Source organism: Gopherus evgoodei, chromosome 1 (genome assembly GCF_007399415.2).
Source record: "Gopherus evgoodei ecotype Sinaloan lineage chromosome 1, rGopEvg1_v1.p, whole genome shotgun sequence".
NCBI classification, from domain to species: Eukaryota; Metazoa; Chordata; order Testudines; family Testudinidae; genus Gopherus; species Gopherus evgoodei.
This window is the reverse complement of record NC_044322.1, coordinates 164,054,432-164,599,509: the sequence shown is the minus strand read 5'-3', so window position 1 is coordinate 164,599,509 and position 545,078 is coordinate 164,054,432. Positions and strand designations below refer to the sequence as shown.

The 545,078-nt window shown below is 41.6% G+C and overlaps 4 protein-coding genes across 4 annotated transcripts; 2 read left to right on the top strand and 2 right to left on the bottom strand.

The window, feature by feature from the left end:
- Positions 1–41,380: 41,380 nt before the first annotated feature.
- On the bottom strand, positions 41,381–42,091 carry CLDN14 (claudin 14). Its single transcript, XM_030552264.1, has one exon. It carries the CDS (start codon positions 42,089–42,091, stop codon positions 41,381–41,383), a length of 711 nt encoding a protein of 236 aa, XP_030408124.1.
- Positions 42,092–205,708: 163,617 nt separating this feature from the next.
- SIM2 (SIM bHLH transcription factor 2) lies at positions 205,709–281,132 on the top strand. Its single transcript, XM_030578048.1, has 11 exons — positions 205,709–205,883; positions 217,454–217,536; positions 221,970–222,059; positions 228,959–229,067; positions 245,298–245,383; positions 247,493–247,692; positions 254,884–254,990; positions 260,536–260,683; positions 262,196–262,364; positions 263,887–264,295; positions 278,986–281,132. Exons 1-11 carry the CDS (start codon positions 205,709–205,711, stop codon positions 279,711–279,713), a joined length of 2,304 nt encoding a protein of 767 aa, XP_030433908.1. The 3' UTR covers positions 279,714–281,132.
- Positions 281,133–288,452: 7,320 nt separating this feature from the next.
- On the bottom strand, positions 288,453–497,997 carry HLCS (holocarboxylase synthetase). The gene is made up of 11 exons (XM_030578034.1): positions 497,894–497,997; positions 486,192–486,344; positions 480,559–480,721; positions 473,696–474,657; positions 469,194–469,376; positions 428,072–428,340; positions 308,340–308,407; positions 297,480–297,640; positions 292,878–292,992; positions 289,946–290,159; positions 288,453–289,218 (listed from the first exon to the last, which is right to left on the bottom strand). The coding sequence occupies exons 3-11, from the start codon at positions 480,608–480,610 to the stop codon at positions 289,047–289,049; spliced, it is 2,196 nt and encodes a 731-aa protein (XP_030433894.1). The 5' UTR covers positions 480,611–480,721; positions 486,192–486,344; positions 497,894–497,997; the 3' UTR covers positions 288,453–289,046.
- Positions 497,998–511,072: 13,075 nt separating this feature from the next.
- On the top strand, positions 511,073–538,712 carry RIPPLY3 (ripply transcriptional repressor 3). Its single transcript, XM_030577957.1, has 4 exons — positions 511,073–511,287; positions 512,725–512,791; positions 534,922–534,989; positions 535,795–538,712. Exons 1-4 carry the CDS (start codon positions 511,178–511,180, stop codon positions 535,970–535,972), a joined length of 423 nt encoding a protein of 140 aa, XP_030433817.1. The 5' UTR covers positions 511,073–511,177; the 3' UTR covers positions 535,973–538,712.
- Positions 538,713–545,078: the final 6,366 nt, after the last annotated feature.

Here is a 545,078-nt window from a genome sequence, read left to right as displayed (position 1 = left end):
TCTCTGATATATATGCTTCCAAGAATACTGGTTCTGTTACCAACAAGAGCTTACTCCTTACAGGTAAATATAGTGTGCAGGGAGGGAGGTGTTTTTATTTTCTGAGTAGTGTCTCATGAACAAGAACAGGGATTCTCTCTCCATCAAGGCATGCAATTTTTAAAAATAGAATATTTTTATTAGAGCAACAGGTGAACTATGTAAAACTTTCACTTCAGTGCCCCATATGCCAAGACATAAGTAAGGCTACCTGGGTCAAACTAAATACATTATATAAATTTAAATAAGTAAAATAAGAAATGGAACAAAATATAAACATGCAACAAAACTCTGTTAAGGAGAAAAGTTTGACACTAGATGGCTACCAAGACCCACTTATATTTTCATAAATAAATAAGCATAATTTTTAGTTAGTTTTTCCTTCATAGCTAAAATTTCCCACATTTTCCTAAACCCAGTTTTCAAGCTTTAACTTTTCTCCAGTCAACAGTAACTTGCAATAGCTAGTAACAAAAGACATGGTTTTGTTCCATTTTAGAAAAAATTATTACCTATTCCTGGTAGGATTGATGAAGATACTCAAGGTTATTTTATAAATGGCCAAGTGAAGTGAGGTCTTGCGCTCAACTCGATGGCATTTTTTGTTTGGATGTAACTAGAATGCAACTTTTCATCCTTGCAAACGATATCTGTAACCCCCCATAACCCAAGCCTGACCCCAGATGTACGATACCTTCCCTCTCAACTTGTGTATATTTCATTTCAAACAGTCACTTTAATAAAAATTTTAAATCTGATCAATTCCAAAATTTCAGGGAATGTTTTGGTATCAATGGTCAGAAGCCTAGTGATTTTGCTGAAAATCAGAAGGGAGAAATGAGGGACACATGGAGTCCCTTGCATCTGGTTAAAACACACAACTTACCCTTATCGACCTTGTTGAAGCTTATTTCTACACTGGGCCCATGTGACTTGTGCCCGCAAACCCATTCTTTGCAAGCCTGCGCTTGCAAGACACTGATTTCAGGGGCCATATCCCAGATTCTTAGTGCCCTTGCTAGCTCTAGCCCTAGGACTTGGTTCAGAATGCATTTTTGGAGACTTTATCTGTCCAACCCACTGCACTTGACTGAAAGTGCTCTTGGCCTGCCAAGCCATTTTTTGGGTGTGCACAATCCCTATAACTGGAGACAATACCATCTATCCAGCACTAATAGAAGATCTTCTCCTGCTTGCACTTTCACTCCTATTTCAGGAATCTGGCAGAGCATCTATGAGGTGCTAGTGAGCATTTCAACAGTGCTATCTGCCTTAACGAAAGCACTTCTCGGAAGGGGATATAGCCATGGAATTTGCAACCCAGCTGATGCAGTTCATGCCTGTTGCCATAGCTGCAGATTCACCATATGTCAATTGGCACTTCTGGATCAGGGCCACAAGCATAGACTGGCGGGACCACATTGTCATGCAGACCTGGGATGATCAGCAATTGTTCCAGAACTTTCTCATGAAGAAGCAGATGTTCCTAGAACAGTGTGAGCAACTTGCATGAGGGGAGACCAGGCGAGTCCAGAAGCAGGTCATTATAGCCGTATGGAAGCAGGCTACCCCAGATTCCTACAGGTTTATGGCTAACCAGTTTGGTGTTAGTAAGTCAACTGGGGAAGGATTGTAATGATGGAGGTTTGTGAGGTGATCAGAACTGTGGTTTACCCAAGGGGGATGGGCATAAACATCAGTCCTGAAATAATTGCTGTCTTTGAGAGAATGGGCTTTCCACACTGCACTGAGGCTATTGATGGGACTAGTGTGCCCATAATTTCTCTGGAAAGAGCACATAATAGTCCATAGTTCAAAACACTGGTTGATGGCAGCTGTTAACACCTTCCAGCACAAGAATAACTACCCCCCAGCCCAATCTCAGCTCTACCATTCATTCCAATTAAGTTTAAAAGGTTGACACTCTGAATGGTTTATCTCCCAGACAGAAAGGAAGGATATAAAAACGGAGGGGGCATGCGGGGAATGGGGGACCCTGGCTTGGGAACAGAAGGGAATGAGGTTACACAGAACCCCTGAGATGGGGAGTGGGTGATACAGGAGGAATCCATGAAATAGAGGGAGAATGACACAGGCAATTTGGGGACAGCAGGAGGGAAATGGAGGTATGCAAGGAGACCCTGGTGTGTACAATGCTTGTGGCCTACAGAAAAGCATGTGACCTTCTCTTGTTCTGGGAAATTAAAATTTTCTAATGTTTTGGCCAGTTCCACTAATATATAACCACAGTTCCACATTGTTGCTGACTGCATATAAAGGATTCCTGATTTGCCAGTGAATTTGTCTTCCTCTTGTTAGAATTTTTCACTGAACTCCAGAGGTATATGCTCCTAAACAAAATATATATACTGACACACATTTTTAAAAATGGTTTATGGTATCTATATACTATAGCTGTATTTGATTTATTGGCATTATGAGTTCCCAGCTTGTTTGGCAGTCCTATTTAATAAGAGGCAGCTTGGTGGTATGTTTTAAGTTATAACATACAGAATACACTATACTGTATTAAGCCACTCCTGCTTTTCACACCATTCACTTTTCTTTGCATTTATTACATTCCATTTATAATGAACTTTTCTGTCACTGTTCGATGCTCTGGAATGTGCAATAGCAAACTTGTGATAGGATTGGTTGTCATAACTTACATAAATAGATTAATACTGTAGTTAGTTATTGAGTTGGATAAATATGGCATTTCAAAATTTAATGTAAAAGGGCCAGATTTTCTAAAGGGCCTAGAATTTAATTGGGTCTAGATTAAAATGCTGAGCACTATTGAAAATTTGGCCTGGAGTAACCAAAGGTTATTTACCAAACTCATACGTAGCCCAGGAATTTTATTTGAAGGAATTGTATCATTTAAGAAAATAAAAAGGCATCTGGAAAATGCTGAGAAACTAATGCTTTTCTAATCTGGAGGGTTACAGGTAAACAATGGCTACTCTCCATTTGTCTCTAATTGAAGTCTTGTAGACCAGCTAGTCTGTCATAAAAGTAGTATTCCTTAGTATCGCACCTTACTAATTATGGCTTTGACTAACTCATGTACATCCATAGTTTATACTGCACTATTTTCCAGCATAAGAGAGGGAGAACAATGCTGCTGCTCTCTATCACCCCACATATGGAGAGAAGAGAGGTAATCTTGGGCATTTGAGCTTTGTTAGTGTGGCACTCAGCATGCTTCTTCCTCATCCTTCACTGATCAGAGAGGAGGCAGCTTCAGTGGCAGACAGAAAGATTCTCCTAGGAGCTGGCTCAGCTCCCTCCCAATGCCCCCTTCCGGCTCTGAGTACAGAACAGAGAATTCAGCCAGGCAGGCATGAGACTGAGCCCACCTGCCCAGCAACAGTTCTTGCGTCTCCTTCCCTTGCCTGTGAGGGAGGTCCAGATGTGAGAAGCAGACTGGATCTTCAAGCAGCAGTTCTCAAATTGTGGGTCATGACCCCCTTTTAATGGGGTCACCAGGGCTGATATTAGACTTGCTGGGGCCTGAGCTTCACCCTCTCCACTCAGGGTGGCAGGGCTCAGGTTACAGGCCCCCCACCTGAAGCCCTTTGGCTTTGGCCCTCAATCTGGAGGGAGGGGCTTGGGCAGGCTCAGGCTTTGGTCCCCACTCCTGGGGTTGTGTAGTAATTTTTGTTGTCAGAAGGGGGCTGCGGTGCAATAAAGTTTGAGAACTGCTGTAGGAAAGTGGGGTCAGGGCATGGGTGGTGGGTGGAGCTTCCCTTTGGGCAAGCTAGTCCCTGGCTCTGCCCTTTCCACCCACACCCGCCTCCACCTTCAATCCCTCCTCTACCCAGAGAAACCCAGAGTGCACCCTGCCCTCGGCTTGAGCCCTGGGTTGACCGAAGTCCCCAAGTGCCCCCCGACCTGCTCGGAGGAGCCCTGGACCAGCCGCAGCCCAGAGTGCCCCCACCCCCTGGCTGGAGGAGACCTGCGTTGGCTGAATCCCTGAGTCCCCGTCCCCCTCAAGGAGCTCCGGGCTGGCCGAAGGCCCAAGCCTCCCCCACCCTGAGGAGCTCTGGGCTTGCTGAAGCCATGCTGTGCCTCCCCTCCCCGGACCCAAGCTGCCCAGGGGAAAAGTGTCTGTTAGAAGATGCTTTTGATATGCCCCATGTAGGTTCTGGGGTACCTGAGGAGGCGGTGTGTGCCTCCTCAGTCACCTTGGATCCTTCATGGGGTATCATAAAGCAAAATCTTTGCTGCCAAACCCTGTAAGCAGGGGTTCGACAGCCATGGCAGTGCCAGGGAAGGCATAGCCTCCCCTGACCTATTATACCTGCCACCCATGGGTCAAGGCAAAGGTTCAGTGTGGAGGATGGTGAGGGAAGAGACAGGCTTCAGTGAGGAACCCTGGGTTAAGTAGGGGATACTGAGGCATGGTTACCAACATTGTATTTTAAAAATATAGAGCTGTGTTCATAGCGTGTATGCACACACACACCCCCCGGGACAACGTCACAGAGAAATACTGTTTGTTTTTTTCAGGGATGGCGACCTGCAAAACTTGGTGACTGTAGTTTACATTTTATTGTTATTGTTAAGCAGTACTCACCTGTGGTCACTAGGGATATTTCTTGGTGCTCTTTGCTGCACCCAGCAACGCCTGATCCTTTAGCAGGGAGATGAAGAAATCTTTGCAGGATAACTGGACGTTTATGCAAATTTGAAGTTTGCTTTTAATTAAATTTGTACTGCATCTCTTCCATTTGTCAGACCGTTTATTCCCCATCAAGGAAAAAATCCTCTCTACAAAAGCATTTGTTCCTGGTGTGCTAAGTATAAATGAAAAAAAATTTAAACACACTTTTCTTTTTCTACACTTTTTCCACACTTCTGAAACACATCCATCTGCTGTTCACTGTTGATTTGGAAATATTTCTTGATATTTTGATCACATCTCGACTGGTGCAGAATTCCTCACAGAGTTGATCCATGTTTGATTTCTTTCATTTGAAGTGCTTCTGTTACATCCTGAAGGTCTGAGAAACTAAGCTTCTTGTAGAGACCAGTGGGTTCATCATTATGTTGTCAAAAGAGAAATAGAACCAATCATCAATGTATAAAAGCACTGAGTCATAAAGCTTAATAAAGTCTTGCTTTCTCTTCACATTTTAGTTTTTCCATCATTTGGCTTGGAATGAATTTTAAAAAATCATCCTCTTTCTGGTTAAGCATTTTCATCTTAAAACAGTACATCTTTTCATATATGATTCCTCTGACTTCTTCACAAGTTTGTCAGACACAAGCCATGTTGTGGAAAAAATACATGTAAATTTCCGCAATGCAGCTCCACTCCCCATCTTCAGTGAAAAATTTCTTTAAAGCTGTTGGGCGGGATTTCCCTAGTGATTTAGAATCTCAGGGCTGGAAGGGATCTCAGGAGGTCATCTACTCCAACCCCTTGCTCAAAGCAGGGCCAATCCCCAACCAAATCATCCCAGCCAGGGCTTTGTCAAGCCTGACCTTAAAAACCCCTAAGGAAGGAGATTCCACCACCTCCCTAGGTAACCCACTCCATGGCTTCACCACCCTCCTAGGGAAAATGTTTTCCCTAATATCCACCTAAACCTCCCCCACTGCAACTTGAGACCATTGCTCCTTGTTCTGTCATCTGGTACCATTGAGAACAGTCTAGATCAGTATTTCCCAAACTTGGGACGCCGCTTGTGTAGGGAAAGCCCCTGGCGGGCCGGGCCCATTTGTTTACCTGCCGCGTCCGCAGGTTCGGACGATCGCGGCTCCCACTGGCCGCGGTTCTCTGCTCCAGGCCAAGGGGAGCTGCTGGAAGCGGCATGGGCCAAGGGACTTACTGGCCACCACTTCCAGCAGCTCATATTGGCCTGGATCAGCAAACCGCAGTCAGTGGGAGCCGCGATTGAGTGAAACTGCAGACGCGGCAGGTAAACAAACGGGCCCAACCGGCCAGGGGCTTTCCCTACACAAGCAGCATCCCAAGTCTGGGAAACACTGGTCTAGATCTATCCTTTCTGGAACCCCCTTTCAGGTAGTTGAAAGCAGCTATCAAATCCCCCCTCACTCTTCTCTTCTGTAAGCTAAATAATCCCAGTTCCCTCAGTCTCTCCTCATAAGTCATGTGCTCCAGCCCCCTAATAATTTTTGTTGCCCTCCACTGGACTTTCCAGTTTTTCCATATCTTTCTTGTAGTGTGGGCCAAAACTGGACACAGTACTCCAGATGAGGCCTCACCAATGCCAAAACGATCACATCCCTCGATCTGCTGGCAATGCTCATACTTAGCCCAAAATGCCATTTAGATAGTTTTCTAGACTGTTCTTTACAGCACGATGAATGCCTCTCGTCTATTCATTTCCATCTTCATAAAATTAAACAATTTGCACTGAACACTATGTAACATGGTAGAGTATCATAAGCACATTAGCACATCCTTGTGTCCCCTTTACTTGAGGCACACAAGAGATGTTCTGGTGGTGATGGTGATAAATCTTATAAACAATCCCTCACAGACTTTGGGGCCAAAACATTGGTCACTAATAGCTCTGCCTTGGTTCTTGCACAAGACAATTTTTTAACAATATTTGAATTGCAAACTTATTTCCATTGACCATGCTGTTGCAATGCAGGCTGTGTTTAACTGTATGGTAAAAGGTTGCAATTTCCTATGCTGCAATACTGTCACTTCTAGTGTTTGCAGTCACAAAACATTTGCTAATAGTTGTCGTACTTTTGGCCTGTGTGCTTTCTTATGTCTATCAGTTGCTGTAATGCTGCCTTAGGTCAATTTCAGGTCTATGCCCAATAGCAAATCATGTACAAAAGGCTTTACCAGAACTACCACTGTTCTACTTTCTTTCTCATTGGCATTTATATCTATACAATCTCATTTTTTCTTGTTTAAGTCCAGGACTGTCTGAAGTTCCTGTTGTTTCACTCACCCTGCTGAATCTGTTTACCTGATGTGTGTAAATGGTGCTGCAGTTAATGTTAGCCAGTAGGTAGGCAAAATTTCTATTTATTAATTCAACTTAAGTAGGTACATTGGGTCAGTAAATCATGGAATTGATTCTGTACTACATTGTCTAGTTTTAGAAACTTAATATCACTGGAAAATAAGGTAGTAAAAATCTGGCTTGCAATATTTGTAGAGGGATATTATTTTTAATATGTCAAAATACAGGATACAAGGCATCTTGTGCTAATTTAGTATGGGACAGGCAATTTTTAAATCAAAATAAGTTATAATACACCTCTACCCCTGTTAGTGTCACTAAGCATAACCTTAAGTAACTCAGGAGGGTGGAAGGCCACAAGGGTATGGAGCCTTCCTGGTTTTAGGCCTCAGCAGACAAGAGTCCCTCCATGTTTGAACTTTAATCGACCTAAAAGGCCAGGTGTAACAGCCGTTATCAGTTGCAACAGTTCTAACTGGTCTAAAGCAGAAATAATGAGGCCTGTGCACCTTTAGCAGAAGGACAAGATAACTTGCAGAAGGAAAACTTACTAACGAGCTGCCACAGCCAAGATTGCTTAATGCATCTGCGCTTACGTAATTGCTACAGGGGGAGGAAGGAGGGGTAGGGGAGAAAGAAGAAAGAGAAAAAGAACTTATAAAAAGGGAAAAGCCGCTTGTGTAGGTGTGCTGGATCTGAGGCATGCTAAGTCTCCCAGCACTGCTTTGAGATCTCAAATAAACCTTGCTTGCTTCTCCATCCTGGTGTGTGTTCATTGGTGCCAAGCACTCTGGGCACGAACCACTGTTGCTTGCCTCGGGCACCCTCTGTGCCTGCAACACCCCGATATAACAGGACCCAATATAATGCAGGTTCACATACAATGTGGTAAAGCTCTGACACGCTGCTCTGAGCAGCGTGTTAAGGAGGCCAGGCCGGGTGAGGGGTTGGATAAGAGGCAGAGGGTCTCGGGGGCGGTCAGGGGCTCCTCCAACCCAGGATCTATGAGGCAGGAGCCGGGGGGGTGCAGTTTTGGGGCCCTGCAGTCCCAGAGTAGCCTGGAGGATTAGCGGGGCAGGGGCAGACCACTCTGCTTCCCTCGCCCCGGCCCCAGCCGTGTCACTCAGGGGAAGAGTCTTGGGGGAAAGGATCCCCCCTGCACTCACCAGCAGCGGCGGAAGTGGAGCAGCCCAGCCCCAGCCAGCTCCACTCCGCCAGCTCCCAGCCGCAGCGCTCCGCTTCCCACCGCAGGTGAGTGCAGGACCTCTTCCTCCCCTCGCCCCCCCCAGCGACACGACTGGGGCTGGGGCAAGAAAGCAGAGCAGGTTGGGGCTGCATCACTCCGCTTCCCGCCACCGGTGAGTGCTGAGGGTGTCCTTTTCCCAGCCTCTCCGCACTCAGCGGCGGCGGGAAGCAGAGCACCGCGACTGGGAGGTGGCGGAGCGGAGCAGGCTGAGGCCACATTGCTCCGCTTCCCGCCGCTGCTGGTGAATGCCTGTCAGGGGGCGGGGTGTGTGGATAGGGGTCGGAGCAGACAGGGAGCGGGGGGGGTTGGGTAGGAGGTGGGGTTCTAGGGGAGGATTAGGGACAGAGGTTTCTGGAGGAGGCGATCAGGGAACAAGGAACGGGGGGTGGCAAATCAAGTTCAGTATAAAGTGGTCTCACCTATAACGCGGTGAGATTTTTTGTCTCCTCAGGGGACCGGGTTATATCAGGGTAGAGGTGTATGGGACTGTTGGCAGCCCTACATTGAGGTATGCTTAGCGGAAGAAGGTTGGTGGGTGAGGAACTGGAGAGTAGAAATTTGGAAGGAGGGGCATGGGAAGAGGTGTCTGGGGAGCAGGAGGTGCTTGCAGCCTTTTTGATGGTAGGGTATTGAAGGAAACTTATACTGATAGGAGGCTCTCAGCCTTATGAGGATCCTTCTCCCTCATGAGCACCGGGTGCTTGGTGATCAGTGATCCATTACAAGTGGGTTATTTCTGTTCATCTTCCAAACTTAGCGGCTCCTCTTTTTCCACCCCAGCCCCAACCTGTCTTTGTGGCTTCACAATGTGCTTGCCAGCAGGTGGAGCTGTTCAGAGGACTGATTCCCACTCTATTCCCCAGTGTTTCACTTCTGCTCCAAGATAAGAAGCAGGAGGTTCCTCTAGGCTAGTGGCTTTCAACCTGCAGTCCACAGACCCCTGGGGGCCCACAGACATTGTCTAAGATTTCCATTTGAACATTTTTATGGGTCCACAAATGAAGAAAGCCCCTGCTCTAGGCGTTGCCTCTCTTTAGCTCCAGGCACGAGCTTTTTCCATTACACTTTTTTCTGTTCTTCTCCCTCTTCTTGGTGTCCCCCTCCCGCACTGTGGGGAGAGGATTTTGAGAACAGGAGTCTGCAGGAAACGGTTATTTGAGGAGAAATCTGGCACTGTAGCAGCCCAGCTAAGAGCAAAATGGCTCTAGCGCACACCCCAGCTGTGCATTAATGCACCAGTTGCTCCCACTCTACAGCGCTGTGGCAGGCAAGCTGTAAGCTGTTCGGGGCAGAGATTCAGCAGACTTTGCATTTTGGAAGCGGTGGGCCAGAGGTTCTTGGCTGTTTCTCTGCTCTGACTGGGGTGAAACATGGCACAACCCAGGAGAGTCTTCAAGAGCCTGGTAAGCTGAAGGGCAGGAAATACAGGCATCGACTCTGTGGGTGCTCTGGGGTGACCAGGTGGCTGGTTTTCGACCGGAACACCCAGTCAGAAAGGGATCCTGACGGCTCTGGTCAGCAATGCTGATTGGGCCATTGACTGTCCAGTTGGCGGCACCGCACAGCGGGGCTGGCAGGCTCCCTTCTAGCTTCCACGTTGTGCTGCTCCCGGGAAGCAGCCGGAGTCCTCACCCCCCTCCCACACCCCAGCCCCCTAAGCCAGTGAGTGAAGGTGGGGAGAGTGAGCAACAGAGGGAGGGGAAGATGGAGTGAGCAGGGGGGGCCTTGGAGAAGGGGCAGAGCGTGGGTGTGGCTTTGGATGACGGGTGGGGCAAGGATGTTCAGTTCTGTGTGAGTAGAAAGTTGATAACCCTACACCCACCAAAAAAAAGAGAATGGTGCTCAACATACACAGGGCCAGATGAATCTTTTGTGGGCCCCAGCACCTGGTCCATGACACAGCCCTCCACTCCACCCTGAGACCCTGCCCTCACTTGGCCTCTTCCCTCCCCAAGGCCCTGCCCATCACTTGCACAAGGGTGGGGGCAGATAAGAGAGAGCACCCACTGGCAAAAACAAAAGTTAGGGCCTGTGGCAGGAAAGACCCATGATGCAGGACCCTTTGGCCTGTTCAGACTGCCACAGTAACCAGGTATTTCTGCCCTAGGTGTTCCAGAAAGGGCTTTAGCCAGTCCTTGCTGCACTTCGTATCAGCCCCCGTCACCCTCCATCCCTTTACTAGTTTTGTCAGCCCCTCTCCCTCTGAGGGCAGTTCTGATTCCCACAGGCTCTGAAACCAAAACCCCACGTGGGGTGCTAGTTCCCCTTATGTCAGGGCAGCCTGAGGGCCTGTGCACAGAGCCTGTCCCCCCAGCTCCCTACAGCGTGGGTTTGTACAGCATGGCCAAACCTACCATTTCACCGCTCTTTTCATATTCTTTCTACTGGCTTTTCCTGCCACCTACATTTGAGCAGAATAGCCTGGAACCTCATAGACTCAGACTTTAAGGTCAGAAGGGACCATCATGATCATCCAGTCTTACCCTCCTGCACATTGCTGGCCACAGAATCTCACCCACCCACTCTTGTAATAGACCCCTAACCTCTGTCTGAGTTACTGAAGCCCTCAAATCATGGTTTAAAGGTTTCAAGTTACAGACAATCCACCGTTCACAATGAGACATTTTGCCTTCTAGAGCATAAATATTCAGGAGAGCTCATAAATTTCTTGCTTGAATCTAAAAACTGCCCACAAATCTTGAGTGTTTTCAAGGGATTCTGAGAACCTGAATTTCATGGTGCTCTTAAAAGGGCAAGAATCCCATTTTGTTTTTCCTGGTAGCAATTACGTGGAAAAGAAAAAAAATATTACGTTGGTGGGGGAGGGAGCTTTATTCATCTGGAATCCTTGTGTTCAAATTTTTCCCAGATAAAGTGAGTCTCAGTCCTGCACCAGATTTTTCTATTTTGTCTCGCTTGTGATCCAAGCCCTTCCAAGCATGTTTTAAATATGGTTAGGGTTGCAAATTGTGTTTACGCAAAGTATTCCTAAAAGAATATGGGATGCAATTTTATAATTAGACAGGTGACCAAGGAAGGAGTACAAAGCATCCACATGCACTATTTCTAGATGGATTAAATACAGGAGCTTGTCAGGCCTACACATTTTTATAAAAGATCCCCTTCCTGCAAGAACTCACTCAGTCAGGCATTTGGTCATTTCCTGAGTAGAACAGTATAGTACTTCATTCAAGTAATTTTGCCTTCTGGCTACCTGGTTTTCAGTGCTTTTTTTTTTTTTTTTTGCTTTCAAATAGTTATGTTGTTGTCCGTTCTGACTTTTTGACACATGGCTCTGCAGTCTCTCTCTTGGTTTGTAACCCTTCACATAGAGGGCAAGGAAGAAGAAAGAAAAAAGACAAAAATAAACATCCTCAACTAAAAGGTGCTTTTTCTTTGTTCACTTTTCTCTATCTTTTAAGTTACCCTCATTTCTGGAGAGTTTAGTTTTACTGCTGCCTACATTCCAGTTGTCTGGGGATCACAGAACACCAGGTGTCCATGAGGGAGAAAAGTAAAATTTACTTACCTTTCTGTGATTTGTCCTTTTCTGAAATGGGCACCAAGTGCCAATGAGACCCCTCTCAGGGTGTCACCTAATTTGCATTACCTTTTAGTTGGAGGGAAATATGTTAATCCTTCCTTTTGAATCCCTTCCTTTTTTTCCCCCCCCTTTTCTGCAGAGAGAGAGAGAGATGGAAAGAAATACTGGGATTGCCTTGTATTGGGATCTTGCTTTGGCATAAGTATTCATATCCATTTTTGTAACATAAATGAATACGTAGATTAACCATCCTGCTTGGCTATAGCTAATCTTTCATTATTAATCAGAATTTATAGTTCATCTTCTCTGGTAGAGCAGTGAATTGGGGAGTTAGACAATCAACTCTCTGAAAAGCTCCACCTGCTGGTACTATGTTGCAAAGCTAGAGAGAGGTTTAAAAAGGAAAAGATCCTCTGGGCTTGGAAGATGAAGAGGAATAACTTAGTTGTTATGGAACACACAGGGTGATGACACAAAAGGGAGAAGGAAAAATTATGGGAAGGTAAGTAAATTTTACCCATCTCTTCTCCAATTTTGCTGCAAAGTTACTCCACTGGATCTATAGCTGCATGGGTCAGACACTTCTGCACATAACCTCTGCAGTACAGAGTTTTCATTGTTATAAGTTACCATCGGTCACCTCTATACAGTGTAATACTTAAATGATCTTACTACCACTTTTTTCTTCTCCCTGCGTTGAATTCTTACCTCCTCTAGGTTAGATGTCACTGTGTTAGGCCTTGTCTGTGCACAAATTTGCATTGTTTCACTGAAACCAGTGAAAAGGATGTGAGGACACTCTGATTTTGGTTTGAGTGGCTTATTTCAGTTAAGCTTAGAGCTGTATATAATTTCCTTATGATAAATGGAAGTAAACCTGATGTAAATGGAAGTGAAGTGTCCAAGCTTTGGCACTGGTTTAAGTAAGCAGGTTTAAAATCACACTTTTTATCCTCATGTGGTGCACCACTGTATGTGCCCCCAAGTGGTGGGGGCTGCAGGAACCTTGCTATTCCTCTCTCTTTTGCTAACACAAGTGGAGCTGTACCATTTGGAAATATTTGGGATAGGGTGGGAGTCTGAGGGCTAGTCTACATTAGAAGTGCTACAGGGGCACTTCGGTGCACATTGGTGCAGCTGTGCTGCTGTAGCGTGTCTGGTGAAGACACTCTATGGCGACGGGAGAGAGCTCTCCCGTCAGTCCAACAACTCCACCTCCACAAGAGGTGGTAGCTATGTTGGCAGGAGAAGCTCTGTTCACATAGCGCAGTCCACTCTGGCCATTAGGTCAGTATAATTTACGTCATGCACATCCCTGAGAGACATACGTTACATCAAAGTATGGAGTAGTGTAGATCTGGCCTGAGAGTGGACCACGCCTGTGGGGAAGTACACGTGGATTAAACCTGCAGCTAGGAGAGATGCATTGCATGACTTGACACTGCAGTATTTAAACTCAAAATTTGTAAATCTGACCATATGAAGTTTTTGTATCTATGACATATGAGGGATTATTACAAAAAGGTAACCCTTGGGAATCAATAACAAACAAAAATAGTCTTTCTTTCAGGTGCAATAGTAACATAAAACTTTCTCCAATTACAGTATCTTGTCTTGATATAAATGCTGGATGCTCTTGTTTCATGATGTGCAGTACAATGTACAATAACAAATAAAGGTGAGTTATTGTTGGTTACAAGTATATTTTTCTTGAATATTAAATATTATATAATTACAGAAAGTATATTTGTTATAATAATAATAGCACCTTGCATTTATACCATATCCTTCATCCAAGAATCTCAAAGCACTTTACAGACAATTAATATGCATTAGTGGCTGTGATTATTGCTTTGAATATTAGCTATTTGTAATAGATAAATAGATTTTAAGATTATTAAATTTTAAGGCCAGAAGGAACCATTAGATCATCTAGTTCTTGTCTGAGCTCCTTTGTAACACAGGCCACAAAATTTCACTGAGTACACTGTTTGTCACATGGTATTGTTTCTCCTATTTGATTGCATGGTTCCCAGAAGCTCAAACAGCTTTCAAAATGACCTTGTAATCTTGCAGAAGTTGTGAATATTGTCAAAGTAAATTCTGTCTTTTATTCAAATGATACTTACAAACGCCTTTTAACATACTTATAGTTCCACCAACTCCCATTAAAGTTCATGGGAGCTGAGAGCACAGGATTTGGCCTGCTTTTTGCAATATTATTAGAAAGGGATTTTTTGACATGGTCGACTAACTAGAAAAAAAAGTGAAAGTGATGTTAAACTATGTAAGTGCTCCTTAATTTACAGTATTTTTATCCTGTGTAGTATAACTTCAAGTGCGTTTGTTGAGATTGTGCTCAAAATCCACATGCTAAAAATCATAACAAACTTTTGTTGAAAATAATACACGCCCATAGCACTCATAAATTAAAGTAATTAAGTTGTTTTTGTTCGTTTCTTTCATAATAATTCAAAGCCATTAGTTCACGTGCTGGAGTAATGGAGGGACTTTAAAACTTAACTGTAAACCATTTTGGATTATAGGACCACAAAACAGCATCTGAAACTATTTTTCCTCAGAACTACTAGAACTGAAGAAAAGCCACAAGGACTATTTTCAAATTTGTAAAATAAAATCACTTCTAATCAAATCAGTCAAGATTCAGCCTGAAGTGAATTTTTACATATGAACTACAAATCCACAAAAATAGTGTTTGCAATAAAAAGACTGATGCAATCTTAACTATTTTAATCACCTTTACTCTGTACAAATTACAGTAAAAAGGGAGATTTTGGATATTAATAATGTCATAATTGTAGAAACTGTTTTTTAAAACAAAACTTTAAATATTGCTTTTTTTGTGTTAAACAGGAGCACTCAGAGGAAATAATTAGCTTCCTGGTACTTAATGAATTCAGACTCATGCCTGAGCAATTACTCCTACTAGCCACATGATGGCAAGGCTGCTAATCTTTAACTTTTATTAGTTTTGAATAATTTACTTGCGCAATATGTTTTTGTTTCATAAAAAGGCATATAAGTTATATGTTAATACTTAAGTTTCTCTGTTGTTTACAGAAAATCTGTTTCATGACAGACTATATTTTTTATGTTCCAGATATGATATTTGATGCACATTTTGTATTTGACCAAGCCTTACAGGTGTAATTTCAGGAAAAGATTTTGAGCTATGCCTCAATCTGTGACACTACATAGCTGTATATTGGGCTATACTTCTCAAATGTGTGGTGCTAGAAACTATTTATATGTTCATTGAAGACACAAAATGGGGGAGCAACAAAACTGTGTAAAATGAAGGAATTGTTTGTAAAGATTGCTATAAACTTAGTTTCACAGTTCAGCATTTCTCATGGTTATCAAACCCCATATCTTCACATAATGCTTTACATACGTTCCCTGCCCTCAAGAATTTTCAGTCTAAGGCACTAGTCCTGCAGCCTGTTTTGCGTGGGGAGACCGCCTACACCTGCTTGGAGCTTGCTGCAGGAGCAGGACTGAATTTAGACAAATCTACTTAGATAATCATTCAAATGTAAGAGGTTGCAGAGGCAGCACCAGTGGTAGAAATGATATAAGAAGGCTTCATGACAGCCAAAGGCTTCAGCCAGGGATCTGAAAGAAGCAAGAGAAGGCACTTTCTGCACAGGAAGAGGGAGACTCTCCCAAGTGCAGAAGAGTGCCTGAAAGAAGGTTCAGAGTTGAGAGTGAGAGGCAGTAATGCAGAGAGCAGTTAACAGAAGGGTGATGGAGGCATCGGCTGAAATGAAAATAATGTTGACTGTAACAAACAATGAGAGAACACTAGGTTTGTGTGAGGTGGAAGTGAAGTTGGGCCCAAAATAAATAATGTTACCTTGTAACCAGAAATAGTTGAGAGGTCCTGTATGCTTCCAGCTCAAAATGAGCTGGATTTCAACATGCCAGACAAGAAAAAGCAATTGTTATCTTTTTATAAGCTAGACTGTAACCTGTCAAAGTGTTGTCCCTAGTGGGAACTAAGTAATTTCTGAAATAGTTCAGCTATAAAATGGAACAGGACCTGGCACCAATGAGAGAGCACAGTTGATTTCAAGTAAGATCCTCATTAATGTCCACAAATAATACAGGTGATAAATACAAGCAGTTTTTGGTAGAGGCTGAGAAAAATCTGTTCCTTGTGCCAATGTAACTATCATCTTGACAAACTTTTTGCCAGATTATTATTTGAATGTATATTTAATGTAAAACATGCAACCTACTCTAATAAGAGCACATTCATAATTTTTAACACACTAATCCGGTCCAGAATTAACTTGGCTTTGCTCCTCGGTAAGGGATACTTTAAGAAGGAAATGTTGGACTGCAGTTACAGTTGGCTGAAGTTTTCAGTACAACGTGAGCAGCTGTAGAAGCCAGATTTTCTGCAATAAGTAAGGCTGCTACAATCCTGACGTTACTTTGATTTTTTTTTAATGAAAAAGCCCATATACAGTTTATGACTTCTCATACAATTATTTATTTTAGCAAAAAGAGATCTGCCAAACACAGCAGGTAGTTAATATCCAATTCAGACTGAAACCACTACATTCAAATAGGAAAAACACTACTGGCTACATCCTTTGGGATTCTGTGATTAATATATACAGAGATGTTAGTGCTTTCTCCATATGAATGTATATGTAACATACTTTAAGAGTCATTAAAAATCTTCAACCCTAAATAAGGCAAATCAGATGATTTAACTCATCTCTATTGAAATATCTCCCTCCTTAGCTGGAGATGAAGCATGCTTCTATGGGTTTGGCAGTGAGCTGGGATACTTCTATGGATCTGGTAGGAGATCCCTGGCTCACTGGTATGCTGGGTGATCGTGGTGCAACCCACACTTACACAATTGGTACTCTGTCCCCTGCTAGTGGCTGGGACATACACAGAGGTTTGAGTATGCTACAGGCTCTGAGTGAACAGGCCTGTGTCTTTTAGCTCTGACACTAGAGGCTCATGCTTTTAGATCCAGCGGCCCAAGATAACATCCCCGCTGCTGAAATTGACTCAGCAACCTCGTGTTACACTGGGAAATTCACTTACTCTTTCTGTGCCTCATTACCCATCTGTAAAAAATAGGGATAACGATACTTCCTTCCCTCACAAGAGTGCTGTGAGGCTAAATACATTAGTGTTTGTGAGACACTCAGATACTGCAGTGATGGCAGCCAGGTAAGTACCTGGATAGATAGCACAGAACAATATTACTTTCCTACTCCAGATATCGCCTGCTACTTTACAAAGTGATATGTTAAATATTGGTAGCGTGGAGATTATATGCAAATAGAGCCACTAATAAGTATTTATCAATACATTATAGTACTCACTCAGGCTTGGATATTAGAACCTGTTCTTGGGCAGGGCATATCCCCCACTCATTTTAAAAATGTGTTACATAGTTGGATTAATGTACTAGTCTAGTTTAAAAAATCACCCTTTATTTCTTATCACAGGCATTCATTATTTTGTTCACCACCAAACCTAGTAAGCCAGGTTTTTACTGCTCCCAGCCTTTCCAGATTTGTGTGTCTATCCATCACAAAGTGCTTATAACCTTAAGAAAGATGAGCTTACCCAGTTTAGCAAAATTTAGGTCCCATGGTGAACAACAGGAGTGTTGGAAGCTCAGAGAGAAATCCAGGTGCAAGAGTGTGGTGATGGTGGACTTCAGAGGCTGAGGGAGTTTTCAGAAAAAATAGTTTTATTTTAAAGATGTGAGCAAAAGTAAGTTTAAATTGTTATAGTAAGCTACTTTGTTACATAACATCTGTGTTACTCCACCCAAGAAGTGTAGTTAAAAAAGCATGTATATAGTTCTCTCTCTCACACTCACACACATGATTTCCATAGTGATTCCATAGTTAAGGTTGCCCTGAGATTTGCTCTTGAAGCAGGACTAAAATAACTCTCTCTCTCCTTAATTATTGCTTTTAGTCTCCAAATTTGGCACAATTTTTTCAGAGGCAATTTAAATTTTGACTTTGTCATTTTAGAAAATTTTTTATGAACTTTTGCAGAGGAAACAGTTTAAAATGCTTCTCACATCAGTGTCCAGCAGCCACCTTAACCATTCTAATCAGCACATTTGAAGCCACCCGTTGTGAACATTTGGCTGTGCAGTCCATTTTAGTAGTCTAACAATAAAGAACAATGCTTCCTTCTCTCCTCCAACAGGACACTTCATTATCAGGTAAGGAGACAGGAGGCTGAAGACCTGCTATGGGCTCCTGCTGCCAGGAAGGAAAGCTTAGTACAGAAGAGTGTTATACAGATTGCCAAGGCAAGTCACAAATCTGTGATTCTATCTAAATATGCCATTGACTAATCCATGGTTTTTGGCAAAGAACCCTAAAAATCATAAGAACTGAAATGCTAATGAAGACATGAAACTTGTGCTTCCAAGGTCTCCATTTACTTGATACTTACACTGTAAAATGCACATCCTACCCTTGGAAACGGGTGATTGGACTCTAAGCTGACAAACAGAGACAGAGTTTAACTAGTAGTATTATCAGTAATCAGGCCAGAAAAGCGAAAAAATACATCCCCTGCCCTAGAAGAACTTACCATCTAATTACACATGTGATATGACAAGGGAGAGTAACAAGACACTGGGAGAGGCAAACAAACTCCCTAGGATAGGAAATAAAGATAAAGGAGATAAAGAAAAATGGAAACCTCCTCTTGCTAAAAGCTTCCTTCTTCCTGACCCTGAAATAAACAGGTGTCTTATATTCATTGAATTATAAAGTTAGATGGGCCGGAGACATTTGTACCGTGGTGTGATGAGCACTGTATAAATGCTCAGATGGACAGAAGGAAAGAATACAGTGGATTGTCACATGGCAAAGGCACAGATTCTTGACATCTATTTTCCACAGAAGAACTTCTCCTGGAAACTTTATATTACATTGAGCCCAAGACAAGACTAAGCGGTCCATGACCTCAAAAGTAAATTGTAATAAATGATTATCACACTGACCTACTTTACTGAGACAGATTTTGTTTATTTTTGCTATGCAATAGCCTATAGGCATGGGTCTATATCATGACACCAGGGAATTCTATAACATTATAGATACCTGTTGCATGTTCAACCAGTCTCTGTGATGACTTGTCCTGTCCTCAGACCCAGACCACAACTTTTTATTCTGAATATGGAGATTTACATCTCTGGTGTAAAGGAGAGAAATTTCCAGTCTGGCCAATGATGTCCGGGTATGAACAAAATGCAAATAACAGCACATTGGCAGCCCAAAGACGTTACAACACAGGACAATTCTTTAATTAAAATGAAAGCCTTAGAAGGGGAACACACAAAGGTGGCAGTTGGAAACAGCTGCATTGTGATTTCTTTTTGTATCCACTTTCATTTTAAAAAATAATTTATTGTCTGATATTTGATAATGTTTTAAAATACAATATTGCGTGCCCATAAAACTCAACCGACTTGTGTTGCATAATTTCTTACAAGTGGAACATTTTCCACATTCATACTTTGATATCTGAATGTCAACCATAAATAAAGCAACAAATACTAGGATTAACCCCAGGCCAGTTGAAATATCTGTCCCTTTCAGACTGGCTTGTTTTACAACTTCTATGTTACTATTAAATTTCATTAGAAATTTACCAGCACACCCTGAGAATTCTTTCACCTCTCTTTCCATTTGAAAGCCTTTACTGGGAATTCCTGAAGGGGCAGATGTTCCTCCTTTCTAATTTTTATAGACATTTTCTCTATTTCTTCCCACAGATTAGAATGTTGGGGGTGGATATGCAAGTCCTATAGCTGAACCATGTATAATGTCTGGATGCTGTAATTAGGTTAGAAAGGAGTAAATGTATGGAAGGATCGCCCACCAACCTGAGGAATTTTGTACTGAAAGCTAAGCAGAAATTTTTTTTAATATAATTAATTAAATCTGCTTAAGATCCCATATCAATAAAAGTATCTGATAGATTTTTAAAAAATCAAAAATAAGTAAATAAATTCTAAAACTATTTTAAAATCCTTTTCTCTTCTTTACCTTCCAAGACCTGTGCTCAGGTTTCTCCTTCATTAGTTGACTGAGAAATATAAGAAATACAGTTTCCTGTGTGCTTTTTTAGGAGTTAATGAGAACTTAAGAGATACTCGGAATCATGAATTTAAGCCTGGAGCTGTGAAAAGCCATTGAGATCATTTTAAATGTCCTGTACGCCATAGGAGGTAAAGCTTGCTTATTTTATTCATACTAGAAGAGTTGACTTCAGAATACCCATGTGAATAAGGCGAACAGGATTTTGCTTTAGAACATTTGGTGTTCAGCTAATGATACACAGAGTGAATGCCTGAAAACAGATCCAGAAGCATAAAAAAGAAATACTGAAATAGGAATATACCCTTGATATGACAAATGAACTCCTTGGTACTACTGAGGAAAGGAATGACCCCAAACCTTTTCAGTTTCTAGCAACTAGCCCCCTAACTATAGCAGCAGAATGGGGATAGGTCCCTCAGTGTACAGGAAATAAATAGTGGTTTCATAAAACTATTGGAGATACTGACAGTAGATTAAACATAGCAGACTGAAGATGTATCTGTGAAATATTACAGGGGTTAGGTCATGACTAGAATGTTAGCAGTAGAATGCTTTCTGAAACCAGTCCCACACCTAACCCTTTCATTCATAGTAAGATGATTTAAATTGAGCATGAAATGAAATGTATAATGTAACACAAATTTAATATAATATAGTACAAACTAATAACTGTTGATTTTTTTTCTGAGATTGTCTGTCTGAAATAACTGTAGTGAAATTTATTCTGTGAACAAAAAAGTTAGCAGTCCTTTGATGAGCTGAAATTGTGTATTTGAAGCATCTTGTAAAAGGTGATGTGCTGTATACCTGTAAGAGTACAAGCACAAGCGACCAGGGAGCTTAGCGAACAGGAGCTGCTAACAGGGAGTTTTGCAAGGGAGTTCTCCAGGTGAAGGAGGAGCACAGACAGCATCTGTGGGGTAAGTGACTGTCTGCAGTGTTTGGGTTTGTGTGTGTGTGTTTGGGGGTTACTTGCTGTGTGCTGAGCTTGTGTTTGTCAGTCTGTTTGGTTTGTTTGTTTGAAGGACCGTGTGCTGTAGCTGGCAGTTGGAGGTGGAGCTACTAGGAAGGTTTGAAAGCTAGAAGCCTCTGGTAATTGGCTGAACCTTAACCAGTGGGCGGGGCATTCACTCAGGCCAGGGCTTTATAAAGCTGCGCACAAGTGACCAGGGAGCTTAGCGAACAGGAGCTGCTAACAGGGAGTTTTGCAAGGGAGTTTGGAAGGGGAGTAGGAAGGGGGGGGTCCCTTGTTAGTCTCATCTGTGACCCATTGGTCCCCTGAACCCATAACCTGAGCCACATCGAAAACCTTTCTGTTTACAGCAGAGAGGAGCGGATAGGGAGCTGTAGACAGGAATTTGAGTGTTTGACAGAGGGAGGCTTACAATGGTGAGGAGGACCCGCAACACCTGTGCCAGCACTGCTTCTGTCTCCTCCACCTGCGCCTGTAGCCAGACAGATCACCAAAGCATGGATGCTTTTACCCAGATTCTGGTGTGGGCTTGCAAAGACTGTAATTTGCAATTTCCACTTACTGATATCCAGGCTGGGGGTGGCATCCAATGTGAAAGGTGCCTACTGGTGGAATCTCTCAGGCAGCAGGTGGGAGAGCTACAGGAGGAGGTGGCCAGGCTGAGGAACATCTATGTCCATGAGCAATTCCTGGACAGTATCCATGTGGAGACAGCTGATGGTGCTGTCCCAGTTGACAGGACTACTGACACACCAGTGGAGGAGGAGGTGCCTCAGGGTGTATCTGACACACCAGTGGAGGAGGAGGCTCAGGGTGGACACAGCCAGCTGGTTACTTCTAGCAGCAGGCAGTGCTCCACCGCTGCTGCGAACCCTCCTGCTGTGGTAAAAGATAACCGTTATGCTCTTCTTGATACAGGAGAGAAGAAATCATCCCCAACAGTTAAGGGGGTGAAGCCTCATACCCCTAAGGCTGGGAGGTCTGCTGCCACCACTGATAAGAAACGTAGGGTAGTGGTGGTTGGAGACTCTCTGCTGAGGGGGACGGAGACACCCATCTGTCGCCCTGACCGTTCATCCCGGGAGGTATGCTGCCTGCCAGGGGCCCGTATCCGAGATGTTACAGAGGCTTTGTCGAGGATTATCCGGCCTTCTGACTACTATCCCATGCTACTCATCCATGTGGGCACAAATGATACTGCGAGGTGTGATGCTGAGCAGATCAAGAGTGACTACAGGGCTCTGGGAGTACGGGTTAAGGAGTTTGGAGCGCAGGTGGTATTCTCTTCGATTCTTCCTGTTGAAGGTAGGGGTCTGGGCAGAAACAGATGCATCGTGGAGGTGAATGCCTGGCTGCGAAGATGGTGTCGCCAGGAGGGCTTTGGCTTCCTCGACCACGGGATGCTATTTGAGGAAGGACTGCTAGGAACAGATGGCGTTCACCTTTCGAAGCGGGGAAAGGCCTTATTTGCGCACAGACTGGCTAACCTAGTAAGGAGGGCTTTAAACTAGGTTCGATGGGGACAGGTGAGCAAAGCCCACAGGTAAGTGGGGAACGAGACCTGGGAGATGGGTTGGAAACAGGAGGGAGCACGGGCTATAATAGCAGAGAGGAAGGAGGGTCAGGGCAAAGCTGGGAGGCAAGATCAAACCAGTATCTTAGATGCCTTTATACAAATGCAAGAAGTATGGGTAATAAGCAGGAAGAACTGGAAGTGCTAATAAATAAATACAACTATGACATTATTGGCATTACTGAAACTTGGTGGGATAATACACACGACTGGAATGTTGGTGTGGATGGGTATAGTTTGCTCAGGAAGGATAGACAGGGGAAAAAGGGAGGAGGTGTTGCCTTATATATTAAAAATGTACACACTTGGACTGAGGTGGAGATGGACATAGGAGACGGAAGGGTGGAGAGTCTCTGGGTTAGGCTAAAAGGGGTAAAAAACACAGGTGATGTCGTGCTGGGAGTCTACTACAGGCCACCTAATCAGGCGGAAGAGGTGGATGAGGCTTTTTTCAAACAACTAACAAAATCATCCAAAGCCCAAGATTTGGTGGTGATGGGGGACTTCAACTATCCAGATATAAGTTGGGAAAATAACACCGCGGGGCACAGACTATCCAATAAGTTCCTGGACTGCATTGCAGACAACTTTTTATTTCAGAAAGTTGAAAAAGCTACTAGGGGGGAAGCTGTTCTAGACTTGATTTTAACCAATAGGGAGGAACTTGTTGAGAATTTAAAAGTAGAAGGAAGCTTGGGTGAAAGTGATCATGAAATCATAGAATTTGCAATTCTAAGGAAGGGTAGAAAGGAGTACAGCAGAATAGAGACAATGGATTTCAGGAAGGCGGATTTTGGGAAGCTCAGAGAGCTGATAGGCAAGGTCCCATGGGAATTAAGACTGAGAGGAAAAACAACTGAGGAAAGTTGGCAGTTTTTCAAAGGGACGCTATTAAGGGCCCAAAAGCAAGTTATTCCGATGGTTAGGAAAGATAGAAAATGTGGCAAAAGACCACCTTGGCTTACCCTTGAGATCTTGCGTGACCTACAAAATAAAAAGGCGTCATATAAAAAATGGAAACTAGGTCAGATCACGAAGGATGAATATAGGCAAATAACACAGGAATGCAGAGGCAAGATTAGAAAAGCAAAGGCACAAAATGAACTCAAACTAGCTATGGGAATAAAGGGAAACAAGAAGACTTTTTATCAATACATTAGAAGCAAGAGGAAGACTAAGGACAGGCTAGGCCCGCTGCTCAATGAGGAGGGGGTAACAGTAACGGGAGACTTGGAAATGGCAGAGATGCTTAATGACTTCTTTGTTTCGGTCTTCACTGAGAAGTCTGAAGGAATGTCTAGTATAGTGAATGCTTACGGGAAGAGGGTAGGTTTAGAAGAGAAAATAAGGAAAGAGCAAGTAAAAAATCACTTAGAAAAGTTAGATGCCTGCAAGTCACCAGGGCCTGATGAAATGCATCCTAGAATACTCAAGGAGTTAATAGAGGAGGTATCTGAGCCTCTAGCTATTATCTTTGGGAAATCATGGGAGACGGGGGAGATTCCAGAAGACTGGAAGGGGGCAAATATAGTGCCCATCTATAAAAAGGGAAATAAAAACAACCCAGGAAACTACAGACCAGTTAGTTTAACTTCTGTGCCAGGGAAGATAATGGAGCAGGTAATCAAAGAAATCATCTGCAAACACTTGGAAGGTGGTAAGGTGATAGGGAATAGCCAGCATGGATTTGTAAAGAACAAATCATGTCAAACTAATCTGATAGCGTTCTTTGATAGGATAACGAGCCTTGTGGATAAGGGAGAAGCGGTGGATGTGATATACCTAGACTTTAGTAAGGCATTTGATACAGTTTCGCATGATATTCTTATAGATAAGCTAGGAAAGTACAATTTAGATGGGGCTACTATAAGGTGGGTGCATAACTGGCTGGATAACCGTACTCAGAGAGTAGTTGATAATGGCTCCCAATCCTGCTGGAAAGGTATAACAAGTGGGGTTCCGCAGGGGTCTGTTTTGGGACCGGTTCTGTTCAATATCTTCATCAACGATTTAGATGTTGGCATAGAAAGTACGCTTATTAAGTTTGCGGACGATACCAAACTGGGAGGGATTGCAACTGCTCTGGAGGACAGGGTCAAAATTCAAAATGATCTGGACAAATTGGAGAAATGGTCTGAGGTAAACAGGATGAAGTTCAATAAAGATAAATGCAAAGTGCTCCACTTAGGAAGGAACAATCAGTTTCACACATACAGAATGGGAAGAGACTGTCTAGGAAGGAGTATGGCAGAAAGAGATCTAGGGGTCATAGTGGACCACAAGCTTAATATGAGTGAACAGTGTGATACTGTTGCAAAAAAAGCAAACATGATTCTGGGATGCATTAACAGGTGTGTTGTAAACAAGACACAAGAAGTCATTCTTCCGCTTTACTCTGCGCTGGTTAGGCCTCAACTGGAGTATTGTGTCCAGTTCTGGGCACCGCATTTCAAGAAAGATGTGGAGAAATTGGAGAGGGTCCAGAGAAGAGCAACAAGAATGATTAAAGGTCTTGAGAACATGACCTATGAAGGAAGGCTGAAGGAATTGGGTTTGTTTAGTTTGGAAAAGAGAAGACTGAGAGGGGACCTGATAGCAGTTTTCAGGTATCTAAAAGGGTGTCATCAGGAGGAGGGAGAAAACTTGTTCACCTTGGCCTCCAATGGTAGAACAAGAAGCAATGGACTTAAACTGCAGCAAGGGAGATTTAGGTTGGACACTAGGAAAAAGTTCCTAACTGTCAGGGTAGTTAAACACTGGAATAGATTGCCTAGGGAAGTTGTGGAATCTCCATCGCTGGAGATATTTAAGAGTAGGTTAGATAAATGTCTATCAGGGATGGTCTAGACAGTATTTGGTCCTGCCATGAGGGCAGGGGACTGGACTCGATGACCTCTCGAGGTCCCTTCCAGTCCTAGAATCTATGAGTCTATGAGTCTATAAGAGTTAAAATAAAGTTTAAAGACCCTCCCCCCCAGATTAATGATTTATACAATAACTGGTGTAATGTACTGGCTGCTGCACTTGTGTAGCCCTTCCCTTTGTTTAAAGGACAGCTCAGATGTTTAAGATACTACCTCTGATGATTCACCCACAAAGAGGATATATAGGCTTTACACTACTGAAAACCAAGAGGTCTATGTTTTTGAAGCAAGTCTGCTAGTTCACACAGTTGAGGGGTGTATATTAGGCAATATACTAATTACATTAAAGTGTTTTTTAATGAGACTATCATTGAAATGTGGTAGTGGCGGTATGAGCTACATATTAACTATAAAAAGAGCCGTTATTGAGGATTAATCTCTGGAAGGTATAGATTTGATTTTAATGAGTCGGTGAATAGTGAGACAGCCTCCTTCACAAATGTAGATTTGGGGTAAGAATCTGGATCTTGAATTGTGAATGCTTGAATAGAAAGCAGAAAATTAGTGTTATGTTCCATCAGCCACATTTCAGGCTTTTCTTCCTGTTCTGTACTCAGACTATTTGTAGATGGGTTCAGTCATGTTATCTCAGTAATGAAAAAGTACCATAGCTTCTCTGAAGTGCTTTTGATTCTGACCCTGTGTAATTCAATTTTTTGGTTAACTAGATCAAGCCAAATTTTCACTGAGGCTATGACAATAGTGTCATCAACCAGTAATCTGTCCGATCCCTCCAAAGCCTCCTTCCATTACTTTAGTAAATGTAGTGAATCTCTGTAGAGTAACTTGTTGTGCAAACTATATGTTAGGCTTAGATCAAATCCTTCTCATGCTCAGTACACATTTCATTATACTTATGGTAATTAAATGCAAATATGATACCCAATAGTCCTGAGCTCCACTGGGTGTGACTTGGAACCGGGCATACAACTGCCTTTTTAATCACCCAACCAGGTATCTGATGATAGTTAACAAAGAGTATTTTAATTGGCTCATTGAGAAAAAAGTAATACTTAGCACAGCCTGAATGCACAATTTAGAGTTAGATACAGTGCTTAACACTCGTTACAGAAGTTTAGAATAATTTTCCCTGAAATATTCTGTCATCCTTTTCATTGTCATATTTTTCTCTCTATTTTTGGATGGCATCTCAGCAACTTGGATACAGTATTCTGCAGTTTTCCTTTCAGATGTAAAATCAATAGCATCAATTCATTAAGAGGGGATTCCCCTCCCCCCCAGCTGGATGTTTGTTGCCACTATTTCTTATGTTTAACCAAACATCTTACATTCATGCTGATTTTTAGTTCTTCCTTAATTTTTCCTCTATTTCTTCACTTTTAATTTCTTCTAGGCATGGTGAATCAAATAAATAGAATTCATACTGCAAATAAATAGAATTCATTCATTGTTAGTTGGTAATAACTAAAAGAGTAATCATCCATTTGCAGTATTGATTAACAGCTGTCATATTCACTACAGTTAGAATGAGAAAATCATCTAATGAAATCAACACTGAGGACCAAAAATTGAAAAATAATAAGCTCTAGCCAGCTCTGTATAGCACCATGTGATCAGATGTGCTACAACCTTCCAGAAGTTCTAGCAAACCAGATCCCGCTGTCAGTTCACAAGTTGTCATAAACAGATAGCTAAGGGTTAATGTCTCTTTCACCTGAAACACCTGACCAGAGAACCAATCAGGAAACCGGATGTTTTCAACTTTGGGTGGAGGGAATTGTGTGTCTGAGGTCTTTGTTTTCTGGCTGCCTGCTTTCTCTGAGCTTTGGAGAAGTAGTTCTGTTTTCTAATCTTCTGTTTCTAAGTGTAAGGACCAAGAGATCAGATAGTAAGTTATATGGTTTCTTTTCTTTGGTATTTGCATGAATATAAGTGCTGGAGTGCTTTGATTTGTATTCTTTTTGAATAAGGCTGTTTATTCAATATTTTTTTAAGAAATTGCCCTGTATTGTGTCATCTTAATACAGAGAGACTATTTGTATTTTTTCTCTCTTTTTTATATAAAGCTTTCTTTTAAGACCTGTTGGAGTTTTTCTTTACTTCAGGGAAATTGAGTCTGTACTCACCAGGGAATTGGTGGGAGGAAGAAATCAGGGGAGATCGGTGTGTGTTGAATTGGCTAGCCTGATTTTGCATTCCCTCTGGGGGAATAGGAAAGTCCTTTTTGTTTCCAGGATTGGGAACGGAGAGGGTAGTTTCACAGAGCTTGTGTCTGTGTATCTCTCCAGGAGCACCTGGAGGGGGGAAGGGAAAAAGGATTATTTCCCTTTGTTGTGAGACTCAAGGGATTTGGGTCTTGGGGTCCCCAGGGAAGGTTTTTCAGTGGGACCAGAGTGCCCCAAAACACTCTAATTTTTTGGGTGGTGGCAGCAGGTACCAGGTCCAAGCTGGTAGCTAAGCTTGAAGGTTTTCATGCTAACCCCCATATTTTGGACGCTAAGGTCCAGATCTGGGACTAAGGTTATAACACAAGTCCATCCACTTTTGTTTCTATAGCATCCAATGACAGTTGATTCCACTCACTAGCCATGTCCCTCTCTGAAAGCTCTGATGACCCCACCTGTTTCCTGTCTCCAAATTTCTAGACAGTTTAGAAATGTTCTTAGTGTTTCCTAATAGACAAAAAAAGTTCTTTAAACATTTTAGTATAAAGTTCTTATTCTCAGATTGAAATTCGAACTTGATGTTTCCAGTATCAAAACACTTTCAAATGTGTTATGATTACATAAATAATCCAGAGTGATATAGACATTCAAAAACTAAAAAAGCATGAAATCCCTGCCCTCCTCCAAAAAAACCCAATTAAACCTGATAATTCCCCCCCCCCCAAAAAAAAAACTCTACTGGATTAGTAAGGGGGAGGGAGTTCTGTAAAAGAAGGTATATTGTTCCAGCTTGATCACATGAAGTACACATTTGAAAATGTATCAGAAAAGATGATACTCAACTGACAGTGCCTAGAAACAGCTCTAGCTTTCGATTTGTAATGCATATAGAGAAGTATTTAACTGTTAAGTAACCAGAGGCATGTATTACCATAACCCAATGCATTATGTAATATGCACTCATTGACAATTATCTTAAAGAAGTGTGCAATATACCATACATTGCCACATACACTCTGAGCTTGTTTTTTTCCTGTACATTTATTTTTAGTCCTTGGCAAGTGTACACGACAGACACATCGTCATATTGTTTCATTACTGTGGAAAGTAGCTGGGAAATTACAGTAGTTTTTGTGGGAACGGTCCCGTTGCAGTGAGCAGCAGCTAGTTTTCCTTGTGCTAATGAGGCCTATCAAGAACATATCACAATTTATAGCAGTTGTGATGAAGATGGTGTGCATTTAAGGTGGGATTTTCAAATGCTCGCAACACACTGGCAAAACTCTACTGCTATTGAAATCAGTGAAAGTTTCACCATTGACTTCAATGAGGAGCAGAGTGAGGCCAAAGCTGAGTGCTTTTGAAAATGCCACCTTACAGGTTCTGCTCCCTCCCAATGAGTTGGAAAGAAAGACTTTAATGCCCTTACTGAATTCCCTGCCATACTAAAAATCACTGACTGCACTCGTGTCCCTTTAGCTTTTCACACATACGGCCGAACGCTGAGGTGGTTATGCAGGGATACTCCCGCTGGCTTCAGTCAGAGTCTCCCTGAGAAAAGACTGATTGTGTCTGGCCCTTCTGTGGCAGTGCCTAGGACACAAGAAACTTTCCCCACACTTCAGCATCCAGTCCTATTATGGGGGCTTAATTGCTGGCTGTTTACAGAGGCATTATTGATTTGGGCTCTTCAACAGTTCAATTTTTTATAAAAGCTTTTCAGTTCATGTGTAATGGTTTACCTGACACTTCTTTCCCCACTGGAGAATGCTGATACTCACTGTAAAGGAGAATGTTTTTACAAGTGGACCACATTTACAGTGGCATTCCTAAATTTAAAGTATTTCATCAGGTACATAATATGTGTATTTATTATGCTAATAACTACTTGCAGTGAAGTTTCAAGTACGTTATTAGCCTCAGTCTTTCTGGCATATGGCCCACAGGCATTGGCAGTCTTGTCGCTTGAGTTATGAATTTTCTTTTCATTTTTTTATAGTGAAATAGCTGCACAGTGTAACTTTTAAAGCTGAAGTATACTAAAAAGCAGTGATGCAGGTGAAGCAAACCGGGGGAAAGGCGCAACATCTGGATATGGATTTTCTACAGCTAAAGAGCTGTAGTCTTTAGTTACTTTCAAAACCAGAATAACATACAAACCATGTACAGAGGGCAGTAATGTTGTGACACATGAAATCCACAAACTGGTTTATGAGCATGCATAAAGTTCAAATTAAAGTTACTCTGCAAAATGTACAGCATAATATCTATAGGGCTGATCTTACTCCCATTGAAATCAAAAGTAGAGCTGGTTGAAGATTTTCATTCAAAACTTTTTTCGATGAAAAATTGCTTTTGGAAATCTTCCACATTTGAAAAAAAATTGCCTCAGTTTTCGATGAAAACCGACTTCTGTTTTCTAAATTCAGCTTCTTCTAGCAGAGAAGCTCCCAGAATATGGTTTTCAGACTGCTGGTGAGCCATAGAGCATTTCAAGATGGTCTGTGTCGCTGTTTCTGCCATCTGTCAGTCTTCAAACTGTGAGGCTTGCAGCTAGTGGTAGGTGTTCCAGATGTTCTTTCTGGCCAATTCAACCAAAAGCCCAACCCTTTTTCTTCTTTCTGCATGGCTTTGATGGCTTCAGGTCTGACATGACAGGTGTTTCTTCGCTCTAAATTCAGTCTTGTGGAGATTTCTGGACAGCCCCAAACTAATAAGGTAACAAATGTGCAGGAGGACACAACCAATCTGCAAAGCAACCTGAAGAGATCAGAGCAAGGCTGGAGGAACTGGAACCAAGGAGAGGCATTTTGATGCTAGGAAATGAAAAGTGCTATAGGAAATGAACAGCACAGATGCAAAAATGGAGAGCCATAGCTAAGCGGCCATACTCATTGCGTTTAGACAAGTTTATTTTCATATTGTCTTTTTAATGCTGCCCTATTAATATGATGCAAAAAATCATTTAGCTGCTATAGAGAATGTATGGTTATCAAGATTGTGAAATGACTTGGTCTATACTAAAGGTCTAACACACAGGAAAGCTGACAGGAAACTGAAGCTTCACCTACTGGCCCATTCACAGGACCTGGGCACCGCTCTGAAGGCAGAGACCTGTGTCTCATGACAGGGATCATTACCTATGAACTCCAGTGGCTACTTATAATAGTCCTCGAGTGTGTCTCTGTCTTAAGGAAATGCTTCATAATATAGAAAAACTTTGAAAGCCGTTGCTCTAAAGCACTAGCAATTGCCTCATAATTCTGGTTTTCAAGGCTTATTAATCCGCCTCATTTTTTGTCCTTGTGCCTCTTATACATAACTAACTCTTTGCCATTCACAATTCGAATGGATGAAAAAAATGGGCAGGTCACTGTAAAGTGTAAGTAAAGTATGGGATTATTCGGTCAGCTTACCCTTTTCTTACACTAGGAACACAGGAGAGATTGAATGAAACTGACATGCATTAGCAAGCCTGCCTAATTGAGCATGAAATGTTTGCAAAGTAACACTCTCCCAAGCCAGATATGGATTCCAAAGCACTGCCATTAGCAACTGTTGATCAATATAAATGATTATGGCATTTTTAAAATAAAATTGATTGTCCTTGACTGAAGTGGAAGGGAGAACTCCCATGTGTCATGAAGAATGACTATCCAGCTCCATATGAAACAGAGTTAGTTAAATGACTTCATGTTTTTTACTGATGCTGTAGAGGTCTTTTAGCTAAATGCCGTACAGTTGACTTGGAAGTATTGATGATGATGAGCTTATAGGTGAAATCCTGACCCCATTAATGTAGACGTGGTGGCAAATGAGGACAATCGCAGGGGTGGATTTTAAGTAACAGGTCGCAACTTTATTAAACTTAAGACAGGGAAGAGGGTGCTATCCACCCTGTTGGTCACCCAGAGTCTCACCTAGCAGGTATTTTAAGTGGTTCCAGTATGGGGGTTACAGGTCTCCTACCTTATAACACATACTCAGGATAGACTCTCCTCAGCCTATCTCTAGAACTCAGCTTGCTCTTCTGAGTCCTATGACCCACCCATCCCCCTCCCAGGGGACCTCGGCCCACAAAGGCTACAAGGTCTTCCTCCATCCCACAAACACAAGGTTAATCAGTAAAATCCCAACTCAGTTAGTTCAGGGAATGGTTCCGTTTAGCCACACTGGGAACTGGCCGCAAGTTGCAACAAGCTAACATCCTTACCAAGTGCTATCATAATTATTCAATCCTATTCCTCTTTTACTTAACTGCACCTCCAGGGTGCTGCAAGGAAGGTGAAAAACTCCTTAGGCCTCTGCCAATTTGACCCCTCTGGAAAGGAAAAAATTCCTTCCTGATCCCAAAACAGATGGTCAGTCAGACCTGCAGCATTGGCAAAACACAGCTCCAAGGCTTCGCGTATCGGATGGGGAGGGTGAGGCTGCTGGAATGGTGCCAACAGAGGTTCCATGTGGCCCATGTTAGAGTTTGTTAATGAAAGAGGAGGATGAGGGATCAACCAGTTCCTTCATGCCTAAGCCAGCTAATGAGTAGCTAGAAATTCTGTAGGGGAAGGGACCCCTGCATTCCTTCAGTGTGTGTTCGCCTCCTCCATTCATTGGGGCCTGTCCCAGCTGTTGATGGTTCCATCGAGTTTCCCACCTGCTGAGGCGGCTGGGTGGCACTGAAGTCAATGGAGCCACGATTTCTCCATATATATATTTAACAGATCAAATCAGCACACCTAGATACACAAAAGTTCTTTTCTTTTTTAATGACCGTATTTCCTAGCAATTTCCTCACCAGTGAGATTTCAGTAGGATATAGAGAATTTAAACGAGGTGATGGAACATTTAAATGAACTGAAAGCAGACAATAGCTACAACTTTTTCCCCATTCCTCAGGAGACCTTCTTGAGGAATACTTTTTACAGGAAAAGTGAAAGCAGTCAGTGTATATTGCATGTCTTCTTTCTAGCAACCTTTATGCCCGATTCAGATGTTTGTGGGAACTGCTGTATTGCAAATTACACAGTTTTCTTGGTGACGAGAAATACATCACGTAGCTGAATGAAATGTACTGCTTGTCAGAAAGAAAAAGAGGGAAGTTGGAAGTTTGACTTCAGTGGAGCTTTGCTATTTATACCTGGAAGGAATTGGCCTTATATGTTCAGACATGCCTCCTTATCTTGATGATAAAACAGCAGCAAAAGAGCTGAAGTAAACTGAGAATCAGTACAAGGAGGTGCTGCAGTTGGTTATTGATGAGAACAAGAAAGATTGTAGATAAGATCAGAATTTAGAGTCTTGCTATAAGAATTACCTCATAAGAAAGTGAAAGATATTTAAAAAGCTATCCGTAGCTACTTTGCCTTTTAGTTGACAAACAGCTATCATAAAGTTAGGACCAATCTGTAGAAAGTAGAGATATTTAGCTGAGATTTTTAATGACATGTAGGCAATGTTCCCTCAAATTTTTTCCATCCATGTGCGGGTGAATTTTGTTATGTGCAGCACCAATATCGAGGTAATGTGAGGATGTGCACCATCAGTAGAAACAAAAAACCTAGATATAATATATATTTTTTAAAGTTATATATATATATATATATATATATATATATGGAAAAAGAAAGAATGGATAATTAACAAGGTGCACTGCTTAAGATGTTTATTTAATATGAACTCAAATAAAAAGAAAATTAACACTGCAACATTTTCAGTAGCCTTTTAGAATCTTACATGTATCTATTCCTTTGAGGCATAAAACAAAATTATCCATTTTCTTGACATAGGAAACAAAATATTTTATCATTAGTATTGATGCATGAAATAAAATAATTGTTATGCTTTCTTTATGCTTGAAATATGCCGATCTCTATAGGGGCCTCACAAACTCTGCCGCAAGGGGTTTGGCATAAGAACGGCCATACTGGGTCTGACCAAAGGTCCATCCAGCCCAGTATCCTGTCTTCTGACAGTGGCCAATGCCAGGTGCCCCAGAAGGAATGAACAGAACAGATAATCATCAAGTGATCCATCGTTTGTCACCCATTCCCAGCTTCTGTCAGACAGAGGCTAGGGACACCATACCTGTTCATCTTGGCTAATAGTCATTGATGGACCTATCATCCATGGACCTATCCTTCTAGTTCTTTTTTGAATCCTGTTATAGTTTTGGTCTTCACAACATCCTTTGGCAAGGAGTTCCACAGGTTAACTGTGCATTGTGTGAAAAATTCTTCCTTCTGTTTGTTTTAAACCTGCTGCTTATTAATTTCATTTTGTGGCTCCTAGTTCTTGTGTTATGAGGAGTAAATAACACTTCCTTCTTTACTTTCTCCACACCAGTTATGATTTTATAAACCTCTGTCATATCCCCACACTTAGTTGTCTCTTTTCCGAGCTGAAAAGTCCCAGTCTTTTTAATTTCTCCTCATATGGCAGCCATTCCATACACCTAATCATTTTTGTTGCCATTTTCTGAACCTTTTCCAATTCCAATATATCTTTTTTGAGATGGGGCGACCATACTGCACGCAGTATTCAAGATGTGGGCATACCATGGATTTATATAGAGGCAATACGATATTTTCTGTCTTATTATCTATCCCTTTCTTAATGATCCCCAACATTGTTTGTTTTTTTTTGACTGCCACTGCACACTGAGTGGATGTTTTCAGAGAACTATCCACAATGACTCCAAGATCTCTTTCTTGAGTGGTAACAGCCAGTTTAGACCCCATCATTTTATATGTATAAGTGGAATTATGTTTTCCATTGTGCATTACTTTGCATTTATTAACATTGAATTTCATCTGCCATTTTGTTGCCCATTCACCCAGTTTTGAGAGATCCTTTTGTAGTTCTTTGCAGTCTGCCTGGGACTTAACTATCTTGAGCAGTTTTGTATCATCTGCAAATTTTGCCACCTCACTCTTTACCCCTTTTCCCAGATCACTTATGAATATGTTGAAAAGGACTAGGCCCAGTACAGACCTCTGGGGGACACCACTATTTACTTCTCTCCATTCTGAAAACTGACCATTTAATCCTACCCTTTGTTTTTCCTATCCGTGAGAGGACCTTTCCCTTTATCCCACGACAGCTTACTTTGCTTGAGAGCCTTTGGTGAGGGACCTTGTCAAAGGCTTTCTGAAAATCTAAGTACATTATAGCCACTGGATCTCCCTTGTCCATATGCTTGTTGACACCCTCAAAAATTCTAGTAGATTGGTGAGGCGTGATTTTCTTTTACAAAACCATGTTGACTCTTTCCCAACAAATTATGTTCATCTATGTGCCTGACAATTTTGTTCTTTACTATAGTTTCAACCAGTTTGCCTGGTATTGAAGTCAGGCTTACTGGCCTATAATTGCCGGGATCACTTCTGGAGCCCTTTTAAAAATTTGCATCACATTTGCTATCTTCCAGTCATTTGGTACAGAAGCTGATTTAAATGATAGGTTATAGACTACAGTTAGTAGGTTTGCAATTTCACATTTGAGTTCCTTCAGAACTCTTGGGTGAATACCATCTCGTTCCAGTGACTAATTACTGTTTAGTTTGTCAATTTGTTCCTAAATTTCCTCTCATGACACCTCAATCTGGGACAGTTCTTCAGATTTGTCACCTAAAAAGAATGGCTCAGGTTTGGGAATCTGCCTCACATCCTCAGCTGTGAAGACCAATGCAAAGAATTCTTTTAGTTTCTCTGCAGTGGCCTTATCGTCCTTGAATGCTCCTTTACCATCGCAATCATCCAGTGGCCCCGCTGGTTGTTTAGCAGGCTTCCTGCTTCTGATATACTTAAAAAAAAATTTGCTATTACTTTTTGAGTCTTTTGGCTATCTGTTCTTCCAATTCTTTTTTGGCCTTCCTAATTATATTTTTATGCTTCATTTCCCAGAGTTTATGCTCCTTTATATTTTCCTCACTAGGATTTAACTTCCACTTTTTAAAGGATACCTTTTTGCCTCTGACTGCTTCTTTTACTTTGTTGTTTAGCCACGGTGGCACTTTTTTGATTCTCTTACTTTGTTTTTTTTAATTTGGGATATATATTTAAGTTGAACCTCTATTACGGTGTCTTTAAAAAGTTTCCATGCAACTTGCAGGGATTTCACTTTTTGCGCTGTACCTTTTAATTTCTGTTTAACTAACCTCCTCATTTTTATGTAGTCCCCCTTTCTGAAATTAAATGCTACCGTGTTGGGCTGCTGTGGTGTTTTCCCCACCACAGGGATGTTAAATTTAATTATATTGTGATCACTATTATGAAGTGGTGTAGCTATATTCACCTCTTGGACCAGATCCTGTGCTTCGCTTAGGACTAAATCAAGGATTGCCTCTCCTCTTGTGAGTTCCAGGACTAGCTTCTCCAAGAAGAAGTAATTTAAGGTGTCAAGAAATCATTTAAGGTGTCAAGAGGGGATAGGTTTGGGGATTTGAAGGGGCACCCCCAACCCCAGGGTTTGGGCAGGGAGAGAGGACTCCCCCAGTCCTTTCTCCCTGCAGCAGCCCTGGAGCTGGGAGAGACAGGCGTCTTTCCCCGCAACAGCCCCGGAGCTGGGTGAAGTCCTCTCTTCCCACAGCAGCCCCGGAGCTGGGAGAGTCTCTCCCTGCTGCAGCCTCAGGGTTGGGGGGAGCAGCGTCTCCCCCACCACAGCCTCGCACACCCCAAGCTGCCCCACCAGCACCCCCTACCTCCTCCCACTGCCATCTTCCAGGTCCACCTGTGGCTATGCCCTCTGTGCTGTGTGCACGCCTGCGCAAGCTGCTAATTAAATGTGCAGCCCTTGGTAGGCTCTTGTGGGGCCGCACACCTAAGAGGGAACACAGCATGCAGGTGAGTTAGACACAGAACTTCCATACATTTTAATGCACTGCTGTGAAGAATCCCAACTATTGTTTATTACACACGTATCTAATTATAGGAATGTTTCTGTAGCTTTTGTTTTTAAACTAACAAAACTTCTAGGCCACTGAATTTAGCATTTTCTAGTCTTATCAGCTAACTCAATCTCCATCTTCTCTCTGAATATTCTCATAGACTCAATATTATTATTATTTAATTGTATTATTTATTTGTATGTATTATGCAGAAGGTCAGACTAGATAATCATAATGGTCCCTTCTGGCATTAAAATCTGTGACTTTTAGTGGCTTTAGGTTCTTGGAAGCCTTCAAGCAACTCACACTTTCAATCAAGTTTCCTGTAACTAAGGAGGGTCTCAGGTTAGGTTTCTGGGCCATCACCAAGCAACCCTTAGAGACCCGTTAAAGTAGCTTCTCTTTATTTTCTTGTCAGTCAAACCCCTTTCTTGGTGATTATCACCTCTCACTAGGACTGCCAGTGAATTACAAATATGTCTTGCAAGGAGCCATTCTTAGACCTTTTTCCAGATACAAGAATTGTATAGACAGCACCTGAATCTTCACCCAAGGACTGTTCTCCCTTCCACATCAATCAGGAGATCAAAATAGGATTTAAATAATGCATGGGCCTTATCTTTAGGATGTAATTTGACAGGTTTATTTTCAGCTGGGGAGTACCTTTTTAGGGAAAGTTTGAGCCCAATTGGTTTAGCCTTTCTCAAGAACAATGGATCAAAGCAGGGCTCAACACTCCTATGAGTGCAGGTGCATAGGGAGGAAGGCAAGGCTCCTGCATCAGTGCACATATTACATAGTACAGAGCGTTGTAAGGCTGTTTAGCGCATAATGGAACTTGTTTTCCAATTTTCATTTTTAAAAACTTAGGAAATTGCAGACAAAAAAATAATGTTCAGTTTGCAAAGCAGGGTAACCAGACATCCCGATAAAATTGGGACTGTCCTGATTTTGAGGAGTTTGTCCAGCGTCCCGACCAGAGTACAGTCGGGATGCCATTTGTCCTGATATTTCGTTTCCTGGTCTTTGGCGGCAATTTGGCGGAGAGTCTTTCAATCGCAGATGGTCTTTGGTGGTATTTCAGCAGCGAGTGCTTCTGTCTTTGGCAGCAAGGTTTATTACCCCCCACCAGAATATCACTGAAGACCATCCATGACTGAAGAGCTCTCCACCGAATTACCATCGAACTCCCGGAAGTGTAAAAAAAACAAAAAACAACCCCCCCCTCGCCCCCGTGGCAGTCCCGATATTTTCCCCTTAACATCTGGTCACTCTATTGCAAAGTGAAGCACTCAAAAAGAAATGGCCCTCTTTTGCTCATGCATTGTAGTTTAACATTCAGTACTATTTCTTAACCAATATACCATAATATATTGCCATTCTTCTTTATAAAACCATAGTAACATGTTTGTGACACGCTGTTGCAGTGATTACTATCATACTATTTCTGTAATTCTGAGTGCTTCACCATGCAACCTTATTGTTCTTTGAGGACAAATTAGTAAAAATACTTAGAGGTTAATTGTAGCTTTGCATCAGTCACCATTTGTGGTCAGCATGTTTTTGTGCTGCCCAAGCAAAAGACTAGGAAGCATATTATGACTTGGAGACTTATGATCTGCCTACTGGTTTCTCCCAGCCCTTTACCTGACACAAGTACATCTTTCTCATGGCAGTGCAGCTGCACAAGCTGGAGCATTGGGGGAGGAGCCAAGGTACCACAGATTTCCACTCTCTCCCTGCCCATCAATTTCGGTTGGGAATAGAGTGGCCCCACAAAACATGTTCCTCCCTTGGGCTGTGACCCAAAGAGGCATATATCAATCGTATGACTCATCCCACAGGTTTCAATAATACCAGTTGTGTCAAATTTCTTCTCATGAGCATTTCTAACTCCTCTTGTAATTTCAATTTCCAGCATTGGCATAGAGGCAGTGAACATTTGGCTTCTCTTCAGGTCCCTTGTCATCTTGATTTAATTTTCCTGTGACACCTTCCATTTGATACACTATCTTTGCCCCCTCAACACCGACCCTTGCTATAGTTTAGTGCCTTCCAGACTAGTCTATCTTCACTGTCACCCAAAATATTTGTTCCCCTACTACTGAGATTGAGTCATCCAAAGTGTACAGCTCCTTTTTCTCATAAAAGGTAGCCCAGTGTTCCATGAAACCAAACTCCCTACTTCATATTATTTACCCGGAAATCCCACTGAAGACAATGGGACTTACTTCTTTAAGGCTATTGGGAAGTCACTCAGCTGCTAAGGTCTTAGAGCAGTGCATCATTTTACATGTCATGGGACCAAATCCTTCCCTTGTCTGTGTACGTACAACTGTTGTTCACTTCAGTGGGAGCCCTTTGTGCACAACTGAGGGCAGAATTTGCCCCAACAATATATGTTGCAACAGCTTGGCATAATAGGAAGGTAAGTTGTAATTAAAGGCAGCATGAATTCAAATTTAGTATTTATATTTTCCTTTATCAATTGAAATCAGACCTTCTATATCATTTGTATAAATAAGGATATCTTTTTAAAACAATAGTAAAAAAAAAGGGGGGGGGAGGGAATTCATCCCGTTAGCATGGAATGAGATCCATTGGCCCATAACACACTGTGAAATAAACCATTCCTCTCTTTTTATTGACATCAGAGCAGTTCCAGACTTTTTGCCAGGAGTTTACAAACTGTTCTTACTACTGACACACATTCCATTTGACTGGGAATTTGTGCAGTAAAATAGTACTACACATTAGTATTCCCACTGCACAAGCACCTTGGCAAGTGGAATAATTTATCAGTATGTAGTAAGCATACTACATAGCTCATTTCCTGTACTTGGACTTGTATTCATGACTGCACAAAATCCTTGCTCAAGGTTGATATCATAATTGCTTGGCTGGACCCACTATAATGTGCGTACAGTAAAATCTCCATAAAAAACATCTTTATGAAGCTACCTCTTGTCTTAAAAGACCATCTCAAAGACTCCCCTAATGTACTAAGCATAATTCTGCTCCACCTGTTAGAAAACCACCTGTGTCAAACAACTCGTTTTTCTCTGTCCCCGATGTGGTTACTTAAGATAGGTTTGTTCTAATAACAAAGTCCCTCTACAAAGCCTAGGTTTCACATAATATACAATATCTACAGTAGGGAAAACTGAGTGCATTAATCATATATGAAAATACGATTTAAAAAAAAATCAAGTCGATGTTTGGCCAGCAGGGCTATCTAATATCAATTTGAAAGATAAAGTTATTAGTTTTTTCAATCAAGCGTCTGTTTAAAATAATAATGATGATAATAAATTGTACCTCTGCTGAAAACGTCCATGTCAAATTTCAAGCCAAATGTGAATAAAATGGCTGATCAGCCTCTTAAAAAAAAGGGTTTATAGTGAAAACACTGGAAACTTGACAGATTCTGATGTTGTTGCATCTGATGAAGTGGGTTTTAGCTCACGAAATCTTATGCCCAAATAAATTTGTTAGTCTCTAAGGTGCCACAAGGACTTCTTGTTGGTGTTTTTTTAGAATCTGAGCTGTGGAAGTGCTGCCAGGTGACACTAATTACGAACAGGCTTTTTGCCAAGTGAAGTTCAGCAAGTTCAGTTGACTCTCAGGTGTGGAGAGTGTTTTTCTTAACCCTATTAGCTGTTAGTCTGTTGGCTCATATGTTGCCCAAATGGGGTTAACAGAAATCTACTGCTTTTATTCTTTGTGACAGTTTTGTACTGTGCATTACATGTTCTGTTGGCCTTTATTACAATATAATGAAGATGGACATTTTTATTTGCATGTATTGTGGCATAATTTCATTTTACCATGATTTTAAATGTAAATTGCTTTCAACCAGTGTTTTGGCCTTGGCTTTACTTCTGACTCTGTCCAGCAAGCATCACAATCAATGGTACAATCCATGTTTTCTGGAATTGGACGTATCCCTATGTGTTTTGGAAGTTGGCTTCATCTGTGCGTTCTTTGTCATGGCCTGATCAAAATCCCACTGAAGTAAATGGAAACAACTGCTGTTGACTTCAGTGAGCTTTCAGTCAGGCTTCAACTACAATAAAGTAATATAACTGAGAGACTAAAAAATTAATACCTTTGATTACTCTTGAAATTTCTGGGACAAGATAATAAAAGGCATTATTGTAATCAAGATAATAAATAGCATTGTACTGTGGTAGATTCTGACATTTGAACCTTTGTTTTCATTCTGAATCAGAACAAAAAGTCAAAATGGTAACATTTTTCTTGGAACAGAAATTTCAAGCAATTTTGATTAGGAAACATCAGAATGTTTTGTTTCGATAATGTTGCATTGTTTCATTATGACAGTGTTCTAATATTTTGTTTGGACAAGGTCAAAACATTATAGCACAATATCAAATACATCTATAATATGAAATATAATCTTATAATATTATATAATATCATAGTTTAATGTGTTAATATACAACCAACAAAATGATAAAATCAAACTTAAATGTTTTGATGTTTTTGAAATGAAATGAGAAAGTTGAACAAATAATTTAGTCCAAATCAATGTTACCCTAAAATGTTTTGACGTAGATGAAACATTATTTTTCAATGGAAAATTGTTCCATTGAAAAAATTTCAACCAGCTCTACTGTTAACCCTTTATTGTTTGTGAAAGCAGGTTTTAGTATTAGAAACTTGATAAAAGTACAAACGTTACTTTTAATCAGAACTGACTACATCCACAGCTTAAGGTTGTTGACATCACATAGGGAGAAATTTGCAGCCTCTATAATACTACACATTTATTTATTTATTTATTTATTTATTTATTTATTTATTTCAGTTTCAAAGCAAACAATTTCATGTTGTTTCTTTGCATAAATAATGGTAAACTTTGTGTCAAAACTCTCATAAATTATGTGTTCTTTAGCTTAGTTTTATGTCATACACCTCCATTATAGAGCAGTTCTGACTCACAGGTGAATCTTGAGAAACTCACACATAGTCATTCAATCTGTAGCCACTTCGTGAAGCAGATGTCAGAGAAGAAGCATGGTTCCCCTTGTAGGCAGTTGGTGGTCTATATGAGGGAGCAGCCCTTGTTGTGCTCCTTGGTTGTGGCTGGTAAGGTATGTTGTTCTCAGTACTCTGGCATGATGTACACAGTAGAGCTCCACCAAGTATAGTCAAAGATGCAGAGAAAAAACCGAGGTAAAGAGCTTGTCCTATCTCATACTTCATCCCGTTGGGAAGCATGGGATTGTAAAAATCTGTAACCACATCATTAGTAGTCCAAGAAACAGGAACCAGGCATATGAGACCAGCTAGGATGAAAAAGATTCCACCAGAGACAGCGAGAGAACTTTTGGCAGAGACCCCTTTGACACATCGAGTGCAATGCATGCCAATAACAGAAACCACACATGCCAGTGTGGAAATAACACAGGAAATCACCATCATGGCACGAGCTGCTTGAAGGTCCCGAGGCAGTGCAAGCTGAGACCGATGGACCTGGCACTGGTAGATGCCAGTGCTATGCCAGACACACTCCATCCAGAGCCCTTTCATGTATGCCACAGCTGTTATAATATTGGTGCCTACATGTGCCGTCCTCCACCAGTGAGGCAGAATAGTAGCAATTAAGGTTCCAATTAGACCAAAGAGACTTAGTAAGAAGCCCAGTAACTGAACAGCCATGCTTGCCATGTTAATGTTGGTCCTAATTATTCCCTTTAATAATGTATCTCTGGTTGGCTTCCTTCTGAAAACACAAGCCTTTCCTGGGAGATGTGCAACAGTTTTACTCTGACACCTTCTGGACTCCTAATAAAAGGTAATTGAGGAAAAAGAAGTTAAATATTACCTAAATGCATTATTTCTCTAACCAGTAAGATGCATTTCAAGGGCAATTAGCATAGTTATGGCAGTTAATGATATTTTGTGGAAGCAGTGGGAAAGTAAGCTTCCCTCTTCACTTATGTAAACAGGCTTCCATGGCCTTTTGGTAAAAAAATTGCAGCAAATTATGAAATTGAAAAACTATTTTAAAATAAAATATTCTTCTTCCCAAAAGAGTCCTCAGAGAAACATGACTTCCTTTCTAAAGTGGAAAATTAACAAGTGTTAACAATTGGATTTATAAAGCAGACATCTGAAAGCTACTTTACATGATGAAAATATTCCCAAAAGCTCGTAGCAGGACTACAAAAACAATAAGGGTATATTTGCTCAAACTAGAACGCAGAGAGAGTGATTTAAAATCTGTGGAAGAGGATAACAAGTATTAGATTAAAGTTTCCTTCCCTATCCTAGTTGCCAGTATTTCTTGAGGTTTTATTTTAATAAAGCAACTCAAAAATGAATAACTTTCATTAGTCCCTACGGAGACTAAGTTTATTACTTCAGTTTGTGGGCTACATGACAGCATGTTAAACCAGATGTGCATCACCGCATCTTCTGAGGATCAATGCCTCGCTGTTTCAGAAGAATATCTCATAACAAATTCTAACATAAAAAGCCCTTGCAAGAAATAGGAACTCTTCCTCCTGTATAAATCTTAGTTAAAGTTATCTATACTAGATTGCTGCCTTGTAAAATCAGTATCATCTCTGGGGGCAAAATCTTTCTATGTTAATATATAAAGTACTCATGCATCAAAGTCCAGCCAGGAACTCAGAAACAGAAGCAAATTTACATCTCAGTCCTGCAAAGATTTACAGGCGAGTCTCATCTTAGGTGGGGGTTCCATTCCGTGGTTAGTGCGTAAAGCGGAAACCACATATAGTCAAAATTACATTGAGTTGAAAGGCGGGCGGAATCGCCCACACTACAGAAACAGTATTTAAATTGTTATTTTTCTCTTTTTTTGTTTGTTTTTTGCTGACCATGTAAAGCTGAAATCGCGCATGTTAAATACACGTAAGATGCAACAGACCAGTATGCACCGGCTGAACTCGTATTTAAAAATAAGAATGTGTGTAAGTATTTGGGGGACTGGGCCTTAAAGGGTACATGGACACAAAAAAATGATGGGTCAGACTAGTTACCAAAGTATACAGGACTCTGAAGACTCTTTGGTATAAAGGAATAACCGTGCTTTAATGTGGCTTTTGTTGTCACGGCAGAGCTCTGGGAGAAAACTCTCTCAGCATTCTAAAAAACCCACCTCCTTGAGGGGTGTAGCTCCCAGCGCTGGTGCACTGTCTACACTGGTCCTTTACAGTGCTGAAACTTGCTGCACTGGGGTAGGGGGGGGGCGTTTCTGAGAAAGTTGCAGCGCTGTAAATTGGCAGTGTAGACAAGCCCAGAGAGTCAAAAAAAATCAGTGCTGATTTGCACCCCATCCACTCAAATAAAAGGTGGGGTTAAGTGGTTTAGGGAAGCACAAAGGTTGCAACAATGAAGAATGAGACAAGGTGGATGAGGTCTGGGTTGAAGAAGAGCACTATGGAGACCTCTCTTTCACCAACAGAAGTTGGTCCAATAAAAGATACTACTTCACCTGTGCTATCTCTCTCATATCCTGGGATCGATACAGCAACAACAACACTGCAAACAACAATGAAGATGGTGAGATAAACTCACTGTTATACATGTTAGTTCTTTTTTTTTAATTTTTAGTTTATATATTAATCCATAGATGTAGAGTGGGAATAAAGGTGATATTAATTGACATCAGTGGAAAGTTAACTGGCAAATTTAGCTTGATGGTTTGAATATAAAAGCAAAACCAAAGAAGAGCAAAACAAACAAAAAAAAGCCTTGTCTTTGCTTGACTACTTTTAGGAAGTGTTTTACTGTTTGTAACTTCTATTATGGCTGTATGACCTTTCAGCTCCACTGTGCCTATTTTTTAAATGACAATGGACTGTTTTATGTTGTAGCTGAGTAATCTTCTTGATTTACAGATAATGATAAAAGTCGCAACATTTTGTTTAGAAACTCCCCTCAGCATTGTTCCTGCTGAATGTTTCTGCATCTCACTACATGATATCAGGTGGGATCATGCCACAGATTTCTTTCTGTCTGTCACGGTTGACTGGACGTAATGCTCCATAACAGGATATAATCCAGGGTAAAGCAGAGCATGTAGCAAGTCATAGGAACAAACGGAAATCTCCAGTAATACAAAATACAACTTGTTCAGGCAAGAAAAACTTAAATGCCGTATTTCTAATTTTTCTTTCTGTGCAATATTCTATTATTTCTATCCATTTATTTTTTTTCTATAATGCTTATTGTAGTACCTGAGAATTCCATATACATTAAATAATTTATCTTCAGAACACCCCTATGGGGTCAGGAAGTGGTGTTATCTCCATTTTTAGATGGAGGATTGAGGTACAAAGGGGCTAAGTGACTTACCCAAGGACACACAGGCAGTCCGTGGCAGAGCTGGAAATGGAGCTCAGGTCTTCACCATCCTTCAGTCTCAGTTTCACTGTTGTCCAGTTTCTCCCTTGACCCCATTTGGTATTGTTTACCTATGCATGTATAAAGGTTGAACCCCTGATTATAAACCATCTAATTAATCAATGAACACATTATAGCTGTATATTGAGCACCATTTGCAAGTCCCCTTTAGATTACTTCAGGGTGTTTGCAAAAGGTTTTCAAGGTCAGGCATTAGGCTTTGCAGTTAATCCCAAAGAGAACGGGATATAAAAGTTAAATGTGATTTACACCATTAGTCACAGGAAATGGACTTCCAGATTTAATGGAGATCAAAATACTAAGGCTTGGCAGCAGCTATTTTTAGAAATCATTAAGGTGTTATTTTTAAACCTTAGCTCTTAAAGTCTTTTTAATTTAGGAAACTGGCCTTAATTAGCCCCACTTGCTTGACGTCATGTTTTCCACGTTCTGTGTTTAGCTGCGGCCAGCTGCTACTAGTGTTAAGTAATGCTTAACTACTGTGGAACAACTTTGCATCTCTACTTAATTATGGCAAAAAATAACTGTAAATTAGCACATTTTATCTCAAAGAACATCAATCATTTTGTTAAAATACCTTAACCTATGACTATAGGCTAGTAGAGTAGGTAGTAGTTCATAGAGTACCCTATGAACATGGCCATCAGCAGTAGAGCTGAGTCCTGTTGTGAATGGCTGAATGAATAGTGCAGTCAATGAATTGCAGATGGGCCCATGTTACCTGCTAGACTGCATAGGTGAAGCCATCCATTCTACACTGATCTTGGTTCTCATCATTTTAAGAAAATGCAAATGAGATGTAGACTTAACAGCCAGAGAAGCAATCCAACCTGTGAAGAAAGCTCGTTTTAGTTGGCACCGTTGTTTTGTGGTATTTCATTAAGTGATATGGTTCCATAACTCCAGGCAGGCCTTCCACTGTGGCCCAGAATTAAACATGGTGAGGGAGAAGCAGGACAGCCTGCACAGCATTCAGGTTGAGTTTTCACAACTCAGCCCATCCACAAACCAAAAGGTTGTAAAAAATAATGTGAAAATCTGTGAAGAGCAGCTGTGAAAAATGTGTTTTCTGTGCCAGCTCATGCCATCTTTTTTTAATAAGTAAAATGGTAGGAAAGACAGCTTTTCCATATAACCTTTTATGTTGTCTAATACCTGTGTGGTATAGGAATAGCTAGATAGCACTCACTATACATAGGATACATCTTTTGGTTTGTATCCCCTCTATCATACTACAGCTGTATTAGTTTTGGGAGACCTGTTTCCAAAATAAGCTCCAATTAAGCAGTAGAAACCAATGTTTCTAATCTGGGTATTTACCCAGAATGAAAAGACAGATGCAGGCTTCACTGATGTCTCTTTCATTGTTTCTCACTTTACTATTTCTCTGTCCCTATCAATCTCATCCTTTCGTGGCTGTTCTTTTACAAGTGCTTTCTCCAGACCCATAAAATGCCCCAATCTTATGCTGACTGTAACTGCAGTGATTCTCATCCGTCTTTTCTTCTGCTGCTCTTGATAAAGTTCTGCCAATGGAATTTTAATCCAATAATTCCTTTCTCTCCCTCTACATCCTTACCTAACTCAGTTTTCATGTCAACCCCTCAAATTCCTCTTAACTTCTCTTAATAACACTGAAAAACTGATAAAATAACAGTAGGGCTCAGGTTATTTTGTCTTTTGTTGTTTTTCACTTCTCACGAGTAAACTAAAAGACCACATTCAAATGTGTGCTCATGAAAGTGAAATGCTGAAAATTCTTGCCAGAGTAAGGACATAGTGATGCCAACCAGAATGCAAATCAGTGTTCACCAATCCTGATCTATAACACAACAACCTTATTATTTCTGGGCCTCTGTGAGCAATGATGCTAAAGTTTGTGTTGGGGTTTTTCTTTTTTATTTGGGCAAATATCCATTAGTATGTAGGATCAAAACCATGAAATTATTGCATTCCATTTGTGCCTTCTGTTGGAATATGAACTCAGGACTTCACAAGTGTATTAACCCACTGCTCCATATTGTGTCCCTTTATTTCCTTGTGTGTCTCTAAAAATTAATTGATTTTCCTCTTCATTACTATCTAGCAAAGGCTAAATAAACTATGTATAATCTTCTTTCCTTTTGTACTCTATATACATTTAAGTTAAATAATTAGAAACACAGTATGATATGTAAAGGTGAATTTATTTTATAACTGGTATCACTTCTTTCTCTCAATTCTTCTCAGTAGAGGTCCAGGACTTGATGCTAGTCAGATCTGAGATGCATTGGCAGAACTGTATGAGGAAGCTTGCACAAAGTCTAACAGCAGAAGGTCCATTTCACTGATATTTTGTTCTGGTCTATATAGATTATTATACCACTCTCATCATCATACTGTTTTAGCACCTTCCAGTAATTCATAACGTGACATGAATAATATCAGTTACATAGGATATTCACCTCTCAATTTCATGTGCAACAAATTCCCTGTATAGAGTACTCCAGCATCCCTCGATTATCTGCTTTTTACCCCAATGCTAAAGGATTGAATTGCAAGGAAATTCCCTCCAGTGGACAAGAAGAGGGTTGAATACAGCTACTTCTGTAGCCTGTCAGTGCTGCTGTAGCACACACCATGAGGATACTAAACAAAAGGGATCCTCCTTGTCAGGGCCAGCTCCAGGTTTTTTGCTGCCCCAAGGAAGGAAAAAAAAGAAAAGACGGAGTGCCGCTGCCAAAGCAAAGAAAAAAAAGCCGGAGTGCCACCGCCGAAGCAAAAAAACAATAACATTAAAATTAAAAAAAAAATGGAGTGCAGCCCCTTGAAAAGTGCCTAGAGCAAGCCCTGCTTCTCGTCCCCTGCCTTGCACCTTGTACAGTGACTTAGACCACTGCAGTTCAAGCACTCAGTAACGGGAGTAAGTCTCTGCCATACTGGTTTGGTAACATTTTCTACCCACTTTGTACTCACTTTGCACATGTGTGACTATCTACAGTACTTTCAAGTTGCAACACAGTAGAGAATTAGGAGCAATGTACTCCCTTTTCTAGGCCCCAGTTCAGCAGGCTACTTCAGCATGTGTTAACAGTAAGCATGTAAATAGTCCCACATGATGTGAATAGGACTACTCAGATGCTTAAAGTTAGGCTTGTGCTTAAGGGCTTATCTATACTTGAAATGCTACAGTGGCACAGCTGTAGTCCTTCAATGTAGTCCTTGCCTATGCCAATGGCAGGGGTTCTCTCTGGTGTAGGTAAATCCACCTCCTTGAGAGGTGGTACCTAGGTCCGTGAAAGAATTCATCTCTCAATCTAGTGCTGTCTACACCCGGGGGGGTTAGGTCCGTTTAACTATGTCACTCAGGGGAGTGGATTTTTCACACCCCTAAGTGATGTAGCTGGGGTCGAGCTAACTTTTTAGTGTAGACCAGGCCTGAGTACTGGCTGAATCAGGGCCTTAGGGTCTGAACATATAATGTCTTTGTATGAGCAGAGTAAGGGACCACATTCCTAAATGTTGATCTCCTATGTTTCAGGCAGTAGCGGATTAGCCACTGGGCCAATGGGGCCTGTGCCCAGGGGCCCCGGTCATTTATGGGGCCCCAGAAAATGGGCACCCTGAGCCGGTCCCACATGCCTGCCTGGTGCTCCTGCCAGGAGTGGAGTCAGGGCACGGGGGCTTGCCCCATTCCGCCCGCCCAGCACTCCTGCCACGGAATGGGGGAAGTACCCACTCCCCAGCAGAAGCACCAGGCCGGTAGGGGAATCCCACACACCATACCCCACTCTTCAGCAGGAGCTTCGGGTAGTGGGGCAGGGCAGGGAAAACCCCTGTGCCCAACCCCATTTCCCCAGCAGGAGTGCAGGGAGGAGAGGGGCCCCCACTTGCTCTGGCCCAGGGCCCCTGCTTGCTCTGGCTCAGGGTCTCATAAAGCTTAATCCACCTCTTGTTTCAGGTCACCATCATGCACTTGGTGCTTGCCCTTTTTACAATATTGTTAAGGAGAGAAATGGAAATGAACTTTGGGGTGTGTGATGTGTGTGGTGTGTGTTGTGTGTGTGTGGTGTGTGGTGTGTGTGTTGGGGGTGGAATGCTGACTTATAGGGCATAAAGCAAACTTCTAGTCTTTTTTTTAATAAGAAAAGATTAGGAGATCAATATAAATTTGAAAGACACTTTGTGTCCAACTCTGATCTTCACCCACTCTCCTCTCAGAGTAAGAGTCCTAAAGCCAATGCTGACATTGAGTACTTTAACACTGCTGCTGCACTGACAAATGCCTGACATAGAACATAACTCCAGTTCAGAATAAAGAAACTATCCAGAATACATCAATATTCATTGTATTCTTATACATGTAGTGTAGCCTTGTTACAAACACCTACTTGATTTTTTGAGAATTTGTTCTTTCATATATCTGTTTTGGCTACCAATATGGTTAGCTGTCAATTATACTTGTGTTCAAATAACAGTGGTAACTCTGAATTTCATTTTTTGTCACATAGACTGATTATATGTAATCTGCAAAACAAATTCTGTAGACTTTGAAATGCTCTTGGATGGGTTCCATATTTTTCCATCATAGAAATATCTGAGGTTAACTTTTTTAAAATGACATAAAAACATCCTCTGTCTACTCCCCCACTTTAAATAAGCAGTCTGCTTTGACATAATAAGATAAGTGATGGATACCACTGGAAAATGCATAAGGAAAAAAGGATCAGTGACCAGGACTGCAAAAGGAATGAAACATTTTGAATGGTGCTGTATGGAAACACGAAGAAGGGACACCCAAAAGACTACATTTTCAAACCTTGGCACCTAGGCCAAAATTTTTACAAGTAACTAGTGTTCCAAGTCTCAGATTTTGGGAGTGTGATGCTGGCAGGCCAGGTGCCAGCCCATTTCAAAGTCCCCATGTCTCAACTGGACACAGGCAGTTACATAGCTGGAATCTGACTGGCTCACTTGTGCATTAATATTGATAAAGTAGGTACTAGAATTATAAGAAAGTATTTAGACTCTGCTGAATGCTTGTGAGCTGTCCGTGCATTAATCTGACTTGTAATATCTGCGCACCATATGGTAATGTAATATTTGAACGGGTATATTGTGAATGTATACTTCGCTATACAGGAGAGGGGCATGAATTGGTGTTGAATTCCCCTGCCGAAAGAGAAGACCTATTGATACCAGACAGGCTATGGGTGGATCTTGCAACTGAAAACTCTCTGCATCTGGGTTGAGAAATTCTCAACAATAGGACTGAAGACTCTTATTGTTCTGCTCTCCTCCCTGTGAAAATGAGTCTGCAAGAGGACTCCTCCCATCAGCTGAGTTTGCAGCTCAAAGCACATGGCAGGAGGGGACCACGCACAAAGGAACTAAGGATCCCTATTCTGCTCAGGGAAGGGGAACAAGGTGTTTCTAGGCATAAGCAAGAGATCACTAGCTGCTTAGCCTGGGTTAGCACTAAAAGACGAATAGAACTTGCTGATTATAGAAGCCTATATTACCTTTTGAAACCTAAAACTGTAACTCATTCATGTGATTATGTGTGCTTGCTTTAACTATGTAAATAACACTTTAATTTCCTTTTCCTATTTAATATGTCTTCATATAATTCACTGGAGGATTGACTCCAAGCATTGTTTCTAGTTGGAGACCTAAAGCGCGATTGACCTGGGGTAAGTGACTGGGCCTTTGGGATTAGGAGTACCCTGAACATTGCTGTGATTCCTGAGGTAAGAGTCCATCTGTCACAAAGATATGCTCACTTGAGTGTCAAGACAGACTGGAATACCCAAGGGGACTGTCTGCAAATTTGTGTTTAGGATGTTGATATGCCTATGGTGTTTGCACATGGTGCAGTTGGTTAGTGAAATCTGAGTGTAGAACTCACAACCAATTTGGAGTTTGTGCCCTGATTTTTAACAGTCTACCCTGAGATTGGTACTCATGCTCTTGCATCACTGTTGGGAGTGTCACAAGGTACTAACTTGAGATACCTTAAAATGCTCAACATCCACCCTTGAAAATCAGATCCTCTTTTAAGGGCCACAATTGGATATTGAAAAATGAGACATTTAAAATCACTGGTCACTTTGTAAATTTAGGCCATAGGTTTCACCTGCAAGATTATGCACAGAAAATCATATTAACCTAAACAGATAATGCCTGCAGAAAGAGGCATTTGTATATGCAGTTATCTGTGTGGCACATACACTTAGAGCCCTTTGCACAAGCAAACTGTAGGGCTTTTCCACTCAAACTATTGATGAATACAGTCAAGGTGACCAGTGTGGCGTGTCAACACCCCTAGTATACGATAGAGAAACGATTGTGAGTAGAATATGAGGAATAAGTTTTTTTAAAGGACTCACTTCATGCCCTGAGGTGCTTTATTCCTTCCTTCAGATTTTATAATATTAATGTCTTAAAAAGAGCGTCTATTCTATTAAGGCTCGTAACCATAATATCTAAGGGCCTTTCAATAGTACATGAAGAAACATGACTACACATCTGTCATCTGTTGTTTGTTCTCTCATCCTCTCCCACAGGGGAGAAGTGTGTGCAGTGACGTGTCTTGTTTTGGAAAGGTGTTTTTGTATTTTTGTGGTCGTTTTAATATACACATTGCTTGTATTTATGTTAGGAGAAGGCCAGGATAAAGAAATGCTCCTTTCACTTGCAGCAGAAGGACGTGAGGTTGATGGTCCTTAGTTCCTGTGGGAGTTCATTCCATAGTCTGACTGGTTCTGAGAAAGCTCTGTCTCCTTCACAGATGATAACCCTGGATACAACAAAATAGGTGTGTACTGGTGTTGACTGTGACCTTGCAAAAATATGGTGAGTGTTACTGTGCAACCTTAGTTTGGCCCCCTTTGTGCATAGGCATTTTCGTGCAGCCTGTGTAAGGATTCCTGCCTCATTCAGTCCACAGGATGAACAATGTTCAGAGAGTGAATCAGGGTTGTATAGTGAACTAGCCTGATGTCGGTTCGGATCCATTCCCTGCATTTGTTGCAGAAGTTGAAAGATGTGTAGGGAATGAGGCAGGGGATTGCAGGAAAAGAAAGGATGGTGTGTGATTGAGGTAGTTGAATGCCACCCTGGAGAATTCAATTTTAGAAATACCTGCCTTGCCAGAGAGTTGCTATGTGATATTGGGCAAGTCACATAAACCAAAATTTTTACAGGTGACCACTGTCTGTTCCTCATATGCAGGAGTGTTGAGGATTCACAGTTGCAACTAAGGTCAATAGAAAAACTTTTCTGGCCATATAAAATATGGTGAAATGCTAAGAACTCTGAAAAATCAGGCCCTAGGCTTCTCAGGTTGGACACCAAAAATTAGTTGACTCTTTAAACAATTTTGGCCTTATCCTCTGTGCCTCAGTTCTCCATATGTGAACTGGGGATAATTTTAAGGCTGTTTTGAAGATAAATTCATCAACGTTTGTGAAACACTAAGCTATTACAAAGAGAATAAAATGGAAATGGCCAGGAGGAAATTTAAAAAACAACAAGCCTTGTGGCTTTGGATGGTGTGAAGTAAACAATGAATGTGCGCACTGAATGATGAAGATAAAAAGACACTGTCCAACCTGTGCACTGAATAAGCCAGCAGTTCTGTGGAAAAAATAATATGTGATCATGTAATTAAAGAATGCATTAATGCATATGCACAAGGGGGCCAAACTAAGATTGCACAGGCATCTTTAATGTAGAGTATTTTTTTGCTTTTGAGTGCTTGACTTTGCAAATGTAACATTATTTTAACATGTTTTTTAATGTAATATATTAAAATATTAAATGAAATGATAAACTGAGGGCTCAGTTTGCATTTGGGACCCAGCTTGCAGCACAGGATGGTGTAGAGCTGGGCCAGCCCAACAGGAGCTTCTGGAAGCATTGTGCCTCAGGCAATCATAATGCCTCACCCCTGCTTCATCCTTATACAGAATGCAGTATATGGTCCCCCTCATATTCCTGAGTCGGGCCAGTTCTGCCCCTCCTTGCCCCTGCCCCTAGCCATAATGCAAACCATAGTTGATTCTGACTCTGGGGAGCTCAAGGGCCGCATTGTACCTGCGTCTCTGCAGGAGTACACATAGAAGGAGTATAAGTTCTCTGTGGTAGGCCTAGGCATCCTCATACCTTTAATGTAAAATACATAAAGAAAGAAAAGCAATGTAATAAAAGATCATTTCAGAATTGATTTCAATTACAATACAGAACGCACAGTGCTCACTTTGTTATTTTTATTACAAATATTTGCACTGTAAAAATGACAACAAAAGAAACAGTATTTTCAATTCACCTCATACAAGTATTGTAGTGCAACCTTTATCGTGGAAAATAAAAAGTACATGCATCCATGCCGATGACTCTCATTTAAAAGAAATGCATTAATTAAATTTGTGCCTGAACTCCTTGGGGGAGAATTGTATGTCTCCTGCTCAATTTTACCCACATTCTGCCACATATTTCATGTTATAGCAGTCTCGGATGATGACCCAGCGCATGTTGTTCATTTTAAGAACACTTTTACTGCAGATTTGACAAAAACACAAAGAAGATACCAATGTGAAATTTTTAAAGATAGCTACAGCACTCAACCCAAGATCTAAGAATCTGAAGTGTCTTCCAAAATCTGAGAGGGATGACGCATGGGGCATGTTTTCAGCAGTCTTAAAAGAGCAATACTCTGATACAGAAACTACAGAACCCAATCCACCAAAAAAGAAAATCAGTCTTCTGCTGTGGCATCTGACTTAGATGAAGGTGCGTCAGTCTGCACTGCTTTGGATCATTATAGAACAGAATCCATCATCAGCATGGAAGCATGTCCTCTGGAATGGTGGCCGAAGCATGAAGGGGCACATGAATCTTTAGCATATTTGACACATAAATATCTTGCAAAGCATCATTGGCTACAGAAGTGCCATGCAAATACCTTGTTTTCACAGTCAGGTGACACTAAATAAGAAGCGGGCAGCAGCATCTCCCGTAAATGTAAACAAACTTGTTTGTCTTAGCAATTGGCTGAACAAGAAGTAGGACTGAGTTGACTTGTAGGCTCTAAAATTTTATATTGTTTTGTTTTTGAGTGCAGGTATGTAACAAAAAAATCTACATTTGTAAATTGCACTTTCATGATAAAGAGATTGCACTACAGTACATGTATGAGGTGAACTCAAAAAGCCTTCTTATCTTTTTACAGTGCAAATGATTGTAATCAAAAATATATAAAGTGAGTACTGTACACTTTGTATTCTGTGCTGTAATTGAAATCAATATGTTTGAAAATGTAGAAAACATCCAAAAATATTTAAATAGTATTCTATTATTGTTTAACAGCGTGATTAAAACTGCAATTAGTTGTGATTTTTTAAAATTTCATCACTAATTGTGATAAAGTTTTTAATTGTTTAACAGATCTCATTGTCAGTTGTTTCCTCCACAGATAGCAATCCTTTTCCTCTGTACATCCTGTCCATACCTTGACTGATATTCATTACTCTGTTAATCACCAGGAGCTCTCTTGTTTGAGTGTAAAATATTTTCTTCTTCTTTTGATTCCACTTGATTACTCCCACAGTGTACCATGCTATTGATATTGCCCACATATTAATGGCTTGGATAAAATTCTCTGAGATGAGTTTTACTTTATTCATTTGTAATAATCTCTTCTCACTTTTTTTTGAGTTCCTTATGTTGTAACTCCTACAGTACCAGTTCTAAGATATTTATGCAAGTCAGGCTGAGGGAGATCTTGAATAGTGCCTTCGTTAACTTGTATGCCATCTGGTTGTACCAGTTTGCCCCTCATCACAGACATGGATGCATATTTAGACAAGCCAACCTGTAGCTTTATATCTTCACCAAACTTTTCTGCATGTCATCAGTCTCTGTGACTCATTTTGTGACCATCCATAGAGTTTCAAATCATCCATATCATTATTACTTAATTTTTTTGTAATTTTGCTTGCCACTGTACAGACATAACAAAAAGCTGGTCTCTATCCCAAACAGCTTACAGTGTCACATCTTCACTGCTTTTGCTCTGTTGCCTGGCAGACCCATAAAGCCTGATTTTTAATCTCACTTATGATAGTGTAAATCAAGAATAACTCTGCTGAAGTGGCATCATGTAAAAATAGTATGAGTAGGGTTATCAACCCTCCAATATTGTCCCAGAGTCTCCAGGAATCATGTGAGAAAATATCCAGGAAAACATCCAACCAAAATTGGCAACCCTCTGTAAAACCAGAATCAGGCCTAATGATTTAAAGATGTTTTTTGCCATTATCAGTCGACATAAGGTACCTTAGGATGGGGCCTCACGACACACTTAAGATGATCCTATGGAAGTTTTATAACCCCACAATTACATACCAACATGCATGCTGTTGCTCTCTATTCCTATGCTAATGTAATTCCATTGCTATTAACAAACAAGTTAACAGCTGTGTTATATGCTGCTCAGACCATATTTAACTTTCTACACAATTTCTGAGATATTTAATCGAATTCAAATAGCTTGTGGAAGTATTGCGTTCAAGGTGTCGTCATTCCCTTGTCCTGTGCATGAATGGTACTTTTCACTACCATACTTAGCTCTTTATTTGTTTTGACTGCTATCTCTTTGGTTCTGAATTAAATTCTTTCCACATCCTTGACACTTTCATGTATCTTTCAGCATAAAGCTAGAATAAATAATGTCATCTGCCAAAAGTTCATTCGTCTTCCCTATAACCCTCACAGAGCTCTGTAATTATTTAACTACTTAAAACTTTCACACTCTTACAACTCATAAAATAGTTACTTAATTCTTGATATTTTCTCCCCAGCTGTGATGATTTAATCGAGCTTGGGTTTTTAAAAAGTCAGCCAGGAAAATCCCACTGAGCAATACAGCTCATTTATAAGGATCAGCATTTCTACAATACCGAGTCTGCACTGCACTCTCCATCTGTCTTATCTAAACACTACCATCACACCATATTTAGGTTTTCATGGTAAGTGAAACCATGACACACAGATCTGAGGAAAGCTGTACATCTGGTCTGGAAACATCATTCTGTATTTTAAACATTTTGCAGAACAGCTCTATGTAATTAATTCAGGTAGAGCCCATTTGTTCTGGAGGCTTAGCTAGCTTGCCAACAAGGGAAGCACTGTGGTTTCTTCACCACAAGATTCCCATTTCTCAAAAAAGCTTGGGAGAACATTCACTAACCAAAGGAATCACAAGCTTTCACAAACTCCTTACAAAAGTTTTGATATGAGGTGTCTTATTTTTTTATAATGGGGTGAAATTCACCTCTGTGCCCAGGGATAAATATCACCCACAAATGATAATACTAAAAAAAAAAAAAAGTGAACTTAATCTTGCACAATCAAGCTCTCTAAACTCAAAAGTTGGGAAATTCCAATGACTGCAAATATTAATCATCCTCTATATTTATGGTATCTGTTAACAGGAATAGAAAATACTCCCAGTACATATGTTTACCATTGCTGAATTAATGTTGAAGGAGAAACAGTAAGTTTTTAAATGTCTAGACTTTTATGAGTGCTTGATTTTGCAACCTTACTATTGTTTTAAAACTAACATTGGATACAATTTTCAAAAGATTCAAAAGTTTCTGAAAATTTTACCACTTTGTTTTTTCTTGAGGATGAGCAGATGGCAACTATATTGTATTATTTGTTCTTCTTGGGTAAAAATCATCCTTCTGCAGAGGGGTAGCACAAGACCTAACTATATACCACTTAAACCCCTTAAAAAGGGATTAAATGGTGAATACGATTTCTGCTGGCTTTCTGTGGTGGGGTGAATTTCACTTCTTATGAGCTGACATGTGAAACCTGAAATCAAACTTAGAGCCATCCAGTGTCCTTGGTCCATGCATGCAATTCTGATGAACATCAGTTTGGCATGACCATTCATAAAGCTCACAGTAGTTATTTCCTTTTCCTGGGACTTATTGCCCCCTTCCATTTTAAACCACAGCAAAGGCGATCAGCACGTATGCCTGCATACTAACTTAGTTTTGCTAAAGTTAAATGTTACTGACCCTCTCTTAAGCAAGGAGTAACGAACACCTGTCTTAATATGACTGGGACAGTTGCTACAGGAAGCCAATAACACTTTAAGGGTTTTGTATTAAATAAAGGAAAGCTTTTGTGTGACAAAGAACACATACCCTTGTAAAAGCAAAGGTCTTCCAAAGGGCTTAGTACAGTACATGAGAAAATTATTCACACTGTTACTAGCTCAGTCTGCAAAATATATACAATGACAGGGGTATATTTAATTTGGAAACTATTGGGTGACATAGGTTCGTTTTCTTAGAATACATGTCTCCCCAAACCATATGCCCATGTCTTTTCATGAGCTGATGAATGTATCTGGTTTAGGTGATGAAAGGAACAGGAGACACTTTTACTGTGTTCCACAGAATGGGAAATATGGTTTAATACGTTTATTTTTCATTCGTTTAAGTGCAGTCTGGTTGCCTGCTACAGATGCCTCTGTAAATATCTGCAAAGGAGGAACCTTTCGGGAATGAGAGGCTACTGATATACTGTGCCCGGCAGCCAGAGCCAATAGAAATATACCCAATGTTCTGCATGTCTGTTTTCATTTCTTCCTTGTTCCAGTGAAGCAGTGGCTTTTTTTCCTTCAAGTCTGGAGGTAAGAAGTGCCAGTGCTCAGTTCGAGTGCGTTGCAGCTTTACAGAGCATTTATGCTCACATGGAGCTGTGCCTAAGTTGTCTGAAATATCTAAAAGGTAGCTCATGATCCTGAGACTCTTCCTACACTCAGGAAGAATGGTGGGGGAATAACCTTCTTCACGTTTCTCTCCACAGTTTCTCTCTCACTAACTTTGCTTCAGGAAGCAGCAGCAAGAACGCTTAGGTGACGTTGTTTGTTCCAAATGGAGGAACAAGCAAAACAAACTAGCTGTTGTGGAGAACTTTCCACATTCAAGTTGCTGTTGGCCTGACTAGTGAGAAGCCCGTAGCACTGGCAGCTCTTTAAAGAAGGAACAGTAAAAGCACTTAATGCCCATAGGATGGAATATGAAGGTCAGCTTGGATGAGGAATATTTTGTTTCATTTTGCTAAACTGGCAGATTTAATATTTTTTTATTTTTATTTTTTTTAAATCAAGGAGTTGTTTCATTACTTTCGATTATAAGATGGAGTACGTGTTCCTTCAGTAAAAATGAGCAAGGTGTTATTTTTAACAACAGCAAATGCAATTGTAAATTAATCTCCACAATTGAAATCTCCATCACCATTCTCATGTAGGTGACTAGCATGGACTTTGACCAATATTACATTTGGTCTCAGTATTAGTGCTAAGTTGGCAGTATACTTTTCATACTGAAATCAGGTCTTCCAAGAATCTTACTGCTACTCATTACAGGGGTGGAAAAAGCCACACATCAGAATTACCCCAGTTTTACTGAATGGAATTAAAACTTGGCTTGCCACACCAATTAACCCACTGGTGCTTCCTTGATGTGATGATGATCCACTAATGATGAAAGTTCCAGACCTGCTGGCTCCAAGGACTTACATATACTGTATCAACTTTTCATATATAGTAGAACATATAGCCACCACATGAGAAACTAAATTTATCTGTGCATCCACAGGTTTCAGAAACCAAAAGACTTCTAAACCAAGTGACGTGATTAGAGGAAATGAGGAAATGAAATCACTTAATGGGTATGTGCAACACAAAGAAGGAATCAATAAATTTTTTCCAGGAGTTATCAAGGGCTGTTTAATGCCTCTGGGACCTAAACTATCTAATCCTCTACCCTTTCTGTTTTATTTGTCTTCCATTCTATCACATTATTGGAATATCTCATATCCTGTGAAGATCACAACAGCTGCTCAGTTCTGGGACTCAAGGTACAGTAAAAGGATCAAGTTTTCTGTGTGTTATGTATCAGATTCTCCACGAGAACTCTTTTACTCTCCAGGACTAGTTTATATCCTTATTAAGGCTGTTTCCACAAAGCCAAAATCTTTTTTCTGAGGCATAATATGTGCTATGGAATACTCATTCTCTGAAATTGACCAGTAGGAGTAGTTCATCTGAATGTTGATTGATAAACCAGTGCAATAAATCTTGGTGCATGACTAGTGAATCACTTAAAAAAAGGAATAATTAAAATAAAAGAATAGGTTCTAAAAGACTACAAGCCAAATTCTGCTTTCAAATACACCTCTGTAACCTAACTGTGCAACCCTTTTGAGGTAAAGCAGAATTTATACTTAGGTGTTTTATGACTCACCTGTTTGGGGATCTTTTAATAGAAAAATTGGACAAACAACTGAAGTAGGAGCTCTCTTGGGGCCTGATCTCCATGGAAGCTTTTCTGTTGACTTTAATGGGTGCTGGATCAGGCCTTGAATTGTGAATGAGATAGAAGATTATTCACTCATCATTATTACTATCATTAACTTTTTTGAAGAAAAGGATGAGTTCTGTAGTTGTCAGTTGGCGAAGAACTCTGATTGGAATATGAATGGGAGCTCTTGCTCCAATAAGGATGACAGAATTTGGCCCAGAGTTTGATTATAATGTATGTGCACTTAACATCCCTTTTAACTCTTTTTTTGTTTGACAGTTTCTTCTCCTTGACAATTTGATATTAGCCTATGATAGCACCTTACACTGGTGTTGTTTATTATTATTGGCCAAATTCCAATATCCTCATATGGGCAAAAATCCCATTCAGTGGGACTTTTGCTAGAGTAAGGAATGAGGAAAAACTGAGAAAAGAATTCAGGATTTGACCCATTTGTGTGATCATCAAAGCAGATTTCTTGTCAAATGGACAAAGATTTGCCAGACACTTAACCATGTCCCATCTGTGTTTTTTTTCCAGTTTTCATCAGTCTGAAGCTTGAGTTCAGAGCATAACCCTTTATCTAGTCCTTCCAGCATCCTTGTGATAAATCAAGAGATGGAACCGGACAAAATCTTGGATCTACACACCCCCTATGAACTTCAGAAAGTATCAAATCCAGGTTTGGATCCAGATTCATACATCACAACTCAAGCTTGCATCTACATATATCACAGACTCTTTGCATTAGTTCATAGCATTCTTTGACTCTAAAAAAAACATTTATTGTAATCTAGCTAAAGAGGAACCTGGCTGTGACTATGATGGCAATTCAAAACTAGACAGTGTGGACTTGGGTGAGTATTTGGTATGTCCAGGGTAAAGATGCTCTTAGATTCACATAGTGAATTTACACAGGACTTTCTCTCTCTCTTTTCCCCTGCACAACCCACATTTTTCATCATGTAAAACGCAGAAGACAGCAAATGGAGCTACGTTGCTTTTTCCTCGCTGTGGATCTGGACCCATATATTTAATAAATACTCTTTCATACAATTACATGTTATTTTAAATAATGAACATGGAAAGAAGTGTGGTGTAAACAAATTCTGGTAAATAGCTGGTTAGTACAGTAGTAGAAAGGTCAGTGAAGCCATGACATGTCACTGCTTTACACAATAATAATTACTTCCGGATATTAATCATCCGTTCGTTTACCACTTTGCAGGTGTTTTAAATGCCTTTAGTACTTTGCAATTTTTGCAAAATGCCAGGTAGCATAGGGCCAAATTCTGCCACTCTTACTCACATTGAGTAGTGCCTTAATCCTAATAGCCTCATTGACTTCTGTGGAACTATTGTGAATAAAATGATGCTCATTATGATTAACAATGGCAGAATCTGACCCTGAGTTGTTTGGTCTCTGAATAATTTTTGAATAGCTGGCGTCAAGGCTTTGAGTATAATCTTTAAAATACTGGAAGTTTGAATCTTATTTCCAGAGTTTGTTTTTAAAACTGTTGTGTTATATCTATTAGATTCTCTTTGTAAAAGCTACATATTCTTAGACTTAATATTGCAACTTCTAAAATGAAGAGTAAATTACAAATTCAGACTCAGGGAATTATGGTACTTCCACTGAGAAAATAACCCTGAAACCTGACCAGCCACATCTGTATAAATCACTATTCAATTATTACTATTTTTATGACACTGCATATTATTTTGACTTGCACCCAATGGTCCAGAAAAAAAATCTTATTGGCAATTAGTGATACTGGAGGAAAGTTAAACCAATAAAATGGAAAACGATCCTCTAATAATTACACTTCTAAGTCTTATTTCATACACCATGAAAGCAATCCACATGCCAAGCAATAAAAAAAACAAAAAAAAAAAATCCACATGCCAAGCCTCTATTATTATATTACTGTCTGTTTCTGCAAAATAAATAAAAGGTCAGAAAGCAAAGCTGACTAAAGAGACATCCTCTTAGTGCCTTGATGTGCCAGACATAGAAGTAACCTGTTGGAAAAATTATACAAAGGGAGAAAACTTGAGAGGGAAGTAGCTTGAGTAGGTTTTCACTACCATGGAACACATACTAATGTAAGAGCCAGTAGAGAAAGGGACCTCTGTGAGAGTTGGAAACAGTATTACTGTTGCTGCCGACTGCCCTCAGTATGTGTATCTGTCACAATCTCTGCAGAGCCATAGACACAGTGCCAGATTCTCAGTTGGTGTAAATCAGCATAGCAAAATTAGTATCAGTGGAGTTACACTGATTTACACAAGCTGTGGATCTGGCACAAAATTAATATAAATTCAGGGTTTAAGAGGAGAATAAAACTTGATCAAAGGCTTAGGCCTTTAAAGTAGTGGGCACCTCCTGTGAGACATTGAGAACCTACTGAAGTCAATTGAAGTTGAGAGCATTCAGCACCTTGCCAGATCCAAGTCACAAGGGAGGAACATACTTAAGTGCTTTCCCTCAGGATAGATAGAAAATCAGGAACACTGCTATAAGAGTAAACAGATCAGTAAGGTTTGCACTTGCCTAAAAGTCTCAGTTTTGCTTTTCTGGGGCTGGATTACAATAACTGCATATAAACTGCTACAAACCAGAATGCCATTGGGAAAGCCATCTGCTGTGTGAGAGAACTCTCAGCTCCTCCCAGCACAACATTTTTCTTACCTTGCCTTGCCTCCTACTGTTAAAAATTCTGAGAGCCAGCTCTGCCAAAGCACAGGACTTGAGTCAACATTTTGATTTTGAAATGAAGAACATACAGAATTTATAATATCCTGCTGAGTGGCATGCAATTTATAGCTAGCTTCCAGGTCCTGAGGCAAGTGGCAATAGGTCAGTAAAAGCTTTTATCATTGTTTGGTTGTGGAATATAAAATCTTTAATCTTATTTGTTTTCAAATGATATTGTCAGGTGAGCAGGAATAGGTTACAACATCTGCTGTGGGGAAAGACACAGTGAATAGATGCTATCTGACAGGTCTCAGATTTTTCCTCGGGGTGAGGAGGGAAGGGCTGTTTATGTCAGGCTGGGCACACACAATATCTGAACAAAGTGCTGGGTTAGGATATGTTTCTTCAATACTCAGTGGCGATTGATACAAATGTACAATAGGAGAGTCTTTCTAAATGTCATCCTGCAAAGCACAATATGAGGTAGTAATAATAATAATATTTAGTTTCTATATAGCTATATCCATAGATCTCAAAGCATTTTGCAAAGAAAGGTAAGTGCCATTATCTCTATTTTATAAATGGAGAAACTGGGGCACAGAGTGGTGATGTTGAGTTGCCCAAGGTCACACATTAGGTCAGTGGCAGAGCTAGGAATAGAATCCTGTTTATCTGATTCCCAGTCCAGTGACCTCTCCAGCTAGACCATGCCGCCAGGAGTCCTTTCTCAGGACTTGATTGTGATCTTTGATCTACTAAGCCATGCTGATGGAACGCTCAGAAGGTGGGGGGTGGAGTGCAGCTAGCCACCAGGTGAGACCCAGTGAAGTGGTCTTATAGATAGCCAGATCTCTTTTAAACCAACAGGACAACTAATAGTTCCTACTTAATAGGAAGCATTTGTAATATTATGATGACTGCCTATTTTGTTGTGCAAATGTGCCGCTGTATTCTGCACTAGCTGGGAACCCTACCAAAAGAGAATTACAGCAATTGAAAAATGTGGCAAAAAGGGCAAGTATTGCTATTGGGAGAGAATTGCAGAATAAATAAGGGTTCATACAGGCTGTGGCAATTATGCAGACAGGAAGGGAAAAAATCTCTTTCATATCACAAGCAGTACTTGGCCTTCTAGTGACAGGTCAGAGTCAAAAATAGCCAAGTTAAGAATATTAGTACTAGCTAGATCAAATCATGCTCTAGCAGTACATGGGAAGACACAAACACAGTGATGACCACCAGCACTAGTTCTGCCTTACCTGTGTTGTGAAAAAAGCAGCTCTTTCATACCCACTCAGCAATATCATCCAAGCTTTCCTCCATAGCAGAGAATGAGTGAGAGAGCAAGAGAGTAACAATCATGTGCCAGCATTCTGACAATACGCCATCCTATATTTAAAATTATCTCACCAAGAGGCCTTATAAAACATTTTGAATTATATTGGTAACAGAAGAGAGGCCCAAGGGAGGGCAAATTTTAAACCACTTAGTAAAGACTCACAATTGTTTCTCACTGTGAAATAGTCACTGCTGATTGATTTCGGTCCTCCAGCAATGCCTAGACTCATGAGAGGATGGTTTCAGAGACATCAGCAAAGTCCTTATGGCATGCAGGCAACAATCCATGAGCAAGCATATGACAAGCTGCTGAAACGTGCAGCATTACCAGAATGGTCCAGTGACCCTGACCTGCAGCCTAAGGAGCTCATTGCTGTCTCTGGTAAGGGTTCAGCCACAAAAGGAGGACTAAACCATATTGGAACATACCCAGGATGCTATTGGTGCAGGGGTGAACCTGGCTCTGAAAAGCAAACACCTTTTGCAAGTAAGGAGCAGTTTAAGACAGGGTAGTTAAAATCAAGTGATGGCTTTTCTAGGAGGGTGAATTCCTGCTTGTTGAGGAAGCTTGGCACACACCCTTTGCTATGTGAGACTTCAATCCGGCATATTAGTAATGGGACCACAGCCATGCTATTGGAAGCACAGGTGCTGGATCTCCAGGAACCCAGAAAACGACAGCTATCCTTAGCAGAAACCATATCAGAAAAGGACAATAGATCAGGAGCCCAAGTCTGTCGCAATAAAAAGATTCAGAGGGACTAGTTCTGAGCCTCTCAGGATACATCTACCCTGCAAAAAAATACCCACAGCAGCAAGGGTCAGAGTCCAGGTCTATGGACTTGGGCTCATGCTATAGTGCTAAAAATAGCAGGATTGACCACATTCCCACTTGGGCTGTGAGACCCACCCTTCATGCTGGGCTTCAGAGCCCAGCCTCCACCCTGACTGGGAACTTCTACATGGCTATTTTTAGTGCCACAGCTCAAGCCTGAGGCTCTAGATTGAGGCTCTGAGTCTCACTGCAGGGAGTTGTTTGTTTGGTTTTTTGCAGTGTAGACATACCCTCAGGCACACTAAGCCTGGGCTCAAACTCAAGTTTGAGCCCAACTTCCGCCCCCCCACTTTCATCCACACACAAATCAGGCTGACTCCAGTCAATAAGTACTCAGGATCCAGGTCCCATGGCCCTGCTAGGGGTGGTGGGTCAGAGTCCGAGTCCTACCGAGACACGAGTCCAAGCCCTGTCATTCTGCAGTGTGGATGCAGCTGAAGCTTTAGACCTGAGTCAGAAGGTCAGTGAAGTACAGCATGGATACATTAGTGCAGCTGAAATACTCTGGTCCTGCAACTGTAAACCCAGGTTTATAATGCAGTGTGAATGCTCAAGTATGGGCTTGGAAACTCCCATGTCCACAAGGCCAGATCCCATAGACCTGAGCTTAGTGTGCAATGTAGACATTCAGTCTTTTCTGTGAAGAACGTAGCAATCTCATCAGTGTTCAAGTGAAATAACTACAGATAAAGGCAATAAAACCTGACTATTTAACCCTTTTCCATGACAGCCTTCATCTATGGAGTTCTGCAGAGTTCAGTCCTGTCACCCCTCCTATTTGTCATCCATGTCAAACCACTAAAGAAGATCGTGAGACAATCCTCGCCCCTCTCCCGCCCAACGCTACAGTGCCATCAACATTCCAGTGGCATTCAGCTCTATGTCTCCTCCATACCCAGCACTGACAATGCTTTCTCTAGCTGTGGCAGTGTCTGAAGGAAGTTGGGAACTAGGTAGAAGGAAGCCTGTTCAAGGTAAATCTGGGGAAGATGATGTGATGTAGCAGAAAGAAACAATTTGATAAAATGGCAGTAGCTACTGTCATATCACTGTTGAAAGCATCTGCTCTCCTGCTTGTTGAAGAGAGTTGGCATGGCCACAGTTGAGGTGGGATGCAGTCTTATGCGTCTACTTGAGTCACTGCTGCTTCTAGAAATCAAAACAACAGTGACTAGGAACACCTAATCTCTTCTGCAACTAGCCAAGAAATTGTTCCCTTTCCATTTCATATGTGGAACTAGGTTCTTTGACCCATGCTTCCTTCACTGCCAGCCTGGGCTATTGCAATGCACAAAAGGCAATCAAAAGTTGTAGCTGGTTCACAATGTAGAGGCCTCTTTCCTAAGTGGGACATGCCAAAGAAAGCACTTCTCAGCTGTGCTCTGCACTCGCCATTGACTCCTGGTCTAATTCTGAATTTGCTTCAAGGATCTCATCCCTGATTCTTGGAATTCTGAAATTTGCCTGAGCTATCTCATGGATCATCTGTCCATCCTTCACCCACATTGATCAATAGGGAGAAGGGCTAAAATTTCCAGATGTGTCTAAGTGACTTAGGAGCCTTAGTATTGTCTCTCAAGGTCAATGGGACTTAAGCCCCTAAGTCACTTAGCTAATTCTGAAAATTTTATCCACTGAACCTGAGGGTCTTAAATGAGGCACACAAGGTCAGGAGGCAGGTGTTCTCAATAGAAGACCATAGGTTTACAAAATAGATGTGGTTCGACTACAGTTTTGGCATCTTGTGCACCTGTAACTCATACATGTGATGTCAGAACTTGGTGTCAGAACCATGTGCAATGGTTGAAGGGGCTGAAAGTCTACCCTTCCCCCTGCCACACAGGGTCAGTCCACGGGGCTATAGATTGGCCTATCTCACCTATAAACTGGAGTAGCTCCACCAGTTTTTCTAGTGGATCAGGTGGTCTCTGCTTCATATCTGGAACCAGTACAGAGCCCAACTCCCTGTGCGACTTTTCATCTCACAACCCTATATTCCATGGAGATGTACCATGACACAGAGGGTAACATTTTCAAAGTGCCTAAGTGACCGAGGAGCCTAAGTTCCATTGGCTTTCAATTATACTTAGCCTCCTAAGTCACTTACATGCTTTTGAAAATGTTACCCAAAGAGCCTTATCTGCAGAGCCCTGAAAATCTGCAGGTATCTGCTTTATATCTATGGATATCTGCATCCGCGGACCATGTTTGTGGCTCTTGATTGGATGTGGATCCAAATTTTATATCTAGAGCCCTGAAAATCTGCAGATATCTGGACCATGTTTGCAGATCATGAATTGGATTCAGATACAAAGTTTGTATCTGCGCAGGGCTCTACTTATCTGAGACCTTCACCAACAGGTGAATTCTACCCAGAAAACAGATTTTTTTACATTATATATTTCATTTACTTGTAGAAATAAACAATATGAGTGATTCTCTCTGGATGCACAGGCAAGAGGGAGCTGTTTGCATTCAGATGATTTTTATGAATCTTTCAGCTAACGCAGAGTCAGCTACCAAATCCATCATTTGAGATCAGCATGTGAAACATTCTGTGGAAGTTTGGGGTCTGTAGACCAACACATGGATTACACTCTTCCAAATGTAGTGTTTTCATCTGTGATTAATTTGGGTAACAGTCATTTATTAACTAATCCAAAAATAATTCAGTTGTAGCCTTTATTAGTTATGGTATTAAATAATATCAAACACTACTTTAAGACTCACGTATTAGAAAAAGTCTGCTCTCCATGGCTAATGCCTAAACGGCTAATGCCACCATGTGGGCTAGTATCATTAGTTGAGACTTGAGGAGCATGTGAGAAACAACAACCACATTTAATCAAATTCACCTTTATTTAAAGTCTTATCACATAGAAAACCCCAAATAATAGAACTGTGACATAAATTGCATAGGTTAGAAAAAATGTCCAGCACCAGTTTTTCCAGTTCTTTCTCACTCACATCTCCGTATGAGATCTTGAAGAAGGGTGGAGGTGGCCAGTTCCTGTGGAGGGTCAGGCAACAATGACCTCCAGGAAGTAACAACCTCCCACCATCAGCAGGTCCCTAGTTATACTAAGTTATGGATATGCCTACCAAAGCTCATTAATATGCATAAAGGTTGACCTCCCCCCGCCCCATGTCCATGTTTGGGATGTCATCCCAATATCAGGGGACTCTTCACCTGATAAGCCACTTGCATAATAAATGTTAATCAATTAAAAGAAGAAAGTCACTTCATCACCATTGTAACAACCTTAAAGAAGTCACCTTAGCAACTAACAGTCATCTTGTTGTGTCTACTGATCTCGCATTGATATGATTATCCAAACTCAGCAGTTATTTTTCAAAATATTAGCATAGAAACAGACACAAGCGCAGCAAATTTATTAATTTACTTGTGCTAACATCTTTATAATAGGGTTAACTAATCCTAAATCCTAAGGCCTGTTTTGGCTAAACTAAATATCTTCCAGGCCTAAGTCTGTAGATTTCTTGCATTTCATCTTTAAACCTGCAGCTTTTTTTTTTAAACCTATTAACTCTCAGGTTTTAGTCTCTGAAATCCAGTTCTTATAGTAAATTAATGTATTAGTTATTTTTATCCTGAAAACAGATTTAGGGTACCCCCAGAATAGCCCATCTGTTATAACCAATCTGTTTTCGTTAGGTATGGGTCTCCAGAGTGGCTAAGGAAATATCTGGAGGACATGGATGCAACCTTCCGATAAACGATTGACACAAGCAATATTCTTTCCAAAATGAGACACCTTTTATTGGTGCAAATAACAATCTCTAATATAATAATAATCTAAAACCACAAATTCATTATAAATTAAAGAGCACCCCCAAACTGCAACAACCTACCGGGAAGATGATTCTAAGTGGCGGTGCCCTGTTACAGATGGCCAGTCTCTAATAGGTCACTGACAGCAATAGGTAACAGTTCTTTAGGTCTTACATATACACATTCCCTTCACAATCAACACAAATACATTCCTCTTTATTAACCCAGGCATGCACATATATACACTCACATTATACTATACTATGCTGTACTATCACTGACAGGCTTATTCTGTCTACTGACTTTGTTTGCTTCAGTGGTAGGACTCCCTCTGCTGCTGCTGCTGTTTCTGTCAGCTCCTCTTTCAATGATGCTCCAACCTGCCAACTCTCCTTCGGGATGTGCTTTCCACAAACTCCTCAGCTGTCTGATCAACTGCCCACTGACACACTGACTTTTATACCCTTTCCCCCAACTGTCAGAACTTTCCAGACACTTCTACTACTATCTTCCTGTCAGATCTTTTTGGAGACATGCCAACATTCTATACATTCCATCTACTAACTGTCAGTTCTATTTTTAGACTCATGAGTGTTATTTACCTCACAGTGTTATGATCTCTCAGTCGTTTACCATTTTCTTTTCCTCGCCAATTTCACTTTTAGTATGTGACCTTTAGCCCAAATTTAATGATGGAGTCACTCTTACTCATTTGAAATGGAGGCTAAGGGCGTAAAATGGGGTCTGGGGGATTTCTCTGGTATCATTACAAGCTGCACAATACAAATTTCTCATGTAAACTGAAAATAGTCTCATTTACTTAGCTGCTTTAGAACCATGTCTGAGAGAGAACACAGCAAAACAGTAATTGCTATTTAAAAAAAATATAAAAGGCATGCAACACGAGACTATCTTACAGAACAGGAGATGCATATTGACTGGTTCTCTTATGATGCCGCCAATGGCCAGAACTTCATTTTCTCACATACACATGCTCTCACCCCTCCCAGCAATGACATTCTTCCATTTCCCCTTCAGAGCAGCAAAATCTATCCCAAATGCCAAATGTATGCTATTTTCCAAGCGTCTGATCTTGCCCTCATTTAAGTTAATGCCATCGACTTCAATGAAGCAGGATCAGACCCTAACTTTGTATCATTAGCCCAAGGTCCCTGTTTGAAAACATCATTTGGCCCTATAGAAGGTGACCCTCCCTCCTGTTCTGAGACACAGCCCACATATGCTTTGTAGATCAAAAACCTCAAGAAGGTAGTGAGTTGATTCCATGAAAGGGAGGGTTGGAAGACAACATAAACCACTCTCCAAGGCTTGACTTCAGTTAGTCACTAACTTAGGCCTGTTCAGACTACCCTCTAGGTCAGGAGTTCTAAAACTCTGGGTTGGGACCCCAAAGTGGGTCAGGACCCTGTTTTAATGGGGTTACCAGAGCTGATGTTAGACTTGCTGAGGCCCGGGCCAAAGCCCAGCAGCTTCAGCTTTGGGTGGCCGGGCTCAGGCTACAGGCCCCACTTCTGGGACTGAAATCCTTGGGCTTTGGCTTTGACACCTCCACCCCCTCTCCTGCGGTGATGGGGCTCAGGTGGCCTCAGGCTTTGGCCCCCCCTTCCTGGAGTCGTGTAGTAATTTTTGTTGTCAAAAGGAGGTCGTGTTGCAAGGAAGTTTGAGAACCCCTGCCCTACACAAGATCCCTCTATCAAGGCAGCCCAGCTTTAAAGCTTGCTTCCTCTCACCTGGCTTGGTATTGCTGACAGGTGTTTCAGGGAGAGGCCAGCTTCACTTCTGTCTCCAAGTCAAACCATTAACCTCATCCTGTATAAGGGATGTCCTCTCCATAACAGCCCTCACTATAGAATCTATCAGAGGTATTTATAGAGGACTTCTTACCATTTATAGACCAAATACAGTATAAAGCTTTTGTATAATATTAATCACCAGCAAACTATGTTCTTGTCACCCTTAAATTTATATACTTTATCTGCTGGAGATACAGTTGTATCAAACCGTGAGATTTGTACATTATTCTAGAAATTGCTTAAACATCCAACCACCCTCTTTATTATTCCTCCAGAATAAGCTTGACAATGCAATAGTGCAAAGACATATTTTTGCTCTATTCTTTGTATGTTTATCATGACTGTGAAATAAATTCTATAGGAACCCCTTCATTCTATAACATGATTATCCTCTGCCCCATACACCTCTTTTTGCCTCTCTTTCTGTATGAACCTTTTCCCAGTGCTACATACTGAATTGGATATTTTTTGCCTTGAAATCCAACAAAGCCAGTCATATCACAGTTGCCATGGATTAAGCTGAATATGGTAAAGAAAAACTTCAAAGCCAGCAGGAAATACTTCCACAATAGCAATTAGAAAGGTACATTTTGGTATCTGTATAAATACAAACATAAAAAGGAGGAAGAAGAAGAAGAAGAAGAAAGGAAAGAAAATCTCTCTCAATAGTAGATACTAATTCTTCTTAGATAAGATTGGTATAGTAAAGAAGATCAAAATTGAATCCATTCTGCCTTTTCAGCCTGTTTATTGTTCTTTGAGTGCTTGCTCATGTCCATTCCAATGTAGGTGTGTGCTCACCCTGAGTACTGCCACCAGAAAGCTTTTTCCTCAGTAGTATCCGTTGGGTTGGCTCTGGTGCCCCCTAGAGTCGTGCCCTCATGGCGCCAGTATAGAGGGCCCTTCCACCCTGCCACCTCTCCAGTTCCTTCTTACTGCCCCTGACAGTCGTTGGAATTTCTGCTCACTTGTGCTTCTGCAAATACCTTCTCTCAGTGGGCTGATTCTGTAAAAAATGTAAATAATTACTCTTTAGAGATAAGTTAGTTAGTTAGTTAATTAGTAATAGTATAGTCAGTAGCAAACCCAGCTTAGTGGGGCTAGGTTATGCGTCCGTCCCAGGGTTTCAAACCACGTGCATTGTGTCACAAACCAGTTCGTGACCCACTCACTAGCTGCCTTAAGTGTCTCGGAGAGACCCACGTGCAGGAGGGATGTAGGATCTGCAGGGATTTCAGACCCAGAACAAAGAAGGACAGGGAAACCAGACTTAAGTTCTTCCTCATGAAGGCAGCATTCCGTCCCCCTTTGGAGCTGAGTCATGGGGACTCAGCACCGAGCACGACGTCAGTGACAAGTTCACTGCTGTCTCTGATGGAGGCACAGCGCCGTTCTGCGTCCTCAGCACTGAGGAAGGACTCTGCACCGATAGCCCAGGACTCCCGGCACTGATACACATCCCTAGATCCAAGGCTCCAACATGGGACTTTTGGCACCACTTCCCTTTGCTGATGGTGAGGAAAAAAACAGAGAAAGACTGACCAGGGGCATTCTCCAACCCCAAGGTCTATGGGCTATAGAGATGCCAGTAGAGTGTGACCTGTGTCAGGCCACTCAGACACTAGAGGGATGAGTGGTACCATTGACTCTAACCTCGAGAAGGGAGCCATTGAGTCTGGTACCACTGGACTCCCTGCCAAGGGAGAGCCACTTGGGTTCGACAGCCCTGGAACTGCCATTGACGCTGGAGGCATCTCTCCCTTCAGGTGCCACCATCCCCAGTCACATGGGAATTAACAGTGACGGCACTGGAAGCAAGAACTGCCTTGACACTGAGACAGGTGCTGTCAAAGGGAAGCCTACCATAATGGTGCAGCACCGATCTCCTCCATCCCATCCTCCTGCACTGTTCTCCTGCACTGGTTGGTACCATTCCATCCTGGTTGCTGAGAAGTGACTCCACAGACTCCGATTCAGAAGCAGAGTCCTACGCATCATGCAGAAGTAGACACAGCTCCAACTGACGGCACCCTATGGCTGACATGAGCTGGTGCATGCTGCCGACAGCCTGGCCACCGGCGCAATGGCAAATGCCACTGCAATGGCCATTCTGGAATCTCTGGGCTTTCTAGCCAATCCAGGGCCCCTAGTCCAGAAGGTCCTAATCCAGTACATCGGAGTCAAGAGCTTCCCTGCCATCCCTGTCAGAATGGGGAATCGGTCCCCCTCATGAGACCCATCTGGGGCAGAGGGAGAAGTACAGGGATGTGGGACAGTACAGGCTTCTTCTTCCTTCTCTCCTGACGAGGCAGTGACGGGAACAGCTATGGCACCCACCCAAGATGATTACAGGGTGCACCAGGAGCTCCTGAGGAAGATAGCCCAGAACCCAGGTATCCAAGAGAAGGAGATTCTGAATCCTCCCACGCCCTAGTGGATATTTTAGTGGCCTCAAGATCATTGTGGGTGACACTGCCATTGAACGATGCCTGCCATAGAGCTTTTATAGGCTCCAGGATGACTCCTGCATCCCTCCAACCTACTGCTAAGAGGATGGAGATGAAGTATTTTGTCCCTCCCAAGGGGTATGCATTTTTGTACACACACCCCTCCACTGGGCTCACTGGTTGTTTCAGTGGTGAACAAAAGGGAGAGACAGGGACAACAGGGGCCAACTCCCAAGGCTAAAAAAGCCACAAAAAATTGACTTTTTGGCAGAAAGGTCTACTCCATAGGTGGCCTCCAGCTCAAGATCACCAGCCATCAGACACTCCTGGGCTGGTATGGTTTCAACCCCTGGAGTGCAGGGAGCTCTTGCTGCAAGAATTCAAGTGAGAGTTCTCATACCTAGTGAAGGAGGGGAAATTAGTGGCCAAGGCATCCCTCTAGACCACACTGGACTCGGCAGATTTGCAGCCCTCTCCATGGCTTCTGTGGTGGTCATGAGGCAAAGCTCATAGCTTCAATCTTCAAATCAGGACATCTGTATAACTGCAAAGTGGTTGTCAGTCCACACATTCGTGTCACGCTAGGCCATCACCCAGCAAGCTAGAGACAACGTGGGCTTCAGCTGAGCAGTGCTACAATCAGCATGCCAATGAACTCCAAACCCTCCACCTGTGCAACTGCTTGGGAGTCACCTACATTGGTATGGACATGAGCAATACATCTCAAAGAACAACAATTACAGGAGGTTAGTAACCATTTTTTATCCACTACTGCTTTCAGCATGCAAAATATTTGTCAGCAGGCTCTTTAAAACAACTTAAGGAAGTTGCTGTTAAGGATTTTGCATTTAAACCATTCATACTGGGTTTTTGTGCATGTGCATAATTATGTCTATACTCATGTGACCCATAGAAATAGAATAGATATTTTATGTATACTATAAATACCAGTCCTTGAACAGAGGTGGTCATAAACAGCATGCAGGCAATCCTCTGCTTCAGGAACACAAGTGCCCAGTTCCCCAAGAGTGGCTCTGCTGCAAGAACTTACTCTAGTTAGATTAAGGCAATGAGCAAACTCTCTTGCTGTTTGCTATAGCTCCCCCCAAAAACAACAGTAATATGGCACTTCTTCAAAGACTGAAGAGTGCTCGCAGTGACTCCTGCCATACCAGGCAGGAGTACTTGTCATGAGGAAGGGTACAGAATCTGGGCCAGTGAAAGCTGAAATGCATCCCATTTCTGCCCAATGAACTTTCACTTGAATGTGATTACTAGGAAAACATTTGTGACCAATATTCAGTGGACAATAGAACAATAAATAAAAAGGAGAGCTGCTAGAGACATAACATGCCATTGTATGGTAGCCGCAGTATATACCAACATCAGACGAGGTACAGCTCTAATGGGCAATGGGATTTGTACATGTTGGGGGGCATGCTCAGCATGGACTAACTTTATTCCTGTTAAAGGCAATGAGGAGTTTACTGAATGCCTTAAAAATCCCACCCGTCATTCCTAGGTGTTTGTGTTGCTTCTATATTGAGCCACATGAAAGGAGCACGGAATAGTTTGTGTTAGGAGAGATGCCTATATATATGTAAATTAAATAGCTAATAGAGAAGGTATGAGTATTTGGTGGTCAAGAATACATGGTGTAGTTCCTGGCTTTTGTATGACCAATGAAAACTTCTTTGTTGTGCATTGCAAATGAAGTCTCATGTGCAGTTATTTACATGGAGCTCTTAACAGTTTGGATATACTTGCAAGTTGAAGTACAGTAGTGCTCATTAGAGAACCTGCTCAGGAATGTTTAAAACCTGGAGACTGGTTTGAACTAATGTTATCAAACACCACAAATGGATACTCCTATATTATGAGGTCTTTTACAAATCACCTTCCTCCTTATCAGAAGGAGTAAAAGAAAAAACACAGTGAGCACACACTTCAGTTTGCTTTCCAACAGGAAGGGATTTCAGGCCTGCCTTTTCTTTTGCACAAATTAATTATCTATATTTCATATCTTTTGACAAATTCAGAATGGTCCCAATGGGAGCTGCATATATTAAATCACAAAGACTATGCTGAAAATTTTTAAGCCCATAAAAGTCAAGAAATGCAGAGGTAAGATTTTTTCTGACAATAACAATGACAGGAATAAAAGAGTTCTATTAAAGTGTATAATAGATTTGATTCTTCTACGTAAGGCCCTGATCTTGCAGACCCATATAGGCCGACAGGTAACTTCAACCCTGTGAGTAGTTCCATTGGGACTACGTGTAGGAGTAAAGCTACTCACAAACATAAGCCTTGCTAGACCTGTGTCCTAAGGCCCAGCTCCTATAGATAGTCATATACATGCTTAACTTCATACACATGAGCAGTTCCACTGAAGTAAAACATTTCTGAGTTTCTTTAAGAAGTTGAAACAATTTTGCAACATTAAAATGCAGAAACCTCACATTTTGTTGTGACTGTTTTGCACAGACCTCATTCCTAACTCCATGAATGTCTGCAGCTACCTGTGCAATTCAAATGTTAGTAACTTGTTATAATGGAAAGTGTATGCCTCACACATCTCCAGGACAGGAAAGAGTTAATGATGGCAGCTAAGCCCAAAGAAGATAATGAGTCCCACCTGTAGAAGCTGCCAAACTGGACTGAAGAATCTCCATCTGTGGCTAATCAGGAAATAAAGCAAAAGGTAAGGCAGGTTCCATTTTTTTGTGTGAGAGGAAGTCTGGTTTTGCGTATGTTGTGAGTAGCACAGGAAATAACCGAAGAAGGGGCAAAAGTGACCCTTTATTTCATCTGTGAAAGAAAAAAAAAAAGAGGTTTTATGTGGTTTTTGTTTTGGTTTGGTTTTTTTAAACCTCTGAAGAGAGAACCTGGGGATAAGTGAGGGGCTGGTTACTGGCCTTTCTCCCCCCCACTTCTTGAAAACAAAGGCTGGTATTTAAACTAAGAGGTTGTCTGTGCTCCCAGGTGTGCCTTCTTCTGGTGAAGGGTGATCTAGTCTCTTTACAGTGGAGTCAAAAGACTTTTCTAGGTATGGTGATGGCTCAAGAGGCCTTTTGAATCAGGTTTACTATTTATTCTTGGTGGAGAAACATGAAGCAGCTGAGACTTGTCTTTGATTTTAGTATCTCTTGAGTGTTTCAAGGATGTGAACAGCTAAACCAGACCATACAGCGGGCTTCTACCATGCTTATCTGACCTCCTTTAAAGAGAGGAAAATCAAATAGCCTTGTCTGAGTTATAAAGACTAGCTAGCAAGACTCCCGCTTTTAAAAATAGACTAGGACTACTCTGGAGCAACTGGAATACAAATTAGCTCCTACATCCAGCAAACATTTCCAAGGATCTGCATTGCCTGTGCTGCTTCAGACCCTGCAAGCTGCGTTGTTGACTGGATCCCATCTAGAGCCTCCTAGTAAGTAACATCAGTAAGACAATCACAAAGATGAGTGTAAGAGACAACAGGATCATAACTGGTAAGTAAAAAACGAATTTCTTTATAAAACAGGCAGAATGTATCTTTAAGCCACTTTGCTGTATTAATATATGGGGAAAGCAATATGTAGGTGTATCTATGAAGTGAGGAATGAGCTAATATCTTAGGACGCACTGCCGCCATGTTGTTGAACCTACATGTTATTTCAATGATATTGTGGTGTACAAGCTGTGATTCATTGTTCTGTACTGCCCCTTTCAAAGAATCAAGAACTTCATAGGTTGTAAAATTCAAGAGTTCTTTTCAAAAGAAGAGGCTGCAGCCTGGTCTGACGAAAGACATGTTGTACTCTCTCATGGAGACTTAAATGTTTGTACTTTCTTGTGTGCCTGAATGTGAAATCACTCTAAGAGAGATCAACATGCTTTTTGTCCTTTGTATGGAAACAGAATGTCATATTGAAGCCAGCTTAACTCTCCATCCAGCGTCTGTTGTGTTGAAACTTTACTGCTTTCATTATCATGTAAAACGCTTTGCCTATCCATTGATACACTATTGCTGTCTAGTACTTCACTTATGCTTGTTTAAGAAAGTCACTGTCTCATATTGTGATTTAGGATTTAATTCTGGGCAGGAAGGATGGAATTCCTCCAACTGGAGGGAGCCTGTACTGCCTCCTACACTACAGTCCTTAGGTGGTGCATTGCTGCATGAATACAGTTCATGAGCTGAGCACTACACCATGGAGGACGTATTCTGTACCAAGTCTGAATAGACTGAAGTGGCAAAAGACCACCAGAAATGGAATAGGAGGGTTGAGTTACTGGATCACCACTTCACTTATGCAAGTCAGTGGCCTAAATCCTTGCACAGGGAGTTTGGAGGGGCAGGAGGCCCTACTCCAGTTCACTGGCTAGCATAGCAACTGGAGGAAGGTTGTGCAACAGTTCTGCAGCCTTCTTGTGAGTTAGGAGGATTAATTTCACCTCTTCAGTTCTCACAGCGTTCCCTGTGCAAAGCCAAGTCCACTTCAGCATTGCTGGGGAAGAAGGGTGAACCTTACCCTCATAGCAAACAGTGATAATAGTAAAAAATGACAGAAGAGAAGTTCAGTCTGAAGTCACCAGAAGTGTGCACCTGTAACACAGGGGTAGGCAACCTATGGCACATGTGCCAAAGGCAGCACATGAGCTGATTTTCAGTGGCACTCACACTGCATGGGTCCTGGCCACCAGCCCCGGGGGCTCTGCATTTTAATTTAATTTTAAATGAAGCTTCTTAAACATTTTAAAAACCTTATTTACTTTACATACAATAGTTTAGTTATATATTATAGACTTATAGAAAGAGACCTAAAAAGGTTAAATGTATTACTGGCACATGAAACCTTAAATTAGAGTGAATAAATGAAGACTCGGCACACCACTTCTGAAAGGTTGCTGACCCCTGTTGTAATACCTGCCTTCAGAACTCTTGGAATTCTCCAGATGATCAATAGGCTTTGGGCTACATTACAAACTGGCTTCTTGTTTATGCACAGGAGGGAGTGGGGCTTGGCAAAAAAGCACATGACTTTGGGCAGATCTACAGTGCAGATGCTACTATGTCGCCAGAAGAACTTCTCTCATCAGCATAGTGAATCCACCTTCCTGAGAGGCAGTAGCTATGTCAGCAGGAGAAGCTCTCCCATTAACATAGCACTATCGATTCAGGGGGCTAAAATTGGAATAAGTGTTGCTCAAGAGTGTGGATTTTTCACACCGCTGACCAATGTAGTTATACCAAGGTACGTTTACAGTGTAAACAGAATATTTTCCTTACTCTTCAGGCTTTCAAATGGTGATTGCTTATGTTGTTTAAAATTCCCTGCACCCCTCCAGTAGCTAGCAGTGTCACATCTAACTCCTGGTAGGTAGGCCAGGCTCTGGCACGATGCAGTTTGAAGTTGTACTCTGAAAAAATTGGTCTGTAAATGTGCAGATATGCAGTAATACTGCAAAGCAATACTTAGCATATTTGAGTGTCTCCAATGGCCTGGCTCTCATCTCGATGTAGGAATGGTCACTAATTTCAGCTTTAATAGGAGTTGTACAACTCCCATGATTTTTTTTTAATTTTGTTTTTGTTGGGTGCTTGAATTGTGAAGGGCTGTTGTTGCCTTTCTAAAACTAAGATGTACTTTTTTGACCTTATCTATCCAAGCTTTCATTACTCCTAGTGCTTGCTTTGTAAATAGCAGTTGAATTTAGACGACCGTAGGGGAAGTAGCATTCTGTTAGTCTGCTGTAAGTCTGGAACCTGTTCTCTTGCTTTAGCTGTTTATTTCCTTAACCCTGTGAGCTCTATGGCTTGTTTATATATGAATGTGTGTACTGAGAACGCTTATAGACTTCCCAGGGCAGCTACCTCAAAAAAGGATGATCCCTGGGAAAACCTGGACAGGTGGCAGGCCTATCATCAGGGCATTGTTGGTTTCAAAACCTTGCAGTTTTAGCTACATGATGTCCACTGATTTTAGTAAAAAAAATCATATCCTAAACCACAACCACATGACTTTTTTGGATAATCTCACCCCTTCCATTTTCAAAAATCTGTGCTGCCCTAACTCTGTTCCCATTTAAGTCAAGGGTGAAAGGACTAGTCTATGCTATATCAGCACAACTGTACCACTGTAGCACAAAGGATGATGTGTTGTGCCAACTGGAGAGCTCTCACCAGTCAACAATTACTCCACCTCAGTGAGAGGCAGAAGCTATGTTGGAAGAAGACTGCCTCCCACTGACTCTGCCTGGTGTGGCCAGTGCTTAGGTTTGCTGTAACCTGTAACTCATATCACTTGCTTAGGTTGTTGTAACTTGCATGGCTCAGGGCGGGGGGCTTTTTCACACTCTTGAGCAAAGTAAGTTACATCAGTTTAAGCAATAATGTAGACAAGTCCACGCTCTTACTGCTTTCAATGGGAGGAGTTGGGTAAATATTGAGTGGTATCTTTCTTTTTTGTTTGTGTGGAAATTCCACCCAAGGAGGATGCGTGCAGGGACCTAAATAAATGTCTTTGAAGTGCTTTTGCTCTAGCTGTGTTCCCTTCAGTTATGCTTTTTTTTTTTTTGATCCATCTTGGCTGTATAGTTGCCATATCATGAGTTTCACCACTGAAACTCAACTGTCACTCTTATTAAGTGTGTGACCCTTAATGCATTTGAGCTAGTCACCCCACAGTGATTTGACCAGACCCAATTATAAAATGTCAATGTAGCAGTTTGAGGAAGGGTGGGAATTTTCTGTAATTTTTTGAATGCTGTGTATGCCTCAGTTTCCCTCTATACTTTGCACTGTTAAGTGTTAAATATGCTTGGGGGTGGGGGAAGAGCAAGGATAAGGTGGGGGTGTCACACTGCTGTCTGGGCCACAATAAGTAGGGTTGTTAAGGAACCAGCTGGACCCTGCTGAGAGCAACCTCTCAATGCAGAATTCCAAAGAGACAATGGAAAAGCCCCAATGACCAAACACTGACTCCTAGGAAACCTTCTCCAAGAGAAAGGAGGTTCCTCCCGTAAGTGTGCAGACATCTCCTGAGAGACCAGCAGGGAACTAGCTCAATTTCCAGCCCAGAGCACCTTCTGCAGGCTGGTGATCTGCTACAACTGAGCCCTGTATTCCCCCCCTCAACCCCAGTGCCCATTTTATCCGGGGTGCTATCCCCTGGCAATACCCCAACACTGTGGGTCTCCCTTCCCCAGGGAACCCCCACTCACTACCCACCTCAGTCTGGGCTACTGCTAGTCCTCACCTAGCCCACTCACTGGGACTGACGGCAGTATAAAAGCCACTCATCACAGGCAAGGGGATTTGACCTGCTGTCTTCTACCACCCAGTACCTTTATGGTCCTGGGCCCAGGCCCTGCACCCTGGAGAGTCACTAGTCTGGAGCTCCCCTGCACCTCTGGCTCTTCTCCAGCCCTGCTTCACTCCCAGGTACCCTCTCACTTCCCTACAGCTAAGCCAGTCTCCCTCCCCACCTAGAAGAGAAACTCTACTCAGCTTCTGGCCGCCTTGGCCTTCTTATAAGGCCCAGCTGCCCTGATTGGGGCATGTGGCCCAGGTGTAGCAACTTCCCTAATCAGCTTGGGCCTTTTCTCCTAGCCTTCTCCCAGGGCTGGCATCTACCCTGTCAGGGCTAGAGCAGGTAACCACTACACCATCCCTTTCCCCCCCCCCCTCAACTGGGAGGCTGAGCAGAGATCCTAGCTTGAGAAGAGAGGACTGTGGCATGACTGACAGAGGATCAAGTGTGGGCTTCTAGTTCTTGAGAAGGCTGGCTGCTCCCTCCTGGAACTGACTAAGGAGGTTATAGAGACAGAGTAAGAAATAAAAAATGATGAGGAGTACTTGTGGCACCTTAGAAACTAACATTTAACAAATAATAATAAACCAACAACAACAACGTTAGAAATGGAGTTCACTACAGCTTGGCCATCAAATTGTGCTGGCTTGGCCAGAATGGTCTGTGTGTTAACCTTTATTTCTCTATTAACCTAAGGTCTTCCAATGCTCTGTTCCAGTTGACTAATACATCTTACTCTGTTTTGAAAAGGCTATTTAGTGTCACTGCAAATACTTGCTGGGGTGCATTAGTCCTGGCAGAGCATACAAATCTCTACTTGTCTGTCTCAGTTGGACTTGCTAGGCAGAGATCTCAGAGACAGTGAGGCTCCTGAAGGAAGAAGGGACTCCTTAGACATCAGCCACAATGAAGGGCTTCCTCCAAGAAACTGTATAAAAGCTGGGGCATAGCACCAATCCCCTAGATCCCTGTAAAGTAGTCATAAGGATAACACCTGGTGAGCTCTGAGTGCTAAAGGGTAAGATGTTCTGAGTAGTAGAGGTCAATGGTACACAGTGTAGGAGGTGTGACAAAGTTCCTCTTCTATCTTGGTGGGTCCTGCACTTATTGGCAGATTTGCTCACCTCAGTGATCTCCTCCTGTATCTGATCAGGAGTTGGGAGGTTTGGGGGGAACCCGGGTGCGCCCTCTACTCCAGGTTCCAGCCCAGGGCCCTGTGGATTGCTGCTGTCTATAGTGCCTCTTGTAACAGCTGCATGACAGCTACAACTCCCTGGGCTACTTCCCCATGGCCTCCTCCAAACACCTTCTTTATCCTCACCACAGGACCTTCCTCTTGGTGTCTGATAATGCTTGTACTCCTCAGTCCTCCAGCAGCATAGCCTCTCACTGTCAGCTTCTTGTGCCTCTTGCTCCTAGCTCCTCCTCACACACACTTCCTCTCCTCTGGTTCCTCCTCACCTGACTGGAGTGAGCTCCTTTTTAAACCCAGGTGCCCTGATTAGCCGGCCTTGATTGGCTGCAGGTGTTCTAATCAGCCTGTCTGCCTTAATTGGTTCTAGCATGTTCATGATTACTCTAGTGTAGCCCCTGCTCTGGTCACTCAGGGAACAGAAAATTACTCATCCAGTGACCAGTATATTTGCCCTCTACTAGACTCCTGTACCCCACTGGTCTGGGTCTGTCACAGAGGATAGACACTGTGAGTCAGCTGATATAAAATGGCATATCTCTTGTGATGTAAAAATCAGCTTAGCTCCATTAACACCAGTTGAGGAGCTGACCTACTGTGTTAAATAGACTGTCAAGGAAGAGGATTAGACATTAAGATTATGCTACTAGGAGTCACTGGATGACAGAACAGAGGACAAGGCCTACAGCTGGCAATAGGCTGACTTTCAGAAAACTTTGAAGGTGAAATTAAGGGGCAGATCCTCTGCTCCTGTAAAATGGTGTGACTTCTTTCCTTAAGTTGAGCTTTGCTTATTTATCCAGCTGAGTAACTGGTCCAGGAAGCTTAAATTTGATGTGTGGGGATGAGGCAGTGTGCAAAAGTGTGGCCAATATAGCTGTTCAGTGGGGTAAGGTGGTGATAAAGTTGTGGTGATTTGAGGAAAGTAACACAGGTGTTGACAAAGCCAGAAAGGAAGAGGTTAAAGTAACCAAGGTGAGATGAGTTGGGGATGGGCAAGAATGTTTGACTGTGATGCCAATAATGTAACAAGAGACTCCCACAATCTTTTCCCTCTTTGCCTGAGATGTCATCTCTTGTAGCCAGGGTATCTGCTGCTTTCTCCTAACCCTTGAGGGAGGCAGGCCCCACTGGGCAAGAAAACTTGCATTAAGAATATATTCTGGAAACCTTTCTTCCTGAGAATATATTCAAGCAAAGTGTTTATCTTGTGTAACCTGACAGGCAGGATTGAGAGCCTTTGTGGAGAAGATCCCGCTGGGGTTTCCCCACTGGGAAACATCTTGAAAATATCTACTCTTCAACACAGTCTCATCCATTCAAAAGTTTTAGTGAAGTATTTTGATGAGCACCAGAGGTAAGTAATCCCTGAGAGGATGATTTAATGGTATCCAGAGAGGAGGTGAACTCCATCACAAGTGGGCTGTTGTCTTAATTAACTTCCCTTTCAATGTGAATGCTAAAGTTCAACATGATAGGATCTATTTGCCCCTGTCCATATTCCTTCCCCATTCCAAGCAGAAGTGTGGAATCTTCAGGGCACTGTCTCCCCACTCCCCCCACTCAAAACTTGTTGGGGAGCTGGAATTTGTACAGGGGAGGAGGTGGAAGCAGCTAAATCTGAGGAGGAGTACCTCTTTCCTTCTTCTGATCCCATGGAGAGTCTGCAAGAAAAGATAATACAACTTGGGCATGTGTGATCTTTTCTGTGTAGCCCCTCCATCTTCCCTGGAGGTCCAAGCACTGGTCATAGCTGGGGAGGAAGGCCCCTAACTAGTGAGGCACAGGAGTCCAGGATTATCTATGTGAAGCTCTAAGAATCCTCCTAGCTTGCAGTGTGTGCTACTAACTCTTATATGGTTGGTTAAACCCTCTTTCTCTTTAGTGGAACCATGCAGTTGTAATCTCCAAGGAGTCCTGCATAAAGACTTCCTCTTCTCCTACACGTGCTACCAAGCCTTTCCATGGGAGGGGGCCAGTGTGACCTAGATTATGGGAGAGGACTCTTGGAATCCCCAAGTGTTATGAACATTTATGACCAATGCAAGTCTGACCTGAATTTGAACCTGTCTCCTAGAGTTGGAAAAGGCTCCATATCCAATCAGCAATCTGCTCCCACCCAAACTATTTCTGCCTCTGCCACTGGTCTGTTGGGTGACTTCAGGCAAGTTGCTTCAGCACTATATGCCTCTGCTTCCACATCTGTACAATGGGAATACTTCCTTCCTGTGTGAAGCACGTTGAGATCTATGGCTGAATTATTATGATGATAAAAATTTATCAATTATCAGATTTTGAAGAGTAGAGTTGAGTAAACAATGAGTAGTTTAAACAAGCCCCACTCTTTCATGGAACAAAGTGAATCAGTAACAGGACCCTCAGTTGTCCCCTGGGGACGAACCTATAAAAGGAGATAATGAAGCCTAAATTCACTCAATGTTAAACATGTGCTTTGAAAACTAAAGTTTGTGCCTTTGGCTGTAATCAGAATAGGAAACGAAGCTATGGGGAAACATTTTTAGATATCCTTTTAAATTGTTTTGTTGCCTGCAACTTGGTTACAATCAAGTAGTTCAGTAAGTATCCCACTAGATGTCAGTATGATCTGTTAGTTAAGTCCTGTCCCTATATTTTCCTTCCGTGGACCATTTTGTAAGAAATCCTCATGATCTCGCCTCCCTGCCTTTCCCACACCAATGTTCCCTCTCTGCATGCTTCCCTAAAGTCTCGGGGAACCATCAGAGGTCTTCCTTTTGGGCTGCAGAACTAATCACGTTGAGAAGTGCTGAAACCAAATCAGGTAATTTCGTCACTGTAGAGTTCTCAGAAGACTGAAGGGAATTTCAGAAGCTATTGCATGTACTCTCCTCTTGGAATCCAGCAGGACCTGAGAACAGGGAGTGAACATTCAGTGATGACCTTCTATGCAGCGAATTTCATTGATATGCACTGACCTTTAAAGAATATGCTTACGCTGTTGAGGAAATCCTTGAAGTTCCTGATGCAGTTTGCCTGAACCAGCAACGAATTCCCGTTTTGCATGCTGTTCTTTTTGTAGTATTAACTTACAGTCCCTCTCATGAACTTATCCAGTCTCCTTCGTTTTAGGAGAATATTAAAATATCTTTGGTGTTGGTGGCATGTGCAAAATAAAGACCTAAAGTGCCTCTAACACCCTGCTCTCTGAGAGCCTTTTTTTTTTTAAGTTTTGATCTTTTTTGCACATGTACACTGAAATTCAAAGGTGCCCAGTTGTAAAGCAGCTGAACTCACTGAAGTTCAAATCACAAGTTATACTGGGCTAGATCTTCAGCTTGCGTAAATGAGCGTTTCTGTGTTGACTTCAGTAGAGCTATGCTGATTTACCCTAGCTGAATAGTCTTGGCCATTGCCAGTTGTTTCACGTGCAAATTGCTTGAGAAGTTAAATCCTCTTCCAGTTCTTTTCTTCACTCCATGCTCCAAGCATACTGGCAAATAAAAAAAACTTTCTCTGTAAGCAGCTGTTGAATAAGTCACTAATAAATCCAAGGACTTGCAATTAAATAAAAGGAAAGACTTTAGGGGGATATAGAAAAAATATCCCTTTTTGTCTTATTCTTAAATGAATAAACCTATTTTTATTACATTTATTAACATGTTAAAATGCTCTTTTCTTTTTCTGTAATACAAATTCCTTAGTGTATTGTTGACTTGTTCAACAGCATTATCAGTGGTGATGAAAAATTTTCAGGGATATGGTTTGGAACCCTGTATTAGGTATGTGTGGTGAATTGTTACTAAAACAACAATACAATAAAAGGTTAAGAATTATAGTGTATTTTATAACATTATTACAACAATTGGTTGATCCAAGTTGTCTTTGACTGCTGAGCTGGCTTGTGATAGCCACATGTGTGAGGCTTTGAAATCCTACATGAAAAGGGGTTGCTCAAAACACTCCACATTTTTAATTTTTAAAAAAATCCAGAGACAAAAGGTGGGTGGGGTAATATCTTTTAATGGATCAGCATCACACACCCTGACTCTCTAACATCCTTGGACCTACATGGCTACAACAAAGCTGGATTTATCTTAACATGCAGATTTTTGTAACAAATGAGGGAAGGGGAAGACTTCAGCCAGTTTATTTTCTTCTTCTCCCTCTTTCTTCAGCAGGAGGAATGTAGAAACATTTTGAAAACTAACCCTTTCCATCCATACTTCCACCAATTAGGTAGATGGAAAAATGGTTCTTCTGAACCTGCTAAACAAAAATGACTTGAAAGTTTTCTGCATTCCACCCCCCTTCCTCCCAGCTTTTGCTCCAGCTCTCTATATGGGTGTAACACCTTCCCACTTGGAGGCAGGACATTGCTCTTGCAGCACTGTCTGCTTGTGGTGTGAGTGGAGGGAGTGGAGCAGAGCGACTGCTGGGCTTCTGTAACATTAATTCTTGCCGAGCTCCCACCCCCTCCCTCCTGTGACATCTGCTGAGTTTTGGTCAGTGGCAGGGCTGCTCTTGAGGAAACATTGTGCTGCTGGGTGAGGGGGAAGGAGGAAGAATAGGGACCAGGAGAGTGATGTGGAAGGGCCTTCCATTCAGTGTCTCAGAGACTAGCTATGTCCTTGCCACTGGGTCCCCATGGTTAGTAAATGTAGGGTGACCCTCTCAAGCCAGTTCTGTGTGCTCCAAATCCTTTTTATGGTGTGCAGCTTAGAAAACACAGGGAGGTGAATGTCAGTTTTCTGCTGCCTCCTGTTGGCTGTCAAAACTCTTCTGTGGGAAGGGTCAATCTGCCTGACTCTTGATGCCTTATGTAAAGGGGAGTCAAATTGTCAGTCTTGGTTAATTTCTTGTTGAAATATCTACAGAAGCAGCTGTGCAGTGGCTCCATCATGGCTGCTGCAAGTTGGAAGACTTTGTTTCTCAGTCCCAAGTCTATTTCCCAGAACTCACAGCTCATTTATTTGAGCTACAGACTGTATTCAGGGATTTTCCCCTAAATGGCGGTTGTAGAATAAGGTAACTCTCCAAAGCCTGCTGCAGCTTTCATCATAGCGGCAGCTTGGGGGTGGGAGCCAGGCTTTATGTGAAATCTGTCATTTTAAAGAAAAAAATTTCCTTCCTGATAGCAGCAAAGTATCAACATTTTGAAAAACTTGGCTTTGATCAGAATGTCTGAAACAGTTACTTTTCTGTAAAGCCAACTTCTCCCCAAACCACCTCCAACTTCAAAGAACATGCAGGAAAAATGTGTGCAGCCCAGATTAAAGAGAATTGTATGGTCAGAAAGCTGTGACAAGCTTTCGGATACACTACAGACTTTGGAGTGATGCTGTATTAACAGTCATTTGAAGTCTGATCCAACTCCCATTACAGTCAATGGAAACACTCCCATTGCTTTCAGTGGGAGTTGCCTTGAGCCAACATAGCAGGAGAAGAGGGGAGAAGTAGCAGGCAAAGCAGTTAAAGGTTTTTAAGATCACTTTTACCTTTTCACAGGTTTATAGATAGGAATTTGGATAAAATAAGATCCCATGAATTGCCGTCACTAGTCCATCAATCCAGTATACTACCTCCAGTAGCAACCAGTATCATGATGGGAGTTGGCAATCCCCATAACACATCTGACCAGTTAGGCAATATTGTTCAGGTGAGTGCATGTGTGAGTCCTGATTTTAAGTTCTAGTACTTGGAATGGTAAAAGCTTAGAATCAGAACCATGCAAAAGTTCCAGCGGTGAATAGTTTTTGTAGCAAATATGAATTCTCTGTGAGATTACTTTTCAGGGGTTTAACAAATGTAAAATCTGATGGTGATGTCTTTTGCTAGCAGAACACCTTTTCACAAAACAAACTGGAGACTCCCTATCCCCATCACCAGGGGAATTGTATTGTAATCAATTAAGTAATGTCTGAAGCTGGTGGCTACAGATGAGTAACCCTAATCCTTGAACTTTATTATTTTTACTCTTTGTAATAATTTAGTCTCAATTTACATAGTTGTACTAAATGTTGGTACAGTCAGAATCTTCACCAGCTGGTCAGGGTCCTTCTTTTTACAATGACCATATTATAAACATTAAATCTATAGTTCTTCAAGTGCTGTCCCTGTGGGTGCTCCACTCCAGGTGACAGTGCATCCCAGCACTGTTGATCAGAGATCTTCAGTAGCAGTGCCTGGTCAGGATGCATGCGCTCAGCTGCTGTCTCATGGCATTGTTAGAGTCTGCCTGAGTGCGCGTGTCCTGCATCCCCCAAGTTCCTTCTCAACCATCCTCAGCTGGGACTCAGGGCAGTGCTGATCCTCTTCCCTGGTCACTGAAGGAAATAAGTACAAAGACATAGAAATAGTTAGAAACATCCCAGTTATTTCCCTTCGTTTAGAATAGTTAACTAGTTTTTGTGTGTGTGGTGGTTTTTTTTTTTTGTCTTTTTTTGTTGTTTTTTTTAATTCCTTTTCTTCAAGTTTGTCTCCCATTGAGACACTCCACCCAGGCATTCCTAGTGCAATAATGCCAAGTCTTCAGGATTTAAGAAATGTGACTCCTGTCAGGAGCCTATGCCACGGTCCAATTGACACGCGTACTGTGTGTGAAGTGCCTCTGCAAGACACATGTCCCTGCCAAGTGTGTCCATTGTACCAGCCTGAAAACCAGGGCTCATCATGACAGAGACCTGCAGCTGAAAATGCTCCTGATGGAGAAATCCCTACAGCCGCCTAGGGAGATGGGCAATAGAAAACCCTCTCCCTCACACTCCCCAGTCAGGTTGGAACCATTTGGGAGCACGGCTTCACCCTCTCAGGCAAAGAGGCAGGAAACCCATCTGTCTCCATGCAAAGACTTTCAAAAGGGTAAAGGGTCTCCTGTGAGATCCTTACCCTCAGGGCTGACAGCACCAAAGGCAGGTGCCTCTGACCTTCCCAGCACCTCAGCCACGGCTCCCACGGAGCACAGCGGCATGGACCCGGCTTCCCGTAGCGGGAAGGTCTTCTTGGCACCAGTCTCCTTTGCACCAAAAATAGACCCGGTGCCAACAAGAACATTGGAGCCAAGATTGTCTATCGCTCCAGCAGCAGGAGTGGACCTCCCACAGGGTACCTACAAATGGCCCACGTCACCCATGAAAGCAAAGCAGAAGTCAATACATGCTTCTAATCACATATCCCGCTCAGCAGGATCACAGCCCAGGGCACAGCAGCAATTCTTGAATCAGGACAACATCTCAGTGGGCCCTGAGCCTGACTCTCTGCTTCTAGACACACAGTGCTCACTGTTTGACCAGCTGCTCTCCCCACCTGACCTAGCTACCGTCACTGACAGCGAGCCCAATATGCAGCAGCAGGTAGAGTTCTCCCCACTTGCCTCTCCTCCTCCACCAGAACCATTTATACCTCAGGACATGGCTCGCAAGCACCAGCCTCAGTTTCCCTACTTTGTCCCCCTGTGGGTGAGACCTCACTTCTCTTATCCTATGCCTTGGCCTCAGTTGTACCCTTCACCAGCTTCTGCTGCCACTCGTCCTCGTGACTCTTCCTCCAGACCACAATCTTGTTCTACACCTCTATCTCCAGCTCCGTCTACATATAGTGCACCTGAACCCTGCCACTGCCCCCTGAAGAGGTGGACTATGAACCATACCCTGATTCACTGACTCCTAACTTTCCATCAGCTCCAGATGGAGCCCTCATGCCTCCGCCTCCACAAAATGTGGACGAGGTTAAGCAATTCCAGGAACTTTTCAAAAGGGTGGCACTCAGCCAGTACATCCCTTTCAACGAGGTCCAGTAGTCACAACACAGACTCTTCACAATCCTCCAACCCTCTGCGCACTCAAAGATCGCATTCCCCATAAATGAAGCTCTCCTAGAACCAGCTGACACCCTCTGGCAGGCCCCAGTCTCCATCCCACCAACTTGCAAAAAGGCTGACCGTAAATATTATATTCCTGCCAAGGAAGTAGACTTCTTATTTTCTCACCCACAACTGAATTCTCTTGTAGTGGATACAGCAACACACAGGACGAAACAGCCACAATACTGGCCCACCCCACAAGACAAGGACCTCAAACTCCTTGACCACTTGGGCCGCAAGGTCTATGCCTCCTCCACTCTGCAATTCAGAATCACAAACTATTCTGCCCTACTTGCAAGCTACAACTTCAACAATTACAATAAGCTTTTTGATTTTTTACCTCCCATGTCCCGGAGGCAGTGGTGAGCTGGAGCCAGTTCACACTGGTTTGTGAGAACTGGTTGTTAAATTTAGAAGCCCTTTTAGAACCAGTTGTCCAAGCGGTTCTAAAAGGGATTTTAAATTTAAAGTGGCGCCTGAGGCTCAGACGGTGTGGGTGCTCTGGCAGCTCCCCGCCCCGCCTCCAGCCCCAGCTCACCTCCATGCTGATGCCACTTCCTCCCTGAATGCTCTTCCCCGCTTCCCGCGAATAAGCTGTTCATGCAGGAAGCCTGGGAGGGCTGAGAAGCAAGCGGCAGCTTCACACTCAGGCCCAGGGAGGCAGAAATGGAGCGGAGGTGAGCTGGGGCAGGGGGGGTGCGAGGAGGGCCACCTGCGCCATGGCAGGTAACCCCCTGCTCCCCTCCAGCTATGCTACCCTGCCCTTAGGATTCAGAGGGACCTGCTGGATGCTTCCCAGGTAAGCACTGCCAGACTCCCCACCTCGCCCCCCGGCAGGTCCCTCTGGCTCTTAGGGGTGGGGCAGGGTGGGCACCCACTACGGTGACCCACGAGACCCTCCTGCCTGGCTCTTGAGCTCCCGGATGGGGAGGCTAGTCCCCAGCTGTTTTCCTCCTGACACCCCACGGCTTTAGCTATCCCTGCCACTGGCGCACACTCTGGGCTGCAAGCTTGGCCTGACCTGGTGCTCCAGGCACTGCATGGCGGCGGTGCAGCCCAGCTCCAGCTGGGCGGCACAGCTGTAGCGCCGCCAGCCACCAGTGCTCCACATGGTGTGCGGTGGCGGTGGCCTGGCCCAGCTCCAGCTGAGTGATGCAACTGTAGTGCCACCAGTCACCTCCAGGCAGCACAGTAAGGGGGCAGGGAGCAGGGAGGGGGTGTTGGATAGAGGGCAGGGGAGTTCAGGGTGGTGATGGGGATGGATAGGGGTCGGGGCAGCCAGAGGGTGGGGAACAGGGGAATTGAATGGGAGCAAGGGTTCCGGGGGGTAGTCAGGAAGGAGCAGGGGTTGGATGTGGCGGTGGGAGGCAGTCAGGGAAGGGTTTCTAGGGGCAGTAGAGACAGAGAAGGGGTGGTTGGATGGGGCAGGGGTCCCGGGGGGGGTGCGTCAAGGAACGCGGAGGGTGGATGGGGCAGGGGTCCGGGGGGGTGCATCAAGGAATGTGGGGGGTGGATGGGGGAGGGGTCCTGGGGGGCAGGCCACTATCCCCTTGTGGGGTGAGGAGGGAACCAGTTGTTAAGATTTTGGCAGCTCATCACTGCCCAGACGACAGGAGAACAGACTTTAAGTCAGTCCTTCTTGAGGGCCAGTTGGTGTCCAGGATGGGCCCTACAAGCATCTTTGGCCATGGAGGACACAGAAGCTCGCACTACAACAACCGCAGTGGTCATGCGCAGATCTTCCTGGCTGTCTGCACCCGGTATCCCCAAAGACCTGCAGACCAAAGAGGAGGACCTACCTTTTGATAAAGATAAGCTTTTTTCCAAAAAAAAGTCCTTCACACTATGAAAGACTCTAGAGCAACCCTGTGCACGCTGGGCATATATCCGTCCCTCCCCAGGAGACAAAGGTATTAACCTTATCAGAGGCCACGCACACAGCAATATCACCGGCCCCAGCCCAGACCATAAGATATAGCCAGGAATCGTGCTAGACCTTCTAGGCACAGACAAAACCAGGCGCAACCAGCTACCTCCCACCCACTGGGAAACAAACAGCAATTTTGAAGTGTTGGTCGAGGGTTTGCATGACCACCCCTTGATTCCACCACCTATTTGCCCATTTGGCCACCGCCTCCAGGTTTTCCACCATGTCTGGCAGCAGGTCACGCAGGACTGTTGGGTCCTGGAAATAGTTCAGTCAGGTTACTCCATCCGTTTTCTATCTTACCCGCCCATCCTTCCCCGTCCCTCTTCAGGGACCTCTCTCACAAGCACCTACTTTGCGTAGAAGTGACTCATCTTCTGCAGCTCGGTGCGGTGGAACATGTGCCAACACAACATCGAGGAAAAGGGTTCTACTCCCACTTTCTGATCCAGAAGAAGGGTGAGGGAAGGAGACCTATACCAGACCTATGCCGACTGAACAAATTTGTACGTGTCCAGAAATTCAAGACGGTCACATTGCACACAATAATACCCCCGCTGGAACAAGGGGACTGGTTCATGGCCCTTGACCTACAGGATGCCTATTTTCACATATCCATTCATCCAGCCCACAGACACTTCCTGCGATTCACACTTAGTCACAACCATTTTCAATACAGGGTACTCCCATTCAGACTCTCCACAGCACTGAGAGTATTCTCCAAGACCCTAGCCATAGTCATGGCCCACCTCCGTAGACATGGGATTATACTTTTCCCCTACCTAGATGACTGCCTCATCAAAGGCGGCTCATACAACAAGACATTATGAGCTACCCGTTTTGCCATCTCCCTCTTCCACAGTTTCAAAATAAACTTTCAGAAATCCACCCTGACATCCACACAGGACATCAAATTAATTGGCACTCACCTGGACTCAGTTAGAACCAGAGCCTCATCCCACACAAGATTCCTACCCAATAGACTTACCTGCATTCTATCCCAAACCTCATAAGACTCCGCAAGAAGCGGCACTACATACCCTCGATGTCAGCTGGGCAATTGCCTTTTATCTAGACAGGACTAAACCATTTTGTAAATACCCTCGGTTATTTGTCTCCACTACCAAGAGATCAAAGGGGGAGACATCTCTAAGCAATGACTTTCCAAGTGGATCTCCGACTGCACCAGATCCTGTTACCAAACTCAGAATGCCCAACCACCCAAGGGCATCAGAACTCATTCTGCTTGGGTGATGTCAACATCCATTGCCTTCCTCCATCACGTACCTATTACTGACATCTGCAAGGCAGTCACATGGACATCTGACCACACATTTGCCAAACATTATGCTATCACACAGGATACCACAGCAGACACCATAGTAGACTACACAGTATTGTCTACAGTTGTCACTGCCACAACTCCAAGTCCTACCAACCATAGTGGGTACTGCGTCACATTCTCCTGGAGTGGAGCACCCACAGAGACAGCACTCGAAGAAGAAGAGAAAGTTACTCACCTTGCAATAAATGAGGTTCTTCAAGATGTGTGTCCCTGTGGGTGCTCCACTACCCACTCTCCTACTTTGGAGTACTATTCTGATATCTCTATGGTAGAGAAGGAACTGAGGGGATGTGCTCGTTCAGGCAGACTCTAATGATGCTGCGAGACAACAGCTGAGCATGTGCATCCCGACCAGTCACTGCTACCGAAGATCTCCAATCAACGGTGCCGGGACGCACCGTCACCTGCAGAGGAGCACCCACAGGGACATACATCTTGAAGAACCTCAGTTACTGCAAGGTGAGTAACCTCTTCTGTACAAAAATCAGATGTTGGCCCCCAAAACCCGTCTTTAAATCAAGACTCCCTGAAGCAGAGTAGTGTGATTGGAACAGACTCAAAATCAAGTTATGTGCCATGATTTAACTTAAATTATTTCCATTGTCCTCAGTCATTAAGTATGATAGATGCAGAAATCTTACAAGGACAAATTGGGATTACCAGGTTATTTTTGCACAAAACTTACTGAGAATTGAGTGAGGCTATCCTGACAACCCTGTGACAATGTCCTGTCATCGGCAAGGATTTTGGTGACAGCAGTCTTTAGTATTGCAGTGTTTTTAAATGTATTAATGAATTAGGTGCATTTGAGCTGGTTGGCAGATAACCCTTCACTTATGTAACACAAGCATTTAGGAGACAAGAACAAAAATAATTGGAATACAGTGAAAAGCACCAGTTCTGGCAGAATTGGGGTCTGTAGCTATGAAGTAATAACACCTTTTTTTTTCTTTTTCTTTGTGCTATACCTTTCTTAAATGGTGCTGAATTTGCACCACTCTTGTTCATAGAGATCTATGAAGATAGTCAAGGGAGACTAAAACTACATGAATTCTCATCATGGAGACTTTACTTTTGTTTTTCATCTATAATTAAGGATACGTTTTAGTGATGGGTATTTTTAATAAAAGTCATGGACAGGTCACAGGCAGTCAACAAAAATTCATGACCTGTGACCTGTCCATGACTTTTGTTATATACCACTGATTAAAACTTTGGGCTGGGGAGGTCACAGGTGCTAGACGGTGAGCGACCTGGGACCCCTGTTGGTGGCACTCACAACTGGATACAGTCCTTCAACTGAGGCATCTCTAGTGCTGAATAGAGCAGAACAGCTACCTCCTATGCCTTACGTGCGGCACCCCGTGTTAATACATCCCCATGTGACATTTACTTTTGTGGCAACAGCATCACACTGACTTGTACTCACTTTGTCACCCATTATAAACCAAGATTAACAAGCCTTAAATATTTAATCTCCCCACTTTTGTCCAATTCTCCCCACCCACACACACACACATTATTTTCTTCTCTTACATGATCCTTTTACAAGAAGGAGAACATGAACACAATCACACTTTAACTTCTAATATGTTAATGTTGTTCTTACAAATCCTGATACAAATGTCCGTTTCTTGCAAGTCCTTCTCATAGAGGAATCAGGTAAGAGGATTGGGGGGGAACAGACTGTTTATAAGACATAATTGTTTAGTCTCCCCAATTTTTCCATCATGGTCTGGCTTCCTCAAATAGCTGGACAGGTCCAAAAAACCTATAAAAAGGTCTGAAATCCTGGACGCAAGTCGATTTGGCTCTAGGCCTTGGCTTCTTGTTGAGGTTTAAAAAATTTATAGAGGATATATTTCAAGAATAAAGATGCAGGGGGCTGGGCAGCTATTCTTCTATTGTGCTGACATTTTATCATGTAACAGAATCAATCAAAATCCATTGCAGTAGAGGAGAGACCCCCAAGTTTAGATCTTACTTCAATGAATGTTGAATCATCTCCATTTTATTTCGATGGGAGTTAGCTTGGGCCCCGGAAGAAGACGAGAGGCTGAATTTCTACTTGTGTTCAGGAGATGTGGCTCATGGTTACCGTGAAGGATTGGAACTAATGAAGATAAATAGCTGCGATGCCAGGCCTTGTTCCATATGTAATATTAGCAATATATTTTTAATGCTGCCACGCCTTTACTTCAGCTACAACTCTGCTAAATAAAATCAGTCAGGATAAGAAATTTCTTGTAAAATAGCCAAGGAAATTTTGTTAAATAGTTAATGAGCAAGCTGTGACTGTTGCATGAAGGTTTGTTGGTCGGTCGATCATCACAGATGTGATAATTTCATAGATCTAGACCACCCTGTCAGCATGTCAGCTTTAAAATATTACTCCTGGAATAATGAAAAATTACCAACTTCTCACCCTGGCTTTTGATTTATGGGCAGTTCCTCAGAGATTGATAAGTTTATTTTGTTGTGTTACCTGAAATGAATGATGGATACTTTTAAAAAATATTTAGCTTTGGATCCACTGCAAATGAGATAATTTTAAAGTGACTTGTTTAGTTGTTTCCAGAATAATTGGACATTATTACCATCCTGCCATGCATGAATTATAGGTCTCTGGAGAGGCTAAATAGCTTCAGATAATGTTTCTTTAATATTTCAATACAGTTCATCTCCACTGTTCATACAGGAGCTTTGACCAGATGGTTAACCAGCCTTGTAATGACATTTCACATTTCCTGTCTATTACTCATCAATGGAAAATATTATTTGAATTTACTGTTAGGTGTAATTTATGACCGACTCATTCTTGGACCTATATTAGACTCAGGGCCTAATCTTAGTTGCACTAAATTCAAAGGGAGTTTTGTTATTACTTCACTGGAAGCAGGATTTGGCCCCTAACGATTGTGAGAAATAATTTGTTCTTATGATCTGAAAGAAAAATCATGGCAAACAAAATAGAGTTTGGGGGTTTTTTTGGCTAGTCAGATGCTCGTGATGCCTTTGGCTTTGTGCTTGACAGTGGGCTTTTCCTGCGGTGGTTTTGCAGACAAAATAATTGGAAGGCTTCCTATGAGCTAATTTAAATTAAAAAAATCATGAAGAACCTACAACTAAGATCATGCATGTTGTAGCTTGTTGGCTGAGTGCACTGCACCTATCAGGGACCTTTTCAGGGGAGGGATAGCTCAGTGGTTTGAGCATTGGCCTGCTAAACCCAGGGTTGTGAGTTCAATCCTTGAGGGGGCCATTTAGGGAACAGGGGTAAAATCTGTCTAGGGATTGGTCCTGCTTTGAGCAGTAGGTTGGACTAAATGACCTCCTGAGGTCGCTTCCAACCTTGATATTCTATTACAAATGCAAAGTTCTATTCTTTCATTTCTGCCTCCACAAGCATCCTGTGTGCCATCCTCCCATCCCCCGCTTTTTCAGGGGCTCCCTGCAACTCCCTTCTTTATTCTTACCATATGAGAGATAAGTTACATGGTATCAATAGGTTAACTCTGTTGGGAGAAGGACTGGGATATCCTACCGGAAGATCTGGATGACCTTGTAAACTGAAGTAATAGTAATAGGATGAAATTTAATAGTGAAAAGTGCAAGGTCATGCATTTAGGGATTAATAACAAGAATTTTTGTTATAAATTGGGGACGCATCAGTTGGAAGTAACAGAGGAGACGAGAGACCTCGGAGTATTGGTTGATCACAGGATGACTATGAGCCGCCAATGTGATATGGCCATTAAAAAAGCTAATGTGGTCTTGGGATACATCAGGCGAGGTATTCTCAGTAAAGATAAGGAGGTGTTAGTATCATTATACAAGGCACTGGTGAGACCTCATCTGGAATATTGTGTGCAGTTCTGGTCTCCCATGCTTAAGAAGGATAAATTCCAACTGGAACAGGTACAGAGAAGGTTTACTAGGATTATCTGAGGAATGGAAAACCTTTCTTATTAAAGGAGACTCGAAGAGCTTGGCTTGTTTAGCCTAACCAAAAGAAGGCTGAGGGGAGAGATGATTGCTTTTTATAAATATATTAGAGGGATAAATGTCAGGGAGGGAGAGGAATTATTTAAGCTCAGTACCAATGTGGACACGAGAACAAATGGATATAAACTGAACATTAGGAAATCTAGACTTGAAATTAGATGAAGGTTTCTAACCATCATAGGAGTGAAGCTCTGGAACAGCCTTCCAAGGGGAGTAGTGGGGGCAAAAGACATATCTGGCTTCAAGACTAAGCGTGATAAGTTTATGGAGGAGATGGTATGATGGGATAGCCTATTTTGGCAATTAATTAATCTTTGATTATTAGCAGTAAATATGCCCAATGATCTGTGATGGAATGTTAGATGGGGTGGGATCTGAGTTACTACAGAGAATTCTTTCCTGGGTGCTGGCTGGTGAGTCTTGCCCACATGCTCAGGGTTTAGCTGATCGCCATATCTGGAGTCAGGAAGGAATTTTCCTGCAGGACAGATTGGCAGAGGCCCTGGAGGTTTTTCGCCTTCCTCTGCAGTGTGGGACACGGGTCACTTGCTGGAGGATTCTCTGCACCTTGAGGTCTTTAAACCACAATTTGAGGACTTCAATAACTCAGACATAAGTTAGGGGTTTGTTACAGGAGTGGGTGGATGAGATTCTGTGGCCTGCGTTGTGCAGGAGGTCAGACTAGATCAGTTGTCCCCAACCTTTTTGTGGCCAGTAGCACATTCATGTTTTCAAAAGAGTGTGGCAGGTGCCAACAATTTCTCAAGGCTTATTTTGTATTTGTACATTAAATAATATGAAAAAATCATATTTAATATTACATAATATATGAATCCATAAGATAAAAAGGGTAATTTTACATGTAAAAGGTATTAATTAAATTATTCAGCAATTACTTTTTCATTTTACCATGTGAATTTGCTCTTTTTTATCTACCTGTAAGAAAAATTAAGGAGTTTTTACAAAATAAATATCATAAACAGTTTTCATCTTATTTATTTTAAAAATAAAACATTGTTGAACTGCTGGTCCAAATATATTTATTATTCTTTCTTTAACATAGATAGCCAGTTATGGTTAATGAAAAATATTCTTTGTATTTTTACTTGTATCTGGATTTCAGTAAATAAACACATATGAAAAAAAAGTTAAACACAAGTTAATCATACACACTCATCAGCACTTAATAGGTTTTTCTAATAAAGTCAGTGTGATTTTTTTTGGCACTGCATTTCTTCAGCCAATTTTTCGTAGTTGGGAGAGTAGGATGATATTCTCATTCGTAAGCAATCATCAAGATGGGCATCTGTAAGTCGAGATCTGTATTTTGATTTTATGATCATTGTAGAAAACAGAACTTTGCATAGCTAACTGGAACTAAAATAAGATTTTATTTTGTATGCTACATTTTATTAAGGCAGGAAACTTTTTTCAGTCAACCAGATTCCAAAAGTTTTCATCTGTTGCGCAGGATTTTAGAACAATATCATTTTGAAGGTCCAAAATATCCAGTTCCACATCTTCTGTTCTTTCTTGAATGAGACTCTCAATTGATGTAGCCATTTCTGTTTCCTTTATTTGGCAACTAAAAGGATTCACAAGAAAGGCAACTATAGGCTCAATGATGGTGAACTGTTGAAATCTCTTTTCAAATTGTTCCAGAAGTGTTTGAATGTGGATAATAAATGGTGATGGGTTAAAATCACTGTCACATACCATTTTCTTCATACTTGGGAAATGTACAAGAGACTTCGTCTTCATATGTGACATCCACAGAATCAGTTTTTCTTTGAATGATTTTACAGAACCTATCATTTGAGCCACGTTTGTCTTTTCCCTGGAGCTCAAGATTTAAAATGTTTAATTTGTCAGTGATGTCAGCAAGAAAAGCCAAGTCCATTAATCAACTGGAGTCTTCTAGTTGCTCGAAGTTCTGATTTGTGGACTTCAGAAATTCTTTGATCTCTTCAACTAGGTTTAAAAAATGTGCAAGAACTTTACATTTGCTCAGCCATCATACTTGTGCGTGCAAGATAAGATCAGATTGTTTATCATCAACATCTTCCAACAGGGCCTTAAAAAGTCGGTGTTGCAAAGGTTTTGCTCAAATAGAGTTAATTATTTTAATAACGACATTCATGACATGTTGAAAAGAAAGAACTTCGATGCACAAAACTTCTTCTTGGTGGATAATGCAATGATAAGACATAAATTTTGGGAAGGATTCGTTCTTCTTACAGAGTGCAATGAATCCACTGGCGCTGCCCATCATTGCTCTTGCGTCATCAGTGGTGATCGCAGACAGCTTGTGTAGTGGCATACTAATTGATGTTGCATATGATTTGAATAAATTATAGATGTCCTCATCCTTTGTTTGCCCTTTCATAGGCAATACTTTTAGTAACTCTTCTTTTATGATGAAGTCACTAAATACCATCCTCACTATAACTGCCAACTGCACTCTACTCGATATATCTGTCAACTCATCGAATTGCAGTGAAAACCAGTCACATATTTCCGAGTCATCCTTTAGCTGAGTTTGCACGTCACTTGAAATGCATGTATCGTCCTCGTAACTGTGTTGTCTGATAACTGCAAGTCTTGTATTGCCGACAAAATCTCACCCTTGTTAGGAAATCCTTGAAACAGGCAATCAGCACCAGTCAAAAATGCTTCCTTCAACAATTCACCATCTTGAAAGGGTTTTAAATTCTTTGCAAGCGGATGAGCAATTTTAAAGGAAGCAATAGTAGCACTTTTATACTTTACCACTTATCTCGTGAAAACAGATTGCTGGGCAGATTAATTTTCTTATTTCTCAACTCAGATTTAAGTGGATGGCTAATGTCAAAAGAGCCGTGATTAGTTTGGAAATGGCGTTCGACATTGTTTTTTTGGCACTGCAACAGCACCCCCCGCACAATAAGCAAACACATTTCCCTTTATTTTCAATAAAACAAGATTATTCCCACTCTGCATTGAAATAATATGTACGTTGTCTTTTATTTGAACCACTCATTTTGGGGCAAAATGTTAAAAAAATAATGAATTGCAAAGCACAAGAAAACAGCAGTATAGGTGCAGGAAGAATACTCACATACAGGGCCGACTCCAGGCACCAGTGGAGCAAGCATGTGCCTGGGGCAGCACATGCTACAGGACAGCATTCCGTCCATTTCTGCAGTCAGAGCATTTTTGGGGGGGGTGGGGAAGTTGGCGGCAGTTCTGGGCAGTGCAGAGAGAAGCTAGAGAAAAGCCACAAGGACAGTGAACACCGGTGCCCGCAGCCTGCAGCCCCGGAGTATTCTTTCCCCAGCAGGTGCAGGGCCCCGACTTATCTCCCCTGCTGGGCACTAGGCAGGCCCCATGCCTGCCGGGGACAGAACACCGGCGCCCGCAGCCTGCAGTCCTGGAGTTCTCTGTCCCCGGCAGGCGCAAGGCCGTGGCTTCTCTCTCCTACTGGGTACTAGGCGGGTGCACATAAATGCCCTGGAAGGCATCATGGAGCCCGTGGGCACCGCGTTGGGGACCACTGGACTAGATGATCATAATGGTCCCTTCTGATCTTAAAGTCTATGAGTCTGAGGGCTGAGAGGGGGTTTTATGCTGGGTGCCATCAATGAGCTGTGGCTGTGTGAAAGAGCTGATGGGCTTTGTGCCTCTCCCATTTTCTCCCCACTTTGATTTTTCTGACTTCCTCTAAATTAATAGGGTTCTGTGCATTGGTATCTAGAATATTCCTTGAAATCTTGAAATTGATCTCATGCAGCATTCAAAAGTTATTGCATTACATTTAGACAGAAATGCAGTTGAGTGTAAAGCCTTCTCAAGTATAGCCAATAATTTGCATCCACTTTTTAATCTGTAACACTCTGTGGGTGAAGGGAATGTGGGTATGGTGATGGGGAGACCCCAAGTAGCCAGGCTTCATTCAGAAAATCTATTATTCACTTTATTTCTAAATTCATTCCTCCCTCTCTTTTGGTTTCCATTGCTACTTCCATTTCTTCCTCCCCATTGCCAGCTAGGCAGCCTAATCCAAATCCCAAACCAAGAAGCCCCTTTTCAGAAGCCTGGTGCAGGTCAGCAGTGCAATTCACATGGCAGAGAGAGCTCACTTGCCACATTCCAGCAGAAGATCAATACCTGCTCTTGGTTCTCCCTCTCCCTTACCCTGTATCAACTCCCTCTGCTAGGACGACAAGCAATCCAAACTTCATCTTTCTTCTTACTGGTGTTTGCTTGGGTTTTTAAATAGTTTAGATGTAGAGCAGCTTCTGAATGTGGTGTTTAAAGAGTAGGCTGGTCTAGGGAAAAATATTTTTAAAGTTTATAGTACTGAAACTGCTGTAAAAGACCTCTTCTGGAACTGAACTGAAGTTACTGTCTTGTTTTATCTTCTCTGTGATGCCAAGGTTATCCAGACTAAACAACTCTGTACTTGTTCTTCCTACGGTATCTGTTCTTCTCTGACTCCATATTCCTTTGTCTCCTTCCTTTTCCATCTCTGTCTCTTCTCCAGTTTCAGCTTGTTCTTTCATATCTGGATCATTCTTGTAGGTATTTCCAACTGTGCTGGGACATTCAATCTTTGTGCGCTCTGCACTAGTATGGCTCCCTTTTGTATTTTTCTGAGATGTAAACTGCTGCATATGTCCTTGCACCTTTTCCTCAAGACCAGAGATAAACCTGCCCTTAACTGCATAGGTATGCATATAGATAGTTGGGTTTGTCATGACTGGTAGAACCACATCATAAAATGCCTTCTGGGTGCTGGTTGAGACATTGAGACAGACTTTTATGTGCCATGCTGAGGAGGAGCTGGTGATCATGGTACATGCAGGTACCGGAGACCTAGGAGAAAGGTAGGAAATGGGTCCTGGAGGCCAAATTTAGCCTGCTAGTTAAGAGATTGAAGCCCAGGCTCTCCACTATAACATTATCTGAAATGCTTCTAGTTCAATGTGCAGGGCCAGTTAGGCAGAACTGCAGGGTCTCAATGTGTGGATGAGACCATGGTGTTGGCCGGAGGGTTTTAGGTTTATTAGGAACTAGATAAACTTTTGGGAAAGGAAGAGCTTGTACAAGAAAGTTGGGACCAGATTGCTGGCATGTAAAATTGAAAAGGTCTTAGAGGAGTTCTTAAACTAAGGGCTGAGGGAAAGCCAACAGGTGCAGAGAAGCACATGCTTTGGACAGAGACCTCCATGAGAGGAGGATTTATTAAAGGGGGTACTTTATCAACTTTGAACCTGTCCTTTTTATTAGGATATAAAGCATAGGTAGGAACTGAAGAGAAACATTGCAACAAAAAAGAGACCTATTCAATTATATCGCATGAAGGCAGACACATTTTACAAGTGCTTGGATACAAATGCCAGAAGTCTAAATACTAACGTGGGTGAACTTGAGCGCCTGGTATTAAATATGAGGGTATTGATATTACGGGCCTCACAGTAATTTGGTGGGATGATGATGATGATGATCAGTAAGACACAGTAATGCCGGGATACAAAGTACATAGGAATGACAAAGTAGGTCACACTGGTGGGGGCATGGCAATATGTGTGAAAGAAAGCATAGAGTCAAACATAGTTTGATTCATTTAAGATTTTTACTGTGCCATAGAATTTCTATGGATAGAAATTCCATGCCTCAACAAAGAGTATAGAGGTAGGACTATACTACTGACCATCTAACTAGGGTGGTGATTGTGAAATGCTCAGAGGGATTAGAGGCTACTAAAACAGAAAACCTAATAATAATGGGGAATTTCAACTGTTCCCATGTCGTCAGGATGGGATGCAGACAGAAAATTTCTAGACTCCATAAATGACTGCTTCTTGGAGCAGGTGGTTCTGGAACCCACAAGGGGACAGGCAATTCTGGATTTAGTCCTAAGTGGAGCATAGGAACCTAGCACAGGAACCTAGTCCAAGATGTGAACCACTCAGTAATGGTCGTGATAATGTAATTAAATTTAACGTCCTTGTAGGGGAGAAAATACTGAAGAAATCCACCAAAGTATCATTTAATCCGAAAAAGGGGAACTACACAAAAATGAAGATGCTAAATTAAAAGAACAGTCACAAGGGTGAAATGCCTGCGAACTGCAAGGAAACAAGGGCTGTCGAGCAATTTTTAAAAAACTAATTGCTATTAATGGTACTGTTAAATAATTGAATGGCATTTATTTAAATATAAAAAAATAGATACATGAGTGGGGAGAGGGGGGCACCCTGTCTTAACCCGCCCCTCCACACTGGCATAGCAGACAGGAGGATGCTCCCAGTCAGCCGGCTTTTTGACCCACAGGGCCCAATTAGAATACTCGGTGGCGGGGCATCCGCTTCAGGTTTTCTGTGGCACCGAAGGACCCCCGCTGCTGAAATGCTGCCGAAGACCCCCAGAGTGGACCCCCCCACTGCTGAAATGCCACCGAACCCCCCCGGAGCAGGGCCCCCTTAGGCGTGGGCGAGGGGCCCGATTCCGGGGAATCGGATGAATCGGCTTAAAGCTGGCCCTGCTCCCAGTGGCTCTGGGAGGGGGAAAACGGGGGACAGGAACAGTAGCAGCTGCACACATGGAGCAGGGAGAAGGAGGGACACCCTTGCTCCAGAGGCATCACCTGGCTCAGACAGCTGGTTGTCCAACCACCCTCTGCAGCTCAGATCTCTCTCTTCTCCCCCTGCCCCGCAGACGCTGCTGCTTCACCTGCCTGCTGCCTCCGTCAGTCCAGTTGGCTCTCGGCAGGTCAGGTGAGAATCCAAACCCTGCTCACAGCACCCTCTTTGGCGGGCATACACCTCTTGACTTGGCGCCTCCCAGTGGCTCATTTAGGCGAGGAGCTGCCTAGTGTGCTAGCTTTCCCAAATCCCATTCTGAGCTGCCTATCTTTACTCATTCATTGTATAGTAGCATAGGTACCTAACACAAGATTTGCGAATCCATGATTTTTCTAGGTGCCTAAAAGTTGTGTGGTGATGATCAGTGTTGTTGTACCTAAGTTCCTTTGTGAATCTAGCCCTTAGTTTGTAAGCTTTTAGGGGCATGGGTTGTCTTTTCGTTGTATGTATATGCATTGCCTAGCAAGATGTGGCCCTGATCCCTGACTGGAGCCTCTTGGTACTACTGCAGCTTGTTCCATTTATTAAGAGTTTGATTAAATGAGATTATAACCTGAGTGACACAGTGTTGTTTTGATGTCAGGTTTCCAAGCTGAAAAGACTTTATTTTTATTTATTTATTTTATTTAATTTTAAAAAACCCCTTTCTGTAATGCAAGCTCATATGTATTCATACAAGGGCCTGGGCTAGAAATAAATGCTTCCTCTTCACTAAATATAAATTTGAGCGGAACAGACCAGACAAACCACATTACTCATGTGCATAGGAATATATTTTTATTTCACAAATTGTTTTCTTAAATCTAAAAAGCATTCATACTATTGTATTCATATACATTAGTTTTTATAATAATGTAGTAATATTTCTTTCCCCAGAGGCTTGAGTTTTAAAAAAGTAGTTTCCTTTTAATACCAGAGACTCATGTAATGTTTAGAATTGATTTAGGCTGAGGCCCAATTCCGCAAACACTATGTATGTGTTTAATGTCAAGTATGTAATTAGCCTACTTGCATCCAGTAGGACAATTAACATGCTTAAAGTTACACACATGCATAAGCAAGATCAGGGCCTAAATAGATCCTAAGCCTAAATTCCATAATAGGAGTTATTAGTTATATTCACTCCAAGCCATGCAAAATGTTTGCAAAAAAATTAAACTCTTTGCAAATTGTAAACTTAGCAAAATTTTCATAAACATGGTCAAGGGCCAAATAGTCTTCAATGATAAGAACCTTAAAATGTATTGGCGGGAAATGATTTTGATTTGACCAAGTCGTGAGGTTTGAAAATCAATATTTGCACCTGAGCAGTATTTGGATGTATTTACAAAAAGAACAGGAGTACTTGTGGCACCTTAGAGACTAACAAATTTATTTCAGCATGAGCTTTCGTGAGCTACAGCTCACTTCTTCGGATGCATCGTGAGCTGTAGCTCACGAGCTCATGCTGAAATAAATTTGTTAGTCTCTAAGGTACCACAAATACTCTTGTTCTTTTTGCAGATACAGACTAACATGGCTGCTACTCTGAAACCTGGATATATTTAGTGCATTTTTACCAATGCTCCAAATGAAGCAAGGGTAGGATGACCAAATAGCAACTGTGAAAAATTGGGACAGGATGTGGGGGGGATAGCAGGTGCCTATGTAAGAAAAAGCCCCAAATATCAAGACTGTCCCTATAAAAGCAGGACATCTGGTCACCCTAAGCAATGGTGCATAACACACACTTGTGACTGACTGAGCTCCAGAGTGAGCATTTTTGAAAGCACAAAGGAAGATTAGGAAGCCAGTTACCAGTGAAATTCAATGGGAGTTACACACCTAATTCTCCTTTGTGCCGTTGGAAAAATCTCCCACATGTGCTTTTCCTGAAGACATCAGTGATTGCACAGTAAGGGAATCAGAGGGCTCATGTAGGCGCTAAAGGAGCTCAAACGCTATAAAGCAGAACTAGTAAAAGTCAGGGTTTTTTAGAGGAAACTTTGCAATTTTTTTTTATCACCTGTGGAAATATTTATTTATTCTGGGGTTTGGTCAAAAAACTGAAACGTGAAAACAGTTCTGGTTTTGGTAAAAATGTTTGGAGTTTGGTTTGCTTTTTCAATTGAGAGAATTTCATCCAGCTCTACATAAAAATGTCCTTTCTGTGTGAGAGACTGGGCACATCGTATAGCTTCTCCTGGGGAGGTCCTGAAATCCCTAGGAAAACAAGAAAGGAGAGTCACCAGGGGAAGCCACGAGCATACAGTAATGTGTGTGGGTGGGAGGGAGGTGGTGAGGGGGAGTGAGCTAGAGAAAGACTGGAGGGGGAAGGATTAAGAAGAAGAAGGAATAGCTTTTCATACTCTGATACTGTAACATCAGAGGTGTCTGAAGGAAGGGAGGTGAGACTACATTGTCTAAAAATCCAACAAGCTTTTAACATGGCTATACCCCTCACACAGTAGTGCCTGGCTCTCCCAGACCTGGTAACAGGCAGCACCACCCACCAAAGAACAATTTGTTTGAATCATATTCCCCAAGCCCTTCTGTCTCAAAACGCACCCACCTATAACCCAGCCAGTGGGGGAGGGATCACCTAGTGTAATACATTCTAATCCATACATAGCATAAGATTTCTCTCCCCCCACACACCCTTTTAAGGTGAACAAGGAAAGGGGCCTTGGTGTGGACTCCAGGAGTTGCGTCCCAGCAAGCCCTTCCATGCATGGTTGCTGACCACAGATTTGTGCATTCTGTTTTGGTCACGTCTCCTGTAACTTTTTCATTTCCTCTGTATTGCACTGTGATGACAGAATGCAGATATTACTAACCATACTATTGGATTCTACGGTGTTATACTTACCCTGAGTGCTTGTATTAGAGCTGAGCAAATAATTCTTGGTGGGAAAATTTACTCAATGTATATAGCCTCTTTTTTTTACTTCCAGAATACCCGCTCTCAAATTGCAATGACTTCACGATTTGTTTTAATTTATTCAACCGATGTTTCATTTTTGCTCCTTGGATTTCTCTTGAAGCGTCTGCTAGAGGTATTCAATATTCAACATCTGAGCTTTATTGGGTGGCTGCGACTTGTCACGTAAGTTCATGCCATTGCTTCAGTTGTCTGGCTGGGGAAACACAGCTCTCTTCTATAATTGCGGGGGGAAGGCTAGAAGCCTCTGTGGCTTTTGCTTGATTGGTGAGAAGCGTTAGTTTTCAAGAAGTAGCAGCAAATAGAATTAAGGTGTTTAAGTTTAAAAAAAAAAAAAAACTCTAGGAAACAAAACTTGTTTGAGGCATAATTGTATTTAAAAAAAATTAGGTCACTGCAGGACTTATGGACTCCATGTGGCAATGTGGTGAAACAAAGTTAAACTCTGGCAAAATGACTATGTGCAAAAGTGTGCTCATATTCTTGTCTGGCTTGTTTAATTGCCACTGTCCCAGGGCTCTGGCAAAGGGGTTTTCAAAATCTTCTATCCCTACTGTGCAAGCAGTGCCCATCCCACTAACATTGCCTGTACACAGTAAGTATTTGAGAACAAAGGAACAGAGGCTCAGCTGGGGTGAATTGCCATGGCTCCAGTGAAGTCAGTGGAACTAGGACAACTTACACCAGCTGAGGATCTCCTCCAAGAGTTGTAAAATTTGTTCTTCATTCATGAAAACTACACAGAAGAGGCAGAAGCACAACAGAATAACTAGGTTTATATATATGCAAATATTGGTAGGAAAACCTATTAAATTCACCCAGCTCTACAGTTAAGACCCTTTTCCCCCCTCTGTCTCCTTATTTTATAATGTGGTGGTACCCAGAGGCATCAGCTGAAATGAAGGGTCCATTGTGCATGGTGCTGTATAAATGCATAGCAAGAGATGGTCCCTACCTCAAAGAATTTACAGTTCTAAATGAAGAATATAGACCAAGGGTGCGAAATGATCCCAGAGGCACAGAGAGGTAAAGTGGCTTTCCCAAGATTACACAGCAAGTCAATGGCAGAGCCCAAAATATAACCCCAGTCTCCTGACTCCCAACCCAGTACCTTATCAATGTGCATCAGTGCTGTGTACCTTAGTACACAAGTTTGGAAATCTCATTATGATTTATTTCCCATGAAAAGTGCCTTGTCTCATTTGTTGTGTCTGGAAAGGTATATTTTTGTTCTGTTTAGGGTTTTAAATACCCTTCAAACTGTTAGACTGAGATTCTTTAGGGACAAGTAGAAACTGAGTGTAGAAGAAAAGGTTGTGTGCTTAAGGCTGGCCTATTACATATTTTTTAAAGGAAAAGCTAAACTATTAAATGCAACTATCTTAACTTTTAAACCACCTTTTTCCACTTTTAGCTTTTTTTAAAATTCTGTAAAATGAGAGAGATTTATTTGCTGTTGAAATGTAAATGGATGAGGAAAGGGTTGGCCTCCAAATCTCAAAGTAAGGTGAGCTTCTTTGAATGAATGGATGGCTGCTTTTCTAATAAATGACTCATGCAGGTGTTCTGGATCTTCCCTACTCCCCCCCATAGAAAAACTTCCACAGCAGTTAGGCTAGTCATTGACACAACCTTATATACTTCAGCATCATCTACATTTCCCACCTCATTTACAGCAAGAGCAAGACACATTCTAAAACTCTTCACAGACAGATTAAGCTAGCCGTGTTTGTTCAGAGTTTATCATAGAATTTCTATACTGGATCAGAAATGAGGTCCATCTGGTCCCCTCTATCTCAGATTGTGGCCAACACCAGATGCTGCAATAGAAGGTGCAAGAAACCATAAAATAGACAATTTATGGAATAACCACTCCCATCTTTTAGAGATCGGCTTGTGACCTGAAATAAAAGGCTATTTAACCCTTTCAAACTCTTCCAATCCTTACTAAGACATTCCTGGATGTTCTCATTATCCATCTAAATCACAGGTGACCAACTGAGTGGAAAAAATTGTATCACTGTAAATGATAAACAAGCTTGAAACTCAAGAAGGCTGGATCTAAATGAAGCAACCGGCTGCCCTCCCAATAGAATAGAAAAAAAAATTAGTGACTGGAGAGGGGAATGTTTTTATGTTTCAATGAGTCTGTAATATTTGCTGAAACATGTAATAAATAGCAACAGAGAGAGGTGAAGGAGTTGCTACTTGATTAAAGGAAAAAGCTTTTACAAAGGATGGAAAAAATACTACATATTTGCTAGGTTTTTAACACAATAGAAATGATCACAGTACTCTGGATTGTGGCACTTTAGGTCAGATGCAACTGCACTATCACTACTTTTATTTATACTAGGAGCAGACAAATTTAAAGTGCCTAGCAGCTGTTTTAATTATTCTCAAAACTTTTGCTAAAAACAGGGCGCTGCCTTCCTTGAAATTTCTAAGATTGGCTAATGGTAAAAAATGGGAGAAGTGATAAAGTTACTGCATTCGTCAGCCATCCACCCCAAAACATTTGCAACTGATTATATATTTCAAGACTCAGCCCAGAGTCATGAGGTTCCTTGTAAGCAACTTGCTGTTATGTGCCAATTGGAAGAAAACTAGAACTTCTGAAAAGTGCTCCAAAAAACTATTTTGTTATAACAAAAAACAAAACCAAAAAGCATGGATAGTGGTATTCAAATTGGTTTTGACTAATAATAAGCTATCGAAGAAAGACCACAAGATTACAATCTTAAAATTGCAATGTGTCCATTTTACTGGTTGCTGTTTAAAATGCATTTGGGCTGTCTCTTCCTGTTCCTGTTGGAATATTTTATCATGAGAATGAAATGCCAGAATCTGAAAGCCTGTCCTAGAAGAGAAAATAGTTGGTCAGAGGTTATTGCAAATGTTGATGAAAATGGTGGCCTTTGAGGCTTTCCCTCATCTTCCTCCTTTTTCCCCGTTATGATTTCTGTCTGGTATGTTTTTGTGGTCTTGCTGTCTCACACAGTGGATGATTTCCACCCCTTTTTGCTGGTATTGCTCTTGCTCTTTCCAGAATGCCAGATTTCCATCTGGGCTCTGCAATGCTTAATTTGTGCCAGGGCTAAGCACCTCTAGGCTTCGCAGTTCATAGCAACCCACCTCTGGGCTTGCTGCATCAGTTATGAAAAGTTTTTTAAAAATTGCTTGAGCACCGGCTCTTATTTCATTACATATTAAGCTCTGGGGCTCTGTATCACAGCACTTTTTTGCTGACAATCTCACTCCACCATGCCCCATTAGCACTAGTTGTGGTGGCAAAGCCTGACCTCCCTAGGCACAAGCCCTGACTTTGTCTTATGCAAGGGTTACTCAAACACTGTGCTGCGAGACACTGTCATTCTGACTGTCCTTCACTGAAGAGGAAAATATTAGATTCACAATTCTCTTAGGCGGACCCCCTCATTCAGAGGTGTGTGCCTTCAAAACAAGGCACGGAACATATGATCTTAGCTTCTCTCTTTATGTAGGTATATCAGAAAACAAGATTAAATCTTAAGGCTAGTCTCACTGCTTGCTTAGTCAATGAGATTGTACAGGGTACATGTCAGTGCATGACTTGCCACTTTAAATCTGAAACCCGTTAGAGTCCTACATCCACTTCAATTCTCACCCACTGAATTTCCCTCATCTAAGCCCCGGGCTAACCCAGCTAAAGCAAGAAGGGCAAATGCTTTCAGAGATTTCTGTCTTCTTCACACTTTCAGGCAAATTCAGTGGTGACTTAAATGGTGGTATAAGGTATCAATTAGGGCATGTTTAGCTGGTGCTCCTCAGCGGCAGAGTTGCATGCTTTTCCCATCAATACGTTGATCACTGTTCTCAGCACATTTGATTTTTACAGTCCAGAATAATACTGCTTGGAAGTGAAATCTTATTTTATGCACACATTACTCTCATGCCTGAATACAGAGCTGGAAAAGACAAGCACCTTAAACCCCCTTTCCTGAGCCAAAGTTATGGGAAAAAATTTCCAATGTCTTCAGTAGACTTTGGACTTTGAGACAGCAATCTATAAAATCACTGGAAGGATGTTGTTATTTTGCAAGAGTGTCATATCATAAAATGGATAAACTGAAACTAGATTGCAGCAGTAACATAGCTCTGAGCATCATCTTAAAGTTATGCCTGTTTTTCTAGTTTTTTCTAAGGAGTTTGTCTTATTGGTAGATGTCAGGAGTTAGATGCACTAAAATTTTCTTGTTTGAATAAGAGGACTCAATTGCTTGTTTATGGGTTCTAATAAACTAACCTCTGCCTTGCTTTTTTATCACCTGAAGTCCTGGATATATTTGTTAAGCCAGCTTCTGTAAGGATTCTTAGGGCCTTGTTTGAGATTATTTTACCCTTGGTTTTCTAAATTAGATGGACTTTTTTTTTAAAGCATGTATGTTTCATTAGTTTAATTTGCTTAACCTGTGTGTATGGGGAGGAGTACAAAGCTCAAGTCAGCCTTAACAATGACCAGCACTTATATTTTTGTGTGCATGTATGTAGGCAGGCATACACTCCCTGCTGCTTTTGATACTGAAACTTTGGTATATGCCATAGTTATTTGTCAGCTTACCAACCTTCCAAATTTCTTTCAAATTTGACACTACTTCTAATCAAACTTCTCATGTTGTTTTTCATCATTCCCATCATACTCTTATCAGTTCTGTATTTGCATAGCTGCACTAGCTGCCAGTGAGGTCAGAAAGGCATTTAATATCTTGTGGGTATATTAATCTATAACATTTTAACAAATTCAACAACTAAAATGTTGGGATTTGTTCCAAATTCACAAACCTTCTTGTACCTTATGCTCCTCTGTAGATCTCACTTTCCTTCACTCATCCCTTCTGAATGTATTTGCCAAGGACCATGTTTTTGCTCACCTAACCCCATTCAACAAAATCTTTACCTGTAGTTATGTTGCTTGCTGATAGCTTTTAAAACACTTTTTAAAAAAACTTATTTTTAGTTCTCTTGTGGTCACTTCTATTTGTTGGTATGGTCACTTGCTTGCTCTAAAATCCTGTGTGTCATTTTTGTTTAGTTCTTTTCAGAAAGAACAAAATAAAATAAGACAGAAAAACACAGGAGGAAATGTGAAGGACAAGGGAGGAAACTTGGGCAGGGAGCAAGAGAATTGGTACAGCAGCGATATCTAGCAGGTTCAATTCCAAGCAGATGGGCTCATCCTCAAAACACAAACAGCGCTTCCATGAAGCTAAGTGTGTGAACTCTTCAGAATTATATCTGAAGCCTTATGTGGACATTAAAAAGCCTCAGCTGCCTTTTATAAGTGCAGGGTTTTTTCTATATTTACACCTGGGCAAATTTCCCTTCCTCCCATTGTTATATGACTATGTAAAGAATCGCAGACTAACATTGGATATGGAACTTTATCAGAATGAGGGGAAATTATCCTCTTCCTCCTTTCACTATAAAGCTTCTACATGGAATAGTCCCAGCCCCATCCTGCCTGGCTTCTTGCTGTGAGGGTGAATAAATAACACATGTCCTTCGATGCTTGTAGAGCATCCTGTATCTCAGTTCGCTGCTGCAGTTCAGTAGGGGCTGGGTGTTGTTTGGAAAGTCCTGATGGTCTGGATGTGGCTATGTAGGTCCACATGCATGTGGGTCTGGCTTTCTTACTGTTTTAAATATGTTGAATAGATTTCATCCAATTCCAGAGGAAAGAACGATATTTCTTTAAAGTTGAGACATGCCATGCATATTGTCTTGGTTTGGGATAGTGAATTCCATGAATCAACATTCAGTTCTACTGCGTTAATCAGGGTTTCCTATTATGACAAACCATCTGGAAATCACTGATAGGTGTCTTTTTTTTTTTATCTTGATATAAATGAAAAACCCTAGTCAGTTGTCAATTTTAGTTTTCCCCTGTTGACTTCATTAAGAAGAGTGAATATTAGGCAGAAAATGCCACTCCACATTTTTCTCCTCTTGGGGATAATGTAATATTACCTTCCTGCACTAAACGTGACCTTGGAGAGGGGAGTTTGGCTCCTTCTTGCTTCTCTGATATAAAAGGCCTGAGGGGCAGGGGAAATCCTGGCTCATTTTTACCTTCAAAATATCAGGATTGTTCAAGCTTTCCTCTTTGCTGGAGGTCTCATTTAGAGGAACCAGAGAGATTGACTGGGAGCTTAAGCCACAGTATTCTTGCCAGCAAGTTAAAGAAGTGTGGATTGGATGAATGGACTATAAGATGGATAGAAAGCTGGCTAGACTGTTGGGCTCAACAGGTAGTGATCAACGGCTTGATGTCTAGCTGGCAGCCAGTATCAAGCAGAGTGCCCCAGGGGTCGGTCCTCGAGCCGGTTTTGTTCAACATCTTTATTAATGACCTCGATGGTGGGAATAATTGCACCCTTAGCAAGTTTGCAGATGACACTAAGCTAGGGGGAAAGAGAGAGATGCTGGAGGGTAGGGATAGGGTCCAGAGTGACCTAAACAAATTGGAGGATTGGGCCAAAAGAAATCTGATGAGGCTCAACAAGGACAAGTGCAGAATCCTTTATTTTAGGAAGGAAGAATCTCATGCACTGCTACAGGCTGGGGACCGACATCAGTTCTGCAGAAAAGGGCCTGTGGATTACAGAGGACGAGAAGCTGCATATGAGTCAGCAGTGTGTCCTTGTTGCCAAGAAGGCCAATTGCATATTGGGCTGCGTTAGTAAGAGCATTGCCAGCAGATCGAGGGAAGTGATTATTCCCCTCTATTCAGCACTGATGAGGCCACACCTGGAGTATTACATGCAGTTTTGGGGCCCCCATTACAGAAAGGATGTGAACAAATTGGGGAGAGTCCAGCAGAGCGCAATGAAAATGATTAGGGGGCTGGGGCACATGACTTACAAGGAAAGGCTGAGGTAACTGGGGTTATTTAGTCTGCAGAAGAGAAGAGTGAGGGGGGATTTGATAGCAGCCTTCAACTACCTGAAGAGGGTTTCCAAAGAGGATGGAGCTTGGCTGTTCTCAGTGGTGGCAGATGACGGAACAAGGAGCAATGGTCTCAAGTTGCAGTGGGGGGGTCTAGGATGGATATTAGGAAACAGTATTTCACTAAAAGGGCGGTGAAGCACTGCAATGTGTTACCTAGGGAGGTGGTAGAATCTCCATCCTTAGAGGTTTTTAAGGCCCAGCTTGACAAAGCCCTGGCTCGGATGGTTTAGTTGGTGTTGGTCTTGCTTTGAGCAGGGGATTGGACTAGATGACCTCCTGAGATCTCTTCCAACCCCAATATTCTATGATTCCATGAAGGACTAGAAGATTCAACATTTCCAGATTATCATCTGGAATTTGAGTTAGCATTTATTTAACAAATTCAAGCCTAGATGGGTTAATTGCAGTTTCTGACATGACTGTCTCTGAACAAAGGAGTCAGGTTAATTCTTTTAGTTATAGATTATTTGGTATTTTAAGGGATTTTGTCATAAAAGCTATACGTCACCTCATTTGCCTTTTTTTTTTTTAAACAGAACTTTCCTCTGTTTCAAGGTAGGGGGGTTGCTAATGAGATACAAACCTCTCACCCCTGCAGTTTAATAGTGAACTATTTCATAGTTGTGCAATGGCATGAGTCAAAGGAGTTTGGTGGTCTCAGATTCGTTGACTTCCCCAGACCTGGAGAAGAGCTCTGTGGAGCTCAAAAACTTGTCCCTTCCATCAACAGAAGTTGGTCCAATAAAAGGTATCATTCAACTCACTTGTCTCACCAGCATAACTGGCAAGGGGGTTTTAGTAGCTTCTCAGGGGAAAGGCAAAGGACTGATCGGGCAATTTAGCCCTACAGTCTAGGACTGGAAATGACCTTTTGGCTCATATAGTCTATTCTCAGCCCCAATGCAGGTTTGTTATCAACAGTAACTTCTTCTATTTTATACAACTATAGCATTGCCCTGGCAATTTATTCCATTATTCAATTGGCCTCGTTAAAATCCTTAGCTTCTAAATTACATTCTTTTAAAAAAATATATTTAATTTCAAATCATAACTTTTTTTCAGTACTGTTGGTCCTGATCCTTTTTCCACTAAACCAATTTCAAAACTTTCACTGACTGCAATGGATTAGGCTCTTAAATTGTACCAGTTCTTGCCATACAGCTGTGCACTATGGAAAAGGGGTGAAGTGGAAGAAGAGTCATGAAACCCAGGTTTCACATTTTGGGATGTAATCCAGACCAATGAGAGGTTGTCTCACTGCCTGTCCTGTTACCCTGGGTGCCTTTAAAATGCCCTGCTGGTGTCTGGAAGCATGTATTTGTGTGTCTTACTTCTTAAGGGTAGATTATATTCTCTTTCAGCTTTATTGTATGTAGGCTATAGACTTTTTTCCCTTTCTCTTTTTGCACTAGAGCTGATGGCTATTGAAAGTGAAAAACAAGGTTTGGAATGTGAGGCAATTGTTCTTACTAATGATTATAAAAATCTTATACTAGCAGCATTCTTGTTTTATTTACAGTGTGCATAACTGAATTAGCAAGTTTTATTTTCATGCAAGATACTATCACAATGTAAATCAGTAATTTACTATGAAATCTTTTATTATTTCTACTTGTTATCCTAGTAGTTTTGTGATTTAACTTTTTTTTTTAATGAGTTGCATTTATGCCATGCACCTTTTTTATTTTGCCTTTTTTTTTTATTTAGTCATGGTCTTAAGTGACTTGAGACTTCAGGGATTAATAAAGTATCCCCCCAAATCGTAAAGCAAATCACAGCATACCACAAAAATTCTCCTTTGAGACTGGTCCCAAACATCTTCTGTGGTGTTCCAGTGAAACAGAACACTTGCAGCCAGTGGCTAGTAAAGTCAGCAAAAAAAGAAAGTGACTCTGACCAAACTCTTATTTTTCAGAGCATAGCTGGAATTTCAGCCTCTCTGTACAAGCCTTTGCCATTACAATTTATTAGATGTTTTATGTAGTAGATTTTATTGAATGATTTAAGTAGTCTTGACTTGATCCTTTCCAAATGTGTGCAATAGTATTCCGCTACATGCTAAAATGTTTTTTATATTCTCACTTTCATGTAACGAAATCTCTGAAATCTAGATCAAGTTACCCAAATGCTGCATATACTATCTTACCTTCAGAATTAATTTGAAAAGCCATGTATACTCTGGCCTCTATAGCTATTTCCAGTAGATTTTATATTATAAATTAGGGTGTCTTATATTCATCAATGTTGCAAGCCGGAAGACATATGTCTGCCATCAGGAAGAAGAGGGGGTATTGAAGCCACCATCCTGACTAAGAACTATTAAGCTCCTGGGAGCGTGAAGGTTAGGATAAAAGGAAATAAAGAATATTAAGGATGCAGGAACTACATTTTCCAGAGCATATCTTGATCCCATTGTGTATTGATCTGTAGTCCTGGATTTCATCAAATGTAATATGTCATCTATGGCACAAATGGGGACAGCTTGAACTAACTATTCCACTAAAACCAGAGTATTGCTTTCTTATAGAATCACAGTATGTATGGTAAGATTTTGTTCTTAAAATGTGTATGTATAAAAAGATCTCTTCCACCTGAGTTTCCTTTTTTTGCAATCTGAATTATAATCCTCATTGTGAAGAGAGGGTAGTATTTTTATTAATCACTTTAGCAATAATTCTCCTATGCATACAGTTTCAATTAGGAGATACAGAATCCCTTCTGGGACCATGTAGATCTTCGAGAGTAGCCAGCACTAGATTAATGGATGCTAAAGAATGCTGCCTCCAAAAGATGTGTATTTGGTGATTTATGTATATTCTGAATCATTTCGCTACAGGTAACTCCTAAATCATAACAAGGTTACGACCAAGTTTAAATCTAGTTTTTAAGCTTTTTTTTTTAGTTTTGTTATGCTTTTAATAATTGTTAAAGGACAACAACGTGTGTATACTGAGACAATATTGTTGGGTCTAAACTTTTGGTAAACTTTGGAGCCAAAACACACCCAGACTGGCCGTCTCTGCATAATCCTTTCTGAACCCTTTATCGAACAAAGCACTGACCTGCAAACTACTCATGACACCCCCTTTATTAGGTAGCCATTAGCCTTTATCTCTACGCATTTACTTGTTAAACTTGCTTTTCCTGTAAAATCTTGATTGATTATGCATGACCATTATCTTTTATTAATCACTTTGTTTACTTCTGTGTATAAATATTGATGCTCACCCCTAATAAAGGGGCCACACTTATTCTAAAGCTTTTGGGTTAGTGTGAGCCCGTTGATCAACGCATTGGTGTCTGGTCTCTGACAGAATTGTGTGCCCATACCCACTCCGCACGAACTCGGGTGCTGGAGAGGTGAGTAAGGACTTGCTTTATTACCTAACAATATGACGCACATACCCCGCATATGAATTTAATACCATGTAACACTTAAAGGAAATTCAATTACTGCAAGAATTAATGTACTTTCTTCCAGTCAATTTAAAAAAAAAATCTTTTTCCATAATGCCAGGATCAGTTAAACAACATTTACTTTAAGTATAACTGATCAAATACAAATTATTTGAAATTGCAGACTGTGGCAATATCTGTTAAACTATTTTTTTGGCTATCACCACAGCTGTCCAGTTCTTGTTATTAAATGTATCTATAAATGACTTGAAAGACAGCCTTATAGTTAAAGATTGAGTTACAGGGGAGATTTAAAGTCTGCTGTGTTAGATTTGATTGAGTTGGATTCAAAGCTGGAACAGGCCTCTTGTCCAGTCCCAGTTCAAATGTCCTTGAATTTTTGTGAGAAGAGCTGCTCTTATGAGATTTTTGGCCCAAGATGGTGGAAGCCTACCAAGCACACCTAATCTTATGAGATCTCTGCCACTTGAGGAATGACTCATGTCTTCTAATCCTCTCTGTAATTTTGAATCTGCCCCTAAATTTAAACCCCAAACCATACTCTAAATCTCCATTCAGATCCAGACATTATCTCCATCTTCTCTCTGTAATGACTACACAAGATGAACTGAAACTCCAGCCCATTTCCTAGTATGCAGCTGTTTGCAGCCTAAAAGCCACCGTCTGAATACACAGTAGCCTTGTGGGCAGTCCCGGCAGGGAGCCTAGGGAGTGAATGGCTAGAACGACTAAGCTACTTGCTGTCTCTAGAACTGGCCCCTCCTGAACAGAGGCACAATAGCAGGCAGTGATTTCCCTACACCTCCTCTAAATTTCCCCAACACCCTCTCAGTTTTGTGAACTAGTTATGTGCCAATTTAGTGACTGTTCGGAAATCTGAATTGAAATTGAAACATTAATACATACTTTAAAAGCATATATAGTGTATGATAAAATACGTGTATCTGAAAGTACAATAGATTTGAAAAGTATGAACACAGACTAGTTTCCTTATACAGCTGTTTTTTTTTTTGACAACATCAGTGCATTCATTTCACTGATGTTGGCCAACCTAATAATTTCAAATGATGATTTGTAAGCAAAAGTCTAAATGAGCTCTCCCTGACAGCGAATGATGAGCTCGGGCAAAAGGCTTCAGGACCAGATTGTATTTACATTCACACCTAATCTACCTAGGTATCCGGCAAACAGAGTTGTGTTGCCCAAGTGATAAATTTTGATTGAGGTTGGGTTACAAATCACCTGAATGTGTGGGGTCGGGGATTGGGAATGAAATGTTGTTCTTACTGTATGAGTAAAGGGCAGTGGAACTGTACTTAGCCTGTGCTGATTGAGGGCATCAAAAGAGAGGGTGGGGACCTGTCCCTCTCCACTGTTTAAAGACAGAGCTGATTAGACTCCATAGATAGTCTTTTGTTCTGTTAAGTGACCACTGCAGCTGAAACCACTGATAATCAGGTCTAAGTCCTTAGTCCCTGCTGTGAGGACAGTGTTTCTGTGGGACAGTGTTTCTGTGGAAGAGACACCCAGACTGCACTAGCAGTGAGGTTCCCCCAATGAGAGCTCAGCTGAAATCACTAAGAGCCGGGTGGAACCTCAAGAGACCAACTCGCAGAGGTCACAGTGACTGGTGGCAGCAGAAGATGACTGCACAGGGCCATTGGCAACAGAGTGGTGGAGTGAAAGGTGGCACAACGAACAGCAGAGGCCAGAGCGAACGGTGAGCAGCTGCAGGAACGAGCAAGGTGCCTTCTTGCCCCCCACCTGGGAAGTGTACTCACATGAAAGCACCTCTGAACTCTAAGTTTCCACTGACCAAGAACAACACCGGTGAGTGGGGTGCGGTGGAGGGAAAAGTGAGGGACATGTTAAATAAACTTTTGTTTGTTGGACTATATTTTAGTGACTTTGCTCCAGAATGCTAGATTTGTGATTGGGAATGGAAACTTATATAAATATCAGAGTCCTGTGGCACCTTATAGACTAACAGACATATTGGAGCAGGGGTTGGCAACCCATGGCACATGTGCCAAAGATGGCACGTGAGCCAATTTTTAATGACATGCTGAAGCCTGCCAGGACTCCAGTGTGCCATTAAAAATCCTGCCTACGCGGCAAGCTGCAGGGTCTGTGCTGCCTGACCGGAGCGCGGACAGAGCACAGCGAGCTGCTGGCCCCTCGCCCGCCTTCCCCCCCCATTTCCTCTGGAGTCTTCCCGCCACGCGCGCGCGCAGCACTCTGGGGGCCAGGGCTGCGCGCTCCCGTGGGGCAACGTTTGGCTCTGTGGGGATGGAAAACCGCTCCCTGCTCATCCAGAGCAACGCCACGGCATGCACAGTGCTCTGAGGAGCGGGGCTGCACGCGTGGGCAGCAGCAGCAAAACTCCAGATGAGCAGGGAGCCTCATGGTAAGGGGTCTGGGTCCGGGGCTGGGAGGGGTTAGATAAGGGGTGGGAGTGGTCAGGGGATAGGGAGCAGGGTGGGTTGGATGGGGGGATGGGATTCCAGGGGGGTGGTTAGGGGCGGATGGTCTATGGAGGGGACAGTTAGGGAGCAGCAGGGGTGCATGGGGTTTGGGAGTCCCGGGGTCTGTTAGGCGGTGAGGGGTGGATAGGGGTCAGGGCAATCAGGGGACAGGGAGCAAGGAGGGCCCGGGGGGGTCTCTGGAGGGAGTGGTCAGGGGACAAGGAGCTGTGGGGGGGTTGGATGAGTCAGCAGTTCTGGGGGGGGCTGTCAAGAGGCAGGGGTATGGGGAGGGGTTGGGGCAGGCAGGCAGGGAGGGGTTATATGAGTCCAGAGTTCTGGGGGTCCTGTCAAGGGGCGGGGAGTGGTTAGATAGGCATGGGAGTCCAGGGGGTCTGTCCGGGGGCAGGGGTGTGAATAAGGGTTGGAGCAGTCAGGGGACAGGTAGGGGTAGGGTTCTAGGGGGGCAGTCAGGGGACAAGGTGCAGGGAGGCTTAGATGGGGGTGGGGTCCCAGGAGGGGGTAGTCAGGACAAGGAGCTGGGGGGGTTGGGGGTTCTGGGGGGAGCAGTCACCCAGCCCTCTGCCCTGAGCCCTGCACCCCCCCACACACCCCAGGCCCCTGCCCTGAGCCCTGTACCACCCAGCCCTCTGACTCCTTCACCCCCCCATGACCTCAGCCCTGTCTCTGGCACCCCCACACCTACCCAGCCCACCTGCCCTGACTCCTGCACCCCGCACATCCCCAGCCCCCCGACATCCCATGCAGGGCTGCCCGGGGGGGGGCAAGTGGGGCGATTTGCCCCGGGCTCCGCAGGGGCCCCCAAGAGAACAGGCGAGGCTCCCGCCCTAGCCCGACCCTGCCTCTGCCCCTCACCCGGCGCCCCAACAGATCCAGCAGTGTCCCTCAATAGCAGCGCACTGCGGCTGCCGTGGGACCCCTGAGCTCCCAGCCCCGCCCCTTACCATGTGGCTCTGAGCGGGGCGGAGCCCAGGAGCCACGCTGCGCCGCTGTTCAGGGACACTGCTGGATACGACGCGCTAAGGCTCCGGGTGAGCGGGGCGCCAGGGGTAAGGGGCCGGGGCTGGGGGGGTTGGCTAAGGGGCATGAAGTCAGGGCACAGGGAGGGGGCAGAGGTGGGGGCGCGGTCAGGGGACAGGGAATGGGGGGGTTGGATTGTGGGCATTCCGGGGGTCTGTCAGGACTCAGCGGGGAGGTGGATAGGGGTCGGGGCAGTCAGGGGACAGGGAGCAGGGGTGGGGTCCCAGGGTGGCGGTGGTGGGTCTCTGGGGGATGGTGAGGGGGCAAGGAACACGATAGGTCGGGGATTCTGAGGGGGGTGGGCAGTTGGGGGGGCAGGAAGTAGGGGGGTCAGATAGGGGACAGGGCCAGGCTGTTTGGGAGGCACAGCCTTCCCTACCCTAAAGTTCATTCAGCAGTTTGAGGCTTGCAGAAGAGCCAAGCTGTTAGCTTTTCCATTAGGGCTGCCATCCCTTTCACTTCTCAAATGCCAAGTTACAGTCTATATTTAATTTCAGTGCTATAGGGATATTCATGTCAAGGGAGAGTAGCTTCATTTAAAATTAGCCACAGGGGGAGGGATCACATGAGAAGAGCAATATCCTGCACCACCTACCTCCTTCCCGACCCTACCAAGGGAGACACTTCCCCCTCCCCCCCCCCAGCATTCCCTGAGGCTTCAGAGGATTTAATTCAGTGGTTCTCAAACTTTTTTGTCCTGGTGACCCCATTCACATAGCAAACCTCTGAGTGCGACCCCCCTCTCCATACATTGAAAACACTTTTTTATATATTTAACACTATTATAAATGCTGGAGGCAAAGCGGGATTTGAGGTGGAGGTTGACAGCTCGCGACCCCCAGTAATAACCTTGTGACCCCCTGAGGGGTCCCAACCCCCAGTTTGAGAACCCCTGGGTTAATTTAATTTTAGCACCCTGTGTCCATTCACATTCATGTGCTATTTTGAGCATGTCAGTTCTCACAACATAGGCTCATCCTAGATTCTGGAACAAGCTCAAATGCTCAGTTCGTGGAGTTTGTACATAAGCTATACTAAAGACAAACCCACAGTAACCGTCTCCAGTTTATGAGGGACCCCATGGAGCCAGTCTCTAGAAAACAGATAAATGCATGGAGGTTAAGTCCATTAATGGCTATTAGCCAGGATGAGTAACGAATGGTGTCCCTAGCCTCTGTTTGTCAGAGGGTGGAGATGGATGGCAGGGGAGAGATTACTTGATCATTACCTGTAGGTTCACTCCCTCTGGGTCACTTGGCATTGGCCATTGTCGGTAGACAGGATACTGGGCTGGATGGACCTTTGGTTTGACCCAGTATGACTGTTCTTATGTTCTAACCTAAATGAACCCAAAGTTATGGAGACAGATATGAGTCAAGGAAGCCAGCAGAGTATGAGAAACCTGGAAAAATCTCTGACTGGATGGGCTCAGGCGTTTGGTCACAAGCTGAGGTGGTTCAAAAGTTTTGGATTTTTTTAAGCAGAATTTTTTAGTGTTTCTTTAAACAACCAAACACAGCAAGCAGCAAACATTTGGCCGCACACTTCTGAAACCCCAAACCATATTCAGGTTTTGGCAGACTAATTTCAGCTTTTTAATTAAAAAAAACCACAACAAATTTTGAAGGAAAGCAGACATTGTCCGTGATTTTTTTCTGCTTTTTAAAAACTTTTGACGGAAAATATTTGTCCAGCCCTTTTAATGAGCTTTAGTGCCTTTTAGCACTAGCTGATGCTGAGAACCAGCGATACCTTGTAAAGAAGTTTTCTCAAAGCTGGATTTGTGCCGAGATGCGGAAGGTTTATTTTTCCCAGGGCTGCCCCTGGCAGGGAGCAAGTGGGGCAATTTGCCTGGGCCCTGCATGGGCCCCCACGAGAATATAGTATTGCAATTTTTTTTATGGAAGGAGCCCCCAAAATTGCTTTGCCCCAGGCCCCCTGAATCCTCTGGGCGGCCCTGATCCCATGCACCACGCTCATCCCCACCCCCACCCTGAGCACCAAACGGGAGCTCCTGCACCCCCACTCACATTCCCACCTGCACCCCTCACACCAAATGGGAGCTGACCAGGTAAGTGCCCCTGCATCCAACCTCCTGTCCCAACCCTGAGCCCCCTTCCTCATTCTAGCTCCTAGCCAGACCCTCCATCCCCAGCCCTGTGCTCAGTCCACTCCCACCCTCAGCTCAGTGCAGAGAGAGGAAGAGAATGGGCCAGAACCAGGGAGAGGGTAGGTACCCACTGTATGTGGTGAGGGCCAGGACCCCAGACCGGCTGCGGGCTGAGTGGGTCTAGCAGCTGGAATCCCGGCTTGCAGGAGCCGGCGGATGGAACCCCTGAGTGGCAGTGGGCGGTGGGCTGGAAGTGGGTACTTCCTTTTTGTTTTTTAAAACCTGCTGCCTATTAATTTCATTGGGTGACTGCTAGTTCTTGTGTTATGTGAAGGATTAAATAACATTTCCTTATTCACTTTCTTCATACCAGTCAAGATTTTATAGACCTCTATCATATCCCCCCTTAGTCGTCCCTCTTCTAAGCTGAAAATTCCCAATCATTTTAATCTCTCCTCCTGTTTCATAACCCTAATCATTTTAGTTGCCCATCTCTGTACCTTTTCCAATTCCAATATATCTTTTTTGGGATGAGGTGACCAGATCTCCACACAGTATTCAAGGTGTGGGCATACCATGGATTTATATAGAGGCAATATGATATGTTATGTCTTCTTATCGATCCATTTCTTAATGATTCCCAACATTCTGTTTGCTTTTCTGACAGCCACTGCACATTGAGTGGATGTTTTCAGAGAACTATCCACAGTGACTCCAAGATCTCTTTCTTGAGTATTAACAGCTAATTCAGATTCCATCATTTTGTATGTATTGTTGAGATTGTTTTCCAATGTGCATTATCCTAACAAAACATTTACTTTATTTGTATCTCTTTTATATATCTCATCTGCCCTGACAACCCCTGTAAATTTGAACACCCCCCTAATTTCAATTCTTAGGGAAACCACCGATAGCAAGGTGGTGTAAAGAAGCTTAAACTGCTGCGGCCATTGTTGTAATTTTTTTGAGGCTGAAGCAAGGACCTCAGTCTCCAACACTGACACCTTTCAAGAGCTCTGAATTCATCTTACTATTTATTTGTTCCCAGTAGCACCTAATATGCTAGTTTCAGTACAAACACAAGAGGATAGTCCTTCCCCTAGGAGCACATAATCTAAAAAGGCAAAAACAGACAAAGATGGAGGCTATGGGAGGGGTGCAATATACAAGCAAAGTGATCAAAGGATGGTTGATAGTGTCTTGATAGTGTCAAGTCTAGTAATGTACATTGTTTGAGTTGTGTTGCGTAGATTATCTCCAATTAACCCACAAGCTTGCCACAATCAGCCAATTGAGTTTCTTAAAGTTCTCTTGTTAGAAGTGGATATGCAGGAGGGATTGAAGGTCGAGAGGGTAGTGGCTTGAAGAGTTGCTTAGGATTGTCATTCCATGTGTAGAAGTGGCATGGAAGAAAACATGGAATAACTGAGAGAGACAGATAGGGTTGCCTAGGCAGGCAGTGGCAGAGCTGAGGGCAGAGGGATGATGCCATAAGAGAGGAGGTTGAAGTACAAGGATCAGAGTTATGTAGGCCTTGAAGATAAGGACAAGAATATGAATGGGATGAAGTGGAGGAGAGGATACCAATGGAGGGACTCAGAGGTGGGGGTTACAGGTCAGCTCAACAGGCCAGGAAGATGGGTTGGGTGACTACAATGATAAAAATGGAGGAAGTGGGGAGGAATACAAGACATGACATCTACAGTCCTGGTCCCACTGAAATAATGGCAAATCTTCCATGATTATAGTGGTTGCAGGAGCTGTAGCCCTACGTTTCCTGAATAAATTGACTATCTCCATAGTTACAGACAAGCTCCACAGATTGGTTCCAATTATACCTCAGAACATGTATCACTATTTGCATTACAGGTAAGCTGTGATCTGACATCTTAAATACGATACTATAGTTCTAGAAATGGAGACGTGTATCTCACCTTCCACTGATGTTGAATTTTTGCCTTGTTTTGCAAGGTTTATGTTTAAATTTATAGCACATACATTTTTAATGTTTATGTGTATTTTAGTGCTGCTCTTTACAGTAAGTCCAGCTGACATTCTTGAGTAATAGTAACATATTAGTGGTGGTGTTTCTATGAGTCTAATATTAAAGTACATTGTTTGACTACAGTGGCATCTCTTGGAGCGCTGAGATTTTCAGCCTAAATGAAATGCTGCTCTAGCTAATTATATTACACTCCTCTAGCATTTCCAAAGGGCAAGCAGAATGACATGAAGGGCCAAAGGATTTAATTCATAAAGCCAATTCTAGTCAAAGTGAGCAGTTGACTGAAAATGGCTTTAGTTTCATTTTTCAATTACTCCTTAGTTACAACACAACAAAAATACACTGGGCAAATGAAATATAAAAATGACTTATAGAGACCTTGCTTTTTTGCTGACATAAAAAGTCAACAAAAAAAGGATTTTTAAGGATGACTAAGCACATAAGTGCAGAAATTTTTTGAAAGTATATAGTCCCCAATCTTACATGTTATTCCTGGCAGTCCAAACCTCTGTGCTCCTATGAAGCCTCAACTGAAGGATTTTAGGGTCAGATGCTCAGAAGAGTTCAGCTCCCGCTTAGGCACCTAAATAAAGTGGCCAAATTTTCAAGACTGCTGAGCACCTAGCAACTCTCTGAATGGGAGCTATTAGTGCAATATGCTTTGATCTTCAGATCTTGTGGGGCTTTTTATTTTTGATATATTAAAAAAACCAGACTACAATGTGTAGTTTTACTCAAAAACATCATTGTGTACACATGCAGCTCATGACAATTTAAAAGAAAGGGTGTGTGGGGGGAAATATTAGTCTTGATGATTTGAGTAATTACTGCTGAATTTACAAAATCCAAGGGTTTCCTTCTTTTTTTCTTAAACTAAGACTTAAACCAATGTTTGTGGAGGGGCACATATCTTTAATTTGAAAGTAGGGATATAGGAATACTTTGTACAGTTAAAGGCCATTAATCCTGCAACTACAGAGCTGGCCATCTAGTTGGGAAGGAGGAGAGTGGGGAAGGTAGTAAGCTTCACCTCTTAAAAGTCTAGCACATTGCACTCAAACAGGAAACCCAGGAGGCATGTTGGGATCCTAGGGTAAGGTTATTTAATTTTAAGTAACCATGCTAGGATCCTTTTTAAGGTCTGGTTTCAGACTTTGAAGAATCTACCAGACTTCTGATGAGATGAGACTAGCACCTGCCTCAACAAAATTCTGCCAGTGTAATAGCAGCTTTGAGAGTTTTCTCCATCCACTTATATGCTGCTCTCTTCTTGTTCTAGTCTAACCATATTTAATAGGTGATCTGTCCTACTAGCATCCCCCAATGCGCTTTGCTATGTTGTTGTGGTTTCTACTGACATCCATTTCCTTCCAGAAGTAAAGTATTTTCTCAGTTGTCTTGCAGCTCTGCTTCCAAGGGATCTGAAGTGAGAGGAGGTGCCAGTTTGAGGCACCCTTCCTTTTCAGTTGATATATATAATTTTAACAGTTGAAATGCTGAAAATATTTGGCACATCAGAGGGCAACTTAGGAAGAAAATGAATAGTGTCCTTTCAAGGTCTTCAATAATGCCTATCTACAGGCTTTTTCCTCTACATAGGTCAACTTATTGCTCTCATTTGGCCATTTTATTTTTCAAAGGCGTAGTTTTATCTCTAAATTCATTGTTTTATGTAATTTGTTTTCTAAGTATGAGAATTGACATCAGACACCTCTCTCTAAAAAAGCCATTAATATCTTCTGAAATTGTTTTGAGTTTCCCTGTTTCCAGGCAGTTACTTCTAGCTCTTATGACAAAAACGTCCTGGCAATCAATCTTTCTCTCTTCCTCTCTGCCCCTCAAAAATGAAAAGGTGTGTGATGAATAAGGAGGTCAGAAATTAGTCAGCCATTACTTTTTGGGGGGGTATCAACTGTGCTTTATTTAAATTAAAGGAGGATGGACCGAGGCAGTCTTCTTGCATCTCTTCCAACCTAAAAATGCCCATTTGTTATAAAAGAGACAAGACGGGTGAAGTAATATCTTCTAATATCTCTTTACCTTGAATAGTTCCTTGAAATATGTGTTAACTATTTATGCTGGACAATCTGTTCTGCCTTGTATTTATCTGTGACACTCTAAGTAAGTTTCCCAGAAGAGCTCTGTGTAAGCTCAAAAGCTTGTCTCTCTCACTAACAGAAGCTGATTCAACAAAAGTTATTACCTCACCCACCTTGTCTCTCTAATAACTTGCGACCAACATGGCTACAACAACACTGCACTTAACATTTGTTGTAAAACCTTTCTGAGATCTAATTGGAGAAAAGTGATCACGCGATCACTAGGGCCCTATCAAATTCATGGTCCATTTTGGTCAATTTCACAGTCATAGGATTTTAAAAATTGTAAATGTCATTATTTCAGTTATTTAAATCTGAAATTTCACGGTGTTGTAATTCTAGAGGTCTGAACCCAAAAAGGGGTTGGTGTGGGGGTGAGGGGAGAGACAAAGATTATTGTAGGGGGGGACATGGTGTTGCCACCCTTACTTCTGCACTGCTACTGGTGGCACAGCTGGAGAGTCGTGGCTGGGAGCTCAGCTCTGAAGGCAGTGCTGCCGCCAGCAGCAGTGCAGCAGTAAGGGTGGCACTACCATTACTTGTGCGCTGCTGCCTGCAGAACTGAGCTTTCTCCAGCCCAGCAGCTGCTACTCTATGGCCACCCAGCTCTGAATGCAGCAGCGCAGAAGTAAGAATGGCAAGTTTTGGTATTGCCACCCTTACTTCTGTGCTGCTGCTGGTGGGGAGCTGCCTTCAGAGCTGGGCACTTGGCCAGAAGCCACTGCTCTCTGGCCACCCATCTCTGAAGGTAGTGAAGGTGGCTGTAATAACATATGTCCCAGATTTGGACCTTAGCGTCCAAAATATGGGTGTTAGCATGAAAACCTCCAAGCTTAGTTACCAGCTTGGACCTGGAAAAGCTGCCACCACCCAAAAAATTAGAGTGTTTTGGGGCACTCTGGTCCCCCCAAAACCTTCCCTGTGGACCCCAAAGACCCAGATTCCTTGAGTCTTACAACAAAGTAGAATAAACCATTTCCCTCCCCTTCTCCCTTCCAGGTATTCCCTCCCTGGGTTCCTGGAGAGATACACAGAAGCAAGCTCCGTGAATCTAAACAGAGGGACTCCACCCTCCCCGTTTCCAGTCCTGGAAACACAAGTACTTCCCTCTTCACCCAGAGGGTATGCAAAGTCAGGCTTAGTAAATCTAACACAAAGAGATTTTCCCCCTGACTTCTTCCTCCCACCAATTCCCTGGTGAGTTACAGACTTAATTCCCTGGAATTCCCACTAAAGAAAACTCCAACAGGTCTTAAAAAGAAAGCTTTATATAAAAAGAAAGAAAAAAATAAATAAAAATGGTCTCTCTGTATTAAGGTGACAAATACAGGGTCAATTGCTTAAAAAAAATGAATAAACAGCCTTATCCAAAATGAATACAATTTAACACATTCCAGCAACTATACGCATGTAAATACAAAAGAAAACAATATAAACCTATGGTCTTCCTATCTTTGTACTTACAACTTGGAAACAGAAGATTAGAAAGCTGGAGATAGAAAAATCACTCTCAGAGCCGAGGGGGTCAGACCCAAGACAAAGAACAAGGAACTCACACCCAAAACTTCCCTCCACCCAGATTTGAAAAAGTCTTGTTTCCTGATTGGTCCTCTGGTCAGGTGTTTCAGGTTATTCCTTTCCAGGTGAAAGAGACATTAACCCTTAGCTATCTGTTTATGACACGCCCCCCAAATTGCAGACAGTGGGGAATCTCACTGGCGGCGATTTCCTCCTAGAACTTTCAAATAAACAGATTAATACAACACATGCACCTTTACATATACCACTAAGTATATAACTAACAGACTTTTACATTTTAAGAACTTTTTAACTATTGATTCTGGGAAACTCTCATGGGAGAGAGCATCAGCTACTTTGTTAGAAGCTCCTGAAATGTGCTGAATTTCAAAATCAAAATCTTGGAGAGCTAAACTCCAACGAAGAAGTTTCTTGTTGTTCCTCTTGGCAGTATGAAGCCACTTTAGCGCAGCATGGTCAGTTTGTAGCTGGAACCGCCGTCCCCAAACATATGGGCGTAGCTTTTCCAGGGCGTACACAATGGCATAGCATTCCTTTTCACTGACTGACCAGTGACTTTCCCTCTCAGACAGTTTTTTGCTGAGAAACACGACAGGATGGAAGTTGTGATCCGTTGCTTCCTGCATGAGAACTGCTCCTATACCACGCTCAGATGCATCCGTGGTTACTAGGAATGGCTTGTCAAAGTCCGGGGCCCTGAGCACAGGGTCAGACATGAGCGTTGCCTTAAGTTGGGTAAAGGCCTTTTGACACTCATCAGTCCACTTAACTGCATTCGGCTGGGTCTTTTTGGTCAGGTCAGTCAGTGGGGCAGTGATTTGGCTGTAGTGTGGTACAAATCGCCTGTAGTACCCGGCCAAGCCTAAGAAGGATTGGACCTGTTTCTTTGACTTTGGGACAGACCACTTTTGGATAGCATCCACCTTGGCCTGTAAGGGGTTTATGGTTCCTCGACCTACCTGGTGTCTCAGGTAAGTTACTCTGTTTTGGCCTATTTGACACTTTTTGGCCTTAACAGTTAGTCCGGCCTGCCTGATGCGCTCAAAGACCTTTTCCAGGTGTAGTAGGTGTTCGGGCCAGGAGTCTGAAAAAATGGCCACATCATCGAGATAGGCAACTGCATATTCTCCCAGTCCTGCTAGTAGACCATCTACCAGCCTCTGGAAGGTGGCAGGTGCATTTCGCAGCCCGAAAGGAAGGACATTAAATTCATACACCCCCGCATGGGTGACGAATGCTGACCTTTCCTTGGCAGGTTCATCTAGCGGTACTTGCCAGTACCCCTTGTTTAAGTCTATTGTAGAGATGAACTGGGCACGTCCCAACTTCTCCAATAGCTCATTGATGTGTGGCATTGGATAGTTGTCCGGACGAGTTACTGCATTTAGCTTACGGTAGTCCACGCAAAAGCGTATTTCCCCATCTGGTTTGGGTACCAGAACCACTGGAGATGCCCATGCACTGGTAGATGAGCGGATTATACCCATCTGTAGCATGTTCTGGATCTCCCATTCTATAGCAGCTTGGGCGTGAGGAGACACCCGGTAGGGTGGGGTTCTAATTGGGTGAGCATTACCTGTGTCAATGGAGTGGTATGCCCGTTCAGTCCGTCCTGGGGTGGCTGAGAACAATGGGGCGAAGCTAGTGCACAGCTTCTTGATTTGTCGCCGCTGCAGACATTCCAGGGTGGTTGAGCGGTTCACCTCTTCCACGCCACCGTCTTTTTTCCCTTCGTAGTAGACACCTTCAGGCCACTCAGCATCATCTCCCTGGACTGTAAACTGACAAACCTGTAAGTCTCTGGAATAGAAAGGCTTGAGAGAATTAACATGGTACACTCTGGGCTTTAGTGAGGAATTGGGAAATGCTATGAGGTAGTTCACAGTTCCCAAGCGCTCTTGGACCGTGAACGGCCTTTCCCATGATGCTTCCATCTTATGGGCCTGTTGCACCTTCAAGACCATAACCTGGTCTCCTACCTTGAAGGCACGTTCTCTGGTATGTCTGTCATACCAGGCCTTTTGCTCTTCCTGAGCATCCTTTAGGTTTTCTTTAGCAAGGGCTAAAGAGTATTGGAGGGTGCTTTGTAGGTTGCTTACAAAGTCCAGAATGTTAGTTCCTGGAGAAGGCGTAAACCCCTCCCATTGCTGCTTCACCAACTGTAATGGCCCCTTAACCTCGTGGCCATACACAAGTTCAAATGGTGAAAACCCTAAACTGGCATGTGGCACAGCCCTGTAGGCAAAAAGGAACTGCTGCAACACTAGGTCCCAGTTATTGGAGTGTTCGTTGACAAATTTACGTATCATGGCCCCCAAAGTTCCATTAAACCTTTCCACCAGGCCATTGGTTTGATGGTGGTACGGGGTGGCAACCAAGTGGTTCACCCCATGAGTTTCCCACAGTTCTTTCATGGTCCCTGCCAGGAAATTAGATCCTGAATCTGTAAGGATGTCGGAGGGCCAACCTACCCTGGCAAAAATGTCTGTTAGGGCCAGGCACACAGTGTTAGCCCTGGTGTTGCCTAGAGCTACTGCTTCCGGCCATCGGGTAGCAAAGTCCACGAAAGTCAGTACGTACTGCTTTCCTCTGGGTGTCTTTTTTGGGAAAGGACCCAGAATATCCACAGCTACTCGCTGAAATGGGACCTCAATTATGGGGAGTGGCTGGAGAGGGGCCTTGACCTGGCCTTGGGGCTTTCCTACTCTTTTTGGCATACCTCACAAGACCGGACATACTTGGCAACGTCCTTGTCCATCCCCTCCCAGTGGAAGGACTTCCCCAATCTGTCTTTGGTTCTGTTCACCCCAGCATGGCCACTGGGATGATCATGGGCTACGATTAAGAGCTTCCCCCGGTACTTAGTTGGAACCGCCAACTGTTTTTGCTGCTGCCATTCTTCCTGGTGTCCACCAGAAAGAATCTTCTTGTATAAAAGTCCTTGGTCTATAACAAACTGGGATCGATTAGAAGAGCTGAGAGGTGGTGGGGTGCTCCGTGCCGCCGCCCAAACTTTCTGCAGGCTGTCATCTGCTTCCTGCTCAGTCTGGAACTGTTCCCTTGAGGCTGGGGTCACCAGTTCTTCCTCAGACTGTTGACTTGGGCTTGGTCCCTCTGGAAGCAATGTAGGTGATGGGGTTGTTTCCATTGCTGGTGAACCGCTCTCCGCTGGTGCACCTGAGGGTATTTCAGGCTTTGGCTGAGCCTTTTGGGTATGGCTGTTGCTTCTGCCAGTTCTGGCTCGCTGGCGCTCTCTGGTATTGAGTTTGAAGATGTGGTTGCAATTGCTGGTGCTGGTTGCTGTTCCAGTTCCGGGCCTGGGACTGGAGGTGCTGTGGCTGTTTCAGTGGTTGGCATGGAATCTGGGTCCACTACCTCTGTCTGAGTCTCTGGTAACACAGACGAGGCGTCTGTGGACGGCTCAGGAACAGGAATGGGTCTGGAAGCTTGCCTGGTTTGGCTACGTGTAACCATTCCCACTCTCTTGGCCCGCTTCACATGGTTGGCCAAGTCTTCCCCCAGTAGCATGGGGATGGAATAATTATCATAGACTGCGAAAGTCCACATTCCTGACCAGCCTTTGTACTGGACAGGCAGTTCAGCTGTAGGCAAGTCTACAGCTTGAGACATGAAGGGGTAAATTGTCACTTGGGCCTTTGGGTTGATGAATTTGGGGTCTATGAAGGATTGGTGGATAGCTGACACTTGTGCCCCCATGTCTCTCCACGCAGTAACCTTCTTTCCGCCCACTCTCAAAGTTTCCCTTCGCTCCAAGAGTATTTGAGAGGCATCTGGGCCTGGGGATCTTTGGTGTGATGGTGGTGTAATGAACTGCACTGAGTTGGCATTCTTTGGGCAGTTGGCCTTTATATGTCCCAGTTCATTACACTTAAAGCATCTTCCATCTGACTGGTCACCGGGTTGAGGTGAGTTGCTGGAGACTGGAGAGGTGGAAGAATAGGGTGTCTGTGGCTTTCCTTGGGTTGTAGGTGGGGTCTTTGGCTGCCCTCGGTTGTAGGGTTTATTGTCGGTGTGTCCTCTGGGGTATTCGTTCCCCTTGACAATAGCTTTCTTGCTTTCTGCCACTTCCATCCATCTGGCTCCAATCTCCCCCGCCTCGGTGAGATTTTTCGGTTTTCTATCTAGTATGTACCGTGTTATGTCCTCAGGAACACCATCCAAGAACTGCTCCATTTGTATGAGGAGGTGCAGTTCGTCTATGGATTTAACATTGTTTCCTGATATCCAGGCCTCATAATTTTTCCCAACGTAGTAGGCGTGTTTGGGAAATGACACATCTGGTTTCCACTTTTGAGTTCTGAAACGCCGACGAGCATGATCCGGGGTTATCCCCATTCTGTATCTGGCCTTGGTTTGAAAAAGTTTATAGTCGTTCATGTTCTCCTTAGGCATTTCAGCTGCCACCTCTGCTAAAGGTCCACTGAGCTGTGGCCTCAATTCTACCATGTACTCGTCTTCAGGGATGCTGTACCCAAGACAGGCTCTTTCAGTTTTTCCAAGAAGGCCTCAGTGTCATCACCTGCCTTGTAGGCGGGAAATTTCTTGGGATGTGGAACCATAATGGGCGAAGGGTCGTTAGGATTGGCTGGAGCATGATGCTTAGCCTTTTCTAATTCCAGGATCTGGCGGTGGGCCTCCCTCTGGAGTTCTATCTGTCTTCTGTGGGCTGCATCTTCTTCTTCTTGTTTCCTTCTGTGAGCTGCCTCTTCTTCTTGTTGTTTTCTTTTGTGGGCTGCCTCTTCCTTGGCTAGTTCTGCATTAATTAGTTCTATCCGTCTCTTATGTTCATTTTCTTTGTCTATGGCTTGTTGCTGTGCTCGCTCCTGCCTTAGGCTTTCCTTGGAACTCATGTTTTCTGCTTTCTTGTGCTGAGGCGCCCTCTGGTGTTTATTGTCTGAACTGCAGCTTCTCTGTTGCCTCCTGGGGTCTGCCTAGCAACAGTGCCTTTTTCCCTTTCTTCCTCTAGCTAATCTTTTAAATGTAAAGTAAACCAAAAAAACCACTTTATTTGCATGTGTATTGTGCTGGTACTTGACTGTCAATGGGAATGGTATGTTTAACAAAAGACCCTTAATAGTTCCTTAATGGTTCCTTGCTTAATATGCAAGCCAAAACTGCAAGAGAGAGCAGAAAAAAAAATTCTCTCTGGTTCCTTTTAAAAACAAACCCTCTCTGCTTAAAAGCCCCTAGCAGAGAAAAGAAAAATATAATATTCCTACTGGCTTCTGAATTCTATCAATCCCACCACTGCACACCATTTCATAACATATTTCCCAGATTTGGACCTTAGCGTCCAAAATATGGGTGTTAGCATGAAAACCTCCAAGCTTAGTTACCAGCTTGGACCTGGAAAAGCTGCCACCACCCAAAAAATTAGAGTGTTTTGGGGCACTCTGGTCCCCCCAAAACCTTCCCTGGGGACCCCAAAGACCCAGATTCCTTGAGTCTTACAACAAAGGGGAATAAACCATTTCCCTCCCCTTCTCCCTTCCAGGTATTCCCTCCCTGGGTTCCTGGAGAGATACACAGAAGCAAGCTCCATGAATCTAAACAGAGAGACTCCACCCTCCCCGTTTCCAGTCCTGGAAACACAAGTACTTCCCTCTTTACCCAGAGGGTTTGCAAAGTCAGGCTTAGTAAATCTAACACAAAGAGATTTTCCCCCTGACTTCTTCCTCCCACCAATTCCCTGGTGAGTTACAGACTTAATTCCCTGGAATTCCCACTAAAGAAAACTCCAACAGGTCTTAAAAAGAAAGCTATATATAAAAAGAAAGAAAAAAAATAAATAAAAATGGTCTCTCTGTATTAAGGTGACAAATACAGGGTCAATTGCTTAAAAAAAATGAATAAACAGCCTTATCCAAAATGAATACAATTTAACACATTCCAGCAACTATACGCATGTAAATACAAAAGAAAACAATATAAACCTATGGTCTTCCTATCTTTGTACTTACAACTTGGAAACAGAAGATTAGAAAGCTGGAGATAGAAAAATAACTCTCATAGCCGAGAGGGTCAGACCCAAGACAAAGAACAAGGAACTCACACCCAAAACTTCCCTCCACCCAGATTTGAAAAAGTCTTGTTTCCTGATTGGTCCTCTGGTCAGGTGTTTCAGGTTATTCCTTTCCAGGTGAAAGAGACATTAACCCTTAGCTATCTGTTTATGACAGTGGCAATACTGTGACCCCCCTCACAACAACCTTCTGACCCCCATGACCTGCTTTTGGGTTGGGACCATCAGTTTGAGAAATGCTAGTGAAATCTGTATAATATAGGGTGAAAGTACACAAAAGACCAGATTTCCCAGGGAAGACCAGATTTCCTGGTCCGTGCTTCATTTTTCATGGCTACGAATTTGGTAGGGTCCTACCAATCACTCTTCCCTCATTTGAATAACCATATCATTAAAAGTAATTGGAGAAAATAGGAGAAGGAGATAAAACTTCATCAAGCCTATTTACTAAGATACCATAAACACAAACATACCTGGTCCTTCCGTGTGAGTTTAATGGTCTTTGGCCACCTCTGTCTCTCCTGGCCGCTGTCTCATTTTTCCATCAATCAAAGCCCTTGGGCCACAAGGTTTAGCTTCTACTCAAGTTTTTCTATGTGCCTATGTTTTGATGCTACAGGTATTGTTTCAGCCCCTTTATTATATTTATCCTGAATGAAAGGTGACTCCAGGCAAAGCTCTATTCTCATGGAAGATGTCATGGGATCTCTAATGTCAGTGTGGAGGAAGATGGTTTATATTTCTCTGTGCATTGTATCAGAATACAATAATGTAATGGGCGAACTCAACCTTGCTGGAATGTGACCTATGAATCCAGGGATATCTCAAACCAATACAGCACTAAACCACTGAGCAATCTCCTTGTAATTTAGATTTTATTTAATTACATGCAAGTTTTCCAAAACACATCACTAAGATCACAAGCTTAAAAAAAGCATGGCTCCTTCTCTTCAAAATCTTGCTCCACCTCCCTGTAGCAGTTGGGGGAAGATGGACTTTTGATTGAAACACATGACTAGGAAGCTGAAGGCTTGGGTTCTATTCCTAGTTCGGCCACATTCCCTTTAACCTTGGGCAAGTCACTTTGGCTTCATCTCTGCAAGCACTTAAGCATGTATGTAACTTTTATTTTGTGAGCAGTCCCATCCATGTCATTGGGATGAATCATGTGTGACATTATGTACATGCTTAAATATTTGTAGGATTGGGGCCCTAATCTATTGCTCTCTCTCTCTCTCTTGTCAGAAGAGGACAGTAATACTTCTCTACATCTCAGAAGTGTTGTGAAGCTAAATTGATTAATTTTTGCAAAGTGACTTGAGATCCTTAGATGAAAGATACTATAGAAGTACAAAGTCCTATAAGTGTAGGATATGTCTACGTTTACCCAGGGCTTGAGTGTCCACACTCATTGGTGAGCCAAAGTTTACAATTGCTGAGCTTGGATCCCAAACCTGGGGTTTGGGGATTCACAATGCAGTGTGCAGACCTGAATCAAACCAACCATATTTGGGGCTTCCTAGCACCCTCCACAGCTGTGACCTCCATGGTTCATAGTGCAGTGAGGGAGAACTTAACGTGTAGGGTGGACAGTCACAGGAAGTTGTCACCACCCACCAAGTTCCTAACACATCCCACATGCTCCCAGCAATATGGAGGAGTCATCATTTGAAGAGTTTCTTTTGCTTGCACTTTCACTCCTATTTCAGCAAATGGATGGAGAACCCATAAGATACTGTGGGAAGGTCCAGCAGTATTTTCTGATCTACCAAAGGCACCTGACAGAGAAGGATGGTCCAGACATGGAAGACTTGTACTGGCTGATGCTGTTCAAAGCTCTCAGTATAATCACTGATGCCCCCTACATAGACACTTCTGGAGCAGTGCCAAAAGTGTAACCCACACACACTGCCTGGGTGTGGTGTTCTGTCCCATCTAGTGGCACTGAGACCTCTTAGGGGACGAGAGAGAGAAAATGAATCTGCTCTGCAGCCTTAGCTAAGGGGCAGGTGGCTTTTAGCTGATGCTGTAGAGGCTCATGCACTGAGCTCCATCGATCCCCAGTTCGATCCCATCGTGCAGTCCTTGGAGGATCAGCAGTGGTTACAGAATTTTTTCATGAAGAAAGGTATGCTTTTGGAGCTTCATGAGCATCTTACACACTTAGCAGGTGCCGAATGGTGATTGAATGTGTGTTTGGCAGACTGAAATCCCACTGGCTTTGTCTGCAGACCTGGTTTGGATTCTTGTTTATCATTTATAGTGGCTTGCTGTGATTTCCAATCTTTGTGAAGCCTTCCAAATGGATCTATGATAGTGATGGATGATGGCTGAACCAGTACACTCAGACAGTGCCCCTATCACACTTGTTGCAGGATGCACCCAGGCAACACACATCAGGGATGCTGTGTGCTCCCACATTATGGACTTGAATGGACCAGTTGAAGAGGGAGAATAGTGTGTCTATGAATGTGCTTGTACCCAGCACCTGGTCAAACTCCTCATAAAAGGGCAAGGATGACAGCGAATTCCCAGAGATGCAGTTCTCATCCCTGGCTTTCTGATAATCTGTCTTGAGTCACTTAATCCACTCCCACTCTGGTGAATCCCCAGCACTGCCAGCTTCTTTGCTATTTCCTGATACATGAATGTGTGATCATTCCTAGCACATCTTGCTGAAGTCCAACTCTTTGCTTGCCTCGCACCAGAGATTAACCAAAATCTGGCTATGCTCCCATGACCAGCCAGCAGCACACTTGGCCAAGGACTCCCTCGTGTTGGTGGCCATTGTGAATGCAGGAGGTTCACTCTGCTTATAGCTCAAAGGTTCAGAATAAAATAGAAGGATTAAATGTTGAGTAGCTGCAGTTGAACCAGGGGGCAGAGCCTGTTTCCTGGAAGCCAATTGGCCAATCTTGGAATAGACTGGACAAAGAACATCCCATGAGATTGTGCAATAGCATTGGCCAACTCTCAGGACCTGAGTTTGAGAAACCCAGGCCTGAGCTGTGTCCACACTGCCAAAAGGATGGAGTTAGTACCCAAGTACCCATGGGATCTGGGCTCAAACCTTCCACCCCATGGAGTCCTGGGGCCTGGACCTGAGTCAGACAGAGTTGTGTGTGGATGAAAGAGGGTTTGGCTCAAGCCTGAGTCTGGGTTTACATTGCAGTGCAGGATATACTCATTGAGACGTTATTCTCTCCTTTCTTACAAAACTCCTTTATTCAATAGGCCGGTGCAAATCACTGATCTTCATTTGCCCTCCTCTCCCAACTACAAAATATCACCCTTATTTCCACCCACCCCCAAGTGCCCAAAAACCCATAGATGGTGGTTTTACTGAGGTCATCATTTGCCTTTGTATCTTAAAGAATTCCCCATTGGTTCCCATTTTCGAAAGAGATCATCAGGGGCGGCTCTAGGTATTTTGCCGCCCCAAGCACGGCAGGCAGGCTGCCTTCAGCGGCTTGCCTGTGGGATGTCCCGGTCCCGCGGATTCAGTGGCATGCCTGCAGGAGGTCCACCAAAGCCACAGGACCAGTGGACCTTCCGCAGGCATGCCACCAAGGCAGCCTGCCTGCCACCCTCACGGGGACTGGCAGAGCACCCCCTGTGGCTTGCCACTCCAAGCACACGCTTGGCGTGCTGGTGCCTGGAGCTGCCCCTGGAGATCATAAAGAGAACTCAGTCAGAGTTTCCCATCTGCAGGCTGTTTTCTGCTTTCACTCCACAGTACCTGCTGGCATAGACAGAACCTCCCCTGCTGCAGGGAGTAGCTGATGTGATACTTGATCACAGCAAGGGATAAAATTGCCTGCAGCCAGCATTTCTATGTAACAAATTAAAAGGTTTTCTGCAAACAGCATGTCCAGCCACCCACTCTCCAGAGTTTCTTAAACTATCCCATTTTATAGTTGTTTTGGTTTTTGGTTTGGTTTTTAATGGCACAATTAGCACATATGAATGCCTGCTCCTTCCTGGTTTGGCTTCCTTTGTAGTCTCTCCATTGAAGGCATATATCTGTTGACAGTTGGGATTTTCAAAAATGCTCAGACTTGCCCTTGCTCTGCTTTCATTTAAATCAATGGTAGGATATCCTGGGTGAAATACTGGCTCCCCTAAAGTTAGTAGTGTGTTTAACCCCATCACTGCCAAGCACTGGATAAACCCATACAAACTAGCACATGGACAGTTTTTCTGAAGTCATGCAGATCATGATTTACTACAGTTCACTGAGGGAGGTACCAGAAACTTTTTCCACATCTTCCACTTTTTATCTGCATTACATGACCTTTGCAAATAAAAAAATAAAAAACCTACACATTCTACAACCATGCTTTTTTGTTACTGGTTTATAGCCAGGTTTAGTTACTGGTTTGTAGCCAGGTTATCTGGAGGGCGGAAAGGGTGAATTGCATTTTGTTTCAGTTGTACCAAAAGATCTGGGTTTAAACCTATGGTAAGCCAGATTTAAAACTGAATATTCACGAACTTTATATCAAGAAAAATCTGCAAGTTTTTATTTGTTTTTAAATTGCAGTAAGAAAGTGATTTAATTTTAATTACAGACTAAGCTTAAAAATCACCCAGTCTAGAGCAAAGCCCATCTCTGGAGTTCACAACCTGAGGTAAATTGATACATTCATTCCCAGTGCAGACTCCTTCTATACTGATTACTAGTCTCCACTAACAGTGTTTGCAGGATAGATTATCCATTCTCCTCTTCTATAAGAGATACTGTTCAAAGAGCTTGGAACACAGCTGCCTCTTTACAGGCTTTACCTAGTTTTCAAAAGAACAAGGATCATGTGACTGGGGAATGTATGCCTCCGCAATAGAAAATCTAAATTAATCTTCATAGATCCAAACAAGACTCGCCCTTTTCTATCAGAAAAGGAGAGTACTTGTAAGTGAAATCTTCTTAAGACCAAAGTGAAACTTTCAAGGAATCCTGTGAAAATGCTGGTCTGCAAGACTTCCTGGGCATTGCAAACAAAAGAAATTAGCTTTCTGGATAAAAGGTTCCTGGTTTAAATTTAAAAGTTTTCTGTATGAGAGGCGTGCACTGCCAAAAGTTTGAACTGGCTGAGAATTTAACCTCCTAATCTTTGTGTCTAGTTACTTCACTGCTCGCCTTCCTTTTCTTGTAGCGCTTTTCTCCTTTATTTCCTTTCCTTTCCCATCCCAGTGGGGAGCATGACACAGAATACACATTTACTACACCCCATTTGGGAAATCAACAATCAACCTGAATGAGCTAAACTTTATCACTAGCTCTATAAGCAACAATTAAATGTGTTCTATCTGAATTATTTGCCCTGTTTCTTTTATCCCCACCATATTAATGTCCAAGAGGGCACGTTGGGCCAGATTCTGATCTCACTTACACTGGTGTAACTCAGGAATAATTCCATTGAAATCAATGGAGTTGCACTTTTGTGAAACTGGTATGAAAGGAGATCAGAACAAGCCCACTGACCCCGGTACCTATGCTAGTGCCACTGGCTTTGTCTGGTAGAAAATCAACAAATGTGTGAAGTACCGGGATCATCATGTGTCAGTACTGGGTGGATTATAGTAAATGTGTGGGTAGGGTTGCTGTTTCTTAACATGAATTTTGATGGTGCTTGGATCTTTCTGCTCTACGCGGATGAGTAGACTACTACATGACTTAAATGCAATGGGAAGAAAGGCAAAAATAGAATGAACTGCCCTGACCAGATAAGGGTGTGAGGTGAGGGGTTGAAGTTGAGTAGGGGAGAAGGGGTGGAATTGGTGGGGTTGGTCAGGAGGGAAAAGTATAAGAGATTAAAATGAGGGGGCTGAAGAGTAGAGATGGATTTGGGGGAAAGGAAGAGATATAGAATTTTGGGGAGATAGGAGTGGTGGATATTTTGGGGGGCTTTAAGAGAGAATAAAGGGGTGGAAGCAAAAATGATCCTGTCTTACAAATATATTTCTGAAGATTCACGTGTGTGTGTGTGTGTGTGTGTGTGTGCGCGTGTGTGTGTGTATGTGTTAGGAATGACACCAAACTACATACGTTTACTGGGAGAAGATACTCCCTTGCCTGGTACTTCCGCTATGCAAATAGTCATTTAATCCTCCACACTGGCTTTATTTTTATTTTTTATTTGGGGGGGGGCGAGTAATATCTTTTATTGTACCAACCTCTGTTGGTGAAAGAGTGTACCTACTGGGTTCCGGGAAGTGGGCTTTATTGTTATCCCTCTCTCATGTCTACCATCATGGCGCCAACTGTGCAGTAGCTATCATTTCCTGTGAGGTGCTCTTCACTCAAAGATTTTGATGGGAATTGGGCATGCTCACTACCGCGCTGCACGGGATTATTTTTTTCTTTTAATCCCTCCCCGTAATGCCCATTCCCACCCAGTCTTGCATTGTTTCTTACATTTTTATCCTGCTCCCATCCACAAAAACCTTAGATCCTACAAATCCTGCAAGAGAGACAGATTATCCCATGCTACTAAAATAAAAAAAAAATTAACTCCTGTTATAATAGACATCAAATCTTTCTCTCTCTTGCTTAAATTTAAATACTAAAATATTTTTTTTTTAAAAATCAAGATTGTGTTTTCTTGCAAATTACCACAGTCTGGTTTTTGCCCACTCAATCCTGTCTGCAATAAAGTACATTTGGCCTGGTCTTGCTATTATGGCAGTGGGACCGTGGTATCCTAGTCCTGCTGCAAGGCTTTAATGCTTACCGCCTGGCAGACTACCACCCTATTCGAAAATGCAGCCATGTGCATTGAGCCCTGTGTAACTCAGACCTCGGAGGTTCAGGAGCCAAATTAGCAATCAACATTGCCCAGAAGAATCAGTCACAGTACTGTGAATTTGTTGTTTCATTTACTATATACTTCTCACAGCAAAATGACTGACCAAGTATTCTACAATTGGTTAATAACATAGTAAAAACATAGATTGTGAGATTTAATTATTAACCAGTGTTTTAATATCATGTGCTGCAAAGAGCCACAGGAGATGCTTTAGTGAGCCACTTGCAGCTCTCAAGCCTCACTGTGAGTATCACTGATGTAAGTAAATGAAAGAGAGAATCTGGCAGAGGCCAGCACCTGTTGATCATTTTAATAAAGCTTCATGAAGGGAAAATACAGTGTTTTGTTTGTTTGCACAAGACTCCAAAGGGTTGCCCCCTCATTATTTGATAACTGCATTAACATTAACTGTTATGCACTAGGCTGCTCATTAAGACTTACAGAATAGCAGTGGAGCTCGATCTGCTCTATATTCTACCTCCTCTTTGAACTGTGTAAGGGCTCAGTGCAGTTAAGGTGCCCAAAAGTTCATTGTAACTGCAGTTAATGTAGGCTTGCTGTTTATCACACCACTGTCTATATGAAGTATGAATACTTAAGCATAACTGGGATTAAATCCTATCTAGAAACATACACATATGCAGGACCTGAATTATTTATTTATTTTGGAGCACAGATGTACATTTTCTGCCAAGAAAATCATGGGTTTGAAAATCTATTCTGAAATATGTGATTCCCACATACAACATTGCTTTTAATTGTATGAGTTTGTACACATAGAAGCTGTTTTCCACAACGCTGGTTTGATTCCTTGAGCAAGTCATCAGCAACCAGGAAAACAGCAGCATTTGTGATGTCGGAGGGTTGCTTAGATTAGTGTGCAAATTCCATTGGAGTATTTTTCCTATGTTCTCATTTTGCACTTCAGTGGGCACTGTGCGAAAAATAAGTGCATGCCTATGTCACTTGCACTTTGTCTTGAATTATGTGTAAAATATGCAACTCAGCCCTTCTGCAATTATTCTCTGCCCCCCGTGCACACATGCCCAATGCAAAGGTCTCTCTCTTTAGGAGCCTGGCCTAATAAGTAAAATTATGTGAATCCCTTGGCATTAATAGTGCGGGCTTTTCCCTTCACTGTTTAAGACTGAGAACTCCCAACTGCTTGTTCCAAGTGCTTCTTAAAGCCCACTAGATAGGTTGTAAGTGAGAGAACTTCCCAAAATCCAGTTATATTTAATATGTTTTCCATTTTCCTAGGCTTAACTCTGTTAAATGAGCCCAGTGAGGCTCTTGCTGCACCTTTTTACAAATGAGGCTACACATGTGTAATCACTTTGTATGACTGACAAGATTAATTTGAATTGTAAAGTCTATTCTGACTTGTCCCTTTTTCGCTCTCTCATAAAGGACTCTAGCTAGATTCTTAAATCTGGAGTCCATGTATGAAGACATCTATAATATAAAACAGAGCAGGAAAGGATTTTAAATGTCTTAAAATTCCTGAGGACTATTTATAGTTTCTGCCACTCTAGAGGTGCTACCTTTTCCAGTCCACCCTCATCCTAAAGAAATTAAAGTCCCAATGATTTTATTCAGGCACTCTTGCTTTTTACAAAGCTTATGTCATCCAGTCGGGGCTGAAAATATACCATACGACTTAAGTGACAAATCACTAAGTTCAAGTACTCGTAACAGTTCACAATCCATGGGATAAAATCTGTTAACTTATTCCAAGAGCAGTTATGAATAGTGAATATATCAGTAATTTTTCTTCTTCTTTACCACTTGTGCAATTTTCAAAATTAGTACTATGGAAATGTGAGGCGTGGGGACTTTGTTCAGACTCTTGTCCTTCTATTACATGCTCTTCAACAGAATGAATATTGCTGGCCTTATCCACTGAGGTTTCAATCAAACAGAAAGGGACCTGTCCTTTTAATTGGAAGGAAGCAATGGCATTCTGGGAATCTTATTTTGCTGTTAACTCCAATGGGAGCAGAGTTAAACTAATGCTGAGCTTTTTTGAAAATCCCACCCTTTCATTTTGACTCAGATAAAACCGGCAGAATTTCTGCCAAGGAAATGCAGGATCTCTGCCCATACTGCTGGTGCAGAGCCCAATGTTGTCCATTCCCTCCCCCTCCTCCTCTCTCTCCCCTCATTGGATTCAGTGCAAGTTTGGTCAATGACTCTAATGGGAGCATGATCAGCCATAAATTATCAGGAATGAGAGATAAGCTGTTGCATTACATTTATCAAATGACCAAAGATAGGAGCTAAAAATGTATTTTAATAGCAAGCTATCTCCTGGAAGGAATTTCAAAATAAATTTCATAATTCAGCAAGTAAACTTTACACGACAAAAAAAAAGAAATGCTTTACTTAAAAATATTTAACAAGGGATAGCTTTCTAATTTCTAATAAAGATATGACCTGTTACAGAAATACTATTTATTGTCTTCTTCCTTTTTTTAATTTTGTTGGCTTTTTCAGGCACAGAAATTTCCAGTCTGTTTAGGATTGGATTAAGGTATACAATATCCTTCATCAGGTCTCCTTCTCTTCTCACACCAGTTTTACCCAGGTGAATCTCCACTGACTTCAGTGAAGCTACTCCTGATTTACATCAGTGTAAGCGAGAGGAGAATCGGGGTCTATACAGAGAACACAGTGAGACAGATGGCCTAAACCTCATGTTAACATGTATTGAAAACTTCATTAGTGCTGCCTACAAGGAGAGTGGAAATGAGGAAAGGTAAAAAATTATAGGAGGAAGAGAAGAAAGTAAAGGAAACACTTAAAAAAAAAAAAGGCAAATTTAATCACTGCTGTTTAGCAGTGAGAGTCCCCAGGACTGCTGGGCCTGACTGTCCCTTGCCATGGGAAACTTTCTAGGGAAATCCTGCATGGTTCACCCCACAGTTTCCTAGCTATCTTCATCTCCAGGGTGGGGGAAGGGATCTGTGGGCCTAGGGCCTGGCTCTCCAACTATGCACTTAGACCCACAAGTAACTGTTCCAAATCCTGAAGCTCTAAAGACCTCCACATGGAGGATCTGCCCCCTTGTACTGCTCCCTAAGTCCCCCTCCTCCTTTGTTTTGCAGCATGCACTCTTAGGAACCACATGCTCCTGACACAAGTTTGCACCCTACCTCTTATCCAAGGGATGTAAAGGTGTGAAGTAGGAGGTCAATGCTGTAATACTAATTCCCATTAGAATTCTGCTGGAAATTTTGTGGTACCATACGGCTAGGGAGCAATACCATGTAGAGAGGCTGACTCTGGCTCTGGCCTTCTATAGTCAAACCTGTCGCCAAACCACACCATGCCCAGAAAGGAGAAAGGGTTTCTGCAGTCGCAGATGGGAGGAGAGGATATATGTTTTATGTTGGCTTTGCTTCCCCCTCTCTGACAGTTCAGGGCTTTTCTAGCAGAATTTCTATTCTCTTCTTCCCCAGGCATGGGACAGGATGATTGGGAGAATGCTAATTACTTTACAATCTGTGTGGTTTTGTTTTTTTCCAAAAAGGGAATCTGTTAGATGTATAACAATTGCCTTCCTTTTTAGGATACTTCCATACCGAAGCTGGCAATGTAATTTCCAGCTTGAGCAGACATACCAGTGCTAGATCTGATCAAGCTAGTTTGCTAAAAATAGAAATGTAGCTACAGCAGTATGAGGGGCTAGCTGCCCCAGTACATACCTAGGGTCTCTGACAGAATCCTGCTCAAGGTGACAATGCTATGGGGTTGCCAAAGCTACACTCTTATTTTTAGTGCACTAGCTCAATCAGAGCTAGTATGAGTATGGCTACCCGAGTGAAATTATGCCTTCCAGCTCCATGTAGGTGTACCTTTAGCATGAGCATCTCTGACTTCCAGTACTATAGCATTACCATATGCTGCCTAATACTTACAATTCAGGTGCTTTTTATTGTGACGTAATAAACACTTGCTAGGCAGGCAGTGAGTTGTGATTGAGTGCACATCTGCACTAAGTTATCCTGTTATTTTAGTCTTCCTATCTTCCCCCCCAATTCTCCCACCTGCTTGTTTGTCTCATCACTTGTTAAATGTCTTGTTATGTAGACTGAGAGTTCTTTGAGACAAAGACTTCATTTACTATGTTATACGGTACTCAGCGCAATGGGTCCCCAGCTTGATTGATGTCTCTAGCAATAAAGGGTTTAGAGAGAGAGAGAGAGAGAGAGAGAGTTCATCTGTGAATCACAAAGTGATTTACAAATATGAATTAAGATTCACCACACACTTGTGAGGTAAGTAAGCATTATTATCTGTATTTTAATGATGAGGGAACTGAAGGGCAAGATGGTAAGTGATTTGCCCAAGATTACATGGCAAAACAGATGAAAAACTAAGACTAGAACCAGGAACCCCTAGCTCTCAATCTTGTGCTCTAACCACTAAGCCATGATTCTGTCCTATGTTTCTGTATTCTTTCCTGTTGTGTAGCAGTTGATGTTTTGGGGTCTAATAGGCTGCATTATGCCCATGGTCTAACCTTCTTGCCAAGGATTTATTTCATTGGAATTGCAGAGTCCTGAGAGAGTTTGAAAGGCCTTAGAACATACACACATTGTCAGGGCCAATGCAAGGATGTTTCGCACCCTAGGCAAACTTCCACCTTGTGCCCTCCCCCAGCCCCAGACCTGAGGTGCCCCTCCCCCCACAACAGCTCTCCCCTCCGCCCTGAGGCGCCCCCCCCAACGGCAGCTCCCCCCCTCCGCTCTCAGGCACCCCCCTGCGGCAGCTCCCCATCCCCCACCCTCTGCCCTGAGGCACCCCCCCCACCCCAGCTCACCCCTGCTCCGTGCACGAGCACCCCGAGCATGTGGTCACTGCTTCACTACTCCCGCCTTCCAGGCTTGTGGCATCTAACCTGATTGGCACCGCAAGCCTGGGAGGCAGGAGAAGTGAAGCAGCCAGGGCGTGCTCGGGGAGGAGGCGGGGCAGAGGTGTGCTGGGGTGGGGAGTTCCCCTGCGTTCCGCCCCCCCACACTTGCTGCATGCGGCCCTCCCTGCGCTCCCCTGCCCCAGCTCCCTCCACCTAAATGCTGGCGGCAACTGGGGCATCCAAAAATCCGGCCACCGTGGTCACTGCCAAAGAAAATGGTGCCTCCTAAATCCTAGCACCCTAGGCAACCGCCTAGGTCGCCTAAATGGTTGCACCGGCCCTGCATATTGTGCTTATAAAAATCCCACCCTCAGCATTGGCTTAACCATGCTCCCTCTGAAGTCGATGGCAGTTGTACCATTGACTTCAAAAGAAGAAGAGTTAGGCTAATGTTAATGGCTTTTGGAAAGCTTACCCATAGTCACCAGTCTTATAAGCAAATCTCTAAATTTCTTCAGTCTCAAAGTCCTCAAGCGTACATATTGGTCCAGGGTTCATCCCTGAAGTAATTCCAGTGGAGTGACATCAGAGATTAATTTGGTCCTTTCTGCAGAGTCCACTTCAATAAATTTACCAACCTGAACTGAGTAAGCTTATAGGTAAGCTGCCAGGTTCTACCTCTCTAATGCTGACATGTTCACACAGAAGTTTGACAAAACCGTGTCAGCATAGATTACAATTTATTCTTTTCTCCGGGTAAATGGCGGAGTAATTGGAGCCATACAAAGTGATGCATATAAGAAGTTTTTGTTAAATCTTATTTTCCTCAATAAGCTAAATATGAACACTGGAGACAAGTAGAACTAATGCCTTTTGCTAATAGTGTCTCACGGCTACTGTAAATTCAACAGTTGGTTTTAATCTTATGCTTTCAACTGCTGCAAAATAGTCATCCCATCCATGAATAAATCAGAAATTGGCAGCATATCCTCCTCATACAAGGATATTTAATTCTGTGATTCTTTTTCAATTTCAGTATGCATGTTTTCCCAAGCATATACATCTTTTTTAATCCTAATTTTGCTTCAGGCACATATGGGGTGCAGCTTTCTATCTCCCTGGGAGACTGGATAATCAAATTCCTATATTTACATGTATATCCTGGTATATGCAGTTCAGAGTGATGCTGAGGTTGGTGAGTTGGAACAAATAGTGTAGTACTGAGAAATAGGTAGGCTTTGGATTACAATTGTTGTTACAGTTTGCTTTGTTCCACTCCAATTCAGATAAGCGAGTGGCAGCCAGGAAATAGTCCTATCAGATAGGGAAGGTAGTTTTCTGTAAAAGATGAATCACCCTCAACTCAAAGTGGAGCCAACCTCCACCTCAGCAGCTGGTAGGACTGGACTGTCTCAGAACTTTACCAAGTTTGTCATGTTCAACTTCCCATTCTTTTTCCTTTTCTTTTTATGTTACTACAGTTACTTAATTGCTGCTGCATTTATCTGGATGAAGTGCTATATGGAATTATAAATCTACAGGCATTTCAATGTGAAAGTTATTTTTCCCAGTAGGTGTTCTTAATGTATAAATTATCCCTTAGTATTCTCTTTGTCTGCTTATACAGTTTCTAGTTTAGTCACCCCTTCTCATATTTCCCTACAGCATCCAGAAGAGTGGCTTTTTTTCTTTTTATTAGCCTATACTTACAATAACATTTGTGTATGGGGGTTTGTAGACTGAAGAAATTTACTGACAAACCCATACTGGAAAAATTCTACTGATTGTCTTTTTAGTCAAGAATTTCTGGCTTTTGGGTTTTAATCAGTTAATATTTTCCAACAGGTAAATACTCTTCCTGGGAAGTCATGTTTCACCAACATATTTGCTCAGATATTTTAAGAAGTTTTATTTTTATGCAAAGAAAATGCAAATGTGCTATTTAGGTCCCAATTCAGCCATATCTGTAGCTACGTGCTGAATGAGTCCCAATGCAGTGTTTAAGTGCTTTGCTTTACTACTTACTAGTTGAAGGGAAAACTCTCTCATAACCTTAGGCAAAAGATTTATTTTTATTTTATTTATTTATACAATAATCTTAGATGTTGGCATTCACAGTATATGGTCTGTTTAGTCACATACCATGCCAGGAATATACTACAGCCTTGGGCTCTATATTTTGAACTGAAGGAACGAACTAACATGCAGACTAATTGAGGCTTTCCACTAACTTATATCTGAATGCCTGCCTTCTTTTTGCTTGAAGACAGCTTTGTGATAACTATCCGAAAGAGAGGTCAGCCATCAGTCTTTCATGTCTTTGCTAGTGATACAGTTGTATGGTAAAGGTCAGCCAGTAATCAACAGGCACCTCCTGGTGTAAGGATCCAAAGGTGAGAAAAAGCTACCTACGCACAGGGGGCCACTTAGGGATCTGGGGCAAAAATCAGTACTTGGTCCTGCTAGTGAAGGCAGGGGGCTGGACTCAATGACCTTTCAAGGTCCCTTCCAGTTCTAGGAGATAGGTATATCTCCAATTATTATTATTTTATTATAATATAATATAATATCTTTGCAAAGTGCTGAGCCTACTCAGCTCCAAATTCTGTGCTGGTGTAAACGGGCACAACTTCACTGAGTCTAACCTCTTTCGTTCCAACAGTAACTGAGGTCAGTGAACCAGCTTATGCCGGCTGAGAACTTGTACACTCCCTATCCCTGAATGTTTTAAATGGAAGTTAAGGGGCATGCAGCATCTTGTGGGACTAAGCCCATATTTGGGAGTCTTACTGCAATGTATTTGTTTTCTCTTCTTTGCTGTCTGGGGAAACTTTCTGCTCAACTTCCAAGAAGAAAAAGAGGGAACGAGAAACTACATGATCATTGAACATAGAATGGAGATGCTATTTTTAATGCAAACAACTAACTGAATTCTGGGCCTATGTTCTGACTCTTAAAGTAAGCATCTCTTTGAAATCCAGAGTAGTCTCTCAGCTCAGGTTTAGGACAGATGGATGATGAAAGCTCGATCAAGGATAAGTGAAGACAGCAACTGAAAATTTCAAAGCTTATTGAGAAGGGTGGTGAATTGTTTTTTTTAGGCAAAAGCCACCCTGAACACCGCAGATTGCAGCACAAACTCGCTTCTGATTTGGCCTCTACATGAGCACCAAAAAAGAGCACATTAAACAGGCTAACGTAACGTGTGTGACTCAGCCCATTCATGCACGCTTCTAAACACTTTCAACAAATAAAAGAAAATTCTCTAACAATGGCTCGGCCTGCTGTAACAGGCTTGGTTCACTGATCAATAAAGCCAAGTTTTTAAAACTATTATTTTAAATGCAGGATTTCCCCTTTTTCGCAATGTTTGAACAGATGGTGTGTGCACCAGCACCTACCACCTGCTTGATACCAAATTTGTCTGTAATATAGGAAACAGGTTTTAAAAAGCAACAGAATTGCACATTTTAAAGCAATGTGGTAGTGCTCAATAAGTTAGACCCAAAAGAGTTTAATAAAAGACATACAGGAGCATAGGAGAGACCAGACCAGGCCAGATCTATGGTAATTCCAACAGTCTGTGTACCACTGGCCATTGCTGGGTATTTGAGGGGCAGAGGTTAAACCCAGTAAGTCACTTAATTGTTCAACATTATACAACTGTTTTATCTCCTGGAGCATAAGAATGGACAGTCCTGTAATTTTATCATAGCTAGTGTAATGGCAAATGCCATTGTAAAATGAATATTAAAATCCAAACAATAAAAATACTACTTAACTCTTGGATAGCACTCTTCAGCGGTAGATCACAAAGTGCTGTACAAAGGAAAGAGAGAACCGCTGTCTCCATTTTACCAGTAGGGAAATGGAAGCACGGAGAAGTGAAGTGACTTGCTCAGAGCACAGCTCTGACAGAGCTGGGAAGAGAATCCTGGGCTTGTGACTCTACTGCATTTCTTTTGCTCGTTAATTTTGTAATCCTGGCAAAAAGAAGTTTACTAAGATTTCTTTATAGATCCATGTTTCTTATTTTCTGATAGTTGGCCTTGGTTCAGCAAGGTACTTAAGCATGGGGTTGGCATTTTTTATGTGCTTAAATAACAAGCTCAATCATGACCTAGACATTTAGAGCCCAATTCCAAGGTGTTCATCAAAATCAGGCCTTCACTGATTAATCTCTTAACATCTGCTCTATTATTTTACTACATAAATTAGACTTAAGGTAAATGCCAGTCACATGCCTTTTAAAACATCACCACTACATCTGCTTTTCTCCAGTATTTCAATATCCTATCCAGTTGTCCATGACTTTTCAGAAAAGATTTTTGGTGACTAAAGTAAATCCATTAGCTGATTTCCTCAGTATCTTGATACATAAGCAGCTGCAGGAGCAGCTTAAGCAAGTAGTAAGTAAAATTTGGCCCAGCCAGGGCCACTTGGCCACATATCCAGGACCTGCAAGCCCCAGAATTGTGTTTGGGGAGACCCTTTCTGGGGTACTAGGACCTCATACCTCCCCTCCCCAGCCATGTGTCCTTTGAGAAAGAAAGTGAAGGGGGGAGTTGCCAAATAATGAAACTGGCAGAGCAGCTGCAGAAGCAGCTTATACAGGGACCTGCAACTATAGAGACCATTTCTATCATTTTGACTGGTCTGTTTGGTGCTGACTGGCTATTTGTTCCAACCCCTTCCTACCCCCATCTCAGTCTCTTCACATAAGTCTTACTCCACAGCTGTCTCTGCTATCTTCCTCCCCAACAATTCTGATCTGTTCTGTCCCCCTTAACAATCTCTCTTCCCTTTCCATTTAGCTAATCCCCTCCTCATTTAATACCCGCTCAAAACGTGGCATTAACATGATGTTTGCTGCCATCACATTGTTCATTCTGCTTGTACATTAAATCCCTTTCTTCCATCGTGTGTCTGTCTTGCTCTATTTAGACTGTTCACTCTTCAAGGCAGGGACCGTGTATTATTCTGTACAGGGGCTGCAGTTTTGGTTGGTCCCTATGCACTTTCATAATAAATGGGATGATGATTAATATCATCCTGATCAACTGAGCTGCATATGTTCATGTTTTCTGAGTAGTTCCTTATTCTTATCAGTAGTTACAATTACAGGATTTTCCTTCCTACCTAACTGTTCAAATTTCTTTATATACTGAAGACATTTAAAGAGTGAGTTCAGTGTCTTAGCTGTTGCAGAATCATAAATTTCATTCCCTCTCTCATTTTATTAATGGACCTTCTTTCTCTCCATTACATTTTTTCCCCTTGGAGAAGTACAGAAAGAGAAAAAGAAAACATGGAAAGCACATTGTTCATATCGTGTGATATATTTTAATGCAATATATGTGTATTGATCTTCCTGTGTTGGGGAGTTGTTCTTAGTGTCAGTTTCTTTTGTGTAGGGAGTTCCCAGAGTGAACTCAAGAAGGGTTCCACAAGTTTGGTTCTGAGAGCTCCCCCCTTCAATATGTATGTGAAATCCCCTGGGGAGATGGTCTGACCTACAGTGCCTTCACCATGTGGATGTCACATACCCCCTTCTTTGGATCTAGGCAGTGTATTTGAGGCATTTATTCTATGTATAACCACAAATTAGTTCCTCCCTTTCTTTAAAAAGCCTGGCTCATATCATATATACCTATCAGAGGGTTGTCTATTACAACTTCCCAGACAAAGCTGATCAGCAAGTCAAGGCCATAACTTGACCTAAAGAACCTTTTGTTATTCAGTGGTATTGTGCAAAAAATAAATAAACCCCGCTTGACTTTCAGAGCTAGAGTTCTCAGCATTGGCAGTTAGAAAAAAACATGTATTCTTACTGGTAAACAGTTGAGAATGTTGCTGAACCAACATAGAGCCTATTAATACCATTTTTACAATGTCTTGGCGAGTTTTGTCTGCTGTAGCCTGCTTCTCTTTTGTATGATACCATGGCATTTGAAATGAGATGAGGCACTCAAATTAACACAGCTATATGTTCAGGGGCCTGTATACAGGTTATTCTCAATTAAAGTCTAGACTCTGGAATTCGCTCCTCACTTGCTCCAACAGAGCCTGCATTTTGTTGACTTTTCACATTTCCTTCTGATGGAGCCACATACTAATTGTCTTCCTACATGGGCAATCTGTTTCTCTAGGACTTTTTTTCCTCCTGAGGTCATCTTGTTGGCAATCTCAACAGAAAGAATTACAAGTACATCAGCCACATCCCAGAGCTGCCTTCAAAGGCCTATCGAGGACCTTCTGAGGTGGCTACATTGATAGTGTTATTTCAGGAAAGCCTGAAGTGACTGCCTTTTCTGTTCCTGTGCCATAGACAGGGCAAATCTGTTTTCAGGGCTATCAATCTGACCCCTTTACTGAGCTCTTCATTCACTTTTTAAATTAAAAGAAAAAAATTGAGGTAAAAAATTAGTTTTCTTTCTAGAATATCTCCACTTAACAGAGCAGTGGGTAAGAACTGCAAAATACCCTCCAGCCTGAGATGAGCTTGGCAAAGCTGGAGGAGGGGAATAATCCTTTTTTTTTTTTTTTAAATCACCTGGCTCACCCTCTTAAATCACCTGCTGTGAATATTTTACAGACCGTAACAGCCCTGGATTTAGTCTTGACTGCAGGATGCCCGCACAAGCCCAGCAACCGGATGTCAGGGGTGGAGGGTGGGAACTTGCTAATTGATCAAGTCCGGTCTAGTCTCTGGCTACCCGTGGGCAGACAGAACAGCATTGTCTCCTGAAAATGAAAATTGGGTTTTAACGAGGGCTTCTCAGGGGAATACTCTACCATGTTAAAGTTCTATCTGGAGGGGTGAGGGAATGACCAGACTATGAAGTGCAAAGCGCACTGGGGCTTGCCTCCAGACTTACTACAACCCATATACCTCCCTGAAAATCTAAGCTACCGTTGGAAAAGTATACACTTACCACATTACTTCACTGATTTGTGAAAACCATCCACTATATCTCCTATTATCTCACTACCTATAATGAAGAAAACCGTGTGCTAAATTAGCCATTTCATTACCATACTGCAAATCTCCTTTGCTGAAATATGATGTATCTAAATGCTATTTGTTAATACAATTTAAAACCCTCTAATATAATGACCAGAATGGAATATATAGTTGTCGTATATACATTCCCTTTTTCTAACTGAAAAGGTTCAAATAATGCAAACATTGTGTGCCTGGCGTGCATTTTTATAACGAGGTAGTAAGTAAATACTTGCTACCTGAGCTATTTCAGTATGTCAGTGAAGCAAGCAGTCCAACATGTGGGTTACATTACAGTCAGAGCTGATCTTAGTTTTGTAACACACACCAAACAGCAATGTGCAGGAGGCTCAGATTTAATAAAACTAAAACTTTTGGTAGTGCATACAGCCAATAAAGATTTAAACATCCTGTGCATGATCAGCATACTAATTGCTGCATTAATAAATCCTGGGTTGTTTTGAAAGGCAAATAAAATTATTGTAGAAGCCTTTAAGAGCAGTTGCTTGGAAAAGTTAGCCTATGTGTACCTGTGATAGAATGTGTATGAATGTAGAATACTGATCAGTTCCTTTTGATGCCATATATATAGCTTTTTAGCATTTATCAATTCTATGCAACCAGAACATTGCCATGGCTGATTTAAGTTATTCTGCCCTAGCTTTTTTTGGACACAGCACCTCTGACAAGATAATTATGTTGCTTCTGCTGCCAGTAATAATGCAACTTACTCCTCATTTGCATCTATGGATCTAGTGACACATCATATAACAAATGGGTACCCAACATAGCTGCAGGACAAAGCAGTCTAATCATCTAGAATACATTCAGACCACAACCACAAGCAAAAGAAGAAAAGAAGATAATTGCCCTAGCCTGAGAAATAGACTCTGACAGGCCCATAGCAGCTGCATGCAGAATTTAGTAAGAGGCCATGGGAATAGAAGGTCCCTGAGGGCTCAGCACATGAAAGTGGGGGAAGAGCTGATCCTGGGTCCGTATAAACTGTTACTTCTGAGTGCTGAGACTGTCACACAGTCCCATCTCCAAATGACAGATAGCAGCCTCCGGTTCTTTTTCCTCCTTCCAATCCTTTATCTTTCCATCCTAATGGCTCCTCGAGCTTTTCCACAGAGTAGGAAGGACACTCGTCCTTCACAGAGAGATGTTTAGAAGCAGCAGCAGCCATAGTTCTAGACAAGCTGGAAGGTGGGCAGGGAAGGAAGAAGAGTCTTTAGAGTTTACCGAGGTGGGAAGCACTATCTGTGTGTCCCAGGAACTTTTTAAAATAGAGACACCTCTCTAACAATTTGAATATGAACTCCTCCTACTCTTCTCCTTTGTTTCAAACAGGAACTAGTTTTCCTCATGTAAGAATATATTGCATTGGTCTTTCCTTCCTAAATAAAAATTCCCAAATTTAAAATGTTGGAATTTTTTAATGAAGAATTAGATTATTGTACCATACCCCAGTAGCAATGAATCATGCTAAGTTGTGCATTGGTCAGCAATCAGTATACTACATGAGCGATGGAAAGCATTTATTCATAGGGCATAGAAGGTGCACAGCAGGTTCACTGAAGTCAATGGGAGACTTCTCCCAACTGGCTCACTAATGGACTCCCTATTTTTGGTCATTGGTGTATTGGTACAATTGCCGTTTATGTGGCAGCAGTGCATTTAAAGGCAAATGGGGAGGTTAGGGAGGATAATGGATTCTTCAGTCCAGCAGGCAAAGGTATAACGAGATCAAGTGGCTGGCCATTGAAGCTAGACAAATTCAGACTGGAAGCGACGTATACATTTTGAACAGTGAGGGTAATTGACTGTTGGAACAATTTGCCAGGGGTCGGGGTAGATTCTCCATCACTGACTATTTTTAAAGCTAGATTGGATGTTTTCTGTAAAAGATCTGCTCTAGTTCCAATAGGAATTATTCTTGGGATGTTCTATGGCCTGTGCTATGCAGGATGTCAGGCAAGTCGATCGCAGTGGTCCCTTGGGACTTTGGAATCTATGGGTATGGCTGTCACTCACTCACTCATGCCTGTCACCCCAATCGGGGTATGGGCCGCCAACCACAGATCTCCAGAGTCCTCTATCCTGGGCCATTCGCTCTAGCTGGTTCCAGGTATAGTCCATTTTTTTGCTATCAGCCTGAAGGTCGCGTCGCCAGGTGTTTCTTGGACGGCCTCTTTTCCGCTTGCCTTGGAGGTTCCACCGCAGTGCCTGTCTGGTGATGTTAGTTGGCTGCTTACGTAGTGTATGTCCTATCCAACCCCACCTTCTCCTTCTGATTTCTTCCTCTGCTGGGAGTTGACAGGTCCTCTCCAAGAGGTGGATGTTACTGATGGTGTCTGGCCAGCGGATCTGGAGAATCCTTCTGAGGCAGCTATTAATGAAGGTCTGGATCTTCCTGATGGTTGTTTTGGTTGTCCTCCAGGTTTCAGCTCCATACAGTAGGACTGATTTCACATTGGAGTTGAACAGTCGAATTTTTATTGCCAAAGACAGCTCTCTGGAGCTCCAGATGTTCTTGAGCTGTAAGAAGGCTGCTCTTGCCTTACCAATCCTTACTTTGATGTCTGCTTCTGTGCCACCCTGCTAGTCGATGATGCTACCTAGATAGGTGAAGGACTGCACTTCTTCCAGGGGGCTTCCATTCAGTGTGACTGGGTCATTGCTGATGGAGTTAATCCTAAGGATCTTGGTCTTGTCCTTGTGAATGTTGAGGCCAACCTGTGATGACGTGGCTGCCACTACGTTGGTCTTCTCTTGCATCTGTTGTTTACTATGCGAAAGGAGTGCAAGGTCGTCAGCAAAGTCCAGATCATCAAGCTGGGTCCACAACGTCCACTGGATTCCGTTCCTACACTCGTAAGTGGATGTCTTCATAATCCAATCGATGACGAGGAGAAAGAGAAGTAGTGACAACAAGCATCCTTGCCTGACTCCAGTTTGCACCTGGAAGCTGTTAGTAAGCTGCCCTCCATGGATCACTCTACAGTGTATACCGTCATATGAATTCTTGATCAGGTTGACCACCTTTGCTGGGATGCCGTAGTGCCGAAGGAGCATCCAGAGGGTCTCTCAATCCACGCTATCGAACGCTTTCTCATAATCAACAAAGTTGATGTACAACGAGGAGTTCCACTCCATAGATTGCGCGACTATGATGCGAAGCGTTGCTATCTGGTCCATGCATGATCTATTCTGCCGGAAACCTGCCTGTTCATCTCGTAGCTGTGGATCAACGGCATCCTTCATTCTCTCTAAGAGGACTCGTTTGAAGACCTTCCCTGGCACCGACAGGAGTGTGATTCCTCTGTAATTGGCACAGTTGCTAAGATCTCCTTTCTTGAGATTTTGATGAGATATCCCTCTTTCCAGTCTACCGGAATCACTTCTTCTTCCCATATCTTCTCAAAGAGGGGGTACAGCATTTCCACTGAAGCAGCCAGGTCTGCTTTCAGGGCCTCTGCTGGGATATCATCAGGTCCAGCCACCTTCCTATTCTTCATCATGGTGATGGCTTTTCTGATCTCATCTCTGGTTGGTTTATCGCAATTAATTCGGAGGTCCTCGTTGGCTGGGTTGATATCTGGTGGATTTGGTGGTGCTGGTCTGTTCAGGAGTTCCTCAAAGTGCTCCGCCCATCTGTTCATCTGTTGTTCTATTCCTGTTATAGACTTTCCCTGCTTGTCTTTAATGGGACGTTCTGGCTTGCTGAACTTTCCAGACAGTCGCTTGGTAGTATCATACAGCTGTTTCATATTACTGCTGTATGCTGCCTGCTCCACTTCTGCTGCCAGTTCATCTACATACTCTCTCTTGTCCTTCCTGATATTCCTCTTCACTGCTCTATGGGCTTCAGGATACTCTTTTCGAGCTTTGGCCTTTGCTGCTCTAGTCCTGCTGTTATTGACGGCTGCCTTCTTCTTCTTTCTGTCTTCTATCTTGATCAAGGTCTCTGCTGTGATCCACTCTTTCTGCTGGTGTTTCTTAATTCCAAGCACTTCCTGGCATACTGACCTAAGTGTCTCTCTCACCTTCTGCCATCTGTTTAGTACACTGTCTTCCTCTTCCTCAGACCGATCCTGTAATACTGAAAACTTATTCTTCAGCGTCAGTCCAAAATCTTCCTTGGTCTTATGGTCCTTCAGAAGGCTGACATTGTACTTCACTCTTCTGTCTGACGCGTCTATCCAGTTCTTTTTCAGCTTCAGCTTCAATCTGGCCACCACTAAGTGATGGTCGGACGCCGCATCTGCTCCTCTTCTAACTCTAACATCCTGCAAGGATCTTCTGAACTTCTTGCTAATGCAGACATGATCGATCTGATTTTCTGTCATGCCTGCTGGTGATACCCAGGTACTCTTGTGGATCCGCTTATGAGGAAAGATGCTACCTCCTATGACCAGGTTGTTAAGTGCACACATATCCACAAATCTCTCTCCATTCTCACTCATCTCTCCCAGAGCATGGGTCCCCATGACTTGTTCGTATCCTACGTTGTCAGGTCCAATTTTGGCATTAAAGTCTCCCATAAGGATGATGATGTCTTTGTCTGGGAGAATCTCTAATATTTTCTGGAGTCTGTTGTAAAAATAATCTTTGTCCTCCTCTTCACTGTCATTAGCTGGAGCATAGCACTGAACAACATCTTAATCCTCTTCATTTTAGTTCTGAAGGATGCTGTGATGATCCTGGGACCATGTGCCTCCCAACCAATCAGTGCTCTCTGTGCCTGCTTGGACAACATGAAGCCTACTCCCTGTGTGTGGGGTGCGTCGCTCTCTTCATGTCCTGAATACAGCAACAGCTCTCCTGTCAACAGTCATCTCTGTCCCGCTTGCGTCCATCTTGTCTCGCTAATGCCTAATAGAGTCAGGTTGTTGCTCCTCATCTCTGCTGCAACCTGCGCCGTCTTTCCTGACTTGTACATGGTCCTCACGTTCCATGTGCCTATGGTAATCCTCCTGGTTGCAAGAAGGGTAATCGGCTTAGTGGCTTCCTCACGGCTTTTACCACCCAGCGTCATGCATCTTCGAGTTGAAGACCGTTCTTTTTCCAGGGTAAAAGTCTCTGTTGTCTCTATTGTTGGCATTTCTGTAGCAGGTTGATTTTTTTATGAGGTGGAGTTGCTAGCCCCACGCCCAACCCTCCTCCTTTATCCTGACTTGGGACAGGCAGATGGCCACAAAGGACCTCTCTGGTGGAGTTGGTATGGCTGTACTGCGATGATAAACCCATGGCACTGAATCAGAGCCTGGCTCAGCTGACTTGGGTTCGTGGGGCTTGGGCTGTGGGGCAAAAAATTGCAGTGTAGACGTGGGCTTGGCCTGGAGCCTGTGTTTTGAGAACCTCTCCCAGCACAGGGTCTAAGAGCCCAGGCTCCAGCTCAACGCCTACGCTGCAATATAATAGCACCACAGCCCAAGTCCTGCACCCCTCAATCAGCTGACCCAGCCTGGCCAGCCGCAGCTGTGCCATAGGTCTTTTATCACAGTGTAGATAAAAGGTGAGGAGAGCTTCCATTGCCTGAGAGACCCTCCTCTTTAGCACTGTATCATGCCAGAAATCCCTTCCTCCTTATTACCTTCCATGAGAAGAAAGCCATATGCAGAGAGAGGGGGATGAGATGTCAGGAGTATAGGAACAAACCTTGGCTGTTTGCTCTTATCTCTGGGAGGTTCTTGTCAAATCAGGCTGTTGCTGATAAGAAATCTGCCTATTAGAACTGGTGAGAAAGAGAGAGAATGTCTGTTTTAACATTTTAAAGAACAATTGCTAAAATTTTTGATTCTTGATGGAGAGGGGGAAGGGAGAGGGGTGAATTGACAAATTTCCCACCCCAGTGACTTTTTTGACAGCTTTAGTGCATGTTGTCGGAATCAGTGAATCTTAGAAAAGAGCGAGGGGTAATAGCAGCCTTAAAATGTTCCATTGGAAAAAGGACAAAGACTTCATGATTTCAACAAATGCAAAGAAACCCCCGTGATTAGGTATAAACAACAGGTTTTAGAAAAGTGTACCCAGTGTGTAGAAGAGATCCAAAAAAAGCTAAACCAAGTTCCAGTTAGGAAAATGTACCTTAGCCACTCGTCATAAAGTAAATATGGAATCTCCAGAACCAATTAACAGAGGAAAAACAAAACCCTGAAGAGGAGATGAAAGAAGTTCCCCTGTATCATACATGGCTGACAAGAAACCACCTAAGCAAAACAATCTGCACTCCATGTACCAAAAGTTTTCACTGGCTTGGGAAAAATGCCATTTCCAAATGAAAGTCAGTAAAAGAAGGAATGAAACCCTCACAAGAAAGGCTGCCTTGAAAATAACACCTCAGAATTCCACAGACTAAACACCAATGAAGTATTAAGGGCATGTCTACATGTTCTGCAGGTCAGACTAAGGGAGTGGGAGTGCTAGCATCCTGCACTGTACCTATGCTGGGTGGGCCCTGCAAATGCAAACTAAATTTGTGCCGGCATGGTCTACCCAGGGCACTTACCTGCAGTTCACACCCCCATGGTCTGAACTGGCGGGGGAGGGGGAGGTGTAGACAAGCCCTTCAGGGGAAAATGGTATTGTGTTTAAGGGACTGGACTGGGCCTCAGAAAAATCTGCGTTCAGTTATCCATTCTGTCAAAGACCTCCAGTGTGACCTTGAGCAAGTCAATCTCTGTGTCTGGGTTCCCCAGGGGTAGAATGGCAGTGACTCCTTTTTTCCTACCCTTTGTTTTGTTTGTTTAGCCTGTACGATCTTTGGGGTTGGGATTGTCTACAATGCCTAGCACGCTAGGGCTGCTCTCTCAGCTAGATCCTCTAGGCACCTAGTATTATAGCACCTAAGAGTCCTAGTCATGGACCAGGACCCCATTGTGCTAGGCACTGTACAAACAGAACAAAAAGACAATCCCTGCCCTAAAGAGCTTACAGTCTAAGCATCACACCTGGAAAAAGAAAGATACTTCCATACAATACAGAATACGTAACAATCCCTATGCACATAATGACATAGAACCATAGGGTTAGAAGGCACCACAAGAGTCATCTAGTCTGCCCCCCTGCCAAGATGCAGGATTTGTTGTGTCTAAACCATCCATGACAGATGGCTATCCAGCCTCCTTTTGAAAACCTCCAGTGAAGGAGCTTCCACAACCTCCCTTGGCAATCTGCTCCATTGTCCTACTGTTCTTACAGTTAGGAAGTTTTTTCCTGATATTTAATCTAAATCTGCTATGCTGCAGTTTGAATCCATTGCCTCTTGTCCTGCCCTCTGTGGCAAGAGAGAACAACTTTTCTCCATCTTTTTTATGGCAGCCTTTCAAGTATTTAAAGACTGAGCACTGCCATATCCTCCCTTAATATCCTCTTTTTCCAAACTAAACATACCCAGTTCCTTCAGCCTTTGCTCACATGGCTTGCATTCTATCGCTTTGATCATCTTTTTCGCTCACATCTGAATCCTTTCCAGTTTCTTTACATCCTTTCTATGCATTGGTGACCAAAATTGGACACTACTCTAACTGAGGCCTAACACCGCAAAGTAGAGCAGTACTGTTACCTCCCGTGACTTGCATGCTATGCCTCTAGTAGTGCAACCTAAAATTGCATTTGATTTTTTTTTATAACAGCATTGCATTGTTGACTCATGTTGAGGTTGTGATCCACCACAGCTCCCAGATCCTTCTCAGCAGTGCAGCTGCCAAGCTGGTTATCACTCGTTCTGTATTTGTGTTTGGTTTTTCTTCCCTAAGTGTAGCATCTTACATTTGTCTCTGGTGAATTTTATATTGTCATTTATAGCCCAGTTCTCCAATTTATCAAGATCCCTCTGAATTTTCAAAATATTGGCAACCCCCACTAGCTTTGTATGATTTGCAAGCTTGATCAGTATGCTCTCTATTAATAACCTAGATGTGGAAATAAAGATATTAAACAACACCGGACCCAGAACAGATCCCTGTGAAATTCCACTTGAGACCTTCTTCCAATCCAACATCATTCCATTAATAGTTACTCTTTGTTTGTAGTTGTTTAACAAATTATGTATCGATTTAATGGTAGTTCTGTTAAGCCCACATTTCTCCATCTTATCAGAATACCACGTGGGACTGTGTCAAAACCCTTGTGAAATCCAGGTATGTTATACCCACTGCATTCCCCTATCCACCAAATCAGTTACCCTGTCAGAGAATGAAATCAAGCTGGTTTGGCATGATTTGTTCTTGGTACATCTTCATATTCCTGATGTTATTTACCTGCACATCTAAATATGTTGTCTAAAAAAATCCTCACCGTGACACCCTTGCCTTCTATACTCTTCACAGAATATATGAAATGATGTATTCTCATTTTCAAACCCATAAAAGAACAGATTCTATCACTTCTTGTCTACAAGGAAGCATTTAGGTCTATTCCTTGTCACTAGAGCTCTATGAACTATTTGTAATGAATGGAGTTTCATGGTAGCTTTTAAATACTTTGAGCAGGAACCGTAACCTCTTTTGTGTCTGTACAGTGCCTACCACAGTGGTGTCTAACCTGACTCGGGACTTTGGTTGCTACCCTGCTAGAAATAATTAGCCCTAAATTTGGGCTAGGTTCCCTGCAGTTGTTGCATATTGTCTGGAAAACCAGGTCAAGGTTTAAGCAAACTCAGGCCAGATTGTGATTTGGAGTGAAAAACAAGTTGGCAGTTGAATTTCTGCTTGAGCTTGTGGATTAATTTGAACCTCAAACTCAAAGCAAAACACTGGGTTCAGGACCCCAGGGTAAACCAAAACCAACGACAATATGATCACCTTTGACTCAAAAATGTTGTCTCACTCAGCTCATGTTCTGAGTGAATCCACAGAACTTCTCAATTTATTCAAATTTCTTTGGCCTTGATAGGCTAGACATGCAGGAGATCCCATTTCTCATGAGACTTTGCTGTTTCAGGCAATGCCAGAAATGTCATAGCCTCTCTTGCTGTATTTTGTTTTTCCACTTCTAGTCTTGCCAAACCTAGAGTGCTAGGGTGGAAGGGAAGAGAAGATAATGTTTTTAAAACCTGAAAAGTCTCTCAAGTTTCAGTTTGTTTGGAGTAAATGTTCAGGACCTGAACTTCAGATTGGGTCTTGTTTTATCTGAATATGTACATACTACCTACTAAAAACTAGGATCAGTTACCTCCGTACTAAAAACAAGGATCAGTTACTTTTGAGCATGTCTGCGCTGGGTTACGTTTATAATATCTCACAAGCTCAAAAAAACAAATGCAAGATTTGGGATAGGTTCCAAAATTTAAACCCAGCTGTTTCTACAGGGCTTCTGACAGAAGATGGAACATACTGCTTTTGCCAGTTTCAAGTACTATAGTACCTCTATAAGGGAGCGGGGGGGGGGGGGGGGGAAGGAATCACTGCTGATCAATTAAAAATATGTGCTAGATTGAAATAAGGATCCTGTCTAGTTCATGGAACTTGAATAGTCTGTATACTACAGAAATGGCACATTGTTAGTGTCTTTGGCTGAGTGCATTACAAACATTGAGGGGAAAAACAAAATATATCATATTACAGTATGGGAAGATATTTTAATTTTCAGATTCTAACACTTTTATGAACGAAGCATTAAAAACCAACCAAACATCAAATCTATTTAAAAACCTATAACTGGTAGCATATAAGGCCGTGGTCTCCAAACTGTGGAGGGCACAGAGAAACATTTGGGGCAGCACATGGCAGGGCCCAGTCCAGGCCCATGGGGAGGGAGCTCCATCCAGGCCTGCTCTACCCCCAAACCAGCTCTGACCCCACCACCACTCCACTCCATCCCATGCTCCACCCTCAGCCACAGTTCTGCTCTGTCTGCCCTCCCGTCGGCCCAGCTCCACCGTCGGTCCAGCTCCAGCTCCAGCCCCAGCCACAGCTCTGATCTGCCCCCTCCTCTGCCCCCATCCCAGCTCTGCTCTCATTCCCTCTTGGCTTCTAGCCCCAGCTCCTCCCCCATCCCCAGCTCTGCCTTCATCCCAAGCTCCTCTGCTAAGCCAACTGTGCAGCAAGTGAGGAGGGATAACTGGTAAGGGCGGGGGTGGCGAGGGTGCAACAGGAAAAGTTTGGGCACCTCTGGTGTAAGATTTATAATGCTGTTTCCACCCTACCCTCAGCGTATTTGAGCGAATATTCTATTACACATTGGGCTAGAGTCTCAGCTGGTGTACAATGGCAGAGTTCCATTAACTTCAGTGGAGTTACAACAATTTATGCAAATTGAGGCTCTGGTCCACTGTCTAAAGACTGATAATTTAGGGCCAAATTTTCTTCTGTTACAACAATATAACTCCCTTGAACTCACTGGGGTAGGAATAGTATGACGGAAAGCAGAAAAAGGCCCACCTGGAGGATTTTTTTGGTTTGTTTTGTTTTTGTTAAACCCTTCTGGGGTGATTATATCAGGAGTTCTCAAATTGGGGGTAGGGACCCCTCAAGGGGTCACAAGGTTATTACATGGGGGGTCGTGAGCTGACAGTCTCAACCCCAAGCCCCGCTTTGCATTCAGCATTTATAATGGTGTTAAATATATTAAAAAGTGTTTTTAATTTATAAGGGGGTGTCGCACTCAGAGGCTTGCTATGTGAGAGGGGTCACTAGTACAAAAGTTTGAGAACCACTGGATTATAGGAAGATTTAAGAAACATGTTGCGAGGTATAAGGAGATTCATCTTGTAACATGATGATACTCTGCCACCTAGAAAAAATGTAGTGGTGAACTCTAAATAATGTGTGTGGAAATGATTTGTAAACTTGCTAAATTTTCCTAAATAGTGATTCTTTTCACCACATGAACTATAATGGTAACCACCTTTGTCAGGAAGTTACAAAGTGATGGGAAACTCCGATTACCTGTGAAGGTGAAAACTATATACATTACTGATCAGGCTTCACTGTTGTATGGTATAGCCCTTGCTATATAAATGCGGGATTTTTTCCCTGTAGATATGGCGGGTTTTTTGGGAATAGACTAGGTCCAATGAGAGAGAGAGAGAGAGAAAAAAACCAAGCATTGTGTAGTTCAACTATACTGATACAGAAATGTGGGGGCTTTAGTTTTTCTTAAGAGTATCTATCCCCATCACCACTTTTGTGAAGGGCCTAATTCTTGGCTGTCATAACAGCCTCCAAAAGATGGAGTATTCTTTGGACTTCAGCCAATTTCATTGTCACACCCTGCATTCTGAAACAGAAGTATTGCTTTATACTGTTCTCACTGTGTGTCTATTGTACATTTCTCTCTAACATACACTTCTAATGCAGTTACTTAAATAGAAAATGAAAATCCGTGGAAAGCTCCTGCACTTTCTCTTTGGGGTTGATACTTAAAACACTGAATTTCATTCATAATAGTATAGAAAGACTAGCAGTGTTAGCATGCTTCTCTCTGGGGAATCTTTCATAGATGAACATTTTCCTCAGTCTTACTTCATAATGCGTGAGTGAAATACAATACACAATAGATTGATAGGTCTGTTAAAAGCAGCCTTTGTCAGAAACTCCCCTATGAGTGTCCTGCTTCTTTAAGCCTTATTAAGCCCTAGCAGATATTCGATGTGAATTTACAGTGAGTAGGACAAATGCTCCTTGGCATAAATAGCTGCAGGTCTATATACGTGTGGCCTGATGGGACATGAGTGCTAGCTGAATTGCTACTCCACAAAAGAGCACCTGCTGAAATAAAATACAGTTAGAGGGCAAAAAAAGAGACTAATTTTATGTGGTTATCCTTAGCAGCAACAAGGAGGAAAGACCACTTACAGATATAAATTTGTTATATATGTTGTAAATAAAAATAGAAGAGAGTACTTCATTCCACTCATAAGCCCTAGGGACAGTTGACTGACTAGTGAAAACTAAGGATTTTTCCAAACTGAAGATTGTGTATTTTAGAGTTTGCTGAATATAGTACTCAGACGCTATGTAATTTGGTTGACTAACTGGCAGCCATTTATCCAAACATTGCTAAACCTTAAAAAAAATCCATTTGTTTGGTTCTAAAGGGCAGGTGGGTTTTTTTTAATAAACCAGTTGGCTTATTTCTCATGATTACCTAACAATTGCCACCTGAGATTGCTCCGCTTTTTTCCACATTGGCATTCAGGACTATGTATAAAAATAAACAATAAAGGCGGACAATAGCGGGAAGGCAGTGAGGAGGCTTAAAATAATGCTTGCTGAACTGTGCTGTGGATTTTCTCTCCAAAATATCCTAAGTAACCAACCCGAAATCATGTAGCTTGTGTGTAATATGTTCTATGTGTTGATCAGCACTGAGTTTGTGTGTACAGTACAGTTATCCAAGTAGGGCACACCAGTATGTGAATTTATTCATATTAGCTAACCAACCAGAAGCCAGGTTTTGTTAGGGTACCATTGTTTCAAAGAGTATATGTTGTTCAAATTCACTGGAACTAATTCTAATATCAACTAATATCTATTGTTGAACCAGACCCAGTGTTTTCATTCCTTCCCCTGGCCAGCTATAAATTAATATCAGATTCTTCCACAGCTGGTACATAACTTGATTTTACCTGGAATCAGACAGCTCTTAATAAGGCAGAATCAAATAGTATCCAACTTTATGAAGGCAAGTCTTTAACATCTCAATTTTAAATCTGAATATATGGTTCTCCTAGAGTGTATCTGTGTTAGCCTCTGGGCAGGTAGGTGGTTTAGGTGAGACTTTGATCATCTTGCCCTTCTCTCATTTCTCAAGAGTATCCATAGATACCAGCAGCAAAGGATGTGGAGATGGGAGCTTTTTAGTAACTGGAAATCCAGTGGGCAGATTTTCCAACAGTTCTGCTACCCATTTCCCATATAGCTAAATATCACCGACTAGTGAGGGCAGTTTCTCTTTGTGGCAGGATACTCTGCAAAGTGCCTGCTGAGAAGTCAGTACTCCTATCAAAACTGAGGAAACCTGAGAGTAAAGATTTTTTGTTTATATCAATGAGAGTTTATGGCCGAAATTTTCCAAATCTGAATATCTAAAGTTAGGTACCTAACACTGTAGTTAGGCACCTAAATAGTTGGGCTCATTTTCAGAGGTGCTGAGCATTGAAGTCCTATGCATAAATAAAGCCTAACACTTTTTTTGCCTGTGTATTTCAATTCCCTGTGCATCAGTGGAAAGACATGACCAGTTTTCTTCTAATCTTAAAAAGAACAGAAGTTAAATTTGCATGCCTGTGTTTGAACAGTGCACTTAAATGTACCCCAACTCAGACCCTGCAAAGAGAGATTTAGGACATGTATTTATCTTCGTAGTTTGGATGCCCATTGGCTAGAATGTCTTCTCAGCCAAGCCATTTTGATGCTTACAAGATTAAAGAGAAATAGGGAGCATGTAGGTGAGTGGATGTCTCCCTCCCAGTGAAGAAATTTGCTGCAGGCTTTACATTTACAAATTCATTGCATGCTTATATTTAACTTGCAATACAGAGTCTTCATATATATCTATGGTAAAGCCATAGGGTTTAATTTAATTTGCATATAAATATTTAAAATTAAAAATGTTTTCTCTTATCATATATTTTTCTAGGGAAGAAGTAACATGATCTTTAAAATTGACTGGTCATCAGCAATCCCTCAGAGTTCAAGGATGATTGTCTTCCATAAAATGATAGCCATTTATCGCTGATGGATCTGCAGGTGGCTAATGAGACTGATTCAGGATTCACTGATCTTATCACAATTGGGGCAGACATTTCCCAGTGGAAGGGGCGGATCTGGATTGTTGAGTTGGTGTGTGCTGCATTCTTTCCTCCTTTCCCATTTCTCCATTTCCTGTTGACTCTGTTGGCTCTCAATACTTTTCCATCCTGATGGGTCAAGGGCTTGGGTTTCCCGTGAGCTTATGTCAATATTGCACTTCTTCATGCTGGCTTTGAGAGTATCTTTGCAGCACTTTCTTTTGCCCATCCTTTGTCCATTGGCCATGAATCAGTTGTGAGAACATGACGTGCCTTCAGGAGTCAATTTTCTGGCACTCGAAGAACATGACCTGCCCAATGAAGTTGGTGGTGGATGATCGTAGCTTCAATGCTGAAGGTTTTGACTTGGGACAGAATGCTGATGTTGGTGCATCGGTCATCCCACTTGATTCAGAAAATCTTGCAGAGGCAGGTGTCTGCTGTACATGACCCAGATTTCAGCACCGTACAAGAAAGCAGGGATGACAGCCTGGTACACAAGAAGCTTCATTTGATTCTTGATGTCATGATCTTTGAAGACATGTTTTCTCAAGTGTCCAAAAGCTGCACTGGCGCATGGAAGGCAGTGTTGAATTTCCTCATCACTGTCAGCTTTCTGTGACAGCTGCCGAGGTAAAGGAAGTGGTCAACGTTCTCCAGGGTCTCTTTATTGATCTGAAATATGGAGGGAGAATGCTGGTGATTCAGAGCCTTTTGGTGGAATACTTTAGTTTTCTTGGTGTTGAGTGTGAGGCCAAGTTGGTTGTAGGCCTCAGAGAAAGTGTTAACTATTTTTTTTAAGATCTTCCAACTGGGCGCACAGGGCACAATCATCGGTATTATACAATTCAATGACTGGTTTAGTGATAGTCTTCGTCTTGGATCGGAGGTGAATGAGATTGAAGAGCTTGCCCTCCATTCTGTATTGGGTGTCAAGTCCAGAGGGGAGCTGTCAGTGTGAGAAGGAGAGTGACAGTAAAGAAGATAGAGAAAGGAGTTGAAGCAATGACACAGCCTTGCTTAACTCCTGTTTTAACTAGGAAGGGACAGAGCAAGTGGATGCTCAGAATTGACTGGTACAGCTGAATGAAATACTGGTTCAGGCCTATTCTTTCTTAAGATCTTCCGTTTGTCATATAGTTTAGAACTTGCATTGCTATCATCCTTTTAATCGTGAAGGATAACTGACGATGGGTTATCTTCTCCTGAACTGAGGACGAATTAGACTTATTTGGTGACCCCATCAATTTACCGTCTGCTAACCCAAAAAAGGACAATGAACTTTTCTTTTTCCTTTCTTCATCATATAGGACGTTACAGGGAATCTTCTAGTCACTTGGGATGCAGAATTCCCTGTTTTTGGCTTGACTGCCATGTGTTGTTCCTTTTAGACATTAAATAAAAACAGAACTGTACAGAAGTAACTGTAGGCCCAATCTGGAAAAATAAGTCTGGCAAAATTTTGGTTCCACAATAGCAAAGAGAAGGAATCCCTTCTCTAGCAGCCTAAATCTTCCTGAGGGCAAACCGACAGCATGATTTTTATAATGAAGCTTATGGCAAATATGCCAGGCATCTCACTGAGTGAAACCTTGAAGCAGGGCCGGCTCTAGCCATTTTGATGTCCCAAGCACGGCAGCACGCCGTGGGGGGCACTCTGCTGCTCGCCAGTCCCACGGCTTCGGTGGACCTCCTGCAGGCGTCCCTGCGGAGGGTCCTCTCGTCCCACGGCTCCAGTGGACCTCCCGCAGGCATGCCTGTGGATGCTCCACCGGAGCCATGGGACCAGCAGACCCTCTGCAGGCACACCTGCGGGAAGTCCACCGGAGCAGCCTGCCGCCCTCCCGGCAACTGGCAGAGCGCTCCCTGTGGCATGCCGCTCCAAGCATGCACTTGGCGCCCTGGGGCCTGGAGTCGGCACTGCCTTGAAGAATTGTAAAGAAGCCTTGGAAATGCTCTGGTTTTAGATGTCAGCTATAGGAGAGAGGAACTATATGACCCACAGACTATCTTCCACCCCTCAAAAATTATATTAGTGGAGAAGAGTGTCCTAAGAACATTCTATTGAAGGGCAAAAGCTCCTCCCCACCCAACAATGACTGAAGTAAGGAGTTCCTCCTAAACACCGTGGAGAGAGAAGGGATTAAGTACTCTGTGGCAAAGGAAGATGCCTCCCTACCTGCCATTTTTGTAAGGTGTTTAAGCCCTGTAAGCAGGGCTGGTTTTGGTTTTTCTAGCGTGTAGCCTGGAATAACTCCCACATTCTTTGTGGCTCCTGGTGTTGGGGTGGAGGCAGGGGCATAGAAATATACAAAATGTGTAGAATGTGGGAGCTAATTTCTATAGGTTCTTCTCTAAGCAGCTCTGCAATGCACCTCAGCAGAGCTTCTGTTAGAAATGAGGGTTTCTATGTCAGGTCAACCTCTTTCCTGGATAGTCCTCACTGTTACTGAACCAGCATCCGCTGGCTTCTGGACCTTGGCTGATTCCAAAAGCTATAGCTATATTGTTCTGGGATGGGGCCTGTTTAAAGAAACTGGGTGCGGGTTTGCCTGATGGCTTGAAACAAACAAGAAAATATATATTTACACACACAAAACATGATCTGCAGTTAGGAAACCTAGTGACTGAGCGTTGCTGTGCAGAATGTTAGCATTTTGTGAGAGAAAGCAACTGACCATCCCTATCGCAAAGTTAATATGAATGCTCCTAGGTACAGGGAGATGACATAATTACTGATTTAAAGAGTTAGGTACAGGGGAAAAACATTTCTGTAAGGAAGACTAGAGAAAATATATAATGGTATGATTAAGCTCCATGAGTCTAGAGGGGTTTATAACTCATTCAGAGGGAAGACTTCCAAAGCAGAACACAAATCAGCTAAGGACAGAGATCTAATGCACATTCCAAAATGAATTATATTTTCCAATGATAAAAATAAAGTAGTGTGGCATGTATTATATCTATTCAGTCAGTGCAGATTCCTTTGTTTATTTCTTAAAATATCACAAAACAAACATAGTATTTAATCCATCATATAATAGTCCCATATCTTATCTTTGTAAATCTGATGCCATATGGGCTGTGCAAATATTTTTTAAAAAGTAATTCTATGATAAGCCAAACAGGAAATTGAAGGTTGCTGATGATGAAACTGATATCCAACTGGTAATCGGAGTAGTGAAGTCACTAAACCTTTCCTGCTCTATAAATTTTATTTCCTGGGTCTTGTTTTGTGTTTTTATAAGATTTGTTGGATAAGCTGCTCTAGTCCTTAAAACCAGCATCATCATCATCATCTTAATTAGTTACCATAAAATAAATAAGATGTTAAAAGTGCAATCTAGGAGTAGAAAAATAGCGTATGCATGTGCTGTAGTGTCAGCATTTACTTACAAACTCTGCCTGTTTGTTCAGATAACCTCCCTCCTCATAAAGGAGACTGTTAAGCACTGACTGTTCTTTACAGGACTGCTTAGTAACCATCATGCATTGCCTCGCTGGAAGCTTTTTATTGGCCTGGTCCCACTTCATCAGAACTGAATAATCATTTTACCAAAATAATCCTGGGAATAAGGGAAGGGAAAGACTCAGGGCAATATTCAAATTAGATGAATTTCACCCCAGTCTAGTGGGCTAGCACATGTCTTATGCACTGCTTAAATCCTTTGAATTCTTCAAAGTGGAGATTAGGTGGGATTGATGTGTTTCATAAGCCTTGTGACGACCTTTCAAACAATACTAAATGCCAAACGCACTGGCTGCCTACTATGATCGTCACACCTTTGAATCCCAAATTTAGCTTGTTTATGTTGTCACAGAACAGCAATCTTTGAAATCTGAGCCAGATCCTTAGTTGGTGTAACTCTGCTGTGTTGGCTGCAATGGGGTGACACTTATCTACCCTAACCGAGCAACTGCACCTCATCTTTAAAAAAAAAATGCTCAGGTGATTCCCTGAGCACTGTGCAGATTTTTTTGATTTTTTTTAAAACCAATAAGGCAATTTTAAAAAGTTGAATTTGGAGCAAATGGAAGGAAGCCAATGGGACTATCCATGTGTTACATACTTAAATTGAAAGTGCTTTGATAGGTCAGGGCCTAAGAATCTTGCAATGAAAGTCTGCCAGATAACGCCCCCCAGAAAACTCTTGACACAATTGCTGAAAGACTTCATCAGTGTTTGAAACATTTCTGTCTTCCCAAGGTATTTGATAGTATGCAGTGAAAACAGGAAGTAGTACTATAAGGCTCTGAGGGCCTGATCCAGTGCCCACTAAAATTGATAGGAGTCTTTCCATTTGCTTCAGTGAACTATATCAGGACCTTTTTCAGAACACTTAAAATAGGACAATTCTGATTGAGGGAGCTTTAAAAAAATGTTGAGGAAGATTTTAACTATCTCATTGAAACCTATGGGAAAAGCCTCCATAGAAGAGTGAGATGCCTTTAAAAGGAGAGAAGAATCATACTCAGAGCTCTGGGGAGAAATAGGACCTCACTTACATGAATGCAACTCCACTGATGTCAGCAGAATTGCATCCACTTACATCAGGTCTGAATTTGGTCCTGGTGTTTGAAATATCTTCTGAATAAGACCTTGGCACTCACCTTTTTATTCTTCTAGTATATACAGATATTGCTGTTCTTTAAAAGAACATCTGTTTAAAAACAAAAGTGAAATAACTTCAGACTTTCTCATGCTTCACCAAACAATTCTTATGCACTATTTGTATAATGCCCTATACTATGCATATCAGTTTAATAAAGCAGGGATTTACAGAGCTCCCAAGTTATGCCTGTGTTTGTCAATGTTGCACAATAGATGCCTGGTTTACCTTTCAAAGAGGAGTGGGTAAGTATAGAAGAATATTAATGGGCTTACATACCATTCACCACCCCTCACTCAGCATGACATTTCCAGGGGGATGTCCAGGCTTGTGAGGCACCTTGCTACCAGCTGCAACCTCACCTGCACCTGTCAGGGGTCAGCTACCCAACTCCACCAGCCAGAGGCAACACAAGCATTCTTCACGAGGCCTATGCAGGCCCTGCTGTGTCTCTACAGGTTAGCAATAGGCACACTTCAGGCTTCGAGCCCTTGAAGTATCTCCCTGGAGTGTCCAGCCCCTATTCCTCTGGACACTCACAGCAGTCACAGATTCACAGCTTCCAAAGAGGTATCAGACTCCAGCTTACCAGTTCCACCTCTGATTGCCACTTTGCTTGTCATGCAGCACTGAGCTATGTTTATAGTGCGAACAAGTAGAAGTTTATTTAACGTAGAGATTCAAGTGATAGCAAATGGAATTATTGGAAACAAATGTTTATGTATGAAATAAAAACATAACACCCCTGACCTAACTAGATACTTTCATGTCTCATAGAGCAATGTTCACCCAAAGTTCTTTCAGCGTTTTACAGCCAGACTTGGCTGTGATCTTTCATTCATGAGACAAGTCACACTGTCAGCTTGCCTCCTTGGTCAAAGATCCCAGATACTTGTTTGCACCCCCAGATATATCAGAACAATCCATTGTCCTTATCCACAACCTGTATACTCCAGTCTTGTAGATTTTGCAATCTCTTAATCAGCATCTGGCTCAACAAACAAACAGGCATACACTGTAAGGCATTCAATACACAACGACCAGACTGGGAGATAAGTCTTTTACCTTTTGCTTGAAAGGGACCTATCCAAGACATGTCACCTCCTGAATAGCTGTCCATAAGAACATAATTTTTAGTATAGATACAGCTCCTTAAATATTACCTGTACATACATGTTGCAGTGATTAGGATGACCAGTGGGCTACTGGTTCTTGGTGGGCTCACATTTCTCCCCTGCCCCCAGTGAATTATTATGCATATATACAACCTAGCAGATTCCTGTAAAACCCTATCCACCCCCTGTGCCCTCTGCCAGTTGGCACCGAAGATATTCCTGAGTCTCACCCTCCCAAAATCCAGAATTCATCCAAATCATAGCTTGTCACTCCAGAATCACAGCTAAGACCCAGTGTTGACATTTATGTCAAATCAGTTCCCCAGGAGTACAAGATGTTGATGGGGGCATGGCATCAGGCAATGTTCATGCAATGTCTAAGGTCTTCTCGTTCGTATGTCGGGCCATTCCTCAACTTGCACTTAGTCATGTTGTCACCAGTCTTTGCCACCCCAGCTCTTCCTTGATTTACAGTACACCAATATTTTCATTCAAGGTTTGTGCCTGGGGGGAGTTGTTCTGAAGGAGACAAGTTCTCCAGATCATCAGTATTTTTCACCATTTTATTACACGGTAGCCTTTCACACTGGTATTTTGAGGTGGGGAATTTTCAGAAGCAAATCTCTTCCTGGGCTTCAGCCTCTTAGGTGATAGTATGTGTCGACACCGTGCCTGTCTCAGATCAACGCAGAGGTGCTGGAACATTTTTAGTAGTGGGGGTGCTGAAAGCCAGCCCTTTTACCCCTATCTGTGTACCGCGAACCCAGCTGAGGCTGGGAACCGAGCTGTCTCCAGATGCGGGGTGGTAAACCAGACAGGGGCAAGGCGGCTGAGGCCACGTGTGGGACCCAGGCATGGAGCCCTGGGAGCAGAGGGCCGGCGCGGGGTGGGCCCTGGGAGCAGAGGCCTGGGAGCCAGGCATGGGCCAGAGGACAGAGAGTGGGGCCAGTGGACGGTACCTGGGCCCCAGGTGAGGAGTTGGGGAATGGAGTGTAGGTGGAGGGCCAGGAGCAAGCCCTAGGTGCAAGAAGCCCCCGCCCCCAGGTTTTATGCACGGAGCCAGCAGTTGGGGAGCAGGGCCAGGCCCCAAGACCCAAGCCAGGGAGTGAAGCCTCAGGTGAGGGGCCAACAGCCCCGCCTAAAACCTGGAGGTGCTGCAGCTACTTCCTCTGCCTATGATCCCACATCTGGTTTTGCCTCTTCTTTCTACTGAAGGCATACTGCCTCACTGATGATGGTACAATCCCTGTGACATAGCAGGGGAGTCAATTTCAAAGTCCCAGTGATGATACTATAGGTTTGATTAAGTTCAGTATCATTTTTGTGTGCATGGCTCGAGCATAATCATGCTGGGGCACAGTAGTCTGCAACTGAGTAACACAAGGCAAGACAGGTTGCTCTGAGCGTTTTGGGGTCAGCTTCCCATTTTGCACTGGCCAATTTCTGGATACCTAATTTCATGAGTTCACTTTCTTTTTCAAGTTCTTAATATGCTCTTTGTATTTTAGTGTTCAGTCGAATGCGACCCCAAGCTGCATTGGATGTTGATATTGCTCAAGGGACTGTATAGTATTCTATACTAACATTCAAGTCTAAACTTATTTTCAGGCACTGTAAATTAGTTTATTTGGGCATAAGCTTTCATGGGCTAAATCCCACTTCATCGGATTTTAGTCCATGAAAGCTTATGCCCAAATAAATATGTTAGTCTCTAATGTGCCACAAGGACTCTTCATTCTTTTTACTGGTACAGACTAACACGGCTAGCATTCTGAAACCTGTAACTAGTTTGTGTATCAAATACCAGATTTCTAGTATGTCTTAACTCAAGAGTTAGCCAGGACCCTAGCCCTCTTTCTGTCCACACAGAAAAACTTCTTACCCAGGATTTAGCCCAGGTTATCAGGCATAATATAGGATATAGGCTTGAGTTTAGCTTTCTCTTCAGCTCCAGCTGAAAACCTGCTTGCTTTTCAGTGAGAATGATGCTGAATCAATCTCCACTACTGTTAGTCCTCCAATGCTGTCCCACATTTCCACCTGGGCTATACTGTCCTCTCAACCTCCTCTCTTTGTCCCCACTGAAAGTCACCTACTGGCTCAACGTTTTAGCCCCATGTTTGCCTGCACCATGTCTGCTCCACTTCTACAGCATTTGAACAGAGATGCCATCCAAGAAAGTGTACTGTTTGCAGAACAAATTCCTGAATCACATTCTCATTAAAAGTCCTTGCTGCCAAATGCTTCAGAACAGTCTGTATTAATGAGTTGCTCCATTTAGCGGTTATTTACATGAAGTATTGTTCTCATGTGCTTGCCAAAAGACAGCAGCTCCATGATTCATAGACTCATACTCATAGACTCATAGACTCCAGGACTGGAAGGGACCTCGAGAGGTCATCGAGTCCAGTCCCCTGCCCTCGTGGGAGGACCAAATATTGTCTAGACCATCCCTAATAGACATTTATCTAACCTACTCTTAAATATCTCCAGAGATGGAGATTCCACAACTTCCCTAGGCAATCTATTCCAGTGTTTAACTACCCTGACAGTTAGGAACTTTTTCCTAATGTCCAACCTAAATCTCCCTTGCTGCAGTTTAAGCCCATTGCTTCTTGTTCTATCATTGGAGGCTAAGGTGAACAAGTTTTCGCCTTCCTCCTGATGACACCCTTTTAGATACCTGAAAACTGCTATCATGTCCCCTCTCAGTCTTCTCTTTTCCAAACTAAACAAACCCAATTCCTTCAGCCTTCCTTCATAGGTCATGTTCTCAAGACCTTTAATCATTCTCGTTGCTCTTCTCTGGACCCTCTCCAATTTCTCCACATCTTTCTTGAAATGCGGTGCCCTGAACTGGACACAATACTCCAGCTGAGGCCTGACCAACGCAGAGTAAAGCGGAAGAATGACTTCTCGTGTCTTGTTTACAACACACCTGTTAATGCATCCCAGAATCACGTTTGCTTTTTTTGCAACAGTATCACACTGTTGACTCATATTTAGCTTGTGGTCCACTATGAACCCTAGATCTCTTTCTGCCATACTCCTTCCTAGACAGTCTCTTCCCATTCTGTATGTGTGAAACTGATTGTTCCTTCCTAAGTGGAGCACTTTGCATTTATCTCTATTGAACTTCATCCTGTTTACCTCAGACCATTTCTCCAATTTGTCCAGATCATTTTGAATTTTGACCCTGTCCTCCAAAGCTGTTGCAATCCGTCCCAGTTTGGTATCGTCCGCAAACTTAATAAGCGTACTTTCTATGCCAACATCTAAATCGTTGATGAAGATATTGAACAGAACCGGTCCCAAAACAGACCCCTGCGGAACCCCAATTGTTATACCTTTCCAGCAGGATTGGGAGCCATTAACAACTACTCTCTGAGTACGGTTATCCAGCCAGTTATGCACCCACCTTATAGTAGCCCCATCTAAATTGTACTTTCCTAGTTTATTTATAAGAATATCATGCGAGACCATATCAAATGCCTTACTAAAGTCTAGGTATATCACATCCACCGCTTCTCCCTTATCCACAAGGCTCGTTATCCTATCAAAGAACGCTGTCAGATTAGTTTGACATGATTTGTTCTTTACAAATCCATGCTGGCTATTCCCTATCACCCTACCACCTTCCAAGTGTTTGCAGATGATTTCTTTAATTACCTGCTCCATTATCTTCCCTGGCACAGAAGTTAAACTAACTTGTCTGTAGTTTCCTGGGTTGTTTTTATTTCCCTTTTTATAGATAGGCACTATATATGATGGATGAGAGAGAGAACGCCTTGTGAATGAATTCATGGAGCAGCCCAGTTTAATGCATTTGCTAAAAAACATGGGATATTCCATTAAAAATCCATTCCAGCACAGGAGCTAGTACATCACCAGTGTGTGTGGAGTCACATGGGTCTAGCAAGGAAGATGTTTTACCCATGGTAGGCTAGTCCAGAGTAACTCTGCAGTCAAAACATAATCTGCAGGTGCTAGGTTCTTGTGTCTTCCTTGCTTGGTCATAAATGTTATTTTATGTCATGAGGTGTTAAAAAAGCCAGTCAGAGAAGGAAATAAATGTCATGTTTGTTTGCATATGCCAACAGCAACTTGATTGTAACAAAACCCGATTTGCTGGATGTTTTTTAAGTGCCAGCTTGTGAACTTTTTCTTTCTGAATTTCTATAGTCTTTCCTTTCTCTATGCGAAAAAGAATCTATTGGAAGCATGCATAGAAGAAATCTGAAGCATTTCCTTCTTCAATGTGATAGGAGAAAATAGAACAGGTCCTGCATACTCATGAAGTCATAAGGCCTGATTCTCTACTACCTTGCATCTTGTGTAATCAGTTACACTTGTGCTAGGTGAGTGTAAAACGCTATCAAGGATGTGAGTGAGTGAGTGGAGAATTCTGATTTGGTAGCATTTACACCCAGTTTGCATAGGAGCAATGACTACACAAGGTGCAAGCCAGTGCAGCATCAGGCCTGTACTTTTTTTTTTCTTCACTCTGTTCTGCTTTAATCTTCTCTCCCTAGTCATGTTTCATAGAAGAGCTCTTTCATTATGTCTCACTGGTGCTGAATGCAAGATGAGATAATACAGGAGTCTAGCCAAACTTATTTTCAGATGCTGTAACCAATTTTGGTATCAAATGTCCAATCTTTAGTTTCCAGGCTGCCCTTGCCCCTGAGGAAAGGAGTATTTGGGCTCTTGTCCTTCTCTGTTCTTAATTATATTAGTGCTATATGTTTTTCGTGGCAGGTATTGGAAACTCATGGTGACAATATCATAAGACATGTTAACCATAACCTGTCATCAACATCTTTTGTATCAACAAACGGAATCTTTGGGAGCATTTCATGACCTCTTGGATCTTTACAGCCTTTTCCCATCTCAATAATAAATACTGCTTCTCATGTTCAGAACAAGTTATAAATACTGAGCTGAATCAGATATACCTTACTGATACAAGTAATCTAGTTGAAGCCAATGGGACTACTCATTTGAATAAGGCAAGCAGGAAGGGAGGAGTTATTGTCTAATTATATGGTTTTTCTGGCTGCTTTCATTTTTTCATGTTTATGGAGTAGCCTTGCTAATGTCTTTTTCCTTTAACGGTCTGCCACCTTTGTCCCGCCCTGATGGTCTAATGCTGGGGCCACCACTCTGACTTTACTGCTGTGGTCCTTACAATGCTTGCACAGCATTGTTGTTGCTACTTTTATGTTGTTTTTTGCTATCTATGGACTTTTCCTCACAAAAAAAGTTAGTTTTTGTTAGAAACCGTACCCGAGGAGTCGTATTAACATTATGTTAATTATGGCTTTGCAGTCAACATAGACAGGGACAGCAGCTCCCGCAGGTTTACCCACAACCTTCAGCCAATATGTTCACCGTGATAGTCCTTGTCTAAATTGATTGCAAAGTCATGTTTAACATCATGTTAGTTAATACAATTTCTCAAGTTGTGTTCTGCCATGCCCTGATTTTCTAGTGATGAGAAGCCCTAAGGGCAAAATCCATCTCTGTGCAAGTAAATTTCTCCCTAATAATCTCCTGTGAAATCCTGCTGGCTCTTTTCTTAAGACTCAGTAAAGCTTGTACAATTATTTACTTTCACATTTATCCAGCCACTAACTGATTGCACCTGCTTGCTTGCCATTCACTCACGTACATGCATGCCCACCCTCTCTCTGTAATGTACAAAAATCCAAGGATGTCTGATGTGGACATTTCTTTAAATACACGAAAACCATCCAGGAAATCCATGACTAATATCTAGCTTTATTTATCATTTGGTTGAGATGAATTACATCTTAAAAGGTCATACCATATACAATAGCTGTTATAGGCATAGGATAATTATTTTCAGAGCTTCTTTATTCATGACTCTTTGCCCTTTTTTCTGGATTGACAAGTGACAGCTTCACATTCTGGACCTTTTAATATGTATTTACAGTAGTCTAAGAAATTTGTCCTTAATCAAAGGAGCCATGACTTCCCAACACTCCTTTAGAATATTACTGAGTAACTCATTACAATGCTAATAGCTTCTGTCAGGAGTTATTGATCCTGATGTCAACTATTCTCAGAATAATAAATACAGCTGATTTTTACTTTATCAGTGGACATGCTGAGGGATCACTGTTCAAGTGGAATAATCAGAAGTGTTTGAGTGGAATAATCAGCATCCAATATGTGACTCAAAAATGAATAAGGATAGATTTCCAGATGCATGAACATAATTTATTGTTGTGGGCAAAGTAATAAGCAATATGGGAACAAAGCAGAATTAAATGATGAAGTAAATAACATTTTTACTAAATAATTTTTGACAAACTTCAGCATGTTGTCAGAACTTAAGAGGGTCAATAAGGAAAAATAATTAGAGCAGATATTAAACTATTTTAATCCAAGAGAGGATCATGCTTATTAAGCTGATGGCATGACTGTGACCTTGCTGCTGCTCCCATCCTGGATTATAAGAATTAACTAATGGACAAATCTTGGTCTCATTCCATTTCAATGGGACCAAGTTTTAGCCCCAAATATCTCTCTCATAGACAGATTTTCCTGGTTGTAGATGGAACTGTACAAGGGGCCCACAGATACACCAAAGAAGACATGAAGGAAAGGCATCTTTTCAAGCAAGACTCCTCCCTATTAGCGGGAATGTTTCAGACCAAGGGTGAAATCCTGCCCCCATTGAAGTCTATCACAAAACTCCTATTGACTTCAATAGATTCAGGATTTCTCCTCAAGGGTCAGGTTGAACTAAATGGGTAAGAGAGGAAATCTGTCTTGGTGCATTCTATTATCACCCTGCAATGTAGTGTGTAAATGCTTATCAAGAGCATTTAAGATATCTAGTGGACTTCATGGAGTTTTCTACTGTTCTCCCCTCCCTGGAAAAAGGAAGGACATGATCAGGAGTTGTTAGTTTGGAACACTTCTTTTGAGTAGATAATGAAGTATTGTACAGTAAGGGCCAGACAATCTAATGTGTCAGGGCGATTTTGTGATGCCCTTCTAGCTCAGAGGGGTCCTATTGCCAGCATAGAGGAATCCTCAGTTAACAGATTTGCCATAGTGGCTACCATGCCACACCCTGCCTTAGACTGGCACAAAGGGGATGGCTAAGCTCCAGCCAAAGTCCAAATGTCTACCCAGTTGTTTTTAGTGAGGTAGCTTGAGCCCGAATCTGTAGACCCGGGCTCTGAGACTTACTGCTGCAGGTTTTAAAATGTAACTTGGACATAGCATATGATATGGCCAAAGCTCTCCATAGCCCTTGGGGGCCCATGGCAGACAATGAAAGTCTGCCCTGATTTGTGCCTGGAGGCCAGACAGGCACATAGAGATGCACACATTGAAGGATTGCAAGAGTGGCTTATAGTCCTCTTTGCATCTTTCCTGTCTTGCACGGTGTGCTCCTTGACCAGTCTCCAGGATTTAACCCAGTGGATTCAGTCTCTGTGTCACTTGCCCATTGTACTGTCGTCTTCTACTGCTGTCCCTTGCTATGCTTTGTCTGGTTACAGTATTTACAAACCTGATATTCTTGCTCATCTTCCTGCATTAATATAAAGAAAGATAATGTCCGAAAAATTGAAGAGCAGGAGAGGAAAGAAGAGAGGGAAAGAAGGTGGGGAGAGACATAGGAACATAGGAAATGCATAAGGAACATAATGGGAAGAGAACAAAGATATAGAGGAAAGGAGAAATTAAGCAACAGGCAAGGGAAAGAGAACTTGAGGAAAGAGGGCGATTAACAAATAGACTTGTCAAAATTTCTTAACGTTCTGAGAAAACACTCATAATCAGATACACCCATTTCATGTATGAAATAGTTCTATTGTTCACTTATTTGATTTAAATGTATGCGTGTTATATTTGTCGTTGTTACAAAATCTTTTTTGTCAGATTAATATACATAATAGGACTATGAATCTAGTAACACATCCAGATATCATCACACACCTAATAAATTTCTATCTGTTATAATACCTGAGATTATGATGTGAAAAATGCAAATTGATGATGTAATGTGTGATATTTTTCAAGATTGACACTAATGCTTTGCTTGTGACCATTGCCAATAAATCTAGAGTGGAACTATTTGTATTCCTGCAAAAGGACTTTGGCAACAGCTGTGAGGGTACAGACAAGAAACATGATGTGGTGTATGCCAGTTTGTGTTTCTGCAGCCTACCTGAATTTACTCATTTGTACATAATTTATTATCTCAATTTATCTAACCCAACATGACGCTTATGTAGTAAGGCCTTTTATCCAGCAAACACTTAAGCATGAGTGTAAATTTACACTTGTGAGCAATCCCATTGGGCTACATTGTAAAGTTAGTTAGTTACGTGTTTGTAAGATCAAGACCAAAGTGATTTGGGATTAGTCAGGATAAAAATACCACCCAAATGTAAGATAGCATTATAATTTATTAGGTACTATTGCTAAACAGAAAATATCATATGCCCAATTTTGACCTACCTGAAAACCTTAGAAGATGAGGGAGGAAATCTCCTGTTGAAATGAAAATCTCTCTTTTTGAAATGTCAGTGTGCCACTGTTTCCGAATTGTGGGGAGAAAAACAATAGCCGGGCAATTGTTAATGTTAATGTGACATGAAGTCCTCACTTCCAAGCAACCATTTCAAGTCTAGTCTGTGCTCTGATTCAGGAAGGTACTGAAGCACTTCCCTAACGATAATTATGTGAACAGTTGCAGAAGTCAATGCATGTTGTTCAGCATCTTCCTGCACTGGGGGCCTAGGTCACTAGTGTCTGAAAGTCATTTCCGCCTTTTTATCTATTCAGGGGTCTGGTGAATTGCCTCAGCCCAGTTCTTTATGTGCAGTCGTCTGCTTCACAAAGCTGCTGCCAAAACTGAATCACTTAAGTCTCAGCAGAAAAAGTAGTTTACAAAATTGGGTAAAATGAGATGGAGAGACTTATGCAAGAAGGCTGCTCTGCCTTCTGGCACCAAGGATCAGAAGATGTTAAATCACTCTCATTTGCTAATGCTAATGTTGGGTAATTGTGTATCACAGGAGTCACCACTGTGTAAGGTCTCAGGCTTCTGCAGAACCATTATCCTGTCACTGGGATGATTCAAATTTTCTGTATTTTTAATTTGACTTCTTATTGGATCCTTCAAGACTGTTACTTTGAATGTTTATTAACAATATGCCTTTCTGTACTAAATTTTAAAAATAAAAATAAATTGTATTTGATGTTTATATATAGCACATATTTATAACTCCTATATCACATGGTCACAGTCCACATTTTACACTTTCATTTTAAAATGCTGTGTCGGAACTAGAATTAGTTGCTGGTTTTTGTTGTGTTTGAGAAACACAGTGATCAGGCATGGCCAGTTACTCTGATTCTGCCTAATGATGTTCAGCATCATTATCTCCATTCCCTAATTTTATATGGGTGTGGATGGTTTTGTAATTTTAAAGAGAAAATGTTAACTACAAAAATATGTAAGTAATGCCTGGGGCAATCGCATTACTAAGAAGAATCCATGAAAATGAGTCTGCTTTTGATACCAGGGAACTCTCAGAATTGTCACAGTGCATCCTAAACATTTTATTTTAGCTTGGAATTGACAGGATCCATTTATATACTTTTAAAACTTCCTTAATATTCTTAATAGGCATTCAAATAACAGCCTTGAATGATCCAGTATATTTTATACTATCAATAAGAATTAAAATTAAAAATACAGACAATTTTTCCCCTCTGTATGACACTGACTATTGTATGTGGTTAAGGCACAGGGAATCGGGGAACCTGAGCTCTATTCCTGATTTGCCAGAGATTTCCTGTGTGATTGTGGGCAATTTCACAGATTTAAAATCAGAAGAAACCATAATGATCATCTAATCCAGGGGTTTTCAAACTTCATTGCATCGTGACCCCCAACAAAAATTACTACACAATACCAGGAGGGGGGACTGCAATCCCTGCCTCCCTCCTCCTCGGGTGGGAGGACCAAAGCCAAAGCCCGAGGGCTTCAGCCCCATGCAGGGGGCCTATAACCTTAGCCCCACCGCACAGAGCTGAAGCCCTCAGGCTTTGGCCTCGAGCAGTGGGGCTTGGGCTTGGGCTTCGACCCCAGGCTGCAGCAAGTCTAAGCCATTCCTGGCGACCCCATTAAAATGGAGTCTCCACCCACAGTTTGAGACCTGCTGATCTAATCTGATCTTCTACATAATACAGACCATAGAACTTCATTCAGAGATTTCTGCACATTGCTAGTGGTTGAACTACAGAGCATATATTCTGAAGACATCCAATCTTGATTTAAAGGCTCCTACTTATACAGAATTTACCGTATCCTGTAGTAATCTGTTCCCATGGTTTATTACCCTCACTATTAAAAAGTTGTCTTATTTTCAGATTGAACTTTGCTGAATTCAACTTCCATCCATTGGATCTTGTCATGCGTTTACTCTAGCACAGTGTTTCTCAAGGACTGATCCGTGGACTGAAGCTGGACCCTGAGATTTCCTTGACACAGTTTAGGAAGGCAGCAAATCAGTCTCTGGTATCAAAAAGGCTGAGAAACAATGGTCTAGCAGACAAGAACCCTCTATGATCCTATTTTCTCTCTGTGTATGTCCAGATTACAGATGGGAAAATTGAGGCACTTAAGTTCACTCAGTTTATATAGTCAGATCCGGGTCTACTGTACATATTATTTGATCCAAAGTCAATGGGATATTTTAATTAATACAGTGAAGGCCATTATTAAGGCATTTACCTCAATAAAGACTTTTGATGATTTAACTAAAATCCCCCATTCATTTAACATTTTAATTGAATAGAACTATAACTTTTGACTATAGTCTGCCTGGCTTCAGGACCACACTAAACTGTATCCTATTTCACCTTACACTGGCTTTCATTTAAAGCCTTGGATGGATTTTTAAAGGGCTACTTTGTTTGTTCCAAAGCCCTGGTCAGGATCACAGATAGAGTCTTTCCAGGGCATACAGTTCTTTAGGTAAGTACAGTGTTTTCACATACATCAGATGACACGGTCCCACTACCCTGAACAGTTTACAGTCTAGGAACCTGATCCGTCAATTGGCTCTATGTGGACAGGCCCGTGGACCCATGTGGAGTTTGACTTCAACAGGTCTTCTTGCAGGCATAGGAGTCTGCCCATCTAGTTCCCCTTTCAGGATCAGGGCCTAGTTTAGACTCCCAGTGTTGTCAGCAATGAACAAAAATTTCAGATGTGAAGGTATAAAAAAAAATCTAAAGAAGAATCCCTACCCCTGTATTATAAGAGCTCATTACCTTAATGCTTATAATGGAGCACATGTATAAACCTTGCTAACATAAGGTTTGTACAGGCTTAACTGTGAATTTATGCAACAACAAATGTCATTGAATAATTTAAAGGAGGACATTTTCTGGCGTGTATAGCGGGGGAATGTTTACCCAGAGAAATGGCTGAAACTGCAGAGTCTGCTTACTAGTGAGGACATTGTTGCTGAGCTGAACAGAGAGCAGAATGTAGAGAGTATGGACTGCAGAGTCCCTAAAAACATCTGAACTTTGTACTTCTGACCTTGCATCCAAAGCACAAAGGCAGAAAGCTAACATATTCTCTATAAAAGGCTGTGTCCATAAAAAGTGCAAGCAAATAATTCCTTTATATAGATGTGAATTAGTCTTTTCCATTTCCAACAGCACGATGGACTTAGCAATAGACCGTACTATTATGTTTTTTGTAATTTTGATCATTGGTGGTATGGGTGGCATAGGAGATACCAGATGAGTGAATACTGACCAAATGCTTGGAGATGTATATTTGATTTCTCCCTCTCCCCCTGGCCTCCTAATTTTTATAGCAAGACAAAACTAAGAAAGCGGATTGGTTCACTTTACCACCTATTCCATACAAAGTGGTAATTGACATTTTAATGTATGATATGTTGCATTCTTTCATAAGATGACAGTAACTGAATACACATGAAATCCGGGTGCACTGTGTGACCCTGGAGTGTGCCACACACCTGGAAGCAGTGAAGTTCAATTAATGTGTCATAATAGCTACTAGTGAGAGCCTCCAGCCAGTTGCCACGCTAGAGAAAACAGTAATCTTTGTATTTAGACAGATGATAATATAAACACCAAAGATCCATTGTTTACACGCAGAGCTATTCTGGATCAACAATTAAAATCTTGTTTTCTCAGGAACTTGCTTTTTTATTAAATTGCTCAGTTTAATTTATCCATACACTGTGTTTGTCTAGCTTCTTGTGGGAAAATTTACAGATACTAAAATGAAATCAGCTGAGAGCCATTAGTAGACTAAATCAAATAGCGATGAGACAAAGGTTCATGTAATAAAAAATGGGACATAAATCACACACTTGCACAGAAAAGCATACGGTAAAATGATCTGAAGTGTCTGATTTAACCTGACAAAACCCAGGAAATTCAGAGTTAAGGGCTGAAACACCATCCTTAACTTGCCTTACTTCTAAAATCAAGTTACAGAGTTTTTGGTGATTGGTTGGCATGTTTGTTTTTGCTCATTTTGGCATAGAGACACTGATTATTTTTCTTTCCATTTTCTTCACAAAAAGAGAGGGACTTGGTTATGTATTGGAAAATAAAGGGTGAAAGCGTAAAAATGCTGTTTACCAAAACTGAAGCAGATATGGGGAGAGAATCCTGTTTAATATATTCAGTATCTTATCTGTATGTTGCATTTGTAGTAGTAGGCATCTAGAGGAAAGTTATTTTTTCTAGCAGCTGAATCTGAGAATCTAATTCAACTACTTAACTGGCAGTTTGAGCATGCAAAAGCTAATTTCAGTTCTCTCTGGTTCCCCATCAACCAAAGCTCCATGGAAAGCTATCAAGTTATAAACATGACATCATTGGAAAAACCCACAGTGACTGAACATTTTATTCATACCTAAGGCCATGACACTGCTTCCTGGAGCTTAGCCCTTTCATGGGAGTCCCGTCCACTGCACTAGCACTATGCATTTTCACTAGAATTAGGGCAAACCACAGAGATTGTAAATTCAGTTTTATTAAGCCCCTAAGAGTCAATTTCTTATCTAAAATTATATTTGAACCTTTGGAGATCTTCAGCCTTCCTTTTTATCTGGTAGATTTTTCTCTAGAACCTATTGCCATAATACCTATCTTGTTTCTCCTAATTTAATCAGATCCTTCTCTCATACTTTAGCTTCGTTAATCTGTTAACTAGCCTTGCTCCTTTATCTGCCCTATAAAGTCAATCAGTTCTCCAGTTGATCCTTTTAGTCAGATATGGTGATTCTCATTCTCCATTTCCCTGATGCTTTTCTTTTTCCTTCCTCTGCTCTCCTCAGCCCAGTTTAATTTCTAATCTGCCCCCAGGATCCCTCATACTTTTAGAATCTGACTGTAAATTCCATCACAGGATCTCAGGGAGGCTAGTAGTCAGGTTTGTGAAGAGAGTAGGCACAGCAATTTTATTAACTATATAAATACCCAGCTCAGTCTGACTACTGTCTCTGGTACTGGAAGTATTTGTAGTTCACATTGGACATGTGCAGAGGGTTAAAGAAATTGGCATAGTCACTCCAATACAAACACTACTCCTCTCCGCAGCCCAATACTTACTGCTGTCTTCAAATCTCTCACAACTAGTGTTTCCCTTGGATAATTTCTAGAATGTACAAAGCTTAAAGAAGAAACCGAAGATAAAGGAGAGAGGGAAAGGAAGGAGAAAAATAGTCCTGTTCTCCTATTTTCTGGTCCTAAAGAAGAAATTAATGGCAATGCAAGAAATTTCTGATTGTGATTGTGCTAATTAACCTGGTGGCTACCATGGGAGATACCCAAGCCCTGGAATTAATCAAGGGAATTTCATTTTTCAGGGCAGAGTTTAAGCGTCTCCTGGAAGTGGTTATTTGTGAACTGTCACTGATAAGGGCACATAAGATGTCACTGTGGGATGAACATTGTGCCTTCGATAAGGATCACTTTAAAAAATGCAGTGCTCACAAAAAGTACCAGATTGACAGCCCTAGGTATCTGAGCCCTCTGTTCTCTAGATGAGGCCAAACTTATAGTAAGGATCGTTCGAATCCTGATGCCATTTTAATCCAAAACCCGCTACATTCAGGGTCGATTTTGGTGGAAGATTTCAAATAAATAGGTCTGGTTTTATCTTTTTTACTATGTATAGAACAAGTCTAGCATGGAGACCGGCACTGAAAGCTGGAGCCCCACCAGATTGCCAGGACCTGATAGAAGCAAGGGTAGAGAAGGGTGTAGGTTGGTCTCCCTTCTGAGGCTTGGTCTACACTACGGGTTTAAACCGATTTTAGCAGCATTAAACCGATTTAATGCTGTACCCGTCCACGCTACGAGGCCCTTTATATCGATATAAAGGGCTCTTTAAACCGATTCTGTACTCCTCCCTGACGAGAGGAGTAACGCTGAAATCGGTATTACCATATTGGATTAGGGTTAGTGTGGCCGCAAATCAACGGTATTGGCCTTCGGGCGGTATCCCACAGTGCACCACTGTGACCACTCTGGACAGCAATCTCAACTCGGATGCAGTGGCCAGGTATACAAGAAAAGCCCCGCGAAATTTTGATTTTCATTTCCTGTTTGCCCAGCATGGAGCTCTGATTAGCACGGGTGGCAATGCAGTCCCAAATCCAAAAAGAGCTCCAGCATAGACCGTCCGGGAGATACTGGATCTGATCGCTGTATAGGGAAACAAATCAGTTCTATCAAAGCTCCGTTACAGAAGACGAAATGCCAAAGCATTTGAAAAAAATATCTCCAGCCTACATAGTGCTGCGTGACAAGTGTAACGGGAAGCCAGAGACTCAAATGGACGCTCATGGAGGGAGGGAGGGGGTACTGAGGACTCCAGCTATCCCACAGTCCCCAGCAGTCTCCGAAAAGTATTTGCATTCTTGGCTGAGCTCCCAATGCCTGTAGGTTCAAACACATTGTCCGGTGTGGTTCAGGGAATAGATCGTCAATTTACTCGCCCCCCCCCCCATGAAAGAAAAGGGAAAGAAATCGTTTCTTGACTTCTTTCAATGTCACCCTATGTCTACTGAATGCTGCTGGTAGACGCGATGCTGCAGCAGTGAAGAGCAGTATCCACTCCTCTCCCCTGCCCAGTGGCAGACGGTGCAGTAGGACTGGTAACCGTCCTTATTATCAACCTGTGAGTGCTCCTGGCTGGCTTCAGGTGAGGCCGGCGGGGGGCGCCTGGGTGAAAATAGGGATGATTCTCGGTCATGCCCAGTAGATGGTACAGAACGGCTGGTAACCATCCTCATCATAGCAACTGGGGGCTGAGCTCCATCTGCCCCTTCCCTTTCCTGTGTAAAGAAAAGTTTCTGTCCTGCCTGGACTATCATAGCAGCGGGATGCTGGGCTCCTCTCCCCCGCACTGCTTAATGTCCTGCCTGGCCTGTCATAGCCCCGGGATGCTGTCTCCCCCTCATTTTATCTCACTAACAAGTCATTGTTTCTTATTCCTGCATTCTTTATAACTTCATGACACAAATGGGGGGACACTGCCACGGTAGCCCAGAAAGGGAAGAAACGGGTGGGGTTGTTGGAGAGGCATCCCCCGTGAATGGCATGTAGCTCATCATTTCTGCGGGATCTGACACGGAGCAGCTGTGCTCTCTGATACACTGGTTCTGTAGTACACTTGCCCCATATTCTAGGCAGGACTGACTCTATTTTTAGAAACCATAAAGGAGGGATTGACTCAGGGAGTCATTCCCAGTTTTGCCTTTCCGCCCCCGGCCGATCTCAGCCAGGGGCACCCATGATAGCAGCAGACAACACAGAAGGACATAACCATCATCTCATTGCCAATTTACACCGGCAGCAGATGGTACAGAACGACTGATAACTGTCTCTGCTATCATGCAAAAGCAAATGAATGCTACTGTGTAGCGCTGGAGTATCGCCTCTGTCCGTGGCATCCAGTACACATACGGTGACTGTAAAAAAAAAAAAAATGAATGGGCTCCAGGGTTGCCATGCTATGGCGTCTGTCAGGGCAATCCAGGGAAAAAGGGAGCGAAATGATTGTCTGCTGTTGCTTTCCTGGAGGAAGGAATGACTGATGACATTTACCCAGAACCACCCGCGACAATGATTTTTGCCCCATCAGCCACTGGGCTCTCAACCCAGAATTCCAAGGGGCAGGGGAGACTGCGGGAACTATGGGATAGCTACGGAATAGCTACCCACAGTGCAACACTCCGGAAATCGACGCTAGCCTCGGTACAGGGATGCACACCGCCGAATTAATGTGCTTAGTGTGGCCGCGTGCACTCGACTTTATACAATCTGTTTTATAAAACCGGTTTATGTAAAATCGGAATAATCCCGTAGTGTAGACGTACCCTGAGACTGCTAACGAATATTACAATATTTATTAACTGTTTATTCAGTAAAGATTATCATTTTTCCTTTATTTATTTAGGTTACCTTGAGATAAGCAGCAATAAACTCTATATGAGGCTGCACTTTAGAATCACTCAAAAGTAGAAGCTAGTGTAGAATGTAGCGTTTTCTAGATACAGGACACAACAGCTATGCTCTGTAATCTGCACTGGCTGCCACTTTGTTTCCACATGAAGCTAAAGGTTTTCACTAGAGTCAGGCGGGGGGCACGGCTAAATCTGAAACGGAGGCCCCAACACCCTTTCAAAAAAATCAAGGGTGCAAAAGCATTAAGGGGGGACCTTGGAGAGGAGATGGAGGGGGTGGAGATCAAGCCCACCCCCCATGTGCCCCACATTTGCATCTCCTGTCCCTCAAGGCTGGGCCTGGCTCCCTGATCCAGGCATTCTGACCTGGCGCATTGGGTCACAGTGCCAAATGTGCCAGTTGCTCACATTTGGCTCTATTGTTCGTCCATCGTGATGGAGGGATGGCCAGGCCTCCCACTCATGTAATAGACCTGTAATAGACCCATAACCTCTGGCTGAGTTACTGAAGTTCTCAAATCATGATTTAAAGAATTCAGGTTATAGCAAATCCATCATTTGAACTAGTTTAAACCTGCAAATGACCCATGCCTCAAGCTGCAGAGGAAGGGGAACCCTCCCCCCAGGGTCTTTGCCCATCTGACCCAAGGCAAAGTTCCTTCTTGACCCCAAATATGCTGATCAGTTGGAGCCTGAATATGCAGACAAGACCCACCAGGCAGACACCTGGGAAATAATTCTCTCTAGTAACTTAGAGCCCTCCCCATCTAGTGTCCTATCACCAGCCATTGGAGATATTGGCTGATAGTAGTTGCAGATCAGCTATATGCCATTGTAGGCAGTTCTGTCATACCATCCACTCCAGTGGTGCTGGATAGTGCTGTAGCTATCTATGTCTGGCCGCAGGAATCTACAAGCAGTAGCTAGGCAGGGACAAGCCCCTCTCAGACAGGGATCCCTCTTCATCTACCATCAGCCAGAGCTTGGCTTCTGCCTGATGAGATGCTAGAAGCAGTCAGAAGCACAGCAGTTCCTATGCTCCTAGAGTTTTTCCTACACTGCAGCCTTGTCAGGCTTAAGTTCTGGTAATTGGGATGTTTGCTCTCATTGGTGTAAATAAGGTGATGCTTAGTTAAATATGCAAATTAGGGCATTACATCATTTGCATGAAAGATATCACCAGATTTCTGAACCTTTAAGGCACTGTCTTAATGTGGTAATTTTTGCATAGTTCATTCCACATCATGCACAAGATTGGACTCACACATGCTATTGATTTCATTATTAAGACACTGGATAAGTAGGTCATGTTGCCATCTAATGGCTGGTCAACATAGAAGATAAGAATCTACTGCTGCTACCAGCTTAACAGTAGCTTCTTTAGTTCTCCCATCACAAGTCATGGGGGTTAGAACCAAGATTATTAGCACCAAAATTAAACATCTATCCCTTCAACTTGAGGAGACACCTTATTAGCTGGTTGAAGTAGTAGGCTGTTATCCAATATGTGGACCAGCCATTACAGAGGATCTAAAACACTTAGGCCAGATGGATACACAGGTCAAAATTTCTGTATGTTTCTCAGTTCCAATTAAGGTGAGTATGTGGTTCTGGGTCAAATCATGTTGAGGCTGCTACAATTATTGTCATTCCTGCTTGGCTGTGAGACTTCTTTGATTCTCATAGGGTCAAAAAAAAGAGGGTGGGATTAAAAAAAACTGGAAAGTCATTTTCCTGGAAGGAAGCACACACTGTGGTCTGACTTTTAAGTCCTTGATCCAAATTTAAACCTTTGAGCCAATGTTCCCTATTTATATGAACCTAAAATGCTCAGGAAATCCTTAATTTCTTCTGGTTCATCATCCTATTTTAAACCTGTTTTTCATCAAAAGTGATAAACATTTACCCAGTAGTCCTGGGATGGAATATCAGATTCACCTCCTCTTTTGGAACTCCATTGTTCTATGTCCACTGTGCAGAGTGCAAAGAGTGAAAATGGAGCCACATCAATGGTTCCAGTTGTTCTCTGGGTTCAGAAGCACTGGAGACAATTTTTTATTTCAGAAGGTGGAAAAAGCTACTGGGGGGCGAGGCTGTTCTAGATTTGATTTTAACAAATAGGGAAGAACTGGTTGAGAATTTGAAAGTGGAAGGCAACTTGGGTGAAAGTGCTCATGAAACGGTAGAGTTCACAATTCTAAGGAATGGTACGGGGAGAACAGCACAATAAAGACAATGGATTTCAAGAAGGCAGACATTAGCAAACTCAGGGAGTTGGTAGGTAAAATCCCATGGGAAGCAAGTCTAAGGGGAAAAACAACTGAAGACAGTTGGCAGTTTTTCAAAGAGACATTATTAAGGGCACAAAAGCAAACTATCCCAGTGCGAAGGAAAGATAGACAGTATGGCAATAGACCACTTTGGCTTAACCAGGAGATCTTCAATGAGCTAAAACTCAAAAGAGAGTCATACAAAAAGTGGAAAGTCAGCCAAATTTCAAACAATGAATATAAACAAATAACACAAGTATGTAGGGACAAAATTAGAAAAGCCAAGGCACAAAATGAGATCAAACTAGCTGGGAGACATTCAAGAAGACTGGAAAAGGGCAAATATAGCACCCATCTATAAAAAGGGGGAAAAGGACAACCCGGGGAATTACAGACCCGTCAACTTAACTTCTGTACCCAGAAAGATAATACAGCAAATAATTAAGCAATCAATTTGCAAACACTTAGAAGATAATGAAATGATAAATAACAGTCAGCATGGATTTGTCAAGAACAAATCATGTCAAACCAACCTGGTAGCTTTCTTTGACAGCGTAACAAGCCTTGTGGATGGGGGGAAGCAATAGATGTGGTATATCTTGACTTTAATAAGGCTTTTGATACTGTCTCATCTGACCTTCTCATAAACAAACTAGGGAAATACAACCTAGATGGAGCTACTATAAGGTGGGTGCATAACTAGTTGGAAAATCATTCTCAGAGAGTAGTTATCAGTGGTTCACAGTCATGCTGGAAGGGCATAATGAGTGGGGTCCTGCAGGGATCGGTTCTGGGTCCGGTTCTGTTCAATATCTTCATCAATGACTTAGATAATGGCATAGAGAGTACACTTATAAAGTTTGTGGATGATACCAAGCTGGGAGGGGTTGCAAGTGCTTTGGAAATGATCTGGACAAACTGGAGAAATTGTCTGAAGTAAATAGGATGAAATTCAATACGGACAAATTCAAATTAGCCCACTTAGGAAGGAACAATCAATTGTACACATACAAAATAGGAAATGACTGCCTACGAAGGAGTACTGTGGAAAGGGATCCGGGGGTCATAATGGATCACAAGCTAAATATGAGTCCACAGTGTAATGCTGTTGCAAAAAAAGCAAACATCATTCTGGGATGTATTAGCAGGAGTATTATAAGCAAGACATAAGAAGTAATTCTTCCACTCTACTTAGTGCTGATTTGGCTGGAGTATTGTGTCCAGTTCTGGGTGCCACATTTCAGGAAAGATGTGGACAAATTGGAGAAAGTCCAGAGGAGAGTAACAAAAATGATTGAGGGTCTAGAAAACATGACCTATGAGGGAAGATTGAAAAAAATGGGTTTGTTTAGTCTGGAGAAAAGAAGACAGAGGGGACATAACAGTTTTCAAATACATAAAAGATTGTTACAAGGAGGAGGGAGAAAAACTGTTCTCCTTAACCTCTGAGGATAGGACAAGAAGCAATGGGCTTAAATTGCAGCAAGGGAGGTTTAGGCTGGACAGTAGGAAAAAGCTTCCTAACTCAGAGTGATTAAGCACTGGAATAAATTGCCTAAGGAGGTTGTGGAATCTCCATCACTGGAGATTTTTAAGAGCAGGTTGGACAAACACCTGTCAGGGATGATCTAGATAAAACTTAGTCCTTCCTTGAGTGCAGGGGACTGGACTAGATGACCACTCGAGGTCCCTTCCAGTTCTATGATTCCTCTGCCTCTGATGGAGTCAGCCCCTCTCTGGATACTGCTGAGTCACCTGTCAGAGATGACATATCACCAAGACTCTTACAAATACTTGTAAAGAGAAATTTTTTGCCTTCAAAATGCACCAGAATTCTCCAAGTGTAAGGATATTTTTAAAAATTCCGCCCCCCCCAAGAAACATGCCTTGCCCTGAACCCTACTGCAAATTCGACACGCTCTTGCACAAACACACCATTTCAAATTGCACAGATTGTATTGATCAAATACGTTTGTATATTTTCCAGATCAATTAATATATAAAACTAAATTCCTTTGGCAAGTGCTGCTGCCTCCCACCTTGTTTGTAATTATAAAAGAGCACTTTTTCAAATGAGTAAATTCCATGCACCCTGGGGACTCAAGGGTAAGTGTGTTTGGGGTGGGTATCTGTGGGAGCTCTTTGTTAAAAATGGCAGCACATCACTGGCTGGAAATTCAGAGTGTTGTCATTAAAGGCTTATAGCAACCTTTAAAAGTACATAACACTGCCTTCTACTCCCTATCCACCTTCCTCCCAAAGGATGGAAATTTTCACCAATGGGGGGACACTAATTAAGTCTGTCCTGTTGAGTATTTTAATTCTAGTCACAGGGTCATTATTTACAAATATTGATTTGTTTCCTCTAGCACCAATAATGCAATAGGCACTTTGCAAACATATAACAAGGCATGGTCCTCCCACCCCATGATTTTACAGACTAAGGCTCTGATTCTGCATACACACTGCTCATGTAAGTGACCTTTATGTATGTCAATGGGTCTACAATTGCGTAACTGCAGGAATAGTGCCTAAAACACAGACAGTTTTAGAGGGCAATATCTTCTCAGCCTTAACTTAGTCCTCACAGAGTATTTCGCCTTGACTTCCTTATTCAGTTAAGAATCCATGTACTCCAGAAGCTTCCAACAAAGTGTGAATGTCTTGAAAAAAGGCATCCTATGTTATAGCCACTAATGGAAGCAATGAGAAGAAATATAACATGAATCTGCTTCATTGAGACTAGCTGAACTTTCAGATATGTTTACTGAATATCAGGCAATTCAGATATAAAACCCTGACTGGCATGAGTTTGTTGTGGACAGTTCGTATTGATACATGTGAAGGTGGTGAATAAATGCTCAGAATACTTTTGAAGTACTTCAGTATGAGTACTCTTGATTTTGTGGTTATCAGATTTCCTTGCAGTACCAAAAGAATATGTTCTTTGAAATCTAGCTGCTAGTAAGGAGGGTCATGATGATCTGAAGAGAATAAAGTTGATGGCTGAAGCATATCACTGGAAGTCAGGAGCAGAATCCAGATATCCTCGTTTTGCCACAGACCTTGGGAAAGATATTTAGGGGGATTCCATTACACCCTTGCAAAGCCTGAGGCATTGGGCTTTAAGAAAGTGCAGAGGATACTGAGAGTGAGGGCTTGTCTACATCAGAAAGTTGCAGCGCTGGTGAGGGAGTTACAGCGCTGCAACTTTGAAGGTGTACACATCTGCAGGGCACCACCAGCGCTGCAACGCCCTGTTTGCAGCGCTGGCCGTACTCCCGTTTTGTCTCGGGTGTAGAGGATCCAGCGCTGGTGATCCAGCGCTGGTAATCCAATGTAGACACTTACCAGCGCTTTTCTTGACCTCCGTGGAAGGAGGAAGCCTCTGGTAATCAAGCTGGTCTCCTTTCCCGGTTTGCTCTCTCGTTCCCGGAACCCCGAGCAAGCAGGTCTCCTTCCCTGCGGTTTGCTGGGTGGCTCCGGGAACGCGAGAGCAAACCGCGGCGAAGCTGGTCTCCTTTCCCGGTTTGCTCTCGCGTTCCCGGAACCCCCCTTGAAGCCGCCCAACAGCGCTGCGGTGTGGCCACATCTAACACCACTTGCAGCGCTGGTTGCTGTAAGTGTGGCCACTCTGCAGCGCTGGCCCTATACAGCTGTACTAATACAGCTGTAACAACCAGCGCTGCAAAATTTTAGATGTAGACATGGCCTGTAATTCACTCCCATCAAACCTGAAAGGAGTGAATGAGGCTGCTGAATACCAGGTTCCCACCAGGACTGCTATTCCATCCTATAGACTGAAGTCACAGCATCAGACTCTCAGTGGCAGTTCATAGAGTGAGCTTGTGGATCCTTCCCCAGACCATCCTGGTTTAGGCCTTCCCCATCAGCTCAGACATGCAGGACCATGCAGGAGACAGACCCTTTCTTATGGCTGTCCAATCCATGTGGGTATTGTTACCCAGTTTTGCTGAACCCAAAGCTCTTGGTAATTTTACTCTTTGCAAGGCAGTGGCAGGAAATAAATCCAGCCAATAGCTAGTTGATGCAAGCAGGCAAACAAAAGTGCTTTCACTTTAAGCTTCTACTTTATTTATTTGCCAGCACTTACACACGTCTGCAACAGGTGTGTTGAGCACCCCAAATTAACCCCAGATTCATATTTACCCAAGGTCTTGAGGAGGTCTGGAGTGGATTTCCAGATCCAGAGGTGGCCAGGCTTCCATCAGCAGAGGAACTTGGGAGGTGTTCAAGTGTCCACCAAGCTCAGATTTCTTTTTATATTTTAGTATTACCCATAACTTGTTTATTTAAAAAAAAAAACAAAACTGCTGAGCGGAAGTTGTGTGGCATTTTCCAGCCTGCTGTATGGGGTTTTCCATCAGTAAACCAATTTTATTTCACATAGCCATAGTTAATATTGCCAGATTTTCCATCTTGCAAAACTGCATGCTTTGGCAAAAAGCTCAAGTTAGGAGGCCCCAGGGTCATGTTTAGTCCTCGTGGACACTCACTTCCCCATTCCTTTCTTCATCTGTTAGTTGTGCTAAGGCTTCAGAAATGGCCTGCCTAGCTGCTTTCAGCAATTAGCATAAAAATTGGTATTCCAGCTTCAGGCAGTGGTCTAGGCATGTTTCTGGGGTATCAAAATTTCCTCCCTCCTAAAGTGCACCCATTTGGGAATACTGTTGTGCCTGCGCAGAGTCCTGCTGAAGCCAGTGGGATTCCATATGGGCATATGGGGCTGCTCACCTATTAGACTAAGTGGGGCTCCATGTGGCTGCAGGGATCAACTGGTGCAGGTCTGATTGCAGAATAGGGGTCTAGATTTGTGAGGCAACTTCACTATACCATACTTTCCCCTTTCCCCCAGGTAGTAGTGTCCCAGCAACACCTTGTTCTTTGATTAAATTACTGTATCTATGCAGGCTTATGTCCTTGTTAAAAAAAAATACTTATTACAAGCTAGTTATTATAGGATGTGCTATGAAATGCTCAGTAGACAGATTTTAAAAATTTTTAGTCAGGATATTATAGCAACCTTTAAAAGTAAATTTGTAAACTGGAATACATCAAATGTTTTATGACTGTGCCTGCAACATGGTAAGACATCATATAATCATGTATAAACAGCAATTTTTGTTAATCATTTCTAAATCATGAATAAAGTATTTATAAGTGTTACTTTAAAGTATTACCAAAGTTCCTGTGACAACCATTTTATAATATATCTAAGGCCAAGCAGCATAAAATACTGCACCCCCTGAAAAGAGTTTGCATAAAATCTCTTATATTCCTTAAAGATTCATTATTCATCCCCACTAGATTAGTCACACTATTCATACAAGCTGAGGGTCACTGAGAACTAGCTCCAGTCACTGAACATAGCTTAAAAAAAAACCACTTTCATAATGTTCAGAGGAATGATTTCAGACAAATATACTCCAGTGTATGTTTTTCAAACTAGGTTTTTCCTATTTCTATGGCATGAATATTTCCTCTCTCTGATTGATATTGTGCTTCTCATGTTCCCAAGGAAGACTTTCACCTTTTAAACTATCTACTGTAGCTAAAAGAAATATCACTTTGCAATCTATATCAGCAGAGACAAAAGTTTGCACATGATCATTAATATTAATAACCCCTGTTTGCAATACTTTCAGAAAAGTCATCAAGTTCCAGGCCCAAATGAAACAATTAAGTTGGCCAGAACCAATATTACCATATTTTTCTTCAGAAACTGAAAATACAAAAATATCAACTGATGGATTTTGTCCCACAAACATCAGGAGTTACTGTGTATATAACTTACACATACTTTTTTTGTAAATGTCATCTGTTTGTATTAATCCATCAACACTGACAGCTCCTCCAGTGCAATAGCATGTAGATCACACTCAGTGCAGAAACATAAATAAATTGATTAGATCTAAAAAAGGTCCTCTTTGTTTTTTTTAAACAGCAGAGATTTTCTAGTCAATTACCTTAAGTAGCCTTTAACAAATACTAAAAATGCCACATGTGCAATGAGAGAGAGCACTGATTTCTCCCTCCCTCTGTTCCCAGCAGAAATGGAAACCACAGCCCAGCTGACTCTTTCCAGATTTATGCCCAGTAAAAATAATTTTCTCTTCAGTTACCAAATGGTGTCCCAAGCATCCTGTGGAGGTCAGACAGTAGTGTAGACTCAGCAAAAGAGCTGAAAATGATCCAGTGCAACCTTGGGCCTCAATCCTGCAAAGATTTATGCACGTGCCTGAGTTTAGGTACTGTACTGTATGGAGTTGCAGGGTCAGGGCCTTAGTATCATCATTCTGGCAACATCATGTAACACTTCTAAATTATTCATCATACATTTTAAATGTATTGTCAATGTATGTTAGATGCCTTATTTTAAGCAATGGGTTCAAGTCGCACATTAGGTAGGAGGCTGATCCAGCAGCCCATACTCATTTGGTAGTCTTCAATCACCCAGGTAATTCTACTGAATGTCAAAATGAGATCATGGTGTGAGTGACAATTCTGTTGGTTCAGCCCAAGGAATCTGTTTTTAGTAGTATGGGGAGGTTGTTTATTTTTATGTTTTTTGTTCCCCTGAGAGCAGTAGCTATTAGCACGAGTATTAGTTAACAGGTTGCCAGATCTGTCCCTATTTCTTGAGCTAATACCAATGCTGACACTCTGGTGCCATGGTAGGATCTAACCCTGCTACCATTTAAACATCTGATCAACTTTGCTCACTTGAGGAGTTTCACAGTATTTCTAATATGCCAGTCATTGTGTTAGCTGAACACCGCAGACTCAAGTTAACAACTTGCATCATGTCTAACTCTAAAGAACTATTCTTTCTCAGTCCCCAGCTGCTTTAAGGGTTGCGTTTATAATTAGAAAAATGAGTAACTGCTACCCTCAGACATACACAAAGGTATAAGAATGTTATACCCTAATCCTGCAAAAATTTATGTATGTGCTTAATGTTATGGATTGTGAGTAGTGCTGTTGTCTTCAGTAGGATTACTCATAGTGTGTACAATTAGGCAAATGCATAAATCTTGACAGGTTAGGGGCCTTACACTGAAACATCTCTATCTTTGTTTAGTCAACACAACTTCCATTTGCAATTGTGCTCTCCTACTGTACTCTGGTCCCTACAGCACCATTGCCACTGATCCTAGTGTTCTCCCCTTTCCCTCCAGTGCAGTTGCACTCTCTAATTCGAAACACACTCCTTGCTTAAAGCATATGGAGAGGTAAAGGGCCAGGTCCTCTAAGTACAAAATTAATGCAAGTTCTTAGTTTTTATCTTCAGTATCTAGAAACTATGCTGACTGGCATATTAGAAATACCATTGTTTAAAATCAGGGGTATCAAATACCCAGCCTGCTTGCTTGATTTATGGAGCCCATGTGGCATATTCAAATTCTGCACAATCTAAAGGCCACATTTCAAGAGCTCAACTCCCATTCAGGCTCCACTGAGGAGCACTTTTAAAAGTGCTCAGCACCACCAGCATGCAGCAGGAATTCTGACCTGTATTGAGGCTAGTCCATAGTCTGACATTTAGACACTGGACCATAATTAATATTGTAATGTGGCTTCTTCACACTAGGAGCGATACCCCTAGTTCTGATCATTTTGTTTCTATGGGTTGCAGAAAGGAGAAAAGGGGACTGGACCATACAGCCCAGGCCTGTTCCTCCTTTTAGACTTGTTTACCTCCAGATATAACAGGAGCGACTTTTTTATTAATCTAAGTTATTTACATCTTTAATTACTGCAGCGTGGTGCTAGACATTGTTATTTAGGCCATATTAAAACAGCCTAATGTTAAGGTGCCTTCTCTACTCTTTGTTTCTTATTGTGAGTATTTTTGTCTCACATTTGAACTGGAATGCAAAATAAACCCCATGGCTCTGATCCTGCAAGGATTTGTGTATGTGTGTTCAGGCACCCCGATTTCAACCAACCTTAAGCACAGGTAGAGCCTTGGCTGGATTAGGGCCTGTATGACTAAATAAATCAGACATAAAACTTATCTACGCCTAAGCATGCCTGGTAACCTCTATAGGGACACGGGCAGTTAACAGTAGTGTTGTATTGAGTTCGACACCTTGTCCTCACTTCTGAACAGTGAGGAGACGGCGTCCCACTGCCGTTTACAACCCCCGTCCCGCAAAGCACCCCGCAGCGGGGCGGCTGCTGTGCTGATGAGGCCAGAGGGTGTAAACCCCAGCGTCGCTTTCCGAAATGAGTCGTCGGATTGATTCTGTAGAGTATGGATCAAGTCCCATTACACTGACTGTAGCTTCTTTTCTGCTCCGTGTCTGCTACCCTCTGCAGACGTCTTCACACCCCCCGGTGTTACACAGCGCCTGGGCTTTCTGAAGCGAAGTGCGGTGCCAGTCTGAGCACTCCTGCGCAGGGCTAGCTCGAGGACGGATTTCGAGCCATTTGACGTCTGAAAGCCGGGGTGTCAGCGGGAGCACTGGGCAGGGCTGTGCGACAAGGCGTCAGCCACCCACAGCGGAGCGACGCCCCCAGCCTAAAGCTGTGGAGAGCGGCATTAAAGCAAGACCAGCCCGGAGCTCCAGAGATCGCCCGTGTAACTAACCTAATCCCCCTCCATTGACAACCACACTCGCGTCAGTCGGGGGGAGGGGGGCAGATTTTCTTTTGAGCCCACGTGGCTACTCGGGAAGAATCACCCTGGAAAACAAGAAGCTGGGAACGGCCCCTTGTGTTCTCCGGCAGCCACTGGGTCCCACTGCCCCTAGGGAGCAGCGCGGAGCGGGCAAGTTCCCGGCTCGCCTCCAGCACTTTTTGATCTCTCAGCTGCACGGCTGTCCCCGGGACGCCGCAGTCGGATCCATTTCAGCGCCGCCCGGCACGAGCCGGCTACGAAGCAACTTTAAGTGACACGACACTGCTCGTGGTGCAGAGATCAAACGGGACTCGCCTAGCGCGGCGCTGCCCAGCGCCCTGGGTAGGAATCTCTCGCCTTAGATGTCCCGGGACAGGGCTATTTGCTAATGCTGCAATTGATCGGTAATTTCCTGCGCCACGCGTTCTTGCAGGCAAGCTTCTCGGGCGCGGGGGGAGGATCGTTTGTTCCTACAAGTCACAACCTAACATCAACAGCCTTCGCAACCTCCCACCCCACATTCTCGCCCAACTTTACAATGCAGCCTACTTATCAAGAATGAGTTTCGAATAAATTACACGTGTAAACAATTCCCCCTGTAACTCCTTCCAGAGAGTCAAACCTTTTGCTTTCTGCTGATTTGATTGTAATTCTTTTTCCACTGAAGCGAGACATTAATTGGTTCTGAGTGAATGCAATTGTTGGCTTTTGGTTTTTGTAATTAAAACCTGCGAAAACTAAATGTTCGTCTTTAATACACTTTTCTATTAAAAAATAAAAGCTAACGGGTTACCTTAAAATGGGCTTTTAGGTAAGGTCAGAGAAATGTGCAATTCGAGGTCAATAACTATGCCTCATTTCTCGAGTTCTTTTGATTTTATTATCGAATCCCATGTGTGGAATTTCTTAATGAACCAGATAGAGGAAATATACCAGTTAGGAAGATCTTTGTAGCAACGTCCAACGTTTATTGGGAGTTTGCAGATTGTCCACAGGAGATAAGTATATTAGGGATTTGCTTTGATCAATTCGGGCCATAATTTCAGAGATGTACTTTTTTATTTCAAATTCGTCTTATTTGAGATTATATTTCAAACGTCTCATTAGCGGACCCTTCTCCCAACCAAGATTATTTGTTAATGATGTAATTTACTACACAGTCGTTTTCCTTTGCTGTCAAAAGGGTGATTGGAATAATCAGTTATCATACCCGCTTTAGGGAACAATATTTATTTTAAATCTGCGTCAAAAATATCCCGTTGGAAAATAGAAACAGTGGAACGTGTTGTCATATCTGATACAACATGCAATGCCCGTCGACTTGAATTTTTAAATACATTTTTCTTGTCTTTGATATTTTTCCCTAGGGTGTGTTCCCCCTGCTAATGCGGCCAGATTCAGCTAGATTTTTCTGATATAATTAATAAATACAGTTAAGTTGGTTTGTTTGAGAAAGTGAGAGACAATCATCGCCGGCGTTCGGGTTTGTTGGGGGAAATTTCAGTGACATTTTTATAATTTAAAGCAGCTTGAAAGCAGTTTTGTAACCGATTGTAAACATGGTCGTCTTCTTTATGCAGGATTTGTGCAAAGTATGTTCTTGTTACACTGGGACATCGATTACCAAGAAAGGTAAACAGGCTCACACTTAGGTATTCACGGGTTCTCTGTGTAACAGTTTTATTTATACTATGTGAAAGAGAAGGTCAAATCTAATGACCTTCCCAGTTCAAGACAGGTTGCAGCTCTGAACTCCAAACCCTTTCCCAGCCATTCATATTATCTGTAGGAGAATCAGTTTTCACGAAGATGATTGCTGAATAAAATACAGAGTGTATGGGAAAAGCTGGCGTGCGATCTCAAATCACGTTTATACCAGCCATGCTAATGTTAGCAAACACAGTTTGCTCTTTAGCATCCAAAGATATAGGTGTCTGTTCGTGTTTTTACAAATCAAAGATGTTTGACGATTATATTTGTTCTTGATCTTTTGATGCCCAGAGTGGCTTATTTGATTAGATAATATATTATGTCCCTGCGCTGAGAAAATTATATTGGCGGCTCTTCTCCAGTTTAATAGGTAGTAGGAGAAAAGAGATTTTATATATACAATTTATTTAAGCCTGACTGGGGATTTGTGCTCCTTTTTCTCCCCCTTTTTCTTCTCCAGGGCACAAACCTTTAAATGACCATAAAATTAAAAGATGTCTGTAGTTTCCATGTTAACGCACAAAATGCTGAAGGAAAACAAGTCCTTCGGGATGGGATTTATTCCACCAGCTCAGGAAACAATTTGAAATATACTCCCCGAAAAAGTGAACAGGGGTCCTCTTTGTTAAAAGCCCCGCTGAGACAGATATACATGCGTGTTTGGTAAAAAGATCAGTCCGATGAGGAGCCCTCATTGGGAGAAGGACATAACATAGGAGCTTTGATTACCGAAGTTAGAAAAGCAAGGCAGCGATATAGTTACCCGAAGCCAGCAAAATCCTGCCCGCGGATATAACTTTCCTTGTTTAGGAGGGTAATTGGAGATTAAAGAGCGCAGCCTTCTCCTAAACAACAGCGGGCCATTATCTGAAGGGTGGTTTTCTTTGGCAGATTCTGGTGTAATAGGATAATTAAAGAGGTGCGAGATCGCTTAAACAAACACACACTCCAACGGGATAGGGTTCGATAGAGGGATTAGTTTTAAGGACCATTATTGCGTTTCACAAACAGGAGACCTGCTAAATTATTATTTGTATCCTGATTATTGCTATGGAAATGTATTTTCACACGGGGTCTAAACAACGATTAATAACTCAAAATCGGAGCACAAATAAATCCCTAAACGTACAACATTGTCATCCTTTCGACCATTTCCTTCTGGCAAGGGACAGCGAATTGCACGTCCTTTCTTTGAATTTCAGTTTTCTAAATCTAAAGCCGGACCTCCAGTAACTGTGGCAGGAGCAGTAATAACAATAGTTGGGTTAAATGATGTAAATATCGGCGCAGTGCTGCACTATCTCTTCCTGATCTATGATCGCTAATGGAATACATTTCCGCAGAAGCAGGTGAAGTGCAGGGAAACCAGTTGTGGGCATTTGAGACGGAAAATTGACCAGATGTTTTAGCGACACACACACAGATCCGCTGTCTTGTTTCCTTTCTTCCAAATCAACTTTGAGTGAAATATGCGATTCGAGGCTGACTTTTGTGAGTCTGCCCATCTTTCCCTCCTTGCAAAGAAATATGAACGAAGAAGGGTGTTGTCGCTAGGTTTAAAGCGACGGGCAGTTAATACAAAGAGCTTGCTCTTGTGTGTTTTTCCTCCAGGTGGGGGTGGGGGGAAGGTGTTCAATTTGTTGTTGTACTTTGAGGAAATCTTCAGCACTTCCCCCCGCCCCAACCACTTTCTCTCGCGTTTGTTCCTCAGTACTTGCCTCTTAAATCAATTTCCAGAGTGACTCCTCAGAGGCTACCCACTAGCATAGACGCAACACATCTGGAGCTAGGCATTCGGGGGGGAGGGGTCACTCCGACTTCCCTTGAACTTCCTTCCGGGGTTTTGGTGGTAATACAAGTCAGATATTCCGGGAAGACATCTTTTGTCTTTCTATAACTGAAACTGTATGGGGGGGGGTGGAGTCACACATGTATACTTGGACTGAAAATTCAAATAATGTTAATACAAGAGCAGCATATTTCAATCGAGTGCCAGGCTAAAATGGCATATTTCAACCGAGTGCCAGCCGTTAGACAGGCTAAAATATGTAGCCTGCTAGATTGTGGAAAATTCTTCCAGTGGACGTGGCTGGAAGTCCAGGGTTTAAAATCGGACTGGATAAACCATTCAACTCCACAAGGAACAATCCTGCACTGACAAAGGGACAGACTCTCACATAGCAGAAGTTTCTGTTCTGTCAATACAGTGCAACGCACTTTCTTTTCGATGCCCTGGGATTTAACAGAGACCCTATCCCGAGGGAGGGGAGACATGCCACCGTTCTTTATGATAACAACAAATGGCTGTAACAGCCACACAAGAAGCGACTTCGAAGTTTACAATATAGCGATGGCTGGTCAGTTCTGTTGGTAGTGACCTGTGTTCACAGATTTATCCGCACATGGGTTTGGGGTCTGGCTCAGGTACTGAGCGACCTCAGCTCACATGTCAGTAGAGGCTCAGGGTTTCCGGCATCCCGCAGGATCAGGGGAACCGGGCTTAAGGTACTGCATTTGGGAAAGGCGTAGAAATGATATGAATCCAATAGACTTTCCTCGGACTCTCAGGAGGGAAGAGGGGACCTGGAACAGCCCTCGCTCCTGCTGTTGTTTTAGTTTGTGGAAACCTCAGCTGAACCATATTGCAGTCCCTAGCATGTGAATGATTAACACTGCCACAATGCCGAGGTCTGGGGAAGAGATGGGGGCGCAGCAGCCGCCCTGGAGGGAGGGAAGGTTGGAGACTAGAGCCCCCAGGACTCCAAGCATGACATACCAGGGGATCCAAAAGGCAGCGTGACCAAGGCAGGACTTCCCGTCCCGGCACACTGGTGTTTTCTCTGTTTAAGACAGAACAAAGGAGAAGTGGCACAGCCGCTGCTACAGAAATCAAAGCAGGCGAGAGGTGACAATCCCACACTGTGTGCGCGTGTATCTGCCTCACACTGAGCGCGTGCACATTGTGTGCGTCTGTAGCTGTCTCGTGTAGGGCGCGTCCATGCCGGCCCCGGCCCCCAGGTCTATGGATGATCTGACTGGGCATCATTAGACTCCTGCCTAGCTTGCCAAGCGGATTTGTAACCACTGGAATTCTCCCCCTTTCTTTTTGATTGCTAGTGTGTGTGTTTGACCTTCTTGAGCGAAAGAAATCGGCCCGGTGAGCTGCTGCTGTCAGGCCTCCTCCATTCCCCCTTGATTGGTTGTTGGATCGCCAGCTACACAGATTCATATCGATGGATTAAAAATCCCGAAAGGAAAGTATTGAGTACTTTGGCTGCAGTTGTGTGAGACACTGAACTGCAGGTGCCATAGGTGCACTATAACCTAACCCACTCCTACCCAAGGGCCTGCTCCTGCATCCTACTGAAATCACGCTGCGCGCTCTGCCTGAGCGCAAGTTTTGGGCCCAAGGTTTCACTGTGTTAGCTGCAAATACTTTCCACTCTAAGGACCAGAGAAGTGTCCGATACCATTAGCAGGGTTCTCTCAGCGCCCAGCGTCAGGACCGGGCCTCCTTTGATATTGACCGAGTGCAAGTGTGTGCGATTCCCCAAATCCTTGGTCGCTTGGCTAATGAAACTACATTTGCGTGTTGGTACATATTCGCGTGTGTGTACGCGCCCACTATGGACCCGGAGCGCTCAGAAGTGCCAAGGACAATGGCAGGAGGAGGTTTGGGTGGTGTGTGAGATGAGGGAGACTCTAGCCCAGCCCCCGCTCTCTAGGTCCTTTCAACCACTTTCTCTCCCAGCCTCCTGGTTAGCGCGTTGTTGTGTAGCTCAAAGTCTCGGATATTAGCGCGTATCTCCCACCACCTTACTTTAAACCGCGCTATTTATAATACGTTCAAAATGCCAGACCACCGCAGAAATGTGTGAGGATCTGTGGGTCTCTGTGTCTGGCTGTAGATGGGCGTGTGTGACACAGGCTGAGTTAGTGAGATCCGGAGCACCAGCCGGAGACTGTTCCAACAACCACACCCCCTCCAAGCCACCCCCGCCGCCTCCCTTTCCATTGCAAGTGCTAATTGCGGTCCTTGCCTTGCGCCTGTGCCTTTGGGTCCTGCCGAAGGCGCTGCTGCACCGGCGGACACGTCACGGGGCACATTTATCCCCTCCCCTCTCCAGGCGCTTCGCTCGCTCCAGCCTTCGCTGAGGAACTAACCGAAGGTTGCACTCCAGAGCCTCTGGCTGTTCCTGGCAAAGAGGAGGCGAAGCAGGAAGACATTAGTGTTTCCGTGCGTGGGAGCACCGAAGTTAGGCGTTGTGAAAGTGGGGGATTTGCCTCCGATCGCTGCTGCGTGGTGCGCGTGAAGAATGCGGCTGCCAGCTCTTGGAAGGTGAAATAGCAAACCCTTATTTCTCCTGTAAGGTAGAGTCCTCGCTCTAGTCGCATGCCAGTGTGAACTCTCTCTCGCTTCGCACCAGTTCTTTTATTTTTTCAATACGTGTCAAATAATAAAAATCTCTCTTTATAATATAAAGCCTTTTTTTTTTAACGAATTGCCTTGGCCAGCACTTGGACTTGTTTGGATAGTGACAGCACTGAAGTTGCGTTGGCCTGGAGGAAAATGGATCCTTTAATTTAACTGTTTAGGAGAACCGGATTTAGAACACGGGCTGGAGCAGCGAAATCCGTTTGGTTGCTGCAGACAGACATTGTTCCCCAAATCTCAGATGAGAGATGAACGGGGATTGTGCTAGGCAGAACTGCAGGCAAGTTCTGCACTCGTGGTCTAAAATACACACGGTTTGATACACACGTGTACGGTGAAAGCATATTTCTCCAACACTGGTTGCAAGACAAGCGGTCGCTCTCCTAGATCTGATTCAGAGGGAAATATATGAAGGAAAAGCGAGCCTGTGGTTTTAGAGCAAGCCTACCAGCAGCTCCCTCCTCACTGGCTTTGACTTTCATTTTATGACTGGGCTGCCTTTCCAGCTTGTCTTCTCCTCTGCACCTCGGGCTCTAGGACCAGATCCCTTTGCATTAGTTCATTAGAGGACAACAACCTTTTTAAAAAAAATGCAGCCCGCCTAGTACAATGATTTTCTGCTGAGCAGTTGCTGGAAGGCTTTGTTTTTCGGAGGGGGGAGAATTGTATAGAGCAGGAAATCAATCGCTAAACAAAGAAAAAAAGGGGATATGCTCCCCATGAACGAGAAGATCCATTTCCAGCTGCAGCCACGGTTCTGGTTCATGTAGCTCTTTCAGTCTCTGCTTGCCAAGTGCGAGATATTTGCATTGGAGAGTCAGCCCAGAACTGCATTCTCCTGACCTGCTGCGACTTGTGGCACAGAGGTGGTTTCCCACTCTCGTCTCGACCTTCTTATGTGTTGATTTTTGTTCTCTTTTTACGAAGAAAATAATCCTAACGATAAAGCCAAAGTCCATGCTCGCAGCAATCCGGAAGGATAGGGTCTAATATGCCAGTGTCATCCCCCTCATTGCCGTGCAATAGCCGCCATGAAGGAAAAGTCCAAGAATGCTGCGAAGACTAGAAGGGAAAAAGAAAATGGAGAATTCTACGAATTGGCCAAGTTGCTGCCTCTGCCTTCAGCGATCACCTCCCAGCTGGACAAGGCCTCCATCATCCGCCTCACCACCAGCTACCTGAAAATGCGAGCTGTCTTCCCAGAAGGTAAATCCCTCGGCTGCTGCCGGGGCACCTGCTGCTTCTCATAAGGCAGGAGTCTAAGGCGGGGGCTTTGCAGGGCGGCGGTGGGGGGACAGCACATATTGGGTGCAGTTTCTTAGCAGTTAACAATCATCTGCGTTTCGACGGTGCAAGGGGGTCTGAATGAGCCGTGACAGCCATTGAAATGGTTGCTGCCTCTCCTTGAAGACAGTGACTGTTTATAAATAGCCACCCCTCCCCACGCACACCCCAGGCAGTCTCTGTGAATAGTGTTTCCAATTGTAGCCTGTGCCCGAGGTGCCAAGCAGGCAGGGGGCCAGTCGCCATGAGTTTAGTCGTATTAATCAGGCTTATTGTAAAGCTCAAAGAATACCCCCAAGTTTGGAACGGGGATATTTGTAGAGCGTGTTGCGGTGCGCTGGGTCCGACAGAACCGGGAGGCGGAAAAGAAGCAGAGTTCTAGCCCAGGGCGATGAGGAAATGGTGCCAGGCAGCCGACTAAACACCAGACAAGATCTGAGCGTGGAACATTCTGTGATTTTGTTTTCTTTCTTTCCCTGTGTGTTTGGGGGGGGGCGGTTAGAGCGGCTTAAAATTATTTTCCTAATTTAGGACGCGATAATACAAAGTGTAGAGACCAGACCTAGGCAGAATGGGGGGAGGGGATCCAGCTTACAACCCGCAGATCAGGCACTTCGTTGATGAGGCCTAGAATCAAGAATACCTTTGGCTAAAACTAGGGACAAGTTGGTGTTTTATCTTCACTCTCTCCCATTGGGGCGAGAAAGCCTGAAGATTTGGGGGATGGGTCGTGGAAAATAGGAGAGCACAAATTCACATGAAACTCATTTGCAAGAGATAGAGACGGAGAACTTCGTGAGAGTGGCATAGATTTCTGAGAATAACTCTAACAAAACGGACACCACAACAAAGGAACCTATTTAAAACTACATGTGAATAATATAAATATAATATAATATCAATAAACTTGCAGGTGTGATTATAAAAAAAACCCAAACATAATCTCCAACTGGCCCAGAGTGTATAAAAATTGGTACCAAAAGAACTAGACATAACACTGAACACACGGGACATTAGTTGGGCTTAGTTTCCGCTCTGCCACACACATTGTCTGCTCAATTGCAGCGCTGCTATAATTGTAGCGCGCACGCATTGTGCTAACAGTTTTAAAGCGTGGTCCTCTCTCTGAGATTATTTTGATTTCGCTTCTCGCTCTGTTCCTCAACGTACTGTTCATGCAGCGGCCGGGGCTCTGCTCGCAACCCCAAAGAAACAAACAGCAGCGAAATGTCAGCGCGTCCCGTACTGATAAATAGAACGGGTTGCGTTAGGTGGGCCGGCGTGGCATGGTGCATCAGTCCATTTGTCAGCAGGAGGTTATTAGTTACATAGCGCTGAGGACATCTGCTAGAAGCCCTCCCCCCCGGGTCCGTTACTAATTGCATGGGAGATTGTTTTCATTCTTCAGGGGGAGAGGAGGGTATCCCCGGCGGGTGTTTGTTTCTGAAAACGCAGCGTTTACCAAACTGTATGGTCTTTAAACGCTGCCCAGTCCACCTGCCTGCAGGTATCCGACGCACGGAGCTCAGCATTTCTAGCCTCGCCCGCGTCTTTTGCACCCACGCCAAACCCTTTAAACGTTGGAATGAATCGGCACAGAACTGGGCTAGCTGCGAAATTAGCTGTAAAAAAAGTGTCATAAAATTCGCATCCGTAAGTAGACTAATAAACCTTCTTTTGTAAACGAGCTACAGGTTCAAGATTTCATCTTTGGTTGTTAATGATCATGCCCCGCTTCTGCAAGCGTCGGGGAGGACCCTAACTCTGACCAAATCCCCAGGAGGACTTTTTTGCAAAGGGAGGCTTTGCTTGAGCCAGGACTGTAGGACGCGGCCTTTTTCAGTGCAATTGAAAATCTGCTGCGAAATGAGAGATCCGGGAAAAGATCGGAGTCCAAGGCAGTTGTGGGCCCCTACTCCCACCGAGCAGCGCCTTACTCCATAGCGAGCGCCACTGGCTTCATTAGGATACGCAGGCCTATTCAACATGGATAAAGGGATCCGAATCCGGTCTTTGGCTCTCGCGTGTGTGCAGACCCCAGTCTGCTCGACTGAGCCTTAAACACCCTGTTTTTTAAAGAGAGAGCGAGCAATGCACATAAAACTCGAGATTTTCCCCTCGGACTTTTTTAAACCAAACACTGAATCCAAAAAATATCAATCCCTTCCCATACACACACCTCTTCCCCCCAAACAAGTACAAACTTCACATGTTTCTTTCACTCAGCGGAAGTGGCCATCTGACATACATTGTGTGAGGCCTTTTGTAACATGTCATGTTGTGTGACCACTAAACTGGATGAGAGAAATGAAATTAAATGCTGGTTAATATTCTCTAGATGCTTAAATAAACTCAAATCTCTTCCTTTGTGATTTGTTTGGCCTGTCTGGACAGATGATGGGGGAGAGAAGGAACAATTAGCATTCCAGAATGAAAAGTTTGTTATTCATCTCAGTTTCTAAGGAGCTTATGAAAGGGTTACAAATTAAAAACGAGAAGATCGTTATCAGCAACGTCAATAATTATGAGCAATGATTACTTAGTATTACATGAAATCAATCATTCTGTTTAACCGAAAGAGTTCTATAAAACATATACAATAAATAAATTTACAGTTCTAATAGTAATAAAACATCCCAGTGCTTTGGTATATTGCTAAGGACTTTCTCAAATTTAAGTCATTATAAAAGTTCCGATTAAGAAATATAGTAATTTCGGGAGAGGATTCCCTATTTTTGATCCCACGTTTTTCCTCCAAAATAACTGAATTACATATTTAGAAGTACATATGTCGAGACTTCTCTGGACAGGCTTGTATTAGAGGATTCCCAGAAAACTCTCCTATTGAACAAACCGTGTCAATGAACAATTGCAATGCTCAAAGAACACTTTAAAAACAGAGGATGAAAGCCTCGCGACTTTATATACCCAGGGCGGCAGTGCCTTATGTGTAAATTCTCTTCAGACCGAATGACTGTGTGCTTCAGCACCCCCCACATGCTTAAGAGTAATTTTTAAAATACATGACAAACATATTCTTTTGCCATAAATACTGCGTAAATATATTGAAAACCAGAACACTGAGAACAATATATGAAAGACGCAGTGAATAATTTACTCCTGTGTTTCTGAATATATTTTTAAACTCATACGGGGAGAGCTGTTGGAAAGTGAGAACTACATTATTTCAGCCCATGTCCATTAATAAATTGGTTCAACTTTGGAAAGTTTCATGCTGGGAGCTACTCTCTGCCAGACACTTTGTGGGGAAGTGGTTGGGACATAATTCCTTTCACTATCAATAACTCCCTTCATAGTTGGGTATCTGTCCTCGGGAAAGAGATGATGTTTCTGAATTTGGTTTTTATAGGAAATTATAATGAACATCTCCCTCTCCCCCTGATATTTTCCCAAATGGCATTATTTAGTGGCCTTAGTCAGCAGAATAGAAATAATTTTTTAGATTTAGTGTTACAGACAAGTGCAGTCTGGGATCAGTGCCCCAAAGTGAAACAGAGCCTGGAGAGCTATCAATTTTTGATTTCCGAAAGAGCCATCGTGCATATTTTCTGCTATACAATATTTTGCTGAGATCTTGATTTTTTTAGAGGAATAGATGATGTGTCTGCAGTCAGTATTTTAAACTCTCTTGTAACAGAAAATTACTTCAAGCTTTTGCAGATGTCTAGCGACTCAATGTGCCCATCAGCGATCATGTGTCTCCAAGACATATATTTATAATAATGCAAACTGTACTTGATGTGGTTTTTTTTAATCCTCGCATGACAGACAACCGAGATACCTTTAGGGCCAAATCCGCATCTCATCGAAGTCCATGGGAATTTGCTATTGACATCAGTGGGAGCAGAATTTGGCCCAGAGGAATATGTCCTGGCTAGTAACCAGTTTCCTTTTATTGTGCCAAAATTTCTAAAAGGTGAATCAAATCTAGAATAACTTATGTTGAGATATATAATTACATTGTAAATACAAGAGGAAAAGTGCACTGCCACCACTCTCCGAAGTGTGTAAACATTCACTTTTACGCCCGAATTATTATCTTCGTGATAACACTGAGCCAGTTTTGTTTGTTGAAACCGGGGTAGGCTGGGTGAGGGTCGGAGGCTGGGGGGATCGTGGGCGTGAGGGGAAGGGACGTCCGAAATCTGCAGCCGAGCTGCTAAGCCATCGAATTTCTACTGCATTTGATCAGAATTATTGTCCCGCTATGAAACTTGCTTCCAGCCCCGAATAGGCCAGGAAAAAGGGTGGAGTTTTAAAAGCTTCGGTGGTTAACGGTGTAAAAACGCCCTGGCACGTAGCGTAGATAATTTTTAATACATTTTAAAAGGTGTCCGCGGCTGTGGGCATCCCTACGCTCCCCTAGACTTCGGGGCTTGAGGCAATCAGATTTTCCATCCACCCAGTTACTGTATGTTTAGAAGATGCACAGTTTAGTCCGGGCGCACAGAACTCCTTGCGAGAGGATCCGGAACAGGCCCACCGAAGTGAGCGTGAAAGGAGAGTTACATTAAACCTCTTTTGTTCTCCCAAAGTGCTAGTCTTGTGGGGTATAATTTCGTGCTTCGGTATAGTATTTTTTTCCGTGTGGATTTGCTCTCCCCTTCAAATTTTGAATTAAAATCCAGGCGACAAAAACATAGCGTATATCCCTACACTCAAACTCTGTAGCGTCATCCTCTGTCGCGTTTTGATATTTTGCCAAGCCATTTATTGCTGCAGAACAAACAAATACTACGAGATATTTTTGGTGCTTGGCTGTCAATATGTTTTTCCACAAATGAACAAATAGAAGTGGGGGGGGAGGGACGACTATTGTTGAGCTGAAAAAATCCCATCCACCAGGTTATGGCGCTGAGGTTAAATTGTGACTCCACGCATTTTCTAGAACTAGCTTTAACACTGCTCATTTATTAATGATTAAACCAAAAGGAATGAGCTGCTTAATAAGTGACTCAGAAATGTAGCGTATACTATTCCCACTACCTAAAACCAAAACAAAAGCCTGGGAGATATTGTGATTTTTTTTCTTTTATTTCTGTGCTTGGCATCATGTCTTAATAGTACAATCTGGGATCTATTACTTACTCATATGAATAGACATTTTAATACTTCTTTAAAGGGCATACACATATCTTCTTGTCCTCCATGTATTTAAAATAGAGCCAGGAAAATAACACAGGTTGAATTACAACAGTTTCAGCTCAGTCTTTTTCTGTACATCTGCGAGTTTAACGTTCGCTTTAAAGGCTACAAGCAATGCTAAGAGTGAGCCATTCATAAAGCCGCGTGGGCCTATTTTAATAACAGCTAATAGTAGTTGATGGTATTAAAGGGTTTATTAAAATAAAAGACGGCATTAGGGCTTCCTTTGAGGCTTGCTCTAAATGTAAATCGGTGGCATTTGGAGATTACCGGAATGTTGGAGGCATACATAATTAGGAAACAGTCACAGGTATATGGGCTGCTTGCAAGAAAGATGTGAGAATCGGGAGCAGATTAGAATAAAACAGGGATTTTAATAATCTCCTCCTTCATTTCTTAGCAACTAGGCTTTTCACATCAGCTGCAAGACGCATTTCAGTTTCCTCCTAGAATAAATCTGGATGGCACGATCGTCCGCAAATGATAATTATGAACTGTGGTTTGTCTATTTCGCCCTTGTCGTGAGTGAGACTTTCGAATATCTCGCCACACTAAATGCGCCTAACTACTGTCATTACAGGAGGGTTTTTCTCTCGCTCTTATTTGTGATTTAGAGTGGGTTTGAGTCGGTGATCTAATTTTGTTGGCTCCAATAGAATAGTCGGTTTGGGCTGGGTTTTTTAACTTTTTTTTCTCGAGAAATCTTAACCCCGACCGCACTAATATTTCCAGTAGGTGACTTAAAAATACAAATAGAAAACAAGTGGATCTCTTAATACATCCTAATAGATCTAAAATAATAAGTTATATATACGTAAGTTCCGATCCACAACCTGAACAGGAGTCCGCTAGTCCTAGACAAAGATCTGTCCTTTCCTCTTAGTCGGCCAGGTTCTAGCCACCTCCAAAACACAACAAATTTAAGACAGCTATTGAAGGACGCTGTGGAGCTAATTTTGTCAAGTGCTGTAATAATTTATGTGCCAGAAAGTGAAGATAGTTCCCCCCCAACCCATTCGTGTAACCTCCCAGTAGAGTTAAGGTGAGTGTGCAGACAGTATTTCAACAGGAGGCGACACAACTGCTGAAATTTCAGAGCCCCACGGGTTGCTGTGACTAGCGGCGCTAGTTTTCAGAGGTGAGAAATACATCTCTAAAGCCGTGTGCACCGATTTATAAACTTATTCAATCAGGGCACCTGCAGCTATCTCCCGTGTTCCGAAGTGAGAATAGTGTCGATGCGGGACTAGGCCCGATCTCGCCCCCAAAGAAATCAAAGGGACTTATCACTGACTTCGGGGATGGGTCCCAAGCGCCACAATAGCTCCAGTGAGAATTTTTCCCTTGAGAACTGCAGGATCGGGCTAGGCCCTCTGTTGGAGTATATGTGTGTGTGTTGTGACTATAAGAAACCTCACTGCGGAATTATTAGGATCATCACCAGCGCCTCCAATACAAGGGGAAAGGAACCCGGGATGAGGGGCACCTCCTTTTTTGTCTCTTGCCGACGGGTGATGTTGCCTGGTTTGCCGGTCTCCTGCCTCCTATATAATTGCAACTTGCCCCTTCTTCATAAGCTGTTTGCAAGGCCAGGGGAGGTTGCTCCACAGTCGGTGAAATTCCCCCCGGAGAGGGAGCAATGAAATCCCAGTGTTTGTAGTTGACCCAAGTTCCTTTGAATGACGGCTATTGAATAACGCGCAGGATCGTGCACTAAAAGGGAGTGGGAGCACAATGCGGTAGAGACACAAAGGAAATACTCCAAATTACAGGGCAAGCTGATACTTACATAGTACATTACTGATAAGTAATTCTTGTAGCAGATTTCCAAACAGAAAAGCTACTGGGGTTTTTACCTTTTCTTTACCTAAAATGCTTCCAGATTTTGTTACAATTTAACCCATTTTTTTCCTCTGAAGACTGACAAATGCCCCGAGGTGAAAATGAAGATGTCTTGACAAAGTTTGAGATGTCAGGTTAAGTGAGAGAATTGTGTCCATATTTAGTAATAGAAGGGAGGGAGCATTTTAACATGAGAATCAGACGCCTTGGAGTGTCTCCACTTTCAAGTGCCCTGCCATATAATTTTTTGCCTCTCCGTCGAAGACAGTCACCGTGGAACTGACAGTTGTCCAGACGCTCTGGCTAAGGAAAAGCTTCAGTGCTTCGGAAAGAAATGGAACCATCAGTTGTTACTTATATTTGTCTTGGGCTAGTAGCGCGCAAAGGCCCAATCAAAACGGAAGCTCCAGTGTGCTAGGTACTGGAGGGACACTGTCGCACTGCATTCCCAGCACACCTCGATTACAACGAGAAAAGAATACAGGAGAATCACGATAAAAGCGAAGAGAGCCCTCTAGTTAACATTTATAAAGAGATGATGCCATTTGTCCCCAACATGGCTGTGTGGCTGTATAAAGGAGCTTTGGAGAAGCAAGTCAGAACTCAAACCTCCAGAATAAGGGTAACACAGCGTAGTTTAAAAAAAAAGCTGGATATTTTCACTATGACAGTCTACTTCACCATTTGCTTCCCCTACTGGATAACAGACTACTTTCGGGTTCAGTTTGTGGCACAGAAATGTCCGTCTCTGGAATTCAGTCTGGACTGGAATTTCTTGGCTTTGTGAACCTGTCTCGCTCTAGATAAATGTTTGACCTTAATTGATAGAGGTAATCCCAATACATTTAAAATTGAATGGGGAACAATTTGGCACCCCTTGATTGTTGTTTAAATGTTAAATATTTGCCAGAAAACAAAATCCTTCAGCTGCTCAGCTTTCTCACAGATAAATATACAATATACATCTTAAACGCTTCCTTCAAAATGACTAATTTGAAACCATTCTAGTCCATCCGGCTCTGTGAGACTACTCTGAAACCTTTAAAACCAGTCTACAAGCTAGTCATTTGGAACTATTCAGGTCTATTAAGTGAGCACATGTTGCATTTTAGCAATTTACAGAATGCTTACTTTGTCCCAGCAGCTTCTTTGGCTAAATCCAGCCTAGTGAGTGAAATGTACAGTGTTTACTGGTTAGATAGAAATAGCTCCTTTGAGTTTATTGCATCCATATGCACCACTCACCTACAAACTCAGCTGCATGTCCCTAGGAAGAGCCGTTTATGTGCAGCGATCTGTTTTACAGAGTTTAAGGTTGTATTCGCTTTATTCCCACCTTTGAAAATAATATTCTGAGAAAATATTTTATCGACTGATGAAATGACTTTAAAACAAGGGAAAATATCAACGAATCCACTAAATGTATTCAAATTGGATATAATTTTGAAATGGCTAAACCGATTTTAAATTTCGAAAAGAAAAAAACCTGCTGGAGAGAGATTTTATGTTAATAGCGAGTCTGCGCTAGAAGGCTCCGATAAAAATAGTGGAAATACTGACATGATATTGCTCAAACTATAATACCAAATGATACAATCAAGTATACCGCAAGGCATTGGTATATTGGAATGAGAGTTGTTTATATACCATTATTGAAAATCCTCTGTATGACTGGCTTAAAGAACAAACCTGCTTTATACTTCAGTTAGTCAGGAGACCGCTTAGTCATAAGAGTAGTTTAAAAAAAATGTATCTGTAACGTTATGAGTGAGTTCGTTTGATTGGCTCAAGGTGACTTTATCACTTACACTATTAAAAAGGGCAGTCTGTGTAGCAACAAGATAACTACTAACGCTTTAATTTAGCATCATCTTGCCAAGGAAAATTCACGTTTCTGTGCTCCTTTATACAGCTGATACTTTCCACTCGAGAGAAGGCTGCATTTCAGCAGAGAAAGATAGGAACAGTTTATGCAGTAGTGGAATTTGTAAACGTCTGTAAAGTGTCAGGGAAAATTAGAGGATAGCAGTAGATAAATGGAAGCTCTATTTATTAAAAAATACAATTTCACAATATAGGCAAACTTATCAAAACAGAGACAGATACCCCAAAGCAAAAACAAATATCCTATTTTGAGCAGGGGTTGGGACTAGATGACCTCCTGAGGTCCCTTCCAACCCTGAGATTCTATGATTACATAGCCTGTAGAGATAAAATTCTTCTGCCATTCAGTTACTGAAGCATACACTCAGGCAACTCTGATGGCTAATGGATGTTCAAAGAAGACATACCTTTGGGACTGACTCTGGATACACTGAATTATTGATATGGCTCCTTAGCACTCCAGTAGCAGAAGAATGACCGAGTTATAGGAAGGTCAGTGGTAGTGGTGGAAGTGGAATAAGCACAGTCATGCCTTGAACCATTGTTTATTAATATTGGTATTAACTTGTATTAGTAGGGCTCTAGGAGCCCTAGTCAGGGGCCAAGACCCACTGTGCTAGGCGCTGCACAAACCCAGAATAAAACTACAATTCCTGTCCCAAAGAGCTCAGAATCTACATATAAGGAGGATACAGACAGCTGGGGTAGCACAAGGAAACAATGAGATAATATTGGTCAGTAAGACCAGCACAACTGCCTAACAACTGTTTAGATTTATTCTGATCGTCTCACTCTCTCCCTTCCCTCCATTGTCTGTCCTGAGCCTTGACTTGGGGTTTGGAGCAGGCCTTTGCCTGCTTCACCTGCAGCCAGTCAAGCAAAGCCAAAGGAAACCCAGGGAGTTTCATGCCCAGCCTTTAGCAATAAACAGTGACAAATAATTGCCCGGAGGAGGGGCGAGAAGAGGAGCCCGCGCTAAGAGCAGGGCCCCGAGCGCTATCTGATTTGAGGGCTGTGTGTGTCCCCGTCAGTGTAACAAAGGTAGCCCGGCCCCAGCCCGTAGCAGTGCTGACACACGAGCGTCCCTTGCAAGTGGCTGTGTGTGGAGCGGGGCAGCGGCTACATAGCACCGTAGCTTGTGCGAGCAGCATGGCCAGGCGAGGCCGCGGGAGCACTGGGGCTGAGTGCAGCGTCTGCCGGGGCCATGGGGGCCGCGGGGAGTGCGTGACGCCAAACAGCCCCTCTCCTGCCCCGGCTCGGGGCGCGTGTTTGCGGCTGCTCTCTAGCACCGCCAGCTGGGAGGGAGCTAAGTGCCCAAGCTGCCACTGGCCGCCGTGCCTCGCTAGGCGGCCGCGTTATTGTTCGCGCCGCGGAATAAGGTTCATGCGTCGTGCTGAGTGCATCGTGCGTAAAATGGCCGGAGAAACACCCACGGCCCAGGGCTGCCTCCCGCCAGTCCGCCTGGGCCAGGGGCTCGGGACGGTCCGTGCTGGGCGCCAGGGCTGAGCCTCGGCTCCCGGGGACGGACCCTCGGCCGGGGGCTCTCGGCGGCCAGGCCCTTCTGGGCAGCGCGGGCGCCGCCTTCAGCCGCAGCCAGGCCCGTCGCTTTGCAGAGCCGCGTGTGGCCCCGAAGCCGGGGGCTTGGCCGGGCTCCCGGGGCAGCGATGCCGGGCAGAGGCTGCTGCTGGCTCCGCCGCGCCGCGGGATTTCTCGGCCCCGCCCTTTGTTCAGCCTCATCAAGCCCCGTGGGTAACTGCGGGTTCACAGGCGCTTAGCAGCTTCGGCCCCGAAGCAGCCATTTCCCACCGTCTTTAACTCCATCGCCCGCCCTGCAGCCGGTTCGGGGCGGGGCGGGGCGGGGCGGGTGGCGCTGCCTGGGCGGGAAAGCGGCATTGGAGCTGCGCGGCTTCGAGCGAAGCGCCTCAGTCACACTGACCGCCCGGGCTGCGGCCTGGGCAGCTGCGTGTGCGCCAGTGACACCCCGGCCTCCCGCCCGGCTTCTGCAGGGTCTGCCCGGAGGGGCTCTGTCGGTCACAGCCCCCTAGAGAAAGGGCGCGGACTGGGGCTTGTGCATGTGAGAAGGAGCCAGGCGCGTGTCTGCCTGGGCACAGTATCTATCACCTAAGCAGTTGCATTTGCCATCAGTTGCAGAGCAGAGTAACGCGGGGCTCAGTCTTGCAGCCTCCCCTCATTGCTATTGGCCGAGCGAAGGCTGCCGGGTCGGGCCCCCAGCGCCGGGGGTCCGTGTCACCGTCCAGCCCGGGCTCATGTGGGGAGACATGGGCCGCGCGGCAGCTCCGTGCTTGCACAGCGCTGGGAGCGACCGCAGGGACTTTCCATCACCGGGCGCAGTTGGGCCCTGGCTAGGGCGGGCCGGGGTCGGGCATTTGGAGGCGGAGGAACGCGGGGCTCCCGCAGGCTCCGCTCGCCCCGAGCCTAAACCCCAATGTCGTGGCGCTGATTCGGGAGCCGTGCGCTGGCGGTGGTGTCCCGCGGCCCGGCCAGGTCAGCCCCGCACCCTGGGCAGCCAGAGGACACGTGCGGCGCGGAAGTTCCTGCCCATCCGCGAGTTCCTAACTGATTTGTCGGTTCCTTTCCAGGTTTGGGCGACGCCTGGGGCCAGCCGAGCAGAATAGGATCCTTGGATAACGTGGCCAAAGAGCTCGGATCTCATTTGCTTCAGGTAGAAGATGCTTTATTCGAGATTTATACGCTGCGTTGGGATTTTTTTGTGACTCAGTGTGTAATCCTCCCTTCGCCCTCCCAGCCTAGTTGTTACAGGAAGGCTTGGTGGGGTCATTCTGTTCACACAACCTAGAGCCACGGTTTTCTTTCAGGAGTTCAGAGGGAAACCAGTCATTTTAATTTTCGTTCTTTGATTTTAGCAGTACCGACAGCCTACGTTACTAAGAACGGTTTGCCTGGTAAGCCTAGTCCAACAATTACAAACAAATCCCACCATCCAGCGCGCACACACTAAGGGATCGCTTTTGGTACTACAAACGGCCCCTGGTGAATTGCAATGTGGATTGTATTTACTATCAACTATCCAGTCAGGCTGTGTTTGTAAATGGGAGATCATAGTTCTCCACAGATTGCTCAGTAGGGAAAACCTTTAAAAGAGCGCATGGCTCCTGCAGCAGGAGGTGAACATCTGGATTAGATCTCCTATTTACCCTAGCACCTAAAAATACAATTGTTCCGAATCCTGTTGATCTGCTGTGGAATTCTTCTGCTCCCCATGTGGACGTCCCCATGTAGCAGAGAATTTAGGGAGCAGTAGTTGGGCAGGGGCACCCAAAGGGAACTTTCTTTTTGTAACGTTAATGCAGCAAGGACTTTTCTCCATCCCCCCACTTTAAAGACATAATAAATTTTAATTATATAATGGTCAGTTTTATTGAGGAAGCTTAGTATTTAGTCACATAGCTGTTTTTAAGTGTACACTAGGGTAGTGATTATATCCAAAAAGGTTTTAAACTCAGCCCTCGAGCTGTGAATATTGAAAACACTTTCCTAATGTAGTCTACTGGCATTTGTATCTGTTGAGCTGTGAGATTTTAAAGGTGCAGTCAGAGAGTTTGTCATTCTACTTTCCATGCTATTGTATGAATTCTCATTATTGTTTTTCCAGTTTGTATCAGAGTAGCCTAAGACGTAGGCAACATTGATACAATGCATATGACTAGAGTTGACGCTGACAACTGCTAGTGCAGTGGGTTGTATTTCATTCCCACTGTTCTGAAGATAAGATAGAGTGACATGAATAATAATATAATGAAAACCTGAAGCTTTTATATTATAAACTACAATTATAGGAATATGGACATTAATGATAAAAGCCCCTTATTAGTTTCAAGGACTATGGAGTCAGGCCCTTGGAGCAGTTGGAATAGTTTTTAAGATTGAAACCGAAAAGCCTCGGTGTGCCAGGTAAAGCAGCTGTGGTGAATAACCAGTAATAGGAAAGGAAGAGCAAAAAGCCTGGATCATTTAGAAAAGAGGTAGATTCAGATAAGATTTGAAATGACATGAAGAGTGGATTTTTTTTATTTCTGGTCACCATACTCTTATTATTTAAAGCCAACTTAAAATTGGTGTACTCCGTTTAAAAAGAGAAAACTCTCTCATGATAGGGTTTGAAACACATTGATTTTAATAAAATAAATATTAGGGCTGTCAATTAATCGCAGTTAACTCACGCAATTAACTCAAAACATTAATCATGATTAATCTCAGTTTTAATTGCACTGCTAAACAATAGTATACCAATTGAAATGTATTAAACATTTTTGATGTTTTTCTACACTTTCAAATATATTGATTTCAGTTACTACACAGAATACAAAGTGTACAGTGCTCACTTTATATTATTATTGATTACTAATATTTGCACTGTGAAAATATAAAAGAAATAGTATTTTTCAATTCACCTCATACAAGTACTGTAGTGGAATCTCTTTATCGTGAAAGTGCAACCTACAAATGTAGATTATTTTTTTTGTTATATAACTGCACTCAAAAACATAACAATGTGAAACTTCAGAGCCTACTTCTTGTTCAGTCAATTGCTAAGAGAAACAAGTGTGTTTACATTTATGGGCGATAATGCTGCCCACTTCTTATTTACAATGCTACTGAAAGTGAGAACAGGCATTCACGTGGCACTTTTGCAGCCAGCTTTGCAAGGTATTTATATACCAGATATGGTAAACATTTCTATGCCCGTTCATGCTTTGGCCACCATTCCAGAGGACATGCTTTAATGCTGATGATGCTCGTTAAAAAAATGTGTTAATTAAATTTGTGAATGAACTCCTTGGGGGAGAATTGTATGTTTCCTGCTCTGTTTTACCCACATTCTGCCATATGCAGATCTTGTCATCATCGTGGATGCATGTTCTCTGGAATGGTGGTTGAAGCATGAAAGAACATATGACTCTTTAGCATATCTGGCACGTAAATATCATGCAACGCCGGCTATAACATTGCCACACGAACACCTGTTCTCACTTGCAGGTGACATTGTAAACAAGAAGCGGGCACTATTATCTCCTGCAAATGTAAACAAACTTGTTTGTCTGAGCGATTGGCTGAACAAGAGGAAGGACTGAGTGGACCTGTAGGCTCTAAAGTTTTACATTGTTTTATCTTTGAATGCAGTTATTTTTTGTATATAACTCCACATTTGTAAGTTCAACTTTCATGATAAAGAAATTGCACTACAGTACTTGTATTAGGTGAATTGAAAAATATGATTTCTTTTGTTTTACAGTGCAAATATTTGTAATAAAAATAAACTGATCACTGTACACTTTGTATTCTGTGTTGTAGTTGAAATATATCTATTTGAAAATATAATAAATGCCCAAAAATATTTAAATAAATGGTATTCTATTATTAACAGAATAATTAATTGTGATTAATATTTTTAATAGCTTGACAGCCCTAATAAATATATTTAGGAAAGATTTGGTGATTGCTCTCCTGGAGATGTTATCATCTAGCTCATTAAATATGCACTTTGAATTTTATTTCAAATAAGTTTAGATGATATGTTGGTTTGGAGCCATTGGTCTATCTTGGAAATTTTTATGTAGGTGCATAATAAAAATCTTCATGAAAGCCTTTGCTTGTATAGTAGCTACCTAGTCTCTTAGTTATTTTACATTTTGTTTAGTGTCAAAAGCAGTTAGGTAACATTATGTGTTAATTACCTGTAAATGATGCATAAAATGGATTCTACTTCTAAATTATAAATGCTCAAAAATTGTATTCAATCAGCACACTGTCAACTCTTTTTTTAAAAATAGCACCTGGGCAGAAATTTTGTATGCCAAATTTCAATTCTAAGCAATAATTTTTCTAGCTGAGTTGGAAACCCCTAACAATAATTCTAATGGAAGCATGGACACAACTTTAACAATAAGATTGGGAACAGAAAGTGAAAGTTGACAATAATGTTTAAAGTAAAATTTTTATTTAAGGATGCAATGATTTCTTTCCCATTTTAATACATCTACAAAGTTTTGTTTATGTTGGAGGGGGATAAAAAAAGAGTAAAGCTAAAAAGTAATCTGGTTGCAATTACGTGCTGTAAAAATAGTTAGTAGGCCAGAGAATAATTTGGAATATTTTTTATTAGGGCCACATTGTGTGCACTACTTTTACAGGATTTTATTGCATTCCTCCTGGTTCAGTATCCTAAAATATGAATTAATAAATAGACAAGGCCGTTGTTTTATCTCTGTACTTTAGAAGTTTCCCCCTCCCAAAAATACATATTTATTTTTCAGTGATCTACATGTGTATAGGTATTTGGCCAAGAACTTCAAAAGTGATTCGTGATTTTAGATATCTCTGATTTTCCTAAACACTGGCCTTCTGAAAAAATCAAGTGCTTATTAAAATATAATATAAAGCACCTTGAAACTGAGGCAATCAAAATAATTACTTTTGAAAATCCTCGCGATCTTTGTACAGTTTTAATTTCTATCCTGTCAATCTTTTCTTTGTGGGATAATCAAATCTTTCATACCTTTACTCACATGAGTAATCATTACTTCCTGATATTCCTTACTCACATGAGGTCCAACTTGGATCAGGCCCCAAGTTTGCATTAAATGTTCCCATTAGTTAAGATTTATCAGGTTGCAATGTTAGAGATGTTTCAGTCTGATGAAGTTTCCTTTGTGGATTGTTTCTTTCTGAAGCTGTCAAGGGCTTTTTCATCCCTGGCAAGTTCCAAATAGCTATGAAGAAGACAATTCTCTGTCCACAAAAGCATAAATAAAAATATTGCTTAGTTCTGCCATTACGTCGTAAAATGGCCTGTATAGCATTGGATACCTTAAGTACCACATAATTCAGGATTTGTGCTAAATACTAAAGTAACCCAAGTTAATAGGAGAGTGTTAAAGTGCAGCATTAACTTCTGTAACGGGATAAAGTAGATTTCACAAATTTGTGTGTGAGTAATAGTCTTCACAGGGACAGTGTAGGTTAAATATTTCTTTTTAATGTATTTTCTGCTTGGGAGGGGAAACACTTCAGAAATCTTTATTCTAAATTATCAATTAAACAGAGATTTTTATGCAAAATATTTCTTTATTACAGACATTGGATGGATTTGTTTTTGTGGTAGCATCTGATGGCAAAATAATGTATATCTCTGAAACTGCATCTGTTCATCTCGGTTTATCCCAGGTAGGAGTAACTTTCTCCCCATTTGTTAAATACTGATGTAATATGGTAATATCTTGGTCAATGTACTAGGTTTAGTTTTTTGCATGGAGGTCTTAACTTAAGATCAGAACACAATTGAAGCTTTTCTTTTATTTAAGTAAAGCCATTTGCTTAGAGCAGCAATGTGATTATCTTACCTTGTATCTTTTCTTGTTGTTTAACTTTTACTTCCTATTACCCTTTAATAAGGTTGATAAATGTTTTTGCAAACTGGAGGTAGTTTCTGAGCTTGAGCCTGGAACTCAAAGCTACTGCCTGCATGGTAATGCTGTACATCTCAGGGAAAAAAAAAAAGTGAAGACTTCCAGTGCGTACGTTTTGTATTGTATGTGACACTGAGAATTGCTAAAATATAGAATCTACTACAGGAGTAGGTGGGTGTGGCTCTGTGGCCTGCCATGTGCAGGAGGTCAGACTAGATGATCATGATGGTCCCTTCTGGCCTTATAGTCTATGAATCTGAAAGAGAAAATCTGAGGTGGAACCTTAAATGTGCTTTTTTTATTGGGGGGGGAGGGGAGGAGAAGTGGGCAGAGGGCAGATTTATGAGTTTTTACATAGAATTCAGGGTCATTTTTTCCTGAATTTTTACAGCTCGATCTTTTCAGTAAAGTTTTATATGCTTGTGATAGAACTTGTAAATCTCAGTTTACTACTGTTTTGCAAAAGAAGTAGAAGGTTTTTGTTCGTTTGTTTTTTAGGACACGTCTAAATTTTTACCTTTTCAGAGTAAGTACAACAGCAAATAGAATTAGAAGTGTATTTATTGTAAGGTGCAGGTTTCCATGACTTTGTTTGAAAATATATCCTACAAATTTGGGGACATAATACCTGATCCAGAACTCACTGAAGTCCATTGGAAAGGTGCTCATTGATTCATTGGGCTCTGTATTAGCCCGATAAAGAGCACAACTTTTTGTAAAGTGTCTTCCATAGCAGCTGCATCCCAAATGCTTTTCAGAATTCATAAAACAGATAAATGATTAATAGCAGAGAGAGAGAGAGAGAGAGAGACAAAGGTATGATGTTTGCAAATGAGATCTGAAGAGTCAATGAGAGAAGGAGATATAGGAAAACTATTCCAAGACTGCAGGAGTTATGTTGTAGAGATTAAAATGTGCATTTTAAGTCATAATGGTGATTAATGTTGAAAGGAATTGAAGACTATTTGGGTGTATTTTTATAATTGTTTGCAGCAATTAGAAAAACAATTCTAGAAAGTATGAAAAAGCAAATATTACCTATCATATTCTGAAAACATTCCTGATAAACAAGAAAGAAACCTCAGACTATTTTTTGTAATCTTTGTTAGAAAAGTAACTTTCAGCTTTTGACACTACTCAGGGTTCAGTGTAGACACTTAGTTTTTCTGCCAACTTTTAAAATATATACAAGGAGAATTTTTAATTTAAGCCATTTGTTATCAAGTCTGCTGTTGCATATATTTGTTGTTTCATAATTTTAAATGCATATTTAAATGTCTTTAAATATTGCCTTTTCCTGAAATACTTTCCAAATAAGAGGCTATATTTTCCACTTTGCATTTAGAGCCCTTACTCAAAGCCTCTTTATCCACCTACCTATTAAAAAGATCCATCATAACCATAGCTATTGAAACTGATCCACTTACACAAAACAATTATTCTACAGCAATGGGTGTTCCACTCACCATCGCTGAAATGTTTCTTCATTCTCTTGTGTTTATCAAGAGAATGAAGAAACACTTCAGCGATGGTGGGTGGAACACGCATTGCTGTAGAATAATATATATATCCCAGTGAAATCAAAGAACTACAGAATCATTCAGAGAATAAAATAAGTTGAATATGCCAGATTCAAAGAAACTTGTGCAGGGGATCACCATGAGGCCTATGCACCACTTCAGTGTAATTTAAAGCCTTTAAATTGGACATATGCTGGTCTTATGCACACGTACATCTTTATGCACTCTCACTGAAATCCATGGGAGTTTTTCCTGAGGAAGGACTGGGGCATTTGGCCCATAAAGTTTACTGAAGCAAGACTAACCAGAAAATTCTGGAATATCCTGCAGTAGTAAGAAGTGGGCTGTTGCCTTGAACTCTCAGGAAAGCTGTAGAGCAAAGAGGATGTGAATTTAGAGCAGGGTTTCCCAAACTTGGTACGCGGTTTGTTCAGGGTAGGTCCTGGCGGGCTGCGAGATGCTTTGTTTACCTGAGCGTCCGCAGGTACGGCTGCTCGTAGCTCCCAGTGGCCGTGGTTCGCCGTTCCCGGCCAATGAGAGCTGTGGGAAGTGGTGGCCCGGCCTGCACCACTTCCTGCAGCTCCCATTGGCCAGGAACAGCGAACCGCGGCCACTGGGAGCTGAACAAGCCGTGAACCAAGTTTGGGAACCCCTGACTTAGAGGCAGTGTTTAGGGAGTAGAAAATTATGATTGCTTTAAAAAAACACCACTTCAGGTTTAGTAGCCAGCCCCAACAATTTCACAGTATGCAATTATTTCTGTCTGTCTATCAATTGTAAAATAAAGTCACTGGATTGGATACCAAATGATACATAACATTCTTTTATTCTCTTTAAAAGAAAAACACAGAATCATCTTGCCAGCAGTAATTTGCCGTATTGTTGAATCTCCTCCCACCATCTCTCCATTCTTGATTTTTTTTCAAGGAACAGCTTACTTTTAAACTCTGTAATCCTAGGACACTCCTATAAGCATTTTATTTTTAAAAAATCCTTTGCTAAATGAGGTCTTGTTCCTGCTTCCCTTGAAGTCTCTGGGAGTTTTGCCATTGACATCAATAAGAGCAGAATTGGTCCATAGCAGCAAATTCTTCAAATATCTCTCACCAAGTCATAATCCTACACTATATTTTCGACAAGAGCTCTTATATCTGAGTTTGGGCTCAGCTTGTCTTGGCTGGCGCTCCAAGTGATGATGATGATTTTAGATAATCTTTTAGAATGTTTATAAAAAGGCCTTTTTTATGAACCATTTCCACTATGAAACTGGACTACAAGTCAATTTTCAGTTAGTGCAATTTGTTGAAACAGGTAATTATGATAAATAAAAAAATACATTAAATTTCTTTTTCTTTTTTCTTTTTCTTTTTCTTTTTTTTTTTTTTTTACAAAATATCCTTGGCGATCTGCTGTAGTAATTTGTACCTTCAATTAATCCTGATTTGTAGCTTCAGCAGAAAGAACAGAGAGTCACTTACACCTTCTGATTAAGCTTTTGGTAGTCAACACATTTAAGTATGTATTCAAATGTATAAGCAACATTAAAGATTTTCTTAACTTGTATTTTTTCCACTAATTCAGTTTTTTTAGACACAATTTACACACAAGTATCAGAAGCAACAATTTTTAAAAGTCCTATCTTACTCTATGTGAGTTTTTTTGCAATAGGAATAGTAAATACTGAGGACCAGACACTCATCTGGTTTAAATCAGTATAGCTCTACTAAAGTCAGTGGATCTGTATTGATTTACGCTAGCTGAGGATCTGACCCTATGTGTCCTTACTGCGTGAATAATAAAAGGGGCAAATTCCCCAGTGAGGCTGTTCTTAAAAACTGCTGGCACAATACATCACCCATTACCATTTAAGTTTATATGATCATTTTACTTCATGAGTCTTTTATTCATATGTTAACATTTTGAAGAGGAAAGTTCTATAAATACACATTGCATAGCCATGCACTTATGAGCACTTCTAGAGATAGCGCCATACTATGCTATCAACTCTTTAACAGAATCCCTTAGTGAATTCTGCAAGGACTTAAGCTGAAAAATTGATGGTATGTTGTGGACTGTACAGTTTAAGTGCAACTTGTATATGTGCACATGCACACAGTTATACACGTTACTGCTTATGTGACTTATAGACTGCAGGGAAAACCCTTTTAAAACAAAAGAAAAGAAAATTATTGTGAAAAATAGATTTTGCAGTTTTGAAAGTCTGGGCTGGCGCCACAACAATTTTCTGATTCCACAAGGGAGCAAAACTTATATATAACTTTTTATAAATCTTGTAATATTTAACCCAAAACATCTGAACTTGCTAAAGTTTGTTTTGTTTTCATCCAGTAAGTATACTAATGGCAAAATATATAATTATTTTCTTCCTGTATCCATTTATTTAGTCCTCTGTTTATTATGAATCATTTCTTGGCAGAAAGAAAATATGCAGCTGAGTTACACATAAAAAAGCTCTTAGTAGGAAACAAATGCAACTGGTAATAAGTAGGTATTTACAAATATTAAAATGCTTCATCCAGGATCTGGTTTAATAAGCCTGATGCGTGAGACTGTAGAAGTTTTATGGATTCAACCATATAATTTATTTTTTAAGTTGTTAGTATTTTATTGCCTGTTTAAAAAGCACACACAAAATATGCATAACAGGAGACAGTTGTCAGCTCAAAAATTATGTACAAACATTTTGGTTATTTGACTATTATGTAGCCCCAGATTTTTGAAGATGATTTTAGGTTTCTCAGATTTATTTAACAATCAACAGGTCAAATTTTGCTGTCACTTAGATATGTGGCATTGCATTGATTTCATTGGGGTTGCACGTGCATAAGAGAATAGAATATATCCCTATCTGTATATTCAGGAAAGCGAGCTATGGTACCTTTGAGAAATAAGCCACGTGATCTGAATCTGTGTCAATAAAATTGTGACTGTGGGCCCAATTCTGAGAATCCTTCTATGACTAGTCCTTGCTTGGGTGAGTATCCCATTTAAGTCAATAGGATTACTTGCAAAAGCTAGGCTACTCACATGAATTAGGTTTTGCAGGTTTGATCCCCATGTGAGGATTATGATAAATTAAATATGCAAGCCTTTTGGATTAACCTAATTAGTGTTTGTAATTAGCTTTGCAGGGCAGGTGGAGGAAAGAATGCCTTTGTACAGGGGACGGAATAAGAGATCTGAGGGTATCCTTCCTATGAACATTTTTTTTATAACTACATTCCATTTGGTACAGTCTGATTCATTTCAAAGGCAAAAAGCCTGCTCTTCAGAAATATCCTTATGAGCTAAGGATAAAAGCTATTTTAAGAGGGGATGGTTCCAGACAGAGCGTTAAACTCAGAGGGACAGGAAAGTCCACAGACCCCACATTTCGGTTTGAACCCACTCAGTCTTTCTCCAGTAAGATTTTTTGCTTGTTCTGTTTCTTGAGAGCTTAGAGCAGTGCAAATCACAATACTTTAAAAAACATTGTTTTAGAGCTTTTGTGAAAATCAATCTGCTACTTTTGCCTGTTTTATTTCTTTTACAAAGAGTGTGTGTGGGGGGGGAAATTACAAGTTGCAAAAAGATTAATCCTTGTGTACTTCCAATCCTTCCCCAGCCAGTAAAGCCAAAATATACTGAGCTGGTGTTGATAACCTGTTATAATCCTGAAAAGGAATGATCCAAAATATTTTCTCATAGGGGCAATGATTTCTGTGAACTAACATTGTTAATTTGGTATCTCTTGTTTTCCTTCTGCAACTGAAACTGTCTGTTTAAAGAAATGTGCAAATATCTGGTTGGAATATTGAATGTGTACCAGGGTTTTTGTTTTTTTGGGAAGTGGGAGTGGGTAGGGGAGGGAGAGATGGAAGGGAACAGTGGGGAATAGATGGCTAGAAAGAATTAGTTTGTATAGTGCTGGGAAGAGACATTCCATGAATAATGCAGAAAACGGAACTATGAGAGACATTTTCGGGAAAAGATTGCTTTGTAGGCTAGACAACTTCATTTATTCTAAAGAAAAGGCAACTCACACATCTTAGCAAATCAGTAGGATTGGCCCAGAAGAATAGGTTAAATTACTTCACCTCTCAGCTGTCTCTGATCTTTGGGGCCCAATGCACATCAGGCCACAATGAACAATTGGCTAGCCTGACACTAATTTAAAACACAAGCTCAAAGTATTGGTTCTCTACTTAAATCCATTACGGCATCTATCTGGAGACTATTTGTTGATACGTTTTTACATGTGTGAAATAAAGTTAGCAAAAAGGACATACAGCGCATGCCACCTGTAATGGTGCTCCCAGCCTCTATACTGTATTTATTATGTACATAATATACAGAAAGGGACAAATACTATGACAGAAACACATCCATGTGTGAACAGAGGTTCAGAGAAAGTGAGGAAGAGGAATATGCTATATTGAGGAAATTAAGGACAAATAAAACCCTTGCTGAGCTGGTCCTTTTTGTTGTTGTTGTGTTTTGCACATTTATTTGAAGGAGGAGATGCTGGATCCAGTATTCGTTGATATAAGTAGGAATAGCTCCACTGAATTAAATAAGCATTAGACTTGTTCCTAATAAGAGTTTGGATTGTATTTTTGGAGGGCATTTACCTTTTTTTTTTTTTTTTTTTTCAGTAACAGGAAATATATCAATTTGCTGGCTTGGCTGTTAAATTTCAAATACAGACAGAACCTAAATTATTGTTTCTGGGAACATGTAAAATTTTTAGTGTATGTTTGTCTGTGAGAAAAGTTTTATGCAGCTTGTGGAGATTTTTTTCCGCCTCTTTGTGGGAAGCTAACATTTCTGTAGCTCCTCTATCATCTCTTCACTTGCCAGCTTTCTCCACTAGCAACTCTCCTGTGTGCAGAATAGCACCAGAAATTCCCACAAAAGCTTCCAAAGTGTTAGTTACCGCTGAAAAAGGAATGATTCAGTTTAATAGGTAATAATTTGGTACATGGTTTTGGTCCAGTAAAAACCACATGTTGTAAGGGTAATGGACTGTATGCACAGTATACAGATGTAGTATATGTAGGTCACTGAAGAATGCTTTATATTATTAAAAGAAAGGCCGTTTGTACTGCCTAATGTTGTTTTATATGTCTCTTGACAGGTGGAGCTTACTGGCAATAGCATTTATGAGTATATACATCCTTCTGACCATGATGAGATGACAGCAGTGCTTACAGCACATCAGCCTCTTCATCCTCACCTCTTACAAGGTACTTCCAGGAGATGTGATCAAATTGCAGCTGAAAAGCTAAAAAAGAGAGCTGCATTCAGCACGGCAACCGTATACATTATCCGGTAAAGCTTCGTGTTCACAAATGCAGAATGGGTACCAAATTGATACTGCAGCTCAGCATTTTGGCTTGTAGCAGCATAGGTAATAAGCAGCACTCCTAGATTTATTGGTACCATTCATCCCAAAGGATCTCAGAGCATTTGCAGTTTTAAATTGCAATTCAAACTTTACACAAGGATCATTTCATCCACTCCTGTTATGTAGCCACCTCTGAGGTAGAACATTACAGCTGCGTTATACAGTATTTTAGTAGAGGAAGTGAAGAAGACTACGTTAGCCAATAGAAAATATGAAGGCATGTCTCAATGCAATTTGTTAAATTTGGAATTTCCCTATGACACCAGAGGGAATACCCTTTCCTTTATGAAGAATGCAATGGGTTATTTAATAACTGCAAGTGGTCATGACTTAGGTTTGGTGCAGGATTTCTCAAACACGGGTTGCAGCTTGTGTAGGGAAAGCCTTTGGCGGGCCGGGCCGGTGTGGTTACCTGCTCCATCTGCAGGTCCGGCCGATCGCAGCTCCCACTGGTCGCAGTTTGCTGCTCCGGGCCAATGGGAGCTGCTGGAAGCGGTGGCCAGTAAGTCCCTTGGCCTGCGCCGCTTCCAGCAGCTCCCATTGGCCCGGAGCAGTGATCCGCGGCCAGTGGGAGCTGCGATTGGCTGGACCTGCGGACGGGGCAGGTAACCACACCATCCCAGTCGCTAGGGGCTTTCCCTACACAAGCAGTGACCCCTGTTTGAGAAACCCTGGTTTGATGTCTTACTGAAAAGGTAGTGTCTCCAGGAGCAGATGTTTTTCCTCCTAACATCATACTGGGGCGTTGATTCATTACCAACTCAGAAGGAAGGTGTCACCTACTGAATCACCATAGCTGCTACTTGAAGCATGCGGCGGTATAGCGGGGTACTGCGTACTGACCTAGCACAGTACTGCTTAGGGTCAAGTTTAGTAAGCAGTCAGGTGTTTCAGAGGAGAAGGCAAAGCACTGTATTGACTATATGTAATACACAGCTCAGACTGGAAACATCTAGTCCACAATGGGCATGTTCACAGAATTAACACAACTATTAGCATCGTCCTGCACTTCTTAATATTACATCATCTCATTAACGTAACTACTGCCATACTAATAATGTGATACCTATGTTTACCATATCCCTTTTAGTAATTTACTTCCCCATGACAATAGTTTGAACTTTAAAATAACAGAACCGTTTCAGAATCATCATGTTTTAATACATTTTGACATATTTTTCAAAATTGCTTAAGCAATCAGTTATAGCTTGTTTCCGTCCTGCCAATATTGGATTGGTTTTCTCAGGACATGGCTACTAATAACTTGGCACACTCCAGGCTACTTATGTTGCAGTTCTACTTAGAACTGGACTGTATTGCTTGTATACATATCTGTGAAATCTCTGCACCTGAGGATCTTGACAGTGTCTCTGTCTGTAGTGACTCCACCAGAATGAACAGAGGTCCTTGTGTACACTCATCTGTTCCTTAAGGAATCAAGCTCTCACTATTTTTCCCCCCATGTGTTGATGGGTAGCTGGGCTGTCTCAGGTATTTCAAGTAAATCTCAAGTATCTCTGACTGTCCATTTTCTCAATATCTGTGTGGATGTAACAACACTAGCTGACTTCCAGCTGGAACTGTCCATTCTGAGATGGACTAGCTGCCCAGCTATCAGGCTGGACAATGGTGTTGTATTTATGTCCAAGTACAGTTTGTTTAATTCTCTTTCCTCCATTTGTAGTTGTACATCTCATACTTGCTCAGGGCTTAAGTAGCTGAACTTCTGTCAGAAGTGAGGTTGTGGTGTGTCTGACCATTTGCATAGGTTCTGGGGGAAATAATCCTTTTGGTGGACTTCCGGGGACCAATGTGTATCTGTCATGTTTATATTTTATTAAGAGATTTTTCTCTCTCTGAATAACTTGTAGGCAATGTGGTGTTCTGTGGCCATTTTGGCAAGGAGGTTGTGAGTTCAGATGAGGAGGCCTCCACAAATTCTTGAAAACCAGCATCCATGGTTATGTATTCCATGCCCAGCTATGATATTTTGGGGAATCTGCTTGTACAACTTAAGAATTCTGGTTGATGGTGTGAAGCTCATATTATGAAAATTATTAAAATTGTATCATCTGTGTGGATGTTGAATCCCCCATTTGCTGACAAAGCCATAGAATGTCTATCCCAAACCCGATCCAATGGAGAGTTATTAACCTTAATGACTGAACAATGGGTATATGAAGGAGGCTGAATTAAGCTTGTCTGGAGGGTAGGTGGAGAGAGTGGAAAATTCCCAACAGGACAAAGGTGATAAAACAGGGAGTTAAAAAGGACTCACCGAAGGAATTTTGGTAGGCTTTGGAGGAAGTTTGAGGCCAGCAAGAAGAAGAGACAGTGGGGGTCACGGGGTTCAGGGAGATCCAGTTTAATGGTGGGGCCAATCAAGGATAGAGGAAAGCTAGCTGGGGTAGAGAAGGTTCCGTGTTCCTGAAGAGAAGTCATGAGCTTCGGGGAAGGATTCTAGATGCCCAAGCCAAAAGAACTCTCCAGGGTGGTGAAGGAAAGCTGAGGCAGGGAAATGCATGAGGGACATAGATTTGTGTATTTCTTATATTTCTGAGTGTTTATTGTTTTAGGATCCTGTGAACAGGGTCGGCTGTAGGAAGTGCAGGGCCCAATTCGAACATTTTCGACGGGCCCCCGGCAGGGATGACTAAAAAAAAGAACCACATGTAAAAAAACATGTGGGGCTTGTACTCACCGGGCGATGCTCCGAGTCTTCGGCAGCACTTCAGCGGCGGGTCCTTCACTCGCTCCAGGTCTTTGGCGGCACTGAAGGACCTGCCACCGAAGTGCCACCGAAGACCCAAAGCAAGCGAAGGACCCGCCGCCAAAGTGCCACTGAAGACCTGGAGCGCCACCAGGTGAGTAAAAATTAAAAAGGCGCCTCCAGCCAGGGAAGAGATTCTCACTGGGCGCGGGGCCCAATTCGGGGGAATTGGTGGAATAGGCCTAAAGCCGGCCTGCCTGTGAAAAGTCTTTTTGGATCTGTTGGCTCCACTAGCTCATACCCCAGAAGAGGTAAACTGTAAACCAGGAGGGCTCACACTTCGGTGAGATTCTAAGGTGAGCAAGAGCTGCTGGGGAAGTTTGAGGTGGGAGATGACACTAGTTTCAGTTTCTAGGCAACTGGACTGTCAAGTTGCCGCAGTCAGACACAGAGGTTTACACCTGGAGTGCATGCTGAGAGAAAGTCCTGAAGGCAGGAATGGTGCCTGCACTTTGCCCAAACCCAGCAAGTTAAAAGCACTTGGGATTAAGCAATTTGATCTTTTCACAGCAGTCTGGTCAGTGTCCAACAGGGGGAGATTGACTCAGTCTTACACTTGCCAACTTTATATGGGTAATCATTTATCTGGTGAGCTTGTTAGTTGTGAAAGCTCTGTGTATTTAGAGTAGTGATAAATTAATAGGAATTAGATTGTCAAATTCAAATAAATCCTCTCTTAGGCTCAGTCAGGCTAGAGCTAGGATTTCATGACTGTGGCTTTTTTGTTTGTGCTTTTCTGAAGCAATATATGTAAGCTTTTATCTCAGTCCCAAACAGGATATCTGCTGTTCCTTGCTTACATTTTTCTAGATCTAGATGACTGGTATTTTTTTTCCCAAATAGCCTCAGGTTGAGGTCTAATTGTGCTCTTTCTTTGGGCTATCCTTGTAAAAAATGTTAATTTCAATTTACACACAGTTCTTTGTGTTTCAGTGTGGAATTTTGCTGATTTTATAAATAGCACCATAATAGATACATGCCTCATGGTGAGTTAGACCTGTTTTCAGGTGATAGGTGGTCTCTTTATCGCTCTGGTAATGACATCTGCTATGTGTAGCTGTCATAAACAGATAGTTAAGGGTTAATGTCTCTTTTACCTGTAAAGGGTTAATAAACAGGGAACCAAACACCTGACCAGGGGACCAATCAGGAGACAAGATACTTTCAAATCTCGGTGGAGTGAAGCCTTTGTTTGTGTTTTTTGGGTTTGGCTTTGTTCTCTCTGGGTCCAGGAAGGGACTAGATGTGCAACCAGGTTTCTTGCCAATCTCCCTGCTACAGTCTCTTATATATTCAGAATAGTGAGTATTTAGTAAGAAAGGCGGTTATAGTCTTTTGATTGTTTTCTGTATTTGCAAATGTGTAGTTCACTGGAAGTATTTTAAATTGTATTTTTGCTGTGGGGAGGCTTCTTTCTAGTGTTATAAGCTGACAGACCCTGTAACTTTTACCATCTAAATTGCAGAAATAACTTTTACTTTTTTTCTTTCTTTTTATTAAAAGTTTTGCTTTTAAGACCTGTCAGATTTTTCCCCTTTTTGAGGCTCAAGGGAATCGAGTCTGTTCTTAACAGGGAAGGAGGGAAGGGAAGGGAGAAGGGTGGAATCCCTTTGTTTTAGATTCGCGAAGCGTGAATCTGTCTATCTCTCCAGGAGCCCAGGAAGGGAACACCTGGAGGGGAAGAGAAGGGAAGGGAAGTCTGGGAGAGGCAACGGTGAGGAAAGGGGTTTACTTTCCTTGTGTTAAGATTCTGGGGGTCTGGGTCTTGGGGGTCCCCAGGGAAGGTTTAGGGGGGACCATAGTGTATCAGGCACTGGAATTCCTGATTGGTGGCAGCTTATCAGATCTAAGCAGGTAATTAAGCTTAGAGGAATTCGTGCTGGTACCCCAACTTTTGGACTCTAAGGTTTAGATTGGGGAAAGATACTATGACAGTAGCTCCTTACCAACTTTGTTCCACATGACGATGTTTTAGCATCATACACTGGATTCTAGGTGGTGCTAAAGATGGAGTTTTTACCAGTTTGCAAATTTGTTTAATCAGCTTCTGTATGAATATTTTCTCTTCACTAATCTATACTGTATTAGTGGAAATTAAGATGAACAGTTGCCAACATCTTATTTGGAATCTAAGCAGTTTTTTCCTCCTGTGTTGCTTAGGGATCTTGATGCAAAAGCCTTCCTGCAAAAAGCATGACTCTAGGCCTTAGGACAGTATTTGCCAGATGATGGATCACGACCACGAGTGTGTTCATGGGAAGATTTTAGATGGGTCGTCATGTCCAGGACCAGATTAACCCATCACTGGGTCTTGGCCTAGGCAAACATACACTTCTCCCCTTCAGGGCAACTGGGCCAAACCAATGATGCTGACACTCTGTGCCAGGTCACAACGCCTGGAATGGAGAGTGTGGCCCAGGATCATGGGACAGGAACTGCTGGTGCAGCATGGGCTCAACCTGCCCCCCCATTCCACAGCAGGCCAGGACTAGGATTGCTGGGCCAGAGCTGAGGGTGTGTCACAAAAAAATACAAAATGGAGCTGGTGGGTTGCGTGAGTGAAGAGTTTGGGAACCACTGCTTCAGGACATGCATCTGGCTTAGTTAAAACTGATGGAATGGTGTTTATTGTTTGTTTAATAGATCAAATTGCTGGTTTACATTTGTATTTTCAATGCCTGTATGGACTCATTAATTATTGAAGTATAGAGTGAAGTCCTGGCCCCACTGAAGTCAAAGGGATTTTTGTGATTGACTTCAAAAGTGAGGATTCCATCCAGTCAGTGAATTTTGTCATATAGTTTATTATTCAAATAAACTGCTGTTGATCTTCTTTGACTTCAGATAAATCCCTGGTGTAAAGGGCATTTCCACTAATGTATGTGTTGTACCTGAATTAGAAATTAAAGCCACTTTTATCAGTTTATGTCCCAGAGTTATTTTTGACTCTAAATTCAGTTTATTTTCCTTCTCTTTAAAGCTTGCCCAAGTTGTCAGGGTCCCTTGTCCAAATAAAAAGCTCTCCATTATAATTTTGGAGAGATTTACAAGGTTTTAATCTATAAAGTTACTTTTTGAAGTTTCCCGGGAGCAGAACTAGTACCATACGGCAGTCATTTAAATTAATAATATCTAAAAGTCACTAGCTTACAGCCTTGCTTATTTAACTTTACTTGTCAAAATATATGTCCCACATCTAATATTCAGAACATTATCCAGTGAAAACGAGTTTAACCTGCCAAATCAGCAAAGGAGCAAAAATATTCTACATGATGTAAATAAAGCCATCAAATGCGAACATATATATCTATACTCTTCAATTCTTCTTCAAGATGTGCGGTCCCTATGTGGATGTGCATGCACGGGAACTGTTCATAGTAGTGTCCGTTGACCTGCATGTGCGTCGACTGCATGGTGTGTCTGAGGCTTTAAGAGGCTATGTAGGTTGGCGCTACTCCAGTTCTCTCTTACTACCACATGGCCAGAATCAGAATTCCTGTTCTTTGGTGCTCTTAGCTTGCTAAGAGAACTATTCTTCTACATTTTTTATTTTGTGTATAGTTTTTTCTCTAATTGTATATATTGTCCATCACACTGATGGCCAGTCAGTTAGATCTCCACTCCTTTGCACTTTCCCTTTGGGACACTTACCCAGCCCCAGGGACTATGCCCAGCAAGCCAGGTTTAAATATTGTGCTTCTTGCCCCCACTCCTCCTCCATGAGCACCAATGCTGTCTTTACAGTCTGGGTGAAGCCCTCGTTGCTGCCCACTATTGCATCTGTCGCTCCTTCCCATCACGTATCTTGAAAGCTAGAGAGCTTCACCTGTGCAAGTTCCTTATGGTGGAAGCTATGAGCTCATGTGTGCAATTGGATCTGGCACCGGCAGATCTGTTGGACCACTGACCAGCATGGGCACTTTCATGGGACCTTCCCACCCAGCACCACCATCTCATCCACCCAGATCCCACTACGCACACAAGAAACAAAGACATGGATGCTAGGGCGGGTCCCCAGTGTAAATGCAGCATAGCCTCCCCAAGCATGCAGGTTGGGTGAGAAGTTATGCATTGACCCGAATACTCCTGCTGCAAAGAGCTCTCATGCAGACTGGATGTCCAAGCACCACGCTCTGCTGGCATCGCCTTCAGCCCTAGTGACTGGCCGGCCGCTGTCACCTTTGGCACCGTCCACACCACCACGACTGTCTGGACTTTCCCACTCAGCCCTGTGCACTCCAAGACACCTGTCCCCTTGATGCCAATGGCTGAGCTGATGCTGCCATTTGGACCCTCTGCTCTTGGACCTTCTGGCTGCTCTCGGGCCTCCATCCCCTTCCACGGAACCTCTCCTGCTCCTGGACTTCCTGGTGTTGTCCCATTCGTGCTTCTGGTCCCAGTGGCCTTGCCTTTGCCGGACCCATCTTCAGACTTGGCCTGGTCTTCAGACCCTGACCCCACCTTCTCGCCGGCATGATCCTACAGCCCAGACCCCTGCAGCCAGCCTTATCCATCGGCCTATGACCCATTTGCCTATCCGTGTTTCCCTTACCCATGGGCAGCACTGATGTTCAGCAACCCCTATGCTTAGCCTTACTGGCCTGCTTGAGACCCATACTCCCAATGCGCCTGCAACACTGTCCATCCCCGACCCACATTGTTTCTTCCTCTGCCTACGAGGGCCCTCAGGCCGTTCCTGGCACCATGGGCTCTGTTGGCACCTCCGGTTTCATCACCCATGATGGACTCATCCCTCCCTCCTTCTCTTCCTCTCCCCCGATGACCATGTGTAGAACCAGGCCCTGCTTCATCACATGACGGTAGCCCTCAGTCTGCCTGTGGAGAATGTCCGGGGTCCCCAGAACCAGTTCTGGGACATCCTGCAACCCCCTGGACCTTCCCCTACCATCTTGCCCATACACAATGCCATCCTCCAACCCACAGGCTGTTTTGCACATGCTGGTCTCCTGCTCCTCCACCCCTAAGTGGGCAGAGCAACAGTACTTTGTGCCATCCAAGGGCACAGACTTTTTGTTCACACACCCTCCACCTAACTCCTTGGTGGTCCACGTGGCTATGGAGCATGCCTGCCAACAACATTTCTAACCCGCCCCCCCCGACTGGGCGGTGAAGAAACTCAACCTTCCTGGGCACAGGGTCTATTCCACTGTGGGTCTCCAGTTCTGCATCACCAGTTAACAGGCCAACCTGGCTAAGAACAACTTCCTGGCATACACTAAATTGGCAGACTTACAGGCCTTCCTTCCCCTGGCAAAGCAGCAGGACTTTCAAAGTTTCCTGGATGAGGGCAAGCTGGTTGCCAAGGTGGCCTTTAAAGCCATGGTTGATGCCGCCAACACAGCGCCCTGGTCCCTGGCTTCTGTGATAGTGCTCTGCTGTGACCGTTGGCTGCAGTCCACCGGGTTCCCAAAGGAGCTTCAAACTACACTTGAGGACCTCCCCCTTGACAACCATAAGCTTTTCAGTGATAAAACCGATAAGACCCTCCACTTTCTCAAGGACTCCTAGGCCACCCTCCAGTCGCTGGGTATGCCAGCCCCGACCCACAAGCAACATTGGTCATCCTTCTGCCTCTGCCCTCATGCCACCTGCCAACCCGAGCCGTCTCATTACCACCCACGCTCCCAGTGACCTTGATCTGCTGCTGCCACCACCTCTGCCTTCTTGCAACGCCCATCCTGGCAGAACTTTTGACTTATGAGCCAGAGATATAAAGTAGTAGCCTTTTCCCTCTCTCATGCATTATTTTCCACAGGGTATCATGAAAGAAACATGATGATCTTTTTTAAGCTCATACTACAAGAAGAATATAAATACCCGTATTTTAGTAGCTGCCTTCTTTCAGAAGAGATGAAAGATGAGTTAGAGCAATGAGGATAGATTTCATACTTTCACCCCAAGGATAATTAGGGTTGCATAAAGCTAACCATAACTTCACAGAAATGCTTGGAGCATCTTGTTTCGTAGTCATGTGCAATATGAGTGAACAAATGCATAAATTCATTATCCAAAATAGCCAGATGCACTTCATTTACGGTCTGTAACAGTTAAAAAAAAAAAAAAAAAAAGAACAAATCACCAAATTATAAACAGGCCATTTTATTTTTAAACAGTGCTCAAAGTCAGACATATTGTCTAATGTACAAGCTAAAGAAGGAAAGGGGATAATTGAAATGACACACTTTGTGGAAACTAAAATATAATAAATTTTATTTAAAAAATTCCAGAAACAATATATTCTCTCTAGAGTTTTCTTCATAATGTGTTGCTTGGTTTAGGACCTGGCCCTTTTGTTGCAAGGTTGGTATTCAGATTGGCTTTATGGTGGGTTTTACATTCACTTCTTTGTGATTTCTCATATATATGGTATTTAATGAGTAGCTGGAATCTATTCAAGCATACTGTACAGAGTTCATTATAGCAGACACATGCACAGGATAATGTGGCAGTATGAAGAAATATGAGTGAAACAAAAAAGGCTCCTTGAATTGCAAGAGGAAAACCTGGAATTTAATAAAGTTTCAGGTTTAAAAATAAACTATAATAAGTCTGAATATATCAAAAAAGGCAGGTTCTCTATAATATTAATTATACTCCTCTGATTAAGTTAGAACAGATGTAGAAAACTGGTCAAAGTACAAAGTCTCACGTGTAGGGAAAATTGTATCAGTAAAAACGATTCTTTCTTCAAAATCAGTTTGGTCTGCCATACACTACCAATAATCATCCCAAGGAACATCTTGATGATTGGCAACCCTGACGAACAAATTCATTTGAGAACACAAGAAGCCAAGATCAAACAAACAGGCTACCCTACAAAGACATTGGCAAGAAGGAGGACTAATGCTACCAAAAATTAAAATATTATCATCCAGCAAACCAAAGCAGAAATTTGCTGTATTGGATAACCCAAGAGAGCCGACGAATGTGAGAACTAGACAGAACAGGCATAGTGTTCTACCATCAAACACCACATGACTCCTTGGATTAAGACAATCTCTCGACCAAAAATATTGTGTCTATAGTAAGGCTTTCAAGCGATTAAAAAAAAAAAGTATTCACAATTAATCGCGCTGTTAAACAATAATAGAATACCATTTAAATATTTTGGATGTTTTCTACGTTTTCAAATATATTGATTTCAATTACAACACAGAATACGAAGTGTACAGTGCTCACTTTATATTTATTTTTGATTAAAATATTTGCACTGTAAAAAACAAAAGCAATAGTATTTCTCAGTTCACCTAATACAAGTACTGCAGTGCAATCACTTTATCATGAAAGTTGAACTTAAAAATGTAGAATTATGTACAAAAATAACTGATTCAAAAATAAAACAATGTAAAACTTTAGAGACTACAAGTCCACTCAGTCCTACTTCTTGTTCAGCCAATTGCTCAGACAAACAATTTTGGTTACAATTTGCAGGAGATAATGCTGCTTCTTATTTACAATGTCACCTGAAAGTGAGAAAAGGCATTCGCATGGCACTGTTGTAGCCGGCATTACAAGATATTTACATGCCGGATGCACTATAGATACATATCCCTTCATGGTTAAACCACCACTGCACAGGACACGTGTCCATGCTGATGACGGGTTCTGCTTGATAATGATCCAAAGCAGAGGGGACCGATGCATGTTCATTTTCATCATCTGAGTCAGATGCCACAAGCAGAAGGTTGATTTTCTTTTTTGGTGGTTCGGGTTTTGTAGTTTCTGCATAAGAGTATTGCTCTTTAAAGACTTCTGAAAGTATGCTCCACACCTCATCTGTCTCAGATTTTGGATGGCACTTCAGATTCTTAAACCTTGGGTTAAGTGCTGTAGCATATCTGGCACATAAATACTTTGCAATGCTGGCTACAAAAGTGCCATGTGAACACCTGTTCTCAGTTTCAAGTAACACTGTAAATAAGAAGCAGGCAGCAGTATCTCCATAAATGTAAACAAACTTGTCTTAAGGATTGGATGAATAAGAAGTAGGATTGAGGGGACTTGGAGGCTCTAAAGTTTTACATTGTTTTGTTTTTGAGTGCAGTTATGTAAAAAAACCAAAACCCATACATTTGTAAGTTATACTTTCACAATGAAGAGATTGCACTACAGTTCTTGTATGAGGTGAACTGAAAAATACTATTTCTTTTGTTTATCATTTTTAGAGTGCAAATATTTATAATAAAAATAATAATATAAAGTGAGCACTGTACACTTTGTAATCTGTGTTGTAATAGAAATCAACATATTTGAAAATGTAGAAAAACGTCCAAAATATTTCATAAATTGCAATTGGTATTCTGTTTAATCATGATTAATTTTTTTTAGTTAATCACGTGAGTTAATTGCAATTAATTGACAGCCCTAATCTGTAATAATACATAACCAGCCTTTTCTGAGAGCAACAATAGAGGCATGGGATAACAAAAATTAAGCCCAGACCCATCACCTCTAATGTCCATAGTACATAACACGAAATTCAACCCTAGTAAATCTCTGGGAAACTTTTTAAAACCTGGCGTCGTAGTTGTATTACAAGAGTTAGGCAACTACTCAGAGCTGTTACATTCAGATAACATGAATTAAAAAATCAGCTTTCAAGAAATACTAAAGTTCCATTGTACTGTACCAATATCTGCAATTGCAACCTTTTTCAACACCTCATCTTAAAGGTAAATCTGAGAAAAAAATTAACAATGAAAAATTACTTGTCATTATTATGAAGCACAAGGATCTGCTTTCCAGCTTATAAAATTATTTTCAGTTTTTGCTTAGAGGAAACACTTTTCATGAAGAGGTGGAATGCAGATTTGTGCAAGGGAATTAAGGATGAGGATTGGGAGAGTATTTGGAACAGCAGTCCCTATACTTCAACATACACATTTATAAAAGAAAACTATGTTAGAGTCATCTATGGTACAGACATGGGCAAAAGCTGAAATGAGTGTTATGAAGTAGGCTGGTTTCTTCACATCTGGTGGATCTGTCCAAAAATTCAGACACTGTGAAAAAGAGGTTGGAAACTCCTTTAAGGAGATGACAGGTGTTTTTGTGAATTTTCCCCAAAAGTTCTGTGCTGTATAACAGACACAAATAAATGATTACCCATTTGATAGTTGCAGCAAGAATCATAATTATAAGGTGGTGGAAGCGATGTGACTCCTCTAAATCAATTGACTCATCTCAAAAAGTATGGGAAATACGAGTATTAGAGAAGCTGACCCATCAAGTCAAAGTTCTATAGGGAAGAAGCTTAAAAACTTGGTGGAATTTCCCTGGAGAGAATCATTCCTCACCATGAAACCTTGAGAGATTGAGAACTTTTTATTTTTAATATTGAGGAAGGGAGAAATTGTTAAACTGCCACCTTACTAGTTTGCCACTGCCCTATTGTTACAGACTCATGAAGGCCAGGCTGTGTATTGGAACCATTGTGTACACAAAACCTATTCTCGACAGAATTGTAAAGTTAGTGCTACAGAAATATTTCTGATAAAATTTATTAGCTCTGTTGCTTAAGACCCTGCTTCCACTTCCACAAATGATCTTTAGAAAATAACTTGTCAAAAAAATTGCTGTTCATCATCCATCTGGGTGTTTATATGGCCCCCATCACCATCTGTTCATTAATGGTTGTGAAGTTATCCTCACATCCCTGTGAGGGAGGAAAGTATTGTCCCTAATTTACAAACAGGGAACTGAGGCAGAGTTAGTGACTTGCTCAAGATCACACAGGGAGCCAGTGCCAAAGCCATGAACTGAACTCAGACCCACCCAAATCCCATGCCTTAATCCCAGGACCATTCTTCTATCATAGAGATGCATACTGTATAGCGTCCGCCCACCTGCTTGTGTATATCATTATTTAAACTTGATAGTAGATATGCCAGTTCATTAAAGTGCCTATTGTTCCCACAAGAAACTAATTTGCATTAGTAAGTTAAACGGATAATTCCAATATTTTGCTGGAATTCCAGTGCAATTTAATATTATTGTAAAAATCCTAAAGTGGTCTTTAAAAATATTTTATTGAACGTTAAAAGTAAAACCATAATTCTGAAATAATACAGAGGGGTGGCATTTTGGCATGAAGTGACAGTAAGTTGTAAGGAAATTCTTGGGTTTTCAGTTCAAGGAACAGGAAAAGCAGTTGATTTGGAAGGTTGATGATACTAGGTGAGATTCAGTGTGTATTGCATTTTTTCCTTTAAGCATAGCTCTAACATGAAAAGTGCTTCCTTTTTCTGCAGATGTTTTCTAGGATTTTTAAATAGAGTATAATGCAGAGAGTTAGTTTCTATATAGCATCTGAGGCTAAAGCAACTGCAGGTTGGGTGAACGGTGCATAAAAATTACACAGCACAAAATTTGTAGTAAAGTCAAATTAAGACAGGTTGTTAGAACAATATACTAGGGGCTAATCCAAAGCCCATTGAAGTCAATGGAAAAACTCCAATTGACTTCAGTGGGCTTTGGATCAAGCTCTAAGGCTGTGAAAAAATCAGTGTGTTGAAATTTACCCGAAAACACCTTTCAAAGTGCCCATTCATTGAAGTACAGAGTGAGATTCCTCTGCTGCTTCTGTCAATTCCTGCCAAAATGGTAGTTTGTGACACTGCACCCCATATTCTTCATAGTGATATTATTATTATATGATTATAGCATAATTATGATGCATCTGATGCAAGATAAGTCATGTGAGGTGTAATTGGAAAGATTATGATTTGCTGAATATGATTGTTGTTTGTATGCATGTCTCATTTGTGTATCTGAAGCTATAAATATGACTATGTATCTGTACTTCAAATGTAGTTACACCTGAGTAACGCTCACTACACAAGATGCTTTCAGTTGAGATAGTGGGTGGGGAAAGGCCTATTCAGGGTAATAGGTCATTAGGAAAAACAATAGGCCTTAGGAGAATCTTTTCTCCCAGCTGGGGAGCCTTCCTGAGAACACTCCAAACAGCCCGCAAGTAATGGCTGCTATGACTCTACAAGGTCATGTGACCAGGCCACATGATTCTGGACTCCCATCTTGGGATGTCAGTATTTTCCCACAAACCAGTCTGGGAACCAAACTTTGAAACAAAGGGTTCCTGCCATATGCTAAAGCTATATAAGGCAGGGAATGACATCATCTGGGGTTCTTCACTCCTCACACAAGAAGACTCCTGGAAACACCTGAGGAGCAAAGACTGAACTGGGGGAAGTGCTGGACCCAGGCTAAAGGGATTTCTAGCCTGTGACTGAAACACCTGGGGATTCCAAGCTGTAAAGCAAATGCAGCTTGCCCCTTAATAATATGCAGCCTGCTTGTATCATCTCTTAGGATGAGAATCTGCTAATTCATATCCAATCTATTTAATATATTAAACTTAGCTTGCATGTTTTGATTATTTGCTAGGTAGTCTGCTTTGATCTGTTTGCTATCACTTACAATCACTTAAAATCTGTCTTTTGTAGTTATAAATGTATTTTATGTTTTAATCCAAACCAGTGAGCTTTGACTGGAGTGCTTGGGGAAAATCTCTGCTTGGTTACCATTGTTCTCTTCACATTGAGGGAGAGGCGGACTGGATATTAAACCCAAATACCGGCCAGATTTGACCAGGGCAGGACAGTACTGCTCTGGGGTCCTAGGCTGGGAAGCTGGTGGTTAGAGACACTGCATGTAACTGCAGCTGGGTGAGTCCCTACCTGTTTGAATGCTGGTGAAAGTGCAGGCTGGAGAGCATTACACTGTGCTGTTGTGACAAGCTGCGAGAGGGAGTCCAGGCTGATCGGTCAGAGGGCCCTGTGGTATCCCAGTTCCATATGGCACCCTGGGGAAACCCATCACAGTAGTGTTTATAGCAAAAGGTTAGAACTGTTGATTATCTTTGGATATATTAGAACTGCAGTAGGTATTTCTCAAAAAAAAAAATTGCTACATGAGGATATTAAATATTTAAAAGAAGATATTTATGCACCTGAGCAGGGCTTAATTAAAAAAACCAGTGACTTTTCCATTAAAAACATTTTGCTTAAAAACTTCTCTTAAGAAGAGTCTGCTTGTTGGAGCCCTGAATAGGTAGCAACTTGATAACGTGTCTAGACTTGCAAGTTTTGGCCCAATGACTGGCAGTGTACAGTGAGATTACAACATGAACTTTCCAATAAGTTTCCTGTTCTTTCGCTGCTTCCAAGATATTGATCCGTGGTTCACTTGTTGCCTTTAGATCCTGCATATGCGAGACTGAATTTGTAAACCCTGGTCTTGAGGCCAGCAGAGGCTAAGATGTCACTGCTCAATGGAAAGGCCTTTTATTTAAAGCTTGGAGACTCAATGCCTTTGACATTCTTGGGTTCACCCAGGCCAGTAAGGGGTTCAGTCATTGTCTGCCTTGTAGCCCTGGGTGTCTTGTGGCTGTGTAGCTTTGGTTCAGAGCTCTCACCTCAATAGCCTGCCAGCAGGCTGCAAGCCTGATCTTGGCTTTGCCCAACTTGGATATACCTTGCAAGCTGACGTTAGTTCCCTTCCAGGCCTGAATTCACCCCAAAATCATCCTTCTGCAGGATCCGGTTCCACTCATTAGACCCTCTCAGAAAAAGCATTAGGTTCACTGCCTCTACAGAGAAAGTAGAACATTCCAACCTGCCAGCTTAACACAATCACACACTTTACTGAACTTTACCAGCACTGATAATTTATAATGACAACAAAACACATTTATTAAGAAAAGAGGATGGATTAAGTGATGCCAAGTAAAAGGAATAAAGGTAGAGATGGTTGAAGGCAAATAAAAGTCAACACGTTCATCTAGAAGTCTAAAACTTAATCTGGCAAGATACGCTCTTTGTTCACGACAGTTTCTCTCTTCTCCACTATCTTCTTTCCAGATTTTTACTGGTTGGCCTGACCAGGACCCATCACAGAGATCAAATTGAGCTGTGCAGTCACAAGACATACAGGATTACAAAGCAGGCATTGCCTGAACCCCTGACTGGCTTGAGTGAACCCCAAAATGTAACACCCCCCCAACTCTTTTAACCTTTAAAATAAATCACAACTATCAGTGACCTTGGCAGAGACAGCTGACCATGAATGGGGACAAAGATGTGTCACAGCCATCTTCCTATTGCCTTCTTTCCCAAAAAATAATAATGACAATACAAAGGTTAATATAAATGGCTGAAATACCCTGCAAATACTTAGGTTAAATGGTCAAAGTCAACATTATGGGTGACTTTTTTGAAACCTATATTAATAATTAAAACTATGGGATTATGCTTTCAGAGTATGAAATAGAGAGATCATTTTTTCTCCGGATGAAGTGTGTCTTGGCCAAGAGGAATGCAGGCTTGACATGTAGCGGCTACAAGGTAACGTGCTGAAGCCTTTCCATGTTCAAAGAGTAACTGGTTTTATTATATGGGTAGCGGTAAAACAAAGTCTGCTGCTGAAAAGAGTCAGAATACACCACTAGGTGCAGATTTTCTTATTAATGTAACAGTACACCTTGAAGCTATAGGCGAGATTTTGATACCCATGCTCATGCTGACTACTACCTAACTCCACAGGTAATCCCATTGATTTGAATGAGATTATTCCCTGTACTGTTCAGGATGAGTAAGGATATCAGAATATGGCCCCATCTGCCTGTATATCTCAGTTAAGGATTGATGTCTACCACAGTCTCAGGTTTATTTATCAACCTCTTAGCATACATTGTTTTAATAGTTACTGCACTTGAGTGTGGGTGATAGTAAATACTGTAATCCTACATTAGCACCTGCCATTCAGCCATATATTTTCAGCTTTACTTTCTGCATTTATTCTCCCATAAGCTAAACAACATATTTCTGCTACCTAAGCAGCAGCTGAGAAAGGAACCTTACACACAGTTCTACTGAAAATAAATGACTTATTCAACAGCAAGAGAGAGAACACCTTAGAGTGACTTGCTATTCTTTTAGAATTCTTCCAAGGTGCAGACATTTACCTGCCCTTTTAAATTTGAACAATTATTCCTGAAAGTGTAGTCCTGGCTGCTCAACTGTCCTGCAATGTACATTGTTCTAATCCATAATTTATATTTAAACAATTTTTTATAAAAGAGTAGGTGGTGACATCCCTCTGTTTCTTAGATTACAATTTTTCAGCAAGCGGAGTCATGTGCCATTTTCTCCCTTGAAGCTTTATTACCTGATTACAATGTATATTGTTTAAAGATGTGATTTTCTGGAGCGCTCAGCATTGCCCTAACTCTGCTCTCATCAGTCAATGACTTCAAGGTTAGGCCAATGCTGAGCACTTCAGAAAGCACCACCTGAATAGCCTAAGTGCAAGGGAAACCAAATATGCCTAATTGTGAGGGAACGAGGAGGCTCTGATGGGAGATTTTAAGTAAGTTATCACTGGGTTATTATTGACTACCATATTAATTGTTTGATCGGGGAGCCTTAAGAGGAATCTATTTTTAGATATATAAATAATGGCTTACCAAGGATTGCTTAAGGCAGTGGACACACTCTCCTTTTTACTGGAAGAACGTACAAGTCAAAACAAAGGAAATATACAAATAAACTGAGGGATATATAGAATGTGGTTTTGATACTTGTGGAGTTTCTCACATGATATTTGGGACTGAGCCTTGCAAGAGTGTGCATAGCCAAATAGTAGCCGTTAGAAACTAAGAATATTTATGTTCCTCAAAAGAGTTTCTAAGAGCATTTTGCATTTACCTTTGTTGCCCCAAATCATTATTTATCCCTTGTTACAGGCTAATAGCTTAATGTTAGCATCAGATATACGCATGCAACTGTCATGGATGGCAACAGGAATTATGTACATGTATGTCAGGCTATAATTTGGCCCCTAGACATTGGCATTGTTGATTTGTCAACAGGGATCACTAATCCTGACTGGAAAGAAGCAACACTTTTAATATGTCTAAATATATATTTAATCATTTATAATTAGGGCTACAGTCAAAAGTCTCTTAAAATTTATCTGTCTTTCATCATAATGAAGAACAAATTCAATAGAAGTAGTTTTGATACCTCAAACTGGCTGTTAAAATATAGCTTGGAATATGTATGTCTGTTGCATGATTAAGTCACCATCAAAGGCAAATTTCAGTTTATTTGGTTAATGCACAATAACTATCTTATTCTATCTACATTAAATATATATTAGATAATCTTAATTTAAAGCATTAACTGGAGAGCAGTCCATATGGCATTTTAATACAGATTACTATGTGCTGGTGACAGTAACACAGGTACACAGCATCACTACTTACAAATAAAACACTTAACAGTCTTAGCAAACTATGCAGCCAGACAAATGGTGTTAAGAGAAATTGTTTGTATCACCACTGAAATAGATGTAGCAGAGACTGAGAAATAGATGCTCCCAACATGCTCTCTTGACTTGTAAGACCTCTTCCTTTACCTTCAGATATCAACTATGCTTTCTTTCCATGCCAGGTGATCCACTGCAGTGGCTATTTGAAGATACGTCAGTATATGCTGGACATGTCCTTGTATGATTCCTGTTACCAAATTGTAGGACTGGTGGCTGTGGGTCAATCTTTGCCTCCCAGTGCAATCACTGAGATCAAGCTTCACAGTAACATGTTCATGTTCAGAGCAAGTCTGGACTTAAAACTTATATTCCTAGATTCCAGGTAAGCAAAATGATTTGGTTTCCATCATATAGCATCTGGAAGTTAAGTTTTGTCAAACTATAGGGGTTTCTAAATACTTCAATATACTTAATTTTTAGGTATATTTTAACTATGACGACATTAAAATTGAACTTGAGCACTGTAAATGTATGCAGAACTTTCAAAATGATTCCGTAAATAAGGCAATATTTTATCTTCAAAATATCAAGCCTACGGAACCTGATTCTGATCTATAGTTATTTGTGTTATGGTGGTGTCCCGAGGCTTCATTAGGGTAGGCAGTGTACAAACACAGTAAAACATTTCATGTCCTGAAGAGTTTACCATGTTAACAGGCAGGACAGATAAAAAGTGGGAGAAAGGAAGCATTATTGTGCCTGTTTTACATGTAGAGAACTGAGTCAGAGAGAGATTAGGTGACTTGACCGAGGTAACACAGGAAATCCATGGTCCTAGTTCAGTGCCTTAGCTGTAAGACCAGCCTACCTATCTAAGGTCCCTAACCTTGCCTTCATTATGGGTTTATGAAAAGATATGAGTGAGTTAAGTCAAATGGCCTTTAAAAAAGAAAACAGATATTTAAATCTCTTCAGAAAAATAATAACTATTGGGACAGCTTGCAAGATTGCCTAGTGCACAAGCTCTGCCTGGATTTATGTGAAATAGGCAATAGAACCATCTCAGCCGATACAACCCATATGGATGCCTGGAAGAACTCCCACATGGGCAATGGAAAAGCACAAATCTGAGCTCAAAGAGACACATGAAGTGACTAATTAATCTCTTTTCAACATATAATTATGCCTTACAATATACTTTGATCCGTATGGTCCAATTTTAGATGTCCCAAGAGAAGAACCTTCCAGCAAATTTTCAGTCTTATAGGTTTGACTACCAACAGGCAGATAATTCTAACTCACGCCTGCCCCATCTCCCAAAAAAATCCCCACCCCACAGTACTAGGACTGTGAAACAAGATTTGACCTACTTCGTGACTTCTGTGACATGCTAGAGTTTCAAGGAAAATAAATGATATTCATACATAATGGTAAAAAAGTCTATGACCAATACATTGGAGAAGTTTTGCAGGAAAATTTAAACACTCAGAAGCAGGCTGTCTCTCCAGGCTAAGGTCAATGAGGCCCTGTGCTGAAATGCAAGTTAGGTAAGGTAATAAGGTAATAATTGAAGATATACCAATCTCCTAGAACTGGAAGGGACCTCTAAAGGTTATTGAGTCCAGCCCCCTGCCTTCCCTAGCAGTACCAATTTACAAGTTGTTTTAGGAATCCTCTCTCTTTTTTGGCATATTTAATGCAATGCATCCAATATTACTGACCAACTTTCAGTGCTTTAGGCTATCAAGTTAAGTTGGGTTAACTATGGTTGCTCAAGGCTGTGAAAAATTTCGCATTATGTGCGATCTAGTTAAGCAACCTAAGCCCCGGTATGGACACTGTTAGGTTGCCAGAAGAAGTCTTACATTGACCTAACTACCATCTCTGAGATAGATGGTTTTACTCCAGTGATGGAAGAACCCCTTCTATCACTGTTGTAAGCGTCTATACTACAGTGGTGCAACTGCAGTGCTGAAGCGGTGGTGCTGTAGCGTTTCTAGTGTAGATACAACCTAAGGCTCAACAATATGCCTGTACATGTCAGAGCTAAGATAGGATGAGGAAGAGGTGCTCTAATAGGACCTCAGTAGGCCTTCTAGTCTAGTCCCTGCACTAAGTATTCTGCACTCATCTCTGACAGGTATTTGTCTAACCTGCTCTTAAAAATCTCCAATAACAGAGATTCCACAACCTCCTCAGGCAATTTATTCCACTGCCTAACTACCCTGACAGTTAGGAAGTTTTTCCTAATGTCCAACCTAAACTGCCTTTGCTGCAGTTTAAGCCCATTGCTTCTTGTCCTATCCTAAAAGATTAAGGAGAACAGTGTTTCACCCTCCTCCCTGTAATAACCTTTTATGTACTTCAGACTAAAGTCTTCTCTTCTCCACAGTCTTCTCTTCTCCAGACTAAACCCAGTTTTTCAATCTCCCCTCATAAATCATGTTTTCTAGACTTCTAATCATTTTTGTTGCTCTCCTCTGGATTTTCTCCAGTTTGTCCACATCTTTCCTGAAATGTAGCACCAAGAATTGGCCACAGTACTTAAGTTGAGGCCTTACTAGGACAGATAATGGAAGAATTCTCATTATGTGATTCTAAGTGGAGTTGCCTGGAGGCATGAGAGTCTATCCAGAGGTGCTGATAGGAGCACAGTGAACAAAAGCTCCTGTCACACCATTGAAAAAAGATACTGCCAGCACTGTCCCCACACTTGCCAGGAAGCACAAGGGTGCGGTCATGCTCCTGTGCCACAAAGATGAACTTCTGGAATATCAAGCATTGTTGGTAATGCTGGCCAGCGCCTTTCCTCTAGCACTCCCCAGCCCAGCTGTCCAAATTATCATTACCTCCTGCCAGGAAGGTATTCCCCTGCACTCTCTCCACCTCCCACCTGTAGTGTACCCACAGAGAAAGGGCATAATCATGCCCTAAATGGTAATAGGAGAAGACAACTAAATATATCTGCTTTAAGGAGAAATAGTTTTGATAGTTTAATTTAAGAGTTAATTCCAGCCCACAAAAGTGATCTGTGGCTGCTGCTTTACTGTATGCATCCATTCATTCCCACAATTTCAAGGGACACTGGAGGGGAGATGAGATAATTTTGGCCAGCTCTGTTCTCCTTTCTGTTTAACTTGTTCACACACTCGAGAGTCCCTTTTACATCCCAAGATGGAAACTAGGGATGTTTGGAGTAGAAATAGACCAGGCTGCAAAACTCAGATCCAGAATCAAACTTCTCCAAATTCTGAGTGTATTCAGATCAGGGGTTTGTTTGATTATTCTACGGGTAGCTGCAAAACTAGGGATACAGATCCAACAGCTGGAGATATTCAGCTCTAGGATTTGGATTTGAGCCCATCTTTGATCATTAGTTAAGCAAGAAAGCCACATGAAATCACGCTCTTCATTTTAATGGCAGTGAGATCTGAGTGACTGATGTAAATGAGATCTAAACAGGGCTTAAGGTGGAGTAGTTCAGTGCACCTCTCACAGTTACAGGGTGAACTGTGCCTTAGACCCCTTTTTAATCACTCTCCAGTGCACCCCTTATGTGACAGGCCTGGCTTCCTACACCTCACCCTGGGTGGAACCATGTGGTCCAACCACTCTTAGATGGGTCTCTGGGGCTGTTTCTCAACTGTGTTAATGTGACACGCCCAACTGAGTTTGGCACCTCTCAGCCCTTTCACTGCTGGAACCTGTGCCCAGAGAGTAGATTAAAATGACTCAGATGGGGCCTTCAGAACATAAGAATGTCCATACTGGGTCAGACCAATGGTCCGTCTAGCCCAGTATCCTGTCTTCTGACAGTGGCCAGTTGGAGGTTTAAGAACACCCAGAACAGGGCAATTTCAAATGATCCATCTCCTGTCAACAAGTCCCAGCTTCTGTCAGTTGGAGGTTTAGAGACACCCAGAGCATGGAGTTGTGTCCCTGACCATCAGCTAATAGCCACTGATGGACCTATCCTCCATGAACTTATATAATTCTTTGTTGAATCCAATTATCATTTTGGCCTTTACAGTATCTCATGGCAACAAGTTGATGGTGCGTTGTGTGACAAAGTTCTTCCTTTTGTTTGTTTTAAATCTGCTGCTTATTAATTTCATCAGGTGATGTCTATATGAAGGGCTTATGTGAAGGACTAAATAAAATTTCTCTAATTCGTTTTCTCCAAACCATTATGATTTTATAGACGTCACCATTCATGATTTTATTGACCATTATTATATCCTTCCTTAGCCATCTCTTGTCTAAACTGAACAGTCCCAGTCTTTTTAATCTCCCCTCGTATGGAAGCTGTTCCATATCCTTAATCATTTTTATTGCCTTACTATCTCTTCTTTGAGAGGAGTGACCTGAACTGCACACAGTATTCAGAGTGTGGGCGTACCAGGGACGTATATAGTGGCATTAATATTTTCCGTTTTATTATCTATCCCTTTCCTAATGGCTCCTAACATATTGATAGCTTTATTTAACTGCCACTGCACATTGAGTAGGTGTTTTCAGAGACCCATCCAGGAGGACTCAAAGGTCTCTTTCCTGAGTGATAACATATAATTTAATCCCCATCAAGTTGTATGGATAGAGGGGATTAATCGGCATTATTTATGCATTTCCCCAAAAGTACAAAGCCCATAAAGCAGGGGGTGGCCAAGCTGTGGCTCCTGAGCCACATGCGGCTCTTCAGAAGTTAACCTGTGGCTCCTTGTACAGGCACCAACTCTGGGGCTGGAACTACAGGTGCCAACTTTCCAATGTGCTGAGGGGTGCTCACTGCTCTGCCACAGGCCCTGCCCCCACTCCACCCCCTCCTCTGAGCCTGCCATGCCCTTGCGCCTTCCCCCAGAGCCTCCTGCATGCCACAAAACAGCTGATTGAGAGGGAGGGGGAAGTGTTAATTGGTGGGGCTGCTAATGGGCAGGAGGTGCTGGAAGCTGGCGGGGGGAGCTGCTGACATATGACTGTGGCTCTTTGGCAATGTGCATTGGTAAATTCTGGCTCCTTCTCAGGCTCAGGTTGGCCACCCCTGCCATAGAGCAAAGGATAAAACCAATTAAAGTCCTACTCCTATACTTCTGGGTCTGGTACATCTTAAATCTTTCCTTGCCAGTTTTTGTTATTCTCCCTCAGCCCAACTAACAACCCAGCTCTTGCTGAGAGAAACAAACTGTTCTGATCACGTAGGCTGGCCCTGTCTCTTTTTTCCTAGCCAACCTGTCAGCTTTCACAGATACCCTGGGCAGCCACCAGGCCACTCAATCAACCCCCATCCTTTTCAAGGCCCAGAGTCCTCTAATGCAGTGGTTCTCAACCAGAAGTATGTGTACAACTGGGGGTATGCACAAGTCTTCCAGGGGGTACATCAGGTCATTTAGATATTTGCCTAATTTTACAACAGGCTACGTGAAAAACACTAGAAAAGTCAGTACAAACTAAAATTTCATACAGGCAATGGCTTGTTTATACTGCTTTATATACTATACACTGAAAGGTAAGTACACTATATCTCAATTGGTTTATTTTACAATTATATGGTAAAAATGAGAAAGTAAGCATTTTTTCAGTAATTGTGTGCTGTGACACTTTTGTATTCTTATGACTGGTTTTTGTAAGCACATAGTTTTTAAGTGAAGTGAAACTTGGGAGTATGTAAGACAAATCAGACTCCTGAAAGGGGTACAGTAGTCTGGAAAGTTGAGAGCCACTGCTCTAATGTCTTAGTGTTCCCTTTGACATCTCTCTCCTCAGCCTTGCAAAACAGGTATCTAATTGGGGCTGCTGAGTAGTCCCCTCTTCCTAGCTATAAACCTGGGCATTGTGTTTGTTGGGATGCTCCTTTTGTAGGCCATTGGTTTACCTTTCCTGCTTGGTTTCCTTAACAAACCCTTTTGATCTAACTCCATAGCAAGTAACCCGTCAAACAACCACACACGGGTATGCACCATATTCATGAAAAATAAACCACTGTTTCCCACTTGATCATAGCACCAGTGCGCACAAGGCAGAATTTGGGTCTTGAGTTTTGTGACCCAGGAAAGAGTCGGGGTGCTGTGAAGGTCACATCCAACTCCTCACCCTGCTCCCACCCCAACACACACCTTGCAGGGGGAGGAAGCTCTTCATTTTACCCTCAAGTGACCTCCACTTCATGTTGGTGTACAAAAACATCACTGACAGCCCCTAAGGAAAATGCATCTAAATCTTTCCGCAATGAAGGAAAGGTTGCCATGTTGGGGAATCTTTAGGGAGGGATTAATGCATGTGTAGGGGAAAAGTCACTAGAGGAGCCTTCTTTCTTTCTCCTCCTTTCTCTTCTCCTACCTCCCCCGCACCACTCCCACAGAACTAACAAAGCACCTTTTCCCTCCAACTGATGTCAGTATAAAAGTGTATGTAAAGTGGCTTCTCTGCAGGGCCAAGCAGTGCAAGAAGCTCTAAGGAAAGAGAAAACAAATGGTGTGATGATCAAAAAGTGGAGTTCAGGTTATTTGCAAGACCTGATTACACTGTGCAGCGCCTCTTGTATTCATTTTACAGGATTGCTATGTTATCCTGAAACTGCGTGAAGTACCGCTGCTCCACCATTAGAGATGGAGAAAGACCATGGGAGTGTAAATGCCACCAACACATAGATAAACGAACAAAGCTAACTGTGGTTAAATTTCTTGATGTAATTTAGAGTATCTTTTGCTATCAAGTAGCAAGGACAGAAAAGACCACTTGGGTCATGTAGTTTGATCTCTATTGTATTGCGTGGGACTATTCCTATAAGGGCCTACTGCAGAGTTTCTTGCACCTTCCTTGAAGTGGCTGATACTGGCTGCTGTCAGCATACTGGACTAGATAGATCTCAGCTTTGATTCCATATGGCAATGCTTATGTATTCACTAACTCATTCCCAGTCTGTCTGCAGTGATTGTGTTTTAACTTTGTTCCACTCAGTTCCCATCCTATTGCTCTTAATGTTAAGAAACTTTTGCATCATGTCTAACTTAAGCTTTCCTTTTCCTTCTTTAGCTTCCAGGCATTGCTATTATTCCTTGTCCTTCCATCTTCCAAAACCGAATAATCCTGTGCCTTTCTTTAGGCTGTTGGTTTGAATGTATTTATAGACTGTGAGAATGGCCACTGTAGACTAATTATTCTTGCTGTGCTCATATATCTGCAAAGGCGTAAAATTTGTCAATAGTGTTTTTGTTTTATTTTAAAAAAAGAGGGAGGGCTGCTTTACACTTCCATGAACAGCTCATCAACTGGATCTTTGTGCAAAGGATCATTGCTACTAATAAGATAATTTATTTCAGCATTAGATTTTTACTTAGTTTAACAGATCCTCCTCCTTGACTGTATCTGGGACACTCTTTATGTACAACATTACTGCACCCTGTATCTGATGGGCGTACTAAAGTTTTAATTTCTTGTAAAGATCATTTTTCTGTTTCCAAACCAACATGATTTCTCTACAGCCTTTTAGCACGTGATTAGGTGGCAAAATCAATATTAGTTTAATGAAATTAAATATTTCTAGAGATACTGCTTATCCGTCAGCTTCCTGTTCTAGGGTGACCGATTTAACTGGATATGAGCCCCAAGACTTGATAGAGAAGACCCTTTACCACCATGTCCATGGCTGCGATGTCTTCCATTTACGATATGCTCACCATCTCTGTAAGTAATTGGCATAAAGGGATTGGCTCCAAATCTTCAGCTTATTCAGTAAGGGCAGGAGTTCTGCAGACAACAGACACTATGGTGGAAGGAAAATAAACCCCAAAAGGGGCAGATCTCAAGTGTTCAGCACCCATAATTGAGACCAGATTTTCAAAAGTACTCAGCTCCCATTCAGGTAGCAATTAAATGGTCTGATTTTCAAATGAGCTCATCACCCAACATGCTATGTTATGTTAAAAATATATTTGACTACTTATTTTGCTGCCCAAATGGGAGCAGAGCTGTTTTGAAAATCTGTCCCTGATTGTGTGCGCTGAATTCTTTTGAAAAATCTATCTCAATGTCGTTAGTTTGAAAAAAAAAGTTATGCAACAGTTCCATGGTTTTTCCCAAGCTCACTGGTAACAATCAGTCTGTGTTTGAAATGTTGGATGTAAAACAAAAAAATTCTGAGATGCATGTTCCTTAGTAGCATGTGGATGAGTTCTGAAAGCACTGTGTCAGAAGAGATACATGATTAGTAATTCCCCATTGCCACGAGGGGAATTGATCACCTCTTCAAACATCTGGATTTAGTTTAAAACACAGTAGCTTTATTTATTTTTTCCAGAAGCAAACTGGGGGAATAGAAAACATTTCTGATAATGGCTCAGACTTGCACAGCCCAACTTTCACCACATCCACTAATTATGTAAACAAACAACCCAAAAGAAATGACAAAAGAAACCAAAACCTTCACTAATGAATTGGTTTCCAGATTGCCACCATTGGCTTAAAACAACCAGAAAGAAACCATCCTTGACCCTCTCTGAAGAAGAGTCAATCCCTTATGTTACAGTGTGATGTTAATGAAGATCTGGAATATATATAAGAACTATATAGGAAGATGACCTTCCTGTACTTAGAACAAGTCAGTGGTGAATGACTAAATATCAAATTCTGTTGACTCCAATGGGAGTTACGCAAAGGAAGGCAGAAATTGACCCTAAATATTTTGGCATTTGCCAAAGAATTAGTGGAAGCTCGGGCTTGCTAAATCACATTATTTCCTACTGGCTCTTATTTTTAAGTCTCCTCTTTTATGAAAGATCAAAAACTGCTTATATCCCTAGTTCCCATCTATGGCATGTGACTGCTCACCTACACAAGCCAATGCTCATTTTTCCCTTCTGATATTATTTGATATAACTGTCAAACAGTATAAAGAATTCTGATAAAACCACGATCATCTTCTGAAAAACAGTATCTCACCTTTACAACACAGTCATGAACATCAAAACCCATAGCATCAGAACTCGGGTTGGCAATGGAAGGCAATAGCTGATACTTTGGTCCAGTTTTGTAAATAGGAGTTGAGTGGAATTCTAAAATACAGTGATATGACTAAGCTACTTAGTTAAAAATACTGATCTGGATGCTTTAACTGAACTATAAAGATAAAGAATTACAAAGTTTAGAAACAGAAGAAATATAAGAGAGACAGATCTAATTTAAAAGGTCTGACGAGTTAAAGTAACCAAGGCCTAAGAAGAGGGAGGAAAAAGTCAAACTACTTGGGGAACAATAGGAACAGTAAAAAAACATGGCATGAATAGTGAGTAATAAGAATGATGAAAATACATGTAAAATGTACAAACTTCTGTGCCTCCAGAGAGCACTGTTATAACTCTCCTGCCATCCATCAGCAAACATCTGACGAGTAGGAACAGCAGAACATGCTCCAAAACGTCTGTTAGTCTATAAGGTACCACAGGATTCTTTGCTGCTTTTAGCAGAAGGTTGACAGGTCTGAATGTACACAATTTAGCATTCTATGAAACAGTCTGATGATTAAGTGTCACCTGATGTTAATCTGGAGAGAGAAATCTGACACCTGATTAGAGAATTAAAAAACAAAACCCTATCCTGAGATAGGCAATTGCTCTTCCAAAATAAACTCAAACACTATAAGACGTTTAAAAAACTATAAAATTGTTAGAGAGAGCCATGAAGGAAACAACAAAACTAGAAGTATAATGGGTGTAATAAGAACAGCAAGAGTAGTAGATGTGAGTAGTTTGCTGAAGATGTGCTGATATAAAAATAGTTTCCTGTTTTGAAATGTTTGGTAGCTTCCAGTTTGAAGAAAAAAATGTTGACATTTCAGAGGGTTTACTTATTTCTATAATGCCACCAATGTGCAGGGAACATGGATGTGCAACAGAGGAAGTTTGCCACTCAGCTAGTGGGTCTCTGCCTAAGGAGCTGATAGTCTACAAAAAGGACTTCTGGTCTTTCAGGCAGCTAGGGAACTTTTAAGGGCTGCTATTCTGTCAGGGCACCATCCACTGATCATGCAGTTGTAGGGAATTCAGTGGATTAGCAAGTGGTATGATCTGGGGAAGCTTAGACAATTACTATTGCAAGTGTAGGATTGAAAGGCCAATTTCCCTGCAAAGTTGTGGCCTTGAGCACAGGCTGGTGAATGATGCATTCCAGTGAAACCTATGGAGCCTTTTAAAATAACCATTTATGACAGACCAAAATTGGCTAGCCCAACTAAGCAAGTCTTTTCAGCCTGCATGCTCAACCAGGCAGGGAACCACAACAGAGAAATAGCCATTCACAAATGGTAGAGGAAAGCTGTAAATCGAACAGCCAATAGTAAAAAGCTGCTAAATTCTATCCAACTGATTGCAATGAGGGTCACTTGGGCCTGCACAAGTTGGCTTGGTAATAGACACTTCTCTCCCAGTAAGACGTGGCTGAGGTCTCTCAGTCAGCAGCTCACAGGGCAATTTAATGCAGGGTCGACTGCGAACTGATCTAACGTTCTGTGGCCACTATCCTTTGTCCAATGTCATGCTTTCCTCAAAGACTGCCAAAAAGAAAAACACAGACACATTGCTCATATATACTTGGGAAGTGAAGCTGGAGTACTATATTTAGTCCTCAATTCTTTTGCAACCTTTAAAACATTGTCTTAACAGAAGACCTAAAACAGGAATTAGGAAAATGAGAAGGCATCTGACAAGTGTGGAGCCCAGAACAACAACTGGCGCACAAAAAAGAACGCTGCTGTGTATACATAGAACAGAAGGTGCTCTACTAGTGTTAATTTATGCTTTGGAAGATTAAGTAGCTAAATAATTTGAATTCGGGTTAAGAGAAACCTGAGAATTAGACTAAAGGTATGACTACACTTTGAGCTGGGAATGTTATTCCCAGCTTGAGGAGACATATCTGTGCTAGCTCTGATCAAGCTAGTGCACTAAGTATAGTGTAACTGCGATGATGAGAGTGGCAGGAGGGGCTAGACACCTCGAGTACATGCTTAGTGACTGTGATGGACATGTACTCAGCGTGGCTAGCCCCTCCTGTTTCTGTGGCTACATTTTATTTTTAGCATGTTAGCTTGATGAGAGCTAGCATGAATATCTCTCCTCGAGCTGAGACTCGCTCCTGCAGCTGCAAACGTAACCATCCCCTGAGGTAGAGGAATTTGCTTTTGGAAAACTTAGAGCCCATTGAAAAGCTCTCTCTCTCTCAGAAGATCAAAGCCAAATGGGAGTGCCATTTGTGAAGCTTTGGGTTCTTTAGAATACAGGTAAACATGAAAGCATGATGCACAGAGATTTAACTGGACAACTGTGATTAGTAACATCACAGATGTAGACTAGCATTAATCGAAGTTACGACACTAAATCTTAAAACAGCAAATTTATTTTGTCCAAGACCCTGCCTCTGAATTAATGTACTGAGCTTATGGTTAATACTTGTTTTAGAGAAATAGGACAACCAAACATGTATAAAAGAAGCCAGATGACTAAAAAGGGACTCTGAGGTAAAAGAAATGAACAGCTTGGCATCTACCATGATGGATTCCTGGTTGCCCTCTCAAAGGATGCTGCAGTTTACCTTGCTATCTTCAGAATGAACATGGACTGTGTCTATTAGTGGAGGAGGAGCTGACTCCATAGCCAGAAAGTTCTTGCAAGAGTAATTTTTTGAAGGTATTTCCTGAGGAATACCGGCAAGATAGACTGGGTTTGAAGAAAAGCTTAATGAGTTACCACCTGTGTAGATGGAAATGAGAGGAACTAACGTGAGATGACCAGCATACAGTAGATACTAGCATTCTGAAACTTCAGGGCAGTAGTACCAAGAACAAATGTTTTAATCCATCCATGACTCATTTAACCCACAGTTTTAGCTCAAATATAATATGTCTGTGTCTCTAACCAGGTATTTACAACATGCACATCACTGTGGCATCTGATCACTGTCAGAATTACAAAAACATAATTAGTCCAAAGACTGAAAACCATGTCATTAACTACCAAATGGTAAAGAAAAGTATTACTGGGTGCTCTTCTCTTCCACCCCTACTACTAGATGTATCTCCATCAAAATAACCCCCTGTGAATACTAGTAATCAGATGAGCCCAAAAGTTTTATTTCATGTGGTCATTTTCTTCACTACCACTGGCTTAAAGCAGAAAATATTGCTTGTCTGGCCCACTTCTTGACCTGATCCTGCACTGAAAATCAGCCTAGTTCCATCTGGGAGCTTTACCATCCAGTTCAATGGAATGCAGAATCAGGCCATCTGAGAGTGAGAGAGAATCTCTATTTCTTCATAGTGTGTCGTACAAACCTACTGAGAGCTGCTGCTGTTGGCTAAACCGGAGCATTTGAACCTCTGATACTGCCTTTTTTTCTCTCAATGTAAAACAAATATGGTTGTGTGGAAAAGGAGCAAGGTGGAGCTTCCAAATAAGGCCTTCAGGGTCATGCAAGAATGTTCCAGAACTGCAGTTAAGGCTTTGTTGTGAAGCATTAGTTAAATCTCTGGCACTGATCCAGAGAGATCTGGGGAGAGGAAGCCAGACTAAACATTTGGAGATTGTCCCCAGCTCTAATTTTAGCATACCTCTTCACAGAGAAACCAAGCAGGGTGTTTAGAGGATTTGCACCTCCAGTAAAAACTTTTCAGTAACTCATTTGCTTCCTGAGACTGCTCTTTATTTGTATGTTTAAGAGAAGAACCAAAGACCTGTATTTTAAACTTGTTGTGTTAAAAAAATAAGCCTAGTCTTCAAAATACAAAGTTTACTTTCCAGAGGGGAAAAAGAAATGCAGCCAAAAATACATTACAAATGCTCAGTCATGTTTCAATCAATCAATTGCAAACGCTTCCAAATACTTTGGTAAAATTAAAATAAAAGCAGCTCTCTCTCTGTTTCCAAATATTTTTGGATCCTTCTACTTACCAAACCTTTTTTAAAAATGCAGTCCAAAGGTGGGGGTGGTTATTGCACTTCCATAAATAATGACTTTGTTATGGTATGAGTGCAGAATAAATTGGGGAATGAAGGGCAGATGCAGGTAAATAGTCTGTAATAAGATATTTGTACGACATGTAGGCAAAACCCAGAGGAGTGTGGTCTTTGCAGGGAAGTTCAGAGTTTACAGGGGGCAAGTTTCCTCTTTACAAATAAATCACTGTAGGAGCTGGTCACAAGGTCAAGCAATCTGAAATACTCTTACATTATGTTTACAGTGTTGGTGAAAGGCCAAGTCACAACCAAGTACTATCGACTACTGTCCAAGCATGGAGGCTGGGTTTGGGTACAGAGCTATGCTACCATCGTGCATAACAGCCGTTCATCTCGGCCTCACTGCATAGTGAGTGTCAATTATGTCCTTACGTAAGTCAAAATATTTTGTACCATTAAAAGACATTTATCAGTACTTGATGGATTACTAATCCAATCCTTTATCCAATCTTATTGTATTAATCTCCTCTGGTATCATCTTGTATATATACAATCTACAGCAATTTATCTTTCCCCATCAGCTCCCTATTTTACTTACAGTAAGTGATTGTATAAATGGCATATTGGGTAAAATGAGAGTGTATCCACTCTGATTACATTTACACACTATTACCTTGGATTCTGAAGGATTCCAAAGATTTTGTGGTGAACTTGTCACATTACTGGTAATTATTTGGGTTACAGTGGAGCCCAGAGGCTGTACTTGAGATCAGAGCGCCTGTATGCTAGGCAAAGTTTTTGACCTGATGAGTTTATAGTCTAACTAGATAAGACGGACAAAGGGTGGGAGAAAGGAAGTATTATGCCACTTTTACAGGCAGGAAATTGAGGCACAGAGAAATTAAGTCACTTGCCTGAGGTCGCACGGCTAGTTAGGGCTCAACTCTTTTCTTGTATTTTCAAGTAACTGCCACAAAGCCTGTGCACATCTGTGGGCAGAAGTTAGTTCTATGTCATTCTCTCAGACAGAAATGACTCCTAGCTACAGAAGAGAGGGAAAAGGTTTTGTTTAGTTATTCTTTCACCTGTCTGCTGTAAAACTTACTGAAAACACTGTCATTCCCTGTGAAGTTCAATCTTTATACTGTATGTTTTCATATTGCTGATTTTCAGCTCTCCTGCTACACCCTCTCACTTCCCTCCACTGAAATTTTTGGTAAGTCCAAAAGGAATAGATTTTTTTTTTAAATCAGAGCTGCAGCAATAAATGGAAAAACAACCCAACACACCAAACAACACTGAAGCCTCACAGCTTAGTCTTAAATATCCTTATTTTTTTGTACACCATTATTTATAAAATATTGTCTAAAAAATCTGATGTATCTATTTAACAGATACATCTGAGAAAAGATAGACATTTCCATGAAACTAAACCCTTCTGGCTGATTCTGTGGTGTGGTTGTAGCATATCAGACTGGCAGAAGAATGACCTAGGTTCCTTTTCCTCTGTGTCAATTTTCAAATGTGTCATAGAAAATAAACTCATGCTTGAGGAAGATAGGAGGACACTGAACTGATCTTTGCCCTTCTGTTAGATCAGCCCCACACCAGCATTGTCTGTGGTCCCCAAGGCAAAGTGCCACAAGGATGGCTTTAAAAAAAAAAAGAGAGAGTTAAGAGAGCTTAAGTTCAGACTTAGGGATGTTTAATACCAAGTTTGTAACCCTGTTCCTGGTGGAATTTTTGCAATCTATTGCTGTGGGAATAGGTTCAGGCCTTATGATTTATCTCCCTCTCTCACGTTCCCCACCCACCACTGCAGACCAAATGAATATCTTGGATGGATGGTAATGAAAACATTGTGAAACTAAACCATTTTAAAATATATGTTTCATCTGTGCAGTGCATTAAAGTATTTAACCTATCACAATGACTCTTTTGCAGAGATATTGAGTACAAGGAACTTCAATTATCGCTGGAGCAGGTTACCATTTCTAAGTCACAGTTTTCTTGCAGAAACTCAATGTCTACCTCACAAGAAACAAGGAGAGTAGCAAAACCCAAAAGTAATAAAATGAAGGCAAAACTCAGAATGACTCCTTACCCTCAACAGGTAACTCTTTCAGTAACACCCAACTACAAGTAAACAGGGCGTTTGTGGGAGTAGCTTGGTCATCATGAGATTAATTTGCTGCTAGTATAATGCTGCCAAAAAACTCCCATGAAATTCAAAGTTAACATGTGCCTTGTCCTTTCTTGGGGCCCGAGAATGCCGTCTCATGTAAATGACACAGCAGAAATGGAGAAGGCACAGCATGTGGGAAGAAGAGGCTTAAGGATTATCAGGTTATCAGTCAGAACTCAAAAGCCTTTGGATTTTAGGTGTTCAGATTAGTTAGAACAACTAAGGTTGAGGGTTTTTTTAAGCAAAAAGAACAGTGTAACACAGAGAACAGATGCTGTATGTTTAATTTGAGCTGGTGTAAAAATATACCAATTTTTGCTAACCCAGGTCTGGCTCCAAATGAATGCAGGCAACTTCCTCAGGCAGCAGAAGGTAGCCTAGTGGATAGGATGCTGACCTGGGATCAATTCCTGTCCTGCTGGGTCACCTTGGGCAAGTCACTTAGCCTCTTAGTGCTTCAGTTTCCTAATTCGTAAAATGGGGGATAAGAATATTGATCTTCTTTGTAAAAGCACTTTGAGATCTACAGATGATAAAAGCTGGATATTATTATCGATTAGGAATGGGGAAAAACTAGCACACGTACTTTATTGAACACAGTGGGAGCCAGTCAGATATTTGGAGGAAGTATGTGTTGTGGTGTTTAACTGACTCATAGAGGTTAGATCTGGACTTGCCACCATTCCAAAGCTTCCCATATTAATAAATCTTTTTAACATAAGCAAATGACACTCATGTAATTTAACAAAGACTTCCTATTCTTCAAAACAGGATTATATCCTCTGATGTTTACATACAACTATTGACCAAAAACTTTAACTATCCAAAATTATTCCTTAACATTAGGATGACTGAGTTGGTGCTGAAATTATTGTTCTGTTGCATCAAAATAGTGTTTTGCTACTGTCTTTATTCAGTGACCTAACAATACTGTATGATATTTACATAGCAGCTCACATCCTGAGGGATCGCCAAAGAGTTGCAAACCTGCCTTTGAAATGCAGCCATCTCTTGGATGGAGTGCAGCATTTGGTTTACAATATTCCTCATGCCACGTCCTTAACTCTCTCCAGTTAAAAACACAGGGGAAATTTTAGATAGGCTCAGTTATTCAAATAAGATTTCTGACTGAACACTAGGATTAATGCTCCAACTCTGGTGAAAAGTCACATGGGATTTTTAATGAAAAGTGGTCAGCAGCCTTGTTTTTACATCATAGCCACTAATACAGTGCCTTTATGGGGGACATTTACTCACTGCTGACTTACAGGGAAGAATGCCATCTACTGAGTCACCGACACCATTTCCCCCTCCAACATCCCAGTCTAAGTTTTGATCTGCCCCAGTCCTACTTAGTTTATGAGATTTAATGCAGTCACAGTTCCAGGTGGCATGGCTGGAGGCAACTACACTGGTGTGTAACATGGATACACTTTTCTTTATTTTTCAGCAATACAGCTCATTCCAAACAGACAAACTGGAATGTGGCCAGGTTGGAAGCTTGAGATCCAGCCCTACAGTGAATGCTGGCACCATCCAAGAACAGAACTTCCATTCAGAAAACAGTGAACTTTTATATGCCCCCTCATATAGTTTGCCATTCTCTTACCATTATGGACACTTCCCTGTAGATTCTCATGTCTTCAGTAGCAAAAAACAAATGCTGACTTCTAAATTTGGGCAGTCTCAAGGATCACCTTGTGAAGTGGCTCGTTTTTTCTTGAGTACATTGCAGACAAGTGGGGAGCGCCAATGGCATTATGCCAACTCTTTAGTACCTACCAGCCAGTCGCCATCTAAAAATCTTCCCGATCAACCAATAAATATTGCACGTCATAATCTTGCACAGAGTTATGAAGGTGAGTGTTATCTCAAAAATAATAAGCTGCATAGCATTTGGAAGATATGTACTTTGAAAATATGAAATACAGTATGTTTACTAAACACAGAAAAATATCTTTGGGTTTAACATGCAGTATGTTTAAAAAGGTACACTGTCATGACATTTAGACCTACTTTTTTTTCATTTGAACAGGAATGTTACCCAGTTTCAGAATGGGTTTTTTTTTTTTATGAAAGCCTTTAGTGCAGGGGTTCTCAAACTGGGGGCCGGGACCCCTCAGGGGGTCGCAAGGTTAAAACACGCAGGGTCATGAGCTGTCAGCCTCCACCCCACACCCTGCTTTGCCTCCAGCATTTATAATGGTGTTAAATATATAAACGAGTGTTTTTAATTTATAAGGGGGAGCACACTCAGAGGCTTGCTGTGTGAAAGGGGTCACCAATACAAAAGTTTGAGAACCACTGCTTTAGTGGGTAAATTTTCACAAAAGCCAAGACTTGGTCTCCCTTTACAGGCACAACTCACATGAGTGTTTATGCAAAGTTAGTTTGCAGGTGCAAAAATGTGGGTTCAAACTGTGCCAGCATACCAGACAGAAGTGGAAGTACTCAGATCTGCACCTACAAGTCAACTGCAGAAACCAAAATACAGGCACGATTGTACCCATACAAAAGGGAAGCCATCCTTTTAAAAATGTACCTATATTTAAAGTATTCACCTTACTAGCTACGTTAATGATAGTAAATGTAAACATTTTTAGGATTGATGTCAATGGGAAATTGTCTTGATTACTAATTTTCTTCAGGCAATGTCTTCAGTGATGGGAGTTGCACTATCTTTCCACACAGCTGGGGCAGCTCAAATGCTTTGAAAGGAACACAGGGGATACTGGCCTCTCCTGCCAGGCAACTCACAAGAAGTGTACTTCCAAGGCTTTAGGAAATGTTAAATGAAAAAAATATCAAATAAGTTGAAAATTCAGTCCTATCCTGTGTGAAATAGGCTTTAAATATTTCTCTGCTCAGTTAACTGCATACACCACTCTTAAAGAAAAAACCCCAGCTGTAATGGGAGCCTGCAGTAAGATGGATAAATTGGAAACCACCAGTTAGGACTGATTAGCAGAGACATTACTGGGAGAAAGGAAGTTTTGTATTCTTCTATGAAATATCTCCTCTAATGGAAAACAGTGAAGAAAAAAAGATAGGGAAAGACAGGTAGGATCAGAACCTTTAGCGATCCCAGAAACATCACAGGATTATTCACTTGCGACTCACTGTGGCACCCAGCTCCTGAAGGAGGTGCTTGAAGATTGATCTTCACTGTCATGTCACCACATGTCTCTGGTTCTGAAATGGGTTTTATAGCATAAGACAGAAAATGTGGGAGAGCCCCTGAAGAAAGAAATGTTTTGAAGAAAGTTTGGGAACTGGGCAATACATGAAAAATGCTTTTGGAAAGTGAATCCATTCTGGGACTCATTTATTGCTAGTGAAATTACACCATTTAGGAATAAAATGGGAAAAACATCCCTGTAAGCTCAGGCCTGGTCAGAGATCACTCATGTGTCTCATAGAAAAAGTTGATGGGAGTTGGGAGTGGAGCCGCCCTGAAGGCACTGTGGATTTTATTTCTACCCCATTTCAGAATTTGCCTCTTCCGTAGCCAGAATCAGACATGTTGCTATTGGCAAACACGAGGCATGAATCCTTGGAAGAGACCCCTTCCTTAGATTTGAATGGAATGGGAAGGAAAGGAATGTCTGATCTTGTTCACACTATCTGCTCCTTTTCTCCATTGCTTCACTTGACTGGTGAGAACGAGTCAACTTTTAAGCTGAGAGGATCTGCTTAGAATCATTAGCTGCAGTCCAAAGGAAAACCAAATACGATATTTGACAACAGGGTTTGAGGCCACGGCTGTTACAGCAAAGCACATTACTTCCATAGAGGCCTCTACCAAAAAGAGCATGGACTGAAGATGTGTTTTTCTGTATGAATTCTATTTTTTAGACCAAGTCATCAAAGCTCTAGAAAGGTGGTATGTAGCACAAAAAGCTGTTTGCAAATCAGATGACACTGTCTCAGAATCTTGTCTTCAGGCTTCTTCAACTTTCCTGCTGACTGGGAAAGAAGAAGAAATCCCTTCAGAGAACATAACTGTCTTTCCAGCCAGGGAGGATCTCTCTGCAATATTTGATACAGAAGGAGCCAACTGGGACAGAACATTTCAGCCCTGACCAGATTCTGTTATCCACTCCACTGAACTCAAGTAACCTGAAAAATATCAAGAGCCACAACCTGTGAAACAGATCTATGCCCTTCCACATACATCTCATTCTCAGCTGATGCAAAAACTGATACTGCTGAAATGTCAAGAATGCCTAGAAGTAGTAAGCTCTTGGATGAAGAGCAGATGGCTCAAGCTGAACCCAGAGGAAAGGCGTTGAAGAATTGGCCAAGACATTGTATCTTGTCTTCCACTGAAGGCAAACAGCCCCCCTTAGTCGAAGTAGTGTGAAACATCGAGGTTCTCTTTAACTCCTCACTAACTGGGATGACCAGGTAGTATCCATGTCCGAAGCTGCTTTCTTTCACTTCCAGCTTCTGAGGAAACTTCATCCCTTCCTCCTGCATGAGGACCTGGTCGCAGTATCCATGCATTTGTCACCCCCAGGCCGTATTACTCTAACTCATTGCATCTGATGTTGAATGTGAAGATGATGCACAGGCTCCAGCTGGTACAGAATGTGGCTGCCTACCTTCCTCATGGTTCAGGCCATAATGAGCACCTCAGACCTCTGCTCAAGTCCCTTCACTGGCTCCCAGTTGGCTTCCAATGCAACCTTAAGGTCTTGCTCCTAATTTAAGCCAATTAATAGATTAAGCCCCAGTTACATCAAAGATCTGATTTCAATCTATGAACCACCATGACAGCTGTGCTCCTCTGGGACAAAGCCCTGTCTGGGGGATCTGACTATGGAACAGTTTTCCAGAGGAGATCAGGTAAATCCAGATTCTGACCATCTTTTGGAAAAGTTGCAGCACTGTCCTGTCATACGGAGGACTGCACCCTTTAAGAGGGAACTGATCCAGCTCACCTATGCCTCATAACAGCCTCTTGATGGAGCCTGAGAGAGTGTGCAGATGTTCCTGCTCTCTATAAAGAGCCAGAAGGGAACAGGGCATGGAAGAAGCAGCTGTGGCAGAGAAGAGAAGAACTCTAGTGATCAGGAGACCCCTGAGTGGGAGAAGGGTTTGGGCCAAAGCCAGAAGGCTGAGTTCTTCTTCGAGTGATTGCTCACATCCATTCCTGTTAGGTGTGCGCGCCGTGCGTGCACGCTCATCGGAAACTTTTTACCCTAGCAACTCCAGTGGGCCGGCAGGTCGCCCCCTAGAGTGGCGCCGCCATGGCGCTCGATATATACCCCTGCCGGCCCACCCGCTCCTCAGTTCCTTCTTACCGCCATGTCGGTCGTTGGAACTGTGGAGCGCGGCATTGCTGTCCTCCACGTCCCTAGCTCTCCTTGCCATTGTTACTACAGTTGTTAGTTAGTCGTTAAGTATAGTTAGTTAATTAGTTGTAGTGTAAATAGTATTTGTATATAGTTGTTCGCCGGTCTGGGCTGTAGCCCTTCCCGGCACCCGGCACATGCCTGGTTCGCCGGGCTTTAAGCAATGTGCAGCCTGTAAAAAGCCTATGCCAACCAGCGACCCTCACGACGCGTGTCTAAAGTGCCTGGGGGAATCGCACAGGTCGGACAAGTGCCGCATTTGCAAGGCTTTTAAGCCCAGAACAAAGAAGGAGAGAGACCAGAGACTCAGGACTCTCCTAATGGAAGCGGCACTTGACCCAGCAGCTTCGCAGGCCGTGATCTCGACGCTGGCACCGGATCGCACCGGCACCGGAAAGACTCCCCGGCACCGACCTTCCCCGGCACCGGGTGCAGAAACGAGACCATCAACGTCTGCTACTCCAGCCAGGCAGACTCGAATGGAGCGCCCGGCATCGACATCGGCCGCGGCACTACCGGCACCGTCGACTCCGGGCCCGGTGGGTCTGTCGAGTCCGGTACCGCCAAGCTCCCCTATAAGATCTGGGGTTGAGCTATTGGTCCCATCCACTCGGGAGACCTTCGCCTCGGCACGGGACCTTATCGCCCTGACTGAGTCAACTCAGCCGCCACCCCCAGTACCTCCGGTGCGGGTAGCATCTAGGGGCAAGCCCATGATGACGGCACCGTCTCAGGACTCACGCTCGCGATCGAGGTCCCGACGCCACGGTCGCTCGAGATCCTGCCGCCGCTCGCAGTCCCGGCACCACTCCCCTCGGCGGTACCGGTCGCACTCGCGGCACCGATCGACCTCCAGGCGGTCACGGTCTGACTCCAGCCGTCGATACCGTCACCGTGACTCTAGGAGCCAGTCTCGCCGTCATTCACCGCGCCGGTCAACCTCCCGGCACCGAGCTGGTGGCAGGTCCCGGTCGACCTCCCGGCACCACGTCGGTGGCAGGTCCCGGTCCCGGCACCGAAGCAGCGGCCGGTACCGGTCCAGATCCCGGCACCGAGACAGGATCCCGGTGCCGCTATGACTCCCGGTACCGATCCCCGGCACCGAGAAGATCTTCGGTGCCGAACCGCGCAGACTCTTATCAGCCGCGGTCGGCCCCGCCATGGCCTTCTAGACAGCCGTCGGTGTCATCTCAAGCGGACAGCGTATATGCGCTGGGCACCGACAGACAGGCGGCATTATTCCAGGACCCTCCGCAACAGGACCAGGGTCCGCAGCAGTGTGGGTTTTGGACACCCTGGGCGTACCATCAAGCCCAGGCCCCCAACAGCTTCCTGCTAGGCCTGCAACGGCGGAGCACAGGGTGCCAGAGGCTTCGTTGTCTCGCCCCCCTCCCTCCCCTGATGGAGAGGAAGGATCGAAGCAGCAGGACCCTGGTCTTGCTCCTGAGACAGAGGCGAGGGCTGAGGGGGAGCCCCCACTGGACACTTTCTTGCCAGGGGTCTCCTCATCCTCCTCCCCCGACGAAGCGGTGGCTGGCACTTCCTCCAGTAGCCCTCCTCCGCTAGATCTCAGGGCACACCAAGACCTCCTTAGGCGAGTAGCACAGAATCTGAGCTTGCAAGCCGAGGAGGTCTCTGAGATCGAGGACCCCATCGTCACCATCCTCTCATCCGATGCTCCCACCAGGGTCGCCCTACCCTTCATTAGGACGATCCAGGCCAACGCCAATACAATCTGGCAGTCACTGGCCTCCATCCCCCCTACGGCGAGGGGCGTCGAGAGGAAGTACATGGCCCCCTCCAAGGGCTACGAGTACCTCACGTTCACCCGACACCGTGTTCCCTGGTGGTGCAGTCGGTGAACGAGAGGGAGCGCCACGGACAGGAAGCCCCAGCCCCCAAATCCAAGGAGACCAGGCGTATGGACCTCCTCGGCCACAAGGTCTATTCAGCTGGGGCCCTTCAGCTCAGGGTTTCAAATCAGCAAGCCCTTCTTAGCAGATATGCTTTTAACTCATGGGTGGCAGCGGACAAGTTCAAAGAGCTGCTGCCACAGGAGGCCCATCAAGAATTTGCGGCCATTCTGGACGAGGGCAAGAAGGTTGCACGAACCTCGTTACAGGCCTCTTTGGACGCTGCAGACTCGGCTGCCCGCACCCTCGCCTCGGGGGTAACGATGCGCCGCATCTCCTGGCTTCAGGTTTCTGGCCTTCCACCGGAGCTCCAATACACCATCCAGGACCTCCCGTTCGAAGGCCAGGGCCTGTTTTCAGAAAAGACAGACCCCAGACTGAAAAGTCTTAAAGACAATCGGGTCATTATGCGCTCCCTCGGGATGCACACGCCAGGAACGCAGCGCAGACCCTTCCGGCCACAGCAGCAACAGCAGCGTAGGCCATACCCCCAGTTCCGCCAACGGCAGGACCTTAATAGGCGCCGCGGCAGGAATGGAAGGCGTAGACATTCGGGGAACCAACGGGGGCAGAATCAAAGCTCCTCCAAGCCCCCGCCTGGGCCCAAGCCTTCGTTTTGAAGGTACGCCCGAGGGCGCAATAACAGTTTCCCCCACGGATCCTTCCCCCCCGTTTTCCAACCGCCTTTCGTTTTTCCTCCCGATGTGGACTCAAATAACATCGGACCGCTGGGTCTTACGCACGGTGCAGACGGGATACTGCCTGCAGTTTATATCATTTCCTCCTTCCCGCCCCCCTTCCTCGTCCCTCTTCAGGGACCCCTCTCACGAGCAATTCCTTCGGCAGGAGGTACAGACGCTCCTCAACAAAGGAGCTATAGAGGCGGTTCCGGAAAACGAGAAAGGCAAGGGGTTTTATTCCCGCTACTTTCTGATCCCCAAGGCCAAGGGAGGCCTCAGGCCTATCCTCGACCTGCGAGAGCTCAACAAGTACCTAGTGAAGTTGAAGTTCCGCATGGTATCCCTGGGGACCATTATCCCATCCCTGGATCCAGGAGACTGGTACGCCGCCCTCGATATGCAGGATGCTTATTTTCACATTGCCATTTGGCCACACCACAGAAGTTTCCTTCGATTCGTGGTGGGCCGCCTTCACTACCAATTTGCAGTCCTCCCATTTGGCCTTTCTACGGCTCTGAGGGTATTCACAAAATGCATGGCTGTCGTTGTGGCACATCTTCGGCGCAGTCGTATCCACGTGTTCCCTTACCTAGACGATTGGTTAATTTGGGGCACGTCAGAGCTACAGGTTTGCAGTCACGTCCGCAGGATCACCGGCCTGTTTGCTACCTTGGGCCTCATGATCAACGTAGACAAGTCCACCCTGCTCCCCACGCAGAGGGTGGAGTTCATCAGGGCCGTCCTGGACTCCACCGTGGCCAGGGCTCTTCTGCCGTTACCAAGGTTCCAGGCGTTGTCGGCGATCGTTCAGCGATTGCAGGCAGCCCCCTTAACATCAATACGGACATGTCTAACCCTATTAGGCCACATGGCAGCATGCACATTTGTGACCGGTTACGCTCGGCTCCGCATGAGGCCCCTCCAGTCATGGCTCATCGCACATTACCGGCCGGCAAGGCAACACTAGACATGCTGATCACAATTCCCCACGGGGTGTTGGATTCTCTCAGCTGGTAGCTAGACCAGTCCGTAGTGTGTGCGGGGCTCCCATTCCACCCACCCCAGCCCTCGGTGTCCCTAACGACGGATGCCTCAGATCTTGGCTGGGGGGCCCACCTGGGATCCCTGAGAACACAAGGCCTGTGGTCCCCGCAGGAGGTGAAGCTGCACATCAACATGTGGGAGTTGAGAGCGGTCCGCCTTGCTTGTCAAACGTTCTGTCACCAGCTTCGGGGTCGTTGTGTCGCGGTGTTTACCGACAACACGACGACCATGTACTATATCAACAAGCAGGGCGGCACCAGATCCTCTCCCCTATGTCACGAGGCGATGCAACTCTGGGACTTTTGTGTAGCCCACTCCATTCACCTCACGGCTTCCTTTCTCCCCGGAGTACGGAACATGCTGGCGGACCGCCTGAGCAGATCCTTCCTCTCACACGAGTGGTCCCTTCGCCCGGACGTCGCCCTCTTGATCTTCCAGAGGTGGGGTTATCCCCGTGTGGACCTCTTCGCGTCCGGGGGGAACAGGAAATGCCAGGCGTTCTGCTCTTTTCAGGGCAGGGAACCCAGGTCTATAGCAGATGCCTTCCTTATTCCGTGGACGACCCACTTGTACTACGCGTTTCCCCCGTTCCCGCTGGTCCACAGGGTCCTTCTGAAGGTGCGCAGGGACAGGGCCCGCGTGATCATGGTAGCCCCGGCGTGGCCCAGGCAACATTGGTACCCCATGTTGCTGGACCTGGCCTTAACCGACCCAGTTCCCCTGCCCCTTCACCCGGACCTGATCACCCAGGAACACGGGGCTCTCTGTCACCCGGACCTGCAGTCGCTGCACCTAGCGGCGTGGCTCCTGCGTGGCTGACCAGTTCTGAACTGCGCTGCTCAACGCCGGTACGGGAGGTACTCTTGGGCAGCAGGAAGCCTTTCACTAGAGCGACATACTCGGCCAAGTGGAAACGTTTCTCCTGTTGGTGCGTGGAGAAAGGTCTCCGCCCGATGGAAGTTTCGGTGGCCAATATTTTAGACTATATTTGGTCCCTCAAACAACAGGGCCTGGCGATATCGTCCCTGCGGGTCCACCTGGCGGCTATCTCCACCTTTCACCCGGGTGGGGATGGCCGCTCCGTTTTTTCTCACCCGACGGTGACTAGATTCCTGAAGGGGCTGGAACGTTTATACCCTAACGTCCAATTCCCTGCTCCAACCTGGGATCTTAACCTGGTGTTGTCTCGGCTCATGGTGCCCCCCTTCGAGCCGTTAGCTACTTGCTCCCTACTCTGTCTTTCTTGGAAGACTGCCTTTCTAGTAGCTATCACCTCAGCTAGACGGGTGTCGGAACTCCGGGCTCTCACGGTAGACCCCCCGTATACAGTCTTCCATAAAGATAAGGTGCAGCTGAGGCCACACCCGGCCTTTCTCCCCAAGGTGGTCTCAGCCTTCCACATCAACCAAGAGATATTCCTCCCGGTTTTTTTCCCGAAACCTCACTCTTCAGGCAGGGAGCAACAGCTCCACTCGCTTGATGTCCGTAGGGCTCTCGCTTTCTATGTGGAGAGGACCAAACCGTTCCGCAAATCCCCCCAGCTTTTCGTGGCAGTAGCGGACCGCATGAAGGGGCTTCCCATTTCTTCACAGAGGTTATCCTCGTGGGTAACGTCCTGTATCAGGACCTGCTATGACTTGGCCCACGTCCCTACGGGCCGTGTGACTGCACATTCTACCAGGGCGCAGGCGTCGTCGCTGGCTTTCCTCGCCCGTGTGCCCATCCAGGAAATCTGTCGGCAGCGACCTGGTCATCAGTCCACACCTTTGCTTCCCACTACGCCCTGGTCCAGCAGTCAAGAGAGGATGCGGCCTTCGGATCTGCAGTGCTCCATGCCGCTACTTCTCACTCCGACCCCACCGCCTAGGTATGGCTTGGGATTCACCTAACTGGAATGGATGTGAGCAATCACTCGAAGAAGAAAAGACGGTTACCTTTGTAACTGTTGTTCTTCGAGATGTGTTGCTCACATCCATTCCACACCCGCCCTCCTTCCCCACTGTCAGAGTAGCCGGCAAGAAGGAACTGAGGAGCGGGTGGGCCGGCAGGGGTATATATCAAGCGCCATGGCGGCGCCACTCTAGGGGGCGACCTGCCGGCCCACTGGAGTTGCTAGGGTAAAAAGTTTCCGACGAGCGCGCACACCTAACTGGAATGGATGTGAGCAACACATCTCGAAGAACAACAGTTACAAAGGTGAGTAACCGTCTTTTCCAGCTGGGAATGGCAGCCTTGTGAAGAGGAGACTGGGACAGAAGAGCTCTGGATGTGGTAGAAGACACTAGGGCTGAGTATGAACTTTGATGATAGACTTTATTTTTGGATCTTGAGGATTGTTTTGAATTGCTTCGGTTATTAAACCAGCCACAGGCAGAGGTGGCGTTAGTCACGAGGAAGTCTGCGTGGAATTTTTAAGAGGCTCAGATGAAAGGAAAAAGAATCAGGGCATCACAGAGCCACGCCTGCACATCCTTTGTGAGAGAGCCTTTCCACAGTAGGTGATGCTCAGTTTGATCACCTCTGTTATTACCAAATCTCTCCCATCCTTCTCATCCTTCTCTCATCCCAACCCCAGCTCCAAGCAGAGTTTTGACTTCATAATGGGAGAAGTGCCAGAGATTTCCATGAAGTCCACTATGAACTTTGCTATTCATTTTACACAGAAGGTTCTTGAACATTATAATGATGGGCAGCAGTATGAAAACGACAGATGCTTAAAATTATTCAAAGAGAGCTTTCTTAGTGCCCCAAATTTTGCAAAGTGTTAGAGACTGGATTTTGCCCTCACCTGGAAACTTGCGGTGATCTCTTAAAACATCCATGAATGGGAAAACACAGGGAGGTTGTACCTGATGTCATCTTAAAGGAGAGCACCATCCCTGATTTTCCTCAAGCTAGGGGACAGCAGGCTGGACACTAGTGTAGTAATATCCATTGTCTTTGTTTTCTCAGCTTTGGCAGGTGGCAACACTTCACCCCCTGTAATTCTCTATCAAATTGTGCTCCCTGAGCTTCTGCAAGTTCCTCTCTCTCAGTAGAGGAGGAGAAAAGAGAACAAAAACATTATTTCTGACTTCTAGTGGCTTTTGGTTTATTTGCCTTTTTTCTTAATCCCTTGGGCTTTCTGGGGCAAGATGCAGACAGCCATATGCTTATGTAGGTTGTTTGGGAGCTGATCCCATTTTCCTTTGCCCAGGAACTTGAGGCAGGAACTACTCATTAGAATATAAGAAACTTATACCAGTGTCATAATTCTCAATGTACTATCCTGAGGTAATTGCTTTAGGAAAAAAAGCACCTGTTTTAGCCCATAGGATGCAACAGAGGACTCTCTGCTACCACGGTGGCTGCAGCTAATTTGTTGCTGACATGCCTCATGTCCCTTCAGGTGGAAATGATCATTGAGAGGAGTCAGAGTGTGTTTGGCTTAGGATGGCTCCAGGTTCCTTTCCTTCCGGTGCTATATGTGCTCTGAAATGGAGTGCAACTGTGGCCACGTCCAGACTAGGAATTAAAATCGATTTTAGATACGCAACTTCAGCTACGAGAATAACGTAGCTGAAGTCGAATTTCTAAAATCGAGGTACTCACCAGTCTGGACGGCGCTGCATCGATGTCCGCGGCTCGCCGTGTCGATTCCGGAACTCCGTTCGGATTGATGGAGTTCCGGAATCGATGTAAGCGCGCTCGGGGATCGATACACCGCGCCCAGACTAGACGCGATATATCGATCCCCGAGCAATCGATTTTAACCCGCCGATGCCGCGGGTTAGTCTGGACGAGGGCTGTGACTATCAGCTTCAGAGCCCTTTTTGCTGGCAGAGTGAAACTTAGCGAGTTGGGCACACTGAAAATAAAATATCAGGTTGCAGGTACTTATTGCATATTGAATACCATCTGGACTTTGTGCTATTCTGGTCTGCTCCACCATCTCAAGGTGGGAGAAGTGTATTCTAGTCAGAGTGGTCCCTAAGTGGGGAAAAAAAATTCCCCAGAAAAGAAGAGAAAAAGGAGGCGGAAGAATTGCTCAAAACTGCTGCAATTTTAAAAAGGGGCAATGTTTAAAACAAGAACGGCTGATGCTGGAACCCATCATGGTCATTCTCAAGGTTGGGGGTAAGGTGCTTCTGTCAGTCTTCCCAGTGGGTGGGGCTAACACCCCTACTGTTCCTTTCAAAGCTCTTGAATTGCACCCTGTCGGTGAGGGAAAGAGTGCAACCACTCAGCGAGGATTAGTGGAGACATGATGCAGAATGGACCAGATCCACTGTGGCTGGTGTAGGTTATGAACAGAGGCAAGTACAAGGGCGCTTCTGCAAAGCCATTGTGACTTTCTTTTGTAAGGTCCAATGTTAATTGTGCAACATCTTTTGTCTCACCTGTCCCAAACTGTCTGCCAGGCGTACTGGGAGAACTCAGTCCCAGTCGGGGAAGAGAGAGTTGAGTTGACATCAAATGTGCCCAGAATTAATGCATTGACTCCGAGCCATTGTGAAACAGCTTCTACTTCATACAGTTCAACCCTGGAGCATGAGCAGTAAATGTCTCACAGGCATTTCACTGTGCTTCTGATGTAGTCGGATGTCCTACAGCTGCAAGTTTGCAGCATTGGCTGAACCAGTCCTGGTGTAAACTACTTCCTGTGGCAACATGATGCCCTGAGTTTGCTTTCAACCACTACATTTCCCACTGGAGGCCACCCCATGAGAAACTTCCACCAGGGTGACTTGGACTTGCTAAGACACTGGGCTAACTCTAGTCTAGTTCCAATAAATGTTTTGAGACCAAGCACACAAAACAAAAGCTAGTATGTGTGTGACCAATAATGTTTTGTGCTCTGCTGCTCCAGAGACGGCTTGTTTAACTGACTACCCTAACCCATGAGACACCTAGATGTTGGCTTACAAACAGGGAGGTAAACGAAACAGATTTAGCTTTAGCTTTAGATTAAATCCATACTCCCAGAAATAAAAAAGGCCAAAAATTTACAGCAAAACTATAGCCATTAATAATAGAATTTAATAGAGTATGTAAAAAACAAAAGTACACAATTGAGTTCTTGTATATCTTATGATATTGGAGAAGTCCCAGGTCTTTAAAATTGAGTTCTTCAGTTGGGGGAGAGGAGTTTTGTTTGGATGAAAGGAGGGTGCAGTAAAGGAAATGAGGCTTCTGCTGATAGAGGAGAATAGAGACTGGAGCTAAATTCTGCTCCAAACTGCAGTAAAGAGGGCACATATACACAGGGAAATATACTGGCATAACTATACCAGTGTACTGCTTCCAAGCAACATAAACTAACCTGCAATAAACCACTTGTATTCCAGAATAAGAGTGTCTACACAAGGAGTTCTAGTGGTAAAATGACTGCACTATAATTATACCAGTACATTTCCCTGTGTAGATAAGCCCTTATCGTTATAAGAATTAAACACTGCTTTCGCGTGTGAACTAAGGTGTCATTTTGTCTATTAACAAAGTGTTTGCACTATTTAGTGTGAAATTTACAAAAATATTAAAAACAATATTTGAAAGCTAGTTTTTGATAGATAAGTAAAAAGAGAAACTAAGTCCAGCATTCTGGACCAAATTTGTCTATTAGTTATGTGCTGCAACTCCCACTGAACTCAGTGGAAATTGTGTGTAGTTGATGGCTTCACTAGTGTCTGCAGCAGTGATGTGAATATTGTAGTTGCATTGATGTCAGCAATCACTACAAGGTGAGCCCTAAGTAAGGATATGCCGACACTACAGCTGCCAGTGTGCTTCCCAGCATGAGTAGACAGAAACAAGCTTGCTCTGTTTGAGCTGGCATGCTAAAAATAGTCATGTAGCTGGGGGTGACAGATGCAGCAGCTGTCTGAGTACAATTCCACCCAGACCTCCAGAGTACATACACAGGTGGCTGCCCCCAGCTACACTGCTATTTTTCACATGCTAGCTCAAAAGCAAACCGAGCACATCTGTCTACCTGCACTGGGAAGTAGATCCCAGCTACAGTGTAGACATAACCTATAAGATGTTGGATAGACTTCTGAAAAATGGATGGGCTCTTTCCCACATACTTTCATTGAGTCTAAGGGCTGGTCTACACTACCGCTTAAGTCAATGTAACGTACGTCGCTCAGGGGTGTGAAAAAGCCACCCCCTTGAGTGACATAAGTTACATCAACTTAAGCGCTGCCCACACCAGTGCAACGTTGGCAGGAGATGCTCTCTCACCAACATAGCTTCCAGCTTTTGCGGAGGTGGAATAATTATCCGACAGGAGAGTGCTCTCCTGTCGACATGGTGCGTCTTCACCAGGTGCAGCTGCGCCGATGTAGCACTCTCATGTAGACTTGCCCTCAGCCTGAGTGACTTGAAAATGAGACTAAGGCATACTTCGATCTGATATTTGAATGTTTGCTATTAAAGGTTAAATCCAAGATTTATTTCTTGGCACTGAGCATAGAAAATCCAGAGGGTTACCAACTAAAAACTTCATTTTATATTCTGGCTGAATATTGCATAACTTTAGTCAGATTGGATAGGACTAAAACAGGTAGCTTCTCCCATCATTTGTAGGCTAAATGGCACAAAACAGAAAGGCAGATAGAAAACAATGCAACCCACTACTATTGGCTAATGAATCCTTAAACCATGGACAGAGCAGAACTTATTGAGAAGAGATGCAGCAGACGTTTTTGTATTTCAGAAAGATGGGATGAAACCAAAACCCCACATTCAAATATCCTTGAAAACTGGGATACCTTGAATCCAGATCTGACCTTTGCATCTGAGGCTCATCCATGATTCAATATTCTGATCGTCAAACTCCCCAAGTTTTTGCACTGTTTTTGACATATCAAAGTCTCTCTCAAAAGCATAAGTATAATATTACAGTTGTCAAGTGGCATTTCTACTGCTCTGCTACAGATACAGTATTTTTAATATCCAAAACTAGATTTCATTTCAAAGAAACAATTTAAAAAGCCAGTATAACAGGACATAAGTCTAGATCCATTTGTAAATGGCTCCTGTAAGAGTCCAAGTAATCTCCCCCCCCCCAACACTCTGGCAACAAGAATAAAGTCCTGTTTGACTCCAAATTTAATACATAATAAAACTGTAACATTTATTTTGGGGATAGATTTTGAAGCTTTTACAAAGAATTTTCAGAAGTATAAACTTGTATCCCTTTTCCAAATATTTAAGTCCTTGTTAAATTTCCTGATTCAACCATTTCAAAGAGGAAACCAATTTACAGCCACACCGACAAAACAATGAGAAGTTCATCTAGTAATGCAATCAAAACATTTTTCTACTTGAAAAGTTGCAGTGTAGAGCAACTAAAGTGTCAGTTGCCTTACACACTGACTAGCCTTCCATATCTGTTTCTTGTTTTTCAATACAGTCAAAGGGTCTGATTCAAACCACTGAAGTCAATGAGCTTTGGATTAGGCCCAAACTTAGCTGGTATTAATGTTAAATCATAAAAAGTGACAGTCTCTAACACAACAAAGTATATGAACTCCAGTCATCAGCAATTAATATTCTTTATTCTCCCTAAAAGTGCCCATACCAAACAGAAGATACAGCCAAGATGCTACATCTGACAGCTTTACAAGTTGTGCAACATCCATGCCAAATGGCAGATACAAAGAAGAGCTTTACAACTCCAGCATCATGAAACCCAACAAAATAGAAAGCAGGATACATCCATCTCATCATCTCATTAAAGAAGAAAACAAGTTAGCTTTCAGCAGAGACCTACAAGAAAAAGTGTGTGTTAATGAAAAGTCTTTTTCAAACTCCATAGCTAATTCCTTGTTGCCAAAATCAGAATGTTTTCAGGCTAAAGCTATTGGACAATTAAGTCATCTCCTGCCAGTGCCAACAGTATATGAACAAACACGGAGAGTATGTATGAAAGAACCAAAATATGGGCATATTAGCCATCCTGCTATGAACCTGGATGAACTAGACAACGATGACAGAATGACAGTAAAGCTTGACCATGATTCTGAAAATGAACACATGATGGATACAAGAACTACTGGACAAGTCCCATTTGTATTTCTGAACTATCATCATGTTTTAGCCAAACACGGTACATTTCAAACCTCATCATGTACAGCGACAGGACATGTAGCAGAAAACTATGGATACACTTCTGAAGAGGTAAATACATTTATTTATAAAAATCAAAGTCCATCATCAGCCTCTTCTCCAGAAACCCACAAGGAGACTGCACTACCCCATTATATTGGAACTTCTGTAATAATAGCCAATGGGAGGTGACTATAATAGAAATGTATTTCTTAATTAAAAACAAACACAAACTGTAATGATTTCTAAAAAGCATGAGAAAACATGGTTACATTTACTGAGCATAGCAGAAGGTCAATGAGGGACAAACTTTGTGTGTTCTTGGCAAGTAATGTGTAATAGTACCTTTAAGGTCAGAAAATACACATCTAGCTTCAGTGCTTCATTGTTACAGATTAATCTCTGGTGTTGACTCTGCCAGTAAGAAGCCATATAAAGATCATATTTTTGTTATTTTACAGTATGTAACAAAATTAAAGGGTAAGTGTTATATGCCTAGAATTATACAGAGGCAACTCTTTTTTCTTTTTTTAAAAACTAGGACTCCAAAATTTATTCAAGATTTTTACCATTAATATGAACCATAAAATTTAGTTTAAATGTTATCTGACAAACACTGTGAAATATTAGAGCAATTTTCAACCCATGTTGTAAACAACCTGACAAATGAACTTTGTTTAAAAAATGGTAATGAATCCTAAGTATCCATGACATAATTGCATGAACTAACCACAAATCACATTGTCTTGGAATGCTTATTATTTGAATAGTCTAAAACATAGCTTGATAATTCTAGCTTTATGATATATTTTAACAGAGAGTCAGGAATTCATACCTTGTTGGTATCACAGGGTATTCTAGAGGGATGATAAAATGTCAAACTAGACGACACAGATACATATTAAAAAGTCTTGTCATAGCAAGATTGGCACAACATGAGATCGCACTGCAAGGACTGAAAATTACTCCCAATAAAAAAAATGCTGTGATAAGAAATAACTTTTTGAAGTGTGTGTGCCACTGGATATACTGGGAGAAGATAGTGCACTTTTTCAAAGATGCTATTCAAAAGACCGTCCTGATAGGAACATTATAAATTTCTTATTATAGACAGGAAAGGAAATAGTGACAAGAATTCAGTGAAACTTTACAAGCTTGGTTCAAAAATGTGTCAGCAGTTTCTAAAGTTTTGAAAAAGTTCAGATTTTAGCAAAGTTAAATTCTCCTTTTCGACCCAAAGTCAAGATTCAGGTTTCACAGATTCTCTCTCAGCACAAAAGACTCTGACAGACAGTTTGGACACAAGAAACCACTGCAAGTTACAAAAAGCAGTTCGAGTACATTTGTGTTAGATAGAGCTGAAAATTTCACACAGCTCTCATGGTTAGGTACAGTAAACTCTATCCAGGAAAAAGCATTTCAGATTAGCAGAAAATCCCTCTACTTAGTTTTGTTCAATATTTCCAATGAAGTACTAATTAGTTATTTTCGCCTGTCCCTATGGTGTACAAATCAGGACATAAGGAGACATACGTATTTACAAGAGAACCTCATTGTTACAAACACCAGAGTTACAAACTGCCCAGTCAACCACTCCATCTCATTTGGAACTGGAAGTACACAATCAGTCAACACTAGAGACCCCCCCTCCAAAAAAGTAAATACAGTACTGTACTGTGTTGAACATAAACTACAAAAAAAGTAAAGGGAAAGCAGCATTTTTCATCCACATAGCAAAGTTGCAAAGCTGTATTAAGTCAATGTTCAGTTGTAAACTTTTGAAAGAACTATAACGATTTGTTCAGAGTTGCAAACATTTTAGTTAGGAACAATCTCCATTCCGAAGGTGTTCATAATTCGGAGGTTCTACTGTATGTATGTTCTATAGAGAGTAGACATGATCAGCATACAACACCTTTTCCATCACCTCCATAAAAATTCTTTGTGCCCTTGATAAAATGACGAATGACTCCCTAAAATAATATATATAAACATTAACAAGTACAAATAATGGAGTCGGATAGTGTTTTAGAGGAAGACTGCATTGTATACTTGAGTCAGCAATATCTAGCTTCTTTTTTTAGTTCCATTCAAGGCTAGATTACATTATAAAAGCTTTTATCTGCCACAGCTAAATATAAATGTCTCATGCTCTGTAGGAGTATCTCTAAAGAAAGTACTCACATGGCTTGTGCAATATGGAAAAATACATGCTCATGGATTACACCTTATTAAAGACAAATATGTTAAAGGATGTAATACAATGTATACATTTTTAATCAATAAAGCATTTTCTGTATTTCATACACAGCAACAAAATTCATTTATCTTCCTAGATTTTTATGAATATTGATATAACAAGTAAACAGAAATGCTTAAGATGTGTTTAAAAAACAATTTTCAGTATTTGTACTGCCTTCCTATTAAAAGGTTAATAGTATTGAGAAAGCCTTATTTTGCAATTCATCTGATGCACTGCAAGTTCACAGTTAACTGAACTTTTAATTCGCTTACAGTGCTTTTATCTCTGCCCCTGCATACTTTCACTATAATGCTCGACAAAAATATTTACTAGTAGCTACTAGAATTTTGATGCCTTTACAAAAATGTTCACTGTAAGTGCACTCTGTGCTTCTCCAAAGATAGAAAGGAGTCAGGGCTAAAGGAATTTTACAAGTGAATCCTATTACTGATATTGATTATGATTAGCTACAAGTGCTTTGTTCTCATTGTTTAATTGACCTTCCAAACTAGTGTCACTAATGTATGTAGCCAACTTAATTCCTAGAAGAGTACAATGATGCCAAGACTTACTTGGGTTAATTTTTTAAAATTAAAAATGTCCTGCAATGAGAAAACTGACATTGTCTGCACTGTCAAGAAGAAACTCGATGCACAGCTCCCCCATATTACATATTGTACGGTGTGCTGCACACAAAGTCAGTCTAGTATATTTTTTGTTCTTTTGAGTCGGTCTTCATTGTGAAAACATGATTTCAGAAGGTACAAGTTTGGCTTTAGTGTTTTGTTTTTTTTAAAGTACAATACCACAAAGTATTTTCAAGCATTTACTTCGTTATTCACACTTTGCAGCTGTAGTCAATGAATGTGTGTTATGGATGTGTTCCATCGTTCTCCGGCAGATGTTTTACAGTACATGAGGTTCTGATACGTAGAGGTTTATAGTTAGGAAATAGAGAAGCAATTATGCATTCACATATGATAATGTGGATTAAGTTTCAGAACATATATTTGTCACTAAAAAACCCAAATGTGCAACATTTCCCTGAGCCACCTCAAAACAGAAACACTGATTGCGTATTCACATATGGAACATGAATGAAGAATTCTATAAAGAAGTAGAAGTACAGATATATACTTTGAGACACTTAAACTACAGATGTTCACTGTGCATACTCAGCGCAGTATATGGTGCAAGAATTGATTTTTTTTTTTAAATATTAGGAAAAATATTCCATATAAGTGAAATGTAAATCAGAATATATTAGGGAAAAACCATTTCATTTCCCTTCTCTCTACCGCATTCATTTGAGCCAGAAATACTTTCATTGTGCAACTCCACAGATTTTTTCACTTCTTAGGGAGTTCCTGGAATGGCAAAGAAACTATGTAAAGAGAAATACAGAGTTTTAATGAAGAGTGAAATTGGGAACATTAATCACTTATTGGTGTCTCAAAATTTGCATGCTGTTAGCAGAGATATCACAACACATGTAAGTGCAGTAACAAACTTTTCTATTGAATACAGCCCTGAAGTTTCTAAACAGTTACTCAGTAGATTTACTCATTCTAAACACAGTGATATGCACAATACACAGGTTAGAAAATACAGCTCACACACAAAACAGATGCTATTTTTATAAAAGAATGGGATATCTGCTGCAGTATTGGTACTTGTCCAAAATCCACAAAATGTGACAGTAAATGTGTTTTTTTCAGTCCATCTCAGTTATGTCTCAGAACAAATGTGTCTGAGTCCACTATTTTCCTGGAACATTTTTTTTTTTAAAATATGATTCAGAAATGAAGTATTTGGCAAATACTTGTGAAAAGTAAAGAAAAATACAAACACACTATTAATGCTCAGAATTATGTATCTACTCCCTAAAAATATAAAACATATTTTGCTTATTTATAATATAAAACAAAACTATTAAAATGTTAATAAATACTGTAGCCAAAGGAGTAATAGGTTTGATTTTTTTTTTAAATATAAGCATAAGGTATCATTAAGAATGACAGACACATAGTGGAGATTTTTTTGAGCATTTAGAATTTTTAATTGTGATCATAGCTTTGACAACATAACTTAGATTATTCTTTCAAACTATAAAATGCAAGGATTTAATTAATTTTATTCCAACTATGCATAGCAGTTTTCTAGAAATAGCCTTATCTTTAAGGACTGAAAATAACCCTGTCTGCTGAATAAAACCTACCAGTGGAGTATTTTAAATACATCACAAATTTACAGCATTTGATTGCAACACCTTTTCCTAGATGATTTGTGGGACTCTAATGTGTTAATTGTTCTAATTCTTCGGCTAAGTCCCATCTGTTAATGGTGAGAAAGCAGCTTCACCATAGCTTTGGCACCATGGTACCGGTCCACTACAATAGCATAACACTGCTGAAAAATGCATGTGCTCTCCACAAATACTGCTCACCAAGAAATCAGCTAGTTTTAATAGGTTCTAATGATGGAATCTAACCCCATTAAAAGACATCAGCTGAACTGAAGCATGGGTTATGTACTACTTTCCATGCCAAATATTTCAGAGCTGTATTTTTTGGATAACTATATGTCTCATCATAGTTCCCCAGCTCGTTTCAGAATTGTAATTTTTCAAATTACTACAGTCCTATGGCTGAATCAAAAAGAACAAAATATCTTGGACTGCCTCCCCTGCCAAAAAACCACCAAAACCAAAATATTTTCTTACCTGCAATAGTGGAGCTACAGCATAAAGATTTAAACATTTTTCAGTATAATTTCTAGATAACAGCCCTTGAGGTATATTAATCTTGCAGGATATTTATTTAAAAATGCACCAAACACTTATAAAACATCATAACAGGAGTGAGGTTTGCTTAGATCTTGAACTCTTAATTCTAAGTGCCTGATATAATTTTAAAAACACTGGAAATGGTATCAGTTCTACCTGGATACAACTCCCTGTCTCACTCTTTCCAAAGAGAGACAGGCAGACACCTTCTCCTCCCCCAGTCACACTTGCTCAGCAAAAGGTTTGCTATCAATATACAATCTCTAACTATTTTCACATCTGATGAGGAGTTTTATATCTGAGACCAGGAGAAAATCTCAAATTGCAAGAAATATGGGTCCCATAATGAAATACTTTTGACAGCACTTCATCAAGAAAATTGTTTGAGATGTGGCATCAGCCTAAAAATGAAATAGGTGTTTTACTAATCTAGATATTTTAACAGCAACACATTTTCAGTGTGATACTTCTAGATTTTTGGGATGGCTGACTTTCTACCTTTGCCCATACATATTTCTATGCTTTATCTAATTTGTATAGGGATTTTTTAAATCGAAAAACGTAGTAGTTATATAAAAACTCTGACTTTTTTTTTTTAAATATACAAGTTTGGCACAAAAACAATGAGATTACCGATTGTGTTCCCCATATACCTTAAGATGAGTGTAGAATAAAAAGGCTTTCTTGACAGTGACAGCTGCTGGTCAGAATGGCCTTACTCAGCTGTTCTGCATAGAACAGGAATTTGCTTTGTAAAATTCTGTGGTACATCTGAAGCAAAAGTCAGGTTTATGACAAATATTTCATCCAACCGAAGGCTGTTTTTCCCCTCTCAAGACAATAGGTAGTCTTGTATACACGAGAACAAGCCATTAAAAAGCGTAAAGGAAAAGTTGTATTCCCACACGATCTACTTGTGCTCTGACATGTCCACACTTCATTAGTTTTCATTTACAAAAAGGAAATTAAATAATTTTTCCAATGCAGACATGTCCAGAATAGCATTTCAGCGTAAAACATAAACAAAATATGGTTTTCATTAAGAACCCCCCACAGTAATCCAAAAAGCAATGACAGGAGCTATGAAAGACTGTTGGCATTTTATTATATAGTTGAAGATATATATCTGGCTGCTCTACAGGTCCTGTGGCATTTCAGCTAAGTGCAGTTTTATAGACACTCAGCTCTGCCCACAAGGAGTACATTTTCCCCCTTAGTTTTTTTATTGGGATAATGTGCCTACTGCAATGTTCATGCAAGTGGGTCTTGGTCTGGCTAGCTTGAGGAAAAGGGGTTTTGCCCCTTTAACAGCTCCCTTTCAGCAGATGGGGAGAAAGGGGAAGTTTTCAGGTACTGACAGGAAGGGCAGAAAGCAGTTGGGGCCAGGTCAGTTGACGGTTGCTGCATTACCTGCTGACTGAAAGAGTGGGGGGTGGGGTGGGGGGGAGGTATTTATACCCATGCAGCCCTACCAACCCATGTGAGCAGGCCTATATTCTTATGTAGAGTCCCAAAGAAGTCAGTGATGCTCCAGGAAGGCATACAGGTCTGCATTAGTGCATCTATATGCAGAAATAGGATTCTGCAAAGTGTTACATGGGCTTAAACTGCGCATTTTGGACCTAGATGTTGATCCAAATATTCCCAATGTTTTGGGGTGTTTGTATCCAGGGTTTTGGATCAGTTCATGACCGAGATCAGGGCATGCCACCACATTCAAATCTGGATCCAAGTTTCCTGAAGTTTGGGTGTATTTCAATCAGGGGACCGTATTTCAGGTTAATCTCATATGGAAATTTTCAGAAGAACTACTGTTGCTACTGATCTCACTACAGTATGGGCCATATATTGTCACATTTCAAATGTAAGTCACATTCAGACAAAAAAAAATCAGTGGTATCATATGGCCCTAAGTGTGTTAATTCTGCTTTACAAAAAGACTGCCTGACTGTGCCCTGATAGTGACAGTCAGGTTTTATATTAAAGACTGTACCACAAACAGCAGTTTTCTCGATTAATTCAGCTACACAAGAGTCAGATTGGGAATGTACTGCTCTGCATTAAGGGAAGGTTTTCATGATGAAATAAACCAGACCAAGAAGAACCAAGAGCATTGTTGAATTTTCTTTTCACTGTTTATAGCTGCGGATGCTGGCAAGGAGTAAGAAGGCAATATCAAAATTCTGCAGTTGACAAGTAGCAACATGCATCATTCATAAACTGTATAAAGAAAAGGTAGAGAAGAGTAGAGAACACTACATTGTAAGAGTTCCTTTCAGTATTTAAAATTAGTAGCTCAAACTTAAATTTGAGTATTAAAAATAAATACTCATGTATATCTATAAGTCAGTAGTCAAAAGTTCCCAGCCCAAAGTAGTATTAAAATCTAACCAAAATCTTGTGAGAGGGAAGTTGGGCATTATTGTTTAAACAGAGTATATTAAAATAAAAGTCATTCAATATTTAGTCTCTTGTTGTGTTATTTCTATCATTTTTTGGTGTGCAGTCCTGTCTGATGTAAGAAACTTGACTGTTTTGTAAGGCACAAAGTGAGAGAAACTACGACATGGAGGGCAAAATCCTCACTTTAAATACACAGAAAACTTAATCGCTAGCAATTTACTGACAAAGCATCCAAATCCCAGTAAATCAGGATTACTCTAATCTACCATTACAGGCCAACTCTCCTTTACGATTTCTTGGATTTGTAATTGAGCTGATCTCCTTATATTGGTTATTTATGAAGTGAACTTTAACCCATAAATTCCATTTATGGCTAGAAGACAGGAATGTATTTGAGAGAACCCACTTGGTTGAGCCAAGCTTCCTAAGAGAAGGGTGCTGTAATAACCAATGGCAGTCCACAGTAGGAGACATAGCTGGCTTTTGGCCAGGTCACACCTGATGTCTATTGATGTGTGGTGATTGGCTTGAGGTCATTGCTCAGGTGACCGGGCTGTAAATGAAAATTTGACTGGTCCAGGAGAAGAATCTGAAAGCATATCCGCGCAATTGGGAGCTCAAGTTCAGCTTCTCGCCTATCCCCTCCAGTCACATACTGTCTTATCTACTGTATCTGACCCAGCCTCTACAGCAATTAGGTAAGGTTGGAGGCCTGACTGCAGGGCACTTTCAAGTAAACAATCCTTAAATTCCTTGGGTTCCATTATTAACACCACAATAGGAGGCTTGCTTTGGGAAATAGTATGAAAGTACAATAAAAGAGATTTTAGAGAGATGGTAGGAACAGAGGTTCTCACTGGAGTAGTTGCTAGCAGAGGAGACCTTAAGAATAAGGTTCCTTCTCTTATTTCATCATTTGGATGGGGTTCATCTCTCAGGGACTAAGTGAAGTACAGTCAACACTGATATCAATTCTTGGACTGAGTATTTGATGGCCAATAGCAAAGGGGACGACAACTAAGTGATTCACTAATTGCATATGTGGTGGGCAATTCTTGTGGAGGGTTAAGAGCTCTTGAAAGAAAGACCATGATACAAGGAGGAATGGGGTGATTTACGAACAATCAGAGCTAGTTAACAGGCTAAGAAAAGCAGAAAATATCTATATCTTGGGAGTTATATATTAACCCAGTTCACAGGCACTGCCGGTGGGGATGTGCAAGCATAAGGCCATCACAAGAGAGGTGCAAAGGGCCCACAGGCCAAAGATCCAGTTACAGAATGATGAAAGGATACAGAAGCCCACTGGGAGCAGAGCCAAATCAGCAAAGTTGCTCATTATTTCTAAAGGGTGGGAGGGACTATAATCTAAGTATACAGTGAGTAAACAGTTAACTTAATAAACTTGCAGAATTCTTCCCACTTTCCCTTATGGGTGTGTGGTTTCACGTGTCCCCTCCACAGCTGACATAAGCAGAACTCATTTCTTTAAAATCTCATAGTAAGTAATTTAAACATTTTATTGCTTATACCCAAAGCAAAACCACAAGAGATGCATTATTCAAACACATTTTTAAAAAAACAAATATATGCAGTTTTTTTAGTTTCTTAAATATACTGAATTAATGATGAGCTTAACATAGTCCTTTGCAAATAGCTCCCTACTGTAAATGCTCACAACAAACAATACCATTAGTGAATTTTTAAAGAAACAGCAATTAGCGAAAGATTACAGGTCTCCAGTAATGAGATGATAACTAACTTTTGTAGCAACTTTCAACTAAGCTATCCATGTTAAGAAAGAAGAAACTAAAGACTGGTAAAAAATTGATTTATCCTAATCATAAGCTACCTCTCACCTCTATGCTTAAAAATATGCAACATGAAAAATGCATAGAAAAGACTAACTGGGCCTTAGGGCCACTGGCTAGAAAACACAGCAGAAATTAAATAATAATGTAAAATGCTATATGTAGCTTTTACACTTCACCTCCAAATCATTCCAGTTTGATATATTGTGTATAGCCAAGATCAGCTGCTAGTTGCTGAATACTGAACAATCTTTTTAGAGCAGCTTTTTCACCAACTGTAAGGTCTATTGCTGCTTTGAGATAATAAGGTTTTTCAGCATGTCAAATGAGTTGCCATCTGGGTGCACAGACTCTACACCTTTGCCTTCCTCATGAACTTGAAGGAATCCACAATCATCTATTCCAACTATCCATGCTAAAGGGCCCTCTTCACTCCAGAGACGGACGTGCCTACCACTACAAAAAAAAAAAAAAAAAAAAAGAAGAAAAGGGAGCACCAGTTAATTATTTAAGAATAAACTTGGAACACGTCACAAAAGTAACCCATTATATTACTACATGTGAACTTTTCCCTCCTCTGAAATGAAATGAAAATGAAACAGTGGTTGAAATTCACCAGAGCTGGTTGTGGATTTTATATCAGTTATAAAAACAATTCAACAAGGATGACTAACAAACAGTAATCATGATAAATACTATAGGGAGAGAGCATTGAGTCTTCTATAAAGACAGTGTTATTCCTCATTTCTCTGAATCTTTAGAGATAATGACCTTCAGCAGAGCTCCTTTTTCTCCTTAGACTCCTTTTGCAGAACGCATGGTTAATTCACACTATTTTTACAATGTAATTTTTGATAAATTAGTACAGCACAATTTCAGCATAAGCAAAACAAATAGCTACAAAACCCCAAATATTCTCACTGTTTCATGAGATTGTACATGCAAGATGCCTAACAAAGTTTTGTAATAAATGCCAATACATTAACATTTTGATCTATGTTATTCTAACACCAATATAAATACTGAAAGTGTGCTCTTACGTAAAACCCAACTAAGTCACTGCTGCTTGAAAAGGCAATCTAGTGGAACATTCACAGTGCAAGGCAAGACATCTATGAGTTATTCCTAATTCTCTAAAGGGAAAGTTTAGGAAAAGATGAATAGAAAAGACAGCTATACTTACGCATGTATCCAGTATTTATAATATAAGGGAAGAACTCCATCAGGTCCTTTTTCCTGAAATATGTCTATCAGTCTTTCCAGCACAGTTACACTCCTAGCAATCAGGTAGTCTACTGTTAAGGACCTTAGTTTTGTCATATTTTTCTTATTGTACTCCATGATGAGATCATTGATGCATATGGTGGGATTGCTATTATTCACATTAAATCCATAGCCTGAGGAAGAAAAATCATGAGTGCAGAGTAGGAAATACTGACTATTTCTTATCATATAACAAATGCATTTGCACTGTCTTCAATCATTAGGTGAAAAGCTTTCTAAAGGTTTTCATAAAGGATTTCCCCACCATTATACCGTTTTTCATCAATCTCTTGCATTCCCAAATCCATGTATGCAGCTAATTACACGGAGTCTAGTTAACGTTTATGTCTACATCCTCCCTTAAACTCTTTTCTGCCAATAAATGCCAGATCAAATAGCCCCTATAAAGTCCCATCAGGAAAATGCCATCCTACCAAACTCCTAACTTGTGACTAAAGTGAAGATTTAGGAATAAGGAAAGTGCTAGCTGTGTTGTCTCGACGGCCAATAAAAAACTGAAAATCCCTTAAATTATGGTATTGACAGCCAGCTACCAAACTATCTGAAAGCAGATGATTAACCATACTATGAATCTAGCAGCCTAGAATGTGACAAGAGTCTCTTCTATTTATTACAGTTAACTGATTTCATATTCTGGAAAATAAGCCTTTTTTCCCTCAGCTCATAAGTCAGCAACTGGCTTTCTGGGAAAACTCCTGCAGAGTCAGACTTTTCAGGGTTAGACTCCAGATAGTTTAAGCTGTCTTGCCATAATATACTTTTGAAGCCTCAAGTTTCTCACTGAGATCTCTCCAGCTAGGATACTGTTGGCAAAAAGCCATTCTTATTATACGGCTCTTGGGGACCTTTCTTGCAGCCTCCTCAAACAGGCTTTGAGAGATGTAAGAAAATCTTGTATAAACTATTTATTCCCTCCTTCCCCCCGTATAATGTGGATTTTCCTTTCCCTGTGCAGTTAGGCTAGACGTGTCACTCAGGCTCAGGAGTAAACTGGCTTCTTCTGTAGGAACCAGTAGGTTACATTATTTTATAAACTTGATGAGATCATGAAAACATGGAATTAATTCATCTGGAATTATCTGGAGAGAAAAGGTTCTCTTCAGGAACTAAATTATTTTTTTTCTTTTTTAAATAACTAGAATATGCACACGAAAGAAAGATCTACAGTAATATCTAGCAAAATATACCAATACCACTGGAAGTAGGGAGAAACATATTATCTAACAAGAAAATGAGAAAAATTAACACAATATGCTAAGAAGTAAACAACTCAAACACAGCTATTTGCACTCAAACATAGTACATATGAATAAAGACCTTAGCTACTAATGTACTATCAATTTCAAGATTTTTTCCAAAAACTGTGACAGCAAAAGAGAAAACATCACCTATCTTGCACAGCCTGACAAACATGTGAACAGAGGATCAGACTGAAGCCTTAGAAATCTCTTCATAGGATATATGAAATGAGTGACCTGTCATGGTTAGAAAACCTGGTAATGCCAGTTAGTTAAAGAGTTTGTCTTTGGCCTTGTCTGCTTCTGAGACGGACACTTAAATTCAGCTGGGTTCCCTAGCAGAGAGGATCTTTATCCTGATAGAAAAAACAACAAAGAATCCGGTGGCACCTTAAAGGCTAACAGAGTTATTTGGGCATAAGCTTTCGTGGGTAAAAAACCCACTTCGTCCGATGCATCGAGTGAAAATTACTGATACAGGCATAAATATATATTGGCACATGAGGAGACGGGAGTTACCTTACAAAACACAGCTACCTCTCTTATAATGTAATCCTTCTAACCCTAGTATCAAAGTAACAGTAGTTTTATTAGCTGACAAATGCAGTTTTAGTGGTTCCAAGACTGCCTTTGAATTTGACACGAATTTGTGGAACAGTTTAACTCAAAAACCTTTTGGTTGAGGTTCTCAATGGGACTTTCAGGAAACAGGAAAAAGAGCCCTCGCTCCCTCTCCACCCATAACTAGGGTTAGAAGGTTTAGATTATCAGAGGGGTAGCCGTGTTTTGTAAGATAACTCCCTTCTCTTCATGTGCCAATATATATTTGTGCCTGTATCTGTAATTTTCACTCCATGCATCTGAAGAAATCAGTTTTTTTTAACCACAAAAGCTTATGCCCAAATAAATTATGCCACAAGGACTCCTTGTTGTTTTTGACTTAAAGCTGTGTAACTTGTTTAGATCTTTAAGCTATCAGGGTAGGAACCATTTCTTCATTTGCTCTGTAAAATACTGTGCACATATGTTGTGCTATGCACCAATACTAAACAATAATAATAATCTCCCTGTCTTAACATTCTGGATTCGTCAAGGAACTTCTATGTAGTTTTTAGACTTATCAAAAGATAAAGAATTGCTTTGAGGAGGCAGGACATTCTGGAACTCCCTACAGAGCACAGAGTTTGCTCCTGAGCACGACAGATCTATTCTACTCCTCACTTCATGGAGAAAGGAAAAGACACAGCGTGCTTATTAGATAGGAAAAAACATTAAAAATATAGTAAACTTTTCTCCATGGTACCCTACCTTTGTGACTCAATGTGAAAGAAAATTTTCATCCTGTTATTTTTAATTCTTCAAAATCTTCTATATCAATCCTGATGCTTGTGTTTAGCTTCTCCTGGCCAGCCATATGGAAAGTTATAGAGCTCTGAAGACATCTATTTTTTGTGTTTTGTGAATATCATGGTTTGCATACCCACTTCTCATTTGCTCTTGTTCTTGTAGTTTGAACTCGTATAGGACATTAAGAATAATTAAATAGCTTTAGAAGAAATGGCCTGACAAGCCTGAAATAATTTAGACACTTACCAATAAGTATGTGAAATGTGTCTCCCATAAGTGTAGAATTTACCAGAACCCCACCAAGCTTCATTAGGTCACTGTAGTAAATATCATTTGGCCACTTCACTCGCAGGTCAATATCCTAAATAAATCAATGTATATGTATATAAACATATTATGCTCTTCTTTTGTAAAGACTCTGCCATCACTCAGTATTTTTGCAAATGCCATCTCTCTCTGCTACCTTGGAACATAATTTAGTTCTTTCTTAATTAAAGTAGATCAAAATGTTTTACAGAACAATGAGTCAGATACAGAACTATATTTGAATTTGAGTTTTTATAACTAAGCACACATTTGAGGTACTCTGGTAAGTATAACAACATTAAAATGGTAACCCGTGACTGCCAAAAATCCAAATATCAAGGAGAAAGTTGGCATTTTCACCTTGAAAAACTCTTTCTCAAGGCTTACTCCTCAACTCCAAAGAAAGTAAATATCTGTAGGGGAATCTGCATCTTCTGGATGCCTTGACCTAGCCCAAGTTTCGTGGTGGTTTATTATGAACGTTGGCAGCAATCACAGACATTGAGAGCAGTTATTTAGTAATAAGCTATACAGTAGATATTAATGGCTTACAGGAACTATACATAATCAAAAATAGGGATTGCAAAGTGACTTGGCAGAGGTCTTCCCTAAAAATCTCAAAATCACAGACAATAGGTAATCAACCATTGGAACAATTTACCAAGAGTTAAGGGGATTGTATATAACTGGCAATTTTGAAATCAAGATTGGATTTTTTAAGCAAAGAAACTAAAGTTCAAAAGGAATTATTTTGGGGAAATTCCTTGGCTTGCGTCAGACTACATGATCACAATGGTTCTTTCTAGTCTTTCAATCTATTAATCTATGAACAAATTTGTTGAATTTCTTTATTCACCATAAAAATTTGTTTCAGGATAAAAATGATCTATTAAAGAAAAACAGTCAACTTTGCTAAACACGCCTAGAACTGCCCACAATGAACAGAACAAATATATCCCAAGGTCCTTGCAGAAAGAAGTCAGACAGGGAGGCAATGACATCTTGAAAATCATGAAGGAAATTCAGCAGTCAGGAGAAAATTCCAGTTCACAATTAACTATGTAAATAGTCCTAAAAATATTCACATTTTATGCAGCTATGTTCAATCTATACCATGGTATTGAAAACACAAACTGCATCATATGACACCATTCCATTGCAATACAGAAGTTTTTGTTAAAGCCACAGAACTGAATTAAAACTTTGCACCAGCTACTTAAATGTAAAAAGAAAGCAAATGTGCTTCCTGGAGCTTAAAAAACTGCACATGACTGGATCCCAAGAGGCAAATAATGGGAGGTGCTCCACGACTACAAGAATCTGGTTTCCTCTCTTTTTGTAGATCATGAAATCCTTTTACAGGATGTGTGAAAACTGCACCTGGGTCTATGTCTACTTTCCTGACAGATTTAAAGGCCAGGGAGGATTCCATTACACAGATGTCTCTGCATATCTGTACAGGAAATGCTAACTTATTCTGGTACCATACAAAATTGTAAGAGAACATCACTAGTTCATATTCATTACCACAAGCACTTGACTATCCACATTTCAGTGCAGATTTACAGAAGATTCTTTGGACATACAGTTTTCAAAGCATGCCACAGCTAAGCCATTCAGTATGTCAGGATTAACAGATCTTCTCAAGGCATCCTGTGCAGGTCATTACTCTGAGTAAACAAACTGTAACAGACTCAGGAGTTTGAAAAATACACATTGCTAGCTTATCTATAGGGGGAAGTTAGTGTGGAATAAGTTAGGGTGTGAATGTAAAGCGCAATAGTTATTTCATACTAGCTCCACTTTAAAGTACATTAAATTTAACCACACAAAAGCACTTTTAGTCCAGAATAAGAGTGCCATGTGGTGAGCTAGGGCAACATAACAATTGTGCTTTAAATTTACACCCCAGCCTGTTCTGCACTAACTTCCCAAGCAGACAAGTCAATGGACCACAGATATTTGTACTGCAAAGGAACTAACTGTTGGCTATGGAGAACAGCAGATATTTCTACAATAGTACTAATTTTCAAGATTAACTATAGTGGTGACATGAGTTTTTTGTTGTAATATAATGAGGCAAGATGAGCTGCTGCATAACTACCATTGTTTCCAAAGGATTTACTGTCAAAATATAAAATACAATGATTCTGCACTGACTTAGCAGGTTACATGTAGTGGTGACACATGTTATTTTTATTTGTAAGTTATATACTGGCTCCTAAATACTGTTCTGAGTCAGGGACAGTAGAAAATATCTAGAACATAAGGTTTGTTTGTATTCAGAGCACTGTCATCTGCAAATGAAACTCTGAATTGAACTGTCATATTTTCCCACTGAGAATCCAGAACTGTGGACAGTAGCTTGAACTGCTGTCCATTTAGAACTGTGAACACTAAAGACACAGCCCTAAAAATGACTGACTGACAAACTGAGACACGTAGATTTGATATTTTTGTATGAAAATTCTGGAATGGAATTTGAGCGTAATAAAACAACATTAAAAGTATGTTAAAGTAATAATAAAAGTCTGACATGCAAAAAGGTATTGGAAATATAAAGTTAAGATTGAAACCTCATCCAAAACGTAGAACATTGTTCCTAGCTACTGAAGCTCATATGGCATATATGTTTATCCACCACGTGGAGAGCCTTGCATTACCCTAGGTCCAATGGGGCAGTTTAAGACTAGAGTTTCAGATTTAACTTTGAATTTCCTTGCTTTCATGGATTTGAGTCAGACTCTTAACATTGTTTTAATCCATTGTCTGTCTTTAATTTCCTTTCTTTAAAAAAATCTCAAACGGAGTACAGAAATCCTTTCTTCCACTGAGTTTAGGATGATGACAAACTGTCAAAGCATATTTAGTGATTCCTCTTAATTTAATGATTACTGATATGATGGAACTTAATAGCTCCAAATTATGTAGTTAATTCATTCTTAGGGGGTGGAGTATGTTTCTTTCAAGATAAACTCAATTTCTTTATGGTCAGAACAAGCTATTCTAAAAATATAAATGTATACTCTGTAGACTCAACTGTATATGTTATTGACACAATTATTCCTTCTGTGTTAATATCATCATCTATTGTGTCAATCAAGTTGCTACTCCTGAATGGACTAATTTTTAAAAAAAAATATTTCATTGAAAAGTAGCCGCTATATATGCCACAATATGAAGAGAGGTGCAGAAGCAAGAAGAGTCTTAAACTATTATGTCTATTTTTGCTTTTGGACTCACACTTTAAAAAAGTAACCCCTCTTCCCCTTTTATTTTCAATAGTTAAAAATACTGACCTCCCCAGCCAAAGATTTTGTATTGCAAATTTCAGTCTGGAGCAATTTTTACAGTCAAGTTATGAAGTGCTGAAGCTAGGAGGTTTTAATAGAAGGGCTGACAGACCATAAACTACAGCAAAGCTACTGGGTGCCACCAGAATAAAGTTCATGCGTAAATGTGCATAAGACATTCATTTTGAGTAATATAGGAAACATGTGCTTTAGTTAACTACTTCTGTAAAATACTGAAGTTTTATAGTTAGCAAATACTAGAATATGGTAACATTAAAAAAAAAAGAGATATGAGGTGAAGAAGAAGATTGGTTCTTCATTTGAACACTGACAACAGGACATTCGATTCCCTCCTGAGAGCAATATTCTTAACTTTATCTTTAAAAATCAGTTTTCAACCTTCAGAAAGAGTTGGAAAAAATCCTTTAAAAGGGAACAAGTGGCCTCTGAAACGCACCAATAAAAAAAGCATTTATCAGTTTTGTTCCGTTTTTCTTCACACTTTTCCTCAACACTTTCATAACCAAAACAAATGAATCCAACACTTAGACAAAGCAAAAGGTAAATCCATCTTCACTGATGGAATCTGAGGCTCAAATGCTCATCAGATTATAAGTGAAATGAGTTTGCTAGATTCAATATAATCAATAGCAGGCACTCACTTTGCAAGCACCAGAGCTATTAAAAACACATATAAATGAATCGGAAGGCTAAATCCATCCATTCTTTTAATCACATAGCAATTATACAATCCAGTATTACTGAAGAGCTAAACTCATTGGCAGTGATACTCAGACCTCAGCGGTTCAGAGACAACTTAGGGATCAACATTACCCAAAAGAGGCACAGTAGTGTGAATTTATTGTTGCATTTACTACGATACTATGTATTCATATTTAAACCGTATGACAGGAAATATTTAGTTTGTAACATTTTATTTTATATATATATATATAAAAATAAAAATTCACACAAAAAATGATTGACCAAGTATTATTATTTTTGGTTAATAACATAGCAAAAGCATCCTGATTGGTTAATAATTAAATCATACAGTGTTTTAATATCATGTTCTGCAAAGAGCCAGAGTAGACACATTAAAGAGTCACTTGCGGCTTGTGAGCCTCAGTCTGAGTATCACTGATCTATGGTTTCAATGACACAACCTAGTTATGAAGGTCAGGTTAAAGACTGAACTCAATGAAATGTGAAAATAATAGGAATATTAAAATGAATTAAAATTAGATACCTGATATCCAGGTATTGATCTCACTGATTCCACCACAGCCACGGACACCAAGTGCTGAATAAAAGGAATTCTCTGTCCCAGCTGGGAACACAAAGGAATGGAAACATGTAATGTTGATAGAGCACATCCCACAGGACTGAGCCAGACATTTCCGCCACGACCTGAAAAAAATCCACCACACTGAATAAACGAACACGTAAGACAGAAATCGTGAGGGTTTTTTGTTTTGTTTTTACGAAGTTCATACTAGTTGATGTAGAAAGCAGCAGCATAAGAATTAGTTTATTCAAAAATAGCACCCACTTGAAAAAAATCTACAAGGAGGGCTCTAAAACTGTTCCAGCTTATTTCAAAGAAAAACTACATTCAATTTTATAGCTATTTTAAAGTATTGGTTTTGTTAATGTGTGTTCAGATAATCATGTTTATAGAAACTTCATAAAGAAATCAAAAGCATTGCACACGATATGTTCCCCAAAATTCCTTGGTATCTTGTAGATTACATGTTTTTATGAACTACTTATGTTTGGTTTTAAATAAAAAAGTACTTGTGAAACGTTCCTGGAGATTGAAGCCTTCTATCTATCCACAGAACAGAGTCCATGCGTGTAGTTCTCAACCTATTTACCATTGTGGGCCACATTTGTAGCATTTTGTGTGTTATACGGGTCACACCTACACAAAAAACATACTCCGTGTATGATCCTGAGGATGTCACGAGACACAGCTGTGTGCTGACTGGTCTGCAAGTGACCTGTGGGCCACAGGTTGAGAACCACTGCTCCATGTCAATTCAAGGCCCAGTCCTACTGCAATGAAGTCAATGGGAGTTTTGGTTCTGGTTTGGTTCAGTGCCAAGTGTGGTGATGGCAGTTTGTGCCATATGGAAGACTTTTTAGTAGGAATTAAAACAATGCCACCAATTCATTCTATGTAAGCCACTAAACAGCCATGAGATAACTACTTCTGGTCATTTCTAACTTGGGCTGGATTCAGATTAGTAAGAATAAAAGGGGGAAAAACTGCTATCCGATTATCAACCCCCTGAGCTCTCCAAAAATATTTTTTCTTTGTGTCTATAAATTACGGCTGTTGATTAATCGCAGTTAACTTGCACGATTAACACAAAAAAATTAACCATGATTTAAAAAAATTATTGTGATTAATCGTAGTTTTAATTGCACTGTTAAACAATAGAATGCTAATTGAAATTTATTAAATATTTTGGATGTTTTTCTAAATTTTCAAATACACCTCTACCCCGACATAACATGACCCGATATAACACAAATCTGGATATGACGCGGTAAAGCAGCACTCTGAGGGGCGAGGCTGCTTTACCACATTATATCCAGCAGTGGGGCTCAGATGCAGATTGAAAGGGCCCAGGGCTCCCCGCAGCGGCCAAAGCCCGGGGCTCTTTAAATCACTGTTGGAGCCCTGCCGCTGCTACCCCAGGGCTCCAGCAGCGGGGCTTGGGCGGCAATTTAAAGGGCTTGGAGGTCTGGCGGCTGCGAGGAGCCCCAGGCCCTTTAAATCATCGTCGGAGCCCTGCTGCCGCTACCCCGCCGGTACCCCGATATAACGCGGTTTCACCTATAATGCGGTAAGATTTTTTGGCTCCCGAGGACTGTGTTATATTGGGGTAGAGATGTATATTGATTTCAATTACAACACACAATACAAAGTGCATACTGCTCACTTTATATTATTATTTTTATTATAAATATTTGCACTGCAAAAATGATAAACAATAGAAATAGTATTTTTCAGTTCACCTCATAAAGTACTGTAGTGCAATCTCTTTATCGTGAAAGTGCAACTTACAAATGTAGATTTTTTTTGTTACATAACTGCACTAAAAAAAGAGACAGTTACCTGTTCCTTAACTGGTGTTCTTCGAGATGTGTTGCCGAGGCGGCTCCAGGCACCAGCACGCCAAGCATGTGCTTGGGGAGGCAAGCCATGGGGGGCACTCTGCCGGTCGCCACGAGGGCGGCAGGCAGGCTGCCTTTGGTGGTATGCCTGAGGAGGGTCCGCTGGTCCCGTGGCTTTGGCGGACCTCCGTGGGCAAGCTGCCGAAGGCAGCCTGCCTGTTGTGCTTGGGGCGGCAAAATACCTAGAGCTGCTCCTGTATGTTGCTCATGTCCATTCCATATTAAGCTTGTGTGCTCGCCACATGTACCGGTGCCAGAAGTTTTTCCCTCAGCAGTATCCACAGGGGAACGGCTCTGGTGCCCTCTGGAGTGGCGCCTGCATGGCGTGGTATAAAGAGTGCTGCCAGTTCCCCCCACCTTCAGTTCCTTCTTGCTGTAAACTACAACAGTGGGGAAGGAGGGCGGGTTGTGGAATGGACGTGAGAAACACATCTCGAAGAACAGCAGTTACGGAACAGGTAACTGTATTTTCTTCTTTGAGTGCTTGCTCATGTTCATCCCATATTAGGTGACTACCAAGCAGTACCATCAGAGGCAGGTAGGAGTTCCCGGACATGTAAACTGCAACACAGCTCTGCTGAACCCAGCATCATCTCTGGCCTGCTGAGCGATGGCATAATGTACCGTGAATGTGTGAACAGAGGACCACATCACGGCTCTACTGATGTCCTGGATAGGGACCTGCACCAGGAAGACCACTGAGGACACCTGAGCTCTAGTCGATTGGGCTCTGACAATCGGTGGCGGTAGAACCCCCACCAGGTTGTAACAGTGGGAGGGATAGTTCAGTGGTTTGAGCACTGGCCTGCTAAACCCAGGATTGTGAGTTCAATCCTTGAGGAGGCCATTTAGGGATCTGGGGCAAAAGTCTGGGATTGGTCCTGCTTTGAGCAGGGAGTTGGAGTAGATGACTTCCTGAGGTCCCTTCCAACCCTGATATTCTATGATCCAATTCCTCCACAAGGACACTGAAAGGCCCTTCATCCAATCCGCTGTAGCAGTGAAGAGCTGACTTGATTTACGGAAAGGGTTGGTATGTTCCAGGTAAAAAGCCAAGGTTCTCCGGATGTTCAGCGCATGAAGACACCTCTCCTCACTGGTCTTGTGTGGTCTCGGACAGAACACCAGAAGGAAGATGTCCTGGTTCAGATGGAAGGTGGACACTACCTTCGGCAGGAAGGCCAGGTGGGGCTGCAGCTGAACCTTGTCTTTGTAGAAGACCATGTATGGCAATTCTGAGGTCAAGGCTTTAATCTCAGAGACTCGTCTTTCTGATGTCACAGCCACTGGGAAAGCGACCTTCCATGACAGGTTGGAAGGAGGCAGGAACCCAGCGGCTCAAAGGGTGAACCTCTGAACCGAGAAAGGACCAAGTTAAGATCCCACTGCAGGATAGGGGCCCGTACCTGCAGGAAGAGTCTATCGAGACTTCTCAAGAATCTGACCTTCATGTCATGAGAAAACACCATCTGGCCCTGTATTGGCAGGTGAAAAGCAGATGTAGCCACGAGATGCACTCTAATGGAAGTGTGCGGCAGGCCTTGATTCCTCAATTGAAGCAGGTAGTCTAAGACAGATTGTATGGAAGAATGCGAGGGAGAGATGCCACACTTGGACGCCCAGTGGGAAACCTTGTCCACTTGGCTAGGAAAGTCAGTCTGGTTGAGGGCTTCCTGCTTCCCAGGAGGACCTGTTGGACCTCCTCCAAACAGATCTGCTCGTCCGGGTTCAGCCATGCAGCATTCACCTCGAGGTGGAGGGACGCGAGGTTGGGGTATAAGAGCCAACTGTGTGGTCCTGTGACAGCAGGTCTGGTCGGTTGGGCAGGGACCAGGGAGGGACCGCTGTCAGATTCATGAGCATGCTGAACCAATGCTGGCAAGACCACGAAGAGGTGATCATGATAACTTGCACCCTTTGACAGAACCTTACTGATGAGTGGAATCTGAGTGGAATCAGAGGGAATGTGTACATCAGGCTCCCCGACCATGACAGGAGGAAGGCATCAGAAAGGGAGTCCTTGCCCAGACCAAAATTGATGATATTTTGTTTTGCCTGGTGGTGAACAGGTCCATCTGGGGAGTTCCCCACCTCTGGAAGATCATGTAGGCTACCTCCCGATGGAGTGACCACTCATGGTGAGAGGAGAAGGCCCTGCTGAGGTGATCTGCTAGCGTGTTCTTAATGCCAGGGAGGTGACAAGCCTCCACATGGATCTTGTAGTTGATGCAGAAGTTCCAGAGATGGAGTATCTCCTGACAGAAAGCCAATGAGAGCGCTCCTCCTTGTCTGTTGATGCAGAACATTGAGGCTGTGTTGTCGGTCAGAACTCTCAGTACCTTGCCCAACAGGTGAGGTAGGAAGACCCCACATGCCAAGCGGATCGCTCCGAGTTCTTTGACATTTATGTGTAGCGTCATCTTCTCCAGGGACCACATACCCTGAGTCTGGAGATCTCTGAGCACCCCACCCGAGGTCCAAGGCATCCAACACCAACTCGATGGAGTGGGGGGGGGTTTCAAACGGAACTCTCTCTAGGACCTTCACACACTCGGTCCACCAACGCAGCAAGGTGAGTATTACTGGGGAGGATGGTAACAATCTTTTCCAGGTGATCCCTGGACTGGGAAAAGATCGAAGTCAGTCATTGCTGCAGGGGCCGCATCCGGAGACTGGCAGGGCGGACAACGTATGTGCAAGCTGCCACATGGCCCAGCAGACACAGGCAAACTCTGGCCATAGTCAGGGGGAATGCAGAGACTCCGCGATAAGGTCTGTCAACATCTGGAACCTTTGTAGTGGCAGGAATGCTCTGGCACAGGTTGGATGGAGCTCTGCTCTCATTAACTTTATCCTTTGCACTGGAACTATCATCGACTTCTTGTCGTTCACCAGTAGACCCAGGGAATGGCAGGTGGCTTGCAGCACTACAACATCCTTTTGGACCTGAGACCTGGAGCTGCCTTTGACCAGCCATTCGTCAAGGTATGGGTAGATCTGGATACCCTGGCACCTGAGATAAGCCGTCACCACCGACATGCACTTGGTGAACACCCTCGGTGCTACTGCTAGGCCAGACAGGAGGACAGTAAATTGGTAGGTGCTGGGTCCCCCCATAAATTGGAGGAAGTGTCTGTGACCTTGAAAAATCACTGTGTGGAAGTATGCACCCTTCAAGTTGAGGGTGGCATACTAGTCTCCCGGATCCAGGGACAGGGGGATAGAAGCGAGGGAAACCATTCACAACTTCAGCTTCTTTAGGTACTTGTTGAGGTCTCGCAGGTCCAGAATGGGCTGTAGACCACCCTTGGCCTTTGGGATTTAAAAGTACCGGGAACAGAACCCCTTGTTCCTATACTTGAGAGGAACCTCCTTCACTGCATCCAGCTGCAGTAACCCTTGGACCTCCTGTGTGAGGAGACTCTTGTGAGACGGGTCAATGAAGAGGGACAGGGAAGGAGCCTGGGTGGGGGTAGAAAGAAACTGGGGGTGGGTATAGCCCTGTGTTCAGGACCCAGCGGTCTGAGGTTATAGTGGTCCACGCAAGGAGGAAAAAGAAAAGGCGGCTGAAGATGATGGATCCAGGGAATAGTATGGTAGGTCTCCCTCAGGCACACCCTCAAAACGGTTGCTTGGCCCCCTGATTGTTTCAGGTGGAACCTGACTGAGCAAAGGTTGGAGGAAGGTGGCTCAGGTGGCGTTTGTAGTCCTTGGCCTTCTTGTGAGGCAGGTCCTGCCTAGGCTGGCTCCCTTGTTCCTAAGGCACCTGTGGTTTGAACCGCTTACATGCCAGGCCTGGGACATAAAGTCCAAGATTTTCAGGGTGGCACGGGAGTCCTTTAAACCGAGCAGCTTACTGTCTGCTCTGCAAACAGGGCCTGGCTGTTGAAAGGAATGTCCTGCATCGACTGCTGAGCCTCAGCTTGAGAGAAGCAGCCAGGACGCTCGCCGCATGGAGATGGCAGAGGCCATGGTGTGAGCGGCAGAATCCGCTGTGTCTGAAGCTGCCTGTAGGACTGCCCCGGCCACAGCCGTGCCTTCCTTGAGGATCGCCCAGAATTCCTTCCTCGATTCTTCGGGAAGTGAAGCCCCGAAGTTGGCCATGGCCTGCCACATGCTGTAATTGTAGCAGCCAAGGAGGGCCTGGTGATTGGCCACTCTCAACTGCAGGCTGGAAGACAAATGAACTGTGTGTGCAAAGAGATCCAGCCTCCTTGAGTCTTTATTTTTGGGGGTAGCCCTGCGTTGACCTTGCCTCTCCCTGTGATTAATTGCCTCTATCCATCAGGGAATTGGAGGCCAGGTGGGAATATAAGTACTCACGCCTCTTGGTTGGCACAAAGTACTTGCACTCGGCCCTGTTAGAGATGGGGGGAAAGAAGAAGGGAGTCTGCAACCGGGCAGTGGTAATCTTCAATACCCCTTCATGAAGGGGCAAAGCCACCCTGGCAGGTGCTGAGGAGCAGAGGACATCAAATACGGAGACCGAAGGCTCCTCCAATTTGTCGTCCTGAAGCCCCAGGGTAGAAGCAACCCTCTTCAATAGTTCCTGGTGTGCCTTAGCGTCATCCTGAGGAACTAGGTGAGCGGACTCCATGATAGCCTCATCTGGCGACAACAAGGATGGTGCTGGTACCGCAGGACCCTCAACGTCTATTGGTGGTCCACCAGGCTGCTCCTCTGGGTCCTCCTGGACCTGTGGGGTCTTTCCCCCAGAAGTCTCAGGCACTGGAGGGAGTTGATATGTCTAGGCTGCTGACCTGTCTGAGGCTCCTGACACCGATCGGGCAGCCTGGGAAGGTTGGGTGAACCTCCAAGGGTTCTATGGGTACCATGGCGCCGGCCACTGCACTTGGGGTCCTGGGACAGGTTTTGGTGCTGATGATGTAGGCGACAGCGCCAGTATCGTAGGATGCCCTGCAGTTATGGAACCCTGCTCTGTGCTGGAGCTATTGCCGGAGCGGTCGCTACCCGGCGACCAGGATTGGGTGGAGTGGCAGCTCTTACCTGACTGGTGCTGGTCACTGCGCCTTAAGGTAGATCTGTCCGAGTGAGATGAAGGTCTTGGTCTGGGCTTTGGGGACTGATGGTGTTCGGCGGATCAGTGTCGGAAACCTGGCAATCTACGCTTTATGCTACTTGACTGGTACCAGATGTCAAGCGGGACCAGGAGCTATCGTGTACCAGTTGCTGGGAGGATCTTCCCGAATAGGACGATCACCATCTCGAAGACTGATGACAATGGGCTGGTGACCGGTGGCTTCGGTCCCCCGATCGGTCCTGAGATCTGTACCAAGCTCTTGGTGAGGTGAGGGGTCAGTCTTGGTGCCCCTGCCAGGGAGCACAAGCCTCAGTGGATCTGTGCCAGGCTACTGGTGAGGTACGCCTCAAATCCTGCTGTTGGTGCCCAAGGTCTGGGGACGAAGAGGGCTCCGCTGAGCCTACCTCTCTAGCTCTGAGGCATGACTGCTTTGGGTGGGGGAGCAGTGGCAGGACATCCCATGTAATGGGGAACAGTGCACTGCCGCGGTGGGGACGTATATGGAGGACCCAAGGCGGGTTTACTCCGAGACCGCGGTACCGCTGGAGCCAGTGTGAGCGGCACCGGAAGCATCACGATCTCCTGAGCTGCCTGCAGGGATTCAGGTGTCGATAGCACCTGAAGCTGATGGAGGCCTGTACTGCTATCTGGAGTCACAGGCAAGGTATGGGATGGCCTGCACTGCTCGACTTGAGCTGGGGCCTGACTTCCGTAAAGGGGCATTGAGCTGTCCGGCGTGGGTCTTGGCTTGCCCCCAGCCCTTCCTTTCCCTTTCAGGCGATTGTCTCGCTCCATTTTTGTCCTGGGTTTGAATGACTTACAAAGATCACACTTGTCACTTATGTGCCCTTTACTCAAGCACCTTAGGCAGCTATTACGTGGATTGCCGATGGGCATAGCCCATTTGCAATGATCGCAGGGCTTACAGCCTGGGGACCGGGTCATGCCCCGTCCCCAGGCTGAGTCCCATTTGGGACTAACAAAGACTTTAATAGTTGAATTAGTTACCCTTAGTAGTAGTTCTTAACTATATACAACTATACAGGTTTTGCAAGAATGGAGAACAAAACAATTCTAGCCGAAGCAGCAGATATTCCAGCACTGTCACTGGCGGCAAGAAGGAACTGAGGGTGCGGGGAGCCGGTGGCGCTCCTTATACCAGGCCATGCAGCCACCACTATAGAGGGTGCCAGAGCCAGTCCCCTAAAGATACTGCTGAGGGAAAAACTTCTGGCACTGTTGCATGTGGCGAGTACACACACCTAATATGGAATGGACACGAGCAAACACTCGAAGAACAATGCAAAACTTTAGAACCTACAAGTCCACTCAGTCCTACTTCTTGTTCAGCCAATCGCTAAATGTCAACAAACTTGTTTGTCTTATGGGAGATAATGCTGCCCAGTTCTTATTTACAATGTCACCTGAAAGTGAGAACAGGCATCTGCATGGGACTTTTGTAGCCGGCATTGGAAAATATTGCTAAATATTTGTATGACACTTCATACTTCGGCCACCATTCCAGAGGATGTGCTTCCATGCTGATAATGCTTGTTAAAAAAGTAATGCATTAATTAAATTTGTGACTGAACTCCTTGGGAGAGAACTGTATGTCTCCAGCTCTGTTTCACCTGTTTAGGCCATATATTTCATGTTATAGTAGTCTCAGATGATGACTCAGCTCTTGTTCCTTTTAAGAACACTTTTGCTGCAGATTTGACAAAACGCAAAGAAGGTACCAATATGAGATTTCTAAAGATAGCTACAGCACTCAACCCAAGGTTTAAGAATCTGAAGTGCCTTCCAAAATTTGAGAGGAATGAGGTATGGCACATGCTTTCAGAAGTCTTAAAAGAGCAACACTCTGATGCGGAAACCACAGAACCCGAACCTCCAAAAACAGAAATCAACCTTCTGCTGGTGGCATCTGACTCAGAGGATGAAAATGAACATGTGTTGGTCCGCACTGCTTTGGATTGTTACTGAGCTGAAACCGTTATCAGCTTGGATGCATGTCCTCTGGAATGGTTGTTGAAGCATGAAGGGACATATGAATCTTTAGCGCATCTAGCATGTAAACATCTTGTGATGCAGGCTAGAACAGAGCCATGCAAAAGCCTGTTCTCACTTTCAGGTGACATTGTGAACAAGAAGCAGGAAGCATAATCGCCTGCAAACGTAAATAAACTTGTTTGTCTGAGGCCATGTCTACATCTAAAATTTTGCAGCGCTGGTTGTTACAGCTGTATTAGTACAGCTGTATAGGGCCAGCGCTGCAGAGTGGCCACACTTACAGCAACCAGCGCTGCAAGTGGTGTTAGATGTGGCCACACTGCAGCGCTGTTGGGCGGCTTCAAGGGGGGTTCCGGGAACGAGAGAGCAAACCGGGAAAGGAGACCAGCTTCGCCGCGGTTTGCTCTCGCGTTCCCGGAGCCACCCAGCAAACCGCAGGGAAGGAGACCTGCTTGATCTGGGTTCCGGGAACGAGAGAGCAAACCGGGAAAGGAGACCAGCTTCGCCGCGGTTTGCTCTCGCGTTCCCGGAGCCACCCAGCAAACCGCAGGGAAGGAGACCTGCTTGCTCGGGGTTCCGGGAACGAGAGAGCAAACCGGGAAAGGAGACCAGCTTCGCCGCGGTTTGCTCTCGCGTTCCCGGAGCCACCCAGCAAACCGCAGGGAAGGAGACCTGCTTGCTCGGGGTTCCGGGAACGAGATAGCAAACCGGGAAAGGAGACCAGCTTCGCCGCGGTTTGCTCTCGCGTTCCCGGAGCCACCCAGCAAACCGCAGGGAAGGAGACCTGCTTGCTCGGGGTTCCGGGAACGAGAGAGCAAACCGGGAAAGGAGACCAGCTTCGCCGCGGTTTGCTCTCGCGTTCCCCGAACCACCCAGCAAACCGCAGGGAAGGAGACCTGCTTGCTCGGGGTTCCAGGAACGAGAGAGCAAACCGGGAAAGGAGACCAGCTTCGCCGCGGTTTGCTCTCGCGTTCCCGGAGCCACCCAGCAAACCGCAGGGAAGGAGACCTGCTTGCTCGGGGTTCCGGGAACGAGAGAGCAAACCGGGAAAGGAGACCAGCTTCGCCGCGGTTTGCTCTCGCGTTCCCCGAACCACCCAGCAAACCGCAGGGAAGGAGACCTGCTTGCTCGGGGTTCCGGGAACGAGAGAGCAAACCGGGAAAGGAGACCAGCTTGATTACCAGAGGCTTCCTCCTTCCACGGAGGTCAAGAAAAGCGCTGGTAAGTGTCTACATTGGATTACCAGCGCTGGATCACCAGCGCTGGATCCTCTACACCCGAGACAAAACGGGAGTACGGCCAGCGCTGCAAACAGGGAGTTGCAGCGCTGGTGGTGCCCTGCAGATGTGTACACCTTCAAAGTTGCAGCGCTGTAACTCCCTCACCAGCGCTGCAACTTTCTGATGTAGACAAGCCCTGAGCAACTGGTTGAATAAGAACTGGGACTGAGTGGACTTGTAAGCTCTAAAGTTTTACATTATTTTATTTCTGAATGCAGTTTTTTTTGTACTTAAGTCTACATTTGTAAGTTCAACTTTCATGATAAAGAGATTGCACTACAGTATTTGTATTAGGTGAATTGAAAAATACTATTTCTTTTGGTATTTACAGTGCAAATATTTTTAATCTGAAATAAATATAAGGTGAGCACTGTACACTTTGTATTCTGTGATGTAATTGAAATCAATATATTTGAAAATGTTGAAAGCATCCAAAATATTTAAATAAATGGTATATAATAATGTGATTAATCACGATTCATTTTAAGTGCTTGACAGCCCTACTATAAATAATCTACATAAACTACATTACTGAATAAATGCAATAAACTATCTTCTTTCTGTCAGTGTTGCAAGAAAACTTACTTACCTTTCCCTTGTGTTTGTCGAACTGCAATCGCTATTAAATCCATTTCCTGAGGCAAATTGAACATCAGCCTGACAATTAATGAAAAAGATTGTCAGCTAGAACAGTCAGCTTTTTTCATGAAAATCTACCATCAACATTTAAATAGAGGCTAATATTTTACATCAAATTAACAGCATCATTTATTTATTTTCAGTTATAATTTATGATTAGGTGAAAAGGGCAATGGAAAATCCAAAAAGAGAAGCTACCTGAAAAATGATCAAGTGAAATAATACTGCATCTGTAATTCTGGAAAAAAGATATGACCATAGTTCATTTAAGGTGCTTTTTAAAACACAGATGGCTGTATTTCTTCAGTATTTCTTATTTCTTCTAACTTGGGTCACTATCTCCAATAAGTGACAAGTAGCGATTCCAGACATTTGTTTCTACTTACAGCAAATTTTTGTTCATACTCTACAATGTAACAGCAGCAGTTTCTGATTATTTAGAAAACCAATATGGTGGCAATAAAGCAGTTTAAAAGATACACTATCCCCCGAGAACTAATTATGATTTAACTACAGTAAATAAATCTACACCTTCTGAGAACTCTAGAGAACACTGGTTTGGTTTAGGTTTGCACTCTGCTGTTAAAATAGTTTCACTTAAAAGAATACTAACTTTCCTCTGGGAATCCGTAGAAAGTACACTTGAACGCCATCAAATGAGTCAACATTAACTTTAAAAAAATCTTACTATGAGAACTGTTTTAAACATATTTCAACTGTATTATGATCCTTCTTCATTTCATTTTAAGTTTTGGGGAAAGATAAATTATTTAACAGACAAAAAAGATCCACATGATGTTACCAGTGTTTGGCTATACAAGATAAATCTAGTAAACAATTTATAGTCTGTAAAAGCTCACTTTTAATGCAAATAAAGAGTAGTTCATTTAAATTAAAGGTGGTTTTGCCTTAGGCAGTATGTGCCACACTAATAAGAAAAGAGTAAGTGGCGTTCAGAGTTATTTCTTCTGAATTTAGGAAGAAGATTCAAGGACTTCCAAGTCCTCCTGTAACCAAGATAGTGACACAGTATACTAGGAACTAGTAAGTACAAGTGCACCCTCTGCTGCCTACTGGAAATAAATGTTATGGCAGACAGCTACTGAAGGAGCTAGTTGTCTGCTCCCCCACCCCCCGCGCTTTTTAATTTGAAATGTGGTTTTTCATTAATGGCTGTCGAAACCAAATGTAGATCTCTAAAACAAAGAGATATGATTAAGGGAACATATGCATGGAACTGTTAGGGTTTGGCAACAGTTAACAAGACTGAGTTTGAGAACAGTGAGATTGTACTATTTAGGCCAAGAAGAAATTCTGTAAGGAAGTACACAACATGGGGAAGCCGCTAATACCTAGGGCTGAGACAACTGGAGGCAGACAGATTTATTTCTGCTATCTGAGATAGCCCTGGAGGCACTGCCACACAGTTCCAAGGCAATAATAAAGTGCTTCTGAACTTAATAAATTGTGTTGGTTTTTTGGGGGTGGGAGGGTTTGTTTCATTTCTGGAAAAGAAAAGTTGTTTGAATTTTCTTTACTAGAAAGAAGCTATTGTAGATGGATTTACATTCTTAGCTATTGATGTTCCCACTGAAGAAATAAATGATTGTATTTGTGACCAATTAGATTGAAGGAGGAAAAGGGGGTTCATCAATGGTATAATGTAATATGATGAAGTTATCTCATACTTTCATCTCCTCTTTTATTTCACTTTCCCCTTCATTTCAATGTTTTCATAAAGTTCTTTGTTTCTTATTGTTGCGCAATGAATTAAGACAGAAGACTTCACTGATGAATCTAGAAGAATGACCCATTCAAACTAAATTTACTCAACAGGTAGGGATAAAGAAAAGCATTTATCTGTTTCTGGAAAAAAATGTTTTAATTTCATTTCAAATTTTCATCACCCCCACGAGGTACCTGACAAACTGTGAACTGGGCATTTCTGGTGTTTAAAATAACTGAAATATTAAATGGTAAAACACTAGCACATTAATAATTTTTCACAACATAATTTATAGTCTATGTTGTCAAGAGTAGTAAACAATACTTAAATGGTTCATAGAAATATCAGGGCCAAAGAACCATCAGTCCCCACAGCTAGCCAATGCAATGGCTTTTGTGTATATAGCAACATAAAATGGGAATTGAAACCACAAAAACTACGTTTGAATAATGTTAACGGCCTGACAACTATACGTTTCATTGATGTAGTGGGTTTAAAGCTGAAAGTCTCATTAATGCACCCTGCTGTGTTACAGTATTGCAGAGGTATTACAAAAGGCAACATTACATTCCAGATGTTGAAATACCTGGGCATGGGTTAGAGACAGACTTCTACCCTTAACTCGGAATGTCTTTGTTCTGGGTGGGCAGAGGGAGGAATTAAAAAAATACAAAACAAATCACACCCTTCAGGTTGCTTGATTATAGTTACTATAATTTCATTTACAGAGAATGCCATAATATTGGAAACACTTAGTATTAGAACAAAGATATAATATTTTTTAGTCAAACTGAAAAAAAGGACATGCCACTTGATCCAAGTCTCCTATGATATTTCAGATAAGGAGGTGACCTGCCAACTCTCTGTTCCATTTTTATTACTTTACTACATAGCCATAGTCCACTATATCCTTTCTGGAAATTAGCAGTGTATGTATTGATATATTTACATTTTTCATTATAGTGCTTGATATCGGATGTGTAATCCATCTCCTTAATTTAGGTAATGGCAGTCTGAGCTGGATACTTTTCTAAAGAATAAACTGTACTGAAACAAAGCCTTCCCTCATGATAGAATTTAAGATATTGTCAATAGCTACAAAGGTCCATAGGACCATATAAAAGAAGATAAGTCAATCAAGGATCCTAATGCACTGTGACAGAAATGCTCAGATGTTACTGCATAGTGCCATTTATGGTTTTATAATTCAGGCTTTCCCCCAGGAGCATCTGGGAAGAAAAAAGTTGTCAGATCCTACAATGCATTACTGAAGACTGTTACTTCTAAATGACAGTTCTATTGTCATTTCCATTCCAATTCTTAGTTCTTACAGTTATTTAAATACCCTCTGTAGTAGAATTCCGCATAACATCATTTTGTTGCAAGCTAACAATAAGTCCTATAACCAATTTTAGAGGAGGGATGGTTTTGCCCCTTTCAAACAATAAAATAGTAAATTATTCACCAGGTAAGTAAGTTGTTTGAGCAACTTAATTTAATTAAGTTAAAAAAAGTCATCTCTCTTCCTCCAATAAATCCTCATTAAAGCTAGCTATGGGGTCTAGTTTAAACCTCACGTAAGTCAGGAAATGCAGACTCAAGGCTAATGTGTGTCAAATCATTCAGTCTCTTTGCTAAAAATCCACTCCGTTTTCTCCTATGTACTGTGTGCCATTCACAACATGCTAAAGAACTCTTTACCCCATTCCCAAGTTGTTACATATTGTAGGTTTTCTATTTGTTTTTCTAACTAAACTCAAAATATACTAATAAAATGATGAGTTTATCTATGGGAACACAAGAGCATCTTTGCGAGCAGAACAGTTTTCAAGTTAACAACTCCTTCCACTGGATAAAAAAAGCTCATCTTAATATATTCCACTAGATTTTCTTAATGTACCATTACCCTTTATTTTCAGAGTGTAATTACACAGAAAAGGCCTCTAATCCCAGCTACTTTTCAAGAGCAATCTATTTCTACACAGTGCAGACTACCTGAAATTGTTGATACTTTTGTGCAGTGCTTGCAACGCAATCAGAGACATTCTACCCAACCAGTCATTAGTAATGTGTTGGAGCTCATCAATATGCCAGTAAATTTCTCTTTTATAGCAGAAATCCAAGCAGCTTCCACATAAAACAGCCTTTTCCCATATTAGTACTAGTACACAAAGTGATAGTATCTTTTACGTCTGGAGATACTAGTTTCCTGCATCCTCTTAAAAAAAAAAAAAAGATTAAGGTGTTCCAGACTTCTGTAGATTTACAAAAAGCCTTGCAATTTTACACTGCTAGTTTTTCCTACCTTGCTATAAACACTTATTGTACAAAGAAGAATCTACCATATTAAGATCATCATATTTTTTCTGACCTGTCTCTGCTGATACTGTGAATGGACTAACAAGGTTGTTTCACAGCAGTAGTTTTCCATCCCTTTTTCATTTGTGGACTACTAAAAAATTTCAAAAGGAACTGCAGACCCCTTTAGAAAGCTTTACACAGTCTGCAGACCCCCGGTGCCCAGGGACCACAGGCTGAAAACCAAATGTCTTACAGTTACACACACTTTGGACAGTTGTTGGGGGAAAAAAATTGTGCTAGCAACAAGAGTGTCAACTGTAGGGCCCAATTCTGTGAACACTTATTACTAGACACAGTGCTATTGTGAGGAGGATGAAGTCAATCTGGCTACACACAGTTGTGACCACTTCATTTGAAGTGTTTGGAGGACTGCGCCCACTGACTGGACGGGGATAACACTGCTACTTTTGATACCTCTGCAATAAAAATGGCACTTACTTTTTGTGCTCTCTGAATTTTCAACCAGTAATTTTCTTGTCTTTATTCTACTTTTATACCAGATATTTTATAATTAATTCTTTGTAAATGTTTATATACTATTTTTTTAAAAAAGAGACAGAATGTAAAAACACAGTAACACACAGCCAAAGGTGTCAGGAAACGTATTCAAATAAGAAGGGACTCCAAAAAATGGTTTGCCAACAAAATGCCAGTAAAATTTGAAACCTGGGTTCAGACACACTGGTAATGTTCCAAAACTTAAAACTTAAAGTTCTTTATTCAGTAAATCAGCTTCTCTGTGAATATCATCAAGACCACAAGGTTATAGTAAAGGAGGGAGTTTCCAAGGGAGATGTGAAGGGAAGTAAGGACTTAAGTTGTTTCGATTTAATTTAAAAAACCCATTCTGGACAATTGAATTTTTTCCTTCAAAAAGTAATCTTCTCAATTCATGACCCTTTTTCCTTGAAAAAATAAAATACTGCTTGAACCATTATGAAAAGCTAACAAAATAAATGGAAATGAAATGGATTTCATTAAAAATGAATTCCAGTGCCAAGGTCTAACAAACAGAGTAGTTATTGGGATGTAATAAAACAAATGTATCACAACATATTAAGAATGATATCTTCAGAAGTGAACCAGAGAGTTGTAAACATACTGATCAAGAACAGATCTAACTGCTCTTGTCCAAAGTAAAACATCGCCTGGTTACTGTAAAATAATTAAAATATACACAATACAGTCTGTAGCCATGTCACCTTGAGCTACAATTTCATCCTGCTTCACACACTAAGCAGAATCAAGCCTAGCCCACGACAGGAATAGAGACATTCAAAGGTAAAGTCAGAAACTAGAGGAGGTACTGTTGGTGATTCAGTAGGTGGTATGCTTCCTTCCAATTTAATATTGAATCCACTAACTTAGTCTGATGTTAGGAAACAAGCATTCTGATGGTAAAGAACTCCCTCTGAGTCAGAACAGAATGCACTGAACTCATACAACATTGTCAGCTATCATCTTTCAAATGAGATAATAAACAGGGCACTTTGCAAGCACAGAGATTTCAGCCGCAGTGTCCTCACCAAATTCCAGTTTGGGCCTACCAAAATTTCTCTTCAGTCTGTTTCCTGTCCTGAACTGTTGTGTGCAGTTAACTAGTTGCCATGTTCCACAAAGAGGCTGTGTTTCAGCAGTGGGTGAAATAATTCCCAAACAGCCTGTCAAGTACTTTGGGATAATTGTGAACAAGAGACACTATATAAACAATTTATATTAAAATAAAATATATATATAAACATGCTGTCATCCAGATGTAATTCATAAAGTGTAAAAAAAGCTGAAAATGGCTGAGAATTTAAAAATTGGCAAGTAACAGACTACAAATCCCAGTGATTACTGAACTGGTGATATTTTAAACAAAAAGAGCTTTCAACTATGCTTGTAGCTGTTTGCATCGCTTCACACTGACTCAGCCATCACAGGTTTCAGAGAACAGAGAGTGACAATCCTAGAATCTTATAGAGCTAAGAATTGGAACAAATATTTCTGAACAAAGAGGAAATGTATTTTCAAGATCAAAATTACAACAAAACTTTGACACAGAGGTTTTCATGACAAACTTGCAAAAGCTAAGTTCCTTTTAAAGTATTTAAAGGGAAATCCATTATTTGTTAAGAACCATACCTCTTAAATATCTCTCAAAATGAGGCACATCACTCATTTTAATCCCTATGTTATCTATGTTCCACACAAAGATGGTTTATCATCACCTTCATTGTTGAAAAGTATTTATATTAGACAAAGAAGACTCTCAAACTACAAAAAGAATAGGAGTCCTTGTGGCGCCTTAGAGACTAACAAATTTATTTCAGCATAAGCTTTCGTGGGCTACAGCTAACTTCTTTGGATGCACAGAATGGAACACACAGACAGGAGATATTTATACATACAGAGAACATGAAAAGGTGGAAGTATGCATACCAACTGGAAGAGTCCAATCAATTGAGATGAGCTATCATCAGCAGGAGAAAAAAAACCTTTGAAGTGATAACTGAGATGACCCACAGAAGGTGTGAGGAGAACTTAACATAGGGAAATAGATTCAATTAGTGTAATGACCCAACCATTCCCAGTCTATGTTTAAACCTAAGTTAATTGTATCTAATTTGCATATTAATTAAAGTTTAGCAGTCTCTCTTTGGAGTCTGTTTTTGAAGTTTTTTTGTTGCAAAATTGCCACCTTCAAGTCTGTCACTGAATGGTTAGAGAGGCTGAAGTGTTCTCCCACTGGTTTTTGAATGTTATGATTCCTGATGTCAGATTTGTGTCACATCAGCCACGCCATCAGGGGCTTGTTCACCTGCACATCTACCAATGTGATATATGCCATCATATGCCAGCAATGCCCCTCTGCCATGTACATTGGCCAAACCGGGCAATCTCTAAGCAAAGGAATAAATGGACACAAGTCTGTACATCTGGATGTAGTGCTTAGATTATCCAAAAGTACAAAATCTGGTTTAAAAGTCACAAGAGAGAGAGAGAGAGAGAGAGAGAGAGAGAGAGTACACATAATCTGCAATAACCCAATTTTAGGTGAATAAATTTAACGATACAGCTTAGGTATTAGAATCCGAATACTCGGGTACATCACTCTTGAAAAGTTATACAGAGAACTGGCTGTAGAAAGCAAATATAGGAATGAGTGTAGATTGTCACTCAGTAATTGAGAGTTTAGGATAGATTGTTCCTTAGTAGATATAATCCATCACAGAAGTATTTCAGTTACTTTCCAGTTTTGCTTCTGGTCGGCACTCCGGCTCATCTCTCCTGTTACTGCCGATGTGTTCTAAATATCCCTCAAGTACCTGATAGTATCTGACAGCATGAGTTGCCGCTGAGCATAGCGTTGACTCATTCCACATTCTCTCAACACTTGCTTGTTACTGGGGGTCCCATGAGCCCAGGGTTCCAACAATCAGCACATGAGTTTGAACCTCAGAGCCCCTAGCTCTCCAGGTGTCAGCCAGAGGGGGCGCATTTCGCCAGTTTTCAAGACCGGGCATTGTGGAAGGTTAAGGTCCTGTTTTCAAAGGGCACTGTGACATCAACCATGATGATCTTCTTCTGTTCCTTGTTGGTGATGACGTCTGGTCACCATTGGCTGTCTGTTCCAGGGATGGCAAAGTTCACAACAACCTTCCCCGTGGGGGGTGGGTGACTGACTCGATTCTGGATGGCATTGTGGAACAGCTGCCAGGCTCTGGAATGGGGCTTGCAGCTACATAAGATGTGGGGTAGTGTCTTCCTGGCATAGCTGCCCTTCCTGCATCGCTTGTCCCAATTCCCATGGTGGATGGCTCCCTTCAGCGGGATGCAGCTGAGCCCGGCCCTGTGGATGAACGTACAGTTGGCAAATTGGGTGAAGATACCCCTGGGGAGGAAGTGCTTGCTGGAGTCCCACTTGCACGTCACCTCGAAGGCCTTGCGCTGGTCTGGCTTCCATTTCAGGTTTTCCATGTACTGGAGTGGATGGCATCCTTAAGAATCCTCTCCAGCATGGTTCCAGCTCTCTGAGTGATGATTGTGTGCTCTGTATTTGTCACCTGTGACATTAGGACTCACAACTCCTGACACTCCTCACACCATGTCCAGTGGCAGCCGATTTGCTTCTCCAGGTGTGGCATAGCATTGCGGGCATGAGTTTAGAGCGAAGTACAGTTTCCCCTCTCCTACAAATTTGCCTTCCAGGGAACTGCTCGGGTAGGTGGCAATATCTGGGTTAGAGGGGGTCCTGGCAATTTACTTCCTGATGACGTCCTGCATAGCACTCTCCGCGATGTTCCTCACCATGGCGTCCGGGCATATGAGAAGGTGTAAGACGTGAGTGATCATCGCAATGTTGCACCCACTAAAAGAATGTTGGCGCCACCCTGCCTGTGCGAGATGTACACCAGTTCATTGCTGACGCTCTAGTGAAGAAGTGGAGATTTCTTCTCCAGCTGCCTGATAGTGTTGTCCACCTTGTTAAGTAGTACCTTCGCCAGGGCAGATCCCCTCAGAACGAATAAAATACGGGAGATCAGGAAGGTGTTCAAGGCATTGATCTTCTGCCATTGTGCCAGTAGGGAGGAGTCAATCCTGGCCACATCTTATGGGATCTCCACGATGGCATCCTCAGATGTCTGCTGGATGCGGAAACGTTGGCGTGCCGAGGTGTTGGTACATTTGCCCATCTTCGAGGAAGATCATAGGTTCACCCTGGATCTGAAATGGCATCACCTGGACCAAGTCACTTCTACTGCCATCAATATGCAGGGATACATACTTCCTGGCATTGAAGCAGAGTCCTACCCAGTTGGCAGCCTGGCTCGTGACATCGAGCATTTGTTGGAGACTCTCAGGGTTGTCTGCGATCAGGTTCAAATCGTCTTTGTAGGCCAGGATACTCACGCTGTTGCCATACAGGTTGAAACTGCCTACACCGCTGGAAATCACTTGAATGAATGGCTCCATGGCTAAGTTGAAAACAATGGGGCTGAAGGGACAGCCTTGCTTCATGCCACTACAGATAGCTTCATCCTCTATGGCGAGTTGGCTATGCAGGGGACCTGGAAGAAGACTTTACATCACATGAAGTAAGGACCAGACTTACAAAGACTAAAACCACAGCCCCTGGAAAAGATAGCATTCATTATAACTTCCTGAAAAAAATAGACCCCTGTTGCCTGGCATTAACCGCCATTTTCAACAAATGCAAATAGTTCTGCTGTACTCCCAGCTCCTGGAAGAAGTCTATGATGGTGCTCGTCTACAAGGAAGATGAGAGAGATGACCCCAGCAACTGAAGACCCCTATCTCTCTCTGTTCCACCATGTAGAAACTGTATGCTAGCGGCCTGATGGCTAGGATCACAGACTTGTCAGTGAACAGAGGCGCAATCAGCTCCATCCAGAAAGGCTTCATGTCATGTGAAGGTTGTTATGAACACAACTTTGTCCTTCAGATTGCCATCCACACAGCCAGGAGTGCACAGAGACAATGTGCCATAGCATGGCTCGACCTGGCTAATGCTTTTGCATCCATGTTCCACAAGCACATTTTTGCCATACTGCGAGAGTTCGGGATGCCTGAAAGCTTTCTCCAACTGGTCCAGGAACTTTAGGAAGGCTGCTCTACTACCATCCACTCCATGGAAGGAGACACATCTGAAATTCCTATTACTAAAACTTGTGTCTACCTCTCATCTGGTCTCAATACTTTATGCAATGTTTCTCACACTACTTCAGTCTATTTGTACATTTCAATTTTTCAGAGAAAGATGGAAGTTTGAGTTAAATATATGCTTTGATAAAATACAAAAGTGTGGAAAACCATGGCATCTCAAAATGTATGACGTTTAACCAGTGAAAAGCTTAGTTTTTTTCCATAGCGACTTATGGATTTGTATCGTGGAAAACCAATGCTGCTGACAAGAGAAAAACGGAAACGTTTAAGATGTGGTGCTGGTGAAGACTCAAGCGTATGTCCTGGATGAAAAAGAAGACTTACACTTATGTTTGAAATATTACTGAAGAGAAGCGGACTCTGTTGTCAGAAATCAACAGGCACAAATGTATGTACTTTGATCACACCAGGAATACAGATGGAAATAACCCTGAGAAAGTTATCATGGAAAGAATGGTGTCAGGTCATTGTAGAGGGGACAATCAGTGAGCAGATGGATAGACAATGTGCAACAGATCACTGGGAAGTCAGCTCCTGAGTGTGTAAAGTTCTCAAAGGATTGAGAATGCTCCCAAAAATTTTGCTATGATGTTACCCAATATTCAGAAATGAATAAATGGATTTTCTATACATTTACATAATACCAGAAGTATGAGTGAGTCTAACGTTAAGTTAATGCAATTTAAACTCATACAAAGTATTTCCTATATTCCTGCACACTTGTTCAAATATGGCATATTGGACAATGTATGCTATCAGAGTGGAAATCAGGTTGGAAACCTAACACTATTTGGCAATACATCAATATCAGAAATTTTTGATCAGGTGTTATAAATGGTATAGAACTAGCAAGGATTCACAAGTTACCAGATGAATCGTAACTATATTAGCTACATTTCTTTTTTTGCCATCAAGTACACTGGAGATCTTTTCTTTTAAAAAATCAGTCTGTTTGCACAGCTAAGGACAATTGCAGACTGATTTTTTAAAAGAAAAGTTCTTGAGTAAAGTCGTGGCTCCACAGAAGTCAATGGCAAAACTCCCAATGACTTCAACAGGGCAAGGATTTCACCACTTCACTGTTAAGAGACTTACACATGGCATGGTAGAAATTGCTCCCTATGAGCTGTTATTTATAAGATTAATACATAACAGACGAATTTTTTGCGATATGGGAATAATTTCTCTCAAAGAAAGAACAGGTTCACAAGTGAGAAATGCGTCAGATTGCTACAGAGATATACTGGAGGAGAAGGGGAAAAGCGATTTAGCTCACAGAATTTTTCCTTTGTTGTCATCATTTGTAAAGTATTTGTTGTTTGTTCACTGTGGATATTATTGTTCTAAAATACTACAGTTGGTTGGGAACTTTCCATGGAAATAATTTTTTTAAAACAGAAAATGCAGTTGTTTTGTAAAAAACTTTTGATTTTCCATCAGGAAAATCTAAACTAAATATTTTATTTTGGGTTGGTTCAACCGCTCAAAACATTTGATTTGTTGAATTGAACCAAAACCGTTAGTGTCAGGTTAGTTCAACATTAAACTGTAAAGTTGTAGTTCTGGTGCCGCAAGCTTAAATTCTTCCCTACTGGCTGTGCTTCTTCACAACTCTACATCTCCTATGATTCCATGCTGTCTCTCCTCTGACCAAGCTATGTGACACATCATGGGAATCACATGACTGCAGGTGCAACAGGAGAGCTCTAGTTTAGTCATGGAATCCTGCCCCAGGGGAGAGTGGAGGCAAGGAACACTTGAATTAAAATTCTCATCAGGCACCGTGGCATCACAGGCACATGAAGTTTTACATTGAGCTCACTTGAAACAAAACATTTTGATTTGGTTCAGCAAATCAAAATGAACTATTTTAATGCAGGAATATTGAAATGCTGTTTTCCCATTTCTAAAACAGAATTTTTTTCAGAAGTTTTTATTCTACAAAAAATGTTGATATTTCAGTTTTCTTCTTGAATTAGGAGGAAAACTAATGTTAAAATATCAGAATCTCCCATGGGCAGAAATTTTATTTTCACTCAGCTCATATCTGAATAAGAAAACTAAAAAACACATCTAGAAAAAAATACCTTATTTTTTGATACAATGATCTTTTCTTTTTCAAGAAGAAATGAAAACAAACAGCCAAACACATAGGATTCTACATCCATGTCCCTCCCTAATAACTAGGAAATAATGTCCTCTATAAGTAACAGTCTCATGTTAGCCGCTAATTAATAATGCCAACAGAAAAACAAAATTTCTAACTTCAGGACTAAAGCATATAGCACTTCCCTCTTGCAAGAGCCAATGCCCAAAACGTTCATTTTTTCCAAAAATGTATAAAAGATTTGTAACACTCTCAATATTAGATTGTGCCACCTTGAAGGCAGACCCCAAAAGTTAAATTCATGGTCAGTTAAGATGGTGCTTGAAAATAAGAAAGTTATATAACACTAGCGAGAGCATCCATTGTGGACTTCAGAAAGAGTCACCATGATGTAAAATTATACCAGACTCAACACAAAACGTAACTAATATTTAAATCCTAGCCCAGTTGATTCTCTTTGCCTAATCTGGTACAAGTAAATCCAGAGGCTTCAGTGTAGCCTTTTCAATTGGGTTCTCCAAAAGCAAGCAGGGAGTATATTCCCTTAACTATGTAAAGGGACCGGGACTGGGACAGCAGCAGATGAAGACAATTCAGGGCACTAAGCACACCTGCCCTCATACCAAGGGATCCCACCACTGCTCCGAGTAATAGTTGCAGGCCTTCTCCTATATAGAGGACGTGAAACTGGCTATACAAAAAGTGCTGCCAAATGAACAAAGTAAACTGAAAAAATAATATTTTTTTGATATTTTGTTGCAGATAATTTTCAGATAATTTTGCTTCAGACATATAATTTTGAAATAAAAGCAATTCTCAAATTGAAAAATCCCTTTATGTGGTGTTTGACCTTGTTGTTTGGAAGAAAGCGATATGGGATTCAAGGGCAGGGTCTGAAGAGCAGTCCATGCCCTTGGGTTGCCTTGCTGCAACACTCACCCAAAGGGGCAATAAGAGTACGAGGAGCGCTCACATCCGATACTCCTGGTACCTATAATAGGTCTCTTGAGTTGGCCAACTGGGACACAGTGTAGATGATATTAGCAAGCAAAGCAGAAGAGCATGCCTTCCTGCTCTGTTCTCTGCCACAAAGCCCACTCTCTCCTCCCTCTTGTGTGATTATTGGTGGAGAATATTAATGAATTTACAGTTTATTTCAGTTTGAAATTTGGATTTCACAGGACACCATGGTTAGAGATGGCAACTTCTAGGGGTCACTTGGCAATAGAGTATCAGAATCCTCTTTTGACTGGGATAGATACCAGTTTGGCGTTTTTTAATCCCAAAGCCAAGGAAGCTGGGGGTGGTTTTGGAGAAGGCTACTGCAATGAACAGAAGATGCTTGTCTTTCACTTTCAAGGCCCTTCTCAGCCTATCCTCACCCTACCTATCATCGTTCGTTCACTATTGAAGATGCGGACTTCCACCTCCACTCAGCCCATGCATCACAGAATCATAGGACTGGAAGGGTCCTCGAGGGGTCATCTAGTCCAGTCCCCTGCACTCATGGCAGGACTAAGTATTAGCCAGACCATCCCTGACAAGTGTTTTACAATCTACGTAGGCAATTTATTCCAGTGCTTAACCGCTCTGACAGTTCGGAATTTTTTTCTGATGTCCAACCTAAATCTCCTTTGCTGCAATTTAAGCCCATTGCTTCTTGTCCTATCCTCAGAAATTCAGAATAATTTTTCTCCCTCCTCCTAGTAACAACCTTTTATATACTTGAAAACTGTCATGTCCCCTCTCAGTCTTCTCTTTTCCAGACTAAACAAACCTAGTTTTTTCAAACTTCCCTCATAGGTCATGTTTTCTAGACTTTTGATCATTTTTGTTGCTCTTCTCTGGACTTTCCCCAATTTGTCCACATCTTTCCTGAAATGTGGCGCCCCCAGAACTGGACACACTACTCCATTTGAGGCCTAATCAGCGTAAAGTATAGCGGAAGAATTACTTCTCATGTCTCATTTACAATACTCCTGCTAATACATTCCAGAATGATGTTTGCTTTTTTTGCAACAGCGTTACACTGTTGACACTTATTTTGCTTGTGATCCACTATGACCCCCAGATCCCTTTCCATAATACGCTGTCCTCAGCAGTCATTTCCCATTTTGTATGTGTGCAACTGATTGTTCCTTCCTAAAGGGAGTGCTCTGCATTTGACCTTATTGAATTTCATCCTATTTACTTCAGACCATTTCTCCAGCTTGTCCAAATCACTTTGAATTTTAATCCTATCCTCCAAATCAGTTGCAATCCTTCCCAGCTTGGTATCAGCAAATTTTATAAGTGTACTCTCCATCGTCCATTTATTAAATTTTCAAACAAGCACCATCGTACTTTCTCCTGTGCTGCCCCTGATGCTTGGGAGGGTCCCATAAATACAGAAGCATAGAATTGTAGAACTGGAAGGTCATCTAGTCCAGTCCCCTGCAGTGAGGGAGGACTAAGTATTATTGAGGCCATCCCTGACAGGTGTTTGTCCACATCCATAAAATGATCTCTTTACCCTTCTCCAAACTCACCTTTGCTGTGATATCTACATAAAAGCTTAACAATGGTTAGGCCTTTGGTGTGCTGAGACCATTGACCATGATAGTGACTAATAATGTCTCATTACTTCCCTGTACTACCCCATCAGTTAGTTTGCATCCATCTGCTGTCTCTTATTGTATACACAAATGTACAATCTTTAGGGCTGGGACCAACATTTCATTCTGGATTTTACAACACCTAGTACAATGGAGTCCTGGTCCAAGACCAGAGCTCTTAAGCAATACAGTAATAATGATAACTGTATAATGGGCCTGGATCTTGCTGTTTTTAGGCTAACTAGGCCAAATGTAGATAAAACAATAAAAGTTCAAACTGTAAAAATGGTAGGTCTTTGCAGTCCAGCCACTACAGGGAGGCATAACTAACTCACACACACAAAACATGTATATTGCAAGTGGGAAAACTACCAATGATGTCAGAGGAGCAGACCCTAAAATGTATAGAACTAAATATATTCCAAGAACAAGGAATAAATCGACTATCATTAAGGCATGAATACACAGGAATATAAGGTTCCTGGAATTTTAATGGTGTTTTCCCGGTACGTAGAGTGCACTGCTCTACATATCATGTTGGATAGAGTTATACATCCATGGAATTAATGTATAAGAACTTAACTAGAGACTTAATCAGAGCACTGTAACAGACAAGATGCACCCAATTCAGAAAATGTTTTCACACATTATTCATTAGTATGCAGCAAGCAACACAGCTGGGACACTCACTCAGAAATCAAACGCTGACATGATCAGATAGACCTTTGTCAAAGTACAGAACATTCCCACTAGAGAGTTAGTATCTTTTTGCTCTACTTCTATACAAACCCTTAAAAACTGACATATATGACGACACAAAGCCACATACAACAAACAAATCTTAATTTGAAACTGAGACAACCATGCATGTTTATTCAAAGTGCAACTATGTGAAAATTCTGTTTTATAACAAATAAAAAATGAAGATGGAGATACTTAAAGATTCTTCATAAAACAAAACCTGCCATGCCCAGCAGGGTAATGGCTAGAGTTTGTAGAGTGATATTCACATTGTGCTCAATTGTAATAGTCCTATTTAAACAAAAACAAGGGTATGTCAGTGTGGTTGCATAGCTATATGCACATTAACACATCTTGTACATAACAGGTCATTATCTATGTCATGTAACCACAGCTTATCTACCCTACACCATATATGCATACAAATATGAAAGTAAAAAGAATAAAAATAGATCCTAAGTATAATATAACTAAGGTTATTTTCAGAAATTATTTATTTCAGGGGCTGAAACCTTCACTAAGCTAATCTAAATTCATTTAGCGAGGGGTATGAACCTAACAACAACCCAATGCAAGAGAGCAAGGGGCTCATTGGTACCTGGTATCCAACTCATTACTGTCATCATCTGGATCTAGAAGGTGCCATGTAAGATATCAACAGAAAACTAATAACACACTAATCATTAATATTATTGCATGGTATATGAACAGAGGACAAACTCAAAATGATAAAGACATTGGAAATTACTTTATCAAAAAGTGTGTCTGCCAGGCAGGGCTAAAGTTACCCCAACCTAGACAAAGGAATATAGTTTTTCCATCTGAAAGGTATTTCCAAGGTACATTAAAAGACAATGGGAATGCAATTTACATAAAAGATAATCAGGACCATAAAGCCAACAAGGGGAGGGGAGAGCCACTCAGCATCACAGCAGGGGAAGGAGATTGAAGGAAACTGCTCAATTTGCATTTTAGCGAGCAAAGAAATCAGCATGGAACTTTCTTCCTCATCAGACTCTATGTCACCTTTCTCATAGCTTGAATTAACTTTACTTTGGGGAGTAATCTTTAAAAAAAAATCTGATTCAAAGGTTTACTGGACTATAAAAGAAAGGCATGAAAACTCCAAATTATCTTTCACCTAAGACGACAAAGAACCGAGTACTTTGGACTTTGTGGGAGAGGGGTTAGTCAGCCATCTTGCCGGAAGGTACCGTGATGAGAATCTTACATCGAGTCAAGACTGTAGTTTTGTTAACTCTGTCTCTACAAATCGTTTTTCACTTTTGTTTGTACCATTTCTAACTCTGTCCTTCATACTTTAACTCACTTAAAATCCTATCTGCCTTGGCTAATAAACTTGTTTTACTTTTAATCTAAGCAACTCAAGTGCTGTGCTTGATTTAAAGTGAATTTAAATTTAAAAGTTAATTCCAGTTAATGTGGCAAACTGCTGGGTACTGTATCTTTAAGGGACCAAACAGACCTTAATATCTTTCTGAGTAGTCCAAGAGAAGGCTGGACATTCCAGAACACAAGGCTTTGGGAAAATTTGGGACTGGGGAGTGTTGGGGTCATCTTGCCAGGTGTTACAAAGGCTGGGGGAGGCCAGAGTGTGGCAGCTGTATAACAAGCAAGCTGCTGGAATCAGAACTGCTGAGTCAGAGCTACTTAACACACAGAACTGGAAGTGTTTAGACAAGAGGGCTTCAGCAGGAGACCATTTTAGGCACTCAGCATTACAGGCCAGGCAGTAACAACTCCTCACTGGTCCGGATTGCACCCCAGAATGTGACAAGAGGTTATAAAATCAATAGGCTCCTAAACAATTAAAAGGAGACTGATGTTATATTTTATTTTTTAATTTCTGCTGTAATGTTATGAGTTCAGTGCTCAAGAAAATTTCCAGTCAGCAATATGGAGACAGATTCCTTTATCTGTCTCTAGAAGAATTACAGCATGGGCAGCAACAGCGTAAGTCCTCTGATAAAACACTGCTCCACCAGTGTGCTCAATCTCTGTTAAATGGTGAGGTTTACAGAAATAAAGTGGTTCAGTGTATCCTTTCATAATCCTTGAATTCTGAGATTGCCAATCAAGGAGCCTATCTGGTGGCAGTTTTTGTGATGAGAACATATGCCTACTAGATCAGATTATTAGCTAATTTACACATGCCAAATAACCTTCAGATGGTAACAATTTCTTGTCAATACAAATCTGGGCTGTATTCAGACCAATGACCTAGGTCAAAGGTTCCATATCCATTACCAAAGCAACTTTTTTTCCCCCCAAATCAATTTTTGCTCCCTAACACAGCAATTCCTTGAAAACTAGTGGCCAAAATAGATTTGTTTAGTTACTTTCTCCCTATCACACATGTATGTTCGTTTATTACTGTATGGTTACTATCACTGATTTTTGTTGTGTTCTTGAAGTTTTAGGGCTGTTTTTTTCCTTGATGAAAAATAATAGAATTTTAGAAGGATAACACAGTATGAACGAACTGTAGTACTGAGCAGAAGCGGGAAAAAAATCAGTCAAATTTGGAGGCTATCAATCTCAAAAGTGTCCTAAAGATGCTCGATCCACAGGTTCATTAAGCAAGTCTCTTTGGTAATAGGATACTTTCTAGGTAGAACATTAGTTGTGAGTTGTGCATCTACACACACTAAATATAAAAATCTGATTTTGCACAGGAACATACATCAACAGACACGAACCGCCTCCTGCCCATACAGTCTATGTCACAAACAACTGAACAATGTTGTTTGACAGTCAAAATTAAATTTGCATGCATATTTATTAATGTAGCAATCAGACAAATCGGTTATTAAAAGAGCTTTTTACTATCAAATACCTCATAAGCAGATTAAGCAACATTAATTGGAAGTTAAAATATTATATATTATGTTTTTAAAAAATTATTTAAGTAGACAAAGTAACCTGCTGTATAAACAGAATATGAAGTGCTAAATAAAAAGTATACCTAATGAAAGATGAGAAATTTCCAGTCCTTACTTGTCATTATTCTTGTGAATAGCTAATTTTTATTTGAGTTTTCTGCTGCTAAAATTAATATGCAGATTATGTTTATATCTTGTATTTAATAGAGTGAATGTAATGGAAGGTTAGGACTGAAAATAAAAGGGGGAAAAGCAGCTACATAATAGGCAAAGTTACTGATGTAGCTGCTTACCATATCTGGACTAAATTCTTTCTTATGCTTTCATTTGCCTTGCAAGCCACTGAAAACACTATCTGTAGGACAGTTTACCATGGGGCCCCATGAAATGCAGCTGTTCACATGGCTGCCTGTTTTCCAGACAAACTGGGATTAAATTTCTACTGCCACAGAATCCTTGTAGCCCATGAAGCTTTTATTTACCCGAATGTTTGTGGTGCAGACTCCAGCTACTTTTAAAAAAAATAGTACAGTAGGATGGGCATGACAGAATTCAGCATCAATGTAAGCTGAATAGAAAAACAAAAGAATCAATAAGTTTCCATATTACAACAAAAGAAATAGGAAGTTGGATAGGGCAAACAAACAGTTAACACCAGTAGGTCCATATTTGACACTGAAAATCCCAAGTTACTTAAAAAAAGGTAGGGGATGATACTGATGATCTGAGTAGAGTTCCTTCTCAATAAAATAATTTCTAACATCCAAGATTGTAGGCAAGCTATTGTTAAATCCCATAACAGCTACGCCATTTGTCTGCACAGTCACTACATTTCTAGTATTTCATGTTACTTCAAAGGCTTAAGATTCTTGAATCATTATATAAAATCAAACTCTATTCTGTTTAGACATGGCCTCTTTTCTACCTACATATGCAATTTCTTTCATAAATACCAGAGTGAACCTGGGCAAAAGTCATAGCCTGTGCAACAATTTCTGTGTTAAAAGGCACACAGTATTTATCTACAATGTTTCATAAAGGTCTTGTGAGGTTTAATTTATTTACGTTAGTAAAATACTTTAAGATTGTCATATGGTTAATGCTATAGCAATGCAGCATTTTACCACTATTTTTGTGGTATAGTAGTTTTAATGACTTTTGGTTACTACTAATTTTGAATATGATCATGAAATTTGTTCTGCATGAGAGAACCATCAAAAGTGGGATTCTGTATGTGACCATGAGTCCTCCTCCATGGAACAATTTGCGGGATTGGGCCTCAGATTGGATTCAAAATGAAATGAAAGTGTCCACATCTCATCACTATTCCCATGACTCACACTATCTCTATTTGCACATGTGTAAAACTGTCTGCAGAATGATCTAAAATGGATTACAACACTAGAATTCAAGCAAAAAAAAAACATGTATCCTGTTGTATGACAATATACAAACAAAACACAATAGCTCTATACACATTAAGCAAAAATATGACTTGTATTGCTCACCCCTTGGCAATATTTTGCAAACCACTTAGACTGGTATGAGTTCCTTCTGATGATGAAAATTTAAATCGTCAAAGTTTTTTCTTTAAAACTAACTGAACAGAACACAGTGCTTAGATAAATGGCACAATAATTCAGAAAAAAGTTTTAAAAAACATTTAACTGAATATTCTAAAACTAATTTACTTAATGAAAAAAGGGTGCTCAAAAGGCAGAATACGCCAGTTTTCTATAGACTTAGAAGGGTACTGGGCTTAAAAATATAAGTCACTTGTGATAATCTTCCTATCCAAAGCTGTAAAACTCTGCAATGTGTGTATACGTATAGAAATCTTAATTGCAGTGTAGACATACCCATAATCTCACTGAGTTATCACTGTTAGTACAAGAAGAAAAAAAATTATTTTGGAGTTGTATGAGGATCATACAGTACCTGATAACTCACTGAGAGGATATTATGTTATAAATGTCCTTAGGTCTTGCAGCATCCTATTAAATGAGTTCTTTTCAGACCCTTGAAGGGAAAGTCTTAACTAAAGTTCTAAGTTTTCAAGCCCTTAAATCAAACCCAGAGAAGTATATTCTCAAAGAATTGCATAGGGTTCATGCCTTGTCACTCCCACTGATCTTAATTGAACTTAATGATTGAAATCTCATTCAGCACTGAAAATGTAACGGTTAACTATGGAGATTTTGCACTTCAATTATATTTTTTCCTTTAAAAAATGATGCAATTGAGATTGTTTGTAATATAGTATCCTCTCGGTGAATTATCAGGTATGATCCTCATACGACTCCAAAATAATTTTTTTGTTCTTGTACTCACAGTGATTGACTCAATGAGATTACGGGTAGGTCTACGCCGCAATTTAAAACCCATGGCTGGCCTGTGCCAGCCGACTTGGGTTCATGGGGCTGTTTAATTGTGGTGTAGATGTTCGGGCTTTAAGATCCTGTGGGATCCCACCTGAATGTCCACACTGCAATTAAACAGCCTCGTATTCCGAGCCTTGCAAGCCCAAGTCAGCTGGCACTGGCCAGCTGCAGGTGTCTAACTGCAGTGCAGATATTCCCTAAGCGTGTATCAGATTGCTTGAGGTGTTCCAACTGCACTTTAAAATACATATACTATCCCCAGAGTGTGTTAGATACATGTACAGGTATTGCAAAAATGGTTCTCAATAGACTTATCTCTGTACCGTTCAGAGAATCTTCAGTCTCAAAGTTTTAATAATCTGTGAATCACTAGTATAATAAAATATAACTGCTCTTTTAGACCATTATGGTTCATTGTGTGAAGGTAATCTAATCTATTCTAAACCATAATTAATGCCTACTACTTCAAATTAGGAATACCAGTCCAAATATCTTAAACTGTACAATTACTTTCTGCCTATCCAAAATTCCAACGTATTTTCATTTAGCCATGGTTTTCTGCATGTTCTTCTATCCTGAACTTTTGTATACATGTGGCTGCATTTTTGGTTAAGAACTGCCACCCTCCATTTCAGAAATGGATGAATTTCACTGATAGGTGAAGTAATCAAGCATGTTGGGATCTCTGGATGAAAAGCACTAGATCATTTAAAAAAAATATTTTTTCCTTGCCTATATGCTTGCAAACACACAAGCACTGTGATCTTGCAATTAAACAGTACTTTTAACATTAAAACATCCAGAAGCACCTTACAAAGCTGAATGGATAGAGCACTGCAAGTCGGCAGATATCTGCTTTATATCCACGGGTGCAGATATTCATGGACCATTTTTGCAGACAGATGCAGATACAAATTTTGTATCCATGCAGGGCTCTACGAATGGACACACAAAGATTACTTCATTGACCCATTACATAAGACCACCTCTGCGGTTAACCAAAGCAATTGTTTAACAACACATACCATCACTACTTAACAGTTCGTTGCACAAAATGTGGTAAATGATTTATCCAATTTAAAATCATAAGAGGAATTTAGGTAGCCAGCATGTAATTACCCAAGATGAACAATTAACTGGAAACACGGCCAGGTAACTCAACTCCTAACTCTTGCTAAAAGTACCAAGGGATCTTTACGTCTCATTTGAACATTCAAAATATCACTCTCATATTCAAAAAATACACTTTGAAACCTTTAGTCTCCTCTCCGATTTTTTGTTTCCTTAAATTAATCTATACTCACCAAAATTTAGAATACTATCCTGCTACTTAATACAATGTCTATTGTGCTGCTGTTCTAATTTTTTTGTATGAAGTTATTTTCACTGATGCCAGTTTTGGTATTTTTACTGGCATGTGGGCAGAGAAATTAGACATGTGCAATCCAGTTTTTGCTAAAGAATGTTTATTACAATTTTTTCTGAGCATCTTTTACACACTGAAGATATTATGAGAGAGAATAAACACAATGCACATGTTATCTTAAGACTTACATAGATGCGAACTAAGTGAAGGGTAGGATTTAGATGAAAAGATTTACACAGGCATGGGAAACTACCCAATTCAAGCTGTCGTTACGTCCAGAATAATCACTTTGTGTGGCATTCTGATAAAAACAAGTTCATGATAAACATATTATCTTCACCCCTGAACAATAGTCCTGGAAAATAATTTCACTAGTTCTTTTACAAGGATACATTTAGAAACTAATTTCTTAAATATGAATGCATTTGACACTTCAGTTGGGGGAAAAAAAAGCTATTTTTTGTTCCCAAATAACTCTAATGGATGAAAAAAAATAATTTTGAAGAAGGACAAAAAGCTTGACACTAGATCATTGTGCCTTTCCATATTACAGATATGATTAGGGTCCTGGCAGATTCAGTTAAATTCCTAGATCTAGAGTGCCTTTCTCCTTCTCCAACCTTCCCCTTCTTAGGCTGAACTATCACAAACCTGAAACAGGCATCATCTTTTGGCTGAAGCCTATTAAATATTTACTAATTTTAAAAATAATCAGGATATGAATTATTTAGTCAGTCTGTACCTAAGCTGTTATTGTCCTTGTTCTTCAGAAACTACTGAATATATAAAACCAGATTATTAAAAACATAGTGATTGCAAAAAAAAAAAAAAAACAAAAACCCAGCAACACCACCACAAAAAACTGAATACAATGAGTGGCACCCTGCAAATATCAAGCTGACTGGCTTAACTCATCCAAGATCCCAGCATTCACATTTCTAAGAAAGATAACAAACATTCTCTTCCAAAATCTCTTTTTAACAGATACATTGAATTCTCTCAGAGCTGTACAAAACCATCAGAACAATGTGGTTGCCATGATAAGCATATATGTACAAAAGGATTAGTGCACCATCTTTCCACTTACACAGTAAGTCGCAAAGACTTTCAATGTATTTTTTCCTCTATGAAAAGGGTATGGTCCCTTTTTACAATGCACAGGGGTTGTGTCAACAAAACAGATTTAACAGCCATCCGTCTTTTACAACTAGGCAGCTGTTCATTAGTCACTGTAGATGTATACAGATTATTTTCCTCTTTTCAGAGTACAAACACCTACAAAATGAGTGGAACTATTAGAAACAAAAATCCTAAATAATTTCCCTCATTTTTTAAATTATGCTGTTAAGGGGAGGTTGTGAAGACCAAAAGTATAACTGAGTTTAAAAAAGAATTAGATAAATTCATGGAGGATAGGTCCATCAATAGCTATTAACCAAGATGGTCAGGGATGCAAGCCCATGCTCTGGGTGTCTGACTGTTAGACACTGACCCTAGACAACAGGGGATATGTTACTCGATACTTGCCATGTTCTATTCACTCCCTGTGAAGCACCTGGGACTGGTCACTGTCAGAAGACAGGATACTGGGCTAGATGGACCACTGGTCTTACCCAGTATGGCCATTCTTATGTTCATAAGCTCCTCAAATAATTATCTATTAAAAATATGCCTACCCTATGCAATACCATGAATACAGATGTAAATAAATGCACAGTTCTCATTTTTAAGTTCCCAGTTGCATTTTAAAACCAGAGCTTTTAGACAATATATGCAACTGCATGCAAATATAAGATTCTCTATGCAGAAAAGAGTACTGTGGCACCTAGTCTATAAGGTGCCACAGGACTCTGCTGCTTTTACAGATCCAGACTAACACGGCTACCCCTATGATACGCTTCCTATGCACTGTCATAAAAGTCACAGTAGTGACTAAAAGGTGAGTTAGATCAATATATATCACCAGACTCCTGCAGCACAGATCTGGAATAGGAGTAGCCTCTCTTGAGCAAAGATCTCAGAAACAAGTTGTGCAGGACTGACTTGATTCTTGCTTTCCCTCCTGTTAGAGCAGGGGTGGGCAAACTTTTTGGCCTGAGGGCCACATCTGAGTGGGGAAATTGTATGCAGGGCCATGAACGTAGGGCTGGGGTGGAGGGAGTGTGGGAGGGGGGTGTGGTGTGCAGGAAGGGGCTCAGGGCAAGGGGCTGGGGTGCAGGGTACAGGAGGGGGCTCAGGGCAGCAGGTTGGGGTGCAGGAGAATTGCGGCAGGGGGCTCAAGGCAGGGGGTTAAGGGACTCAGGGCAGGGCCCGGCACTACTTGCCTTGAGCAGCTCTGGGGTGGCAGCAGAGCGCAGCGGGGCTAAGGCAGGCTCCCTACCTGCCCTGGCCCCGCACCACTCCCAGAAGTGGACAACATGTCCAGCAGTGGCTCCTGGGAGTGGAGTGGGGTGGGGCAGGCAGCTCTGTCGCACACTGCCCTTGCCTGCAGGTACCACCCTCAATGCTCTCATTGGCCGCGGTTCCCCATTCCCGGCCATTGGGAGCTGGGGGCGCGGTGCCTGCAGGGGAGGGCAGTGCACGGAGCCCTCTGCCCCCCTCCACCTTCCCCAGGGGCCACAGGGATGTGGTGCCGGTCACTTCCAGGAGTGGCACAGGGTCACGGCAGGCAGGGAGCCTGCCTCAGCCCCGCTCCATCACGGGGCTGGCAATCCCATGGGCTCTACTGAAAGCCCTGACAGACGGATCCGGCCTTCGGGCCATAGTTTGCCTCCCCTGTATTAGACAGAACACTCTCTCTCTGCCACTCTACCACCACACTGCAGTTCAGTTTCATTTTGAATTAAAAACATACTAGCATGTGATACAGTTCTTCAGATTTATATTTTCAACATTCCATGTTAGAATAATATTGAAAAGCCCTTTTAATTTAACATTTTTAAAGAAGGTGGAAGATCATCAAGACTGGTAGCTGTCATAGGACTTCACTATGTATAAAAACCTCTAAGAGTATAACAAAGTCTCTTTTGTTCCCTTTGCATAAATTCCCACTGTGCTACCAATATATGGGACTGACCTCTATGGGTAATCTGGGGTAGTAATCCAACAATATTAAGCACTGAAACTTTATATTTTTATACAGACCTAGTAAACAACCATCTTACTGACCTTACTGTAAGAGAAATATTTTAGCCACAATGTAGAAATTTCTTTTTTCTTCTTTTAGTAAACTTCAGACTTGTTCAAGCAGACATGTTGTAAGCCTGATTTATCTAGTTTTGGGTTAGACTCTGCCACCCTTACTCACATTTAAAATAAGACTGTTTGTTGCATAAGGTACTACTCAGTGCAAGTAGGGATGGTAGAACTGATCCAATTGTGCATCTATAGTACATGATAGCATAACCCTGTTTGAACTCCAAAAACCTTATTCAATGAGTTTTGTTTTTCAGTGGATTTTTATTCCATTCATACAGCTACACTGGTTCCCTCTATATTAAATTCCCATGACAGTTAAATCAAAGAACAAATAAACTTGGCAGATGAACTTTCTGTCTTACAGACAGTAGAGTTAAATGTTCCTTGAAATCTTTTATAGTACAAGTTTAATTAAAAAACACTTTTCCTGTGTTAAATGAATCATTTCTTTTTAATAATTATCTCAGTCATCAAAATATAAGTAATTCTGTGAAATGCAGAAAATAAAACCTTTAAAAAAAAAGAAAACACCACAAAAATCTGGTTTTCATTAAGTTAAGCATATGGAAAGCTGGTTTCTAGAAGTTCAGTGGTTCCCAAACCTTTTCCATATGATTATCCTATGTTCTAACATTAGAAATTTTTGGAACCCCTCCCACAGTTTCCAGGACTTCTCCCATATAGCCATAAGAAAGGGAGGGGTAGTTGATACATCCTGGGACTTGTTCATGACTTCAAGATTAAAACCTATGCAGAAGCTTGTTAGCAAAGTTTCTGTACAACCATATAACTTACATTAAGAATTTGAACTCTTTACAGGAATACATTCTTTTTCCTTGTTAATAAAGGGTGAAATTCTGCCACCCTTATTCAAGTTTATTAGTAACTTATTCTACAAAAAGCCGCATTGATTTCAACTGCACTACTTGAAGAATTAAGGCACTATTTAATGTGAATAAGGGACACTGCAAAACCTGATCCAAAATGTTCCCATTGTATTCAGGAAACTGAACATGCTTTGCCTGGTGGCTGTTTTTAGTTTTATATTTCCCACCATTTTTGGTGGTGGTGCATTTTCACTAACATCGGTACTTTTTCAGTCAATTCAACTGTAGATCAACTCTTTTACTTTTTAAAAACTAAAATGAAAAAGAAAATATGTCTGATCTGCAATATTTTACATGCACAAAAGAGTTAGAGCCAAAACTCTCCAGCCATATAAAAAGAAACATCTAAAAAGTTTCCTCGGTAGATGAGGGTCATCTGTTGAAAAGGTCAATTTAAACACAATAATTAAGGAGTAACTTGTGTCCAACACCTTTCATTCAGAGTGCCTGTGGGTGTGCGCCATACAGTACATTAATGTTGCAAGAATCCAGAGGACTTTCCTCACCAGAATAATAATCTTGACTGGAGCACATTTCGCACCCAACCTTGCTGATAGTTGTGTCCATTTAATGGTAGCAACATTTTTCTTCACTAGCTTGGAGATTAAGAATCATCTAGTCTAACAAACATTCAGAATTAGAGTTAAAATTTTATGTATTAATGTTTACAATTCTAACAGCTTGGCTCTGAATTATCTGAGGGATCTGGCTCAGACTGCACTTCCTCCTGGATCCTATGCTTTTTATTTATTTAATTTGACTCTAGCCTTACAAAATATTACTTTCATGGGGAGAGTAATTTTTTTTAAATGGATGAGCAAAATATCATTAGTTTTTTTATTATTCATCATCATGGTAAATTGCAAGCAAGCGTCTATATTCTCTGAGCTGGTAAATTTCCAACTAGTTTTGCAAGAATACTTTTTCACTTCCTTCTCATTAGCTACTGGGATTCTTGCACATTTAGCTTGTTTGAAGAGACACGTTATTCGTGCAGCATATACTGTGCGTATATGTAAAACTAATTTTTTTCCTACTACTTATTTCAGGTTATTTCTCTTGCTTCACTTGCTATTTGTTTGCATACTATAAAGTGCATTGATATGTATGTTTGCAAAGTGCTTAACACACCTTTGTTCCTGTGCAGCTAGTAAAACTACGTTATATAAGCTCAGGGCAGGAGTGGTCTTTTGCTCTGTTTGTACAGCACCATAATCGTGGCTCCCAGGCACTACAGGAATACAAATAATAATAATTTAATAATAGGTATTAACAGTAGGTCTGATATAAAAATACTGGTTCAAATTCTGTGTGCATATACAGAATCATGAAGATTTATTAATAGATCATGCACTGTCTTTAGGAACCATGCTCACAGCAAAAAACATTTGGGATCAGTTCTTGAGTGCTTTTTACAGGGGCAGCATAGCAGGAAGGAACATGACCTTCTCAGCTCTTTGGCAGGTTAAGCAGACTGATTGAACACTGCTGCTAATTAAGAGCTCTTGTTGTTTGGCAGGACCACCAGAGTACCTTCTGCACTTGTTCATGACAACAGCACCTCTTTCAGAAATTAACTCTTGATGAGTGCAGACAGGGGGCCCAGCTGGTCCTTCTGAGTTCTCCAACTATATAAATGAAGCGTAATAAGAATACTGGTGACTACCAAGGGAAGAAAGGCTATTCGTGACCTCTTTTTAAAAAACAGAGTATACTTTTACATTGACTTAATTTTCTACACTGGGAGTAGATAATGCACTGGGAGCTGTTTGACTAGAACTAAGATAACAGTAATTCCATACCATTCTATACAATTCTATACTTTTATTAAGGAACTAAAATATAATTTTATTTATGGAGTCCTTAATATCAGCAACTAATTTTCAATAATCAAACTACAAATATAAAAAGTTTTACAGCTGGAGCTGGTCTACGAAAAGGAAAAGGTTTTGTGAAAGAGACAACTGAGTGTTTAATCAAACTTGATTTTCTACCTAATTTCTAAATAAGTAGGATGTGTTCATTCAACCAACATGCAGCTTTCCTAAGTTTGTGAGGCTTCATTTTGAAAGGGTTGCTTCACACGGAGAACAATTCCCCTCTCGCCCCCCCCCCCCAAAAAAACATGTTAAGCACCAAATCAAATTGACTACAAGTGTGGTGGTTAATGCTATCTAAGCAAACAAGCCAAAAATTAGGATGTCTTGGCCTTCTTAGAGATGGTCCCCCCATACCATGATTGAAACATACTGGAAGACCAACAAGGGGAAGCTTATACTCCCATCTGTGCTTCTACCTGTTCTGTATAGGATCTCCGACTTTAAAACAGCCGGTGTAATATCATTCATGAAAATCAAATTCACTTTTAAAAAGTACATATTTGCAAAGAAAATAAGAATAGCTGATCAATGGTCCCATCTAAGACTGTATTGTAATCATCTCCTAATAATGCATTTCAATTTTCTGCTTAAATTCAATAGTTGTTTTGTCTTCCATCTCATTTTAAAACCTGGCCTTCACTTGTTTAAGACAAGATTGTCTAAATATACCTAAGAGTGGATTTGTACCACAGTTCATAATTCTTCACTTCAGCTATTAACAACAAACACTTTGGGAGGTTATTACCGCTTAAATTCAGATGTGTCATATCCACATATCAATATAGCCAGTTTTAACACCATGCTGTCAAAAATAAATTTATTACCTGTTCTAACTGCTTCCATATATTACAACAATCTCCTAATACAAGGTACTATAATTCAAAACTGGCACAAGGATACTTAAAGAGTCTGATTTATTTAGAAGTTGTACACCGTTTATTTGTAGGAAAGAGTATGGAATGACTGTTTTCTCCACATTATAGAATTTATTTTTACAGGACTTATACATTTTATAAATCTGCTTTTCCCTTTGGAAAATTTCTCCCTCTCTGCTTAGTTACCTACTGTATAAAGTGCTCGCTTTGAGAAAGCCGAAGTCAGAGAAACTGGGGTAGGCCATATAAATGCATTCATATCTTAACAAATTACAAAGAAAGGGTTTGCTATAGGAATTTCTATTGAGAATAGCAAGTAATTACCTTCACAACCCCTCTACATAAGGCAAACATGTTTTATTTATTCCTGTTTTAGTGGTATCACAGATATAACCACAAACAGAATCAAAACAAAATCTATGGGTATACAGAAGAGTCAAACTGTACATAGATTCATAGATTCATAGACTCTAGGACTGGAAGGGACCTCGAGCGGTCATCGAGTCCAGTCCCCTGCCCTCGTGGCAGGACCAAATACTGTCTAGACCATCCCTGACAGACATTTATCTAACCTACTCTTAAATATATCCAGAGATGGAGATTCCACAACTTCCCTAGGCATTCTATTCCAGTGTTTAACTACCCTGACAGTTAGGAAATTTTTCCTAATGTCCAACCTAAATCTCCCTTGCAGCAGTTTAAGCCCATTGCTTCTTGTTCTATCACTAGAGGCTAAGGTGAACAAGTTTTCTTCCTCCTCCTGATGACACCCTTTTAGATACCTGAAAACTGTTATCATGTCCCCTCTCAGTCTTCTCTTTTCCAAACTAAACAAACCCAATTCTTTCAGCCTTCCTTGATAGGTCATGTTCTCAAGACCTTTAATCATTCTTGTTGCTCTTCTCTGGACCCTCTCCAATTTCTCCACATCTTTCTTAAAATGCAGTGGCCAGAACTGGACACAATACTCCAGTTGAGGCCTAACCAGCGCAGAATAGAGCGGAAGAATGACTTCTCATATCTTGTTTACAACACACCATTTAATGCATCCCAGAATCACGTTTGCTTTTTTTGCAACAGTATCACACTGTTGACTCATTTAGTTTGTGGTCCACTATGACTCTTAGATCTCTTTCTGCCATACTCCTTCCTAGACAGTCTCTTCCCATTCTGTATGTGTGAAACTGATTGTTCCTTCCTAAGTGGAGCACTTTGCATTTGTCTTTATTGAACTTCATCCGGTTTACCTCAGACCATTTCTCCAATTTGTCCAGATCATTTTGAATTTTGACCCTGTCCTCCAAAGCAGTTGCAATCCCTCCCAGTTTGGTATCGTCCGCAAACTTAATAAGCGTACTTTCTATGCCAACATCTAAGTCGTTGATGAAGATATTGAACAGAGCCGGTCCCAAAACAGACCCCTCCGGAACCCCACTTGTTATACCTTTCCAGCAGGATTGGGAGCCATTAATAACTACCCTCTGAGTACGGTTATCCAGCCAGTTATTCACCCACATTATAGTAGCCCCATCTAAATTGTATATGCCTAGTTTATTGATAAGGATATCATGCAAGACCGTATCAAATGCCTTACTAAAGTCTAGGTATACCACATCCATGGCTTCTCCCTTATCCACATGACTCGTTATCCTATCAAAGAAAGCTATCAAATTGGTTTGACACGACTTGTTCTTTACAAATCCATGCTGGCTATTCCCTTTCACCTTACCACCTTCCAAGTGTTTGCAGATGATTTCTTTAATTACTTGCTCCATTATCTTCCCTGGCACAGAAGTTAAACTAACTGGTCTGTAGTTTCCTGGGTTGTTTTTATTTCCCTTTTTATAGATAGGCACTATATTTGCCCTTTTCCAGTCTTCTGGAATCTCTCCCGTCTCCCATGACTTTCCAAAGATAATAGCTAGAGGCTCAGATAGCTCCTCTATTAACATCCTTTTGGTCAGCATGACAGAAAATTATCACATAGTATTTCTTCACTTAGCTGCTACACAATTTGTGTTTAAATTCTTTCCCGTTGTGCAGAGCTGGCCTGAGCCTTGCTGGCCCTTTCCTCCTACCCCCAAAATAGAAGTCAAACTACGCCTATGCCCCAGGGCCCCACCCCTGGCCTGGAGCCCCGAGTCCCCCTCCACCTGTGCTGAGCCCCAGAGTTTTTCCAGCATGTTGAGGTGGCCTCAGAAAGAAAAAGGTTGGGAACCCCTGACTTAGAGTACAGAATCACAGAAAATTAGGGCTGGAAGGAACCTTGAGAGGCCATCTAGTCTAGTTCACCGTGCTGAGGCAAGGCCAAGTATACCTAGACCAGGGGGTTCTCAAAACTTCATTGCACTGCAACCCTCTTCTGGCAACAAAAATTATATGACCCCAGAAAGGGGGACCAAAGCCTGAGCCTGCCCCCCAGAGGGCGGGGGGGGGGGGGGGATCCCAGGCCCTACCACCCTGGGCGGGGAGGCCAAAGTTGAAGCTTAAGGACTTTGGCCCCAAGTGGGGCCCTGTAACCTGAGTCCTCGTGCTTGGGCTTTGGCCCTGGGTGGTGGGGCTCAGACTTTGGCCCTGGGACCAATCAAGTCTAATGCCAGCCCTGGTGACCCTATTAAAAGAGAGTATGACTCACTTTGGGGTCTCAACTCAAAGAGTGAGAACCGCTGACCTAACCATTGCTCACAGGTTTGTCTAACCTGTTCTTAAAAACCTCTAGTGATGAGGATTTCACAACTTCCCTTGAAGCCTATTTCAGTGCTTACCTACTCAAAATTTTTTCTATTTAACCTAAAGTTGGGGCAGATTAAGTCACTTACTTCTTTGCCTTACCTCCAGTGAACAGAGAGAACTATTGACCACAGTTTTCTTTATTACAGCCCTTAACATATTGGAAGACTTATCAGGTTCTCTTCTCTCCCCCACTGCCTCCTTTCTCAAGAGTAAACATACCGAGGGTTTTTTAGCCTTTCTTCATAGGGTAGGTCAGCAGTAATCAATTGTTTTTTGTCAAGGTCCAAATCTCTTGGTTAAAGTATAGTCATAGTCGAGACCCCAGAGAGAAATAATAAAAAATGATAAGTAAATAAAAAGCTTTTGGAGCCCATTCTAAAGTAGGGATCAGCAAACTCTGGCAAGCAGCCCGGTGTGTTTACCTGCCGCGTCCACTGATGCGGCCGACTGCGGCTCTCACTGGCCACGGTTCGCTGCTCCAGGCCAATGGGGGCTGTGGGAAGCCGCACAGGTCAAGGGATGTGCTGATCGCCACTTCCCACTGCCTGCATAGGCTTGGAGCGGCGAACCGCAGCCAGTGGGAGCCATGATCGGCCGAACCTGTGGATGCAGGAGGTAAACAAATCGGTTCAGCCCTCCAGAGGGCTTACCTTGGCAGGCCACATGCCAAGGGTTACCAATCCCTGTTCTAAAGCATCGGGTGGTCCAAATTTGGCCTGCGGTCCACCTATTGACTACCCCAGGTAGGTTTTCTAACACTTTTATCATGTTTGTTGCTCTCCTCTGGAATCTCTCCAAATTATTCACATTTCCTAAAGTGCGGCACCCAGAATTGGACACTGTACTCCAGCTGAGGCCTTGCTAGTGCCAAACAGAGCAGGACAACAACTTCCTCTGTCTTACATACGACACTCCTGCTAATACACCCCAGAATTATAGCCCTTTTTGCAACTACATCATATTCAGATTGTGATCCACTATACCCCCCAGATCCATTTCAGCAGTACTAACACCTTTTGTAGTGGTGCTTTTGATTTTTCCTTCCTAAGTGAAGTACTTCGCACTTGTCTTTATTGAATTGCATCTTACTGATTTCAGACCAATTCTCCAAATTGGGAGGGTCCTTTTGAATTCTAAGCCTGTCCTCCAAAGTGCTTGCAACCCTTCCCAGCTTGAGGTCATCTATATATTTTATAAGCATACTCTCTACTCCATTACCCAAATCCTTAATGAAAATATTGAATAGCACCGGACCCAGGACAGACCCCTGCGGGACCCCACTCAATACTTCCTCCCAGGTTTGACACAGAACCACTGATAACTACTCTTTAAAGTACAGTCTTTCAACCAGTTGTATACCGACCTCATAGTAATTACATCTAGACCACAGCTGCCTAGTTTGCTTAAGAGCATGTCATGGGGATTGTGTGAAAATTCTTACTAGAAATCAAGATATACCACATCTACAGCTCTCCCCACCCCCTCCATCCACTAGGCCATTAACCCTACACTTTGAGCTGCAGGTGCGATTCCCAGCTTGAGACATAATTGCACTAGCTCTTATCAAGCTAGCACAGTAACAACAGAGTGTAGCCATGGCAGCACGAGTGGCTGTGCTAATGATCACTATTTTATTGGAAGCCTTGTAATATTTGGCATTCTTCTTAAAACCCCAGCTCCAGGAATCTTGCGATTATGTGAGAATCTTAGCTTTCATAAAAACATTAAATGTTTAGCTCTGATGGTTGAGGACGAAAGCTTGAAAATGTGATTTCAGAGCACACTAAAGACTTGGAAGCCAGAAGGCTTTGTTTGCTTGTTATTTTTTAATTCTTTTAACTTCAACAGTCTTGTTCCAGCCTTAGTGAAAGTTTAGTCGCCTGTGGCCATGAGCCTACCACTCTGCCAGTTAACAGATTTGCTGTTCCAATATGATGCAGCTGTTGTGGGGAAAAATGGTATCTCTTGTAGCTAAGACCAATTCCATAGGGGGATTTGGACATCAGGACAATGGACATGAACTGTTCAATAGGAAGCCATGGAGAATTAGAGTGATGTGGTTCTGATTATCTGAGTTGCTGAGCAGCCAGGCTGATGAACTGTGAACCAACCAGAGCTTTCTCAGGATAAGGCTTGTCATTCCTAAAAGGTGAGATGTTATGGAAGCATGCATCACTGTGGCTAAATCTACCTCTTATATGCCCAGGTGCAATCCTCTGGCCAGACACAAACAGGAGTGGATTTTTTTTTTTTTGCACCATGGTTGTTTGGACATCCAAATTAAGTGGAACCCGAAAGACACCAAGTCTACAGATGAAGTCAGCTATCTGGGGCCAGATGCTATTGTGTGAGAGTTGTTATGGAGGTGGAGAGGTCTACAAAGCGGTTTCCTTTTAACAGCACCATTTCAATTATAGCTGAGTTCAGGTTAAGCCAACTGTTTTTCAATCAGCTGTTGATCTCTACTAAGCAACAAGAATGCTTTGAGATGGTGCAATCCACATTTACCAAGGGTTAGAAGTGAATATCATCTGTATACTGCTGCCACATAAAAGCCTATGTTTCTTGCTAATTCTACCAATGGATATATGTGTGTGGTATGTGTGTTTTACAGGAAAGAGTTGAGCCTTCCTTGTGGTGCCCCACATGAGGGGCTGGAGATACAACAAATCCCCATAACAATGCTTTGGGAGCCATTTCTGAACAACTTTTTGGAAGAAGAATAAGAGATTTTGGTGGTTGATAGTGTCAGCTGCTGCAAGACAATGATGGAGATGCTCCTCCATTTGCATACAGAAGGAGGAGGTAATGCAGCAGAGCAACAAGTGCTGCTCTCTGCGTCTCAGAGCCTGATCTAAATCCCAGTTGGGAGGGATCCAAGATGTTGGCATCAGAAGATGGCACTGAAGACTTTTACCTCAATTTCTCAAAAAGCTTGCTTAGATTAGAGACTGGATAGTAGATTCCAAGGTAAGTCTTTTTCCTTTGATTATAGCCCTGACTGAACTGCACTGCAGAATTGCACACCCTGACCCTTTTGACAGGAAACTTCCATCCACTAACTCCCTTCACTCTCACCAGCTTTGGACAAAATCCCTATTATCACCTCCCCTCCATGGGACAAACTATCCATCTTCACAGTTGACATGGTACAGCAGTTTGGTTGTAGTGGGGAAAAATTCAACCCTGACCTTTTTTCCTATCAGGTGTCATTATGGGCCTCAGATTTGCTTGAGCCAGCCCTTTTTCTAAGAACACTTGACAGCTAAATACTCAGAGGCAACATGTGTTTGCTCTGGGAAGATAACTCAAGTCTCTGCATAGCCACCAATTCTTTTGCAATGGAAAACAGCTGCATTTGAGCTAAAAGATAGTATGTTCCACAAGTTAGATCTATTACATGAAAGAGTAGACTTAAAACAGGGTTCTCTATTTAGCCTATATAAGAAGCTTGGAATTGTACTGGGAAAACTTCACAAACTTATTAGAGTGTCAGATGTTGAAAATACTGCCCCAGGGCTAGAGGATTCTAAAACGCCTCTTATTCTATACAGCATTCCAGACATAATGACTATACTGTATATCCTTCCATATGTTAGTATCATTCTGTATTGTACTTGGCACAGTTCAGTTACCATACGTTACTTTATATAGTTAAATTACTATATAAATAATAATTACACCTTTAAGAGGTAATAATAAATCTATTCCTACCAGGATGGACAGCCTGGGAAACAAAGCTTGCCGGCGAAACCCATGGCTCTTAATAGTAACTGGAAAAGTTTAATTTGGATCACTGCATATGTATTTTTTGAATTAGCTCTCTACATGTCTATGGAGACTTTTTTCCTGGGGAAACTGTCAGATTGAGAAAGGCTAAAGAATTCCTGAAGGATTAACTCTCACACTGAACCTTTTTGCACAGTAGTTACATTGTAGATGGCGAATTAGGCCCTGAATGGGCTAAGATATTAGAGAATCATCTCTTTTGGAAGTAGAAATTTAAATTCCTTCACAAAATCCTTATAGCAAGAACTTCATTTAAACATCTGCAAAAGATCAGACCAAGCTATAGCTTGTTGAACCTCCTTCCACCGCTCCCCCATGCTATACAGTACACTGGCAAATTATGTATTTTGTTGGATAAACCAAGTCCTTCGGTATTATGTTGTTTTCATACACATTGTCATCAGAAAATGTGTACTTTACATATGTGTATATCATTGCTTATCTTGCATTTGTTATTTGTGACTCAACTAATGGCTCACAGTTCTTGAACCTTGCCTGTTAATGGACTATTTCTTCAGTCATGGGCCAAGATTCTAAACTTTCCCAACAGTGATAGATTGGGGGAAAGAAGCACACAATTCCTAAAAGCTGTTTTGAGTCTGAGAAAACTTTGGAGGAAGTCTCTCTCTTATTTCAAAGCTCAACATTTATGTGTGATATGGTATAAAAACAATATTTTCAAGGAACATTGCTAATGGAACAGGTATATTAGGTATGGGAGCCCTTTACCTCTAGGTTACCAGTTAAAATCAGATAAAGTTGGCAGCAAGCACAGACATGTTTGGTGGCCTATATAAAGGGAGTTGGTAGCCTCATTTTAGTTTACTAGAAAAGCAGCATTATGAAAAGACACCTCCCGCCCCCCAAATCAGCACTGTTACTGGCAGTCTCAACAGAGGCCAACCACAGAAAATAGAGATGGGAGGAAACCTCAGATTTACTGCGAAAGGTCCTACTGTTTTTCTATCTATGTCTCCAGGTGGTGATGCACAGAAGTTTGTGGAAAACATAACTTTTGTGATTGTTTATGGTTATTATATGCATCTTAACAGTTTTATTTGGTTATATTTACCAAAGGGACTTGGGTTTACTTCTTTACCTTAGGCATAAAGGAACACGTGAGTATTTTTGTACAATTTGAGGGTTAATGACTATAGCATGAATTAACAGGAGTTGAAATAAAAGTGTTCAATAGCCAATCAGAAACACCAACTGAATATTCCTTCATTTGAATACTGAGGGTAGAAATCATCCAGGGTTGAGGGCTAAGGAGAACAGCAGGATTCAGTAACTAGGGAGACTCTTCACTGCAAAGTTCAGGACCTTGATGAATTGCACAACTGGAAGACTCAAAACAGACAAACTGTAAAGGGAGCTGAGAAAACGCTTAAGAAGCTGGGAATTGGAAAAACATAGGCTGTTATGACTTGAATCAGCTTCAGGGAATTAAGCATTGATCCTTTCCTGAGATTCACAATGGAATTGTTGAAAATGTATTTACGTCAACCAGGGGAGGTTACGATATCTGCACATGAACTGATGTATCGAAAGGTAAAATATCTTGATATAGAACATTACCTTTAACTGGTTATTTTACTTTAAACTTTCTCCCATTTATTAAGGTTCAAGATTAAAGTGCAGTAATCCTTGTTAATTTCCCTTTACAATGAATACATGTATTACCAGAAAATCTTAACACTATGAGAACTATGTAATAAATGTATATGAACGAACTCATCCCTCTGCTAATACATAATTGTCCCTACAACATATTATTCCTAGTGCCTGTCCAATCTAGTTTTGAATGTTCTAAGGCACTGGGCTTCTTCTACTTCTCTTGGAAGACTATTGCACAATCTAACAGGTCTTTCTCAAAGTATTTCTTGATATTTAGTTTAACAATTCCTTGCATCTATGCTAACTAAGTCATCTTTCCACATTGCACTCATACCCTTCAAAATACTTACATTTGGTTATGTCCTCAATCTCGGCCATCACTTAGCCAAGCCTCACACAAAGAAATTAGTTCTCGTAATCTTCCTTGTGTTTCAACCCCTTCAGCCTAATCACTTTGTCATCCTTTGAATTCCCTCCAGTTTGTTTACAGCTTATACATTCCTGGATGCTCAGATTGAACACAATATTCCATGGGTTCTCTCTCTAGAGGAGTACAGACAGGGATTATGACTGACGTGCTAAGATTGAATTACCCTCCAGAATTTGTCCCTCCAGAACTTGCTAAAGCATACTGACAGGACACTGTGAGAAAATTTGTACTGTATCTGCTCTGCTGAATCTCTTCTGTGAATAAAATGAGAACATATCAGTCTGCAGGATTGTCAGACATGATTTTTTTCCTTAATATAAAACAAATTAAGTACTGAAATATGAAGTCAGTATGTTTTATTCTTCTTACACAAGTTTTAATAAGTCAATTTAAATACATACTTATTTTTTAAATTGCTTTCTTGCATTCTATTATTTTTAAATAGAGGAGCTTTTTTCCGCTGAAATCAAGGATCATATGAGACCATTTAGCTTTGTTTCTTTCATGTGAAAATGTTTCTCATCCATCAAGACAGGGAAATTGAAGAGCTGAAGTTCCCATAGTTCTAAATTCCCAGAGCATAAAAATGGGACAAGTTTTTCCTTTCAGAAACCTGAAGGAGACACACTATTGAGATATAAAACAAATTTTACTAATTACCCTGAAATGCTAACCTCCCCATTCCAAATATCTTCTTATACTGCCCTACGATATATTTAGTAACTAACATAAAACTCTGATCACGTATGTTTTCAGTTAACATCCTATCACACAACAACATGCCAGGTGTTGACCAAGACTGCACAATATATGCTTTTACATTGTACTCAAATGGAATAATTTCATATTGAAATCTGCTGCCAAAACATATACATAATCTTCCATTACTTACATGATATAAAGCGTTATACAAAGATACTTTTATTACATCAAGAAAATAAAGATCTACAAAATATTAAGTTCAAGAGTACCCTAAATAAGATCTTCCAATATCCTCACTGATCATCATCTCACATCTTCCTACTAAAAGTGATCTTCCAGACAGAAAGTCAGTTGAAAAAAAAAATCCTAACATATGTTACTGATATCATCTTGAATTCCCAAACTAAATGTAAGGATCAAAATTTACTTACCACCAATATATGGTTTATTTACTTCCTCTTTTACTCTAAGATTGGATGAGGACACTACCTGGTCAATTTCACAGTCTACTTCCACAAAGTAGAAATACTGAAGGGGATTGGTTGTTTTTTGTTGTCTTATTTTTCTCTCCCTCACTCCTCCCTTCCTTCATGAAGATTTCTATGCAAACAAGGCTTTGTAACCCACTGACTTTTACCAAAAAGAACACTGAACCTAAATTAAATTGACCATTGCCCTTTATATATATACATACTTAGCACCAGTTTTAGATATAAATATTAATAAAAATATAAGTGAAATAGAAAAAAAAAGGGAACATTCAGTTCTTGCTTTCCCCTTCGTCTCTCTTCACCAAAACAAGGACAGATTCTCAGCTCAGACATTTGTAAGACTAAGTTCTATGATATTACATTCTAATGCACAAGAAACCATGGAGTCCTGTGCTTCTGCTGCTAGAGGCATCAGTGTTAAATATACACTCATGTATTTCATGACCACACTGTTCCTATGTAGATTACATGCACTACTGAGCAATGCAAAGGATATAGCCAAAAAGCAAACAAATCAGTTCTGCAACTTTCATTTGTTCTGTCACACAGTTTCCTGTCTAGGTGTAAAATCTCAACTTCTCTTCCCTTATAATTTTGTGCCAATCTCAGTAGGACATGCCCCGGCTATTTTATCAAACAACAAATAATCAACTCCAGTTTTAAGAGTTTATTTCTTATGAAAATAAGTTTAGAAAACATTTTTTTCAGAAAGTTAGTATCAAAACAAAACTATTCCAGTAGTTATATTTATAAGCAATGAGGGACTTATTGGGAGATCTGAATTTTATTCCCTAATGTACCCCTGACTAGCTCTGTGATTATGGTGACTATCGCTAAGGCCTGATGCTGAGAGTTCAAGGGAAACTGAGGAAACTCAGTGCTTTCCAGGATTCAGTCTTCAGTCTCGCTGTACATCAAATTTCTCAAGTGTGAAATCAAATAATCATATATTAGTACAGTGTTTTGAGATTTCTGAACACTAGGTGCTATGCAAATACAATACATAATTATTAAGATGCATGCCAGATTTCTGGAAAAATGTTCTGTGCTAACAAATAAGTAATACATACAAGATACAATCAAAAAGAGCAGTTTACAGTTTTCCATGGAAACTAGGTGAAAGCGTTATTGGTCTGGTTTCACCTTATGGGCAGAGCAGGGCAGCTGTTACCTTGTAGCCATGGTTGCCTCATACTCCCAAGAAGATCGGGGTGAAGAACAGCTTACCCTGGCACCCCGCACTACCAGAAGGCTTTCTGCTCCAAAGGACCCAGGATGAATTGGAGAAATTCAGCCTCATTAAAATCACTATACAAGTAATGCCACGTGAGTCTTAAATCTGAATTTTCACTGTTAAACTCACCCTTTACAGTCAAATTCTATCATTCAGATATGCAGTCATTGCTTCCATTGCTGAAATGTTGTCTGTTAAGATCCACAGCTTTACCAATCACCAACAACAATTGAAACTTAAAAGACTACTTTGTAAATCATGACTTTTGCCAGAAAAAACAAGCAAGTAGTGGAACTTCCTCAAATTAAAAGAGCGATCAATATAAATGATATATATAATGCAGAGTCCATAAACTACATTCACTATAAATTAGGTCTGTCAATTAACTACAGCTAACTCACGCGATGAACTCAAAAAAATTAACTGAGATTAATCGTAGTTATAATCACATTGCCAAACAGTTGAAATTTATTGAAATATTTTGGATATTTTTCTAAATTTTCATATATATTATATTCTGTGTTGTAACCGAAATCAAAGTGCATATTATTTTTATTAGAAATATTTGCACTTTAAAAATGATAAACAAAAGAAATAGTATTTTTCAATTCACCTCATACAAGTACTTTTTGTCATGGAAGTTCAATTTACAAATGTAGATTTTTTTGGTTACATAACTACACTTAAAAACAAAACAATGTAAAACTTCAAAGCCTACAAGTCCACTCAGTCCTACTTCTTGTTCAGCCAATCACTAAGACAAACAAGTTTGTTGACATTTACAGGAAATAAAGCTACCCTCTTCTTATTTACAATGTCAGCAGAAAGTGAGAACAGCCATTTGCATGGTACTTTTATAGCTGGCACAGCAAGGTAGTATGCACCAGATATGCTACACATTCGTATGCCTCTTCATGCTTCGGCCACCATTCCAAGGGACATGCTTCCATGCTGACAATGCTCTTTAAAAAAATAATGCATCAATTAAATTTGTGACTAAGCTCCTTAGGGGAGAATAGTATGTCTCCTGCTCTGTTTTACACACATTCTGACATATTTCATGTTATAGCAGTCTTCGATGATGACCCAGCACATATTCATTTTAAGAACACTTTCACTGCAGTTTTGACAAAACGCAAAGAAGGTACCAATGTCAGATTTCTAAAGATAGCTACAGCACTCAAGAAAAGGTTTAAAAATCTGAAGTGCCTTTCAAAATCTGAGAGAGACGAGGTGTGAAGCATACTTTCAGAAGTCTTAAAAGAGCAACACTCCAATGCAAAAATTACAGAACCCGAACCACCAAAATAGAAAATCAACCTTCTGCTGGTGGAATCTCACTCAGATAATGAAAATGAACATGCATCGGTCCGCACTGCTTTGGATTATCATCACACAGAACCCATCCTCAGCATGGACACACATCCCCTGGAATGACGGTTGAAGCATGAAGGGATATATGAATCTTTAGCACATCTGGCACATAAATATCTTGCGACACCAGCTACAACATTGCCATGAGAACGCCTGTTCTCACTTTCAGGTGACATTTTAAACAAGAAACAGGTAGCATTATCTCCTGCAAAAGTAAATAAACTCGTTTGTCTGAACGATTGGCTGAATAAGACGTAGAACTGAGTGGACTTGCAGGTTCTACAATTTTACATTGTTTTATTTTTGAAGGCAGTTCTTTGTACATAAGTCTACATTTTTAAGTTCAACTTTCATGATAAAGAGACTGCACTATAGTACTTGTATTAGGTGAATTGAAAAATGCTATTTCTTTTGTTTTTTTACAGTGCAAATACTTGTAATAAAAAATAAATAGAAAGTGAGCACTGGACACTTTGTGTTGTGTTGCAATTGAAATCAATATATTTGAAAAAGTAGAAAACATCCATAAATATTTAAACAAATGATATTCAATTACTATTTAACAGTGCAATTAATAGCAATTAATTTTTTTAATTGCGATTGTTTTTTTTAATCGGTTGAGAGCCCTACTATAAATATAAGCGAACACTAGTCCACTACAGTCAAAAGAGTGGCACCCACTCACTCAGTGGTGAATTTGGCACATATACTGTTGTACAGTGGGTCTGTTGGATTTAATATCTACTGATTTTTTGCACATAAGTGGATACCTGATTTTAAAAGGCAATAGGAATGGATGAGCCCCATTTCATTCTCATATTAGAAAACTGACAGAAAACAGAACAAACTGCAGCATTTCTGAACTTCACAAAAGACTCTTCATATATCTCTTTTGACAGTCTGACACTCAATTCAGATGTTCATGGGCTGACAAAAGAGGAATTTAAGTCAGTCTGAACTTTCAGAACATAAACATGGATCAGAACCAATGGGCATTTTTAAAAAGTAGTTGCATATAATTTGCCTTAATAAAAGTTAAAGAAGTAAAAGGTCAAGTGAAAATGAAAAGCCCTATAAGCATTAGAAAAATGTACAGTCAATAAAAAGCACTTTTATAGGTGGAAAGCATTTTATTCTTACAACTACAAAGAGGTCCTAAGTCAGAGAAAAGTACTGAGAAAAGTACTGTAAGTACTGACAATATATTACAAATTTCTGCAATGAGTATTTTTTAAAAGGGGAAAGAAAAATATATATTTTTCATTATCATTAGTAAGCATATGAAAAGAGCCAGTCATTTAATTTTGTTCCTGGGTTGGTAAAATGTTATTTATATTTTGCAAAAGTGTGTGCGCGCACACTTATAGCAAATTATAGTTACAAATGAATTTCTCCATATTTATATTGCTTTCTTTTATTACCTGCTATTAGCTCGCTTTTGCCACAGCACTATGTCATTCATATCTTATGATCTTTTGTGTAGTTCTAGGTAAAGAAAGAATAATCTTTATACTTAATGACCCAATATCAACATGACCCATAATCAAGTCCTTTTTCTGTGCATATCCATTTTCATTTTTTAGAATTATGCAACTCCCTGTACGCTGAAAGGAACATCAAGATAGAGGAAAAATAAATAGGAAACACCAAATAGTGCTACTTTAAAAACTTTGTTGCTATTAAAGCACCACTCAATTATTTATTATGTTTATGGCCAAAAGAAGACTGCATATTCTGTTATACAGAAGACTTTCAAAGAGCAGTTGTGACACTTGCAAAATGCAATTGGTTTATGAAGCTAAACTTAATTAGCTCAACTTTCTTGCAGACCACATCAAACAACACTGTCTGATGTATTCTGCAAGATGACCAAGTCTCTTACAACTGGCTAAGTGTCACAATGAAAAGGCACCTATACTTACTTCTGGGAACTGAAATGAGCTGTTTTAAGTGGAGCTTTTCTTCCATTTTCTGAGGCTGCACTGCTCTGACCTTCCCAAAATCAATCCTTTACGGATTAACATGTAAAGCAGTGTCGAATTAATTTCAGAAAGCGAATATGAGATCAGCCTAGGATGATACAAAACTTCTAACTCCTAAATACACTAATGCTTCTAGCCGCTCAATGAGAAGTTGTCAATAAAAAGAGGGACAGGGTAGCTAGAGGGATTTGAAGCATGGAGCAATCTATCAGGGTAGTTGGAGCTTTGCCTACTTCTGTGTCATGGCTAATGCATTCCTCTAGAAGTTAATCCTATTTCTAAAGACCCTCCTGTGAGGAGCACATAGGCCGTGCTGAATGAGAACTAAAATGCATTAAAATTCTCAACAACGTCACCAAAAGACACACTATTAGATTCTGAGTGTCGACAATAAGATGGCTCATTAAAAGTGCAAGGTCTTAAAGAATCAACTTTTGTTACAATATATTTGATATAAAAAGACTTTGGTTGCAGCGGTGTCTCAAATGTGTTGGATATTTTCTATTAGACATTGCTAAGAATTCAGATAGCTTAATCATTGCCATAAAACTAAGCTTGCACAATATGACAACATTAATATTTTCATGGAGAACACAGTTTCCATAACATTGCACATCTATTACACAACAGCATAACCTAACTAGTTTTAAATATTTGAAGTACCGAACATATTCAGTTTTTTCATACAGCTACTCTGCATGTCTGAACACATTTTCAGTGTTCTGTTCCTTGTGATTCAAATAAGAGATGAAAAAGGTAAGTGATCTAGGTACTATTGGAGAACTTCACATTTTAAACGTACATTTGAAATTAAATCTTGACCACAGAGTTTGAGCCTCAATAAGTTATACACCGAGGAAACACAAGAATGCGCTAAGGATCATTCAGACAAGTTCTACTGCAATGCTAACAGTATTAACAGTGCTACAGATAATCAGTGACATGAATCCTCTTCATATAGTAGCAAAAAGAGGATGAAAATGGAAGAAGTTGAAACATAAGAGGTAATATGTGTAAATGGAGACCTATTATGCATAAGACAATATGGATTGGTGAGTATAACAAAAGGATGGGAATCAGGAGGGTCTAAATATAGGCTAAGGTATTTCTGAAGGGACAATCCTGTCCTCCATTCATGTATGTGAAGGGTACCAAAAGCAACAGAACTTGTGTACAACTGCTGCCTTGGGATGGGGGGATTAGGAAGGATTAGGAGAGCTCACAAAGCAAATGAACTTACCTTTGTGATGCTGCAAAGCCATGCTCCGTTTGGGTTCTCTGTGCATTGTTATGTAACAGACACTGGGAGTGGCCCATTACCATCTACAAAATTGGGGCACTAGGGTCACAGAATCTAATGAAGTCCTATGGTTGGAGTGGTGGTTGTGAAGAGACTCCAATGGTGTAATGAAAGTTTTCCATTCCTTCCCACCTCACTTCCAGTGATTTAACTATTATCCACTATAGTTACTCTGGCCTTGTCTACACTACAAAGTTGCAGCGCTGGTGAGGGGGTTGCAGCGCTGCAACTTAGGATGTGTACATACCTGCAGGGCATTACCAGCGCTGCAACTCCCTGTTTGCAGCGCTGGCCGTACACCCGGTCGTGCCTCGGGTGTAGAGGATCCAGCTGTCATCAGGTGTAGAAACTCACCAGCGTTTTTGTTGACCTCCGTGGAATAAGCAGGTATCCCAGCATAGCTGAGGAAGCCTCTCTGGTAATTAAGCAAACTCCACTGCCCTCCAAGCAGGTCTCCTTCCCCGCGGTGTGCTCTGGCGTTCCCCGACCCCCCCTCCAAGCAGGTCTCCTTCCCCGCGGTGTGCTCTGGCGTTCCCCAACCCCCCCTCCAAGCAATCTCCTTCCCCGCGGTATGCTCTGGCGTTCCCCGACCCCCCCTCCAAGCAGGTCTCCTTCCCCGCGGTGTGCTCTGGCGTTCCCCGACCCCCCCTCCAAGCAGGTATCCAGCCCCGCGGTGTGCTCTGGCGTTCCCCGACCCCCCCTCCAAGCAGGTATCCAGTCCTGCGGTGTGCTCTGGCGTTCCCCGACCCCCCCCCTCCAAGCAGGTATCCAGCCCCGCGGTGTGCTCTGGCGTTCCCCGACCCCCCCCCACCAAGCAGGTCTCCTTCCCCGCGGTGTGCAACAGCGCTGCAGCGTGGCCACATCTAACACCACTTGCAGCGCTGGTTGCTGTAAGTGTGGCCACTCTGCAGCGCTGGCCCTATACAGCTGTACTAATACAGCTGTAACAACCAGTGCTGCAAAATTGTAGATGTAGACATACCCTTAGTCCGCAATGAGAACAGGATTTTCTGTGAGATGCATAGGCACAAGAAAGTCATTTAGTCAACCACATAAAACTGCGTATAATATAGGAATGTAGGCCTAGAAAGGAACTTCCTGGGTCATCAAATCCAGTTCACTACCAAAGGTGACATTGTCACATAATCCCAGCCACAAGTTTATCAAGATCCATCTTAAAACTAGTTAGATTGTTTCCCCCTATTACTCCTATTGGGAGGCTGCTCCAGAACCTCATCCCTCCCTAATGGTTAGAAACCTTCTTCTAATTTCCAGCCTGAACTTATTCATAGCTAGTTCATATCAATTTATTCTTGTGCCAACATTGTTCATCAGCTTAATTACTGCCTCACCTTCTCTGGTGTTCACCCCCGATGTATTTACAAAGAGCAATCATCTCCCCTCAGGCTTCACTTTGCCAGGAGCAGCACCACGGTTTCTGGCACCCTCGGCTGAATTCAGGGGGCGGTATTTTGTGCGCTCCCCAGGGGGCACGTGGGAGCTTCTGGTTCCACTCCCGTCACGCCGCCGAAGAAGGACCCTCCGCTGAAATGCTGCAGGCGACAGCGGCAGTCATTGAGCTGCTCAATTGCCTGACGCTGTTTTCTGCAGCACATCGGCAGAAGGTCCTTCTTCGGCGGCATGTCGGGAGCAGAATTGGAAGCTCCCGTGTGCCCCGTGGGGAGCACACAAAATGCCGCCCCCCGAATCCTGGCACCCTAGGCGACCGGCTAGGGTTGCCTAATGGAAGCACCGGCCCTGCACTTTGCTAGGCTACATAAACCCAGCTCTCTTAGTCTCCTCTTGTGTAACAGGTTTTCCATTCCCCTGATCATCCCAGTAGCCCTTCTCTGCACCAGTTTCCTTTAAACATATCTTTATTGAACATGGCGACCAGAACTGTTCACAGTATTTCAGATGAGGTCTTACTAATGCCTCGTACAATGTCATTAATACTTCCCAATCTCTACTGGAAATAGTTTAGCGAAAAGCAAATGATATACAAGGAATGAGAAATTTTACTTGATGGCATTCACTGCTAAGGTAAAGTGAACTGGGTATTTCCTGGTTCACATATCAAGCAGAATCTTTATTACTGAAAGAACATAAGAACGGCCGTACTGGGTCAGACCAAAGGTCCATCTAGCCCAGTATCTTTCTACCGACAGTGACCAATGCCAGGTGCCCCAGAGGGAGTGAAGCTAACAGGCAATGATCAAGTGATCTCTCTCCTGCCATCCACCTCCATCCTCTGATGAACGGAGGCTAGGGACACCATTTTTTACCCTTCCTGGCTAACAGCCATTTATGGACTTAGCCACCATGAATTTATCCAGTTCCCTTTTAAACATTGTTATAGTCCCAGCCTTCACAACCTCCTCAGGTAAGGAGTTCCACAAGTTGACTGTGCGCTGTGTGAAGAAGAACTTCCTTTTATTTGTTTTAAACCTGCTACCTATTAATTTCATGTGGTGACCCCTAGTTCTTGTATTATGGGAATAAGTAAATAACTTTTCCTTATCCACTTTCTCCACATCACTCATGATTTTATATACCTCTATCATATCCCGCCTTAGTCTCCTCTTTTCCAAGCTGAAGAGGCCTAGCCTCTTTAATTTTTTCCTCATATGGGACCCTCTCCAAACCCCTAATCATTTTAGTTGCCCTTTTCTGGACCTTTTCTAGTGCTAGAATATCTTTTTTGAGGTGAGGAGACCACATCCGTACACAGTATTCGAGATGTGGTCATACCATGGATTTATATAAGGGCAATAATATATTCTCAGTCTTATTCTCTATCCCCTTTTTAATGATTCCTAACATCCTGTTTGCTTTTTTGACCGCCTCTGCGCACTGCGAGGACATCTTCAGAGAACTATCCACGATGACACCAAGATCTTTTTCCTGACTCGTTGTAGCTAAATTGGCCCCCATCATATTGTATGTATAGTTGGAGTTATTTTTTCCAATGTGCCCTACTTTACATTTATCCACATTAAATTTCATTTGCCATTTTGTTGCCCAATCACTTAGTCTTGTGAGATCTTTCTGAAGTTCTTCACAATCTGCTTTGGTCTTAACTATCTTCAGGAGTTTAGTATCGTCTGCAAACTTTGCCACCTCACTGGTTTGCCCCTTTCTCCAGATCATTTAGGAATAAATTGAATAGAATTGGTCCTAGGACTGACCCTTGGGGAACACCACTAGTTACCCCTCTCCATTCTGAGAATTTACCATTAATTCCTACCCTTTGTTCTCTGTCTTTTAACCAGTTCTCAATCCATGAAAGGACCTTCTCTTTTATCCCATGACAGTTTAATTTACGTAAGAGCCTTTGGTGAGGGACCTTGTCAAAGGCTTTCTGGAAATCTAAGTACACTATGTCCACTGGATCCCCCTTGTCCACATGTTTGATGACCTCCTTCAAAGAACTCTAATAGATTAGTAAGACATGATTTCCCTTTACAGAAACCATGTTGACTATTGCTCAACAGTTTATGTTTTTCTCTGTGTCTGACAATTTTATTCTTAACTATTGTTTCGACTGATTTGCCCGCTACCGATGTTAAACTGACAGGTCTGTAATTGCTGGGATCACTTCTAGAGCTCTTTTTAAATATTGACGTTACATTAGCTAACTTCCAGTCATTGGGTACCGAAGCCGATTTAAAGGACAGGTTACAAACCTTACTTAATAGTTCCACAACTTCACATTTGAGTTCTTTCAGAACTCTTGGGTGAATGCCATCTGGTCCCAGTGACTTGTTAATGTTGAGTTTATCAATTAATTCCAAAACCTCCTCTAGTGACACTTCAATCTGTGACAGTTCCTCAGATTTGTCACCTACAAAAGCCAGCTCAGGTTTGGGAATCTCCCTAACATCCTCAGCCGTGAAGACTGAAGCAAAGAATCCATTTAGTTTCTCTGCAATTACTTTATCGTCTTTAAGTGCTCCTTTTGTATCTCGATCATCAAGGGGCCCCACTGGTTGTTTAGCAGACCTCCTGCTTCTGATGTACTTAAAAAACATTTTGTTATTACCTTTGGAGTTTTTGGCTAGCCATTCTTCAAACTCCTCTTTGGCTTTTCTTATTACACTCTTGCACTTCAGCTGGCAGTGTTTGTGCTCCTTTCTATTTGCCTCACTAGGATTTGACTTCCATTTTTTAAAGGAAGTCTTTTTATCTCTCACTGCTTCTTTTACATGGCTGTTAAGCCATGGTGGCTCTTTTTTAGTTCTTTTACGGTGTTTCTTAATTTGGGGTATACATTGAAGTTGGGCCTCTATTATGGTGTCTTTAAAAAGGGCCCATGCAACTTGCAGGGATTTCACTTTAGTCACTGTACCTTTTAACTTTTGTTTAACTAACCCCCTCATTTTTGTATAGTTCCCTCTTTTGAAATTAAATGCCACAGTGTTGGGCTGTTGAGGTGTTCTTCCCCCCACAGGTGTGGTGAATGCTATTGTATTATGGTCACTATTTCCAAGCGGTCCTGCTATAGTTACCTCTTGGACCAGCTCCTGCGCTTCACTCAGGATTAAATCTAGAGTTGCCTCTCCCCTTGTGGGTTCCTGTACCAGCTGCTCCATGAAGCAGTCATTTAAAGTATCGAGAAATTTTATCTCTGCATTTCGTCCTGAAGTGAAATGTTCTCAGTCAATATGGGGATAATTGAAATCCCCCACTATTATTGGGTTCTTAATTTTGATAGCTTCTCTGATTTCCCTTAGCATTTCATCATCACTATTACTGTCCTGGTCAGGTGGTTGATAATAGATCCCTAATGTTATATTTTTATTAGAGCATGAAATTTCTATCCATAGCGATTCTATGGAACATGTGGATTCGCTTAAGATTTTTACTTCATTTGAATCTACATTTTCTTTCACATATAGTGCCACTCCTCCCCCGCTCGACCTGTTCTGTTCTTCCGATATATTTTGTACCTCAGAATGATTGTGTCCCATTGACTGCTCTCAGTCCACCAGGTTTCTGTGATGCCTATTATATCAATATCCTCCTTTATCACAAGGCAATCTAGTTCACCCATCTTATTATTTAGACTTCTAGCATTTGTGTACAAGCACTTTAAAAACTTGTCCCTATTTATTTGTCTGCCCTTTTCTGATGTGCCAGATTCTTTTTAATGTGACCATTTATCATCTAATCCAGCCCTTACATTATCCTCTTCCGTCCTCTGTTCCTGACTATAACCTGTAGATTCCCTATCATCAGACTCTCCCCTAAGAGATGTCTGTGTCCGATCCACATGCTCCTCTGCAGCAGTCGGCTTTCCCCCATTTCCTAGTTTAAAAACTGCTCTACAACCTTTTTAATGTTTAGTGCCAGCAGTCTGGTTCCACTTTGGTTTAGGTGGAGCCCATCTCTCCTGTATAGGCTCCCCCCATCCCAAAAATTTCCCCAGTTCCTAATGAATGCCTCTCTCTACACCATCGTCTCATCCACGCATTGAGACTCTGAAGTTCTGCCTGCCTACCTAGCCCTGCGTGTGGAACTGGGAGCATTTCTGAGAATGCCACCATAGAGGTCCTGGATTTCAGTCTCTTCCCTAACAGCCTAAATTTGGCTTCCAGGACATCTCTCCTACCCTTCCCTATGTCACTGGTACCTACACGTACCACGACCACCGGCTCCTCCCCAGCACTATACATAAGTCTGTCTAGATGCCTCAAGAGAACCGCATAGAATCAAATGAAGTAAAAATCTGAAATGAACCAACTGTTCCACAGAATCTCTAAGGATAGTAATACTATGCTCAAATAATAAGAATACAGCAGTAGGGCTATATTACTGATCACTTGACCAGGATGGTGTTAGTGACTGTGAAATGCTCAGGTAGATTAGAGAAGCTATTAAAATAAAAAACTTAATAATAATGGGGGATTTCAACTATCCTCACATTGACTGGGTACATGTCACCTCAGGATGGGATGCAGAGAAAGTTTCTTGACACCTTAAATGACTGCTTCTTGGAGTAGCTAGTCCTGGAACCCATAGGAAGAGAGGCAATTCTTGATTTAGTCCTAAATGGAACACAGGATCTGGTCCAAAAGGTGAATATAGCTGGACTGCTTTCGTAATAGTGACCATAATATAATTAAATATAACATCCCTGTGGCAGGGAAAACACTACAGCAGTGCACCACTGTAGCATTTAATTTCAGAAAGGGGGACTACACAAAAATGAGGTTAGTTAAACAGAAATTAAAAGGTATAGTGCAAAAAGTGAAATCCCTGCAAGCGCCATGGAAACTTTTTAAAGACACCATAAGAGGCTCAACTTAAATGTATACCCCAAATTAAAAAAACATAGTAAGTGAACCAAAAAAGTGCCACCGTGGCTAAACAACAAAGTAAAAAGTAGTGAGAAGCAAAAAGGCATCTTTTAAAAAGCAGAAGTTAAATCCTAGTGAGGAAAACAGAAAGTAGCATAAACTCTGGCAAATGAAGCATAAAACTATAATTTAAAAGGCCAAAAAAGAATTTGAAGAACAGCTAAAGACTCAAAAAAATTTTGCTATTACTTTTTAAGTATATCAGAAGCAGGAAGCCTGCTAAACAACCAATGGGGCCACTAGACGATTGCAATGGTAAAGGAGCATTCAAGGACGATAAGGCCATTGCAGAGAAACTAAATGAATTCTTTGCATCGGTCTTCATGATTGAGGATGTGAGGGAGATTCCCAAACCTGAGCCATTCTTTTTAGGTGACAAATCTGAGGAACTGTCCCAGTTTTTGGTGTCATTAGAGGAGCTTTTGGAACAAACTGATAAACTAAACAGTAATAAATCACCAGGACCAGATGGTTTTCACCCAAGAGTTCTGAAGGAATTCAAATGTGAAATTGCAGAACTATAACTGTAGTCTTTAACCTATTATTTAAATCAACTTCTGTATCAAATGACTGGAGGATAGTGAATGTGACACCAATTTTTAAAAAGGGCTTCAGAGATGATCCCGGCAATTAGAGGCCGGTAAGCCTGATTTCAGTACCAAGCAAACTGGCTGAAACTACAGTAAAGAACAAAATTATCACACACATAGATGAACATAATTTGTTGGGGAAGAGTCAATGTGGTTTTTGTAAAGGGAAATCATGCCTTACTATCTACTAGAATTCTTTGAGGGGGTCAACAAGCATGTGGACAAGTGGGATTTAATGGATATAATGTACTTAGATTTTCAGAAAGCCTTTAATAAGGTCCCTCACCAAAGGCTCTTAAGCAAAGTAAGCTATCATGGGATAAGAAGGAAGGTCCTCTCGTGGGTTGGTAACTGGTTAAAAGACAGGAAACAGAGGGTAGGAATAAAGGGTAAGTTTTCAGAATGGAGAGAGGCAAATAGTGCTGTTCCTCAGGGATCTGTACTAGGCTCAGCCCTATTCAACATATTCATAAATGATCTGGAAAAAGGGGTAAATAGTGAGGTGGCAAAATTTGCAGATGATACAAAACTACTCAAGATAGTTAAGTCCCAAGCAGACTGTGAAGAGCTACAAAAGGATCTCTCAAAACTGGGTGACTAGGCAATAAAATGGCAGATGAAACTAATGCACACTGGAAAACATAATTCCAACGATATATATGAAACCAAGGGGTCTAAATTAGCAGTTACTAGTCAAGAAAAAGACTTTGGAGTCATAGTAGATAGTTCTCTGAAAACATCCACTCAATGTGCAGCAGCAGTCAAAAAAGCAAACAACATGTTGGGAATAATTAAGAAAGGGATAGATAAGACAGAAAATATGATATTGCCTCTGTATAAGTCCATGGTACACCCACATCTTGAATACTATGTGCAGATGTGGTGGCTCCATCTCAAAAAAGATATAATGGAATTGGAAAAGGTTCAGAAAAGGGCAACAAAAATGAACAGGGTTATGGAACAGCTGCCATATGATGGGAGATTAGTAAGACTGGGACTTTTCAGCTTGGGAAAGAGACAACTCAAGGGCGATATGAAAGAGGTCTATAAAAATCATGACTGGTGTGGAGAAAGTAAAGAAGGAAGTGTTATTTACTCCTTCTCATAACACAAGAACTAAGGGTCACCAAATGAAATTAATAAGCTACAGATCTAAAACAAACAAAAGGAAGTATTTTTTCACACAACGCATAGTCAACTTGTGGAACTCCTTCCCAGAGGATGTTGTGAAGGCCAAGCCTATAACATAGTTCAAAAAAGAATTAGGTAAATTCAAAGAGGACAGGTCCATCAATTGCTATTAGCCAGGATGGACAGGGATGGTGTCCCTAGACTCTGTTTGCCAGAAGCTGGGAATGGGCGACAGAGGATGGATCACTTGATGATTACCTGTTCTGTTCATTCCCTCTGGGGCACCTGGCATTGGCCACTGTTGGAAGACAGGATACTGGGCTAGATGGACCTTTAATCTGACCCAGTATAACCATTCTTATGTTCTTATTAGTGGTAGTGATCAGTCAGAAAGAAAACAGCTTGATTTTCACATCTCAGAATAAGTTTTCTAGGCTGGCAGTTAGAAAAGCTTTTATTTTACTTCTAAACTGAGCACATTTTATTGGGAGTCATTGAGAAACAATAAACATGGAAGTTCATGATGCCATTTTTTCAGAGTCATTTTCATATTCTAACCACGTTAATATTAATACACAGTTGCACAATACTGAAATAAATTATGATAGCCCAAATGATCAAGAATTATGATTTGACTGTCTACTTGATGCCTCCAATTCAGAAGAGTAATGGAATCCAATTTTCTAGGCCAACAGATTATGGCAAGAAGAATTTCATGATTATCTGAAATCATGCTTGATTTATTTATTCTACACAATGCTTTTTTTTTTTTTTAATATAACAGTTTGCCAGTGTTCAACTATTAATGAAACCAAAGAGATGCATAATACACTGCAAATCCCTCACTAGTATAACAGGAGATAAGTGGTTCACCAACCCATTACTTCTCTATATTATTAAATTTCAGTTAGATATGATTTGCTATAATACAATATGACATACAAATACACACACACACACACACACACACACACCCTATCGTGAAGAGACTTTAGTGGAGGATAGAAAATCATAATGTTGATATTTTCCATTATTTCTGAATACCGCAAACTGACCAGATTCACAATGAAAATAAAAGCTCAAACTTTTTTATTTTTAATGAACGCTAATTAATTTAGCCTCCCTTTCAAAAAAGGAACTGGAGGGGTTAGTGAAATACTGTAATATTGGCAATAAATTTTCACACACTAGAATCACAAGAGATTAAGCAAAAGCAGAGTTTCCACAATATAAGTTTACCTGCTCCTATTGGGGTAGTGGGGAAAGCTTCTGCTTTAGCTCATTCTTGAATCCCTCACGAACAGCACTGTGTCATATGGCATGGCTATTTAACAGAGAAAACAGTCCCTGAGAATAATGGAGTAGAAATTGAGCTCTGATTTCACCTAGAATTTCAGCTTGTTTTTTCAGCTGAAACACCATCGGTTCACAGCTATGAGTGTACCCAATCTTTCAAGGCACATGTGTAACAACTTCCTGATAGTAAAGCAGCAGAATACAACTTTAGAAAATTCTTATTATGGGTGAAGCCACAAATGTTAATTAAATTTATAGGTTTCAGAGTAGCAGCCGTGTTAGTCTGTATCTGCAAAAAGAACAGGAGTACTTGTGGTACTTTAGAGATTAACAAATTTATTTGCGCATAAGCTTTCGTGGGCTATAGCATCCGAAGAAGTGGGCTGTAGCCCACGAAAGCTTACGCTCAAATAAATTTGTTAGTCTCTACAGTGCCACAAGTACTCCTGTTCTTTTTAATTAATTTATAAAGCACTTACTGCCATATATGTCAGCAGTATGGTAAAGGCTAGCTAAATGATAGCCAGGTGGATAAGGATGGATTGCCATCAGACATTCTTCAATTCTCATCAGAGCTACACTATGAATACTCATTATATTGAGTTACTGATACAGGTTTATAAGCACTTAACTGACAGTACATGCCAGCCTTATGGAAGTGGCAAATCCTGATCTGCATTTGTGTTCAGAAGAGGCCTGAAAGTATGAAACAGTCAAAATAACGATTGTTAATTTGTAAAATATCACATGAAACAGATGAATCTGGAGGAAAAGGTTTGATCTCAAATTAACGCCAACAGTACATTGAGTAACTTGAACTCCTGGAGCCTCCTTAGATGTGTGGCCAATAGGGAGCTAATGTAATTTAAAGGAAATATATACTGATCTTCTTCAGACCAGTACAGTACTCAAATTTTAAAACACAAGACCCATCTCACAGCACAAAGGAAGTGAGAAAATGATATCTGAACTTTAGACATGTTTTGAAACCTCACACTTATGGGATAAGGAAAATGGCAAAAAATTTCTTGTGATTGTTTTATTGCCTGATGATGTAGAGGTACAAACAACAGTAACTGCTTACTCAAAAGTTTGATGTTTCAAAAAGGGTTGGCATGGGGAGGGATGGAAGGAACAGCATTTTATATCATGCCTGTTAGTAAAATGAGAGGTGTGTCTCATGCTTGTTTTGTGACTGGTTTGACACTGTGGGTACATCTACACTACCCGCCGAATCGGCAGGTAGCGATCGATCTATCAGGGATCCATTTATCGCGTCTCGTCTAGACGTGATAAATAGATCCCCGCTGTGCTCCCCATTGACTCTGGAACTCCATCTGGGCGAGAGGCAGAAGTGGAGTCGATGGGGGAGCCGCGGCCGTCAATCCCACACTGTGAGGACGGGAGGTATGTCAAAATAAGATACGTTGACTTCAGCTACTCTATTCTCATACCTGAAGTTCCATATCTTACATTGAGACACTCCCCCCACCGTGTAGACCAGCCCTAAAGCTGTGCTATGCCACAAACAAGCAGCTTCATGGGACACGCTTTGGTTTCTCACAACCTAAAAGATATACACAATGTGTATGTCAAAATGCTGCAACCCCTACAGAATAATGCTGTACTACAGAAAGGTCAGTTAACTGTATACAGTTGAGCTATATGTAATTTAAATGTAAGAAACAAACTGATCACCTGATATTGGGAAGATGGCAACAGTTCTGGCTGCTATTTAGACAATGGTTTTTGCATGTCCTAAACATTAAATTATAAACTGTTAATATTATCCTGCCATAAGTAAGCAAGCCAGCCTGCCTGCCATACTACATGACATGTTTGGAAAATACTGCTCAGAATAATCCACCATGAAAAAACATTTCTAATTATCCTCTAGGTCTTTGGCCTTTTAGCACCAATGTGTTTCAGATCATGCCATTCTCAGACAGGCAGATTTTAAAATCTGCCTGTCTGAGAATAGAATGTGTAACCACACACACACACACACCATATACCCATCCAACACAGTTTTGGACTGACACTTTTTTCTTCCAAAGGATTTCATCATGCCCTAAAGCTGGAATAAAAATAGCCTTTTCTTTATCTTTTAAATTTTTTAATTGGAAACTTAATTCAGTATGAAAAATTATGTGCAGGCAATGCTGATATCACCATTTTCAAGCCTCAGTTTTCTGAATGGTTGCAAAATTTGTATTCAATTTTCCATACCAAAATATCAATTATTATCAGGTTACCAAGATAAGCCAGTTATGGGAAATAAAGCCTGTACTATAACAGTGAAGAAGAGGGTCATGGTAACCTAGAAAGGGTAAGAATTATTGAACTGCATTTGATATAGAGATGCTCACAAACATTTATAGGGGATATCAGAATAGATCGAATGTTGCCAATCAAAACATTTTTATTGTTTATGCAATGCCTGGCAAAAATACTGATAGACTTGAATGCAACTGCAAGGAGTAAGCAACCTGTGGGACGCGAGCTGATTTTCAGTGGCACTCACACTGCCCTGGTCCTGGCCACCTGTTCAGGGGAGTCTGCATTTTAATTTAATTTTAAATGAAGTTTCTTAAACATTTTAAAAACCTTATTTACTTTACATACAACAATAGTTTAGTTATAGAAAGAGATCTTCTAAAAATGTTAAAATGTATTACTGGCGCGTGAAACCTTAAATTAGAGTGAATAAATGAAGACTCGGCACACCACTTCTGAAAGGCTGCCAGTCCCTGATTATATATATACACACACAAACACATACACACCCCTTTGCACATGTGCATTATACAAGAATATATATATGAAGTAAATATTTTCAATAGTGCAGATTTCCTAGTGCAATGCCACTGTTCACTGAAAGAAGCTATCATATAATGCACATCTGAAAAGTTGTAGAGTTAATATTGTTATGAACAGAGAAATATAATGAGTTTAACAGGAACAGCCAAGTTTCACTAGTTCTGTAACTGTTGCTATAACAAGGTAATTTTCAAACATCCTGTTTTACAGCGCTAATTAATGCCACCAACATTACCTCTTTCCTATGTTAAAGGAACACTTTTTATGACGAAGTGGCCTCAAAGGCCAGAGAGCCAACCAGAAATGGTATGTGTACAGGTGACACACTATCCCTTTACTGAGCATCAATTCATCAGAATGAGAGTACCAAACCCATCCAACTTTACCAGGATGATCTATTAAAGGAACAGAAAACTCTGCTGCATCAGATTGTGATAGCTGACTTGTCCTCTGGCAAGGTCTCCACAATGGTAGGTAGTAACTGGTGGACCCAGTGCTAATGAGTTCTCTGAAAAGTGGTGATCAGCTAAAATTTCCCTCCCCATGAGCTCTCTGATATCAGTCTAAACAGCTAGTCACATATATCATCCACCATTCCAAGCAGAGAAAAGAGTGCCCATCTACTTACACCCATAATTGTGGGAAAGCTGTTTGAAGGAGCAGTCAGGCTACCAACTGCCCTTATTTACCATAAGAAAAGTTTGGTCCCTGGCCAGGACCCCAAATTTGAACGGCTTTTGATACCATAAGCATCAAGAAGGCAATTTCATGGTCTTCAGGAAAGCTATCATTAGTGGAAGACATTGTCCCAGTGCTGAGTGTGTCAGATCAGGTTTTACAAAAATATCAGCGGAAACAAAGACTTTGAGGCCCCTTCCAAATTGCCAGACTGGATGGAAATAGAGAAAACAAAAGAGTGGGAAACTCTCTTGGTTCCATCTATTTAAGAAATTATGCACATTCATCATCATAATATCTAAATAACTCATTAAAAGAACCATTACTCTCTTTTGCTACAATGTTCATTTTGGTGGCAGGATAAACTCAGCATTAGGTGACCAGACTGACACTACACCACGATGATCCTCCCAAAGCTGCTTTAATTGCTCACGCTCTTCAACTCTGGCCTGGAGGGACTGATTTATATTAATGAAGTCAAGAACAACATTTCTAAATACATGGCCTAGATTGTCAAACCTCCTCAACGCAACAAAAACAAAGATTCCTAAATGCCTTAGATCCTAACTAGCAAGAGGCCCCTTACCTTCAACTTGCTAATTCAATTCAGCCATGCTAGCAGAGGGTAAGTAATCAGACCCTTATTTTCACTCTAAAAGAAACTTTTTCAGCCACTAGGGCAAGTTCTTTGTAGTCCCTATCAGAGGTATTGACCTTGAGAGGACACAAGCGTTGAATGACAGTAGGCTGAATTCACAACATTAGTCTGATTCAGGGAACTTTCTCCAGACTCTGCTTCATTAAGAGCAGCGGGGCCACAGGAAATCTCATTAGCATCCAAGTGCAAAAGTTTCCTTTCTTACTATTCCAAGAACACAAAGAAACTTCCTTCACATTAGAGGAAATATGCAGGAGGTCTAGAGTCTGGAATCACAGAGATAGTTAGGATGAGAGATTTGTCAGATGGATGGACACATTCTGTACTCAGTTGACAAAGTTTCAGGAGGTTGCCGTATGCTAAATCTTAGCTACACTAAACCATTTAAGGGAACTTCAGCCTACATGGACAGTTTAAGATTTAAGGGCTTTATATAAACTGTCCACACAGCATAACAAAGATTCATTTAAAAACAAGTTTCATTGGGATTTCTAAGCATTACAATGGTCAAAAAATCTCTATGGTTGTATTGAAAAGAAACATTAACTTATGCTTAAGGGTGTTCACTCCAGTAATGAGACCAAAAATTCAAAACACCTTCAGTCTTCAGTTTTAAAAACATTAGCATATTTAGATATTTTGTATTAGAAGAAGAACTAAAGCAGCACAAAAAGAAGTCAAAATCATCAATTAAAAAGGGTCCTTTGTTTTTAGTGTTGACTGATCTTCTGTATCAGAGGGTAGCCGTGTTAGTCTGGATCTGTAAAAGCAGCAAAGAATCCTGTGGCACCTTATAGACTAACAGACGTTTTGGAGCATGAGCTTTCGTGGGTGAATACCCACTTCCTCCGATGCATGTAATGGAAATATCCAGGGGCAGGTATATATAAGTGTGCTTGCCCACAAACAACCTGCCAACCTGAAACATATTCTCACCAGTAACTGCACACCACACCATAATAACTCTTGCTCAGGAACCAATCCATGCAACAAACCTCGATGCCAATTCTGCCCACATATCTTACACCAGCGACACCATCACAGGACCTAGCCAGATCAGCCACACCATCACTGGTTCATTCACCTGCACATCATCACCTGAACATCATATGCCAGCAATGCCCCTCTGCTATGTACATTGGCCAAACTGGACAGTCTCTACGGAAAGGATAAATGGACACAAATCAGACATTAGGAATGGCAATACACAAAAACCTGTAGGACAGCACTTCAACCTCCCTGGCCACACTATAGCAGACCTTAAGGTGGCCATCCTGCAGCAAAAAAAACTTCAGGACCAGACTTCAAAGAGAAACTGCTGAGCTTCAGTTCATCTGCAAATTTGAACACCATCAGCTCAGGATTGAACAAAGACTGTGAATGGCTTGCCAATTACAGAACCAGTTTCTCCTCTCTTGGTTTTCACACCTCAACTGCTAGAACAGGGCCTCATCCTCCCTGATTGAACTGACCTCGTTATCTCTAGCTTGCTTGCTAGCACACCTATATATACCTGCCCTGGATATTTCCATTACATGCATCTGAGGAAGTGGGTATTCACCCACGAAAGCTCATGCTCCAAAACGTCTGTTAGTCTATAAGGTGCCACAGGATTCTTTGCTGATCTTCTGTATTTAGCAAAATTTTTCTAGGTTTTGAAAAGCTGGTATTTGGGTTTTACTGATTTTTGCCCGGATTTTGTTTTTTTTTCAAGACCGAGGAATTTTCTCAGGAGAAGTGTATTAGACTGTGCTGAGGGGCAGAGGTCAGCAGGGGACTATGGTCAGCGGAGGCACCAGTGCTTTATGGGGTGCAACCTTCGGCTCCCCTCCTGATCTGGCCCTTCAGCATGGCCCCATAGGGGAAATGGACAGGGCTGTGCTGAAGGGTCAGGAGGGAAGTTATGTCCAGAAGAGAGGCCAGTACTTACAGGGTTTCAGCTTTCTGGTCCATTCCAAACTCCAGCCCTGATGTGGCCCTGTCAGCTTTCTCTGTGTAATGGGGAACGAGATTGTCAGGGAGCCTGGTACCCGCAGCTGAGACCGCCCAACCACTGCAGTGACAGGGCCACAGGGAGCAGACGTCTTCTTCAACGGCTACTACATCATAAATCCCACCCCTCTTCCACCCGACCCACTGCCCTTTGTTCAGTTTTTCCAAAATTTGGGAATATTCACTGATAAATTCCCAGTACATTTAAAAAATAAAAGAAAAACTGAAAATGAAGGGCTTTAAGATTCCAGTGAAAAATAAAATTGTAAAGGTTGTTGCCAGATCAGGATATTGGCTCACTGCTAATATGTTTCTGTGAACAAACGTGTGTGGCCAGACTGCCTCTTCCCTGAGCCTGGGAACATTCTTCAAGTGTGTTACTATGATCATCTCTGCAGATAGGTTTATTTGCCAGTCTGAAGTGGCAAAAACTCTAAGGGTGGGATTTTCCATTGAAGTCAGTGGTAAAATTCCCTTTGATTTCAATGGAGCAGAGTTAAGCAAAAGCTAAGCACACTTTTGGAAAATCTCACACTCAAATACTTCATCAGGCTCCTGCTAACAATTAAGTAGATAATGACCCTCATCTTCACAGCTGTCTCCAATTCCTTTAGCTCTTCACCCTATCATGAACTACAATGTTGTACTCTCCTTCCAAGTTTTCCAAAAGGCTTTCAACAATGAATGAAGTCTATGACACTATCCTTTCACTGTATGCTATCAGCGGTATACAATCTTCCCGTTCTTATCTTCTTCCCAGTAGTTCTAAGGAAGTTGGTGCTGGTATAGAGGTGAGAAAGGCGATAAACTCACTGGAGGCAGAATATTAATTTATTAATTACTTCAAATTTGTAAAATACAACTATAGGTGTCCATTCCACAAACCAAAAAGGATTTCAGATATATTTTCAAATTCCTTATCCAAGATCAATTTAAATGTCTAAGTGTAATCTACATGTACAATTTTTAAAAGTGTCATTAGTCCCCTTTAGTTAGAATTACTTGTTGGTAAAATCAGAAGAATTATTATTTGTACTGAAGTAGTGCCTAGGCACCCCAGTTACAGATCAGCGGCCCCATGGTGCCATATATGTAATAGAAAGATGGTCCCTGCCCTAAAAACTTGAAATCTAAGTAACAAGTGAGTAAGAAACACGATTGGTTGCATGTGCTCCCTTGATTAGAGGGTGATTATGCCACACTCTCATCAATTAACAGCATTTAGGCATGACTCTGAAGTCATGGAACTTGATACCAATACACTATTCGAGTGCTTAAAGTTAGGCACGTGCTTTAGCACCTTGCTGCTACTGGAGTGAGATTGCACTTCAAACAAAACACATTTTGTTAAAGAACACTGCAATGTGAACTTTCAGTATCCAGGAGTCCTCTAATTTATTAATTAAAATCTAATATTAAAATACTAACGCTGTTTACATGCCCGCTTAAAGGTTTATAATTGTCTCTTGACTGAATGACTTATTGTTTTCCTTACAACTACTAGGCTGGCTTTTGAGACCTGTTGTAACTTTTTTCTCTTAATTCCAAGTTGTTCTGAGACTGAGACAGATGTTCAACAAGATCCAAAAATACGCTTTTTGTTGGACGGAAAAGCATTTCTTTAAGTAGATTAAAGACTACAAATGTCAAGATGTTCTATTTGTGCTCCACATGATGCTTTTAAAGAGACTGTGTTAAAACTGTTTGCTATGGTGTGTCTACTTCTAAGGCTACATGTTGTGACAAGTATGCCATTAAAAATACACAAGCCAGACACTTCAGCAAAAGAGTCTGCTGTTAATCACTAGAAATAAGCAGTTTTAGGTCAGTGCTTCACACATGCAAAGTTCTCATCTACCTCAAACAATAGCTAAATCTACAATATTTTGTATACAGAAAAACTAGATATCATAAGGCTTTTATTTTCCATGTGATAATTTAAACCATAAAATAAAATGAAAGCCTGTACTGCTGATTGCATTTTATTTTTATTGTCTAAGAACAAACAGGAGCCACAGCTGACTAACTTAAAACTTTAAAAAAAATTGTACCCAGGAATATCCATCACTAAACATCTGTGTCAGGCACTTGACTCTCCCACTGACCTAAACCAACTTGTCACTTCATTTCTCAGGACCAGACCTTCCCTGGTTTAGCACCAAATCCTGCAAAGTGCCAAATGCCTCCAGTGTGATGCCAAGCAGCCTCAGATCCCAGTGGACTCAATAGGAGCTGAGGTCACTCCCCACCTCACACAATCAGATTGTTACAGCTGCACAGGATAAAATGAGGTGCTCTGTAATGACCTATAGAGTGCTAAGGGCTCAAGGGAAGTTTTACAGCAGCTGCATCTGTCTAAGGAGACAACAGAGTGTGACACCGGCTCAGATAAAATCTTCCACAGCAGACAGCAGTGCCTACACTGCCCAGCGTGGGAAAGAAGAGCTGCTGACACAGAAAGCTTATAACCAGAGGGGATTTACCAAAAGCCTTATCTTTACTATGAAAAATGTGTTCACAACTCAAGTAAAATACTAGTGGACAAGGCAGTCTGTAGTTTTCACATGTGTTAATAGGTTTAACTCAACTTGATAATTCACGTGAATAAAACTATTAACTGCTTTGTTCACCAGTTCTCAACCTTTCCAGACTATTGTACCCCTTTCAGGAGGCTGATTTGTCTTAAGTACCCCAAGCTTCACCTCACTTAAAAACTACTGCTTACAAAATAGAAATAAAAATTCAAGTGTCACAGCGCACTATTACTGAAAAATTGCTTATTTCTCATTTTTACTATATAGTTATCAAATAAATCATGACCCCCCTCCAGATTCGAAACACTGATATAGCATATAGAGCAGTATAAACAATTCATTGTCCGTATGAAATTTAGTTTGTATGCCTTCAGTAGCATATTTCATGCAGCCTGTTGTAAAACTAGGCAAAATCTAGATGAGTTGATGTACCCCTGGAAGACCTCGGTGTACCCCAGAGGTATTCGTATTCCTGGTTGTGAACCACTGCACTTAATATTTGATCTCAAGTTAGCTACCGCAGGTTATGAATCACTTTTTTCATAATGAAGGCAAGGTAGAAATTCCAGTGAATGGCCTTTGCACCACCAATTTATCCTGTGTCTTCGGTCAGAGAGGGCTCCTGGGACAAAGGTGTTCCCAACATTACCAGAGTTTTTCCACAGGTTTGGATAACTGAATAGATTTCAAACATATTTACACAATTAATAAGTAGGACAGCTCTTGGCAAAACAAAATTAAAAAAATCAGTTAGAGATGTTCTATTTAATGTATTAAAACAATTTACAGGCAGTCTAAAGATGAAGTTTCTATTACATACTAAACTGTATTTAATACCACTTGCGGCCCCGCAATTGGTGGAGGTATGCAATAAACCAAGATGCATGGGTAACTGTAAATTTGGCATTTTATAAGATTTCAAGTGTTTGACTATGCAACCTTAAATAACTTTCTTTTAACATAATTATGTACACAAAAGCATCCTTAAAAAAGGGAAAGAGGTAAAAATAAATCCCAAGTATTCCTAGTACATGACTGCAATAGCTTGGTGGCAGAATGGGCCTGGCATTTTCCAAAGTCCATGTTCAGTTCCTTTAAAAAAAAAAAAATTGGAAGGATGCCAAAATAACTGAAACGAGAGAAAAAATTATTGTTTTTAACACTTTTACAACCCAGCTAAACCCAAATTTCCCATGACAAAGAAAAGACACTTGTCTAGGCCAAGGGCTTTATTACTGCCAAATTTCAATGGTTTGCTGCAAAGCATGGAAATGTTAAAGCTTCTCAAAAACAAAAATAAAACAACTCCCTACTTCCCCCCACCCCAAAAAAATGTTCAAGAGTCTTTGATAATGAAAAATGTTAGACAACCAAATATAGGGCTCACTACTAGCTCACCTATAATACATTTAAAAGAATGGAAATGTGGTATCTTTTCTTGTATACATTACAAGATGTAAAAATAGCAGTTTACCCAATCATTAAACAGAGCAAGGTGGGGTGAAGGTATGTAAAGAAAAAAAAAACCCTATTATTTTGTTCTTAGTTGTGCTTACTGACAACTCCTACAGTTTATATGACAAGTTATAACAGAGGAAACATTATTAAAGGTGTCTACTGCAACTCCATAATTAAGGTGGCATTGAGCTTTTCAGTTAAGGCAGGATTAATGTCCACCTATTTCTAACTTCAATGATTTTATTGCCATACACACAATATCATTCTACATTATATATAAAAATATATATAAATAAATACATCACACAAAAATATGGTTGTTTGAAAACATTAACTTGAACTCACCATGAATTCTTTTGCTAAAGTGCACCATTTTCATTTTTTTAAACAGAAAACAAATTAATTGCTTACTTAGTGGTCTTTTATGTCCATGAATGCATTAAGTGATATGAGAAAGTACTTCACTGTAGCAAAAAAATTAAATTCTATATTAGTAGAGATTATACCAACAAACATCAATGTTAATTTAAAAAAAAAGGATTAGAAATTAAAGTACATTAGCATTGATCTTCAGCATGAAACAGTTGTGATCAATAAAGAAACTAATCTGTAAATTTGATTAATTGAGTAAATCCTGTTTACCAAAGTACAGCATAAGCATAATTTACAAATATGAGAAGTAAAAGATTAAAAACCCATTCTTGGTTATTATATCTGAAGAAAACACTTTAAAACATAAGATCAGCATTTAGATAAGTGTATCAAAATCACTACTTTTCTTTGAACTTCAGTAATGTACTCTTACTCAGAAACCCAACAACTTTACGATTTGGTGAGTTCATCAAAACAAGAAATTTCCCCCAAAGATCACAAGGATGGGTACCCACATAGTGAGCTTGTTTCACAGGCCAATGAAGGAAGCAGCACACGTGACATGTAGTAACATTTCTTTTTTAAATCTAAGGGCTTGTCTACATACAAAAGTTGTTCTCCTTTAATCGTACTAGTATAGTTAAAGTAGTATTACCTTCCTAGTATGGATGCAATTATATCAGCATAAATGTGCTTGTATCACTACAGCTTATTCCCAATATTGGAAGGGGAATAAGCTATACTGCTTATACATTTATACTAGTGTTTCAGTGTTCACAACAGAGTTTGTGCCAATATAACTATGAGTTAAAAAAAATTGTATCCCCAAAACTGCTACAAAACTGTGTTTAGACCAGGCCATAGTAGTAGTAAGTTGTGAAATTCTAAACTCTCAGAAGCTAAGTGCTATGGATAATTTGCAGTAGTTTTGAAGTGTGAGAATGATGGCAGTGTGGTAGGAAACAAATAAAAAAGGAAATTATGAGACTTAATTGGTAGTAATTACAAGTTTTTGTAATTTTAGGTAACACCATATTCCTAGCTATGAGTAATATAAAGGCTAACAGGATTCCACATGCTCAGTTTTAGTACTGTGTATGGACATTTCTTTATGGGTTGAAAATATATAATTCAATCTCAAAAACATTGCTCAAAGAAAAAAACTTAAAGGTAGTTAAACTATATAAATATTAATTTAAATAAATGTAAGACAGTCAAAGTATTAAGTTCCTTCCAATTCTTCAATTGTTCCTGAAGCAACTGAGACATTCTCTTGTTCCAGTCAAAGACAGGAATAAACACCACCTAGCTCTATAGCCATCTGATAGGACTCAGCAGTGGAGCTGACAAGCTCTGAATGATGTCAAATCCTGCCTTGCTTAAGCAAAAGAATAATTACCATGACACACAAAGTTCCTATATACAGGGGAAAGTATTTGAAGTATGGAAAAAAGCCCCAGGTCTCTCACCATAAGTTACATCATCAAGGATCTAACGTAAATTGACAAAAAGGAATACATTCAAAGTTCAGGTTTGGTTATTGTTGGTCCAATAAAAGTTATTACCTCACCCATCTTCTGTCTCTAACATCCTGGGACCAACATAGCTACACCCCCACTGTATACAGATTCAACTCAATTCAGTATGCCTCTAAATGAGAGTATAAGAGTTATAACAGTCCCTGTTTAAAAGTTAGGCCTCTGGCTATATAAAACTACTTCTGGCTACTGGTGGCAATCTGCACTACAGTACAGGAAACCGAACTCATTGCCCGTGTAAGTATGCCAATGGCCAACCAGTTCTCGGAATGCTGAAGAAGTAGCATGCTTAGCACCAAGGAAAGAGAATTAAGTACCTGTTTATACTCTCACCCAGACTACGCTACAAAATTAGGTCGATGCAAGGCAGCTTACATTGATCTAATTGTGCATGTGTCTACACTTATATTTGTCTCCCACCAATGTAAGCTCCCAGCTGGGCTGGCAAGTAACACCGCCTCCCTGATCAGCAGAGACCCATGGTCAATGTACTTAGATTGACGCAAGCTTGAGTGCAGACACCGAATAACTTATGTCAACCCTATCTATCTAACATCAGCTGTCCTACAATGCTCCACACTGACCACTCTGGTCACCATTGTGAACTTCACTGCTCAGCAGTCATGGAGACTAGAAACCCCTCTCCCCTTTAAAGACCTGCAAATTTTCAAAAATTCCTTTCCTGATTGCCTGGTTTGGTGAGCACACCTAGCAGCTCTCCGTCGTTGAGTGCAACTGCCCAGCTGAGCCAGTGAGGAGAAGGGGCACTGCAGGCACAGCTCCAAACTAGCCACTAAAACAATGACATCTACGAGCAGATTGCTCAGGGAATGCAAGTGAAGGAGTACGACAGTGATCAACAGCAGAGCCGCATGAAAGCCAAGGAACTGTGGCAGACATACCAGAAGGGCCAGGGAGGCCAATGATCAATCTGGTGCTGAGCTGCAGATTTGCCACTTTTACCAAGAGCTGCATACCATATCTGGCAGAGACTCTGCCAACACACACACCACACCACACACACACACACACCTGTCGATACCTCTGAGGAGCTTGAGCCACAGGTCTCTGCCACGAACAGCACGGAGGACGTGGACAAGAAATAGGAGGAGTATGGGGAACAGGCGACCGGGGCAATCCAGCTGTGCAGTGAGCCAGGACCTGCTTTTCATTTCATCTCAGTCCAGCCAATCAACTGCAACGCAGGAGAAGGAACCTTTGGTAAATGTGTAGAAAACTTTTCAATTACAGGGATGGCACCCCCAAAGTAGCAGAACAAATCTTTTGACTTTTCATTAATTCTTCTTATGTGACAGGAGTACTGGTACCACCAAGAGCGGTAGCATTACTATCTGCTTTTCATTCCCCTCTAGAGTTAGACGAGGGAGACCAGAGAGAAGAGCATGCGCAAGAGCAGGTTACTCACTTTGTGCAGTAACTGGAGGTTCTTCGAGATGATTGCCCTTGTGGGTGCTCCACTTTAAGTGTCTTGGCAATTGGAGATTTGTGGTAGCAGTGCCTGGTTGGGCCGCACACATGGCTCCAAGTGCTTACATAGTGGTGTGCAGCCAACCATCCCCCAATTCCTTCTCTATCTCAGAGAATCAGCGTGAAAATTCTGAAGTAGAGGGAAGGAGGGAGAGTAGTGGAGTACCCAGAGGGACAACCATCTCAAAGAACCTGAGTTACTGCATAAGGTGAGCAATCGTCTCTTCTTCTTTGAGGAGTGTCCCTGTGGGTGCTCCACTTTAGATAATTGTTGAGCAGTGCCTCTCAAAGGAGGAGAGGGGCTTTGGAGTTGGTCTACTGATGGTGGATAACACCATAAGTCCAAACTGACATCTGCTGCTGATTGTTGTTCTAAAGCACAGTGTTTAGTGAAAGCATGGGCTAAAGTCCAGGTAGCTGCTTTGCAAATATCAGTGATAGGCCACAGATGTTGCTAACGCTCTCATGGAGTGTGTGCAATCTCCCGGTGGGGATTGCAGATTGTGGTTTTGATAGCACAAATGAATATATCTAGATATCCATTTGGATAGTCTCTGTTTTGAGATGGTTTCTCCCAAAGGTGGGCAAACTTTTTGGCCACAGGGCCATATCTGAATATGTAAATAGTATGGTGGGCCATAAATGCTCATGAAATTGGGGCTGGGGTGTGAGAGGGGATGAGGGCCAGCTATGGGTTCAGGCTCTGAGGTGGGGCCATAAATGAGGAGTTCAGGGTGCGGGAGGGAGGCTCCAGGGCAGGCAGTTGGCTCCGGCTGGGGGTTTGGGCTCTGGGGTAGAGTTGGGGGAATGAAGGGTTTGAGGTGCAGGAGAGGGCTCCAGGCTGGTTACTAAGGGGTTCAGAGGGCAGAAGGGGGATAAGGGCTGGGGCAAGGAGCTGGGGCTTTGGGAGGAGGTTGGGGTGCAGGCTCTAGGTGGCACTTACCTTAAGCAGCTCCCAAAAGCAGCAGCATGGTCTCCCCTCTGGCTCCTATGCGGAGGCACAATGCTGATCATACGGCTCTGCACACTGATCCATCTGCAGGTGCCACCACTCCAGCTCCCACTAGCTGCAGTTCCCAACCAATGGGAGCTGCAGAGCTAGTGCTTGGGCAGGAGGCAGCATGAGGAGCCCCCTGGCTGCCCCTTATGCATAGAAGCCCGAGGAGGGCCATGCCGCTGCTTCTGGGGGCAGCGTGGAACCATGGCATGCATGGAGCAGGACAAGCCCCTGGCCTGAGTGCTGGAGCAAGGCAAGCCCCCGAACCAGCTCCCCAATGGAGCTCAGGAGCCGGATGCGGCCCATAGTTTGGCCACCCCTGGTTTAGCCCCTCGAGCACTCTGTTATGAAAATTAGTAGTCTAGGTGATTTTGAAAATTTTTGTTCTTTCCATGTAAAAAGCTAATGCTCTGTGAACATCCAGCGTGTAGAGTGAGGCCTCCCTCTCATCAGCATGTGGCTTTGGGAAAAACATAGGTAAGTAAATAGGTTGATTTAAATGAAAAGGGGAGGTAACCTTGGGTATGAATTTAGGATGCAGTTGTAGGATTATTTTATCCTTAAAGAATGTTGTATAAGGTGGGTGTGCCATTAGGGAACCTAATTCTTCCACCCATTTTGTGGACGTGATGACAATGAGGAAAGCCACCTTCATTGACAAGTGCAACAAAGTGCAAGTTGCAAAGGATTCACACAGTTTTCTCATAAAATCACCGAAAACAAGGCTGAGGTCCCACATGGCTGCAGGGTTTCTTAGTGTGAGATAAGGGTTTTCTATGCCGTTAAGGAAGTGTTTAATCATCGAGTGAGCAAATATAGCGACTCTGTCCATCTTGTCATGAAAGGAGGTGATGGCAGCCAAGTGTATTCTGATGGAGCTTGTGGATAGCCCCAATTTTTTAAGTCTCACTATATAGTCGAGGATTCTCGGTAGGGGGCCAACTGCGGAAAGATCTGTTTGTCCTGAAACCAGATGCAGAATCATTTCCATTTATGGATATATGTCTTTCTTGTGCTTAGTCTCCGACTGCTCAATAGTATATCTTTCACTTCCTCAGAACAGTCCCTATCAGCCACGGAGTAACCAGGCCTTTAGATGGAGTATTGTGAGGTTGGGGTGACGGACGCATCTTGCATCTTGCCTTGCGGTCTGGTGCTCCTGGTGCTGTTGGTACCAGGGCAGATTTTTCTGTTGGAGATTGCTTTTGTTTAGAGCAACAGAGTCCTGTGGCACCTTAAAGACTAACAGATGTATTGGAGCATAAGCTTTCGTGGGTGAATACCCACTTCGTCAGATGCATGTAATGGAAATATCCAGAGGCAGGTATAAATATGCAGGCAAGAATCGGTCTGGAAATAACAAGGTTAGTTCAATCAGAGAGGGTAAAGCTCTCTTCTAGCAGTTGAGGTGTGAACACCAAGGGAGGAGAAACAGCTTTTGTAGTTGACTAGCCATTCACAGTTTGTTTAATCCTGATCTGATGGCGTCAAATTTGCAAATGAACTGAAGCTCAGCAGTTTCCCTTTGAAGTCTGGTCCTGAAGTTTTTTTGCTGTAAGATGGCTGCCTTTACATCTGCTGTTGTGTGGCCAGAGAGGTTGAAGTGTTCTCCTACAGGTTTCTGTATTTTGCCATTCCTAACATCTGATTTGTGTGGACCTAACCAAATCAGCTACAACATCACCAGTTCATTCACCTGCATGTCCACCAATGTTATAAACACCATTATGTGCCAGCAATGCCCCTCTGCTATGTCCATCGGCCAAACTGGACAGTCCCTACATAAAAGGATGAGTGGACACAAGTCAGATATTAGGAATGGCAATATACAAAAACCTATGGGAGAACACTTCAACCTCCCTGGCCACACTGGTGGGCGAGTAGATGAATCATTCCTTGGCATTACCAAGGTGGCAGTTTGGCTTCATGAGCTAGAGGAGAAAGGGGTAAGCTGGGTCATCCAGGATACTACTGGCATTTCAACATTCCCAATGTTAATCAGTTGGTTGGGAAAGTCTGTGCTTGCAGCTTTCTGAAAACGCCAGTGTTCTTAAAGATGCGAGAGCCATGCACCTTCCCTGACCAGCCCAGACTAATGTCAGTGAAGTGTTCTGGTGATCTACCAATGCTTATATCCATAGGAAAGTAGCCCTTTCTGTTGATCTATTCAGTGGCAAGGTGGCCTGGTGCCATCTATCACTCCACCACAGCTTGGGAACTCCATTGCTGCAAGTCCATCCATTATGTCCTGTTCATTGCCAAAAGTACAGTCCTGCGCAGCAGGACGTAATTGATGGTCCTGCACACTTGCATCACAATGGCCCCATGGTGGATTTCCCAAGTCCAAATTGATTCCTCACTGACCAGTAGCAATCTGGCATTGAAAGTTTCCACAGTGCAACTGCGCACTTCACTCTCCCTGTCAGTGCAGCTTTCATTATGGTGTCCTGTGCTAGAGGGCTGGGATGAGCTCGGTACACAAATTCAGGAATGTGGCCTTGCATATCCTAAACTTCTGCAGCAATTGCTTGTCATCCCAAACCTGCATTACAATGAGACCCAACCAGTCTGCGCTTGTTTCTCAGGCCCAAATGCAGCGTTCCACCATCTGCCATTGCTCCATGAATGCCATTAGCAAAACCAGTTCTCATTATTTCCACAGCAATCTGTCCTCCAAGGAATCATCATGTTCCCAACTAATTTGGTTCTTCTTGCTGTTTCCGGATCGTGCACCCTGCACCTGCAATGCTCATAACAGTAGTGCACAGCTGTGCAGTCTTCATGCCTCTGTCAGAGATGGTGGTCAGTGAGGAGGGCCATGTGGGTTTGTGGGATACCTACTCATGGTGCATCGCATTCTGCATTGATACAAGCACTACTGTGAGTGCACGTACCACCAAGGCCAGGAGTCAAGTAAGTACATGCACCAGCGATGTATTAACTGCGGTGGCTGTGTGCCAATGTAACTCGAATCAACATTCGTTTGTAGCGTACCATTGGTTGTCCCAGTTGCTCAGTTGAACCCTGGGTTTAGTGGCATCTCCCCTTAGATGGGGGAGGGGCTTCTGATAAGGGCAGGCTCATGGCCCTTTCCCAGAATTCAACAGGTGTAGTGTAGACATGACCTCAACAACATCCTGTCCATTGACTGAGGGAAGTGTTAACAAGATCAGAAGGAAGAATGAGATGTACTTGTGGCACCTTAGAGACTAACAAATTTATTTGGGCATAAGTTTTCATGGGCTAAAATCCACTTCATCGGATACATGCAGTGAAAAATACGGTAGGAAGATATATATACACACAGAGAACATAAAAAAATGGGTGTTGCCGAAAAAAGAATGGTAGTTCCAATGAGCAATCACAAGTATGAAGGGAAGGGCTGGGGGAATAGCAGGTCCTCAAAGCACTGTAATGGATAGAAAGGCTCTCTAGGGAGAGAGAAAGGAAAGGAAAGAGGCAGACAATAAGGATGCATTTCTTAAACCAAGATGATTTGTTTCCACAAGAATACAAAAGTGCAAGAAAATTAGAGGTTAAGATACTGCTTACTTGAAATCCACAATTTTGTAACCAAACTTCAAAGATAGGAGCAAAATATGCACCCAAAGTTGTCCCTTATTGTATGCAACACTTGCTCTTCTAAGAGTAAAAGCTCAATTTCAAGAATAAGACTTAACAGCAATTGATGAACTTCACTTGGTGAATCAAACAAAAACAATTATAGAAATCTTCTGACCACATTTATAGTAATCTACTTACATGTGTTGTTGGGTAACTCAAAATATTTCCCCCAACCAAACTCTGAATATTAGAAGGCCAAATATTTAAGTCAGGGATTATTTTTATTTATTTATGTTTAAGATGAGGATCTTATTTTAATCACTTTGACACTATTGTTTTCATGTTATAAATTAAAAACTGGAATGTTTTAAAGAAGAACAGTTAAATAGAAAGCAATGTTTATTGAACATTATTGTATTAAATATTGTTTAAAAATGCTTAACCAAATTTGATCAATTTTAAACACATACGCGTGTGCACATGCATCCGCGCATGCACACAAAAGCATCTGGGCTTTCATGCCAAGTTTCATTCCAAAGAGAATTCAAATAGCCGGGTAATAAATTCCTGAAAAAGTTTTATAATAGAAGCGGGAATAACTCCTTAACTTAGCTAATGGGCGCTGTTATAACAACTCTTAAAAACTCTTAAAAACAAACAAACAATCTCCCCAAATCTCTGGCAGGAATGTAATAAAATTTAAAAGTCTCTTTTTCCCTCCCAGCAAGGCTAGAACATATGAGAATAACTAAGTATTAGTAAGATCAACAGAGGTCAAAACCAAAGAAATGAATGGTAATTTTTACACATTGAAGGAGTTGTTTTCTCACAGAAGTGTAATTTTAGAGAAATTTGCAAGTCAACTGCAATTATGAACATTTTGTCAAGCTATATAATGAATGCTACTGTTTTCCATACAGCCCAAAGTGAAACCACGAAATTCTATACATCAGTCAGGCTTTTACTCAGTACACTAAAGATTCCTCGTTATTCCCTCTACAGCATTTTTTTTTTTTAAGAGCAACAACATATAAATTGGAAACAAAATGTTAGCATGTTTCCTGAAACAGAGAAAAGTAAGCTTTAACAATACCTGTACGATGCTTATTTAATGTACTTTATTGCTTCCTGGCTTTAAGAATAATAGTGATATTTAACCCTAAATATGTTCACTGAATATTCTTTGACTTCAGTACATTATTTATTCAGTTTCTTCAGAAATCCCTGAAACAAATTTCACCCCAATGGTGAACTGTACTGCTATAAAGGAGACCTGGGCCTATGATCATTTTGAAGAGCATCACATGCAAAATAATTATAAAGAGTAAGTATGAGTTTCCTCCTACTTCCCATTCCTCAGAAGGCCTTGTCTACACTGAGTTTTTTTAAGACATTGGTGCACCAATGTAATAACATTGGTCCAAAACCCTATTCTAGATGTGCTGCATCAATGGAAATTGCAGTGTTGCCAACTCTTGTGATTTTATCAGCAGTCTAACAATATTTGGTGTTTTTCTTATAACCACAGTTCATGGATAGGTTTTTACATAAGAAAATTAACTTTCATTTTAAAAAAACCACTAAGTTTCCAACCCTCATAATTGCAGAGAAAAGTTTGAAAACACAAGACCTAGAGGCTCAGATACCAAAAAGCACATAAGGAGAACCCAATGTATTTTAAATGTCTCATGGTTTTTAAGCCACTCATGATTTTTTGCAGCCTACATCAGGATTTTTGTACACTTAAGATTGGAAATACTGAAACAGTGATTTATACTGATGCTGTTCATATTTCGGTAAACTTTTAGGTTTATATATTATTGCTCTAAAAAAACTGCAGTAGAGGGAATAACCAGTATAGATAAAGAGATACAACCCCACCACCACCCCTATTGGCTTCAGTATGTCTCCCCAGGGATTCACAGCAACAATAGCATATTCACTATTCTGTTTAGCTGGGCAAGTGCGGAAGTGACAAAGAAGAAACGGGAATAAATACAAGGTCAAAAAACTAGCACTCTCCAAATAAAGAGGTGTGACTATACATCCAAGTCTAATGGAGCTCATGCCAGCAACAGTAAGATATAGCCATCACTATACAACTAATACTCACAAAATGAAAAGTTAGACTGGGTCTGGCACTTGTTAGTTTTATACTGCACCTTTCAATCATTCTCAGAAAGATAACATTTGACCCTGCCAGCAGGTAGGGGATCTTGGGGGACAACTACTGCACTGGTTAGGTGCAAAATAAACTTTATTAAGAAAATGCAAAAACAGGGAAAATTCAATAGTGAGGGGTATGTTAAGGTAGACAATTGGGGAGGGTTTCTTTTAGTAAATAGTATAGGGGTTTCAATAGTGGGATACAATACAGTGGGGTACAATACAGTTGGTAACCAATTAACACTGAAGTATAAATGTAACAGGTAGCTAACAATTTCTGTGTAAAGGGTGTGTCACAGCAGCATATAACCAACAGTTATGGGTAAAATGTGTTAAATAACCAACAACTCTAGGTAAAAATGTGTCACAGTGGTGTAAATGTAAAATGTGAGGTGTGTCAGAGAGAAAAAGGCTAACCAATAGGGTTTTATGCTAGACTTCAGTAATACAATTGAGGTTTGGCAGCAGGAGGAAGGGTGAACACGTGGGGGAAGGGATTAAAAGGAGAGAGAGAGAGAGAGAGAGAGAGAGAGAGAGAGAGAGAGAGGCAGTGGTAGAGGAATGAGATTGGGGGATGGGGGAAGAGGAGCACGTGGTGGAGCAGAGACCAAAGGCAGAGGCGCTGCGGAGGGAGATTTAAACTCAGAGAGACACAGAGAGCAGACAGGCTGCAAGTTTAAACAGCAGAGAGACTGCAACGAGTGACTGGGGAGCTCGGGGGGAGACACGGGCAAGCTTGGGGGGGCGAGGTTAGGGCAGCGGGAAGACAGACTTAACTACAATTATACAGAACACAGCAAAATCTTATTTATGATCTAACTTAACCAAGACTACACAAATTAGCAAGTAACAGAACACAATGCAACAATTCTTTTTTAAACCTAACTTACAGAGCACAATACAAAACAATTCTTTCAACCTAACAACTACAGCTATGCAAAATGAAATTACAACTTATCTAAACTAAGAACCTGATTCTAATAGGTGCACCTTACACTATACCGATTCTTTGATCGGGAGAGGGAGCAGTTCCAGAGGGCAGAGTGGTGTGTGCCCAGAGTACAGCCCCTGGGGGGGGTGGCTGCAGCAGTGCGGCGGCTGCAAGCCGGCGGCCCAGGATACAGTCCAGGAAGGCACAGCTTAGCAGCAGCACAGGCACTGCGGAGCAAGAAAGAGATTACAGATACAGACCAAGAAGTTAGCTTGGGTCTGTTTGCTGGGGAAACAAGGCCAGCAGCTAGGACAGGGGGAGTCTGCAAGAGGGAGTTCTTACCAATCCCCAGGACAGCAGCAAGCACAGAGGCAGGAACAGCAGTAGCATCGGAGGATGGAGAGAGGACTCGATTCGCTTACAATAATCAGGAGATCTCCAGCCACAAATTTGTTGTTCGTGGGAGGGGAGTTTAAAAATGGGGGTATGCTCAAAAACAAACGAGAGCAGGGAGAGGGCCCCCCAAAGGTCCCTAGCTGATCAGACCAGGTGACAAAGCAAGGACCTTCTCTGAGGTCTGATCAGAAAATGTCCGGCTTTAAAGGCAAACTCAGGCAGTTTCCCACCAGTACTTTTGATTGTCTCCTCTTGATACAGGGGAGGAGAGAAGGCAGGGAAAGGCTGCAGGTAAGCATAGGCATGAATGGGCATGTTCTGAGCCACAAGTATGACTCATATGCTTAATTAGTTGGCCACTTCAGGTCTTGCATTTCTGGGCAGCGCCCCCAACACCAAGCCCGGGTTTGAACAAAGGAGCCAAACAAAGAAGCAAGAAGCCCCCTCCCTAGGCAGAGCAATGGCTCCAGTTAGTCTGTACAAGCCATTCCTATGAATAGGGCTGTGACTTTAGTTAGCACAATGGCCAGGAGGGGCGGCCACACAGGACAAACAGAAAGGAGAGGGGAAAAAGGAATGCAGCAGGGGGACAGCTGTAACAGACAACATTAAATCACTATTTCAATATTTAAAAATAAAGCAGCAGAATGGTGGCTGCACAAATCTTGTGTGTCTAATACTTGTAGCCAAAAATTGGATAAAGAAAGGATAGCATAGGTGGAGTGTATCATAGGCAGGGGGAGGCTATGCCTCCCCAAATAGCCCAGCATGGCCCTGCCCACGCTCTGCCCAGAAAGCACCCTCCTGCTTGCCCATGCTGGCTGCTTCTCTTCAGGGAAGCATGCTGGCATGGATCCCAGGTTTGTATAAGTTTTGGTGGTGCTCAGAACAGGTCCAAGCAGAGCCATCCCATCCATAGGACAGACTGGGGAAATAGCGGGGGAGCTGGTGCCAGCATCAGTGAGCAACCTGGCCCTAGCCCACACCTGCTCTGCCCCCTCCCCGTCCCCATTCCAGTGGGCTGGGGCCAGGCTGCTCGTTGCTGCCAGTGTCAGGCCCCCCGCTAACCACCCAGGCTGCCTGGACCTCGTGTCCCCCCGAAGTGCAGGGCCCCCTGAAGCGTGGAAAGCTCAAACATTGGCCCACATTCCTAAATATTGGTGGAGCACAAGCACGATGGGCCCATATAATTCACCATCTATGCGTGCTGGGGCTGGGCGGGTCTGGCGGCGGCCGGGACTTGGAGTGCTGAGGCTGCTCAGCGCTAGGGATCCTAGGGCACTAGAGCAAAAATTCTATTTCTGAACATTACAGATTTTACTTCATACACTTTCTTTTTCTGCATGATTTCAAAGCTTTCAGATTTCATACCAATAATCTTCAGCAGTTTTTAATACAAATGTGAAATGACAGAACAATCTTCAATATTGACAAATTAATCAAAGTTTAGACTGTGAAATATTTAGAGGCCATCCGGGCTGTTACATTATGATTGATATGAGTATGTTTTTATTGTCCCTTCAGATTTATGAAACTGCACATGAGTATTAAACATTGTTCCAGACATGAGGAAGAGCTCTGTATAGCTCAAAATGTTGTGCCTTTCACCAACAGGGTTGGCCTAATAAAAGATATTATCTCACCTACCTTGTCTCTCTAATCAGGCCTACAGGCATCCTCAGCTTGGGAATTTACTAAACAAAGCTGTTTCAGCTATCTGTACACACAAAAAGTGAAACATGCAGTGATTTTGTATAGAAACCCATCCTCAGTTTTTAAAACCAGAGTTGCTAGTGTTCATATGTATGTATGTATGTATGTATGATCTAACAATTTTAAAACAATCTTTAAAATCAGAATTCCAGAATATTAATTATATTCCTATTCATGGCATTTCCATACATCTATAGAGAAGATTTAACAAAACATTTTAGAAGAATTTTATTGACATTGTATGAAATATTTACATATATTTATGAGGACTTAACATTTGATTTTCTATACAGAGATTTAGTATAGTTTGCAGAGAAATTCTAATTCTAAATGTTACAAAATCCAGATACCCTTTAAAGTAATAGATACCATGCCACACAAACTACTCTACGATAGATTTTCAAAACGGCCTATGGACATGTCTATACTGTAGTGGCTCTCAAAATTTTTTTTACTGGTGACCCCTTTCACATAACAAGCCTCTGAGTGGGACTCCCCTTATAAATTAAAAAACACTTTTTAATATATTGAACACCACTATAAATGCTGGAGGCAAAGTGGGATTTGGGGTGGAGGTTGACAGCTCGCAACCCCCCCCCCATGTAATAACCTCATGACCCCTTGAGGGGTCCCGAACCCCAATGTGAGAACCCCTGCTATACTGCATCTGGGTATGAGCCTCTCAGCTGGGTTCACATGCTCCCGCGAGCATTCTAACAAATAGCTGAGTAGATGTTGCAGCTCAGGTTCTGAGGCCTTTGAGGAAGGGTAGGGAGTGAGGTTGAGAGCCTGAGCTCCAACCTGAGCCACAACAGTCAAAGCAACATCTACAGACCCTACGAGATTGCAAGAACAAGTCCCATTGACTGTGCTCTTATATCCCTTAGGCACCTTTGTAAAATCTTCCCTTCTCCAGGCAACAGGTAAAGATTAAGAAAGGTTTCCTAAACAAGACCCTTAATTCAACTTCGTCAAAAGTTTCTTCGGTTTTCATGATGAAACTTCATGCTTTTTCTACGTCTTCGAATTGTTATTATTTGCCAAATTTGATTTAATATAATTTGGCCTATTTTGAGTAACAGACCTGCCAAACCTGAACAAGCTGTCACTTTCTTTGAGCTCAAATAACTTTGTTTAAAAACCCAAACTGAGTGTGCTGTTAGTCCTCTGAGAACGAATTAGTTTATTTTAAAAAGGTATTTTAATTTGACAAGAGATCTCAGTCATCAGAAGTGACGTACTGTAGTACACATATGCATTTCACTGGTTTCATAACACCCAAAGCATCAATAAAAATGTCATCATTACACAACATACACATGTACACACAAAAGATTCTCAAAACTGCCACCAAATATTAGCTATTTTTTCATATTAATGTTTTAAAATGCTCACACTAGTCAATGCAAGTGGGGGGCAAATGTCTCTCCTTCCAGAATTAAAATGAAGTGTTTTTGGCATCTTTGCTATTCATATAAAAATCAGAAAATAGGTTACTTTTAAGTTTTACATTTGGGAAGGAAGGCGAAGAAAGAAGTCATATTGAGATATTTCAAAGTGTGATACAACACATCTGCACAGCTTTCACAGAACCTGGAAATTGAACTTGTGGTGAACAATGATCAATACCTGTTTCCAGCAGTGATTCATCTGTTCTGCCATTTGTAAAAATAACAGCACAAAAAACAAAGAAGAGGTACTCTTGTATACTGGTCTTGATGTAATATATTGGCAGGAACTATTCCAGTTTAGAATTGAGGCAGGGTGTAAAATTCTCTCCTTTGCAACATCAGGAAGCTTGACAGAGGACTGTCAATATTGGCAACCAAAATATTTCCATTCTTTAGCCAAATGAGTAGAACTACCCTTTTGTTATCTTAAGATTCTCAGTTAAAATTCAAGATGGGTAACTAGCTGTTAGACACTACATAATACATACATAAACTGAAAATGTAATTCTAACTCATAAAAAATGCTGTGTATCAACTAATGTTGGTCTGTACATAACATGCCAGTTAAAGTTACAGTACATCCCTTTCGGTCTTCCATCCAGAAACAGAGATTCCCTTAACAGCACATGCCCACAAATAACCACAGGCCCCACACTGCAACCCTAACTCTGTCCTGTACGAAGTCAGACTTTCAGCATCCCTTTGCCAAATTTCCTCTCCTATGACGGCAGAGTTAAGTTGTGATGTATGGTTTGTGGCTGTGCTATTAGTGATGTCCGTGTCACTAGCATGAGAAGGAGAGGTTATGTACAGTTATGTTAGTTTAACTAACTAATATGTTATATGTATACTAACTATAACTGATATCCAATATAGTGTTTGTGTATGATTGAATTTCCTAGGTTTGGACTTTGTTTTGTTTTTAAAGAAAGATCCTGCACTTGGTGAAAGTGAGCAGCTGCCTCAGGAGCCAGCTGAGCACTTCCATAAAAATCCTGTTCTTCTTAAAAGGAGCCTCATCTTCAATTAAATCCCAATGGAAATAACTGGAGAGCAAGTTGGTATAGGCAACTTTGTAGCTTCCCTCCAATTTTTGCATTTCATAATATAACTTATAAAGTAGAAGTTAAATAACTTTCAACTCACAATTTATTTTAAAAAGGTAGCTGTGATGGCTCTGACGCCTGCCAAATGATACAAGTTTGAACTTATACTCTCACAGATTGTCATAATTTCTTTCAAAGAGTTGCTTCATAAACTGAACAAGCAAGCGGGTTTGTATGTCTCGCAGAAAAGGAAGCTAATTTGAAGCACAGTTTAACATTTTTTTCCCCTTTCATTTAGCCTTCAACTATCCGAAAGGGGGGTTCCAAAGAGGATGGAGCTAGGCTGTTCTCAGTGGTGGCAGATGACAGAACAAGGAGCAACGGTCTCAAGTTGCAGTGGGGGAGGTCTAGGTTGGATATTAGGAAAAACTGTTTCAGTAGCAGGGTGGTGAAGCACTGGAATGGGTTATCTAGGGAAGTGATGAAATCTCCATTCTTGAAGGTTTTTAAGGCCTGGCTTGACAAAGCCTTGGCTGGGATGACTTAGTTGGGGTTGGTCTTGCTTTGAGCAGGGGGTTGGACTAGATGATCTCCTGAGGTCTCTTCCAACCCTAATCTTCTATGATTCCATGATTCTATGATTTGAAACACACATTCTAACATATATCAGAGCAGCAGCAATGGAAAAACCACTATCAAATGTTTCAAGCTGCATTTTTCACTATTCAGGATTATGTCTCGTATTAGTGGATGTATTGATACTATATTGCACTTTTTTTTATGCTTCTTCACAGAGAAAAGCTATTACATTATTCTGCAACTTGGCTGACGCACTGTTGCTCTGTACAAAAGAAATGATGCAGAATTTATTAAACTAAAACTGCCAACAAGAATTTGCTTTAATACCTAGGGGAGAAATACGATCATTTAGGCCAGAAAGAAAAAGATGTGTGCATTGGGTGCTCTACTAATTACAACTGCTTTGTTGGGCAATATCACTGGTGAAACAGATGTTAGGGACCTATTAACGAAAGTTTCTTAAACATCTGCTTACAATTTTACGGCAATTGTAAATACAGCACAGAAGGTCAATTGGGCCAATTAAGGTCTATGTGCAAATCTACTCCTGCAGATTTCTTTTTAGCTTATACTGACTTTTTTTTAACACAGGAAATAGAGTTTAATAGCAACTTGTGTCAATTTTGATTGTGATTTCATACAACAACAAACATTGATCATATGCCCTGTGCTTCACCAAATAACCCATTTTCCTTCCTCTTCTGCATCTGTACCTACAGCACACTGCTGAGGTTCTATAAGATGAAGCACAAGGTGGGGGAAGGGGTTGGAAGTAGGGTGGTTATACATGTAGGTGCTTGATTTTGTTTTTAAAATCAAAACATGTACGTTATTAAAGAATCTGTGCTCACTGTTTGGAGAAAAGATGAACACAACTGTTTAAAAAAATCTAGCACTGTGGTACGCACACTGTTCCTAACTGGCTTTAATAACCTTTTAAGTGAAAGTTGATGGCTGGTCATGAGAAAAAAGCTAAATGTGCTAATATTCTACAGATCTGGTGATTGGTTATACCCGTGTTTGAGTCCCATCCTGCTTTCTTCAAACTGGCTACATTCAGGAATTTAACAGAATTTCTACTCAGCCATCGATAAGAGTGTGGAGGAAGAAAAAGTGAACATGCCTTGAGTCATTAAGGGAGTCTTTCATCTGGAAACGTAGTGGTTGTAAGTGGGAGAGACTGGGTGTAAAGCAGGAATCCTCAAAGTTTTAACACAGATATGGCACTGGCTCAAAGAGAATGGAGGAGAACATCGCCCTGTACAGTAAATAAAACAATGAAGTTTGCATGTACAATTTAACAGTGAAAATTCCTGGCAAGACCATGATTTGATAAGTAAAGTAAATTCAATAGTTAGAGAGACCTAGCGGGTGAGGTAATATCTTTTATTGGACTGACTTCTGTTAGTGAGAGAGACAAGCTTTTGAGCTCCTCTGAGCTCTTCCTCCAGTCTGGGAGAGGGACTCTGAACCTCACAGCTAAATGCAAGGTGGAACAGATTGTTCAGCACAGGGGTTGGCAACCTTTCAGAAGTGCTGTGCTGAGTCTTCATTTATTCACTCTCATTTAAGGTTCCATGTGCCAGTAATATTTTTAACATTTTTAGAAGGGCTCTTTCTATAAGTCTATAATATATAACTAAATATTGTTATTTGTAAAGTAAATAAGGTTTTTTAAATGCTTAAGAAGCTTCATTTAAAATTAAACTTAAAATGCAGAGCCACCCTGGACCGGTGGCCAGGACATAGGCAGTGTGAGTGCCACTGAAAATCAGCTCGCGTGCCGCCTTTGGCACCCGTGCCAAAGGTTGCCTACCCCTGGTTTAGCATAAGTAGTTGGCATATATTTTAAGGAAGCATTCATGATAGAGTGGCCTGTTAATACCTCTTCAGTTACGGAGCAAAAAGAGGGGTTCAGTGAGTTACGGATTGTAGTAATAAGCCATAAATCCAGTGTCTCTATTCAGCCCATGATTTTGACTCTGCTAATCAGGTACTGAACAGAAACACTGGATTTATGGTTTATTACAACAATCTGTAACCCACTAACCACTTCTTTTGTCCTATGACTACAGAGGTGTTAACAGGCCACTCTACCTTGAAAGGTCCCTTAGAATATGTGCTAACTACCTACACTAAACAATCTATTCCACCTTGCATTTACTGTAATGTTCAGAGTACCTTTCCCAGACCGGAGGAAGAGCTCTGTGTAGCTTGAAAGCTCGTCTCTTTCAGCAAAAGAAGTTGCTCCAATAAAAGATATTACCTCACCCATCTTGTCTCTCTAATATCCTGGGACTTACTCAGCTACAACTACACTGCAGATAATAGTAAGAGTTGACATTTGAAAATCAGTTAAGTATTATTTATCAAGATCATGAAAAAGCAAAATTTTATGGTGGGTTGGAAGATACATTCTGTTCCTGTCTACTATAATTCACTACAGGAAACTGTTCTCAGCGTAATATTGCAGGTGAAGAAAGCCTCTGAATGTTGTGACTTTTACAAGTTTTGCTTGAAATCCAATTAGGAGGCTCTAGCTCAGTCCCTTGCTTCTGGAGTTGGGAGTGCTACAAAGATGGAACTGTAAACCTCTAGGTGGTGTCTTCTGCTACTCAGCTTGCCTACAGAGTTCAAAAATTATTGATAGAAAGATATTCAATACATTGGAGAGAAAACAGTTTAAGATTTATAAAAGTTCTTTATATTTGCAACTTTGACGCTGTGATCTCTCAAATCTCGGCAAGTAACATGAGTCCTACTTTTCCAAACAACAGCTAAATCCAAAAGCAAACAACAGAGCTTCCACAAAACATTCATCAATAAAGACTTGTCTTTACTCAGCTTGGTCGATTATCACTTGCTGTAAAAACGTATCACCCCATCCATCTTGACTATAACTTAGTAGCAAGGATATTTTCAATGTCTTACGATTTTTTTCCGCAAATCATTTTACCTCCATATAGCATTTATAAGAGTCTAAGCAAACTGGATTTCTCTATTTCTTATAAGGGAAGTGGGTGGCTTACTAGTACTGTTACAGTTAAGGAGCCTTGAGATTATCATTCATATTCTGTACAACAACTTTGTTTTGAAGAGAAAAAAAAATCAAATGAGATTTAGCTAAGTAGAATATGATTACCTAAACTAGAGTTTGGCTAGGGCAGTTGGGCTAACACTGCTACTCTTACAAAAATGACTGCAGTTAAGTCTCATCCAAAAGAGGGCAGGCTCCACTTGCACGGACCGCTCTACCAACACTCTGGCAGCCTGTCTATATAGAAGACATTTCCCCAAAAATTCTAAGTTTTTAAAACCATTTGGATCCACGACAGAGCAGGTTTAGGAGGCTGGAACTGTTCTATCGAACTGATTAGGAAATTTTTTTTTTGGAGTGTGAGGATTACCCCAGATCATGAGGTATCAGTTCAGTACTAGCTCAGAAGAGTACAGCCTACTCAATCAGCAATACCCACTTTAGCGGCATCAAAATATTTTTAGGTCTCCCCAAACCAGTGATGATCCTGTGCAGTTTATGAGACTTCAATGGATTACAGTCGTGGCTTTCAATCTGTGGTCCGCACACCCCTGGGGTTTAAGATTTCCAAAGGGTATTTCACCTCCTTTCAAAAATTTTTAGGGGTCCGCAAATGACAAAAAGATTAAAAACCACTGGATTACAGCAAAATGTGAGCAAACTGTAATTAGTCTGTGGTGACTTACAAGGCAGTAATTAGAAAGATAAATATCTTCCCTCATTGTATCAGATCTTTATCTGACAATGTTCAAACGCATACATTTTTTTTAAAAATCATATGTTCATAACCAAACCTCAAGATTCCTAAAACAAAACTGATGGCATGAGAAATGCATGGATTTCAAATACAAAAAAGCAAGAGAAGCAGGTAACACTTCTGATGAAAAGACATGCTCTAGAAAGAGATGGGAGAGGGGAGAAAAGATGAAGTTCTATAGAGACCACTAAATACTTACCTGATCACTGCAAATTACACTGAATACTCTCAAAGAGAAACATTTGTCAGATATCAGTCAAATATATTTCTCACTTTGAAGGATAATACAGCTACAGAAAGGGTTTGTTTTGGAACAATTTCTATAGCATAAAAAAAATAATCTGGCCTAACCTCCTGGCAGGGCTGGATTTACCAAGGGGGAAACATGAGACAGCAGTGACTACTTATGTGACAAATCCACATTTACAGGGTTTAGTTACCTATTATCAACCCTGAAATATAAAGTATTAAATATAAAATTTGGATATTAAGACACGTCTTTTTGAAAAAAAATTACAACAGGTCTTTAAAGCTAAAATAAAGAAAACTACACTAATATTTTACCAGGTTGAGCCCACAATTTACAGCATATACCAACTACATTCTCTCTAACATTAGAATCCAAAGTCTGAAGGATTTTACTAGTGTACTGATAGCAGTATTATTTTTTGCATATTTTAAATACATGTGTAAAAAGCAATTTACAAAATTAAAGGTCACAATCTGACCCCACTGAAGTTAGTGGGATTTTTTCCTGCATCTCCAAATGGGATTCAATTTATCCCTAAGAGTATGGGGATTTCCCACCCACACACGCACCTTTACTTAAAGAAGGCCTAGAAGGGCTAAATCTGAAGTAACATCAAGTTCCGTCTTCGGAACGTTAGCTTTTCTGCTTTATCTGGGAAAATGGACATCTGTGATCAGAGAAGGTATCCTTTGTATTATTAAGCAATCTGTCAGTAAGTATCACTGACAGGTACAACTTCCAGTTTTTTCCTATTGTAGTGTCTTTCTTGGAAGTCCAACAGTTTTGTTTCTAAAGGCCTAAAGAACAGGCAGCCTTAGTCAGATAACAAAAGCATTCCCAAGCCACTGACTTTTTTATTAATTGGAGACAGAATCAGTCTCTCTTCCCAGCATCTCCACACATTCACATCCACTCTGGTCCACCCGTATATTTTTTTTTTGTTGCCTGCTCATTTGCGCATCTCCAGTTCTGTCTTTCCTGTGCTTTTATTTCCCCGTTAGTGTCTGGAAAACATGATTTCCCAGCAGCACAGGTTGTATCTGGTCAAAAATAGACAGATTTAAACCATGGTCCAGCACAGAGGAGCTGTATATACTAGCTCTGTTTCAAAATTAAGAACAAGGTGAAATTAATCCTAAAAATCTTTCATTGCATGACTGTGATACCATCATCTGCATTGCTACAAAGTTTTGCCAGTTCCATATGTGACACTTAATGAAAATTCTGGGCTAGTTTGGCACTTTCGCTTAACACCAACTTCATTTTAAAATATTGTGTGACTTTAGTGGTAGTGAAATGCATCAGCTTGAGCCCCCTGGTAAACGAGGGCAGCAGCAGGGCAAACTTCTGGCATATAGTGCCATGCCAGTAGGCCTCAAGCCTGATCAGGGTGTAAAAGGGGTAATTCTTTCTTCATGGTCCATGCAGTTTTGCCCCTCTGCTGTATCTGACAATTAGCACAACATGCAATTGACCATTTGATGTGGGAACTGAAACTGAGACCAATCAAACTCATCTGAGAGTAGGATGATCAAACATTCATTAGATGAGAACTTTTAATCCATAATGAACTGGGCTGGACTCAAATTTAGGATCTACACAAGTGAAAGATTCTGTAACTCATTATCTAGGCTTTCAGTTACTGGCATGAAAATCCAGACTCTCAGAACTGTTCTCCAAGGTCAGCTGCTCAAACAGTTCCAGGGTTAGAACTACAGTCTCTCTGAGACTTCATTGGGATGGAACCAGCAGGTTGACACTAAGATCTTCCAAACAATGAACATTATTTCCCAGCAGGAGTCTAGCTTGTTGAAAGTAATGTTCTCCACCTGGTCACATCATTATCATGCAGCTTGCAATGGCTGATCCTCCATCAACTCAAGACAATTGAGTCCCCTATGAAGGGGTTGTTCTAATAATGCATTTTGTATGCAGAGCTACTGTGTATATACCAAGAACATCAAGCTGCACACATTAGACATTAACAGCCTTTAGTTAGCTCCACTGCCAAATAAACTATCCATGTGGTTCTCTGGGACAATGTGCCATTTTTCATCTAGAAAAGCCTTTAAAATGGTGGCTCACCTATGTGCTGTTAATCCCTGAAAAAGACTGCATGGCTCTGATTTGTGTCCACATTAACACAGCAGCCATTATCACATATTCCAAACTTGGTCATCTATACTAGGGATAACATTGCGGACAGAAAACTTGCACCCATAGTTTAAATGAGCCATCCAGTTGAGTCAGCACATATCTTAACATTATGCAAATAGCTAAAAACTACTAGTCTATCAATTCACCTAATGCAGCAGGGAAGTACTTTTTCCTCTGGGGAATTATTCTCTCTAGGCCTCCTTCTAACAATGGCATTCTTCCATAACTCTGTCAGAAGTGCTTGGTAGAAGCTGTATGGCTGTTTTAAACAATGAATGGTAACCCTCACCAGACCATTAGCTAAACTCATTGCAACCTGACCCACCATACACAACTATTTTATGCAGCAGTCTTGTGTGTTGAGATGGCTCCAGGTGGGGCTGAGGCTAGACTTCCTAGAGACACAGTATTTTAGCTCTTCCTAATTATGGCAGTCATCACTATTTGGGAACATGGAATGAGGAAATTATGACAAAATGGCAACTACTGGCATCCCCTGAAAAGGACTCTGTAGCCTTTGTTCCAGAGGTGTCCCTAGGACAAAGGACACCTAGAGTATTTGGAAGGTTAATTTCCAACCAGCAAGGCACCCAGGTGGGAGTTAAATTATGTAAAGCTGACCCTATGTAAGGTCATCACTTTAAAAGAAGCTCTCAGAATAGCAGAAGACCAGGTAATTGTGCTGACTAAAAATCAAAGTAAAGAGCTGTGATAAAAACCATAGGAGCTGAATTTACTGCTTGCAAAACTGCATAGAAGGAATGCAGAGACATTTTTGCCAAGTTGGCATTATTTGAGCTAAACTAAAATCTTTATGGTTAAAGCCTATCCCAAGATTGGAGATGAGGGGATTTATGTTCACATGTGAGCAGCCAGACAGTTATCCAAACTGGGAACAAACAGGAATCAATTTATTACTCCCTGCATCACCATTGGATTATGAATTAAATTTAGGGTCATCATGTTGCAGTTCTAGATAAGAGATAACAGCACATGACTTTGGCTATTATACAGTAAAAACCCACCTAATACCAATTCTTCACCATCCTCTGGAGCACTCTCCCCTTCACAGATCTCCCTTCAAGCTGGTACAGTTTTACGACCATTAGGAAGCTCAGTCACAAAGAGTATTTCTTCCCTTTGGCACTAAAGTACCATGGTGATGGGTGCAGTACAACAACCTGAACATAATGATTTAGTATGGTCACATCTTGAGTATTCTGTTCAAATGTGCCAGAACATCAACTCTGGTTCCCTTGTTAATAATATTGGGGAAAAGTGGTAAGTTCATTTCTAACCCTGCAAGAACTGCCTTCACAATCATTAGCATTTTACATTGATTAAGCAGGGGATAATTTTGCTACTTTTATTCAAATGATGTACCTTATAACTGGAACAAGAAAATCTCCTACGAAGAAGAACAGACATGCCAAGAAGCCTATGCTGAAATAATTCAGAATTTTAAAAAATAAATCCACAGAATTCTTATTTTCCAGCTCACTGTTAAAATGTCGAATCAAAACGGGTCATAACTTATGAAGTGTCAACACACATTATTTCAGCACTTTCTCAATGATGTGTGGCCAGTATTTTAAGAAAGTGCTCCCACAAAAATGGTCCTTCTTTAGCCTACGATAAACCTTGTGAATCAGAGCTACACAGAACTGCAGACACACAGGGTGAAGGGCTGGAAATGGGGCACTTTGTCTAAATTGTTTATAATTTGTTCTTGTAAAACACAGCATATCAATAGTATATCAAAGTGTTCAACATCTATAATCTGAAATAGGACTCTGGGTGAAATAAGACAAATGCAATAATTGAGGTTCTTCTCCTCTGTTTTTTGTTCTTTTTAGTACTTATAATTTGGTGCAATTTCATCCATACTAAAGACAAATGACAGACTTTTTATAAGCCATATCTAGAAGGGGGTTGAACTCCATCAGATGCAAGAAGTCACCCTAAGCCTCCTATCAATTTAATAGCAGAATTTTATCAAGGGGATATTGAGGCATTCTCTCCAACACAACGTATCATCATGAATCTACTACATACAATTAAAACTTACAGTACATAGGGCAACAGCCAGAAAATGGCTTTTCTCCAGAAATCGGAACAAATACAGTCCATCAATAAAAAGTAATAATCATGCAAGTTCATTATATTGACTCAACACTATTGTATGGTACTGACCTGATTTCTAAAAGTATTCAAACCTTACGTGTGTATAACAGAACAGTTCAGCCATATAAAGATGCAATACCTATTAAATTGGCCATGTGAGAAAAGGGGCAGCTGTTTTAATGGTTAAGTTTAATGGGACAATAAATTTATGCAGCAGAACTTGGAACTAGGGAGAGGTTACCAAGTTAACCAAGGTTACCTTGTTTAACTTAGCTGCATAGATGGCCAACCCCTCTCTAATGTAAATTTCACACACACACACACACACACAGCAACTTATTTTATGGAACATATAAAGGCCTTGATTTTTAATAGTGTGTATGTAAGTGTCAATACAAAATGTGCATGTACAATAATGCACCTAATTTGTATTGGAATTACCAGAATTGCAGACATAATTTGAATTAAACTGGTCGCCTAACTGCTGGATTTATGCAATAAGCCTTTCCACTTTTACTGCACTTAACAATGTTTATAAAGAACTCAAGTTAAGGAATTAAGCATCACAATACGCCTGTATTATAAGTATAAACCCCAATTTATAGGTATGAAAACAGAAATTTAAATGACTTTCCTCTGGTCACATAAGAACTCTCTGGCTCACAGTGCAACAGAATAAAGATATTCCATCCTTCAGCCTCACACTTCAGCTAATCCCCCTCCCCCTCATCTTGGAAACTGCATGCTCAAATTAAGCCTCAATTGCAAATGTAATTTTAATGCTCAGCTGTATATATGCACAATTTAAAATCAGGTCTCAAATATTTTAATGAAATGAATAAATCTGACTGAAACTTATTCTGTAGCAAAGATGTTATTTCATTCAGAAACAAAGTTCTGAAACTAATGGTGAAAAAAGGTATTCAACAAAGACAAAGCTGAACTATCAAATTTCTGCAGTGGAAAAATTCAAATTACATTTTCACTTATGGTCCATGGTCTGGATCGAGAAAAGTTTGGGCTATATACTCCCCTCAATTCACAGCAGATCTCCCACTGTTAATAATGAGAGGTTTATAAAAAGAATGAGGGTAGAATATGGCCTTTATACAGTAGTTAAATTTAGGTCCTAATCCTTCACCAAGATCCACTTTTTAATACTGTACATAGTTTCAGTGGAGTCAATGTGACTCCATAGGAGAGTAAGGTGTGAATCCCAAAGCTGCACTGCGGCATCCTCTAAAGTCACTGATCACATTCAGCCCAACTCAGTGGGAAAAAGTTATGCTTAGCAGTATTATGACCATCACAGTTTCTGCTCATTACTTGTTAGTTCATTTTCACATGCAATTACTGAACTTTTCACATGCAATTACTGAACTTAAATATATCTTTATGTTATCTGAGCAAATCAGGGCCTGGATTTCAAAATTTAAGGCCATAGAGAAGTAGACCAAGGTTAAAGTAAGGGTTACAACAAGCTGGGATTTTTTATGTATGTCAACCAGATTCACCACAGAAAAAATGGGTAGAGGGCCTCGAATATAAATTCAGAGATGTCATACCATTCTTAAGGAACTGCACAGAAGAAGACACAGAGATGATTGATTGATTGATTGATTGATTGAGAAGCTGTCCAACAGGTGAATTAAATTGAAAACACTGGTAGAGTAGTGGACAACACAAAGTGTAACTGTGATGCTTTCTCAGGGTGTTCAGGAATGAAAGTCACCTTGTTACCCCCTTGCCTCCAATTTGAGGGAGTCTTTCTTGTGGTAGCTACATGTCAGTTCGCTGACACTACCAGCCCTTCGGCCGCTCAAGCATCCTCCTCAGTGCTTTGCAAGCCCCTGCTCTGCCTTCCAGGTTAACATCTGATGTACCCCAGTCCCCAAATCCTCAGAAGTGCCCCTCTGTGGTGTTCAGCCCCTGTTGCTGGACACTCATAGTCATTACCAGGTTCACTACACAAGAGAATAGTAGACACACCAGTTTGTCTGATTCAACTGAGTATCAGTTTCAGTAGAACACGCATTGTAAACTACTTATAATAAAAAAATAAAATAAAATAAAATGTAATTTATTAAAGAACAGCGATTCAAATATTTACGTAAGTAGTAAGAAAGAATATTGGAAAAAGAATGGTTACACATAAAGCACAATATAGCACATTTATAGAGTCTAACCATAACTTTAACAGGTTAAAATATTTGTCTAAAGTAATTTCTCACCTAAAGTAATCTTTCCCAACGTCTCCAGTACACAGTTCAAGGATGCAAAAAGTACTGTTCCTTTTGCTCCCTCAGTAATGTATCCGTTTGCCTTTCCCTTATAGTCCCCCAAAGTAATTGTTTTGTGCTCCTAATGTTATTTCTAGTACAGTGGTGCTCAAAGCCGGTCCGCCGCTTGTTCAAGGAAAGCCCCTGGTGGGCTGGCTGGTTTATCTACCTGCCGCAGTCGCAGGTTCGGGCTGATTGCAGCTCCCACTGGCTGCAGTTCGCCACTCCAGACCAAGGGAGCGGCGGGAAATGGCAAGCCAGTACTTCCCTCGGCCCTTGCCGCTTCCCGCAGCCCTCATTGGCCTGAAGCAGCAAACCGCCAGCCAGCGGGAGCCACAATCGGCCGCACCTGTGGACGTGGCAGGTAAACAAACTGGCCCGGCCCGCTAGGAGCTTTCCCTGAACAAGCTGCGAACCAGCTTTGAGAACCACTGCTCTACTATGTGTTGACTTCACAGATCTGCTCTTTACTAGCATTCAGTTCAAAACAGTGATGAGAGGCCCACTGTGAAACAATACAATGCTTAATTTATATGTCAATTAGCTGCATTGACGAACACTCCCAGGCTGAGAGAAATCTGTCTCTGCCAGTGACTCATACCTGAATACAAACTCTCAGGCTACATCTTCAGTATTTACACAACTTTTTAAATAGCATCAGTACGTACATTTACAATATTAATGACCAACATGAAACCAGTGCTCATTTGATACTTTACAACAAGGATTCCTCAAACTTCATCGCACCACGACCCCTTTCTGACAACAAAAACTACTAAACAACCCCAAGAGGGGGGACTGAAACCTGAATCCACCCAAGCCCCACAGCCCAGGAGGGAGGGCCAAAGTCAAAGCACAGGCCCCACAACCCCATGCAGTGGGGGAAGGGGAGATTGAACCCCAAGGGCTTCAGCCCTGGGCAGGGGGCCTGTAACCTAAGCCCTGTCACCCAGTACTGAAGCCCTCAGGCTTCGGCCCCAGGTGGTGGGGCTTGGGCTTCAGCTTCGGCCCTGGGCCTCAGCCAGTTTAAGCCAACCCTGGCTGCCCCACTAAAAAGTGGTCGCAAACCACTTTAGGATCCTGACCCACTGTTTGAAAACTGTTGCTTTACAAGATCCTATCCATTACTCCTGGGGGAATTCTGCACCACTGAGCACGTGAAGAATTCATGTCCCCCACAGACTAGGGTAGGAACAGAATGGGAGTGGGGATGCAGGGCCACATGGGGACGAGGGGATGGGTGAGTTTGGAGAGATGTGAGGATGGCTGAGTGGGGGTGCAGGGACAATGGGGGGTTGGCGGGGTACATGGGGTGGCTGAGTGGAGGTGCAGACACACATGGGGACGGTGGGAGGGGGTGATGGGGACTGGGGCAGATGTGCCTGACAATGGGAGAGGACAGAAGTCAGCCAGAATCTGCATTAGGGAAGTTCCCCAAATCCCTAACAATCGCAACCCCCAAAACCCTATTCCACACTTCTCCCATCCACACCCAATAACCACTCCAGGTTCACTCCCAGGCTCCTTCCCAGCAACTACTTCCCTCTTCCTCAGCAACTCTGTTATACTGACTCCCCCAAGCCTTTGCTCTGCTTCTGAGGAGTGTGGGAAATACTTTTCTGTATTGTAGTTTAAATGAATTATTACTCTAAGTTCTGTATTAATAGGAATCTATTTGTCAAAAAACATTTCCTGAATCTTTTGTTGTCTGTATTGTTAGATATACTTGTTGACAGGTATTTGAAATAAGTTATCAAAATAATTGAAACCGACATGATTACATTGTGTTATACTGACAAATATGTAGAATTTTAAAGTATTATGCACAGAATTTTTAATTTTTTTGGTAGAATCCCCCCAAGAGTAAGATAAATATGATTATTAGTAATGTATTGGGTGTAGTGAGACTGTCAGGCCTATTAGGAGTTCCTGACACAGTAGTGAACTCTTTTTGCCAGCTGACACCGATGGGCCTCTGTATCACAGTAACAAAGGAGTATAAGTAGGGAGTTATACAGAGCTTTGAAAGTGGTTACAAAAGGTTCAAATTTGACTCAATAGGGATGAGTAGCCAGTAAAAATTATTCCTCACCTACCGTAGGTCAGATTCTCCAATTATGGCCCACAAGGGCAAAAATGGCACACACAAGATGGGGAGGTGGTTTACTATCATGATTTTGACAGGATATTAGATGATCTGGATCCTTAGTAGAAAAAGAGTGTATCAAGCAAGGTGACACACAAGAGTTTCTTGATGATATCTGCAGCATCAAACCTTATGGTGATTTTCTGCAATGCAGCTGGTGTTTTTGAATGTATATGGGCAGAATTACAATGGACATACAACGAATTCTACAATTCTGACAGATTTTCTGAAACAATAGTCTAACTCAAACTACTAATTACAAATAATGCACACCCTACATTATATATATAGTATATATATAGTAACACAAATATCAGTGTTTCAAAATGTTCCAGATTGAATTAATACAAACAAAAAGCACATTACAATGTAACCAGGAAAAACAAATACACTACGTAATACAGTCCATTTCCGAAATCTATGCACATTACTGCATCCACACCAATAGCAGTCTACTTAGGAAAACCACACTGAGGGATCAGATTCCTACCCTTTTTGTAATGAGGTCGGTATGGGCCAGTGCATGAGAAGGATACATAGTTAATGTATTTTGAAACTTTAAACCAGCACGAAGTACCTCAGATTTACTAGAACACATAAAACTGAAAACACACACTAGGCAAATACTTCTGCCTAACAGTTCATTCCCTGAATGACTTTAATATCACACTATGAAAAGAGGCCTTTACAAATATTGCAGTATATGACAAAGAAAACTGAAGTTTCTGGATTTGGTTTTAAATGAAAGTGCAGTGCTTAGTCTGTTACTGGAGCTAACATGATCACCCAAATTTACTTTTTAAATAGGTAAGTGCCTGTCACCTCTACAGATGTTCACAAAATGATCTGTGAAATTCAGGGTTCAATTAACTTTATCAAGTACAGTACAATCCCAGTTTACTGAACTCCAGTTAATTAACTGCAGTTAGTTTATGTCATCAGATGACATACTAGTTGAGACTGCCACCTGGCTTCACAACCTAGCCAACATTAAAGGATATATTCAGCAAAGCCTTTCTACAAAGCTGGCTGGTGTCTCTTCACTAAACGCCAGGGTTGGTGCCTGAAGTACAGCCTGTTAAAAGCCTTCTCTCCCTTTATCCAAATTATTGTATACTGTCTGGTTTTAGGTGTCAGGGACCTTCAGATACACAAAGTTGTACTGTACTTTCAATAATATTCTCATAATTTAATATCTTTAAACCCTGGAAATAAACTCTTTCTGAACAGATTTAGTCTTCTCATATATCAAAGTTTATCTGTTTTCCACCTACACATCAACAGCCTGAAATTAGCACAAGTTTGTTCATATGTTTACCAGAAGCATAAATGTTGTCTTCACATTACTGGGAATAGTGTTTTCTAGGTAACACCTACAGCTGCATACTTACCAGACAGTGCAAAAGCGCTCTTGTTTTTAGATTATGTAGAATCTACATCATGGGTAGGCAATCTATGGCACGTGTGCCGAAGGCGGCACGCAGGCTGATTGTCAGTGGCACTCACACTGCCCGGGTCCTGGCCACCAGTCCGGGGGGCTCTGCATTTTAATTCAGTTTTAAATGAAGCTTCTTAAACATTTAAAAAACCTTATTTACTTTACATACAACAATAGTTTAGTTATATATTATAGACTTAGAGAAAGCCCTTCTAAAAACGTTAAAATGTATTACCGGCACGCAAAATCTTAAATTACAGTGAATAAACGAAGACTCGGCACACCACTTCTGAAAGGTTGCCGATCCCTGATCTACATTCATAGTTAAATTTTATTTATTTCAATGATGCTCCTCACCATTTGATCCAAGGGCTTAATTTTTTGTGTGATGGACTGAATAAGGTATGCGTTAATAAAATGGAAAAATTTTGCACAAAATTGTAATATTAAAGAATGTAAAATGATAGGCCTCAACCATTAGCCAGTCCCATAACTTGGGCATAGGGAACAGTTAGATAAAAAAGAAAAAATTGCTTCTGGAAAACCTTACAGAAACCTGGGGTTACCACATTTTATGAGCCATGTCTAATTTCTAGGTAGCACATCTGGTATAACAGATACCATGTACAAGCAGGGGGATATTTGAAGTAATAAGTGTTTTCCAGTGTTAAAACAAACACCTCAATACTTCAGATTTTGGCTCAGCTATTTCTCCTAAGGGAGGAAGGCAATTAACTAATTTAACAATTTGCCACTTATAAATTATCATTCAATTGACAAAGAATTTTTTTAAATACATAGAATTCTGTTTGAAAGTTTATCATATCTTGTTCATGTTCCCAATATTTCATGGTCTCAAACAGTAGAACAATAAAACTGGTCAAAAAAAAAAACAAAACAGTTTTCAGTCTTCAAACCTGCATAGTCACATACCATAATTTATTAAAACTAGAACCTAATACAAATATATTTACATTATTTTTGCATGATTTTACTGTAGTGAATACTTTGGGCATAATGGCTTCAACTGGTTACACAACAGTCATCTCTTTACTCAATGATAGGACGGGGGGGGGGGGCGGGGAGGTGTCTCTGCCCTGGCTGCTCCAAGAAGCTCCTCGGTAGTATAGAATAAACCAGAGACAAGATGCTAGCTCCACAGTGAAACATCAAATGCTGGAACCTGTATATGTTATGTCAGATGGGCAGGAGGCTATTGAACAGACTCCTCTCTTCCCAAATACTGCATATTCAATGTTCCCCCCACATCTTTTATATTCTCCTAGTGAAAGAGAAATGAGGACAGTGTGGAACTTCAGCAACCCTTCCTCACCAACATAGCGATGACCAACAGACACTCACATAACCTGAATGCTGCTCCAGTCAGCACTGCTATATAGCTAGGGACAAGACTCTTGTTTCAGTGACCAATACTGACTTCACAGAAAAATCCTTTATATTGCAGAAGTTTCCTTTTCTTCTCATTCTTCTCAAAACCTGACATGATTGCATACAATCACCAAAATTAAAAACGTCCATGCTCTGTGTACCAACTGGTTTCCATAAAAGTATTCTATAGTCTTTTCTCACCACAAGATGGTCCTACCTATCAGCATTCAATAGCTCATGCTTATTACCATTATTAAATGTAACAAGATTAGTTCCATAATTCTACCAGATATATCAAACACACTTTTATAACTACTTTCTACTGTCTATTCCCCATGTTTGTGCAACTTACAAGTGTGGCAAAGTTTTTATTACTACAATGTTTCCTTTGGTCTCACAACCTTTTGCTTACAACAGTTTTAAGAGTCCATTCTTTCTTTCACTCTTCACAGTTCAGCTGATAGCTCTTTCAGAGAGAATTGTGGAAATGTGCCAATTTTCATGTGCAATATTACTAATATTCATTGGTAGTACAATAGCACCCAGTAGCTTGAATAAGGATGAGGACTCCTTTGTAAAAGGTGTTTTACAGAACAGCATAAAAGACGGTCCCTTACCCCAAGAAGTTTGGGCACACAAGTTAATATAAAACAGCAGAGAAGCGAATGTGAACACAGGGTGACAGACCAGCTATGTTCATAATTTTCAGGTTTCATGTCAGTTTGACTTTTACAGAAAACAAATGGGAGATGTAATTAATCTCTATACAGAGGGTTTTTTTTAATGATTTATCCATTAGGTATTAATACTAATTCCAAGATATAGTTAAAACTACCATGATAATGAGTATACCAATATAAAAGAAGTTTTAAGACAGCATTGTGAAGAAAGCCCCAAATGCAATGAGCCTGACAGAGAAGCATTCATTGTTCTTTGCCAGGCTGAGATTGATTGCATAGCTGGAAACAGATTGTATTTTCCTATTTTGACTCTCTCTAGCATTTTCAGTGATATTTTACATGTCAGCTAACACTGGTCACAGTATTTTCTATCTCAAAGTCGTTTAAAAACACAAAGTCAAGAGTCCGGCAGTTTCTGCAGGAGCTGTTAATAAATTCATTCTCTGTTGGTCACATTAGCCTCTATTGGTCACATCCACCCCAAACAGCAAGCTTAGCTACACACTTGCAACAAATACATATATTTACTATTAATGGGCAAATGAACAGACCCCTACATGTAAAAAGCACGAGAAATAAAACATCTTACAACCATGTAACGAGAGAGACATACATTTCCTCAAAATGTGGATTTGCTATTAATTTTCAGTCTTTGTCAATGGATTCACAGCCATTAAGGAATGGCATCAGTTTTCATAGAAGATTTTCCTACATTCCATATATCTAATCTTATACCTATAGTACAAAGCAAATTGCTTGCTAGCGCGAAGAATATTTTATATAGTACTAAACATTTTCTCCTTTGGCTGTTAAGCAAAACGATTACTTCATTTCCTATTCATCAGTACGGAAAAAAGTTTTATAGAATGCAGTAGAGTATCTATGACAAAGTGTTCCATAATCAGTCTCCAGTGGCAGGGCTACAGCACATGGTTTTGTGGGAGATGGAATCAAAGAACAAACTTGAATCCCTAGGCTCAGGGTCAATGCTAGCCAGTTGGACACACTGCAAAGATGACACTCTCTGTTTGAGAAACTTGTTTCTTTATACAAGCAGCATTAGAAACTGAAACTGGTTATGAAAGCATTTTTAGTGTGTAGTGCTCCTTTTAAAATGGCAAGCTCCTTGGAGAAGAAGCTTCTATTATACACATGTACTTATACCACACTCACACCATATTGTTTGATGGTGCCTCCTCATATTTTGTTCCCTGTTGGTGCTCAAATAAAAAAAAAAGAAACATGCTCTAGAAGAAGTAATCACTACTCTTAGAGCTACTGAATAACTCAAAGGAAAATAGCAGCTGAATGGTCAAAGAGGTTAAAATGAAAATAAAAAGAAAGGTGAAAAGAGAGAATTAATGTTCTGCTGATTTTGCAAGACCTTTATCTTTGGAGCTAGTACGGTATTCAAGTGAAAATTCTGAGAGTCTTTGCTACTACCACAGAAAAAAATCCCACTCATTCAATCGTTTTTTTTCAAATCCCTCGGCGAAAAGTGATTATTTCATCCCTCATTTTCCAAAACAGATGGATATATTGTGATAGAAAATTCTAAACATTCCTCTAGCCTTGATCCTTACTAACCTGATATGGTCTACTAAAAATTATTCCCTATCACATGCATTCTGTATGACATCAGTTACCACACAAGATTTTAATACGCATTAAGCAGGTGGCCACCAGCAATTTCTTTTTTATCTCACATCTGGCATGGTACTTCAGATAAGGTTTGAAGAGGTTATTTTTTATATACATAAAAGAAGAACTGATTTGCAATATTTCAAGTAAAAAAAATATTTTTAGAACTGGTGTATCTAATTCCCTCTTAAAATCCTAAAATTATTGTAAAATGCTTTTCTTTCCATATACAGTACTTGTTCGATGTGTTAGATTTTCTTTTTCTTTTACCAAAGAAGCCTAACAGATGGATTATTGAGATAATACAAGCCTTTTCTACAAAGCTTTACATTTCACAGCTGTATGTTTTTGACAGTTATTTGGAGATCAAGGGCACAAACTTAATACATTGAAGGGGAAAAAAGCTAAGGAAATTAAGAAAACAGTGGAAGGCAGAGGAGTCATTTCTCCATCATTAGGGATAGGATGAGGTCCATATTTAACCACTAGACACCCACAAGTGGCCTGTGCTTGCTGACTTCGGCTCACAGGGCTCGGATTGCAGGGCTGTTTCACTGCAGTCTAGATGTTTGGGCTCAGGCTAGAGCAGGGGTCAGCAACCGATGGCACGCGAGCCATTTTTTAATGGCAAGCGGCTGCCTGCTGGGACTCCGTGTGCCATTAAAAGTCTTGCCGACGGGACAAGCCGCAGGGTCCGCACTCCCGGGCCGGAGCATCCAGTCAAGCACAGAACACCACTGCCCCTCCTCCGCCTTCCCCCCCTTCCCCTGGAGCCCTGCTGCCACGTGCACAGCGTTCTGGGGGCCAAGGCTGCGTGCTCCTGTGGGGCAGCGTTTGGATTCGTGGGGAGAGAAAGACGCTCCCCGCTCGGTGGTGACAGGGCTCTGGATGAGCGGGGAGCCTCATAGTAAGGGGGCTGGGGGGGGAGGGTTGGGTAAGATGTGGGGGCAGTCAAGGGACAGGGAGCAGGGTGGTTGGGATCCCGGGGGGGTGGTTAGTGGCGAGGGTCTCTGGAGGGGGCAGTCAGGGAGTAGGGGCGGTTGGATGGGGCATGGGAGTCCCGGAGTCTGTTAGGGGGTGGGGGGTGGATAGGGGTCAGGGCAGTCGGGGACAAGGAGCAAGGAGGGTCCGGGGGGGGGGCAGTTAGGGTGGGGGGGTCTCTAGAGGGGGTGGTCAGGAAACAAGGAGCTGGGGGAGGTTGGATGAGTCGGGAGTTCTGGGGGTCTGTCAGGAGGCAGGGGTTGGAGTAGGCAGGGAGCAGGGGGAGTTTGTATGGGTCCAGAGTTCTGTGGGCCCTGTTAGGGGGCGGGGAGCGGTTGGATGGGGCATGGGAGTCCAAGGCGTTCTGTCTGGGTGCGGGGGTGTGGATAAGGGTTGGAGTAGTCAGGGCAGTCAGGGGACAGGTAGGGGGTGGAGTTCTAGGGGGGCAGTCAGGGGACAGGGAGGCTTAGATAGGGGGTGAGGTCCCGGGAGGGGGTAGTCGGAACAAGGAGCAGCGGGGGGGAAGTCACCCAGCCCTCTGCCCTGAGCCCTGTACGCCCCCCCCCCACACGCAGCCCTTTGCCCTGAGCCCTGCACCATCCAGCCCTCTGACTCCTTCACACACACCCCCATGACCCCAGCCCTGACTCTGGCACCCCCACACATCCCCAGACACCCCCACATCCCATGCACCAAGCACATCCCCACCCCCACTCTAAGCACCAAACGGGAGCTCCTGCACCCCCACTCACATTCCCACCTGCACCCCTCACACCAAATGGGAGATGACCAGGTAAGTGCCTCCACACCCAAACCTCCTGTCCCAACCCTGAGCCCACTCCCTCATTCTAGCTCCTGGCCAGACCCTTCACCCCCAGCCCTGTGCTCAGTCCACTCCCACCCTCAGCTCAGTGCAGAAAGAGGAGGAGAATGGGCCAGAACCTGGGAGAAAGTAAATACCCACTGTATGTGGGCAGGGCTGGGACCCCAGACTGGCAGTGGGCTGAGCGGGTCCAGCAGCCAGGATTCCAGCTGGCAGGAGCCAGCGGATGGAAGCCCTGAGCAGCAGTGGGCTGAGCTGCTCAGCCCACTGCCGGTCGGGGTCCCAGCTGCTGGCCCCTCATAGTCTGCTGCCAATCTGGGGTTCTGGCTGCCAGACCCTTGCTAGCTAGGGTCCTGGCCGCAGGCCCCACTCAGCCCACTGTCGACCTAGGTGAACAGAACCCCAGACCAGCAGTGGGCTGAGCGGGCTGGTGGCATACGATCAACATTTTAATTTAATTTTAAATGAAGCTTCTTAAACATTTTGAAAACCTTGAAAACCTTATCTTATAATACAATAGAAGTTTAGTTATATAATATAGACTTGTAGAGACAGAACTTCTAAAAAACATTAAAATGTATTACCGGCATCCGAAACCATAAATTAGAGTGAATAAATAAAGACTCGGCACACCACTTCTGAAAGGTTGCCCACCTGTGGGCTAGCGCATGGACTCTAGGACTCTCTTGGGTGGGAGGGTCCCAGAGCTCAGGTGTTCCAGCCTAAACCTGCAAGTCAATAGAGCAATGAAACAGTCCAGCAGCCCAAACCAGAGTTAGCTGGCACAAGCCAGCCACAGATTTTTCTTTGCTGTGTAGACATACCCTGAATTAGATGTTTCTGGTACTAAAACAGTACCTTATCAGACATAGATTCATATCCAATGCAAACACTAAGCACTTCAATAACAGATTGCAGGCCTGACTGAATGACTTACACTTGCTTTTACACTGGTGCATTAATTACCTACCTGGTTTCAAGTGCAGCCACTCCTGATTTACACAAGCATGAGCAGAAACAGGTTCTGTCTATCGCTGGAAAAAAAACTCCATGGCAACATTATATATATATATGTTTATATATCTGATTCAGCAAAGCAACAACTTATTTTAAAAATATCACTGGTCTAATTACTATAAGCTCTATGCTGTTTTTCAACATTCAAGGGTAAACTACAGTATAAATGTCAAGACCATCTTCCAGAACATTACCTGGTTTTGCAGTAACTGTTTCAAGTCAGAAGATACCTTTGTTTACTTTAACAAATTTGTTTCTTTTTTAGAGCTATCAGAGTTAATTGTAAAATTAGTGAAATATGTTCATTTAAAAAGATGAGCCAAGAGGAACCTGCTAGAACCAATTAAGACAGGCAGGCTAATGAAAACACCTGGAGCCAATTAAGAACATACTAGTATGGACAGCAGACTAATAAGGACACTTGGTTTAAAGAGAACCTCCCATCAGTTAGTGGAGGGTGAGCAAGGAGTGAGAAGGTATGCTGCTGGAGGACTGAGGAGTATAAGTGTGATCAGGCTTCAGGGGGAAGGTCCTGTGGTGAGGATAAAGAAGGTGCTGGGGGGAGGCCATGGGAAAGTAGCCCAGAGAGTTGTAGCTGTCACACAGCTGATACAGGACATATAGACAGCTGCTATCCACAGGGCCCTGGGCTGGAACCCAGTGTAGTGGGCAGGCCTGGGTTCCCCCTATCCCCCCAACTCCTGATTCAACACAGGAGGATTGACCTGGCCTGTGAACAACACCAGAAGGGAAGGTCTAATTTGGAAAGGGATCTGGCCTGTCTCTGACCCACTAGGTGGAACAAAAAGACTGTGGGGACTGTTCTCCATTTCCCTCATGCTGGCCAGTGATGAAGTTAGCTAAGCGAACAGCAGGTTTGAGCCTCCAACAGAAGTGGCCAAACTGAGGACTGCCGTGAACCTCTGAGGTGAGCAAATCTGCCTAAAAGCACAGGATCCACCAAGGCAGAGGAGGAACTTTGTCACACTAGGTATTTCTCCTTCCATCAGAAAAATTGCTGAATAGAGTTCAACATACAGCTGCACAAAAGAGGGGAAGGGAAACTGGCAGCGCAGGCACAAGTGATCTCTAGAATCAGCTTTAAGACTGTTGGTAGAACCAATATGAGTATTTTTTTAGCCTGCACGAAAGGAAGTAGGCTGTCATCTCCCTACCCCACCCCATTTCAAAAAACAACCCCTCCCACCACATCTCATCTGAGGAGTTGTCACCAGCCTTTTTGACTGAAGGAAATGTGAAACCATGACACTGCATACCCATGTCCACTGAAGAATACTTCAAGCATTGGCAATTACCAAATAAACAACAGGCCAGCAGTAGTAGGCATTCATGTGAGCTGTACTCTTATTTTATTTGATTCATACTGCTGTCTGCTCTGGATGTATATAGTTAAATTTAATGTAAGTGAGAAGGAGAAATGGAACAGCTCTTTTGAGCAAACACTGCACATTTGCCAAGGACATATAAAAAGCATAAATAAGATATTTCCCTCTACTTCATTTCTTTATCCCTTTCTCTTTTTTAATCCCTGGCACATTCTGTCAATTTCTCTACATTTTCTTTTTTCCTGTCACTCTCCTCCTTATCTCCTCTCTCCTTCCTCATGGATTCCATATTCAATAAGTTGTCACGTAAGACAACTAAAATGTATTATTGTTACTTTATCATGTAAGCAAACTATCTGGTCAACAGAGATGTTATGCAATTTACTCCTGGGGGAATTCTGTGCCACTGCACGGATGCAGAATTCATGTGCCATACATATTTTTTTCCCCGCAGAAAATACATCCTTCTGGACAGGTGCTGCTGTGGTGCCAGAACAGAGAACAGTGGCTCCTGGGTGAAAGTAGTCCAAGCTGTGAATAGAGAAAAGAAAAAAGCTGCCTTCCTCACAGTACCCTGCCCTTGGGGCCAGATCAGGAGACATGAGGAGACAGACAACGTAGGGCATGTGGGCTGCTGGCAGGGGGGTCACAGACTGGAGTTCAGAAGGAGGGGACAGACTGGGATGGTAGATGAATGGTAGTTAGGGTGCAGGGACACATAGGAATGCTGAGTGGTTGCAGGGCCACATGGGCATGTGATGCAGGGACACATGAGGGAGGTGGGGTGGCTGAGTGGGGGGAGCAGGGACACATGGGGAGAGAGATGTGCCTGACTGAGAGATGCTAGGGGTCATCCAGGGTCTGCATGGTGGAGGCTCCCTAACAATCCTTCCATACTCCCCCCGCCCAAAAAAACTATTCTATACTTCCCCCACTCTACATCCAACAATGCTCCAAATTCACACCCAGGCTCCTTCCCAGCAATTACTTCCTTTACCCTTAGCTTCTGTTACCTCCTCATGCCCCTAAGCCTCTGCACTGCTTTTCAGGGGTGCAGGAAATATGTTTCTATATTGTAGTTTAAATGAATTATTACTCAGAGTTCTGTATTAATATACCTTGTAAGGAATCTATTTATCAAAAAATGCTTCCTGAATCTTTTTTGTTGTCTCTATTGTTACAAACATACTTGCTGATAGATATTTTGAAATAAATTACCAAAATAATTGAAACTGGAATGATTATATTGTGTTTTGACAAATAAAACATGCAGAATTTTAAAATATTGTGTGCAGAATGTGCGTGTGTGCGTGCGTACGCAGAATTCCCCCACGAGTAGCAATTGTGAATGGCAGAGGAGATGGTCCTGGCAACGACAAATAGGAGGGGAGGTGTTCACTGAGTTGTGATCACTGTTTTCATGTATATTTATAGGGTTGAGGCTTTTTGTTGTTGTTGTTTTTTTAAATAGACCCTTAAACATATTTGCCATGTATATTGTAAAATAATATGATCAATTAAAAAAATCAGTTTAGGTTTTCAAAGAAAACATCTGGAGGATCATCCATTTCCAACTGTTATAAGTAACAAGAACAATGCTAGTAAATTCTTTTGAAAGAAACATGAGGTGCAGCATTTTATAGCAACCCATGGGATCACAAAACTGCAGTAGGGGAACCTCATTTTGTACAAACCATTCTACAGTTCATGGCATTTCAGGCTAAATAGTATGAAGTGTGATAAACGAAAGCCTTCCTGTGAATGCAAACTGATTTTTAAAATATTTTAACTAGAGGTAAAAGTGAAAATAAATTAGGGCATTGGGATTTAGGTAAACAATTATTCAGTTTCTCTGTTTTTTTTTTAATTTTTATTGCTTAAGGCAAATGTCAATCTTTGAAAGTCTTAAGCTTTAAAAATATTGAATTATTCTGAAAATATTAATCTTTACTTTTTGACTCTTGGCAGAAGAACAGACAAACCAATATATTTAGCCAGCTACAGTACCAGAACAAGTGCTGTGCACCCTTCCCCACATAATCTTGCTAAGACATTTTATTCCTGATCTGCAGTAATTCTGAGTCTCTCTTTAGCAGAGAATGTAAAGCATACAATATTGTGACAGAATTTAAGGCAGTTCTGATATATGCAAAAGAAAGATTAAAATGAAGCCACCAACTGCCTTTCCTTTCAGTCCAAAGCAAAGATTTTAACTCCAGTTTCCAATAACGAAGATAGGAGAAAATCCCAGCCTCTGCACACAGCATGATTTCCTCAATGACTAGGGGAAAGATTCCTCCCCCCCAACTTCCTGCCATGGAACATTAAACATAAGCAGCCTGCAGATCCTATTCTACTCCAATAGCTGGAGTAGCCTCTATATGCATCTCCTGATGCAATATTAATGGCTGATGGAGCTCCCCCGCCCCCCCAAAAAAATACATTGGTTCCACTGTCCTCCAGTCAATCCCAACTCCCAAATCCCTAGTGTGCCTGGGGCAAGCAGGCAGCTCCGTCGGAATCAGGATCTGTTGCATGTAGAGAATAGATATCCTCCCTCTGTGAGGTAGAGCAAGATTTGGAAAACCTGCACACAATCTCCAGTGAAACTTCACCAGTTCCACCCCAAGTGATGCCTTTTCAGCTATGGATAGAGTGGGCAAAATTCCCCAATTAGCACAATATATCATCTGCCACTTACGGACCAAGCCTCTCAACGTGGGTCCACAGACTCACACTTGAGCTCTAAAAATATCTCTGTTGGTTTGACATTGCAGCTCAGGCTGGAACATGAGCTTCAAACCTCCCCTCCACCAACAAACTTCGGAGCCTGAGCTCCAGCCCAAGATGCAGCCTCTACACAGCTATTTTTAGAGCGCTAGCATGAACCCTGCTAGCATAAGTCTGTGGACCCAGATTCAGAGACTTGCTCCTAGATATAGACGTGCCCTCGGGTATCCTCTTTACGTAAGATATTTGAATATTTGACAGCTAGATTTTCTTATTGTTATTTAAATCAAGCAGCCTGATTTCCCTTTCCTTTACAGGTTCCTCTTTACCTATCCAAGAGTTATAAAACAGAGGGAAGATTACATAAAAAATAAAACACAGGAGAGAAACACAAATTATATGATCTCTCCAAGATATATGGAAAGGCTAAATACAAGTTGCAATATGGCCATTTTCTCAGACTATTTTGTTTTCAAAAGTTTGGGACACTTAAGGAGAGGGAGGTGTTGGTTTAACATCAATGCCAAATGCAACTGAGTAGAAAACAATTTTCTAAAGGATTAATAAACAAAGATATATCGGATGAAGATGAAAGACATTTTCTGGAAGCTTTTAGACACTTTTTAGAATAGCCTAAATTTTCATGGAATCATGAATAAAGTGGATTGGGATCACACTGTTCAAATAATTGTTGTCTAGGGCAGTGCCTTTAAAAAAATCTCTGGACTAATTTCTACACTGACTTTCATCCTATGTAATTTCACTATATATAATGGAATATGAAATTGCATTAGAAGATACAGCATGCACTGGAAACATCTGTTCAGTTAAACCTTTGTACCTCTGCTGCAGGCCCACTGGGGGGGGACAAGTGGGGCAATTTGCCCTGGGCCCCGCAGGAGCCCCAGGAGCCCTGGCCTGGCAGCAGTCTGGGTCTTCGGCAGCATTTTGGTGGCAGGGGGCCCTTCAGTGCTGCTGAAGACGCAGAGCGACTGAAGGGCCCCCCGCCGCCGAATTGCCGCCGAAGACCCAGACCGCCATCAGATGAATACAAACGCCGCAGCTCCCCCACTTTGCCCCAGGCCACCTGAATCCTCTGGGCAGCCCTGCTCTGCTGAGGTTATAAACAACGGGTAACGTGTAATGCCAATTACTGTAGTGTTTGCTACGTGGACACCTCTCCACCGAGAATTAGACTTAGACAATCAAATCATTTCAAAGCGAGTTTAATACCCTCTAGATTATGATGACTTTGGATCACTACCAACCTGGACCTGGGGTGTAAAAGTGTATCTCTTTAATCTCATATGAGTTGATGATCTCACTCAAATTCATAATGGACAGGTGTCCAAGAGAAAACACAACAGCTCTGGAACGGGACTTTCCTTCTTGCCATTCACACCATCTTTCTGTCCTCCTTACCCACCATATTCATCAATGGTCCCAATTAGGTTAATACAGGCAATTTCTCTTTTCCTCCGATTTTGTAAAAGGAAGGAAATTAAAGCCAGAAAATGTTTATGCATAGCTCTGCATAGATAAATCGCAAAAAGTCAGCAAGTGCAACTAAGCTGAGGTTCTTTCCAACTACGCTGAGGTTCCTTTATTTTGCAAGGCTGCTCTGGTTTATAAGGCTAGCTACAAAGCTTAATATGCACTGTGTGTGTTGTATCACGTATGGAATAAAACCTAAGTTAAGCAATGCAGCCAAGCTAGCCTTGCTGTTGGGGCCACACTTCTTGCATTCTCTCACTTTGTTTTAACTGTGCAGCCTTAACTGTATACTAGTTGCATTTCATAAATGATGAGTTCTCAAAACATCCCTACTTATTCATACTAAAACAAGAAATTACATAAGAACTTCTAGCAGCAGGGTAATGTAATGTAGGGCAGGAGTCAACCTAAGTTAATTGCTCTGCACAACAAAATTGGTATCTATTTTTCATTATCCAGTCCCCTCTGGGAACCTCAAACCTGCCTCCAAAATATTCAGCAACCCATGAAACTGGGGCCCCTTTTACTAACTGGAAGAAAACCTACTAACTTTACATAACATAAAAAGGAAGAGGCACATAGTTTGATTCCAATTCCATGAAAAATCAGACACACAAGGTACATGACATCTAAATAGGGATGTAATTCTTTGAAACACTCAGGGTTTGTTCCTAGCAGGTGGAAAGAGACAGGGAAAATTAACCCAAGGATAAATGTTTGTGGAGATGACAAATCCATATACAAAATCTTTCAGCAAGCATGTAATTAAAAATATTGGTGTCATGGAAAGATGACAAGGAATGGCACAGAATCAAATTGGAGCCAAGAACATCTGAATTCTTGGCTTTCCTACCAGCAGGGAAAGAAATGACTCTTGGCTCTGTTACAAAAACTTTTGCACAATTCTTAATTATTAATATGGAGGAAGGCCCTTTCTAATGTCAAATGATGCCCTGGAGTACCAATGAGCAAAAAAATGAAGAGATACTGTATCTTTAGAACTATCTTAACCAATAAGGGACAAACAGGCTACTGTTGAGGCTTGTCTGGTAACAGCAGGAGGACCTGTCAAATGGAAACAGACTTCTTCTGTTCCCTGATCTAATCCATATCACCCAAAGTGGGTGCAAAATTAGAAAATCCTTCAGGAGCGAGAACATGGAAGCAGCTGTCCTGAATCCAGGAAAGGGAAGTATTTAACAGAAGAAAACACACATTTTTCTGAGAGAAAAAACCTGGAAATAATAAAAATACAAACCTTGCATGTAAAATTATAAAACTGAAGTAAAATGATAATGACCCGAACAATGAGGAAGATGGCTGGATGTGAATTGGTGGTTTAAAAATCTTCAGAAGGTGCTTCCCACCCCCTCCAATAAATATGTTATGATAGTGTTCTACAATAATCAGGTTTTGCAGTAAAGTTGTAGCCTTGTTGGTCCCAGGATACTAGGAGAGACAAGATGGGGGAAGTAGTTTCTTTTATTGGACCAACTTCTGTTGGATTCTTGTCTCAATAATCAAGTTATACATTCATATCCTACATGCAAGTTAAATTATTTGTGGAGTATATTCAAAAATATTAAAACTTGCTAGGGTTTTAGTAATCAGTAGTTTTTAAAACGATGTACCTCTAGAAAAGGTTTCTGTTTCTGCATATGGTATTTCAACTGCAATGTCCATTCTGTTTACACACATTTCTTTCTTATGTGGTGACCTTGCCCTGTAACTCTAAAATATAATCATGGGCCAGCAATTATCCAGGGACCTTTCTCCCTCTTTCCATTATTATTTTGCATATAGCAGATTTTCCTCTAGTTGCACTTCAATGAACATTTTATTAAGAACTCTAAAGAGAATACTAAGAATAAATTGGAGGTTTAGGGCAATATCCAGTAAAAATGCACATTTTCAGCACAGATAAAGTAAAAGTTATCCCTCTTGCCAGCCATGACATCATTTTCCTGCTCACTACCTTGAACATTTCTCCCCCTCCATAAAAGACAATAGTCTGTGAAAATGATGAATAACTTTGTACAATGCATAAAAAATGCAGAGCTTGGAACTGCAAAGTGACTGAGTCCTTTATCATGCAGAAGTATGTAACTGTGGAAGACCACAGTTAAAAGCAGGAATGAGACAGAGAGTTTGGGTATATTTTAGTACTAACTAGAATTCTAGAACAGATGATGTAGATTCAATTCAGTGTATGTACTGGTAATCCAAGAGATTTAAATTTGACTAAAGGAATCTGTCTCACGTAATTTAAAAAACAGTCAGAGTTAGCCAGCCCTGTCTGTTCCCTAAACAAGAACTCCCCACACTTTAACTGTCACCTTCATGACAACTATCACTATCTAAGAGCTAGGCCCTCTACAGACAGGATAGAAGACAAAGTTGGGTTGTGGAGTTCACAGTCTAAGGGCCTAGGCCCTGCAAGATATCTACGGGGGAAAAAGGGAGGGGAAGGTAGGAGATCAGTGGAACTATCTATGGAATGCCTTGTCTACATTGACAAAGGTGCTTTTTAAATCCCAGCTGAGTTTAGGCTACAATATGATAGCTCTAATGATCTAAAACACAGCAAACTATGTCTACATGAGTGTTAAAGGAGGTTTTTAGTCAAGTTAAGATAACTATTGAAAGAGACACTTTTTGTCTATGTAGATAGAACCACAGTGAGAACTTCTGCAAGATTGTGCCTTAAACAGGTAAGCACAAGGGACAGAATGTGACAAAAACAGTGCACTTGCATGGCATAGTGTTGCATAGGTCATCTTAGTTCCATAATTTTGTTTTACCTTCTTTTCAAGTTTTCAGTTATCTATGTGGGGAAGGCAATAGTACAGGCTTTTGCGAACAAGTATGTTTTAGGCCAGGACTTAAAGGTGAGGCTTAAGGCATGATAGAGGGCAGACAGAAAGAGGTTTCCATGTATTTGTAGATCACTGTTTCTCTCCCAACCTAAAAAGTATCTGTTCTTTAGAACGGCTGTTTCAGTTTCACTTCACTATCAGTTTCCCAGAAGTGTCAGCAACACAATTGTATACACCTTTCACCGCTGATTCTCTTTAAATAAAATAACTGCAACAGAATTTTAAAACTGATTTCAAGTCCTAATCATCACCTTTCAAAATCAGAAGCACAAGAGAAGTCACAATTTGGTGAACTTCATGCTATATGAACCTAAAAGGGCATTAGAAGAAAACCTCAAATGAGATCCCAGCAATGCAGAGGATTCCCCTCTCCCGCCCCCCAGGGCTTTTTAAACCATTGAGCAATGTTTATTTTGACTTGTCGTTTTAATTAAATATCCCTATTTATCAGGTATATGAGAACAATTTAGTCCTCTCTGCTCTTACACTAAAATTCACTATCTTGCTGTGTGAATAAAGTCATGTGTCCTGTCCACAGCTACTGCATCATACTGAGTGTTTTAAGCTCATTCTTCCCATTATATATGGGTGGAGTATGTCCTACAATAGCATTTTTATTAGCGATATGGATACACACACACACAGATCTTTAGGCATTTAATATAGATCATATGCTGTACTTATACACATGAAAATCAATCCTTCTACAATATAAAACATTACTGATATCAACGATAAAATTTTAAAGAATAAAACCAGAAGTTCACCACGTATGCCTAATTAATATTCTAACATTTTTGAACAAACTATTCCAGTCAATAAAAGTGTGCTAGAAATATTTCTTTATCAATTTCATGAGTGCCCCGGGCCTAACAAATACGTCCCTACAGTGCATTACTTGTATCACTATTCCAGCTGCATCCTTAAAACTAATGAGCCTATGCTAAATCATACAATCCTACACATGCTAGGGGGGCCTGGTACTGGAAAGGGTAACCTATTCAGGTGACTTAGTGACAGATCTTCTTGATTGACAGACAAAAACTCTGGAATGGAACTTAAATTGCAGTACTGATGATAATTATAAATTGTAATTAAATAATGAATACATTAGTAAGAATTTAAATAATATTTTCAAAGGATTCAATACAGTAACATCTAATGTAAAATCATAAAAACATTACTGAGCAGTCTAAATATCTAAACAAATCTTTATTTTACAATTAGTCTAATACCCTTCAATTTAAGGTACTTAAAGGTGTATGCACACTTTGTAGGTTACTATAGTACATTTAATTTTATGCCAACGATAATAGAGTGTGTTTATTAATATATGTAAAACATCAATACAAGCCATCTGGAGAGCTAATGAATAATCAAGGGATTTCAAATTAAACTACAGAATTTTTCCTTAGAATCTCTAGGACAACACTGTCAAGTTCAATCTATTCACTTAAACTCCAGAATCAATTTTTCAAACTTTATGACAGGTCTAATAGTTTCCACCTGTTTCTTTTGCTTGACTTTTGACTGGCACATTACCAGCCAGGGTGGAAATGTAGACAAAGACCTCTATTAGGCTCCGGCTGTTTCTCTACTGTGAGGTCACTCAGCCATTAAATTAGTTCCAGCCTACTTTCTCCTTCTATGTCTTAATTTTTGGTGGATATGTAGGTTCGGGGGAGTGAGAAGGAAGGAAGACTAAGGTTTGACTTGTGGAAAAGGTAAAGGAAAACCTCAAATCATGTTACATTCTGAAACTTAAATGGCATACTTGTGATCTACATTATATTAACAATTTGCCATATTTATTAATTCACCATAGTTTAATGCCTTTTGAGTGATTTCTGTATCACCTTTTCAGCTGACTTAGATTTAGCAAATTTTAAGAGCTATCATTTCTAGAGTTTGAAACATTTATTCTAAGGATAGACATTTTTCTGCATTTGTTGCACCGCTAAAGAACTCAGGCCACAAACTGTATTACATAGAAATATAATTATTGAAACAAAGGAAAGTTGCAATATTTGTGCAAAGCATTTGTTAGATAATGACAAAAAAAATCAAGAGCTTTCATCGAATAATGTTTCCTGAAAGTGCCAAAAACCAATATCTGCAGTTATAAAACTTGTCTGTTTATGCAAGCCTGAACTGAAACACACACTATTTTTAATGGAACTCTTAGCATTATCAGGGTCTTCAATAGCTCCTTTTTTTTTTTTTAGTGCAAGCAAGCAGATCCTTTTTTCTGAGATTTCCCTTTGGCCTGGACCTCCAATAAAACCTGCTTCCAGGAAGTTTTTTTGTTTTTCTTTAAAACTTTGGACTGATGGCTAAAAGAAAGTAATACACTACATGTTCTACTGACTGCATAATGATTCATTGGGAATCTGTGCTAAGTACAATATACACTTGATTTATTTTGATTATATTTTCAATTAAAGACACTGGAATAGTTCTTGAATAGACATTTCATTTATGAATTGCTGGCTTTTAAAGCCTCAAAGAGTTCACTGAATTGCAAGCTACAATTGTATAAGGAATATATTGCCCACTACAACTGTGCAGCCACAATAATACCAGCCACACTCTTCAAAACTTATACTTTAGCTAATTACAGAGGAGGCTTCCAGTAGGCAGAATTTAATTGCCCATACTAGAATTGGCCAGGATACCCTTCTCCAACAAAAGGCTATTTAATGATGAGGACTTCTGTTTTACATCTCACCTGAAAGCCAACACTTCAAATAGCAAGATTGCTAAGAAAAATCTTAGATCCAATCCTGTAAACACTTAAGCATATGAGTAGTTGATTAAATTGGCTCTACTCATGGGGGTCAAACTTTGTTTTCCCAATCTCCCTCATCAGTTATTCTCTTAAATTCTCCTTGGTCAATGCTATGAGTTCAGGATTGCCTGCAAATCTAAGATTATTCACTGCCCTCACAAATAACATGACTTGTCTTGTTTCATATCTCAGTGCTACAGCCATTCCATTACTGCTTCCAGTACCAACACAAAGGTCTGTTTATATTTAAGGGAAGAATTCTTCTCCTTTGGTCCAGGGTGCAATGCCTCACCTGATGGCTCAAGACCCCTTCATTAAGGAGCTCACGCACTCTCGTACAAGAGGGTTACTGGGCCGTTTCCATGCACGAACGATTAGCATTGCTAGGGAGCTGAAAGATACATCCTTACAGATTGGAAGCATCAGTGGGAAAGAGTCTAACTCATTAAGTAAAGTCTGGAGTCCATCGTACACCTGCTGCCTTGGCCACTTGATCACAGGCTCAACAGGCTATTCTCTGGCTCGGCCAGAGTTGCCACAACCATGCACAAGGGTATGCTGGTTTCCTCCCAGCATTGCAGACAACAACTCATATGGTGGAAGACTTTCCCCAACCTGATATCTGGAAGGCAATCTACAAGTAGCCTCCCTTGATAGAGAGGCCATCTTCTGGTTACAGAACCTAGACATCAAGTGCTAACATCTGCATATGAGAACAAGAGAAAGCAAGACACATCATGACCTTAAAGTCTATGAATCTATGAATCTATGTTAAACAAATCTTATGATAATGTACATCCTACGGTCCTTCTGAACCATTCTGCCAGCTTCTTGTCTACTCTCACTGCACTCATCAATTTTCTCTTCATATTTACTATTAGCTTGATCAATTTCATGGGGATGCCATACATTCTCTGAATAGACTGAACATTGGCAACAAGACAACAAAACAACGGCAACTGGAAAACAAGAGGAAGTAGTAAAGTTCAAATTCAGAGATAAAGAACTAGGACAAGTGGGGAAAAATGGGAATTGTGAAAATGACATAAAAATAAGGTTTGGACTAGACATTCCTGCATTCTGAAAACTGTTAGATCTGGAAGCAACTACCAATGTATGAGAGAAAGGTGTCACATCAATACTACTGTATGGGTCTGAATGTTGAGAAGATGAGTGAAGCCAACAAATGTAAGATACTGTCTGCAGAAATGAACTGACTGAGGGGAACACTGAGAATTTCAAGACTGCAGAAAATAAAAAAATGAATTAATAGGAAAATGACAAATAACATTGTTTCAGAAGAGTCAAGAAAGACAACTGCATGGACATGTCAATAATGGACATGGGAAGGATACCTTATATGATGATACATACCACAGTGAAAGAAACTAGAAACGAGGGAAGACAAAGGATAGACACGGTGGCACAGAACAAAAAGGTTTAAAGATGAACAAATCCATGAAGCTGGTTGTGTTGCTGGTAAACCAAAGTGCCAGCTCTGGCCAAGGCTGCAGGTGTTAGCTAAGAACTGACAAACTCATAGCTGGAAATCAAACCAGCTCACCTATATGTTCATTTGGTTCAGAACTGACATTAGTCTTACAAGAATATATTTATTGTTTAGACTATGAAATGCTTTTAAGTAGCTGCATGCATTAATCCCACTTGTAATGCCTGTATGCCATGCTATAAGGAAAAATGTAAGGTTTACTTTATAACTTTGAAAAGGTTTGCTCTGAACATGTGAATCCAGGCATGGGAATTGTCCCCTGCACCTATTAAGGAGGCCAATCAAGATTAAATGGGCCATTTAAGAAACATCAAAGTACAAAGAACTGGTGACAGCTCTATCACACCTTGGAAATGCTATGTGCAAGAGAGATCATGTCACGGACTAGAAGGCCAAAGGTAAAAGATAAAACAGGCTCACAAGAAAAATCTGTTATCTCTTTGCTGTCTGAACTCTCACAGGGCAAGAGACATTAAACTAAGGCCAGATCTAGATTGCACACTTACTTCAGTATAACCACGTCGCTCATAGGTTTGAAAAACCCACATCCCGAGCGATGTAGTTATATAAACACAATTTCTTTTTCCTTGTTAATATACCTTTAAATAGTTCATTACAGGATTGGCTACAGACATTGTCTTTAATGTAAGATTTAGGGTGCCAATTGATCTGGGGTGAATGACTGGTCTCTTGGGACTGGAAGTAACCTGAATATTTAGTGATTTTCAGTGTAAATGATCATTTATAATTAAGGCCAGCTTGCCTGGGTGGCAAGATACATTGAGAATCTCAGGCAGGGATCGGCAACCTTCGGCACACAGCCCACCAGGGTAGGCTCCCTGGCAGGCTGGGCCGATTTGTTTAACCTGCCATGTCCACAGGTTCAGCCAATCCCGGCTCCCACTGGCCGCGGTTTGCCATCCCAGGCCATAGGGGGCTGCAGGAAGCAGCGCAAGCCGAGGGACATGCTGGCTGCCGCATCCCTCCACCTCCTTGGCCTGGAGCAGTGAACCACAACCACTGGGAGCGCAATCGACTGAACATGCAGACATGGCAGATAAACCGGCCCAGCCCGGCCTGCCAGGGGGCTTACCCTGGCGGGCCACAAGCCAAAGGTTGCCGATTCTTGGTCTAAGGGGACTGTCTGTGACTCCATGGTACGACTGTTATAGTGATCCAAGAGTTCACACTTGTTACTGGATTGGCGAAATCTAATTGCAGAACATACCACTAGTTTGGGGTGTCTGACCTGTTTTTGACAATCTGCCCTGAAGCAGGCACTCATGGTTGTGAGCCACTCCAGATAGCGTGTCACTGATACAAAACAGAAAGTGGTGGAAAGACTTCGTTCAGTTCCATTATCGTGCTAAGCTGATATGACCAAAAACAAAAGTGGGTTAACTAACTCAAATGCCTCAGGGGTCTGCAGGATCAGGGCCCAAGTTTGGAATCAGAAGAAAAGTTACATTTATTGCAGTAGTTCTCAAACTTTTGTACTAGTGACCCCTTTCACATAGAAAAACTCTGAATGCGATCCCTCCTTATAAATTAAAAACACCTTTTTATATATTTAACACCATTATAAATGCTGGATGCAAAGCAGGGTTTAGGATGGAGGCTGACAGCTCGCAACTTCCCATGTAATAACCTCACGACCCCCTGAGGGGTCCCAACCCTCATTTTGAGAACCCTTGATTTATTGGAATGCCAACACCACTTTCTGGAGCACCTTTATCTTTTTCTTGAAGATCTCAAATAATGACCAGGTCTGATCCTACTTAACGTGATATCTAATGAAATCCCAACTGTAGTTTGTGCAATACAACACCTAATATTCAAAAGTGAAGATATTCTTATCGTCATTGCATCATCTGAAACAAATGTCAGTGCAAATGTATAGAATCACAGAAATATAGGACTGGAAGGGACCTCGAAAAGTCACCATGTCCACACCCGTGCACTGAGGCAGGACTCTACCTACACCATACCTGACAGGCGTTCTTAAAAACTTCCTTTGGAAGCCTAATCCAGAGCTTAACTACCCTTACAGTTAAAAAGTTTTTCCTAATATCTAACCTAAAAGTCCCTTGATGCAGATTAAGCCCAGCTTTGTCCTAATTATAATAGCATTTACCATATTTGATGACTTATCAGGTCCCCCCTCAGTCTTCTTTTCCCAAGACTAAACATGGCTAGTTTTTTTTAGCCTCTCCTCATAGGATAGGTTTGCTAAACCTTTTATCACTTTTGCTGCTTTCCTCTGGACTCTTTCCAATTTGTCCATATCTTTCCTAAAGTGTGGCGCCCAGAATTGGATACAGCACTCCAGCTGATGCCTCACTAGTGCCAAGCAAAGCAGAACAATTACTTCCTGTGTCTTACACGACACTCTTTTTAATATATCCCAGAATTATATTAGCCTTCTTCTATCACTGCATCACATAACAATGTGAGCCTCACTCAATTTGTGATCCATTATAATCCCTCAGATCCTTTTCAGCAGCAGTACTATCATCAGTTATTCCCTATTTTGTAGTTGTGCATTTGACTTTTCCTTCCTAGGCAAGATACTTTGCATTTGTCTTTATTGAATGAATTCAGATTAATTTTCCTATTTGTCACAGTTATTTTGAACGCTAATCCTGTCTTTCAAAGTACTTGCAATCCCTCCCAGCTTGCTGTCATCTGCAAATTATATAAGCATATTCTCCACTTCATTAATTAAGTCATTAATGAAAATACTGAAAAGTACGAGACCCAGGACTGACTGAGGTGGGACCTCACTAGACATGCCCTCCCAGGTTGAAATCAAGCCACTGACTACAACTCTTTCAGTATAGTCTTTCGACAAGTTATGCACCCAAATTACAGTAATTTCATCTAGACTGCATTTTCCCAGTTTACTTATGAAAATGTTATGTGAGACTGTATCAAAAGCCTTACTAATATCAAGACATACCTGGTCTATTAATTCTCCCGTCCAGTAGGCCAGTAATCTTGTTAAAGAAGGAAATTAGATTGGTTTGGCAAGATTTGCTCTTTACAAATTCATTTTGGCTATTCTTATAACCCTATTATCCCCTTACAAACTGATTGTTTAATAATTTGCTCCAGTATCTTTCTATGTATCCAAGTTAGGCTATAATTCTCTGGGTCCTCTTTGTTCCAATATTTAAAGACAGGTACTATGTTTGCCCTTCTCCATGAGAAGGGCCTCACCTGTCCTCCATGAGTTCTCAAAGATAACTGATAACAGTTGAGATATTGCTTCAGCTAGTTCCTTCAGTACCTCAGGATGAATTCCTCAGGCCCTGTCAACTTGAATACATCTAACGTATTTAAATATTTTTTAACCTGTTCTTTCCCTATTTTGGCTTGCATTCCTCCCCTCATGTTGTTAATATTAATTGTGTTGAGTATGTGGTCACCACTAACCTTTTTAGTGAAGACTGAAGCAAAATAGGCATTAAACACCTCAGCCTTCTTGAGGTAACCAGTTATTAGCTCTCCTTCGCTGTTGTACCTACACTTTTTGTTTTTCTCTTGCTCCTAATGTATTTAAAGAACCTCTTTCGTACTGTCTTTTATGCATCCTGCTAGGTGTAACTCCTTTTGTACCTTAGCCTTATCCCTACAGGCTTGTGAAATTCTTTTGTACTTCTCAACTATTCTTCCAGTTTTCACTTTTTGTGGCATTCCTTTTTCATTTTCAGGTCATTAAAGAGCTCCTGATGAAGCTACAAGGGCCTCTTTCTGTTCTTCCTATATTTCCTTCATATCAGGATAGCTTGCAGTTGCACCTTCAATACCTTCTCCATGAGAAATTGCCAGCTCTCCTGTATACCTTTATCCCTTACATTATCTTCCCATTAGACCTGACCCACCAGTTTTCTGAATTTGTTAAAGCCTGCTTTTTTGAAATCCATTGTCCTTGTTCTGCTGCTTTCACTCCTTCTTTTCTTTAGAATCATTAAATCTATCACTTCATGATCTCGTTCACTCAACTTGCCTTCCACCTTCAGATTCACAACCGATTCCTCCCTGTTAGTCAGAATAAAGTTTACAATAGCTGTCCCTCAGGTTATTTCTTCCACTTTCTGAAACAAATAACTTTTGCCCAACACAGTCCAAGAACTTACTGGAAATTGTGTTTTCTCCCATCTTACAAGTATCTGGATAGTTGAAATCCTGTATTAGTGCCATGTCTTATGTTTTGGATATTTCTGTTATTTGTTCTACAAATGACTCATCTACCTTCTCTTACTGATTTGGTGGTCTACCATAGACCCTCACAATGATGTGATCCCTAATTATTAACTGAAGTATTATGTCCTTAGTTTATTCAGACACAATGATTATTCTGATTTCATCTTAACAGGTCTGAGTAGCTATTTCACCTGCAGTGAGTTTTTTAAAGTTATACAACAAAAGGTACTATCCCACACTAAAAAATGAAGACCAAATCCTGCATAAAATCCAGAAGAATGGACTTCTGTGTCTCTGTGGATTGCCAATGAAATCCATGGGGATGCACACAGGTGCATGGGCTCCTGCAAACAGATCCAGTTGCAGGACTGAGGCCAAAATAAGAAGTTATTCCTCCTCCTCAGACTTAAGCTAACTTTTAATTAGCATGCCAAAAAAAAAAAAAAAAGGAAAAAATATTCCATAGCAATATCTTTCACCTATAGTGAGAAAAATTAATGGGTTTTGTCTTCATCTTAATAAGGAATTGTTTAATTAAATTATTAAATTAGTTTAAACAATTAATAGTTTAATTAAAAGAATTTAGCTGAACAGTGTTAAAGTCTTCAAATTTTCAAACTTGCTTTTGTTTTTTTCTAGTTTATTCTGGATTTCTGGATAAATTAAGAAACTCTGTAAATCCTATTTATGAATCAGTTTAAAGTATATTTCAGGAAAAATGTATTAAAATCATGGGTTAAAAAAATTCCTTGATCTATTACTATTAAATTCCACAGAAAAGACTGCTAATATTTAATGAACACTGTCAACTAGCTATTTAAGCATAAAATGTAAACTACTATAAAATGATTCTAATACAGACTCATTCTTGTTCAAATATAGTGGGCTTTTTTTTTTACCAAATCCACCTATTCCCTTATCAATAAAATATACTCTAAATTCAGTTTATATAAGACTGACAGTTTGGGCTCTATAGCTAAAGAGCAACAGCTCTTCTTGCTGATTAACTAATGAACTGTGATCACAGCTAAGATTATATAACATCAGGGTTGGAAGGGACCTCAGGAGGTCATCTAGTCCAACCTCCTACTTAAAGCAGGAACAATCCCCAAACAACTTTTACCCCAGTTCCCTAAATGGCCCCCTCAAGGATTGAACTCACAACCCTGGGTTTAGCAGGCCAATGCTCAAACCACTGAGCTATCCCTCCCCCTAAAGATGACTTAACTGATTGCATATCTGGCCAACTGTTCCACATCATCACAATGGGGGTTGGAGTCCCTCAACAGACATCCTGCATAGGTGTTACCAAAGTCATTTATGTGTTGCTCAAAAGTATTTTTAAACTCTAATGAATGTTTGGAAACAAAAAAAGAAATTTGATAGTGAAATATTCATATCACCTAAAAGCGTATTAAACAGAATGTAAAAGAGTATATAATATTACAAAGAAATAAATGATTTTTTAAATAAGAAGACTTGTTTTTTATTTTTATCAATGAGGTTTAGAGAAATCCCAAGTCTTCTATACCTGCTTATGTAATGCCTTCACAAAACATTACATTACAAATATTAACATTTTGCAACAAGAGAAATAATGGTTAAGTCCTATTATCAAGAAAGTAATTGGTGCACTAAGTTCTCCTTCTCAAAGACATCTAAATATGCTTGTAAGGCCTCCATCACCATAGCATCGAGCATTTCCTAAGTGTTTACAAATAAACAGTCTCTTTCCTTCTTACTTCTCAATCAATAGGAGAAATAGCTTGTGTGTATATAGAGGTTATTGAGCAAAAGCTAAGCCAAAGAGAAAAGTTTTCAATTTCCTGCTGAACATTGTATGGTTAGCATATTTCATTATATGTGAATCACAATTCAAAATGTTTATCTGAGATGGTCTACACCAGCACCTTACCCATCAAGAAGATTCATTGTTGTTGATGTGACTTCAGCAAACAGAACAATCTTCCCAAGCTTCTTTGTTTGCAGATTGTGTTGATATGTCTGCAGGCTGAAGTGTTCAGATGAGAAGCCTCCCCCAGTGACGACTGGTATGAGAGATTGTGTTATCTCCATCTCTGGCTTGTAAGATGAGACAAATTTAAGGGTCATCTTGCTGGATTTTATTAATCCTTCAACATCTACTTTTTTTTCAAGCCATTTCAGAAAAGAAATATGATTTTCCTGTAGAGAGGAAAATGAGAGAAATATGCACAACTGCACATTAGTGCACACAAACTTTCTTCTGAGAATGTCTATATCAAAAGGTTTCAGAGGTGTTAGTCTGTATCAGCAAAAACAATGAGGAGTCCTTGTGACACCTTAGAGACTAACAAATTTATTTGGGCATAAGCTTTCATGGGCTATAACCCATTTCATCAGATGCATGGAGTGGAAAATACAGTAGGTAGGTATAAATACACAGCACATGAAAAGATGGGAGTTGCCTTACCGAGTGTGTGTGTGTCGGGGGGTCAGTGCTAACAAGGCCTGGTCACTACAAAAAATAATTTTCCCTCTGTTGATACTCACAATTTGCAAACTGAACACCATCAGATTAGGCCTGAATAAAGACTGGGAATGGCTGGGTCATTACAAAACCTAAACCTAATTTCCCCAATACTAATTTCTCCCTACTGTTATTCACACCTTCTTGTCAACTGTCTGAAATGGGCCATTCTCATTACCACTTCAAAAGTTATTTTTCCTCTCTTGGTATCTTGCTGTTAATTGAATTGTCTCATTAGACTAACCTCACACTTGGTAGGGCAACTCACATCTTTTCATGTATTTACACCTGCTCCTGTATTTTCCATTCCATGCATCCGATGAAGTGGGTTCTAGCCCACAAAAGCTTATGCCCAAATAAATTTGTTAGTCTCTAAGGTGTCACAAGGAATCCTCATTATTTTTGCTGATACAGACTAACACAGCTACCACTCAAACCTCACACCTTCTTGTCAACTGTTGGGAATGGGCCACATCAACCATAATTGAATCGGACTTGTTAGCACTACAAAAAGTGATTTTCCCTCTGCGAATATTCACCCCTTCTTGTCAACTGTTGGAAATGGGTCACATCCACCCTAACTGAATTGTCCTTATTAGTACTGACCCCCCACTCGGTAAGGTAACTCCCATCTTTTCACATGTTGTGTATTTATACCTACCTACTGTATGTTTCATCTGATGCAGTGGGTTATAGCCCACGAAAGCTTATTCCCAAATAAATTTGTTAGTCTCTAAGGTGCCACAAGGACTCCTCGTTGTTGTTCTTTTATATCAAAAGGATCACTCCAAATGAGTATGGAAAAACTAGCCTACATTTTCTAGGCTTCCCCTCCCTAGGATCTGCCTGATCTGCCCTGGTCTGACTGGTTGCTTGTCACTTCCTTGACCTGCAACCCAACCACCCTTGCAGCTTCTTGGCCTCTGAATCCCACCCCTTTCCTACAACAAGTCTCTTGGTGACTCTGTGCAGACATTCTTTGGCTCCATACCTGAGTGGGTGAGGCAATCTAAAACACATGGATACTCCCACACTGAGTGGGTGATTTAGCATACTAACCACTTAGGCTTCTGTGCTACAGGCCATATGACTCAGAGTTATGACAGAGTTTACTGGGAATGTTGTAACAACTTAGTAAAAAGCATTTCCATAATGGTGAACAATGATTCCTTGATAGAACGCTGGCAGAAGAGGCTGTGACTACTGATAAGTTTGGATCTAAATGTTGCTAAATCCAATCTGGATAGGACCTTATTTGAACTGGCCAGGGTAACTAAGGAACTAGCTAAAACAGATTAACAAAGAAGCCAGCAAAGACCTTACAAAAGCATTTGCCTAATTAAGAGAACTCAGTATTCTCAGTGTACAGAAGGAACTGACCATTCTGCTCTGTTGTCACAGCTAATGATGCTGTTTGTATAAATTTGTGAATTAATTTTTTTTCAAACAGGACACAAGCAGTATAAGCACACACTTATCCCAGAGGCTCCTAGATGCTCAGCTCTCTTCCTTCTATTACAGAGCCTTAGAAATGTGAAATAAATTATACTGAAGACAAAGGGGATGAGTGATTGGGACCACACAGGTCCTTGAGATATCCTGAAACAGCAGCTCCACATTAGTAAAGCTTTTTGGATTTATCTAATGCTATTGTAGAGGGGTTTATATGAAATTAATAATAATAGGAGATATACCTATCTCCTAGAACTGGAAGGGACCCTGAAAGGTCATTGAGTCCAGCCCCCTGCCTTCACTTGCAGGACCAAGTACTGATTTTTGCCCCAGATCCCTAAGTGGCCTGCTTAAGGATTGAACTCACAACCCTGGGTTTAGCAGGCCAATGCTCAAACAACTGAGCTATCCCTCCCCCCTAATGTTTTGCCATCTCTTTAAAAAACACCTACTATTTCTAAACAGCCAAAGAAGATGATGCTGGGACTTTTCCAAATCTAGGCCAAGTATAAGGAGCAAAAAGTCAGTCACCTACACACACAAAAACTGTCTTTTTGCTGTATTTTTCTCCACTCATTTTATAACCTATGAATCTAAACTGGATTAGCTATCTACTAATCAGCTAGGAACAGAAGATAAAATAGAAGTAGCTATATCACAGGTACACAAGTAGGCAACATACTGAAGCTAAGGCAAGGAAGGAAGTTAAAGCTACTGATGAACGGATTAAAGAAAATGGTAACTTACAAGCTATTTTAAAAGTGTTCAAATCCTCTATACATTAAACATTTCTGGTGCATCAAGGAAAGAAAGAGCTACAGATCTGAAATTTGTGGACAAATGACTCCCCGAGACATTAAATAATGACCATAATAACCCAATTGATACAAATGAGCAAATTCTAAATTCAGCCTACTTACTTATTCAGTCCCAGCAAACTCTCCTGTCACGCTATCTGAGACAGACGAACTAACATTGAGAAAAATCACACACTATTTACTAATAAAAATGCTTACGTATTCATTTTTCTTGCTCTGATCTTTTCTAAACAGAAAGCGCTTGTGAAGTTTAAAAGCACACAGATCTGTGTAACTAGGTACATATAGAGGTGACAGATATCAATCTCTAGGTACTTAGCAGCCCCCACTACTGCAGTATTTCAGTGCCTCAAACATTAAGTTATCCTCTCAGCACCTTTCTGAGCTAAAACTGAACTCAGATTCTCCTGAGTCCCAGTCCAGAATCTTAACTGCAGCACAATTAATACATGTCTGGCTATGATACATGCTCATTTCCCACAAATTCTTCTCCCAAGGAATTAATCTAACATTCCAAACACCACTGTCTATTTAAAGAAAAAAAATAGTGGACCTGTTTTCACCCTCCAGCTATGGAATATCCTCCCCAGAATTTACATCTGCTCTAATCTCAGGATGGCGCATTCTTTCCTGTGCAAGCTACAGCTTTTTCTATACATTGAAGTCATGATCTTGAAATCCTGTAAGTGCAAAAAGAATTCTGACTTTATTCTATGCAGTAAGGAAAATGTGTTTCCCCAATGGGACTCAGCTCTAGCTTTTAGCCACAAAAGGGCCTGAGACAACAGGCTTTAAATAGTGACATGTTTAGGTCGAGAAATGCTACTTTGTCATTTTCCGATTTTTGTAGCTCCTCTAAACTCTGCCCACTGAGCTTCAAGACAACTAAGGCACCTGACCTTACAGATGGAAAACAGTTCCAATAATGTTTTTCAAACTCTCTCATGCTTAGCTTTCGCATATACACAACTAATGATGAAGTGGCGTAGAAGTTTTTAGCAGTGCTTCTTTGGGCTGATCTTTGCGTTGCACTTATGACTTCACTTAAAGTAATATGTAGTACTCCCAAACTCCTGCTGATAAAATCTTTATATGCCATTATCATGTGTTACATATAGTAACCTATTATCTGTTACTAATACTTAGCTTTAATTTCTTACAAACAGATGTAATTTCATATTGCATTCTAGACGCATCTGTCAAGACTGATTCTCCACTCTGGCACTTCGAGTGCAGAAGGTGGGAGCATGCAAGGATTCTAAAATATAATACTGGCCACTCCAGGCTTGTATTAAACTCCTAAGGTTACAGCTTTTGCCTGACCTTGGATGGGTAGATGCTGCCACCACCCAAGTGCAAAACCCCTTTAAGAACCGAGGAAGGCGCACTTGGGAATTCCTTCCTGTAGGGTACCCTCAAGTCCTTTCACCCCTCTGGGGAAGAGCTGAGAAAGAAAAACAAAGGAAATCAGCTGTTGCTACCATCTAATTAAACAACATGCGCACAAACCTCTTAGAACACAAAAATCCAATTCTGCTCTTAAAAAAAGGTAAATTTTTTTAAGAACAAAAAGAAAGAAAATACATCTCGAAACTCAGGCTATAGCTAGATTTAAAAAACCACTTACAAGGATTAAGCATCAAGAATTCTTTTCTTGAGGTCCAGTTTAAAGGTTATCAGCAAAACAAAAGCACCTGGGATTAGCATAGAGGAATTCACAAGCCATAAAGAAATAAAAAGAGATAAACCAAATGCGTCTTTCTAGACATTTCCTGATCTACTTACATATCTGGGATTTCGAATGAGTAGTTTTTAGGTATGATACCGATGATTTTTCATACCTGCCCCAAGCTTCTTACAGCATAGTTTTTTCACGATTTTCTTCACAAACTATAATCAAATTAGGCCAGTTCTTGCTATAGTGCTCAAAACAGTCCACTACTGAGTTCCATCACACGTCTTGCGAGAGCTAGCTTGGTTCCTCCCACTTTTTTCAGAGCAGCTGTTGCAAAGTGGTTGTTACAGAAGTATTTTGCAAATTTCAACAACGTTAGCCTTTCTTTCTGGAACACTGAAGTCTATGGCTAGGAGGTGCATCAAATGAGCACTATAGCCATATATAATTAGCCTGGGACTCTCTCCACTCTCTTTTAAATAATTTCTTCCCATCTTGGATACATTTTCAGCATTGTCTGTGACCAATGTGCTATACATATGAATTTTTTTTCCCAGTTTGTTATAGCTTTTACTGCTACTTCTTGTAAGTATTCTGCTGTATGTGCATTTCCTGATGTATCCATTGTTTCTGTAAGGAAGACATTCCCTTCTTCTGTTGTCACATAAGCACATACAACAGGATCATCATGGACATTGCTCCACCCATCAAGAATCAGCTTCCTGCAGCTCCCAATGGCCGGGAACGGTGAACCGCGGCCACTCAGAGCTGCAAGTGACTGTACCTGAGGATACTCAGGTAAACAAAGCATCTTGCAGCCCGCCAGGAACTTACCCTGAACAAGCAGTGAACCAAGTTTGAGAACCCCTGCTCTAGACCTTTTGCACTGTTCAATTTCTCTTTCATACACTTTAAGCCAAAGGCCAGCATCTGCAGCCAGAATCCAGGGCTGGAGCTTGAAGCCCCACAACTGAAACCTGCTGCCTGCCACTCCAGGGCTGAAGCCCAAAGCCAGAGTCTCACCATTTGCGGCTCCAGAGAATGGCAGGGCCCAACCCCTGCTGGTGGCCCTGAAGGGCTTTCTCCCTTCCCCACCCCCAGTCACTGCCCAAGAAGCTGTGGCCACAAGAAAAGCCCGTGCTGGCTGCATGCGGCCATAGTGGCCGCATGTGAGAAATGATGGTATTTCTATTCTTATGGAACTTAATGAGAAAAAACTGACTTACCCATTTCCTTAGTTTTAGTTTTTAAACTAAACCTCCCCGAAACTGTCTCATCCCTGAAGGAAAAACATTAAAAAATAAAAAAAAATTTATAAAGTCACCATGTAAAAAGTGCCAACTATAATCTCCAGATACACTAAAGAGGAGATGTGTTCTAATACAGATGTCTACCTCATATGTGACCCTTCTAAATTCAACCTTAATCCCTACTTAAAGGCATTCTTACACCCAAAATCAGTTTTTTTCAGTTCAAAAGAGTTTCAACTGTAATGGGTACAACTCAGTAAGACTACTTTTATACCCCGCATTTTGTAAAGTGGCTTACAATTTAACAGAAGTCAGTTAAGAATAAACAGGTGGAGTAAATCTAAACAAACAAGTGCAAAATGGAACTAATAAAAATCCCCAATCCATTTAGTATCCACTTGTTTAAAAAAATGCTGGGAAGCTGGCACACTCCGGTCTTCAAAAAAAAAATCTACTCAACATCTATTAGCCTGAGGTTAAGTCTACTGGGCTGGGGCAAAGGACACCTGTGTCACTATGCCCCAAATCCGTACCATCTCCAAGTCAAAGGAATAAAACAGCTGTGTTACTGTATTTAATGTAACACTATTCATCAACTTTCTTTTAAACCCCTTTTTTAAAATGTAACTTGCTGTGCTGCATTTTTATAGAACTTTCACCCACCACTTCCAGGTTCCCAATGATGACAGTAAATGTCAATGTTTAACGACTTCATTGCTTACTAAAGTGTGTTTTAAAAAAGAAGCAGCATATTATGAAGATCTCATCAGCAATTCCCAAAGAGTAGGACATACCTGGACTACTGAGGCAGGGAGAGTGGCATCATGGATGACGTGTAAATTAAAATGGGTAGATCTTTTACAAGGCATGATGAGAATGAAGGGTGTCTGACTGGTTTCTTTCTCCTGAAAGGGGGAAATGGTGAACTAGGAGAACCCTGTTGAAACTCAACAGCCCCTATATAAATTTCTTTTTCCTCTTGTAATTCAATAGGTTTCCACTGGCTTGCAGGAATGACATGGGAGCCCTCCAATGGCTAGTTTAACACATTTAAGTTTGCATGGATATTAAGCAAAAATAGTGTTGCCTAGTGAATAAAGTATGTGTCTTTATATTTGAGAAGTATTGATTGAGCCTACCATAAATTGTGTAAGACTGTATATTTATTACAATTTTTAACTGCTAGTGAAGACTGCACAGGGAAAAAGTAGTAGCAGTTTAGAGGAGGGTATGAATGACCCATTTCTAGTGTAGCTGTTTTTATAGACATCACACCTTCATATGGCTAAACTTTTTTTTTTCCCCTACCTTGGCTATTTCCACATGTGAAGTATTTTGTTAAGGTATCACCTTTTTATATTTTTATTTTAGAAAAGGAGTAAGAATTCATCTATAATAGCATTGACGGGAGGAAAAATTAATAAAAAACTACAGGCTACAGGATTTGAGCTAAATACCTTTAAAATATAAAAAGTGTGCATGCACACAGACGTACTTTATCCACTACATTACACAGTGCTTTTGCTTAACAGCCACACAAATTTAAAGGTGTTAAATTAGCCCCCGGAGGGCTCCCGTATCATCCCCTGAATCCAACAGAAACAAACCAGCGTCCAATGTGGCAGCAAGGGAGATTGGTGCCAGCCAAGAAAAAGCGATGGCAATTCTAGTCCAGAACACTTGCAACACAGACGGCCGGCAGCAGGAAAAATCCACTGCTGGCACACGAGGGCAAGCTTTTGGCAGCTGTCTTTGGCCAAGGAGATCCCTGATCCACTGATGCCACACAGGTTTTAATTTCCTGTAAAGAAGGTACATTTTTGTGCCTAAACAGGATGACAGTGTATCATAAAACAACCTTAAAACCGGGTTCTTTAAAAGCATGTTTTATACTGAGCCAGAATAGGCAAGCCTTAATACTTTTTAAATTTTAAATCCAAAATTGCACTAAAATTCTTGCTATTAATATACAGGAGACGTAGAAGCTATACAAAACTCTATCATCCTCATCCCTTTTGCACATTATTAGAGTAAAGTACTATCCAAGTCTATAATACCTTCCATTGAAGTATCGTAAAATACTTCATACAGAATATAAATTTAGCCTCACAGCCATCGTTTCCATTTATCAAGTGGGCAAACTGCAGTAAAAAGGTAAAAGCATTGCTATATCCCTGACCTTCACTTTATAAAAGAAAAAGGGTCAGACACAGTAACAACTTCATGATGACAACAGGTGGCAAGCAGCAAGAAACATCAGGACTGCTGATTAGCAGAGGAAGGGGGAAAAAATAGAGGCCCTCTTCAGTTAGTCTGGAGGTAAAAAGATCTGAATCAAGCACTCTTAACTCTGAGGAACAGTAAGAGGGGACAGGTTAGGCCACCTGTGACTGCCCCACTCCATAGAAATTTATGTGGAATGGAGGAGGGAAAGTCACTCTTCCCATCTGTTTCTCTGTGGAAGGAGGTACTGGCAAGTAAAGTGAGACCAGCCACCTTTTACTTGCCCAGTGAGAGACAGTACAGCTGTTCCAAAGCTGTGAATAGATCTCAAATCTCCTAGCTCCTGTTTGTGAGGCAAAGGCCTATCTCGCTAATCAAATAATCACGCATTAAAAGATAAGCGCTGGACTGATTTTAATGTTGCCATCCTTCCTCCTATTGTATGAGGTTTAAGGAGTGGAGGAAGGTTGCCCACTGTACTCGATGTTAGGAGCCCCAATCCCTCTTTCCCCAATTTCCTTTGGGGATATTTGCCTCAGAACCCTCTTCCAACTCCTATTTATCCATGAACTATACCCTTTCTGTAATGAGTTCCTGCACAAGACACCTGCCACATCTGTTACCTTTTAAGATGTAAGATTTCTGACCTAACCCCTTTCTCTATCTCCACCAGGTCCCCAACCAGCTGGGGAGAAGGCCAAACAAAACAAAACAAAAACACCAAAACAAAAACCCCACCCAACCTGGCAGAGTGAGAAAAATTCCTTCCCTGCTCCACAGGAAAAAGGCAACTAGGACAGTGCTCACTGCTGATCAACAAAACCAATACCTACTCTGATTCCATGGGTGCAAGCCCAATGTAGAAAGAGAATTCTTACCAAGGCATCTGGGATATAAATACTCCGCACCCATGGGTACATGTTATGTTAGTATGACACCCCCACCCCAGCATCTGGTCCTGCCACTTTCCTTTATTTCCACCACTCCCCGGCCTTGTTCAGGTCAGTACCCTTTACCCTTTTCTCATAATTCCTTTAACTGCAGCTCCTTAATGTATACAAGAAAGGGGTTATCCTACCTCTTCCTTTCCAGTGTACTAATGAGAAATACCTAACATCTGAAAAAAGGCCAAACATGAAGAATTTATTATTAAGAGGCAAAATAAATTAACAAATTCATGGCATATTAAGCTGAAAAGGTTCTTTACTAATGTTTAGACAGAGAAATACAAGTACTAGAAATCAAGGTCCTCGTAAGTGCTAATTTTTAAAGTTGGAGAAGTACACTGGTTTTATAATGTCTGGAACACTATGAATTTTCTAAACAGAATATATGTCACTGTCATTAAAATGAAGACACAGAAGAGATAACACAGCACCATCCAGCGTTGTAAGGTGTATTTTGTCTTATTTTTCTCCCTCAGCTACACTAGAACAGTCTGGAAGCAATCTTCTTGGCAGCTGCTCTCATCAACAAACTGTTTATTGTAAGAAAGTGGCTAGGTCAAAGGCTAAACACCATCCTGAACTGAAAGCATACCGTAAAAAAATTAATACTGTACATGCATAATAAAACAGCATGTTATGTATGAAAGAGAGCCATACTCAATTCTGAAAGGCCAAAAGTCTATTTAAACAAGAACTCCTGTATTTGAATGAGCAAAATGTGCTAATTTGTTCTTATGATGATTTTGAGGACTACCCAAAAATAGCTACTTTTATCAAAAAATATCTGTATTAAAAGGCAATATACAATCTATGTTTTACACTCTAACAGGCAACAGAATTTTATTTAGATATTTTAGGATATTATAGTTCAGGGGTCGGCAACTTTTCAGAAGTGGTGTGCCAAGTCTTCATTTATTCACTCTAATTTAAGGTTGTGCATGCCGGTAATACATTTTAATGTTTTAGAAGGTCATTTTCTATAAGTCTATAATATATAACTAAACTATTGTTGTATGTAAAATAAATAAGGTTTTTTAAAACGTTTAAGAAGCTTCATTTAAAATTAAATTAAAATGCAGAGCCCTCCGGACTGGTAGCAAGCACCCCGGCAGTGTGAGTGCCCTTGAAAATCAGCTCGTGTGTTGCGTTCAGCACACATGCCATAGGTTGCCTACCCTGTTATAGTTAATTAAAACTTAATGAGAAGTCAGTTTCTTATTTACAAATAATGAAGGGATTTTCAGGCATATAATATGAAGTCAACATCAATTTTGTTATTTATGGAGTTCTAAATACAGATTTAAGTCCGACATAGCTTTTACATCGAAAAAATAATCTTAATGCAGAGTTAACTGAATACGGTATCATACGTTGACAAAGTATGGATATTAAATCCTTGGCAAGCAAATAAAGTCAGTTTCAAATCTTGTTTAAGACGTTTTAATTACAGCTGCACAAGTTCAGCTGTTGGTAAATCTCCTTTTCTCCCAGCATTCATAAATCTCTCGTAAAGATTTATCCTAGGCTTGAATGTGAAATGCAAAGTTTTAGGCCAAGAGCAATTTTTTTGAAACAAATTGCAAACATATTTTTCATTTGCATTCTCTTTAAATATATGAACAAAAAAATACGTGAGAGAAGAACAAGATACTGCACGTCCAGGTAACTCTGTTTAGTGCCTTAAACAAGTAACACATCCATACTACTACTTTAACTGAAAGGAAACATAATTAAAGGAATTTAAGAATTAATGCTCAAACCTCATTCAGCAGTTCCTATCTATGTATTTCAGGAATTAACTAGTAAAGGATTATCTACATTGCATACTCTACAAGTGCCGTGACATCACAGAGCACTCTATTGCGGTAGATTTTAAAACATATTTTTATTGGAAAGATATGAAGGATAAGAACAACTGTAGTCTACCTTGCAAAGAATTCCACTACATAGCAGCTAATAATCCAAAAATAAGGAATTAACGGAAATAACGACAGATCCTTAACTACAGAGGGGCTAGCAGACATTATTATACCATCAAAAAAAGCCCATTTACAAGAAGCTCTGTAACTTATAATTATTTTTTTTGTTTAGTATTAACCAACTTTTTAGCAGTGAAACCTATTTAGTAAGAGTGAAGCTGTTATTTTCTGAAGAGTGACTATACTGCAAAACAAACGTATATTCATACACATATCACAACCAAAAATGTGTAACAAATACACAGGGAATAAAGAAAAAAGCACACAAACTTTCCAATTAATCACTAAGTGTTTCTGCTACACTTTAAAAGAAAGAATTGTGGAAGAATTTGATTAGTGTGCTTTTTTTTTTTTTTTTTTTTTTACAAGAACAAATAGTTAAGATAAAAATATAAAGCAATTAATACAGCATATAGATAACTTAAATATCTTACTGAAAGTAAGCAGTACTGCATAAAAATACAGAATGGGAATTTTGTTCCCTAATTTATAGGCCAATAAATCAGATATGATATGATGAGCCTAGTTAAAATAAATGTATAGTATTATCGCCTATTTATAGCAAGAATGAGCAAAAAGTTTCTTATTACAGATAAAATAGTTTGTTGAAAGTCTGGGAAACAGTGACAGAATTAGTAAAACAACCAAAAGCTTAGTAAAATATATTGTTTTTGGCACTGACAATATACAGTTCTTAGTTTTAGATTTTCCATCACATTTATTTTACTTTCAATGCTTTTTTTAATATAATATGAGTGAATTTAGTGTTCATGAATATGAAATATTAATGCAGAATTGGCTAGAGCCAAAGGGTATGCCTCCACTGCAAAGAAAAACCCGCAGCATGAGTCTCAGAGCCAGGGTCAATTTATTTGGGCTCACGGGGCTCTGGTTGCAAGACTTTAAAAAAGCAGCGTAGACATTCCCCTGGGGGTGGGTTTCAGAGCCTGAAAAATCCAAGACAATAGACAAGGAAAACTCCCAAGCAAAGAGATATATTGTAAGAGAGTCAATTAAGAGACCAAAAACATCCTCCAAATACTGTAAACCAGAGGTTGGTAACCTTTCAGAAGTGGCGTGCCAAGTCTTCATTTATTCACTTTAATGTAAGGTTTTTTAGGTTTCTCTCTATAGGTCTCTATATAATATAACTAAAGTACTGTTGTAGGTAAAGTAAACAAGGTTTTCAAAATGTTTAAGAAGCTCCATTTAAAATTAAATTAAAATGCTGATCTTAAGCCGCTGGCCTGCTCAGCCCGCTGCCTGCCTGGGGTTCCGTTCACCTAGGCTGGCAGTGGGCTGAGCAGGGCCTGCGGCCAGAACCCCAGGTTGGCAGTGGGCTGAGCGGGGCCGGTGGCTGGGACCCCATCTGGCAAGGGGCCAGAAGCCAGAAGCTCAGACTGGTGGCGGGCTGAGCGGGGCCAGCACCCCAGACCAGCAGCAGGCCAAGCTGCTCAGCCCGCTGCCGGTCTGCAGTTCCGTCCGCTGGCTCCTGCCAGCCAGGTTCCCAGCTGCCAGTCCCGCTCAGCCCACTGCCAGTCTGGGGTTCTGGCTGCCAGCCCCTTGCCAGTTGGAGTCCCAGTCGCCAATCTCGCTCAACCCACTGTCAGCCTGGGGTCCCAGCCCTGTCCACATAGAATGGGTACCTACCTTCTCCCTGCTTCTGACCCATTCTCTTCCTCTCTCTCTCTGCACTGAGCTGAGGGTGGGGGTGCACTGAGCACAGGGCTGGGGTGCAGGGTCTGGCCAGGAGCTAGAATGAGGGAGGGGGCTCAGGGTTGGGGAAGGAGGTTTGGATGTGGAGCGCTTACCTGGGCAGCTCCCATTTGGTGCAAGGGGTGCAGGTGAGAATGGGGGGGGTGCAGGAGCTCCCATTTGGTGCTCAGGGTGGGGGTTGGGGATATGGAGGGTGCAAGAGTCAGGGCAGAAGGTGTGAGATGTGCAGGAGTCAGGACTGGGGGTGTGGGGGGGGCTGGGTATGTGTGGAGGGTGCAAGAGTCAGGGCAGAGGGCTGGGGGCATGTGAGGGGGTGCAGGAGTCAGGGCATTGGGTGTGGGGGGGCTGGGTATGAGTGGAGGGTACAGGAGTCAGGGATGGGGTCGTGCAGGGGATGCAGGGAGCTGGGGTGCAAGGGATGCAGGGGTCAGGGCAGAGGACTGAGGGTGTGTGAGGGGATGCAGGAGACAGGGCATGGGGTGTGAGCAGCTCACGGCAGGGGGCTGGAGGGATACACCCTACTCCTACCTCCCTTCCCCGTCTCCTTACCGGTCTGAGCAGCGAGGGCGCTGGGACTGCTCTTCTCCCTTCCCTTGCAAGGGCCATCGGCAGCAGGGAGGGAGAGGAGACGAGGTACGACACAGCATGCTGGGGGAAGAGGCAGAGGAGGGGGAAGCTTGGCTGCTGGCAGAGCCTGCCGTACAGCAGCAGCTGGCAGGACCAAGCTTGCTTCTGCCCCCTGCCCCCACCAGAGAGAGCAGTAGACAGGGGGCGGAGAAGAGTTGGCTGGGTAGGGCAGCATTTTTAATAGCACGCTGCTGCCTGCTGGGGTCCGGCTCAGCCCGCTGCTGAACAGCAGGACCCCAGCAGGCAGCAGCGTGCCATTAAAAATCGGCACGCGTGCCATAGGTTGCCGACCCCTGCAGTAAACAGGAAAAAAAAAAATCATATATTCAGTGCATCACAAAAGGGTCTGCCTTTCCCACAAAAAGACAGAGAAAAATACAGTGCTCATTTATCACAATGCTGAGTTATAGATAGGAATGAATAAGACAGTCAGTTAATGTACATAAGAGCACAAGAATGGCCATACTGGGTCAAACATACGGTCCATCTAGCCCAGTATCCTGTTTTCCAACAATAGTCTAACAGATGTTTCAGAGGGAATGAACAGAACAGGGCAGTTATCACATAATCCATCCTGCCATCCAGTCCCAAATTCTGGCAGTCAATGTAGTTCTAAATGCAGGAATAATTCAAGTTGCATATTATTCAACATGTCCAATGCCCTTGTTCTTCCTCCAGTCCCTCTGCTTCAGCCCTTCTTGCTTTAAATTCATTTACTTTTTCTGGGAAAAGGAATACCTCATCATCAAAACCTGGTCTCATTTCAAGATTAATGATGCAATTTTTAAGTTCGTATATTCTCTTTTCTTTCTCAAAAACTTCTCCTGGCTGTCCTGCCCCCTTTTCTTAAAGATAGGTACCTACTCTGTACCTATTAAGCGCCAAGTTTCCCAATAGACTTGCAACATCAAAAATCATCTTTAGAGCTAAAACCTCAGACAGTACCACCTACCTGACTGAAAGCATTCTCTCAGTTTTCAAAGAATAAAGGAAAAACAGTTGCATAGAATTCCAAAAATTTCATAAGTCATGTATTAAAATAATAGATATGCATCACACTGGATTTAGTCCTCTCAGAGACTCAACAATTTATAAATTGGGAGCTTGGGAATTAATTTTTCAAAAGAACCCACTCACCTGCTCCCTCTCCTTCAGCAAATATCCTCCTGTTTTGCTCATCTCCCACTTTCCCTCTCAGCACGTCTATAGCAGACACTCCTTTCTTCCCTTCACACAGGAAATACCTCAGTGGATCAGAGCAGCAGTTACCAACAGTGGCCACTACCAGAGGCTTAGGGTATGTCTACATCTACAATTTTGCAGCGCTGGTTGTTACAGCTGTATTAGTACAGCTGTATAGGGCCAGCGCTGGAGAGTGGCCACACTTACAGCAACCAGCGCTGCAAGTGGTGTTAGATGTGGCCACACTGCAGCGCTGTTGGGCGGCTTCAAGGGGGGTTCGGGGAATGCGAGAGCAAACCGGGGAAGGAGATCAGCTTCGCCGCGGTTTGCTCTCGCGTTCCCCGACCCCCCCTGCAAACCGCAGGGAAGGAGACCTGCTTGCTCGGGGATTCGGGGAACACAAGAGCAAACCGCAGGGAAGGAGACCTGCTTGCTCGGGGATTCGGGGAACGCGAGAGCAAACCGCAGGGAAGGAGACCAGCTTGCACGGGGGTTTGGGGAACGCGAGAGCAAACCGGGGAAGGAGACCAGCTTCGCCGCGGTTTGCTCTCGCGTTCCCCGAACCCCCCTGCAAACCGCAGGGAAGGAGACCTGCTTGCTCGGGGATTCGGGGAACGCGAGAGCAAACCGGGGAAGGAGACCAGCTTCGCCGCGGTTTGCTCTCGCGTTCCCCGAACCCCCCTGCAAACCGCAGGGAAGGAGATCTGCTTGCACGGGGGTTCGGGGAACGCGAGAGCAAACCGGGGAAGGAGACCAGCTTCGCCACGGTTTGCTCTCGCGTTCCCCGAACCCCCCTGCAAACCGCAGGGAAGGAGACCTGCTTGCTCGGGGGTTCGGGGAACGCGAGAGCAAACCGGGGAAGGAGACCTGCTTGATTACCAGAGGCTTCCTCAGGTATGCTGGGATACCTGCTTATTCCACGGAGGTCAAGAAAAGCGCTGGTAAGTGTCTACACTTGATTACCAGCGCTGGATCACCAGCGCTGGATCCTCTACACCCGAGACAAAACGGGAGTACGGCCAGCGCTGCAAACAGGGAGTTGCAGCGCTGGTGATGCCCTGCAGATGTGTACACCTCCTAAGTTGCAGCGCTGTAACCCCCTCACCAGCGCTGCAACTTTGTGATGTAGACAAGCTCTTAGAGGAAGAAACTCTGCAGTAGGCAAGTTATGGGATACCTTTTTCAACCACATATCTGTTCCTCCCAGGTATGTCCCCATTGCAGCAGCATGTCTTCTTTAGCCAAAGTTCACTGGTAGATTTATTTTATGCTGGTACTGCATAGGAGTAAGGGGTGGCAGCAGAAGCTACAAAGCTGCCAGTTACCACAAACTCTCCCAGATCAAAGGGTCTGCAAAGTGCTATGAGCACTGTAGACCCTTTATTACAGGGTAGGATGAATCCAGGTCAGCATTTACTAATCCTCAGATTTGCCCCTAGTCTTTTTGTAGTAAAAATGTCTTATGCTTAGATACTTCTATACTCATTTACTTGCTGGTCTCTTAAACACAATAGTAAGAGCCAGAACAGTAGTCAAAACACACATCAAAGGAGTTGAGTGAGAGCAGAGGCAACAGCATCCAACTCTCATATGCCCCGAAATATCCATTTCAAATATTATATCTGTATGATTCATTAAACATACTTGCTACCACTGAAAAATCCTTTCAACAGAAACTCAAAAAAGCAAAATAAGTATCTTACAGTAATACAATTTTGCCAACTTATGCATTTTATCACATAATATTCGATGTGTTTCTTAAACCTCTGACTCCTGGATTTAACTAGTGAGATCTCATATTTCCTTTAAAAAAAAATTAATTTTCTCCACTACCCTGAGCATTAGAAAAGCTTGAAAACATAACCCAGGTGCATCCTAAAGGCTCAAATACCAGAAGGCACAGAAAAATAACACCAAATTTATTATTTTAGAAAAGTTTCATGTGGTTTTGACGCACCCCTGATTTTGGGAGACTTGACTCATGATTTTTGAATACTCAGGGTTGGCAATGCCAGTCATCATCATAGAAAATTCCAAATGGATGTGGCCTCCTTGCAAATCAAGCACCACTAAGACTGATCTCATGGAGGGTGTTTAAGATGGTCTAATTGTCTATTCAGTTTATCACTTGAAATCCTGTTGCTTCACTGAAGCTTTTTATTCTCACATCACCATCAACCATATCACACCATTCCTTGTTACATGTGCTTCAGAATTCGTCTTCTATTCTTACAAAGCTTCCACACTAAGAAAGCTGTCAAAACTGAACGAGTGCAGAGGGAGGGGAGCTTCAGTGTTAGTAAGTGGGAATGTTAGAATAGACAGGGCTCAAGCCAGTCACTGCGATTAGGTACCAGGTCACTTAATCCAGTAAAGAGCAGTTCTATACAATATAGCAGTGGTCCCCAGTGCAGTGCCCACTGGTGCCATGGTGCCTGCCAGGGCATCTATGTGTGCCTGCGTACTGTCTGGTGGATGAGCATCCACCGAAATGCCGCCGAGAAGCAACGTCATCCAGAGGAGTCGTCGCCGAAATGCCACTGATTTTTGGCGACAACACCTCTGGATGACGCTGCTTGTCAGCGACATTTCGGCGGCGACGTCTATTGACATTGCCACTTCTCGGCGGCATTTCAGCGGATGCTCGTCCACAAGCCACGGTCCTCGGCAGCTCATCATCCAGCGCCCGCCAGATGAAAAAGGTTGGTGACCACTGCACTATAGTAATAAGAATGTTTGAGTCCACTGTACCTTACCTAATTTAGCACTTTCACAGAGGCTACCAATATCAGAGACGAATTGGTGTTATCAATGGTGAGAAATGGATCTGAAAGCCTCACAAAGACAAAGCCTTGTACAATAAAAAACAAGTATTCAATGCTATTGTGTTAACTTCCTTGTTAATTTTCTTATAATGTTGTCATAGTTAGAGTTATGCTCAGTTCAGTACCTGATAACTGAGTATTCCAATTTATGTTAAGAAAACCAAATACAACAAAAGCTAAAAAAAAGCTAAAAGACACTTACAAATATTCATAGTTGTAAAAACTGCACCCAGGCTTTTCAAGATTTGCTTTAATCTAACAGCTGCTATTTGGTTAGCCCTTCATTGTAAGATCTGCACCATGCCAACAAGACAATCATATGCCAGATTCCATTCACAGTGCATCTGGAATTTCAGGATTTTCATAATTTGTAGAGAGCTCAAATTACTTCTGAAAATGAACCTTCAAGTGATTGATACAACAGAATCCAAAACAGTTATCCATCTCTTCTTAGCAACTACTACTATAAAGCATTATGCTGTGTAAAACTTTAGATTTAAACCTCCACCACCACCACCACCATCCACCCACAAATGAAAGAATATTGCTAACACTTCCTAAGTTATGCAAGGTTTTTATTAACCGTGATCATAATTTTCCCAGATAGGTTCAATTTTTTAAAAAAGAGATTAAAATGGTAGACAAATTCTTGCCACAGTCTAAAACCTGTTTTTCTTCTTCAAAGAATCAAATCAACTCCTCATTATGGTATGGAAAAATCAATTACCAAAGAATTGGTAGGTGTCAAAGAGAGAAGTGCATTCATTGTGATCAGCAAATACACACTGTCATAAATGTTTGTTTAAAATAAAGACAATGCCTAAGGTACATCTCTTCTTGGGAGCAATATATTTCATGTGTATAGGGACAATAGAATTGGATTTTCTAATTTTAATTTGGTATATATTTTATAATCTTGTTTTGTTTACATTCTATACAATAGCTTAGTTAAAGAGGCAAAATGTAAGCAATAATTTATATACACCTCTATCCCAATATAACTCTGTCCTCGGGAGCAAAAAAATCTTACCGTGTTATAGGTCAAACTGCATTATATCAAACTTGCTTTGATCTGCTGGAGTGCGAAGCCCCACCCCCCTGCAGCGCTGCTTTACCGCTTTACAGCCGAATTCATGTAGAGGTATATTTAAAAAACTGAAATACTGATCTTTCTTGTGACAGGACGGTACCTTTATTTCTGAGTAATGGCAATATGATAGCATTTCACAAGACTCCAGATGATGCCAACCCTGTTCTCATGTTCCAGGTTTTTCAGGCATAAATTAGCTACAGTTCACACTGAATGCCAGGGAATCTTAAGCTTAGTAGGTTTGGAAATATTTCATTTTTGCTAGATCTTTACCAGTGATGTCACAGTTAAATGAATCATTGTCAAATTGCTATGGATCTCCAGAAAGTTCTTCACAAGCCCAGGAGCCTACTTATCTAAAACCACCCATATGTTCTAGGACAGTATCATCAAACTCTGACTCAAACGGATGTTTTTCAGTTATGACTCTCTGAATGTTGTAAACTGACTATTTTGGATTCTATTACTTACTCTCTTTAGATTACACTAGAATCATGTGCATGTATGTGACACAGAACCACAGACTGTATAGATCAGATTATTAATTGTCACTGTGGATTCTTTTTTTATTATTTAGATCCCTACTGCAACAAAGACAAAATGAATGCAAGAAGACTTAGCCCAACATAATGGTTCACAGCGGAGGACACTATCTGAGAGATCCAAGTTCAGGAGCAGAGAGCATTCACTCTCGGAACTGTAGTTATATATTGTGGATGTGATGGACTAATAGAAATCTGAGCTTGACACTCACATTTCCTTCTTTTAAAACACCCTTCTGAGCTACTAGTAGAATTATTTAATATTTTCTGTCCTCCAATTTAAAATTAAGTGTAAAGAACAGAGAAAGAGGACTCTGAAACAGTATACTGTACATGCTTACCTGGAGCAAGTCTTAAATGCAATAAGAGTATAGTATGTCTCACTTTGGTCAGGTGTCAGCATGTAGCAATTTAACATAGATATAAATCTATATTTATAGATATAAACATAGATATAAATCTATGAGTCTATAATAATATTTGGGGCTAACTTTGGATAAAATCTATTAACTTGTTTATTCTTACAGTACCATGAACAGCATTTTTGGAAATTGCTACATATAATGTAGATATGCTCCAATAAGATCTCCTTACTTTTTCAAATTGTTCAAACATATACCAAAAGTAACATGTCACCAAAATGTTCTATATATTTTTACAAGTATTGTCCAATACATGGCATACAAACAACCATGAATATCTAATACTACATGAATTCAAGGTGCAGCTTCTCTCACTTGTTTAATATACAACAAAAGTTTATTACTGCCATTTAAAAAGAAACGAGAACTTGCTTTTTTTTCCTAACTACAAAAAAAATAGACCATAGGAGCTCTTCCCAATTCTCCTATTAATTATAACAATTCTCTCTCAACTGCACACTAAATACACTAAACAAAATAGTTTAATAAAAGTTGTTTTCTTGAGTATAATCCAGTTCCACATTTGGGATAAACTCTTAAGACAGGAGGATGCTTAATAAAGATGGCCTGTCCTATAGGTGTCTCTGTACTTTGATATTACACATCCTCTGAATTTGTGTGATATTTCACTAGTTTTACAACTGGAGAAAGTCAAATATGATAAAATGTTTCAGCCACAATGCATCATGAAAGAATCTTATTCTCCCTCCTTATTTTACAACGTCGTTACTAACTACTCTGTAAATCCAGCTCAGAAGTGACACCTTGTGGTAAAATAACTTCAGTTAAAACATCTAAACAAACAGGTCACAACTGCCTCCAGTTTTCCCAAATTACAGAGATTTCTAGCTATTTTAATGTGATGCCTTCAGCAGTGCCCAGAGGTTCTTATAAATATTGGGGTCACACTGCACAAACAAGAGTAGACTAAATGCACGTCTATACTGTCCCACTTTTTGGACTAAGGGGTTATGTAAAGTTGCACACATGAAAGTGCTGCGCTGTAAATCCCGTGCTGATACTGTGAGCACAGCTTAAAGGCCTCTAGTTCACACTACAGTAGAATGAAGAGGACTACATTAGTACAAACTCAGGACCGTTAGATTCATATCCACAGAGGGAAGTTATAGAGCAGTATTTTGATGCATGTTGATATGCATGCCCCCTCAGTCCAAACTGTGAGGCAGCGTAGACATGCCCACAGTATCTGCCTTGAGAAATTCACTATCAAACAGAATTTGCAATGTTGTAAACTAATTTTTTTTTTTAATTGTTAGCTATTGTTTTGGTTAGGCCTTGTCTACACTACAAAGTTGCAGCGCTGGTGAGGGGGTTACAGCGCTGCAACTTAGGATGTGTACACACCTGCAGGGCATTACCAGCGCTGCAACTCCCTGTTTGCAGTGCTGGCCGTACACCCGGTCGTGCCTCGGGTGTAGAAGATCCAGCGCTGGATCACCAGCGCTGGTCATCAGGTGTAGACACTCACCAGCGTTTTTGTTGACCTCCGTGGAATAAGCAGGTATCCCAGCATACCTGAGGAAGCCTCTCTGGTAATTAAGCAAACTCCACTGCCCTCCAAGCAGGTCTCCTTCCCCGCGGTGTGCTCTGGCGTTCCCCGACCCCCCCTCCAAGCAGGTCTCCTTCCCCGCGGTGTGCTCTGGCGTTCCCCGACCCCCCCTCCAAGCAGGTCTCCTTCCCCGCGGTGTGCTCTGGCGTTCCTCGACCCCCCCTCCAAGCAGGTCTCCTTCCCCGCGGTGTGCTCTGGGGTTCCCCGACCCCCCCTCCAAGCAGGTCTCCTTCCCCGCGGTGTGCAACAGCGCTGCAGCGTGGCCACATCTAACATCAATTGCAGCGCTGGTTGCTGTAAGTGTGGCCACTCTGCAGCGCTGGCCCTATACAGCTGTACTAATACAGCTGTAACAACCAGCGCTGCAGAATTGTAGATGTAGACATACCCTGAGTCATTAAAGCAGATCCAACTAGACGCCTGAAACACAACATGTTTGGACAGATAACTGAGAACAGAATTTTGCCTTCTTATACTATAGGAGCCAGAAAGAGGTACAGTTCAGCTATCAGATCCAAAGTTAAGTCTGGAGCACTGGCAACTAGAAAAATCATCTCTGCTTGTAAACTTAGCAAATTTCTACTGAAAGTCATAAAGTAAACCTGGAACTTCATGATACTGTTTTTGTAATCACTTTTTGTACTAGAACTGCAATTTAAATACAAATGCATCCAGAATGACATCAAGGCTGGTAGATCAGAAGTTTGCACTTTGACACCAGGTAGCATACACATAAATTGTAACCACAAGCATCCTCCTACACTCTTGTATGTAGGAAATCAAGTTTACAAGAATTCAGTTCACTAACACGCTCTGAATATCAAGAGTCCTGTAAAATGTTTCACTTTACTGCAAGACTAGAAGACATGGGCCCAGCAGGAAAAGACAGTTAGCGCTTAAGTGCTTCCCATTATGCTTGTATCCTCACCCTCCATCTTATAAACAATTGTTAGATTGCCAATGCAATTAGGTGCGATATTACCTCTACAGTCTCTTTAAAAAGTGTAGCTTGAATTTTGCATGTGACTCCTTGAATTTTGCATGATTATTTGATCTTTTATATCTTAAAAAAGCAATAATAGGTTTGGGGTATTTTTTTGTTTTTAAGAACTTTTAAATTTAACTACTTTTGGTGCCCTGTCTAAATTTTCCACTCCTGTCTTAAGATGAACTCAAAACACTCCCCCCAAAAAACTTGATCACAGTTCTGTTCTATTATTTTTAATTAATTTATTTTAAAGAAGACCACCTCCATTTAATAACCCGCATCTGTTCATTCTTGACGTGGTTAAAACAGTTTTCATTCAACAAATCAAGCAACATAATGCATAACGCTGCTAGGAAACCAAAAGGTTGGCAGGATGCTGTTCTGGTCACATGTATATGTTCTGAGTAGAATCATACGAAATCCATTAATCTGTACAAATTACAAAGGGCAATCAGGCTATCAAGAGAAAGGATTTAAACATCTGTTTTATTTGCTAGTCAAAGATCCGTCCAAGCCTAAGAAACAGACAAGAAAAGCAGGTGTAACAAAAGCAGGAGATTGCTGTTGCCCAACTTTTTCCTCAAACATCAGTATCAAAAACTATCGTGTTCATGTATCAGAGGGGTAACTGTCTTAGTCTAGACCTGTAAAAGCAGCAAAGAGTCCTGTGGCACCTTACAGACTAACAGACGTATTGGAGCATGAGCTTTCATGGATGAATACCCACTTCGTCACATGCATCCGACAAAGTGAGTATTCACCCATGAAAGCTCATGCTCCAATACGTCTGTTAGTCTATAAGGTGTGTGACAAAGTTCCTCCTCTACCTTGATGGGTCCTGCGCTTATTGGCAGATTTGCTCACCTCAGTGATCTTCCCGACAGTCTGGATCAACTCCTCCTGTGTCTGATCAGGAGCTGGGAGGTTTGGGGGGAACCCGGGCCCGCCCTCTACTCTGGGTTCCAGCCCAGGGCCCTGTGGATTGCTGCTGTCTATAGTGCCTCTTGTAACAGCTGATTGACAGTTACAACTCCCTTGGCTACTTCCCCATGGCCTGCTCCAAACACCTTCTTTATCCTCATCACAGGACCTTCCTCCTGGTGTCTGATAACACTTGTACTCCTTAGTCCTCCAGCAGCACAGCCTCTCACTTTCAGCTCCTTGTGCCTTTTGCTCCCAGCTCCTCACACGCACTTCCTCTGCTCTAGCTCCTCCTTCCCTGACTGGAGTGAGCTCCTTTTTAAACTCAGGTGCCCTGATTAGCCTGCCTTGATTGGCTGCAGGTGTTCTAATCAGCCTGTCTGCCTTAATTGGTTCTAGCAGGTTCCTGATTACTCCAGTGCAGCCCCCGCTCTAGTCACTCAGGGAACAGAAAACTACTCAGCCAGTGACTAGTATATTTGCCCTCTACCAGACTCCTGTACCACACTGGCCTGGGTCTGTCACAGGCGTCACAGGACTCTTTGCTGCTATCGTGTTCATGTTCATTTGAAACCAAGTCTATATTTCAGAAAACAGGTAAAATGTAAATCATTGCAACAATCTGCCAGAGATTGGTAGGTTACCCTACTGGACTGAAGTAGGTGGAGAGAAAAGAAATTAATCCAAAGGTTTCAATTGCAGCCCAAGCTTTCCTCACACCACCCACCCACCACGCCCAATGGATGGGGAAGTGCCACAGGAGTTGTAGGTAGGACATAAAAAGGCAGTGGAAGGTGGAGGAGTCAGGCCCAGTCTCTGCTCTTTCCCCCAAGCTCTGTTTAAGATTTATTCTGCTGTTACTGCACCTCCTACCTGAAACAGCCTGTTGGCCTGTTCCTTATCCATCATTCTTATCACAGCTCTCAGGCTGTCTGCTGCTACTGAATCCCACCCAGCGATGGAACTGGGTGGAAAATGGTCTTCCCATCCCACAAAATGGTTTTAAAAATGTACCCATTCTGCTTTGGGATGAATTCAAAACCTTTTTTCTTTGTGTGGAAAAACCCAGAAGAGAGATCCAGAGAAGGGACTTAAACCCAGGTCTCCTATCTCTCAGGTGAGCACCCTAACCACCAAGCCATAAAGTCACTGTTACTTTTTCACTATCTCCCCTGTTGGAGCTGTTCTACTTTCTATAAATAATTCAATATTCATTGAGTCCCAGTGACTAGGGAACTCACCTAGGTTGTGGGAAACAGGGCTTCAGTTCCCAGGTCTCCAAGTCAGGCAGAGCAGGGATGTGAACTTGAGTCTCCCACAGGACTGGTGAAAGCCCTGATCACCAGTTTATGGGCTAGTCTGAGGTGACTTTATATAGAATCTCACCCCCCCCTCCCCCCCACACACAAATTCCATCCTAGCGCTGAGAAACTTCCTGACAAAGGATTCATCAGAACTGACCATTTCCTATGAAAACTTTCAGTTTTGACTGAAATGGCATTGTGAAAGTTACTGGTAACCCCCCTTAGCAACTAACAGTTTAGCCATTAGAGGGAAGCAGAAGCCTCACGTACACAGTACCCTGAACTTTCGAACTGTCTTCTCTCTTCTGCCTTAAAGCAGGGGAAGCTAGCTCCAAACCAGTTTTCACACAGAAGTACGGAGTCTGACAACCACCAATCAAGTGTTAACATGCAAGGGTCTTTGTCTGAAAGTGTATAAAAAGTTTGTGAAATTTGTGTAAGGCAGAGTCTTTGTACCAAGGTGCAGGGCTCTCTTTTTTTCTGCAGAATAAAGCATCTTTCCTTAACCCTGTCAGGCTGTTATTGGCTCTCAGCTACGCAGACCCGACATTTCGGTAACAGCATTTTCCACCGAAAAAAAAAGTTTTTTAAAAAAATTTGAGCAGCTTTACCCAGAAAGCATGTTCCCTTCCTGGAACATGCACTTCTAAAGGGCTGCTGCTTTTTGTCATATTGGCTGGGAGGGGGAGGAGGAGAAGGAAGAAGAGACTGAGGTATACTTTCCTCTTCTTGCCTACATATGACACATTTGGGGTGATAAGGAGAAAAGCAGTAAACCTCTACTTAGATTATGGTTATATAAATGTGTTGTCATTATACATCCACAGATTTTTTAAATGTTTGGAAAAGTGCTTGGACAACATTAAACAACACACTTGTGTTTGGTTTTTTTGTAAAAATACCATCAAGAATTAGAGGAGGAGAATACTAAAGGTCTTCTACCAAGCAGTCATAAAGCATGTGGCAAGAGGCAAGCATAATGTATGAAGAAATTAAGACTTAAAATGAACTGTCCAGATTTCACAGAAAGCTAAATATCCATTGGTGTCATGTCAGAAAGACTAAATGTTTTGCATAGTTATCAAAATGTGCAAAAAATTTACTGATAAGGACAGTCCCTTGTAAGTGTGTTCAAGACCATTAGAATTTACTCCTTGCATGTATTACTCTGCTGCTCATGTGAAATGCATGATCTGAAAAAGGGGTAAATAGGGAGGTTGAAAAGTTTGCAGATGATACAAAATTGTGCATGACAGTTAAGTCCAAATTTGACTGCAAAGAGTTACAAAGAGATCTCACAAAACTGGATGACTGGCTAACTAAATGGCAGATGAAATTCAAGGTTGATAAATGCAAAGTAGTAAACAAACATAATACCAACTATATATACAAAATGATCGGCTCTAAATTAGCCATTACCACTCAAGAAAGAAGACTTGGAGTCACTGTGGATAGTTCTCTGAAAACATCTACTCAATGTGCAGTCACAGTTAAAAAACTTAACAATGTTAGGAACCATAAGGCAAGTGATAGATAATGAGCCAGAAAATATCATAATGCCTCTGTATAAATCCACAGTAAACTCATTTTTGATGACTGCCCTATTCTGTTCATTTCGATTTGAAACATCTGGCATTGGCCAGTGCCAGAAGACAGAATACTGAGCTAGATGGTCCACTGGTCTGACCCAGCCTGGCCATTCTTATTACTCTACTATTACCAGTTTGTTTTGTAAAATGCAACGAGGAGATAAATTTGCAACCTTCTTTAGCACTGCTAGTACTCACTAAATATTTTAGTTTTAGAGATTTTTTTTAAATATTCCACAACTTGCAGATCAGAAGAAGCCTTAATCTCATATTCTATAAGCTATATTATCATCTATGAGGTAAAAAGACTTTATAGAGGCTATGTCTCAAAAATGTATACTGAAAGCTAGGTTTATTACAATGCCTGCTGAGCATATGTTTCCCATCCTACAGAATTTAGATTTGCTTAGGATGGGAAACCTTATGTTACTTTGGCTGACAAAAAAGACTTAGAATCTGAGACAGCCAATAGCATCAGAAGAACAAAAATATTTGGAATTGAGGCTCAAGGCAGAAAAACTCCAGACAAAACTGTATGGCCTGAATTTAGATTGTACTACAGAGAATGGGAGAATCCATCATGTACATGCGTTACTGTAAGCTATGATTAAATATTGTCATTTGGCTGTCACCCATTTGGAACATATTGCGAAACCTGACTTGGGCTGAGGGAGCCTGAGTTAGGGAGCCTTTTTAAGAAGTTTAGTTGTGGACATATTGTATTTCAAGATGGACTTAAATCACCATTGTGACTGAACTCTCTCTAATCTTTTCAAGGAGAATATTCTTGTTGTAAGGCTTTGCACAAGCTAGAAAATGTTATGCTGGAATTCACAGCAATGAAAGACAATCCTAGTCTTTATAGCTGAAATATCTTTTACATGGCAAATATGAATGGATTAGCCATTTTTGTGTCTTTAGAGGCAAAGTTGTCCAAAAAGAAAAAATCTACACACATGAAGCTGAAACTGAACATGTGGGTGCCAGATTCAACAGCTATAGCAACCACTATTCACATTATTTCAGTGCTTTGATCCCACACAGCTGCCTAGTGAAAGAATTTGCTCGTTGTAGCAACATTAAAACTGACAATTTTCCATTTCATTTTATATATTTTTTAAGAAAAAGGTTTTAAAGGCCATCTCTAAAATGACATTTAAAACCACATTTAAAAACAGTGGGCACACACATATTTAACTTTAAGCTATCAAGTAACCTGCCTTTCATAATATATTGTTCTTGCTTCAAATATTGCTTTCACTGTCCTACAGCAAGACAATGGCAGAATATGGGTTGTCCAAAATGAACTTAATTTAAAATAGCCCATGCCCATGCATCTATGTGTATGAAGCAAAGCACACCTCACAACTTAATAAGCAGTCTGATTTGTGAGGAGCAAGTGGCCCTAGTGCTGCTATTCTCCTATAGTCTCCATATCTTATTCTTTACTGAGAAAAAGAGAAAGAAGGGATAAAATGCATTTGTGGACACAGTTACAGTGATCGCTCAACACCTGGCAGCACTAGTGGAGGATTTGTTAGCTCTAGTCCATATGACCAGATTGACATTATCCATAATATTATCCATAATATTTAGGTATTAGAACTTTTATGTAAATTTGAAATACATTTTAGAAGGGAGATGTCATCTCGCAGTCTTGGACTAGTAGTGGCAGTGGCATTTTAATTTGTATGAAAACAAGGACAACGCTAAAACATAAGGCCAAATGCAACACACAGACCAGGAACAAGAGTGAATCTAGCAATCACTGGGGCACATTAGTCTAAAACAGAGACAGAATAAACAAATGCTTCTAGACAATCACAGCAGCAAAAGTAGCTCATTTTTCTTTACCTGACAGAAGAAGACAACATCAAAAATATAACCACCATGTTTTCTTGTCAGACACTTAACTCTGAATCTTAGCTGCCCACAAACAAATGACCAAAGAATGTTGCCCCCCAGTCTTGTGAATAATTTGATCTAATTTTCAGAACGTAAAATTATTACTCTTAACAATAGAGTACAATATAAAATTTATTGTTCATTTAGGAGAGCCTCCAATTCATCTGATCTCCAACTTGAATACGGGACAGCTGAATTCTCTTGCTTTGTTTTGGAAGAATATAAGTGCATAAATCTAGAGTGTCTGCATCAACAAACAATTCCATGTCGTAATATATTGACCTCATCACTTAACATTTTTTCCTAACCTTGGTCATCCTATGCCTAGTGTATTTTCTTGGAGTGATGAAATTTAAATTATGCAAGTTTCAAAGTCACCACTTTTAATATTTAGATATTTCTTCCCCAAATCTTCCCATTTTCTATACTGCTCTTCTACATGCAGTGCTTTAATTGACGTAGGCAACTTGTAGCAACTTCATAGGTATACACAGATTTCTCCTAAGATAATTTCCCTCACATGCTGAATCAATTCAGTTTTTGCATATGCAAAAGGCAGTAAATGCATGAACTGTCTTTTCAAGTCTCAGTTCAGAGGAAGGGTACTCCATTCAAACTATGTAGCTTACTTGAATTATGTACAAGTGTACATCTCATTGGTTTCTTCATCTATTCAAAAAAAAAAAAAAAGTAGCTCTTATCTTTCCCCTGTGCATAACATATTTAAAATTAATCCCTCCAATTTGATTGTATCTATGGAAGCCTGAACATCTAACCGAACTCCAAATTTAAGTCTAGTGGCTTGTATAAAAACTAACAGGTCCTCTGTTGTTAGCAAGACTCAACTACCGCACATGCCCACGTTTGCTGAAGTGACTAGCAATTCTGTGTGCCCAACTTGGGCTCTTCTAATGTGTCCTGATTTTCAGAAGGAAAGTGCCAATACTTGTGATATTTTGTGTTTTTCTTGAAGCCCCAGTGATGCAGTTACGTGAGAAAGATCGGTTACTTGCTTTGAGCAATAACTGGAGTTCTTCGAGACATGTCCCCCTAAGGATGCTCCACTTCAGGTGCATATACGTCCCTTGCACCTTTGATCACAGATTTCCTTGTAGCAATGTCTGTTCGGCCCCCATGTGCTCCACATATCCGCGTGCCCCAGAGCAAAGATATCTATGTCTATGGAGCCAAACAGCCTTCAGTTCTTTCTCTACTACAAAATCTCACAGAGGAATCTAAAACAGAAAGCAAGATAGCGGAATTCCCATAAGATAGCCGCTCCTTCTTCAAATAGTGTCCCTATATGTGCTCAGCTTCAGGTAGCTCCCAAGCAGTAACCCCACAGGCAGGAGAGAAATCTGGAACAGAATCTAATACTAATTGCACTGCGCACGGCAGTCTCTGAACTAGAGGCATGCACAAAGGCATAGCACTTGGAAAAAGTATGTATTGAAGTCCAGGTTGCCACTTTGCAAATTTCAACTACTGAAACATTCCTAAGTAATGCCACAGAAGTAGACTGCTACCTTGTAGAATGAGCTAACACTCTGCAAGGGGGTTGAATGGTGGCAGAGTCATAATATGAAATGATACAACCAAAGATCCATCTTGAAAGCCACTGGGTGAAGACTGTTTCAATTGCAGACAGATCCACAAACAGCATTGGTGACTTTCTGAATGGTTTAGTTCTGTCCAAATAGGAGGCTAACACCCATATAACATCCAGGATACAGAAGGCAGCTTCCCGCCGAGCATGATGTCATTTGGGGGAAAAAAACTGGAGATCAATGGTCTAGTTAACATGAAACTCAGAAGGCACGTTAGGTAAAAATTTAGTATTTGGTCATAAGGAGTCCATTTCCCAGAAGAACACTGTAAATTGGAAGTCCACCATTAAAACCCCCAGTTCTCTAACCCTTCAGGCAGAAGAGATGGTGGCCAAGAAAGCAGTTTTCATCACTAAGTGAACCAATGAACATGTGGCTAGTAGATCAAAAGAGTGTATTATAAGGCAATTAATGACAAGATTCAAATCCCACATTGAAGTGGGTTCTATAATTTGTAGAAAAAGATTCATCAGATGGCTCAGATATCTCAACCTAGTGGGGTGAGCAAAAACTGAAAAATCTTTTTATCAGTAAATGACAGGTTGTTATAGCCACCAAATGAACACTGACCAAAGACCAGGTCTTTTTAATTCTAGCAGGTAGTCTGCAACAGCAGAAAGAGAAGAGCAGACAAGAAAAACTTCTTGATGGGTACACCTGAGGTGATATATCCGCCGCTTCTGTAGGTAAATGTGATGTGTGGACTGCTTTCTACTATTTATCATCGCCTGTTGCGCTCCTGTTGAGCAGGAAGTCTCTATGCCAGAGAGAAAATGGGAAGACCATTTGCTCTAGATGGTGTGAGCAGAGAGATGCATGCCCCATATCAAGATGGATATGTCTGAAGTGATAATGGCCAGAGGAGCTTGAAAGAAGGGAACTCTTGCACAGAGTTTGGAGGGGTTCTTCGACCAAGTCCAGAACCCCACAGGGAAGAGAGACTTGTCTGTCGACACTGTGCTTGTTTGGTATGCACATTACCCTGAGCTATCCCTAGAAACGATGGAAATGTAATCTGCCATCGTGGGTCAGAAGATGCATGCCACCATATGGCCCAAGAGCTGAATACAATTCTTTGTTGAAATCTGAGGGCTTAACTGAATCTCTGCAATAAGAATCTGTAGATTTATAAACCTGTCCAAAGGTAGGCAAGCCCTGGCTGTCACAGCATCTAGAAAGGCTCTATAAAATCTAGCCATCAAACTATGATCAACACCAGGGCTGGCTCCAGGCAACAGCGCAGGAAGAAGGTGCTTGGGGCAGCCAATTGAAAGGGATGGCACGTCCAGGTCTTCGGCGGTGGGTCCCTCAGTCCTTCTTGGAGGGAAGGACCGGCCGCCGAAGAATGAAGCAGTGCAGTAGAGCTGCCGCTGAAGTACCACTGATTGCGGCTTTATCTTTTTTTTTCTTCGCCACTTGGGGCGGCATAAAAGCTGAAGCCGAGCCTGATTAAGACAGACTTTGCAAGATTGATCCGGAGGCCTAAAGTGTGAAACAAAGACCTTGTCATATGTACTCAGGGATCAGTAACCGATTAAATGATAAGAAACAAAGGGTACGAATAAATGGTCAGATTTTCACAATGGAGAGAGGTAAACAGTGGGGTTCCACAAGAATCTGTACCAGAACCAGTGCTGTTCAACAGATTCACAAATTATCTGGAAAAAGGAATCAACAATGACTTGGCAAAATTTGCAGACAATACAAAATTACTCAAGACAGTGAAGTCCAAAGCAGACTATGAAGAGTTACAAAAGGATCTCTCAAAAACTGGTGATGGAGCAACAAAATGGCAGATGAAATTCACTGTTGACAAATGCAAAATAATGCAAATTGGAAAACATAATCCCAACTATACATGCAAAATGATGGGGTCTACATTAGCTGTTATCACTCAAGAAAGATCTTATCGTTTTCAGAGAACTACTCACCTCTGCTCAACGTGCAGCAGAAGTCAAAAAAGCTAAGAGAATTTTAGGAACCATAAGTCAAGGGATAGATAAGCAAGAAAATATCAATGCCTCTATAGAAATCCATGGTACACTCACACCTTGCAGACTGCATGCAACTCTGGTTGTCCCATCTCAATAAAAGATAGATGAAAACTGGAAAAAGTAGAGAGAAGGGCAACAAAATAATGGTATGGAACAGCTTCCATATGATGAGAGATTAATAATGTATTCATCTTAGAAAAGAGATGACTAAGGAGTGATATGATAGAGGTCTATAAAATCACAAATGGTGTGGAGAAAGTGAACAAGGAAGTATTATTCACCCCTTCACAAAATTAAAAAAAAGGGATGACCTGATGAAACAGGTCAACAGGTTTAAAACAAACAAAAAGGAAGTACTTCTTCACACAATCCACGGTCAACTGTTGGAACTTGCTGCCAGGGAGGCTGTGAAGGCCAAAAGTATAACTGGATTAAAAAATGGATTGGATAAATTCATGGAAGACAGATCCGTCAACGGCATTAGCCAAGATGGCCAAGGACAAATCCCTATGCTCCGGGTATCCTTAAATCTTCGAATGCCGGAAGCTGGGACTGAAGACAGTCACTCTATAACTGGCCCGTTCTGTTTATTCCCTCTGAAGCACCTGGCAATGGCCACTGTCAGAAGACAGAATGCTGGGATAGAGAGACCATTGGTCTGACTCAGTATGGGCATTTTTATGTTTTTAGATACTGTTGCTATGACATCCTGACATAATTGACCCAAGTAACTAATCATCGAGATAAGGGAAGACAATTATGCCTAGATGATGTAGATGAGAGATTATGACTGCCATGAGCTTTAAGAATACACTGCTACCTCAATATAACGCCACCTGATATAACATGAATTTGGATATAACACGGTAAAGCAGTGCTCCGGCAGGGGTGGGGCTGCGCACTCCGGTGGATCAAAGCAAGTTCAGTATAACATGGTTTCACCTATAACTCGGTAAGATTTTTTGGCTCCCAAGGACGGTGTTATCTCAAGGTAGAGGTGTACTACTGAGGCAGAAGAGAGGCCAAAAGACAGCACTTGATATTGGAAGTGGCTGTGGTTAACTGTAAAATTGAAGAAACCTCTTGTGAGAGAGCTGACTCACATCATGGAAATACAAGTCCTGAAGATTAAGAGTCACAAACCAAATCTCCGGAATCTAGAGAAGGAATTATAGCTGCAAGTCAAGGGTCATTATTCTGAATCTCATGTAGTTGTTAGATACCCGAGATCTAACACTGGCCTCCACCCCTCGTTCTATGGGGGACCAGAAAGTATCTGGAATAGAACCCTTTCCCCTGTGCTGCAGTAGAACTGCTTCTGTGGCCAAGAGCTGACCTTCATTTATGATGGCCTTAAATTGTTCCTGATGTTCCTCTGGAAAATAGTCAATAAAGGTGTTAAATTTATTTTTATTTTATTTAGTTTAGATCAGGGGTCAGCAATCTTTCAGAAGTGGTGTGCCAAGTCTTCATTTATTCATTGTAATTTAAGGTTTCGCGTGCCAGTAATACATTTAAACATTTTTAGATAGTCTCTCTCTCTGTAAGTCTGTATTATACAACTAAACTATTGTTGTATGTAAAGTAAATAAGGTTTCTAAAATGTTTAAGAAACTTCATTTAAAATTAAATTAAAATGCAGATTTTATCAGTTTAGTGTGATCCTTGCCTTTGCTTTTCCTTGCTGAGTTTTCCAATGTCTGGCACGTATTTAGATACTTTAAGCTGCACACAGGCTTCTGAGAGATCAGTTGTTAATCGGCTCCAAGAGGGACAGGGGACAGATTTCACATGTGAAAATACCTGTTCACAGAGGTATGTGGATCCAAATGCTGAAAGCATTGCAAACATAATTTTCTTCAAACAGCTAAATTTCACAGACAGGGGCATCCAGCAGGTCAGAATAGAGGCCTCATGAGCTCTCTTGGTAGCTTCAAGTGCACTCTGCGTATCTACAAACTTTGATGCCCACAATTCTGAGCCTTTTAACTGAATGAGCTGCATTTCAAAATCTTCAACATCCATCCACTGAAATACAGACAAATTCAAGTCGCTTTCGTTGAACTTTTCAGAAAGTTTTTTAGTCTTTTAGAAAAGAAACCATTGGGCCAAATTACTGGAAATCCTGAAATCTGTCAGAAAATTCTGATTCCAGTTCTTGCATGTACATTCCAATCTCACCGACGCTGACAGTGCAACATGTCCATAGCTCTTTTATGTGTTGGAAGTAGCAGAAAGTATAAGTTTGAATATCCCAAGAAAAAACTGCTAGTTTTACAACAAATGCCTTCCAAGTTTCATAAAGATCCAGAACCATTTGCCCTGCACCCTTGAGACAAAGGTTGAGTTCATTCAGGTGAGCAGTGATGTCAGTTAGAAACATGAGCTTACACAGCCATTTGTCATCATATAGTTCGGGGTAGTTTTGTCCTTTTTCCGACAAAAAGGCCTTGATTGCATCAAAACAGTTTACAAAGCACACCAAAACCTTGCCACGACTTAGCCACCAAATGTTGCTGTGAAGTGTAATGGTGTTATAAGCACTGTCCATCTCTTCTAGCAGTGCTTGAAACTGTCTGAGAGTCAAAGCAGATCAAGCAACAAGGAAATTCACAATTCGCATCACTGTATTTATTACATTATTAAGCTCTGAATTAGAAATTTTAGCACACAGGTTTTCTTGATGGATGATACAGTGAAATTTGACTGTCAGGCGGCCAATCTGATCTTCAAGTAACTTTACAAATCCTTTCTGTTTTCCGACCGTGGCAGGAACACCATCTGTTGTCACAAAATATTTTTCTGATGTCTTCTACCACCTAACTGAGCACAGTAAAGCTGACACACAATTCTCCATCTCAGGCTTAAGAACCAAGGGTGGTTTGCCCATGCAGTCCTGTATATTCTCTACTCCTGTGGAGAACTACGTGCGACCATGCAAGTGGAGAATTGATATCTTCCACAGATTTCTTTGCTTCCCCACAGAAAAATTACTTTCTGACATGGAAGCGAAGAGAATTGACAAGAGCAGTCAGGTGACCCTCCCCAGCAGTATGTTTCAGATGTCCAGGGCAGCTGGCAGAGAGGTAAATCACTGTGGCGCAGTGAGCAGGAATGGGGAAGACCCAGCTGGTGGCTCCGACCCTGCGCCCGACTCAGCTGCCTGTCCTGGCTGGCTGGGGAGGTGGTGACTTCCTCTTCCCTGGCACGACATCCAGGGCTGTGTCAGAACCACCCCCAGATGTCTCCCCTGGCTGTAGGAAGGTTTGAAAACTTTTCCCCTCCCCCCCCCACCTCACGCTTCCTGCCCCCATTCCTCCTCAGCTGCAGGGGGAGTGGTCACTGTACAGGAAGCTGCCCTCCGATCCACCCAACCTCCGTGCATCCAGACATATCCCCTACGAACCTCACCCACCCACCCACACCCCGCACCCAGAACCCGTCTGACAAGCCCCACAGACCCCCTGCACCTGCACTACCCCGATGAGACACCTGCACCCGGATTCCCATCTTACCAAGGCCTAATCAGTTGCTCCTGGACCTCCACCCTACTGACCACCACTCTCCCAGCGTCTCAACTCCTCACTCAGACCCCCATACCCACGCCTCACCACCAAGTCCTATCCCTCCACCTACCCAGACCCCGTCCCGCTGAGCCCCAACCACCCTCACCTGGACTCCCCTGCAGAGTCCCATTACCGTTGCACCCAGAACTCCCCAACAAGCCCCTGGATTCCCCACTGAGCCACCCAAACCCAGACTGCACCACACAAAACCCTCTCAACCCACACCTAGATCCCCTCGCAATAAGCTCCTTCACACTTGGATCCTGCCTTGCTGAGCCTGCCTGCGAACACCTGGAGCACCTGGCACAGAGAGGCAGGGTGCTGGGCTGTTTCTGTGGCAGGCCTGGTTCTTGCACTGTGTTAGGGTTGGGTCCAGCCTCACCACTGAATCCGTGTCCCGGGGGCAAAGGGGAGAGCTGCACAGTGATCTCCCACCTCTGTGCAGCCAGTGGCCTGTGCGACCCAATGCCATGCTTGTGCCTCCACATTTATTTGACAAATAAAATTTGCAGAATTTTAAAATATTGTGTGCAAAATTTCTCCTTTTTTGGCACAGAATACCCTTGGGAGTAATTCTCATTACAGGCCATGAGTACGTATAAGGCACATCCATAGGCCGAACAGGCACTCCTACCAAAAATCTCCCATCAAAGGTATGAGCGGCGCACACGTACCTGAAATGGAGCACCTATAGGGACACTTCTCAAAGAATCTCAGCTTACTTTAAAAGAACATAAGCTTTTCATCCTCATGGGTACAGAATAAAGTTTGAAAATATGAACCCTAAAACCTCAAACAGCAGAAAGAAAATGAAGAGTAGCCACCGTTTTTTAAATATTGATGACAAACTACAACTCATGAATATTTTGGGGCCTGACTCATGACTTAAATGCTCGAGGTTGGAAATGCTGCAAATGCCTGGGAGTCAGGACTCCTAAAATTCTTGTTCCATTGACTCACTGTGTGACTTTAAACTAGTCACTTAACTATTCTTCAGATTACACATCTGTACTCCAAAGTGCTGAATCTCAATCAGAAATTATTTTAAAGGATTTGAATACCTTAAATGAAAGGTTCTAAGTAAGTAAAAGCCAAAATACACCTAGAGAAATGAACAACCTATCAGAAAGCTCTTAAGTGACTATGTATTCTTAATTTATTCTAATACTTAGATGGTTAATTGCATCTTAAATGTAAGTTTTATTCAATACTTGCAAGTTCCTTTCAGATACGATTCTATATATGTGCTAAATTATCAGCTTGAAAATGTATATTAAAAACATTAAGAATGATGTTGCACATGCAAAGGTTATAGCATTATGAAACATAATATCACAGCAAAACCAATAATCCTCAAAAGGCAGCAAAGAATCCTGTGGCACCTTATAGACTAACAGACGTTTTGGAGCATGAGTTTTCGTGGGTGAATACCCACTTCCTCAGATGCATGAGGAAGTGGGTATTCACCCACGAAAGCTCATGCTCCAAAACGTCTGTTAGTCTATAAGGTGCCACAGGATTCTTTGCTGCTTTTACAGATCCAGACTAACACAGCTACCCCTCTAATACAATAATCCTCAAGTGACCCTTCATTTCCCACTTGCTTTTTGTAAGCTTTGTTTAAATCATGTAACTGTCCAATATGTTTCACAAGAATCTATTTAATGGAACTGCAAATGTAAAATATGCCACTAGCTGGCAACCATTGGCAAATATTAATTAGCATCACTGTTGGAATCTTAAATAGTGCAGTCTGAAAGCTGGGTGTGAATGGAGAAAGATATAGAGACTGGAGAAACGATATTAGAGAAAATTCTATCAACTTGATCCTCTCCATACAGTTCTCATCCTGGGACATTTTAGATATTAAATTACAATTAATATTGGGCAAATGAACAGAATGTTAAGTTATAGTTTTGTTTACCTGTGAAACAGGGACTCTTACTAGTTTAAACTTTGTTCATTTTACTTTTTAGCCATTTCATCTTGTGGTGTCACATTTCAATGTTTTCGTAAAGCTGTCTATAATAAAATTATTACTTGATACATTCTTCACAATCAGGCCTATGCATAACAATGCTCTAAATTTTAGGGGGCCAGGGCAACAGGCAGATTGTTCTCCCCTTGCACAAAGTATATCAACCTGCAGCACCTTCACTGGTTTCCCTAGCCTATCTAACACAAACATAAAAAATGCCATCAGGATTATCAAAGATCTCCTCCTCAGTCTTCTGACTATATACTCCTCATATTGCCTTCCCCATACACTGTAGTCCTTCAGTATTGACCTCCTCGCTTCCCAATCAGCTCTCCATAATTTGGGGTTGCTCTTTCATTTGTGTTGCCCCGTTTTTGCAGAATTCTCTATCTCCAGTAGAAATAAAGTTAATTATGCCTTTTAAATTTCTTTAAAACCTTTTCTTACTATAGCTTAGCTTTAAAACCTTTTCTTACCATAGCTCTGTAGAGCATTTTGATACTGTGTAAGGATACAAATGAAGTACAATGCATGTCTTATTAACAGAGGGCTAAAATGTTCCAGCAGCAATAAGCCAAATTCCTCTTAAAAGGTTCGAGTCCCACAGTTTCTCCAATGTAAATCTCAAAAGTGTGTTTAGCAGCTAAAGAACCATAAAAGAGCAGTAGTCATTTAGACATTTTTATTACTTGCTATGTAAGGGGTAAACCTCAATATTGACAATAGCTAATACAATTATTTTAATTTATTACGTTAGATTGCTATAAATTCACCTGGACGTTTACTAAATTTGAAAAAATATTTCTAAATAATTTTGTATGCATGGCTGTTGGACAATAGCAGCTTACATATTGGTTTGTAATCATTTGTTTTATTAACTTAAGTATTCAGGGTAATTAAAGAAACTTAGGAAATTTCTGCTTTCCTAATAAATGACAAACATGAAATGCTTCCACGTGACTATCACCATCAGGTCCAATTGCAGTTTTTAAAGTTTAGTTGGTTGTAATATTCTATACACTTTATTTTATATAATGTTGGAAAAACATTTAAGTGTTAGTCATGATTTTTTTTTTAATTTGTAGTTTTTATTTGTGAACTACAGGTGAAACGACTGTCGACTGAAATCTTGGTAATTGTGTGATTAAAAGGCAAAACACCCAAGAGGAGTGTCAGCTCAAAGAGTCTCTCCCTTGTTAATGAATGTGAAGATTTTCTTTTCCAGGATCTCAAGGTAAGCAATATATAGCACCTGGTTTGCCAAGGCCATAAAAGGCTGAGCCAGGAGACTCATCTCTGCCCTCTCCCCCTTCACACCCTTTTCGGTGCCACTGATCTGGAGATATATATTGTCATCAAATTTGAAATAGTTGTGTGTGAGGATAAAGTTGTGTGTGAGAGTTCAGCAGCTCTCGTCCACTCACGCGCCTTCTCTACCTATGCTACACTGATGACATCTTCATCATCTGGACCCATGGGAAGGAGACTCTGGAAAAATTCCGCCACGATTTCAACAGCTTCTACCCACCATCAACCTCAGCCTGGACCAATCTACACGGGAGGTCCACTTCCTGGACACCACGGTGCAAATAAGTGATGGTCACATTAACACCACCCTATGCTGAAAACCTACCGACCGCGATGCCTACCTTCATGCCTCCAGCTTCCATGCCGGGCACATCACACGATCCATTGTCTACAGCCAAACACTAAGGTACAATCACATCTGCTCTAAACCCTCAGACAGAGACCAACACCTACAAAATCTCCACCAAGCATTCTCAAAACTACAATAGCCGCACGAGGAAATAAGGAAACAGATCAACAGAGCCAGACGTGTATCCAGAAGCTCCTACTGCAAGACAAACCCAAGAAAGAAACCAGCAGGACTCCACTGGCCATCACATACAGTCCCCAGCTAAAACCCCTCCAACACATCATCAGGGATCTACAACCCATCCTGGACAACTTTCACAGGCCTTGGGTGGCAGGCCAGTCCTCGCCCACAGGCAACCTGCCAACCTGAAACATATTCTCACCAGTAACTGCACACCGCACCATAATAACTCTAGCTCAGGAACCAATCCATGCAACAAACTTCGATGCCAACTTTGCCCACATATCTACAATAGCAACACCTTCACAGGACCTAACCAGACCAGCCATACCATCACCGGTTCATTCACCTGCACATCCACCAATGTAATATATGCCATCATATGCCAGCAATGCCCCTCTGCTATGTACATCGGCCAAACTGGACAGTCGCTACGGAAAAGGATAAACGGACACAAATCAGACATTAGGAATGGCAATATACAAAAACCTGTAGGAGAACACTTCAACCTCCCTGGCCACACTATAGCAGACCTTAAGGTGGCCATCCTGCAGCAAAAAAACTTCAGGACCAGACTTCAAAGAGAAACTGCTGAGCTTCAGTTCATCTGCAAATTTGACACCATCAGCTCAGGATTAAACAAAGACTGTGAATGGCTTGCCAATTACAAAACCAGTTTCTCCTCCCTTGGTTTTCACACCTCAACTGCTAGAACAGGGCCTCATCCTCCCTGATTGAACTAACCTCGTTATCTCTAGCTTGCCTGCATATATATACCTGCCCCTGGAAATTTCCACTACATGCATCTGACGAAGTGGGTATTCACCCACGAAAGCTCATGCTCCAAAACATCTGTTAGTCTATAAGGTGCCACAGGATTCTTTGCTGCTTTATTTGACAGTGTTTAAGCAACTTTCTAGTTAAACTCAAACACACAAAAGAACCACTACTCCAAGAATCTGTAAGAAGAGCCAATGCATTCTTTGAGGACTATTTAAATTGAAGACTCTTCTTAAGAATCATCTTAGTTTAGAAAGGCTATTTTAAACCTAAAAGACATGTAAAAGTAAGGATGTTTGACTTATTTAAAACAGAATTTAACTCCTATTAAACCCTAATGAAACTCAAGGACTAAACACAAGAAAGAGTGAAAACAAAGGATATTTGAATTCCCTCCATAAGAACAATATACAATTAATACCCTGTTCCATAACAAACAAATTTCATATTCATGCGCTGAAGATGCCACCTGAACCATTCCATAAAGGTCTTAAGCCAATGAAAAGGTGACAGCAGGAAATATTTAAATCCAGATGAGCCCTAAAAGGGGTGTGCCTTGCACCTCCAACGAAACTGTAAAACGTGAAGACTATACCGCTCTCTGAATTAAGCAAGCAGCATACTCTGCTTCTGTTTCTTAACCTCAATGGCAATTTGGTCTTACTCATGCCATCTCTTTCAAGCAAGCAAATGTCAGCAGTATGACAAAGAAGTAGTTAACATACAGCATCAAGAAGCTGTCACCTTCCAACACAACAGTGCTTCTGCAACATAATAATATCACAAAGAATCAGAGAAAGTTTACCAGAGCACTGCCGAGGAATCAAATTTATTTTTTTCCTGTAATGATTTTAATGAGATATTGAAATGCTAATTGTAATTTAAGACCATAACAGCTTCTCCCATTAAGCAGCAAAGTGGTTTAAACTATTATTCTTGGAGAGGAAACAAATTAATCTTAGTAAAAAGAGAAACAGATTTAATTTAAATATTAAGATTCTTAATATACATTAATTTGACTGACTCAAGACAGCTCCTTGAATGGCCTCTAAAGTAACTGAATTTAAATATTTACTTAAGTTTCATAAGACTTAGTTAAGATCACTCACCTTTCCCTATTTTTGAACAGTTTAGGTTACCCATGATAAACCATGCAGGACTCACCTACCCTTAAATGAAATTCCCTTGCCCATATATAAACCATTTTAGTTATGTATGATACACTAAAACAGGACTCAAATATTAATTTTGAAAATATCTCTTTGGTATTGACATATCTAGAGAAGAATGCCCCCACCAAAAACCAGCCCACTCTCTAAGGCATAATCTCTGTTAAAAGCTCTTCACAGAGAGATAGATAAAAGAGACTGTAACTAAAGTCACCATGGTTTATTATTTGTGTTTACTTGTTTTTAAAAAAAATGAAAAGTTAGTAATTTGAGGGTTTTGTTTTTAATCATGGTGTCTCATAAGACATGGTGAAGACCCCCTTGTGACTAAAACAGTGGAAGTCACATCCCTAAATTGGCATTCAGAAACAATTAAGATCTGGCCTACACTTTCTCATCTCTCTAGACGAACTTTTAGTAATTTTTGGTACATATTAAAATTACTTGGCCCTAACAACATGGCAGCCCTTTCTACCCTAGAACTATAAAAAGATTATTTTGTTTTGTTAAAATCATGCATCAAGCTATTTAGTTTAAATCTCTTATGTCTGAAATTTAAGTAGAAAGCTCACCTCATCAGCAGAGAGCAAATAAATAGGAGTTAGTGAAGGAACTTCACTTAATTCACAACTCAGTCCAAGTAATGTCAGGATCTCCTTAAGAACTTCATATCTCTTGGCATTGCTCACTTTTAGTAAATTAAACTCTTCTTGGGTTTGTGTAGTCAGAGAGGCGATATCCATCTCCAAGTATACCTGGGGAGATGGGAAAAGAAAAAGAAAGGCGTCACTAATACGGAAGACAGCAGCTGAGGTAGATAAAAGCAAAGCAGACCTAAAATGGTTTGGTATCTATTCACTTACTAGTAGCTGAATTTAGTACAAGAGTTGTGTAAAATTCAGTGTGACTTGTGCATTAGAAGTAAGGTTATATTTTATATGATGAAGAAACAAGACATATTAATGAATAGGGCTTTGACATCTTAAAAGCCTGTCAAACAGATACAAATCCAAGGTGTAGCAAATATTAGTACAGACCAGTGAATCCTTAACTTCCAAGGAGGAGACTAAAGCTATTGGTAAACTACAGTTCTTCACTTAAAAGTGTGTAAAAATGCCCCTTTCTTAATCAGTTGCTCTGTCTCCCGCAGGTAGTTGGAGTCCGTATCTACTTACTGACTAAAAAGTTTTTGCTACTTTTTTCTTCTGTTAGCACTATATAGACGAGGCTGCTCTGGATTCCATTCTGGCTTGTGAACCAGTGGAATTCAGTTCTGATTGCAGAATTTTTGTTGGCAGTGATGCACAAAGTAGAAAGAACCCAGCCTGACTAATTCCAAGTTGAATCACAGGATTGAAATTAGAAAAACATCTTTTTATTTTTGAACTGCACTGATTATATTTGGAACACTAACACAGAAAACAATGCAATTTTATACAGAATCACTTTTCAAAGCAGAAGTGAACTTTGGGGGCTTGTCTACACCCGTGATTCTCAAATTTTTGTACTGGTGACCCCTTTCACACAGCAAGCTTCTCAGTGTGACCCCCCCTTAAAAATTAAAAAAACTTTTTTATAATGGTGTTAAATATATAAATGCTGGAGGCAAAGCGGGATTTGGGGTGGAGGCTGACAGCTTGTGACCTTGCACATAATAACCTTACAACCCCCAGAGGGGTCCCAACCCCCAGTTTGAGAACCCCTGGTCTACACAATCAGCAAGACAAGCTGCAAATATACAGCACTCCAGCGTGCTGCTCACTAATTGGCCATGTGGACCCTGCTACCACACGCTAACATTTCTGTAGTGTACTTTGGAAATACTATTTAGCAGTACAGTAACTTTCCACTTACCATCCTCTCGCTTAACGTTGTTTCGATGTTACGTCTCTGCTCCATTACAGAATATGCTCATTTGAAATTGTGCAATGCTCCCCTATAACATTGTTTGGTCGCCTGCATTGTCCATGGCTGGCAGCCCCCCATCACCTCCCCTATGCACACCCCCCCTCAGGGCCTCCTGCCCGCTGGCGGACCCCGTGGACCATGTCCTCATTCCTCCCTGCAGCCTCCTGAATGCCGCAAGCCAGCTGTTTGCCACGGGCAGGAGGCAGAGGGATCAGAGGAAAGGCGCTGGCTGATCTGCAGGGTCTGCCGGTGAGTGGGAGGCATAGGAGAGCTGATAGGGGGCTGCCAGCCTGTTTAATACCTGTATTAAATCGCTTGTTTAAAATTGTTTAAAGTTTATATAATGTCTTTTGTCTGGCAAAAAAAAATTTTTCCCTGGAACACCCCTCCCTTATTTACATTAATTCTTATGGGGAAATTGGATTCGCTTAACATCATTTTGCTTAAAATCGCATTTTTCAGGAACATAACTACAACGTTAAGTGAGGAGTTACTGTACTTCAAAGAGCAATAAATGAAAGCTAATTACAAAACTTTTAGTGCACAGTAGCAGGATCCACAGAGATTTAGTACGTGGCAAACTAGAGTGTTGTATATTCACATCCTGCCTTCCTGAGCACTTACTCTCCATGTGTACAAGCCCTAAGAAGCTGAAATGCAGAGTCCAACCTAGCCATCCTAAAATTATATACTGTATCTCACAGAAGTTCCAAGATGCTTAATACATTTAGTAGAATACAAAATGTACAATTGCTTTATTCTACTATATGCAAATACACTTAAATGAAAGTGGCATAAAAATTATTTGTACTGTGCTTTCATACATTGCTGCACATTTTATTTTCTCTATCTATAGTATGCATTATCCACTCTTCTATAATTCAGCCACACAAATTTATTGATTTAAAGAGGGAATGTTATGAAACTAGACCAGTGCAGAAGAGGGAAATAACTACCCTGTGACTTTGAATATTTACTTGCTGATGTCACTATCAATACTCTTATCAATACAGCCATGAAGAGAACAACAATACGCCTTTCCAGATGCAGACTAGAACTCAAGTAAAAATCATAAATGACATTCTAATCCTTTTAATCTGATTTCTGAAGCTACCTCACATTGCCCTTTTTCTCAGGAAACTCACTGCCGTATTAAATTTTATTAGAGGAGAGGGGTCAATTTAAATGCTACAGCAAAACGGGTTTTACCATGCAACTTAAAGAAATGGATAGCAACAGTGCCTAATCAATTTTCTACTTCAAGTACCCAACACATGGGTGGCAGAAATTGTTATACAAAACTATAACATTTGATCTACATAACCTGGTTTTCTCAAGATGCTATAGTCTTTTGGCACTGACATTCAAGAGTAATACTGGCAAATGTGTACAGCTTTAAAAAGGAATATTTTAATACTGGGAAATATGCAGTAAAGCTGATCATTGGATACCGAAGACACTAGAAATGCCCAAAAATGCCTTTTTCCATATATTGACGTGGAAAAGTTACAAAAAATGACATATGGGTGTCGCAACCCTAAACCTACGCTCAAACATGGCATCTGTATGGCCAATTGTCGGTCAAGGGGTCACATTGGTGCGGTGTGCAACACCGCAGTGCCATGTGCTATCCTATGGTGCGGTGTGCAACATTATAGTGCCATGTGCCTATTCTCGAACCTTCTGTCTGGTCAATTGTGGGTCAAGTTAGTGCCATGTGCAAAAGAGTAGGGTGTCATGTGCAAAAAAGTACTGTGCCAGGTGCAGATCCTGTTTATGTAGAGGGCAACAGCTCAGAACCTGGAAGGTGAAGGAGCTAGGGACCAAATCAGATGCTGACACGAGTAAGAGTCTTCAAATAAAACTATGTCTAGCGCCAAAAACGGCAGGAGTATCCGCGTGTTAGCTGAAAGGCCTGATCACCCTTTCAGCCAGGGTCTCCTCCGGATTTTGCCGGCTCGTGTCGTGTCGTTTCGTTTTTTTTTTTTGGATTATTTCCCATCAATTCATCATGCTCTCGGTGTCTGTACTGCTGGTCAGCTGCACTTGGAGTGTGATATGTGCATTTTAATTTCTGTAAATACTCTGTTTGCTTAGCCTCTTCCCTTTTTTCCCTTCCTTTACTTGGTGCAAAGTTTTGTATACAGTATATGAGAGCCAAATTGTTGTATTAATTGCTACTGTGGTTGGTTGGTGTATTTTGCAATATTCGGTTAATGCGCGAACAGTTTACTTAGCTTTGTGTATCTGCTCTGGTTTTTAGTGAGTAGTTGATCATAGATCACTTAGTTTCTTGTTGTTGGATGTAAACAGACTCTTTTATATTGTGTTTTTTTTTATTCTGATAGTATTTCTAGTTGATAAATTACCCTTCCCTGGTCCAAGTTGTAACTTATCCTTGTTAACAAACGGCAACATGGTTTGAAATTTCAATCTGTCATGTTTTGATTTTCCTCTCTCAATCAAATACTTACTCGAACCTGCATTGGTCTCGGACAATGGGAAGGTGACAGATTAATAACTGCTAAGGGCGAATCTGACAGCTACCATAAACAAGGAATGTTGAGATTTGCGTTTGGCAAAGTGAGTTCAAAAGGAATGTGTCATCTGTATATCCTGTGGAGCCCTGGTGAGGGGAAAGCACCTTGGAAAAGCCCTGATGAAGTTTTCCGAAGTGAGTAATTGCAAGATGACTTATATTACCAGAAAAATAAACATCTATACATAAGTCTTGAGTCCTGAAAGAAAGGTCTGTCCTATAATTAAAATAAGGGTAAAGATTGCCCATTTCTAAGGTTTATATTCTTGCATTTCTGTTCCACTTGGTTCTCTGCATCAGAACTCAACAAGATGAGCCCAGTAAACTACATCATCATCTCCCTCCTGCTTTTATTTTGCTACAAATGGACAAAATGTTATTTCCCTACTCTAATGACTTGAGTCCCATAATTCAGGAATCCTCTGTACAAATAACTTCAAACTAAGAAAAATTCTGCCTCAGTCCTTTGCCTAGCCTATCAAATTTGAGGCAGGTATTCCTGTTTGTGGACTTTAGAGAGGAATCAAAAATGAACTTATAATTTAAGTCAGTTGAAATCTAGGAGCACACCATAATAAGCATATTATACTATGCAATAAACAACTTAAGTCTTCTTACACACAGTACCTGACACAGAATGGCTTCTCCATGATCTCCATATGGCAGGTGAACAACAATCATATCTTTATCTGCATTATTTAAGTGACTCAACGACTTCACTGGGCTGAGATTTTCTTTAACCTTTTGCTCAAAAACACTGCCACTGGTCAGAAGGTTTAATTTAACTTCACTGTTATCTGCTTTATAGAACACTAATTCTTGGATGGTCTTCTTCCGTTCACTTTTGCTCCTTATCTGTATACTGCCAAAGGTAAAAGAGGCAGAAAGCCCTAAAATCTTCCCACCTTTTGACAAGTAGGTCAGGAACTGTTTGTGATTGTCCTTCGAAATGGGTTCCTCTGTGGCGATAACCAACAATAACGAGTTATCAAGCCAGGGAGCTTTCAGAACTTGTTCCTCAGCCAGCTGGTAGATGGTGTAGCTGTCTGTATCAATGCACTCCTTGAGCACTGATTTTATCTTCTCAAATTTGATTTTCATAGGGTCAGAGCCCACATAAATTAAGATATTGGGAGGCTTCCCAGTGAGGTTTATCCTTCTTAGTTCTCTTGCCAGACAGCCATCAGTAACTTCTTCCATGCTAGCACTGCAATCATCAGGAAGTTCTGGAATGTTTTCTGATGAAGCATATCTGACTGACTCAATGGTGCTGTTTTCAAGTTCAAAGCATTCGTGGCAGCTGGAAAGGTGCAGGTGGTGATGTTTACCAGTATTTGTCTCTCTTTCAGATAGGCTGTTAGGCTCATCATGACGCTCACTTCTTTTCTCCAGCCTGGATTTCTCTTCTTTCACCTCCTGGTCCACTCCTCCTGTAGAATCAGCTGACACTGATACTTGTTTAGTTGCAGCTTCAAATGGAGGAGCAGGGGTCAATTCATCCATGTGCGCACTATTAGTGCTATTCTTCTCTTCAGTAGGTGCAACCATCCGCTCTAGCTCCTTTAGAGCAGATTCCTGTAAATGGACAGCTGAGAGATTTCAAAGGAAAAGTTAAAAGCTGTATAAAAATAGCAATGTTGAATGTCACTACCCCTAGTATGCACTTTGGCATTAGATTTAGCTTCCTGATAAATCACTTACACTAGTTGTTCTCAACTAGAGGTACGCATACCCCTGAGGGCAAATGGAGGTCTTTTAGGGAGTACATCAACTCATCTAGATATTTGACTAGTTTTACAACAGTCTACATGAAAAGCACTAAAACTCAGTACAAACTAAAATTTCATACAGATGGTATGTTTATACTGCTCTATATACTACACACAGAAATGTAAATATAATATTTATATTCCAGTTGATGTAGTTTATAACTATAACTTATCTAGTAAGGAGGGCTTTAAACTAGGTTCGACGGGGACAGGTGAGCAAAGCCCACAGGTAAGTGGGGAACAAGACCTGGGAGATGGGTTGGAAACAGGAGGGAGCACGGGCTATAATGGCAGAGAGGAAGGAGGGTCAGGGCAAAGCTGGGAGGCAAGATCAAACCAGTATCTTAGATGCCTATATACAAATGCAAGAAGTATGGGTAATAAGCAGGAAGAACTGGAAGTGCTAATAAATAAATACAGCTATGACATTATTGGCATTACTGAAACTTGGTGGGATAATACACACGACTGGAATGTTGGTGTGGATGGGTATAGTTTGCTCAGGAAGGATAGACAGGGGAAAAAGGGAGGAGGTGTTGCCTTATATATTAAAAATGTAAACACTTGGACTGAGGTGGAGATGGACATAGGAGACGGAAGTGTGGAGAGTCTCTGGGTTAGGCTAAAAGGGGTAAAAAACATAGGTGATGTTGTGCTGGGAGTCTACTACAGGGCACCTAATCAGGTGGAAGAGGTGGATGAGGCTTTTTTCAAACAACTAACAAAATCATCCAAAGCCCAAGATTTGGTGGTGATGGGGGACTTCAACTATCCAGATATATGTTGGGAAAATAACACCGCGGGGCACAGACTATCCAATAAGTTCCTGGACTGCATTGCAGACAACTTTTTATTTCAGAAAGTTGAAAAAGCTACTAGGGGGGAAGCTGTTTTAGACTTGATTTTAACAAATAGGGAGGAACTTGTTGAGAATTTGAAAGTAGAAGGAAGCTTGGGTGAAAGTGATCATGAAATCATAGAATTTGCAATTCTAAGGAAGGGTAGAAGGGAGTACAGCAGAATAGAAACAATGGATTTCAGGAAGGAGGATTTTGGTAAGCTCAGAGAGCTGATAGGTAAGGTCCCATGGGAATTAAGACTGAGGGGAAAAACAACTGAGGAAAGTTGGCAGTTTTTCAAAGGGACATTATTAAGGGCCCAAAAGCAAGTTATTCCGATGATTAGGAAAGATAGAAAATGTGGCAAAAGACCACCTTGGCTTACCCTTGAGATCTTGCGTGACCTGCAAAATAAAAAGGCGTCATATAAAAAATGGAAACTAGGTCAGATCACGAAGGATGAATATAGGCAAATAACACAGGAATGCAGAAGCAAGACTAGAAAAGCAAAGGCACAAAATGAACTCAAACTAGCTATGGGAATAAAGGGAAACAAGAAGACTTTTTATCAATACATTAGAAGCAAGAGGAAGACTAAGGACAGGGTAGGCCCACTGCTCAATGAGGAGGGGGAAACAGTAACGGGAGACTTGGAAATGGCAGAGATGCTTAATGACTTCTTTGTTTCAGTCTTCACTGAGAAGTCTGAAGGAATGTCTAGTATAGTGAATGCTTACGGGAAGGGGGTAGGTTTAGAAGAGAAAATAAGAAAAGAGCAAGTAAAAAATCACTTAGAAAAGTTAGATGCCTGTAAGTCAGCAGGGCCTGATGAAATGCATCCTAGAATACTCAAGGAGTTAATAGAAGAGGTATCTGAGCCTCTAGCTATTATCTTTGGGAAATCATGGGAGACGGGGGAGATTCCAGAAGACTGGAAGGGGGCAAATATAGTGCCCATCTATAAAAAGGGAAATAAAAACAACCCAGGAAACTACAGACCAGTTAGTTTAACTTCTGTGCCAGGGAAGATAATGGAGCAGGTAATCAAAGAAATCATCTGCAAACACTTGTAAGATGGTAAGGTGATAGGGAATAGCCAGCATGGATTTGTAAAGAACAAATCGTGTCAAACTAATCTGATAGCGTTCTTTGATAGGATAACGAGCCTTGTGGATAAGGGAGAAGTGGTGGATGTGATATACCTAGACTTCAGTAAAGCATTTGATACAGTCTCACATGATATTCTTATAGATAAACTAGGAAAGTACAATTTAGATGGGGCTACTATAAGGTGGGTGCATAACTGGCTGGATAACCGTACTCAGAGAGTAGTTGTTAATGGCTCCCAATCCTGCTGGAAAGGTATAACAAGTGGGGTTCCGCAGGGGTCTGTTTTGGGACCGGTTCTGTTCAATATCTTCATCAACGACTTAGATGTTGGCATAGAAAGTACGCTTATTAAGTTTGCGGACGATACCAAACTGGGAGGGATTGCAACTGCTTTGGAGGACAGGGTCGAAATTCAAAATGATCTGGACAAATTGGAGAAATGGTCTGAGGTAAGCAGGATGAAGTTCAATAAAGATAAATGCAAAGTGCTCCACCTAGGAAGGAACAATCAGTTTCACACATACAGAATGGGAAGAGACTGTCTAGGAAGGAGTATGGCAGAAAGAGATCGAGGGGTCATAGTAGACCACAAGCTTAATATGAGTCAACAGTGTGATATTGTTGCAAAAAAAGCAAACATGATTCTGGGATGCATTAACAGGTGTGTTGTAAACAAGACACGAGAAGTCATTCTTCTGCTTTACTCTGCGCTGGTTAGGCCTCAACTGGAGTATTGTGTCCAGTTCTGGGCACCGCATTTCAAGAAAGATGTGGAGAAATTGGAGAGGGTCCAGAGAAGAGCAACAAGAATGATTAAAGGTCTTGAGAACATGACCTATCAAGGAAGGCTGAAGGAATTGGGTTTGTTTAGTTTGGAAAAGAGAAGACTGAAAGGGGACATGATAGCAGTTTTCAGGTATCTAAAAGGGTGTCATCAGGAGGCGGGAGAAAACTTGTTCACCTTAGCCTCCAATGATAGAACAAGAAGCAATGGGCTTAAACTGCAGCAAGGGAGATTTAGGTTGGACATTAGGAAAAAGTTCCTAACTGTCAGGGTAGTTAAACACTGGAATAGATTGCCTAGGGAAGTTGTGGAATCTCCATCTCTGGAAATATTTAAGAGTAGGTTAGATAAATGTCTATTAGGGATGGTCTAGACAGTATTTGGTCCTGCTATGAGGGCAGGGGACTGGACTCGATGACCTCTCGAGGTCCCTTCCAGTCCTAGAGTCCGTGAGTCTATGAGTCTATATGGTAAAAATGAGAAAGTAAGCAATTTTTCAGTAATAGAGTGCTGTGACACTTGTATTTTGATGTCTGATTTTGTAAGCAAATAATTTTTAAGTGAGGTGAAACTTGGGGGTACAAAAGACAAATCAGACTCCTGAAAGAGGTACAGAAGGCTGGAAAGGTTGAGAGCCACTGACTTACATTACTAAAAAATTTCCTCTTCTTAGACACTAAGACCTACATCTCCTGAAACAAAGAGTAAGTTTATTTTGTAAATCCCTAGGAGAGTATATCTAGCAGTTAGAGAGCACTTAAGGCTCTTAAGCAAAGAGGTGCTCTCATTGATCCCTAACTGGTTAAAGGATAGGAAACAAAAGGTAGGAATAAATAAATAGTCAGTTTTCACAGTGGAGAGAAATAAACAGCAGGGTGCCCAAGGATCTGTGCCGGGAACTGTACTGTTCAACATATTCATAAATGATCTGAAAAAGGGGGTAAAAAAAATGAGGTGACAAAGTTTTCAGACAACACAAAATTACTCAAAATAGTTAAATCCAAAGATGACAGCAAAGAGATACAAAGGGATCTGTGACATGCCAGGATACAATCCAGACTAATGAGTAGCTGTGTCACCCCTGCCCTGTAACCTGTGATATTCTTTACTATGCCTTGCTGCTCACAAACAGCCTCCAGCATGTAGGCACTCCCAGCTATGTCTGCGGGTGCGGCAGTCAGCCAGCCACATCTTGGCGCTTACCAGCCTTAAAATTTACCAGCAGGTGACCACCACACACTCCCAGTCTCAGATTTTCCCCCAGAAATGTATGTCCTGTGCTGCCCAGACCTCTCCTGGACAGGGCAAATATACTGAGTCCATTATTCCTTTAAGGGAATAACATGCACATACAACTTGTTACCTCACATGGAGTTACCCAGCTATTTTAATTTGAACAAACTGGATTAGATAAAGCAGTAAAACCAGTTTATTAACTACAAGTAATGATGCATAAAAGTCAGAAATGATTACAAGAAAAATTAATAAAATGCTTACTGGTATCTACTTAAGAAACTCTCTTACTTCCAAAGCAAACTTTTTCACCACATGCTCCAGTAGATTACTGACCAAACTCTCAGGAAAGGATCTCTTCCTCAGAGTCCAATCACTGTTTGTCTCTTCAGGTGTAGCAAATGCGATGAACAGGGAGAGAGAGGGGGGTACCTTGGGGTGTTTGTCCCTTCCTTTTATAGTTTCAGTCCCCCTCTTGAAAAACATTTCCAGGTAAATACCTGGAGCCAAAGAGTCTATGTGGAAGGATATTTCCTACTGGCTTTTTCACCTGTTTGAATGTCCTTTGTCTTCCTTTTCTGCCTGATAACACGGTTTACTGTTAAATGCAAATTAAGAAGAAGAGCACACATTCCTATGTTTAAGAAAGACATGTTTTCTAAATTCTGTTTGGGCAGAGCAGTGGGATTTGGAACACGTGTTACCACCACCATGTAGGGAAATCTTATAACTTCCCATACCATACTGCCACACATATTTTACCAGGACAATAATGACCAGAAAACGATGAGTTCTCAAATGATACCTTAACAAGGCATATTTTGTACAAAGATAATTACAGCAGAGCGTAGGTTGTGAATACAGGAGTGTATTTTGTCACAGGATCTTACAAAACTGGATGACTGGGCAAAATAATGACAGATGAAATTCAATGCTGATAAATGCAAAGTAATGCATGCTGGAAAACACAATGCCAATAATATATACAAAATGATGGGGTCTATATTAGTGGTTACCACTCAAGAAAGGTCTTGGAATTATAGTTTTCAGAGAACTATCTACATCTGCTCAATGTGCACGTGACAGCCAAAAAAACAAACGGTTAGGAACCATTAGGAAAGGGATATATAATCAGACAGAAAATATCATAATGTCTCTATAAATGTCCTTAGTATGCCCACACTTTGATTACTGTATGCAGTTCTGGTCACATCATCTCAAAAAGATATATTAAAATTGGAAAAAATGCAGAGAAGGGCAACTCGTACACCCCGCACCCCCCCTGCGCCCCAACCCCCTGCCCTGAGCCACGTTTCTAGAGACTTATGTAGTAGCACCTGGGATACTCTGGGACTCTGCAAAAATTAAAGCTTATTACGGTAATGGTGGCATTAGCTATCTGTTTGTTTATGAAGCAGTAATAACTGGAATAAGAAAAAAATTACATACAGTTTCAATTAAAGACATTCAACTCCTTTTTTCAGCTATCATTCTAACAACACATATTACAAATGCAAACTAAAAAACGTCAGAAACAGCAGTCGAAATACATTTTTAAAGATTCGTATATTTGGCATTAAATTTAAAATACACCTACCCTTTAAAATGAGACTGCCTCTGATGACAGTGAAACGATTATTCCTATGCCAAAGTAAAAGCATATATTTTTGTGTATAGATGCACTGAACTCATTAGAAGACTTAGAATAAGTGAAACATTAAGATACTTCATTAAAACTGAAGTGAAGATACTTACAAACAATCTTCCGTGGCACCATTCCATTATCCATCTGCAGTCTGTCTTCCATGAATGCTATTCCAAGGTTACTGAAGTTATCCACACTTGCTTCAGCAATTAGTTTATAAGGGTCTCCAGGTTTATAGGCCAACGGTGAACAACAGTCTGACCACTTTACAACCTAAGAAGATACACAACAGCATATTTTCCCATTCTAAAGAGAGAGCAATTAAAAAATCCAATTCCATGAACATGCGTTACTAAACAAAGGTGATATTTCTACCCTGAAGAGTTTACAGTCTAAAAAGAGAAACAGGCAGAACCAACACAGAGAATATTAACTTACACATAAATAATAAAGTTAGCGCAATTCAAACACTGGGTGACAAACATCAGTTCAAAAACGATTGACCTTAAAAAAAAAAAATCTGTATCCCAAGGGAGATCACTGAATATATCATTATCAAAACCAGTTTCCTTAAAATCATGTTGTCTTTAAAAAAAAAACAACAAAAAACAAAAGTAACCACTGCAATCAATTTTACCCTGGAATAATACATCCCAGATAGAGTTCCCAATTCCAACTCACATTTCTGCACATAGTGCATCCTCTGTGGCTAAGAATGTCAGTACATAAGCTCAATTACACCCAAAACAACCTTATCAAAGAAGGGTCATGTCTTGTACAAAGTATCAGGTGCTACATAACTTCCATTCAGTCTTGACAAAGGTAAACAAGAGCACTTCTAAACAGTTTTGAGAAGAAAGAAGAGTGGAACAAATACTTCTTTCCCAGAGATCAGAGCTTTGGAAATTTTGGGTAGCACACACTAAAGGATTTCCTATAGTAAGCAGCATGGAAAACATTGTATTCTACAGATAAAGCTCTTCACTTGCTCTAACACTTAAATACACCATTGACATGCCTTTCAAATACAAAAATTACATAAAGAATTCAGGGGCAAGAAGCAAAAAGTAAGCCACTTGGATTAAATTAGTCAGCAAGTCATTTTATAAACTTTTGAAAAATCTCCCTATCAAAAGCAGAAAAATTCTAACACACAAAAGACCCAAGATCTACATCAGTTTCAAGCCTATTTTATTCTTAAGACAAAAGCACTACAGAGAAAACATATTGAAGCCAGTAAGAGAGCCTACATACATGCTAATAAGTTTACCAGAGTTTACTGCAACCCTAACATGGGCTCTGGCAGGAGCAGTCCTTCAAACCCCTATCCAACGGGTTTTCTTGTGTTTTCAAGTTCATCACTGCTTAAGCTCAACATTAGCATAGAGTTTTAGGGGACCTCAGTAGGCCCATTCTTTCCAAACCCTTCCCTAAAGAGTGAGGCCCTCCATTGACCAGGGGTCCTGTTTGCTGGATCAGGAAGAAGGTCCTGAACCTGTTTAAAACTAGGCTATTTATCCAAAAAAACATTTTTTGTCTGTTGGTCCCTATAGAATCCAGTTTGAACTAGAGTATGCAAATCTCCCCAAGGTTTGGCTTCAAAGGGCTGATAACCAGCAGAATTATATTAGCATTCCCCTCCCCTTAAAAGAATTACATAAAACTCTAAAATAACACGTACGCAACTGCATTTTTAACACAATGGACTCCAAAGATATTTAACCTAATTCAATAAAGTTTATCTTAATTCCATAAGGTTTTTCTTTATCACAGGATATTGTCTCTGTCACATTTTTAATACTACTACTTTATATTTTAGTGTCTTCTAGCCCCGGAGGACCTCAAAGCATGTTATAAACATTACAAAATTAGCTTCAATACTTTACTCATCTATCTCATAAAGGGCATTAGAGTGGAAGCCTGACTGGAGACAGGAGCCCTGGTGTGTGGTAGCCTGCCTTAAACCACTGTGCCAGATCCTGGTGTTGACTGAGGCCCAGGAGCCACTAGTTAGGAGGATGGGAAGTAAAGCGAACCCACCCATTACCGATGAGCTCACCGTCAGGAAGGAGGAGCTGCCCATAGGGGTAAAGAGAGAGCAGCATCTGAGGGGCCCAGACCACACAGGCAGAAAGTAGTGAAGAAGCTTCTGGGAATCTGTGCTGCTCTGAGTGAATAAGCAGAAGCTTCCTCAATTCAGTAATAATGCTCTGTAACCTTGGGGAGTTTGGAGATTTGGAATGGCAAAAGCAGTGAACCTTGGAGTTTGAATCTACTGGATGAGGTGAATACTGTGGAGACAAGAGTTTCAGTGAGGAATCTCCCTTCCTGGGAGCTCTGCGGATAGTAATATCATCTACGTTGGACTGAGCTGTGATTGGTAAGGAGTCTCTCTTTCCTAGTGGGAGTTCATGAAGTTTAAACAGAACTTTGAAGTTGAGAGTTGGTTGGCATTGATGGATTTGGAAAGGAGCTCACCCTCTCCACTTTGTAGACAGCTGCAATATCACAGCAGTGATTGCTTAGCAGCAAATGAGATGGAGTGAGCTGGGAAGGAGTCCTCTCTCCCACTTTTTTGAGAATAGCAGGATGGCCCCAATTTGAAGACTGAGAGCTCTGCTCCACCCTTCCCTCAGTTATGTGTGGTCCTGTAGTGTGTAGACATTTGCCTTGGAGATTGTTTGAGGAACCCCATATCAACAATAAAGCCTAGACAGCACATTTTGGCCAGATCTTCAATGACTCCCCTCAACCAGCATTTTTTTTTATCTAATTCTACTATAGTAGATGAAATGAGGAATCCTCTCTCTGATTTACTACTCTGGCCTTCAGCAGCAGATTGTGAAATCCAATCTTTTATTTTAGCCCAATAATAGAAAACAGTTCCAGAGGAAGATCTTCTCCCCACTGAAGTTCTTCAGCAGACTCCTGCTTGGTGGTCTTCAGTCTCAACTAAATTACTGACTGTCATTAATGACACTGGAAGGATTCTGTCAGGCTGGCATTTTAGTATCATAATTCCTATTTTTTAAAAAAGAGAACAGAAAGAATCCTGCTTCATATAGACCTATTGATCTGTTAGATATGGCAGGGAAAATTTATTCTAGATATTTACTATCCAAACATGAAAATATAGGCTTTGGAGGCTTCTTTACTACATGAATAAAAGTCCAGCTTCAGGGCTGGTAGAGTCAGAATTGATAATTGTTTTATTCTAGCCTGTATTATTTATTACTACACTGTGGTTGAGGTCACTAACTTGCCACTTTCATAGATCTAAAGATGGCATTTGATTCTATTAACCAAGACAATCTTCGAGTGAAATGAAGTATGATGGTGTCACCTGGCTGTTCGCTTCTCCCAGGCTCCAAAGCATGCATTGCTATGCCCAGTCTTTTCAAGGAGGTTTATTTCTTAAATACAGGTTATCAAACAAACAGAAAATAGTCTTAACTCAGTCCTTGACTCCAGGCTTCAGGGATACCCTGCCAGGGATCTCTGGCATGCCAGATCCTGGCAGCCTCCCAGTCTCAGATGGCTCTGCTCCCTTCCTGGAACAGAAGCCAGAGAACTGACTCCCTGAGCTCCTGGCCCATTGTTCCAAGGACCCATCACAGGAGCTAGCTCCACTCCACTGTGGCTTTCCCTCACAGGGCTCAGCCTGTCTCAGGCCTTTCTCCTTCCAGCTGCCTATTAGTAGCCCTTTATAGACCCAGGTGTAGCCTAGCCCTCTTTATTTAGCTAGATTGGACTCACCAGATCCAGTCCAGGGCTTAAGTCTACTCACAGAGACCAGATACCTGTGACAGATGGGTATCCATCTAAAACTTCAGTATATTTTAGAGAATCTACATGAAGGCAATATGGCTAGGGTAAGAACTGAAGTCAAAACTGAACATACTAATATTTTCTCTGCTTCTCAGCGAGTATGTCAAGGATCCCTTCTGGCACCTCTTCTCTTCAAATGTATATATTAATGATGTGATGTATGTTTTAAAGGAAGATAATTTCTCTCCATCACAAATAAAGGGTAGATCTATCCCAGCATTATTATATACCAATGGCAAGGCTGTTTTATTGCAAACTCTAAGAGGCCTCTACCTGTTATCTCGTTTTTCTTCTTATTGTAATTCTCAAGATATGGTTCTCAATTATAAGAAGGCCAAAGTCATGATTTTGGGATGACCCCTCCACATATTGGGTTGAAGACAGAAAACCACCTTGCAGAAAAAGTCTTTGCTCTTACTTATTTAGGAATAAAGTTTCATCATTTGGGCTGCTGGTCCCCTCATCATAAAGGCTTAAACAAAAGATCCTTAGCTCTGCTCAAGGTGTGCTCTGTTTTACACACTCATATGGTGGGAACAGAACAGTCCCAGTGCTAAGAATGTTTAATGCTAAAGTAATACCACAGACGTTTTATGGGGCCAAAGTTTGGTTCAGAGGCCAAATTTCAGCACTAGAAATTGTTTCAATAAAAGGTAGATATGGAAAAGTTCCTTCACATCTTTGTTTTGGCAATGTAAATCTGGAGTGCTGGAAAATCTACCTCATCTTTTGGATTTTAGAATTTTCCAGCTTCTGATGGCAGGCTGGATTTTACCTAGTCTTTACAAAAAATAATCTTTATCACCATCTCAAAAAGATAATGTTTTTAGTATTTTCTCAGTCCTTGGTAGTAATTTAATCGGTGGCAATTTTTGTCCTTTTAGCATTGTGCTGAAGAAGAGAGAGTTTTAATAAGGTTCTGATTGACAATTTAATGCATTACATGGGAATTGCTGTTGTTTTAGATTGTGTATGTTTCTCTGTTTGTATTCATAAAAGACATGTCAGATGCAAACTAATAAAATTGACTGATTGAGTTAACTATTACCCCTATTTTACAGAAAGATAAATTGAGGGACAGATTAAGAGCCTGGTTTTGGCCTAAATTTAGCAATGACTTCAATGGGACTTCTCACAGGCTCAAAGTTTGGCAAGTGCTTAAGTATCTTAATGAAAAGGGTTACCAAACACTGCAGTTCATTTACAAGAACTAGCATTGTAGTTGCTCAGCACATCTGAAAATCAAGCCCTAACTGACTTGCCCAAGATCAGGCTGGAAGTCTGTGGCAGTCCAGAACAAATCCTCAATTTCCTGATTCCTAGTCATGTGCTTTAATCACACCACCATCCTTCTTTCCTAACAGAACTGGCAGAGGGCACACAGACCAAAAGGCACCACCAATGAAGTGGGGCGTTACCATTCATGTTACATGGCTTCACCATACCTGGAGGGGAACAAATTTCTCCCAAAATGTAGTACTGAAGTGTTTAGGTGCCTTACAACTTTAACAGACCACAATAACCAGATGGCCAGCTTTATCAAGCTGTTTGTTACCTACACTCTCTCTCTCTCTATTTTAAAACTATTGCTTTTACAATTACCATCCACCAGCCTATTTAAGAGCATTGCTGAGAACTAACTGTCTTAGTAAAATGCCTCTGATTTTTATCCTAAAATATAACACAGTGCTGCTCCAGACACAGATACAGCAGTAGTGGGCTATAAATCTAATGAATACGGATAGGTATGATAATGTGGATGGAAGTTATATTTTGTCCCTTATCACACTATTTCTGTATCCACCTATCATGTGATAAACCTTTTTTTAATTTCAAAATGTATTAAATAGTTTAAACTACTAAAACACACTTTGTCAGAACTACTTTGTTTAAAAAAATGAACAGAACTACTCACCTTTTTTGAGGAGCTAGATATAGTCTGTAAATCATCTGCCTGGGCAGAAACACTTTCAGTCACAAATGCTATATGTTCTGCATCAAGTATTTTATCAGAATAAATAAAAGGAGATATGAGAAGTAGAGTCCATTTGTTTAAGTCATCCAGGGACTAAAAGAAACAGGAAACAAAGAAGCATCAACAATATATTTTGGAAATGCTTTGAAGTATCTTTATATTCCTTAATTAGCAAGTATTTTGCTTTTAAGATTTCACCAATTACAGTAATTTTCCAGTAACTTACCTATTTAAACAGCTAACCCACTGCTTATATGGCTGTCTGTTTTTGTATTAACATATCTTTAAAGTCAAACTATTATTTTTCTGTTACACAGGGAGGTAGTAACAAAAAGTAAGCAGGACAAGGCAAGCCAGGTAATGGAATCAAGAGGTCAAGGTTGGCGAGGCCATGGGAAAATTGGGAAGCTTCCTTTTTAATTTATGCAGGTGTTGTTGTAGACGCAGAATCCCAGCTTTATTCAAATACATGTATATAATCATGTAGGCATATAATATAATGGTTTAATTACAACAAACTGTTTAGGTTGAAGGCTGCAATGCAAGGTGGGATTAGGTGGGATATACTGCATCATATGTTGTGGTTAGAGTGGGCAACATCAGGGGGCCTGTGTTCAAACAGAAAGCAGTCTGTTCATTCCTCAGCAATCCTGGCAGAGGCCAGATGCAAATAATGACATTTGTTGGCACTGAACAAAGGTGGGTGTTTTTGGAGTATCTGAAAATGTAGACATGCTTGCAAAGCGTGCTATAGGTCACATTAGCAATTTGTGTGCTATCAGTGGTTGGGGAAGACTATAGTATGGTAACAGATTGCGGGAGGTGGTAAATCAGGTCCCTCCCACAGGCCCCTAGATACAGAAACTGGGGTTAAAGATGCAGAAATGGGGGAGTAAGCTGAAAGGGGGGGGCTGGCCAAACGCCTCATCTCTGGTTAAGCTTGGGGTTTTAAGGGTTCTCCTTTGGAATTAACTTAACAGGACAGATAAGACATATTAAGGGGAAGGGTTTAATTCAGGGTTCAGAATCCCCTATATAGCGGAAAGAAATTACATCATGTCCAAAAATTTGAAATTCTTAGTTGGGTTAGGTCATGTTGTACAGAAAAAGATTGCACAAGAACTGAAGGCTAGTAGAACAGCCGGGCCATTCAATCATTTACCTATAAAGAACTTGTGGGTGTCTCCCCTGGGCTTGGTCCCTAAGAAAGCCCCAGATGAGTATCGACTGATACCCTGCCATACCCAAGGGGCAGCTTAGTTAATGATGCAACAGACCCAAACGGATGCTGCTAACACTCCGGAACCCTGATATCTGATGCCATTCAGTATAGTGCAGAGACTGGCGGCATCATGAACATTTAAGAACTATGACAGAAGTTTTAATGATTTTGTCCCATTTCAGAAGAGGGTGGCCTGTCCATGATGTGGCTGATTCCAGAGGACCAGGTGCTTCAACACACAGTGTCGCTGGCAACACAGAGACTGCCATCAACCATCTCCCAGTTGCCTATTGATTCTTACAGTTGTCAGTAAGCCTATTGGTTACCCTGATCCTTGCAGCAGGTTTTTAGTTCGGAGGTCTATAATGGGGCAGTTACAAAGCATAGCCCTTACAGGTGATACACATTGTTCCATCACTGTTAATAGGCTTAGTGATTTGGTGCAAATTCTCGAGCACATGTCATTGTGGACAAGAGGCAGCCTTGTTCAGGGCTGCATTCCTCATAGCATATTTGGGGCTTTTAGGATCAGCGAACTAGGGGTTGGGTTACAGAGGGATACTTCAGGAAGGGCTTTGGAGTTGATGGATTGAGCCTTGAGGCTGTCAAAAACAGATCAGGGAGACTGGGGTAAATACATTATGCTTCAAGAAGGCAGCGATGTCAGGATCTGCCCTGTGAGGGCATATATGAAATAAGACCCTTTACTCATGGACACAAGCCTCCTAACAACTTATCAGTCAGTTACAATGTTCAGATCGGGGCTGATGAGGTTGGGGCTTCCAGTCCTCCATGACTTTGGTTCCCACTCATTCTGCATCAGGGTAGCAACACAGCTGGGTCTGGGGAAATTCAAGCAATTGGGCATCAGCACACTAATGCATATAGGTTGTACATGAGACCACAGGTTGGGAATCGGGTATAATTTTCTCATGTTTCCTGTCAGATACATGCAGTCAGGCTAAGTAGATGGTGGTGTGGATCTGCGGTCACAATATTGTCTACTGGGCACATATGCAGATTTCCAGGTTGCCTGGAGGTTCACAGATGAGCCTCAGTGACAAAGCAATCCAGAGCTGGCTGGCAGGATGGGCATGCTATGGGACCAGCTGATGCCCATTTTATACTCTGTGGTGGCCCACAAGCAGGCACTGGATGCGACTGTGGTTCATCTTGGGGACAAAAATTTGGGAATGTGCAAAGGGGTAGACTTGATGCTCAAAACTAAGAGGGACTTGAGGATGATGGCTAGAACTTTTTCCAGGAGTCCAAATTATTTGGTCAGACATGTTGCAACACAAAGTATGATGAGGAGCCCCCAAAGGTCAACAAGGGTAGGACAGGGAGGTGGCCAAGATTATATGTAGTCAGTGGTGATTGGCAGTTCCTCATCCAGACATAGCCTATGGAGCACGAGAGTTATTCAGAGAGATCGGGATCCCTCTTTCCAACTGAGGAGTGCAGATATTTTTGGCTGACATTAAACAAGACACCAGTAAATGTCTGGGAACTTGACTGGCTATGGCATGGAGGCAACCAAGCTAATTGCTGGCACTTCCCTGTGGCAGATGCATGTAGGTACACCAGTGGGAATGGACATGGATCAGATAAAAATTGATAGGTAAAGGATTTAAAGGAGGTATACTTTAAAGGAGAGGGAAAAGGGGAATTCGGGGCTCCTAAAACAGGGAGTCAAACCCCTCCCTCCTCTTGGTGCTCTTAACCATTACATGAAGGGTTGGTAGGGTCCCATCATCAAGATGGCTGGAACTAGAATGGAACAGGAAGAGGTATGATGGTAGCCCTAAAGTTTAGGGAAATCATCATGAAATTACCTGTAGTGTACAATTTTATCTGCCAGGTACTCCCAAATATTTTAAGAACAAAGTTGCAGCCTAATTAAAAGCATATCCAGTCTCCCCATCCTTCTTCTAGCATAGCCAGACTGGCTCTTTTATATCAACACATCTTTAAAAATAAGCACACATGATTTTCCTGATGTGTCAATACTATACTGTATCCTCTCGCCTTTCTACATCATATGATTTCAGGTGCAACAATATTTTAAAATCCTACAACTTACTGAGAGCATGTTTATAAATATTGTAACTACATCCAGTAGCAGCAGCAAGCAATGCAGAAAAATTATTTGAAAGACCAGAACACTTAAGCAAACCATCTAATATTTGTTATTCTACCAAAAACCGTGTTTAAAATTTATTTGTGGCTGAATTAACTTTATTTTTCAGTTGTATTTTACAGAAACTATCATTAATATTTCAAAAGTACACAGCCCTTTTTTGGCACTAAATGATGCTGGGAGCAAATCAGGTCAAACACAGTTGTGTGAATCTTCATTAATTTCACACAATAGAGCAGGTGTGCATTTCCCTGACACAGGCCTTAAGGGTGTACAATCAATCTGTATTCAAATAAAAGTATGTCAACATTTTTAATTATTTGTCTAACATGAAGAATTAACTGAAGGGACTGGTAATGGGTTATATCACCAAAGCCTGCCTGCTTTACTAAAGCAAGTTATAGAGTCAATACAACTACTCTTTAAAGTCAACAGGAATTGGCTCATAAAGCTTTTCATTATCTTAAGCACCTGGTCTGATAAAGGTCAGAAGTAATCTTGAGAAGCTGCCACTTATGACCTCATGACACCTTGTATTAAGAAAGCTACTGATCACAGTCCAGAGCCCAGCAGACAATCAACTCCATCACTGAAAGAATCAGAGGAGTCAAAGGTGGGAGGATTGAACTACCCTCACCATAAGGTTCAAGACTATGTACAGAACTCTGTATTGCTGCTGCCTATGATGGTTTAAACTATTGGAGAGAGGATAGAGACCAATACTTCACATCACCTGCACTTAAAAATCATGTGATTAGATTACAAAAAGCTCTCTCTTTAAGAGTGTTAAGTAATATTTGAACCCATTCTAAAGAGTACATTTAGAAATATTCATTTGTATTGTTATAGCCCTCAAATTTTCAATCAGGTTTGAGGGCCCCACTGTACAGACATGGGTAGAAACAGTCCCGTGTCCTGAAGATTAACAAGCTAATTAAAAGTCATAACTCTTTTGGAACTTTTAAAACTCAAAAATAGCCAGTAACTTTTAAAAACATTTTATATAAGAAAAGCACTTCTCCGGAAGGCTGAGACCAAATTTATGAACCTCTTAAAAAATTATAAATGCAAAACCAACAAGCGTATAACACAACCTGCATGAACAATACTACAGACACAAAAGCTATCTTTAATATTTAAGTACGGAAGAGCATCTGTGTTTCCAAAAACCAAACCAAAAAGAGGACAAAAATGACATTGTTTAAGAGAAGCTTAATATATGGTGCAAGTAAATCCAGAGTAAACCACACAGGACTTTTGTGAATCAACAGGCATAATTCCCATCACCTCTAGTCAAGTGGAGAATACGCTTTCTTGGAACCTGAACCAACTACATAACCTTCCTTAGATTCTGTCGCCGTGGTTTTTGAAAGAGAAAAACAAGCATTAAGTCATCTGTTCACAACCAAGGGAGCAGAGAAACAGACTGTTCTATGGACCAACTCAGTCAATATTTGGCAGCCTTTTCGTGGCTTACTGAAAACATTTCCTCTTTACCCACGTAATTTGAGGAAAGCTTTTCTGCTTCCTGAGAAGAGTACTTCATGCTGGAAGGGCATAATGAGTGGGGTCCTACAGGGATCGGTCCTGGGTCCAGTTCTGTTCAATATCCTCACCAATAATTTAGATAATGGCATAGAGAGTATACTTATAAAGTTTGCAGATGATACCAAGGTGGGAGGGGTTGGAAGTGCTTTGGAAGATAGGATTAATATTCAAAATGATCTGGACAAACTGGAAAAATGGTCTGAAGTAAACAGGATGAAATTCAGTAAGGACAAATGCAATGTACTCCATTTAGGAAGGAACAATCAGTTGCACACATACAAAATGGGAACTGACTGCCTAGGAAGGAGTACTGGGAAAAGGGATCTGGGGGTCATAGTGGATCACAAGCTAAATATGAGTCCACAGTGTAATGCTGTTGCAAAAAAAGTAAACATTCTGGGATGTATTAGCAGGAGTGTTGTAAGCAAGACACAAGAAGTAATTCTTCCACTCTACTCCGCACTGATTAGGCCTCAACTGGAGTATTGTGTCCAGTTCTGGGCCACATTTCAGGAAAGATGTGAACAAATTGGAGAGAGTCCAGATAAGAGCAACAGAAATGATTAAAGGTCTAAAAAACATTACCTATTAGGGAAGATTGAAAAAATTGGGTTTGTTTAGTCTGGAGAAGAGAAGACTGAGAGGGGACATGATGACAGTTTTCAAGTATGTAAAAGATTGTTACAAGGAGGAGGGAGAAAAACTGTTCTTCTTAACCTCTGAGGACAGGACAAGAAGTAATGGGCTTAAATTGGAGCATGGGAGGTTTAGGTTGGACATTAGGAAAAACTTCCTAACTGTCAGAGCAGTTAAGCACTGGAATAAATTGCCTAGGGAGGTTGTGGAATCTCCATAATAGGGGATTTTTAAGAGCAGGTTGGACAAACACCTGTTAGGGATGGTCTAGGTAATACTGAGCCCTGCCTTGAGTGCAGAGGACTGGACTAGATGACCTCTCAATGTCCCTTCCAGTTCTACGAGTTTTTGACTCTACCTGATCAATAGCATGCTTCATAAACATTTCAATTACATTCCTTTTTAAATGGTTGGTGACAACTGCAGCCACAGTACCTGAAGTGAACATCCACATACAGAGAACCATTTGAATGCTAGCAAAAACGAGAGATTAAGAAACATTCCTTTCTACATACACAGATAATATTCAGCAAAGAGTCCTGTGGCACTTATGGACTAACAGACGTTTTGGAGCATGAGCTTTCGTAGGTGAATACCCACTTCGTCGGATACATGCATCTAACGAAGTGGGTATTCACCCACAAAAGCTCATGCTCCAATACGTCTGTTAGTCTATAAGGTGCCACAGGACTCTCTGCTGCTTTTACAGATCCAGACTAACACGGCTACCCCTCTGATACTAGATAATATTCAGTATCACAAACAGGATATATAACCACTACAAAACTATTTTAAAGCAGACAACCATCATTGATGCCAAAAGGGACAGTTTACATTTAAAATCATTTTAATATGCAATACAGAAATAGATTTGTTTACAAATAAAATAAATTTTAGAAACCCAATTTTAAAACTTTTTAAATCAATTTTCTGTTTGCAATTCTCAGCTTGGATAGTGAATGTCAAAAATTTACTTTCAGTTTTATTTATAAATAAGTTTCACATAAGTTTCTTCATGCTGCACTACTTGCATTTCAAATTAAAAAAGGCTCTTCGTCTTCACTTTCAACACCCTTCATGACCTATCCCTCCCTCAACCTAAAATGGGGTCTGGTCCTTCACTGGGACTCCTAGGCCCTAAGACAAAACAAATAACAAAAAACTAGCAAGAAATAGATATGTTTTAAAATAACTTTCACTGACATTCAAAAAGGCTTATGGAAAAACATTTCTATTAGCTTTTAAATTTATAAAAACTTGCTTCGACAAAATTTAAATATGGCCCAAATTTAAGCCAATAGTGCTCCTTTAAGGCTCAGACAAACCCATAAAAGCAAAGAATAGCAAAGGCAGACCTAAACCTTAGCTACTGTGAGGTAAGGTAACAGGCAATCTCCCATTGTTCTTGTATATTACATTTCCTCCTTAATTAAGCTTTTTCCTTATTTTGTTGCTTTGAGAGTTCAATATCTTTCTCTGGATTAGTTTTTGTAGTGTAATTCTCTGAATTTTAAAAGTGATTTCTAATCTAACGTTGTATACGGTAATTTTATCTAATTGTAACATCAGGACATATTTAATCATGCAATTAACAAAATTTTACACAACCATTTCACCAGCTTAACCCAGCCTACTAGATAAATTTTTGTACATATAGTGATGGACAGATTCTGCAGAATCTAACTTTCATTCAAAAACAAAAAATATTCAAATCCTTATGCTGCAAAGATAACTCTCCAAAACTACCATCATTTTGAATCTGCAAACTAAGGCTAGGTCTACATTTACAAGCTTACAGTGACACAGCTGTACCGATACAGTGGGCCGCTATAAGGCTATGTCTACTCTGCGCACCTGACGTTTCCCCCCAACAGAGCACTGTCCACTCCAGCGCTTTTCATCAGCAAAACTTTTTTCACACCCTTGACTGAAAAATTTTACCGACAAAAGTGCAGTGTAGATACAGCCTAAGAGCGCCCATGTAGTCGTGTTATGCTGACAGGAAAGAGTCTCCTACCCACATAGTGCTGTGCACACGAGCACTTATGCTGGCAGAATTTACATCGCACAGGGTGTCTTTTTTTCACACCCAAATTTCAAAAATTTTTGCCAACAAAAGTGCTCATGTAGACATGGCCTAAAACACTGTACTCCACTAAGACCGCACCAACGCTGCAGAGTGGAACAATTACTATCAATGTCTTAACATACAACACACCTGTTAATGCATCCAACAATATTTGTCTTTTTCACAACTGCATCACATTGCTGAATTATAAGTCTCTTCTTGATATACTATGACCCCCAGATACTTTTCAGCAGTATTACCATCTAGCCAGTTATATTCTGTTTTGTAGTTATGCTTGATTTTTCCTTCCTAAGCACAGCACTTTTGTGACCCAGGAATCAGTTGGTGCCAACTGGGAGAGGGCACAGAAGGTGCATAGTATTTTGCAGGGATCCCCTGGATTGGATATATGCATGATAGTTCACTGAAGGATGACATGTAGGGTCTACCAAGAGTCAGCAGCCCACTGGTCATCATAATCACTGCAAAATATATGTATAGATAATATTTAAGGAGTTACATATCTACACTAAAAATTAAACTTTAACGGCCTTGGAGTTAAGGCAGGGGACATTCTTCAGAAATATTCCTTTCAGGCAGCAAACACCTATGTCCCCGTCTGGCTATTTGTATATTATATCCTTAATAATGTATGCCTATTTGCAGATTAAGCTAGAAGCAAATTAAGAGATTGTGAAATCAACAAAAGCAAAAGTCTACAAGAAGAAACAAAACAGTAGAGGGGGATCCTGTTTATGAATAAAGACCAAGGATTGTTCTAGCCTATCTTGGAATGCAAGGGGACAGGTGGGATCCTTCACCTAGGAGGCAAAGGGGGGAGGAATAGCTCAGTGGTTTGAGCACTGGCCTGCTAAACCCAGGGTTGTGAGTTCAATCCTTGAGGGGGGAATTGGTCCTGCTTTGAGCAGGAGGTTGGACTAGATGATTTCCTGAGGTCCCTTCCAACCCTAATAATAAGCTATAAGCATGCTTGCCTCAAAGAGGGTCTACAGCTTAAGCCCAGCTGTAAAGCATTGCAAGGATTTGGGGTGAGCATTATTCTACAAGACATAAAAGTATTTGCTCATTAAATCTAGAATGCATGGTATTTTATCTGATATGTGAACATATGTTTCCAATACTTCTACTTGCTACTAGTGGAATCTCTATGCTTTGTTAAATAAACTTATGTGTATAGTCAAATAAGTATATCTAAACACTGTGTGTTAAGCAGAACAGTGATCTGAGGTGGAAATTGTAAGCTGGGGAGTACCATTTTTTTGGAAATAGCAAATCTCTGAACATTACAAGTGATCAGTCAACAGGACACTAAAGGGAGACACTTAGAAGACTTCAAGGTTGAAGTTGCCAACTGCTATCCTGCAGAGCACAGCAGGATCTGTGAAGCACTGAGGGGAGCACTTGTGCTGGTTAGGGAACTGAACCATAGTTCAGAGAAAGCTTCCTCACACTAAAGGTAAAGCGGTACCAAGGTGCCTCACAACCCCAAGAAGTATCAAACTTTGCACTTGTCTTTACTGAATTTCAGCTTATTGAGTCGACCAATACCCCAATTTTTCAAGATTACAGCAGAACCCTCCTTTAGCTGATCTAACTGGGACAGAGGCCAGACTGAAATATCAAAAATTGAGGTAATCCAGAGAAAGGGAAAATGTGAGGCTGCAGCACCATCTAGCAGCCACAGGAGAGATCATCCGCTTCTGGACATGTGCATGCTGGTTGTTCAGTTAATACAGAGAGGCAGATAATGGATGGTTGGATAAATGTGGTTCTACTGTATTAGAATCTTAACCCTGTGCTCTAAAGTGCTTGCAACATCCCCTTCCCGCAAGATTGGTATCATCTGCAGTTTTGTACACATATTCTTTATTACAGTAGAACTTGAATGAAAATATTGACTAATACCAGACCCAAGATAAATCCCTGCAGTAACCCACTAGATCAGGGGTGGGTAAACTACGGCCCACAGGACCATCCTGCCCAGCCCCCAAGCTCCTGGTCCTTCCTCTGCTGTCCTCCGACAGCTTTAGCTCGCTCGGCCACTGCAATGCTCTGGACAGTGGGGCTGTGAACTCCTGGGGCAGCACAGCTGCAGAGCCCAGCCTGGACCCAGTCCTCTGTGCTGTATGGGGACGGTGGTAGAAGCAGTATGGCCCGGCTCCAGTGGTGCCAGCAACTGGTACTTCAGGCAGCGCAGTAAGGGGGCAGGGAGCGTGGGGGTTGGATAGAGGGCAGGGGAGTTCAGGGTGCTGGTCGGGGGCAGGGGTTTGTGATGGGGGCAAGGGCAGGGCAACATGAGGTTGGAATGGGGGCAGGGGTGCTGGAAGGCAGTCAGGAAGGAGAGGGGGGTTGGATGAGACAGCAGGGGGCAGTCAAGGGACAAGGAGAAGGGGTGGTTGGATGGGGCAGGGATACCAGGGGGGCCATCAGGAATGAGAGGATGGGTTGGATGGGGATGGCAGGGGTCCCGGGGCAGTCATGGGGACAGGGAGCAGGGGTGTGTGGGTGGGGCAGGAGACCCAGAGAGGCTGTCAAGGAACGGGCAGGTTGGATAGAGCAGAGTTCCCGGTGGGGGGGGCCACAATCCCCTCCCCTAACTGGCCCTCCATACAATTTACGAAACCGGATGCAGCCCTCAGGCCAAAAGTTTGCCTGCCCCTGCACTAGATATATCCTCCAGTGTGACAGCAAAACTATTGATACCTACTTGAGTTCAGTTTTTCAACCAGTTGTCCACCTACTTCACGGTAATTCATTTAGGTCACATTTCCCTAATGTGCTTATGAGAATGTTATCTGGACTTTATTGAAAGCACATCTACACTTGGATCTTAACACACTAGCACACAAGAAAAGTTATTTTTACATATGTTAATTGGTTGCAGTAACTCTTAATCTTGTGTCTGTGGTTTACCTTAACCAGTGAACAGTTGCCTTGTTAACACATTCAATACACACAGATTAAAAACACATCTTTTTCCCTAGCATAGATATGGCCTAACGGGCTAAACTGGTCTGGTTAAAACCCAGGGATCCCCACTATGCTTAAGTCACCACAGTTATAGATGTTAGTGACAGTATACACTAGTCACTAATGTTGTTCTAATATTCAGATCTTGATGAGTGACTGCAAGGTCTTTGAAACAGAGGCAGTCTTTAACCTTTTGTTTTTATAACACCAAACTTATTGATGACCCATAGAGTTACTGTTGTATGCAGCTTAGTTGTAGCCATGTCAGTCCCAGAATATTAGAAAGACAAGGTGTGTGATGTAATATCATTTACCGGACAAACATCTGTTGGAGAAAGAGACCTGAGGAAGAGCTCGGAGTGGCTTGAAAGCTCCTCTGTCTAACCAATAGAAGTTGGTGCAATAACATATTACCTCACCCACCTTCTCTCTGCTGGAATTACAGCAGCTGCTGCTATGAGACTGATGACCTATCTTGGATGTTTACGGTCCTAGCTCCTATTTCTGTGAAGCCCTGGGGCAGTGATATTATCTTTGGATTCAGATGACTGAAAAGTTAACATGGGGCTTCCCTCCAGTCCATTGTCAGCTTGAGGTTCACTCCAATTTTGTCCCTGACCCGACTCCCCTCCACACACACGAATCCCCAGCTCCAGCGAAGCGGTGCTTTAAGACAGCCAGGAGAGGGCGTGAGGCAGAGGGACTAGCACTGCAGTGCGGATGTAGCTGTTCAATTTACACTTTCTCAACTGCTAGTCCAGTGACCGTGCTCCTGAGACGCGGGGCTGTTCTCCCCCGAGCTGTGCTGGCCCAAGCGGCGTTATCCACTGGACCGACCTTCCGGGCACGGCCAGGACAAGCCCTTCCCGCAGTTACACGGGAGACCCCCTCGCTCTCCCCAAACACCCTCCCCACAGGCCTGGCCCCCCAACCCCCATCTATGCCCCACACACAACACGCCCCGCCTCTCCACCTCGGGGCTGCCCTCGGGCCCCCAGCCACGGACGCCCACGCAGGAGGCCGGGCGCGGCGGGTACCTGCGGGGTCTCCTCAGTGAAGAAGACCTTGTCCCCAGCCGGAGGCAGACGGGCTCCTCGCCCCGCCCGGGCGACCCCTGCCTGCGCCGCCGCTGCCAGCTGCGGAGGGGGGCAGCCCGCGCCGCCGGCTGCAGCCGCAACAACCGAAACGAAAGCGCAGCGCGCGCGGTGCAGGCGGCGCACGGTGCGTCGGATGAGCCCGGCCCAGCCGGCCCCCCCAGCGCGCCCAGAGGTACAAGTAGCACAGCGTGATCATCATGGCCCGGCCGCGCCCCCCTGCGGCCGCAGCGCGGCGGGGGTGGCCCGCGGCGCCCCCTCTGGCTCGTTCCCGATTGGCTGCCCTGCCCCTCTCGCCCTCGGCAAAGAGAAAAGTAGCTCGCCGGTTGGCTATCTACGGCGCTCTGAGTGGCTGCCCGCAAGGAAGCGGCTTCTGATTGGTTTGGTATCTTTACGGCCCGCTCCCTTTCCTGTGCGCAGGCGGCAGCGAAACAGCTGGTTCGGGCGCCGCTTGTGCCTTTCCGGCCCCGCGCCGGGCACTGTCTTGTCCCAGCGCCAGCCGCTGCCGCGGGGAGGGCGAGAGCGAGCGCTGTTGTACCGCCCCCACAACCTGGATGAACTGGGTTTCATCCTCACAGGTGGTTTTAAGGCACCTTTGAGCTGCTGCGTAGCACAGTGATGTTGTCCCATTTGTTGTTTCATTCTGGAAAAAAAAATTGCAAAAATGCGAAGTGAAAGTACAGGTCTAGCGTGCCCGAGGGGGGCCTTAGTAATAGCCATTCATTTGGGGGCTCTAGGAGAAGGCATTAAATTCCACAGTTTCTCAAACCTCATTGCATTGTGATCCCCTTCTGACAACAAAAATTACTACACAACCCCAGGAGGGGGAAGTGAAGCTTGAACCCACCCAAGCCCTGCAGCTCCTTGGGGGGTTGCGAGCCACTTTGGGGTTGTCGTAAACAGATAGTTAAGGGTTAATGTCTCTTTACCTGTAAAGGGTTAAGAAGCTCAGTAAACCTGGCTGACCACCTGACCAGAGGACCAATGTGGGGACAAGATACTTTCAAAATTTTGGTGGAGAGAAGTCTTTGTGTTTTTTGGTTGTTTTTTTTTTGTTCATTGTTCGCTCTTGGGGCTAAGAGGGACCAGAACTCCTAGGTTTTCTCCAATCTTTCTGAATCGGTCTCTCAAGTTTCAAAATAGTAAGTACTAGCCAGGAAAGGCAGATTAGTCTTTTACGTTTGTTTTCTTAACTTGTAAATGTGTATTTTGCTGTAGGATTTTTAAACTCTATTTGCTGTAACTTTGAATCTCAGGTGGGCGAGGGAGTCCCTCTAGTCTATATGAATCTGAATACCCTGTAAGCATTTACCATCCTGATTTTACAGAGATAGAAAAAGTAAAAAAAATTTTTAATTAAAAGCTTTCTTTTTAAGAACCTGATTGATTTTTCCTTGTTTTGGAATTCAAGGGATTGAGTCTAAACTCACCAGGGATTGGTGGGGAGGAAAAGGAAGGGAAGATTAATTCCTCTTTGTTTTAAGATCCAAGGAGTTTGGATCTGTATAGCTCCCCAAGACAACCCAGAGAGGGGAAAGTCTGGGGAGGGGGAATGGTTTATTTCTCCTTGTTTTAAGACCCAAGGGGGTTGGGTCTTGGGTTCCCCAGGGAAGGTTTTGGGGGCAAAAGGAAGTGTGCCAAACACTGTATTTTGGCTGGTGGCAGCGTACCAAATTTAAGCTAGTAATTAAGCTTAAAAGTGATCATGCAGGTCCCCACTTTTTGGATGCTAAAGTTCAAAGTGGGGAAAAAGACCTTGACAGGGGTCCTGACCCACAGTTTGAGAACCACTGACCTATTCTAATATGACCATTTATTTTGACTATTTAATGTATTTGACTCTGACTTAAAGCAAATAAACCCAGAGATAAATATAAACATTACTGGGAAACCAATGGGAAAAATATTCTAGGGAAAATATTCAGCCTTCTTTCAATATAAAAGGCTACTATAGTGTTTTTAAAAGCAAATCCTAAAAAATGGTCTTTGTTTAGGATTTCAGCTTTACCAGAGGCCTACGCATGAGGTTCTGATTGCAGAATCTGGGTTTTAAGACCCAGCCTGATTCTACAAGCAGATCCATATGAATGGACCACTGCACTTCTGTAGAACCCCACTGGCTTCAATGGAGCTCTGAGAAGATGCAGGGGTTTATCCACATGGAGTTTATTGCAGGACTGAAATGATAGGCCCAGATCCTGTGAACACTTGTGCATATACTCAACTTTACGCTTGTAAGAAGTCCTGTTCAAGTCAATGGGACATGAAGGTTACAGGCATGAAGTTACACATGTGTGCAACTGTTTGTGGGATCAAGGCCTTAGTTTGTAAGTTCTCCAGCCCAGGTGGAGGGTGACTGTCTTTACTTGTTTTATGAGGTACCAACCACGTCTCTGGTCTACCAACCAACCACTTTATTTTTAATGTATCAAAGAAATTTTAAGTAAACTTAACAGGTCAATAATAGGGATTTGTTTCAGTCCTGTCTTTATTCAGTGATTTCCTACCCAGATCATAGGGAAAAAAAAGGAACAAAAGCAATATACATTGAAAATAAATAAGATAATCTTACAGGGAATAAAGACTACGAGTAGCAACATGAGTAACTCCCATCATGCTAAATGCCACATCACTGATGCCATTGATACTTGATACTAAAGCGAGGACACAAACTAAGGGACAAAATTAACATGAACCTATGTGCACAAGTGTAATGGGGTTCCATTCACTGCTTGGGCACCTCTTCCTAGTCCTGGAGATTAGCTTTTTCCAAGTCCGACAACCCCTTCTGCCACTTGTTGTGTGTCCTGCTGCCTCTCCGTGAGACCCTAGGTGCTCTCCCTTCATGACTTGACTCTCGACCCAGGTCACTATTTGGTTTCCCCCTTCCAAGGCATTAATGTTTTTCCATAGAAATTGTCTTACCACTCTTCTCATTCACTGCCAGATGGTGCCACTTCCACAGTGGCTAGTAGGGGAACCCAGGCTCACCTTCCATCTCAGGGACCTTCTAAACAGCAGCCAAGGTCTGAACTATCTTAAACTTTACTACCCTTTCCCCAAGCTTTTTTCCCTCTATCTTCTCCTCTAGGTTTCCTCTCTTTCTAGTGTCTAGGAAGTGACTGCAGCTTTTTTCTGTTGCCAGCTTCCTGGCTTTATACCAGCCTCACTGGTTTCTTCTCAGCTGGGCTCCGTCATCAATCCAGGGTTATTTAAGCCACAGCTGCGGGGAAATGTGTGGCCTTCCTGGTTAACTGGCCCCTTCTCAGCTCCATTAACCCTTCCTAGACTAGTGTGGGGGTGAACTCCCAATCACAACGAGCCAAGTGATGTTTGATGATAAATTGAGGCTACAACCCTGTAGAGGAAAACCGTTTTAATGCACAGGTTGCTCATAAGCAAAACTGAAAAGGACAACATTTAGTTCTACTGTTTATCTGATACTGTGTCAGTGATCACATAACTAGTGCTTGAATTCAAATAAGAAGTGGTGGTGTACTTCCCTTTCCACCTATTATAGCCTAGATTGGCTGACATTCTCTGTCTGGTACTTATTGCCGTAGTATCTGAGCATCTTAATCACTGATATATTTTGTTCTCACAAAATGCTTAGCCAGGTATTATCTCTATTTTATAGAAGGGACATTTAGATACAGGGGAGATTAAGTGACTTGCCCAAGGTCCAAAAAAAGGTCTTTGGCAGAGTCAGAAATTGAACCCAAATCTCCAAAGTCCCACTATCTTAGCCATCTTTCCCTCTCTTGATATGAGGCCCCTCCATGCCTAATTTTTCCTTCCAACTTTTACATTTTTTTCTCCATTTCTCCTCACCTCTAGTTGTGATACATGCAGCAAGTATATCAAGTGGTTCACCATTAATGATTCCTGACTACTAGTTTGCTTCTTCCATATCAAGTAAACATAAGGGGCATCTTGGAGCTTTTCCTTCTTAGTCCCTTCACCGTTGCAACCATGGAGGTTGGAGAAGGTGCTATCATATGGATCAACTACCTGGATAACACCATTACTATACGAATGGCATTTTATATTAACCATAAACACTAACACATCTCCAGAAAGTGGATTCTATTTTACAAACATTCCTTCTCTCAGGCAACTGAGGGAGAGAGAAAGGAATGATTTGACTTCTGCTTCCAGTAAGAATGTGCTATCACTATTCTGATATACAATATTTTGTGTGAATATGTGGGATTGAATGGCTCAGCACACTGATAGATAGATTATAGGTGATAGATTAAAGAGTCTCACCTTTAGGTCAGTGCATCACAGATGTAAATAAAACACTAGTCATGAATAATATACATGTAGGCAAGATTTAGAATAGACGATTGAGTTCTATTCTCTAAGTCAGTTTTAACTCAAATCATATTTGTTGTCAGTGGTGTTATATAGCAACTTACATACTCATATATGCAATAGAATAATGTATTCTGTATTTTATAGCTAAAGTACTTACCAAGTATGAGATCTCACATGGTACTCAGGATTGAATCTTACCTTGCTAAAAATGGATACAACAATGACACTTGGCCATATCCCAGTATGCATCATTATTCCTTAAAGGAACAGCATCTCCATCATCATAGACTTTATACCTGCCTAAAGATCCAATATTCTTTTTTAGGCCAACCACTAGAGGGCAAAACAATCAAACTGATAAGCCTGATTTCACATAGTAGAGAGTTGCAATACATATGTCAGTTTGCTACGCTGAATGAAAGTGCAGGATGGCTGTTGTGGGAAGGCAGCATGGCTGAGGAAAGCTGCATGACCCCAAGTCTGCCTGTGCATATGCTACAAATATGCTCCTGTAGCTGCAGATGAAGCAACAGGTGGGTTCCTAGAAAGCCCTCCTTATTCCTGTGGTAGATTATAATGTACTAGTTACTACAGGAGTAGCTCATGTGTAGGGATTACTCCTGAGGGAATTCTGCACAACTGCACGTGTGCAGAATTGATGTCCACCACAGATTTATTTGCTTCCCCGCAGAAAAATTTATTTCTGACAGGGAAGCAAAGAGAAGCCACAAGAGCGGTCATGCGACCCTCCCCAGGAGTATCTTCAGGTGCCCAGGGCAGCTGGCAGAGGTAAATCACCGTGGAGCAGAGCACGGGACAGGGGAAGACCCAGCTGGTGGCTCCTACCTGGTGCCAGTCTCAGCTGCTAGTTCTGGCTGGGCTGGGGAGGACAGGACTTCCTCTTCCCCTGCACAACATCCAAGGCCCTGTCAGACCCACCCCAAGATGTCTCCTCTGGCTATAGTAAGCTCTGCAAACTCTTCCACACACTCCACCTTGCGCTTCCTGATCCATCACTTCTCAGCCTCAGAAAAGGGGTTACTATACAGGAAGCTGCTCCCCCGTCCACTCAAACCCTGTGCACCCCCCTCATACCAAGACCCCCCAAACAAGCCCCACTCCCCCTGCACTTGGGCCACCCTGATGAGCCACCTGCACCCAGATCCCCACCCTACTGAGCCCCAACCAGCTGCACCTTGATCCCCACCCCACTGAGCCCCACGTCCCCAGGGTCTGGACTCTCCAATGAGCCGCCCTCAGACCCACGTTCCCCTGCTGAGCTCTATTCCCCCCCACATCCAGACCCCCCTGGCTGAGCTCCAACCACGTTCACCTGGACCCCCCCTGCAGATTCCCATTACTGTTGCACCAAGAACCCCCCCCAACAAGACCTTGTACATCCAGATCCCCCACTGAGCCACCTGCACCCAGATTGCCCCACATAAAACCATTTCAACCCACACGTGAATCTCCCCCGACAGTAAGCTCCTTCACACTTGGATCCTGCCTTGCTGAGCCTGCCTGCCCAGACCTGGTGCACCTGGCATGGAGGCACAGGTCCCTGGGGTGTTTCTGGGGCAGGCCCAGTCATTGCGCTGTGTCAGGGCTGCGTGCAGCCTCACCACTGAGTGTGTGTCCCAGGAGGGGAGCTACACAGTGATCTCCCACCTCTGTGCAGCCAGTGGCCTGTGCTCCCCAATGCTATGCTGGAGCCTCCTCATTTATTCTTTGACAAATAAAATTTGCAGAATTTTAAAATACTGTGCGCAGAAATTTTTTTTGGCACAGAATTTTTAATTTTTTGGTGCAGAATGCCCTCAGGAGTAAAGGATATAGTTTCAGGCATCATCAAATGAGCCCAGGCTTCTCTGGTCTGCTGTCACAGAACTCAGCTCAGTCAAGGCCTTTCAGTACCACAAATGGACAGCTTGATCCTAACAGTCTAATACTGAGTGTTCGAATGAAGACTAAGGAGCTAAAACAAGCACCTTTGACATAACTTTAGACTCCCACAACAAACTGTTGAAACTGTTGTATGCCGTGTTGTTGTAGCAAAAGATATTAAGAAGACATGGTGAGTGACGTAATATTAGGGTGATCCTATAGCAAGTGTGAAAAATCGTGACACTTTGGGGATGGTGGGGTTACAGTTGCCTACATAAGGCAAAGCCCCTAATATCGAGACCATCCCAACAACATTGGGATGTCTGGTCATCCTAAGTAGTATCTTTCATTGGACCAACTTCCACTGGTGAGAGAGAGAAACTTTCGAGCTTACACAGAACAGCTCACTCACCTTGTCTCTCTTTTGAAACTATTGGCAATTTCAGCAGAAAGGCCAAGACATGAAAACTGAACTATTCTCTCTCCACTAGGTCAAACTGGAGGAACACTTGGGCCTGCAGTGCCACAGCCCATCCCGTTCTTGTTCTGTGAATAGAGGTCTACACTAATTCTGAAACTGAGATTTTCCTTTATGCAGAATGTGCTACACAGGTCAAAACACTTACATAAGCATATCGAAAGAGAGTAAAACAAGCAAAGCATACGTTCTCAGGGGAAAGGCCTGAACTCTGGAATTCACTTCCTCCACACTAGTCCAACAGAGCAGTTTCTGCTGACCTTCAGAGCACATTGCGAAACCCCATCTGTTTATTTAATCTTTGCCTGATGGGACAGGTACTTTTGTTTAATCATGAGGTTAATCCTTCAGTGACATTGAATGTGATCAGCTATGTTTTGATAAGTAACTTTTTTTTTTTTAACCTGGGAGAGTTAAGAAATGCATTTTTATTTATAATGAATAAAAATGCCAATTAAAAGCAGAACATGGAACCAAATCAAAACATAGATACAATAGAGATTAAAGCAAAACCAACCTGTTCCCTGTCTGTGTACGTGTTTTGTTTCCATCAGTAAAGCATACCTGAAATGTCCAGGAAGTACAAATTGTTTGATTTTTCTTTGTTGGCTTCATTTCTAAGGGAGGGTGCACAAATAAAATGTCTCCTACCTGAACACTGTTTGCTTATTTGTAATATCCTACGTATCATACAGAGTGAACAAACCCTCTCTGCCTTCAAAAAAATAAGGAAAGGGTATTAATGTCAGACATTTAGCAAGCAGGCATGAAGATACCTGTGATACAGAAGCAAAAGAGGTTTAAGAGAGAAAAAAGAAACAACAAAAAAATACAAAATAAGAAGGGGGGGTGGGAAATCAATACCATTTTAAAGCAGCCTGGAAGTTTTGGTTTCTAGAATACTTTCCTTTTAGGAAAGAAATGGGTAGAATCAGATCTAAATTCTGCTCACTTACACCACTGTGAAACCAGACTAGCTCCTTTGACTTCACAGCCTTATTATAGTGCAGTTTAGATTTTGTCAAGACAAAGCAGGGAAGTACTGATCAATTACAGTTATGAACAATAAATTAAACTGGCTTCCCTTTTTATTGTATAGCAATTAAGAACTTGTCTACAACTTGGAAAATTATCAAAATAGCTATTCTATAGTAATTAGTCCAAAATAGTTATTTCAGTATAAACTCCCATGTACACATACTTATGTTCCTTGGTGTTGTGTATGTGTGCCTCATACACACACATAGAGTGTCCACACTGGAGCTTGTACCAAAATAATTTTTCTGGAATAGCTAGTTCAGAAAATTTCCAAGTGTAGACAAGCCTTAAGAGGGACTTGGAAGCCAGCAGTGAGTAATCCACTGGCTCTCCCTTCTGCAGAGAACAATGAAGGCCTGGTGATTATGGGACAAATAGGACACAGAGCACAGAAGAGTATTTAAAGATAAGTTGTTACAAACTGATGGAGTTGAACAGGACTGATACTTTAAGTTCTGTGAGTGAGCTAGCAGACACACACTAAAAGCTGCGATTTTTTTTTGTCTTTATGACTATAAAGGCTTATTCTGTGCTGTCTTCTGTTTAATACATGATAGTCTTCAAAACCATATCTTTATTTAAAACTTTTACAATTCTTGTTAGACTAAGACAAGACATTAGGGCTATATTCTGTTCTCAGTTACACCTGTTTAAATCCAGAGTAATTCCTATTTATTTTTCAATCCTGCAAACATTTATGCATGTAAGTCATCCCACAATGGGACTACTCACTTGTGTAAAGATGAACACATGCATAAGTGTTTGCAGGATCAGAGCTCTAATGAACAATTATTGCTACAGTACAGCTACTATCAAGTAATGCCAGGTGCAAAAATTATTCAAATTCTTTTATGAGAAACTGAAGCCAAAGGATTACCCCAATCCACCTACCTCACAGCAAATATGTATTTTGAAGGCAGTAAGAATCTGCACCTTGAAAATGAGCAATACTGCACCCAGGAGATACATGGGTAGCAGCAGATGCTCCCAAATCAAATCCAGTGTTTTTTTGTCCTTGAGGTCATGATTTGAGGAAAGGCATTCTTTTCCCCAGTGAAACATTTTTTTTTCACTAGAAAGGATACTGACTAGAGAGGACTTATGCAAAGATGTGGATAGTAACATATTCATCAATTAAATTCAAAAGAATGTAGATAAATTTACATATTTCTACTCAAAGGCAATAAAGTCACATACTGAAGCAAAGTCTCCAAATACCAATAAAACAGAGTTAGGGTCTGATCCTGACAAGTACAGAGCACCTGTAAATCACAGTAAAGTCAAAATCAGGCCCTTCTATCAAAGCTACATTCAGACAATATCAAAAGCATGGGAAATGCCCCATCCCCACCCCACTGCATGGAATAGCATATAAACAGCTAAACATTAAATGTAACAATCAAAATGCTTTGGATGGGGATTGCACATCTTTACCTTCATTAGACTTCACCAAATTTAACACTTGTATAAAATACAGTTACATTGTAATCATATTCCCTTCTTAAAAATGGGATTACTGCAAATGGATTAATGTGGACTCTTTAAAAAAGCCAACTCTCAAGCATTTTTACAGCTAATACCATTTTACAGGAATAAGCTATTTTCCTCAGTCCACACATTTCACTCTTGGAATCACTCCTCACCCCCTAAATTATAAGGAATTAAAGAAAATATTGGTATTAAGGAAGTGATGTATATACAAGACAATTCAGAGGGGTAGATTACTTTGTGATGTGAGTAACAGGATACACTATCTCACTAAACAGAGGTAAAGGAAATGATCATTTCTCTACAGGTCTTCAGCACTGTTTATGTAACAATAGTCTAGTTCCTCGATGTTTGGGCTTTAGTGGTGCTTTCCTGGATAGTCAGGAAACCCTAGGGGTTAACATCTTTACTGTTTATGTGTCTAGGCAACAAATGGTAGATGTATATCAACAAAACAATGTATTTCTAAAATAAAATATGATTTCTAAAGAGAGACAGTATTTCAGATTACAAATTCGGCTGATTTTGTTTGCCTTGTTTCAACAATTCCTGCACTTGCAGAACTCTACTTGCCTTTTATCGTAAAAACAGAGTACATACTTTTAAAAAACTATGCAGCCAATTAGAGTTCAAGAGTCCCCATAGTTATCCTTCTGCAATCATCCTGTGCAGCCTGACTTTCTTTTGAAGATTAATAAATTAGGATTAAGAAACAGCACTAACAAAAGTTCTGAATTACCAAAACTAACTATTAAAATCCACACTAAAAATGCAATAAGATTATGGCTACAAAAGTAAGCACTCAAAAGTCAGGAAATGCAAAGTTAAGGCTGCAAAATGCAAATACAATTTTAACTAAGGATGTCAACAGTCCACTGAAGCCAATGAAACAACCCATGCAATTAAAGTTCAACACATAGTTAAGTGCTTTGCTGAACCAGTGCTATAAGGCAGTGTTACCTCACATTTTTCTACAACCTTAAATACAGATGTGTAGCACAGAGTAATAGATTTATTAAAAATTTATACTTGCACTGTAATCAAAGCAGTCCTGTATATCTTTGGGAGATTTGTTTTATGGTAACATTTCTTCATGCTAAGGGCTGTATTTTAATAATCTGGGCCTTGATTCTGCAGTAAGATCCACATTTGGAGACTCTTGCTACCAGCTAAAGCAGGGGTGAGCAAACTACAGCCCGCGGGCTGGATTCAGCCCACCAGTGGTTTTAATTCACCCTTGAGCTCTCGCTGGGGAGTGGGGTCCGAGGCCACTCCACGAGGCTCCCGGAAGCAGCTGCACAGCCCTGCTCTGGCACCCCAGCCGAGGAGCAGGGTCAGGAGCCGTCCCACACAGCTCCTGGAAGCAGCAGCATGGCCCCCCTTCAGCTCCTACGTGTAGGGGCAGCCAGGGGCATCCACTCTTCACACTGCCCCCACCCCAAGCGCTGCACTTGCAGTTTCCATTGGCCAGGAACCACAGCCAATGGGAGATGCAGGGGTGGTGCCTGTGGATGGGGCAGCGTGCAGAGCTGCCTGGCCATGCCTCCATGTAGGAGCCAGAGAAGGAACATTCCACTGCTTCCAGGAGTCGCTTGAAGTAAGCACTGCTCAGAGCCCGTACCCCTGAGCCTCTTCTCATGCCCCAACCCCCACTCCAGCCCTGATCCCCCTCCTGCCCTCTGAATGCCTTGGTCCCAGCCCAGAGCACCATCTATACCCCAAACTCTTCATCCCCAGCCCCACCCCGGAGCCCACATCCCCAGCCAGGGCCCTCACCCCCACACCCCACTCCTCCATCCCAGCCCAGAGCCCCCTCCTGCACCCTGGACTCCTTACTTCTGGCCCCATCCCGAAGCCCAAACTCCCAACCAGAGCCCTCATCCCCTCCCTCACCCCAACCCCAATTTTGTGAGCATTCATGGCCTGCCATTCAATATCTATTCCCAGATATAGCCCTTGGGCCAAAAAGTTTGCCCACCCCTGAGCTAAAGTCTCACTGAAGTCATTGGGCACATGAGCCCAAGCATCCACCCATATGGATCTGATTGCATGATCCAGCACTTAGTCATTAGCTATCCTTTTCAACTAGCAGCACAACTTCTCTTAGTAGGCATTTGACAACAAAGCTAATTTGGACCCTGATTCAATTAAAATAAATGAAATTATTCATGTGCTTAAAGTTAGGCACATACTTAAGTACCTTATGAATGGGGCCCATAAGTGCTATTTTAGGTTGCCTAGATATGCTAGCAGATTTTTGCTTTTATTCCATGATGTATACTTAATACATTGGTATTTAAATACCATTCACTGTATTTTTCATACAAGTTGTTCGTGACCCTTTACTGGCATACAAAGTATAGTGCACAGAACAAGATGCTATGCATGTATTTAAAGAGGTAGAAAATTTTATATATATATATATATATATATATATATATATGCACACGCATACCATTATTTGAGAAATGTTATGTATTCATTGAGCATTGGCCTGCTAAACAGAGAGTGGTGAGTTCAATCCTTAAGGGGGCCTTTTAGGGATTTGAGGCAAAAAGCTATCTGGGGATTGATCCTGCTTTGAGCAGGGGGTTGGACTAGATGACCTCCTGAGGTCCCTTCCAACCCTGATGTTCTATGAATTAAACACTAGTGTAACACATATGCATGAGGGGGCAGATGTATATTGTGCAAGTTTAACTGGGCATCCTCAGCAATTCCTAGAGCAGTGCTGGAATAACTTAGGTCTCTAATGCCTAAAGTTTGTGTACTTACCAGAGACAGCCTATGGATGTGTGGTTATAGCAAGAAAAAGTGAATGTAAAAATGGCACCTGCTCAACAGATTTAATCCCTGTGTATTTTCAAAGTGATCTGCTTACTTTGTTAAAAACAATTAAAACTATTGTTTACACACTGTTAGCTTTGCAGTGCTAACAAAAATAACCAGGAATGAGCTAAATTCTATTCTGATTCACACCTCAAGAGATTTTTTTCCTAAGCATCAGCTATAGAACATTTATTACTTCTGATGGTGCAAAAGCTAGAAGGAAGCCAGATTCACTATCAGATCCAACTTAAGGTGCAGGGATGGCAGGTAGGAAAATAAGTATTTTAACCTATAAAGTGAGCAAATGTGATGATTTTCCATTGCAGTGAAAATCAGGTAATGTTACCAAATGCAATAAATCTATTTTTGTACAATACAATAGTCTGTGTGTAATTAGTGGTCCAAATTAAGGCAATGGGCAGGAAAGCTTAGAAGAGGTTTATTCCTATCTAGCCTTGTTAGTTTAAAATATGTATTATATGTAGTGAAACAGCAGGATCTCAAAGCAGTGGCATTCATTACCAAGCATGCTTTGTTGGAGGATGTATTCTCTCTTAGCATCAGCTTTCTCCTCCTAATGACCAGACAGATCAAGCTTAAAAAGTAACATCCTCTGGTTTTAAAGCAGTCATTAGGTTTGCATTTTAAGTTCTCATCTTCCTTCACCCTGGTATTTTTTCTGTTTTTGAAATCTGGAACTGACAGACTATTCTGTAATTTTAAAACAAAGGCCTTTTTTAAAGTCACCTGTGAACTGGATTGGTACTTTTTCCATTTGTTTTGTTGGATATTTAAGGCTGAAGATTTTCATACTTAATTTTTATTTACACACAAATTCATATATTCATATATGTGTACTTCACATAAAACAAAAATAGGTAAAAAGATGCAGTACAACAAAGGCAGAAAGATAAACAGTTTAGGTTATTTCCACTATAATGTGCTGATTAAAGTAAACTAAAGTACTGTATTTATTACACTCTCCATAGAACACCATGACAACAGGAAAAACTTTGAAATAGTTGGAGGAGACAGAGGGAAACTCATTAAGGCCATCTCCCTCCGCTTACCTGAAGGCTTGCTTGTTTTAGATAAGTACTCTTGAGTGGCTGCAATAAAGGAGGAGCTGAAATGCCTAGAGAAGTAGCCAGCCAGGCACAGGAACACAAAACACCAGACAGGCAAGCACTATGGAGGCTGCAGCTGCTAAATTCTTGTTCCAGGCTACAGTGACTCAGATCTGTCACTCTGCCAGAGATATCCAGCCACATTCTCTCCATCCAAGAGAGCAGCCAGAAAGGTAAGAGAGAGGAAAGAAGAAATGCTTCTTCAACAACCCAGTTTTAAAAATCTCTAGCAGGAATACTATAATGTAGCTACAATGGGCAAAGACAGGACTTGCATAAAGGCAGGCATTCAGTCCCTGGAGAAGAAATTCAGTGTTCTCTCTAACTATTGACAAAATTTTTCATTAAAATAACAGCACCTGCTAAACGACACTGTGGGATCCATACCACTTCCTTTGGCAACAGAACAAAGTAATTTAAATAGCTAGCCTGTCTCATTGTTTAGACTTTAAATGCACATTGCCCATAATCAATGTGACCTCAAATAGCTGATTGGAAACAGACTCCACCATAAAGAACTATCAGCTTAAAAAAAATTAAAACACTTCTCTGTTTTATCTCCTATTTTTACATGTTAAAAACATATTACAGAGCTGATCAGAATTTTTATTTTTGCAAAAAAATTGTCCTTTTTATTTGAAGAAGGTTTCCAAATGATAATTTTTTCATTCAGCTCTAGTTACAAATAAGGTTGCGTTAACTGAAAGATAAGAACTGTTTTTTCAGTTTATTTCCTTTGAGTGTTTGACAGCAGTTAGAGTATAATCAGTTTCACTCTTTCCCCTTTGTGTGGGTATTTAGAAACAGAGGAGAGAAAAGACATTTAAAAATAGGTAAATGTGATTGTAAAACTAAAAAATTATTAGAGGGGAGAAAGAGGCTGGTGTAGTACCTGAAACTGCTTACATTTTTATTAAATTGATTAGATTTCAAGTCAGCAGCATCACTTTAATGCAATAGATTGCTAACTTAACAAAAATAGATCAGCCATCCTATGATCAAAAGATAAGCAAAAACCAAAAAAAGTTGATCATGCAAAGCAAGGTGTAATCCACTTTAATTAGGAATACCTATTTGGGATGTCAGAGAGACAAGGTAGGCGAGGTAATTTCTGTTGGAATAACATCTGTTAGTGGAAGGGACAAGCTTCAGAGTTCTTCCTCATGTCACTGAGGAATTGGGATAGTATAATTCAATAAACTGCCTAATTTATTTCATGAATAATAAGATTCATAAGAAGTTAAGTATATTCTAGAAATTAAATATTCTAAACATTGATTTACGTGCAATTTCTTTGTGAGCTCCTTGGATTGTGAAATCAATTAATATTGTACTAATAGCTAATATGTGGGAGTAACTATTTATCCAGTTCAGACTTTCCTTTGATATTAATTTTAGTGCATGTAAATTGACAGCACATAGAGAAGCCCATGGGCAGAATAATATCTGCCACTGAAATCACATTTACCCACATCAGCGTGTTGAGACAAGAATAAACTTATTTCAAAGGCACAGATAGCATGTAATGAAGGTAACTCATTGCACTGAAATGTGCCTATTATCATAAAGAATTACCTATGAGAGTATGTTGTCCTTCATTAAACTTTCAGCAACCCTACATTATGGAGACCCTGGATTCTCACAGCAAGAGATGCTGAACTGGGACGTCAAGGAATGGTAAGGTTAAGTTCTGGAAAAAATCTTCAAAGAAAACCAAATGTGTTTAAAAAAAAAAGTCAAAACTAGGAGAACATAGGAGGCCAATTTTCTCATTATAAAAATTAGGGCTGTTGATTATTCGCAGTTAACTCATGCAATAAACTAATAAAATTTTAATTGCATTGTTAAACAATAGAATAACAATTGAAATCTATTAATAATTTTTGGATATTTTTCTGCATTTTCAAATATATTGATTTCTATTACAATACAGAATACAAAGTGCACAGTGATCACTTAATATTTTTATTACAAATATTTGCACTGTAAAAATGATAAAAGAAATAGTATTGCAATTCACCTCATAGAAGTACTATAGTGCAATCTCTTTATTGTGAAAGTGCAATTTACAAACATAGATATTTTTGTTACATAACTGCACTCAAAAACAAAACAATGTAAAACTTTAGAGCCTATGAGTCCATTCAGTCCTTCTTCTTGTTCAGCCAATTGCTAAGACAAACAAGTTTGTTTACATTTATGGGAGATAACACTACCAGCTTTTTATTCACAGTGTCACCTGAAAGTGAGAACAGGAATTCACATGGCACTTTTGTAGCTGGCATTGCAAGGTATTTATGTGCCAGATGTGCTAAACATTCGTATGCCCCTTCATGCTTCGGCCACCATTCCAGAGGACATGCTTCCATGCTGATGATGCTTGTTAAAAAAAGAATGTGGTAATTAAATTTTGACTGAACTCCTTGAGGGGGAATTGTATGTTTTGTGCTCTGTTTTACCTGCATTCTGCCATGTATTTCATATTATAGAAGTCTCGGATGATGACCCAGCACATGTTGTTCGTTTTAAGAACACTTTCACTGCAGATTTGACAAAATGCAAAGAAGATACCAATGTGAAATTTCTAAAGATAGCTACAGCACTTGACTCAAGATTTAAGAATCTGAAATGCCATCCAAAATCTGAGAGGGATGAGGTGTGGAGCACGCTCTCAGAAGTCTTAAAAGAGCAACACTCCAATGCGGAAACTACAGAACCCGAACCATCAAAAAAGAAAATCAACCTTCTGCTGGTGGCATCTGACTCAGATGTCGAAAGTGAATACAAAGCAGTGCTGCACTGCTTTGGATCATATTGAGCAGAACCCGTCATCAGCATGGATGCCTGTCCCCTGGAATGGTGGCTGAAGCATGAAGGGCAGGGGTGAAAGTAAGGTGGCACAGGCTGGTACGGCGTACCAGTAAAAAGTAGCCGCCAGTACCAGCCCGTACTGCTGACTTTAAAGCGCTGCCACAGCAGCACTTTAACGTCACTGTCCCTTTTGTGCCGCCCATCGGCAGCCCTGCCGGGCCCTTTAAATCACCGCTGGAGCCCCAAGTGGTGCAGGCCAGGCAGCACGGATGGACAGGCTGGGGGATGCTGACCTGAGCCCCTTCCCTTCCACCCTAGGCGGAGGGGATCGGAGGGGAGACAGAGCTGGGCCCATACCAGTAAGAGCTCTGTTTTACTTTCGCCCCTGATGAAGGGACTTGTGAATTTTTAGCGCATCTGGCACGTAGATATCTTGCAGCGCTGGCTAGAACAGTGCCATGTGAACGTCTGTTCTCACTTTCAAGTGACATTGTAAATAAGAAGCGGGCAGCATTGTCTCCTGCACGTGTAAACAAACTTGTTTGTCTTAGTGATTGGCTGAATAAGTGGACCTGTAGGCGCTAAATTTTTTTCTTTATTTTTGAATGAAGTATAATTCTATATTTGTAAATTCAACTTTCATGTTAAAGGAGATTTAATTACAGAAATTGTATTAGGTGAATTGAAAAATACTATTTCTTTTGGGTTTTTTTACATCACAAAGATTTGTCAAAAAAAATAATTATAAAGTCAGCACTGTACACTTTGTATTCTGTGTTGTAATTGAAATCAAAATATTTGAAAATGTAGAAAACATAAAAAATATTTAAATAAATGGTGTTCTAGTATTGTTTAACAGTGTGATTAATCGCTTGATCGCCCTAATAAAAATAGAACAACAGTTTGAGGTATGTTCTTTATAAGTCTCTGTTATTGTCTGTAAAAACAGGACCTGGGATATGATAGCAGATGTGAAAGGAAGCACAATAGTTAATGTTAAACAACAATTTCCATTTTACCACCATTAAAATAACCTCTCAGGCTGAAGGTTTAATTTTTGGTCTCTGCCTAACTGTGAATGAGAGTGAGAAAGTTTTTGAACAAAAAAAGTGATTTTTTTTTGGACAGTGCTACAGCTAAAACAGATAGGGGAAGAAAGTTGAAATGTGGTATAAAAATAGTCTTTATTCAAAAGTACTTCTTAATAGTCTGGTGATAGTTTTTTTTAGTTCAAAGTACATAGCTCCAAGGAAGGTGTTAATAAATGTAATGTAGGTTCCAATCCTTCTAACATTTATGCACATGCTCAACTTTAAGCATGTGAATAATCCTATTGACTTCAATGGTAGTACTCACATGCATAAGTGTTTGCAGGATCAGATCCATAGCTATGTATCTAAAAAGTTACTGAAGGCATAGCTAGCTAAGGCTACAGCTATCCACAATGTACATCTTATGAGGGCCACTGCTCATAGCGATTCCCCTACATTCTAAGGTGTGGAGCACCTTTTCTTCCCTTTTTGTGGGACTTTTAAAGTTGGAGGCTGTTGCTGACCCAACCTTTGGATGGCTCCTGGATGAGAGTCAAGGAGGCAACTCCAGCAGGCTTACAGAAGAATGTACCTACACAGTAGAGTTCTAAGCTTTGCTGGCAGGTACCCATCAGATGAGTGGGTCTCCTACCCAACACTCCTTAGCACATCTGCATCTATGGATACTCAGAACTAGCAGTGAGAACTTGAGGAATAAAGTTGCTAGAAGTTACAGAGAGACTGAGCAAGTTGGAGGAATTAAAAGTTTCTGGGATCAGGCAGCTGTAATATTCTTTACATTGAAAAAAATCATATCTGTATAGAATGCTTTATGCAACCTATACATGAGGTTTTCAGCTGTGCCTGGGTCCCACCAATTTATTCACTGAATGTATGAAGTTCATCCATGTTAATTGCTAGGAGCCTGTACTGTTAAAAAATATACACACATTTCAAACAGCTAGATTTAATAGTAATGTTTCCCTTGTTGTCCAGAACCTCCCAACTCCCTCTCTTTTCTGCTGCAGGGCCCATCCAAGCTCCCCCATTAAACCAGGAGTCTCCACAGTTGGGGACCTAATGAGGAATGAAGGAAAAGAGCCCCACTTTGGCACTCTTTACCAGGTGCACAATAGCTGAGGAAGATTCTTGACTACTTTATAAGGTGGGGGGCTGGGTAGCAAGGGGGAAGGCCCATTCTAATAGACTTAAGCAAACTTCCTCAGCTACAGAATTCCTATATTTGCAGAAGAATAACATCTACCTATGAGCTTCCTCAGGTGCATGAGGCAAGATGTTCTGTTGGTGTCTAGCCAAGTAATTCTATATTATGGAAATTGCCCATGCTACATCAACAGAGCTTTGAGTCCCGAAGAGTGAAGTAGCTATATTTTTCCCTCTTCCTTTCATAAAAGAAACAGGAAATTCCATACAAAAACCACATTGAGAAAGTGAAAATTGCACAGCAAAACACTAAGGAATGGAAAATTGGCAACATAAAGATTACACAAGCAATCTTAACTCAGTCCCTTAGTGCACATGCATTACAATGCAATCTTTAGTTGTCTCATCATTAAGGCAACTGTCATGGGTATTTTTAGTAAAAGTCATGGACAGGTCACAGGCAACAAACAAAAATTCACAGCCCATGACTTGTCCATGACTTACCATAATTTGCCCTGACTAAATCTTAGTGAGGATGTGGTGTCACTGCTGGGGGGGGGGGGAGTGGCTGGGGACCTGCTCCTTGAGGGGGTGTCCCAGGGGGCCAGCGGCACCAGCGGCTGGGAGCCGCCAAGAAGCACCTGCTCCAGCCACCCCCAGGGCTGCCCCCTTCCCCCCCTTCTCTGCTGCTCCAGCAACCCCAGGACCACTGCCGGGGGCCAGTGAGTAGTGGCTGCTCCGTCTGCCCCGGGACCACTGCTCAGGCGGTCCCTGGGGCCACCTGAGCAGCGGCTGGTGCGGCTAGCTCTGGGGCCGCTCCACCAGTGGCTGGCATGGCTGGCTGCAGGGCCAACTGAGCAACTGGCTGCAGAAGCGCTCCAGCAGAAGCCTCAGGCCAGCTGCTTGGGCGGCCCAGGGGTCAGCGACACTGGCTGCTGCAGAAATCATGGAGGTTGTGGAAATTCATGGAATCCATGGCGTCCGTGGCCTCCGTGAGACATGAAGCCCTACGGATAATATACTTTTCCTCATATATCACAAAACATACAGGTTTTCCTACACCTGAAATACATATATATCATTTTCCAACACTGTCTACCGTTGCGTATGCCAGAGAAGTCTATTAAAGTATTGAAAAATGTTACACATTAAGTCACACTTACAAACAAAGTTAAATTTAATAGTGAAAATGTGGTGGCATATAAGGGCACCTGATTTAGATGTGCAATTAACTGCTTCATCCCCTGAATGCTTCTGATAAATTATTTACTCTTGGTTTAAAGAATGTGTGATATATGGGTTCTGACAAAATTAATACACACTTCAAAGGGAAGATCATATAAAATGTAGGTCAAAGAAATACTAGAACATTTTAATACCGAAAATAATTTAAGTATTCAAAATATTACAAGATGCTATACACATTATTTAAATGTGCGTAGGAAAAATAGAAAGTATGTCAAGAGACCATCCTTGTTGTCGTGGAAAATTGACCACACGGTTGGTTTTGGATCAGACAGCCTGAGGCACCTTTATTGCTATAACAAGACTACAAGATTACAAGTATGCATACAGGGAGAGACAGTGTAACCCCATGCAAGAGGTAGGCTGCTCCTCTTTACAATTTTTACCAAGCTTATAAAGGTTAAAACTGCAAAACGTCATATTGATTACACAAGTTATTTGCCTTTTCTGGTAAATTAATATTGCAAATCAGCAGGTTATTTTACTGTTAGTTCAGTTTGGGGTATTTCCTGTTATTGTTCTTTTGCAATTATGCTGACTGTTTTATAACCCCCCTTAATTGCAATTACATATTGCAAAAGCCATTACCATATACAATATTGCAAATCAGCAAGCTATTTCAACATGTTTCATGTGTTCTGGCAGTGATTGCGCTGGTCATTCTGTGACCTCTCCTTAAAGCAAGCTATTTCAACATGTTTCATGTGTTCTGGCAGTGCTTGCGCTGGTCATTCTGTGACCCCTCCTTACAGTTACCTAAGTGAGCAATATTTGCTACACTATACTTGCCTAAAGCTGAACTGGCACTCAAGGGACTTTCTGTCCTCCTCCCAGTTTCTTTTTTTGTCAGTGTGTCATACCCCATTTCTTCATACTTTAATGCTTAGTATGCTGATAAACCCATATTCAGGCCTCGGGATCCAACAAACAAACTGTCATTATTTAGCATTGTTTAGTTAAAGCCCGGAGCCTACACACAGGGGCCTGCAAAAACAATTGCAAAGTTCATTTAACTATAAAACAATGGCAAAGTTTATCTAACAAAACGGGAGCGGGGAGGGGGTTATGTTCCCTATCATTCCCTCCTTTTGATGCCTTTTGCATCAAATACTTAAACTTGGATGTTCATTAAATTTCTGATCTCAGAGTTTACAAATTCAGTCTTATAGGGTGATTCCACTTTATATGTCGGGGAATTGGGTTGCCAAGGCTCTAATTCCTCCAAGGGGACAAGGGCCACCTGATGGGTTTGGGTATACAAAGCAGGTGCAGGGTGGGAACAACATGTTTTGCAGCAACAATAGCAAAAGCAAACATTTAATAATAACCCTAATAATAACCCTCCCCCCAACAAGCCCCATAGTATATACTGATGGGTATGGGGGGCTTGGAGGGCTTTAGTAATAGAACACAGAAAATCCATTTCAAACAGTTGTAACTTTTATGGGCCGTTTGGAAGGCATTAAGTTTGGTTTGGTACACGTTTTTGAGAAGATGGACTTGTTCTTGCAATTGGGAAATTTGCTGGACCTCCGGGAGGAGGGACACCAAGGAATGGAAATGATTGGGTATCAGAGCGGTCCAATTGAAAGGGATATGGAACGATAGGGAAGCCTGCTACGTCTTGTCCGCAGGCCAATAAATAACATGAGTGCTTATGGTCGTGTTCAGATTAAAGGCCACATCTCGTAAAACAGATGAGTTAACATGAACACAGCTATTGTTGGCCTGGATAAGAGGTTGGGAGGCAATGGTTGTTATGTGTCCACTACCTTTTCAACAAATGTGCTTATGAATGGTAACGATTTCCCCCGGGTTAAGCTTTCTAATGCACTGGAACTGAGGAGGTTCTAAAGGCCCAAAAGTCCCCAGGTTACCGAGCCCTATCCAAAGATCAGGCGTTATTTCCGTGGCACCAATAAGGAATCGATTAGGGCCGTGGGGTGGTTTTATTTCCCATATGTTCCGGTGGACCGCCCAGTCCCACATACAACCTTCCCAAGGGCCTGAGAGGATTTGGTACGTGGGGGCCCACACTCCTTTCACAGGGCCATAAGCCTGGAAGGAACTCTGTGAGCGCCAGTGTCATAACTTTCCTACTCAGATCTGAACCTTAGAGTTCAGAACATGAGAAGCTAGCATGAAACTTCCAAACTTAATTACCAGCTTGGATCTGATATCGCTGCCACCAGCCAGAAGATTCCAGTGTCTGGCTCACTGTGGTCTCCCCCAAACCTTCCCTGGGGGACCCTAAGACTCAGATGCCCTGAGCCTCACCACAAAGGGAAATAACCCACTTCCCTTCCCCCTCTTTACCTCCTCCCAGATTTCCCCACCCTGGGTACTCTAGGAGATTCCCTGCTTCAAGTCCTTGAAACACCACACCGAGAAATCAAATATTTCTCTCCCCTCACCCAGACGTTATGTAAATTCAGGCTTAGTAAATCTAATACAAAGAGATTCTCTCTTCCCCGCTGTTTTCTTCCTCCCACCAATTCCCTGGTGAGCTGCAGACTCAATCCCCTTGAGCCCCCACTAAAAAAACAATCCACAGGTCTTAAAAAGAAAGCTTTACATAAAAAGAAAGGAAAAGACATAAAATGGTCTCTGTATCAAGGTGACAATATACAGGGTCAATTGCTTAAAAGAAAAAATGAATAAACAGCCTTATCCAAAAAGAATACAATTTAACACATTCCAGCATCTACACACATGTAAATACAAAAAAACAATATAAACCTATTGTCTTACTATCCTTGTACGTACAACTTGGAAACAGAAGATTAGAAAACTTGGAGATAGGGAGATCACTCTCAGAGCTGAGAGGGTCACCGAACCGAGACAAAGAACACCCACCCAACAACTTCCCTCCCTTGACATTTGAAAAATCTTGTTTTCTGATTGGTCCTCTGGTCAGGTGTTTGGTTCCCTTTGTTAACCCTTTACAGGTAAAAGAACATTAACCCTTAGCTATCTGTTTATGACAGCCAGCAATTCCACCCCGAAAACTTTTAAGTGTGTTTTCATGACCATAAATCAGACGGCATGCCCAAGGCATTTGTGAGGGCAGTGGGCCAGGTTTGGTGCTTGAGGTCTTCTTGAATGGAGGCTAGCTGAACATTAAGGAAATCCTGTACCTCGGAGCAAGCATGGTCCCACTGCAATGCCTTCCCAGCCTCTGTAGTGCGAATAATCATCTGTTTGAGCAAATCCTGGGTAAAGACACTAAGGGTGGAGATCACATGTAATTTACCTACCCCAGCCCGGACCCTAGTTACCTATACCCTGGAAATAAGTCCTGCGGCCCTTTCTAACTGTCCTAATTTATTTTTATGCTGTTGGGCCTTATAGATATTTCAAGCCGAGGCAGCACTGTTAGCCCCTTTCCATAGAGTATCGGTGATATCTCTTTTCTTTCGAGATGAGTGGCTTCAAGCCTATTGCTGTAGTAACCTGAAGGCAGCTCCTTGAGAACAATTAGGGTAGGTAGCAGCAATTTGGAAGTGAGTTAAGGGTAAGGAAACCCTAATAGTTCCCAAAGTAGCATTAAGTATGGTCCATTTAAACCCTGCAGAATCCCCTATATTTGTAGCTTCATACCATAACTGCTGTCTGAGGACTTGAATGCCCTGTTTGGATGCGATTATATTAGTTGTATGTGCGGGGGTATATTGAATTAGGGTGCAGGTTATATTTTCAGTCAGGGGAAAGGTTTCTTTACAGCCGAAGGACACTGTAGAAGGGCAGAATCTTCAGGTATTTACGGCAAATTTGGTTACTTGGGTAATTAAGAAGCAAAAGGGACCTCATTCATCAAGGGTGGAACACAGGCCAGGAATTAGCATTGTATCCACATCTTTTTGCCAATTATGTACAAAGTAAAGGGTCTTAACGGGTCGAGCATGGGGGTCAGTAGTTATGTTTACAAAGCTGATATACACGGCTCCAGAAGTTTCCCATTCGACCACCCGTTTATAAATGAGGCCTTGGACTGAAAAAAATAACCTAGTCGAGCAATAAGAAAACAGATCGCCAGAAGGGTATGGCCTGGCCCATTGTAAAATGTTAGAGGTAATGCCCATGCTAAAATTGGAATGGGGCCAAGGCACAGGAGTGCTGTTTGGGATGTCCTTTTGGGTCAGGACCAGGGCACGGGAATGATGGGGCGGGGGCAGGGGAGTAGTTGGAGGAGAGGGCTAGGTGTATTTAATAATTCAGGGAGCACTTGACACGGATACGGTACCTGGCCATACTTACAGGTAGCTGCTTGGGGGAATGAAACACAAAACCCAGTTTGTCCCACATTCCCAGGAGTACACCCCACAAGTCCCTCCTTGCCAGGTAACAATGATTTGCTGCATGACTTGGCCTGTAAAGTGGGTGCCTCTGTCACTGTTGATAAGGACAGGTAATCCGAACCGGGGAATGAAATCCTTTAACAGTTTCTTGGCAACTGTAATGGAATCGGCTTTTGCGCAAGGGTAGGCTTCAAGCCATCCAGAATACATACAGACGCACACTAATACATACTTATAAGAGCAGCATTTTGGCATGTTTATAAAGTCAATCTGAATACCTACAAAGGGTCCCCATGGAGTGAGATGAGCTGCCGGTCTAGTCCAGACTGGCTTTCTGCTGTTGTGTGCCAGACAAATAGGGCAAGAATTACAATATTTACAATATTGTTGAGCCATGATCCAAGCCATTAGCTACTGGGTCCAAAGAGGCGGGAGGACCCCAGGGCCATCCCTTCCTTTTCATGACAATAGAGAGTAAAGGGTTTTCTTATAATTAGGGAGGCTCAGTGCTAATGCTTGGGCCAGATTTGTTTAACCTGAGTGAAAGCCTCATTAGCCTCTGATATCCAAGGGATGGGGTCTGTGACCTTGTCTAAGGTCAAGTTTTGCAATTACAACATTTAAACATTTGAATAAAATTATTTTTACAAATACTTTTGCTGAATGTAGGCAAAACTGAGGAATTACTCAAATTATTTCCCATAATTTCCTGTATTTATTTTATAGGCAGGTCAAGTTTTAATGGTTTTTACCTTCTTAACTTTTACCTCTGAATACATGTTGATTTAAAATGGAAAAAACACAATTTATTTTGGCTTCCCTTTGGCAACATGACTGTTGATTACACAGAGCCACCTTAAGGCTTATGTGGGGTACTTACTACAGTTTCTATCTGCTATTTGTTACCAAAACAGATTTAAGTCTTTTACCATTCTCCTGGCCTTGACTGCCCTGTTGCAGCCATAACTTTGATGGTTTTTGTTTAGTTTTGTGTTCTGGTAAAAGTATATTGGTACTTAGTTTTACTGCTTAATTTTGTTCAATAACTACAGAGTTAACTTTTTTTTTCCTTTTTTTCCCTAACTTCCTCAAACTGCGGTTGCCGTTTGTTTTGTTTGGGCTCAATCCTTTTTCTTGCTGTATTATTTTTTTTTATGGTCACAGGCATTATTTTACTACCAATTTAACAAGGAGAGTGGGCTTTTTGACTAACCCCCCCTTTTAACTATTTATGCACGCCTATTTACATATAAACATTATATCTAGATGCATTTTGTCTAATAATTAATGTTTCCTCTATGTTCGGACTTAATACAATTTGTCCTTGAGGCAATAGCAACCCCTCAGCACCGGTACATTATAAGAAAATAATAACAGGGCTTCAAACAACAAGTAGAATAGGGAGAGCAATAGCATAAACAGCACAATAAAATTTCTTCTTTGGTATAGTTTGAGAGAGGGTTGTACTATATTTTTGGGAAGTGGTCTTGCTGAGTTCAGACAAATTTCAGCCAGTTGGGCAGACCCAATGTGCCCATTTTGGCTAGCATGATCAGCTCACAATGCCCACAGGGAGGGAGAGGCCTTAACCAGCAGTTCCTGTTGCAACGAGGAAGGGCTGGAGTTGGTGTCCCCCACAGGAGCTTGCTCCTTTTGTAGCAGGGCTAAAACTTTTCTGCACAGGATTAGGCACTTCCAGAAACACCCCTTTTGGGGAGTAATATCTAGTGCAATTTAATTTACACAGCAAATCCCTTCCCAACAGACTAGCAGGGGAGCAAGGACTGAGGAGAAACGCATAGTACTCAGTGAGAGGGCCGATTGAGACTGACAAAGGAGAGGAAACAGGGTGGGGAATGGGGGTATTTCCCACACCAATGGCAGTAATAACTTCTGAGGAAAGAGTGCTGAAGGGAAATCCTGCACCCTAAGAGCAGAACGCAAAGCTTCAATATCTATTAAGCAAGAGGTGGGCACTCCGTTTATTATACAAGAACTGAAGGGCCAGTTTGATCGACTGGCTGACAATTAAAAAAAAAAAAAAAAAGGCTGGTGTGAAACTCCCCCAGGATGAGAAAAATGCTTAGGAGGTCGTGAGGGACAGTTTTTTATAAGATGGCCTTCCTGCTTACAGTAGGCGCAGCATTTTTTACGAGGGCATTTATTCTTCCAGTGTCCTACTAGCCCGCACGAAAAGCAGGCACCGGGTTTAGGTGGGAGGCTTACCAGGGGCTTCACCCTTTTCATCCCCGGTACCTGTCTCTGTTTGGGCAACCTTTTACTAGTGTCCTGCATGGTTTGAATGTGCAGAGCCATAAGCTTAGACTCCGTCTTCTCCTTTTCCCTTTCCAGTTGCCTATAAAAGTGTTGTGCCGCAGCTAAAATACCCTCTAAATTCTTACCTTTCCGGTTAACGACTGCAACTATGGGAGGGTGAGAGGTATCTTGACCTTCCCCTTCATTAATGGCTACCGGTGGGGGCCATTGTTTATATTTCATAAATAAGTTATTTAAATTATCTGGTGTGGATAATGGCAGCAGCCTAGAGGCCACCGCTCCCCAAAGAGGGGCTCCCGGACCAGCTGCAGACTGGCCTGACAGTCCCTGGACACGGACTAGCTTTTTCTGAGTTTCCTGGGCACAGACTAGATTTTTCTGAGTTTTTTTTTTAAGTTTAAATTTTAACTTCTCTTGGGAGTCCTTCAGACCCCTTATTTGGAATTCCTGGTGCTGTTTTACTGTCTCATCATGCCAATTAAGATACGCATTGAACTGCCCCTGTGGTATGGCGTTGGCAAGAAGTGCACCTCGCAGGCACACAATCCTGTCAAGGTCGAAACTCCCTTCCAGTGGAAACTGTAATTTTGGATCATCCCTAGTATACCAATTTCATTTCTGTAAATATTTACATGTCAACGGACTATAACGTACATACACATATGCAGCAGGCATGCCTCTTGGTGGGACTGAGATGCCTTTGGATCCATCAGTCCCCATTCTTACTTCAGCCCACTTTCACTCAAGCCACACACACAAGGGAATGCTTACTTGGATTGCCACGGTTCTAACACCAATTGCCTCTTTTCCTGCCCTTGGCCGGGGCAAAGGGGTAGGTTTCCATGGACCTGCACCACGGCGGGAGACCTACAAGGGAAAGAGGTAAGGGGGGGCGAACCTATAAGAAAATCTGTGGTCCCCGCACGCCTTTTCCCTTGCCCAGAGCACCAGCCTTTAAGCCAACGGTGCCTCTGGAGCTAATGAGTCAGCGGTGCGGTTTTCCTGGGGGCTCCCCCTCTCTCTGAGAAGGGAAGGGAGCTTATGGCTCTGGAAGGCAAAGAAAGGGACCCTGCGGTCCTTTAAAAGACAGTACTCGAAGAGTGGTCACAGGGTCATAGGTCATGGAAGGGGAAGGGAAAAAGGACGGGGAAACATGCATGCACCTCAGCTGGATAGCCACTTACCAAGGCCTGCCAGCTGGGAAGCTTCACAGTCCTTCCAAGCTCAGCTGTAGGGCTTGCTTTCGAGACACTCCTGGTCACGAGCTTTCACTTTGCAGGAGACTCAGGGCATCTTCCCACAGCTGTCACTCACACAGGCCGCTCGGCTCTCACGCACACAGGCATGTTCTTGACATAGTGGTCATGGCAAGAAAACTCAAAACCCGGGTCCCCACCAATCCTGGTAGGAAGGGGACCCCCGATCAACTCCCAGGGCATATTAGCTCAAGAGCTGATCAGGACTCTCCGGACCAAAAGGAGCACGGTCTGTGGGCTGCCAGCTACCACGACGTTACCTTTAGTGACATTTCCCCGGGGAGAACAACCAGGTCCCAGATCAGTATCTGGACCCATCAAGATCCCTGAAAGGGCGTCAGGCCTGTCTGGCAGATAAAAGTTCAAATCCAGCTGGTGACTTACCCCAGCCAGAGCCTACGGATGAGTCCTCTCCCAGACCCCAACAGAGATTTCAAAAGGTCTCTTACCTCTCGGACGGGCCCGGGTGTGGGAGGAAACCATCCGCGTTCCTTCGGTCCAGGGAAGTCATCCGTGGAATCTGAGTCACGGCACCAAATTGTCGTGGAAAATTGACCATACGGTTGGTTTTGGATCAGACAGCCTGAGGCACCTTTATTGCTATAACAAGACTACAAGATTACAGGTATGCATACAGGGAGAGACAGCGTAACCCCATGCAAGAGGTAGGCTGCTCCTCTTTACAATTTTTACCAAGCTTATAAAGGTTAAAACCGCAAAACGTCATATTGATTATACAAGTTATTTGCCTTTTCTGGTAAATTAATATTGCAAATCAGCAGGTTATTTTACTGTTAGTTCAGTTTGGGGTATTTCCTGTTATTGTTCTTTTGCAATTATGCTGACTGTTTTATAACCCCCCTTAATTGCAATTACATATTGCAAAAGCCATTACTATATACAATATTGCAAATCAGCAAGCTATTTCAACATGTTTCATGTGTTCTGGCAGTGATTGCGCTGGTCATTCTGTGACCCCTTCTTACAGCAAGCTATTTCAACATGTTTCATGTGTTCTGGCAGTGCTTGCGCTAGTCATTCTGTGACCCCTCCTTACAGTTACCTAAGTAAGCAATATTTGCTATACTATACTTGCCTAAAGCTGAACTGGCACTCAAGGGACTTTCTGTCCTCCTCCCAGTTTCTTTTTTTGTCAGTGTGTCATACCCCATTTCTTCATACCTTAATGCTTAGTATGCTGATAAACCCATATGCAGGCCTCGGGATCCAACAAACAAACTGTCGTTATTTAGCATTGTTTAGTTAAAGTCCGGATCCTACACACAGGGGCCCGCAAAAACAATTTCAAAGTTCATTAAACTACAAAACAATGGCAAAGCTTATCTAACAAAACGGGGGGGGGGGGTGTTATTTTCCCTATCATTGTTTAACCAGGAGATCTTCAATGATCTGAAACTCAAAAAGAGTCCTACAAAAAGTGGAAACTAGGTCAAATAACAAAGGATGGATATAAACAAAATTAGAAAGGCAAGGCACAAAACAAGATTATACTAGCTAGGAACACAAAGGGTAACAGGAAAAAATTCTATAAATACATTAGAACCAAGAGGAAGAGTAAGGACAGGGTAGCCCATTACTTGGGTGGGGGGAGACAATAAACAGCAAATGTGGAAATGGCAGGAGTGCTAAATGACCCAGTGAATGTCCTTGAAAATGAGGTAGGATCAGAAGCTAAAAAAGGGAAAGAACAAGTTAAAAATTACTTAGACAAGTTAAATGTCTTCAAGTCACCAGGGCCTGATGAAATACATCCTAGAATACTCAAGGAGCTGAGTAAGAAGATATTTGAACCATTAGCAATTATATTTGAAAAGTCCTGGAAAACAGGAGAGATTCCAGAGGACTGAAAAAGGGCAAATATAGTGCCAATCTATAAAAAGGGAAATAAGGACAACCTAGGGAATTACAGACCAATCATCTTAACTTCAGTACCCAGAAAGATAATGGAGCAAATAATTAAGCAATCAATTTGCAAACACTTAGAAGATAATAAGGTGATAAGTAACAAGCACAATGGATTATTCAAGAACAAATCATTACTTTGACAGGGTAACAAGCCTTGTGGATGGGGTGGGGTGGGATTAAATGTGGTGTATCTTGACGTCAGTACGACTTTTGATACTGTCTCACATGACCTCATAAACAAACTAGGAAAATACAACCTAGATGGAGCAACTATAAGATGGGTGCATAACTGGTTGGAAAACCATTCCCAGAGAGTAATCAGTCGTTCACAGTCAAGCTGGAAGGGCATATTAAGTTGGGCCCTGCAGGTATCAGTTCTGGGTCTGGTTCTGTTCAATATCTTCTTCAATAATTTAGACAGTGAACATAAGAACATAAAAACGGCCAGACCAGGTCAGACCAAAGGTCCATCCAGCCCAATATCCTGTCTGCTGATAGTGGCCAGTGCCAGGTGCCCCAGAGGGACTGAAGGGGGGCAGGATAGCTCAGTGGTTTGAGCATTGGCCTGCTAAACCCAAGGTTATGAGCTCAATCCTTGAGGTGGCCACATAGGCATCTGGGGCAAAAGTTAATATTTGGTCCTGCTAGTGAAAGCAGAGGGCTAGACTCAATGACCTTTCAAGGTCCCTTCCAGTTCTAGGCAATTGTTATATCTCCAATTATTATTATTATTTATTATAACCTAACAGGTAATGATCAAGTGATCTCTCTCCTGCCATCCATCTCCACCCTCTGACAAACAGAGGCTAGGGACATCTTTCCCTTTAAAATGCTTAACAGGAGTCCAGAGTGAAAGTTTTTATTTAGTTCTCTAATCTTCATGGATTATTCCATAGATCTGGATTATTAATATCAAAAACTAGCAGAAAAAACACACAAACATTTCAGGCCATCTTTATAGATTTTAAAGAAGAAGAAAAGAGTACAAGTTTGACAATACTTGTTAGATGCACCACATTATGTTACAGGTTTGTCTACACAGGGGTGGGGCAACTAATCTGCCACTTTCGAGTTAATTCACTTTGAAAACTCTTGCGTATGCACAACACAACTAACTGTAGTGCATGAACTCTGGAGACCCATTGCAAACTCAACTATCTTTGCTGCAAAGCAAGTTAGTCTAGTATTGTTCATGTGCATGCAGTGATGCTATGCGCTGCTTTGGTAGTCTTTTAACACCTATCCCATGGTGCTTTGCAGGCAACCATTGCTGACATGTCTGTTTACCTCTGTGCCCTCCCCTGCTCTGGGATGAAGTTGACTGCATGTCCCTACACATTTAAAAGCTGGCACACAGACAGATTTTGTCCATTCACTCCTGGATTCCAGTTTACCACAATAGCTGTAATAATACTCCAGAAGCCTCCACTATGCCTTGAGCAGCCAGTTGGAGCCTAACCAAGACCTTGGAGCTCATCACCACCTGACGCAAAGTATTAGTGCAGGAAGCTCTTGTGACCAGCCACTGTAATAAAAACCTTTTTTGTGGACATTGCTAGATAGATGTCAATGAGAAGGTGGCACAATTGGGATGCCAAACAGGACCAGATAGGTAGTGAAAAGCTCAGGAGCACCTACATTAAAGACAAGGGACAAAAGGGAAAAAATCCAGCAGGGGACTTGTTTCAAGTCCTTATCAATGACAGAATGGTTGGCAAACCTGAGGGGCATAAAACAGAAAACTTGTGATGAAATGTTCATGGACATTATTACAGCATCCCAGAAACAAAAAAAATCCAAAAAATGCAGAGAGGTAGAGGCAGTATCTGAAGACTAAGAGGAATCCAGCAAGGCCCTTTCCAGGGAGATCACTGCAGTGGCAAAGAACAGTATGGAAAGAGATACAGGGACGAAGAGCTCCTGGAGGCAATAAAAAGCCCTGATGCTCTGTTGCAGCACGTTACTGTTAGGGCAGCAGGCAATGCAATACTGCAAACCACCACCCAGCCATGTTATGCAGCCCCTGGACAATACAGACTACGAGAACAACTCCCCTCCCCTCTCCCAGAGGCCATTCCTCCTTCCAGACCATCAAGAACAGCGGCAAATGGACCTCAGCCCTTTTGAGCCCTCTATTGCCCCTGGTATCTTTGAGCTTTGGCCCTCTATCCCAGAAAGCCATAAACCAGAAGAGCCAGAGTCAAGATCTATACTTGCCAGTGACTTTAAACTCCTCAGCCCATTGTGTTGTGCCTGGCAGTGCACTGTTTTGTTTCACTGGTGGTTCAATGAAACGGTTTTGTTTTTAACATGTTGTTTAATAATTAAAAGCCATTTGTCATTTTTGTTTCAGTTGAACCTTCACTTCTGTTACATAACAGATTATGAAATTAAAAATTCATTATTACAGCAATGAGGAACCAGCAGTTCATTTTACATGGAAAATAGTTGTTTGCACTGATTCATAAGGTTTTACAAACACATGTAGGCAACAACGCAGGGTGCAATAGGTATTGCCACAATGTTGCACTTCCAACACCCATAAACAATGTTGAAATGAAACTAATGCCACACCCTTCACAGGTTTAAAGCTTTATTTACAGCTACAGTTTCAGGCTTGAGACTCAAAATAAGAGCAATAGGCAGCCCTGACAGCATTTACCTTGGCTGTTTGGGTTCTGTATTGGACACCTTGTTGGGTGCTGAAGCAGCTGAGCAAGTTTCTGCACCTCAGCCTCTCATCCACCACTAGCTTACTCTCACAAATATAGTGCAAAATACAACCATTGCTGCTATGATCGCCAGGATGCTTTTCTGCAGCTTCCCATCTACTTCTCCAACAGCACCATTTCACTTTCAGATGTCTACTCAGCTTCTGTTCTGCAGCTACTGAAGCAGTAGTTAAACAGTTTCTTCCTTGTGTCCAAGTGGTCTGTGAATGGCTTCATTAACGAGGGAAGCAGAGAATAAGCTGGGTCTCACAGGATGACCAAAGCAATGTGCACATCAATAAAAGTCCACAGTGTTGCTGGGGCAAACAGTCCTTTCTCCATTAATTTTAATAGAGCAGAGTTCCAAAATATCCTAGCTTCGTGTGGACTCTTCCAGACAACCCAGCATTTGTGTCCATAAGCCTGCCATGGTTTTTGACAAGCCCTTGGCGCACCATGGAGAAATACTCTTTTCTGCTTATGAATTCTGAGCCCTGATGGGGCTAATAGGCATATGGGTCCCATCAATTGCCCAATACAGTCTGGGAACCTCATGCATGCAAAGCCATCAATAACCTCCTGAGAATTACCAAGCTTTTTAACATAGTGCAACAGTACCTTTTCCATGGCATCTGCATGACAATGACCGCAATGGTCGATCTTCCCACACCAAAATTGGTTTGCTATGGAGCAGTAATATTTGGGGGTGTCCAGTGTCCAGATGGCAATTGCTACCTGCAGTGCCCCAAACTCTTGGGTAAGCATATTGGTATGCTGCCACTGAAGCTCCAGGGCTAGTGCAGCACATATCTCCAGAAAGGTTGTCTTCCCCATCCTGAAATTCTCCATGACATACACCTGCATGACAATGACCGCAATGGTCGATCTTTCCACACCAAAATTGGTTTGCTATGGAGCAGTAGCATTTGGGGGTGTCCAGTGTCCAGATGGCAATTGCTACCTGCAGTGCCCCATACTCTTGGGTAAGCATATTGGTATGCTGCCACTGAAGCTCCAGGGCTAGTGCAGCACATATCTCCAGAAAGGTTGTCTTCCCCATCCTGAAATTCTCTCACCATTGCTGGTCATCCCACGTCTGCAGAACAATCATTTCCTACCAATCCACGCTAGTTTCCTGAGCCCAGAAACAGCACTGCACACTGTGAAGCTGCTCCAGGAATGGTCCTTGTGATGGGTTGGATCACAGAACCCCCCTTGAGAGCTGCCACCTGATGTGCCAAGACTACCTGTCTCCCTGCCTTTCTGCCCTGTCAGCTTAAGATTTCAGTGCCCTGCTTGGTTTGAGCCAGACTTGCTAACCTGCTGCAAACCCAGACCCAGGTCTGAATCACGTCGCCTAACAGCTGTAGGCTTACCTGAAAGCAGCTAACCGAAGTGTTCTTGTCTTTAACACTCAGATGCCCAACTCCCAATGGGGTCTAAACCCAAATAAATCCATTTTACCTGTATAAAGCTTATGCAGAGTAAACTCATAAATTGTTCGCCCTCTATAACACTGATAGAGAGATATGCACAGCTGTTTGCCCATCCAGGTATTAACACACACTCTGAGTTAATTAATAAGTAAAAAGTGATTTTATTAAATACAGAAAGTAGGATTTAAGTAGTTCCAAGTAGTAACAGACAGAACAAAGTAAGTCACCAAGCAAAATAAAATAAAACGCACAAATCTATGTCTAATCAAACTAAATACAGATAATCTCCTTCTTAGAGATGCTTCAGTAAGTTTTTTCCTCAGACTGGACACCTTCCAGGCCTGAACATAATTCTTTCTTCTGGTACAGCTCTCGTTCCAGCTCAGGTGGTAGCTAGGGGATTCTTCATGATGGCTCGTCTTTGTTCTGTTCCACCCATTTATGTATCTTTTGCATAAGGCAGGAATCCTTTGTCCCTCTGGGTTCCCTCCCCCCTGCCACTTCTCAATGGAAAAGCACTAGGTTAAAGATGAATTCCAGTTCAGGTGACATGATCACATGTCATTGTAAGACCCCAAGCCTTCACTCCTCCTCCTTGCCTGCAAACAGAGCCATCCACAGTCAATTGTCCTGGTTGATGAGAGCCATCAAGATTTCAAACAACCATTAATGGTCCACACTTTGCATAATTACAGTAGGCCCTCAGAGATACATTTCATGTTTCTGGTTTCAGATACAAGAGTGATACATTTATACAAATAGGATGGCCACCACTCAGTAGATTGTAAGCTTTGTAATGATACCTTGCAAGAGACCTTTTGTATGAAACATATTCCAGTTACATTATATTCACTCATTAGCATATTTTTATAAAATCATTATCAAGTGCAACATCACAGTCCTCTACTATCAGTTGCTTGGTGTCTTCCTCATCCCCATCCTGGTTCCGTTGCTGCTGAAGATTCTTCTGTTGCTGGAAGAGCTGCTGCCACCACATTGTCTGCTCTGTAGTGCTGCTGGTGAAGTCCAACACTGATTCATTCAGTGTTGAGTGCTGAAATACACATCAAGCAGCCTCTGTATATTTGAGGTTGCCAGAATAGTGGCATGGAGCATTGTTGGGACAGAGCTGGCTGACAGCAATTCTAAAATGGCGCTGGCCTACACATAAAGTAAGAACAGGGCAAAGACAGATGAATCATGGGGTTTTTCCTTTATTAAAGTTGAATTCCCTGGCTTCTGCTTTGCATCCCACAATGTGCAGCAAGAAAAAAACCACAATGGACTTTTCTCAGCAGCAGAGCAAAGGAGCATGGGATACCCTCCAAGGATGTCATGCCTTCAGTTCTCAGCAAATCACTGCCATGTGAACACAATGATGCACATTGACAGAGGGCATACCATCTCATGTGCATGCTACTACTGCAGCTTGCATACTGTGTATTCCCTGATGTGCAGCAAAAAGATGCAGATTAAACTCCTATGCAGACATATCTTGTTTTTCAGAGCCCCCAGCAAATCAGTACAAATATGCTCTTTTGCGTGTTTAGCCAGCATAACAAGATCCCTTTCAAAGTCTCCATCAAACAGGACACCATCTTAGATTCCGACCATCCTTTTAATAAGACCCAGATTAAGTTTTAGGTCACAGGTTTTCAGTACGGACAAGGCATTCTGCCTTGTTGTGGAAGGACTGTCATATTTCTCAACAGTATAGTATCCAGTGGAGAAAATGTCTTTCTTTTTCCTTGACTTTGAGTGAATATTTCTAGAGACAATCACCAAATGCCTGTCCTCCATAGAAAAGACTATATTTGTAGATTACAGTTTTATATTTGTGAACAAGCACTGAAATCCTGAGCCCAAAAGGAGTTGTTTTTTCCAAAAAAGCCATGATAATAGGAAGCAAGAGTGAAAATTATTTTGTGACAATTTTGCTGTAATGAAGGTTTAGACTTCATTATATGTAAACATTCAGTAACTACGTATTGATGAAATCTGCAGTAAATCTTGATTTTCTTTGTACAACACTTGAGGTCGTACACATATAAGGGGTAAAATAGGGCAATGGATTCATTGATCCAGGACAGAATTGTGAGCTGTATAGGGGCTTTCAAATACAAATTCAAAGCAAAGTTTTTATCTACATTTTGCTTCACTGACTTTAATCTTTCATAGTGCCCTCAGAATGTTTTTGTAAAGGGGCACTCACCTGTTGAGCAGCTGGGTTTGGTACTACAGTCCTTTTCTTGCTTCTGGTGTCCCGTGCAGGCTGCCAGCCACCCTGGGTGGGTTGTCAATGTCTTGACCCTCCAGTCAAGTCACAGTGTCCAAATAAATCCTTTCTGGCATATTAAAAGTCTAATAATTAAACAGTCTATTTCCCCTCACTAGGGCCTTCACCCCTACCTCTGGGCCCTTTAAATTCAGTCCTGTATTTTAGCTCCTAAACAAGGCCTGTCCCCTTCTTGGGATTTACACTACTTTATCTAGGCCTCTAGAGGAACCCAGCCCAGGCACCCTATACACAGCAGCCACACACTGCTCACCACCTTTATCTCCAGCCTATCTCAGGATCAACATCCCCAGGTTCTTCTTCCTCTGCAATTTCAGTGTAAATTCAGCCAGAAATAACCTCTAGCTACTTGTCATTCTCCTTTGACCAGAGAGGACTCCACTTTTTCCCTCCTTTGGTCCCAGACAGGAACTGATATGCTAAGCTCCTGCAGCTCCTTTTATCTGAGCCTGCTGGGTTCTGACTAGCTGTCTCTAGCCCTTGGAGAACCAGGTTTCTCTAGTTTTCAAGATAGCTACTCCAGTAAGGCCTCTCTAGGCAGCAGTGGTGGACCACTTTTGAGGTTCTTTTCCTTCTATCTTGCTTTTTCCTGGGGTGGGGTGCAGGAAAGCAGCAGGACTTCCCCAGTACAACCCATCACAGCTTTGCAGTACCAAGTTAGTCATTGCAGTATCAGAACCTGTGTAGGTAAGTTCAGCAATAGCTATCCATAGACTATTCTCTATGAACAGGGATACAGACTAGATGATCCAAAATATCTTTTTCATCTCTAATTTCCGTGGTACCTTCCTCATTTTGAAAAAATTCTGTGGGATCTTTGATTTCACTCAGCAGCTCCCTCTCCAGGACCAGGGTAAAAGGGACTTCAGTTTAACATCTCCTTCACAGTACCTCTAATAGTGCAGCATCTCCTAGTATTCCACTACAGTGTCTGCATTTGGGTAGGAGTAGAAATTGTGATGCGGCTCGAGTCCTCCATTTTAGAGGTTATTGCTGCCAGCTGAACCCAACCAACACAAAAAAAATGTCTTGGTGTGTTTGTTCAGCATCTAGCACAATGGACTGAGGCCATTAGGTGCTACATTAGCAAAGTAATAATAATAGTAATCATTTAAAATAAATGTTCCCTTTAAAACAAAAGCCTGAAATATTTAATTATTCATTTAGATGGGAAGGTTTAAGTACAGTAGTTTGAAAATTTAACTCAGTGGAATTATACTCTACAGATGTCTGATATTATAATACCTGAGATTTAATTAATATACATTACTGCATTTTCTTGCCATTACAAGAAAATTGTAAAATCTTAGATAATTTGTATAGCTGTTTCTAAATTACACATATGTGTCTTTACAGTCTGAACTGGACGGTGATCAGAGAAATTTTAGCTCAAAAGGAGCTTTGGGGTTTCAGCATCCAGTGAGGTGAGATGAATCCTATAAGTTGATCCAGGAAAAGTGAAATTTGTATTTTTATTCTTCAGTAATAAATTTCTTCCGTGGCAAAGTGTAATTCACCTGAGAAGACACACAAGGTAAGCAGGATCTGAAGCTACATGCTAAATCATGACATTAGAAAGCCATAGAAAGAGCCAATGTCATCCTGACAGACCAGATTTACCCCACTGTGGGTTAAGGTTTCATAATTAACATCCCCTCAGAAAAGGAAATTGAAAGTCAAGGTATCTAATGGTACATATCTTCTCCTCCTCTACCCAGAGAGATACATCTTACCACTAGAACCACCCCACACAAAAACAGATCGCAGCCTTAAACTAGCCTTCCAGCACCCTTCTTCAAACTCCCCACCACCATTAACAAACAAACATATTCTCTCCCTGACTACCAAGTCTGCACAGTTCTAGAAAAGTCACATTTGTCATGTTCTCAGGAGCAGCACTTGGTCAAATAGAGACCTCTGGCTACCCAATATTTGGCCTTTCCCTCCCAAAAAAGTAACTGGGGATAAATAGTCACTGCGAACACCAATAGTACTGACCAGGGAAGAGATGGGACTACTTCAGTAAGGCCTTTAGATTGAAGGATGGTTTAAAGCATGGAGAGATGAAGAGGAGAGAGAGAAGCCATCAAGGACGCAGAGGAGCCTCCCTTCCACAAAGAAGGGAAAAAATGTAGCCTTCACACACAAGCCTTGAATCAATTAGTCTGGAAGGATTCTAATAGTTTTACATGGTTTTTATAAGTGGTTTTTTTTGTTTTACTTTACTAGACTTTATTTGCCCAAATCTAAATCCCAGAAGTTCCTACACAACATTGGAAAGAAGGTTCTGGCCAGTTTTCCAGTACAAGCCACAATTCATTTCTACAATGACGACTCTGATTCTGAAGATGACGAGGAAGGAAGTCAGCTTTATAATGAACATAGTCAGCCTCTGAGGACCACGTAAATCAAGAAACAAAAAATGGCCTCTAATGTGTTTACTAGCAAAAATCATATAAACCAAAAAACAGATCTAAAGCTCATGTGAGAATCATCTTGCTGTCATGTGAAAAATAGTGGGGAGATGCAAATGGCAACAAACATGGAAGGTTTGTTTTCTTTTGGGGGGGCTTACAGGAACAAAAATCCTTAGTTTTTAGAATTTTAAGTTGCAGAGCTTTGTGTGGTCCCCAAACTCACTCTGGCTGGAGTAACATCTGTATTAAAACCATTAATGTCACTGTTACCATTGCACTGTGCTCAGCACAAATGCTATTTTATGTTGTGTTGGAAGATGAAAATATATGCCTTATTATGGGGAAAATATACATGCCCCCAACACCTCTCTACATTAGATTTTTTTGGTGAGATGTGTAAAATGAGAAACTCATATCCATTGTCCCACTATATCATGTGGGATTCTGCCTGTAAACTGCTACAAGTTCTGCTCCCTAAGTAATCAGAAAAGAGCCCTGCCATTAATCAGGAAAAGGTGCCAAAGCATGAATAATAAAAATATGATTTAACAGTGAATTAAAGGGTGTATTTGAGAATTTTAAACAACAACAAAAAAAAATGCTGAGGTATAGCTGTAGAAGGACCTTAGATGCATGAAAAATGTGCAGAAGAGAACATCTAAGAAGGGTCCAAACTGCTAAATTCAAATCCTAGTCTAAACTTTTCTAAAATTTAGTGGGTTTGAAGATGGAATTTTAGCATAGCTTATTACAAATCCACTATAAAGTTTGGATTTAGAGCAGAACATCCTCTAGTTTATTTTGTGTTCAGATGCAGGGTGACTAAGTTACTGCTTAGTCTTGCAAATTGCTTTCATAAGCCATTTTAACAGCATTATGCCATGTTCACCTTTCTAGATGAAGCTTTTAAAATCTGCTTCCCATCACAGACTTTGACATGTAGGCAGGGTTTTGAAAGGATTATTTATTGCACCCCTCCCCCGCAAACTTCCAAATTCAAATCTCTCTTCCTAGTTGTTCTCTAGTTTCTCACTTGGAGTATTGCTCTTTGTCTTACAAATATTTTGTACAGTTTCTAGATGTATGAAAATAATTAACTGCCGTCTTATTTTGAGTACAGCCATGATTCTGCAAAGATTTATGCATGTGCTTAACTTTATGTATGTGAATATTTCAGTTGAAATCAGTAGGACTACTCTTGTCCCTAAAGTTATGTGCTTGAATAACTGCTTGCAGAATTAGGGTATAAAACATTCCATTGCATTAAATTAGATTTATTGGAACAATATCAATTTAAGTTTTTAAATGTTTTCTCTCCTTTGTAAAAACGTGTATACAGATTAGAAAATAAAATTTCTCACTTTTCATTTGAGAAACATTAATGTTCTCCTTTCCCCTAAATTTCTAATGGAATTGAAATGAGCATTGCTATTTATTTCCTTCTTTGTGCTGCAGTCACATGATTACAATGTATCTCTGGGATCAGTTACAAGTCCAATCCTGTAGTTCTTCATTTAAGTACAGTACATGTATTGTCTTCTGTAGGTCATTTCATGTGAGTCATGATTGCTCATATGAATAAGGGATTGTAGAATCAGGGCCAATGTTAGTTACCAGCTGCTGCACTGGGTGGCAAAGGAACTAGGTTTTGTTTTCACATCATAGTTACTGCATGATAGTAATGGTAACAATGGGATTTTTAAGGAAAAGAGCATACTTGGAATCAGGGAATATCCCGCACTGCAGAATCCGACTGTTTTAAGGATAGATCTAATAAAGAAGAGTTCAAAATGTTTTGAGCATGCACCATTAACATTTTTACAAACTATTCAGTAAATGTAGACACACTGAAAGAGTGCTGTAAAAGCCATTTAAACTAAAATCAATTAACTAGTTAGCACACAAACTTTGCATTCACACTTTTTAATCTCGAACAAAGTATACACAAAGAAGTCCTTTAATGCTAGTAGTACCCATTGCCTTTGCATCTTTCAAGGCGCAGTAGCTGTTTTCATTATAAAACATTTTCTGTTTTATTCATCCTAAGCTGAAATTTTTCATATGAGTTTTGAGTCAGGATGTAAATATTATCCAAAAAATAGCTAACATTATTTAAGCTCTTACTCATACACTTTAATCTAATATTATTAAAGTTCCTTGAAGGGTATGAACTACAGGAAAAATACCGAGTTAACTAAAACTTTTCCAATTTCACTCATGCCATTATGTATAGAGGGATCTGAGCCCATGTAGCGTATGACAATATATTATCCATTGACTTAATATATTTCAGAAAGAGCCCTTAATATTACACAATACTATACCTTAACACAACTCTGACTAAAACACAAGACACATGCACATTTGAAAAAAAAGACTAAAGCAAAATACAACAATATGCTCATCAAAAGCAGTATTTAACTTCCAATATAAATTTTATTGATTTTTTGACTCAGACCCTTTGTCATATTATGAGAATACACTACCTCATCAACAGCAAGAAAGAAAGCTAAGAAAAACACAATAGGTACTTACCAGCTGAGAACAAAAAAACATCCAGCAGCTACTAGTTACAAAATTGCTCTCCTTGAGAGATGGCTAGTTAGCGCTGCAAAATTTTTAAAGGGCTACTAACAGAAATGCATGAAGGGGAAAAAATGTTCCTATAAAGGTCAACTGTGTACAGATGAACATTAGTAAGAAATAAGTAAATCACTAGACCATGTGCTCCTGAAGAAAGATGTATTTGTATTATACATATCAAATGCATCTTTGTGTGTGTTTATTTAAAAGGGGAAATTATAGCATTTTAAAATGAGTAATATTTGATATAGTGTGAATTACAATATTGGAATATTACATTACAGAATTAGTTTTTTAAGCAAGCTAGGATAAGAGGCATATCCAACAGATAAGATAAATTGTATGTATTACAATCCTTCTGGGAGGGAAAAATGTGACAATAAATTTGATATCCCTGCATTTACATGGATTACACTGCTCTACAGCCAAAATGCTTCTGAAATAAATGTAGTCCAACTTTACTAATTCTGGGTCACTGAGAACGAAAATGATGCTTAAAATTGTTGATTGGCTCTAGTTTTCAAGATATGCTATTGGGTCAGTATATACGACCCTTGACTTGGGAATGGCGGAGGATAAGTGAGTTATAAAGGGAAGGGATCTCAATTTAAACCAGAAATGACTAAAATACATCTTTGACTGGATCTATGAATAAATCTATGACTGCATTTGGACAGTACTTGCTTTTTAGGCAAAACAATGAATGATGCAATCTGAAGCTGGTATTGTGTCATACATGATATGAATTGCATCATGTTATTCCTAGAAGTCATGGATGATGCAATCATAACGAAGCTTACATCACTCTGCTGAACAAATTGCCCTATATCAGCTCTAGAAATCATACAGTGTTGTGCTCTCTTATTTGTCAGTGTTTGATTTTGCAAAGGGACACATTTCTGTTTAGCCAAAGTGAGCAGAGATGCCTCGTACTTCTGTAAACAGTGCAGATAACTTCTGCTATGTTTGTGGTGAAGTGACTTTTGCATCACAAAAGCGCAGTATAACCACTATGGTTAAGAAAGCCTATCACCTTTATTTTGGCTGCAAAATTGGAGATCAGGACAAGAGGTGGGCCCCACACATATGCTGCAACACTTGTGCAACAAATCTTCACCAGTGGTTGAACAGGAAAAGGAAATCTATGCCTTTTGCAGTGCCAATGATTTAGAGAGAGCCAACAGATCATACCAGCAATTGTTACTTCTGCATGGTGCCTCCAGTTGGGAAAGGTGTGCCAAAGAAGAAAAAGTGGACTGTGCACTATCCAAACATTCCTTCAGCTATACGCCTAGTACCCCACGGAGAAGGACTGCCAGTTCCTGATGCACCAGAATCACTCTCACTTGAGTTAGACGAGGAAGAGGATGAGGATGAAACTTCTGGTCCTGAACCATCAAAGTCACAGGACCCACATTTTCTCCATCCTCCTCCTCTGAACCACACCTCATAACACAAGGTGAACTGAATGACCTTGTCAGGGATTTGGAACTACCCAAGAGTAAGGCAGAGCTGTTGGGCTCCAGACTACAGCAGTGGAATCTCCTGGCAGGCTGTCAGGGCAAATGGAGCCCATCAGTGCTTGCAGACTATTGCTGGACAGTGACAAGGGATGCTCCATTTAATGAATACAAGAGACAAGCCAAGAAGTGCCAAGTAGACACTGAATAGGACTAAACTATGTATATAATAGTTTTTTGCCTTTTGTTTCATAATAAATTTTATTTATATAACCCTTTTGCTGATTTTTAAAGTGTTACATAAACAGGACAGGTGAAATATTATCATGTAAAGCAACCATAAACACATGAAAAGACCTAGGTTTACAATTTATGATTAAAACTCTACTATCTACACAATATACATAGACATAAAATGTAAAAACTTAAATATCTTAGAAACAGTAGCCAATCAGTTGTTTTAATTGTCATATTTGAATTCAGCACATCAAAATACATAATAAATATCACATTTTATCTCTGAAGCAGATGACTTCTCAAAAATTGTAGACCAGTGTTATTGGTATAAATATTCCATGTTCCAGCATCAGTAAAACCAGGCTGGTTGGGGAAGGAGGTGAGCGAGCCACCAAAAGCCTTATGGATTGGGGGAAAGCAACATTTCCTGTGGTGTAGGAAAAAAGTTCCTATCTTGCCTTTGCTAAGTGTGATATATATTTCTCAGCACCTCATCAACCTTGTTGTTGAGCATGGCCATGAACCCCAAACCTAGAGGGCAGACACATATAAGCTACCACTTTATTTATATATACGAGTTAATGGGTTACACAAGATCACTGCAGGCATAATCAGAACAGAACCCAGGACTTTGACATGGTAGTCTCAAACGTTATGTCAGATCTACACATTTTCTTTGACCTGAAATGAATTTCGTTCCCCAGGCACTTTTAAAACATAAGAGCAAATAACATGATGGGGTAGATTCACATCCCCACCATTAAGCCAAGTAGTTAGGATGCTTGCTTGGGATGTGGAAGACCTAGGTTAAATTATCTCCTCTGCTTTATATGGTGCAAGGATTTGAATTTAAGTCTCTCACAGTACAGAGAGTGCCCTAATCCAGTGGTTCTCAACCAGGGGAATGCATACCCCTGGGAGTATGGAGAGGTCTTCCAGGGATACATCAACTCATCTAGATAGTTGCCTAGTTTTACAACAGGCTACATGAAAAGCTCTAGCAAAGTCAATACAAACTACAATTTCATAAAGACAATGGCTTGTTTATACTGCTCTATATACTATACACTGAAATGTAAGTATAATATTTATATTCCAATTTATTATAACAGGAGTAGGCAACTTCTGGCATGCGTGCTAAAGGTGGCATGCAAGCTGATTTTCAGTGGCACTCACACTGCCCGGGTCCTGGCCACTGGTCTGGGGGGTTCTGCATTTTAATTTAATTTTAAATGAAGCTTCTTAAACATTTTAAAAACCTTATTTACTTTACATATGTCATAATTATAAAGGGAAGAGTAACTACCTTTCTGTGTACAGTACTATAAAGTCCCTCCTGGCCAGAGGCACAAAATCTTTTTACCTGTAAAGGGTTAAGAAGCTCAGTTAACCTAGCTGGCACCTGACCAAAAGGACCAATAAGGGGATAAAATACTTTCAAATCTGGGGAGGGGGAAAAAGGAATTGTTTTATCTGTTCTTTGTCTGTCTGTTCTGTGTGCTTGCCGGAGACAGATCAAAAAGACAAGCAATCCAACTCAATTAAAATTAATAAGTACACCTCTACCTCAATATAATGCGACCCGATATAACACGAATTCGGATATAATGCAGTAAAGCAGTGCTCCGGGGTGGGGGTGGGACTGTGCACTCCGGTGGATCAAAGCAAGTTCACTATAACACAGTTTCACCTATAACATGGTAAGATTTTTTTGCTCCCAAGGGCAGCATTATACCAAGGTAGAGGTGTAATAATAAGGAAATGCGTTAGCTTACTTTTATTTTGGCATGTAATTTTCCTTGTCTAGCGGGAGGTTTATTCCTGGATTTGCAACTTAAAGGTTTTGCTTAGAGAGGAGATCCTCTATGTTCTTGAGTCTTTTGTTATTCTGTAAAGTACTTACCATCCTGATTTTACAGAGGTAATTCTTTTACCTTTTAGTTAAAATTCTTCTTTTAAGAACCTGATTGATTTTTCATCATTTTAAGATCCAAGGATTTGGGTCTGTGTTCACCTGTACAAATTTGTGAGGATATTATTCTCAAGCCTGCCCAGGAAAAGGGGTGTAGGGATTTGGGGGGCGATATTTGGGGAAGGTAGGGCTCCAAGTGGCCCTCCCTAAATGTTTGTTTAAATCACTTGGTGGTAGCAGTATTACTTAATCCAAGGAATAAGGAAGTTTTTAACCTAATCTGGTAGAAATAAACTTAGGGGGTCTTCATGTGGGTCCCCACATCTGTACCCTAAAGTTCAGAATGGGGAGAGAACCCTAACAACATACAACAATAGTTTAGTTATACGTTATAGACTTGAGAGAGACCTTCTAAAAATGTTAAAATGTGTTACTGGCACGCGAAACCTTAAATCACAGTGAATAAATGAAGACTCGGCACACCACTTCTGAAAGGTTGCTGACCCCTGTATTATAATATGGTCAAAATGAGAAACTAAGCAATTTTTCAGTAATTGTGTGCTGTGACACTTTTGTATTGTTATATCTGATTTTGTAAGCAAGTAGTTTTTAAGTGAGGTGAAACCTGAGGATATGCAAGACAAATCAGACTCCTGAAAGGGGTACATTAGTCTGGAAAGATTGAGAGCCACTGCCCTAATCACTGGACTGTGGGATATCTTGCCAATAGTGGCTATCAAACTCTTCTATTCATGTCATTCCGTGTGTGTAAATAATGAACTAGCCCTTGGAACAGGGACTTGAATTTGGGTTTCCTACATCACAGGTATATGCCCTGACCAACAGGCATTTTCACTTGTGCGCTCCGGTCAATGACTATTAAAATATTTTATATAAAGTGGAACAGCTTAAACAGGAGATTGGGAAATCACTACCTATTGCCCAATGATTAGGGCATTATCCTGTAATGGAGGAGATGTCTCCCAAGTTCAAATCATTGTTCCTAATCAGATAGAGGAGGGAAAACAACTGAAGTCTCCCACAGTCCAAGTGAGTAACCTAAGCTGGAAGCTAAACATTAAAAGGCAGACAGCACCTCCTCCACTATAAATGCTACTTAAATCATTCCCCCAGAAATGTTGGCCAAAACTATCAAATTCCCATATAATTTTTGGGGCAAAGCTGCATTTTCAACAAAAACTAATTATCTGACATTTTTCACCCAGTTCTAGTGCAGAATTCAAACTGGTCTGTTGACACAAGAGACGTTGCTATGGTTGTATGTGGGTGATTTTGTTTTTTAAAATTTTCTTTGTAAAAACCTTTGGTTTATTTAATTCACATAATGAGAAAACAGCCTGGGACACGTTTTTGTAATTTAAGAACTATTATAATCTGTAATGGCACAAAATCCAGGTGTTTCACACTTAGTGATCTCCCCCTCTTCCTTTCCTTGCCCCCTAAGACCTACCCATGGGGGTACACCAATCCTGAATTTCAAAACAAAAACAAAACAAAACAAGTAAACACACACAAACTTTGTATAGTGAGTTAAGGCTGCTTGAGGACATAGCCAACCAACTCAAAACTCGAAAAGCATGGTAATAAGAGGTTAAGGGTAAAATCTCCATTCCCTGCCAATTTCACATTGTCTGCAATGTTGTCAGTGACAAACTAAAGCTATGGCTACATTTAAACTGCTGTTACTGTAGCATATCAGTAAAGAATCCACCTCGTCGAGAGGCAGTAGCTAGGTCAACAGAAGAATTCTTCCGTCCACCTAGCACTGTCTACACCCCATATAAGGTCAGTTTAACTGTCCTCGCACACTGCTTAAATACCATGTTAACAGGTGCTTTTAAAATATTGTATCTGTATTTATTTTTGTATGTATTATTCTACACACAAAATTTAGAAGATCCATTTCCCAGCCAGAAAATTTCTTTTTACATTAGAACTCATTCAATAGCGTGGCTTGTCACCCAGCAACATTGTGTCTCCAGCATCTCCTTCACAAAGTTCCTACTTCCCATCACCACGCAAAGATGCAACAACTTACAAACATCTTGTCATGCCCTGTACATCCTTGAGTCCCAGAACATGTGTCTCAGGAACACCTACATACTCACCATAACTTAAAAAAGTATAATGCTTTCTGTCACCCACCTCCCGACAAAATTGCAAGTTCTGATCCTTAAGAAAGTATATACAGGCTAATCCCCCCCAAACTGAATTTCAGTGAAAATATTAGCAGCACTCAGCCTTCTGCCTCCACCCAACCACTTAGTGGGATCTTCTTCAGTAGGGCTACTTCTTAAGTTGTAGAACATCTTTGAAAGCCTTCAGGCTGCAAGATCCTTTTTGGGAGATGGTCACCAATGGGTATCCTGACATACTGATGCTTTTTATTGTATTTAATTGTGCGTGTGTGAGTGAGAGAGAGATGGTTAGTATTCAGGAGTGTGGTGCAGCAGCTCCTGTTGGCAGGCTAAACTATCTACACAAAAATAGAGAGCAGAAGTACAGTATAGACACATGGCCACGTATACTACCATAACTATGTCCTGCACATGGGGCACGCAGGTTTAATACAATGCTTCTTTATTTTATAAAATTTAAGACCATTTAAAAATTGTGTGGAATGAATCAGAAAGATTTGGGGAGTGAGATTTAATGGTTTTCCATCTTTAACAATTATGGTATTATAACGCTAACCCACAACACAGGTTTTCACTATAGAAACTCAGGTAACTGCCTCTCATTTTTGTTAAACTGTAAAATATCTTTTCTGAAACACAGGAAGATTTCTTCTACTAATATTTAGCAAAACCTTATTGCACACAGCTATGACCACCATAAATATGATTCAGATTATGGTAATGCTCAAACTACTATAAAAACTGC

What these genes read in the sequence shown, in the direction of transcription:
- CLDN14 (XM_030552264.1), bottom strand. Translation starts at nt 42,091, where the DNA reads ATGGCAAGCATGGCTGTTCAGTTACTGGGCTTCTTACTAAGTCTCTTT.
- HLCS (XM_030578034.1), bottom strand. Translation starts at nt 480,610, where the DNA reads ATGGAAGACAGACTGCAGATGGATAATGGAATGGTGCCACGGAAGATT. An exon ending in ACAATGAATCTTCTTGATGG is followed by an intron (nt 308,408 to 428,071) that starts GTAAGGTGCTGG and finishes ATTAATTGTCAG; the next exon opens with GCTGATGTTCAATTTGCCTC. An exon ending in CACATTTCACATACTTATTG is followed by an intron (nt 290,160 to 292,877) that starts GTAAGTGTCTAA and finishes TTTCTTCCTCAG; the next exon opens with GCTATGGATTTAATGTGAAT.
- RIPPLY3 (XM_030577957.1), top strand. Translation starts at nt 511,178, where the DNA reads ATGGAGGCTGCAGCTGCTAAATTCTTGTTCCAGGCTACAGTGACTCAG. An exon ending in CCAAGAGAGCAGCCAGAAAG is followed by an intron (nt 511,288 to 512,724) that starts GTAAGAGAGAGG and finishes TTAAACTTTCAG; the next exon opens with CAACCCTACATTATGGAGAC. An exon ending in GGGTTTCAGCATCCAGTGAG is followed by an intron (nt 534,990 to 535,794) that starts GTGAGATGAATC and finishes TTACTTTACTAG; the next exon opens with ACTTTATTTGCCCAAATCTA.
- SIM2 (XM_030578048.1), top strand. Translation starts at nt 205,709, where the DNA reads ATGAAGGAAAAGTCCAAGAATGCTGCGAAGACTAGAAGGGAAAAAGAA. An exon ending in CTTATATTCCTAGATTCCAG is followed by an intron (nt 247,693 to 254,883) that starts GTAAGCAAAATG and finishes TTCCTGTTCTAG; the next exon opens with GGTGACCGATTTAACTGGAT. An exon ending in ACGATATGCTCACCATCTCT is followed by an intron (nt 254,991 to 260,535) that starts GTAAGTAATTGG and finishes TTATGTTTACAG; the next exon opens with TGTTGGTGAAAGGCCAAGTC.